The 422,711-nt window shown below is 46.1% G+C and overlaps 5 protein-coding genes and 2 non-coding genes across 16 annotated transcripts in view; 3 read left to right on the top strand and 4 right to left on the bottom strand.

Moving 5' to 3' along the window:
• Positions 1–40,058: 40,058 nt before the first annotated feature.
• Positions 40,059–40,130, bottom strand: Trnaq-cug (transfer RNA glutamine (anticodon CUG)). Its single transcript has one exon. It is a non-coding gene; the product is annotated as a tRNA-Gln (tRNA).
• A 344-nt stretch (positions 40,131–40,474) lies between these two features.
• Rab11a (RAB11A, member RAS oncogene family) lies at positions 40,475–64,344 on the top strand. Its single transcript, XM_090358160.1, has 5 exons — positions 40,475–40,630; positions 50,312–50,507; positions 51,139–51,332; positions 52,742–52,822; positions 63,959–64,344. Exons 1-5 carry the CDS (start codon positions 40,591–40,593, stop codon positions 64,096–64,098), a joined length of 651 nt encoding a protein of 216 aa, XP_090214286.1. The 5' UTR covers positions 40,475–40,590; the 3' UTR covers positions 64,099–64,344.
• A 5,971-nt stretch (positions 64,345–70,315) lies between these two features.
• Positions 70,316–309,538, bottom strand: Megf11 (multiple EGF like domains 11). 7 transcript variants are annotated; one of them, XM_090358153.1, is made up of 26 exons: positions 309,445–309,538; positions 232,818–232,921; positions 226,909–227,010; positions 222,473–222,573; positions 200,638–200,730; positions 131,869–132,115; positions 130,221–130,341; positions 125,030–125,166; positions 121,608–121,820; positions 115,420–115,594; positions 103,272–103,392; positions 102,702–102,865; positions 101,082–101,184; positions 98,257–98,403; positions 96,616–96,750; positions 92,856–92,984; positions 91,709–91,837; positions 91,276–91,404; positions 90,531–90,659; positions 89,177–89,413; positions 88,209–88,327; positions 85,985–86,051; positions 85,340–85,441; positions 82,452–82,508; positions 74,044–74,250; positions 70,316–73,427 (listed from the first exon to the last, which is right to left on the bottom strand). In XM_090358153.1, the coding sequence occupies exons 2-26, from the start codon at positions 232,913–232,915 to the stop codon at positions 73,267–73,269; spliced, it is 3,423 nt and encodes a 1,140-aa protein (XP_090214279.1). In that variant the 5' UTR covers positions 232,916–232,921; positions 309,445–309,538; the 3' UTR covers positions 70,316–73,266. The 7 variants fall into 7 exon arrangements, with proteins under 7 accessions (XP_090214279.1, XP_090214280.1, XP_090214282.1 ...); XM_090358154.1 differs by lacking the exon at positions 92,856–92,984; XM_090358155.1 differs by lacking the exons at positions 85,340–85,441; positions 85,985–86,051; positions 88,209–88,327 and having other exon boundaries at positions 70,317–73,427.
• A 38,513-nt stretch (positions 309,539–348,051) lies between these two features.
• Positions 348,052–378,957, top strand: Dis3l (DIS3 like exosome 3'-5' exoribonuclease). Of its 4 annotated transcripts, none has more exons than XM_090358149.1 (17): positions 348,058–348,311; positions 349,518–349,671; positions 356,945–357,073; positions 357,251–357,386; positions 359,804–359,980; positions 360,722–360,800; positions 361,180–361,359; positions 362,651–362,820; positions 364,574–364,735; positions 368,073–368,320; positions 369,079–369,171; positions 372,314–372,847; positions 374,092–374,246; positions 374,342–374,520; positions 376,992–377,137; positions 378,359–378,533; positions 378,633–378,957. In XM_090358149.1, exons 1-17 carry the CDS (start codon positions 348,173–348,175, stop codon positions 378,921–378,923), a joined length of 3,147 nt encoding a protein of 1,048 aa, XP_090214275.1. In that variant the 5' UTR covers positions 348,058–348,172; the 3' UTR covers positions 378,924–378,957. The 4 variants fall into 4 exon arrangements, with proteins under 4 accessions (XP_090214278.1, XP_090214275.1, XP_090214274.1 ...); XM_090358148.1 differs by having other exon boundaries at positions 348,061–348,311; positions 378,615–378,957; XM_090358150.1 differs by lacking the exon at positions 348,058–348,311 and adding an exon at positions 349,248–349,419 and having other exon boundaries at positions 378,615–378,957.
• Positions 378,958–381,139: 2,182 nt separating this feature from the next.
• Tipin (TIMELESS interacting protein) lies at positions 381,140–394,577 on the bottom strand. Its single transcript, XM_090357735.1, has 7 exons — positions 394,444–394,577; positions 393,433–393,505; positions 392,183–392,258; positions 388,417–388,539; positions 387,903–387,966; positions 384,336–384,542; positions 381,140–381,672 (listed from the first exon to the last, which is right to left on the bottom strand). The coding sequence occupies exons 1-7, from the start codon at positions 394,571–394,573 to the stop codon at positions 381,488–381,490; spliced, it is 858 nt and encodes a 285-aa protein (XP_090213861.1). The 5' UTR covers positions 394,574–394,577; the 3' UTR covers positions 381,140–381,487.
• LOC150046329 (small Cajal body-specific RNA 14) lies at positions 386,667–386,798 on the bottom strand. The gene has a single exon (XR_016532660.1).
• Positions 394,578–404,383: 9,806 nt separating the features above from the next.
• Map2k1 (mitogen-activated protein kinase kinase 1) overlaps positions 404,384–422,711 on the top strand; it is a 60,700-nt gene continuing 42,372 nt past the window's right edge. Inside the window, exon 1 of the mRNA XM_090358147.1 lies at positions 404,384–404,886. Coding sequence (XP_090214273.1) covers positions 404,807–404,886 — 80 coding nt within the window. The 5' untranslated portion in view covers positions 404,384–404,806. The remainder of the gene's footprint in view (positions 404,887–422,711) is intronic.

The following is a 422,711-nucleotide window of genomic DNA, read 5'->3' as shown; positions in this document are numbered from 1 at the left end:
TTTGGCCTAGGGGTTGAGGGCTTGTCTAGCATGCACGAAGACCTGGGTTCGATTCCTCGGTACCACATACATAGAAAAAGAACCAGAAGTGGTGTTGTGAAGGCTCAAGTGGTAGAGCTCTAGCTTTGAGAAAGTCCAAGGACAGTGCTCAGGCCCTGAGCTCAAGCCCAGGACTGGCAAAAAAAAAAACCAAAGTGGTACAGTGGGTCAAGTGGCAGAGCACAAAGAAGCTCAGGGACAGTGCTCAGGCCCTGAGTCCAAGCTCCAGAACTGACCCCACCCCACCAAAAAATATCCGATGCAGAAGTTTTTTTTTCTTTTATTAATACTAAAACTGATGCTCTATTTTAAAGAAAAAACAGAACTTCAGAATACTAAGTCCTTGATATAAAAACAACCAACATAAAACAAATCATACCTAGAGAACACAGTGACCCTATTTATAGGAACTACACTAATGCAAAATAGACATAAACTGATAATATGCAAGAGTTTCCATAGCAACAGGGAAGTTGAAGTAGGTTATTCCATTAGTATTAAAGATGAAACTTGAACTGGTGACTCCCATATAATTTTAGCTACTCAGGAGGCTGAGGTCTGAGGATCACAGTTCAAAGCCAGCCCAGGCAAATAATTTCTCCCAGACTCGTATTTCCAATTAACCATGAAAATGCTAGAAGTGGAACTATGGCTCAAGTGGTAGAACCAACCTTAAATGAAAAAGCTAAGGAGGAGCTTGACACTGGGTTCAAGCCCTAGTTTTTTCTCTCCCTCTCCCTCTCCCTCCTCTCCCTCTCTTCCTCTCTCTCTCTCCTGCATCTCTCTCTCCTGCTCTCCCTCTTACTCTCTCTCCCAGAAACACAGAGATGAATATTTGGGGAAGAATTGACAATGTCCATTTCAGAACCAAGAAATTAAAGTTTTAGTTTTGGTTTTGTGTATGTATGTATGTGTGTGCTGGTACATGAACTCAGGGTCTGAGTGCTATTCCTTAGCTATTATGTTCAAAGCTGGTGCCTGCCACTTGAGCCATACCTGTCTTCCTGGCTTTTTGCTGGTTAACTGGAGATAAGAATCTTACAGACTTTCTTGCTCAGGATAGCTTTGAATTGAGATCCTCAGATCTTAGCCTTTGAGTAATTAGGATTACAGGGGTGTGGCAAAATTAAAGAATTTGAATAAATGACTAGAAGCTGATTTGAGCAAATGAGGGTTTTTAGGGCATGTGGATAGATGGATTCTACTGTCTGGATGGGTCAGAGATCTCTTTAGAAGGCTTTGCTTCTTCTCTGCTCCCACTTGCAATGGCAGAGAACAAGATGTAGGGTTCAAGTGAGTGCCTAGAATACACAGCATGGCTTTGTTCCAGATGCAAAGCAGCTGCAGAGAAAGTTCTATCTCTCCCTGAAACTGGAGCAAGAAAGACAGTGATGTATGTGTTATTTGTGAAGAGATAGTGTTTTGGACATGATTAGTAGCTTGTAGTGCCAGGAAAACTTTTCTATGAGGCCTTTAAAAAAAATAACATAAATAAATAAATAAAAACCACTGCAATGCTGGTAGCTCATGCTATAATCCTAGCTACTCAGGAGGCTGAGATCTGAGAATCTCCATTTGAAGCCAGCCCAGGCAGGAAAGTCCACGGGACTTTAATCTCCAATTAACCACCGCAAAATCGGAAGTAGTGCTGTGGCTCAAAGTGGCAGGATGCCAGCTTTGAACAAAGAGCTCAGGGGCAGTTCCTGGACACTGCCCCTGAGCTCTAGCCCCATAACACACAGACACACACACACACACACACACACACACACACACACAAAACACCTTGATATTTTTATATTGGGCCTACATATACTCTTGGAAATAAGAAGTTAACATTCCATTTTTTTTTCTAAGAAATTTTTTGTAGGGTTTTTATTTATTTGTTTATTTTTGTGCCAATCCTGGGGTTCAAACTCAGGGCCTGGGCACTATCTCTGAGCTTTGGTGCTCAAAGTTAGTATTTACCACTTGAGCCACAGCTCTACTTCTGGCTTTTTTGTTAGTTTATTGGAAAGAAGAATATCATAGAATTTCCTGCCTTGGCTAGCTTTAAACCACAATCCTTAGATCTCAATCTTCTGAATAGCTAGGATTACAAAGATGAGCCACTGGCACTGACTTTTGTTTATAAAACTAGGAAAGAAAAGGAAATATATATACATACAAACATATGTATGTATACATACCCGCGAGGCCCTTATATATATGGAGAAGGAACAGGAAAGGGCTTCCCCCTTTTATTTATTTATTTATTTATTTATTTACTTCTTTATTTTTGTTATTCTTATTATTACCAATCCTGGGGCTTGAATTCAGGGCCTGGGCACTGTCCTTGAGCTTTTTCAAAGCTAACACTTTACCACTTGAGCCACAGTACCACTTCCAGCCTTTTCTGTGTAAGTGGTACTGAGGAATAGGACCCAGGGCTTCATGCATACTAGGCAAGCACTGTACCCACTAGGCCATACTCCTTGCCCTGGCTGAGGATTTGATTAGGAGACCTGGCCATGAGGACTGGGTTTTGTTTGTTTTGCTTTGCCTTCTGTTGATCACAATTGAGATACTATTAAGATGGTAACAACATCTATCTCTTTCTGGGATGTTGGATAGAGGAGGAGGAAACCTGACCTTTTATTTTCCATTAACTAGGTCTCTTCTGCTTCAAACCCAACTTCAAGTACATCTTAGCCATCTTCCCCTCTTGAGTATTTTATAATCAAGACTATAATTGTTTGAAAGACTTCACTGATATCTCATTACATGACCCATAATTCATTTTGTGAATAGTTGTCCCAGTTCTTAATTACACAGCTTCTAGCAACCTATGGATTGGGGTAGAATTGCTGTTAATTATCATTATCAGAAGCATTCAGGTATCTATATATATCCATGCAAGTGAATACTTACAAAGGAAATTACACACACACATTCCCTTTCCTCAATCAGCTACTAATAACCTTGACAAAAGACAGTTCCCTTCTAGAACAGATTTCCTGCTTCCTTTTTTATTTTTTATATTTTGGCTAGTCCAGGGGCTTGAACTAAGGGACTAGGCACTGTCCCTGAGCTTCTTTGTATTCAAGCCTAGTACCCTATCACTTGAGCCACAGCACCACTCCCAGTTTTTTTCTGAGTAATTATTGGAGGTAAAAGTCTCATGGCTTTTCCTGCTGGGGTTGACTTTGAACCCTGGTCCTCAGATCTCAGCCTTTGAATAGATAGGATTCTAGGCATGAGCCACTGGTACCCAGCTCCTCCCATTTTTTTATTTAATCCTTCATGTCCATTTCAAACCTTGGAACCCAAAAAGAAATGACATAAAAATACATACCTTATTTATATCCCAGAAATGATGGTCAACCATTGCTATTTCATTAGCCTTCATAATTCCCAGATTGTCAAGATAAAAATCATTCGTTTAGATATCACTTCTCCTTTTTCCAGTTTTGTCTAAAATTTTCAAGTGTCAGAAATGCAGTTGTGGCTCAACTTATAGAATGCCAGCCATGGGAAAAAAAAGGCTAAAGGACAGCATCTAGACCCTGAGTTCAAGCTACAGAACCAATGCAAAAAACCAAAACTTTCGAGTCTTTGCAAAGAATCACCTTAATGCTTGGTTAAAATAAAACAAAAAAATTGTTTATGTATATGATCAGAAGACTTACAATATTTTGCTTTAAAAATCTGGTTACCTACTGAAAAATCTTTATAGGAAAGTTACATAGTATACTCTTTAATCTCTTTGGCTCTCTTTCTTTTTTTCTTCCTTTTTTTTCCAGTCCTGGGCCTTAAACTCAAAGCCTGAGTGCTGTCCTTGGGCTTTCTCAAGGCCAGAGCTCTACCACTTGAGCTTCAGCACCATTTCCAGCTTTTTGTTCTATGTTTATAGTACCGAGGAATCAAACCCAGGTCTTTGTGTATGCTAGGCAATCACTCTACCACAAGGCCAAACTCCCAGTCTTTCTTTCTTTCTTTCCTTCTTTTTCCTCTCTGAGTTACAACAGACAAGGCTAAGTTACAACCACACAGCAAGATTTTGCAACACAGTGACCTTGAAATAGAATAATACTGCCTAGTTAAAAAATGTAGGCAGTCAAATGGAATAAATGAAACCATGACTGCTAGACTCTTGTGTTTCATCCCACTAAGAAAGCTATGCTATTTCAGAAGAATGCTTTCTACATCATGGAGACTCACTTGCCATAACATTATCAGAGCTGGGCAATTAAGCCAGCATCCAAGCAACATCTGGGCATCAGCTGAGATCCGAGGATCACAGTTCAAAGCACCAACCCCAGGCAGGAAAGTCTGTGCTACTCTTATCTCCAGTTAAGCACCAAAAATGTATAGAAGTAGAGCTGAAATAATATAGCACTAGCCCTGAGCACAAAACTCAAGGATTCAGAGCGAAGGTTCTGAGTTCACCTCCCAAAAATCAACAATGACAACAACAACAACAAACAAACAAAAAAACCAGGAGGGGAGAATGCTGGAAGAGGTGGTTCTGATCAAGATGAATTGGACAAAAAGTGAGGGGAGGGGTGGGTGAGAGGCACTGTATTCATAAATTGCTCTGATGAATGACAACTCTTTTATACAACTACTTAAAAAATAAGAATATATTTTGGGGGGCTAAGAATGTGACTTAGTGGTACAGTGCTTGTCTAGTATGTATGAAGCCCTGTGTTGGATTCCTCAGTACCACATAAACAGAAAAAGCCAGAAGTGGCGCTGTGGCTCAAGTTGGTAAATCTACCACTTGAGCAAAAGCAGCTCAGGGACAGTGCCCAGGCCCTGAGTTCTGTCCTTAGGTTTTCTCAAGGCTAGAGCTCTACCACTTGAGCCATAACACCACTTTCGGCTTTTTCTGTGTATGTGGTACCAAGGACTCAAACCCAGAGCTTCATACTTGCTAGGTAAGCACTCTACCATTAGGCCATGCTCCTGGCCCCAAAATATTGTTTTTAAAGATGAACTGGACATATAAATGGACATGTTAAACTGTTACCTCCATTGAATAACCACTCTAATATTTGAATAAAAATAGGGGGGAAAAGATAAAATTGTTGAGGGCACATCAGCTCCTAAAAATATACTGTAAATATCTACATTCTTGAATTACATGAACAAAGGAATTAAATAGCTACAATAGTGTTCTAAAACCAAAACCAAAGCTTGCTTCTCTAAATTATTTTAATTACTGGTTGTTGTTGGGGTTTTTTTAGGGGGGAGGCCTTATTTTTTTTTTCAGGCCACAGATGACTCATTGAGTTTCCAAAAAAAATTTTTTTTTTCTGTTTTGATTCTGACATGAAATGCTAAATAGCAACATGTGGGTCACACAGATACTCTGAAATTTCTCCTGAGACTGCACGTGGTTGGTGATAAGTCAGGAACCCGTGTCCTCAGGCCTACTTATCTGCCCATCTCAAAACATTTGTAAACACTTCAGAGCCACTCAAGGTTACTCTGTTGTACTTTCCTCCATTCCTACACACAAGTGGAAACTTGAGGAAGGATCTTTTCTTTAAAAAAAAAAAAAAAGTTTTTTTTGCAGTACTTGTGGGAAAATTGCAGTGGTTCTTGTAAATGTCACAAGCTAGCGACTAACGGTTCAATAATGTGGTTTTCCTGACCACATAGAAGTATGTTCAGCCACTCGCTCGCTCATCTTTTGATCTATTAAGCAAGTACCTGACAGGGACACTATTTTAAGACAATCAGACAAAACCGAACCCTCAAAATAAGCATGATTCTAGAGCTATAGAAGGTACTGATTTTCTTTAATATTTTGTGTGTATGTATGTACGTGCGTGTGTGGTGTGTGTACATGTGCGTATGCATGTGCGTGTGTGTGTGTGTGTGTGTGCTCGCCAGTCTTGGGGCTTGAACTCAGGGCCTAGGTACGGTCCCTAAGTTTCCTTGCTCAAAGATAGCCACAGCTCTGCTTCCAACTCTCTTGGTAGTTAATTGGAGATAAGAATTTCATGGACAAGCCAGGCCCTGGTGGTTCACACCTGTAATGATATCTACTCAGGAGGCTGAGATCTGAGGATCACAGTTCAAAGCCAGCTCAGGCTGGAAAGTCTATGAGGTTCTTATTTCTAACCACCAGAAAACTAGAAGTGGCACTGTGGCTCAAAAGTGGTAGAATGCTAACCTTGAGCAAAATAGCTCAGGGACAGCTCCCAGATCCTGAGTTCAAGCCCCATGACCTACAGCAACAAAAAGAATCTCATGGGCTTTCCTAACCAGGCTAGCTTTGAACCATGATCCTTAGACCTTCTGAGTAGGTAGGATTACAGTTGTGAACCACCTATAGATGCCTGGCTTTTCTTTAATCTTTAAAACAAGAAAGAAAAAAGTCCTCTGTATCACTGGACACCAGAGGCTCATGCTTGTAATCTTAGGTACTCAGGAGGCTGAGATCTGAGGATTGTAGTTTCAAACCAACCCAGGCAAGAAAGTCTGTGAGACTCTTCTCCAATTAACCACCAAAGTGCTGGAAGTGGAGTTGTGCCTTCAGTGACAGACCATCAGCCTAAGAGCAAACTGAAGTCTCTTTTGAGATCTCCTACCTGAGTCTCCTAAAGAGTAGGATGGTAGAGGTCAACCACCACACTGGGCTTCTTGGATTCTTGACTGGTTGACATGATCTACTTTTAGGTGACTCTGGTACACTCTTATATCTTTCCTAGGTTGTACTTGAAGCTGAAGAGTTCCATAAAATCATCTTCGCATCCTATTTTGTTCACATAAATTTCATGCAAAAAATAGTTATATAGGATCAAAGGATGGATGCTGTAAATTTTGACTTTGAAAATGAAAAATTACAGCTAGGAATGTGGCTTAGTGATAGAGTGCTTGCCTAGCAGCCCTGCGTTCAGTTCCTCAGTACCACATACACAGAAAATGCCAGAAGTGGTGCTGTGGCTCAAGTGGTAGAGTGCTAGCCTTGAGCATCAAAAGCTTAGAACGGTGCATAGGGCCTAAATTCAAAGCCCCAGGACTGGCAAAAAAAAAAAAAAAGAAGAAGAAGAGGGAAGGGAGCAAGAGAGAAGAAAATGAAAAATTGCTGAGCACCAGTGATTCACACCTGCAGTCCTAGCTATTTAGGAGGCTGAGATCTGAGGACCACTGTTCACAGTCAGCCCTAAGAGACAAATCTGGGAGATTCTTTTCTTTTCTTTCTTTCTTTCTTTCTTTCTTTTTAGTTCTGGGGATTAAACCTAAGACATTTTCCACTGACCTACATCAAAGCCCATCAAATCTGTGAGATTTTAATCTTTAGCTAACCAGCAAAAAGCTAGAAGTGGAAGAATGGCTCAAGTGGTAGAGTACTAGCCTTGAGCTGGCAAGAGTGTAAGCTCTGGAGTCGGAAATGTGGTTTAGTGGTTGAGTACTTGCCTAGCATACATGAAGCCCTGGGTTCAATTCCCCAGTACCACATAAACAGAAATGGTCAGGTGTGGTGCTGTGTCTCAAGTAGGGGAGTGCTAGCCTTGAGCACAGAGACTCAGGGACAGTACCCAGGCCCTGAGTTCAAGCCCTAAGACCAGCAAAAAAAAAAAAAAAAGACATGTAATCATAGTTCAAGCCCTACTAAACACACACACACACACAGAAATATTGTTTGCAACTGTGGCAATGTCTGTATAGGCAAAGAAAAGTGGAGGTTTTGTGTTCTCAGTTCCAGTTGTTTTGAGAAATGAGAAAAAACAGTCTTTGTGGTGTGAATTATTTGGTTTAGGCTAGATTCTTTGGATTTGACGCCTTACATTCTTTTAATGCCATTACCAGAGGAAAAAATGTGGCAAGGATTTCCATCTGTAAAAGAAGGTGAGAGACAGAGAGAGAGAGAGACAGAGAGAGAGAGAGACAGAGAGAGAGAGAGAGAGAGAGAGAGAGAGAGAGAGAGAGAGAGAGAGAGAGAGAGAGAGAGAGAGAGAGAGAGAGAGAAAGGAGAGGAGGGGGGAGAGCATCTGCTGCAGGCTCCAGCCAGTGTAGACAAGTGAGCATGTTCCTCTGATTCATTCTAAAACAGCAGATGTGGCCATTCAGTGTCCAGGAGAGGAAACCCATTACAATCTGGACTTCTTGACTTCTTGTTCTGTTTCACACAGAGGAAGGAAAGTTTTGTGGTTTTTTTTTTTGTTTTTCTGTTTTTTTTGCCGGTTGTGGGGCTTGAACTCTGGGCCTGGAGAGGCTGTCCCTGAGCTCTTCAGCTCAAGGCTAGCACTCTATTCCTTGAGCCCCATTACCACTTCTGGTTTTCTGGTGCTTAAATGGAGATAAGAGTCTCAAGGACTTCAGTGCCCAGGCTGGCTTTGAACCGCGATCCTCAGATCTCAGCCTCCTGAGTAGCTAGGATTACAGGTGTGAGCCACCATACCCAGCTTGTGAGGAAACATTTGATTTGGAAAATTGTCTTCCTTTAAATGTCTGTTAGTAAGAAGGAGCTGGAAGTCAGCTTTTGCTGAAACGGTGAGCCTGCCTGTAATCCCAGCACTGGGAAAGGCTGAGGCAGGAGGATCTTGAGTTCCAGGCCATAATATAGTCAGATTCTATCTAAAAAAAATAAAAATAAAAATAAGGCCTAGTCCTGGTGGCTCATACCTGTAATTGTAGCTACTCAGGAGGCTGAAATCTGAGGATCATAGGCAGACAAATCATCAAGATTCTTCCCTATAATTAACTACCAAAAACAAAAGTAGAGCTATAGATCCAAGTGACAGAGTTCTAGCCTTGAACAAAGAAAGCTCAGGGCCAGCACCTTGCCCCTGAATCGAAGTCCCAACCAGCAGCACATACACACATATGCACACACACACACACACACACACACACACACACACACACACACACACACACACAAAACCAAAAAACATAGTGATCTCTTTAGTCTTTTTTTTTATTTTCTAATTTTATTTTTTTATTGTAATTAGTAAAAGGGTTACATGATATTTGCCAGCTAGAAGGTGCATTACTTCACATACATTGATACCCTTTGGTACCCATTTCCCTCCCCCCCCACACCCCCCGATCTCTTTAGTCTTAACGTTTATTTTATTTTGTATCTGGAGCCTTTCCTTAATTATTTACTTCTTTCTTTCTTTTTATTGTCAGGATAATGTATAGAGGGGTTACTGTTCCAGTCATCAGGTAGTAGGTGCATTACTTATCACACATTGATACTGTTTCTCATGTTTTTGTCCCCATTTCCCTCCCTCCCTTCACCCCCTCCCAATCATCTACTTCTTTTTTTTTTTTTTTGCCAGTCCTGGGCTTGAGCTCAGGGCCTGAGCACTGTCCTTGGACTTTCTCAAGGTTAGAGCTCTACAACTTGAGCCTCAGCACCACTTCCGGCTTTTTTCTATGTATGTGGTACCGAGGAATCGAACCCGGGTCTTCATGCATGCTAGGCAAGCACTTTAACCATTAGGCCAAACTCCCGGCCCTCATCTACTTCTTTATGTATTTTTGTGTCCAGTACAGAACCTTGAACTCAAGGCTTCATATTCATGCATCTGTCATGATTCAAGGCTTTTTGGCCTCTTTCCAGGCAACAAAAGCACCTTAGATGCTTGAATTCCATTCACTCTCTTCTAAACTTTCCTATCATCGCTATGCATTTTAATACTTAAACAATTCTGTAATACTTTATTTTTATTATATATGGACATAATTGATAAAGCCTTACCTATATTAATCCTTATCATTGTCTTTACTCTAACTTCTCATATTTTCTTTTTTCTCTCCTTTTCTTCCTCCTTCATTCCACTTTTCCCTCCTTTCTTTCTTCTAAATGAGGGATTGCTTATTACCCAGAGTGGTCTTGAACTCATGATCTCTCTTATTAGAATTCAATGAATATCTTACATGTGTGTCTTCTCCCCCTCCCCATCCAATTTTTTTCATTCAATTTATTTTATTCTTTTTATCAAGATAATGTATAGAGGGGTTACAGTTACATTCACCAGATAGTAAGTGCATTACTTCTCACACATTGATACCCCTTCTTATGTCATTCAATTTTTTTTAAGGTCCAGTCCTGGGCCTTGAACTCAGGGCTTAGATACCAGCCCTGCTCAAGGTTAGTGCTCTACCACTTTAGCCATAGCTCCAGTTCCAGTTAATTGGAGATAAGAGTCTCATGGACTTTCCCCCTTGAGCTGGTTTTGAACCGTGATCTTCAGGTCTCAGCCTCCTGAGTAGCTGGGATTACTAGCTTGAGCCAATGGTGCCCAGATGTTCATTCAGTCTGCCTGTTCACACATCTTAGGAGTTGAAATCATAGACATTTACTATCACGTCTAACCTGTTTTGTAAAATGGACTCTTGCTAAGTTTTTGCGTGCATTGGCCTCAAAATATGATTCTTCTGACCTCCTTCTCCAAAGTAGCTGTGTTTACAGATATGAGCTACTATATCCAATAATTCTCCTTCCTTCCTTCCTTCCTTCCTTCCTTCCTTCCTTCCTTCCTTCCTTCCTTTCTTTCTTTCTTTTCTCTGTTTCTTTCTTTTTTTCCTGGTCCTGGAGTTTGTACTCAGGGCCTGGATGCTGTCCCTGGACATTTTTTCTCAAGGCTAGCTAAAAATTGCAGATAAGTGTTTCACAGACTTTTCTGGCTGGCTTTGAACTTTGAACTGTGATGCTTAGACCTCAGCCTCCTGAATAGCTAAGATTATAGGCATTAGCCACCTGCACTTGGCCTTACTTTACCTTATTTTTGTTCTCTTGATTTTTTTTCCCTGAGAAAACTGCTAAATTTAATTCTAGTCAGACTCTAAGCAGACTATGTCTCTATTTCTTTGTCTCTCTGTCTCTGTCTGTCTCTCTCTCTCTCTCTTTCTCTGCTGCTGCTGCTGCTGTTGACAGTCTACTACTGAGATTGTCTCTTTGGTATTTTGTATTTATTTAAGTGCAATGTCCAAACTTTATTGTGAGAAGTGTCTCCTTTATCATTCTCTGAGCCCTGAGCTTCTATTCTGTCCCAGGCTTCTCCTTTCCATGGAGCCAAAGCTGAAATTCCCAGGGGAATGGATACACTAGGGTAAAGTGACCTCAGGCCTCTCAGGTGTCACAACTCCAGGCATTCATGTCAGGTAACAGAATGTAATTGGCATCATCTGGCTTTATACATGTGTATGCTACTGTTTTGTGACCTATCTAGTACTGCCTAGACTTCTCTGATCTGGTGACTCAATTTCTCTCTTTTTCACCCTCCCACCCCCTTTCTCTTTCCCCTCCTTGGCTTCCTCTTCTCCCCTCCCTTTTCCTTCCTCTTCCTTTCTTCCCTTCTTCCTTCTTCTCTTCCTCTCCTCTCCCTCATTTCCTTCCTTCCTCTCCCCACCCCCCTAGCGATAATGCCTCTAAGAGATTAAGACATTTGTGTATGTTTGAACTTGGGGAGCTGGCTCTGGTTCTTTTAGCTTTCTCACAGGGCCTCCTGCTTGCTCTGCTTTCTTTGTTGCTGGTGCCCTACCACTTGAGCCATGCCTCCAGTCTGGCTAATTAGAGATAGAACCTCCCAGACTTATCTGCCCTGGCTGACTTCAAAATAAGATCGTTCATATATGTCTGCCTCCTGAGTAGCTAGGGGACTTCTCAACTACCTCCAGTGACAAGTACTGCCTGGATTCCTAGCCTGCCTATCTATCTGGAAGCAAAACTCTTAAAACCCAACTTGATATACTTTTCAATTTATAAAAATAGCTGATATTTCCAGGTGTAGGTAGCTCACACCTGTAATCCTAGCTACCCAGGAGCTGAGATCTTAGGCTCTCAGTCCAAAGCCAGTTCAGGCAGGGAAGTTTGTGAGACTCTTGTGCCTAATTAACTACCAAAAAGCAGGAAGTGGTGCTATGGCTCAAGTGGTAAACTACTGTCTTGGAATTCAAAAGCTTAAAGACAGTGTTCAGACCCTGAGTTTAAGCCTCAGGATCAACACATAAAAAAGTAAAAAGTAGGCCACGAGCATGGCCTAGTGGTAGAGTATTTGCTTAGCATGCATGAAGCACTGGGTTCAATTCCTTGGTACTATCTCCACAGGAAAAATCTTGGAGTGGTGCTGTGGCTCTAGCCTTGAGGGAAAAAAAGCCCAAGGAATAGTGTTCAGACCCTGAGTTCAAGCCGCATGACTGGCAAAAAAAAAAAAGTAAAAACTAAAAACTGATATACTAATTTATTCAAATAATAATCACTTTTCCCCCTCGCATCCAAGTTTTAAATAATAGCGAGTTTATGAAATTGGAGAAAAACTTCTACCCCTAGTTATGCATAGGCCATATTTACATTGAAATTCCCAAGTAGCTCAAAGATGGATGCTGATCCTCATTTGAAGACTTTTTCTCAGAAAATGACTCCATGAAACAAGAATCGTGTGTGTCAGTTTTATAGAAAGGGCTGGATCTCCATAGCTACCCACAAACATAATAAACACAAAGGGGAAACGTCCTTTGGTGGTTGATAAGCTAAAAGGAAGTGAGTCTTGTACCACAATACCAGGAATGTTTTTAAACTTCAACTGGAGGGTGGAAGATTTCAGATCCTCCCAGCACCCTCAAGCAGAGGTAAAGTAGCAGACAGGGAAGCCCCATGAGGACTTGCTAAGACGATGTAACTATGTCATGCAGAAAAACATCTTTCGGTGGTTTGATTTTCTGCTATTTATAGTGTTTGCTCTGAGGTAAAACAATGACAGTCTAACAGTTAAAGGGACAGAAAATTTCTTCTAACCCAATATTGTACCAACTCAATCCCTACTTCAAAAGCAAAAACAGCTGAGTGCTGGTGGAACATGCCTATAATTATCACTACTTAGGAGTCTTAGATCTGAGGATCCTGGTTCGAAGCCATTGATAGCAGAAAAGTTCATGAGATTCTTATCTCCAAGTAACCTGCTTTTGCTGGAAGAGGAGGTGTGGCTTTAACTGCTAAAACACCATCCTCCAGCAAAAAGAAAAAATGAGAGAGTGCAAAGCCTTTGAGTTCCAACTCACATACTATCTCCAGGAAAACAGAAGAAAGCTTAGTTGTGGCTAAAATATTGATATGCTTGTATTATTAGCCGGTTGCAGACAGGTACCAGTGGTTCATACCTGTTATCCTAGCTACTCAGGAAGCTGAGATCTGAGGACCACAGTTCAGAGACAGCCTGGGCACAAAAGCCCATGAGACTTATCTCCAGTTAACCAACAGAAAACTGGAAGTGGTGCTGTGGCTCAAAGTGGTAGAGCTCAGGCCTTGAGCTGAAGAGCTCAGGGACAGCACCCAGGCCCAGAGTTCAAGCCCCATGACAACCACCCCCTCCCCCCGGTTCCATTTTCACACTTTCAGCTTTTTGGTGGTTAATTGGAGGTAAGAGTCAAACGGATTTCCTGCTTGGGCTGTTTCATTTACTTTTTTTTTTTTTCTGGATCTTTTTTTTTTTTTTTGGCCAGTCCTGGGGCTTGAACTCAGGGACGGGGCACTGTCCTTGGGTTTTTTTCCTGGGCTAGTGCTCTACCACTTGAGCCACAGCACCACTTCCAGCTTTTTCTGGGTAGGTGGTACCAAGGAATTGAACCCAGAGTTTTATGCATGTTAGGCAAGCACTCTACCACTAGGCCACTCTCCCAGCTCCTGGTCTGGCTTTGAACTATGATCCTCAGATCTCAGCCTCCTGCATAGCTAGTATTACAGGTGTGAACTACCAGTGCCCAGCCCAGATAGAATTATTTTTTATAATCTTCTCCCTTACCCAGCATGCTCAACACTGCCCTGGCCAGAACTCAGGGTATCATTCGGTACTTTCTCACTTATAAAACCATCTTTTTACGTAGCTATCCACATTGCATTGCCTATCTGCTAGACTGGAAGTTGGTGACAGTGGAGCCCACGCATGCTTGTGTTATTTTTGTAGCCCTCTGCACTGCCAAGCACAATACATGAAAGATTATTTGTGCTCAGTAAATATCGGCTGTATCTGAAAATAGAGCAGAAGGATACTTCTCTTGCTGATGAGAGAAGGCTTCTCAGATGATAGCCTGAAGCCATTTCCAGCTTTTAGACCATTAATGACAGGGGACTGATGGGGAATAGTGAGTATACATAAGCAAGAAAAATTACACGAGCTATTTATCCATTAACAGGAGCAGAAATTAAGGCTTGGGTGGATCAGGGCCATTTACAAGCAGAGAGAAACTAATGGTTCGAGATAGAATGGGACAAGAGCAGGATAGGTCATTCAAGTTCAGTCATTTAAAAACATTCTTGGGGCCAGGAGTTTGGCCTAGTGGAAGAGTGCTTACCTAGCATGCATGAAGCCCTGAGTTCGATGCCTCAGTACCACATACACAGAAAAAGCCAGAAGTGGTGCTGTGGTAGAGCACTAGCCTTGAGAAAGTTCAAGGACAGAGCCCAGGCCCTGAGTTCAAGCCCCAGGAATGGCAAAAAAAAAAAATTCTTGGCAAATGTCAGTGGCTTGTGCCTGTAATCCTAGCTACCCAGAAGGCTGAGAGCTAAAGATTGAAGATCAAAGCCATCTCAGGCAAGAAAGTCTGGGAGACACTTAACTGTACCAATAAAACACTGAAAGAGGAGGTGTTGCTCAAGGAGTAGTGCTAGCCTTCAGTGAAAAAGCTAAGCAAGTACACAAGGTCCTGAGTTCAAGCCCTAGTATTAGCACCAAAAAGAAAGGAAGAAGGGAGGAAACTAACAAATGTCATTTCCCCATTACTGAATGCTATTGATGAGCAGGTAGAAAAGAGATGAAAGTTAGACAGTGTATTTCCTGTAAAAATAAAGCACTCTTTCAAATTCCAGAATTCTCTCTGGGAACCTGTGACCAACCAGATGGCGCTCATAAATAATGCATCAAAATATGGTTAGGACTAGAAGAATTCATGATGTGTGATAAAAAGAAAACAAGCAATGATCACATCGTTTACTCATTTGGACTTTTATTGCTATTTTTAGAAGAGCCGGGATCACCCATAAATGATCCCATTGGAAGATGGGAATAAGGCTCTCAGGTCTTCTGGACCCTGGATGCTTTCTCTGTTACATGGGAAAATAAATTAACTGGTTAAAGATATAGGCAGTGGGGCTGGGAGTTTGGCCTAGAGGCAGAGTGCTTGCCTAGTATACATGAAGACCCGGGTTCAATTCCTCAGTACCACATACATAGAAAAAGCCGGAAATGGTTCTGTGGCTCAAGTGCTAGAGCTCTAGCCTTAAAACCTAAGGACAGTGCTCAGGACCTGAATTCAAGCCCTAGGACTGACAAAAATAAAAATAAATGATAAAGGCAGGATTAAGAAACCTAAAACCCCTTCCAGCACTTACAAGTTTTGGCATCTGGAAACTGGAACTCTAAAGACCAAATGTCAACTGGGAGTCAGTGGCTCACACTTGTCAGGTTAGCGACTCAGGAGGTTAAAATCTGGAGGATCACAGTTTGAAGCCAGCATAGGCAGAAAAGTCTGTGAGACTCTTGTCTCCTATGAACGAACCACTGAAAAGCTGGAAATGGAACTGTGGTTCAAATGGTAGAGTACTAGACTTGAGCAAAAAAAATCTCAGGGACAGTGCCCAGGCCCTGAATTCAAGCCCCAGGAGTGACACACACACACACACACACACACACACACACACACACACACACACAAAGCTGGACTGAAGGTATGGCTCAAATCTCAAATGGAATCTCAAATACCGGTAAGAATGCTAAGGGAGTGTGAGGCCTTGAATTCAAGCCCCCAAATGGTAGTGCTAGCTAGAAAGGAGAAAGGGAGGGATGGAGGGAGGGAGAGAGAAAGGAAGAAAGGAAAGGAAGAAGAAAAAGAAAAGAAAGAAAAGAGAGAGAGAAAAAGTGTACTGTGAGGCTCATTATTTTCATTTCCTTCATGTGGCATATGAAATGTTTCCTGGCTGGGTGCTTGTGGCTCATATCTGTAATCCTAGCCACTCAGGAGGCTGAGTTCTGAGGTCTAAGGTTCAAAGCCAACTGGGGCATGAAAGTCCATGAGACTCTGATCTCTAGTTAACCTCCAGAAAACCAGAAGTGGCACTGTGGCTCAAGTATTAGAGTGCTAGCCTTGAGCTAAAGAGCTCAGGGGCAGTACCCAGGTCCAGAGTTCAAGCCTTACAACCAACAAAAAAGAAGGAAAGGAAGGAAAGAAAGAAGGAAGGAAGGCAGAAAGAAAATGTTACCTGCTATTTTTCCAATTCTCCCTAGTTTTGGTGTTTGTATGTACAGTACTGGGGCTTGAACCCAGGTCCTGGGTGCTGCTTTTAGCTCTTTTCCTTTTTAGTGGTTAATTGGAAATAAGACTCTTTGGCTTTACTGCCCAGGTTGGATTTGAACCCCTAGTCTCAGATCTCAATCTCTTGAATAGCTAGGATTACACGCATGAGCCAGCAAAGCCTGGCTACTGTCCTATTTATTTTTTATTTGCATGTTTTCAATTATAAGTGAAGCCTGGCAGCTTTTCATCTCTTTAATGGAAATAGAAATTGCTAACGCTTCCTGGAAGGCTTCTGGGCAGTATCAAATAAAGATGAAAGTGAGAGCACATTCCTTTAAAACCAGAAATTCCATTTTCCATTGCTCCCTTTAGAGAATTAATGCTCACCTATCTATGCACATAAAGGTAGGGCAAAGTTTTTCACCATGGCATTGTCTGAAATAGCAGATAACTTAAAAAAAAAAAAACTTAACTAACCATCAACATGCTGGGCCCTGATAGTTCAAGTCTGTAATCCTAGCTACTCAGGAGGCTGATATCTGAGGATCAATAGTTCGATGCCAGCCCAGGCAGGAAACTTCGTTTGCCTTTTTTTTATTAAAAGATTTTATTAACACTGATTTTTTTTACATCACATTTCTGTAAGGCTCTTATCTCTAATAAACTACCAAAAAGCCAGAAATGGAGCTGTGGCTCAACTAGTAGAGTGCCATGCCTCGAGCGCTAGATACTGCTCAGGCCCTGAGTTCAAATCTCTGTACCACACCCCCCAAAAAAAGAAATGAAAAGGAAAAAAAAAAAGACTTTGTCTAATTCTCAAATTAGAAGTACTTCCTGACATTTTATACATAATTGGTGCTAGAGTGAGCTGAGTTTTTAGGCCTGTTGTGTTTATAGTAGATAGCCACTGACACCCTAAGTGCAAACTTGTGTGTTTTGGTACTTTCTAAGAAATAGGAAAAAAAAAAATAGTGAGACACCTAGTGAGCACAATATGAAAATGTCTTTCTAGGTGGTGGTTAAGTTCCTTCAATATCCAGGCAAATGGTACTCAGTAATTGCCTTAATGATAAAGTATACAGAAACAGTTTTACTAGTGAAATACCAGCAAGGAATTGGATCAATCATTGGTTTATGCTGGAAAACTAAGATATATTATTATATATTTTATAGCCCTCAATAGTTTTCAAAGTCTTTTCAATATGAAGTGTCTTTCTGTCAAATCAGTACAATAGGCTTGCACCAGGCTGTGGCTTCCTTGGCGGGGAGGGAGGGAGGGAGAAACACTCTTGTTTCCTCCTGGAACAGGTTTTGTTCCCTACAGGAAAAGGAGCAGTTCGGTGCCTGTGGCTCATGCCTGTAATCCTAGCTACTCAGGAAACTGAGATCTAAGGATTGAGGTTCAAAGCCGGCCTGGGCACACTAATTTGCTAGACTTATTTTTAATTGGCCAGCTAAAAGCTGGGCCTCTAGGTAAGCTTGAAACCGAGTTCAAGCATTAGTACGTACGTACACACACACACACACACACACACACACAGAGGCACGCACACACAAAACTGGATGAATTGACCTGATCTGAGCAACTATCCATGGAGGTGGGATAGTTTCTGATTCCTTCTTAAATGAGGAATCAAAAGATCAAGGAAAAGGGGCTAGGAGTTTGGCCTAGTGGTTAAAGTGCTTGCCTAGCATGCACAAAGACCCAGGTTCGATTCCTTGGTACCACATACATACAAAAAAAAAAAAAAACCAGAAGTGGTGCTGAGGCTCAAGTGGTGGAGCTCTAACCTTGAGAAAGTCCAAGGACAGTGCTCAGGCCCTGAGCTCAAGCCCAGGACTGGCACAAAAAAAAAAAAAAAAAAAAAAAGATCAAGAAAGAGACTTCCAGGTAAATAAGAACCAATCAAATCTACCTCTGTATGCCCAAACAGACCATGTGGGAAAACCCTCTTGCTCACATAAATGCCCACTGGCATCCTCTGCCTTGAGTTGCCCAGCCCATTCTCCACGATCTTCTAATAACAGGCTTATGTATTTCTGTCCTTAGAGATCACATGCCTAATTAAGACCCCAGAGCGGAGGTGGGATAATATGCTTATGTTACTGAAGTTTAGCCAAGGGAATCATAAATTCCAAGTTGTCTTTGGACAAGTTTTGTCTTGGAAAGCACCTGATGAAGTGTTCTCATCTCATCGTGCAGTATGATTATCTGGACCAGTGTTTCTCTAACGAGTGTACTGGCTTCACTGATGTATTCTTGGCCCTACAAGTAGCCAGTGGAGGTGGTTCTCACCTGTAATCCTAGCTACTCAGAAGGCTGAGATCCAGAGGATCTAGATATGAGATCAGCCCAGATAGAAAAGAAAATAAAAAAATCACCCACCAAAAGCAGGGCTGAAGGTGTGGTCCAAGTGGTAGAATGCCAACTATGAGTAAGCAAGCCAACTAAGCTTACAGGCCCTAAGTTCATCCATCACTACAGCTTAAGAGAAAAGAAAGGAAGCACATCTTTCTTGTACCCAGAAATGATTTAAAAAAGAAACAAAAAAGCACATCTTTCTCATCTCCAGAAATCATCAAAAATACTATCATGTAATTTTTTCCCACTTAGATATAATTCCCATGCTATAAATTTATTAATGACTTTTAGTGTAGTGGTAAAGTTATACAACCATCACCACTATGCAAATTCAGAGTATTTTCATCCTTTCTTCAAATCTCCATAAACATTGATGACCATTGGCCCCTTTCCTCTCCTCTTCACTAGTAATCTACTTTCTGTCCCTTTTTTGGGGGGGGTCAGTTATGGGGCTTGAACTCTGGGCCTGGGCACTGTCCCTGAGCTCTTCAGCTCAAGACTAGTGCCCTACTACTTGAGCCACAGGGTCACTTCTGGTTTTCTGTTGGTTGATTGGATATAAGAGCCTCATTGACTTTCATGCCCGGGCTGGCTTTGAATCATGATCCTCAGATCTCAGCCTTCTGAGTAGCTAGGATTACAGATATGAGCCAGTGGCACCCGGCCTTTCTGTCTTTTTAAAATTCGATTGTGGACATTTAATATAGATGGAATCTCATGATGGGTTTAATGTCTGGCTTCCTTTATTTACTGTGTTTTCAAGATTCATCCATGCCAAAACATTATCAGTTATCAGTATTTTACAGCCTGTCTGTCTGCCTGCCTCTCTCTCTCTCTCTCTCTCTCTCTCTCTCTCTCTCTCTCTCTCTCTCTCTCTCTCTCTCTCTCTCTCTCTCTCTCTCTCTCTCCCCTACTCTCTCTCTTTCTAGTACCAGGCTTTGAACTCAGGGCTGGCACTCTACAACTTAAGTCACACTAACCTGGCTTTCTGCTTATTTTGGACATGGAGTCTCACAGACCTTTCATCCTTGGCTGGCTTTGAAGCTCCTTCCTCTGTATCTCAGCATCTCAGCCTCCTGAAGAGTGAGGATGGCAGGCAGGAGCCATCATTGACAAGGCTTCAGTCTGATTTGTGGACATTTATGTTTCCATTGTAGGCTACTGCTAATTCATTCTGCAATGGATAGCTATTTAATTTGTTTCTATGTTCTGCCATAACACTGGCACACAAAGCTTTCAATTCTAAGCTTAAAGGGCTGTGATCTCCAAGTTTTGAGGCAGGTTCTTTCGGTCTGTCACTTCTCAAATTTCAGAAATACTGAGCCAGTCTGGCTCTACCAATACAGATCACTTAGAGAGTTTATGGAAGCTTCTGTGACAAGATTTCTGGTTGAGGCTTACTCTCCTGTGTGTGTGTGTGTGTGTGTGTGTGTGTGTGTGTGTGTGTGTGTGTGTGTGTATTTGAACTCAGGGCCTTGCATTCTTGCTTGACTTTTGTGCTCAAGGGTGGCACTCTACCACTTGAGCTATTCTCGCTTCTGATTATTTGGAAATAAGAGTGTCACTGGCCAGGACACTGTTGAATGTTGATGCTCTGATATCAGCCTCCTGAGTTGCCAGGATTACAGTCATGAGCCACCAGCACATTATTATTATTATTATTAAATTGTATTATTTAGTTTTTGCAGTGGATCAGATCAAGGATTTTGTGTATGCTCCACAAGTGCTATGGCACTGGGCTCTACCATCCGCCCAGCTTGCTCATTTCCTTATATGTAAGGAGTAGGACATGTTGGTGTAGATCCTTCCCAAGTCACGTGTTCACGAGCCATCATTAGCAGCATAGTTACCGCCTAACTAAAATCACTGTGGTGGATTGATTTTAGCCAGATGCTAGACAGTTTTTAATTCTCTCAACTTCTGGTTCCAATCTTGGTCATATTTCCTCAGGCTCAAAGCCAGTAAAAAGAATCACCTGGCCAAACATCCCCAGGCAGCCTGCTTTCCTGACCTTGGCCTCCCAGAGGAGCAAGATGGACAAACAAACCATTGGCCTACTTCCACAGCTTGGAAAACTCATCCTGTGACTCACTGCAGCAACAATAAAGTGCCAGTCCGGGGAAGAGAAAGGCTAAGCACAGGTTTTCAGCATCCTTTCTGTCCCCGCCCCCATAGGGCGTGGCTAAGAGTCTCAGGGCAGCCAGCCAATTATCACCACCTAGCAGTTCTTTCAAGTGGCTTTCCAGGTTCTGGGTTCTGGTGACCATTCTTGTTTTCCTCTCAGAGGGTTGTGCACAAAGCCGTCTAGAGTGACAGCTTAGATGGGAAAGCAAAACAAGCCTGGGTACTAGAGGAAGAAGCTATAAAGCCTTGGAATTAAGGCCTCAGGCTCTTCTTGGGAATGTGCAGACATAGCTACAAAAGATTTCAAACTGCAGGCCAGTCATCTAGTGACAATTGTGTGAGAGTGTTTGTGTGTGCGTGTGTGTTTCTTGCTGGTCCTAAGGCTTGAACTCATGGCCTATGCCTCTTTGTGCTTAGGGACACAGTGCCACTTCTGGCTTTTTCAGTGATTAATTGGAGGTAAGAGTCTCACAGATTTTCCTGTCCAGGCTTTAAGCCACAGTGATCCACAGATCTCAGCCTCCTGAGTAGCTAGGATTACAGGTATGAGCCACTGGCCCCCAGCAGCAATTTATGTTTTGTTTTGTTTTTTAAATATGGTTTTATTTTTGAACAAGCAATTTTTTATTAAAGAATTTATTAACGTTGATTTTTACATCGTATTTTAAATGACATGTTTAACAAACAAGTGTTCAAGAAGGGAATCTCTATTTACAATCACTGGGACTTAGTATTTAGAACTTAATCAAAATTAGGCTAAGGGTTTGTATGTCATAGAAACATTAATTTATGAAATAAAACATTATGTCTATAAGTCATAGGTTTTTATGACTATATAGTTATGTTTATAATTCCATTACCATGTCCATAGCATTGAACAAGCAATTTTTAAAAATAATTTTATTGTTATTATTAAGGTGTTGTGCAAAGTCAGGTAGTGAGTATGTTTCTTTGAAAAACAATTTTTAAAATTATGTTTAAGGCTGGGGTCATGGCCTAGTGGTAGAGTGCTTGCCTAGCATGCACGAAGCTCTGGGTTCGATTCCTCGGTACCACATACACAGAAAAAGCCAGAATTGGTGCTGTGGCTCAAGTGGTAGAGCACTAGCCTTGAGAAAGCCCAAGGACAGTGCCCAGGCCCCAGTTCTGGCAAAAAAAAATTATATTTAAGTAGCTGTACAAGGGGGCTACCATTTAACCCTTGTTTTGTAAGTACACTTCATCTTGAAGTGCCATAGTGCTGCCCCTGAGCTGTTTGTTTATTTGTTTGTTCCTCAAAGCTGGCATTCTACCCCAGAATCATAGCTCCACTTCTGGCTTTTTGTTAGTTTATTGGAGATAAGAGTCTCACAGACTTTGCCTGGGCTAGCTTCAAACTGCAATCCTCAGATCTCAGCCTTCTTTCTTTCTTTGTTTATTTGCCAGTTCTGGAGCTTGAACGCAGGGCTTAGGCATTGTCTCAGAGCTTCTTTTGCTCAAGGCTAGCACTGTACCACTTGAGCCACAATGCCACTTGCAGCTTTTTCTGTGTATGTGGTACTGAGGAATTCAACCCAGGACACCTCATACATGCTCGGCGAGCACTCTACATTCCCAGCCCACTTCTACTTCTGACAGTTCTGGCAAGTGAACAGCCACTTTGCAGACGGAAGGCATTCACTTCCGGCCCTGCTGCTGCCACAGCAAATTGCTTTATTGCTGACTGTCTCCTGGGCTCAGGCACAGTGCCAGCCTCAGTCCTTGTCATTGAAATCCTGGATGCCCTGTGGGGCCAGCGGGCCAACCTTGCACATGTGCTTAGGAAAATGACAAAAGGAATTAGGGAACATTTTCAAAATGAGACCACATATTGAGTACCAGTGGCTCTGCCTGTAATCCTAGCTACTCAGTAGGCTGAGATCTGAGAAATACAGTTCAAAGCCAGCCTGGACAGGAAAAGTCCATGAGACTCTTATTTTTGTTCGGGGGTGGGGGCAAAGGGGCAGTCCTAGAGCTTGAACTCAGGGTCTGAGCACTGTCCTTGGGCTTTCTCAAGGGTAGTGTTCTACCACTTGAGCCACAGAACCACATCTGGCTTTTTCTGTGTATATGGTACCAAGGAATCGAACTTAAGGCTCCAAGCATGCTAGGCAAACACTCTACCACTAGGCCACACTCCCAGCTCTTCATGAGACTTTTATATCCAATTGACTAGCAAAAAAATGGAAGTGGAACTGTGGTTCAAGTGGTAGGGCACCAACTTTGAGTGAAAACCCTAAGTGGCAGAGTGTGGCCCTCAGTTCAAGCCCTAATACTTGCAGTCAATCAATCAGTAAATGTCACGTAGTCAGTGATGTTTGTGAAGACAGAAGAGAATCATCGGTGCACAAGTCTTGTACTAGAATTCTGGGATCATATTCCAATTCTTCTGTCTTACATGCTTATGACATGAGAGGACATTTTATCTCTTTGGACCTTTTGTTTTCTTTTGCCAGTAGGAGATTTGAACTCATGGTCTCAGGCTCACTTAGCTTGCTTGTTTGTTTGCTTGTTTGTGGTTGGTGTTCTACCACTTGAGCCATACCTGTAGTCCTGCTGTGTGCTGATTAATTAAAAATAGAGTCCGACAAATGCTGGTGGGGTTGTAGAGAAAGAGGAACCCTACTGCACTGCTGATGGGAATGTAAACTAGTTCAGCCACTCTGGAAGGCAGTTTGGAAGTTTTTCAAAAAACTAAAAATAGAACTTTCCTACAATCCAGCCATACCACTCCTGGGCATCTGCCCTGAGCATCATAACCCAGGATGGGATAAGGACACCTGCACAGCCATTTTCATCGCTCTACTACTCACAATAGCCAAGCAATGGAAACAACTCAGATGCCCTACTGCAGATGAATGGATACAAAAAGTGTGGTACATATATACAATGGAATTCTACATGACCACCAGACAAGATACAATAATGAAATTCGCTGGGAAGTGGATGAAACTAGAGCAAATCATATTGAGTGAAATAAGTCAAGTCCAAAGGAACAAAAGGCTCATAGTATTCTTAATATCTGGATATTAGATCCAAACAGTACAAGAGTGATATAAATTTAAGTACATAGACATAAAAATCTATGATGGGATATATACTCTACAGACATAATATTACATAGATAGATATATATTTATGACATACAAAGTCTCGGATTAATTTTAATTGTGTTCTAAAATTTATGTGCTAATGATTGTGTATAGAGATTCCCTTCTTGAATACCTGTTTGTTAAACATGGCACTTGAGATATGTTGTAAAAAAAATCAGTGTTAAAATCTTTTAATTAAAAAATAGAGTCCTCGAGACTTTTCTGGATGGCTTTGAACCAGGATCCTCTGGATCTTAGCCTCCTGGAATGGCTAGGATTGCATCTGTAAGTAGCCAGCATCTGGCTTTTCTACTTCTTTTCTGTACAGTTGTAAGACAGACTGGTAATATCTACTTGGATGACAAATGTCACTTGTCAATGGACTCAATTACTCAAACCTTACCCAGGGGTAAAGAGTGGGGCAGAGGCCCAGGGAATGTGGGCCTCTAGACAGGAAGCCCTGGGTGGATTGCCTGCAGGGTAGAATAGCTGAATATGCAGTTATGATCTCACATCCACAGCAACCTTTGCTTTCCCCATGTTTTCATTGGAATCTTGCATTTTCTTTCTGAGAATCAGGCAGGGCTGACTTATGGATTTGATTTTATAAATGAGAAAACAGAGACCCAGAGAAAAGAAAACAAGTGTCCAAACATTCACTGAAGAGGAAACAGTTGAGACAGTTCCCTCCCCCAGTACATGAGGGCCAACTCTTACTCCGTCCCTGGCTCCAGGAATGGATTCATGGCTGCATGTATTACAATACAGCCCTCCAAAGGCCTGTTCCTTCCATCTATCCTTGTATCCACTGGGTCACAAAAACCAGTAAAAGAGCTGGGTGCTGGTGGCAAAACCTTGAGTTCAAGCCCCACTACTGGCAGAATCTCAACTGCCCCCCCCACCTGCCACCCCTGCCTCTGTCTCTGTCAGCTTTGTACTCTTTCCAGCCAAAGCTCAGCCTTACTGTGGCTGATGCTGTTAAGTGCCTTCTGCTTAGCACTCCTCTAACCCTTTGCACATCCATTTGCTTCTGATTTCATGATTATGATTATCTCATTGCCTTCTTTTAATGCCTATAAACAAGCTCTGCCATCTGAGGACTGAACCCTCATAGAGTTAACATTCAAAATATTCACTTCCCCACTTTGTGGTGCACAACAGCTCCCCCTTTTGACCAAGGCATATTCATTTAAAACCATCAAAACCAACCCAACAAAAACTCCACCACCGAAACACAGTTGTTTGTGTTCCTGCTGGTACTGAGGTTTGAACTCAGGATCCCTTGCTCTCAGTGAAAGTCAACACTCTACCCCTTGAGCCATACCTCCAGGTCTGAATCTTGGCTCATCATTCGGAGTTAAGAATCTCATGAATTTGTCTACTGGGCTGGCTCTGAATTAGGTTTCTCATATCTCAGCCTCCTGAGTAGCTAGGATTATAGGCACAAGCCATCAGCAATGGGGTCTCCAACACTTTTGTTGTGTGGTATGACCAATGTGGAATTTGAATCACACTGTTTGAGTATACAGTGTGATCATTTGTGATTGCTGTTGTGGTTGCCAGTATGACTTGAACTCCAGGCTTCCTGATCATTTGGGCATGCCTATTCATTAAGCTGGTATTCTACCACTTACAACTGGGAGCTGGTGGGTCAAGAGGATTGTGAGGGGCTGGGAGCATGACCTAGTGGTAGAGTGCCTGCTTAGCATGTACGAAGCCTCAGTAGCACATACATAGAAAAGGCTGGAAGTGGTGCTGTGACTCAAATGATAGGAGTGCTAGCCTTGGGGAAGCTCAAGTGTCCAGGCTCTGAGTTCAAGCTCCAGGACTGGCTTTAAAAAAAAAAAAAAGAGGATTGTGAGTTTGGTAGCCACCTTGCCTACATAATGATACTGTCTCCGCCATTAGTCCCCTCCCCCCAAAAAGCTGGACAGGCTAGTAGCTCACCTCTGTAATCTTAGCTACTCAGGAGCTTGAGATCTGATGATCACAGTTCAAAGCCAGCCCAGGCAGAAAAAATTGCAAGGCTCTTATATCCAATTATCTCCAGGAAGTAAAGGTGTGGCTCAAGTGGTAGTGCCATGCTTGAACAAAACCAGGAGTACAAGACCTAGAGTTCATACTATAGGCCCCACGACTAGCCCATACACACATTTAAAAAAAATACTTAAATGTGTCTAGCTGAAGCTGTGTTATTATTTTTTCCTGCTTGGGTATGTAGGCCTTTTCAATATGAAATCTCAAATCTCAAATTTCACCCATAATTTCTCCAAATTGCTTAGGGATGTCCCAGTGTTCTAGAAATGTTTGCTGATAAGACTGTCTCACTTCCCCTTTCCTTTTCTCTTCTCACTGTAACTTGGCTTGTTTTATTGAGATTGTGGCTTGTTAGTTTTTTTTTTTTAAATCCAGATTGGCCTCAGGCTATCATCTCCCCATTTGCTGCCTCCCATGTAGCTGAGACTATAAGCTCAGAGAGACACCGTGCCCAGCCCCAGGGCTCTGATTTTTTTGCTTATTCATTTTAGTGATGGCATCTCACTATATTTCCCAGGCTAGTCTGGAACTTCTAGACTTAAGCAATCCTTTTGCCTCAGCTACCCAACTATCAGGGCTTCAGATGACTTCCACCTAGTTTGCCTCTGTGTGTGTGTGTGTGTGTGTGTGTGTGTGTGTGAGTGTGACTCCAGTCCTGGGGTTTGAACCCAGGGCCTGGACACTATCTCTAAGCTTCTTTTTGGTTAAGGCTAGCACTTTATCATTTGAACCACATTTCCACTAATTGCCACTAATTTCCACTAATTGCCACTTTATATATATATATATATATATATATATATATATATATATATATATATATATATATTGAGTATAAGAGTCTCACAGACTTTCTTGGCTTGGCTGGCTTCAAACTGTGACCCTATTATCTCAGCCTCTTGAGTAGCTAGGATAACAAGAGTGAGCCACTGGCATCTGGCTTTCGGATTTTTAAAAACTTTTTTTTCCATTATGTTACATTTAGATGGTTTCTTTATATCCAACATTTAATTCATTAATTCCACTTTAGCTATTAATGTACAGTATAAAATTATACTGAACTGTTCAGTATTTTTCACAGTGCTTATAAGTTTATTACTAACGTTTCTAATTTGACTGTTTTCTTTTTTTTTTTGCCAGTCCTGGGCCTGAGCACTGTCCTTGGGCTTTTTCTTCAAAGCTAGCACTCTGCCACTTGAGCTACAGCACCATTTCTGGTTTTTTCTATGATGTGGTACCGAGGAATTGAACCTGAGTCTTCCTGCATGCTAGGCAACCACTCTACCACTAGGCCAAACTCCTGGCCCCTAATTTGACGGTTTTCTAACACTACCTCTGTGTGTGTGTGTGTGTGTGTGTGTGTGTGTGTCCGTGTGTCTGTGTATGTCTGTGTATGTGTCAGCTGGTGCTCTGTCACTTGAATAATACCTCCAGAATGGATTTTTTTTTGCTGGTTAAATAGAGATAAGGGTTTCCTGGATTTTTCTGTCCAGACTGGCTGTGAACCAGTCTTCAGATCTCAGCCTCCTTAGTAGCTGGGATTATCAATATAAGCCACTAACATTAAGCCATATTGATACTTATAATATCTTATTTTGCCTCAAGGTATCACCTGAACAGTTTTTGTTCTAGTACCTAGTTTAAACTCAAGGCATTGCATTCGCTCAGTTTTCTTGCTCCATGGTTGGTGCTTAACCACTTGAGCCATGCCTCCAGCCCTGCTTTTTGCTGTTAATTGGAGATAAAGTCCAAGGACTTCAAACCATGATTCTATGGGTCTCAGCTTCCTGAGTAAGATTATTGGTCAGAGTCACTTGTACTTGGCTTGGCTTCCCTAAACATTTTTTAAAAATGTATTTTAACATATTTTTTGCCAGTCCAGGACTTGAACTCAGGGTCTAGATACTTCCCTTGAGCTTTCTCAAGACCAGGGCTCTACCACTTAGCCACAGCACCACTTCCAGATTTTTCTGTGTGTGTGGTACCAAGGATCAAACTGAGGGTTTCATGCATGCTAGGCAAGAACTCTTAACCACTAGTCCGCAATCCCAGCCCTTAACATGCTTTTAAAAGGCTGATGAGGCAGTGGCACTGTGGCTCAAGTGGTAGAGCGCTAGCATTTGAGCTGAAGAGCTCAAGAACAGTGCCCAGGCCCAGAGTTCAAGTCCCACCACCGACAAAAACAAAAGGCTGATGAGAGCCTTTTAAAGTGATATAGCACTTGCCAATCACGCAGAAAATTCTGGGTGTAATCTCTAGCACTTTATGGAAAGAATACAACCAACACAAAAATTTCCTCAGACTGTTCTTCATTTTTACACTTTGTCGATACATGTTTTTCTTATTCAGCCTTTTCTTATAATCTCTCTCAGTGGGTTTTTCCCCATTCTGTGATTTGAGATGTTTTTTAATTCTAGTTTATCTACAGCAGGGTTGTTTCCCATGGAGCTCTGTGTACTGTGAAATTTAAAAGTACTCCAATTGGACAACTTCACAAGTTGCCAAGGCTCTGTAACTTCCACTAATTATGGAGGCAGTTCTTTTGTTTATTTATTTTATTTTATTTTACTAGTCTTGGGGCTTGGACTCTGGGACTGGGCATTGTCTCTGAACTTTTATGCTCCACCACTTGAGACACAACTCTACTTCCAACTTTTTGTGTAAATAAGAATCTCATGGACTTTTGTGCCTGGGCTGGCTTTGAATCTCAGTCCTCACCTCTCAGCATCCTGAGTAGCTATAGTTACAGACATGAGAAACTGGCAGCCAACTATGAAGGTATTTTATTTTATCATAGATGTGATATGCAGAGGGGTTACAGTTTCATAAGTAGGTAAAGACTACATTTCTTATTGGATAATATCACCCTTCCCCTCATTCTCCCAGTTTTTCCCTCCAATCCCCACCCACAGGTTGTAAAGTTCAACATAGTATCTAGTGAGTACCACTGCTACATTTGTTTAATCCTTTGTTCCTCCATTTCTGGGCCTCTCCTTAGACTCCCAAAGACAGATAAAGGAACAAACAGGGCAAAACTAAAAGATAACAAAAAAGAAAAAGAAAACCTACTTGTTTCTGTTTCCTGGAGTTCATTTTTGATAAATATTACTGGGTATGATCAGATGCACATAGACATTGTGCTTTTGCATTTCTTTCCCACCAGGATACTTATGAAGTATTTTTATGTTGCATGTTTAGTTCAGGATTCAGCATGAGAGCTGGGCACCTGTGGCTCATATCTGTAACCTTTGCTACTCAGGAGGCTGTGGTTTTAGGGTGGAGGTTTGAAGTTAGCCCAGTCATACAAGTCTGTTGGGGCTTGAACTTGGGACCTGTGTGCTATTCCTTAGCCTTTGCTCAAGACTGGTGCTTCTACCACTTGAACCACAGCTCCACTTCTGGGATTTTGCTAATTAATTGGAGATCCAAGTTTCACAAGTTTACTCGCTGGGTCTGTCTTTAAACCACGATCCTCGAGGGGCTGGGAGTTTGGCCTAGTGGTAGAGTGCTTGCCTAGCATGCACAAAGACCCAGGTTCGGTTCCTTGGTACCACATACATAGAAAAAAAGCTGAAAGTGGTGCTGTGGCTCAAGTGGTAGAACTCTATCCTTGAGAGAAGTCCAAGGACAGTGCTCAGGCCCTGAGTTCAAGCCCCATGACTGGTAGAAAAAGAACAAACAAACAAACAAAAAGACTCCATGATCTTCAGATCTTGGTCTTTGTGTGTGTATGTGTGCATCTGTCCTGAGGATTGAACTCAGGTCTAGACACTGACCCTGAGCTTAAGTGCCCAAGGCTAGCACTCTACCACTTGAGCCCAGCAAGTGGAGCCCAGCTCCACTTGCAGCTTTTGTGTGTGTGTGTGGGGGGGGAAATAAGGGTAGTTTTATTGGAGAAAAGACTCTCACAGACTTTACTTATCCAGGCTGGCTTCAACAACAATTCTTAGATCTCAGCCTTCTGAGTAGCTAGGATTACCAGCGTGAGCCACTGGCATCCATCTCCAGAGATTTTATCCTGAAGCCAGCCCAGGAAGAAAAGTCCATGAGACCCTATTTCAAATTAACTAATAAGAAAATCCAGTCTGTGTGTGGGGGTGGGGTGGGGGAGGCATATCTCTCTGACAAGCATGAGCCCTTGAGTTCAAATCCCCATGACAACACCACCAAAAAGAAAAAAATAAAAAGAATTCCCTTAAGGAGGGAGGATTACATACAAAACTTTACAAAATTGTTGGCATTGGAGATAAGATATATTGGTAACTTGAATGATCCCTTACAGGGGCCAGAAGTTTGGCCTAGTGGTAGAACACTTGCCTAGCATGCAAAAAGCCCTGGGTTTAATTACTCACTACCACATACACAGAAAATCTGGAAATGGCACAGTGGCTCCAGTGGTAAAGTGCTTGCGTTGGGAAAGCTCAAGGACAGTGCCCAGGCCCTGAATTTATGCCCCAAGACTGGCAAAGAAAAAGAAAAAGAAAAAGATCCCTAACTAACTATTCAAGAGACTGAGAGCTGAAGAAAGCGATTCTAAGCCAGCCCAGAAAGGAAAGTCTGTGAGACTCTTATCATTAAAAAATAAAACAGCTGGAAGTGAAATTGTGGCTCAAGTGGTAGAGCACTTACCTTGAGCAAAAAAGCTGAAGGACAGCAATCAGACCCTGAGTTCAAGTTCTAAGACCCTCTTCCTCTCCCTCTCTCTTTCCATGCCCTGCCTGGGCAGGAAAGTTTGTGAAACTCTTATGGCCAATGAACTACCTCCCTAAAAAGCCAGAAGTGGATCTGTGGCTCAAATGGTAGAGCACAAGAATTGAGCAAAAGAAATTCAGAGGGGCTGTGAGTTTGGCCTAGTGGTAGAGTGCTTGCCTGGGTTTGAGTCCTCGGTACTACAGACATAGAAATAGCTGGAAGTGGTGCTGTGGCTCATGTGGTAGAGCGCTAACCTTGAGCAAAGCCCAAGGACAGTGCATTCAAACCCCATGACTGGCAAAAAGAAACAAAGAAAAAGAAAAGAAAAAGAAACTTGGGGACAGTGCCCAGATACTGAGTTCAAAACCCAGGCCAAGAGCAAAAAAACAAAAAAAGGAAAGAAATGAAAAAGTTTTCCAGATGTAATTGTCCTCCTTACATACTCCTTCCTTCCCCCAAATCAACCTTCTCTGTCAAGATCAGAATACTTAAAACTATTCAGTTGAATTATTTATGTCTTTGTCTTCTTTAGACTACATGGGGAAAAAGCTGAATGAAAAATTTAATGGCTACTACTGAAATATTTACAGTTGGAAGAGTATGCTATCTGGGATTTGTTTCAAAAATGAGGTGGGGCAAGTAGCTAGTGAACAAAGATTTAACAGGATCAATGGAGTGGACAGTAATATCTGGGGTTCATTTGTTGACTATTTGTATAAATTGAAGATATGTTTGCCGTGCCGGGTGTGGTGGCTCACTCCTGTACTACCAGCTACTCAGGAGGCTGAGATCTGAGGATTGAGGTTCAAAGCCAGGACACTCAATGAGATTCTTATCTAAAATAGCAATGAGCCATCCGGAAACCAGAAGTGCCACTGTGGTTCAAAGTCGCAGAGCTTCACCACTGAGCAATAAATATCAGGAGCAGTGCCTAGACCCCGAGTTCAAGCCCCATTAATAAATGAATTGATAAATGAATAATTGATAATTGATGAATGCATAAAATTAAAAATTCAACCACAAGGAACGTAATTGGTGGCAGTTTATAACTGTTAATGCTTTTTGTTTTCTTTTTGTCAGTCATGGAGCTTGAATTCAGGGGTCCTGAGTGTTAGTGTGCTTTTGATATACCTCAGGCTCCTAAAGACACCAAGTTGTACACTTTAGAGGAAGAAAAACATTATGTGAATTATATCTCAGTTACAGATATATACACATATCTGTGTGTATGTGTGTGTGTGTGTGTGTGTATGTGGGTGTGTATATGTATATTTGTGTGAGTGTCAGTACTGGGGCTTGAACTCAGGTCTTTATGCTCTGGTTTAGCTCTTCCACTTGAGGCTAATAATCCATGTAAGCCCTTGAACCGCACCTCTATTTCCACCTTTTTTGCTGGTTAATTGGAGATAAGAGTATCTCAGGGGCTGAGAATGTGGCTTAGTGGTAGTGTGTTTGCCTAGCGTTCATGGGTTCGATTCCTCATTATCACATAAACAGAAAAAGTTGGAAATGGCACTGTGGCTCAAAGTGGTAGAGCACTAGCCTTGAGCAAAAGAAGCTCAGGGACAGAGCCCAGGCCCTGAATTTAAGCTCCAGAACTGGCAAAAAAAAAAGTTTCAGATGTGTCTTCCCAGGCTGGCTTTGAACGGCAATCACATCTCATCCTCTTAACTAGCTGGGATTGTAGGCATGAGCCACTGATGCCCAGCTTTTATTTCTTTACAAAAAAGAAAAGCCCTAAGGCGGGCTCCACCTGGTGGTGAGAGAATGTAGGTACACTTGGACTGCAGCTGTAACTAACAGTGGGCTTCCAGTGGCTTCTTCCCCACAGCAGGCCTAGCACCATCAGTTGAATGGAAGTATGGCCAGAATAGTCATGCATACTATTTAATAAGGCATCCTCAGAGCTTCTTTAAATATCTGGGGAGAAATAATGTATGGGATAAGGTATGGGACATTGTATATAACATTACAGGATTACAGTTTTTTTTATATCTCCTGTACAAGTTTTAATATGCACTGTCAATTTTTAAAAAATCTATCTATAATTTAGACTAACTCCAATTTACGTCAATAGGAACTATTGGTGTGGCTTTATGTGTGCATGTGTGTGTGTGTGTGTGTGTGTGTGTGTGTGTACGTGCACATGCATATGCTTGTGTATATCAGTACAGGGACTTGAACTCTGGAGTCTCATGCGCTTGCTTGGCTTTTTTTGTTGTTGTTGTTTGTATGTTTTTTGTTCATCCTGTGGCTTCAGCAGGACTGGGGCCACTGTCCCATAACTTTTTCACTCAAGGCTAGTATTCTGCCACAGTAGAATGACAGTTCTACTTCCTGATATCTGGTGGTTAATTAAGGTTAAATGTCTCACAGACTTCCCTGTGATCCTTAGATCTCAACCTCCTGAGTAGCTAGGATTATAGGTGTGAACTACCAACATCCCACAATGTGATTTTAGTATAAATGGAATTTCTAGATCTGAGTCTAATGGATGAATTGAAAGGAAATAATCATTTATTACCTCTCGAAGATGGCCAAGCTGGATGCTGATGGCTCACCCCTGTAATCCTAGCTACTCAGGAGGCAGAAATCTGACGACTGAGTTTCAGAGCCAGCCCTGACAAGAAAGTCCTTGAGACAATGATCTCCAATTAACCCCAGAAAACCGGAAGTGGTGCGATGGCTAGCCTTGAGTGATAAAGCTTGGGGACAGTTCCCAGTCCTCAAGTTCAAGCCCTATGACTGACAGAAAAAAAAAAAAAAAGAGTCAAGAGTGTGCTCACTATTTCATCAGACTCTGTCTTCAACCATAAATTGAAGTGAAACATCATTTGTGTTGTTAGTCATTAATTCAGCCTTGCAGATTTCACACTACGTAATGTGATTCGCGCTGCATATTTTAACATCCTTGCTCCATCAATGACATCTCAGCTGCTATGAAGCTCACCACTGCATATTAGTTTACAGTGGGAACTGCTGTATTCATTTATCGTGATATTCTTCTTAGTAGTTCCCAGCTGGTCTCTCTGCTCCTTCCTGAACTCCTCTCTACTTACAGGTTAGCCAGTCTTTCCTTCTGAAATTTGGGTCAGCTCACCTGAACACTGGTGGCTCATGCCTATAATTCTAGTTACTCAAGGAGGCCAAGATCATGTTTGAAGCCAGCCTGGACAGGAAACACCATGAAACTCTTGTCTCCATGCGACCAAAAAAAAAAAAAAAAAAAAGCTGGAAGTGGAGGTGCGGCTGAAGTAGTAGAGCACTGACTTTGAATGCAAACACCAAGTAAAAGTGCAAGATCCTAAGTTGAATCTAGGTTCTGGCCATTTTATGTATTTAACAGCCAAAGCAGGATATATGACACCGTGTACTACCCACAGACTTATGTGCATGTGCACATACAAATACATATTATACAGAAAAATACTAAAATAAATATTAGTAACTCACTTCTAAAATTTTCCTCCTCCTCCCTTCCTCCTCCCCCACTTCTGCTTACTCCTCCTCCCCCTCCTCCTCCTTCTCCTCCTCTTCTTCCTCCTCCTTCTCTTCTTCCTCCTCCTTCTTCTTGTAAGTACTCCCTCAGCTTTTGTGCTCAAAGCTAGCATTTTACCACTTGAGCTACAGCTATATTTCCAGTATTTTGAGGGGTCTTTTTTGGTGGTTAGTTGGAGATAAGAATCTCACAGTCCTTCCTGCTGGGATTGGCTTTGTTATTTTATATTTTTACCAGTCCTGGGCTTGAGCTCAGGGCCCAAGCACTGTCCTTGGGCTTTTTCCTTCAAGGCTAGAACTGTACCACTTGAGCCACAGCAACGCTTCTGGCTTTTTCTGTGTGTATATGGTACCAAGGAATCGAACCCAGGGCTTCATGCATGGAAGGCAAGCACTCTACTACTAGGCCATACTCCCAGCCCTCTTGCTTAATTTTCAAACCACAAAGTACACCTGCTTAAAGAGTGAAATTTATAACTAGGCACCAGTGCCTTATACCTGTAATCCTAGCTACTCAGGAGGCTGACATCTGAGGATCCACTGTTCAAAGCCAGCCAAGACAGGAAAGAAAGTGAGACTGTTTTCTCCATTCAACTACCAAGAAGCCAGAAGTGAAGCTCTGGTTCAAGTGCTAAAGGACAAAAGTTCAGGAACAGTACCTAGGCTCTTGAATTCAAACCCCAGGACCAGCACTGGAAAAAAACAGTTAAAACTTCAAGTGAATGGCTGTACTAACCTTTAAAACTACAACTACCATTCAACAGCCATGTAACTTTAACTTTGCCTCTAAGAGATAGAGCATGAGACCTGTTTAAGATCTTGCTTCTCCCTCTTATGTGAAGGTTAGGGCATTTCTAAATCTCCATTTCTAGACTTCAGGGGGATATTTCCTTTGATTTTCCTATTGACTTTAACTTCAACATAGCTAAAACGAAAGTCGGCATTTTTGTTCCTTCAGCATTTTTTAAAATCTTTTTCTGTTTTATTTTTATCCTCACTTCCCCTTTTCTATTGATCATTCTCCCAAATAGAGATTAAACCTCAGAATGCTCTTTCTGTGGTGACATCTCCATAGGTACAATGTCATATTAGTTTTTATACATTGGATCCAATTATCTGCATTTCTTTTTTAAAAGAAAATATATTTAGTGATTAATAGTGAAACTCTACCCCAAGTTCCAGCTTGAATCTTTATGGGTCTTAAGAAGCTTAGTCTATGCCGAGCTTTGGTGGCTCAGTCTGTGGTTCATTTGAAAGAGAAAGTCTTTAAATAATCCAAGTTTAAGCCGCGCACTGGTGGCTCATGCCGCTAATCTTAGCTACTCAGGAGGCTAAGATCTGAGGATCACAGTTCAAAGCCAGCCCAAGCTCGGAAATCTGTGAGACTCTTATCTTCAATAAACTACTCAGAAAAAGCCAGAAAGTAGTGCTGTAGCTTTAAGTGCTAGAGCACTAGCCTTGAACACAAAGAGGCTCAGGGACAGGGCCCCAACCCTGGAACTGAAAATAAGTAAATAAAGAAAATAACCCACCACTCAGGGTAGCGCTAGTCTAATACTAACTGCTTGATCTGTGTCCAGGGACAACCCCCAGAGGGCGTGGTGGCTTCAGTGTGAATCATAGAGGTTGAATCACAGGCTGCCGCACCTCTCACATCTGGCTCTCTCTGGAAGAGTCATCTGAACAGTGCTTTTTGGAATGCTAACAGAGGAAAGGTAGAAAGATTCAAAAACATTCTCACATGTCTGAATTCACCAATAATAAATTAGATCTTTCAAATCAGTACGGCCAAAGGGACTATTCAGAAGAAAAAAACACATTGAAATAATTAGCTATCCATTGAGAAAGAATCCATTTCTATCCCTATCTCATACAATACCCATTATAAGTAAAAATCCAGATGGAAAAAAGTGATTAAAATATTTGAGGAAAAAAAACATCAAAACTTTGAAGTCAGCTTGATACAGATTTCTGTCAAACACAACATCCTGGAACTGCCAAAGAAATGGCTGAGGAAGATTTGGTGAAATAAAAACTTAAAATTTACCTGGGCCCCAGTGGCTCATACATCTCATCTTAGGCGGCTGAGATCAGAGGATCATGGTTTGAAACAAGCCCAGACAGGGAAGTCTGAGCAATTTGTATCTCCAATTAATTAGCAATAAACAAAACAAAACAAACAAAAACCCTGGAAGTAAGGCTGTGGCTGAATTGGTAGAGTAGTAGTCTTGGGCAAAACAGTTCAGGGATAGTGTTCAGGCTCTGAGTTCAAGCCCCAGGACTGGTACACACACAAAAATAAGCTGATAAATTAATATATATGTATATACATATATACATATGTGTGTATATATACATACACACATATGTATATATATATGAGAAAATGCTTATATTCAATAGTTATTCCAGAAGTGACAGATCATTCGATGGGCACTAATTACAAATACTGCTAGCATCCAGTGTGAGTCACTGGTTAAGTGGCTATTGGCATTGGTTAATCGCTTAACCATGGCAATTATTTTAGACTGTTCCACATGGAGGTAGGGCGCTGTCACAGCTGTAGAGACCACATCCTGTTTACAGATGGGGAAAAAAAGAGAAACTAAGGGGAAGCCCCTCTCATCTCTCTGACTAAAGAAATGCTCTTCTAGATTCCATAGACTCAGGCTAGTCTGTTATTGGGCCTCATGCATTCACTTAGCTTTTCTACTCTGTCACATCTCCACTTCCAGCTTTGTGCTGACTAGCTAGAGAAATGTCTCTTGTATCTGTGTGCTTGGACTGGCTTTGAACTTCAGTCCTCAAATCTCAAACTCCTGAATAGTTAAGGTCTGAGCCACCCATACCTAGCTACACATATAATTCATTCAGTTATAAAGAACAAATTAAGTTGTTTGAAAAAAAAAAAACTAAGTGAATGAAACTGTAGATCATCCTGTTCTTTGAAAAAAAGTTATACTCAGATCAGTATCACTATTTCTCTTATATATGGAATTGAGAGGCAAAGACAGGGAGTTAGAAGGGGAGCTCTTAGAAATATAGAAGAGAAAAACAGAGAGTGGAAAAGGGGAATGAGAAAGAGGAAAAGAAGAAATGAAGCCAGGCACTGGATGGCTCATGCCAGTAATCCTAGCTACTCAAGAGGCTGAGATTTGAGGACTGGGGTTCAAAGCCAGCCTGGGCAGGAAAGTTTGTTAAGACTTTTATCTCCAATCAACTACCAAAAAGCCAGAAGCAGAACTATTGCTCAAATGCTAGAGCACTAGCCTTGAGCAAATAAGCTCAAGGAGAGCCCGTAAACCCTGAGTTCAAGTCCCAATACCTAGCAGCAAACAACAACAAAAAATGCGGATCCATATGATTAAAAGTGCCGTTGATACATGTATTCCAACATCATAATGAAACAGGAGTATCTATGGACTTTAAAATGCCAATGTCCTAAAGTGGGAACCTCTTAGAGAGAGGAAACAGTGGGCAGGCTTTCTCTCCCAACTTATTTTCCATTCAGCCCTTCTTCTGAGGAACTCTATTGTCCTACTGAGAACACACATTGAGAAATAAGTGAAGGGAAAGACGAATTCTCCAGCCATCAATGGCCTTGCTCAACATTCTCTTACACTCTGAATTTCTCCCACTTCCTAAAATGAGTTTCCTTCCTTGCTTCTTCCATCAGGAGTCAGCATTAATTCCTCTTCCTAATTATTGCAGAATTCCTTAGCACGGCCCTTAAACCAGAACTCTACTTAGTTACTCCTGAACGGTCTAGTTATTGAATCTCTGTTTTGTAGACCCACTAAGACTCTGTAGCCTAAGGAGTTCTGGGATTGTCTGATTGGCTGTTGACACCCATAGGAGTTCCCAAAACACGTGACTGCTTCAGCGACATTGCACATTTTTCTCAATTTGAATGCTTAATACCAGTATACAGGATCTTAGATGAGCCTTTCATCAGTATATACAGGCAGAAAAAGCACTCTATATTAGTTTCCTATGACTGCCATAGCAAAAGGTCATAAAGTTGGTGATTAAAATGAACACAAGCCAGGTGCTGGTGGCTCGCGCCTGTAATCCTAGCTATTCAGGAGGTTGAGATTCTTAGATCATAGTTCAAAGCCAGCCCAGGCAGAAAAGGTGGTGATGCTCTTATCTCCAATTAACCACCATAATACTGGAAATGGCACTGATTATTTATTTTCTTAGTTTTATTTTTGCTTTGAATAAAAAAGCTCCAGGGATAGGAGCTAGGCTCTGAGTTCAAGCCTCCTATTTTAAGTGTAAGAAATCAGAATACTTAATTTCTTTTAATTTTTTTGCTAGTCCTGGGGCTTGAATTATGGGCCTGGGTACTGTCCCTGAACTTTTATGCTCACGGCTAGTGCTCTACCATTTGAGCTTCAGCTTTTTGTGATTAATTGGAATCAAGAGTCTCATAAATTTTCCTTCCCAGTCTGGCTTTGAACTGTGATCCTCAGATCTCAGCCTCCTGAGTAGCTAGGATCACACATGTGGCAAATGTATTATTTATACTTTTATAGGTTAAAAAATGGATATGGGTTTCTCTGTGCTAAAATCAGGAAGAGCTGTGTTCTACTGGAAATGTCTTGCAGAAGACCATACTATTGATAGGGAGCCAAATAAGCAAGTGCCCTTGAGTGAGCATCCTGCCCAGCTTTTATCCCTAACTCATGATTGCCCCTTGTTCAAATAAGTTCACAAATTGGCTAGTTTGAAAAAGGTTTTAAAAGTTTATCTGAACAATCAACCAAAACCAAGATTCCTGGCCAAAGCAGGAACTTGTTTTGGGTAAAGGGATATGTCCTAACTAAAATAGCTCCTTGTAAGACGCCAGCTATCCTGAAAATGGCAATCAACCACCTTGACAAAGTTCCTACCAAGGGTAGGAATAATCCATTTGGGTACCTGTTTCAGCTTCTAGAAGCTTCTGGATACCTAGACTCCTGCCCTCTTTGTTTATCTGCAGAGGCTGTAATGGCTGGGTCAAGTTTTTCTCCCATGTCATCCCACTGACCCTTTCTGACCCACATAGAGGGGGTTTGAACTGAGGGGTTCACTGCTTGAGATGTACCTCCAGCACTCCTCCTATTTTAAGGACCCTTAGAGGGAATACTGGGCTCTCTCTTGTAATAACATAATGTCTCCATTTAAAGTCAGATGACTAGCAATCTTAATTTCATGTGGAAGCTTAATTTCCCTTTTCCAGGGAATCTAATATTGGTTTTCCAGGAAGTGGAAAGTGGACATTTGTGGTGATGGTGGTGGTGGTAGCAGCATGATGGGGCCTTAATTTTGCCTGCTCCAGGCAGTCTTGTCCAAATGTCTAAATTGAGTTGGTATATCGTTAGCATATGATATTAAGTAGGGGAATAGCTTTAGGGGATAAGAAAATTCCTTCAATTACAAGGATGCTCTAGGTACAGAATGATCTTTAGCAAATCCTTTGAATGATTAACTCAAATCAGTAAAAAAAAAAAAATCAAGTGTTAGTGTCAGTTCTGAAAATTGCCATCATTTGTATGTTAAATAATTATGCAAACAGCTCAGTTTAGAGGCTAACAAATAGGACTCGAGAGGTTCTTGAATCTTGATGAGAAGGGTGGGCGAAGTTCTGTGATGACATCTGGAGATAGTTTGGGAGATTTCCAGGGTAGTCTGTGAAGAAGCCCCTGACTGAAGCAAAAAAAAAAAAAAAGCAAGAAATGCGTTGAAGCTTCTGCTTAAACTTTAAAGAAAAAAAAAGTGTGTGTGTGTGTGTGGTGTAATAACTAGATGCCCAAGTGGAAGACGGTACTGGAATTGAAACACAGTATTCTTGTGGGGGAAATCCGGTGAGTCTTCATAGGCAATGATTGTATTTACGCAAAGCCAGAAATCACCGCCGTTTCTTAGTAAATATGATGTTTATATTAAAACTTGGCAGAGAAAAGAAGAGAAAAAGGTATAGGTTCCACCGAGATTTGAACTCGGATCGCTGGATTCAGAGTCCAGAGTGCTAACCATTACACCATGGAACCCCAACGTGAGAGAGGGCCGCCTTCCACGCTCTAATCCTTAAAGAGCCCGCCCCTGCGCTCCACAAACCCCGCCACGAAGAAGCTAGGGAATCTTTCAGGGCTCTGTGTCCGGGCAAGGCCGTGCAGGGCAAAGACAGGATCCCTAACAACCGAGACCAACTGCCAATCTAAAACACAGCTTCCCCCGCATGAGGAAAGAGTGACCCTCGGCGCCCCCGGCGCGCGCACCCCTTTCAGGCTCCCGGCGGGGAGGGGGGGGGGGTGAGGGGGCGGAGCATCGCTTCCCGGAAGTACTTTCCCTGCGGGGCTGGGGCTTTCCGGAAGTGACGCCGCGGCAGGGCGGGGCTCTCCTCAGGGTCCGGCAGCTGAAGCTCTAGGCTCTCTGGTTCTCCCTGCAGCGACGCCCCCTGGTCCCCCCTGTCCCGCCGCTGCTCCCGCCCCTCCGTTCCTCGGCCGCGCCATGGGCACCCGCGACGACGAGTACGACTACCTCTTCAAAGGTGAGGCCGTGGGCTCGCGTACGCTCCGCGGAACCCCCATTCTTCGGGGGCGGAGGGGGGCGGCCCGGGACTCAGCCGGCGGGACCCGAGTGCCGGCCACCGCGGCGCCGAGGCGGACCTGCCTCAGCCTCTCCCTGCGGGGACGTCCCCCGTCCCGGAGCGCGTCCCCGCCCTGCGTGTGTGTGTGTGTGTGTGGTGTGAGGGGGGGGTCCCACCTCACGTCTGGCCTTGTAGCCGCACCCCACTCCCCTCAAGGCCTTTTGTGGCCCCGGCGCCCCTGGCCGCGGGTCGAGCTCTCGGCGGACTCGATCCCCCGGGGGAGGCGGGGGTGTCCTCTCCTGCCCCTCCCCGCCGCCGACGTCCCGGGGCTCAGCGCCGCTCCCCTGCTCACATCCGCTCCGTGGACCCTTCCCGGGCGGCGGGGGGGGTGTCAGGGGGGCCCCCAGTCGGCCTTCACTCGCGTCCCGGGCAGGTGGACGCCCCCTCCCTCCTCTCCTCCCCGGGTCACACTCACCAGTCCCCGGGGGCCGCGACTCCACCCCCCCACCCCCGCAGCTCTCGAGGTCATTGACCTCTCACTGCCCCTCCCTCCTCCCCCTCCTTCCCCCCCCCCCCCCGCGATTGGCAACTCTTGGTTGATCCTTTTTATTTTTTTCCTCTCCTCAAATTGTGTGCGGAGCTCCCGTGTCACCCAAGGCTTGGTGGGAGGGAAGGGAAGGAGGAGCGGGTGTGTGAGTGTCTCTGTGTGTGTGGGGGGGGGTGTCCATCACCCACGCGCGCGCCACTTGTCGCAGTGACCCGGCAGGCGGATGACTTCCCACCTGGCCTCTTCCCCCCCCCCCCCCAGTCGTCTCTACAACCCGGGATAACTCTTTTTTTTTTTTATTTTTAAATTCGGCTTGGAGAGAAGGGGTTGCGGATGGGTGGTGGCTGTTATCCTTGCCAGACCTGAAGGCCCAGTTCCTGAGCAGGAAAGGTTGTGCGCTGCACACACACACACACACACACGAGCTGGCTTATCACTATGGACTGGTTGCTTCCTGCTGCAACGCTGGGAGGATCCAACAGGAAGGGAAGAGCTCTGGTTGGCCACCAACCTTTTCCCAAACGGAGGAAGGGGGGGGGGGCGTGTGCACTTGGGGTCAAATTAAACATTTACTATAAGGTAGGGAAACGTAGTGTCCTTGAACAAAACAGACTGGAGGATGGGGAGTGGATAGATAGAATTGCTTACTGACTGAATTTGGAAGGATCCAAGTTTCCCCCCCCCTTCCCCCTTTCTTTTTTAATCAACAAAGAGACAGGATACAGCTTTCAGTAAGAAAAGAGTACAGTGAAGGCTTTTCTTTTGGTTGGGTGACTGCTGTCTTTTTCTCTGCTGCTGAATGAGAAGGGCAGCCATCAGTAGTATGTCTGAACAAAGATCATTACCAGGGAGGAAGAAGCCATTGCGATTAAAGCTCGACTGTAGAGGGTGGAGTTTAAAGACTTGGGGGATGTTTCAGACTGCCATTGGGTGATTCATTAAGCCAGGCAGGAAACATTACTTTCCTTGACCAAGAATTCGAAAGTGTTGCTATACTAACTGGTGGATATACTCCACTGATATTTATCCCTCTGAATACTTAAGGGTATTTTCAGTGTCTAACCCCAACTCCATATTAGAAAGTGATTCACAGCTAAGAAAGTACCTAACTTTACAAATACAAAAAGGAGATCTGGTTATTTTCATACTGTTTAATAACATAATGTAAAATTATTCTTGGCAAACTTTGGAGTTTAGTTATTAAATAACGATTTTTTTTTCTTTAAATGGACAGCCTCCTTTGAGATTGGTCTACCTACCTACCTACCTACCTACCTACCTACCTACCTACCTTACCTCTACCTAACACAGTGCCTTTGCATGCTGGTCAAGTGCCCTACTTCTGAGCAGCACTCCCTACTCTTGTTTTTTTGTACACAGGGTCTAGCTATGTCGGCAGTACTGGCCATGTGATCCTCTGGCCTCTGCCTTGCAAAGTGCTAAATACGGGATATGCTCCGCCATGGCAGGCGTTTGAACAAAATTGTCTGTTAGGTTGCCTTAATGAATTTAATTTAATTTCAGGGTTTAGACCATCCTAACAATAGGAACACAGCTTTGGAATTACATAGACCTGGGTTCAAGTCCTGACTGAGGGGTTAACTATTTGATTTTGAGTTTGAGATAATTTTTTTTTTTCTTTTTGAGTCTGAATTCCTTCAGACAAGGAAGTCCTGTGATAGCTGCTTCCTGGGACTGTTGGCAGGAGTGAGATGACTCAATATATGGTAACAGTGTAAAAGAAGTTCCAGTAGTTCTTACTAGGCATTTTTAACCTTAAATCTAAGGCCAAAGAGCAGTTTAGTAGTAGTAAAGCAACTTAAAACTATGGGACTTCTAAAGTCATTTCATAGAGTATGGTTTTATTTTGTTACACATTTTGCCATTTAAAATGTGGTCTTTAAGAAATTATGCTGAGAAGAATTTCCACATTTTTTTTTTTTTTGGACAGGATGTGAGTCACTTTATTTTATTATTTTTTTATTTTTGTGACAGCCCTGGGGCTTGAACTCAGAGCCTGCACACTGTCCATTAGCTTTTCTGTTCAAGGTTAATGTTCTGCTACTTTGAGCTACAGCTCCATTTCCAGCTTTTTGGTAGTTAAGTGGAGTTAGTAAGAGTCTTGCCTACCTGGGCTGGCTTTGCAGCCCAAGATTACAGGTATGAGCCACCTGTACCCAGCCAAGTCACTTTATTTTTAAACTTCAATGCTGGTTACATACTCAATTCCTAATTTATATATTTTAAATTTTATTCAAGTTTTTAGAAAATGAAGCAACAAAATTTTAATTTTAAAATCTTTTTCTAGGGCCAGAAGTTTGGCCTAGTGGTAGAGTTCCTGCCTAGCATGCACGAAGATCCTGGTTCAATTCCTCAGTACCACATACATAGAAAAAGCCGGAAGTGGTGTGGTGGCTCAGGGTAAAACACTAGCCTTGAGGACAGCCCAAGGACAGTGCTTAGGCTTTGAGCTCAAACCCAGGACTGCCCCCCCCCCCAAAAAAATCTTATTCTATAGATATGCTCACATGAAAGTTTTTTTTTAATTATTAGTATGAGATAGGGTGGTATAAGTTGGGTAAATTTGGGAGAGCAAGACTATTCTAAATTATGTAATGTGTTCTTGAATAAATTATGTGTGTATGTGTGTGGGGGTGCGCGTGTGTGCACATGTGTGCGAGTCCTTGGGCTTGAACTCAAGGTTAGGCTCTGTGCTTCAACTTTTTTGCCATCTACCACTTGAGTCACAGCTCCATTTCTGGCTTTTTTGGTGATTTCTTGGAGATAAGGGTCTCTCAGAGTTTCCTACCAGGGCTGGCTTTGAACCATGACCCTCCAGTCTCAGTCCCCTAAGTAGTTAGGATTACAGGCGTGAGCCACTGGTGTCTAGTGAGCAAATCCTTTTTAGTTATGTGTGTGAGTGTGTGTGTTTTGAGACAGGGTCTCATAGCCTATCAGGATTCTCCTGCTTCAGCCTCCCCTGGTTTCTAGGCATGCATCACCATACCAGGTTGAACATTTAATCTTTAATTTCTGGTGGGTTATGCAGGCTTATTTCATTTTGAAATACATGACAAATTTTAGCTTTGTAAGTATTCGTGCACATTGTGGCTGGCTAAAGCTGTGTGTGTGGAGCACAGGAGAAGTAGGCAATTACGGTAGCCCTTGCTGTGGTGGATACCAGTCTGGTCTGAGTCCTGTTTTGTGAGTGTCTAGATGCATTGTCCTTTGCTTAGGGCATTTTCTTTTGAGTTGCATGAAAGGGCAGTAGTAATTAACCATCAGCTGATTGTCAGAAACATCCTTATCTTGAATCTTGGCAGTTTTTCTTTTACAACTTAGGGTTGAGCAACTCGGATTTTGCTGAGTCGGAAAAACTTGTGTAAACTTTAGCCTTATTGAATGCATTTTGTTTTAAAGACTTGGAGAGGCTAGATTGTGATACAGACAATAGGAATACCTTCAAGCTTTTGAAAACCAATATGAAAATAATCAGTTATTCTTTTAGTTAATAACTGGTAGAGCTGATGTCCTGTGTAGTTTTCCAGAGAAAAAAATAAAGTTAAATAATAGTATGCATATTCTGCTTTTATAGTATTTAAAAATCTGACATTTGATACAGAGGCACATTTAGTACTAGATATTAGGGATGTTAAAGTTAAGGTTCAATTAAGCAAGAGATAATATTTTCAGATTTTTTTTTGCCAGTCCTGGGGCTTGAAATCAGGGCCTGAGCACTGTTCCTGGGCTTTCCTCAAGGCTAGAGCTCTACCACTTGAGCCACAGCACTACTTTTGGCTTTTTACTATGTATGTGGTACCAAGGAATCGAACCCAGGTCTTCATGCATGCTAAGCAAGCACTCTATCACTAGACCAAACTCCCAGCCCCCAGATTTTTTTTTCATATATTTTTATTGTAATTAATAGGAGGGTTATATTATATTCACCAGATAGAAGGTGCATTACTTCACATACATTGATACCCTTTTTCATGTCTTGGTCCCCATTTCCCCTCCACCCCCACCCCAGATTTTTTTAAATGATTCTAATAATCAACGTATATATACTGTTACTTAGTTATATGTTATTTAGTATATTTAATAGTATATTTTAAACAGATGGTGATAATAGTAAAAATTCTTAAATGGAAATACTTTTAATGAGATCCTAAAATGCATATCATAGAAATGGATAATATAGATAAGTTACTTCACAGTCTACTCACACTACTTCAGTGTCAGGGGTATTCCTTTCTCCCTTTCTATTTCTTTCTCCTTTGCCTTATTTTATTAAACCTTCGCTGATCTTCAGATGAAAGTAAAGGGAGGGCTAGGAATATGGCTTAGTGGTAGAGTGTTTGCCTAGCATGCACAAAGCCCTTGGGTTGGATTATGCAGTACCACACACACAGAAAAAGCCGAAGTGGCACTGTGGCTCAAGTGGTAGAGTTCTATCCTTCTGCAAAAGAAGTTCGGGGACAATGCCTAGGTCTTGAATTTTAAGTCCCAGGACTGGCAAAAAGGAAAGTAAAGGGAAAGAAAAGTTCCTGCAGATTCCTTTCTTGAATTTTAAGATATGATCATACAAGTCTCACATTTCAAAAAAGCCATTAAGTGAATGGAGGTGCAGCTCAGTGATAATGTGTAGGCTTAGTGCAGGCAGAGTCCTGGGTCAGAGTTCAGAGCTCCACACCACCACAAAGGAAAGAAAAACAGTAACTAGATATTTGTCACCTTAGTGAGATCAACTCTTGATTTGAGGCCTTGAAGAAAGGTCTATGATATTTAGTTTTTCTTTAAGAAAAAAAATCATAGCTGAGTGAATTATTTTATGTTGCTTAGGCAACAGAAAATACTTTCATTCCATCTGTTCATATAGCCAACCTACCTGTTCTGGTCTCTCATTTGTTAGATGGATAGAAGTAGCTTTCCTTATTGTGTCACTTCTCAGCATGTTTGGGCACTCACTACTCTTATTTTCTTTTATGTTTACTTGTGTGTGTGTGTGTGTGTGTGGTGATGGGGGATTGTACTCAAGGCCTCATGTTTGCTAGGCAGGTGCACTACCACTTCTAGCTCTATGAGTAGTATTCTTACCAGGGTCTTATCCTTTAACTGGTTGGTTCTGGTGATCTGGTCTATGTCTTATTGAGATAACTCATAAATTCTTTTCTTTTTGTTTTCTTCTGCTTGAACTCAGGTCCTTGGCATTGTCTGTGAGCTTTCTCAAGGCTAGTGTTCTACCACTTGAGCCACAGCACTACAACTGGCCTTTTCTATATATGTGGTACCAAGGAATTGAACCCAGGGCTTTGTACATGCTAAGCAAGCACTCTACCACTAGGCTCTGATGAGTGTTTTTTTGTTTCTGCCAGACCCGGAGTTTGAACTCAGGGCCTGGGCACTATCCTTGGCCTTTCTCAAGACTAATGCTCTGCCACTTGAGCCACAGCACCACTTCCGGCTTTTTCTGTGTATATGGTACCAAGGAATTGAACCCGGGTCTAAGTGCATGCTAGGCAAGCATTCTACCACTAGGCCACATTCAGCCCCTGATTAATATTTTTGTTATGGCATAAAGATGAAGTTGGTTAGATAAAAAACTTAATCATTAAGAGTGGAAGTTAAGGGGAGATGGGGGCCCAGAGGGGAAAAAGTGGGAAAAAATGAGGGAGAGGGTAATACTGTTCAGAAAGAAATGTACTCATTACCTGACATATATCCGTAACCCTCTTAGTACATCACCTTTACAATAAAATTTAAATAAAAAAATAGTAGAGGTCAAAAGGGAGAAATCATAACATCAAAGTGCTGGAAATTTTGTGTTCTGGGAGAGTAGTTTTTTTTGTTTTTCAGTATTCCAAAGGATTCTTTGGACATTCTGGATGTCTTGCTTACCTGTGCTCTTTGTCTCTGCCCTGTATGACTGGCTCCTGAATTACTGATTGATGTGGGAGTGCCTATGAAGTAACTATGATCTAATCCTTAGGGTTTTCTTCACACCTCTAGTGAGTATTTTATATTCAGTGCTTGGGTGGAGCCAGAAGTCATTAAAAACAAATCATCTGACCTCTTGTACTAAGGAACAGCAATAAATATAACCTGTTGATAAGTGGACTGTGTTATTGTGGTGGTGATGATTTTTTTGGTAGCTGAGGTGTGAACTCGGCTTTGCACTTGCTAAGCAGGACCCTTGAGCTAATTAATTGTGCTGATTCTGGGGCTTGAACTCAGGGACTAGGCTCTGTCCTTGGAGCTTTTCTATTCAAGGCTACTGCTCTATCATTAGAACCACAGCTCCACTTCTGCCTTTTTTAGTGGGCAATTGGAAGTAAATGCCTTACTGACATTTCCTTCTCAAGCCGGCTTCAAACCAGAATCCTCAGATCTCAGTCACCCGAGTAGCAAGAATTATAGCCATGAGTCACTGGCACTTGCACCCCTTTTATTGTTGTTGTTTGCCTGGGCCTGCCTGAACTTTGATCCTCTTCCACTGTAGTGGAAATGACCATTTTGCCTACCTTTTTCTGTTGAGACAGAGATGTAGCCTCGAGATCCCAGTCTTCTGAGTAGTGGGGATTACAGGTGTGAGACACTGGTGCCTAAATAGACAGAATGATTGTAATTAGGGTTTAACCTTACACTAGAGGAAACTGGAAACCTTTTAGTTAACTATCCTATAAGATTCAAGTGTTTTGTTTTTGTACATTGCTTTCATGACCTTTACATTATATTCCCTGATTTTAAAATGAATGTGTTCGATATGTCTGTATGGGTCACCACACCCTTGGTAGCTTCTAATTGAATATATAGTTAGAAATAACTATTCTTTGCTGCATGGAGTCATTGCTGCCTGGATGATTTTTTTTTTGGCTGAATCAGCTGATGGAGGAAGCCAGAAATGATATGTATTTGATGATGTATTTTCCCTTCCAGAAGCCAGCTTGTAGCCCTTCCTGTGACAAGGAATGCATAATAGACTTGCTTTTTCCTCTGGTCAGAGTTGCAGGGAACTCTCCTAGTTTTTAACCTCCCAGTTTGCTGAGTAAGACATAGTCTTACACTTCAGCATGTTTGATTTTCCGGTCCTGGTGTCTAAGTGAAGCTAGTTTAGATAAGTAAGAAGCACTAATTGTTAGCAGAAAGTAGTAGATATTTCCTGAAATGCTAATAAAAATGGAAAAAAATTGTCTAGCTCAGATTCTATAAATCTGTGAACTCCCACTTTGATCTTTCAACTCACATAGTAAATGCTTTAAAACAACTTTCATGTCTGGTTTCCCTCTGTTTTTGAAATCTTTATTTTGTTATTTATTATATATAAAATATGTAGGTATATTCTTATATATTTTTATTAAATGTTATATTTTAATCAGCCCAATCTCTTCTGTTTGAAATTCTTAAGGGTAATTTCAGCCTGGTGCCAGAGGCTCATGGCTGTAATCTTAGCCAATCAGGAGACTGATTACAGCCAAAGCCAGTGCATCCTGGGCAGCCAAATCTAAGATACTCTTTATTTCCAATTAACTATCCCCAAAAATCCCAAAGTATAACTGTGGCTCAAGTTGAGTAAAAAAGCTCAGGAAAGCTCAGGGACAGTGCCCAGGCCCTGAGTTCAAGCCACAAGAATTGCAACCTCCCCCCCCCCCAAAAAAAAAAAATGTTACATCTCTTGAAGAAAAAGTTTACAGTAAACTGCCTCATATAGAAATCACAGGGTTTAAATTTTCGACTCAAACCCTATTCTTTAAAATTCATGGACTGGGAGTGTTGCCTAATGATAGAGTGCCTGCCTATTATGCACAAAGCCCTGGTTCAATTCCTTGGTACCACATACATAGAAAAAGTGTATGGAAGTGGTGCTGTGGCTCAAGTGGTAGAGCTCTAGCCTTGAGAAAGTCCAAGGATCATGCCCAGGCTCTGAGTTCAAGCCCTAGGTAGAACTGGCAAAATAAATAAATAAGTAAATAAATTTCATGATCATAAATGAAAGCATAAGCCCTTCTTGCATTGACTTTGACTAACAATCTGTACAATTAATAACTTCTTAGTGCTTCTATTCAGTGAGGTGGACCTGATTTGGGGGGCATGGGGTATATAATACCAGTGTGAGAGGTACAGCTGTTAAAGGTCATTGTAAATTTCTGTATCCCAGCCAGACAGTTGATAGGCCAGTTACTTCATATTTTAAATCAATTTCTTCTTGTTGTATCAGCCCTCACATCACACTTAGTCTTTTATGAAACTAATTAGAACATTTATTCTCACCCAACCCACTAACATCCTTTATTTTCATGGATACATTTTAATATCACAAAATTATTCATCTAGTTTTAAGATTTATCTTTCAGGCTATTATTCGGGTCATAAGGTTAGTGTTGAGGTAATTAATGTCTGTTAATCAAGTTTCCTAGTATACCTCTGATTAAACTTGTGGGGTTTTTGTTGTTGTTTTTGTTTTTATTTTTGTGGGTCATGGAGCTTGAACTCAGCTTGGGCAGTATCCCTGAGCTCTTCAGCTCAAGGCTACCACCCTACCCTTGAGCCTAGCCCCCCTTCTCATTTTCTAGAGGTTAATTGGAGATAAGAGTCTCAGATCCAAGTCCCACTTCCTGTTTTCTAGAGGTTATTGAAGATAAGGGTTCTTTTGTGCTGGGGCTGGCTTTGAACCTTGATCCTCAGATCTCAGCCTCCTGAGCCCGGCATGAGCCACCACCGTGCCTGACTGAAACTTTTGTTTTTAAGGGCTGGGATGCAGCTTCAGTAATAGAGCACTTCCTTGCATGTGCATGGCCCCAGGTTTGATCCTAGCACTGCAAAATAGGGGTTAAGACAGGATGAATACTCTTTCTGTGCTAAGCAGATGACATGTGGCAGTCATTATATAATCATTATATAGATTAAAGAATAAATTGGTTTTATAATTGAGTACCAGGTCAAGAACATGGACTGTTCAACATTCTGCCCTCATCTCTGTAAAAAAAAAAAAAATCAGGTGGCTTATCTTTTTGTATTCTGAAGCCAAACTACCATTCCAATGGTATTCCAGATGTGTTCCCCTCATTCATTGGACTTTCATTTCTTTGTCTTTTCAGTTGTTCTTATTGGAGATTCTGGTGTTGGAAAGAGTAACCTCTTATCTCGATTTACTCGAAATGAGTTTAATCTGGAAAGCAAGAGCACCATTGGAGTCGAGTTTGCAACAAGAAGCATCCAAGTTGATGGGAAAACAATAAAGGCACAGATATGGGACACGGCAGGGCAAGAGCGATATCGAGCTATAACATCAGCGTAAGTCTTGGTCTCGTGTTTTTCTTTTTTAAACGTTTTGTTTGTTTGCTTGTTTATCCTGAGTCTTGCTATGTCAGTGCAAGCTGGCTTCAAACTCCCTACATAGCCCATGCTAGCCCCACTTGTGATCTTACTGGCTTAGCCTTCCAAGTGCTGGGTTTTAGGTGTGTAAGTTGTGCCCACCTTAATCTGCAAGTTTTGTGAAACAAAATACCATCAGAACCTACTGTATCATTAAAGTATTTTTTCTTTTGAGGAATTCTAGTATTAGGATTTATTTATTTTTTTGTCAGTTGGGGGGCTTGAACTCTGGTCCTGGGTACTGTCCTTGAGCTCTTTTGCTCCAAGCTAGTTTGCTCTACCACTTTGAACCACAGCTTCACTTTTGGCCTTTTAGTGGTTCATATGGATCTCGTGGACTTTCCTTCCCTGGCTGGCTTTGAACTGTAATACTCAGATTTCAGCCTCCTGACTAGCTAGGATTACAAAGTGTGAGCCACTAGTGCCAAGCTAGGAATTTGTTAAAAGCCCGCTTTAAAAAAAAATACAAGATCCATGTCTTGAGTTCTTCCTGGTGTTCTCTTCCATCTCATGCTCATTTTCTGATAGCTACCCATGTGTTTGTTTTCAGATACTATCGTGGAGCTGTCGGTGCCTTACTGGTCTATGACATTGCTAAGCATCTCACATATGAAAATGTGGAGCGATGGCTGAAAGAACTGAGAGATCACGCTGATAGTAACATTGTCATCATGCTTGTGGGCAATAAGAGTGATCTGCGTCATCTCAGGGCAGTTCCAACAGATGAAGCAAGAGCTTTTGCCGGTCAGTAACAGGAGTTCCCTAACAGTACAGTGTTTCTATGTTTCTTACTGAGCCTTTCAGTTTTGATACACCAGTGAGTTTCCAAAAGCAAAGCGTGATTACTAGGCAAGAAGTGTTCTGTGGTTATGATGGCTCTATAGCTCTTTTGCTTTAAGTTGGAGTTAATAAAACACTAGTTTAATTTTTCTAATAAGCATGAACGGGGTAAAATCTGTCAGAACTTTTTGTCTCTCTTTCCTTTATGTCTCTTTGCCCTCTGAGTCTGAAAATTAGTATGCCAGCGAGTGTCAAAGACTTTAGGAAACCAGCTTCTTAGGAGCTGGAAGATTTTGATTTTATAGAGGATCTACCCTTCTCTTGTCCACCTGGTAGGGACACACTGGTTGGACAACTACCAGGAAGCAATATTGTGCGTTCTTCACTAGTAAGTTGTGTTCTTGTGCTAGTGATTACATTGTGTACTTTTCTAGAACCTTTTTTAGTCCCAGGCAAGATATAACATTCTCTGTGCTAGAGAGGAGAATAAAAGATGGAAACAGGGAGGTATATGATAAATTTACTACATTTGCCCATTACTAGATATATCTAGATGCAAACATTTTTTTTAAATTTTTAATTATGACAATGAAAAATTCTCAACGCTTTTCTTAATATGTTCAAGTATAGGTAGAATAGTGTCTTTACTATTCTAGAAGTTGAGAACATCTTAGGTTAACTCCTTTTGGGGGGTAGGGGGAAGAGAAGGAATGGACTTATTCTTCACTGCATAATTTCGGCTTACTTGGATTAGCTGTGTAGCCCAGACTTGCTTCCAGGGTATGATCCTCTTCTCTCGGCCTCCCATGTGCTGGGATTACAAGTGTGTACCACCATGACCAACAATTTTATTTCCCTCATGTGGTTTTGAGTGTATCATATGCCCTGCTTTAAAACTTGGCAAGAAGCTGGGCGCCAGGGGCTCACACCTGTAATCCTAGCTACTCAGGCTGGGATCTGAGAATCATGGTTTAGAACTAGCCTGGTCAGGAAAGTCTGTGAGATTCTGGTCTCCACTTTGCTACCAAAAAGCCAGAAATGCAGCTGTAGCTAAAGTGGTAGAGCACTAGCCTTAAGCACAAAAGCTCAGAGACAGCACCCAGGCCCTGAATTCAAACTCCAGGATTGGCACAAAAACAAAACCAACCAAACAAAAAGACACTTGGAAAGAGATGGGAAGATGAGGAAGTAGCTCAGTGAGAGGAGTTACCTGCTTTGTGTTGGGTAAATTGATGACTTCCTGCTGAGTACAGATCTTGAGCTCAGTGATAGAGTGCTTGCCTAGCATGTGCAAGGCGCTGGGTTCCCGCTCCAGCACCACACACACAGAAAAACCACATCTTGAAGACTAAAATGTTTGTGTCTCCCCACAGAAAAGAACGGTTTATCATTCATTGAGACATCTGCTCTAGACTCTACAAATGTAGAAGCTGCTTTTCAGACGATTCTAACAGGTAAGACTTAGAGGTTTAGGTTATAACAGTGGACATCAGAGGGAGCTGGAAGTTTTAGGAAATACATTTAATTAGGAGTGTTGGGAATGTGGCTTAAGTGTTAGAGTGCTTGTCTGGCATTCATGAAGCTGGAAATGGTTCTGTGGCTCAAATGGTAGAGTGCTAGCCTTGAGCAAAAGAAGCAGGGACAGTGCCTGGGCCTTGAATTCAAGCCCCAGGACTGGCAAATAGTCATAATAACAATAAATTAGACTTATGCCCTCTAAGAAGGACTTAAGGGCTACAATAATCAGTAGAGTGCAAAATTAGTTACAACCTTTGTGTTTAAGTCATTGTAATTCACCTGGTGTATAGTGGGCAAGATTCTTTGAAAGTAGTTTGCTTGCTTGCATTTATTACCACATGCATCCTGTACTTCATTGTCAGAGAAATAAGTTACATTTTAATTAATTAATTAATTAATTTTGCCAGTGCTGGGCTTGAGCTCAAGGCCTGAGCACTGTCCTTGGACTTCCTCAAGGCCAGAGCTCTACGGCTTGAGTCTCAGCACCACTTCTGGCTTTTTTCTATGTATGTGGTACCAAAGAATCGAACCTGGGTCTTCATGCATGCTAGGCAAGCACTCTACCACTAGGCCAAACTCCCTGCCCTACTTCTTAGTTTTTTAATTTGCTTTTGAGATCACAGCTATGAAAAGATTTAAATGTCCTCCTGAAGTAAATATAGTGAATATATATTTTAAAAGATTTAAGTGAAAGTAAACAAATTCTCCTGTGGTATATTATAGAAGAACAAAATGTCCCATGTACATAGAATCACCTTGTGATCGCATATCAAAAGGTTCTCATCATTAATGGAAAGGAGTCAAAGTTCATGCTGTTGTAGAATGTGTGTAACTAAGTTCTGGATGAGAGCACACTTTCTTTGTGCTGACCCATATTTACCATGACTTTTTTGGAATGACCAACTTATCAATAAATTTAGCCTTTTTATTTTTTTTGTGGTATTGGGGATTATATTCCCAACCTTGGGCTTGCAAGGCATGTATGCTATCATTGAACCATAATTCCAGTCCCCAAAAGTACTTCGATACATTGTTTCTACATATGTCTAAATGTATACATTACTTTTAAGAATTTACCAATTAAAATATAGTCAACATATAGGTGATTTATGTGCATTCTGAAATTTTTTTTTATTTATTTATTTTTTTATTTTTTATTGTAATTAGTAAAAGGGTTACATGATATTTGCCAGATAGAAGGTGCGTTAATTCACATACATTGATACCCTTTCACATGTCTTGGTACCCATTTCCCTCCCCATTCTGAAATTTTTGTATGAGTTTTAATTTAGTTTTTGTATGTAGCACTAGTGAACAGATTTAAAAAAAATTTTTTTTGAAAAGCAACTTATTTTACTGTAAAAACATTGGCAGGCACTGTTGTAATCCTAGTTTCTCAGGAGGCTAAGACTTGGAGGATTAGGGTTTGAAATCAGCTCAGGCAGAAAAGTCTGTGAGTTTCCCATCACCAACAAACCAGCAAAATGCTGGATTGGAGGTATGACTCAAGTAGTAGAACACCAAGCAAGCAAGCCAAGTGAGCAAGTTAGGCCCTGAATTTAAATTAGCTCCTGAGGCTGTGAGTGTGGCCTACTGGTAGAGTACTTGCCTAGCATACATATTCCTTAAGCAAAAGAAGCTCAGGGACAGTACCCAGGCCCTGAGTTCAAGCCCCAGGACTGGCAAAAAAAAAAAAAGGCCCTGATATGAGGCAAGGGAATAAGGAATAAGTAAAGCCCAGAAATTAAGCATGGCTTGGGTTCTAGTCCTCTTACTTCTGCACATTACTTACTCCTTTGAGGTCTTAATTTCCTTATAAGATTCAAATATACGGGGCTGGGAGTTTGGCCTAGTGGTAGAGTGCCTGCCTAGTATGCATGAAGACCCGGGTTCGATTCCTCGGCACCACATACATAGAAAAAAGCTGGAAGTGGTGCTGAGGCTCAAGTGGTAGAGCTCTAGCCTTGAGAAAGTCCAAGGACAGTGCTCAGGCCCTGAGCTCAAGCCGAGGACTGGCAAAAAAGAAAAAAAAAGGTTCAAATATATTTTGGGGAGTTGTTATTTCTACTTTGGGAGAGGGCTTGTGTTTTGATATATGATGTGATATGATGAACATATTATGTTCCTACTTGGAGAGTTTTTTTTTTTTTTTCTTGTCTCAAATCCACTGAAAAGAGTGTTACTGACACTCATTTGTCACTGACACTTCCCCAAACTCCAAAAATAATTATGAGTTAGTGTCTATAAAGTCCTTACATACAAGTTTGGATATTAGTGGTTAAATTATAATTAAAGCATGAACAAAGCCTTGTTAGAATTACAACCTTCCTGTTTTATTTGGTAGACTGATGCTCTACAAATTGAGCCATAGCTCCACTTTTGGCTTTTTCATGGTTAGTTGAAGGTAAGAGTCTCCCGGACTCTGCTGGGGCTGGGCTGACTTCAAATCCCAATCCTTAAATCTCAGCCACTGAGTGGTTATTGTTACAGGCTCAAGCCAATAGCAGCCAGCTAAAATTGTTTTCTGTTATCCGAACAGTAACTAAAAGAACTGGAGCTTCTCAAATGAATAGTTTTTGGAACACAATAGCTTTTCTTTAGAATCTTTTCTCTACAGAGTTCCATTGTGCATTGTTTCAAGCAAGGCAGATTTGATAAACTATGCAGTGTTTCTGCAAGTCCTACTGGTTTTTTTTGGTTACCTTTTATGTGGATTTGATTGAGTCAATATGTGGAATAGTAGGTTAAGATCTAGCAATCTCCGGGGTTTGCTTTCTTTAAAAAAAATGGGCGGGGGGGCCGAGAGCATGGCCTAGTGGTAGAGTGCTTGCTTAGCATGCACAAAGCCCTGGATTTGATTCTCAGGTATCACATACACAGAAAAAGCTGGAAGTGGCGCTGTGGCTTACATGGCAGAGCACTAGCCTTGAGCAAAAAGCATCCAAGGACAGTGCCCAGGTTGAGTTCAAGCCCCAGAACTGGCAGTTTAAGGGGTTACTGTTTCATACATCAGGTAGTGAGGGCATTTCTTTTGGGACATTGTCATCCCTTCCTTCACTCTCTCCCCGTTTTTCCCTCTTATCCTTGCCTACAAGTGGTATAATTTCTAGAGTTTTACTTTTTATTTTAGCCTGGGTCTTGAACTATAGGCCTGTACACTATCCCTGAACTTCTTTTGCTCTAGGCTAGCCCTCTACTACTTGAGCCACAGTGCGACTTCCAATTTTTTTTCTGAATAGTTTATTGGAGATAAAGAGTCTCATGGACTTCCCTTCCTGGGCTGGCTTCAAACTTCCATCCTCAGATCTTGGCCTCGTTGAATGTCTAGAATTACAGGAATTGCCACCAGCACCTACTTGGGTATGTTTTATTTTGCCCCAATTCTCCGTGTAACTAAACTCACTGAACTCCCCAAATTCTTGGATTCATAGTGTTGTTAAACAGTTAAATTACATTAAAGTCTGAGTGTTAGAAGGCTTCTGAAAGCTGCTTTGAGGAAAAACAAAAAACCCTTTGAGAGTTATGGGGCTTGAACTCAGGGCCTGGGTACTGATGTCCCTAAGCTCTTTTGCTGAAGGCTAGCACTCTACCACTTTAAGCTCCTCAACTATTTTATTGGAGATAAAAAAGTGTCACAGGGGCTTTTCTGCCTAGACTGGCTTTGAACCTTGATCTTCAGATCTCAGCTTCCTGACTTGCTAGGATTATAGGTGTGAGCCACTGGGCCCAGCTTGAAAAAAAAAATTGAGGAAAGCATTCTTGATGCTGCCTGGGAGGCAGAGGAAGGACGGAGAGCTTTATGCTATCTTGCGCAGAGATTATAAGACTTGTTTCATAAACAAAAGCACTGGACAAAGGCTGGAAAAAGAGAGCTTTTTGGCATGTATGATCACCAGCACTGTAAAACTAAAAAAATAGATATATGGATGGATGGATGGATGGATGTGGAACAGAAAAAGGGAAGGAAGAATGGAGGAAAAAAAAAAACTGGAATGGTGGCTCACATCTATAATTCTTGGACTAAGGAGGCAAAAAGGAGGACAGCAGGTTCAAGACCAGCCCAGGCTATGTAGCAAGAGCCTATCTCAAGGAAAAACAAAACAAAACGGGGGGGGGGGGGGGGGGGAGGAAAGGGAAACATTTTAGGAAGTCCTTAGTGTTGGATTCTTTTTTCTTTCTTTTTTTAATGTTGGTACTCACTATGGGTTTGAACTTAGAGCTTGACGCTTGCTAGGCTACCACAATACTTCTGAACCATGCCTGAGCTGCAGTCTGCCATTTTACAGTCTTACAGTCTTGCTGGGGTCACGGGCATGTGCTGTCATGATTAGCCTCCTTTCTGTCCAGACAGTCTTGAAGGCATTTCTGCTTGGGCTGGCCTCAAACCACAGTCCTCCCAGGGTCAGCTTCCCAAATCACTGATGTGCCACTGTTCCCAGTTACGGGTTGAGAAAGAGTTGTATGAACTTTTCTGTCCAGGTTGTCATCAAACTGTGATCTTCTGTTCTCAGCCTCCAAATAACTAAGACGATAGATGTGAGCCACTAGCACCCAGCCATTGTTGGGATTGTTTTTAATGTTCTACCAAATCTTCTCACTATTTATTTTGATTAAATTTCTAACCCACTTCTTGTGATACTAAGATAAGGCCAAGTCTGTAGTTAAGTATGGTATGTATCATTTTAACAACAAGCTTTTGTTCGCTCAAACACAACCACTAACCAGCAATGATAGTTGTTAAAGTTTGAGCTTTTCTGTCCTTGAAGATTAGATTTTTGTTTCTGCTTACCGTTGATTGAAAGCAAAGGCTTTAGTGTCACTTCGAGCTCTGTTGTTTATTGTATTCACTGTCAATTCTGCTTTCTCCATAAATTCCTATGTGTGGCAGCACACTTTTATGTTGTTTCGCAGATGGTAGGATGCTTGCTCTAAACTTTTCCTCTAAAATGCCAGAGTGTGAGTACTAATGCATAGACCAGATAGGAAAGTTTACCTTAAACATAACAGTATTAGGGGAGCACTTACATCAGGTTTTGATGTTGCTAGAAGAAAACATAGACATTTAATTTTAAAAAAATTGTTTTTATTGCCTGTCCTGGAGATTGGAACTCTGAGCCTGGGCATTGTTGCTTGCACTTTTTTTTTTTTTTGCTCAACGTTAGTGCTCTGCCATTTGAGCCATAGCTCCATTTCTGCCCTTTTCAGGTGGTTAATTGGAGATATTCACAAGTTTTCTGCCGAAGCTAGCTCCTCAGACCTCAGTTTCCTGAGTAGATAGGATAATGGGTGTGAGCCACAGGTACCCATCTAGTGAGTCTTTTAATTAGGGATAGTAATTGCTTTATTCTTGGCTAGCAAGTATACTTCAAATACATTGTATCAAATTGGAATATATGTTGATCTTCAGGTGAACAGTGTGTTTGGAGAATCTAACAAATTAAGAGCTTATACCTAGGCAGTAATAAAATAATTAAAGCTCATGGTATTTTCTCATTTTTAGAGGAACTAACAAATTTCAACTTTTCTTGTTTGTAAAGAAAACTTTCCTAATTTGTAAAAAAAAAAAAAATCCTAATTTGAAACAGTTGCATTTTACCTCCTTTGAATTTCTCTGCTCCTTTATCTACATTGGTACCATTAGAGGACAAATGGGCATATGTCCTTTTTCTTTAGCTTTAGTTGTATTCAAAGCTATCTTACATAAATGTTTTACTTTATAGTTAAATCTCTTACAAGAGATCCTGATAAAGAGATCTTTTTAAAGAGGATGATAAAGCAGGATCCTTTTCTTTCTGACCGTATCTCACCTTTGGACATCCGGAGAAAAGTACAGCATAGGAGTCATTACATTAACTTGGTCCTGGAGAACATGTTTTGAAAGAAGGAAATACTGTACTTGCTTCTGATTTAGCAAGTTGTAAAATAATCTTCTGTAATCAGATAGCAACTTGAAGGTATTTATCTTTTTTTTTTTTGGACACACTTTGCCAGGAGACTTAATTATGGAATCTCTTAGAGCTATTTAAACCCAGAAAAAAAAATTGTTCTTTATTTTCTGACCAACATTTTCCTCTTATTGCCCTGCTCCTGTTTTTCTTTTTTTAAATGAACAGTCATCCGTTTGGCAACTAAAGTAAATGCAGCAGTAATCTATTTCTAAAAGTATGTAGTACTTGCAGAGTTACACAACACTGCTCAAATGTCTTGCTTTGTAATGAGATCCTTTTAATTATTTACTTCTACATTTTCTGCTGTCTGACTTTGCCTCTCTTATATATATTTGCTTTTTCTGTTAGTAATTACTTTGTTCTTCCAGCTTATTCTCAAACCAACTTCTAAAGTAGTTAAAACTTGTAGTAGTCACATATTTAATCAATTACCCTTGAAATGATCTGTTTGATATTAGAAAACAATGAGTGTTTAAATACTAGTGCCTCAAGACAATAACAAAAGAGCTGGGGAAGGGGTGTGTCTAATTCAGAAGAGGAGTATGTGCAAGGTCCTTGGTTCCATCCCCAGCACCACAGAAGGGGTGTGGGGAGAGAAAAAGAATGGTATAGTTTTAACTGCCCACTTTGACCATTATCTGTGTTCCTTAGCCACTGGCCTGATAGACTGAAGGGTAAATCCTTTCCTTTGCCCTTGACACACTCCCATCCAAATTAATTAATTAATTAATTAAATTTATTTGATGATCCTATATAGAGCTTGAACTTTTGGCTTGGGCTCTGTCCCTGAGTTTCTTTTCTCAAGGCTAGTACTCTACCACTTAAGCCACAGAGCCACATCCAGCCTTTTCAGGTTTACTGGAGATAAGATTCTCATGGACTTTCCAGACTGGCTTTAAACTGATCCTCAGATCTCAGCTTCCTGATTAGCTAGGATTACAGGTGAGAGCCACTGGCGCCAGTCTCCATTCAGCTTTTTTAAAGTAAAGGATCTGTAGAGGCCCTATCCTTTGAGTGTGTTTTCTTATTGGACTTTCATCAGTAGCTTGTTTTTTGTTTGTTTGGTTTTGGTTTTTGTGTTTTTTTGTTTGTTTTTGCCAGTCCTAGGCTTGAGCTCAGGGCCTGAGCACTGTCCTTGGACTTTCTCAAGGCCAGAGCTCTACCACTTGAGCCTCAGCACCACTTCCGGCCTTTTTTCTATGTTTGTGGTAGCAAGGAATCGAACCTGGGTCTTTGGGCATGCTAGGCAAACACTCTACCACTAGGCCAAACTCCCAGCCCTGCTTGTTTTGATTATAGTCTAGTGTTTCCACCAATGCTTCCTGATACTTGAACCATCCTCAGCCATCATAGACATGAAGTTTAGTTTATCTGTCTTTGGGAGGGTAATAGAAAAAGAAGGATACTCATTGGACTCTTTGTTAAACAATGAACTATACAACTTTGGGACTTGAGTGAAAAACTGGGAAAGAGCAAGGGCAGGGGTGACATTATCCAAGAAGAAACTTACTCATTACATAACTGCCACTATAACCCCTCTGTACATCACCTTTATAGTAATAACAAACAGTAAAATGAAAGTTCTGAAGTTCACTCTTCCCTCCCTCCAAATAAGCATAGGAATAGGTGCATTCCTGTGTTTTTGTTCATTTACATATTGATTTCACTAGTGCTTGCTTTAGAGAAAATGTAATTCAGTCAGTATGTATTTCCTTTTTAGTTTTTGTCAGGTAAGGTTTCCAACATACCCAAAGTAGAATGGTTTGAACTCTCATGTAGCTGTCAACAATTACTAGATCCTGACAGCCTCACTTACCTACTTACTCCCTCATAGTGAAATAAATTCCAGATAGCTATTTCAATTATATGCATTTCAGGATGTATATCTAAAAGATTAAGACTTAAACTTTTAACACCATTAAAAAATTGGCAGTAAAATTCTTTTTGTTATATTACCCATGCAGTATTTAAATTTCCTGACTCAAATTTTTCTTAAAATGTGGTTAATTCAAATATTCATATATTACATTTGGTTGGTATGTTACTGGAGCATTTGAAAACCATTTCTATTTTCTGTTCCTTCCCTAAAACTTTATAGACAGTATTACATATAATATAGTGAACAGGTATTCTTTTTTTTTTAAGAGTTTTTATTTATTTATTTATTTATTATTTATTTATTTATTGCCAGTCCTGGGCTTGAGCTCAGGGCCTGAGCACTGTCCTTGGACTTTCTCAAGGCTAGAGCTCTACCACTCGAGCCTCAGCACCACTTCCGGCTTTTTGCTATGTATGTGGTACCGAGGAATCGAACCCGGGTCTTCATGCATGCTAGGCAAACACTTTAACCACTAGGCCAAACTCCCGGCCCCTGAACCAGGTATTCTTTACCCAGAATCATTTTCACTTTTTACCCTATTTATTTTTCTGTGTACACACACATACACACACACCCCCTTTCAGTTTTGGAAAGTTATAGACTTTGTAACTAAGTATTTAGGCACTGAATATTAGGTTACTAAATATTTGTTTGTTCTTATAAAAACCAGACATCCTTCTACTTAAGCAATTTTTTTGTTGTTTGTTTTTGTGGATCATGGGACTTGAACTCTGGGCTAGGGCGTTGTCCCTGAGCTCTTCAGCTCAATGCTATTGCCCTAGCCTTACACCTGAGTCACAGCCCCACTTCTCGTTTTCTAGTAATTAATTGGAGATGAAAGTCTCACGGACTTTAGTGCTGGGGCTGAGATCTGATCCTCAGATCTCAGCCTCCTGAGTAGGTAGGATTATATGCATGAGCCACTGTGCCTGGCTTTAAGCAAATGTTATAGCCAAGAAATTTGACATTTATCCAGCATTTTGTAATATGTAGTCCATTCAGATTTCTCCAAGTATATAGATTTATGCCCTTCTTAAATTTATTCCTTAATTTTAAATCCAAGGCTAAGCCAAGGACCACAGATTGTATTAATGGAATGTTTTATATCTGGGGTATCACAGATTGTATAATGGAATGTTTTATATCTGGGTATCAATAGAGTTGCCACGAGCCATAGGTTGCTGTTTAGCATTTGCCATGACCCATGGTTGAATAATTAGATTGTAAATGTTATTTATTTACAATCGGTGGTTGGCTCATTCCTAGCTAATTTAGAGACTGAGTTAGGGAAGATCATGATTCCAGGACAGCCCTGTGCAGAACAGGTCGGGAGACTGTCTCAACACAAGAAACCAGCCCCCTGTGTCAAAAAGCCTAAAATAGTGGATTGTGGTCCAGACTTGGGCAGAAGCAAAAATAACCAGAGGAAAGAGAAAGGTCTAAAGGTATGTTTCAGCTTTAGGTAAAAAACCTGCTGAGCAAGCACAAGGCTCTTCAAACCCCAGGTTTTTTTTTTTTTTTTTTTTGTTTTTTTTATGCTATTTTATTTAAATAGGTGACACGCAGATTTAGAACATTTATCCTAACTTCAATCTGGATTTACTTGTATCCTCATAATTAAATTTTCTTTAATTGGCAGGAATACACGGTGTTGTGAATAGGAATGTATTAATGTAGTCATTGTAGGAGACATATATTAAATTTGTCCCATTTGAATCCATACACCTTTGAAGGAGTTTTAGTTGCTTTTTTTATTATTAGTTTAGAAAAATACTGGGAGCACAAACAGATAATACTTTCTCTGTTCTTAAGGAGTTTATACGACTGGAGGTATGGCTGAAGTCATAGAATGCCTGCCTAGCAAGGACAACAAACATAATCTATTTTTAGGCAGTGTAAAATTAAGATCAAATAAAGATGTGTTGCTGGACGCTGTGGCTCATGCCTATAATCCTGGCTACTCAGGAGATTGAGATCTGAAGACAGAAGTTCAAAGCCAGCTCTGGCACTAAAGTCCATGAGACTTGTATCTCTAATTAATCACCAGAAAACTGGATGTGGTGCTGTGGCTCAAGGGGTAGAGCGGTAGCCTTGAACTGAAGAGCTCAGGGACAGCGCCCAGGCCCAGAGTGCAAGTCCAACGATGCGGGGGTGGGGGGGTATGTTTATATACATACACAGTAGGAAACTTTAATGACATTCATGCAATTAACTTCAAACATATTATCTGTACCGGAGATAGAGTGAATAAGACAAGACAAGACACAGTTTTAGTCTTAAAGCTTAATGATGAATGGAAGGACGCAGAAACTGAAAAAGTGCCATGAAAATAAAACAGAGTAGGCGTATAAAATGTTAAGTTGCTATAGCTCGAGTTTCAGTCCACTGGTCCACATGTCACGTCTGGCCATTTGACCCAAAACCCAATTAGAGGTGAGTAGTGGTGGAGGGAAGGGAAGCGGGGTTTATTTACAGCTGGGCAACTGTGGGGAGAGACGAAGCAAGTATTTCAACCCTTTCCTGTGCAGACATGTGGCTTCGGTCTGAGTGAGGAGGAGTGGAGGGAAGAGAGTTATGTGTAATTATTAAGCAGTCGAGTCACAGGTCTGGTCTGGTCAGAAGTGGTCTGATTGCTCATTATGTCACGATTGGTCTGGCTGAGCCTTTTCCTTGAAGAAAGCCTTCGTTGGGGGTGGGGGTGGGAGTGGGGGTGGTGGCAGGGGGCTTCTAGTCCTGTCACCAGTGTAAGGTGGCTGCCGAGAGACACAGGTACAAAAAGAAGGCCAGGGTGCCAAGCTTTATCTTTCTTGTAGTTATCCTTCAGACCTTTGCAGGCCTAACTGAGGAGTCAGTATTTTTTTCACTTCTAAGTACCTGTTACATTACTTACACTGAGTAACTTATTTATCTGAAGTGTAGATTTATTTATTTTCCACAGTGTCAGTGTATATGATCCTTTTTATGTGTCGGTAGCTACTTTTATAATTTAATTCAGATTGATAAGCTATAACGCTCTTTAAACCCAGATTTGTTTAATGGAGTGGTGAACCTTTCCCTTTGAAACTGTAAAACCCTTATTCTCTTAATGGGAAAAGTGTCCAGTCATGGGCTGATTCTAAGTAGTGAATTTGAAAGTAGAATGTATACATCCTATATTGTATGTAGTGTCTATTGTATATAGTGTGTCTTCTCTCTTTTATTCACACTCTTCATGCTAATAAGTATTCCTCTCTCTTCTCATTCAGAGATATACCGCATTGTTTCTCAGAAGCAAATGTCAGACAGACGTGAAAATGACATGTCTCCAAGCAACAACGTGGTTCCTATTCATGTCCCACCAACCACTGAAAACAAGCCAAAGGTGCAGTGCTGTCAGAACATCTAAGGCGTTCCTCTGCTCCCCTAGAAGGCTGTGTATAGTCCATTTCCCAGGTCTGAGATTTAAATATATTTGTAATTCTTGTGTGGTCACTTTTGTGTTCTTCCTCATACTTACAAATTTCTCCATGTCTTAAGTCTCTTGATTTTAGCTTTATAAAATCATCCACTTTGTCCCAAATGACTGCAGCTGTTTTTGATGCTATGGCTTCAGTAGCCTTAGTTTAATAAACTGAATGTTTGAATTCCTCAATTATTGTTTACTTTTCATCATGGAAGCCTGTCACTGTAGGATATAATAGAACTTGATCACTTGAAACTTAGACCCATTGGTCTTGATCAAATCAAAGAAGATCTTAGAAACACGTTGTTATTTTGCCACAAAGCAGCTTAATAAGTAATATACTTTTCTCAGTGCAATGTATATTTTGACAAATACAAGAATTGCCCGATGAACATAGCAGGATTTTGAAAACTTGAAAATTTTCCATTAGGTGGGAAGTCACTTTCTAAAATGCCTTAATAAGTTTATGTAATAAATTTTGGTTTCTAATTTTTTTTTTTGCCAGTCCTGGGCTTGAGCTCAGGGCCTGAGCACTGTCCTTGGACTTTCTCAAGGTTAGAGCTCTACCATTTGAGCCTCAGCACCACTTCTGGCTTTTTTCTATGTATGTGGTACCGAGGAATCGAACCCGGGTCTTTGTGCATGCTAGGCAAGCACTCTACCACTAGGCCAAACTCCTGGCCTGGTTTCTAATTTTTGTAAACATCAAAGCTAATTAAAGCGTTGGCTTTTTTTTTTTCCTGGCTAAGAATTACCTTAACAAACACAAAGTCTGTTGTGGTTATGATAGGGGTATGGTTATGGGGCCCGAAGTCAGACAGTGCTGCCTAGCCAGCTGGGAACTGGCGAAACTGGTGGAGTTCTGCCTGAGGTATCTGCTGCAGCAGCCCGAGTAATTTAACTGATCTCACTTCCCAGCAGCAGATGATGTGGCATTTTATTGCTCATACCATAACTGGCTTAATGCCAGTAATCTCAAATTTTGAGGTGTTCCTTTTCTTTTACAACCTTTCCAGTATGTGAAATGCAACCTACATTTATCACTATATCTACCAGCAAGCATGGATAGTTATTTTAATAATGCTAATATTTGAGTTTTGCAGTGTACTGTGGGATATAGTCCAGTTAGATCTTTGGTTTTAGTATGTCTAAAGAATCTAGTGAGAGGTTAACTTATGCTTAAGTGGTACCACTTAAAGGCATGTGTTCTTTTAGTACGTAAAATGAAATAGTACTTTGCGTTTAAATAGAATGCACCTTAGGCACTGTAGAGGCCTGAAATAATTTTTTTCCACTACATAATTGCAATCAATGGAGTATCTAGTTTCTCATTCAGAAATGTGCACACTAACATTTAGTTTTACTTCCTTATGGATAACATAAAAGCACTTAATCTGCAGTTTTCTATAAATTGTCACCTGTAGGGATACTATTCAGGATAATGGGATATCCAAGGGAAAAAATATATACGTGTAGGCTTGCGTAGATTGCTGCATTGGCTAATTAATCTCCCATCTTTTGCGGTGCTCATGACGTGTGGGGCACACGGAAGGCATTGCTGTAGTCAGTCATTCCAGTTTTCTTTTGTAGCCCTTTTATTATTTTAGTGTATTGGTTATAAAGATACTATTGTCTGTTTGTAAATTGCCACTTTGTATTTTATGCATGCTCTGTAACAACTTTTTTTAGTTATTAATTTGGAATATATTCTCATCTAATAAACAGTTATAGGGGGACTATTGCTTATGTTGTCAGATTACATTTTTCCTAGCACATGGGGTATAGCTATGGAATACTTGGTTCTGATGAGTATGAATGTAGGTCATTGTATTGTGGAGTAAACATTGAGTTGGGGGCATCAGCATAAATTCAAGTTTGATTTTAGACGTGTAGTTCAAGTATGCTTTTCTTGGGCAAGGTATGACTAGAAACATGAATGAAGAAGTTGTGTATGTCTAATGGTGTAGTACCAGACCCAGGGTAAAGCTCCATCAGTTTTATTCCAAATTAGTAGTATTTTTTTTCCCACAAAATGACTTTTAAAAGAAAAAGTAAGTGATGGAACACAGATGAACAAAGTAACTTTGCATTTTGGCCAGGGATAGATTTACACATTGCTTAAGCATTGTTGGATTCTAGAATTACAAGGAACATTAGGTATAGAAAATGACTGATTGCATTTCAACAAGTCTTTGAGTCTGTCAGAAGACAAATTGTCTCTAGAAACAGTTTTAAAATTCTATGTATCTGTCTGTCTGTCTATCTAACTATATCTATCTAGTGCTGGTCCTTGGGCTTGAACTGAGGACCTGGACACTCCTTGAGCTTTGGTGCTCAAGGCTAGTGTTCTACCCTTTGAGCCACATCTTCTCTTCCAGCTTTTTGGTGGTTAATTGGAGAATAAAGTCTCAGGGATTTCGCTGCCCAGGTTGTCGTAAACTATGATCCTCATATCTCAGCCTCTTCAGTGGCTAAGATTACAGGCATAAGCCACCAGCTTTTCAGTTCTTCTAGCCTGTTGACTTCTCCTTAAAAGTCAGTTAGCCATTACAGTTTGACTTAAATTTCTGTCGTTGTCCTCTGAGTGTGTTCTGTGCTGTTCCTTTAATAGTGGTTGCCACTATGTAAAGGAAATTGTATTGAGTAGGATAGCTCAAAATTTTATAGAGGGTTACCAGCTGGTGACTTTTGCCTTAGGTATTGTAAGTTATGAAGTGTTCTGCTCTCTCTGTATAAAAGTTACACTTCTCAAAGAGTTTGGATAGCATCAGAGCTAGTTGTATTTTCTTTCACCACCGGGAAATAGAACATTTAGTTTTTGTTTTTGCTGACATATTTAGATTGTTAGGTTTTTGATTTACAGAGTTTTAAATGTTTTTATTTTAACATGGGAGAAAATGAAACGTGATTTTATGTTATACATGAAGAAGTTGAAAGAATTCAAAACAAATGTAAACTTTGTTTAGAAATGCATAAGGTCTCCTCCATTTGCCGTGTGAAAGGAACAGAAGAAAGACTGAAAGGCCCTGTTTCTAACACATGATGATTAATGAGTTAACAGAGCATCTTCAGCTGCTCTGACCCTGGTGCTCTAAGGCGGAGAACTCATTTTCCTCCTGGTTGGGGCCCTTTTGGTGCCATGCCCTGTTTTAAAATGGGCAGGTTCCACCTTTCCTACTTGCCTGTACAGTATGCCAGATAAACCTGGGTTGTCATACTGGTCGTGTACTCCCAAACTGTGGACTGCCATCTCTGAGCTCATAGTCTTCCAACTAGTGCAAAGACAGGGTTAGATCATGGCTGGGGTCCATCCCAACTCAAATTCTGGGGTTCTCTCAATGAGCCCTCTTCAGATGTTGAAGGCCAAATTGTGATTTCTAACTCAGTTTTCAAATTTAGTATATAAGTATGCACTATGCAAAATACATTTGATTTTGTTACAATAACTAGATTAAAATGTTCTACACTTCCATGATGGTTCCGTTAAATCTGACAATTGTCAGAGCATTTGCAAGATGTCCATTTTTAACAATATTTATCCCAAGTATGATACGTGCTAGAAGAGCACTGGACCAGGACGAGCACTGTCAACAGCAGATTGAGAGCTACATGTTTTCTGTTTCCTGTTGTTCAAACTCTTCTGGCTTTAATGAGTACTTTGAAATATATTTATATTGGGACAGAACTTTTAAAATGTTATATTTAATTTTTAAAAATGATCTTTTTACTAGAAATCTACAAGAAGGTAGATCAGTACACAGAACCAACTATCCAACATAAATAAACCCAAATGCATAAGTTTATGTGTGCTCACATATGCTAGAAAGTGCAGTTTGAGAGTGTTCGTGTAATCTAATTATTAATTGTGTAAGCAGTATTTCAATTGTTTATACTGCAGGCTTGATAATTCTTGACACAGATGTGAATATAAAATGTTACATGGGTTGGGAGTTTGGCCTAGTAATAGAGTGCTTGCCTAGCATGCACAAAGACCCGGGTTTGAGTCCTCTGTACCACATACATAGAAAAAGCCAGAAGTGGTGCTGTGGCTCAAGTAGGAGAGCTCTAGCCTTGAGGAAAGCCCAAGGACAGTGCTCAGGCCGAGTTTAGTCCCCAGGACTGGCAAACAAACAAACAAACAAACAAACGTAATGTACTCCTTTACCCTACTATGGTAGTGAAAATTAGTAGTCAGTAGGATTCCTTTTCTAGTCACTGGAACTTTAGCCTTTTTTCAAACCACAGTCTCAAATCCTGTTGCCTTCCCCTTCCCACCAGGTAAGAATACTGTGTGCAGCTCCACCCCCTTATTAAGAGCCTCTGGTCTCTCGGCATTTCTGTCGGATGTATGTAGGGAAGGTCCCTCGGCATATCTTTGAGAGGCTATTAGTCCTTATGCTGGCCTCTCGGCCAAAGCCTTTGTCACATGGGTCCAAGGATATTATAGAAGGAGGCTGAACGTCTGAAATAAAGCAATCCTGTTTCTGTGGGCTTCGATGTGAAGCCAACTCTGGGGGAGAGTTAGGGTTTCAGGTAACTACTTTTTGTTTACACTGCAAATGATACCTAAAATAATTGTGCTTTGTAAGATCCTGGGTCCTCTTACTGGCTCTGAGCCAAAACTCGGGCTAGACAGTTTTTGCTACGTAAACAGTGGCTTGAAAGTCTAAAGATAAAATGTGAAGCTGAAGACTCAAGTTTTTGCCTTCTGTGGATTTGCCTTGAACCACTACTTTATAGATCTGCAAATCGAGGAAGAAAATAGTACCCCCAAAATTACCAGGGCCCCCCAATGTAATATCCACAAGGATAGGAAATCTGCTTTGCTCACATTTACGTTACTAATTCCCCCACAATTCTGTCTGAACAGTTGCTCAGAGGAAAGTATGAGTGACAGTATAACGGGGCCCACATATCCATCAGTCCATCCCAGCTCCTGTTGAGACAGTGGTCATCCATCCATCCTCTCAGTGTCTTATTCTTGGATCTGTGGTGTGTGTGCACCAGTCCTGGAGCGTGAATCCAAAGACTGGATGCCATACCTCCTGAGCTTTTGTGCTCAAGGCTAGTGCTCTACTATTTAAGCCACTGCTTCATTTCTGGTTTTTTTTTTTTTTTTCTTTTGTTGTTGTTGTTGTTTTGTTGGTTTTGTTTTGCCTTTCTTTTTTTTTTGACTTTCCTACCCAGACTGGCTTTAAACATCAATCTCAGCCTCCTGAGTAGCAGAGATTATTGCCATAAGGCACCAGTGCCCAGTGCATTCTTGAATTTCTTTGAGTGCAGAAACTGCAGGAATGGCCTTTGGTTTGGGTTATCATTTGTGCTATTTTGTAATACTCTGAGACTCGTGGAGCACAGTCTTACATTATGCTCAGCAAATGCTTTCTCTTTTCATCTTATAACTTGATTATGTTATACCTCTTCACTAGAGTGAGTTTTGTTAGTCCTTTCTGAATGACTCTTATCTAGCAAGAATATATTCTTGGCTAAACATTGTACTGAATTGGAATAAGTGTGTATGCATGTGTGTGTATGTGTGTTATGTTACTGGGGATTGAATCCAACACTCAAAGATAGAGGCAAACCTTCCACCAGTGAGCTACAACCTCAGCCCTTTTTCATTTTGAGGTAAGTTCTTCCAAGTCTACAGGCTGGCCTTCAACAACTTGATATCCACCATTTGCTGATTTGCTGAGATTATACGTGTGTGCCACCATATCCAGTCTAAAACATATCCCATAAGCATTATGAACTGACAGGAAGGTCTGGATTTTATTTAAATAAGAGGATTTTATACATATTGTTGGAAAAAATGGAGAAATGTAAATTGTGTCCATTCAGTAAGCTCTTCAGTATGTGTGTTTTATTATTAAATCTTTTTGCTGATAAAAAAATTTAAATAACATAATCCCTTCTGACCAGTTGGGCAAGAAGAGATTTTGTTTTAAAAGTTCCTAAAACAAATGCACCCAGTTGCTGTCCTTTTATTAGTGGAAGATTATCTAGTGAATTTATAGAAATCAAATAGTCCTTATATCTACCCATATTCCATTTTGTAGCCGTGCCTTCCTAGAAAGCTTCACATAGCTGTAATGGCTGAGTGCAGATACATACATAGGAAAACAGAGACCTCTTCACACTGATGTGTGTGAGATTTAAAAATACTTCTTAACATGAGTAAGAACATGTGGCTCCCGTTCATTCTTTTTAAAGGTACAGACTTCCTTTCACTTTATTTTCAAACCTCTATTGGGATAATTTTCACTTATTGCACAAAAATACAGGTTAAACCTGAAGTGTAGATTATAGGCACCTTTTTTAGTTCTCAGCACAACAGTAGGCATTCTCTTTAAATTTGAGAAATTCATTTTATTTTTGTACAGGTCATCCCTCTGCAAGTGAACAAATATATTACAAATCTGTGGTTTAAAAAAAGTATTGCCATTTCATAAGTCCTCTTACGCTACTGTACAATCATTGCGTTTTCCTTATTCATTTGTTTTGTATGCATATTGATTGACTTAGTTGAAATTTTAGTTTCTGAAAAATAATTGAATAAATCTTTCCAAATCACCAGTATTAAAAGCACAGTGCACAAATTTAGGCTGGCCACCACTCTCTTTGTGACTGCTAAAGTTTCCAATAGTTGTTCCGTAAAGTAGAAATGTCTATTACCACTAATTCTTAGCCATCGATGAACCACGTCTTCTGCCTTTCCCTTCCCCTGTTGCCTAATTGAATTGTATTACATGACTTTGAAACTCTTGGAACCCTAGAGCTGAGGGGATGTTAAAGCTCCCTTATCATTGTTTCTCCCCTTTTTCATGCAGGGGGGGATAAAGAGCTGGGAAATCTAAGACACATAGTAGTCTAGCTGTTCTACCTCTTACTTCTGGATAACTTCTGCTTGAAGGTAGTTGCCAAAAGAGAGGTGAAACTTGAGTGATGCTGAGTGTTTATAGTTTGCCAAGTAGCAGTAAGGGAAGAAGATAAGACCTGGGATTGGAGATGGCCTTTCTCCTTTCTGATCCGTTTTACTGCAACCCTGAAATACCGAGGTAAGTCTCTTATCTAGATTCTTTCCACCTATGTATGAGACATATTTACTTGGGTCTATAAAGTAATTTTCTAGTATTTATAATGTTTTTTTTTTTTTTTGGAAAGTTTACTACTGCTGATTAGTCGCTTTCATGCACACATGCAGCATTCATGTAAGCATTGTATAGTTTTCTCTAAAGCTAACATTGCCATATGCCTTGAGTGAAGTGTGGGGGTAGGGTGAGGATTTGCTCATTTATATTCTTGCTTTTGCTGATTATTACCCAAACTAATGGAGTTCCATGGTGGACCCAATTTGTATCAAGGGTTGTAGAACTCGCCACTGTAACAGTATTCTAGCTTTGCAGACACTTAGCTCATCTTCTACATACATGTTGGGGCCTGGACGGGACACATACAGACTTAAAAAGTGTTTTTTGTTTGTTTTTCCTGCCTGGATTTTTAATGAGAGGAAGGAATGGATCGCAGTGACCCTTAGCTTCTCTGGTTTGCCCTTTATTTTTGTTGGTTGTAGGGCTTGAACTCAGGGCATGAGCGCTGTCTCTGAGCTTTTTTTGCTCCTGGCTAACACTCTACCACATTGAGGCACACCACAGCTTCTGGTTTTCTGGTGGTAAATTGGAAATAAGATTCTCACAGACTTTTCTGCCCGCGCTGTCTTTGAACTGTGATTCTCAGATCTCAGCTTCCTAAGTAGTTAGGATATTAGGCATGAGCCACCTGTGCCCAGCTGTCCTTTATTTATTTTTAATTCCTGCAGAGTGGTCTTCTGTCAGGCTCAGGAGTTGGCTCTGTTTGGACTCATCCAGGCCTCGGTTTGCATGATGGGGAGGCACAGAGGTATCTGCACACTGGGGTCTGGCGCATGAGCACCATGGGGGATGTGGCTAGCTCACAAGGTGGTTTTAATACTTTCATGTGTTGTTTACTATAAAGTTTTTTTGTGTCCCAGCAACTGGTTATAAGGCATTCTTTAATCATTCATTTCTATCAAAAAGCATAACATACATGAAGCCACATAAACTTGCTTGCGGTATCTATACTTGTCAAATTGAGGTTGCCATACTACATCAAGCACAAGACTGGTGAAGAATTGCCTGCAAACAAGTGCTTTTCTGAGTCAAGGAAACCTATTAAACTGGGGAGTCCCAGTCTCTTGTTCCTAGAGCCAGGTAATTCTGATCACGCATGACCGCCTTCCATCTCAGGGCTCTTATTTTCACATGGAACAACGTAGGTGTTAGATGAACATGTGACGAGGTCAGGATAGACTTGCAATATTCTGGAACTGTAAATGCATAATTGGTCATGCTGGCCTAGAAATTACTGTGGCCTGGAGGAAACTGGTGCATTTGTAATTCCTACTCTTCCTCCTCTGGCCTTTCATTTTTCTTACTGTCACTGATGGGGCAGAAGAAAATACGAAGTTATTAAAATCCTGCTTTTAAAACAAAAAATAACCACATTACACTATACCTTCGATTCTGATTTTGGCCATTGTAATTTGATGTACAGGTAGTTTAGGATCCATCAGTACTAGAACAGTTTGTAGCTATGTATTCAGTGGCTTTAGCCAACTGCAGTGAAACAGGTGTTAATGGACACAAACCAAAAGCACATACACAGTTCAGGTGCTTTTTAAATGATCCTGTCTCCTCTCCCATACCTTTTTTCTTTTAAAAAGGTTTCCAAAACTTTAATACATGCTTTATAAGATCATGTTTCCAAATATTAAATATATATATGTATGTATTAGCTGTATTTAGCTGTTGATAAGCAGCAATATCTTATATGCTTTTTAAAAGTCATACAATCCAAGGCATTTGGGGCCGCGGCAGGGGGGATGGATGAGAGGATTTGCCCTTGTGAATGTATGTCCTTGAGCCATCACCCAGTCCCATTTGGAAGCTCGTCTCTTGTTCCAGGTGCATATACTAACGTGCAGCTGGAGTCAATCTGCATCATTATTTCAAGTCAAGGGATTGTCTTCTTTCGTGAGTCAGAGAAAGTTCAGCAGAGCGAGCACACCGCAAAGGGAGAAGCTCGTCCCTCTTACAACTGCGTGTCTCGGGAGGGCCCATTGGCAGGGCTCTGTCTTACTGGGAGGAGGTCATAATGACCAGGAATATTGCTGTTCTTAGGTAGGTCGTACGGATTCTGGACATAGCTGGAGTTATGATCGAGGCCTTCTTGGACCACACTGATTGTGGGCTCTAAGGAATATAGTGAAAAATGAGTTCAGAGAACAGATTAGCTTTGGTTGCCCTGTTGGGAAGGAAGAAAGTTCTGTTTCACTTGGTGGGGAGAAGAGCTAAGGGTTTCTAGAATCTATGGCAAACAGGGGGGTTGGGACTGAGGCTTGCTCAAGAGCTAAAGAACAAAGGGACTGTGCTGTCAGAATCCCAGCCTCAGGTCAACACCAAGAGAACTAGGATGCCTTAGAGGCAGGCTCTTCTCAATGTGCCCAGAAACCTAGTTTAAACAGGGAAAAAGTAGAAAAGGGTGATGGAGAAGCTTGCAAATACCAGTTTTGATTGTTTTCTTTCTCAAACTGGAATTTCTGTCAATAGAAGTGTACATACCCATTTCCCACACCAACTATTTCTGCTTCAGATAAGTTGCGGTAGTTTTTACCAGCAGTTAGCACACGAGTTTATCCTGTGTTGGGGGAAGACAGTGCTGGACGAGACAGGTTTCACCTGGGGGATCCTTAGGAGAGCGGCCAAGGAAGGGTGGTGACGTCAAGGCAGGGCGAGAGGAAAGGGCTGGTTTGCACTTGATGCTGCACTATCGTCCTGATTTGCACTGTTACTTATTCGAGACACCTACCAACTTCATATATATTTTTATTAGATGTCGACAAGGATGACCCATCTGTGTATGGAGACCCCCTGTGCACAGGCGACTTCATTTCTACATAGCTGCTTTCCGGAAGCTTGCAGGTGAGGACGGGCGGGTCCTTAATTGTGGCGTAAGGGTTTTCACTGCTATTCAAGGAGCAAGTACTAGAACTGCACACAGAGTCCTTCATGTAATCTGTAAGGCAAGAGAGATTTCTTAGGCCAAACCAGGACAAAAGTCTTCACTTAAATGCCAGTGACTGAAAAGAAAAGTGGTGCTGTGGCTCAAGTGGTAGAGCACTAGCCTTGAACTGAAGAGCTCAGGGACAGTGCCAAGACCCATGACTGACAAAAAAACACAAAACCAGAGACATTTGTGTTTACAAATTTTTAAGTTCCTCAAGTCTAGTAATGGAGGATTTATAGACTGCTTAGGTTTTTATTTTTTACAATTGATAATTTGTATTTTATCGGATCAAGACCCAGAGAGATAAAGTGGAATGGTTAAAGGCACACAAGTAGTAAACAGCAGTGCCAAGACTTGAACATTGTGACTGCTTGGCCTGCGGTTTCTGTGCCATTCTCGTGAGTTTTCTGATGACTAGGAAGGAAACTTTGGTTCACAGGAAGCCAGCAGATGTGTTTTAGTGCAGAGGTCCGGAATTTAGCAAACTTTAGGTGGCAAAATGCTATCCCTGCCTGCTAACTGGAGCATGGTAAAGAGCCTCAGTCTCAGGTTAGCTTTGGGGGGGTTCCTGCTTCCTAGGTGAGGCTTAGGTGCACACCGCTCCCCGTTTCTCATTGCTGAAACCTTTCAGCTGTGTCCTGGGGTTGGGGAACTTCCCCTTTCTCTCCTGTCCCATTTCTGAGCATCAAATCCAATGCTTCCGGGGACAAAAGGATGCAAACTGGTCTCCAAATATGAGATAAAGGTTCCTTAGAGCCACTGGGGAAATGGGACTTCTCTTTGAACCACTACACCCTTCCTCTTTAGGTAAGGTTGGTGCCTCCTACACACAACCCTAGGCGAAGCAGTGCCCGCCTGGAAAAGGCAATAGATTTGCCTGACAGCTCCGACAAGGCTCTTGGCAGACAGTGCCTAAAACAGACACTGAATTACCAGGGCTTGCCAGTTGAGAGTGATGTGAGAGGCTTCCCATCGCTTAAGTGTGTGAAGATGTGTTAATGGATGGTGAACTTTGGGATGATCTTTTACTACACCTAGCATCAGTGAACATTTTGGGTGGGTAATTTATCTGTAGTTTTTACTCCCAGCATGGGAGGCTAATGAAAATGTTTAACTTGGGAGGACCTAGAGATGTCTGGGAGCTGTGGGAGTGGCCCCCACGAGAGCTGAGGGACTGAGATGTGTGCCAAGAGTCTGAGTTTCTGTCATGACGGGTTGGGAGGGACTTCGTTTCTGTGAATGTACACATCTGTTGGGTTATTGTTTATTTTAGCAAGCAGCATTTCCTCAACCTTACACAAAACCCTTTCCCCTGCGTGTCTGCAGGCGTTCAGTGCCCTGTACTGCAGCAGAACCATCATTTCCCCCTTCCTTGTTGCTTATGGGTGGAGAATTGACTTGGCTCAGATCACAGCATTTTGTAGAACAGGCTCCTGTCGTCCCACAAGTACAAGTGATGTTGGCTTGGCTCTAGTCTTCAAGTGGGACTTGAGTAGTGTATGCTGGAGAGGAGGAGAAAGCATCGTGGGACAGACAAGGACTGGAGGAAGCTAAGGATGCCAGCTGCTGGTGAAGGGTCAAGTGGGTCCCAAGTCACTTGCCTGCCCCAAGCCAGGTCACGTGGCTTCTCAGTAGGTAATTCGTTTTTTGGTGGCAGAAAGTGGTGTAATTCTAGATCTAGAACGCTCACAGATCCCGATCTGGATTCTCTGCACTCATCAGCCAAGAAGTAAGGGAAAGCTTTGTTACTTTAAAAGCTTTTTTTAAGTGTGAATAGTGGTAGCTTACTTGTGTATTTGCTTTTCCTTCTAAGGAGTCACCTGCACCTTGTATCTGTGAACTGGGTAGGGCAGGAAGGAATGTTGATGATACTAAAAGTTAGGAGTGGTGTTAGACTTTGCTGCAGTCTCCTCTGTCTGGTAAACAAGGTGGATGTTTTTCCAAACTCTGTGGATCGTGTTACCCAGAGCTCAGCTCCTTATCACCGAATGGGTCACCTGCAGCAGGAGGGCCCTTAGTTACACCTTGTGGGGGATCCTGGGATTAAGCCAAGGCCTTGGGGGCTCCTTACAGCCCTAGATCAAAGTCTTAAAAGAGCCTCAGTCAGCTGATGGTGCCTTCTCATTCACCAGGGCTGCTTTCAAGATTTGAAACAATTGTGTGCTCTAGAGGAGGAGGCACACCCGAATGATAAAGAGCTGGGGGGGTGGAGGTAGGGAGGGGCCTGGCTTGTGGGAAGGCTCTGGAAGCCACTCTCCTCCAGCTGAGTCAGCCACCTGCCAGCCTGCGGGGAGGGCAGGGTGAGGGAGGAATAACCAGCTGGCTTAGAGACTTCCTCATCCCTTTACAGCCCACACCCACCTGGGTCTCTGCCTGTCTGGGCCTTTTTCAAAGAAAGGGGAAGCCACCACTCTAGCTACCCTAGAGGGAGACTCTTCTTGCTGGCCTGTAATTAGCATGAGATCTGAAAGTTTAGTCGCATGTAGGCCCTGGTATTTGCTCTCATTAATTCTTACTTCCCATTCAAACACCTGTAGTTCTATGCTATCTAAGACCCAAGAGGCTCCTAAAATGAACTAAACATATTTTGTAAAGAGCACAAATCCAGAGAGGAAATGACTTCCCCAAGCCACTTTGTGAGTGGGGAATCTAGAATTATAATACTGATATCCAGCTAAAAGTCCCACTTACTGTCCGGGAGGTTTGGCCTAGTGGTAGAGTGCTTGCCTGGCATGCATGAAAACACAGGTTCCAGTCCTCCGTACCACATACACATAGAAAAAGCCGGAAATGGTGCTGTGGCTCAAGTGGTAGAGCTCTAGCCTTGAGAAAGCCCAAGGACGGCGCTCAGGCCCTGAGCTCAAGCCCCAGGACTGGCAAAAAAAAAAAAAATCCCACTTAAATATAGAGGGAGGAAACCAAATCTTTCCCTATAGTCCACATTGCCTTTTCCCTTCCAGAGCCAACAATTGGCATCTTCTAGTCTGGGGTCAGGAGGAGAATCCTGTCTGCAAAAGAGTTCTGGGCTTCTAACTTAGAACCCAAGGTTACTTCAAGGAGAGACATAGGAGGAGGAAAGCGGCAGGCCCCTACGACAGTGCTCTGGAAGAAACCCTGCGTGGCTCCCGAGCACTTAGAAATGCCTGCCAGACAGCTAACATGAGGGGTTCACTGTGCTCAGTGCAGCATGGGAGACAGAAGGGCGTTCAGTCGGGACAACCAGTAGCCTCACTCAGCCTTCACAGGCAGCGAGTTCCCAGGCAGTAACAGGAAAGAGCGGACACTGACTACCAATTACATTGTCAGAGCTGAAAAGGCCTTGGACAGGATGTTAGTGTGCCTTCCTTTATGGGGGAGGGGGAGGTTGTCAGGGTCCTTCGTCCCCAGTCCCTCTTGAGGAAGGATGGGAAAAACAGACCCCAACCAGTCCAAGCCGCGAGAGGAGAGGACCCACTGTCCTCCCGCACTGAGCCTTGCTTCTCCGGAGCACGAGCAGAAACGCCACGCAGCTTCCTCAAGGCAGGAATCTCTAAAACTCTCCTTATATTGGGTGCGGGAGCCTATCAGCACAACAGGCGGGCAGGATAAAGATCCACTAGTTTACCCCTACTACAGGTCTCAGCAGAAAGTTATTAAACATGGCGTTACTCGGCCCCCAACATCTCCCCCGTTTTTATCTTAAAGACAAAACTTTGGTTATGTGGGCTACCACCACATTAGATCGGCTGTGCCTGTCTTAGGTGTCTCCAGACACCTGCCCGTCTCTGACTACCAGCCGTCCATTTAAGCAAATCAGACCTGAGGGGATGCACCTATTTCCATGGGAGCAGATGCCCGTCTCATTAGCACTTTCTGTGTTGACTTTGTAGGCAGGCAATAGACATATTACAATTATAGTGCATAAAAACAAATCCAAACTGTTCAATCCCAAAATAGTGTAAAGATAACAATCACCTAAAGTTAACATTTGTGCACATAACAATTCTAGTCCTCACATTCAAAGCATTCTCTATAGGAACCACAGTGGCGAGGACAATACCCACAGCAGTAAGGGCAGGAAAGCACCAAAGTCTCTTTCACTGATGAGCGGGAAAGCATTCTCTACCTGTATAGGCACTAGTATACTGAGTGGCTCTGACTACAACAGGGAAAATAGGGAAACATTCACACAAGCCATAGGGAATAGCAGGGCATGGAAGAATTAGAGGAGTCTTCCAGCCCCCCCCCCCCCACACCTTTTGTTTTAAACTACTGTCCAAAAATGACTCTGGTCCCTTCATTTTAAGGGGGTTATGGGCGAAGATCCATTTTCTGTAACTTCTTCAAGCTGACTCAGGGGCATCATCTCTATATTTTGTCAGGGACTTTAAAAAGCATTAGCAACTATTCTGAAACCGAGCACAGGCTTTCTAAATCACTACCACTTAATTCTTAAGTCTGCGCTTTTCACCTGTTCTTAAACTGTTTACTCCTGTATAGATTGATTTATACCTGTTCTTAAACTGTTTACTCCTGTATAGAGTTAGATTAGATTTACACCTGTTCTTAAACTGTTTACTCCCGTATAGACTTAGATTTACCTTTCACACACACATTCGCGGTCATTCCAGTCTGAACCCACTTGGTTCTATTCTAAAATCTCTTGAAAAATAGAAAATAGGCCTCTCCCTACTGCTCTGGCCAGAGACTCCCGCGAGGTTCCTCCCTACGTGACCCGCGCTTGGGAGGTGGTCTGGGAATGATTAAAATCTTTCACACACACATTCACTGGTTTTTCAGTCTTTGAGGGGTTTTTCTCTTTCTCCCTGTGTGTCTTTTTTCTCTTTCCCTGTGAGCAATTTCAGCCTGCATTTTCCCTTCAGGTTTCCCTGGTTGTTCAGTTTTTTGCCTTTCAGGTTTTCTCTGGTTTTTCAGTCTTTCCTTCATGTATCTCTTACTTGGCTCAACTCACAGCCGTGCCCCTTTCGTGCCCCACATTGGGCGCCAATATGTCAGGGTCCTTCGTCCCCAGTCCCTCTTGAGGAGGGATGGGAAAAACAGACCCCAACCAGTCCAAGCCGCGAGAGGAGAGGGCCCGCTGTCCTCCCGCACTCAGCCTTGCTTCTCCGGAGCACGAGCAGAAACGCCACGCAGCTTCCTCAAGGCAGGAATCTCTCTCTCTAAAACTCCCCTCCTTATATTGGGTGCGGGAGCCTATCAGCACAACAGGTGGGCAGGATAAAGAGGGCCACTTGTTTACCCCTACTGCAGGTCTCAGCAGAAAGTTATTAAACCTGGCGTTACTCGGCCCCCAACAGAGGTCATGGGGTATGAACTTCATAGGCAGAGATTCTACTGCGGATCATACCTCCAGGCCTTCTCCCACTGGTTGTCTTTGAGATGAGAAGGGATGGTGCTCTCATTTCTGAGCGCGTGCCTGAACCTCGATGTGCTCAACTTCTTTTTGTTGAAATGATTGTCTGGCCTAGAACTACTCCATCCTCCATGACCCCCCCCCCCCCCCCCGTATTAGCTAGGATATCAAGTACGTGTCACCATGCCCACCTATTGGTTGAGAGGGGATAGGCCCCTCCCCTCGCTGGCCTTCAAGCCTGAGCTATCAAGTAACAAATTACAGGTATGCATCCTCCACCACCTTTTTTTTTTTCTTCTGTGTTTTGCCACTCCTGGGGCTTGAACACAGAGCCTGGGCACTGTCCCCGGGCTTTGTCAAGGCTAGCACTCTTACCTCTTGAGCTACAGCACCCCCTTTTTTTGTGTATGTGGTACTGAGGAACATAGGGCTTCATGCATGTTAGGCAAGCATTCTACCCCTAGGCCATAACTGGTCAACATTCTCTGTAAAGAGAAAGAACCCTAGTGAACATCATGAAGCAGAACGGAAGCCCAGGTCTCTCTCATTCCCAGGCAAGGTCTTTCACCTGTGGACTCTGAACTCTTAGCAGGTCTCAGTTGATTTGCCTTTGAAACTTGAGGAAATAGTTTCATGTGTTGTGAAGCAGTTGGGCAACAGCGTCGGCACTGTATCTTTTAAGTACTTCTGGAAGGCCATTTCTAATTCTCTGGTGATGTGTTGGCTCCTACTACTTGCTGGTGTAATTTCTCTTTTCTCATTTAAGGGATGATTATAACCAGAGTGGCAGAACACAATGTGGCTGCCTTACCTATACACAGATACTCAGACTTCCAATCCTTTAAACAGGAGTGAGGGGGCACTAGGGCAGGGGCACTTCTTCCCTGAGCTTGGTTTTACATTCACGTTGCCAGTTGAAAAGCAGCCATCCTAATCACAGGATGACGATGTACGTGGGAAAGTCTGGTGCTCCTTTATTAGGTGGCTGGGCCAGTCTGAGCTTATTCCATGTCTGAGTCATGCGCATTCTCAGAGCGGGGAAGGCCTTCGGAGATCTTTCTAGCAAATCCCCACTTCTTGGTTTTGTGTTTTGAAGAATCGTTTTGATATGTAGCCTAGGGCTGGTCTTGTAGTGTAGATGGGCTTCAAACTCAGTCCTCCTGCCTCCACCTCCTAAGTGACTGGGCTCCTAGGCAGGTGTCATCATGCCTGGCTTCATTTTTGGAGAAAGAAACTGAGGTCTCAGGTGATAATGATGAGATGGTACATGAGATGGTTGTACCTTTCTGGGTCACCTCACGTGCAGGAGGGGGGCTTGCTGCCTCCATCTGGATGGTTGAAGTAAAAACTCAGAAATGTACCAAGGGAATAACTTTCTAGAGGCTGCAGCATGTGTGACTGCCTGTCCTCAAACAGTTCTCCTGGGCTTGAATATCCTACCAGATGCTGAGAACACATTACTGCCATAGCGTCCCACTTTGTGTGTTTGTCCAAGGATTTGAACTCAAGGCCTGGGTGCTGACCTTGAGCTTTTTTTTTTTTTTTCTCAAGGCTAGCCTCTACCGCTTAAGCCACAGCTCTACTCCTGGTTTTTGGTGGTTCATTGGAGATAAGAGTTTCCTGGACTTTCCTGGCTGGCTTTGAACCACCATCCTCAGATCTTGGCTTCCTGAGTAGCCAGCATTACAGGCATGAGCCACCAGCACTCAGCTTCACCCTACTTCTAAAAACTGTCTTCCCAAGGGTTATAGCCAACTAGCTCTCCTTGGTTGGGAGGTGGTTAAGCCTTGGACTAAGGTTAGGCTAAGAGATCAGAACAGTAACCTGGGAAATCTGGGTCAGTGTAGACTAGTACTTGCTACATAAGGGTACCCTGAGGGAGCCATCCCAGGTGTGTAGCGTCCAGAGCCCTCGCTATACTTCCTCAGATCCAAGCCACCTGTACCTGGTTTGAGACTTAAAGAGAATTAGGACAGCCCCATAACACTAGTTTTACTTTAATAATATGCAGAAAAGCCTCTGTATCTGTGACTTTACTGGACACTTGGTTAGATAATAAGATGGGCATTAGAGTAATACTGGCAAAATTATCCCAACCTTGTCTGTGAGAAGACTGCCCTGGGCTTGACGGTCCTTCTTTTAATAGAATTGTACCATTTCATGGAGCTGACGGTTTTAAATCACTGTCAACAAGTGATAGAATCCCGAAGCCCTTGCTCGTTTCTTTCCTAGCATTTAAACCTAGGATCCAAACTGGGGAAGAACTTGATGTTTCACTTTGGCTTCATCAGTAGACTTTCTAGAAGGATGATCCATCCAACTGGAAGTTACTCTATGTTACGGATCTGCCATGGGTCCTGTGCTCTTGGGGGCAGCTGTCCCTCAGGGGTGAGCACCACACATTATTAACAGTGGGTGTCATTTTCATTCCTTGTACCCCAGAAGGCAGCAGGTACAGCACAATGACAGGAAGCCTGGGGGAAGGGGGGGCAAGTAGACTGACTTTATTTCAGATTTTATAATCAATTTAACTCATACTAATTGGTTGGATAATGGCACTCTACATTTCCATAGACATTTAGGTTGGCATCTATAAAAGAAACCCCACAAGCATTTGCCAAGCAAGTGCGATTGAGATCAAAAGATGAGTTCATTAATATTATGATTATTCCTCATGGGCAGAGCTACTCAGCGGCACCAGGTCCTGTGGTCTTTGAGCTTTTGGTTTGGTTTTTGTTTTTAAGAAAGGAACTGGGATGCGCGGTTTCTCTCAGGTAGAATTTCTGGCCATTTTCAGATTTGTGCTCTTTGTCTTGCTAAGCCCTTTGTAATAGGACGTCAGGATTGGATACTGTACCTTTGAAACCTTTGTCCATAATGTATGTGTTCTGACGTCTGTCCATTCCACAAGCACCTGCATACAAATCATACAGGGAAAGAAAATAGGGCAGTGAAATGGGAGATTGGCTATGGGTCTCCCCTGTCCAGACAGTAGCTTACTGCTAGAAAATTTGGTTTTGAGCAGACAGGACTTAACATGAGCTACAGCGCCCCCTAGCTCACACAGCCCTCCTTTTAGGGGAGTAGACATTTGGATGCTACTTACAATTACCAAAGATAAAGCTCCAGGCTCTACCTACAGAGTATGGATGCAGCTGGACTAGTTATTTCTTAACATTAGGGGAGGATATGAAGTTCCTAATCCTGGCCTGTTGGGTTAAGGAATAGAACTAAGGACAGCATCTCAGTTCTAGTCTTCCTGTCTGACTCAAAAGAGAGGCAGATATGTCAATTAGTCATCTTTATAGGATGTACATTCATTCTTATCCACAGCCCATTTAGGGGGAAGGGAACAGACCGTTTACATATAGTTGAGGCTCTTCTTTTGTGTGGGGGGCTTAAACTCTGGGCCTAAGTGCTATCCCTTCGCTTTTTCACTCAAGGCTAGCACTCCACTGCTTTGAGCAACAGCTCTATCAACTTCTGGCTTTTTGGTGGTTTTAACTGGAGATGAGAGTCTCATGGACTTGCCTGCCCAGGCTAGCTCTGAACCCTCAGATCTCAAGTCTCCTGAGTAGCTGGGATCATAGGCGTGAGCCACCAGCACCGGGAAAGACTTGTTTTGAAAGAGATTACATCTTGCCAATGATTTTCAGCTCCAAGAATTCATTTCGACCAGCTGTGCTGTGTTGTTCTTTCCCAGGCTCCCACAATGCATGGTCCCGAGCTCCAGCCAGAAGTAGAGCATTGACACGTCGGGAGCCAAGCTAGTATTCTCTGCTACTGGCGATCCCAGAAAAACAAAACAGCGTGCCATTCCTAGGTTGGGACATTATTGGCTAGCTCAGTCACTTCCCTCCTTTATTTCCCCAGTTTTGAACTTGAGGACAGGATACCAATAAGGCATAGAGCAAGTGCTTACTAAAGTATAGTTTGGCTGCCCTTTCCCAGGTTTTTGACACTGAAGACCAACCACTGCTGTCTGATACCTCATCCATGCAGAGCCTGAGGCACCTATCTTACACAACATGTGACATACACAGCAGAACAAGGCCCAGGTTTTTCTAGAAGGCCTCCAGGCTACCTGCACCCTTTGGAAATACGACTGTAAGACTTTGTAATGCTTTCGGCACTTGATTGCGGGCCAGGGCTTCCTTGGCGCTCCCTGAAGGAGGATAGCAGGCTATTAATTTGTATGTGTATGTGTGTACACGTGCTGGTCCAGGAGCTTGGACTCAGTGCCTGGGCACTGTCCTGTCTGAGATGGTGGTGGTTGTTATTGGTAGTGGTCATGGGGCTTGATCTCTGGGCACCATCCCTGAGCTCTTCAGCTCAAGGCTAGCACTCTACTGCTTCAAGCTATGGTGCTACTTTGGTTTTCAGGTGGCTAACTGGAGGTAAGAAGTCTTAGGAACTTTCATGCCCAGACTGGCTTTGAACCACAATTCTCAGATCTCAGCCTCCTGAGTGGCGAGAATTACAGGTATGAGCCACCAGTGCCAAGCTATTTTTTTTTACCTTTTTACAAAACAAGTGTTAGAAACCTGTTCAAGTCCATATCAGCAAATATGAAGTTGACTTGCAGTGAGAGCCCAGATCTCCCCCAAGTATGCTGTCCTATTGGCCGGTACTCGGGCAGTTGCAGGCCGAGAGAAATCTGGCCCAAAGGATGTTTCCATTCTGACCAAAGATACCCATATAGTGTTGAGAGGTGGCCTCATCGAGTTCCCCACCACTGTCCAAGAGACCCACAACAAATAACATAGCCTGCTTGGCCTGGGCGCAAATTCCTTGTTTCCCATGCCTGCCCAAAAGTAAGTAATTCAGACCCTTGATTCCTAGTGCTACAGCCCCAGGGACCTGCAGGGGTTAGCAGAGGTGCTCACTTTCTCGTGTGCTCTACAGCCAGCTGGAGGCTCAGGCCAGTGACCCAGGAAAACCAAGTTCTTCATTCATTCATGGCATTTTGGGTGTTTTTTTTGTTTTTTGGTCACAGGGCTTGAACTCAAGGTCTAGGCACTGTCCCTGAAAGCTCTTGGCTCAAGGCTAGCCCTCTACCACTTTGAGCCACAGCACCACTTGTAGTTTTCTGGTGGTTAACCGGAGATAAGTCTCATGGACTTTGCTGACCAGGCTGTCTCTGAACCAGGATCCTCAGATCGCGGCCTCCTGGGTAGCTAGGATGACGGGCGTGAGCCACTGGTGCCTGCTTGGCATTCATTGCTTTGACAGCTGCTACTGTAACTCATACCCCTTGCCCTCATTTCAAGACTGACTTGCTGAGTTCCCTCTGCATCTCCAGCTACCAGGTTGACGCTCAGGGCAGTATTATTAATAGATCCTAACCCAGGTTTGCCAGGTCTTTGCCCAACCACCCAATCCAATGTTTGAGGTAGAGCTCAGCTTAGACTACTGGTGAGTCTAGGCATCTCTGGGGCATATTAGGCTTTGGGACAAGAGAACCCGAGAAATCCCAAAGGTGTTGCCATCCCTGTCATTTCTCAGTGGTTTTAGGTCCCAATCTGAGAGCTGTAGTGAGTGCACGTGTGTCTTGTGCCCTCCACCAAAAGTAGCTCAGTTCATGCACACCCACCTGCAGGGTGAGAGTGGGGACGATGGGGGAGTTTTCATACAGGCTGCCTTCTTTGGATGGGGCATTGGTGGGTGACTAAATCACGTTAGGAAGAAGGATTCAAGAGTTTGGGGGTACTGGGGGTGGTCAAAAGGGCAGGAATGGGGTCTGACCTGGTGAGTGTGGCTCAGCGGGGCGGCTGAGGTGTCTAAGTTCAATGTAGAAGTCCTCGGGCGGGTACCTGGCCTCCAGGGCACTGATCTGGAAATGGGAGTCTAGTGAGAGGAATGACAGGGGAGGAGCCATTATTCCTGGGGCCTGGTATGGCTGAAGAGGGGTGGGAAGGACTCAGGGTCAGGGGAGAGGCAGCCTGCAAAGAACCAAGGCCCTGGCCAAGCACCCAAAGGAGTCTGGGCTGGGGGAGACTCACAGCTGAGACCCTCTACCTCATTTCCCACCCATTCCACTAGAACAGGTGCCCACCAGGGCAAGAAGCCCCTTGAAACAAGTCCCTTGGAAAAGCCGGGGCTGGAGTTCCTTCTCCATCTGGAGTACTCAACCCGCCCTAGCCGTCACCCCTGTAATTCCCAGGTCATAGCTACCCATTCCCTGTATTCTTACAGAAATGGAGGTGGCCCTGGGCTTCAGTCAGTCAAACCAGGGGCTTGGGAGTTTGTTTTCCCTGCATCCCTACTCCCTGGGGGAAACACATGCTTAGAACCTGTCACCCTCTCCCGTTGAGCTGGAACAGCGCCTCCCAATAGAGAAGACCAGGAGAGGGCATGGGGGAGGAGGGCCACACGGAAGCCACTACTGACCTAACACGTTCACATAGCTGTAGGGGGTCCAGCCTGCCGTGTCTCTGTCAAGGGACTTGTTACTCAGCTGTTTGGAGAGTAGGAGAGCCATTAGTCACCTAGTGGCCCAAACGCCCCTCCCCAGCGGCCACTTGGTCCAGCCCCAGCTCACCAGCCCCTGTGATCCTGTCCCTGGGCCCTGGAGGGAAGAGGAGCAGATGTTGCACGACCAGCCACTGTGGGCTGGCTAAGGCTAGTGACATCAGAGCCAGGCTGCAGGGCCTTCCCAGGCCTCTTGGTGTGTGAGTGTGAGTGCCAGTCTTGGGGCTTGAACTCAGGGCCCGGGTGTTGTCCCCAGGCTGCTTTTGCTCTAGGCTAGCAGCCTTATCACTTGAGCCACAGCTCTGCTTCTTTGTGTGTGTGTGTGATTAATTAGAAATAAGACTCTTGGATGGTTCTGCACTGGCTGGCTGGTTTTTCTGATCCTCGGATCTCAGCCTCCTGAGTAGCTAGGATTAAAACGTGAGCCTCTGTTGCCTAGAAGCAGTGCCGGAATGCCTGAACCAAAGTGGTGCTGAGCCCAGATTCAGGACAAGGGGCACCCTCTGTTCCCCAGCTATCACGAGGCGGCCTGCAAGGCTGTCTCCTGACTCGGGGAATAAGAATCTCCGTTCCATGGCAGAGGGAAAGCCCCAGAGCAGGGGTGTCTGAAGGCTTGCAGTTCAATTCTTGCATTCTCATAGCCGCTCTTCATATAAGGCCCAATGCCATCATTTCTCGCGTGGGGACTTGAGTCCTGGTTTGTGGGCCTTGGAGTGAGTGACCTGTGTGTGAGTCTGGTGCACACACACTTTACTTGAGGGGTTCCAGGCACCCAGCACTCCTGTTTCCGTGGGGAATCAGGCTGACAGAGGCCACAGAGTGTTGACGTTGACTGTAGTTGTCCTTGAGTCCGTGTTACTGTTGCTGTGGGGTTCGGGGCAAGAATTGTAATGTTTTCATTCTCCAGAGGGTACACAGGAGCTGCAGGGCCATCTGGGTTATGCACGCTATGCTCCTGGCCCAGGAGAGATGCTACAGAAAGCCAGAGAGCCTAGCCTGCCCACCCATGGCCGTGCTGTGCACGGGTAGCGCCAAGAGTGCAGCAGGCAGCGGGGAGCGTGGCCTCGTGGTAGAGTGCTTGCCTAGCGTGCACCAAGCCCGGGTTTCACTCCTTGCTGTCACTTACACAGAAAAAGCCAGAAGTGGTGCCGTGGCTCAAGTATAGAGTGCTAGCCTTGAGAAAGCTCGAGAGTGGCCTGAGTTCAAGCCCCAGGAATGCCCCCACCCCCCCAAAAAAAATGCAGCATGAACCCATTATACCTTATGGGACTGTTTTGTTTGGGTTGGGGGGGGCAGTACTGTGCTGGGATTTCAGTTCTGGGCCTTTTGCTTGCTAGGCAGGCACACTGAACCATGCCTCCAGCCTTTATATTTTGCTGGTTGGTCCTGGGGCTTAAACTCAGGGCCTGGTCACTGTCCCTGAGCTTTGTGCTCAAAGCCTTGAGCCAGCCACTTGAGCCAGCTCTACTTCCTTCCAGCTTTTGGTGTTATGAGTTTCACAGACATTTCTGCCTGAGCTAACTTGGAACTGCATCCTTAGATCTCAGCCTCCTGCGGCTTACAGGTGGGAATCACCAGCACTCGACTCCAGCCTTCCCCTCCCCCGACTTGTTTTTGAGATCTCTTCTCCTCTCTGGCCATGTGCCCGGAGGGCAGGCTTCCTGTTATAGTTAGGATGGTAGGCCTGTACCACCATGCCCAGCTTCTTTCTTTCCATTGAGATGTAATCTCAAGAACTTTCTTGTCTGGGCTGGCTTGGAACTCTGATCCCACTAATCTCAGCCTCCCATGTAGCTAGGATGATAGGTATTTGCCACGACAGCCAGTTGCTCGTTGAGGAGGAGGATGTCGTGAGTAACTTGACTCGCCTGGCCTCTGAACCTTGATCCTCCCACCGAGTAGCTAGGATTACAAAAGTAATTTCCCAGCCTCTCAATCATCTTGAAGCTGATTCTGGCACAGTGTACTACGTTATCTTCACATACAGGCCAAGACCACCGAGCCAAGGACATCTAGCTATGTTATCAGCTGGAAGGGGAGGCCCTGTCCAGGAGACTGTATACTTGACTGACTCCCTGTTTCTAAGTGGGCAAAGGGAAGGGCTCAAAGAATGGTGGAAGCTGGGGAATCAGGGACCCGGTACCTTGGTGGGGCTGTTCCTGTCCAGAGTGCTGGCCTGGCTGGTGGCAGGGCCCCCGCACGCCAGTGAGTGGTAGCTGGCATTGGAAAAGCACTGGGCATGGCTGCTACTTTGAGACAAATCTAGGAAGAGAACAAGGTGCCATATTCCATCATACACCTGCCCTGGCATAAGACTGCCCCCTGCAAAAAAAAGTGTGGGCTGGGCTGTTTGTGACAGTGCCCCGCAAAGTGACAGCTGAGCCCCCAGGCTTCCTGGAGGTCACTGCTCTCCAGTCTAGAGAGCCTGGGGTGCTTCCACCCTGTGGAGAAATGTGGGCTCCATGTCCCTGGGCTTCCATTTAGGTCTGGGTTAACTCTTGCCCTTGCTTCCTCCTAGGGTCAGAACCCTATGCGTCTGTTCCTCAGGAGTCCAGGAAAACCTCCACAGGCCTCGGGGAGGGCCCAAGGAATGCGCGAGAAAACCCATCCTGGGGCCGTTACAGTCACAGAACACTCCAACACACACTCACACACACACACACCAGCAGGTGTTGGCTTTGGCTGATTCCCAAAGGACCAGGAAGGCAAGGCCTGCACATGGGTCACTTCCGCCCTGCTGCCACTGCTTCATGGTATTCAGCTTTTGACACTTAGTAGGACTGGTGCTGGAGCCAGCCCGCTTGAGAGCCAACGTCCTGTACTCACCCAGGCCTGATGCCTACGACCAAAACTACAGGGTTCCGAGCGTTAGCCCTCTGTACAGCACCAGCCCAGCAGCTGGTCCCTGACTGACGCCCTCCAGCTTCCCTCCCACGATGTGTCCTCGTGCCGGTCACACTTGGACACTTCTTTGTCAGTTGCCAGCTTGATTCTGCTGCCAGGGCCTTCTATGTCAGCTGCGGCACACACCCTGTCCCCTGCCTCCAACACCAGGCAGCCCTTCCGCATTACGAGTGTGGACGGGGTCTGGGGAGTGCCAGGCCGGCTTACCTGACAGCGAGTAGTCAGTGCTGGTGATCCTCATGGCAGGGGTATAGGAGACACGGGGAGCCAGGTCCCGGCCCTTTTCTTTCTGTCGCCTCCGGCGCCAGGCGAACAGGCCCAGGAGCGTCACGATGAGGAACAGGAGCAGCGCGATGCCCGTGACCGCGCCTACCGAGTGCCGCTCGGTGCCCAGAGCCGGGCTGATCTTGGTGTAGGGATTCAGCTCCTCCATGATGAGAGCAGCTGTGGGGAGAGGGAGGCTGTGAGCCTGGGCCAAGCATGCTGTCCCCTCTCCTGGGTGTGGGGACAGAAGATGTGCCTTCTCTAATCCTCCCAGGTGTCCCCAACCCTCAACTGTGCCTCAGTTTCTCCTAAAGGGAGGAAGTTGTATGTGAAACAAAATGTCTACTGAGTGTTTTTAGTGTTCTGAAAAGTTATTTACTCCTATGGCATCACTGTGCCAGTGGCTCACTCCTATAATTGTACTGAGGAGGCTGGGGTCTGAAGGTTACAGTTCAAAGCCAGCCCAGTTGCTAAATCCATGAGACAAGAGACTTATCTCCAAGAGACTGTGAAAAAGCAGGAAGGGGAGCTGTGGAGTGGCAGAAGACCAGCTTTGAGCAGAAGCAGTTCAGGGACAGTGTCCAGGCCCTGAGATGAAGTCCCAGGATCGGTGCCCATGCACACCCAAAGGCCTTACTGATTTCTTTTTCCATTGATTTAAAAAAATGGGTTAAGTAACCCTTCCACGACCATACAAATACTGGCAGTCAGGAAAATCCCTGCCTATCTCCCTGCTTACCATCTGTGGGACGGCCCACAGTTTGGTAAAATGGAAGATAGAGACCATAATAGGTGAGATCCAAAAAGAAATATACTCCTCACCTGATTTATGAACCCCACTGTACATCACCTTTACAATCCATTAGGGAACCAGCTTGCAAGCTGCCTACGTCTATACTGATAGGGCTAGATCCTCTGCTGCTGCTTTGTCCCATGTGGGGGGTCACCTGCCGGACCCCTCCTATCAACAGCTGGCTGAGCCGGGCTTCCCAGCACCATTCTCAGTGATCAGATCCACAGGCTGCATGGGAGTGACTAAATCTTCAGGGAAAGGACGTGGCCAAGAGAACCCCAGCAGCTAGTCTGTCCTGAGCCCTGGCTTGTCTTAGCGGAGCTTGCCAGCGATGAGCAGCGGGGAGCCATGGCACTAGACTGCCTGCGATTGCCCACACCCCCTTGAGTGTAAATTACAGGGAGGAGTCCTGAGAAACCCACTCATGATGGGAGCTTAGGGAGTCCCCCCCCCACGGGATCCTTTTCTCAGCTCCTGCCCCGTGTTCTGCCACTTGTGCATTACCTTGGTCACACCTGATTCCCTTGAATCCAGGGCTGCAGTAACAAGTGCCGGTCACGTGGTCACAGGTGGCATTGTTCATGCACTCACACAGCTGCTGACACCCGTAGCCAAAGGTTCCTGGGGGGCATCCTGTGTTGAAGGCAGGCAGGTGGCCATAGGCATATCGTGAGTCAGAGTGAAGCCTGTTTACCTACAGCCCAAAGGTGCTCAAGCATGGAGGGGGGGGGGTGGACGGAGTCTATGGCCCTGGAGGATGGGATGCAACAGGAAGGGGCAGAACTTCCGCTCCCCTACTTCTTCCTCCAACACCTTTAATCGGCACCTGCCCTGGACTGGACGCCACAAGGGCTTCAAAGAAGACAAAGAGCCAGGTATGTGGCTCATACCTGTCATCCCAGCTACTCAGGGGACTGAGATCAAAGCCAGTCCAGACAAGTAAGTCCATGAGACTTACCTCCAATTAGCCACCAGAAGGGGAGCTGTGGCCCAGGCCCTGAGTTGAAGCCCTCGAAAGGAAACCAATAAAAAAGGATGCCCACGGCGACCCTGCCTTCCTCCTCTTCCCCTTTGCTCTGGCCTCAAGTAAAGGAAGCAGTTCTTCAGGGATGACCTGGCAGGCTTTTTCCTTAGCAGCAGTCACAGAAATCAAGGCTAAGGGGACAACTGTTGAAAGCGGGTGGAGGAGCAGCTTTCCCAAGAGCCACAGACTTGGCTCCAGTTCCAGGACTGGGTTGGGTCGACTTACTCTGTTCACAATGGCGCCCAGTGAAGCCTGTTCTGCAGGTGCACTTGCCACTGATGTGGTCACAGCTGGCGCCATTCTGACACTGACACACACGTCCACAATCCTTCCCAAAAAACGCTGCTGGACAACCTGGAGAAACAAGACCTCGGGTCACAGTGGCGGCAGGGAGGATGGGACAAGTTCTGGAGGGGAGCGTGAAGGGGACAGTGAGGACGTGCACACCATGCCGGTGGGGCCAGGCCCCATCTTCTTGCTGTACATGCAAAGTCTGGTCTGCCTGACTGTTGGGGTAAAACAGCCCTGTCCCTGCCTTTCTCCACCCAACTCCCAGTGGCTTCTTTCAGGACAGACCACAGGCAAAGGCGCTGCCCAAGATGGCCAGTAGGTGGCAGCCCAGGATTGGGAGTTACTGGGGCCAGGAGGTGAGGCTTACGCTGGGTGCAAAAGAGTCCCATCCAGCCGGGGGTGCAGTGGCAGGTCCCGTCCTCTGCACTGCAGGTGGCTCCGTTGTGACAGCTGCACGTGTGGAAACAGGCAGAGCCCCAGAACCCGGGTGGGCATGCTGCAGAGGGGCGGGGGTGGTGGTGGGGAGGCAGATGGAGGCCAGATGGAGAGAGGAAGGGAAGGAATGGAACGTCAGATCCAGGACCCCAAGATGACCTGATGACCTTTCCTGGCTGACCAGAGCTTGTGGCTCCCTTCCCAGATAGTCTTCCACTCGCCTTTGGTGGTGGGGAGTCCTCTCTGGCTGGCTTGAAGTATGTGGGTAAACAATGGCTTAGTGTCTATACTGTGTATGCCAATTTCCACACAGGCCCATCCATCTAACTAGGCTGATGGGATTTCACCATCAGATAAGTTTTTCCACAGGGCAGAGACTAGGTCCCACCATTCTCTTAGACTGGGATTTCCCTAAGAGGGGCTGTTATCTGTGTATCACCATCTCACCTGAACAACATTACCCAGGCCTGGAATGCCCAGGACATCATTAATACAGATAATCTTTCATTTTAAAAAAAATCCAGCATGGCTGGATGCTGGTGGCTCAGGGCTACAGTCTTAGCTACTCAAGAGGTAGAGATCTGAGGATCTCTGTTCAAAGCCAGCCTGGGCAGGAAAATCCATGACATTCTTAGCTCCAACCACTAAAAAGCCGGAACTGGAGCTGTGGCTCAAGTGGTAGTGTTAACCTTGAGCAAAAGAGCTCAGGGACAATGCCTGGGCTCTGAGTTCAAAGCCCTTGGATCAGCATGCACGCACACGCACACGCACACACACACACACACTCCAGCATGCCAGACGTTGATCTTTTTTCTGCCCCAGTACAAACTAACTCAGGCTGCTCCTTGCACAGATACAAATGGAGTATTAATTCTTGGGATGAATAGCGTTAATGGGACGGCACCAGCAGTTAACCCCATGCATGGTCAGTCTTAGTAATCCATCGTGCTAGAGAGCAAAATGGGAATCGGATGGCATGGCTATGTGCAGAAGGAGATTTCAACCCTCAAGCGAGAGGTGCCAGGACAGAGAGGTTCTGACTGGAGCATTCACAGGGTGGCATCCTGGGGGGGGCTTACCCTGTGAGCAGTCCTTGCCAATCCATCCAGGGAAGCACTGGCAGGAGCCATCGGTGGGGCTGCAGGTCCCGTTGTTCGCACAGGAACAGAGCTGGGCACAGTCTTGCCCAAAGTGCCCTCCGGCACACACTGTGGGCACAGGGCATGCTGGCACTTCCCCTCCCCTCCATGCCAACACCCACAACTATGCTCAGAGATTTCTGGGCCACGGCTATGATTATCCTTCTGCACCCAAGCTCTCATGCCCCACATAACCATCGCTGCAGCCTGCAGGAAGCTATTAGAAACTCCGGCAGAGGAAGGGGCTGGACCTGCGGGTGGGATCACTTGACAGGCCGGAAGTGGGAGGGCTGGGCGTGGGCTCTGTCCGGTGCCTTTGCTTTCCACTGCACTGGCTGTACCCCTTCCCCCAAATCCATGATGGAGAGAAGTGCTTCATATACGCTGGGGGTGGTGTAGCTCAGTGACAGGAGTACCTTACGACTCTGGTGAAGCTCTGGGCTTCACCCCAGTACTGTGCGAATGCTTCCCAAATATTAGTTCACTTAACCTTGTAATGCTGTCATTAGTGTATATATTCATACTCTGTGGCTACTGCCACTTTACACATGGGGAAATTGAGGAGCTAGAAATGTTTAACGATGTACTACATCAGTACTGTGTGTGTGTGTGTGTGTGTGAGTTGAACTCGAGTCCTGGGTGTTGTCCCTTAGCTTTTTCACTCCAGGTTGACACTTTACTACTTGAGCCACAGCTCTACCTCTGGCTTTTGGGGTGGTTAATGGGAGATTAGAATCTCAAGGATTTTTCCTGCCCAAGCTGGCTTTTTGAACCTTGATCGTCAGATCTCAGCTTCCTGAGTAGCTAGGATTACGTGAGCCACCAGTGCCTCCGAGGCTCAGTACCTCTGAGCAAATGACATTGATATCAGCCTGTCTGTTCCTCACCTTTAAGACAGAGAGGAACCATCTTCCACCGCCTCTATCTTGGTTAAGGGGTCCTCTGATTTCCAGGCAGCCTCGCACTGGCAGATGACCACGCCATCCTTGTTTACAGCTCAGACTCACCTTCAAAAGTCACCTATCCTCCTTTTCCTTGTCTCTGGGAAATGATTTAGATGCATATAGCAAACTCTAGACATTGCCATGGGGAACAGGTTTTTGGAGGTGCCCTTACCCCCATACCTCTAAATCTCCATCCCCAAAACACTCTTGAAATTATCGAGACAGTCTTTTCTTTGAAGTCTGTCTCACATACAGAAGGCTGACAAACTCACCCACAGAGCTGCTAATATGATAAGTCTAATACATTAATTGGTGGACTTGTCCATGGAATCAAGAGCAAGGCAGGGGCGAGTAGGCAGGGTGGCTGAGGATAGAGAGCTCGTGCAAAGAAAACATCTGGTTATAGATTTAATCTATGCTTAATGATTCTGCACAAGAAGTGTCTAACACCGTGGAAGGCCAGTCATTAGAAAAGTGTCAGTTCAATGTTTTATAAGGTTTGAGACTTAACCAGGGCGGTTGCCATTAATAGCAAACTCTATTCGATCTATATGTGGAAAATACTCATTAGGCCTGTGGGCAATAAATCAGACAACGAGGATGCGAGCGAGACTCCTCGGGCTGCCTGGGCTCTAATTTAGACCAGGCCTAGCCGTATTGACGGGCTGAGTCTCTGATGTTTAATAGGTAAACCTCAGCCTGTCGGGTGATGATTAAACTCTCCTAGGAGGGTTTCAAGCAAATGAAACTGTCACATCTGTTTCCCTGGGGTCCAAACTTCTCATGACCTCAATGCATCTTGGAATCAACTTTCTACTCATACATATTAACAGGCCTCCCCGACTTAAATAGCCAAGCTCAGCAGAGATAATTCATCAAAAGAATGGGTCTCCCTTGAGAGAGGTAGTGAGCTCTCCATCAAGAGAAGTAGTTCAGCAGAGGCCAGATGTGACCCTTGCTGAGGTGACCTTGCTGAGGTGCCTTGAGTTCTGTCTGCATTTACCTCCAATCTCTTGAATTCTTCCAGCTGGTATGCAAGGTTGTACCCAAGCATGTTCTCAAGGCCCCAGCCTACTTTTGTCAGCCACCTTTCCCTTCCATCTCCAGCCATTTGTGCCTGGGGCTGGTCCAGTCTCTGTGCTTCTCCCGGGCTGTTCCTTTTACCCATAAAGCCTAGAGTCCAGCTGGGATCCTGCACAGCCCTCCCCAGACCATCCACAAGGCTTGATGCTAAGTCGCCACATGTGAGCAATGAGTGGTGTGTGTTAGGCCAGCTCTTGCCTTCCCACTTCTTGCTAATGGTGAGGGCACAGCAGCGAGCTGGTGCCTCAATGCCTGTAATCCAAGATACTCAGGAGGCTGAGATCTGAGGATTAGTTTAAAGCCAGCCTGGGAAGGAAAGTTTGTGAGATGCTAATCTTCAATTAGCCACTCAAGACCACAGATGTGGTACTGTGGCTCAAGTGGTAGAGTGCCAGCATTGAGTACAAAAGCTCAGGGACAGTGTCCAAGCCCTGACTTCAAGCCCAGGACCAGCACACGTGCACACATACACAAATCCACTAGTACAGCCAAGTGCCACACTCCCACCTGTAATTCTAACTATTCAGGAAGCTGAGATCTAATCCAGCTGAGATTTCTTGAGCCACAGCACCACTTCTATATATGTGGAACCGAGGAATTGAACCCAGGTCTTTGTGCATGCTAGGCAAGCACTAGGCCAAACTCAGGGCCACGAGACTCTATCTCCAGTAGAACACCAGCCTCGAGTAAAAAGCCCCAGTACCAGCACAAAATAAATAAACAAGTAAATAAATAAATAATAACCACTGGCACTTTGAAGCCATGGTGGGAATATTTATCTTGCAGAAATCTGCAAGCATTACAAAGCCTGGTATTTCCCGGGTACCAGTGATCAAGCTGCACTCTCCTCATAAACTGACGTGCTGGATTGAAACCCTTTGTGTTTTTGTACAACTACTTTATCCATACCCCCCTCTCCCTCCCCCCCCGAAAAAAAATCAGAAAACAAAGCATGGTGTTTCTCTAGACATGCTGGTGTGATGACACACCAGTACTGGTGAGCTTTACCTCCCTGGCCAACTCTTGCGGAGGGTGGAGACAGCCTGGAGTTGATGGTATGGATTCTATGGGAAGGGTGGAGAGCATCCTGAGCTCCAGGGAATGCTGGGAAATCTGGCTGCAGCCAGTGCTGGAGCTGCCCCTGTGTTCCTACGCCTTCTCTTGCCTCTCTTTGGGCCTGACACTCGGCAAAGACCCCTGAGCATCTCTTGTGCTGGGATCCTGTTCATGTCCTTTTCCCTGACTTTTGTTTTTTTGGGGGTACGTTGTGGGGCTTGGACGTGGAGCCTGGGTGATGTCCCTGAGTTCTTTGACTCAAGCCTAGCACTCTGCCACTGGAGCCCCAGCACCACTTCCACTTTTCTGGTGATTAACTGGAGATAGGAGTCTCGCAGGCTTTTCCTGCTCTGGCTAGCTTTGAACCTTAATCCTCACATCTCAAGCTCCGGAGTAGTTAGGATCACACCCCTGAGTCACCACTTTTTAGCTTCATTTCCTTGCTTTTAGCAAAGGATGCTGGAGTCCCAATTCATGTCTGCTACCTGCTAGCCTTGAGATCACAGGTGTCATTTCCCCTCCCTGCGCCTGTCCCTTTCACGACATAATGGCATTGTCTCTTGTTCAATCACCTTCCCCCCATGCCTGCCCCGTGCTTCCCTGGCTAGAGACAGTACCTTGATTGCAGAGGGCTCCGGAGAAGCCCGGGAGGCACTCGCAGACGCCGCTGATGTGGTGGCAAGGCCCGCTGCTGTGCACGCAGAGAGGGCAAGGCTGGGCGCAGCCGTGGCCATAGAATCCAGGGGAGCAGACTGAAGGTGCAAGGGAGAGGGTGATGTAACCCAGAGGGAGCCCCAGCCAGTCTGGCCACCCGTCCTGTTCCACATCGCAACAAAGGGAGGTCCTCAAACACGTAGGAAGGAGAACCCCGAAGTGTAGCCTAGTGGTAGAGTGCTTGCCCGGGATTCAACAAGCCCCGGGTTTGATTCCTCCATACCACATATATAGAAAAAGTCAGAAGTGGTGCGACGGCTCAACTGGTAGAGCACTAGCCTTGAGAAAGGTCAAGACCAGTGCCCCCAAGTTCAAGCCCCAGAACTGGCAAACAAAATGTGGGAAGCAGCGTGGCACTGGTGGGCTCACACCAAAAATGCTAGCTGCTCACACTGGAAACCTGATGATTCCAGGTTTGACGCCAGCCCCGGCAAGAAAAGTCCATGAGACTCTTACCTCCAGTTAATCACCAAACAGAGCTGGAAGTGGCGCTGTGGCTCTTAGGAACCTTCAGCAAAAAGAACACTTGAGCAAGAGTACAAGGCCCTCAGTATTGGTGTACGTACGCACGCACGCACGCGCGCACACACACACACACACACACACACACACACACACACACACACACGGTGTCAAGAGTTGTATCTTCTATTTGGAGGGCCCAATTCATTCATTATTACTATTATTATTTTGTGGTAGTGTTGGGGTTTGGATTAAAGATATCAAGTTTTCTTTTTTTAAGAAGTTTGTATTTACTTCTTTTTTGCCAATCCTAGGGCTTGAACTCAGGGCCTGGGCCCTGCTGTTGAGCTCTCTCAAGGCTAGTGCTCTACCACTTTAGCCACAGAACCACTTCTGGCTTTTTCTGTATATGAGCTACCCAGGAATCAAACCCAGGGCTTCATGCATGCTAGGCAGGCACTCTACCACTAGGCCAGGCTCCCGGCCCCGGGGCTCAAGTTTTCTAGGCAGGTGTTCCACCATTTGAGTTACATTCCTAGCCCCTTTTTTTGTTTTGTTTTGTTTTCATTTCTTTTTCAGAGAAGGTCTTACAATTTAGTCCTTGGCTACCTCAGGCCATGATCCCCCTCCCTCTGGGGGTCCCCAAGTCATTACGATTGCCAGGCACTGGTGGCTCACCCCTGTAATCTTAATTACTCAGGAAGCTGAGTTCTGAGGATCCCTGTTCAATACCAGCCTGGAAAGATAAATCCAGAGGATGCTGCTCTCCAGTTAATGAGCAAAAAAAACAAAAATAGAGGCTGATTTTCCTTAGGGAAAAAGCTAAGGGAGAGCAAATTCAAGCCCCATTATCAGCACACACACAAACACCCCAGAAGAAGAAAAAAGCTAGGGTTACAGGTATGTACCACTGGGCCTGGTAATCCAGACAGGGCCCGCAGTCTAGTCCTGTTTCTACCAAGGAGCCATGAACGTGGGGGCACAGCAGCCAGTGCTGGGAGAGCACTAGCTCCTGCCGGGAAGGGCGGGGAATGAGGCGCTGTTGAGGTCTTGAGGTCCTTTGATGGGGGGCTCAGACTTACTTCTCTGACATAAGGGTCCTCGGAAGCCGGGGGCACACTCACAGCTCCCGTCCTCTGGAGAGCAAGAGCCTCCGTTCTCACAGCTGCAGGAGATGGAGCAGTTGGGGCCCCAGCGACCCGGGGGACACGTGCTGTCACAGCGGACGCCTGTGGGCCAGAGGCAGACATGGGGGAGTGGTAAGCGTTGTAGAGCAGGGAGATGGACTATGGTGGCTCTTGCCTTTTCCGCCTTACCCAACCCAGGCTGGGAGAAGCAGACATGCGCAGTGAGTGCCCTTATGGAGAGACTCCGTGCTAGCCTGAGGGCTGTTGGGCTCCATCACACACACCTGGGCAGGTGTTAGGAGAGCGGGTGGGCGCTTTCCGATTCTTTTACACCACACAGTCCTCAATGTAGTGCATATATTTTGCACCATGTTTACACTTACATAGAGCAGAAATCCACTTTTTCTTTTTTTTCCCCCAGTCCTGGGCTTGAGCTCAGGGCCTGAGCACTGTCCTTGGACTTTCTCAAGGCTAGAGCTCTACCACTTGAGCCTCAGTACCACTTCCAGCTTTTTTTATGTATGTGGTACTGAGGAATCGAACCTGGGTCTTCGTGCATGCTAGGCAAGCACTCTACCACTAGGCCAAACTCCCAGCCCCAGAAATCCACTTTTTTTTTTTTTTAAATAACCCAACAAATTGAACAAAGGCACCTCAGTTTGACAATTAGTAGCTTATATGGGCCTGGATGGACTATCTCAGTAAGGAGGAAAAACAAGTCAGATGCCATGGCTCACACCTGTTCATTCTAGCCACTTGGGAAGCAGAAGTCTGAGGGACAGATTGTGAGCTAGCTGGGGCAGACAAAACCTGCAGACTGCTCACCAGAGAGGCAGCAAAAAGCCAGAAGTAGAGCTCCAGCTGCAAACAACAAAAGCCAAGCAAAAGTATAGAGCCCTGAATTCAAACCCCAGTACTTGGTCAGGGAGGGAGTAGAAAAGGGGGGAGGGAAGGAAGGAGAGGAAAGAGGGAGGGAGGAAAGGAGGGAGAGGGGGAGGAAGAAAAAGAGAGGGAGGGAGAGAAGGAGAGAGGGAGAGGGAGAGGAGGAAAGACAGAGAGAGAGAGAGGGGGGGGGGGAGGGAGGGGAGGGGGGGATAAGATCTATGGTCCTGAGTTTAAGTAGAGGAAATCTCAGCCTGAAAGCTAAGGAAGAATTTTTAAAGGCCCTAGGCTGGCTGACCAACCCTGAGAGACAGGCTTTCCTTCCAGGCAGAAAGGTTCCTAGCCTGCTTGGCATTAGATGAACAGCGCAGAGACCCCAGAGACTGGCAGAGGCTTTGGAAGATGGTATCTGAGGCTCTAAGAAGAGCAGAATTAGTTGAAAAACCATGTCTGCCTTCTTATAAGGACAGAGGCCCCAAGAAAGAAAGAGGGAGAATGCTTTAGACCCTAGCAAACAGGCAACTGTAGCAAGAAGAATAGCAAAGGGACCAATCTGGAGCCCCACGCACAAGCCCACCCTGTCAGAGGGAGAAGGGGAGGAAGAAGTGGGGTGGCAGTGGGGTGGCAGTGGGTCTTCTCACCCTCCCTGCTTCCCTCCTTCCCTGGAATGGCTGTTTCACTGAGACATGCTGCCACTGTCTGGGAAACAGGGTGGGGGCTGTGGGATGAGGGTGAGGGACGTGGTGGGGGCGGCTCTTTTCCCAGTGAGAATCATCTGCCATGTTTTGCCTAGTGATGGAGCTTTTTGTGTCTATGTGAGGTTTGAGGTAGCTGAGATGAGCATCAGGGATTGCCTTACATCTAGTACTTGAAATTGTGTTTAATTTAGTCAGGGGCGGGGAGTTTGGCCTAGTTGTAAAGTGCTTGCCTAGCATGCACGAAGACCTGGGTTTGACTCCTAAGTACCAAATACATAGAAAAGCCAGAAGTGGTGCTGTGACTCAAGTGTTAGAGCTCTAGCCTTGAGAGAAAGCCCAAGGGCAGTGCCTAGGCCCTGAGTTCAAGTCCCAGGACTGCCAAAAAAAAAAGGGGGGGAAGGGGACAAATGAAAATAAAAAAGGCTGAGTGCCAGTGGAGCTACTCAGGTGCTCAGCTCCACTTTAATTTTCTTAATTTTGAGGGAGCTGATCAGATTTTAATGACATTAAACACAATTTTTTTTTTTACCAGTCCCAGGGCTTGAACTCAGGGCCTGGGCGCTATCCTTAGGCTTTTCCTCAAGGCTAGAGCTCTACCACTTGAGCCACAGCATCACTTCTGGCTTTTTCTATGTATGAGGTACCAAGGAATTGAATGCAGGTCTTTGTGTATGCTAGACAAGCACTCTACCACTAGGCCACACTCCTGGCCTTTATTATATTTTTTTCTTATTTTTAATGTTGGCTTGAACTCGGGGCTTCACACTCTTTATTTACTTTGTTTTTCCTCAAGTGGTAGAGACCACTTCAAGGCACATCACTTCCGGTGTTGTGCTAGTTAATTGGAGATAACAGTCTCATAGCCCCAGCTGGCTTTAAACCATTATCCTTATATTTCAGTCTCTTAAGTAGCCAAAATTATAGGCATGAGAGTCTAATGCCTCTCCATTTTCTTTATGAGAAAACCAAGGCACAGAGGAGGAAGTAGAGTTGTGGCTGTAAGAGGTAGAGTGCTAGCTAGCCTTGAGCACAAAAGCCCAGGCCGTGAGTTCAAGCCCCATGATCCTCAAATTAAAAAAAAAAAAAAAAAGCTATCAAAGGAGAAATAGGTCAAGGTCAAGGACAGCCAGGAGATGTAGGAGAAGAGCAAAGGCCTAGTTCCACAGGACACCCAGGCCTTGCATTAGGCAGAGGTTATACCTGTCCATCCTGCCAGGCAGCAGCAGTGGCCCGTGATGGGGTCGCAGCCATCAGCATGGCTGCAGTCACAGCGTTCAGTGCAGTTCAGCCCAAATGTGCCATCCTGCGGAGCAGAGGGGAAAGAAATGACCAGAGAGTTCCAGGCTGCTATTGGGACGACAAAATGGATCCACAACCCCCCCCCCCCACAAAACAATAGGGACACAGCAGGGAAGGCCTTTGATAGCTGGGCGTTTAAAGAGACAGAACTCCAGTACTGGTGGTCGCTCCTGGAATCCTAGCTATTCAGGAGGCTGAGATAGGAAAATCATGGTTTCAAGCCAGTCGGTATAGACAAATCTGAGAAGACTTATTTCCAACAAACTAGCAAAAAGCTGAATGTGGAGGCATGGCTCAAGTGGTAGGGTGCCAGCCTTGAGTGTAAAAAAGAGAGGGGAGAGTGTGAGGGTCTGAGTTCAAAAAGTGGAATAAGCCAGGTGCTGGTAGCTCACACCTATAATCCGAGCTACTCAGGAGGCTGAGATCGGAGGACCATGGTTCAAAGCCAGCCCAGGCACGAAAGTCCCTGAGACTCTTAACTCCAATTAACCACCAGAAAACCAGAAGTAGTGCTGGGGCTCAAGGAGTAGAGCGATAGTCGAAGTGCTCAGTGATAGCACCAAGGCCCGGAGTTCAAGCCCCACAACTGACAAAAATAAAATGGTCATAAAGTCACTCCAAAATGACTATTTAGCCATATTAACAAGAGAATGGAATTTGGAGGGAAAATAGGATAATCTTGTCCCGCTTTTCAGTGCTAGGCTCAGAGGGCTATAATGATCATTATACACGTAACGATGACAATTTAGTTAATATTAAACTGTCACCTCGCTACTTAGGAGACTGAGATCTGAGGACCACAGTTCAAAGCCATGTTAAGTCAATGAGACATTTATCTTTAATCACCAAAGTGCCAAAAATGTAGGCATGGTTCAAGTGGTAGAAAGCCAGCCTGGAGTAACAAAACTAAGGGACAGTACCCAATCCCTGAGTTCAGGCCCTAGTACCAGCATAATAAAGTTAATGAAAACAGACATGGCTGGTTATGACACATGTCCCCTGTGGGGCCGTGACTTATTCTTTGCTCCCAGGAGAGAAAACGGTAACCATAATTAGTCATCTGCTCATAAAGTAACAGGATGTGCAAAGTCAGGATTTGAACCCAGGACACAGAAGCCCATCCGCACTCCATTTCGGGGCATCTAATCTAATAGGGAGAGACCCCAGTGAGCCAGTCAGGGTGGATTTTGCTGGATGGTGTTCCCCAAACCAGATAGGGCAAGTATGGACTTTTGAAACAGACATTGCCTGGACATGGCTTGGACATTTGCCTGTCAAGGCATGTCCTCTCTGCTGGCTTGGTGACTGTCCCGTGCCTTTCTGAGAATGATCCGGGGCTGCATCTGAGCAGCAGGGAGAGCCAGTGCGTGGTTGCCATGTGTGCCCAAGGCTTGCCATTTTACAGATGGGAAGGTTGAGGAAAACAAAAACCCACACAGAGGTGAGGAGTCGCTGTGACCCGAAGCAAACTGCAGAAATTTCCAGAAATCACCCCAGGGGGGAAGGGGTGAGGGAACTCACGGGGCAGGGCAGTTCGCAGGTATCCCCCAGCCAGCCTGCAGTGCAGGCACAGGAACCATCGGTGGGGCTACACGATGCCCCATGGGCACAGGAACACGTCTCGTTGCAGTTTATGCCCCATGTTCCACTGGGACATGGCAGGGAACAATCCAGGCCTTGCCACCCTGGAGGGACAGAAAGGGGACATTGTCACCTCCCCAGGGCTCCCTGTGAGGACTCTGTTCAGCTGCAGGCACCTGGGGTACAGGAACGAGGTGAGTCGTCCTCTCCCTGGGGCTCAGCTGGCTGGTGACCCGGCTGCTTCCCCTTCTCTGAGGGGGCCACTCGCCCCCAGGTACTTCCCGCCCCTCCCCTTCTGTCACACCGGGGCTGACCCTGCAGACTACTTGGCTCCCGGCGACAGGCCGACTTACCCAAGTGGACCTGGCCCAAGCACCAGGGACAGGACAGAAGCGAGGCAGCAGGCCTTCCTGCTCTTTGTCTGGGATCACGCCTATTTTTACCTTGCTTGAGATCTGCAGTGGACCAATCACTTGGGCCTGGGGGCGGAGCCTGGACCCGGCACTTTACCTTCCTTGCAAGTGCAGGAGCCATCAACCGGGGAGCAGATGCCACCGTTGTTACAGCTGCAGACGGATGAGCAGTTGGGGCCGTAGGTTCCGGCTGCACAGGGCACCGCACATACCTCTCCCTAGGAAGAGAAAGCATGGATTTGGGGATCAGGGGTGGCCCCTTCTGGGTGCTACAGCAAGCAGAAAGGATGCCCTCATGTCTTCTTCCCAGACCTGTCATGATGTTCCCTTACACGGCACAAGGGACTCATAAATGTGAGGACGTGTTGGAGAGTAACTGGGATGTATTTCCCAGGTGGGCTCAAGGCAATCACAAGAGTTCTGAAAAGTAGACCGCCAGCCAGGTGCAGGTGTCTCACACCTGTAATCCTAGCTACTTGGGATGCTGAGATCTGGGGATTCTGGTTCAAAACCAGCCAGGGCAGAAAAAGTCTGGGAGACATTTATCGCCAATAAACTACTCAGAAAAGGCTGCAAGTGGCCCTGTGACCAAGTGGTAGAGCGCTAGCCTTGAACATGAATCTCAGGAACAGCTTCTAGGCTGTGAGTTCAAGTCCCAGGACTAAGCGGGGGGTGGGGGAACGGGGGGGGGGGAGAATAAACAATCTAAGTTAGGTACCAGTGGTTCACACCTATAATCCTTAGCTGTTCAGGAGGCTGAGATCTAAGGATCACAGTTCCATGCCAGCCCGGCACTAAAGTCCGTGAGACGTGAGACTCCTCCTTATCTCCAATTTATCAAAAAAAAAAAAACAAAACTAGAAGTGGAGGTGTGGCTCAAGAGCCAGCCTTACATTAAAAAAAAAAAAAGCTCAGGGATGATGCCCAAGCCCTGAGTTCAGGTCCAACATATACTGGCTTAAACCATTAAATCTTTGGTAATTTGTCACAGCAGCAGTGGAAAGCTAACACAGTATCCTTTCCCAAAAGTACTCAGGGGCCAAGTGCGGTGGCTCACGCCTATAATCCTAGCTCCTCAGGAGGCTGAGATCTGAGGATGGCCATACAAAGCCAGCCCGGGCACGAAAGTCCATGAGACTCATCTCCAATTAAGCACTAGAAAAGGGGCAGTGGGGCTGTGGCTCAAGGGGTTGGGCAGTAGCTTTGAGCTGAAGAGCTCAGGGACAAGGCCCAGGTCCCGAGTTCAAGTCCCAGGACTGACCCCCCCCCTTGCAAAAAAAAAAAAAGTACTCAGGGAACTGACCCCAGGAATCTGTATTAGGTCAGAGCAACATAGAATTTAACTCTTTGCCTCCTAATCTTTCCATTTTCTTTTTCTTTTTTCCCAGTCCCGAGGCTTGAACTCAAGGCCACAGCACTGTCCTTGGACTTTCTCAAGGCCAGAGCTCTACCACTTGAACCACAGCACCACTTTTGGCTTTTTCTATGTACGCAGTACTTAGAAATGGAACCCAGTTCTTCATGCACGCTAGGCAAGCACTCTACCAGGAGGCCAAACTCCCGACCCTCCTAATCTTATTTAATTCTTACCAACAACTCCATGACACACACACTAAATTGCTCCTGTGTGCCTGGACCACAGACAGGCAGGACCAGGAGGACAGGCTATAAGCACACAGGCTTTCCCTATTTCCCCATTTCCTTCCCCGGCCAGCCCTGTCTGTAGTTTGTCAGCTCCTCTGCTGCCCAGAGGACTCTCATTTCTCAAGGATTGTAGTCATGAGACTATGTTCCTGCTCAGACGGTCTCAGCCCGGGCATGAAGTAGGCACAATTCATTCCTCTTGGGTTTGCTGAAGACAGAAGGAATTTATTTCCTCACCCCTGATGTCTCATGGGCCCAGCCATGGGTCTGCCAACTGGGCTCTGAGAGAATTCCCAGTCCTGCCAGCCCTGCCAGGGGACCTGTGCTGCTGCCTCCATGCTGCATCTACTGGAGAGACCATCAAACTAAAACTACATGCTGCTTACAGAGGAGAAAGGGGACATTCAAGCCAGGCACCAGCCACTCACACCTGTAATCCTAGCTACTCGGGAGACTGAGATCTGAGGATCATGGTTCAAAACCAGCCCAGTCTGTAAGATTCTTTTTTTTTTTTTTTTGCCAGTCCTGGGCTTGAGCTCAGGGCCTGAGCACTGTCCTTGGACTTTCTCAAGGCTAGAGCTCTACCACTTGAGCCTCAGCACCACTTATGGCTTTTTTCTATGTATGTGGTACCGAGGAATCGAACCTGAGTCTTCATGCATGCTAGGCAAGCACTTTAACCACTAGGCCAAACTCCCGGCCTAGTCTGTAAGATTCTTATCTCCAATTAATCACCAGAAAAAAAGGAAGTGGCGCTGTGGCACCAAGTGGCAGAGTGCTAGCTTTGAGTGGAAAAAAATCAGGGACAGCACCCAGGCACCACGTTCAAGGCTCCCCCTGCCCAACAACAACAGAAGTCTCATGGACTCTCCTGCCTAGGCTGGCTTTGATCCTCCGATCTCAGCCCCTTAAGAATCTAGGGGGTCACCAGAACCCAGCTGGTCTGAATGTTTCTACATCCACCCCATCTCATCTCCCCAGCTCAACACCACAAATCCCAGGAGTGGAGGCCTGCTGGGAAGTGGGGGAAGGGTTTGCACCTACCAGTCTTGTTCTGTGTCTTCATTCTGTGAATAAGAGACGGCTGTGAACTCTTCCTCCCTTTCAAAGGCCTGTTAATTATAGATGCAGCATTGGCTATTAACACCCTGAACTTGATTTGAAGGAGCTACTGGCAGAAAGGAACCCTTGGAGCTAGTCTTTGTAAAGAGATGCAAATCTCTCCTCAGTCTTCCACCTTCCTCCCTCCTTGCACAGTGAGGCAGTGCCCGGTGGGTAATGAGTTATATGTTCTATTAAATTTGTTTCAAATGTTGTTTATTGAATTTTCTCCTCTGCAATATGCTGCTTTGTAGTTTGCTCCTGTTTGCGAAAATTAATCAACAGCTGGGCTTCTGTTGATCACTGGGCCCCTTACATTGGGCAAGAGGTTAATGACAGATTTTTTTGAGTGGGAGGAGGAAGAGGAAGGAGAGGAAGGGGAGGAATGGGAGGAAGGGGAAGAGGGAGAGGAGGAAGAGAAACATTTGACCCTTCTTCACACGAAAGTAAGCTATTTTGGAAATTTACTTTTTGTGTGTGTGCTAGTCCGGGGGCTTGAACTCAGAGCCTGGGCACTGTCCCTGAGCTTCTTTAGCTCAAGGCTAGCACTGTACCATGTAAGCCAGTGCCACTTCCTGCTTTTTTTTTTATGTATGTGGTACTACGGAATCAAACCCAGGGCTTTGTGCATGCTAGACTGGCACTCTACCACTAAGCCACATTCCCAGCCCCTGGAAGTTTTTTGGGTTATTTTTTGGTTGGTCATAGGACTTAAACTCTGGGCCTGGGTGTTGTCCCTGAGCTCTTCAGCTCAAGGCTACTGCCCTATCCCTTGAACCACAGCAACACTTCTGGTTTTCTAGTGGTTAATCGGAGATAAGAGTCTCACAGTCTTTAGTGCCCAGGCTGGGTTTGAACTGGGGTCCTCAGATCTCAGCTTCCAGAGTAGCTAGGATTTACAGGCGTCAGCCACCACGCCCCACTGGAAGTTGGGCTCCCTTAAGTCTGCTGTGCTTTGCTCTGCCAGTAGGAGGCAGTATGAATAGATTTGATCTGGTTCTCTAGGTCCCAGCTAAGGCAGCAACCTGTCAGCTCAGCAGAGATCAGCAGCAAGGATGTGAGGATCCACAAGCAGCAAGGAGGAGGCAGGATAGGTCAGAAAAGGAAGCTGTCCTGAGCCTGGGTACATGCTTCACTCACCCATCCATCCATCAACCCACTCATATATCCATCCACCCACCCATCTATCTGTCTACCCATCTATCCATCCACATCTATCCACCCACCCTCCATCTATATCTATCAACCCATCCATCTGTGTTCCTACCCATCTATCCATCCACAGCTATCCACCCACCCTATCCACCCACCCACCCATCTATCCATCCATCTATCATCTGTCCACTGGCCCACACATCCATCCATCTATTGTGTACTCATCCACCATCCATCCATCCATCCATCCAGTTATCTATCTATCCATCCATCCATCCATCCATCCACATATCCATCCATCCATCCTTTCTAAAGCCTCAACCTCCCTCCCTCTCTCAATCCACTCGTCTACACAACTATCCATCCACATTTATCCATCCATTCATCCATCCACCAATCCTTCCCTCCCTCCATCCTCACATCTACCCATCTATCCATCTCTATCCACCTACCCACCCATCATCCATCCATTCATCTGGTCATTCTTCCATCCCACAAGCCTGTGCTGAGTATGGACAACAGGCCAAGCACTGCCAGAACCCTGGGACTTGCTGACCATCAGGACAGACCAAGGCCTCTTTAGTGCCCGTGTTCATCAATTCCCCCTGGCTTCCCATGCCCCTGTGTGGCACTTTCAACTCTTGGAAAAGAATTACTTTGAAAGCACAGCACTCTTGCTAGCTCTGGGTTCTATGAGGTTGATCCTAGAATGAGTGGATTTAACCCCCAGTGCAGTGCCTTGCCTGGACCCTATGCTCCGTCTACACATATTGGATGAATTCAGACATCAGGGAACTCGGTGCACTAGTATGGCTCGGACACTGTGCTGGTTCAGAAGATACCAGCTGAGAACAGAGCTCAGATTTACTAATAGCCAGCTGGGTGAAGGTACTTCCTTACTTAGAAATGGTCTAGGGACAGCTTTGTCTGGTGGCTTCCATCATCTCTCTTCCTTGTGACGCCTGGAATGTTGTGGCCACCAGAGGGCGCCACATTTGGGGTCCAGTGTCACTTTAGTGCTAGAAGCACACGTGTGTGGTGAGCTTCCCCCGTGTTCCCTTCTCTGCCACTCTAGACTCTGAGGGCCAGACTGCAGGACTGCGGGTATGGAGCCTTGCTGATGGATTCTTTCCTGAGAAAGAAATGAGCAACCTAAACAGCAAAGGAAAAACAAGCGTGGCCCACCAGCAGCCATGGGGGCCTCGCCAGTGCTCACCAAGCCTCGCTGGACCTCATTAGTGTGGCAGCTGTGGATGGCAATTGTGAGGCTGGGGAAAGGGAAGTCTAAATGAGGCATGAGGAGCAAAGAACCAGGGGGATGAGAGAGAGGGAAATATGGAGACCATTGTCACATTGATCCCCCATCCTGTCTCCTGTGGGGCTCAGGCCTTGCACCTGGAACCCATATGAGAGAAAGAGGGAAATGGGCTGGGAATGTAGCTTAGTGGTAGAGTGCTTGCTTAGCATGCATGAAGCCCTGGGTTCAATTCCTCAGTACCACATACACATGCAACTGGTAGAATGCTAGCCTTGAGCAGAAGAAGCTGATGGACAGTACCTAGGCCCTGAGTTCAAACCCCAGGAATGGAGAGAGAGACAGATGATGAGAGAGAGAGAGAGAGAGAGAGAGAGAGAGAGAGAGAGAGAGAGAGAGAGAGGTGTTAAAACTGAAAATATCTGTAACACACTCTCATAATCTGTCCAAAAGTGATCTGAAAATCAGATGACTGTATATTCCACAGGGTGGGTACTATACAACTCTAGAGCTGTCACTCATTGTAGATTTGTTTACAGCATCCGTTTTCTGATAAACACAGTAGAATATCTGGTGGTCTTGATCTTTTTGTTTTTTAGTGTCAGAACTAGTACTTGAACTCAGGACCTGGATTCTGGTACCTTAGCTTTATACTCAAGGCTGATGCTCTACCACTTGAGTCACAGTTCCAACCCATTAAGGATTAATGATGGGAAGAAAAGTCTGGGATAAAATTTCATCCCAGCCTAGGGTTAACTAAGATTAAGCCTAAGGTTAATAGTTAACTAATACTTCCTGGAATGACAGATTTTTACATTTTTATTTTTATTTTATTTCACCTTTTTGTTGGTCCTGGGGCTTCAAGTCAGAGCCTGGGCCTGGGATTTTTCTGCTCAGGCCTAGAGCTCTACCACTTTGAACCACAGATCAAAGTGATTAGAGATAAGAGTCTCTCAAACTGTCCTGCTCAGGCTGGCTTTGAACATGATCCTCAGATCTCAGCCTCCTGAGTAGCTAGGATTACAGATGTGAGCCACCAGTACCTAGCAGAATGACAGACCTTTAATCTACCTACCCAGACCAGACGCTATGCCCTAGAAATCAGATGGCATTTACTGAATCTCTCTTAGCTTTGGGGTACAAACAGGCTGGCATACTGGGCTGTTCCTGGGAGGGCCTGTGGCTCCTAGCTACGCAGGAAGCTGAGATCTGAGGATCCTAGTTCAAAGCCAGCCCAGGCAGGAAAGATCCATGAGACTCTAATCTACAATCAACTAACAGAAAATGAGAAGTGTCACTGGGATCAGGTAATAGAGCACTAGTCTTGAGCAAAGTAGTTTAGGGACACTGTCCAGGCCCTGAATTCAAGCCCCATGACTGACAAAAAAAGAAAAGAAAAAAGTAAAACAGATGAGAAAAAAAAAAAAAAAGGCAAATGGGGCTGGGAGCGTAGCTTAGTGGTAGAGTACTCGCCTACAATGCATGAAGTCCTGGGTTCTATTCCTCAGTTCCACATACACAGAAAAGCCGAAAGTAGTGCTGTGGCTCAAGTGGTAGAGTGCTAGCCTTGAGAAAGCCCAAGGACAGTGTCCAGGCCCTGAGTTCAAGCCCCAGGACCTGAGGAAGCAAAGAAAAAAAATTCTTGAGATTTGAGACCCCTAAGTATTAGGTGTAACTGGAGAAAATGACCTCTTCTCTTTGCTTTCCCTCTGTGCCCATAGCTCTCCATAGAAGTCCCTGCCTGGCATCTGTAACCCAGGTAACTGGCACACCTGGTGGTTCCCCCTAGGCTCGGAGGTCACAGCCACATCCACTGTGACCATATCTCCTCCCCACCCTCTGCAAAACTAGCTTCTTCCTCTACACGCCTCCCTGCTGTGGGGGCTGGTAGGGAGAGAAAAATTGGGAGAGAGCGAGGGACAGGATAACACTGTCCAAAAAGAAATTCACTCTTTACCTGACTTACATAACTGTATCCTCTTTGTACATGACCTTTATAATCACTAAAACAACAATAACGGCACCAACAAAAACCCAGTGTGTGTGTGCGTGTGTGTGTCTGTGTACACATGTGGCTATGCGGATGCGCGTGTATATTTTGCTCTGTTTTCTGCTCACAGGACATGGCAGCCAGAGCGTTACTTCCTCACCTAGGAACCCTTTTTCTAATCATAATTAGGAAATTAGCATGTGGTGATGGGCTAGGGGCAGGAGATGAGAAACTGGTTGTCTGCTCTTTGGGCTAATAGTGTCAAGACCTCAGTTTGATGAAGACACGAAATGATGAGAACGGGAAGTGCCCACATATTTCATCCCATCACCGGCCTCTCATTTCCTGTCTGCCTCCTCTCCTGGCTGGGCCTAGCTTTCTCTCTGTGATTCCAGTTCAAAAGCCACCCGAGAAGCAGACACACACACTGCCCACCACGGCAGGCTGGCAGGAGGGGAAATGTTAAAGGACACTGGAAATTCAATTACTGCGCCACAGATCCTCCTTTTCCTACCCCACCCCCCCTAGCTCAGGTTTGGGTTGCACACGACCCATGGACAGACAGGAGCTGTGAAAGGACAGAGAGAGAAAAAAATGCGGAAAGGAGTTCATTCATTTGGGTGATGGAATGCTTACTCCCCCCCCTCACCAGCAAGCAGGGTTCAATAATGGCAGACAGGCCTTCAAAAAAAATGGCCGCATAAATAGATGAGCCCTTTAAGGTAATAGAAATGCTGTCATTCGGAGGAGAAATATGACCTCTGTAACTCCCCCAGGAGAGGACACTGGGCCCTCCCCCCACCTCCTGAACTCCTGTTCCCATTACAGCCGGAGCTGGAAGGGAACATCTGCATTGAAGAATGGCCCGGGCCCCTGTATCTCCCAGCCGCCGGGCTCCATGCTCGGAGGAGGCTGAGAAGGCCATGAACTATCTCGGCAGACAGATACCACAAGGGCAGCAATTAGTCCCGGAGCAGTTCAAGAGGCTCCCAGCAGGCTAGCATCCAGGTGAGGCCTTAATTAAGATGGGGAACACTGGTCAGCAGAGGATTATGGGGCATTGAGAAATTAAGACTTCCGCCCCTGCCCCTCTTGCAAGGCAATCCAGAAGCCCCAGTAACCTTGCAGTTCCCACCTCAGAGGAAGCTACTGCTCCCTGCGCTTCCTGCTCTCACCCCGCTTCTACTTGGGACCTCAATAAGACCAGGCCCCCTCTCCCCAGCCTCTTCAAGCAGGACACCCCAGAGGGCAAGTAACAAGAGCAGCGGCACCCATAGTTAAAGATGAGTACAACAGGGGCTGGGAATGTGGCTTAGTGGTAGAGGGCTTGCTAGCATGCATGAAGCCCTGGGTTCGATTCCTCAGTACCACGTAAACGGAAAATGCTCAAGTGATAGAGTGTTAGCTCAGGGGTAGTGTCCAGGCCATGAGTTCAAGTCTCAGGACTGGCAAACAAAAACACACACACAAAAGATGGTTGCAATACAATAGCTAGCACTTACTGGAAGATTACTAACATACAAGGCATTCTTGTGCTTTGCAGGTACTAATGAATTTAATTGGCCAATGTTTTTATAGATTTAATTAATTTTGTGCTTGGGGCTTGAATTCAGAACCTAGAACTTTCAGTTGGCTTTTTTTCAACTCAAAGCTAGTGCTCTACCACTGGAATCACAAACTCTAGTTCTGGGCCTGGGCACCGTCCCTGAGGTTTTTTTTTTTTTTTTGCCAGTCCTGGGCTTGAGCTCAGGGCCTGAGCACTGTCCTTGGATTTTTCTCAAGGCTAGAGCTCTACCACTTCAGCCTCAGCACCACTTCCGGCTTTTTCTGAGTATGTGGTACCAAGGAATCGAACCCGGGTCTTCGTGCATGCTAGGCAAGCACTCTACCACTAGGCCAAACTCCCGGCCCTGTCTCTGAGTTCTTTTACTAAAGGTTAGCACTCTACCACTTGACCCTCAGTGCCACGCAGGCTTTCTGGTGGTTAATCTGAGGTAAGGAGTCTCAAAACAGACTTTCCTGCCCAGGTTGACTTTGAATCACAATTCGCATATCTCAGGCTCCTGAGTAGCTAGGATTACAGCTGTGAGCTACACTGCCTGTCCAGAGCCTGCTTTTTTATAAAGCTTCCTCAACATGCTCCCTCAACAGCCCTTGATGGGGAGGGAAAGCACGTGAGGGGGACAAGAAGACAGGTGAGGACGCAGCTTCCCATCCTACCACACTGGCTACTCACATTCATCAGCACGTAAGACTAATAGACCACCTATCTCACTGATGAGGACCGTGAAACCCAGCTTGGTGAGGCATCAGGTTCAAGGTGACAAAGCCGAGGATGAAGTCTCCAAAACTGCTCAGAAAGCAGTTCTTTTAATTAGCCCTTCACTAATTCCCTATCGTAAAACCTTTCAGTAAATGAGCAAAGAGATCAATTTACAAACCATCTAACAGACAAGGCATTGCTAATTATTTCTGACTGGGGGTGACGGGTGGGGGACTCTGTGGGGAGCCTCTGATTGGTTGCCTAGCTTGTGTCTCAGAGCTGGCTAATCGCAGGAAGTCTCTGTCATTCAGAAGCGGTGGGGGAGGGGAGGGGCCAGGAGGGCAGGAGCCACGGCTTGATTGAGAGGTTCATTGTCCATTCTGTAATCACCTCCAGCAGCTTCCTGCCCATGGCTCAGGAAAATCCTTTCCAGATAAACTGAGGCTCTGAGTGAGTGAAAATGAATGGGAACTGGGGTCTCAACGGGGCAGTGTGCCTTACAGTCTATCTTAGTCCTGAACCCCAGGGAAGGCTCCACCACCCCTGCCTCCAAAGTTCAAGGACAGGAAGTTATTTACATGGCAGATGGGAGGCTGGGGTCAGGCCTCCAGACTAGAAAACAATCAGCTGTAGCTGCAAGATTCCCTAAGCTGTCCTTCCCAAACACCCCCACCACAAAGGAGTGGTGCTTGAGCAGGCAAGTAAGTTAGGGCTCTCAGCTATATGGCTCGGCAGAGCCTTGTCCATGGTGCTGAAACAATGTCTCCTAGTTACAAGCTTCTGCTCATTTCTCCCAGCTCATTTTTTTTCGGGGGGGGGGGGGGGGGGCGGGGGTGGCATCCGTTGGGAAGCTTGATCTCAGAGCCTGGGCACTGTCCCTGAGCTCTTATTGCTCAAGGATAGCACTCTGCCACTTTGACTCACAGCTCCACTTTCAGTTTTCTGGTGGTTCACTAGAGGTAAAGAGTCTCACAGACTTTCCTGTCCTGGCTGGCTTTGAACTGTGATCCTTAGATTTCAGCCTCCTGAAATCTGAAATTACAGGTGTGAGCCACCAGCTTGCTCAATTTTTTAAATACTTAAAAAAAAATTCTGCCACAGTACTGGAGCTTGAATTTGGAACTTTGCACTATTTTTTTTTTCCCCAGTCCTGGGGCTTGAGCTTAGGGCCTGGGCACTGTCTCACTGTCTCTGAGCTTCTTTGGCTCAAGGTTAGCTTCATGCATGCTAGGCAAGCACTCTACCACTAAGCCACATTCCCAGCCTGGCTTTGCACTTTTGCTTGGCTTTTTTTTCCCCCCTCAAGGATAGTACTCTATCACTGGAACCACAACTCCACTTCTAGCTATTTAGTGGTCAACTGGAGTGAGGAATTTCATGGAGTTTCCCACCCAGGCTGACTTTGAACTTTGATCCTTAAATCTCAGCCTACTGAGTAGCTAGGACGACAGGCCTGAGCCACCAGTGCCCAGCCTGGAAAAGTTCCATTTCACAGAAGCTCAAATACACGGGACCCTCGGTGAGGTTTTCCCACTGGTCTCGGGCCACACGGGGTGAGCAAGTCAGCCAGGATGGATCTTAGATCTAGCTCCAGACACGACCTACTTTCAACCACACAAACCACTTCCCACAGCACAGCAAAGAGCAAACAGAGTCCTGGAGAAGGAGGAGGAGAATCCTGACTGTAGAGGTGCTTGGAGTCCCAGTGAGAACCCCATTTCTCAACAGGATTTACCCTCCCAGGGTCAAGTTCCTCAGAATCACACCTCACGAAAACTAGCATAATTTACGAGGAAATCATAACAAGTAGTAAACAAACAGGTGGCGGGGGGAGGGAATGTAGTAATCAGAGAAAAGCAAATTAGAGCAACCTCCAGGAGCCATTTTCTATCTAGGTCATTAGCAAAAATTTTAAAAAACAAAGTAAGCAAAATGGTTGTGACATCCATCAGATGTGACTGTGTTGTGCCCATTGACCTGTGAATCACCCCAAGGAAACAATTCAGCAGTGAGGAGGGTGGGGTGGTACCTGCACACAGATACTCCATTGTAGCACTGAGTGGACACACAGAAACAACACTCTACCTAGCAATGAGGGAATGGCTGAGTAAACTGCAGATTCATCAGCTCCTTTTGTGTTACAAAGCCTTTTAAGTTGGGTGGATGTGTGTGCCAATACTGGGATTTGAACTCAGGGCCTGGGCATTAGCCCTGAGCTTATTTGCTCAGGGCTAGCATTCTACCACTTGAACCACAGCACCACTTTTGGCTTTTCCTGTTTATGTGGTACTGAGGAATCAAATCCAGGGCTTCATGCATGCTAAGCAAGCACTCTACCACTAAGCCATATTCCCAGCCAGGTCTTGGCTTTTTTACTCCAGGCTAGCGCTCTACCACTTGAGCCACATCTCTACTTCTGGATTTTTGGGGGGTTCACTGGAGATAAGAGTCCCGCAGGCATTCCAGCCTGGGTGGCTTTAAACCGTAATCCTCACATCTCAGCCTCCCGGGTATCTAGAATGACAGGCGTCACCCACCCACCAGTGCCCAGTACACAACCATTACACATGAGAAGCTCCAGAGGCTTAAAATTTGCATTCTGCTTTCTTCTATCCCCCCAAGAAATATGTGCAGAAGAAAGCGGACCTCAAAAGTGCCGCGTGCACCGTGGTTATTATGAGGTCAACTCGTTCTGTATATCAGGATTTGGGCAGGGCAGAGCAGGGCACAAGAAGACAGCCAGTGTTTCAGTATAGGGGCACAATGGGGAGACCCCCCCCCTCCTCTAGTTACCATCACAGTGCTCAGAGCACGTAGGAAGCCGCTGCCCACCTTACCATGAAGCCGGGGGCACAAGAGCAGCTTCCAGTGATGCTGTGGCAGCTGGCGCCATTCTGACAGATGCAAGGCAGCTGGCAGCCATCTCCGAAGGTGCCAGCAGGGCAGGATTCATTGCAGTGGTGGCCAGACCAGCCTGGCTGGCAGGTACAGGCTCCGGTTACCGGGTGGCAGCTGAGCAGGGGAGAGAAGGATAGGAGGAGGGGATCGTTATGGATACAACCATGTTCCTCCCCTCTACCCACCCCAACTCTGGTCTGAGCAGGCAGTAGGATCACAGGATGTCTGAGGTTAAATGGCCTTGTTTATAATCAGAACACGCTGCGCCCCATGTGATCTTATTAGTCCTCTGCAACAGAGCATCAGACGGGTTAAAAAAAATCACACAGTAAGATCGGGATTAGAACCCGGGGCTTCTCATTCCCAAACACTTTTTTTTTTTTTTTTGGTACCAGTACTGGGGCTTGATTTCAGGGCATCCAGCTCTCACTTGGCTTTCCTCCCCCCCCCCCCCAAGGCTGGAGCTCTACCACTTGGGCCACACTCCTCTTCCCAGTTTTTTGCTATCTAATTGGAGATTAAAAACTTCTAAGCCAGGGGCTGGGAGTTTGACCTAGTGTTAGAGTGCTTGCCTAGCATACACAAAGCCCTGGGTTCAATTCCTTGGTACCACAAACACAGAAAAAGCCCGCAGTGGTGCTGTGGTTCAAGTAGTAGAGCACTAGTCTTGAGAAAGTTCAAGAACAGTGCCCAGGCCCTGAGTTAACCCCTCCAAACTCTCCCTTTCCACAATAAATAAATAAATAAAACAATAAATAAATAAATAAATAAATAAATAAATAAATCTTCTAAGATTTGTGTGCCTGAGCTGGCTTCAAGCTGTGATCTTCACATCTCAGCCTGAGTAGACAAGATTACAGAACTGAGCCACTGGAGCTCAGCCAAAACCTGTTGTGCTCTTTATAAATAGTCTAGAGACCAAAGCAGGAGTGGTCTATTTAGTTCTGGGGCTGGGCGTTTAGCGCTTTTCTCATACCTTCCTCAAGACAGATAATTACTGGGGGGGACAGGCAGGGGAAGAACAGTGATACCCCAGGTCTGCAGTTGGGAGGTACTCATTGAGTGGCTGAGTCACTGCCTGCCCAGTAAGTGAACTCTTCTCTATCCCTGTCTGTTTACATCACAGAGCAGGCCATTCTGCTGGAGGCAGTGACCTCTTTGGAAGCGCATGCCACTTTCATTGTGTCTGTGGACTTGTGTTTGTCCTGTCTGCCCTGCTGGCTCGAGGTGCTTTTCTGTAGTCTCTGTAAGAGCCTAGCAGACCTGCTGGGCCCTGGAAGATCTGAGTGAACACTTGGTAGATGAATTAATGGACACTAATTGTGCACAGGCCAAACAACTTCTCTTTGGGGGTTCTCTCAGAGTAAATGAGAGGGTGGACAGAAATAGATAATTCTTGAGTAAGGAGCTGGCAGTTTGGAAAATGCTTAGTCTCGTGAATCATGTCTAAACAAGAGCGTAGCTCCTCGGGAGGCTGAGATCAAAGTCAACCTAGGCAGGAAAGTCCAAGAGACTCTTATCTCCAATGAACTATCAAAAAGCTGAAAGTAGAGCTGAGACTCAAAGAGGCAGAGCACTGGCTTTCAACAACAAAAAAAGTTAAGGGACCAAGCCCGGGCCCTCAGGAGTTTGGCCAAGTGGCAGAGTGCTTGCCTAGCGTGCACAAAGTCCCGGGTTTGATTCCTCAGTACCACATACATTGGGGGGAAAAAAAGCCAGAAGTGGTGCTGAGGCTCAAATGATAGAGCTCTAGTGTTGAGAAAGTCCAAGGACTTTCTGAGCTCAAGCCCAGGACAGGCAAAAAAAAAAAAAAGCCCAGGCCCTGCACACGCAAGTGTGCATGCGCGCACACGCGCACACACACACACACAGATACACAGAGCCTAAACAACAATTGGAAAACACTTGATCAAAACAGTGATGATTTAAAAAACTGCCGGCCAAGGTTTTGGAAACAGCTTGAGGTTATGTATTAAGAGGGCCTAACAATATTCTGATTCCTTTGTCTTGTAATTCCATTTCTAAGAATCTCTCCTAAGGAAATAATCATGGTTGTAGAGAAAGATTTATGCACAGAGATGTTGCCTGAAGCATTATTTATAACAGTGGAAAATGGAAGCAATTTGAATAATAATAAATAATATGTGAGCAGGCTATTAAAGCACCAGGTACCTTACACACATATTTCTAATCTTCAGTAAGCTGATTAATTAGTAATTTAAGCCTCTGTGTCACAGACAACATTTGGAGGTTATGTGATTAACCCAGTGTCACACAGACAGGTCACACATAGGTTTGTCTGTTCACATTCACTTCCTTGCCATAGGCGTTACTTCTCACAATACACTGCTTGTTACATGAAATATGAATAAATGGAAGAAAGATATTAGCCAGGTGTTGGAGGTTCAAGCCTGTAATTCAAACTACCCAGGAGGCTAAGGTCTGTGGATCATACTTTGAAGCTAGCCAAAGCAGGAAAGTCCATGAGACTTGCTGTTTTTTTTGGTCGGTGGTGGGGCCTGCAGTCTGGGCCTGGGTGCTGTCCCTGAGCTCTTCAGAGCCAAGCACCACTTCCAGTTTTCTAGTGGTTAATTGGAGATAAGAGTCTTGCAGTCTTTAGTGCAAGTCTTTAGTGACTCTTATCTCTCCAATTAACCACCAAAAAGCCAGAAGTGGAGCCATGACTCAAGTGGGAGAGAACTAGTCTTGAGTAAAACAGCACAGGGACATTGCCTAGACCCTAAGTTCAAGCCCCAGGACAGCACAAGAAAGAAGGAAAAAAAAAAAAAAAAGGAAAGAACAGAAAGAAGGAAATAGAGGGAATAAAGAAAAGGAAAAAAAGGGAGGAAATAAGGGAAGGGAAGGAAAGGAAAGGGAAGAAAAAAAAGACTTTGTTTTCCAGAATATCTAGTGATATCATGTGAAATAAAATAAGCAAACTGCATACAACCATGATCCACAACCTGAAAAACAGATGACACTGATGAAGAATGGACAAATTCCAAGAGAATGCCTGTTTTGTTGGAAATTATGGGTGACTGAGTTGCTTCTTTAAATATCTATATAGAGCCAGAGACCAGTGGCTCATGCCTGTAATCCTAGCTACTCAGGAGGCTGAGATCTGAGTACTGAGGTTTGAAACCAGCCCAAGCAGAAAAATCTTGGAGACTGTTTATAATTAACTATCCCCCCCCCAAAAAAAAACAAGCTACTACAAATGGAGCTTTGGCTCAAGTTGTAGAATGCCAGCCCTGAGCAATAAAGCTCAGGGACAGTGCTTAAGCTCTGAGTTCAAGCCCCAGTACTAGTACAAACACAACAAACAAACAAATATGTGTCATGTTATACCCAGGCATTGATGGTTTATGCCTATAATCCTTGCGACTGAGGATGAAATCTGAAGATCATGATTCAAGGCCAACAAAAGAAAAGTCTACAAGACTCTATTTCCAGTTAAACAGAAAAAAAAAGAAGAAGAAGAAAAAAAAAAGAAGGTGTGGCTGAAGTGGATACAGCACTAGCTGTGAGCAAGAAACCAGACAAGGAGCATGAGGTAAGCCCTGGTTTAAGCCCTACTACTGCCAGAAGAGAAAATTAAAAAAATATATATGTTCTCTCTAACCATCCCCCACAAAGTATCTACCAAATTTATAAACAGATATAAAGCAAAACAATTATAGGTACATAGCAAAGAAACATGGGTATAAGCTTTGGATGTAAGCTTGGCAGTAAAGGAAATGTCTTCCTGAGCCCTGAGCCCCAAGCTCCATGAGGCTGGGGTGGACAGTCTCCCTCCCCTTTGACATCTACACACAGACCCCCCCCCCCTGCCCCTCCCGCCCAGGCATTGTTTGCTTCCTACCAGGCTCCCAATTTCCTTGGGTCCTTGCTGGGCTGGCTCGGGCCAGAGTGTCAATGGCAGGTGTGGAGGCTGGTTCATTAGTCTCAGCCTTGCCCACACACAGATTCATCACAAGCAGACAGGAGCTGAGGCTGCACAATGTGAGAAATCTTTTTTTCTTTCTGGCCTTTTCTGTGGGCAGCTTGGCGATTTCTATCCCTGCTGCATCTGGGGGTGGGGGGGGGCGGGGAGCTGCATCAAGTCTTTCAAAGAGAATCCATACTGGCCGTGGATGGGACTCATCTCTGACAATGTCATTGTGAAAGGGAAATTGAAGCGGTCTGATACCCCCACACCCCCTGTCCCCCAAGATTACGCTTTTGTGAAGGCAGATGGCTTCTTTGTGTGTATCCCACACCGACCTGATAAATGTCTTCCTTCAATCACTTCAATCTCCATGGAGCAGAGCAGAGGGAGGGGCAAGCCAGCAGGGAGAAGGTCTCCAGAGACTTACCAGGCCAGTTAGGTGGCTCCCACCTGTTCTCCTAGCTACTCAGGAGGCTGAAGTCTGAGGCTTGTGCTGGCAAGTCAGCCTGGGCAGGAAAGTCTGTGAGACTCTTATCTCCCATGAATGAGCAAAATTAGCTGGAAGCGAAGCTTTGGCCCAAGTGGTAGAGCTCCAGCCTTGAGCTAAAGAGCCGATTGAGAGCTGGAGGCTCTGAGTTCAAGCCCAGATACTGCACGCACACACACACACACACACAGGAATGCCTTTTCCTGAAGGCTGGATGAGAGAACAGTAACAGAGATGAACACACCACACTCCATACTCTCAGGGCCCAGCCTCTTTGGAGAGAGGCTCAGGGTGCAGATTCTAAGCAGCACCCCACCCCCAGGCTGGGGCTGGCAGGCACTCTCGGAACCCCCACTCTTAAGAACCTCTAAGGTTTTCAGCCCCTGAAACATGACAGGCGTTAAAGATAGTAAAGCAAATAACCATTAATATTGGATGGGCTGAGATTAGCGACGGAGAGGAGGGAGTCCGTCCAGATTAATAATGCATCAAGGGTTCCTTCCAAGGAAGATAAATTATGCAGGGCACGCTGGCTCAGGCACAGAGGAAAACAATAGCTCTTTAATTTGGGGCTTGGTTGGCTCTCTGTGGTGGAGATTCTCCCTGCACTGGGCCCCAGCAGTAGCTGGAGTCCCTGTCCCTCTGAAGGGCTTTCCTCAGTTTCCCCGCAGGAATGGGCTATTCCAGTGTTAGCCTTCACCCCTACAGTGTGAGGTAGCTGTCAATTTACCAAGCAGCCTATTGGGACCCCATATGTCTATAGCCCTGGGGCTCTTCCCTTGCCCTCCACCCATCCCAGAGGCCACCTCCTCCAGGCAGCATTCCTCAACCAGTCTTGCAGTCTCTCACATTTGTGAGAGACATTGGGTATCATACAGTTACTAGCATGCTATGGCTTAGCTGATAGAATTTCCCTGGTGATAGTGATGATGATGATGATGATAATGATGGATAAATTGATTGAATGATTATGTGTATATATGTATGTGTGTGTGTGTGTGTGTGTGAGAGAGAGAGCGAGAGAGAGAGAGAGAGAGAGAGAGAGAGCGAGAGAGAGAGAGAGAGAGAGAGAGAGAGGCAGAGACAGAGAGAGAGACAGAGACAGAGAGAATGCATTGAGACTTAAACACGGGGCCTTGCATTTCTTACTTGGCTTTTCTCCTCAATGCTCTCAGTGCTCTATTCTTTTCTACTTTTTTCTCCTCAGTGCTCTATCACTTGAGCCACACCTCGACATGCAGCGTTTTGCTGGGTAACTGGAGATATTTCCTCCCCAGGCTGGCTTCAAACTTTGATCCTCACATCTTAGCCTCCTAAGTAGCTAGAATGACAGGCATGAGACACCAGTGCCTGGCTTCATTTCCCTTGTTTCATAGTACAGAAAGCAGAACTATGCCTCAGTGTGTGGGGGGGTATGGGCACTCGATGTTTGTTGAGTGACTAACCACGCGAGTGAATGCTCCGATCACATCCACAGCAGATTCTTGGCTGCAGGATCTCTTTGCAGTCTCTCTTCCAGCTGCTGTCCTGGCTTGGCACCATGCCTCCACCCTTATGGCTCTGGGGTCTGGGGACCATCTCTGCCTAAGTTCCAACTCAGGCTGAGCTGTCCCTGCCAGCAGAGCTCCGACTCTCCAGGATGACACACGAGAAATCAAAGGGTGCACATGATGAGGACATCTTGTCTACCAAGGCCCGCTCTGTCCCCTTACCTGATGGTGTTGTCCAGATGGCAGGGGCAAGGCAAGGCGCACCCTGGGCCATGCAGGCCCTCCGGACACAGCCGTTCCTGGCAGCTGGGACCCTTGTAGCCCAGCTCACACTCGCAGGCACCCGTGGTGGGTGAACAGTGGCCTCCATTGCGGCAATCACAGCTCTGTGAACACTGGAAGCCGAAGGTACCAAGGGGACATTCTTCCTGACACCTGTGGGACAGCAGAGCAGGGGTGAGGCTGGGCTCTCACACTGCCCACCTCCCTCTGCCCAGCGTGAAGCCTTCCAGGCCTCCAGGCCTTGCCTGGTGTGTTCCACTCATTGGCAGCCTCCCTTCCCCCCTTCCTCCAGGACGCTCACCCCAGCCAACTCTCCTTCCTGTCAGGTCTCCTGGTATGGGGTGGGAGTGGGGGGTCCCCCAGGAATGAGTTTGTAAGATTCAATTTCAGTGATGCTAAGCCTTATCTGTTCTTTTCATTTTGGGGAAAAAAAATGTGCTATGGTTCTGGGCACCAGCAGCTCACACCTCTGTCATCCTAGCTACTCAGGAGAGTGAGATAGGAAGATACTGGTTCAAAGCCAACCTGGGCAGACACTCTGTGGTTCTTGTCTTTAATCAATTCAAATGCTGGTGGAGAGGTTGAGCAGAAAAAAAAGGGAATGAAGTGCTAAGTTCAAATCCCAGGACCAGCACATTCAACAAAACAAAACAAAACAAAACAAAAAACCCCCAAATGTGCTATGGCTTAAGTATTTAGGGCTCCACTAAAATTCACTATAAACCTTAACCACAATGTAACAGTAGTAAGAGGCAATCACGTCACAAAGGTCATGGGTTATGAGCTGGAAGGAATTAGATAGGCCTTTTCTTTGTCCTTCCATCTCTTCCCCCATATGAGGACCCAGAGGTCATGGCACCATCTTGGAGACAGAGACCAGGCCTACACCAGTCACCAAAACCTCCCAGCACCTTGACCTTGAATCCAAAGTCCCAGGCTTCAGAGCTGTGAGAATTGGTGAACTGTGTTTATAAATTATCCAGCCTCAGGTCTTCTGTCATAGCACAGACAAGACTAAGACAATACACAATAGAACATTTATCATTGTGAAGCCATGAAGTGTCGTTGAGTAGCAGTAAATATATTCATACGGTCGAGCAACGACTGCCACCATCCATCTCCAGAACCTTCTCATTGTCAAAAATGCAATCTCCCCACCCATTAACGATAAACCATGTATTTAAAAATACATTTGAACTGCTCTGTAATCAGATAGGTCTTAGAATGGATGGCAGGACATGGTTTAATTATTGGTATGTTTTTCCTTTTTAGCCGTATCTAAAGTAACAAGGCATCTTATCATTGGTGCATCTTAGGCTTTGATAAAATGTATGTGGGGGTGTGATTTTACTTTGACATACTGTTTTGGGGGAACTTTTTTCCTACTTGGTGATATGTCTGTCCCCCAGGATAGGGAGAGGTTCACCCACCACACATTTCCTCTTCTTTCCTGGGAGCAGGGAGCCCCTCGACACAGGGCTGGTTTCACCCTCTAGTCTGTGAACTCCCTTTATGTATCCTGCATGGAATCTGGTGGCCTTAAACGCCAGCCCTGTCCTTAGCCTTGGAAAAGGTAGATAGTTCTCTTTGCCTCCACTGTGAAATTGAAGAGACAGAAGTAAAGGCGAGGCTGCTTCCCTAAGCTTCTGACAAGCGGCTAAGAAGACATCGTCCTGCCAGTTTTGTTGTGTGTGAACTCATCAGAAGCCTCATGAAGAGAAACAGACAGAAAAGACGGGAGAGGGGAAGATGAGATGGAAAGCAGGAAGGAGAAAGGCAGGAGGGAAACTGAGGCAGAAGGGAAGGCTCAAGAGCAGTTAAGAGCCTACATAGAAACCAGGCACCCACAATTTACGACTGTCATCCTAGCTACTCGGGAGGCTGAAATCTGAAGATTTCCATTCTGAAGTCAGTTCAAGCAGGAAAATCCAAGAGACTCTTACCTCCAATGAATCACCCAAAACAAAAACAAACAAACAACCCGGAAGTGAAAGTGTGCCTTGAAGTGGTAAGAGCAAAAAGATCTCAGGGACTGTGGCCCGGCCCTATGTTCAAGCCTCAGACTAGCACAATAAAACGCAACCAAACAAGAATCCCTGCCTACTCACTGTCTGATCTTTCTACAAGTGTCTTCAACGTCAGGGCAGGGAGTCACTAACCTCTCACTAAGACATTCCGCCCCACAGTACATTCTACCTGGCCAGGTTTGGGATATGAATGCACAGAAAAATCATCTAGAAATGAAATATCGACAATCTCATCCATTTACATAATCAGCCTCTTTTTATTTTTTCTCTCCCTGACTCACAATTTAAACAACTTATTTATTTAGAGATCAAGCAAGGACTGCTAATGAATTTTACACAAAGCACTCTAATCACAAGACCCGTGGAACAGAAGGATAATCACAGCAGGAATTAGGTTCTCACTTAAACATCTTTCCTTTGCAACATATCAGTCTAATGCGTCCGATATTGTCATTAACAACCAGATACATTGCTCAATTAAATTACAAAATGAGCTGCAAAAACCCTCTTTACATTTTGTGTTTAATTTGCACTGGATTCTGCCTATCCGGAGAGGCCTGTGTTATTACACCCGCTCAACTGTAATATGCTCGTGATCATTTGGGGGTGGGCTAATACAGTTGTCACCCACAAAATGAATGGAGGCAATTTTACAAAATATTAAACACCAGGCAGCCTGTTGCGAATAGGAAACCCACATGGTACCTGGCCCTTGAAATGAACTCTACAGTGGTTGCTTGGCAGAGCTTTCTACAGAGTTCTTTGGGGTTTTTTTGGGGGGGAGTGCGGGGGGGCTTTTCTGTTCCATGATCACCTGCCAGATTCTAAGAAGAGAAGTTGAGCTGGGCAGCAGTGACTCGTCCATTTTTTTTTTTTTTGCTTTAGTTATTTTTAAAAATAGGGTCTCACAGCTATGTCCAGGCTGGCCTGGCTCTTGAGCCTCTTAATTATGTTTTCCATGTAGCTGGGATGGCAGGTATACATTCTCATACCCAGCTATGGCTTGAGATGGGTAATTTGTGAACTTATTTATTTTTGCCTGAGCTGGCCTGGAACTAACATCTTCCTGTCTCACCTACCTAAGTAGCAGAGATTGCAGGCAGGAACTACAGTGCTCTGCACTCTTGGCTTCTAGTTACTTCTGTTAGCACAGAGCCGTGGCAAGTGTTCAGTTTCTTCCCGAGTAAGCCACTGCAAATCCTGGAATTGTGTGCATAGGGTGAGGAAAGGTGAAGGTGAGTTGACTTTCCTGGTAGGCAGGAGGCCTCAGAACTCTTTCTAATGACAAACTTCTGCCTTTACAAACAGCCAGGGGGCCAGCTGGCCTCAACTTACCTCTCTCCCATGTACCCGGCTGTGCAGTGGCACTGTCCCGTCACATGGTCACACTGCCCGCCATGGTGGCAAGGACAGTCCTGGCTGCAGTTCTGGCCAAAGGTGCCTGGTGGGCAGGGCTGCGCGCACACTGCTCCCTGAAACAGAGACACAAGGGAGATGCCGTGGGGAGGCCACGCCCATTGAGCACGCCCCCAGAGACCACGCCCCTTGGAACACAAACATAGGCCAGGCCCTTAGACACCCCCCCCCGGACCACACCCAGTTAGGACACGCCCCTTCAGCCTGCCAGGGGCTTCAACCCCACACACACACTGCCTCCCCACCCCCACTTCCACATGGGAAGCTCAAGGCCAGTTTTCTCATCAGTTATTCATACATTTAGCGAGTGCCTGCTGTATACCAAATACTCATTTTTTTTCTAAGACCTGTGATCACCAACACAGTAAGACTTCCAGTGTATGGGAAGAACCTCTGGTTGACCACGCTGGTGTAGAAACAAATGCTCATTTCCATCCCCAGACCCCACTCCTGGACGAGTAAAGGGGCCCAAAAGGTACAGGTATCCAAGGAAACAGGAAAAGAAGGTGAGGAATACTCTACCCCTACCAACAAATAGGAAAGATAATGGAGGCTTCAGTACAAGGGCTCCAGCTCAGGGTCTCTTGCTCTTACTTGGCTTTGTTGCTCAAGATTTCTGTCTTTTTGCAAGTTAATCATCGATAAGAGGTCTCATGGATTTTCCTGTTCAGGCGGGGTTGGAACTGTGATCCTCAGATCTCAGCCTCTTGAGTAGCTAGGACTGCAGGCATAAGCCGCCAGGCTTAAGTGAGACAGTTAATTAAGGTTATATTTAGATTTGGACAATTTCCAAAAAACTAACATCTGTGAACTATTTCCCCCCACAGCAAAAAGAATTATGGTGGCTGGGTGCTGGTGCCTTGTGCCTGTAATCCTAGCTACTTAGGAGGCTGAGTTCTGAGGATTGCAGTTTGAAGCCAGCCCAGGCAAGAAAATCCATGAGACTCTTATCTCCAACGAACACCAGAAAACTGGAAATGGTACTGTGGTGCTCAAGGACAGCACTCAGGCTGTGAGTTCAAGCCCCATGACAGGAAAGAAGGAAGGAAGGAAGGAAGGAAGGAAGGAAGGAGGGAGGGAGGGAGGGAGGGAGGGAGGGAGGGAGGGAGGGAAAAAGAAAGGAAGGAAGAAAGGAAAGAAGGGAAAGAAAAAAAGAGAATTATCCAAGGAAAAGAAAGCCAAAGATCCCAGGAACTAGAAAGCCCAGCAGAAGAAGAGAGATGACAGGACATTGGAAACAGAAGATTGCCAGCCTTAACTCCAAATCCAAAATTGAAAACCTAGTAGAAAGATGACTGATGTGTTTGCTGTGAGTTTCTGAACTTCAGTTCAAGAGTTGTAGCGATAAACACAAAACATGTAGGGCCTATTAATATAAATATTGAAAATTGTTTAACTTAAACTTAGAATTATATTTCCATTGGGGCAGGAGAAGGGTTGCTTGTGTGTTCACGTGGCACTAAATCTTACTCTATGGCAAGAAGTCAATAGACTCTACAAATGTCTAAAACAAAAATGTCAAGAAAATGGAAAAGGCCCACACACTGGTAGGTGGCTCACGTCTAAGGATCACAATCTGAAACCAGCCTGGGCAGAAATGTCTGTTAAAGGCCTGGGAATGTGGCTTAGTGGTAGAGTGCTTGTTTAGCATGCAGGAAGTCCTGGGTTCGATTCCCCAGTACTACAGACACAGAAAAGGCTGGAAGTGGTGCTGTGGCTCAAGTGGTAGAGTACTAGCCATGAGCAAAAGAAACTCAGGGACAGTGACCAGGCCCTGAGTTCAAGCCCCAGGACTGGTGAAAAAGAAAAAGAAAAAAAAATGTAAAAAGTGGAAGGTCTGTCATGTAGAAAAATGGAGGCAGGTGCCAGAGGAAAAACATCTAGTAGGTTTGCAAGTGGCTGTGGAGGAGGAATGGCTGTTGGGAGGAGTGTGCGAGGGCAGGGTTGTTTTCCTCTTGCCCTCCCCCCGCCCCCGGGCTTTATGTCACTTACACTGTTCGTAGGAGTGTTAGATCTTCATCAGATACCAGGTCTACTCTGGTCTGCCACCCTCTCTACCTCCCTCACCAGTAATGATTATTTCTCTTATGGAGATCAAGGACCATCCTCTGATGAATTCATCAATCAGTTCCACACACGATTATTAAGCACCAATAAACTGCCAACCCTGGAGAAGAGAGCCTGCCAGGCCAGTCATCTTTCACCATCAGGCAATTGAATTGGAAGGGATGAACGGGAGGTTTTTAGCACAACTACACAGACCAGACAGTGAGGCCGAGGCCAGGAGCTGGGGGTGGGGCTGGGGAGAGAAGACAGCTAGATGAGGGTCTGTATCCCAGTGCCTGCTGGAGGGGGTGATGGGTACTGGGGACAGGTCTTTCTGAGCCCCACAAGCCACAGGGGATGTGTGAGGGATGAGTCTTTCTCCAACTACTGTTCAAGTCTGTTGAATCTGCTTGGAGATTCTAATGTTAAAAACGTTTAAAGGTAACTAACTGGAGTGGGTTATATTTATGCCTCCACCTCTTCCTCCTCTTTGTCACCCATCCTGACTGGCTGGAAGGCTGCAGATTCTTGGCCTAGCCAGAACCTCTGCATGCTAATAGGAAAGCATATTCAGTATTCCCAAGAAATCACAAACCCTGAGACTGTGTGTGTGTGTGTGGGGGGGGAGCATGTGTGTACTGGAGTTTGAATTCAGGGCCTAAGCACAGTTCCTTAGCCTTTTCTGCTAAGCCGGACAGACACTCAACCACTTGAACCACAATTGAACTTCCATCCCTTTTCTGTGCAAACTGGCTTCAAACTGTGATCCTCAGGTCTCAGCCTCCTGAGTCGCAGGGATTACAGGCATGCTCAACTAGTACCTGACTCAGGCTCTAGATAGAGGCCCTCCTGCCAAGGACTCATGATGTAGGCAAGCAGGCCCGGTCTGAGGCCTCCTGTGTCACTGGGGACACTAGAGGACCAGAGTTCCTGACAACTCCTTTCCAGTCCTCAGGAGGCAGCATGGTGGGAGGAAGCAACTCTAGTCCCCCACGCTTCTGAGTGGAGTTGAAGTTCCAGGAGACCAAGAAGTAAATTGAGAACATGGGAGATGACAGAAGCTCCGGGCCCTGCCCCTCTGTGGCCATCTCCCTGGCCCCAGTCCTCCCTAGAAAGTACCTCATGTCCAATCTGTAGCTTCATTATACCATGACTCTGCATGCACCAGGAGTATTAATAATTCATGCAAATTTGCAAGTTAAATGCTATGTCAGAAATAGAAATGCAATTGTCTACAATAACATTAAAAACAGAAAGTCCTCAAATCCAAAGGTTTCTACTGACAGACTTTCTCGTCATCTGGAAGAACAAATCTCTTGCTGTGTCGGGCTAGGGGGTGACAAGTGCCTCTGTGTCCTGATCTCTTCCCACTTCCCTCCGTGACCATCACCTGCCCACAGCATTCTCTCCAGAGATGCCTTTCCAGGTTCACTGGCATCTGCTGCTGCTCCCTATCACCTTCCCATCTCACCTCACTGCCTACCTCCAAGGACCCAGCCCGCATAACTGTGGATCACTGGAACCTGGCTAGAGATGCCTGGGTCTTTCCAGAAAGCTCTTCAGTATGGGGAGGAAATGACATCAGCCCCTCTGTTCTCTGGAGCCATGTATCAGTGGCTCACACCTGTCATCCTAGCTACACAGGAGGCTGAGATCTGGGGAATCACAGTTCAAAGCAAACCTGGGTAGAAAAATCTGTAAGACTCTTCTCTTCAATTAACCAGTGAAAAGCCAGAAGTGAACCAGAGATGGTGGCTCACGCCTGGAATTCTAGCTACTCAGGAGGCTGAGAGCCGAGGATCACAGTTCATAGCCAGCTAGGCATGAAAATCTATGAGGTTCTTATCTCTAATTAACTACCAGAAAATGTAAGTGGCACTGTGGCTCAACGTGGTAGAGTGCTAGCCTTGAGCTCAAAGAGGCTCTGGAGAGGGAAGGAGGGAGAGAAGGGGGGAGGGAGAGAAAAAGAGAGAGAGAGAGAGAGAGAGAGAGAGAGAGAGAGAGAGAGAGAGAGAGAGAGAGAGAGAGAGAGATATTAAGCTCCATTGCATTCCCAACTGGCAGAGTGGCCTGGCCTAAATCACTAGTCCCTGCTGGCCTCCAATTCCTCCTCTGAGAAACATCATGGCTGTCCAAACTTCTTTGGGGGTGGGGGTGGGGCAGAAGATCTCACTTTTAGAAGAATTGTTACCTAAAATCTCCATACAGAAAATTGATTAAAATGGAGCTATGGGGGTGGGATGAGAGCCAGAGTGCTAATTATTACTCTCCATACCTCCAGCCTTACCCCCAAGGAGCCATAGGCTTCCATGGGGAACACAGAAATCCTTTGGTCTAGATCAATTACTTCCGATGTAGCCACTTAAGCCTTCCTCACAGACATCTGGGGAGCTTATTACATTGAGATCCAGAGGGGCTCAGGAGAGCCGCTCCACCTCCTCTGGATTCATGTTTGGAAATGCTGGATCAGATCGTCTCCAATGTCATTTCTTGCCAGGGTTGAGCTTGCTTCCATGAGCCTGTAAGCGTCTCTCCTGGCTGCCCTGAGACTCTGATGTCTACAGCCTCCAGAAATGCCTTCTCTGCTTGGGAGGCCTGTCCTCATCCTGGAGGAAGTAGGTGGCTGTATCCCAGAGCCTCCCCAGAGTCCCAGATCCATCGTGGGAGACAGAGATAGAGACATAGCCTAGAAGGCAGCCTTAGTGGCTGCACAGCTCTGACAGTCTTGGGTCTGCAGGAGAGGCACACACAGTACTGGGGTGCCTAAACAGGGCCTGGGAAGGGGGATGGGGTCTCTATGGGTAGTGGGTGGTATCCAGAGATACAGAATGGTTGTGCCAGGCACTGGTGACTCATGCCTGTAATCCTAGCTACTCAGGAAGTTGAAATCAGAGGATCACCATTCAAAGTCTGTGAGACTCTTATCTCTAATCAATGAATCACCAGAAAACCACAAGTGGAGCTGTAGTCAAGTGGTAGAACACTAGCCTTGAGCAAAAAAAAAAAAGTGAAAGTACAACAGCCAGGCCCTGAGTACCCACCCAGATCCTGAAGGTGCACTTACCATCCAGCCTGGAGGGCAGGCACACTCGCCAGTGATGTGGTGACAGGTGCCCCCATTCTGGCAGGGGCAGCGCAGCTCACAGTGAGCTCCGTGGCTTCCAGGGGGACACAGCTCCTCACAGCTACATGGAGAAGCAAGGTGTCAAACAGCTGCATTACCATCACAGCCCAGTGATGCCATTTCTGATGCTCAGAGCCAAGAACTGCTGCACCTACAGGCAAGAACCCTATCAGGGTCAATAAAGATGCAGTACTGCTCTTGGCCAGCAGGGGAGTGTAAGAATTAATACATTGAAGCAGAGTGTGTTTGAGGCAATACAGATGGGCTGACTACAGGTTCTTGATATAAAAGTCTTTGGTGAGGAAGCTGAGGAATTCTTCTCCGAGAGGAAGATAATTTACTTGGGCCTTGAAAGCAAAGTTAATTTCACCAAGAGCAAAGCACATGTCTAGCAGAAGGAATAGCAAGAGTCAAGGCACTGGGTCTTACCTTTAAGAATTTTCCTATGGCATTTCCTAACTCAGATATTGTACATATCCCCAGGACCAGGGCTGCCACTTTGGTTCTCTCTGCTCCTTTCTTCTGTGTGTGAATGTGTTTCTCTATTCCTTTTTTTTTTTTTTAAATTTCCCCCTACATTACCGGATAAATCCTTGTTAAATTAAAAAAAAAAACTTTTTTTTCCCTATGGGGACAATTTAAGTGATGTCCCCTTCAGGCTCTGGAAGGTTCCTAGCTAGCTGCTATGGGTGAGCTTTGGGCACTATTGAGGAGTGAGGCAGAATCTGCCTGGGTCTTGGTCTTAGAACTCAAAGTTGTCCAGGGAGCTCACCAGATATTGAAGGCCAAACCAGACCTAGTAGAACCTCAGCCAGGGTTCAACTAAAGTGCTTTCGGAGGTTCCCAGACAATGAGGATTCTGCAAGGCACTGGGGTAAAGGGCTGCTTGGGGTCTGACCAGAAAAAGTGTGTGGGGGGGGGGGGGAGGAGAGGGAACAGACACAGTAACCATGCCAGGGCCCTTGATCCCTTCCTTTCTAGGCCTGGAAAGGTCAACCAGGCCCATCTGAGCAGTGGTTCAGGGGTTACAGTCTAGAATCTCAAGCTGAAGTCTAGGCAGTTTGCCAGGAAGGGGCTTTGGGAGTTGCTCCATGAGCTCCTCTGGGCTTGAATTGCCACCCATACAACCCCTGGAGGACCAGCAATGACCCCTGGAGGCGCAGATCTGAGACTAAGTGTGGGCCAGGCCTGGGCATGTCAGACTGCTAGAGGCATGGGGTCCGAATGCAGCTGTGACAGTCGGGACAATTGACACCTTCCTCCTGCTTCCACCACCCTGAGCTAAGGCCCTAGGAACTCAGAAGGTGCCAACACAACTGCGATGGCAGGCAACCAGACCAGCCCAGACCCCAAGTCCGTTCAGACCCCGCCCCAGCACACAGCCCCGCCCCTCACAAGGCCCCGGTGCTCCATTCACAAGACTCCACCCAGATCCCTCCCCTCGCAGGGCCCCGCCCCCGCCACACAAGCCCCACCCCTTCTCAGACTCCACCCGACACGCCAAGCTCCGCCCCCTTCACGTACTCCACCAATCCGCACCCCTTCACACAAGCCCCGCCCCTGAAGGCCCCGCCCCCGCGCTACTCACTAGACGCCCGTGTAACCCGGGGCGCAGAGGCACTCGCCGGTGCGCGGGTCGCAGCTGGCGCCGTGGCGGCACTGGCATGGCAGCTGGCAGCCCTTGCCGTGGGTGCCCGGCGCGCACAGCTCCTCGCAGCGCCACCCTCGGAAGCCGGCGGCGCACACGCAGGCGCCGGTGATGGGGTTGCACAGGGCTCCGTTCTGACACTGGCACCGGTTGCTGCAGTGGGGACCCCAGTGGTCGCTGTCACAGCCTGCAAGAGATGGCACAGTCAGGGCCTGGTCCTGAAGCTGGGGGGGGGGCGGGGAGGGAGAATCCGGATCTGATGTCCACGCGGCAGCGTTGGCCTGGCATCTCCCAGCTCCACCATTCCCTTCCAACACCCCCTCTGCAGGCTTATTTCTTTTCCTTTTTTTTTTTTTTGGTCCGTCAGACTGGAACCCCATATCTGATGCTTTCTCTCACTGGCTGGCTCTCTACCACTTGAACCATGCCTCCAACCCCTCCTTTGCACATGCTGGAGTCCCAAGGTCTGCCTCTCAACCAGCCTTTTCATGTTTTGTTCCCTCTGTTCTCCTCAGCCAGACCCCTTCTGCCACCCCTCCTTTTCTGTGACCCTACTGCTCAACCCATCCCAGCCCCTCCTCTTGTCGCCCCCCCCCATGTCTCCCTTTCATTGGTGCCCAGGGCTCTGAGCTGTCTGCTCTTCATGTTAATTGCATTACTGTGTAAGCAACCAGTATCCCAAGCTGCAGGAGAAAGAAATGTTTCCCTGGAGTTAACAGACCGCCTTTGAGATCTTTGCCTGTAATTAAATGTTTCCAAGAGTGATAGCAGAGCTGGCCTGCAGGAACTTCATCTGCAGCTGTAGAGAGGGATGGCATGACAATGCCATGGAAGGTCTGCCCAGCCGCCTTCCCCCTCTCTCTCTGCTCCCACCTCCTGGTGCATATAGGTTAGAGAAGGCAGGGTCATGGGCTTTAAAGATTGGCTTACTTTGCTTGGGAGTGTGGCACAGTGGTAGAGTACTTGCCTAGCATGCACAATGCTCTGGCTTCGATTCCTTGGTGTCGTATATACAGAAAAAGCCAGAAGTGGTGCTGTGGCTCAAGAGGCAGAGCCCTAGCTCTGAGCAAAAAAATGTCCAAGGATAGTGCCAAGAAAGAAAGACAGAAAGAGAGAGAGAAAGAAAGATTGGCCTACTTCAAAGTTGGATAGTGCTGTGCGTGTGCGTGTGTGTGTATATATGTGCTTGAATTCAGGGCTTGGGTAGTGGCCCTTATTTTTTTGGCTCAAGATTGGTGTTCTACCACTTGAGCCACTTCTGGTTTCCTGGTGTTTAATCAGAGATAAGAGTCTCATGGACTTCCCTGCCTGGGCTGGCTTTGAAATGTGATCCTCAGATCTCAGCCTCCTGAGCAGCTAGGATGACAGGTGTGAGCCAGGGGTACCTGGCTTTCAGCGCAGAACATCCTACATTCCCTGAAGCCCAGGGAGGGGTATCACTGGTGACTCCTTTAGCTGTAGATTGGAGGTGATGATTGGGGAACCCTATGCTACAGGCTTCTAAGGTTTAGGCACTCAGAAAAGAGATGCTAGGCAGGGGTGAGGGGAGCTAGAAGGTGCCATCGGGGTAAGTAGGCTCCCTAAGCCAGTCTATCCTCTGTACAGCCCAGGGAATACTACTATGCTTGACTTGCCAAGGGCCTGGCCAGACCCAATAGGAAACAACAATGCCTCCTAAGCTCTGAAACTTCCACTACTCTACTTGTCCCCTCACCCTTCCCAAGCACATCCCAGTGCTGAAAGGTGACTTCTCTCTTGGGGTGAACAGTCCAGGGTGAAAGTGCTGGAAGGGCGGGGGTGGCTACAGACCCTGGAGCACATGTACGCTACTTCTATGAAGTCTGACACTAATGGCTTCTCACGTCTTACGCCATGTGGTGTGCATGGGCCCATTTGTTCAGTGCTATCTACAATTTTTATTTGTTTCTTTTCCTGCAGGCTATGGGGCTTGAACTCAAGGCCTTACACTCTTGCTTGTTCTTTTTGCTCAAGGGTAGGGCTCTATCACTTGGATCATACTTCCACTTGTATTGTTGTTTATTTGTGCTAGTTATTTGGAGATAAGAATCTCAGGGGGCCAGGAGTTTGGCCTAGTGGTAGAATGCTTGCCTAGCATGCACAAAGACTGGGGTTCCATTTCTCAGTGCCACATACAAATGCCAGAAGTGGTAGAGCTCTAGCCTTGAGAAAGCCCAAGGACAGCACTCAGGCCCTGAGTTCAAGCCCCAGGACTAGGAAAAAAAAACAAGAACAAAAAAAACCTCTGACTTTTCTGCCCGAGCTGGCTTCAAACCATGATCCTCACTCAGATCTCAGCCTCCTGAGTAGCTAAGATTACAGGCCTGACACACCAAACTCCTGCTTCATGATGTATCTTTCCACAAAATGGGATAGATCAATAACTAAATTATCTTAACTAAAGTGGATAAAGTTGTGGGAAATACAATCAACTCTGTGTAACCTGGGACTACACTTCACACATAAATGGAGAATATACTATTTCATCATGGAATAGTAAAGATGGTTGTTGAAGCCCAGGCTGGCTGCCAGTGTCCTCTGCCCTCTCCCAGTAACAAAATGCCGCCACTGGCAAGACAGCAGGCTTGGACGCCAGCCACTTCTTCACTGTGGGACAGGGGTAAGTTTTAGAATGCTGTGCTTCTGTTCTTCATAGAAACAACAGCCACTCTAATAAATGAGGAACTCCACTTTATCCCATGGCCTGGCATGTACTAATTTCCCAGTCAACCCTAGCTACAAATCAAAATGCCTGTCCATGGGGGGTCAGAGGTGAGGAGAATGGTCTGTCTTTCTTCTTCATAAGGATCATGGTGTACACAAGACCAAGACCCCAAAGAGTGGAGGGGTCAGGGAGGAAGTGGTGAGTTGCTAGACTTCCCCTCTAGGTGCCCCGAACCGCTCAGCCATTGCCCAGAGCAGACATAGGTACCTGGAGGTCAGCCAGAGGTAAGTATAATTGTGAAAAGGGGTGACAGAAAGACAAAGCTGTGTGGAAGGTGACAGTCTGAGGCTAAACTGGCCAGGGTGTGTGACTATATATGTGGGAGAAGATCAAGACCTGTTCTAATTATGGCCACAACCCTTTCAGTTACCTTGAGGACACTGGATAAGTGATTCACTGCAGGTCGGTCTTATTTTCTTGTCATTGTGGAGGAATGGGATTTTTTTTAAAAAATAACGATTTATTAATTTACTTTTTTATTTTGTGGTCAGTCATGGGATTTGAACTCAGGCTAGGCATTATCCCTTAGCTCTTTTTGCTCAAGGCAAGTGTTCTACCACTTTGAGCTACAGTGCCACTTCTGGTCTCCTGGTCGTTAACTGGAGATAAGAGTCTCATAGACTTTCCTGCCTGGCTTTGTATCCTCAGATTCAAAGTAGCTCCTAAGTAGCTAGGATTACAGGTGTGAGCCACCAGTGCCAAACTTTTTTTGTTGTTGTTTAGGTACTGGGGGCTTGCCTTATATTCTTGCTTATCCTTTTTTTTAACCTCTATTCTTCTACTTGAGCCATATCTCCTCCACTTCTGGCTTGTTACTGGTTAACTGAAGATGAAGTTTCATATATTTTTCTGTCTTTGACTGCTTCAAATCATGATCCTCAGATCTCAGCCTCCTGAGTAGTTAGGATCACAGCCAGAGCCTCCCTTGGTACCTAACATGTTTTAAATACATTTTCTACATAATTGAAGTTTATCCTCATGAACCCTAACGGTTTCCCCATTTAATCACTCTAGGGAGAAATTTCTCTGAATTGCACTACACACTTCCCTGCTTCCCTAATCAGAATATTTTTTTTAAATCAGAATATTTTAAACGGAGTGTGACCTTTTCCGGGTATAAACTCCAAGTAGCTTTGCCTTTTCAATCTACAAATGTTTTCTGTTTATTTGCATGGCTTCCCGCTGTGTCAGAGCTGCTTGTTACATGTTTTTAAGGACCCAGTAGGACTGTGGACATGGCGAGAGAGGTAACCCTCTTGCCTAGCATGCTTATGGCCTTGGGTTCAACTCCTAGCACCACAAGTCTTTCTTGTTGCATACCTGATACTTTAATGGGATATCAAGAGGTAGCCCTTGTAATCCCAGCATTTAGGATGCAAGTCAGTCCAGGGTACACTGCAAGACCTCTGCTTCCAACAAACAGGTGCCAGTGGCTTATGCCTGTAATCCCAAATTCCTAAGGGGCTGAGATCTGAGGATTAAAGTTCAAAGCCTGGACAGGAAAGTTCATAGAGTTGTGGCTTAAGTGCTAGAGTGCTAGCCTTGATCATGAAGGTGTATGGGACAGTGCCCAGACCTTGAGTTCAAGCGCCAAGTCTGGCACAAGAAAGAAAACTCAGGCTTTACCATTGCAATTTAAACTAAATGACCAGAGGTAGTGGGAAAGGAACAGAACATCTTTGAAAAGCTCTAGGCCAGCCAGGCTACAGTGGCTCAACGCCTGTAATTCTAGCTACTCAGGAGGTTGAGTCTGAGGATCATGGTTCAAAGTCAGCCTTGGCAGGCAAGTCTGTGAGACCATTATTTCCCATTAATTACTAGAAAATCATTAAATGAAGTTGTGGCTCAAAGTGGTAGAGTGCTAGCCTTGAGCAAAAAAGATCCAGAATAGCTCCCAGACCCTAAGCTCAACATTCCACATCCAACCAAAACAACAACAACAACAACAAAACTCTAGGCCAGAACTGCCTTCCCACCCCCAACCTCAGCTCTCATTGGTCCTCATGGGGAAATGGGTGGGAGGATATGGGGCCAATAAGGAGTGGGAGAGAAGGATGGTCCTTCCTGTTACACAGATGGGAGAGGCTGAATGGAAACCAGTCCCCCTGGGTCACTGTGGTGGGGCCACAGCTCCTGTCCAAACTTGGATTGGCGGTTCTTGCCTGGAGGAGGGGATGCTTCTCAAGAGGGCGCCTGGAAATGGAGGCAGAGTCAGGTCATCACAAAGAGGGCAAGACAGTACCCACTGAATGTTAGTGGGGTCCCTGTGAAGAAACACCAGAAGGCAAATGTTGGAGTGTCTTTTAGCCTTAATACTGGGAGACCCTGCTCTGTCTCCACTTGAGAAATGGACCCGAGGATCAGAGGTGAGAGGCAAATGTTTCGTCTGTGAGGAAAAGATGAATGCCAGGCAGTCATCCCGGCTCCGAATGAAGCCATTGCTCACTTCCCTATCTCTTCCCCATTCCCACGGTCAGAATTAAATATTCATAGACCAAGGTGCTGTAGATTAAACCCCAAATCTCCTGACACCATCCCTAAGTCTGCAAGATGCTGACGACTCAGAATTACAGCGATGCATCATTAGCTCTTAGTGATCTATTTATTACACCCCTTCCCTCCGCTGCGGTACTGAAGTAGCAACCATAGCTTCTTGAACACCCAAGTGGGCGGCTGTGCATCCACTTCCCTCCATCCTCTAGGGCCAAGGGGGAACTAATTCAGGCGCCAAGTGCCTGTTTTGGGGTTAATACACAACACATTCCATACCTGCTCCTCTTATAGTCTCCCAAACTATCAACTCCTGTTTGTTCCTCCAAGGACCAAGTAAGTTTAGCTCTCATTTCCCATTAAATAGCAAAACAAGGCTTCTCAACCTTGGCTCCCATCACATAAGGAATCACAACATTTGGTGGTGGTGTTGTGAGGCTGATCTGTGTACGGTAGGTCCATACCACCACCACTACATGCCTGTAACTCTCCCCACCTCCTCCTAGATCACTGCGACATCCAGAGATGACCAGAGAGTGATACATACCCCTTGGGACAGAATCACCTCTACGTGCAAAAGCAGAGTGGAGGGTCAGATGTATCTCTTGCTTAGCAATGTGCTCACAGCTGGCGTGCCACCACTTGAGTCACATCTGCGACGTCTGGCTTTTTGCTGGTTAACTGGCAGCAAGAAACTTTCAAGATATGTCTGCCTGAATTGGCTTTGATCCTTGATTCTCAGATCACTGCCTCCTGGGTAGCTAGGATTACAGATGTAAGCCGCTGATACCTGGCTCAGTTCATTTGGTTTTATTTTATTTATCAATTGAGTTTTCTTTTTGGTGGTACTGGAGTTTGAACTCGGGACATTATCCTTATGACTTGAACCACACCACCAACCCTTTTAGAACCACAGGAAACTTGCTATGTGGAACACACTTTAGTATCAATTGTGTGTGTGCGTGTGTGTGTGTGTGTGTGTGTGTGTGTGCACATACACATGCCAGTCCTAGGGTTAGAACTCAGAGTTTGGTCAGTGTCCTGAGCTTTTGTACTCAATACTTGTATCACAGCTCCACTTCCGGCTTTTTGTAGTTAACTGAAGATAAGAGTCTTAGGGGACTTTCCTGCCTGAATTAGCTTTCAACCATGATCCTCAGATCTCAGCCTCCTGAGTAGCTAAAATTGCAGGTGTGAGCCATCAGTGCCTCCCATCCCTTCCTCCTCCAATCATGATAGAGCTCATCAAGACAAAAGCCTGATGTTCCAATTGCTCTCACTGACAAAGGGAAAACCAGGGAATCCAAGCAGAGATTCCTGGCTTAGTTGGCAAAAAGTGGAGATTCCTGGCTTCAGCCCATCCACGACTTCTGCAGGGAGGACACAGCACAGGGCTCAGCAGGAAGCCAGGTCTCTGTCCTAATGCAACTTCCTGATCATGTCTGTCTTATTATTTGATGTCATTTGTGCTATGCTTCATTTGTCCCTGAGTGGAACAGGGACTTGGCCTGCCAATCAGAGGACGTCCCATCCATCACTGATGGTGGTGACCTCTGGAGCTAGAGAAAAGGCTCGAGGGTAAGTGACAGATGACCATCTGTCTCCTAAGAGTTATTATCCAAGGATGGGATCTGGCTGCTCCTGAGAGCTATGGCAGCCAAGGAAATCCGGTTAACTCATCATTTATTTGTTCATTCAGTTCACAAAACATTATCAAGGCCAGGTGGCAGTGGCTCACGCTTATAATTCTAGCTACTCAGGAGGCTGAGAGCTGAGGATCATGGTTCAAAGCCAGCCCAGGCAGGAAAGTCCATGAGATTCTTATCTCCAATGAACCATCAGAAAACCGGAAGTGGGGTTGTGGCGCTAAGTGGTTAGAGGGCTAGCCTTGAGCAGAAAAGCTCAGGAATGGAAAACAATCCCTAGTCCTTCTGGCCTTCTGTATCTCAGGTTTGCTCCCAGCATGCCCAGATCTGATGAACCACCTTGTTGGGTGGACCAGCATGGAGAGTGGACTGTGGGAGGGAAGTAGCCCTACAGCGCAGGCTTCTTGCAGTCTCCTTAGCATCCAAAACTATGCTGATGCTTGTACACAAACTGGGACCTCATATACCACACAGCTCCTTATCAGGAGAGGCGGGGCCCCTGCTAAATATAGCTCCCTTCCTTATTATTTAGGTCTCCTCGTCAAGTAAGGACTCTCGGATTCTGTGTAGACCATCACTAAAGGTTGGGGGGGTGGCAGGGATGGACGGAGTGAGGAGGTGGTGTGGGGGGAGGGGCCCACTGTACCACTCAGTCAGGAACAGGACAGCACAGAGCAGGGCATGGGAAAAATGACAGCCCAGGCATGGGCTCCTGCTGCGAGCAGGTTCATTAAACAGAATAACCACACTGAATGCTTCTGGAATCTCCTCTGAGCTCTTAGCGGTTTGGGCTGCCAGAGGGGATTCTAATGAGCCTCACTTAGAAGTGGCTCATGGCTGGACACTGATGGCTCATGCCTGTAATATTAGCTTCTTAGGAGGCTGAGATCTGAGGATCCCAGTTCCAAGCCAGCTTAGGCAGGAAAGTCTGCGAGACTCTTATTGTCAATAGACATCAACAAGCTGCAAGCGGATCCATGGCTCCAGTGGTAGAGTGGTGGCCTTAAGCAACAAAGCTCAATGACGGCATTCAGTTCAAGAGCCAGGACTGGCAACACACACACACACACACACACACACACACACACACACACACACACACACACACACTCCCTCAATACAAACCAGGAGCTGGTGGCTCATGCCTGTAATCCTGCAAGCCTTGACATCTTCATCTCCCTTATGCCTTATAGGGCTGCCTGCAAAAGCTTCGAAGTTCCCATTCCTGGCTGTAGAGGCCCTTTGCGGGGTGGGGGGGGTGGGGGGGAGGGTGGTGGTGGTGGTGTCTGGTTTAGACATCTCTAGAAACAGCCCCTGAAGTGGTCCCAGGAACAAGGGAAGGGGAAAGACAGGAGGGAAGGGGAAATGGAAGGAAAGGGAAGGGGAAAGAAAAGGAAAGGGATGGAAAGTAGGAGGGAGAGAAGAGGGGAGGGGAAAGAAAGGGGAAAAACAGGTAACAAAACCCCAAACCAGGATGAAGACAAAGCAAAATACTGCCTCAGAGCCAACTGAGGGGGACAAAGGAGCCAACTTTTCTCCTTCAGCCTGTAGTTCCTGCCTGTGACTGGCACAGCCAGGATGCTTTCACTTCTGGTGCCCTGATGGATCTTTGCATTGTGCCCGTGGGGGCTGCAGGTTAGTTACCCACAGCCTGGCACATGTAGAGGTTCAGGGGAGTCTAGATCCTCTTCCTGGGGTATGGGGTCTGCTCTGCTCTCCCTGTGCATATGATGGTTCCTTACCTGGCTCAATGGTTCAAACTCACACATGATAAAACCCAGTGCCAGTGGTTCACTTCTAGAATCCTAGCTGGGATCTGAGGATCACAGTTTGAAGCTAGTCCATGCAGGTAAGTTCCCTGAGACTCTCATCTACAATTAACCCCCCAGAACTGAAAGTGTGTGTGGCTCAAGTAGTAGAGAGCAAAACAAAGTCAAGCAAACATGCAAGGACTTGAGTTCAAGCTCTGATACTGACCTGTGTGTGTGTGTGTGTGTGCGTGCATATGTGTGTGAATGTGCATACACACACACAAAGAGAAATGATTAGAGTAACTAGGGTAAGATTGATAATAATTGTGCTGTTCCCACCTTCAGGTCCTCAGACAGGGGAATTGTGAGAAGTGGTGGACATAATACATGACAAATAACACGTGCCCCATTATGGTGCTTCTTCTTCCCATAATGCCCCAGGTGCCTGCTCAACCAATGAAAAAAGCCACCAAGCAATCAGCACAAAGTCCCCCTGCCCTCCACTGTAAAAACCCAGCTCTAGGAAGAAGCCGTTGGATTCCCCAGATCTGAGGGATCCCTTCTCTAGGGGGAGTCTAAACTTTTGCTTTCAAATAAAGTTTCTCTATCTGCTTTAAACACTTTCCTGCCTTTTCTTCTTTAACAGGTGAAGAAACAAACCCATTCCCCTATATAGTATTAGACCCATGACAAAAGATCAAGGATAAATCACACTAGAAGGCAAAGAGTGCCAGGTGTTGGTCACTGTAATCCTAACTACCCTGGAGGCTGAGTTCTAAAGATACAGGTTCAAAGTCAGCTTGGGTAGGAAATTGCCAGAAATGGAGCTGTGGCTCAAGTGGTAGAGCAATAGCTTTGAACACAAAAGCTCAAGGACAGTACCCAGGCTGTGAGTTCAAGCCCTAGGACCACATACACACCAAACTAGTGCTAGTGAATAAAAGAGAGAATATGGGTAAGTAGGCTTGGAGTCCCCACACCCACTCATGTGCCTCCATAAAAGTTTCTCTACCTGGACAACCTGAGATATGCATGGACTAATGCCCACCCTGAGCTGGTATAATGGAAATGGGTACTTAGAAACTCAACAGTGTTCCCAGGAGGCTAACACACTACCAAGGTGATTGTCATTCTGAAGCTCAGTCACATAGAGGGAAGCTGCTAGAGTCCCTCCCTCTTCCTCCCAGCCTCCATCTCCATTACCAGCACTGCTTGCTGTCTTCCTTCTTTCACCTTTCTCCTCAGGCCCACCCAGCTCTTTCTTCTCCCTCCCTCAGCAGCTCAGTGTGGGGGGGGGGGAAGGTTGGGTGGAAGAGCTGGGTAAGAGTTTCCTAGACTGGCTCTCTGAACTGGGTGTCTGAATTAAATGGGTCCCAGGGGGGGCCTCCCCCAATGTATGAGGTTTTCTTTTCTTTTTCTTTTTTCTCTTTAAATATTTCACTTTCAAAGGAATCCATGTCTCTGAGAAAGGAGCCAGGCACACAGTCAAAATGCCTTTGAACCCGGGGTCCTCTCTCTTGTCCTCAGTCAGGAGACTGGCAGGAGATGGGGGGTAAGGGGGAATGCCTGGATACCTAATTGGCAGCTAATTGGATGCCAGAAAAGAGTGAGGGTGGAATGGGAGCTTGCCATCCAGTTGTTGGAGATGTAAAAGCAACCGACTGGATTTTCTGGTGTGCATCTGGGTGGCAGGAAGACCAGCTCTGGGTACTTAATGAGCTCCTGACTCACGCTGTATCTAACTAGGGAGTTTGGGAGGATTTCAAGAAGAAAAGTTAACACTGTCATTAGTTCTAGCTGGCTACCTGGCATCACTCAGGCTCAGGAGAGAGGAGGCAGACTTCTCTGGACTTTCCAGGGTGGCTCTGGTCACCCACAAAGCTCAAGGGGAGTCCCAGATACATTTTTCTCCACATGTGGAAGGTGCTGCCATGGGACAAGGCCCAAACTGAACTTGAACTAGTGTGTAGAAATGCAGACTAAGGGCTAGAAAGACCCATAGACTGAGTTCTAAGACCTGATTCTGCAGAGTGACCTTGCCTGAGTTATTACAACTTTCTGTGTCTCAGTTCCCCCCACCTGTAAAAATAAAAGCAACAGCCCTTTCCAGGTGGCTCACACCTGTAACCCTAGCTACTCAGGAGGCTGAGAACTGAGGATCGTGGTTCAAACCTGTGAGACTCTTATCTCCAATTAACCACCAAAAAGTTGGAAGTGGAGCTCTGTCTCAAGTGGTAAAGTACCAGCCTTGAATCAAAAAGCTATGTGACACGTGCCCAAGCCCTGAGTCCAGTCCCCTGGATGGACGAACACACACACACACACACACACACACACACACACACACACACACACACACACGTCCGGTTGGGCAGTTGTAGTAAGGAAATAAAATCACATTAACACTAGTTCAAAGCCAAATACACAAAAGAGACATAATTAATTGCAGCAATTCTGAACAGAGCAGACAATCTGTAGGCCTGAGAATTAAAAAGAGTCCCAAAGATAGCAGAATGCTGATGGCTCACATTTGTAATCCTTACTTCCCAGGAGACTAAGACCCGAGGATCATGCTTCAAAAACACTTGGGCAGGAAAGCCCACAAGATTCTTATCCACAATGAATCACCAAAATGCCAGAATTGAAGCTGTGGCTCAACTAGTAGAGCACCACCAGCCTTGAGTGAAAAAGCTAAGGGACAGCATCCAGGCCCCAGGAATGGCACGCATGCGTATACCCACACACCCATACCCACAGCCCACACAAGAGTCTCAGGGGAGGACTTAAGTATAAAGCATTAGAACCACAGGTCCCTCTGCTAATGCATATCCCATTTTCCCTTTGAAAGTGAAGCAAAGACTTAAAAAGGGAAAGCGATTATTTCTGGCAGGCCACAGAGAGCAGAGAGCTCCCTCTGATCTGCTCTAGACTCACCCAAACAGATGTCCCTCTCCCCCTGAGAGCCACAGATATGGGGTGAGGGGTGGACCTGGCCCAGGAGAAGCTACAGAGGCCTGGGAGTTGCTGCAACCTGTCCCCCGAGAAGCACTGAGAGAAACCATGAGAAGTTGCAGATGGTTCTAATGGACTTCCAAGCATTCTAGCCTGCCCCCATTCCTCCTTCACCTAATTTCAGAGTGACTTTTCTCAGTGACCAAACCTCATAGCTGTGGTCCCTACTTGACTATCACCCTGTCTTTATCTCTGTCCCTGCCTCTCTGTGTGTGCCAGTCTTGGGGCTTCCTCTCTGGCTGGCCTAGGATTGTGGTCCTTTTACCTGTATCTCTCGTAGAGCTGGGACTCTAGGCATATATCAGGAACCTCAACCAGTTCTGGGCTTTTAAATGCCAGGGCTGCCTCTTCAGGGCGAGGCTGTGGTGCTGAAGCCAACACCAATAAGATGGGTTTTTTGTTTGTTTGCCAGTCCTGGACTTGAACTCAGGGCTGAGCACTGTTCGTGAGCTTTTGCTCAACCCCTTGAGGTTGTTGGGATACACAGAAGAATCGAACCCAGGGCTTCATGTATGCTAAGCAAGCACTCCATCACTAAGCTACATTCCCAGCCCACCAATGAGATTTTTAACTCACCATGGAAGGCAGAGTAATAGCCCCTTTCCTTTTTTTTTATTTCTTTCTGTTTAGAGGGCTTGACTCAGGGCCTGGGAGCTGTCCCTGAGCTGTTTTTGCCCAGGCTAGTGCTCTATCACTTTGAGCCACAATGCCACCTTTGGTTTTTGAATGGTTAATTAGAGACAAGAATCTCAGGGTAACTTTTTTTGCCTGGGTTGGCTTTGAACCACAATCCTCAGATCTCAACCTCCTGAGTAGTTAGGATTACAGGCATGAGCCACCAGTGCTCAGCTTCTTTCTCTTCTTGTATAAGATACAAATGAGGGGCCGGGAGTTTGGCCTAGTGGTTAAAGTGCTTGCCTAGCATGCACAAAGACCTGGGTTCAATTCCTCGGTACCACATACATAGCAAAAAGCAAGGAGTGGTACTGAGGCTCAAGTGGTAGAGCTCTAGCCTTGAGAAAGTCCAAGGACAGTGCTCAGGCCCTGAGCCCAAGCCTCACAACTGGCAAAAAAAAAAAAAAAAAAAAAAAAAAAAGATACAAATGAATGCTTATTTCCTGGAGCATTTTAGTGATCAAAATGACAGTTAAGAGACCTTCATATAAGGAACCTGGCATTTGCCTGACACCTCCATCCCCACCTCTGTCTCCTGTTAGTCTCCCTTCCCCCACCACACACACACACACACACACACACACACACACACACACGCACACACGCACACACACACGCGCGCACACCCCCTGTCTGTAATTCTACCTACTCAGGAGGCTGAAATTTGAGGATTAAGATTTGAACCAAGCTTTGACATGGAAGTCCATGAGAGTTATCTCCAATGAGCCATCAAAAGGCCAGAAGTGGAGCTTTAGCTTAAAGTGTCAGAGTGTTAGCCTTGAGCAGAACAGCCTAGAAACACATCCAAGGCCCCAAGAACCAATACATACATACACATACATACACACACACACACACACACACTCCTTAGGTACTATATCATTACTGGGAAATACTAGCATGGCTGAGTAGAGTGGTAGAGTACTTGCCTAGCATGAAAGAAACCCTGGGTTCGAGTCCTCAGTAGCACATAACCAGAAAAAGCCAGAAGTGGTGCTGTGGCTCAAGTGGTAGAGTGCTAGCCTGGAGCAAAAGAAGCTTGGGGATAGTACCCAGGCTTTGAGTTCAAGTCCCAGGACTGGCAAAAAAATTAAAAATAAAACCTGCCTATGAAGATGGAGTCCAACACAAACAGATGACAAGGTGAACTTCCTTGTGGGGGACTTTTCTGCCTAGGGTGGTTTTGAACCATGATCCTCACAGATTTCAGCCTCCTGAGTAGCTAGGGTGAACGGCATGAGTCACCTGGCATTCTGTAGCCTTTCTGCACCTTGGCATTTACAGAATAGAGACTGTCAGGCCAGGCGCATAGCCTAGTGGTAACGTGCTCACCCAGCATGCCTGAAGCCTTGGGTTCTATTCCTTGGTACCATAAACACAGGCCCCGAGGCTTGAACTCTGCACCTGGGCTGCTGTCCCTGAGCTCTTCAGCTCAAGTCTAGCACTCTACCATAGCACCATTTCAGGTTTTCTGGTGGTGCATTGGAGGCAAGAGTCTCATAGACTTTTGTGCCCAGGCTGGCTTTGAATCTCAAATCTCAGCCTCCTGAGTAGCTAGGATCACAGGCATGAGCCACCAGCGCCTGGCTTCTCCATTTCTAAAATAATGGGACTTGCTCACCTCCAGCTCTGGGTCCAGACCTTTCCTGGGTGAGTGCTTTGGGCCCCCACAGTTAAAGCAGTGTTGGTCTGGAGTTCTAGGAGAGGAGAGGTCACACAAACACTATGTTTTCTCCATTTCATCTCTGATTGGAAAGGCTAACCATCCAGAGAAAGAGGACCCCCCCCCCCACATGTGTGGCAGAGCGCAGTGTAGGCCAGCTGCACGTTTCCAAGTCTTGGCGCTCCGTTGAGCAACTTGGTTCTTGTCTGGCTTTGTCTGTGGCTGGCATCATGGACAGGAAAATGAATGGCCGTTGTCATTCTGCCTTTTGTTCCAGTCTATATCCCAGGAATAAGATATGTGAGTGACATTAAATGACCTGTATATAAAAGCTCTTTGTAAAAAAAAAAAAAAAGACCTGAGTAGCGAGCGCACTGGAACTAGCAGCAAGCTTCCTGCCTGGTCTCCAGGAAACAGGACTCAGTGAGAGATGGGGGATATTTCCTGCTTTCTGGGGGAGGAAGGGGAGACCTGGCTGCAGGTCCAGCCTTGCAAACAATAAAGCCCCCCCTTTTCATATAGGGTGCACTTCAACACATGCATTGTACCAGCCTGCTTTGAAGTTTTCCTCTCTGCTCATTTTTCCTTCCCCTCCCTCCCTCCCTCCCTCCTTCCTTCCTTCCCTCCCTCTTGCCAGTCCTGGAGTTTGAACTCAGGGTCTAGGCACTGTCCCTGAGATTCTTTTGCTCAGGGCTAGTGTTCTACCACTTGAGCCACAGCACCACTTCTGGCTTTTTCAGTGTATGTGGTACTGAGGATTGAACCCAGGGCTTGGTACTTACCAAGCATGCTAGGGGAGCACTCTACCACTAATCCACCTTCCCAGCTTGTCCCTTAAGCTTCTTCTCTCAGGGATAGCACTTCACCACCTGAGCCACACCAATTCTGGCTTTTTGCTGGTTAACTGGAGATAAGGGTCTTTCCTGCCTGGGCTGGCTTTGATCCTTGATCCTCAGCTCCCGGCCTCTCAAGTAGCTAGGATTAGGTATGAACACAGGCACCCAGCTAGTTTCTATCTATCTGTCTGTCTGTCTGTCTGTCTGTCTGTCTGTCTTTCTTTCTTTCTTTCTTTCTTTCTTTCTTTCTTTCTTTCTTTCTACCTACCTACCTACCTACCTACCTTCCTACCTACCTACCTACCTACCTGCCTACCCATTTACCCATCCATCCATCCATCCCTCCATCTAATCTATCTATTTTTGCCAGTTCTGGGGCTTGAACTCAGGGTCTGTCCTTGGGCTTTCTCAAGGCTAGAACTCTACCACTTGAGCCACAGCACCACTTTTCTCTGTAAGTGATACTGAGGAATTGAACCCAGGTCTTTGTGTATGCTAGGTAAATACTCTACCACTAGGCCAAAGTCCCACCTGTATTTTAAAAAATTTTTAAAAAAAAATATAGACAAGGGAAAGGGTATCAATGTATGTGAAGTAATGCACCTCTATCTGGTGAATATAATGTAACCCTTCTATTAATTACAATAAAAATATATGAAAAAATACTCAATTTCAAAAAAATATATAGACAAGGATGCTTTTGAATGTGAAGGGGTGGATGTGCACAAGTCAGATACTGGGTCTATAAACCTGGACTCTCAGATCGGTGCTCTCCTACTGTCACCCTGACCCCATAAAACATCAGAATCTGAATTTCCAGCCCAGCCCAGCCCAGCATGCTTGGAGAGCTGGGAGGCTGGCCCTTAACCTGAAGCTCCTCAGTGTTTTTCGATCCTGGGTTCTTACAGGAAACTCCTGGCTCTTTGGAGTCTGTCTGCTCGTGGTCTTAATTATTTGCATGTACGTGATCTTGCAATCTGCGCCTGGGGACTCTTTGAATTACAGATTAATATTCAACTAGCTGGAACGATCTTTCGGAAAGAGCCTTGTAGTAATTAAGTTGGTTAAAGAACACTTCAAACCAACTTTTCTTTGTTATTTTCTTTTTCAATAGCACACAAGTACTTTAAATTACCAGTGGATGAAAGACCAATTCTGCTGGGTGCCGGAGGCTTCTGCCTGTGATCCTAGCTACTCATGAGGCTGAGATCTGAGGATCGTGGTTTCAAGCCAGCTCAGGCTGGCAAGTAAACACACACACACACACACACACACACACACACACACACACACACACACACACCCTCAATCCTTTAACAATACTTCCTCATGGTCATTCTGCAAAGATAAAGTACATTGGGAACCCCAGGGGCTAGATGCAGAGTGCAAGATGGGAAGAAAGAAAGAAGGGAATGAGTACTTTGTAGGGTGGGCGGCTTGTTGGACTGGCTCACATCTAAGGGTGGAGACCATGTCCCCCAGATTCTGCCCCCTGGTGGAGGTGGGTGGTCCCAGAGCAGAGGCAATACTGCTTGGCCAGATCCACTAAACAAGAATGCTGGTCATGTTTGATTTTCTAAACAATGAGGGAAGGAGGAAGGAGGGCTTGAAAAGACTTTGCACACATCTCTAGTTATTTTAGAAAAATAATTTGGGGTGCCAGTGTGGAACAATCTATATTTTAGCCTAAGTGCTCTTGGCTGCGGCTGTGTATAATTTAGTTATTATTATTATTATCATTATCAACCCAACACAATAGACTGTAAAGTTTGTCACAAGTGATTTGCTATTAACGTAGTACCATGCTGGTGAATAATTTATTTTCCAGCTAAATAGCAGAAAGTGTTGTAAGAGTGTAAATTCTCTCTGTCACTTGCCTGCCTAGATGTTTTCCTAAACAGAGGAGAAAGAGTTAGACTCCAAGCCCAGTGTCCGTGACTCACACCTGTAATCCTAGCTACTCAGGAGGCTGAGATCTGAGGATTGTGGTTCAAAACCAGCCTGGGCACAAAAGTCTGTGAGACTTTTACCTCCAATAAACCACCAGAAAACCGGAAGTGGCATTGTGGCTCAAAATGGTAGAGCACTATACTTTAGGTGAAGAGCTCAGGGACAGTGCCCAGGCCCAGAGTTCACCCCTCACAACTGACTAACAACAAACAACAACAGAAGAGGGGCATTCCAGGACCATGGACTGCTGTCCATGGAAAGGGGGCGTAGTCTGTAGGGCTGACATGTGTGTGTGTGTGTGACAGACAGAGACAGAGAGAGACAGAGAGACAGAAAGTACACTGGGACTTGAACTTAGGGCCTGATGCTCTTGCTTACCTTTATTTTTTTCACTCATGCCTGGTGTTCTACTGCTTGAATCACAGCTCCATTTCTAGCTTTTTGCTGGTTAATTGGAGATAAGTGTCTCTTGGCTTTTCTGAAGGATCTGGCTAAATCAGGACCCTCAGATCTCAGCCTCCTCTGTAGCCAGGATGACAGGTGTGTGTCTCTAGCACCTAGATCGGGACAGGTGTGGCAGGGGGAGGGTGGCATGGTTCTCCGGGTGCACTCGGGCTCACTGGTATGACATGGAGGTGCAGCACACGGAAACGGGGTGCTGGCAGGAATGGTATAGGCACGCCAGGCAGGGCACGGTGACTCATGGTTTCAACCACTGTAACCAGATGTCCTTAGGGATTGTTGTGCAGAGAAAGGTGATCTCTAAGGACAGGTGAGGAGGGAGGGGACTAAGGAGGAAGCTGGTAGGTGGGTCACTTCCCAGCTGGGGGACTTGGTCCCAATTTCTTCATCCCAGAAGTCCCCATTTCCTCATGTGTGAAAATGGCATTTGGAAAAGAGAAACCCAGCATGCAAAGACCATGGAGGTGGGGTACAGTCGCTTGCATTCGCATGCACACTTGAGGTCCCACACAGCCCACCCCTGAACCTGAGCATCCGATAGGACACGCCTCCAACAGGCCTCATGACTCTGCACACATCACCCCTTCTGAGTTTCCCCATCTAGAGGGGACAAGGAGAGCGCCCCATCACAGGAAACTATGGAAGTGAACCCCACCGTGCAAGCAGGGAGGGGAGAGGTCTAGTGAATGCAAGCAGTAATTATCATCCTTATCATTTTCAATCATCCTAAATGGCCAACAGCAGGAAACTGCCTCGGCAGATTATGACATATCCACAGAATATTATGCAGCCATTAAAAATGTAATTAGGTGGCAAATGAAATAATGATTATGTCCCTGCTGTTAAGGGGGTGAGGGGGAGACATGCTGTCACATACCTAGGCAGACATTATGAGAATAAAGTAAGGTTGGCTTGTGAAGACAGAAGGCAAAATGATGAGAAGAAATAAATGTTTGTTTTTTAAACTCTTTTTTTTTTTCAGTTAAAAAATAAAGGTGAATAGGGTCGGGAATTTGGCCTAGTGGTAGAGTGCTTGCCTAGCATGCACAAAGACCCGGGTTCGATTCCTCAGTACCCCACATACATAGCAAAAAGCCAGAAGTGGTGCTGAGGCTCAAGTGGTAGAGCTCTAGCCCTGAGAAAGCCCAAGGACAGTGCTCAGGCCCTGAGATCAAGCCCAGGACTGGCAATAAATAAATAAAGAAAGAAAGAAAGAAAGAAAGAAACAAAGGTGAAGTCAGAGAATCAAAGAGGGTCTTTCCTATGATCCTAGCTACTCAGAAGTCTGGGTAAGGAAGTTTGTCAGTCTTAACCAGCAAAAAGCTGGAAATAGAGCTGTGGCTCAAGTGGTAGAACACCAGGCTTGCATAGAAAAGCAAAGGGATAGTATGTACATACGTACATATGTACATACACACATACACACACACACGTTAGTGGCTTAAGGTTCCTAGGAACTTCCAACTTTTACATCTGGAAGACCAGAAGCTCTTTCTTCTTGCTCTCTGAGGGCTAGCTCTCAGTGTGGGCCTGCCCTGAGTTTTCAGGGGGACATCTGACCTCCCACCAAGCTAAGGCCTTAGCATAAACGTCCTCACATTCTGCCCCAGCAATGTCAAAGTAGTCCAGCTGACTCCTCTTTTTGCTTAATTTGTGCCCATCGATTTCCTATTTTTAATTAATAATTCTAATTATGATGCAGCAAATTTACCCAACGGCCATGCCTGAATTAATCAGGGCCTATTGATTGGGGCTGCAGAGTTATCCCACAGTTTCTGACACCATCGATTTCCTGCTGGGAACAAATAAGGAAACACATGGAGGGCAGATGCAGCTGTCATCTCCCCGGTGCTAAGAGCCCTAAACTGGGCCCTGACCCACGCTGCCACCCTCTGCACCCACTGGGCAGCCATCACCACCATGGCCACTAGGTGGCAGTGTTGCCCCTGGGGAGCTTTGGAATTGGCAGGCAGTCCTGGTGGCAAAGACGGGCCAGCAGGGCCTGTACCCGAGCAGGGTCTGTACCAGTCAGCAGGACTGGGTTTTGTTCTGCGTGGGTTTAAGAATCTGCTGTTGTATAACCATAGGGGTTGGGGGGGGTCAGTTTTGGTTCAGGGCCATTTTGGGGCCCAAATAGGTAGGATTACAGGCACCTAGCATTTTTCTTTTCTTTTGCCAGTCCTAGGGCACTGTTCTTGAGCTTTCTCAAGGAGAGTGCTCTACCACTTGAGCCATAGCACTACTTCTGACTTTTTCTGTGAACATGGTACCAAGGAATCGAACTCAGGGCTTTGTGCAAGCACTCTACTTCTAAACCCTTGTCACCCCGGCCAGCAGCACCCTACTGGATTGATCCGATAGCTTGTAGAAACTTAGAAATTGCAAGCTTGCATGTGTGCGCATATGCATGTACACATCAGACCTGGGATTTGAACTCAGGGACTGGTTGCTTGTCCCTGAACTTCTTCTCATACTTTTGCTCTACTGTTCTACTACTTAAGCCACAGCTCCACTTTCAACATTTTTGGTAGTTTATTGGAGATGAGTCTCACAGGATCTCCTGCCTGGGCTCACTTTTGCACTGTGATTTTCAAATCTCAGCCTCCTGAGTAGCTAGGATGGCAGGTGTGAGCCACTGGGGCCCAGCTGTTATAACTCTTCATTGAGGAAGGTGAGGGTCACGTGGGTAGATTGGATGCGTCAAAGGGACTGCACTTGGATTTAGATCAGCCTGGCGCTAGATGTAAGCCGGGTAACCCCTTGCTGGATAATTGATCACTCTTACAATCAGTCATTTCACGCTTACTGAACATTCGCTGTGGTCTAGCATAGAGAAATGAACAGGACAAAAAGAAACATAGTCCCTAGGACAAGAAAATCACTTTCAATGGACAAGGGAGTCATAAAAAGAATAGTATTCTGACCAGATGCTGGTGGCTCACGCCTGTCACCCAAGCTACTCAGGAAGCTGAGATCTGAGGATTGAAGTTCAAAGCCAGACCAGTCAGGAAAATGTGAGACTCTTATCTCCAATGAACCACCAAGAAGCCAGAAGTGGAGCTATGGCTCAAGTGCTAGTCTTACACAAAGAAGCTCAGGGACAGTGCCCAGGCCCTGAGTTCGCGTGCGCGCGCACGCGCGCGCGCGCGCACACACACACACACACACACACACACACACACACACACACACACACACACACACACAGAGTAATATCAGTAATTTCCTCATCTAAATAGAGAGAGCAAGGGATTGACCCCCAGAAAATCTGAAGAAAATACATGAAAACCATTTAGTCCAGTGTCTACAACACACGGCAGCCCAGCAACTATGCAGTCCCCCGATGGAGGAAGCAGGATTGTGGCAGACTAACGGGTGAGCTGCTTCCCTGTACCCGTGGATACACGCCTGCTGTGGGCAGGAGCTAAGCTAGGCTACCTGGGAGCTGCAACACAGCCCTGAGTTGCAGCCTGAGAGTTTGTCAGGAAGAGCCCCCACTTTTCCCTGCCCCAAACCCTGTTATCCTCACAACATTTACTTTCCCAGGGAAGTTGGGGATAGGGGGCATTCTAGAAGATTCCTCTGAGACTGCACTTTTGGGGTGTCTAGGCAAGAGAAGGTCCGTGTGTTACAACAGAGAGGCAGCAGCAGCAGTGGTCTTCACTGGACACTAAGAGTGGCCTAGTGGTAGAGTGTTCACCTAGCATGCAGGAAGCTCTGGGTTCAATTCCTTGCACATACTCAGAAAAAGCCACAGTGGTGCTGTGGCTCAAGTGGCAGAGCACTACCCTTGAGCAAAACGTGTCCAAGGACAGTGCCCAGGCCCTGAGTTCAAGCCCCAGGCCTGGTAAAACAAATAAACTTGTGAGTGGGGATAGGAAGGAAAAAGTGGGAGAGAGGAAGGGAAGGGGTAACACTTTCTACAAAGAAATGTACTCTAGGGCTGGGGTGTAGCTCCATGGCAAAGTACTTGCCTAGCAGATGCAATGCTCTTGGTTCGATAACCAGTATCAAGAAAAGAAATTTAAAACCCCCCAAATATCCTCTTTACCTGACTTATTTAATTATAGTCCCTGTGTATGTCATCTTTATAATAAAATAAAAAAATATTTTCAAAAGGGAGCCACTGGCTCTTCTACATTTCCAGTCATTAAATCACAGAATGAAACAGGGCAAAGAATTTGGGGCTTATTGATACAATGTTTTAGTCTAGTTAGCTCTGTGTGTGTGTGTGTGTGTGTACTGGGGCTGAAGTGTGTGTGTGTGTGTGTGTGTGTGTGTGTGTGTGTGTGTGTGTGTGTGTGTGTGTGTACTGGGGCTGAAACTCAGGGACTGGACCTTTATAGCTAAATGCTAGTGGATCACAGCTCCACTTCTGGCTTTTCATTGGGTTAATTGGAGATTAAGAGTCTCATGAACTTTTCTGCCCAGGCTGGCTTCAAACCATGATCCTCAGATCTCAGCCTCCTGAGTAGCTAGGATTATGGGGTGAGCCACCAACAACAGTCAGAGCAGCGGGCTCATCCTTGTAGGTAGAACCAACCATTTCTTTCCTATCTATACAAGTCTCTTCTCCTGGAAGCAAGGAGTTAAACAACATTTAAACACAGCCACTGGCTTAGCAACGCCCTTGACAACCTGCAACATTGACACATTGTATCTGCCTTCTTTTACAAAGCTTCCAGCTACAAATCCAAGCTGACAGCAGAGTTTCACCTTCAAAACCACAAGTTTAAATGAATTATGTGTAAAAGGGCTCAAAAGAATGTCTAGTACACAGAAAGTCCTAGCCAAGTATTTAAGGCTTTACTTACCCTCCCCCCATATTTTTTCATTCTTTCCCTTCCTTTTTTGCGCAGAAATATAAATTCATTCCCACAGTGCAGGCATGAGAAATGACGGAATCTTCATTACTCTGGTTTAATTACCTATTCCCTGTGTATAAGAAAGGGGAAGCCTGGAGAGACCGGAAGTCCTTCCAAAGGGATCTGGAGTCGGGCAAGGGGGTAGGGTCTCTCCTTCCTGACACCTGGACAAGAGGAGCTCCCTCACAGAGCTCTCTGGTTTAGGGTAGTCACCTGTCTCAGGGAAAAGCCAAGCTTCTTAATTCTAGGGAGACCCATCAGGGGTTCATTCTTTCTTTTCCTTTCCTTCCTGAGTTAAGCCAAGAACTGAAGCACAGCCCTGGGTGTTGGATCAATTCAATTATCATAAACAGCAGCGACGGAAGGAGCACTAACAGCCAGGCTGGGAGCACTACAATGGAGCTGTCTCCAGAAGACAGACGGCAGCGGGCGGGCGGCGTGTGGGGCCTGCTAGATAGACAAGGACTGGCCGGTGGGATCTGCTGGTACCCAAAGATGTTAGGGATGCTCAGAGTGATGGTAACTATAGCAACCGCTACTCACTGTGCTCTTGGGTGGGCTGAGCCCATTTCTTCCTTTAGTATCTACACAGCCTGAAATGGAGTCGTGATGGGGCGGGGTGGAGGAGGGGCGCTCAGGGTTAGCACTCAGGCCCCAGACTGGAGAGAGGAAAGCTTCCCAGACAGACACTGGGCAGTCACAGCCCAGAAGTTTCTGAGGCCAACGAGAGGCTGAGAACCCTACTCTATACAATACGGAGAAATGGAAGTCCGTGGAAATGGAAAGAAAAAAAGACACAGAGAGCTGAATGGAGGAAGAAGACTGTGAGAATGGGACTGGGGCTTGAACTCGGGACCTGGGTGTTGTCCTTTAGCTTTTTCAACTCAAAGCTGGCACTCTACCACTTAAAAGCCACATCTCCACTTACAGCTTACTATTATTAATTGGAAAAGAGGCATCTCACAGACTTTCCTGCCCAGGCTGGCTTTGAACTCTGTTTCTCAGATGTTAGCCTCCTGAGTAGCTGGGATTACAAGCATAAGCCAGTAGCACCTGGCTAAAATCATCCGTATCTCCCCTGGATTAGGACCCTGTATTACTGGAGGGTTACCCTGGGCCTGCAGCTAGGGGAAAATGCACACAATGTGGGGACCCAGAGCCTCCTTGCCTCCTGGTCCCTGGGGGCCATTTACAACCCCAGAGGGCTTCTTTCTTGTCTCACTTCTTTTGCTGACCTAAGTACAATTTACTCGTGAAGGAGTGGGGGGGGGGATAACTTTCCCTGGTCCCCAAATCAAATCACTCCAGGAAGGAAGAGAGTTGAAAGGAACCAGGGGAAATAAATGTATTCAGCAAGTGTATTTTTATTCCAATAAAACTTGATTCAATAACCATCATGAATATTTCATTGGCAAGACATGGCCGGGCTGTATTGCTGGGCTTAGGCCAATTCTGCCCTCTCTCCCCTCGCTCGGCGCAAGGGCAGGGGCCCCGCTGCAGCCACCTGAGCAGCTTGGAGAGCAGAAAGAACATGGCAGGCCCTACAAATCTCCCAGCTGTCATTAGCCAGCTCCTGGCACTGCTTTGAGCATGAATGCTGAGGACAGAGACGTGGGTGTGCTATTCCTTTAGTTTTATGCCAGTCCTGGGGCTTGAACTCGGAGCCTGAATGCTGTCCCTTAGCTTTTTTGTTGTTGTTAAAGTTGGCACTTTAATACTTAAGCCACACGGCTTCGCTTCCCGTCCTTAGGTGGTCCATGGGAGATCTGAGTCCTGTAGACTTCCCTGCCTGGGCTGGCTTCAAACTGTGATTCCCAGATCTCAGCCTCCTGAGTAGCTGGGATTACTGGTGTGAGCTATGGTTCTCAGTGGAAAATACAGACAGTTGGGTAGGAGTTTCTCTACACTTGGCCAAGGAGGGCACAGCAGTCAGGGGCATGTGCAGTTCGATCCCAAGCAGCCAGATATGGAGGATGAAGCCAACACAAAGCAAGCCTGAACCACAGGCCCCTGATATAGCCGTGCCTGAAGCTGTACAGTAACAAAGAATCATTCTACTTTTGGCCTAATCCTCAGGCTAGGTTTCTGTCATTTGAGAAAAAAAAAAAAAGTTCTGTTTAATGGCTGAGATTAGAAACATGGCTTTTAAATTAGGGTCTTAGTCCTCCCCAGAGAAAGAGGGGTACCAGGGTGGAAGAAATGCTGGAACTTTCTGCTGACATGTCCCAGTCTACTCTGATCCAGAGGCAGGAGTAAGAAGTCAAAAGCAGCCAGGCACCTGGAAGCATCCCTGTAATCCCAGTTATTCAGGAGGCTGAGATCTGACAATCAGGGTTCAAAGCCAGCCCAAGCAGGAAAATCCATGAGATTCTGATGTCTTATTTACTACCTAAAAGTCAGTAGTGGAGATGTGGCTCAAGTAGTAGAGTGCCAGCTGTGAGCAAAAGAGGCTCAGTGAAGCTGGGCGCCAGAGGCTCACACCTGTAATCCTAGGTATTCAGAAGGCTGAGATGTGAGGATCAAAGTTCAAAGCCATCCTGGGCAAGAAAGTCTGTGAGCATCTTACCTCCAATTAATTACCAAAAAAGCTGGAAGCATAGCTCTGGTAGAGCACTAGCCTTGAGCCCAAAAGCTCAGGGACAGCACTCAGAACCTGAGTTCAAGTCCCAGGACTGGGTATTTGAATGAAGTGGTAGAGTACTTGCCCTAAACAAGAAAGGGGACTCTGAGTTCAACCCCCACTTCAAAACCCAACAAGGCTTTTTGTTTGATCCTTTTTATCTAGAGCCTCTGGGCTAAAAGCAAAACCAAGACAGAGATCCTGTCTTTTTCTCCAGCTTCTGGCTAGCCACCAGCAGTACTTGCTTTGTTCTCAATCTCAGGTTGCATCGAAAACAGCTTTGACAGGTCAGGAGCCTAGGGGTTAGAGCCAGGCTGGAGAAAGCTGGACTCTTAGCCCCTCACTACGAACGCTGGCCCTGCAGGGTGACCCAGTTCATAGGAAGCCCAGCTGGGCCTGGAGGAACCTTGTGCCTCAGCCACAACCAGACCCAGTTAACAAGCAGATTAATGGGTGGTCAGGTGTGAGGAAGCCAGCCAGAACCCCACACTGGGGGAAACACAAGGCATTTGTTTGGGTTTCTGAGGCACTTTATGAATCCCTTCTCTCTGGCCTTTCCGAAGGGACAAGTCTCTGAAACACTCGCAGACCGCTTGTGAAAAGGTCCCTCTGTCTTTGCTGGCTATGGGCAAATGTGCGTGGGGCCAGCATACCCAGGAGAGTGGGCAGAGGAAGAAAAGTGGCACAATCAATGGGCTGGATTACAGACCCCCACACCCCCGGGCAGATAATAACATGCATGGGCTGGTGGCTCACACCGAATTTCCTTCCCCAGGGAGGGCAGAGAGCAGGTGCCAATCACAGGGGATTAAAACCAGCTGGGGGTGAGGCCTATAGAGAAAGAAAGCGTCCCCCCCCCCCATACACCAAGGCTGGGCTGGCAGCCAAGAATGGAGCTGGGATGCAGGGATGAGGGATAGAGTCCAATCTGGAAGTCTTGCCTGCCGAAATAGCACTGCCCCTCTCTGGCTCCAAGAGGCAAAAGAAAAAAAAAAAAAGCTAAGTGACAGTGTGCGGGCCCTGAGTTCAAGCCCCAGTACTAGCTGAGGAGAGGAGGGGATGGGAGGAGGAGAGAGGAAGGGAGGATGGAGGCGTTAAGAGGAGAAAAGGGAGGCAGAGAGAAGGAAGGAGAGGCTAGAGGAGCTCCAGAAATCTGGGCGTACAGTCAGCCCAGCACCACCTGATCCCGAGATAGCCTAGTCCACTTGTTGCTATAGTAACCTCAGATGCTATCACTGAGCCTCACAAGGAAGGACTCTGGAAAGCTAAGTCATTTTCTCAAAGCCACAGGTGCCCTGCTCACCAAACCCCTGTGCAATGTCTGCCTGGAGGAGGTGTTATAATGCCAGCTGCTGCCCAGGAGTAATGGACCCTGTGAGGCCCTGGCATCTCTCATGCCATGGGGACTTCTTTGAAGAAGAGCCAAAGCTGGTGGTACCAGTCTCCTTTTGCAGAGATGGAATAAAGGGTGAAGCCTCTGGCCTGCGGTCACGGCGTAAAGTAGCAAGCTGTGATTCGAACCCTGTGACTCTGGCTTAGCCGTGGTACAAAATCAAATGTGAAGAAGGGATTTAGATCAAGTGCTTAGCTGGTGGCTACCAAACAAAGGCCAGAGAGGAGTTGGGGGCCTGTTGGAGGTGGAGGGGCACTGAGCTGAGCGGAGCAGGGGCCGGGGCCTAGTCACTCCCTGATACTCTCCCCTGCTAATCACCTTCAGGGAAAATTATCTACCAGAGGTGATTCTGCTGCTTTGGTATCAAAGCCTGGCCTGGAGTGAGCCTCAAGCCCCATCGTAGGAGAATGAGAGTGACTCTCAGCCAGGTCTACCCGGAAAAAAACGTTAACTAAATAAAGATGGCAGTTTGGTGACTTGGAGTTTGTATTGGGGCCAAATGGAACTCTCTCTTCCAAGCCAAGGAGATGCAAAACCCTGGGCCGGTGGCCAAGAAAGGGGGCACATACGCCATGTGCATGCTTGTGCACTCTCCTCCTTCTCCTCACCCTCCCTCTCCTCCTCCTTTCCCAGCCACTGGGTGTGGGGGGGCAGGGGAGAGGCGGGTTGCCAGCAGCATCTTGGGCCAGAGTCTGGTCTCCATAGTGAAGCTTGGCATACTGACACTCAGGTGGGGTTTGGATCTTGGCCAGACTTGGGCTGGAAGGGGACAGGAGGCCTGGGATGGGGGAAGGTTGGCCCAGTAGGTTCCATTAGGTGTCTCTCCCCTCTCCCCCATTTTGATTTGCTCTGTGTTAGTCTTGGGGCTTGAACTCAGGGCCAGGGCATTATCTATGAGCTTCTTTGCCTAAGGCTAGCATGCTACCACTTGAGCTCCACTTTCAACTTTTTTTGGTAGTTTATTGAAGATGTGTTTTGGCTTTTAGCTGTGATCCTCAGATCTCAGCCTTCCGAGTAATGTGGAGTTCCCATTTTATGCCCGCCTTCTACATTAGCAATTGAGTGGGGGGGAAATGATATGAAGTATAGTATCACTGACAATGTTACAATGAAACCAGAACACACATTACTGATAATGTTGAAAATTGCACTGATTATTGGAAAGCAACATAGCAAGCACATAGCCAGGGTTATAGTCAGCTCATTTACAGTGACCCAGTAAATCGCTCTGGTGACCCTGAATCCCAAGACTTCATTCACAAGGCCGACATGTGTCTACTGCATCACTGCCTGTAATAGCCCCACATGGAACACAAGCTAAGTGTTCAACAACAGGGGAATTGAGGGGTAGCTACTGCATGTAAACTCCACAGACTATTTTGTGGCCATCTGAAATACTGACCAATGCTGTGTTACCAGAGAAGATGCTTCAGATGAAAAAGTGAAATTAAAAGACTCAGAATGGCCACGGGCTGGTGGCTCATGCCTGTAATCCCAGCAAAGTCAGGGGGTGAGATCTGAAGATCAGGGTTTGAAGCCAGCTCAGGCAGGAATGCTCATGAGATTCTTCTCCAATTAAGCGTGTGCATGCACGCACGCACGCACACACACACACACGCTCGCACGTGCGTGCGTGCAGAATGGTTTCAGTGGGTTCTAAGCCACCTGTCCCCACTTTCTAGTTTCCATGAGGACACTGTGTTCCTTTCTCCTTCCTCAGGTTTGATTCTTCCTTAATCTTCCCACCAACATGAGTGACCCTTAATGGGTTTCCTGTAGCTGGGCCCCCCGGCCCCCGCCAGCCTCTTGATGGCTTTGACTCAGGACCTAGGCACTGTCCCTAAGCTTCTTTTTGCTCAGGACTAGATCTCTACCACTTCAGTCACAGCTTTTTTCTGGGTCATTTATTAAAGGTAAGTATCTCAGGGACTTTCCTGCATAGGCTGGCTTCGAGCTGCCATCCTCAGATTTCAGCCTCCTGAGTAGATAGGATGTCAGGCACGAGCTACCGGCACCCAGCTGAGATTTTAATCAGTCTGCCCCAGCTTCAGCTCCATGCTCTACAGAGTCCGTAGAATTCCTCTCTCTGTTCTTGAGAACATTTGTCACCTGTCCGCTCTTCTAACCAATGTTATCTTAGTGCTAAGCGGGATCATAATTCTGCCTGGTGCCATGGGGATTCTCCAGAATCTATTACTCTGACAGTGACAAAAGCCCTTCAGGCTGGGATACCCCAACCCACACTCATAGGTGGATTCAGTCACTATCTCCCTACATGCACATGGCATCCCTGCCAGCCACATGCAGATTCCAGGCCCTTCCCTTCCATGTCCAGCCCAGGTCATCCTTCAGATGGAGGAAACCACACATTACTTCATCCTCTCGTGCTCTGCAAGCCATGCATGTCCTGTACTATACAAGTGTGTAACATATCTCAGACCATGTATCTATCCATCCATCACCCCCCCAACACATAACACCCCTATATCTGACAAGCTACACACCTTGGGGCTCCAGCCAGCTATGTCCACATTCCTCTCAGGGAAAAATGCCTGATTCTCACACCCGACATCCTGTCCCTCCCCAAGCTATGCTGTGCTGCACAAGCACTTCCGGGAGGAACATTCATTATTGCTAATGAGTATTACATGCCTAATTAATTCTCACGTTCAGCCTGAGGACCTGACCCAGGGCCTGATTTCCACTTGGGGAAAATAAAACACAAAGCTAATAGGTCTTATGTGCTGGCTGGTAGAATTTAGGGCCCACATGGACCAGTCTGCCTGGTCCCTAGATTCAAAGCAGTTGCATGAGAAGGTTCAAAGCCAACCCGGGGCAGGTTGTGAGACTCTTAACTCCAATTAACCACTACCACCACCAACAAAAACCAGAAATGGTGTGGTAGCTCAAGTGATAGAGAACTAATCTTGAGTAACAAAGCTCAGGGACAGTGTCCAGGCCCTGAGTTCAAGACCAGAAACTGCATACCTACACACATACCCCTCCCCCCCCAAGTAAACAAAAAAAAAAAACAGATCCAGGGAAGGAATACCCTACCAGACACCCCTACCAGTTCTATAGAGCCTCTGCTTTCTCTTGCCCTAGGAAGCCAGCAAGGGGTGGGGAAGGATAGCTTTCTTGGGGACAATCCTAACCCAGCAGAGGACAAGAGCTAAGAACAATCAGGCATCCCCCCATTCTTCCTCATTTTTTTTTTTTTGCCAGTCTTGGTGCTTGAACTCAGGGCCTGAGCACTGCTTTTGACCTTTTCTCAAGGCTAGCACTTTACCACTTGAGCCACAGCACCACTTTCAGCTTTTTCTGTATATCTGGTACTGAGGAACTGAACCCAGGGTTCATGCATGCTAGGCAAGCACTCTATCACTAGGCCATGATCCTGGTCCTCCATCCTCTTTTTTTTTTTTGTTTTTTATCTAATGGGAGTCCAGAGACTTGAACTCGGGGCCTGGGTACTATCCTAGAGCTTGAACTTAGGGCCCTACCACTCTCCCCTCAGCTTTTTCAATCAAGGCTGGTGTTCTACCACCTGATTCACAGCTCCACGTCCAGCTTTTTGTTGGTGGTGGTGTTGGTGAATTGGAGGTAAGAGTTTCACAGACTTTCCTATCCAGGCTAGCTTTGAGCTGTCCCCTTCAGATCTCAGCCTCCTGAGAGGCTAGATTGCAGGTGTGTCTGATCAGCAGCAGGCTTTACCCCCCCCACTCCCCACCCTTTTATGGCCACCTCTCATGTGCATGGTACATGGTTTCTCACAGGACACCTAGCTCAGAAAACTCAATCATTCCAGCTTTCTTCAGTCCCTATGTCTCTCTTTACCCCTTTCTGGTTGGCTCCCTAAGAAACTGGACCCACAGGCAGCCTTTAGGAAACATACCCTAATACAGTACTGATTCTCTCTCCCTTATGTTTTTTTTAAGCGGTATCCATATTGTTCCACACAGCCAGACTACAGCTCTTTATAGAACAAATGAACTGGCTAGAATATGTGGCTAACACCCACAGTGCCACCATCCTTTCCACCTCCGCCCTTGCAGTGCTGAGTCTTCCTTCCACGATTCCCAGTACTTTATGATTGCCAGGCCCTGACACCAAACCACAGCCGCCTTGCACTACATTAAGGTATCAGTGTCACCGGGCCCTGGTTGCTCACAACTGGAATCCTAACTACTCAGGATGCTGAGATCTGAGGACCATGGTTCAAAGCCAACCTAGGACACTAAAGATCATGAAATTCTTATCTCCAATAAATCACTAGAAAAACAGAAATGGAGCTGTGGCTCAAGGGATAGGGCGGTAGCCTTGTACTGAAGAGCTCAAGGACAGTGGCCAGGCGCAGAGTTCAAGCCCCAGGATCAACAAAACAAAAAGCTAAGAAGAAAAAGCTAAGAATGGCAGCATCTTGAGTACAAGCTCCGTACCAGCACAAACAAAAACAAATCCTTGCTCCTGGGCAGGCCTGGGGTTTACCAGAAGAGTTTAGGGAGTCAGTTCTAGCAACATCTAGCCCTCCAATCCTGTCCTACCTGCCTGGGAAGTTTCCTTGCCTTCTCCAGGAACCAAAACTTAATAGCATTTAGTATTTGTGTCATCTTTGTTTGAGATGCACATCAATAACTTCCAATATTCTTGGTCTCTGTTTCTTTTAATATCATGTATCTGTCAGTCCATCTACCCATTTATCCATCTGTCTCTGTCTATCCATTCATCTATCTGTCCTATCTATCTATCTATCTATCTGTCTATCTATCTATCTATCTATCTATCCATCTGACTATCCATTTATCTATCTTTTCTATCATCTAGCTATCTACATATCTATCTGTCTGTCTATCTCTGTCTATCTGTCCATTCATCTATTCTCTGTGTATCCACTCATCTATTCTTTCTATCTATCTATCTATCTATCTATCTATCTATCTATCTATCTATCATCTATCTAACTGAATACTGTTATGGTCAAAAAGAAACAAATTAACCCACCATCAACCAAAACAAGCCTGCTGGTTTTCATATCTGAGCTCTGCTGCTTTGTGTGTGTGTGTGTGTGAATGGTTCCAGGTACATGAGGCAGGCTCTGCAGGCCTCAGTTTCCTCAGCTTCAGAACAGGGATGAAACTGCTCAATACCTTCCAGGGTACTGGGAGGTAGAGGGAGTCATCTCATTCCAGCCCTGAGATCAGCTCTGGCGGGAAGTGAGGACTTCCTGAGGACTAGCCCTGACAGCCAGGAAATCCTGCCCCCTTCCCAGTGTTTCCAGTCACCCTGAATGTGTGTGTGTGGGGGGCCTTCAAAAGCAGACCTGTGGGGAAGAGGCAAAACCATTTTCTTATCAGAGTCTAGGACCAGGAGTACTGTCTGGCTGTAGCCCCAGGGACAGCTATGGGGACAAGGACAGAGGTTCTTCAACCACAGATCTGGATACCTGACTAGCAGGAAATATAAAAGCAACCTGTTGCACCCTCCTCCCCTCCAGAAAGCCTGTTTTATCATCAGCTAATGGTAGTACTTACTAAGGCAGTTTTAGATGTAATAAAACTTTTTTATTGTTTCAGTTTTGGCTTGGAGAAGCAGAAAAGGAGACAAGCCCAGAACAAAAGGGAGGAAAGAGACTCATAATTAACATGATTAATAACGGAAACTTCCAAGCTGGGCACTGGTGGCTTACACCTGTAATCCTGTTGCTCAAAAGGAAGATGGCTGAGAATCAGGGGTTCAAAGCTAGCCTGGATACAAAAGTCCATGAGAGTCTCATCTTCAATGAACTGCCAAAGCAAAAAAACTGGAAGTAGAGTTTGAGTGGTAGAGCTCCAGTTGTGAGTGAGAAAGCAAAAGGTTATAGAGCCTAGGCCCTGAGTTCAAGTCCCAGTACCCAACAGATGTGAATGTGTGCCAGAATGCACACATACACACACACACAAACCTCCCATAAACACATAAGAAGTGAGCCTAAAAAATGGCATTATATCTCTTTAACAGAGGAGAAACTGAGGCCTAGCTTGAGCAAGGCCAGTTGCCTCAAGTGTCAGCTCGGAGTAGCCCAAGGTCACTTGTGCTGTGGGGAAGATGCCAGGCTGCCTTGATTCTGCTTCTGATGCCCAAGTTCCTTGCACCAGCTGCCATTTGTGGGAGCAGATGATAGATGGCTGAGCCAAGATCGCTAATCCAATCACCTGGTCTCCCTGGCACCTGTGCCAAGTGGCACCTGGATGCCACACAGGAGAGAGGAACAGCAGGAACAAGGGAAGGCATTAACCCCCCTGTACCCATGGGACATGGCAGTATTGCCCATAGCACACATTCCTGCTGGCATGGCCTAGGCTGGGCGTCTTGAGTGGGACACAGGCCAGGAGCGTGGGCCAGAATGACTAGCTCCCGTGTGCTTTCTGGAAAGGCAAACTCGGAGGCTGCGTGCCCAGTAGCAAACAGCAAAAAAAACACTTCAAGATAATGGGTGGTTGGCTACCTTGGATGTGATTTTAGGGATGCAAAAACTCACTCCACTGAAGAGCAGGTCCTTAAGCAGGCAAGGCCATCTAAGGAAACATAATCTCAGTGATGGTGTGTAGGGGAACGGGGGGGGGGGGGGGGAGGGAAGGGAAGGGAGGTCCTGGGGCTTCAACTTGGGGCCTGGTTGCTGTCCCTGAGTTTTTGTTGCTCAAGACTAGCACTCTACCACTTTTTGGTGCCTTCTTGGAGATAAGAATCTTAGGGGCTTTCCTACCCTGACTAATTTGGAACCATGATCCTCCAGTCTCAGCCTCCTAACTAGCTGGGGTTACAGGCGTAAGCCACTGGCACCCAAAGGCCCCAACCCTTTTGGACTGCAGCAGTGAAGAAGCCAGTCCTTCCTGAAAGCCTGCTGCCTCCAGAGAGGGTACAGCTGAGCCACCTGTTGCTGAGGGTTGGGGTAGAGGGGTGGGGAGGGCAGGTAATTGGCAACGAGAGTCCTCTCCAGCGGCCTCGAGGTGGCAGGACAGGTGATAAGAGTTGCTGGCCTGTAAGGCCTGCTGAAGTTTTTATTGGCTGACATTGTTCAATGTGGAGTCAGGGGGCTTAGAGCCAACTCAGGAGGCAGCTGAAAACCAATGAGAAGTGTGGCTGGAGCAACTGGGGGGCGGGGAAGACAGGCTTCCAGGTGAGCTGGCAAGTTGGGGGGAGGTAGCAGGGTATATCTTTGGGGGTTCCGATCCAGTGCCAGGGCCAGCAGTGGCTGCAGAAAACAAGACACTTCAGACAGACTATTCTCATTAGGACTCTCAAACCATTCCAGATGTTTCTCAACACCTCCCAGCCCCTTCCCATTCTATAATTACCTTTTAATCACACACATTAATGCAAATGTGGTACCCTGGGACTGGGTGTGCACTTCCTGCAGAAAAAGGAAGCCAGCCCGGGCAGAAGATTCTTACCTCCAATTAATTACTTCAAAACCCAGGAATGGGGGATGTGGCTCAAATGGTAGCACTCCAGCCTTGAGAGAAAATTCTAAAAGATAGCATCAGCTCCCCCAACGTCCTCCCCTACACCAAAAACAAAACCAAAAAACCAGAGTAGACATTTGCTGTTTCAGGATGAACTGTGCCTCCTCAAAAAAGATGCATTATCCCTAACCCCTCCTTGGTAAATAAGATCATTGCAGACATAATTAAATTAAAATGGAACAGAGTAGGTAGAACAATTAGCTCAAAGTGACTGATGTGGGCCATGCCTATAATCCTAGCTACTCTGGAGGCTGAGATCTGAGGATCGAGGTTAACTGGAGAGTCTCACAGGTTTTTCTGCCTGGGCTGGTTTGGAACCATAATCCTCAAATCTCAGCCTCCTGAGTAGCTAGGATTTACAGGTGTGAGCCACTGGGCTTGTCTCACCACCATTGATAATTCTCTGCATCCAGGAGCCAGCCAAAGGTAGAGGGAGAAGAAAAAGTCAACCTAGGTGGGCAACGCTTAGGACGGTTCTCACTGAAGACATCCTGTTCTAGAACTTTCCTGGAGAGTTCTTTGGGGCTGAGTCCTCTTCCCTCTGATCTGGGACAGTACACAGTAGATGCTTAATAGTGGTCAAGAATATAGTTTGATCCAATCTGCTCCTCCATGCCTCTGTTGGAAAAACATACAGGCTCCAGGGCCAACGAGCCCCCAGGACACAAGGATGCTATAGCTTTTTGGGATGCAGGGAAGGAGAGGGGTGCTGAAGTCACACGCAAATGAGCTGGGCTGCTAGGCAGCTGGGCTGCTGGGGGGCATCCTGCAGGAGGAGGGCCCTAAACCCAGTGCCATCTGCCACCCTGGCATGGTTTCTGAGGGACGCCTGGGCTGAGGCCACACTGATGCCAGCTTCTCAGCCCAGTGGCCTTCACTGTGTGTCTGCACAGCTAATGTAATTATGCCCGCGGGATGTTGACACGAAAGAACGCATATTTGAGAAAGTCTTGGGAGCTACCTGGAGAGTCCCCAATGGCTATGACAAAGAGGTTCTCCCAACAGGCGCACTCTAGGCGGGTACTGACACCACCGAGGAGGCAGATGCTTCAAGAGCTGTTTTGGGGGACAGACACAGGTACCAGGGACCTACTCATGGTCCCAGAAGGTTTAGTAATAATTTGTTCAGTCAGCAAACAACCAGAGCAGCTTCTCATCAGTTGGGTACTGGGAATTTCCTCAGAAGAGGAAAGACCACAGAAATAAGTAAGCACTCATCAAGAGAGTTAGAGAGGAGTAATGAGGATGGGAGGAGACAAGAGAGGAGGATCACGGTTCAAAGTAAATCTGAGCAGAAAATCTATAAGACTCTATCTTCAATTAACCAATGAAAAGCCAAAAGTGAGCCAGAGCTGGTGGCCCACGCCTGTAATCCTAGCTACTGAGGAGGCTGAGATCTGAGGATTGCAGTTCAAAAGCCTGCCAGGGTATGAACGTCTATGAAACTCTTATTTCCAATTAGCCACCAGAAAAATGGGGAGTGGCGCAGTGGCTCAAAGTGGTAGAGCCTTGAGCTGAAGAGCACCCAGGCCCAGAGCTCAATTCCTGTGACTGACAAAAATAAATAAATACAGTGGAGGACACAGGTTAAGGCTTGTGGAAGCTATGGGTGACGTCCTGAAATTTAATCATGTGACTCCTGTAGGAACCATCGGTCCGTCTCTCCCTCCCCCCCACCTGCCAAATGCAGATTAAATCAATGGCAGAGGGCACACCCCATCTCCTAGTGACATCACAGCTGGCCTACGATGTGTGACATTTATCTTGTGACATTTCTCAGTATCCATCCCTGTCATCAGGTGATGTGTGACTATATTTGAAATCCACTACAGTCAGATGCGTTTTATGATTTTTTGGGGAATTGAACTCAGATTCTTGAGCTTGCTAGGCAAACTTTATTTCCTCTCAAGCCACACCTTCTACCCTGTTTTGCTCTATTTAATTTGTTTATTTAATCAGTCCTGGGGCTTAAGCCTGGTGAGGATGAAATCTCTGAGCTTTTCTGCTCAAGGCTGGGGTTAGACCACTTAAGCCACAGTTCCACTTCTGATCCTTAGATCTCAGCCTCCTGAGTAGCTAGAATTACAGGTGTGAACTACTGCCCCCAGTTCAGTGAGAGCTTTAAGAAAGAAAACTCTCACAAGAGGGTCAAGTGTAATGGAGAGTAGGATGAAGACAAGTTTGCAGTGTGCTTCCCAGAGGAGATTTTGATGTGGGGGCTCACCTGACATCACATGAGATGGGAGGAAGATGGCTTCCATCTTCTGGCACCTCTCAGACCTGAGTTCAAGTCCCACCCCAGAACTTCAGAGAATGATCCATGCCTTATAGAATAATGGTGGGTATTAAGAAAGATAAGGGACAAAAAGGAGGCATAAAGTAGGTCCTGAATCAATGACAATCCCATTCCCACAACTATACATAATGCAGTGGATCCATCTGGCGTGGCAGGTCCCGCCATCTCTCAGCCATCCAGCCACCCCCACGCTTCCTCTTCTCAAGGGGAAGTGTCAGCTGAGTGAAAATGGCTCGTGCCTAGAATCCAGGAAGCTGAGATCTGAGGATCATGGTTGGAAACCAGCCAGGACAGGAAAGTCTGTGAGACTGTTATTTCTGATTAACCAGCAAAAAGCTGGAAGTAGAACTGTGGCTTAAGTAGTAGAGTGCTAGCCTTTGGTAGCAAAAGCCAAGGAAGATCATGAAGTCCTGAGTTCAAGGCCCAGTACTGGAGGAAGAAGGCAAAGGAAGGGAAGGGAAGGGAAGGAAGAAGAGGGGAGGAAAGAATGCATGAGTGTGAGAGCACACGCATGTGTGTGAAAAAGACAGAGAAAGCAAAAGATGGGATGGACTTTACTCCCTTCACAGGCTTATTAGAAGCATGAACTCACATAGCACTTGCCAGAATAAACTCTGGCTCTCTTCTCTGTGACTCTATATGATCCTGAATGGCATTCCACAAAGTGCAATACGTTGTACCCAAGCTAGACACCTCGCTCAGCTCCTGCCTGTCCTCTCCAATTCCCTGCCTTCTCCCCCCACCACACCCCCGACCACAACCTGTCTGGAAAGCTGACAATAAACGCCATGACAGCGAGTGGAGAGCTTGACAGGGCTGGGCATGGCATCAGCCGCTCCTGATGCCAGTTGGATTGATCGAGGCAGGTAAGGGGCATCCTTACCTCTCATCTAGGCTAAGACCTGGCTCTTGGCTCCTCCAGCCAGTGGGACCTGAGCAGAGGGTGCCATGTTGGTTCTCAGGCCAGAGCTGCCTGAGAAGAATCTAAGTCATGAAGTCATGTCTATGGAAAGTATGCTTGCTCTTCCATCCCGCCGCCCCCCTCCCCCGCCCCCCTGGCCACTCTGTCCTCTCACGCAGCGCCTCCTATTGGTGGAGGACAGAGGCAGAGGCATGGCATAGCTCCCCACATACAGTCACCAATGACCAGGACTGGAGAGTTCCCTGATCTGAGAGGTGAAAAGGCAGAGAACCAGAGAGAGGAGAGGCCTGCCAGCCCCATGACTATGGATGCCTGTTTCTGAACCTGAGCTGCCTGCCTGTGAACCCCTCAAACACGTGCATCAGTTCACAACCATGATCCATGCAATAGCGCAGCAGAGGCCCTTGATGGGCTTGTCTACTGATGCCCAGTGTCTGGCCTGGGGAAAGAATGGCAGATTGGGAGGGGACAGTCCCCTTCTGAGCGTCCCAGAGAGGCAAGGAAGGCCACTGAATGCTAATGGACATTGTCATCAGCTGGACAAGCAGAGGTCAAATAAATCTGTGATCTTTGTTCTGTCATCTGTTCATCCATGCATCTTTATCCATTCATCCTTTCCTTTCTTTTCCTTCCTTCCTTCCTCCCTCCCCTCCCTTCGTACCACCCATCATCCATCTATCATCCATCCATCCACCATCCATTTGTCCATCCACCCTTCCATTCAAGCAGCTTGTATGTCTCAAGAGCCAACTACTCTCAGAAGAGGGATGAAAGGGAGGGCAAAGTAGCTGTCTTTGGGGGGACACAGTCACAGCACCCAAACAGCTTCCCTCACCCTCCAAAAAGCCTCTGCCTCCACTCATCAGAACACATGCCAGCAAAACCTACCCTTACAATGGGTAAGTGGTGATTTCCAGATTGGCCTTTTTTTTTTCCTGGACAGGCTGCAAACGACACCAGGATCCACTTCTTCCAAAGAGAGTGGAAATTTATTCTCCATTATTTCCTCATTACAGAAAAGACTTTATATAGGCTTCAGCTCTGGGGTTTAAATTGTGTTGTTTCTGGAGCCCCTGGGTCAGACACAGGGCTGGGGTTGGGGGAGAGGTGATGGAAGAGAAGGGCTGGTGTGTTCATAGTTCTGATTTACTGGTGGCAATTAGCAGCTTAAAAGGGATAACCTTTCAACCTTCTACCTGCCCCACTGGGGGAACCACTGACATTTAGAACCTGCAAGCCAAGTGCCACAGTTAAGGGAGGCCATGTTTTTTTAATGGGGACCAGCTCTGCTCCTCGGCCCCCTCAATGCTATTTGCATACTTTGCCAAGTGTAGGTTGGCTGCATTTTAACAGTTCTGTTGGCTTTCTGGGAATATGAGTGTTAGTGACTGTGAATTAGTGTACATATTCTTTCTAGCTTCAGAACCCTCTGCTGCAGAGGAGGCACAAAGAGAGACCCAGGCATGGATTAAGCCCGGTGTTTCTCTCCCTTAGGATCTAAGGGATAGGAGAGAAAGTTCCTTTATCCTGTCAGCCTCATAGCCAGACATCCACTCTCCTCCTAGACAGGCCGAGCCATCCAGTGGCTACTATGTCCAGCATGCTTGGTGCGTCTCAGACTGTTCCATCATGTGTTCAATAACTGATCATCAACCAGGCGCCGATAGCTCATATCTGTAATCCTAGCTACTCAGGAAGAGGAGATTTGAGAGTCATGGTTTGAAGCTAACCCAAGTAGGAAAGTCTGTGAGACTCTTGTCTCCAATAAACAGAAAAAGCTGGAAGTGGCACTGCGGCTCAAATGGTAGATGCTAACCTTGGGCAAATGGAGTTCAGAGACAGTATCTAGACCTAAAGTTCAAGCCCCCAAACCAATAGTAGTAGTAGTAACAATGATGATGAATCATCCAGCTAGCCATCCACGCATCTACCTATCCACTTATTCATCATCTTTCATTCATTCACCCATTTATTCATTTATCCATCAATCCATCCATCCACTTATCCATCTGTGCATCCATCCACTCATCTACTGACACATTTATCCATCATCCAACCATTTATTTACTCATCTAATTATCTATCCATCTGCCCCTCTGCCCACCCATCCATCCACTTATCTACCCATCTACTTATCCATTTACCCATTTATTTCTCCACTCACTTACTCATTTACTCATCTATGCATCCATCCATTCATCATAAACGAACACTTCTCAGGACTGACTATGAACTGGGCACTGTTCTAGGTACCATGGATTCAGCAGAGAATACGACAGATCCTATCTCAGCCTGCACAGAGTGTCCCCCTTTTAGTGGAGAAGACAGAGAATAAACAGAATCACTTAGTATAGAGCATGGAGTATGGATTATACAATGTGCTTAGGAGCGTGACACAGCAGGCTAGGGTGAATGCTGGCGGGGGGTGGGAAGGAAGGACCTGTACCTCTGATATAGTCACAGGACAAGCTTTAGCAAGAGACACACTTGAGCTGAGACTTGAAGTGAAAAGTAGTGAGCCACAGAGAAGCTAGAAGAAACAGCCAGGGTGAGTTTCTCAAGAGAACCTGCCATGTGCAGGGACAGGAAGGAAGACTCTGCCGCTGGACTTTTAGTTGCTTCTATCCAGTCTTTGATGCTTGCTCTTAGCCCTACAGGGAGCCAAGGCTTGGTACCATCTGCCAGTGCTTTGAGAGGCCCATTCTGGTAGCTGGGGAGAAAGATTTAGGGATTTGCAAAGAAAGGATGGGGAGCAGTGAGGAGCCTGAGGTGGGATGCAGGTGAACAGGCATTTCAGTGCCCTGGAAAAGCTGAGTCTATGTCCTCATCAGAGTCTAGTCTGACCATCAGAAAGAAGCCAGTATGCCCACAGCTGATGCTCGGACTCTTGGACCAATCTTGAGGCTGACACTGCTCTGGGGCTAGAAGATACCTGAATAGAGCCAAGTGCTAGTGGCTCATGCCTATCATCCTAGCTGCTCAGGGGAAAGAATTTGGTTCCAAGAATCGCAGCTCAGAGCCATCAGGGCAGGAAAGTTCTTGAGACTCTTGTCTCATAGTTATCAGCAAAAGAAGGCAGCCGTGGAACTTTGTGGCTCAACTGATACAGCACTAGCCTTGAGTATAAAAGCTGAGGGGAAAGCACCCAGACCCCGAGTTTAAGCCCCAGGACAAGTAAAAGAAGACACATAAGCCAAAAGCCTTGCCTTTTCTAGCCACACTTGATGGGGGTCCCCTAGTAGAACCCCTATGGCTTCAGGTCCTGAGAAGCTGGGCTCAGGCTGTCTCTCTGCCATCATATAAGCCACAAAGGACAGTGATTACAACATAATGACTTGGTATTGGCCCCTGTCTTTACTCAGGGGTGTCTCAGAACTACCCAGCGGCTTAGATCTCAGTATTGTTTCTCTCTACCCATTTTACAGGCAAAGAAACTGAGGCCTCAGATGTCAGCCAGAGAGAGAAGACAGGGAATAACAGCAGGGAGATGAACATTGCAGGGAGAGGATCCAGGACTCGGGAGAACCTGTGTCTCGCTGCCCTCCACATTAAAGATCCTTTTCCCCCTTTAAGTGAGACAGGAAGCAAGGAAATGGGTCCCGAACCTCTAGACGTTCAGGACATGACCCAAGTCTAAGCCATCCCAGAAGCAACAGTTTCTCCACTGTCCACAGAGTACTCCACTCCCCTGAGGAGGTGAGAAGCGTAGAGGGAAGATGAGAGCTGGGTTCCCTCATTGGCTATCGCTGATACGCTTCCTGGCACCGCGCCGCCAACAGGCAAACAAAATGGCTGCTCTCTGCTATGCCTGGTCTGGAGCTAGATCACACAGCCAACCACTAAGGGAGAGCCTCAGGCTTGCAGGGTTGGAGCTCTGGGGCTATGGCTCCTTGGTTCAGGACTCAGGGAAAGGAGGAAGCAAGGAAGGGTTCACGGATTGTTTTAGTCCATGCGTGACCCCTGCCACTCGAGTCACTCACTTGGGCTCCAGGGAGGTCAAATTGAACAATCTACTGGAACGTCCTCGGAAAACTCCAGCCCACATTTCTAATAGATTTATAAGAACCATGTGGACATGTTTGCTTCTTTTTTATTTTTTTCCCCCCTGCTTCTCCTAAGTGATACCATTATGGTACCTATAACTCTTATTTACGCCATCAGCAGGCTGCTGGCAGCAGCACAGAAATAGATTGGGAGAATTTATCTCATACGTGCATCTTGAGAAGGAGGCAACAGGGGTGCACAGGCAGATTTATGTGAGTGGAGAACTGGCATTTCTCATCCCCCATTTTCCCATGAACACCCCTTTTTGAGGAGAGGCATTCCCTTCTGAATCTGAGCAAAGTGGTAGTCTAGAACCCAACCCCTCCTTCTGCCCTTCCAAGCTCCAGGTGCCCACATCTGTAATCCAAGCTGCTCAGGAGACTGAGATCTGAGGATCATGATTTGAAGCCAGCAAGAACGTGGGTGAAATTCCAATGAACCAGAAAAACATTGGAAGCAGAGTTGTAGCTCCAGTGGTAGAGTGTTAGCCTTGAGTGAAAAGGCTAAGATATAGGGCCCAGGCCCTGAGTTCAAACCCCAGGACCAGGAGGTAGATGATTAGCCTGTTGAGAGTCTCAATCTAGAGAGGCATTCTAGAGTTGAAACTCTGGAACCAAGACGTATGTATGTACACACACACACACACACACACACACACACACACACACACACACACACGCCCGCACACACGCTCATGCACGTGAAAACAAATATTCTCAAAAAGAACAAAGGAGAAGAAAAAAGAAAAGACAATACTGTCTAGAAGCAGACAATGAAAGAAAAGCAAGAGGTATTTTTGGCACAGCCCCAGAAACTGGAAATATGTCAAGTGTAAACACAGATAGTTGGGCAGGCACCCTTCTGGATTGAGCTACACAAGAAAGTAAATTTTACTCAGTCTTCATAAAACACACTCAAAATTCCAACAGGACTTACTCATTGCCCTTTGACAAAGCTTATGCTCAGATCACACCAATTTCCGCTGATAAGCCTGCAAACTAATGACCCTTTAGAGGGTTGTATGCAATGTGATGAATACATACCATGGGCCATTGGCACTAAAGATTCAATAAAACCATTGAAATTCACGGGCCCTGGGATAAAGCTCATAGAAAGTTCATAGTCTTGAGCTAATGCAGCTTTCAATTATGCTCACCCACTTTAAACTGCACGAGATGTAATGTTAATCAAACATTTAATTTGCAAGTGTTTTTCTTCGTAAATGTCATGTACTAGGAAATATTCAGACGTGAGCTACAACCATAATGACATGAGGTGCCTAATTTGAAAGCATGGACTAAACTGAAGTGTGTGTGTGTGTGTGTGTGTTTGTGGTGTCGTTACTGGAGTTTGAACTCAGGGCTCATGATGTCACTTGGCTTTTTTGCTCACAGACAGCACTCTCCCACTTGAGTCATACTTCTTTCTACTTCTTACTTTTTTGATGGTTAATTGAAGAGAAGAGTTTCATGAACTTTTCTGCCTAGATTGGCTTTGAACTGAGATCTTCAGATCTCAGCCTCTTGAGCAGCCAGGATGACAGCGTAGCCCTGAGGCATGTTCTGAAGTTCTGGGAGGGAGGAAATGTGAGGGACTGACGGGTTGTTCAATTCCTAGCTATTAAATTCCAGTGGGGAGACAGACTAGCTTCAACACAGTTTGGGAGGCTTTGGGGAAGGATTTACCTCTCCCCTAGACACAACTCACAAGCTCTAAGCCTCAGAGTTGAAGAATGGCAATCTAGTGGCTAGGAGACATCGTGGGCAGTGGGGCTTGTGACAGCAGAACCTGGAGGGAGAGAGGCCTCAGGGAGGCTGCTGGGGGTGGGAGGGGGCAGGCAGCTCTTAAGGAGATCCACAGTGGAGTCAGTATCATAAAGGAGCTTAGCAAAAATACAGAATTCAGGCTGGGAGTTTGGCCTAGTTAGTAGAGTGCTTGCCTAGCATGCACGAAGACCTGGGTTCAATTCCTTGGTACCACATACACAGAAAAAGCTGGAAGTAGTATGGTGGCTTAAGTGGTAAAGCTCTAGCCTTGAGAAAGCCCAAGGCCAGGGCTCAGGCCCTGAGTTCATGCCCGAGGACTGGCAAAAAAGAAAAAAAAATACAGAATTCAACTCCATCCCAAAATACGCCCTTTCCCCAGCTAGTGAATAGAATTTTGTATTCTAGCAAGATCCCTAGATAATTCATAGGCAGAATAGACTGTCAGAAGTACCAGTCCAGTCAGCCACCCAATCCCCAAGTCAGTGTTCTCCTCATGAGAAACCTCTCACTCAGTTCTCTTGTATGTACAAATGTGCATGCGTGTGCTGGTTCTGGGACTTGAACGCAGGGCCTTGCAATCTTGCTTGCTCAAGACTGGCACTCTGCCACTTAAGCCACACCTCTACGTGCAGCTTTTTATTAGTTAACGGGAGGTAAGAGACTTGCAGATCTTTCTGACTGGGCTGGCTCTGAACCTTAGATCTCAGCCTCCTGAGTAGCTAGGATAACAGGCATGAGCCACCAGGGCCTGGCTCATTCCATTTCATGTCTCTCTAGGCTGAGGAGGTAAAGGAAGGCTGCAGAAGGGAAGAGGAGACAAATAGCACTCAACACTGGAGCCTTATTTTCCAATACATGTCCCACACAGAACTATTTTCAGGATTATGAATAAAGGAGTGTAAATACAGAGCTTGGCCCTGTGCCTGGCACACCCGTTGATGCATTCTAAGCCCACACGCCCTTAACACACCTATACAGACAGCCACGTGAGCAAGAATCGGGTGGCTGCTTTCTTGGGCATGCTTCAGGCAAAGGGAATCTCCATCCCCTAAGGAAAAAGGAGGAGAATACATGTGTAAGATTGGGGTACTCAACTGGCTTCTGCCAGGAGCTGACTGTGTGACTGACAGCTTCATTTACCCCATTTGTGACACAGGACAGGGGAAGCTCTATCTCCGGTTCCATCCCTTCTGGTTCTGCTCTGAGATACTAGAAGCACTTTCTTATCCCAAACCTACACCAGATTCTGCTCACTGAAAAATTATTTCAGCCCTCATTCTTGTAGTCTATAAATTACTGGCCAATCTGTTTCAAAAATAAGAAGGGGCCATTTATAAATGGTCCATTCCATTCAATGCTGCAAAAATCCAAGTTTGGGGGGTGGGGGGACTTTCAATTTATCTTACTTAAAGCCACAGCAGGAATCAATCTCCTCCCTACCCCCTTTCATGGGAGAGTGGCACAAGAAGGGGCAGGGTTTAGTCTGACTCCACTCCTTGTTCACTTTCTCCCATATCAAATCAGCAAGGCTAGAAGACATAGAAGCCTAGGGGACTGGATGAAAGGTATCTGGGCACACAGATCACCTCAGTATGCTCTTCCAGGGCACAGGGCAGCCAGACTGGTTCAAGGGGCCCTGAAAAGAACCAAGAAAGTTAAGTGATTTTTGACAGCATAACAAGTTTATTCATCACTGTTTTTCCACATCTTTGAGAATTCATTGGTAAGCAGGGTCTCACAGGACTTGCTAGTAATCATGTGTAAATTCAAATTAGGTCTCTCAGTCAAACAGGTAGAACTGGACTCCTACCAGTGATTACAAATGTATTTTTTTTCACCTTGAAGGACCCGCTCTGGCTTCCTGGGAGGGAGTTCAAGGTCAAGTTCTTGTGCCAACTGCAGCTTCCTTGGTGGGGGAAAAAAAAGCAAACAGGAAGGTGGAAAAGTCCCCTGACCCCTTAAATACATACACCTTGGCATGCCTGTGACATGTCATCAAGAAATATGTCATAATAGTAATAGTATAAAAAAGACTCATTGAGCTGAGTGCCAGTGGCTCACGCCTGTCATCCTCGCTACTCAGGAGGCTGAGATCTGAGGATCGCAGTTCAAAGTCAGTTTGGGCAGGACAATGTTTGAGACTCTTATCTCCAATGAACCACCACAAAGCCAGAAGTAGAGCTGTGACTCAACTAGTAGAGTGCTAGCCCTAAGGAAAAAAGCTCAGAAAGAATGCCCAGGCCCTGAGTTCAAGCCCCACTATGGGAAGAACAACAAAAAAAGACCCATTGTGAACCTAGCTCATTGAATAGAATTAGTACCTGCATAAAACCCCACTTCCAACAGGATCTCCCCAAGACTTTATTACAGTAGTTTATCAGGAACAGTTGTTTTAATACAGAACCATAAAAATGGTATCAGGTGGCAGCTTTATTTCCCAGGAGTTTAAATATTAATTGTTCCATGAAAGGAATATAAAAAAAAAAGACATGGGAAACACATAACCTGCCTTTCCACAAAGTGGGAAGAAACTTTTAATACCAGCATCTTCACAATGGTGTGTGCAGAGACTTAATTAAAATGCACACATAGGCGGGGCACTGGTGGCTCACACGCCGGCCACTCCAGCTGCTCAAGAGGCTGAGATCTGAGGACTGTGGTTCAAAACCAGCCTGGGCAGATACATCTGAGAGACTCTTATCTCCAATTAGCCAGACAAAAAGAAAAGAAAAGCCAGAAGTAAAGGTGTTGACCAAGTGACAGCACATCAGCCTTGAGCAAATAAGAACAGCCAGGCCCTGAGTTCAAGCCCCAGTACTGGCACAATAATAAAACAGAGAGAGAGAGAGAAAGAGAGAGGAGGGGGCATGGGAAAGCATAGTTTTTGATGTAATAGGTTCCCTGATAGGCCCCCATACCTGCAAATCTCAAATAAAGCACTACTTCAAGCAATCTTTTCAGGACCAATGCAATAAAGGGAGACTATTGGAGGGAATCTAGTCTGTACTGAAGGTAAATGCAACTTTCCCTAAGAGCCTTGAAATGTTTTAACTACCATTTCAATCAAGCCTGCAAGCCTGAAATGTAGCATTAAACCTACGTCTGCGAGAAGCTGTTTTCTTTCCACCCGTCTCCCCACCAGAACTAATAAATCCGCAGGCCCACTTAGGTGAAGACAAGCTAGGCGCTGACAAGGCAGGTTTCAGAAGCCAATGGAAACAATCCTCTGCTGGCGTGAGGGACAGCTTTAGGCTGGGCACCCAGAGTTCCCCAGGGCAGCTTGGTGGCGGCAGATTTGGGGTATAGATGACGGGATTGGCATGCATAGCTTGTCCACATGCCCTGCATCTTTTCTGCAGTTACAGAGGCCCTGGAAAAGGGAAGGAAGTGCCTCTGGGTGTCTAGTCACCACTCCACCTCTACCAAGATCACTCTATCTAGTCCTCCTGCCCTTTGGCCAGCCCTCGTTCTGTGTCACCCCCAGCCAAAAAGGAAGGGACAGTGGCCACTTCTGATATTCGGCGGTGCTTTTAGTAGTGACTCACCCTGGCCCAGGGTACAACCAACATGCCTTCCATCTTGGCTGTAGAGAACCATTGCTCAGAGTCCTCCAGTGCCCTCACCCCATGGCAGGGCCAGCCACCACTTTCCTAGAATGTCCCCTCTCCAGAACTCCAATCCTTCAACTAAGGTGGGTCAGAATCCCTCCTCTCATCCGCAGTGATTATACCACACCCATCACCTTGAATGACCTTGGAGAAGCCAGATCTAGGACTAGACTCCACCTTCCATCTGGAGAGTGTGGCCAGGGGACCCAGCCAGAACTGTTCCCTTTCTCTGCTACCATGTTTACCTCAAGGAAGCCCTTCACAACTCTCACCCAAATCTTTGCTGTTTCTGGGCTCCTCTTTCTAGTAGGTTCCATCTTGCCAGTCTCATTAGAGAGCCCCACCACCCCTTCTGCAAGCTACACTCCCCCTTACCCCCCTCCACTTTCCTACAGACCTAAGGCAAAGCTCTGCCTGGCAGTCCTCATTCTGAATAATTGGGTTTTAATGGCTCTGGGCAGGAGAGACAGGACACCATGTGTGCCCCCCACTCTAGGTAGGGACTCCCACTCTAGGTAGGGACAGCAGGAGAGAGAAGCTTAATGAAAAACACCTGCCCTCATTACCGGCTCATCTTGCTCAGTTCCAGAGCAATCCAGGAAGAGCAGAACCCCAGGCCCTTGGAAGATTGCGCAGGCTCAGAGTGATGGAGGAAGCTATCCATCAGGCCTGGGAGAGAACCAGGAGTCCCAGACCTCCAGGGACTGCCCCCTTCCTCTTCCCCCCAATTGTGTGTGTGTGTGTGTGTGTGTGTGTGTGTGTGTGTGTGTGTGTGTGTGTGTGTCATTCCTTCTAGAAGATACCAGGTTCCCAAGCAGGGGAACTAAAGGGTTGATTTATTTACCTAATTATAGCAAAACAAACAGGCTACAAACAGGCAGATCTGTTCTCTTGTTCAAAAATGGAGCCAGGCCACCCTGTCACTGGGTACAGGGGAAGTCGGGCTTGGGGAGACGGGTGTGTAGGGGGTGGAGGTCGGAGGGTTGTGGTTTGGGACTGTGGTATCAAAAGAATGGAGAGAGATGGAGCAGAGGGGCAAAGAACAGGCATAGACAGAAATGAGAGAAGGGTCACAAGATGGCATTAGAGAGAAGAGGGATGGGACAGGGACAAAGAGATGGGACAAGGACAGATAGTGGGTACAGGGCATGGAGGTTGGGGTCAGGGTTGCAGGTCTGTGCCCTAGTTTGTCCTCTATCAGCAGCACTGGAGTTAGGGGCTGGAGAACCCTGTTCCAAGTACTGTCTCCCCATGGAGACCCTGGCTGGCTCTCCAGGGAGGCCCTGTCCTCACGAGGGAAACTCTTAGGGGTTCTAAGCACCTTGGGGTACTGGTTCCTGGGTACATTCGTCCTGTCCTGGGTCCTCCCCTTTCCCTCCAGGATGCTTTAATGGCCTCTCGCTTCTCTTTGCATTATTGATTGCAATCCCTGCTTAGAAGCCTGAAAATGAGATTGCCCCCCACATACTATATTGATTTTCCCGTCTTTTCCACAAGGCAAACACAATGCTCTCCCTTCCCCTCATAGTTCACTAATGAAGGGATTGGAGGGGGTCCAGGTGAGGTAGGGGAGTGGGTGAGAGTCCCCTCCTCCCCTTCCTTGTGCCAGAGTTGGTTAGATCCTGGCCTTGGGTGTTTTTTGGGGGGCGGGGGAGTAGAGGCTTCTGTTTTACAGATACCCCAAGGGCACAAGATGAAGGCTACAGAAGCCATTTCATCCAATGCTCATTCCAGAAGGTTCTGAGCAGAATTCGAATGGACAGTAGACTTGAAGGGAAAGCCTTGGCCTAAGAATTTTCTGAATGCTAGAAGAAAAGTCAGAAGTGTAACATTTGGGGGGACAGGGACAAGAGAGGAGGCCCTGCCAGAGCCTTGAGGCATTGAGAAGGGGTACACCTAAGGCCCCCTAGGATTCTACAACTTGAGGCACAGCTCCACCTCTAGCCTTTTTGGTGCTTAATTGGAGATAGAGTCTCAGGACTTTCCTCCTCGGCCTGGCTTCAAACCAAGATCCTCAGATCTCAGCCTCCTGAGAAGCTAGGATTACAGACGTGAGCCACCGCACCCACCTTACAAAGATCATCTTAAACATAACAAGTCTTTAAAACATGACATGTATGGACACTCAGTGTGGAAGGCCACGGGAAAGCCACGCAGGTGTCCTCTCAGGCATCCAATCTGCGCAGGAGTGGAGCTGGGGCACCTGCCAGCCACACCGCAACCCACTCTAGTTCCCACTGATGCGAGAGGGCAGAACGCACACGGGACCACCCTGACAGCAGTGGGTTTCAGTTTCTCCATAAAACAGATAACAATTCATTCTCAATTTGTAGGTCTGAAGTATGGCTCAAGGGGTCGAGTGCCAGCCTTCAGAGAAAAGAGAAAGAGAGAACAAGAGAGGGATTAATGTGAGGACTAAAAGACTGAAGACAAGCCAGGTGCTTGTAGCTCATACCTATGATCTCATTACTCAGAGGGCTGAGAACTGAAGATCAAGGTTTGAAAGCCCAAGCAGAAAAATCCACAAGACTCTTATCTCCAACCACCAGAAAAGCTGGACATGGAGCTGTGGCTAAAGTGGTACAGCAGCAGGGTTAAATGAAAAAAAACTAAAGGAGAGCATGAGATTGTGTTCAAGCCCCAGCATGGGGCTTGAACACACACACACACACACACACACACACACACACACACACACACACACACAAATACACTCCAACATTAAATAATGAGCCCCTCTCCCTCTCTTGATGGCCACAAACTATAATAATGCTGAACAGCTCCGCAGAGGACAGAGCCTAAAAACAGCCCTAGGAAATACACATCAACAGCTCCATTTTACAGTCGAATAAACTGAGGCCCAGAGTAATCATAGGGCTTGTGGGAGACCTTGGGGCTATTTTAGAGACGGGGGAGCAGAATCCAGCCCTTCTGCTGCAGCCCCACTTTCATCCTCCCAGGGAAGTTTTTATGTCTGGTCAGTAGAACTCCCAACCCCTGAGCCACAGAGCCCCCAGGCCCTTCCTCCTGAGCAGGTGCTGTGGTGGGAGAAACTATGGTCAAATAGCCTTTTATGGCTCCCAGAATCGCACTAACAAATGTCTGTTAGCAGCAGCAAGTTAGAAGCAGATTAATGTTTCCATAGCCCTAACACTTCTTCAGCCAACCTCTGCTTGTCAGGTCATTACCAGCTGGTTTATAGTCATGAGGCCCTTTCCAGTTCACTAAACGGTTCCAATGATGAAAAGTCCACAGGGCCCAAGCCATCCATGCTGCCTGGCCTATCTTCTCATGTTGCAGCAGGGAGGGTGAGGTTCTGGCAAAAAATTAAAATAAATAAATAAACAAATAAACCCCCACCACCCATCATCCTAGTTACTCAGGAGGCTGACATCTAAGGATCCTGGTGCAAAGCCAGTCTGAGCAGGAAAGTCTGTGAGATTCTAATTTCCAATTAACCATTAAAAAGCCAGAAGTGGAGCTGTGGCTCAAGTGGCAGAGCACCAGCCTAACAAAACTCAGGGGACAGCGCTCAGGTCCTGAGTTCAAGTCCTGGGACCTGCACAATAAAATAAAACAACAACAACAACAACAACAAAGAAAACATGCTACTATGTATTAACTACTTTCTCATACTGAGAGACAGAGACACACAGACAGACAGACAGACAAACAATGGGGCTTGAACTCAGGCCCTTTCTTGGCTTTGCGCCACATTTCAACATTTGGCCTTTTTTTTTTTTTTGGCTGGTTATTAATTAAAGAGTCTCACAGACTCTGTCTTTGGACTAGGCTGGCTTTGAACTGACTTCCTCAGATCTCAGACTCCTGAGTAGCTAGGATGACAGGTGTGAGCCACTGGCACCCAGCTGATTGTCATCTTAATTTTCTCATTAATTTTCTCATTATCAAATGCTCCCTGGAGGGCACCTTTCCTAGCCACTGAAATCTAATATCCCCATTGGAAACAGGAGCAAGCTGAGGCTCAGAGAAGCTGGAGAGGGGCTTACCTGAAGTCCCACAGTTTAAGACAATGCTAGATTCAAACCCTCATGGCCTGACTCCTTCCTTATCATTAGTGGCTCCTTGTCAGAGCCCCTCCCCTCAGGCTGTGGCCTCTTCAAGGAAGTGCCCAGTTCCTGTCCTGTTCCTCTGTGCATTCATTCAGGGGGAGCAATCCTGAAATGGGAGGTTGGCCAGGAGGGAGGCTGGGGAGCCAGCTGTGTGAAGTTGCTACCCAGTAGACAAAGCCATGCCATTCCTGCCCCAGACTGGGTGAAAAGCAGCACTGGCCAGCTCCAAAGGCTTAGCTCCCTCATGACTTCTCTTCAGCATGGGCATCTACTGGGAGCCAGGAATTCAGCCAGAAAGAGGATTCAGTGACTGGCAGAGTATTCTATTACTGGATGCTCAAGGGTCAGACAGTCTGGATCCAAGTCCTTCTCACCATGCTTGGAAACCATTTCTCAACCTCAGCTTCTCTATCCATAACATGGGAATGAAAATGGCAGCTATTTCAAGATCCCAAGTTCAAGCAAGACATGGTAGTGCACACCTATAATCCACATATTTGAGAGGCTGAGGGGAGTTCAAGACCAGTCTGAGCTATGCAGGGAAATGTTGCTTTAAACAAGAAAAAGAACAACAAAATATAACAAGTGGAAGTGTGGCCTAGTGGTACAGTGCTTGCCTAGCATACATAAAGACCAGGGTTTGATTCTTTGGTACCACATACATAGAAAAAAGCTAGAAGTGGTGCTGTGGCTCAAGTGGTAGAGTTCTAGCCTTGAGAAAGCCCAAGGACAGTGCTCAGGCCCTGGGTTCAAGCCTCAAACCTGGTGGAAAAAAAAAAAAAGGTAACAAGTACTGCTTGGCACTAGTGTAATCTCACTCAGCAGGCTGAGATCTTAGGATAGGGGTTCAAAACCAGCTCACACCTTCCTTCCTTGTGGGCAGGGACTGTCCTTCCCTCCCCAGTACCAGCTGTCCCCTCAGCCCAAGGCCTGGGAACACAAGAGCCACACAGCTCCCAAAGCACACGAAGTTACCACATTGCTTCAGCATCCTAGGCTAGCTTGTGACAGGCATCTGGAGAGGTTTAGAGCTGAGGGCAAACCCAGAGAAGTCAACCCTGTTAATCTTTATTTGCTAAGCAAATTGTATTGACTCATGGAGGAGGCTTGCTCTTTTCAGCAGCAGGTCTCCCGCTGGCATGTTTCCTTCCCATCCAGGTCTGTCACTCCTCTCACCTGTGCACCCAGGCCCCTTCTTCCCATGCAGAGAGACATGTAATTCAGAACATAGGGAAAGCCAATGTGCATGCATGGGCCTTTGTACGTGTACGTACACACACACACACACACACACACACACGTGTATGAACTCAGGACTGGTACCCTACTGCTTGAGTCAGAGCTCCCCTTCTGGGTTTTTGCTTGTTAATGGGATAGCAGAGTCTCAAATGTATCTGCCTGAGAGCTGGCTTTGAAATCATGATCCTCACGCCTCAGCCTCTCAAATAGCTAGAATTACAATCAGGATTTACCACCCCAATGTGGCTTAAATTATTAAACCGTTTTCTGCTCCCTATCCCTCCCCACTCTGTACTTCTGATGAAGTAACACTCCTCATCTTCACTTTCACCCCAAGAAACAGCCCAGCTTTGGTAATGGGCACTCCACACACCCTTCCAGGACTAGCATCTGCCCAAATAAATGGGGGTACAGTGTGGATCTTTCCAGACGCTCTGCGCTCTGCCCTTCCTGATCTGTGTCTTCCCTGAACTTCCAGAACAATCCTGGGCCGAGCCGCGCAGCCTCTCCTTGCTCCATGTGAAATCACCTCTACCCTATGAACATATGTTTCCAGCAGGAACTTCAACTTGGGTGACTCATTTCTAAATCCTCAGAGCCTGGCTTAACACCACCCACCCCTCACACCGCACAAACCAAATTTGATTCTGCAAGATTAAAAAAACAAAAAAAAACCACAGGGAAAATGAATGTTGGCTACACACAATACACTCCCTGGATTTTTCCCAGCTGTCTCCTCTCCACACAGGTCTGGATTCAAATGAGAGGAGTGGAAAGGAGCAGAGAGGAGTGGAAGGGAGGGAAGGTGAGGTAGAGGGGGAGGGGGAGGGTCATGTCACTAACACTGCCACTGCCTGTCTTGTCTTTCTTCTAGCCACTTACATCACTGACAGGATGGTGTTTCTTTACATGCTTGAAAATGGCCTGCTTTTCCCACCAATCAGGAGCCCTGTTTAAGCACTACCTTCTCTCTCCTATCTCACACCTCTCTGTAATCCTTGCTATACAGGAGTCTGAGATCTGAAGATCCTGGTTCAAAAAAAAACAAACAAAATAAAACTCCAGGAGCCGGGCGCAGTTGGCTCATAGCTGTAATCCTAGCTACCATGGAGGCTGAGAGCTGAGGGTCAAGGTTTGAAGCCAGCCTAGAGCAGGGAAGACCATGAGACTCTTCTTCCAATGAACAACCAAGAGAACCAGAAGTAGAGCTGTGGTTCAAGTGATAGTACAGCACTAGCCTTGAGCACAAAAGCTCAGGGACAGGGCCCAGGCCCTGAGTTCAAGCTACTGAATTGGCGGAAGGGAGGAAGGAAGGAAGGAAGGAAGGAAGGAAGGAAGGAAGGAAGGAAGGAAGGAAGGAAGGAAGGAAAGGAGGGAGGGAGGGAGGGAGGGAGGGAGGGAGGGAGGGGAGGGAGGGAGGGAGGGATGTAGGAGGGAGTAAGGGGGGGCAGGCACAGGACCCAAACTTAAAATCAGTAAGCCTGGGCTGGGAATTTGGCCTAGTGGTGCAGTGCTTGCCTAGCATGCACGAAGACCCGGGCTCGATTCCTCAGTTCCACATACATAGAAAAATGCTGAAAGTGGTGCTAAAGCTCAAGTGGTAGAGCTCTAGCCTTGAGAAAGTCCAAGGACAGTGCTCAGGCCCTGAGCTCAAGCCCAGGACTGGCAAAAAAAAAAAAATCAATAAGCCTACAATCTCAAGTGGAAGAATAACGGAGTGAGTAACTGAGGGAATGAATGATGCTGTGAATACTGAATCCAATCCACCTTACCTGAACCCTCTTCCCTGATGACAGAAAGACCTGGGGTGGCAGGGGGTGGGGGATAACTCATCTAAGAGAGCCTTTCTCCTGAGCATGCAGTCTCTGAGCTTTGCAGCTTGCCCGTCACCCCTGGGGCCTGCTCTGCCCATCTGGAGTCCCCAGAGGTCACTGGGCTCACCTCAGCAGCATGCTGGGACTTCATCTTCCTGACTTGCTGTCGCCCCACTGTCTCCAGGTCCTCTGTCTCTCCTTTGCCCTCTCAGCCCCTTGATTTAAGGTGGCGACTTTTTCCAAGGCAACGGCAAAACTTTAATAAGAAACGGGTCATGGCTGATGGATGGCAGAAAATTGGCACCAGCCTCAAGGTCAGAGGAGTTATTTTAAACTATTCAGATTTACTAGGAGGGGAGCGAGTCAGAGGAGGATTTAGGGGCTTGCCTCCCAGCAAGACATGTGGCCATGTCCCCAAGCAACCCAAGACAGACAGCTCCTCTGCTCTCTACCCCACCGCTGCCTCCGCCCTGCACCACAAGATGGATGGCAAAGCCACTGGCATGAGGAATTTATTGGGAGCCAGTGAAATAAATTTGCAGTCTGGTGTTTGAGTGAGCCTTGGTCACCTCTTCTCTCTGTGGGGCGAGGAGGGGTGGGGGAAGATGCTACTGAGGAGACAGTCCCTGCTCTTCCTGGGCAGACAGGTTATCGCTAGTCTCCTGCACCTTCTGGGAACGCAATTCCTCTTGAATGTCCGTGATTAATTAAGCTCATCTGTGTTAGACCCACTCTGCTCTAAGAGCTCTTCCTGTGGTCACTGCCATCCATGTGTCTGACTCAGCTGCAATGCTTCTGTTTGGAGACTTGGTCCTTTTCTCTTAACATACCGAGGAGCTCCAGGTTCTAATTCACCCAGTGTCTCTATCATATCAATCTCTATCCATCTGCCAAAGGGGCACACCCTCCTCCCTGGAGAGACAGAAATCTTCCAGCTTCTCCTTATAACAAGGCTGTCCGTGTCTCTCTGTCTCTCTGCCAGTACTGGAACATGAACTCAGTACTTCACACTTCTGCTTGGCTTTTTTTTTTTTTTTTTTCTCAAAGCCAGAGCCACAGCTCCACTTGTGACAGTTTCTTTTTTGGGGGAGGGAGTGGCTAGTTCTGGGGCTTGAGCTCTGTCCTTGGGCTTTCTCAAGACTAGAGCTCTATCACATGAGCTACAGCACCACTTCGGGCTTTTTCTGTGTATGTGGTACCAAGGAATCAAACCCGGGTCTTTGTGCAAGCTAGGCAAGTACTCTGCCACTAAGCCAAACTTCTGCCTCCCCCCACATTTGTGACTTTTTGGTTGCTATTGTTATTATTATTGCCAGTCCTCAAGTCTGAAACTCAGGGCTTGTATACCGACTATCCCTAAGTTTCCTTTGCTCAAGGCTAGCGCTCTACCACTTGAGCCACAGCACCACTCCTAGCTTTTTCTGTGTATGTGGAACTGAGAAAACAAACCCAGGGCTTCGTGCACGCTAGGCACACACTCTATCACTAGGCCACACTACCAGCCCTTTGATGATTAACTGAAGAGTCTCATGACTTTCCCAAGCTGGCTTGGAAACCTTGATCCTCCAACCTCAGCCTCCTGAATAGCCTGGCATTATAGACATGAGCTACCCGACTTACAATCTCTATAGTTGCAAGCACATGGTTGCTTCAGATGTAAAACATCACACAGTGAATACTGCTCTCATAATCCTCCTCAGTCAGGGCTCCCCACCTCTAAATCTGACTTGGGTGTCTTGTTTTGTGTACGACATAAGGATTTGCCTATAAACAACATGCTTCTTATTTTGCATGCTTATAAACGTCCAGGGACAGAACTGTATGAAATGATGACAGCCCTCTGCTTTTTCCCACCCACTGTGATGTAGTTGAGATTCAGCCTGCAAGACAGGTGCAGCACTTCTTCATTTATGTAACTGCTCTAGAGACACCATCATGGGAATATATTACAACTTACCCATTTCCTTCTGAAGGGACTGCGATATTACCACAGATTCCTGACACCCCCCTCCCACTCCCAATATGAATAGTGATTCAGGACTGCATGTGTCGGAGAGGGAGAGAGGGTCTCTGAACAAATTCCAGGTTCTAACCCAGAGGAAAGTCATTAAAAAAATATATCATAGGTAAAAACCACCATTTGAAAATAGAGATTTGTATGTGTGTGCTGGGACATACCACAGAAGATGTGTATTCATCTAGTATGGCGTTATGGGCTGGTAATTTTTTAGGGGGGGCTGGTAATTTTTACATGTATTATTTCAGATAACCAAACTGTACCCTAAAATTCCATTGCCAACTCACACCCTTGCCAGTATTGTGAGATTGTCCATTAACTGTATCTTTACTGGCATGTTGGCATGACTGGAAAACAATTTTCCCCAATCTGTTGTGTATGGTCTGTCAGTTTTAATTTGGAAATCCTTGATTATGAGAGAGGGGAACATATCAACTTATTTCTTACCAAAATATTCTTTTCTTGGGAGTCGTATGTTAATATTCTTCTTTTGTGTGTATGTGTACTACCAGGACTTGAACTCAGGGCCTCACATTCTCACTTGGCTTTTTCACTGAAGGCTGATGTTCTACCACTTGAGCCACATTTTCACTTCTGGCATTTTGCTAGTTAAGAGGTTAAGAGTCTCCTGGACTTCCTTGCGCAGGCTAATTTCAAATTGGGATCCTCAAATCCCAGTCTCATGAGTAGCTAGGATTGTAGGTGTGACTCACCAGTATCCCAGTTATATGTCAATATTTTTAAACCAGTATTTTGATTGGATTGATTGTATTAATTTACAGGAATTAAATATATATGTATTCTGAATATTAACCCTTAAATAGTATACTTATTGCAAATATCCTCTCCCAATCTGTGATGTCTTGTTTCATTCTGCATAGTCAAAGGATCTTGGCCAACCTCTGATCTCCTGACAATCATGAGGCAAAGGGATCCATGTCAGAGAGAGACCTCTGGAGCAAAATAAAGGCCTTAATCTTCTCTTGATAAATATTGGGTAGCCAGAAAATAGCTCACTAAAAAAAATTCTGTCAGATCAGGCCAGCACAGATGAAGGTTTCATGCAGGATGCCTACTTATGTCAGAATTTGACTTCTATCCAACGTTCTAGAAGCAATGACAAGTCTCCACAAGTAGCCCAAAGCCTCTTTCTTTCCATTGTCCCTGGAAGCAGTGATTATTTATATTTTATAGATGGACCAAGACAAAGGAAATGGCTTTTCCCTGATCACAATGAAAGCAAGACCAGGGGGGAGCCAGGTCCCATATCCCCTGACCACCACCTGACAAAAAGTTCAAATCCAGAACAGTGGGAGTTTTTGTTTTGTCAGTTGTGAGGCTTGGCTGTGCAGCTTAAACAGGACCTGGCCACTGTTCCTGAGCTATTTTGTTCTACCACTTTGAGCCATAGCTTCACATCTGGTGTTCTTATAGTCAACTGAAGAGTCTCATCCTCTTTCCTGCCTGGGCTGGTTTTGAACCACGATTCTCAGATCACAGCCTCCTGAATAGCTTGGATTACAGGCATGAGCCATCAGCACCCAACCACAGTGGGTGTTTTGAAGCCAGAAGATCCACAGGTCTTAGAGACCTCAGGAAGAGGTGGCTCATTCCTTAAGGGCAGTTTTATCTTGAACTTTTAGCTACGTATTTGTGGAATGAAAAGGAATAGATGAAGGGCAAAAAAAGTCACCTTCAGCTGGACCTGTCAAGAGGAACCAGAAACAAGCTCACCAGGGCCGGAGTCTCCTTGGGAGAGGGAAGAGATAGGTTTCATTTATCTCTTTATGTCCAGAACCTAGCATAATTCTTCAGAGAGTCAAGAAATATCTAGATGGATGGATAGATGGATGGGTGAATGGATGAGGGTGTGGGTGGATGGATGGGTGGGTGGGTAGATGGATGGATGGATGAGTGGATAGATGAATGGATAAATAGATGGATGGATACATGAGTAAGTAATAGCTAGATTAGTGAGAAGATGGATGGATGAGTAGAAGGATGATAGATAAAGAGATGGTCAGACAGAATGATGGACAGGTGGGTAGATAAAATGACACACGATTAGCTAGGCAGGTAGTTGGCTAAACTGACATTTGGGATAATGGTTGGATGGGTGGGTGGCTGCTTCCCTATCCTTTAGGGCAGGGTTGCTTTCAGTTTAACTTCGCAAGCAGGCAGCCAAACCTGGCAATCTTATCTTGGGTTCTAGAATTATTCACCCCCCCCCAAAAGAATCTAAGTGGCATAAGTATAAGAAATAATTGTTTCTAATTGGACTAAATTAGTCTGGCCATATCATAGATGTATTTTTATATAACTTTATTATTCCATTTGAGGCTTATTACCCAGAATGGGCATCCCTCACTAGAGGATGAATCTCCAGTTCTGTGGCTCCATCCATTGCTGTAGCACTCATGGCCAGAAGCTGTGAGGCTTTGAGGTAAAGGACAGGGTTGATTCCTAGAGGTGGGCTGAAAATACAAGGGTTGCTCTAAGCACTCCCCTAGCTAACTCACTGCCAGTCAGGTGAACCTACCTAGGTCCAGCGAGGGAGGGAAAAGGTGTCAGGACAAGATAGGCCCACTTGGCTTCTGGCCACAGAGGCTTCTGGCCCCTGTCTAGATCCATTCACCAACTCTTAATCGCAGCAGGCTCCCCCTCATCCAATCTGCTACCTGACAAACGCCAAGGGAGTCTGCCATATGTCCTTCAGTCACCTCCAATCAGGAACCGGAGGAAGGTGATACAGTCCAGCTGGCCCCAAAGGACAGGCCAGAGCTGCAGGTGGCGGGGTGGGAGTGGGGTAAATCAGAGCCTTTGGCAGTCTCCTTTGCCCATACCTGGATCAAGATCTGATCACAGGTTACTTGGGAGAAAAAAGAGGAGTTTGACTCAATCAGGAAACAAGGAAACCTTGGTTCCTGAAAAAAAAAAAAATGCATCTACCAGGGCTACCTGGTGACCCATGGAGTCATGTCCAAGTTCCCAGTTTAAGAGAGCCATACCATATGGTCCAGCATGGCCTGCCCTCTCCAACTTGGCTCCCAGGCCTCTGGCACCTCCTGTTCCATCCATACTGATGTGCAGGTGATGCAGCACCTTTGTCTCTGTGTTCTACCTGCAAGGACAGCCCTCTTTCTCCTTCCAATCTCTGACTACTGCAACCTCAAATTGTATCTTTCCTGACACAGGGCTGCCCTACCTTCCTGGCACCTTTCCCAACATCCAGATGATTATGATCTCTGCTTCTTCTGAAAGATCAATTTGACTATAGTTCACATTACAACCTTGGGGCATCTGACTGCAAAGCTCTGGAAGATCAAGCGCCCTGGCTCTGAGTCGAGTCCAATACAGACCCAGCCTCTGCTCTAGGACCTGCCTACCATTAGACTATCATTGAAGAAGAACAAAAGGTGTGACTGGACAAGACAGCCAAATTGCCTGATCCCGAATCACTCTGAGCTTGTCAGAGATGAAAAAATGCTTTTTTTTTTTCCCCTAGGTCCTGTGAATTAACTAAAAGGCCCCTAACTTTAATCTGTGCCTCTGTGTGTGTGTGTGCGTGTGTGTGTGTGTGTGTGTGTTGATCCTAGGGCTTGAATTCAGGGCCTGGGCACTGTCCCTGCGCTTTATCTGTGCCTCTTTATTTGGGCTACTCTCTGATACAGTCAACTTTGTAATCACCAAGGAAGACCACAGATTCAGTGAGAACCATCTTGTGTGGCAAGCAAACTGCCCCTCACACCAACAATGCCTTCTTATCATCCTAAAGCAAATCGCCAAAAGCTTGAGAGATCACCTCGTTCTTGGCCTGTCCCGATGACAAAGTAATCAGTTCTCTGGAATTCCTTCAGGAACGAAGACTGAGCTAATGGTCCACCAGGCCATGCAATCGATCTCTGTTCTCTGCCCTGCACCCTGTCTGTTCCTTTGGTATATGGGAGTGAATAGTCACTTAAGACTCCTACACTTTAGTCCTGGGGGTCTAAAAAACCTGGTTTCACACCGAGTGCCATCCTGTGCCGGACACATGAGGAAGTTCAAGGTCATAGAGCCAAAGTCAGATCCGGGCCTGCCATGGAGAAAGTCTCAGTGGGTGAGGATGCAAGAGAGCACTTGTGACCAAATAATTGTCTTCTGGGGTGGAGGAGGCCAAAAGGGCTGTGTGCACTGTGAAGGTCTGTGGGAGTCAGAAGAGCTTTTCCCAGCAGCAATGGCTAATAAGAATAAAGGAGCAATGAGTCCACGGATAAAGTGGGGGTAAGGGCTGAGGAAGGACTTCCAGAATGTGCTACAAGCACGCAAGCGTTGACATGAGGGTTCTCTGTATGAGACAGCAGATCCCTGGTTCAAATCTTTGTTCCACTACTTATGAGCTACAATGGCCTTGGATCTTGTCCCTTGTCTGAAAGATGGAAGTGTCAGGGATACGTTACCCTGACACTGTGGGGAGCCAGAAAAGGAAGCTGGAGCAGGGGTAGAGCCCAACCCGTCAACCTTTCTCCTTCCAACTCTGCATTCTGGCCAAAATATACCCAAAGAACTCAGGAACCAGGTGCAGGTGGCTCATACCTATAATCCTACTCAGGAGGCTAAGATCTGAGGATCATAGCTCAAAGCCAGCCCAGGCAGGAAAGCCTATGGGACTACTCCAAAAAAAGCTGAAAGTGGCACTGTGGTTCAAGTAGTACAGGGCTAGCTCCTTTTGTTCAGGGACAGTGTCCAGGCCCCAAGTTCAAGCCTCAGGTCCAGGAAAAAAAAAAAGGAATTCCAAGTTTCCACTCTTGGCGGGTATAGTAGGGTTTTCCCCATGCATCTGCATACTATTCTTGGGGCAGTGCCATCCTCAAGCCCAGTTCCTCTTGGAGGAGAAAGCTCACCCGCCTCTCCCTTCCCTGGCAATGCCAGGCTGCAGGCACAAATACAGGCTCGTGACTCTCTCCCTGGAGGAGTAAAGTTTCCTGCAGAGCCCTGCCTACGCTGCCGCTGGGCACACAGCATGTTGGGAGTGTCGTGTCCTTTCGCTGCCCACCTAGTGCCAGGAGGGACGATGCTGTCACGGCTGCCAGCTCTACCTGACGATGCCAGCCCAGCTCCTGCCGGTCTGCTTCTGCCACATTCTAGGCAGGTGTCCCCACCCCCTCGCCAGTTCTTGAGCCTCTCTGTGTGTCATTTATTTTGAGTTCCACTCTTAGGGAGCAGATGGCTAACACTGAGCTGGACAGAATGTGTCACCTCCTCTATTAATAACACCTCCCGTGTGTGTGTGTGTGCGTGTGTGTGCGTGTGCGCACGCTGCTCCTGGGACTTGAACTCAGGGCCTGAGGCACTACTTAGTACTCTTAACATTTGCGCCATAGCTCTACTTGCCGCTTTTTCTTTGTGGTTAATAGGAGATAGGAGTCTCACAGATTTTCTGGCCCTGGCTGTCTTCCAATCAGGATCCTCAGATCTCAGTCTCCTGAGCCTCCTCATCCCTTCCAGTCCCCAAACTCATCCTCACCTTGGCAGAGAACTGCCCCTGAGGGTAGGGCATGTTTCACCCAAACCTGGTCATTTCTGGTTTTCCCTAGGAGCCATCTATGAAAGAAAACAATCCAAGAGACCTCCTAGAGGCTTGCAGGAGGTGACAGCCAAGAGCTGAAAGATGGACAGAGAGGCTGGTTGGACTGACCTTCCACTGTCCTGTCATCCCAGCCATCCAGGACTCAGGACAAGGCTGGGCTGCCTTAACCCTCTTCAAAGTATCTCCTGGCCTCGGTGACATGCTCTTCTTCTCATTAAATTCTTTCTCATTTTCTCACCTACAGCCTAGGGAGAAGACAGAAGACACAGCCCAGACACACTACAACTCTGGGGATCCCAGGTCACCCCTACCTTCTCTGTGCTTCCATTCCTATGCCTCACATGTGTAATCTTTGCTTTTCAAGACGCTAAGATCGAAGGCTCTTGAGTCAAGCCAGCTTAAGAAAGAAAGCCCATGCGAGGGCTGGGAGTTTGGGCCTAGTGGTAGAGTGCTTGCCTAGCATGCACAAAGACCAGGGTTCGATTCTTTGGTACCACATAGAGAGAAAAAAAACCAGAAGTGGAGCTGTGGCTTACATAGGAGAATTCTGACCTTGAGTGGAAAAAAAACACCAAAAACCTAAGGGAAGGCCCTACGTTCAAGCCCCAGTACCAGCACAAAATAAATAAACAATAAAATGGAGACTCTAGCATGTGCCTCGATCCTTCAATCTTCTATTTCCTTCAGCTTCCCGTGATTTTTTAAAAATTTATTTATTGTTTATATGGCACCAAGGAATCGAACCCTGGGTCTCATGCATGCTAGGCAATCACTCTACCACTCAGCCATATTCCCAGCTTCCCATGATAGTTCAAGTCAGAGACTCTGGTCTGTTCTCTGTGGAATGGGCTCTGCTTCAGCTCCAGCCCCCTCTCCACTGATGATGATGATGATGGCTACCTCTTCCTCATACCAAGCCCCCAGCCCTGCTGGCCTGTGCAGAGCAGCTGCGCATTAGATGGAACTATAGGGCGGAACATACCCTGCTGTCAGGACCTGATCTTTTTCAGTTCCACACTGGGACTGGGGGGGGGGGTGCTCTTGCTCACAGACCTTGAAAAAGCATTTACCAGGCGTCCGCAGCTCCCTTCTGTCCTCGTTACAGTGGCTGCGCCTTAGTGTGTGTGTGAATATGTGGGGTCACCGTGGAGTCCACCATCCTGGGAAGGCCCCCAGGCTCACCAGATGCCAGCAGAAGGCTGTCCTGGCGGGTGTGCAAGGGGCTGTGGGCTGGGCAGATCGGTGTGAGCAACAGCAAGCGTAATTGCTTTGCAGTGATTTATCTGAAGTTGCTTTAACCTTGACAGCAGCTCGGTGAGATGAGAAACACAACCCAGGAGAGCGCTGTGGCCTTCTAGCCACACAGGGTCCTGTGCATCCCTCTCCAGCCAGCAACCACACTAGGAATAGGCTAGCAGGGGGCCCCTGTTAGCCCCTACCTTGGGGAGATAAGAATGTGTCACTATTGTTCCACAAGAGCCCACCCACCCGCTTCCTGACTGAGGATTAAAGAGAGAACCACAGGAAGGGCCACACAACGAAGCCACAGCTTCCATGTCTGGCTTTTTGCTGGTTAATTGTAAAATCGTCTCATGGATTCACTTTCCCAGGCTGGCTTCAAACTGTAATCCTCAGATCTCAGCCTCCTGAGTAGCTAGAATGAACAGGCGTGAATTACCAGTGTCTGGGAGCCACCAAGGAATTTTATGAAGTTGGAATATCCAGTGTTTTTTTTTTTTTTTTTTGCCAGTCCTGGGCTTGAGCTCAGGGCCTGAGCACTGTCCTTGGACTTTCTCAAGGCTAGAGCTCTACCACTTGAGCCTCAGCACCACTTCCGGCTTTTTTCTATGTATGTGGTACCGAGGAATCGAGCCCGGGTCTTCGTGCATGCTAGGCAAGCACTCTACCACTAGGCCAAACTCCCGGCCCCAAGAATATCCAGTTTTAACCTTCCTGTTTCACAAGAGAGACACAGCCCAGCTGCTGAGATCTTGGTGACTAGAATCCATATCATGCTTTCCAGCATTCCAAAGTAGACTGTATAGCGAATGGACTGGCAGTCGGTGCTGGGGCTCATGCCTGTAATTCTAGCTGGGGAAGGAGAGATCTGAAGACTAAGGTTTGAAGTACACAAATCTGAGAGATGGATTTGTTGTTGTTGTTTCCATGAGACCAAGATTTTGAACTCTTGATCTGAGATTTTTGCTCATTGGCTGAGGCTCTCCAACTACACCACACCTCCAATCCCTGACACACACATTTTTCTCCCCCAATTACCCAGCAAAAAGTTAGAAGTGGAGCATGGCTCAAGTCTTGTATAAAAGAAATTGTCCAAAAAGCAATGCCAACTCTAGATAACTATTTTTTTAATGTATTGCCAGTCTTGGGGCTTGAACTCAGGACCTGGGCACTATCTCTGAGCTTCTTTTGTTCAAGGCTAGTACTCTACTACTGGAGCCACAGCGCCACTTCCAGCTTTTATATTTATGTGGTACTGAGGAATTGAATGCAGGGCTTCAGGCATGCTAGGCAAGCACTCTACTACTAAGCTCATTCCCAGTCCATGATAATTTTTAAGAAAGTAAGAGTGTGAGGCTCTCAGTTCAAGCCCTAGTACTAACTCATGGGTGTGCACGTGTGCACGAGTGCGCGCACCCACATACACATACACACAAATTAGCACAAAAACAGCAAGTGTTAGAGATGATATGGAGAAATCTGAATCCTCATGCATTGTGGGTAAGAATGTAAAATGGATACATGTCCTAATAATGAAATATTGAATTATCTTATATCCAGCAGAGAAATGAAAGCATTTATACACCTATGTTCATAGCAGCATTATTCATCATAGCCCAAAGGAAAAACAGTTCAAGCATCCATTGCCAGATAAATTATACAGAGTATTACACAGCCTATAAAAGGAAGGAACTTCTGACCCAGGCCAGCACATGGATGAACCTAGAATAGCTCATGCAAGTGAAATATGCCAGTCACAGAAAGATAAATGACTCAATTTCTGTGAAAACAATAGTCAAATTCATAAAGACAATGCAGAAAATTAATTGTTGAGGCTTGGGGCTAGAAAGGTAAGGGGTTAATGTTTAAGAAATTCAGAGTTTTGGCTGGGGAAGAATGAAATGTTGTGGGTGGTGAGTGGCCACACAACACAAAGATACCAATGTCCCAGATATACACATGTAACAATGGCTAAGAAAGACAGTTCATGCTAAGCTTCACAAGGTTAAAAAGACATCTCTAACAGGCACGGTGGCTCATACCTGTAATCTTAACTACTCAGGAGGCTGAGATCTGAGGATCAAGGTTCAAAGCCAGCCCAGGCACAAAAGGACCTGAGACTCTTATCTCCATTTGACCTCTAGAAAACTGGGAAGTGGGGCTTGGCTCAAGGGTAGGGCGGTAGCCTTGAACTGAAGAGCTCAGGGACAACACCCAGGCTGAGTTCAAGCCCCATGACCCCCCCCCCCCAAAAAAAAGAAATCTCTAAGCCCAACATCAGAGGTTCATGCCTGCAATCCTAGCTACTTAGGAGGCTGAGGTCAGAGGATAACCATTTGAGGCCAGCCTGGGCAAAAGAGTCCCTGAGACTTTTATCTCCAATGAACCAGCCCCGTCTCCCCCTGAAAAATCCTAAGTGGAGCTGTGGGGCAAGTGTCAGAGTGGCAGCCTTGAGTTCAAAAGTTCAGGGACAGTACCCAGGCCCTAAGTTCAAGCCCTAGTACTGATATTAGAGAGAAGGGGGCAGACTTGGCAATTGGAGTTGGCAGAGGCAGCTGTTGGTAGTGGCTCAGCTTGGCCCTTGGCTCCTGGGAGTGGAGAAGGGGGTTGGCAGACAGTGGGGTACTATGTGCTGAGCAGGGGTCCCATTCCCTACTTCCTTCTGTGTATGTGAACTGACAGATTTAGGGGTCAACTTTACTCTTTCTGGGGTGTCCTGAAACCAAACCCAAAATCCTATCCGGTCAAGGCCCACAAAGGCAGAGAGGCAGAACCAGGAAACACACTAATTAAATAATACAATGAAAGCTTAAATTTTCCAAGCTAATTCTTGGGTATCATTTATAAAAGTTAACAGGGCATATTTAATTTAGGAATTGGCTCCCATCCTTCTCCTTACAGCTCAAACCTCATAAATGAAATATACTGGATCGTTGCCCAGGACGGAAATAAAAGTTATGAATAATGTTTCTATCTCAATCATTGTCAGCGTTTTAATATCCCTAATTACTTTAAAAAGCTAAATATTCAATATACAAAACTTTTTTTGCCTTTTTATCTCCACTTGTGAGATTAGAACAATTTAATAAGAGTCACTCTCGTCTTTATTCAGAAGAAACTGACATTTCATCCTTTTTATTCTTTATTATTCTATGGGATGGAGGAACATTTACAACCAAACATATAACTATTCCATTTTCCCTTATTACTGAGGGAAAAAGCTCAGTACTACCCACAGAGCCAGTATATGTGTCTTCTGCCTTTATTGAACAGAAAGAAATCAGTTAGAACCCTAAAGAAATCAGGCTATAGGATTTAAGGGTGCTTTTTTTTTGTCAGTGATGAATCTTGAACTCAGGGTCTGTGCACTATCCCTGACCTTTTTCACTCAAGACTAGCACTCTACCACTTTGAGCCACAGCACCACTTCCAGTTTTCTGTGGTTCACTGGAGATAAGAATCTCACAGACTTTCATGCACAGGCTGGTTTCAAAACCAAGAATCCTCAGATTTCAGCTTCCTAAGTAGCTAGAATTACAGGGGTGAGCCACTGGCACCTGGCTTGGGATATAAGTCTTTAAAAGACCAGAAAGGCCCCTCTCTTTTCCCTCATAGTCATTTTTCCCCTTTTTGCTTGACTGTCAAAATTATAAATCTCTCGGCAGCTCCAAAGGGGCAGGGCAGACAGGTAACAGGGTGATAAATCCTTCCACTTCCAGGAATTTATCCTCAGGAGAATCTGGGGCAAGCCAGGAAAGATATATGCACATGAACAAGGACCGCATTTCTACTCAGGGTCACAGGTCCCATTCTTACATCCATAACCCAGAAGTTGTCGGGGGGATAAAGTCCACAAATAAGTCTGTGCAGGTAAGGGCCACGATTTCCATGTAGGTAAAAATGCAAGGAACAGCTGTGGGGCTCTGCCTTGTCAATCATCTTGTCACTAGATGTCATCCCGTGCTACTTGAGAACATTACTGCTTTACCCCTGGGGCTGCACAGATCTTTGTTGCTGGGACACATTCCAAATTCCAAAAGCAACAGGCCCCAGAGTTGTAGATAAAGGGTGATATGGGCTCAAAAGAGGGAAGGCTTGGGCCAGGAATGTGGGCTAGTAGTAGAGTGCTTGCCTAGTATGCATGAAGCCCTGGGTTCGATTCCTTGGTTTTCACATACCCAGAATAAGATGGAAATGGTGTTGTGGCTCAAGTGGTAGAGTACTAACCTTGAGAAAGCCCAAGGACAGTGGCTAAGCCCTGAGTTCAAGCTCCAGGACTGGCCAAAAAATTTTTTACAAGGGAGAAGGCTCAGTCAGATGCCTGTAATCCAGCTAATTTAGGAGTTTGAGATCTGAGGATTTGTAGTTCAGCTGAAACAGGGAAGTCTGTGAAATGCTTATTTCCAACTAACTACCAGAAAGCCAGAAATGGAGCTATAGGTCCAGCAATAGAGTACCAGCCTTCAGTGATAAAGCTAAGAGACAGGGCCAAGGCCCTGAGTTCAAACCCCAGTACTGGCAATAATAACAATAATAATAACAACAACAGCAGAGGGATGACTCAGAAACAACCTAAATGCTCATCCACCAAGGACTAGTAAAATGCATTTGGTAATCTACAAAATGAAATTCTACAGGCATTAAACATTTAAAGGAGATTAAAGTATATTGGCGAGAAAATGGAGAAAGTAGTTATAGCCAGTGTGTTTAGTCCAAAGCCAGAGAAATGACAGAAGAACAAAGGCCCAATGTCACAGGGACAATCTGCAGGAGAGGCGGGGGGGGGGGGTGGGGAGGACCCACAGGTGAGGGGGCAGGAGGATACCCAACTTTTTGTTTATACTCTTGGTATACTTTATTTATTTGCCAGTCCTGAAGCTAGAACTCAGGGCCTGGGCACTGTCCTTGAGGTTTGTCAAGGCTAGCACTCTACCACTTAAGCCACAGCACCACTTCCAGCTTTTTCTGTGTATGTGGTACCGAGGAATCAAACCCAGGGCTTCATGCATGCTAGGCAAGCACTCTACCACTAGGCTACGCACCCAACCCTCTTGGTATACTTTAACTTCTTTTTAACATGAACAGGTCTAAGAATCAGAGAAAAAAAAAAAAAAACTAGTTATGGTAACATAGCCTGTAGTCCTTACTACTTGGGAGGTAGAGACTGGGGGAATCAAAATTTGAGGCCAAACAGGTCAAAAAGAAGTATGCAAGATCCCAACTCAATCAACACTGGGTGCACTGGTACATGCCTGCAATCCCAGAAACAAAAAAAGCACAACGGCTAAGCACAGGGAAGCACAGGTGGGTAGCTCACAGTCCAGACCAGCCTGAACATAAAGTGAGACCCTGCCTTCAAAAGAACCAATGCAAAGCTGGGCACTGGTGGCTCACATCTGTAATCCTAGCTGTTCAGGAGGCTGACATCTGAGGATCAGAATTCAAAGCCAGCCCAGGCAGGAAAGTCTGTAAGACTTTTATCTCCAATTAAGCACCAGAAAACTGGAAGTGAAGCTATGGCTCAAAGTGGTCAAGTGCTAGCCTTGAGTGTAAAAGCTCAGTGATGGCACATAGGCCCTGAGTTCAAGTCCCATGACTGACAAAAAAGAAAAGACAAAAGAACTCAGAAGAGAAGACTTAGAAGAGACGTACTGGCGCTCCTTTTCTTTTGCTTTGCTTTGGTTTTTAGTGATACTGGGGACTGAACTCATCACCTTGTTTGCTAGGTGAACATGGTTCCATTTACGCCACAAGTTCAAACCCCAGGACTGGCATCCCGCTCTTACCCCCCAAAATGCCACTCTACATCTCTGAAACAGGTCAGAACTCACCTGTGCAATGGGATCACCTGAGATTATTTGGAAAAAATAAGCTAGGAAAAAAAAAAGGATTTGGCAAAGCTACCAGATACACCTCAATAGTCCCACAGTAAAGATGACACCCCATGATCAGTTCAGAGTATGTGTCACCTCCCCACACACACCAAGGAGACTTCTCCGGAAAATATGAGCCATCCATGCCCAGAGAGATGTAGGGACACTGTACTCTGTCCCCAGGAGAGTCTCACTCCCTTGATTTGGGGTGGGGGGGCAGCAGACCCTTGTGCCCCATGGGCCTGTGTGGAACTGAGCAAAGATCAAGGTCTACCCACAATAACTTTCAGATCCAAGCCCACGGATGATATCTCAAGTTTACGGTCAACTCACAAAGACTTGATCGACACAGCTGCCAGTGGAAATCCCACAATTCCCATGCACACATGCATACAGGCAAGCTCACACACACAATACACACACACACACACAATACACACACACACACACACACACACACACACACACACGAACCATTCGCCTACATCCATCTCCACTCATGTAACCCCCCAAACCACTGCATGGTCCTGGAGATGCACACAGTGAGTCAAAATATATATATATCACAGTCCCTGTTAATTCAGAGCCAGTGGAACAGAACCCCACTCTACACCCCAAAGAGTCCAGTCCCCAAGACTCACCACTGGAGCAGTCAGGGCCTCCCCAGCCTGGTTCACAGTGGCAGGTATCTGGCGAAACACAGCGGCCATGCATGCACTCTTCTGTGCACAGGGCTAAGGAGGCAGGGAGGGCGGGAGGAAGAGACAGAGCAAACAGTGAGAATAAATCATCTGAACATTAAGGGGAGCCCCCCCCTTTCCCAGTCTTCCCCTCCATCCCCAGCTGCTGAGGCTGCTCAGGACATAAAGTCTGCATGGCAGGGAGAGTGGAACTATCTCTCAGTGAAACTTTATTCACTCTCATAAGAATGTATTATGGGCTGGGAGTAGCTTAATGCTAGAGTGTTTGCCCAGCATGCACTGGGTTCAATTCCTTGGTACCACATATACAGAAAACACTGGAAGTGGTGCTGTGGCTCAAGTAGTAGAATGCTAGCTTTGAGAAAGCCCAAGGACAGTGCCCAGGCCTTGAGTTCAAGCCCTAGAACTGGCAAGAGGAGGAGGAGGAGGAGAAGGAGGAGGAGGAGGAGGAGGAGGAGGAGGAGGAGGAGGAGGAGGAGGAGGAGGAGGAGGAGAAAGAGGAGGAGGAGGAGGAGGAGGAGGAGGAGGAGGAGGAGGAGGAGGAGGAGGAGGAGGTGGTGGTGGTATTCAGTTTCATATCCTGAAAACAAAACCCAACCTGGAGAAAAGACCACTTTGGTGGCTTTTCAAGAATATTGCCATCTATTGTGTACCAGTGGCTCTCAAGCCTGTAATCTTAGCTACTCAGGAGACTGAGAGCTGAGGATCACAGTTCAAAGCTAACCCAGGCAGACAAATTCAAAAGATTCTTATCTCCAAGGAACCAGCAAAAAACAAAAGCAAAAACAAAAACACAGACCTATGGTTCAAGTGGCAAAGCATCAGCTCTGAGTAGAAAAAGTTAAGGAATAGCACCCAGGCTCTAAGTTCAAGTCCCAGTATCAGCATTAAAAAAAAAAGAAACTGTCACCAATGTTTAAACCTGTGTCCCCCGCCCCATTAAGCCATAGCCTCCCCCACAATCTGCCCATTAATCCCATCTTGTACTTGCCCTAATTTCCTTCTGTGAAGTCCCCTCTTGCTCCCCCCAGGGGCAAAATGTACCAACCTCCCTCAAGAGAACAAGCACCTTGCCCCCCTCCCTTCCCCCCTCCCCAAATGTCCCTATTTTGGGGCTTGTAAATGTCAGCAAGCCTGAAAAGTATACAAATGCTGAGGGGAAAAAGGCACAGCTAATTATAAGAAAGTAATTAAGAGAGACATCCACGATGATGATAATTGTAATTAGAAAGCGCCTGGCAATTTCTTATCATGCAGTCAAATGCTATAGCCTCCCAAGCCAGGAGGCTAAGTAATGAGCAAAACTCCCATCTACCCCGCACCTCACTTGCTGCTTACTTGCTTGCTTTCGCTTGCTCCTAGAGAAGGCATTATTGACAGCAGGGTGAGGAAGGGAGATTATTTTTCTCTTCTTTTGACAGAATCCACATTTTCTCAAGGTCATCCTTGCTCCTGAGAGATCTTTCTCCACCATCTAATCCATCAGCAAAGGATTACTACCTCCTCCCCCATCCCTCCCCCTGTCAATTACTTTGGCATCTCCCATTAACCCTGTCAAGATTTGAGATTTTTTTGGCCAGTACTGGGGCTTGAACTTGGGTCCTAGGCACTGTCCCTGAGCTTTTGTGTTCAAGGCTAGCCCTCTACCACTCAAGGCACAGTTCCACTTGTGGCATTCTGGTGGGTCACGAGAGCTAAGAGGCTTATGGACTTTCTTCCCTATGGCTGCCTTTGAGCTTGATCCTCAGATCTCAGCCTCCTGACCAGCCTGGATGACAGGTGTGAGACACCTGTCTATGCCTCAGGTGGGATCTCCAACAAGCTTTTTTGTTCATGAAGCATCTAGAGACCTTTTCTCTGCCCATCCTGGCCTGGGCTAGGGAACAGGTGACCCCCTCGGATGAATCTGGAGGGGCTGCCTCAGTGTCAAAGTGCACCTGCCAGGCTTAACCATCCACTGTTACACCAGTGTTGAATGAGACCCCAGCCCTGTGTATGGGTGGTGTGGAGTCCTCCAGGTGCTCTCCACATTGCAGCAATCCCTGCAGCTGCTGCCTGAGCCTTCTACAGGTTCCCAGGTGAGCAGACACCCTCACCCCAAGCCACTTCAGACACACCACTCAGGGGTCTGAAGTCAGACTGTCTAACAGGGCATGACGCTGAATAGCTAAAGTCCCCAGTGGCTCATGATTATAATCCCAGCTAGTCAGGAGGCTGAGATGGGAGGATTGTGGTTCAAAGCCAGTCTGGACAGACAAATCTATGAGAGGCCTCTTATCTCCAATGAACCAACCAAAACTCAGAAGTATAGCTATGCAAGCAAGAGCAAGAAGTCATGAGTTCAAGGCCCAGTTGAGACACACACACACACACACACACACACACACACACACACACACACACACACAAAGAGATATGCCAAGGGTACAAGTGCTTTGGGGTGGGAGTGGGGGGCTTTGTCAGACCACTGGGACCAGAGGTGTGGTTCAATTGGTAGAGCACTCATCAGTCAATGAAAGGGGCAGACACTGGTTCGAGTCCCAGACTTGAACCTAGGGCTACAATAAAACAGTGCTAGCAAGACCCAAGCCAGACACTCTTGGCTTACTCTTCCACTGGACTTTCCAAACAAGTTCAAATGGGCCAGTGTGCCCCCCGGATGCAATGCAATGGACACCAGATGTCCACCTTCTCTATCCCACCAGATGCCAGCGTCTTGACCCACCAGCAACAGCACAGGCCTGCAGTGCTCCCTTCTGTCTTGCGAGCTCCTAGCTGGGTCTATGTGCATTACATATTGTTAGATTAAGCAGTGTGTGTGTGTGTGTGTGTGTGTGTGTGTGTGTGTGTGTGTGTGTGTGTGTGTGTGTATGCGCACACACGTGACAAATCCAGTCCCTTTACTTTATGCACAGAGAAACTGAGGCCAGAAACCTGATGAGCGACGTGGAGCCCATCATCATAGTAGGGAGTTGGATGAAGCTTTAGGAGACAGAAGTTGCTGAAGGTGGGAACTAGGTGAGAGCCCAGACTGTGGGTTCTTGGTGTGTCTGAAGTGGATGACTTTAGATGACAAATGACACCTGGTTCAGGTGACACAGGGTGAGAGAAGGCTTGTGAGCCCAGAGAGACAGACTAAAGAAGCAATTTAAGACATAAAGGAGTGTCTAGCAAGATGGGGTCAGGTAGTCAGAGAGAGGAGGAAGAGCTCACATCCATCATCCTAGACACTCAGGAGGTTGAGAAATAAGGATCAGGGTTCAAAGCCAGTCTGGGAAGGAAAGTATGGTCAAACAAAACCAGCAAAAAGCTGGAAGTGGACTTGTAGTCAAGTGGTAGAACCTCAGCCTTGAAAGGAAAAAGTTGAGGAGATAGCATCCAGGCCCTGAGATCAAGCCTTGCTATTGGGAGGGAGGAGGAAGGAAATGATATAGACAGAAATGGAGAAAAACAGGAGAGAGGAGAGAGAGAAGAGAGAGAGAGAGAGAGAGAGAGAAGAGAGATGAGAGAGAGAGAGAGAGAGAGAGAGAGAGACAGAGAGAGAGAGAGAGAGAGAGACAGAGAGAGAGAGAGACAGAGAGAGAGAGAGAGACAGAGACAGAGAGACAGAGAGAGAGAGACAGAGAGAGAGACAGAGGAGGGAGAAAGAGAAAGAAAAAAAGGAAAGAAAGAAAGAAAGAAAGAAAGAAAGAAAGAAAGAAAGAAAGAACTTTCCTTTTGACCTCTCAGAGACCTATTTTCTTCCTTCTGTTTCTCTGAACACAGCACTGGACTCAAGAGTCTGGAAGCCACCAGCAGGCACTATTTCCACAGGTGAAAAGCAACTGGCCACTGACACACAAGAGGACCTACCTACAAAGTCTACAGGACAGGGGTCTGCAAACTATGACTCTCACAGCAAAGTCAGCTGGCTGCTTCTTTCTTTATAAATATAGCTTTACTGGCACACAGCCGTTCTCTTTCATTGCTACATCACCCAAGGCAGCCTTTGCAGAGAACCCAGGAATTGAGGACCAACAAAGCCTAAAACACTTCCCACCAGGCTTTGGGGGACACATGGCCCCAGCTACCGATTGTTCTTGACCTGGAGAAGAGTAGACAAAGGTCATTCAAAGCCTCTTTCTCCCTGTCTCTTTTTCCCTATCATCTACTCATTCTTCAGTAAGACCAGGTCCCAAATGTGCCAGTCCTACTTTCTAAAGTGGGGCTTCCAGTCCGCCTGGGGTCCAGCTGGGTTTAGAACCTTGCAGCAGCCACAATGACGACTCAGCACTTTGTTTTAGCCACAATTCCCCCCTTGGGAACAGGGACAAGGACCAGGAGGAAGGATTCAGAGCACTGCATGCTGCAATCAATGAGTTGCTCAGGTGACACTAAGAACAATGAGGACTAAAAAAGGAAAGGAGGCCATGTGAAAAGTCCTTCCTCTTCCTCGGACACTGAAGAACATTCTAGAGATTAGTTCGCTGGCAGTTCCTGTATTGGAGGGAATGGGCCTTACTCAGCAAGGTCTAGGCAATGAGTGCAAATCTACCACTTAAAGGAGGCTGTGCTGTTCCTTTTTACCTCTCATCCCTGGAAGCCTTTTGAATGTCTTTTTGAGATGATAGATAATTGCTAGTCCTGGGGCTTGAACTCAGGGCCTGGGGACTATCCTTGGACTTTCTCAAGGTTAGTCCTCTACCATCTGAGCTGCAACACCACTTACGGCTTTTTCTGTGTTATGTGGTACTAAGGTATCGAACCCAAGGCTTCGTGCATGCTAGGCAAGCACTCTACCACTAGGCCACATCCCTAGCCCTGTCTTTGCCTTTATAAATGAGCATTCTTATTATTAAACTCTCAAACCTCTCTGATCGTGTCATATATTTCTTGTTGGAAGTCTAATTGACCAGGAGCTTTGAACCCATGAGTGCTTGATGCAGAATGATCTGCCTTGCCACCTAAATCACAATGCCAGGGTTGCCAATGAATTGTCCCTTCCACCTCTGAGCCTGGTTCTCCTTCTGGAAGAAAAAGGGGAGGGAGAGGTTCCAGGTGACACAAAGAAAATGCTCCCAACTGTTTTGGGCAAACAGATGACTTTCTGGCTCAGTTAAGCCATGTTTGAGATAATGGGGTTCACATGACAGAGCCACAGGAAGTGGAGGGGAGGCAGGGGAGATACAGGGAAGCTCCACCCCCTTCAGATCCCAACCCATCTTAAATTCTTCCTTTTGACCAGGGAGCACGCATGGTCATTGTATTTATCCTGACCTTTTCATGTGAGTAATTTTTATAGTTCTATTAACTAGTGAGACCATTTACAAGCCACTAAGCAAAATATATTACCCTGAAACCCTCAGGGACTTTGAGGGTCATCTTGTGTAGAATGCTAATAGAAGGAAGGAGTGGGGCCAGGAGGGTGGCCTAGTAGTAGAGGGCTTGCCTAGCATGCATGAAACCCTGGGTTCGATTCCTTGGTACCACACACACAGAAAAAGCCAGACATGGTGCTGTGGCTCAAGTGGCAGAGTGCTAGCCTTTAGAAAAGCCCAAGAACAGTGCCCAGGGCCTGAGTTCAAGACCTAGGACTGGCAAAAGGAAAAAGGAAGGAAGGTAGGAGTGATTCAAGGGCGCCCCACAAAGGGGGGCCTGCCCGAAAGCCTTGGGTTGAGTCTCGCTTAGGGCCCTGCCAAAGGGCCAACTATCGATGAGACATGTGAATCTCAAAGGGCATTTGTCCCTATGCCGAGGCTGGTTTTAAATTGAAGTCCTCTAGATCTCAGCCTCTTGAGACAGATGGCACCCCACTTGGAACTGACTTTTTTTGTGGTGATGGTGGTGATGAACATGGGGCCTGAACACTGTCTCTGAGCCTCTCCTCTGTAAATAAGCCAATCCATGGCCTCCCCACTCTGGGCCTCCCCACTGCCTGAACCTCCCATCACAAGCCAGTTACTTGAGTACCACTAGAATACCACTTCCTCCAGGAAGCATACCCTGACTACACAAGCCCTTTCCCCACCAAGGTGGACCCAGATTCTTTCCTACTTCCACAACATCAGGTCACAGCCAATCTCTCTTACACTCCACCAAGGACTGTATTTTCATATATATGTGTGTGTGTGTGTGTGTGTGTGTGTGTGTGTGTGTGTGTGTGTGTGTGTGTGTGTGTACGTGCTTGCCAGTCCTGTGCTTGAGCTCAGTACTGTCTTTGGACTTTCTCAAGGCTAGAGCTCTACCACTTGAGACTCAGCACCACTTCCAGCTTTTTTCTATGTATGTGGTACTGAGCAATCGAACCAGGGTCTTCATGCATGCTAGGCGAGCACTCTACCACTAGGCCAAACTCCCGGCCCCTGTATTCGTGTGTTTTGAATGGGTAAAGGCTCTCTACCTCTCCCTCACCCCATCCAGAGCTATACAACCCCCTCCCCCCCCGCCACCCCACTCCATGATGGGAGGGAAATTCTCTTTAGAAAGATACCAGTATTTCCCCAAACTGACAGAGTACAACAGGAAGCCTTCCCCCACCCCACAACTGAGGTTTGTTGTGTCTTTTCACACCACCACCACCCCCCCCCACCAAAAAAAAAAAATCATAGCCCTGGAGATCATCTGTCATCTTATACCAGTGACAGATGACAGCTCTCCCTGGGGAAATGTCCCTGTGTATTCCTATCTGCCTGACTTGCCACAGCACAGCATAACTGGTAATCATTGTTTACCAATTAAAAGTGCCAACGCATCAGAACCTTCATATCAGGCTCCCCCATAAAGCAATCATTCGGACCACAGGACCTGATAAAAGTCCCCAAGTTGCAGTCAATGCCTTGAATCAATGCACGCAGGCCCCAGCTCTGTTACTCGTACCCCAGCTGAGCTATTCAAACCAAACCAGCGATCCCATGTTCCTGCAAGAAACAACAGCTTTTCAACTTGTTAATGATGCTGGAACATACGGCCTGAGTCAGCAGCCTGCAACACACGACCCAAAAAAATCTCTTTCTAGGGCTTTTTTTCCCTCCTTCCATTTGACAGATGCCAGACTTTTTCCAGAAAGACACATTCCAACTGATGGATTGTTCCTGCTCACCGCCCCCCACCCGTTGTAAAATTGATCCTTATAACCTACAAGGAAAGCAAAGCATGACGCCTGTCAAGTTCTCCTGTAATACTTCGATTGAAAAACTCATGCCCAAGCCAGACGCTGGCGGGCTCATACCTGTTTGAAATCCTAGCTACTCAGGAGGTTGAGATCTGAGGATCAGGGTTCAAAACCAGCCAGGCAAGAAAGGCTGTGAGATTCTTATCTCCAATAAACTACCAGAAAAGGGAAGTGAAGCTGTGGCTTAAAGTGTTAGGAGTGCTAGCCTTGAGCAAAAACAAAAGAAGATAAGGATAGCACCCAGGCCCAGAGTTTAAGTCCCAGAATTGTCACTCATGCATGCATCCCTCCCTCTCTCTCCCCCTCCCCCCCCCCACAAATCAGGCTGGTAGACTAACTCAAGTAGCAAAGTACCCACTTAGCAAGCACAAGGCCCTCAGTCCAAGTCCAGTACCACCATGGAAGAAAGGCACTAGCTTTGAACCTTGATTCTCAGCCTCTTGTGTAGCTAGGATTACAGGCATGAGCCATGGCCGCTGCCTTTGATTTCTCATGAGCCTCCAGGAGACTTAGCTCTGTTGGGATGTGGAATGCTCATTTCTCATTTCACCTACTGTCCCGGGTGAGACAAGGTTGCTATGATCCCCATTTACAGACAGGGTCATTGATGCACATGTCCCCACTCCTCCACCAACATCCTCATCATTACATGTCCCTGCAGCCTGCTAGTTGCTAAGTGCTGGGCTGAGGGCGCCAGCCTAGCCCCCCCTTCTTGTGGAGGGGGGTACCCCAATGGGTACCCATGGCCCCAGGAACCAGAAAGTCTAGAAAGAACCTTTTTATTTTTCTCTGGGAGGACAAAACAGTCAAGATGACAAGTAAATGAACCCCTTACATATAAATACTATTGCTTCTTCCCCCGCTACCCCCAGAGAGCATGCGTGGTAGGCTGAGAACAAAATCTTTCACAAAAAGCAACAATCAGACCCCAGAATGATGCCATGGATTGCTATGGAGTTTCTGGAAGAGTCCTAGAAACCAGTCACCCACTGTAGGCTAGAGTTTCTGCGGGCTCTCCATTCTCCTGTATAACTACTGCATTCAGAACCCCACTCAGCCTCGTCCAGGATCAGAACTAAGGCAAGAAAGATCACAGGCATGAAGGAGAGAACTGGCTAGGCAGCCTAGGAGGGAGAGTGGGGCAGGGGGCTTGCCTTGTGTGGGACCGTGCCACTGGCTGCTATAGGCACACAGCTAGCCTCACATGTCAGCCAGCGAGGGCTCCTCAGAAACAGTAAATAAGGAGACAGAATAAAGTGGTTTGATTAGGAGTTGAGGAGCTGGGAGTCCAGGGTTCAAATTGTGTGTGTGTGTGTGCGCGCACACACACACACACACGCGCACACATGCCAGTACTGAGACTTGAACTCAGAGCCTTCAAATTTTTTTTTTTGTCAGCCCTGAGGCCTGGGCACTGTCCTTGGACACTTTTTCTTTTTTTGCTCAAGGCTAGCTATCTGATACCTGAGCCACAGTACCACTTCCAGCTTTTTCTGTGTATGTGGTACCCAGGAGTCAAATCCAGGGCTTCATGCATGGTAGGCGAGCACTCTGCCACTAGGCTACTCTCCTGGCCTAACCTTCAGCTCTTGATTGGCTTTGTCACTCAAGGCTAGTGCTCTACTGTTCAAGCCACATCCCTACTTGCTGCTCAATTGGAGATAAGGATCTCATGTAGAGGGGTGAGAGCTTGGCCTAGTGGTAGAGTGCTTGCCTAGCATGCATAAAGCCCTGGGTTTGATTCCTCAGTATCCCATATACAGAAAAAGCCACAAGTGGCACTGTGGTTCAAGTGGTAGAGCACAAGGACAATGCCCAGGCGTTGAGTTCAAGCCCCAGGACTGGCAAAATAAGCGAGGAAATGGGGTCTCTCTACTCTTAGCTCCTAGTACCCTGTGTTCTTATCTCTGATGGCATCTATCAAAAATGTCATTCCTTAGCCAGGTGCCAGTGATTCATGCTACAATCCTAGCTTCTCAAGGAGGCTGAGATCTGAGAATCAAAGTTCAAAGCCAGCCTGGAAGGACAAGTCTGAGATTCTTATTGCCAACTGACCAGCAAAAAGCTAAAAGGAGAAGTGTGGCTTAAGTGGTAGAACACTAGCCTCTGGGCAAAAAAACCAAGGGAGGATGAATGTAAGACCCTAATTTCAAGCAGCAGAACTAAGAAACACATAACCGAGTTCACTTTTTTTATTTATATGGGAAGAATGATTGAAAGACTGAGTCTCAATGGGGGAAAATACCTGTTTTGTTGGTCCCATCCAATCCCAGCACTGAGCCAGAGACAGCAATCATGCAGTTATGTTCCCCAAACAAAAAAAGTAAATGAACCTGTTGTTTAGCTTCCTGAGTGTATTTGCTGAATGGATAGAAAGGGGCAGTAATTACTGTCGTATGAACACCACCAAAATAAGCACTTTTTTTTCCCTGTGCTCAGCTCCCGTGGGATGGCCTGAGGTATGACACAGGGAGAATTCAGGCCGTGTAGGCTATCACAATATCCCACGAGAATATGAGGGAAAAAAAGTTAGCCTCAGGGGTCCCCAGCAGGATAAGGATGTGTCCAGCTTCACAAGACAGTCATCAACGCACAAAAATCAAAGCAGGGTTGTTGTTAGCTGACTGGATCAGTGAATTCTTCCTGTATTGAGGAGGAGGGGGAAGAAGAAGAAGAAGAAGAAGAAGAAGAAGAAGAAGAAGAAGAAGAAGAAGAAGAAGAAGAAGAGAGGAGGAGGAGGAGGAGGAGGAGGAGGAGGAGGAGGAGGAGGAGGAGGAGGAGGAGGAGGAGGAGGAGGAAGAGGAGGAAGAGAGAAGAAGAGGAAGAGGAAGAGGAAGAGGAAGAGGGAAGAAGAAGAAGAAGAAGAAGAAGAAGAAGAAGAAGAAGAGGAGGAGGAGGAGGAGGAAGAAGAAAGGGAAGGAGAAGGAGGAGGAGGAGGAGGAGGAGGAGGAGGAGGAGGAGGAGGAGGAGGAGAAGCGACAACAACTGCATCTTACCTGTTTTTCTTTTCCTTAAGTAGTTTATTGGCAATGAGCAATGAGAATCTCAAAGACTTTTTTTTTTTTGGCCCCAGGTGTCTTTGAATTGCAATCCTTCAGCTCAGCCTCCTGAGTCACTAGGCTCACAGGTGTGAGCCACCAGCACCCAGTTTCTTCATCTCTCTCTGTGCTTTGTTTTCTTACCTGAGAACTAAGACTCGTGCAGCCCACCAGAAAGCATGAATATATTAGGAAACGAAACAAAACAGTGACACCCCCCCACCACCACCATAGGAGCCTGGCGCTTCACAGTTCAACCACATGGCACTCGTTCTCGCTTTCCTCAGTATTCAGAAACCTCATCACCTTTAATTCTTTTTTGCCAGTCTTTGAACTTGAACTTAGGGAGTGAGCACTGTCCTCGGGCTTTCTCAAGGCTAGCACTCTACCACGTGAGCCACAGCATCACTTCCGGCTTTTTCTGTGTATGTGATACTGAGGAATGGAAACCAGGGCGTTATGCATGTTAGGCAAGCACTCTACCACTAGGCCACATTCCCAGCCCCTCACCTTTAATTTTACCACAGGGTGCCTGTCTAGCTTGAGTAATCTTCCATGAGGAAGCAATGCTCCTCCAGCCCTTTGAAGCCCGCATGGATCATAGAGCAGAGAAAATATAACAGCCTCCAAACCACCAAAGCCCTCTTCAACTCCATTTCTCCCAGGCCCTGCCAAAGAGGGCTGCAGTTCATAGAATAACAAGTCTATTTTCTGGAGGAAGAGGAAGTCCTTCCTCTCCCTTCCCCCCTCCCCCCCCCCAATTCCTGGCTTGGCAGAGGCTGCTGGAGTCCCACAGGGAGCTAGCCAGGGTACTGAACACAGACAAGCGATGATGGGGCAAACAGGCTCAAGAGGCTGATGATATGGAGGCAGGGATGGCCATGCGGGGGGGGGGGGGGGGGATAATTGGGGTACCAGGCACAGGGATGGGGGAGAGACAGAGGACCTTCCATCTCTGTCCATCTCAGACTTACTTGACTGCTGGACTGTTCACTTGCTGTCACATGTGCATGAAAACTACAAGCCTTATAATTCACAGATGGTAGGAATCTCCCTGGTCGTCCCTCCCCCCTCCCAAACCATTCCTCCTCCACAGACAGCTGTTCCACCACTGGGCCATATGGTTTCCCTTGCTCTGTACCCCCACCCTGGGAAATAAAACCACTTCCCACAAAGCAATGTGGCCGCAGAATCCAACTCCATGTTCTGAGCAGGTAATTGAGACCTCCAGCTGTGACATGGCTTGTTCTGGGTTTTGGTCACACATTCGAAGCCCACTTTTAAAGCTCCATTTAGACCCAGGCAGGGCGCCCAGGCTGGCTGGCTCTGCCTGCTGCCATTACAGAGCCTAATGAGCTAGCCAGACATCAGCTTTCTGCCCAGACACACAACCAAATTCCTCGCTTCCCAGGAATTGTGTCTTCCCAGACAGATGGAAATGAACAAAGCCTTTTTTTTGTTTGTTTTCTTTAGGTTCAAGACCAGGACTTGAACTCAGTGCCTGATGCTTTTGCTCACTGGCTGTGATCCATCAAATGAGCCACACCTCCAACCTGCGGTGGATAAATCTTATATACACCTCTTCACTGAAGGCATCACTATGAAGAAAAGCTCTCAGAACACAGACTCACGATGGAAAATCAAGGGCAGAGCCTGCTCCCTGCTTACAAGCCACATCTTATTTATTTGCTTCATACTGAGCATTTATTTAGGCAGGCAGAGAGGAGCACATGGGAGCTTTCCAACTTTCTGCTTGATTAGGGACCCTTCCCACAACGGCTTCCTTCCCAGCAGTGACACATCTATATAATCCTGTCCTACTGGCTTATAAGAATGTGTCTCAGCCAGATGTTGATGGCTCACACCTGTAATCCTAGCTACTCAGGAGGCTGAGATCTGAAAGATTGTCATTTGAAGCTAGCCCAGACAGGAAAGTTTGTGAGACTCTATCTACAACTAACCAGCAAAAAGCCAAAGTGGAGGTGTGGCTCATATGATAGCACACCAGCCTTGAGTAAAAAAGCCAAGTAAGAGTGAGAGGCCTCCAGTATCAGCATACATGCACACAGGCAAACATGTATATGTACACACACACACACACACACACACACACACACACACACACACACACACACAGTGCCACCACTTCCAATCTGAGAGCTTTTCTTGGACCATTCTTTTGCTGTTTCTGACTTGTCCCCATTTTACAGCATGATCATATTAAGGATAAAAGGATGAGCCAGGCCCTGGTGGCTTGTGCCTATAATAATACTAGCTACTCAAGAGGCTGAGATTGAGGATTGTGGTTCAAAGCCAGTCTGGGTAGGAAAAGTCTTTGAAACTGTTCTCTCCAATGAGCATCAAAAAGTCAGAAGTGTCCAGGTGGCTCATGCCTATAATCCTAGCTACTGAAGAGACTGAGATCTGATGACTGAGGTTCAAAGTCAGCCTGGGCACTCAAGTCCGAGAGACTCTTACCTCCAATTAACCACCAGAAAACCGGAAGTGGTGATGTGGCTCAAGGAATAGGGCAGTAGCCTTGAGCTGAAGAGCTCAGGGACAATGCCTAGGCCCAGAGTTCAAATCCCACGATCAACCTAAAAAGAAGTCAGAAGTAGATCTGTGGCTAAGGGGTAGAGCAGTAGCCTTGAGCATAAAAACTCAGGGATAGTGGCCCAGGCCCTGAGTTCAAGCCCATGGACAGGCACAAAAAACAAAAACAATAACGAAACCCACCAGTCCATGAGGTTCTGACACAAAGTCTCTTCCACTCCCTCCTGGCAAGTGGACATTTGGATCTGTTCCAGATATGCCAACCTGTGTACCATAGAAGCTTCCCAGCCAAGGGTTGGCTAGGATTCCATTCAGAAATTTGGGCTTGGAAGCTGTCCCCTTAGCCTGAGCAGCTCAGGACACTTAATGAAGAGAACACTACAGAACTGCACAGCGCCATCTAGAGGAAACCTAAAGAAGCACTTCACATGTGCACATGCCTCTGGATTCCACTTCTCTACCTCTGGATTCCTTTCTCTCCCTTTGCATCTCTGGACTCCTCTAGTTCACTCCCCAGGATCCACAAGGCAGCTTTCCACTGAACCATTCCACTCATCTTGGGTTCCTGTGCACCTTTTCCACAATCACCATAGTTTGAAAGCACTCCCCAGAACGTTTCTTTTATGTACATGTGCCAGGGCTGGGGGCTTGAACTCAGGGCCTGCTGTCCTTTAGCTTTTTTTGGTTGGTCATGGGACTTGAACTCTGGGCCTGGGCATTGTCCATGAGCTCTTCAGCTCAAGGCTACTGCCCTATCCCTTGAGCTCTAGTGCCACTTCCAGTTTTCTGGTGGTTAATTGGAGATAAGAGTCTCTCGGACTTTAGTGCCCAGACTGGCTTTGAACCTCAATCCTCAGATCTCAGGCTCCTGACTAACTAGGATTACAGGCATGAGCCACTGCAGCTGGCTTGTCCCTTAGTTTTTTAGCTCAAGGAAACTGCCCTACCACTTGAGTTACAACCTCCACTTCTGGTTTTTTTTTGTTGTTGTTTTCTGCTTCACTGGGGATAGGAGGCTCATGGACTTTCCTGCCCAGGCTGGCATTGAACCATGGTCCTCAGATCTCAGCCTCTTAATTAGTTCAGCTTGTTTCCCAGAACTTCTAAACCCAAAGCTTCTTCCCCTGATAGATGAGAGACAGAGGCCCAGAGAGCAGGGAACCTGCATCAGTTCAGGAGACCACAGCTAGCCACAGGAATGCTCAACAATCTTTCCCTCAGCCAGCCCAGGACTCACAGCTGACAGAACCACCATGGCCTCATGCCCAAAGAGGTGGCTCTCTGCCAGAGGCAAAAGCCAAGTCCCTTCAATAAGGGGGGCAGGGGTCGGGCCCTCCTAACCCCTCAAAAGCCAAAGTCTGCACTGTCAGACCCACAAAGCCCAGGCCTGGCCCAGGACTGAAGCAGGATGCATTAGAGGAAAGGAGGCAGAACAGATTAGGTAAAATAAGGCCTGGTAAACCACAGCCAGGAACTTAGAGCGTATTTAGAAACATAGGCACACTACTGTCATTACAATCCTTGCACTCTTTCATAGACTGCAGTATTAGCACCAAAAAACAAACAAAACACAAGAGCAGCTTTCTCCATCTGAAGTTGCCTGCTGGCCCCAAACAACTAATATGCTCTGAGAACTAAGAAATAATGATAATAATAATGAGAGATACATCAGCTGGGTGGTGGTGGCTCATACCTGTAATCCTAGCTACTCAGGAGGCTGAGATCTGAGGACTGTGGTTCAAAGCCAGCCCAGGAAAGAAAGTCCTCAAGAGTTTTATCTCCAATTAACCACCAGAACATCAGAAGGGGAGCCATGGCTCATAAGTGACAGCATGCTCTAGCCTTGAGCAAAAGAGCTCAGAACAGCGCCCAGACCCTGAGTTCAAGCCCCATGACCACCACCAACAACAACAAAAAGATACATATCTTAGAGAAGCAAATATTTGGAACTTGGAAAATTGGCTCCTCCTGGCACAAAACGCTTATCTCAAAGAAGAAACATTCGTGAAACTTCACCAACCCTCACCTAGATCCCGTGACAGGACCGGTGAAGCTCCTTCCCCACCCACCCCCAAACTGTCCTGCCAGGCATGTAACTTTTTGGGAGGGGGAGGGAGTGAGGGCTGAAGACTTTAGCTAGATCCAAACCTGGCCACTGGCCGAGAATGTAGCCCCAAACCTAAACCCAGCCTCCAGGGCTTTCAGACACAAAAACAAGGAAGAGGGGGGACCATTTGTACCAAGCTGCATGGTTTGTTCTAGGGCTTGAACCTGACCTGTAGTTCTAGAACCCAGTGAGAGAAGGAAACCCTGACAGAAAAGGGAAAACAGGAGAAGAAGGAGGCGGCAGATGGAAGAGAAGTGGAGACCAATTTTGAGACTTCTCTACTGGGGAGGGGGTGGGAGGGAGGATAGAGGGGGGCGAGGGAGGAAGGAGGGAGGAGGGAGGAAGGAGGAGGGAGAAGGATGGAGGGCCTCTTGTTTCCTCCCCAGTATCCATCCACTGATAGTGCTTTCTGCTAGTCCATTGTGCAGAAACAAGATTAAAAGGGATGGGAAGGACAAAGCATCCATCTCCCTAACAAAGGCCTTTCCACTTAGTAAATTAGGAAGGTCTTTCCACCTGACACACTTTTAAAGGGAAATCTTCCATTACCATGTACAGACAAGACTACCCAAACAAAAGAGCCATCCCCAGTGACTATTCTCGAAGCCCCCAAGCAGGCATCAGAATGGTTTTATGGACTAGAGATACTAATCTAGTCCATATAAATTTTTGAGGACCCTTTATAGAGGACTGAAGGGCATTTGAACTTCTAAGGCTGTTTCAAAGAGATTTCTGCAGCTTCTGCATTTACCTTGCCAAAGGCTTAGCTGAACAAACAAACAGAGAGCTCTAAATCAGGCTGATTTACTATCGGGTTTCCACAGTTTGTTTGGCAGATGGAATCTTGTGAATAAACAGAGGCCAAAGCCGGGGTCCTCTCCACCTGGCTACACCAAAGAGAAGGAAGGCTGGGAATCCTGCTTTGGGAATTTTCCTGTCTTTTCTGTTCAGAGCAGGGCAAAGGTGAGGAGCAGGGCAGTTCCCCTGTGTCTGGCTTTTGCTCAGGCTGGTTTCATCCTGGGGAAGATGGGTCAGTGCTCTTTGCTGTTTCTCCCCCAGAAACAAAGGAATTAACTTGGTTCCCTTGGTGATAATTCAGTGAATTCAGTGAACTGGAGGAGACTCCCTGAATATGCCAGCCTGCTTATGTGCATCTAACCTGTGGCTTTCACAGAAGGGATAGCAATACGCATACAAGGCAAGCAACATAGAAAGCATGGGGGAGGGACTGAGTGCTGGTGGCTCACACCTGTAATCTTAGCTACTCAGGAGGCTGAGATCTGATGATCACGGTTCAAAACCAGCCTGGGCATGAAGTCCATGAGACTCATCTCCAGTGACCACCAGGAAACTGGAAGTGGCACTGCAACTCAAGTAGAGAGCCAGCCTTGAGCTGAAGAGCTCAGGGGCAGCACTCAGGCCCAGAGTTTAAGTCCCATGAGCTACCAAAAACAAAAAAGGGGGGTGGGGAGGAAGGAAGCAAGCAAGCAAGCATGGCCAAGGGCTCCTTATACAATGCCAACATCAGTACCCACAAATACATGTGTGTGATTCTGAATGCCCACCCTGGTGCACATACCTGGCCCTGAGCTCTTTGCCCACATTCCCTCATTTACTCCTCACACATCGCCAATGCTAGGGAGGTTCTTCTGCTACCCCATTTTTCAGTTGAGTACACTGAGGCACAGAGAGGCTTTGTGATTTTCCAGAAGTCACTCAGACAGTGGGCAGCTTCGCTACTTGCCTTTACATCATCTGACATGCCCTGTACACATGGATACACTCCATCCCATGTCCACACAGCCAGACCTGGCACAGAACTGCCCTTCCTCCAAGGATCAGTGAGACCCAGGGATTCTAGTTCATGAAGGTTTATTTTTTGAGGGTGCGCGTACTGGAGTTTGAATTTGAGGCCTGGTGTTGTCCCTTAGCTTTACCACTCAAGACTGGTACTCTACCACTTGAGGCACACCTCCACTTTCAGTTTTTGGTGGTGACCTGAAGATAGTGTCTCACAGACTTTCCTACTGAGATTGGCTTTGAACTACTATCCTCAGATGCCAGCCTTCTGAGTGGCTAGGATTACAGGCACAAGGCACTTGGCAGTACCTGGCTCAGCTAAGGTTTAGACTGGGTAGAAGAATGCTATCTCCTGAGTTCAAGTATGAAAATTCTCCAGGCTGAGAGACTGACACCCTGCACCTGCCCACCCTTCCCCATAAGCCCAAAATCCCAGGGAACTTCCAGCCCCCAGTTCCCCGCTAACTTCCTGGGCAAACCGGAAGTTAGACATTTCTCTCCTTACCCACAGGTAAAGACAAAATGGAGACAATGGGATGTGTACTTTTACCAGGCAACCTGGTTCTCAGGCTCTTTGTGAGCCTTGGCAATACCTGGTCCACAGGGCATGAGAGCATCCGCTCTCCCAACTAAGCCTCATCCCCACATGTGGAGAAGGAGGGCAGCTGATCAAGGCCTTTCACAGATGGCTCTTCAAAGACATTGAAAGGGCCAGCAGGAGGCAGAGGGAGGCTCATAACTGTCATTGTCTCCCTTTTGGAGCCACTCAGCAGCCCTTAATCAAAGAGCAAGCATTAGTGGTGATTTAGGGTCTGATGTGTCCATCTACCATGCAGTCCTGCTAATGGTGGCTCTTCAGAATCATCTCTGCTACAAAGGCTAGAGCCAAGGAATCCTCTTTCCATCCACTTTGCTCACTCCACAACCCAAAGCTCAGTACTATCCCAGAGAAACAGCCTCAGGGTTTCAGTGACCCAGTCCCACAGAGGGCCCCACAACAAGGTCCCCTAACCTCTGTACCTCTGTGTGTGTGTGTGTGACCAATATTTGGGGCCTGAACTTCTATAGGGTCACAGCTGGTACCTCTATTCCTAAACCAGGGCTTCACACAGATATGCAATAAATGTGAATAAGTGAATAAATGAACTGTAAGTTCTATGGCAGGAGCATCATTAAAAATCTATTAATGTAAGCTGGGTGCTGGTGGTTCATGCCTGTAATCCTTGCAACTCAAGAGGCTGAGATCTGAGGATCAAAACCAACCATGGCAGACAAATCTAAGAGACTCTTAGCTATAATTAACCACCAAAAAGCTGGAGGTGGAGCTATAACCCAAGTGGTAGAGCACTAGCCTTGAGTAAAAATAAATAAAAGTAAAGCTCAGGGACAGCACCTAGACATTTAGTCTAAGCCCCAATTCCAACACACAAAAAGAAGAAGAGGAACTTTAGAGCTGGGGTATAGCTTAAGTGATAGAGTACCTGCATAGCAAGCTTAAGGCTACGAGTTCAACCCCAGTACCACTAAAAATCTCCATTTTAAAGTTGAAATGTGGATACAGACATACACGTGCAGAGATGCAGAGAGACAGAGAGAGAGACAGACAGAGAGACTCTTTGATTCAAAGACTGAGCCCTACCTCACAGCCCTCATAAGGAACAAGTCCCCCAATTTCTTGCTCTTAGATTTCTAACTTCCAGTTTACTGAGAGAGAATAAACTTGTTTAAGCCCCCAGCTTCCCTGAGAAGTGAGCAAACCCATGTTAATTTGGCTGCCTCCATCCCCTTCCAGCTCACCATGCTGCGGTCTGGTTGAATTAGGTCAGGTCCAGTCTGGTTCAGTAGGGTCAACAGCCTCCTCAGGCCCCACCACACATCTGCCCATCTCCACAGCTGTGTGGGGAAGGATTCTCCTCCCACCCCCAAGATGTCTCTGTATAGCCCTGCCACGAGTGACACAACACCTTCAGAGTTAGCACGGGTGACAGTTCTTACCTGCCTGTCTTATCTTTCTCTGGTCATCATTGGGCTCCTGGGGGATGATTTTCTAGAAGGTTAGTCTTCCTTTCCCAACAAAGACGTGGATGCCACAGAAGTAGCCATTATTCTACAGTAAGCCAGGGTTTTTTCAAACACTGGTTTAAAACAGTCTACTGAGCCCACCAGCGCCAGGGTCTCACATCTATAATCACTGCTACTAAGAAAGTGGAGATCTAAGGATCGTGGTTCAATGCCAGCCCAGAAAAGAAAGTCCATGAGACTCTTTTTTTTTTTTTTTGCCAGTCCTGGGCTTGGGCTCAGGGCCTGAGCACTGTCCTTGGACTTTGTCAAGGCTAGAGCTCTACCACTTGAGCCTCAGCACCACTTCCGGCTTTTTTTTCTATGTATGTGGTACCGAGGAATCGAACCCGGGTCTTCATGCATGCTAGGCAAGCACTTTAACCACTAGGCCAAACTCCCGGCCCCTCCATGAGACTCTTAGCACCAGCAAAAAACTGAAAGTTGAGGTGTGGCTCAAGTGGTAGAGTGTGAGGCTTGCATAAAAAGCAAAGGGGAGCCAGAAGCAGATCACTACAGTTCAAGTGGTAGGGCATTAACCTTGAGCAAAAAAGCTCAGAGATAGCACCTAGACCTTGAGTTCAAGCACCAAGATTGGTTATGCATGTGAATGCATACACATGTACACGTACACGTATACACACATACACACACACACACATCTGTTTCTGGTTTAAGCATGCCTTATACAAGAAAGCTCTTCCCTCACTAATCTACAGGCTCCCCGAGGGCCGCTACTATCTATCACCTGTGTGCCTGTCTCCTACATCTTGTGCAGAGGGAGCAGTAAATATATGCTGAGTTGGCAGCACCACCATAAGGCACAAATTACTCACCAGGGCCCAAGGACCTCGTAAGGGTTTCAAGAGATCCATGGGCTCACTGAAAACAAATCACGCAAGTGCATGTAGATGCCTGTGTGTAGATTCGTACACAGTGTGTGTATTTTCCCAGGGAAAGCATTCATGGACATCTCTGAGGAATTACCATGACTGAGAGCCAGGAACCAGTGGATGCCTGTAAATCCTATTGACTCAGGAGGCTGAGATCTGGAGATCTCAGTTCAAAGCCAGCCTGGGTAAGAAAGTTTGTGAGACTTTTAGTCTCCAATAAACTACCAAAAAAAAAAAAAGCCAAATGTGTAATGGTGGCTCAAGGGGTAGTATGCTATCCTTAAGCAAAAAAAAAAAAAAAAGCCATCAAGAAGGTAACTTCATTTGGTGTGTACTCCTACAAGGGCTTAAACCCAAGGCCTAGGTATTATCCCTTAGCTTCTACACACCCAAGGCTAGCACTTTACCATGTGAGCCACACCTGCACTTCTGGCTTTTTGGCCCTGGCCTGTGGCCACCCAATTGGCAGGCAGTGCCTGACCATCCCATAAGAAGGTGGTCTGTGCAATCAGGACACTTGGCACTGCTCTTTGCAGTGGTTGAACTACAGGGAAAGCTCAGGCCCGAGTTCATATCCCCACTGCTCTGTCATTTCCTGCATTGGTCATTGAGGCTCAGACACCACACCCTGCCCTGTGCAAGTGCTAGGACCCCAGGGTCACCTGACTCCCTCAGCTTGTGTACACAGAGCCACAAAAGGCTCAGGGCTTGCCAGGCACTGGTGGCTCACACCTGTCATCCTAGCTACTCTGGAAGCTGAGATCTGAGGATCACAGTTTAAAGCCACCACAGGCAGGAGACTCTGTGGGACTCGGATCTTTAATTAACCATCAGAAACCAGAAAGTGCAGTCTAGCTCAAAGTACTAATGAGCTAGCCTTGAGCATAAAGAGCTCAAGGAGAGCACCTAGGCCCTGTGTTCAAGCCCCACAACTGACAGGAAGGAAGGAAGGAAGGAAGGAAGGAAGGAAGGAAGGAAGGAAGGAAGGAAGGAAGGAAAGGAACGTAGGTAGGTGCTGGAGTTGTTTGCATCCCAGATACCCAGAGTCTACTTATATCTTATAATCCTAGCTACTCAGTAACCAAGACCTTACCTTGCCCAACGCCACTCTGCCTTTATATGTTTCTTTCTCTTTTTCCTATAAGCCATTGCTATAAACCAGGCATTGGTAGATCACACTTGTATCCTAGCTACCGGGGAGGCTAAAATCTGAGGATCCCAGTTCAAAGCCATGCCAGAAGGGAAGTCCATGAGACCCGAGATTCTTATCGCCAATAAACCAACAAAAAGCCAAAAGTAGAGCTGTGGCTCAAGTGACAGAGATAGCATAAGCAAAAGAACTCACAGTGTGTAGGTCCTGAGTGACAGCCCAGTGCTGGCATGCATGCATGCACACACAACCTCCCCAAAATATAACAACAAACAACATCCACAGCAAAGTCTCCATGGGCCTAATTCCATCCATCTGGTGCAATTAGTCCGTGGGCCTTGGACTCCATCAGGCCCCTTTCAGGCAACCGCCACAGGAGGCAAAGTGAAGTGCCCAAAGCAAGCGAGAGCAAGAGGCCCTGAGTGCCTCCTGCCATGCCACACTGCTCCCCTTCCTCTGCCCCTGGCCACCTCTACCCCTGCCTACAGGGCCTTCAGCCATCAGCAACTCAGCTCCACCAACTTCACACAACTATTTGTCATGGCTTCCCCTACAAATATTCCCTTCACAAGGAGCGTGGTTTGTTTCTTCCTCCAGCCTCTCTTCCTTCCGTCTCCATCCAACTCATCTCACACCTCCATCCAGCTAAGCCTGCCACAGCACCCCATCAAGGGGTGAGCCCCGATCCAGGCACAGGGTGCAGCCTCATCTTGGCTCCTCAGTCTCCTCTCCAGAAACACCCAGTCTCCCCCCAACCCTGTGCCCAAATCAGGCCATGAAGTGTAGCTTCTAATCTGATGCTTTCACTCACTGGCTGGCACTCTACCACCTGAGCCACGCCTCCAACCCCCAAACCCATGATTGTATCTGAGCACAGGAAGAGCTGAGACATCTAGGGTGAGCAGCTGAGGCCCGCTGGACAGTGGGACATTTGTTACTTGTGCCCTATTCAACCCCTCCTCATGTTCCCCCTAAGCCTCCATCCCCACCCTCACCCCCAAAAAGGCTGGGACAGCCCCTACATACGAATGCAGAAGTCTCCATTCTCGTAGTAGCCAGGGCAGCACTGAGACCGCCGCCGGTACATGGTCCGAAGTCCACGCCGATACGCTGTCTTATAGCTGATCCTACAGACACAAGGGAGAAAGGCACTTGAAAATATTGAAAAATCAATCCGTCCCATTTAGAATGATATTTGTGTTAAGCTCGATCGAGGATGCCATTCAATAATTACTTGAAAATGCATGGCGCCTTTGAAGTTGGAGAAGCGCAATAAAGAAAAATCGATGTGAGCTGCGGTGACACAGAATGTATTACCCGATGTGGGGTTTGAGAAATCTGCTGACTTCCTGTCTCCTCCAGATAGAAGGATGCAGGGAGATGCCAGCTGGGGTAACATAGTGGGGTGACTGCTTCAGCCTGGGTTCTTAGAATGACCAAATTTGGGGGTAGAGCACTCTGTGTTCATTCCAACTGTTTGCCACCAAGCTAGCACTTCTAGTCTTGGGGTGCTGGCTGCCCACTTGAAGACTGGGTGCAGAGGCAGGAAAAGAACCTCTGAATCATTCTGATCCTACATTAATCTTCCACCACTGAAAATAATGGCTTCCTGCTGGGCACTGGTATCTCACTCCTATAATCCCATTTACTCAGGAGGCTGAGAGCTGAGGATCCTGGTTTGAAGCTAGCCTGGGCAGGAAAATTTGTGAGACTTGTAAACCATCACGAAACCAGAAGTGGTACTGTGGCCCGAAGTGGTAGACTGATAGCAAGCCTTGAACGAAAGAGCTCAGAGACAGCACCCAGGCCTCAAGTTCAAACCTCTACAATTGACAAAAAAAAAAAAAAACATTCTCCCAGAAATCTCCACTGTTATGCTCTGTGGATTACAATTTTTTATTGCATTTTGAATGTTTTGTTCTTATTTTATTCTTATTTCTCCACATCCCTGCCTCACTCTCATTATGTCTTTTCTGTTTCTTTTTTGTTGTTGTTGTTGTTGATAGTGTTGCTTTTGTATTGTATTGCTTTGTTTTATATTAGTGCTGTACCTGGAGCTTAAACTCAGCACCTGAGCTCTGTCTCAAGTTTTCTAGTCAAGGCTAGTTCTTTCTTCCAGTTGATCTACACCTCTACTTCTGACTTTCTGCTGGCTAATGGGAAATTAAAGTCTCACAGACTTTACCTACCCAGGCTAATTTGAATCATGATCCTCAGATCTCAGTCTCCTGAGAAGCTAAGATTGCAGGCATGAGCCAGCAGGCTCAGCAAATCATTGCCTTGAAGGCAAACCTCTTTCTTCCCACTCACCCAGCATACCTGCTCTGTGCCCTCCCCCACCTCCCAGAGGAACACAGCTTGGGCCCCTGAGGGTCCTGTATCTGCCTTTCAGAAAAGACTGGGCCAGGTGGAAGAAGCAGGTCCCTCCCCTGGGGCTGGAGCCACCCTCCCCATCCTTCACACCCTCATGAAAAATGACAGCACAGGGCCCCTGGGGAAATCAGTGCTATGTGTGATGTTGTCAAGTGAGCTAAGGTCATTCTACTTTATCAAAAGCCCTGAAATGGGTGGTAAGCTGGCCTGGTGCAGACTCTACTTCCTGTGCACCCGAAGGCAGCTTGGAGTAATCTAGGGGAGTCTTGTCAGCCTCTCAGGTGAAGAATGACTCTGACATAAGAGGTCATCAGTCCATTCTCTGCTCCACACAGGATGACCCCCAATTGTTTCAGCAGAGGAGCTGGGCTTGGCATGCCAAGCATCTTTTAGGAGATGGTACCCCACTGCTTTGGCTCCCCAGACTTGTTCCCTGCCCCCAGTGGAGGAGGCAGGGCGGGGCCAGGCCTACTCTAGGGAGAAAAAATGCTAGCGAGTCCACCACCACTGACGGATGGTGTTGCTGTCAGCAGTGCTCTCCCTGGGTCATCAGGAAAGCAGCACAGACTCAATAATCGAGTCAAATAAGTCATGTTCCAGGAATACAGGATATTTTAATAAGCAGCTGAGTATTCTCCTGGTTCAGGGATGATGGACGGCAGCTGGCATCTCCAAAAAACAATGGAGTTATACTTCAGAACCAGCTCTACTTGGCAGAATGGAGATGCCAGGATTCAGTGGAGAAGCAGCATTCCCACTTTTCTCTCTCTCTCTCTCTCTCTCTCTCTCTCTCTCTCTCTGTCTTTTGTTTGTGCCAGTACTAGGGTTTGAACCCAGGACCTGGAAACTGTCCCTTAGCTTTTTTTGCTTAAGGCTTGCGCACTACCATTTGAGCTATAGCTCTACTGCTGGCTTTTTGGTAGTTAGCTGGAGATAAGAGTCTCACAAGACTTTCCTTCCCAGGCTGGCTTTGAACTGTGATCCTCAGATCTCAGCCTCCTGAGTAGCTAGGATTACAGGTGTGAGACACCCATGCCTGGTAGCATTCCTACTTCTTTCAGCTGTCACTAGCTAGGGACACAAACAAGTAGTGTTGGCAAATTTGGAGGAAGGGAGAAAGGAACATCTGGTCTACCTCATACTCTTCACCATGGGAAGAGGAGGAAGATGAAATGACAGCTGAATAGCAATTCCAACAATAATGATGAAAACTTGGAGCAAAGTCCAAACAATAATTCCCTGTAGGCAGTAGAGAAGGAATTAACATGGACAGGTAGTAGGGAGAAATAAATATTTGAAAGAAGGGATTGGTCCTGGCAATGCATGGGTGGATGAAATTCAGAGAAAACACAAGCAAGCTGTGTGTTGGTAACTCATACCTTTAATCTTAGCTATTATGGAGGCTTAGATCTAAGGATCACAGTTCAAAGCTATCCCAGACAGAAAAGTCTCTGAGATTCTTTTTTTTTTTTTTTTGGTGCATCATGGGACTTGAACTCTGGGCCTGGGCACTGTACCTGAGCTCTTCGGCTCAAGGCTATGGCCCTACTCTTTGAGCCACAGCCCCACTTCTCATTTTCTAGTGGTTAATTGGAGATAAAGAGTCTCACGTTCTTTACAAACCAGGCTGGTTTTGAACTGTGATCCCCAGATCTCAGCCTCCTGAGTAGCTAGGATTACAGGTGTGAGCCACTGCACCGATGAGATTCTTATATTTAATTAACAAGCAAAAAGCCAGAAATGGAGCTATGGTTCAGCCTTGAGCGAAAAGGCCAGGTGAGAGCACAAGGTCTTGAATTCAAGTCCCAGTAGTGGCAGAAACAGACAAAACACACACAACAAAATTTAAAAAACAAAAAACAAAAATAAGCCAGGTGCCAGTGGCTCACGCCTGTAATCCTAGCTACTCAGGAGGTTAAGATCTGAGGATCACATTTTGACCTGTGTATAAAAGTCTGTGAGACTTATCTCCAATTAACCACCAAAAAACAGGAAATGGTGCTGTGGCTCAAAGTGATAGAGCACTAGCTTTGAGCTGAAGAGCTCAGGGACAGTGACCAGGCCAAGTTCAAGTCCCATGAATGACTTAAAAAAAATCCTGGTTTGAAGAACCAAGAGAAAAGTCCAAGCTGGACCCCGTTATTGTCAAGCAGAAAGGGGAATCTAAAACAAAGCAGAGAGCCACGAAGAGAAAGCCCAAAATTCTTTTTAAAAAATCTGGCAAAACTCCAAGGCCCCAAATTACATGCTTGAAGGGGGCAGATCCGAAGACACCAGGTTCAGCTGAAAAAAAAAAACAGTTTCTGAATCCTCAGCTTCAAGTTTGAGTTTAGCCAACTTAACTAACCCCTAAGACAACATTTTCTTTTTAAAGGCACAACTTTCTGGAGGAACATGACAGTATCCCATAGCTCCTCTGTATTTCATATTACAACATCTACAATACAATCCAAAATTATAAGAGGAAAAGGAAGACCCAGCGTGAGATGACCCACATGCTGGAATGAATAGACAAAAATTTTCAAGTAGAATATTATAGCCATGATGATGTCTCACAGCTAGCTTGTCAAAAATACCAAAGAAAACCAGGGTTTTGGCTTCTCGATGCAGAGATAATTTCCTTGCCCACCATGAAGGCTACCTAAGCCGAGCTGACAATAAGAAAGCCAATGAGAAATCTGGCCCAGAGCTGGTGGCTCACACCTGTAATCCTAGCTACTCAGGAGGCCGAGATGTCAGGATCACAGTTCGAAACCAGCCTGGACAGGAAAGTCCAAGACACTCTTATCTCCAATGAACCATCAGAAGAAAAGCTGGATGTGGAAGCTGCGGTTGAAGTGGCAGAGCACCAGCCTTGAGTGCAAGAGCTCTGAGACAGCATCTTGAACCTGAGTTCAAGTCCCAGGACTGACACCAAAGCCAAAAATGTCTCACCTTGGGGATGAGACCAACTCCCCACCTCCCACCAGTTGAGGATATCCCAAGGATATTAACTCCAGGCCTGTGCCACAGGAGCTTTGTAGTGACCCATACCAAGGCCCGCCCCAGAGCCAGCACCCTCCACCCCATCTCAAGACACGGGTACTGACCGGTGCCGCGTGCACTTGAACCAATTGAGGATATCTGTGCATCTTGTATAGTAGATCTGGTCGAAGGGGTGTGCATAGGATTCCTGGACTGTCACGGCGTAGCTGAGGACCAGAGAGGAGATGGAAATGACCGTCAGCATTGGACAGGACAAGCTGCTCAGCGAGACATACCTCCCTCCTCACGTTGGCCCAGTACACAGCCCTGCGACCAGGCTCTGCCCTCTTCCACAGTGCCCACCTTCTGCCCCAGATTCCCAAGCACAAAGATCTCCCTGACCCCAGGCTGGACCTAGGACACCATCTTGCTGATTTCCTGAAATTCTAGTTCAATTATCAGAGAGGAAGTAAAGGAGGATTTCTGTTTCTGCTGTGTAGTTCTGAAGGTACAGCAGCAAGATTAAAAATGTTTCATGTCAGTCTAGCACAGCAGTACAAGCCTATAGTCCTTGATACTCAGAGACAGAGGCAGGAAAATTTTTTTTGCCAGTCATGGGGCTTGGACTCAGGGCCTAAGCACTGTCCTTGGGCTTTCTCAAAGGTAGAGCTCTACCACTTGAGCCACAGCACCACTTCCAGCTTTTTTCTATGTATGTGGTACTGAGGAATTGAATCCAGGTCTTCATGCATGCTAGGCAAGCACTTTACCACTAGGCCAAACTCCCGGAACAGGAAAATTTCTTGAACTCAGTAGTCAGGGTTAATCTGGGAAACCTAGGCAGGCATTCTACCACTAAGCCATGCCTCTAGCCCAGTTTTTTCCTACTTATTTCTGGATAGGGTCTGACTTTCTGCCTAGGAGTATACATTCTTTTTTTTTTTTTTTTTTTTTTTTTTTTTTTTTTTTTGCCAGTTCTAGGGCTGGATGGAACTCAGAGCCCAGGCACTGTCCTTGAGCTTTTTTGCTCAAGGCTAGCACTCTACCACTTGAGTCACATCACCACTTCTGGCATTTTCTGTTTCTGTGCTACTGAGGAATTGAAGGGCTTCATGCATGCTAGGCAAGCACTCTACCTCTAGGCCACATTTCCAGCCCAAAGTACATCAATTTCAAGCTTTTCCTAATTGCTCAGATAACAGATACGTGTCACTATATCCAGCTTCCCTCCATTGAGATGACATCTTGAAGGCTCTTTTGCCCAGGCTGTCTTAGAACCATGAATCTCCCAGTATCAGCTACTAAATGTGCTACTGCGCTCAAGATATAGATTCAGGAGGGTGTCTTGTAGATTTTTCTGCCTGTCCTGGCCTCTAACTGAAATCCTCCTGTTCTCAGTCTCCAAAATAAGCTGAGATTACAGGTATGAGCCGCCAGCACCCAGCTTTGTTTAGGGCTTAATGGTGTTCAAATGAAATTAAGCAGTCCCATTTTACAGACAAAGAACAAGAACCTGAGGTTGAGAGAGGCAGCTTTCTGGGATCACACAGCTGGTATCTAAAACTGTTCATATTTATTCAGTGTCCTATTGAATTCCTTTTAATGTGCAGCTCAACTCATAAAGTCATGGGATATGGGGCTGGGAGTGAGGCCTAGTGGTAGAGTGCTTGACTAGCATGCACGAAAACTAGGGTTCAATTCCTCGGTACCACATACACAGAAAAAGCCAGAAGCAACACTGTGGCTCAAGTGGCAGAATACTCGCCTTGAGTAAAAAATATCTAAGGATAGTGCCCAGGCCTTGAATCCAAGTCCCATGACTGGGGGTGGGGGAGGAAGAAGGGGAGAGAGAGTGTCATGGCATTGTTATTTTCACTTTATACATGAGGAAATGGAGAATCAGATAGAATCAATGACTTCTCTAAGCTGACTCTATCCAGAACCTTCTGATCTGTTCTGCTTCTGAGTATAGTTGGGATACATGGAGGATATTCCCCCATCTCCCAGTAGAAAGAGTAACTATTTTAAAAATCAAACAAAACTAAACAACAACAACAACAAAAAAGGCTGGGTGCCAGTGGCTCACAATCCTAGCTACTCAGAAGAGGCTGAGATCTGAGGATCAAGGTTCAAAGCCAGCCTTATCTCTGAGACTCTTATCTCTGATAAACTACTCAGAAAAAGCCAAAGTGATGCTGTGGTACAAGTAGTAGAACACTACTAGCCTTAACAACAAAGAGCCTCAGAGATAGTATCTAAACCCTAACTTCAAGCCTCAGGATCAGTCAAAAATAAACAACCATAATAAAATAATAACCTTTTAGGGGGTTGGAGGCGTGGCTCAGGTGGTAGAGTGCCAGCCAATGAACCAAAAACATCAGTTACTAAATTTGCGTCCAAGTTCCAAAAAAAATTAAAAAAAAAATATATATATAAAATAAAAACCAGAAAGGATAATTATTATCCTGCCTATTGGCTGGAAACCTGAAGCAGCAGGAAGCAGCCTTGGGAAAGCAGAGCTCAGCTGTGGCAGCATAAGTATCCCCCTGTGTCCTGGCAGGGTAGACAATGGCAGAGGACTGGGCAAGCGGAAGCATGGAGGACAGTCCCACTGCCGCCCTCATCCCCCATACACACTCCACAGCACCTCAGCTGCGGTCTCAGGAATTAATTTTCTTACTGGCTCTGTTTCCCCCAGAAGGCTGTCTGGTTGACCTGGGCCAGATGGCCTGGCCAAGCCATAAAAGCCCATCTGCTTTGCCTGGAAAAATGGTTGGTCCAATGGCAAGCCAGCTGCGCATGCGTGGGGGCCAACACAGGTTCTCTGAAGTCTAGACGTTCAAAGGACCTTAATCCAGTAGGAGGTCAGGCACCATCAGTGGTGCTCAGGGACCCAGGTCTTAGAGAATCCTGTGTGAGATGGATGGAGGGCTCTGGGGGAACCCCCATTAATAAACACACCGGAGATGAACCCCAGAGGCACAGATAGGACCTCCAAACCTATTCATCAGAGTGCCTGGGCCCCAGAATACAAAAGCACAGGCCAACTTTGAAACCTCTCAACTTACTAACATAACTTATGATGTGTCCCCTCCCCCCCTCTCTTTCTCTTCTCTGTGTCAATATTGGGGTTGGCCTGGGCACTGTCCCTTAACTTTTGTGCTTAAGGCTACCATTTCAGCCACAGCTCCATTTCCACCTTTTTGCTTTTTTGGAGATAAAAAGAGTCTCGAGGACTTCCCTGCCTTGGCTGGCTTTGAACAGCAATCCTCAGATCTCATTCTCCTGAATAGTCAGGATTACAGGTGTGAGCCACTGGCATCTGGCTTAAAATATGTATTTAACTCCCAGAAGCCTCCATGTCCCCACATGCAGATCTATGATAAATACTAGTGACTCATATGGCTATCACAAGGATTAGAACACCTCTCCAAGTGGTGGGAAGACCAAAAATGCCCATCAAGTGCTTACCCAGCATACAGTAGGTATCTGATAGATGCTTGCCATTGTGACTCCATGTAAGGAAGGAAGGAAAGAGGGGGGGAAAGGAAGGAGGGAGGGAAGAGCAAGCAAGATCAGTGTGCAGAATGGACTCCACATCTTAGCTAAGCATTGTGGGGTAGCAATCTCCATTTCTGGTAAGGGCAATGGGTACCTAGAAAAAGCAGCAGCCCATCAACAGGGTATGGCGGGGTTCTAAGGGTGGATGGCCCTATTTCCACAGGGTTTCCTGGGTTGAGTGAGTCTGCCAACAAGACATTGTAGCAACTCCAAGTCTATGACCTGGAGCCTGTGCCCCGATTTCATTCATGGCTGGCTGGGTTAACACTGCTCCATTTGCTAACGTGCTAACAAGGGGCCAATGAACCTTGTAGAGCCAGGTTTTACCACCCGGGGAAGGGTGCTGTGCTGGGTTTTATGGTGTCAAGGAATAATTAACAAAGAGCCCACCACAGTGGTGCCAGTCCAGCTGGGAAATCTGCCCTACGGGGTCTCTGAAACTGGGAGTGAATGGCAAAAGCTAGATCCCTCCATGCATAGAGGAATTCCTTTAGAAGAGCCAAGCAGGGCCAAGAGTGTGCCTTAGTGGTAATGCTTAAATTAGCATGCACAAAGTCCTGGGTTCGATTCCTTGGTACCACATACCCAGAAAAAAGCTGGTAAGTGGTGCTGTGGCTTAAGTGGTAACGCACTAGCCTTTGAAAACTCAAGATCAGTGCCCAGGCCCTGAGTTCAAGTCCCAGGAGCCTGAGGACCCCAAATCTTAGTTTTATCTCTTTATTCTTGGTCTTCTAGCTAAACTACAACCACTGCTGAGGGTCCCAGCCCCCAGAATGATTTTGATAGCCCTCAATATTTTATATTCTATAGTTAGTCAGGTTGGACAAATTTGGATTTGAAGTTGGGTTAAATTGGAAGCCAGTGGTTCATGCCTTTAATCCTAGCTACTCAGGAGGCTGAGATCTGGGCATCAAGGTTAAGGATCAAAATTGAAAGCCAGCCAGGAAAGCAAAGAGTCCATGAAACTCTTATCTCCAATTAACCAAAAAGCCAGAATAGAGCTGGGAGTCAAGTGGTAGAGTTACTAGCCTAAAATACAAAACCTCAGGGACAGCACTGAAGCCCTGAGTGTAAGCCCAGAGTCCAGCATCAAAAAACTGAATTAAGCCTGGTGAGGTGGCTCACAAATGTAATCCTAGCTACTCAGGAGGCTGAGATCTGAGGATCAAGATTCAAAGCCAGCCAGGGCAAAAAAGGACCTGAGACTCTTATCTCCAATTAATTTCTAGAAAATAGGAAGTAGGGTTTGGCTCAAGGGTAGGGTGGAAGTCTTGAGCTGAAGAGCTCAGGGACAGTGCCCAGGCCCCACTAAAAAAAAAAAATTAAAGTCACTAGAGACCACAGCAGTACAGGAGTCCAGGCCACCTCCCCCAGAGCCAGTCCTGACTGCCTGAGGTATTTTCTCTGCCACAGGGTCGGCCACTCACCCTCTTGGGTGTGATATATGACTACAGGGCTGTTTCATTCTCCTCCCTCCTCTCTTATCCCTCTTACCCTCCCCCCCATCACGGCTTCCCTTAATTTTATTCATTTGATTTATTAGCATCTAAGTAGCAGAGTCGTCTTGACCATCATGGCCAATCAATTCCAGGGTTTGACGGGGTTTTTTTCCCTGTTTTATTCTGATTGGGTCTCTGGTCACTGTCTTTCTGCGCACCAAAAAAATCAATACTTTCACCTTGTGCTTCAAAGTCAGACCAGCCGCAAGGACCCAGCCATTCTTCCTCCCATCGGACATAGTGCCACAGCTAGAATGCAGGAAATTTTCTGCTCCTGTGGCCTCAACTACCCCTTCCTCAGTCACTGCCCAGTCCTTAAGCAGAGCAGAAGCCACAGGACTTTTCCTTGCATCAGGCCTCAGCCTAGCCGCCGGCCATGTTAATGTTAATCCAAGAAGTGAGAGACAGGCGTCCCAGCCTCAGAGAGCATCGCTGGGACCCAAGTCCTCAGCCTCTACCCTCCGCTCCTCCTTTGACTAAGAGCAAGGATGAAGCTTCTCTGAGCCTCTACTTCTTTATCTGTAAAATGGGCAGGAAGCAGCCAGGCATCGGTGGCTCATATCTGTAATCTTAGTTCCTTAGGAAGCTGAGATCTGAGAATCATGGTTGGACTCCAAGCAGAAGAAAGTCTGTGCTACCCTTACCTCCAATTAACCAACAAAAAGGTAGAAACAACTGTGGCTCCAGTGGTAGAACACCAGCCTTGAGTGAAAATGCTAAGGGGGCAGCTCAGGCCCTTAGTTACCAGCACAATCACAGGCACAGGCAAAGACAGCACAGTGTCAAGGTCAAGTTCAGTGAGTAAGTACCATGCTAGATCACAGCCGAACGCTCTCAGCCTGGCCCTGTCCTTTAGCATCTGAGCTGTCCCCCAGCCAGACTACAGGCTGTCTATCCACACTCTGCTTCTGTCCCCAAAGTGCCAAACCCCAACAAGCTCCCTAGGGATTCTTAGCTTGAGCCCCACAGCTTACCTCTCCCAGTGGCTGCACACATTGGGGTCCTCTGGGTTCAGGGTTAGGACGGCTTGGAGGAAAGAGACGACCAGCAGGCTGGCTAAAGGGTGCGCCATCAGGGCCTGTAAGGAAGGAGAAAGAATGCAGTGTGTTACTCAGACCCACACTGGTGTCCAGCAGCTATGGAGTGCTAAGGCCAGTCCCGAGGTAAGTTGAGGCAGGCTCACTAAGCACATAAAGTTTCCCCATCCCTGAGGTGTAATACACATTTGGGCTTTTACATCTTCTGGCTTACCAGTCTAACTGCTCAGGAGAAAGCTTGGGTAGAGGGCTGGGAATGTGGCTTAGTGGTAGAGTGCTTGCCTAACATGCATGAAGCCCTGGGTTCAATTCCTCAGTATCACATACACGGATAAAGCTGAAAATAGCACTGTGGCTCAAGTGGTAGAATGCTAGCCTTAAGCAAAAGAAACTCAAGGACAGTGCCCAGTCTCTGAGTTCAAGCCCCAGGACTGGCAAATAAAAAAATAAAATTAAAAAAATAAAAAAGGATTCCAGGCCAGGAGTTTCCAAGACATTTTGACTTTGAAATCTACCATAAATTATTCAGCTTCTCCCTACAAAAAAAAAAAATGTCCACATGCACAAATCTGGCTGTAGTTTCAAATAGCCTGAGCCTATTTTTCTTTTTCTTTTCCTTCCTTCCTTTCTTTTCTTTCTTTTTTTTTTTTTTTTGTGAGCCTTTGGGCCCAAAAGTTTAGCACTCTACCATTTGAGCCACAGCTCACCTTCTAGATTTTTGCTAACTGGAAATCAGAGTCTCTGAGACTTTCCTGTCTAGGCTGGCTCTAATCTTGATCTTCAGATCCTTCTGAGTGGCAAGGATTACAGGCGAGAGCCACCAGCACCAGCTCTGAGCTTACCCTTGATCCAGAAACCCTGTGTTTGGCTATCTAACACGCAGAACCCTCCCCTGTTCAGCTTTGACAAGCCTGACCATCTACTTCCTCTCCTGCTCCCTCTTGCCACAGAGGAGTAGAAGGAATGTGGGTGGCTTCCAGGCAGCGCTGGTAGACTGGCCCCTGCCTCTGCTGCCTCCTGTGAGATATTAACCACCTACACTCCGAATGAGGAGACCATGTACCATCCCCACAATGGCATGAGAGGTTGAGACAGGCTGGAAGGGGCTCCTCCTCCGGACTGGTGCAATGCCTTGAATGCTGGCACGTGGCAGAAGTTCAGCGTGCACATACTCATGTCAACCCTATTCCCTAAATGGGGGGTCGCTGACATAGCTCTCCTTGGAGAAGACAGAGGCTCATTCTGGTGGCACTAACTAAGGGCTCTAGGATTCTGTGGCCCCAGCTCAGATAACAAATTCTAAGCTAGGAGCCAGTTGCTCACACCTGTCATCCTAGCTACTCAGGAGGTGGAGATCTGAGGATCACAGTTCAAAGCCAGCCTGAGTACAAAAAGTCTGTGAGACTCTTAGCTCCAATTAACCACTAGAAAACCAGAAATGACACTGTAGCTCAAAGTGTTAGAGGTCCAGCCTTGAGGAAAAGAGCTCAAGGGCAGGAGAGAGAGAGAGAGAGAGAGGGAGGGAGGGAGGGAGAGAGAGAGAGAGAGAGAGAGAGAGAGAGAGAGACAGACAGACAGACAGACAGACAGACAGACAGACACAGAGACAGACAGAGAGAGACAGAGAGACAGAGACAGACAGACACAGAGAGAGACAGAGACAGAGACAGAGAGAGACAGAGACAGAGAGAGACAGAGACAGAGACAGAGAGAGGGATTTGAAAAAGAAAGTATGGGCTCATCTCCTGTAATTCTAGTTACTCAGAAGACTGAGACCTGGCCAGAAAAAAAGCAGAAAGACTCCCTTTCAAATAACCAACCAAATGCTGAAATGGAGACATGGTTCAAATGGCAGAGCAACATCACCTGTGAGTAAGAAGTCCTGTGAGGGGCCGGGAGTTTGGCCTAGTGGAAGAGTGCTTGCCTAGCATGCACGAAGACCTGGGTTCAATTCCTCAGTACCACATACATAGAAAAAAGCCAGAAGTGATGCTGAGGCTCACGTGGTAGAGCTCTAGGCTTGAGAAAAATCCAAGGACAGTGCTCAGGCCCTGAGCTTAAGCCCAGGATTGGCAAAAAAAAAAAGTCCTGTGAGAAGCCAGGGAATGGTAGTTCATGCCTGTAATTCTAGCTATTCAGGAGGCTGAGATCTAAGGTTCATAGTTTGAAGCCATCTCAGGTAGGAAAGTCAGTGACACACTTATCTGCAATTACCCACCAAAAAGCCAGAAGTAGAGCTGTGACTCAAGTGGTAGAGTGCCAGCTTTGAGTGAAAAGGCTAAGGGACAGCACCTAGATCCTGAGTTCAAACCCCAGTAGTAGTAGTTTGCACACATGCGCGCGCACACACACACACAAATCCAAGCATCCCCTTCTGCTAGGCTGCTGACCTTAGGTATGGGAGATGGACAAGGGAACCAAGATCCCTAAGCCATTTACAGAATGAATGAATGCACAGCATAACTTGCCTCAATAGCACTGATTTTCCCTATGTACCTAGATACTATTATGATTTATTTAAAAGCTATACAAAAGTCAGAATGGCTTTTCCCCTTAGCAATGAACTAAACAGCACAATTTCTCTAAGGAAGGGGCAGGGAGAATGTGGTTCAGGGATGTTATAGATAATATTCAGACATGGGAAAGAAATCCCATATACAAGCACGGATACACACATGCACATACACACATGCCTAGAGCCTAGCTACGTGGCACCAGTTTAATGGAAAGGTTAAATTGCTCTCCTCCCCACCCCAGTAATTTCCTTGTTAAACTCTTTCTTAAGCTTTTCTGAGACAAATTGTCCCAAATTTTGTAATAACCATAGGGGGCCAAACTAATGATTAATGAGGTTTTACTTGCTATTAGAGATCTGGAAATTAGCTAGCTAAAATGCAGACTTTGCCCTATTTCAAATGCATTCTACAGTCCATGGAGAAAGAAGATTTGACAGGCTGGTGGCTCACATCTCTAAGCCTGGCTACTCAGGAGGCTGAGACCTGAGGATCAAGGTTCAAAGCCAACCCTGGCAAGAAAGTCTATGAGACTTCTTTTTCCAATGAAGTACCCCCAAATCTAAAAGTGTGGCTGTGGCTCAAGTGGTAGAATGCTAATTTTAGGGAGGAAAAAAAGCTCAAGGACAAACACCAGGCCCTGAGTTCAAGCCCCAGGCATATCCAACATACATAGCCCAGGAAGAATAGGTCACTCTTGGAATCCCAGCCCTGCCTGGATCTACTCCGCCTCAGACCTCAGTTACCCTTTACCACTCAAGTCCCTAGAGCAATCACGCTGCTCCATTCTTCTCTGGGAGAATCCACAAAATTAGAAGGAGCATGCCCACTACAGGGCATGGAGTTTAGGGAGAGTCAGCAAGGTACCCACATTTCCAAGGAGAGGTTCAAGTTCAGGTTGCTCAAGCATCATACATACAACAAGCCACAGGGCACAGCACCGGGGTTCACACCTATAATCCAGGCGATTCATGATCTGAGATCATGATTCCAAGCCAGACCAGTTAGCAAAGTCCATGAGTCTCTGATCTCCAATTAACCACCCAAAAAGTCGGTACTGGGGTTTGAACTCAGGTTCTGGGAGGCTCTCCCTTAATTTGTTTTTTTTTTTTTTTTCTCTCAAGGCTGATACTCTCTCACTTAAACCATACCTCCACCTCCAGCTTTTCTGTCCAAATTGGCTTTGAACCTCAAACCTCAGTTTTCAGACCTCTAAATTGCTAGGATTCACAGGCATGTACCCAGAAACCCCACTTTTGTACCAACCAAGCTGGGCTCCATTCCTGCACCATTCCCTGCCCATTTGTCCTAAGGTCTGAGCATCCAAATATCTACTTTATCTTTCTGAAATGTCGACCCCAAGGTGGGGGTTGAGTCCCAGACTGCCCTTTCAGAAACTGATCTTGGAAAAGGTAGAAAAAAAAATGATTTCAGCTTGTCTGAGATACTTCACTGGGGAAGACAGAAGAGCCATCAGAAAGGAGGTGTCAACCACCTTAGGATGACAATGGCTCTCTACCCCCATTCACTTCAATGGGACTTCCCAGATGGATTCCAAAGATGGATTCCAAAGACATAGGCTTATGAGATGATAGAGGAAAAAAAATCAATCCTGCCACATGATTATTAGGCTGACTTTATCTGGACTGACAGAGGTTAACATCTCAGGTGCCCTCTGATTCAGAGCATTAATAATGAATGGAGGCTGGTGGCTCATGCCTATGATCCTGACATGATCTGAGGACTACAGTTTGAAGCTAGCCCAGACAGGAAAGACTGTGAGACTCTGATCTCCCAATGAACTATAAAAATAGTGAGGGCAGAACTCTGACTCAAGAGGTAGAGCACTAGCCTTGAGCACAAAAAGCTCAGGGATAGGGCCTGGGACAGGCCCAAAAAAATAACAATTCACTGAGAACATGCCCTCAAATCATTTGATAGGAAGAGAATATATAAATAAGCCCATTATTTCTTCTTTCTCTTGTCCCTGCATATTAAGGAACGGAAAAAGGAAGCAGAGAGTAATTGGAGGCAGGGTTGAATGGGAGAGGAGGAGGCCAGACACACACAAACACACACACACACACACACACACACACACACACACACACCACCCCCCCCCCCCCATGCCTGGCCTCAGGGCATAGTCCAAACACATGCTGTGGTCTGAACTAATCAGAGGCACACTCCTGAGGCACCTCTTGTAGGCCTTGCCATGCTGTGAGGATGCAGAAAAATACCACACTTTGGCTGTCATCCAGACAGGAAACTAAAAATAGCCAGTAGAGCTGAGTGCAGTAATGAAAGCTGTAATCCTAGGTACTTTGGAGGCAGTGATTGGAGGAATCATAGTTCAAGGCTAGCATGGGAATAAAAGTTCCATAAGAGGGGCCAGAGGGGCCAGGAGTTTGGCCTAGTGGTTAATGTGCTTGCCTAGCATGCATGAAGACCCGGGTTCGATTCCTTGGTACCACATACATAGAAAAAAGTCAGAAATGGTGCTGAGGCTCAAGTGGTAGAGCTCTAACCTTGAGAAAGTCCAAGGACAGTGCTCAGGCCCTGAGCTCAAGCCCATGACTGGCAAAAAAAAAAAAGTTCATAAGAGCAGGGCACCAGTACCTCATGCCTGTAATCCTAGCTACTTTCAAGACTAAGATCTGAAGATTGTAATTCAAAGCCAACCCGGACAGGAAAGTCTATGAGATACATATCTCCAATTAACCACCAAGAAATGGAAAAAGGAAAGAAAGAAATGGATTTGTAGTTCAAGTAGTAGAGCATTAGCCTGAAGAGAAAAAAAAAAAAAGGACCAAGCTCAAGCTCCAACACCATCAGCATCCCTTCCCTCTCCTCCCTCAAAAAACAAGATTCCTCTTCCTAGCCTGGAGCTACTACACTGGCTGGGGTTCATCCTGCAGCTAAGCAGACTGTGAAAAGAGTGGCATCTTTAAGAGACCCCTCCTGCCCTGCCTTCTACCTAGGGCTCCAGCAGCAAGCTGTCCCCCTGGGAGAAGCACCTGTGACCAGCCACCAGCTGCTCACCTTAGCCAATAGGCATAAGGTACTAAGGCAGAGGGCAGACTGACAAATAGATGGTCTCTGCCTGGGACCTGTCATGTCTTCCAGATGATGCTGGCACCTTGGAGTCTACAGCCTCATTTGTGTCCAGCACTGGCTCTCTGTGAACCCTTTCTCCACACACTTGCTCTGGTGACAGGTGTGGTGGTAGTGGTGGTGGTGGTGAGAAGTTCCTGTCCTACAAGAATGGGGACCTTCTTGTAGTGGTCACTCACAATGCATGCTGGGAAAGAGGCTGAGTGGAAAGCATGCTATGGGCGATTGGTGATGCCTGTCACAGCTCTGGGTCAGAGAAGGCTGCACAGGTCTGTATACATGTGGTCCCTAGTGACGTCATTATTCTGGAAATTGTTTTGGTAGAATTAACACCTGATGTAGCCTGACTTCCCTCTGATATTGAGACCTGTAAGTCATTTTGGTCTCCAGGCCTCAAGGACAGACACACTATCTCTGCATTCATGATAGTATGGCTTATTCTCTGACTATGTATTTGTCAATTAGTTGTCATCTCTTTTTTGCTCAAGGCTAGCACTCTACCACTTGCACCACATTTCCACTTCTGGCTTTTTTTGCTGGTTCACTGAAGATAAGTCTCTCAGATTGGAGATGGGAACTTGGCCTAGTGGTAGAGTGCTTGCCTAGCATGCACAAAGACCTAGGTTCGATTCCTCAGTACCACATACATAGAAAAAAGCCAGAAGTGATGCTGAGGCCCAAATGGTAGAGCTATAGCCTTGAGAAAGCCCAAGGACAGTGCTCAGGCCCTGAGTTCAAAGCCTAGGACTGGCAAAAAAAAAAGTCTCCCAGATTTTCTTGCCCCGAGCTGGTTTGCAATGTGATCCTCAGATCTCAGCCTCCTGAATAGGATTACAGGCATGAACCCCAGCACCTGGCTCTCCAGTGGAACTCTAATCTCCAATTAAACATCAATAAAGCTTGAAGTACAGCTCAAGTGGTACAGCATTAGTCTTAAGCAAAACTAGTAAACTTCAGTGACAGTGCCCAGGCACTGAGTTCAAGCTCTAGGATGGATGGACGGTCTCCCCTCTCTCTCCCCCCCCCCCTCACTCTCTCTCTCCCTCTCTCCCTCTCTCTCAGGTAGTAGCAGAACCAAACCCCAAACCCAGGCTGACCATGAAATACCTCATCCCTCCCAGCATGTAGATGGAGATATATTTAGAGAGAATGAGCGAGCAAGAGGAGTGTGTGTGTGTGTGTATGTGTGTGTGTGTGTGTGTGTGTGAAAGAGAGAGAGAGAGAGAGAGAGAGAGAGAGAGAGAGAGAAAGATTTCTATCTTCTATTTATAGAGCACATACACACATTAATTTTTTTCTGAATAAAACTGAAAAGCCAAGTTTCCACACCATGTGGTGAATGCCAAGGTTATCATTCACTCTAGCCGGCTTGTGCTCAGCTGGCCCCACCCCTGTCGGTTCTCTGCCAGAATCTGGTTAATACAAGATGAGAAGAGGAGCTGGGATGGCCCCATAATGATGAAACGCATCCATGAAGCCCCTGCCCTCCGGCAGGCCCATAGAAACTGGGTTTATGTCCAATGCTTTTGAATCTCCCTCTACTTAAAGGGAGAAAAAAATGTTAAAAGATAAATCCACAGCCAGGCGCCAGTGGCTCACTCCTGGAATTTGATCTACTCAGGAGACTGAGATCTGAGGATCACAGTTCCAAGTTAACCAGGGTAGGAAAGTCTCAGAGATTATTGCTAATTAACTACCAAAAAGCTGGAAAGGGAGGCATGGCTCAAATGGCAGAGTTCCCAGCCTTGAACAAAAAAGCTAAAGTTGGGGAGGGAAGTAGGGAGGAATAAAAGGGAGAAAACAAGAGAGGGGGTAACAGTGTTAAAGAAATGTAGGAGCTGGGAGTGTGGTTTAGTGGTAAAGTGCTTGCTTGGCATGCATAAAGCTCTGGGTTCAATTCCTCAGTACCACATAAACAGAAAGGGCTGGAAGTGGCACTATGGCTCAAGTGGTAGGGTGCTAGCCTTGAGCAAAAGCTGCCCAGGGACAGTGCCCAGGCCCTGAGTTAAGCTCCAGGACTGACAAGTAATAATAATAATAATAATAATAATATTTACCTGACTTATGTAACTGTAACCCCTCTTTACACCATCTTTATAATAATAATACAAATATTTCACTTAAAAAATTCTTTGTTATAGTGTTTAAATGTGGTAAAAGGATAATACTGTCTTCGTGTGTGACTTATTTTGTGATTTAAAAAATGGAAATCATTTTTCCTTCAGAAGAAAACAACATAAAATTTACATGTATTTCATAAAAAAAGAGAAAAAAAGCTAAAGGACATCACCCAGGGTCCTGCATTTAGGTCCTAGTACCAAGACTAAATAAATATTCAAATAAATAATAAATCAGTGGCTTTAAATCTACCTTCAGGAGTGAGGCAAAGTCCAAGTACCTGGCCCCATGAACTAAACTGAGAGGATCACAGAATGAGCTAAATAAATGTGTTCCTCTGAAGCCAGCCTCTTCCACCCTGATTCTGGCTACAAATCTTGAGACCAGCACCTATGGAGTTCTGCAAGTGACATTAATCAGGAATCCACAGGCTACCTGTCCCCTTCACCTCACTGAAGACAAGTGGCCCTGACATCCGCCAGGCTACTGAGGACTGACAGCCCCCTGGGGTCCGGAGAAGTCACCAAATAAAGTGGTTTTGTGCAGCCAGGCACACAGCATGAGCCGCTCAGCCTCCAGCTCTACAGAAGATGGAGGCCAAAAGTTATCAGTGTTGTTAGGCCATTCCATTTCCCACACAGCAATTATCTTCATCTTTCTATTTCTTTGCAAATCAGGAGCAAGCTGAAGCCTGGCCAAACCCGCAGGCCTGTCTGGGTCCATCCAGTGCCCCCACCCACTGTGCCATAGCAACCAGCTCCCCTCCGTCCACCACCACCCAGGCCCTCACTTCACAGCATTAATCCTGGTTCCATTCACAAACTCCCAATAACTGCTCTGTACCCTCAGGACTCCACAGCTCATGAGAATTGCCCTCAATCCTGCCTGTCCAAAAAGAAATGTACTCTTTACCTGACTTATGAAACTGTAACCTCTCTGGACATCACTTTAAAATAAAAAAAATTTTAAGGGCCAGGAGTATGGGCTGGTAGTAGAGTACTTGCTTAGCATTAAGTCCTAGGTTCGATTCCTCAGTACTGAATACACAGAAAAACCCCGAAGTGGAGCCATGGCTCAAGTGGCAGAGGGCTAGCCTTGAGCAAAAGAAGCTCAGAGAGAGTGCCCAGGCCCTGAGTTCAAGCCCCAGGCCGACAAAAGACAAGAACATTAAATACTAATATAAAAAAGAGAAAGAGAGGGGAGGGGCAAGAAAAAGAATGGGGTGGGGAGGGGAACAAATAAAACTATTGATCTGTCTAAGCCATCTATGGAGGCTGTGAGCTTGTAAATGAGAGTGGATAAGGCCCCTCACCCAGGCTGGGGTACATGGAAGGTAGTCAAAGAAACACTCATTCCCAGGGCTGCGAGTTTGGCCTAGTGGTAGAGTGCTTGCTTAGCAGGCACAAAGACCCGGGTTCAATTCCACGGTACCACATAGCTAGAAAAAGCCAGAAGTGGTGCTGTGTCTCAAGTGGTAGAGCCATACCCTTGAGAAAGCCCAAGGACAGTGCTCAGACCCTGAGTTCAAGTCCTAGGACTAGCAAAAAAAAAAAAATACTCATTCCCGGCTGATCCATATCTCCCACCTCTGCCACCCTTCCAACTCTGCTAGCCTGATTGTAGAATTGCTAAGGAGCCAGGGGTTAGAAAGCTGGCCCTGCTGGACAGTCCAGACTGAGTAGTGCCCACATGGTACAAGGTGGGTCTCAGCTTCCTTCTACCCACTGTGCTACCCCACCACCGTGGGTGTGTGGAGCCGGGTGAGGCTGATTCAAAACGCTAATCTCCCCCACCCCATCACCACCACTCTAAGCCTCACATGGAATGGGAAATCTGAGGCCTTTTTCAGGGATCCATGCTGAACAAACCACATGCCCCATCTCCATTCTACTGCCTCTGAATTTGCTCCAGACCAGGGCTGCATGGACTACAGAGGAGTGCTACAACACCAGCTATAAGCTTTCAGCTACATGCTGTCAAGGCTCAAACTTATTTCCTCATCCCTCTGGGATTCTGGCTCAGTCTCCCCCCCCCCCCCGCCTTATTTCCCCCCCTTTTCCCCCTAAGTCACTATCTTTGCTGTGTGAGCCAGGAAAGGTGGCTTGCCCTCTCTGAACTTCATTTTGCTAGTGCCTGGGACTAGAGTCAGACCATTTCGTCTCTCTTGGACATTGTGGGTTCTACAATTTCACCTATTGTGTGTCTTCTGGTCCTGTCCTGTCCTTCCCATTCTTGTACTCTTCAGCTTGTGCATTTCTCTGAGTGTCGTGGCTCATGCCTGTAATTCTAGCTACTCAGGAGGCTGAGACCTGAGGACTGCAGCTCAACACCAGCCCAGCAGGAAGGTCTGTGCCCCTCTGATCTCCAATGAACCACCAAAAAAAGTCAAAGTGCTAGAGCACCAGCCTTGGGCAAAAGCAGCTCAGGCAGGAACACCCAGGCCCTGAGGTTGGATTTTCATTGTGGTCTGGGGAAATTCAGTTCTTGCTCTGAGCTTCCTTTTCATCTTTTAGGAAATGGGGTGGGGGGAAAAAAAGCTTTATACAGGGACTAATCACCACCCCTCCACCTCTTGTCAGTGGAGATCCAAGCTACAGAAGTGAAAACAACAGGAAAGCCAGGAAAGGCTCAGCTTGGCCCACCTCTCTGCCCATCGCTCAGCAGCCCAGAGGCCCCTGACTCTTGTGGGGTGCTCCTCCACAGCTCTGGGTACACAGGACACCCTGCCTGCCCACAATACTACCTCCTCTCCAGTTAGGACTTTAAGAGCCACAAACAATCCCAGCAAATCTAAGGCTTCCCTTAGGAAGCTTCCAGACCCAGGCTGGGTCCTCTGAAGCCACACACCAACTGTCTCAGAGCTCAAGGGGTCCCAGTCTTGTGTAGAGGGGGTGGGGATGTAGACTGGGGACCCCAGAGAGGTAGGGCTGGGGAGACCATGCAACAGAACATAGTTTAGCCAGCAACCCACCAGTGCCTGGGGCTGGGAATGGGCTACAGAAGGCAACCTCACCTCCGAGCAAAGAGATTCTGCCCTAAAGCAGCCAAAATGCCTACCTGCTGATGGTCTTGCTAAAGGAATTGCAGCCTGTCTACATGATAGATTGTTATGACATGAGCTAAGCATGACAGTGCATGGCCAGTGCTCGGGATGCAGAGACAGACTGCTTGAACCCAGGAGTTCAAGACCAACCTGGATAATATATTTTTGAGACCCTCCTTCACCTCCCTCTCCTCTCTTCTTTCTTTTTTCCACTCTTCCAGATAGACTGACGATAGATTAGCTACATACATACATGATAGTCACACAAATAAGTGATACACACAGATTGATATATACATACATAAATATGTACATGATAGATACCCAGAAATAAAAATGTATATACACAAATAGTTTATAGAAAAATGTGGAATCTCAGTTGCAAGAATATGAAGTGTTCGTCTCCTTATAGGAGGAAACTATAACAGAAGGCTTTCTAGGGGGAAAAAAGTTACATTAGATTTCTTACAATCAATGTTTATCAGCATTTCAGTCAGCAATGAGACATACAAAATGATATCCATATACACTAAGTGCCAACAGGCACCGGCGGCTCATGCTTGCAACCCTAGCTACTCAGGAAGCTGAGATCTAAAGATCACAGTTCAAAGCTAAGCCAGGCACAAAAGTCTGTGAGACTCTCTTACCTCCAATAAACTACTTAGAAATGCCGGAAGTAGTGCTGTGGCTCAAGTTGGTAGCATGCTAGCCTTGAGCACAAAGAGACTCAGGGATAACACCTAGGCCCTGAATTCAAGCCCCAGAACTGACAAAAAAAAATAATAAAGCTAAGTGCCAATGTCTTATGACTATAATCCTTTCTACTCAGGAGGCTGAGGTCTGAGAATTAAAGTTTGAGGCCTGGCTGGACAAACAAGTCCACTAGACTCCATTTCCAAAGCAACCAGCAAAAAAAAGTCAGATGGGAGGTGTGATTCAAGTGGTAAGAGTACTCAAGCAACATAAGCAGTGAGAAGCTAGACAGGAGATGAGGCTCAGGTGGTAAAGTGCTAGAGGAAGCAAGAAGATAAGGAAGAACACACCCTAGAGTTTAAACCCAATACTAGAAGAAAAAAAAAAACGGCAAAACAACAACAAACTACCTATATACATGTATGTTCTCTGGCATAGAAAGATGGCTCTGATGTCAACATCAGAGCCACAGGTCTCAAAACAGCAAGAAAATGATCACATATATATATATATATATATATATATATATATATATATATATATATATATATATATCAAGTGTTGGCTACAGGTGTGAGCTCACGGAGAATGGATGACAGTGGACTACCTTTCCCCTGAAGGATAGAGGTTTAGATAGGACCCTAGCCCTGAACCTGCCACTCCTCAGGGCACAGGTCATGCTGGAACCTGGCAGGCAGTCTTATCGCCCCAGCTGGGGGCACTTGGCCCTGAAATTAGACAGCATATGTCCATGCTGTGAGGCTCTCTGCCCCGTGATGAACAATACTGTCATTTCCAAAAGCTCAGAATAATCTTCCCACACAGAAAAACGAGCGGCTAACACTGGATGCTGTCAGCTCTGTTCCCTCTAATAAATGAATCAGGTGTTCAGGTTTTAAAAACCATTGCTTATGATCGTGTGTGTGTGTGTGTGTGTGTGTGTGTGTGACATTGATGAATTCTGGAGCCTGGCCAGACTGGTGCCGCTGGTCACTTTACCTCTCTCCAGCCTCACTCTGGGCCCCCCTGTTAGGGAGCCAGGCCAACGTTACACTCAACCAGCTCTGTGTCTTAACCAACTGTGACCTTAAGCAGGTGGCTCACAGGATCACAAGCAGCTAAAGAAATAAGGCTGTGAGTTGGGCACAGCAGCACGTGTCTATAATCCTAGTCACACCAAAGAAGATAAGCAGGAGGATCAAGGTTCAAGGGCAGTCTCCATAGAAAGTTAGTAAGACCCTACCTACATAAAACAAGTCAAGCATGGTGCTTCATGCCTGCAAAATTCCAGCTAAGGAGGTTCAAAGGATCATATCCCAAGCCCAGGCCTACGGAAAAAAAAAATAGAGAAAATCAATGAAAAGTAAAGCAAAAAAGAAGTTGGGATGTGGCTCAAATGATGAGTGCCTGTAAGTGCAAGGCCCTGAGTTCAAACTCTAGTATGATCAAAAAGGGAAGGAGGAAAATAAGGAAAAAGCGGGGGGAAGAATTCAGGAACAACACCCAGGCCCAGGGGTAGGGTGGTAGCCTTGAGCTGAAGAGCTCAGGGATAGCGCTCAGGCCGAGTTCAAGCCCCATGACATGCGCGCCCCCCCCCCCCACCGCAACAACAACAACAAAAAAATCCAGAGGATGAAGGTCCAGGGCCTGAGAAGCTAACATTACAGGGTGTGAGCCACCTTGCCCGGCTCCCTCTCACAGGTAGATGCTGATGCTCAAACCTTGAGTCTCCAAGCCACCTGTGACAGGAAAGTCCATGAGAATCTCATCTCCAATTAACCACAAAAATACATTAGAAGTGGAGCTGTGGCTCAAGTAGTTGAGTGCCAGGATTGAGTGGAAAAAAAAACTACACAGGGGGCTGAGATCTGAGGATCAAGGTTCAAAATCAGCCCAAGCACAAAAGGACTCATCTCCAATTAACCTCTAGAAAGTGGGGCTTGGCTCAAGGGTAGGGTGGTGGCCTTGAGCTGAAGAGCTCAGGGACAGAGCCCAGGCCTAGTTCAAGCTCCATGACCCACAAAAATGAAAGAAAGAAAGAAAGAAAGAAAGAAAGAAAGAAAGAAAGAAAGAAAGAAAGAAAGAAAGAAAAGAAAAAAGAAAATCCAGAGGATACACAGTGGGTGAGAGCCACTAGTGAGTCCAGGGCCTGAGCAAGGCTGCCAGCGGGAGAGAAAGGGACTGCACATGGATTTCAATAAGATCGCTGTTTGCCCGGGCCAGGCCCTGCTGACACACTGTGAAAGCTAGTGATGATGCTGAGTCTGGATCCCAGGCCAATTTGGCCAAGTGTCTGTTCTAGGCTATGTCTGCAGCTTGCTCTCCAGCTGCAAGCATTTGTGATCAAACAATTGCATTGAACCTGGGTTTCCAGGAGGAACAAAGCAGCTGGCTGACCTTCCAGAACTTACTGCCTTACATTTAGAGGGACTCCCCTGCCCCAAAACAGTGCCATGGAACCATTCAATCTCGTCCCTTGGGTTTAATTCACATGATAACACACAAGGCCCAGAGTCATTGTGTTTCCTGGCCAGATTATTTGTTGTTTATTTCAGTATTTTCCAGGAAATTGTTCATTAAGGATAAAAGCACCTGCTTACAGTAAAAGAGCATTACACAAAGCCCCTGTCATGGGGCCCAGGGAGAACATTAATTAATGAAGAGAAACCGAACAAACACGCTATAAATTAAATGTCTAAAAAGAAATGTTTGGCATTTAGTGGGTTATGAGAAAAGCCTGAAATGACACATCATGTATATACACATATATGTATATAGAGAATATACTATGTATAATATATATTAGTCTACAGTGAGGTTGAGAGAGAAAGAGGGAGAGAGAGAATGTCCAAAAGGTAGCAGAGGTAACAATCTATTTCTGAAGCAACGAAAGCTTGTGCTTCCATTAGGAGAATTATAAATCAATTCTGTTTTGTCTGGGGGCATTATACATACGGTGTGCTAAATTAAAAAGCAAAATGTATTGGGAGAGTTCCTTTTGACTGTTGTATGGCACTGAGCCGATGGAGATATTTCAGCCAACAGGAGGCAGGACCTGTCAGGGAGGCAGTGCCATCTTCCTACATTGGCCCCAGCAAGGCACCTGCCATTCTGAGAGCCTGGCATTCAGAGAACATGGCAATTCCCACGCCCAGTTAACCACAACGTTCAATTAACCAAAAGGCAGTCAGAGTGGCTGGTCACGCCAACAAGGACCAACCAAGTCTTAACCCAGTGCATCTGCACTCCAAGTCAGTAAGCCATTCTTTCCTTCCTCAAGGCTGGATTTCTATGCTCATCATTCATTCAGCTTCTTTTCCCCTCAAACCCACTCTTGGGGCCTCTAGGCACAATGATTCTAGAATCCTAATGAATCCAAAGGGATTTGATCTCATGGAAAGACCCCTTAAGTGTAACTTCCAACCCCACAGGAAATTCAGAGATATGAATCACCCTTTCCTCAACAGCTTCTAGTTTCTTGTCAGTTACTTCTTCTTCGTCATCTTGTTTAGATCTGAGACTGCAACTTAAACTCAGAACCTGACATTTTCATTCACTGGCTGGTGCTCTACCCACTAAGCCATGCCTCTAACTCCTCTTGCCAGTTTCTTGCCAGACTCCAGCTTCTCCCCAAGCAGGCCTGGCCCAGGAGACACTCACCTTATAACACTGCATCACCAGTAGATAGAAAATGGGAACTAAAAGGACCCAAATAAAACCTCAAGACTTCCTACTTGCTTGTTCATTACTGTGCTCCCAGCTGGGTCTCTGCCCTTGGGGACTCAGAGGTCCCTGCATACGCGCGTGTGTACGCGCATGCGCAGGTATGTGCACTGGGATAGCTGTGCAATCTATTCTGTGCTTCACCCCAAACTTCGTCAAGTTCACAAGATCTGAGCAGCAGAAGAAAGGCACAGTGCAGCCATGGGGGGGGGGGGCGGGGAGCAAGATCCCTCCTAGCCCATCTTAACCTTCAACTCAGCTCACAGAGGTCCCAGGCCTGCTTGCACCAGGTCCACAGGCAAGTGACAGAATCCCTAGGCCACTTCTACCTGGCTCTCAAGAAGCTTCGGCTCAGCAGTGGCTGTGAAAACATCTCTGCATCAAATAGGACAGAGCTAGGTAGTTCGGATGCCTGCCAGCCTCTGGATCATTCCACAAAGTGCAGATGAGGATAAAATCGCCCAAGGGAAGGCAAAGGAGACATTTATTTCAAGCCAATTTCACCCACCACGGAGCAATCACTAAAGCCAAATGGTAGAGCTGCGTGCGTATGTGGCATAGTGTGTAAATGCGGGAAAAGGAGTGAGAGGCTGTGGCTGCTGGCAGGACACAGCCATGTAGAGAAGCCCCTCAAGAGGACAGTGTGTGCTCAGGAGGCTTTTTATGGCCTCCAAAGATGGCCTGAGCTGACTACCCAGGCCAGCGCTGAGAGAAGCAGTTCAGAGCCAGAGACACCAAGAGCCGAGTGCAGTAGCTCATGTCTGTAATCCCAGCTACTCAGAAGGCTGAGATCTGAGAATCACAGTTCAAAGCCAGCCTGGACAGAAAAATCTACAAAACTCCATCTCCAATGAACTAGCCAAAAAAAAGAGCACAAGTAGAGCTGTGGCTCAAAGTAGTAGAGCACAAGAATGGAGTATACAATCTAAGAGACAATACCCCAAGCTCTGAGTTTAAGGCCCAGTTTCTCCCTGTTCTCCCCCTAAAAAAGCACACAAAGTAGATGCCTCCCTTCTCCACTGAGTTTGCCACTCCATGTGTCTTTTAGCTCTCCCTTATAGGGGATTGGGGCTTCTTGGCATGGACCTGTCTTTAGGGCTGCTAAGCACTTGGGATAAAAGCCTGCGTTCCCCTGAATTGGCCCCATGGCAGAAAGCAACACTGGAAGGAGTTACAACCCACTAAGCAGAGGACAGAGGTGAGAGCGGAGGACAGAGTAGGCTTCAGAATGCCCAGGTGCCCACATAAGCCCCTCTGTTCTACTTGTTGTGTGTGTGTGCATGCGTGCCAGTACTAGGGCTTGAACTCAGGACCTGGCCACTGTCCATGAGCTTTTGTGCTCAAGGCTACCACTCTACCACTAGAGCCACAGCTCCACTTTCTAGCATGCTGCTGGCTCATTAAGAGATGAGTCTCATGGGCTGGCTTCAAAGCACCATCTCAGCCTGCTGAGTGGCTAGGATTATAGGAACAAGCCACCAGCACCCCAGCCACTTCTAATGAAAACTGAACTTTACTTCATTGTAACATTCACCCTACCAAGTACTCATTAAAAATATGCCAATGGAGTGGGGAGGTGGGGGGGGGGAGAGAACTAATCTCATAGGCCTTAAAATCCCAAAGGAAGAAGAAGAAGGAGGAGGAGGAGGAGGAGGAGGAGGAGGAGGAGGAGGAGGAGGAGGAGGAGGAGGAGAAAGAGGAGAAGGAGGAGAAGGAGGAGAAGGAGGAGAAGGAGGAGAAGGAGGAGAAGCAGCAGCAGCAACAGAAGCAGAAAAAGCAATATTGAGTTCTGTATCAATTCAAAGCCACTTGCAAAGCGGCCATAAATCTTCCCCGTGACATGACACAATGAGGAGGTGGCATGTGGTGGATATTGATAATTAGCTACTGCCAGGTATCCAACTGGAGACGCTGTCTACACAGTCTGTGTGTGGGTGGGTGGGCCAACACAGATACAAACTAGGCCTGGGGGTGCCTGTCACAGAATTTGTGGCTGTGGAGAGGGGACAGTAAAGCTCCATTTGATCATTCCGTCTGAACAATTCCCCTGCAGAGGAAGCTGCGGTTCTGATGGTTGCAAAGATGCTTTCTGTAGTCCCGGATGGTCTGAATGGGAAGCCAGCTCTGCTAATGACTAGCTAAATGACTTAGCACGCACATTGGCATCTCCCAAAGGCTCTGTTTCCTCACCTGAGCGTGGAAATGACAATTATATCTGTGATAGAAATTGGAGGAGACAATTATACACTGTAACTGATCTTCCAGGAACTCACTGAATGGAGCTGGCTATTCATTTAATGTATGTATGTATTTATATATTTATTTTTGTCAGTCCTAGGGCTTGAACTCAAGGCCCAGCCCTGTCCCTGAGCTTCTTTTGTTCAAGGCTAGCACTTTACCATGTGAGCCACAGTGGTACTTCCAGCTTTTTCTGTGTATGTGGTACTGAGGATTGAACCCAGGGCTTCATGAATGCTAGGCAAGCACTCTACCACTAAGCCACATTCCCAGGCCAAGTTAGAACTTTTGATTCAAGTCTTCCTACTCCTGGTATAAACTACAACAGATTGTCCTTCTTCTCCAGTAAGAGCTGGCCTGCTATTCAGTCTAATTTCCCAGGCTCTGTCACATGGTCCTCAGGGCTCAGCTACTGCACTGTCCCACAGCGACCACCCTGCCAATTCCAGGCTGGGATGTAGGATCAGTGCTGAGCCTCCTTCTCCATTTCTGTGTAGACCCAGAATCTGCCACTGGGGGGCGCATTCTGGGTAGCTGGGCAAGCTGGATCCTCAGGCCCATGTCTTGGTCCCGTGTTATTCCACAGTTGGGCATCTTTCCATGGAGTGACCTATCCTCCTAAACACTCACCCATTTCTTTCCGAAGCAGGTATTACATGGGCACCCTTCCTGGTTGGGGCTGGTTAGTAGCTCTCATGTCCTCTCCAACCCCAACTCTCTTCTGCTGTCATTGAGACTCAACCCTCAGATATTTCCTATGATCTCAGTCAAACTTGAACACCCCCAGTCCACATCCACCTGGCTTCTTCCACTTGACCATGATCTGAAATTCTGACATAGTCTCCTCTCCAACTAGCCCCTTCCCTGCAGCTCAGCCCAAGGTCTTCAGCAGGCTCCTTCCAGAAACAAATGCTTTCCCATTCCCCTGATTATTCTGCTGATTAGCTGGAGATACGAGTCTTAAAGACAATTCCTACTGAGGCTGGCTTTGAACTGTGATCCTCAGATCGCAGCCTCCTGAGTAGCTGGGATTGCAAGTATTAGTCACCAGTTCCAGATGCACCATCCTATTCCCTTGCCCCCCCCCACCCTATCCCACCACCCAGTTGTGGGGCTTGAACTCTGGGCATGGGTGCTGTCCCTGAGCTCTTCAGCTCAAGGATTACCACCCTACCACTGGAGCCCCAGTGCCACTTCTGGTTTTCTAGTGGTTAGTTGGAGATAAGAGTCTCACATTCTTTAGTGCCCAGGCAGACTTTGAAGAGCAATCCTCAGATCTTAGCCTCCTGAGTAGCTAGGATTACAGGTGTGAATCACTGTGCCCAGCTTCGTTATCCTATGCCTGTGTGTGTGTGTGTGTGTGTGTGTGTGTGTGTGTGTGTGTGTGTGTGTGTGTGTGTGTGTGTGTGTGTGTGTGTCTGCAGCTACATGTTATACAAAGATGCTGGCAGGAAGTCCCTAAGTAGATGGGCACAATGGAGAGGAAAGAAATGAGGACATGAGTGAAGAAAAAAATCTTCAACAAAATTAACTAAAAATCAAATCATTTATAAACTATCATCATTCATGTGGAAATCACCGGGTCTCAGTTTACCTATACTATCTTCTGGACAGTACCACTTCCCAGGTTCCTTGGCAGTGGCCCCAGAATGTCCATAATTTCCAACTCAGGAGGGTCTGCCTCAAAGTGCCTGGGGCATCATGTTGCTCTGGGCTCAAATTCCCAACATCAGCCAACCCCATACCCACTCCAGGGACTGAGCAGCACCAGGAATATCTCTAGTCACTGTATCCGGCTCCTTCTTTTCTCTCCCCACAACCACCATCCAGCAGCCTGGATGGTCTCTCTCCACAAGTGGCCCATCTGGTTGGAGGGATGGGATTGAGGGAGCCATCCCTGATCCGAATAAAGGCTGCTCAAGATGGGAACTACCTGCTCCACCTCTTCCCTCCTCCAAGACACAGAATCATGATTGGTTACTGAACCAGGGAGTGGGAGGACCTTAGGCTCCTCCCCCTTCAGGGCCTCAGGGTATAGTGCTGTGTGAGATGCTAAAGGGAAAAGGGAGTGGAGAAGGAAAGAGCACAGCCAGGCACAGTGGCTCATGCCTGTAATCCTAACTACTCAAGAGATCTGAGTTTCAAAGTCAACCAGGGCAGGAAAGTCTGTGAGATTCTTTACTCCAATTAACCACCAAAAAGTTGGACACAGAACTGTTTGTAGCTCAAGTGATAGTTTACTAATACTGAGCATTAAAAAAAAAAAAATCAAAGATAGGGCTGGGATCCAGTTCAGTGGCAAAGTGCTTGCCTCGCAAGTGCAACATCCTGGGTTCGATCCCCAGTACCAAAAAAGAAAAGACAAAAAAAATATACAATTTAAAAAAAAAAACTCAAAGATAGTGCCCAGGCCTTGAGTTCAAGCCCGGGGATCAAAAAGAAAGAAAAGATAAGTGCACCAAAGCAAGAATGCCACGACAGGACAGGACATAACAGGAGCTCCCCTCTCTATCTCTCCTCTCCCTCTCCTTCCCCTTCCCCTCCCCCTCCCTGGTCCTTTCAATCTTGGTTTTCCAATCACAGCTGGAATTTCAGTAACATCATTAACTAGCAGTGAAATGTCGGCAGGAGGTCACTGAGAAAGGCCCTCTGAGTCCCAGCAGCCCCTAAACACAGGCCCATTTAGCTAGACTTGTTTTTTGATTCTATCTTACCATTCAACCTTGACAATCCCTTGCCTTCTCAATCCTCAGTTTCCCATCTGCAAAGTGGGAGGGAAACACCTAATAGCACCTACTTTCAAGGGGTCGTCGTGAGGGCAGAATGAGTTGGTGTAACTCAACTCAACCCAGCTCAGGGCAAGGATGGCTTGACCGCCACACGGTGGCTGTCATCCACATCACCAGACCAAGTTTATCTCCCCATGTCTCCAGCACTCCTTGCTGCCAGCAACCCCTCCAGGCTCCTCCCTGAGAGCAACCCACCAAGGTTCAGAGACTTGCCGAGTGGGAAACGGGCTGTCACACAATTACGAAAGGTTAATTAGGAGGTTCAACAAGAAAGTAGAAGCCCACTCACTGAGCCCATGAAGACACGGCACTGGTTTGTTATTTTATTCTGCCATGATGCCACCAACCCACACTGTAGCCTAGAGCCCATGGGGGAGGTCACCCAAACACACGATGGCCTCCCCCAGCCCTGCACTTTAGAAGGAAATGCCTGCTGTGCACCCCCCCACCACCACCAATTAACACCATCCAGCTAATTAAAGCACCCCATTACACTTACTCCTTGACTCACGGGAGCTAGAGGAAAGCCCAAGATCCCAGTGGCTCTACTTTCATGTGGCTCAGGGGAGACACAGCCTGCCCACCCACATTCCTTCACCAGCTACAGTGGAACTGATAGAGCTGGGGGCCAGGCCACCCCCCCCCTCCCCGGGAGAGAGCAGTGGTTCAAAGCTAGCCTGGCAGGCATAGTGGTGATCCACATAGGATTGGGGAATAATTAGGGCAATCTAAACCCATAAGAATCAATAACATAATTAACAAATATGACGCTGTTCCTCTGACTCTTGCTATGAGTTATACTGCCTTTGATCAGACCATGTTCCCTGACTGTTAATGACATGTAACGTTAATTACCAGAGAAAGCAAATTCCTTGGAAGGAAGACTTCCTTGGAGAATAATTAATAACTCTTTGAGGAAACACAGAGCTGGGACAGGGTCCCTCCAACTGTGGTAATATCTAGGGGACCCGGAAAAGATGGTGGCAGAGCACAGGTGCTACAGGTGATGGTCAGGGCACTGGGGCCCAATCCTGGCCTTCTATCAAGCAAGACAGTTCACTTCCAATGTCTAAGGGCCATCTGTCTGTCTGTCCATCTGTCCTTCCTTCTTCCCTCACTCCATTCCTTCCTTATTCCTTTTTTCTTCTTCCCTTTCATCCTTCTTTCCTTTCTTTCCCCCCATCCCTCCCTCTTTGCCTTCCTCCCTCCTTCCCTTCCTCCTTTCCTTCCTTCCTTAAAATACTGGGAATTGAACCCATGGCCTCATGCCACTGGTTTGAAATTCATTTTTTGGTCTTGTTTTTGTCTTTTGCCCATCCTGGGGCTTGAACTTAGGGACTGAGTACCGTCCTTGAACTTTCTCAAGGCTAGTGCTCTACCATTTGAGCCACAGCACCACGTCAGCTTTTTCTGTGTATGTGGTACCAAAAAAAATCAAACCCAGGGCTTCGTGCACTCTAGGCAAGCACTCTACCACTAGGTCATATTCTTGGTCCTTTAAGTTCATGTTTCAGATAAGGTCTCAAGTTAACTTTAACTGGAGTAGGCCTCCAACCTTGATCCTCCCCTGTCTCTACTAGCTAAGATGACAGTTGCACAACCATTAGGGGTCCTTGTTTTATAGCATGTGAAGATAGCTAGCTCGGCCTAGTAGAATCCCCCACCTCATCCATCTGTATCCTGACAATCCCTGAATTCTGACATCATGAGAGAAATCCCAGGCCCCTCGTTTTTTTGAGGTGGTCCTCAGTTTCCATTCTTGCTTCCTCAGTTCCCTACATCCTGTAGCAAAGGCCAGGCCCCTGGAGAATAGGTCATTTTCTCCATCTCCATCACTGGGGGGCAGGGGAGATCAACCCTTTCTCAAGGAACCCCACTTACTCTTCTCCTGGGAAGCAAGGGAGCTCCCTGGCCACCTCCCCTCTCCCTGCTGCCTGAGTGCTCATCAATGCTGGGCTGGCAGGGGAAGGCAATCACAGACATTGAATGGCACAGTGGCTGCCCGGGAGCAGGCGGGGAGGGTGCCAGGTTCCTTACAGCCCTCCTTCTCCCACCCTCCCCAGGCATGGCGGCCCCCCTGCTGCTTCCTGGATTGGTATCCCAGGAGTGCCAGCTCAGCAGCAGCATCTTATCACCTGATCCAGTCCAGACTGGGCAGGACTGAATCCCAGGACCCAGTGGGCCTGTCACAGGGGTGGGGATGCAAGTCTGAAAGAATGAAAAAAAAAAAAAAAAAAAAGAGCAGAGCTTTCTATCCTGCAGCCTGGAGCCTCAGAACCCTGGTTTATAGAGGGAGGGGTCCTGCCTGGAGTTCCCCCCTCACTCCATTTGCAAAGCAGGGCTTACCCTTTCCAAAGCCCCCTCCTCAGTCCAAAGGACTGAGTAACAGATCCCTGTTTCTCTCTGGACCTTTCCTATGCAGGTGGGGAGGTTCATTTCCATTATTGGGGTACCTTGTGGATGCAGGGAGCACTATAAGCAGCAAGGGTCACCAGAGGGAAGCAGCAATGAGTGATGTATTTCTGGGTTCTCTCTCTGCTGCACCCGGCTCTGCTTGCACATCCGCCTTCCTGGGTCTATGTCCACTGCTCTGCCCAGCATTCTGTCACTTGGTCCTCCCAGGACCCTCCTCTTGTATCCAGCCCTCCCACACACACACCAGTCCTCTAGTGGGTGCTGGATCACACCACACTGTCCTTTCCTGCTCCCTCTTGGTTCCCACTCAGGCTCTAAACCCTCCATGAAGGGCCCAGGCTCACAGGTTCATTGGGACTTGAACTCAGGGCCTTGCTTCCTTGACTTTTTCACTCAAGGCTGGTGTTCCACCACTTGACCACAGCTCCACTTCCAGATTTTTGCTGATTAATACAGGTAGACGTCTTATGGATGTCACTGACTGGGCAGACTTCAAACCACAATCCTCAGAGAGCTAGGACTGCAGGTGTAAGCCACCTGGTTCCTGGCTTTGATAAACACTGTGCCCAGGCAGATGTATAAGACAGAGGTATGCCCCCCAAAACAAGTGATAGAAAGTTATCAGCGAAAGTCACATACATTTGGGGTGACAAATTCTGTGTGTGTGTGTGTGTGTGTGTGTGTTTGTGTGTGTGTACTCAGGGCCTGCAAACTGTCCCTTAGCTTTTTTTTGCTCAAGGCTGGCACTCTACCACTGGAGCCACACCCCCTACTTTGGCTTTTGGTAATTCATTGGAGATAAAGAGTCTCACAGACTTTCTTGCTGAGGCTGGCTTTGAACTGCCAGCCTCAGATCTCACCTCCTGAGTAGTTAGAATTACAGGCGTGAGCCACCAGCACCCCATCTCCACCCGTAATCTTTGTGTCAGCCTCCTATACTGTCAAAGGGGCAGAAGTAAGACCTCAGTCCCTCTACCTCCCCAGGCACCTGTCTTACCAGATGCCTGACAGAGGAAGATAAGTATATTTAGAGTATACAGCAAAGAGCATAACAAAAGAGTTTATAGAACTGTCCAGGACAAAGCTGACAAGGCAGGGCCAGGCTGTGTTTTTCAGCTGCAGCCAAGCCCAGGAAATGGACAGGCCAGCAAGCCCTTGACCCTTTTGGGGCCCATTTCTAAAGCCAAGGTGAAATGATTTCTGCCAAGTATGGAAGTTTATTTTTTAATTTAAAAGAAAAGAAAGATTATGAGGTTATACAGAGATACCAACCTTTAAGGTAGTTAGCAATCAGAATGTGGGAAAAGGATTTGATTGTAAATTAATCTACGGATGTACCTTCCATGGCGTACCTCTCAAACGTTCAGTTCTATTCTAGAGGAAAGCAGCATGTCCACTGGGCCAAAATACTGCCGGCTGGTGCAACAGACTTACAAATGGTCGGAAGACGTGCGTAGCGCAAATCCCAAAGATACCTTGTCATTACATAAGAAGGTCACTTCGATTTCAAATGTCTCTTTCAGCCAGGCACCAGTGGCTCATACCTGTCATTCTAGCTAAACGGGAGGCTGAGATCTGAGGATAGCAGTTCAAAGCCTGCCCAGGCAGGAAAGTCCACGAGACTCTGAGCTCCATTTCACCACCAGAAAACTGGAAGTGGCACTATGGCTCAAAGTAGTAGAGCATTAGCCTTGAGCAAAAAAGCTAAGGGTTATTAGCTAGAACCCAAGTTCAAGGGCTGCCACTGACAAACACACACACACACACACACACACACACACACGAAGAGCAAAGAGTGAGGGGACCCAGGCTCAGGTTCTAGCTTCTACCTCTATCCCGGCATGGTCCCTGCCAACTGTCACATTTCTCTAAGCCTTTGTTGTGCAAACAAATGGGTTCACCATGTCTTCTTAGGACCTTGTTGGGTTTTAGACAGAGAATAATCTCTACAGATGATTCTTCTTCCAGGGTTCGCTCAGACTCCAACCTCATTTTTTTCACCAGTCCTTTAGAAAAATGGCTACCCCTTCTTTTGGGGGACCCACTTATAGCTTTGGAGACTGACAGAATTTGAGTGGCTCCCAGCAAGCATTGTATATGGAACACTTGAAACTAGAGCTGCTCTTGAAGCAAAAGGCTATTTGCTCATGGCAGAAAGAAGACATGGAGCCCCCAACAGTGCCCACTGGGGAGGGCAGGAAATGCAGAGAGTGGACTTTCCTGGCAGGCTGGGTGCCTCAGCTAAGCGTCCTCTCTGAGATGCCAGGTTCAGCCTTGCAAACCAGGACCCCTTCATTGTAGAAACAATGTTGGTTGTTTTTCTTTTTTGTGTTGCAACTAGGCCTGCCTCAAAAAGGAACATCTGGCCCAGGACAGAGTTCTACACAGTACAAGAATGGAATCTCAGGATGATGCCCCCAACACAACTGTGCCAGAGGTGAGGCACCCTACCAGATGAGTTCTGGAGGGGGTCCCCCCCAGGAAGATATTCATCTGCAGCTGGACCACAAGGCCTGTGGATCATACCATCCTGGGGGTTAGAACTCTTAGGGTAGCTGGGATAGTTTAGCATATGCCTGTAATCCTAGCCACTCAGGAGCCTTTCCCACATGCTTTGTCTCCAGGTCCACCAATGCCTGGCCCCTTATCATTCAAGTTGTTTCTCCAAGGTACTGTTCCAGACCCTGTCTGCACTTCACACCAGAATCTCACTGCCTGGCATGCCATTCTAAGAGGGCCAGCCAGGATAAATGTGTAGCTGAAGGAGGTGTGATCTCACCCTTCTTAAGGCCACCTGGAACTCGACACAGCCCGAAGCAACCACAGTCAAGACTCTGGACCTTTCTCAGCCATGAGGCTCCAGTGGGCAGAGCAACAGAGGAGTAGGGCATTCTAAAGGGGCACACAGTTTCATGACTCCTACTCTGGACCTACTCCAGCCAAGACAAAGAAGATCAGACCCTAAGACATAGCAGCAAAAGGAAACGCAGCCTATTGTCATAATGTTCCAGAGGGCCTCCTCTATCCCTTTATTTTTGATATCCTGAGCAAAGTAAAATATAATATTAATAATGAAAGTTTCTTGCAGACTTTTAACATTTGTGGGACAAAGAGAGCAGTACTAGAGTTTGAACTCAGCACCCTGGGCTTAGGCAGGGGTTCAACCACTTACACCATACCTTCAGACATGTGTTGGCATCTGTTATTCTGGGGATGGGATTTTTGTCCACAGCTGGCCTAGAGTACTTTTGGCAAGAACCACTGAACACAAACCCAGCTTCTTTAATGCTTATTTATTCAATTTAGTGCCAGTACTGGGACTTGAACTCAGGGCCTGGGAACTGCCTCTTCAGTTTTTGTTGTTGTGGTGATTTGCTCAAGATTGGTACTATACCACTTGAGCCATTTTGGCTTTTTTTTGGGGGGGGGTTGCCTTCTTTTTACTAGTGGAATTAGAGATAGGAGTCTCACCAACTTTTCTGCCCAGGCTGGCTTCAAACCACAATCCTCAGATCTCAGCCTCTAGAACAACAAGGATTACAGGCACGAGCCACCAGCACCCACTGTGCTCCTTCCCTCCTTCCTTCCTTCCTTCTAATGTATCTACTAGAAAATGTAAAATGACATGTGACTTGCATTTGTGGTGGGTATTGAGTCTTCAGAACTATACCAATGGGGCTGTTTCTGTCCTAGTTCAGCCCACATGCCTCAGAGATGATCTAGGAATACTCCTCCCCCTTCCCTCACCCCCTCTCTCCAGCCCATCAAACCTTACCCAATGAATGTTTCCTGAAGAACCACAGGCCAGGATACCCAGCCTGGCTTCAGAGAGGGCCAGTGGCATAAAGAAGCCATCTGATTGCCCTGCCCCCTGCCTAACAAACATCCAATCCCTATGTGTGGCCTAGGTCAGCCAGGGCCCAGCATACCACAAGGAAGACCCGCCAGGGTGCTCAGGCAGGACAGCAGACTCAGTCTCTCTTGTTCTGTGAAATATCATTTTTCACAGTTGGAAAGGAAACCCATTATTCCCAATTAACCTGCCATGAACCCACCGTTCTACTGCCTTGCCTGTAATTATTCACCCATAGTAATAGCTAAAGTAAATCTTGGTGGCCTCAGCCAGCACCGACAGCTCCTTTGGGAAAACTTTCAAAGATGCCTCGTCCTTGCTTCCCTTATCTGAAGCTTCCTGGCCCGTTCAATGTCCTTTTATTTTGAGATTCACATTAAAACAGCATTTTCGCAAGCCAGCACAGTTAAATCCAGACACCAAACAGATTCATGGGCTCTGTAGGTGCCTCTTGGTGTCTTCCTAGCCACAGGCCACCAGGATCTGACAGATGGCAAACCCCCCTGGACCCGTGCATGAGCCACACACTGCCAGTTTCCATAATTAGCCTGTCCTCTGCCAAGCTCTCTGTGCTCCACTGTCCAGGGGCTGACCTCGGAGGCCCACCCATCCAGTACATCTTAGGTACAATTTATTTTGAGTTGTCAGATGGAAATTTGCTACTAGATCGTCTGCCCCCCAATAAATCCAGAAAGAAGTTGTCATTTTAAATGACACGTGGCTCCTTTAACTGTCTAAGGAAAAAGAAAGCTTCATGAAGACACAGCAGCAAGTTAAGCACCATCAAGGGAATAACACAAGCAGAGAAGAGGGAGGAAAAGGGAGTCCAGAAATACAAAGGGAGCCAGGCACTAATGGCTCACACCTGTAAATCCTAGTGGCTCAGGAGGCTGAGATCTGTGGACTGTAGTTCGAAGCCAGCCCAGGTAGGAAAGGCCATCAGACTCTATCTCCAATTAACCATCAGAAAATCAGAAGTGGTGCTGTGGCTCAAGTGGTAGAGCTCTCGCCTTGAGAAAGCCCAGGGACACTGCTCAGGCCCTGAGTTCAAAGCCCCAGGACTGGCAAAAAAAAAAAAAAAAAGGACAGGAAGCCCTGATTTCCAAACCCCAATATCAGCACAAAGAGAAAAGGGGGGAGAGGGAAGGAAGGAGGGGGAAGGGGAAGGAAAAGGAGAGAAGGAAAAAGGGAGAGGGAGAGGAAGAGGAAGAGGAAAAGGAAGGAGGAAGGGAGGGAGGGAGAGAGAGGGAGAGAGAGGGGGAGAGAGGGACAGAGGGGGAGAGAGGGGGAGAGAGAGGTAGAGAGAGGGAGAAAGGGAGAAAGGGAGGGAGGCAGGGAGGCAGGGAAGGAGGGAAGGAGGGAGGGAGGGAGGGAGGGAGGGAGGAAGGAAGGAAGGAAGGGAAAGGAGCCAGTGGTTAACGTCTATAATTTCAACTCAGGAGGTTGAAATCTGAGGACTCTCCAGTTTGCAGACAGCCCAGGCAGACCAAATTGAGAGACTCTTGGCTCCAGTGAACCAGCAAAAGACTGGAAGTGGAGCTAGGCCAAGCCGGGTGAGGTGGCTCATGCCTGTAATCCTACTCAGGAGGCTGAGATCTGAGATTAAGGTTCAAAGCCAGCCTGGGCACAAAAGGACCTGAGACTCTTATTCCCAATTAACTTCTAGACAACAGGAAGTGGGGCTTGGCTCAAGGGTAGGGCAGTAGCCTTGGGCTGGAGTTCAGGGACAGTGCCCAGGCCCAGAGTTCAAGCCCCATGACCCACAAAAAAAAAAAAAATCAAAACCAAAAACATAAAATAAGGGAAGGAAGAAGAGAGGAGAAGGAGGAGAGGAAGGAAGGAACCAGGACAGGTGACACAGAAGGAGTAAGAAGGAGAAGCTCTTGAGGACACGGAAGTGCTGGGTGGGGGCTGGTGGGGAAGCCAGGGCACTGGGCCCACCTGATGTTTTTATGGAGGACCATAACACAGTCTGGAGAAAGCATGGGCCGAAACGAGCTCCCTGACTGTTTAGGGATCATGAGAGAGCAAGGACCACCTGGGAAAGACTAAAAGGGAGGGACCAACTTGGACTTGGCAGAGGCTGTTGAGGGCACAGCCGCTGCCTACTGCGGCCACAGGCACGGTACCCTCGATAGCTGTAGCTGTAGCTCTGGCTACAGCTTCCGGTCTGCCAAACAGATCAAGGGGGTCACATTTTAAGGATAAAAGGTGAATTTTGGGGGGATAGAGGAGTACTGGTACTAGAATCTGAACTCAGGGCTCTTGCTTAGCTTTTTCACTCAAGACCAGCTCTTTACCACTTGAGCCATAGCTTCACTTTTAGCCTTTTGCCAGTTCACTGGAGATTAAGAGTGGCACAGGCTCCCCTGCCCAGGCTGACTTTGAGCCATAACCCTCAGAGCTCAGCCTCCTGAGCAGCTTTCACTGGTGAAACCACCAAAGAGCAGAAAAGTAGAGTTGTGGCTCAAATGGTAGGGTCCTAAGACCTGAGGGGGAAAAAAAGGTGGGGCTCAGAGACAGCACACTGGCTCCTGAGTTCAGGCCCCAGGAATGGCGGGCGCACACACACAGACATACACACACACTCTCTCTCTCTCTCCTGCCTTTCCCACACTCCACACTCCCCAAACCCAATCTGTGGGCCCTTTCAGCAGCCATTTGAGTTCTTTTCAATTCTCCCACAGGCTCGTAGCCCTCTCCCCATCCCCCTCTGTCAATAGCTCTACTCACAAGGTCATCATTACCCACTAATTGTCCAAAATTTCATTCCCTCATCCTTCTTGGTTAAGGATTGATTTAAGGAATGAGTTCAATATCCCGGCCGTCTTCAAGTGCTTATTAATTCCCTGGCGTCTCCAGCTCCCCCGCAGAACCCTGCTCCCCTCACCCCTGCCAGGCCCCACACTGATTGGTTAAGGCCCTGGCTTTTAGGCCTGCAGGATGGGAGACCTAATGCACACTAATCTATCATTACTTCATGTGGCTGGCAGAGTGACGGATGGCAGCAGTGGACGGCATGGTGAAGGAGGCCGGCGCTGGAGTCACAAGTTGGCTATGAGGGAGAATGACCGCTACCTCTAATCAGAGACACCTAGGAAATCAACACATGCCTGCTTGTCCCTGTCTCTATGTCACCCTGGCACTGCACAGCCACCTGGTCCACTGCTTTTGAGGCTCCATGTTGCCACCCTCTTCCCCCATTTTACCACCTGGGAGATAGATCAGTGTGGATAACAGAAGGGGTAATGTGATGCTAGCTGTATTTGGTCAGAGGGGAGCCCCCATAACAAATGGGGGAAACAATGAGGCTGAGTGCACTAGCCTTGCCTGCCAGGAGCCACTCTGGGCTTCCAGTGCCCTTTTCTATGTGTGCTAGTCCTGGGGCTGGAGCTCAGGGCTTGAACACTGTCGATGAGCTCCTTTTGCTCAAGGTTAGCACTCTACTAGCTGAACCACAGCCCCACTTGTGGATTTTTTTTTATAGTTAATTGGAGATGACAGTCTCACAGATTTTCCTACCTGGGGTTGGCTTTGAACTGTGATCCTTAGATCTCAGCCTCCTGAGTAGCTGGGATGACAGATGTAAGGCACCAGTGCCTGGCTTGTCCTTTTCTAATGCTCCTTCTTCTACACTTTCAGTCCAGGACTGAAAAAGCAACCCCCTATGTACTTGGCTTTTTTTTTTCTCCTGTCCTGGGGCTTGAACTCAGGGCCTGGGCACTGTCCTTGAGCTTTCTCAAAGCTAACACTCTATCACTTGAGCCACAGCACCACTTCCAGCTTTTTCTGTGTATGTGGTATTAAGGAATCAAACCCAGGGCTTCATGTATGCTAGGCACTAAGCCACATTCCCAGCCCTGGCCCTTTTTTTTGGTTTGTTTTCCTACAGCCATCATATGGGTCCTATCTATTAAACAGTCCACACCTTAGGCCATAAGCAAACCCCAACTGAATCAGTGCCTTTGGCGGGTCTAAATTCTCTACCCAAAGGGTTTTTGTTTGGGTTTTTTAAACGATTTTTTTTTTTTGTCTTTTCATTTTTGGTACTGGGGATCGAACCCAGGATGTTGCACTTACTAGGCAAGCACTTTACCACTGAGCTACATCCCAGCCCTACCCAAAGGGTTTTGTGACAAAAAAAAAAATCCTGCACAAGGAAAGAGACCCGTAGGGATAAGGACAACTCAAGACCTGTCAAGACCCAAGCCACCAGACTCTTGAGAGCTATCACTCAGCAGAAGAAGACCCTCCCCGGACAGTTCTGCAGACATCTAGCTAGAGCAGTTTCTCACAAACCAACCACCCAGCCCATAGTCCTGTATCAGCTAGAGGCTTCTGAGTCGCTGGCTCTCACAAGTTAGAAAGATTGGGAGCCCATGAAAAACCCAAATGGAAGCTGGGCCCTGGTGGCTCACACCTGTAATTCTGGCTACTGAGGAGGCTGAGATCTGAGAATAGAGGTTCAAAGTCAAGACAGCTCAGGCAGGAAAGTCTGTGAGAATCTTATCTCGAATGAACCAGCAAAAAGCCTTGAGTGAAAGGGCTAAGGGACAGCATCTCGATCCTGGGGCTTGACTGACACAAAAGAAGGAAGAGGAAAAGGAAAGAGGGAGGGTGGAAAGGGGGAAAGGGTTTAACCTGGTAAACTGAGGCCTTATACATGGGAACCTCTGGCCTGGGGATTGGGAGATATGGTTCCAGAGCCTCCCCCCCACACACACTCCTCACCCTCCAACCCGGGTCTGTGCTGTACAGGGAGGGGCTCACTCAGGGAGCACAGTGTCTGCTTTATCAGGTATGAAGGCAAACCTAGTCTTATGCCCAGGCCCTGCACTCTGGTAGCACAAAGCCCCACAAAGCTTATCCACCCACCCAGGACTAGAACCTTGCCCCTGTCTTTTGGGCCCTACAGCTGTTGGAAGGAGCTGCTCAAAGGGAGGCAAAGGCCCCTAATGTCTTCAAACACCTCCTTTCCTCCAGCCTCCCTCCCCTTTCCAGGTTATCTTCAGTGATGGCTCTTTGAAGTGATCAGAGGCAATAAAATTTAAATCTTAGATCCTCAGTCAACACCAGATCTGGTATGTGGTGGTGGCACAAGATGGAGACCCACAGACCACAACAGGGCTGGTACAGCCACAGCAGAAAGCTCTTTACTGCAGAAAACTTGGCATAGAAGCCAGGCACAGGGTGGCTCATAGCTGTAATTCAACTGCTCTGGAGGCTGAGATCTGAGGATCATGGTTCAAAGCCTAGGGCAGAAAAGAGTTCTTGAGAGTCTAATCTCCAATAAACTACTCAGAAAAAGTCAAGAGTGGTGCTGTGACTCTAGTGGTAGAGTACTAGCCTTGAGAAGCTCAATGACAGAATCCAGGTCCTCAGTTTTAGCCCCAGGACCAGCAGAAAGAAAAGCTTAGAAAAGAGCTGTCTGGAAGCTAAGTTTCTATCCTCTGTACCCTGTCTTTGTCCCTTCATGGTGAAAGCCCAGTTTCTCCATCCCACTATTCTGGGAAGACCCCAAGGGGTTATAAAAGGAGCCTAGCCCCAAGTGAGGCAGCATGGCTCGTCTGCTTTGGTGTCACCCAGAGCCTGGAAAGGTCACAATGGTGCCAGAGGAAGAGGCTGTCCTGGACAATGAGAAAAGTCACCCCCTCACCTGCCCCATTCCCCCCACACATTTGATTTGCCCCTGGCCATGTGACAAGAGAGAAGAGAAAAACACAGAGAACATTCTGGATCTGGGAAGACCTCTGCTAGCACAATCAAAGAAACTCAGAATACCCAAGAGATCACTTTAGAATCCTCATCTTCACGGAGATCATTCTGTCCCTCAAATGGTTGGGGAAAGTCTACAAGGCATGGAAAACTAAGAAAATCTCTTCCTTGGGGCCGAGAGTTGGGCCTAGTGGTTGAGTGCTTGCCTAGCATGCACGAAGACCCGGGTTCGATTCCTTGGTACCACATACATAGAAAAAAGCCAGAAGTGGTGCTGAGGCTCAAGTTATAGAGCTCTATCCTTGAAAAAGTCCAAAGACAGTGCTCAGGCCCAGGACTGGCAAAAAAAAAAATCTCTTTCTAGCTGGGCACAGTGGCTCACGCCTGTAATCCTAGTTACTCAGGAGGCTGAGATCTCAGGATCACTGTTCAAAGCCAGTCCAGACACTAAACAACATTAGACTCTTATCTCCAATTAACCACTAGAAAACTGGAAGTGGTGCTATGGCTCAAGGGGTAGGGCATTTGCCTAGAACTCAGGGACAGTGCCCAGGCCCAGAGTTCAAAGTCCAACAACAACAACAAAAAAGAAAATGTCTTCTTATCCACCTAACCAGATAACTAAATGGGTTGTCCAGAACATTCTAGGAAGGGGGGTGTGTGTGCGCGTGCACGCACACTGGACCTGAGGCCTGAACTCAGGGTCTGGATGCTGTCCCTTAGCCTTCTCCTCTCAAGTCTAGCCCTCTACCACTTGAGCCATGACTCCACTTCCAGCTTTTTACTGATTAATTGGAGATAAGACTCTCACATAATCACCTCTCAGGGATGGCTTTGATCCACCATTCTCTGATCTCAGCCTCCTGAGTAGCTAGGATGACAGGGGTGAGCCAGGCACCAGGCAACCAGGAATCTTTTAAAGTAGTAAACATCACGTGTTATGCCTGTAAAGTATAGACAATAATTACTTTCCGCCACATTTTTCTGTATCTAATTCTGTGGTGACAGACTCCTTTTACGTCATATATTTCGTAATCGCTCTTGTCTTCGCTAAATATGCACTGTAATCTTTCTCTGCCCTGTATCACATATTCAGTGAGCCCCTTCATCTATTTCCAAGGGCTAGGATGAAGGAATGCTAGGGCACATTTTAAATTAGCAACAGCTGTGTTTTAATTTTTCTAATTTCACCTCCACTGACGTCCTGTAAATATCGTCAGCTCAAAAAAAAAAGAAAATCAATGCAGGCAGCCCTGTCTGTCCTGGTCCCCAATTTAGCTTCTGTTTTAAAGACATTTCCCCTGAAGATAGAATCTACCTCTAGGACCAAAGAAGTCAGATTAAGTGGCTACCACTGCCCAGTCTGCACAGCACAAAGTGCAGGGTGGGGTCTGTTCACACTCTTTGCCCACTCACCAAGCATGGGATTCATTCAGTGTGAGTGTGTGTGTGTGTGCACATATGTGCTAGTACTGAGGCTTGAACTCAAGGCCTGGGCACTGTGACATAGCTCTTTCACTCAAGATTGGTGCTTTACCACTTGATCCATAGCACCACTTATAGCTCTTTTTTTTATTTCCTGGCTTAGGGATGATAATCTTATGGACTTTCCCTGCCTGGGCTGGTTTCAAACTTGCAGCCTAGATCTCAGCCTCCTGAGTAGCTAAGATTACAGGTGTATGCCAGAGGTAGAATTCTGATTTATGTATCAGAAGCTCCTCCTGCTGCCTTGGTCTCAGTCAGAAAAGCAAGATCAAGAAGACCTTGACAAACTAGTCTTGTCAGGACCATCAGAATTTAAGGATTCCTTTTATATCACTGGTGAGCACTCTGTACATGCAGCCTGGAAAAGTCTCACCTTAAAATTCCCAGTCCTCTTATTGGTCTGGAAGTCAATCAGAAGCAGAGGAGAGAGACTGGGTGGACATTCAGACACTGGGTGGACATCTTGCAGGACATTGAGAGTAGAGGAGGGGGAGGGAGTACATTGGAATGCTTCAGGGGGCTCTCAACTCGGAGAGCTGGGTTCTTTTTGTTTCAGATCGAGGAGAATTTAGCAGGAAATCAATCAGCACACATGCTGATAACTTATTTCATGACAAAAAAGGAAACAAAACTCTCATAAATTCCCACAGCCTCTGGGTAGTCAATGTCTACTGCCACTAATTAATTTTCCAGAACTTTCACTCTTGGGATATGTCAAACTAGGGTCAATCTGTCAGTCCCATGAAGGAAGCATCAAGGCCCCAGATGTAGGGGGTGGGGGTAGTATTGGTGACTGAAGCCTCTTCTACAAGAGGAAAGAGACAGCAGAGCAAGCAGATTAGATTGTAAGCTTCCCTTCACCTCAGCTCACCACACACACACATACACACACACTCTCCATTCCCAGCCTCTGGTCACCCTGCTCTTCTGCCATATCCCTAGACCAGCCTAGGCCAGAAGAAAAACATGGGAAAATATAAAACAAGGTGAAAGAAAATGTCCTCCCTGCTTAATTGTAGAAGTGTTGAGGGCTCCTGTATCAAAGGTATGCCAGTCAGTCGATGGGCCAGTGACTTCCTCAACAGACAAATCCATCCAGGAATGCAGACATCACTTGATGGGGTGTTTTTGGTACCAGTACTGGGTGCTTGAACTCAGGTCCTGGGTGCTGTACCTGAGGTCTAAAGCTTTGAGCTACAGCTCAAAGTTTGTTGTTGTTGTTGTTTATGGTTAATTGGAGATAAGCATCTTACAGACTTTCTGCCCTGGCTGGCTTTGAACTGTGATCTTCAGATCCCAGCTTGCTGACTAGTTATAATTATAGGCTGGAGCCACAGTACCTGATGGCTTCACTTGAGGATTTATTGACACAAACTAGGGACCATTCCTCTACTTTGTTGCTATCTAACTGCAACCTTGAATTGAACAGCCCTCCTCCATACCCTTCTGTCATGATACTCTGCCTAGCCACAGGCCTGATAGCCATAGAGCCAGTCTACTATGGACTAAAATCTCTGAAACCACAAGTCCAAAGAAACTCTTCTTCCTTCAAGGTATTTTTTTCTCAGGTATTTATCTCAACACGACACTGATCAACATAAGATTCAGGAGCCTAGTTCAGCCACTCTGGAAAGCAGTGTGGGGGTTTCTTAAAGAACTGAAAACTGACCTTCCCTATGATCCTGCCATACCACTTCTGGGCATCTATCCTGAACACCATAACCCAAGATATGATAAGGACACCTGCTCAGCTGTGTTTATCTCTGCTCTATTCACAATAGCCACTCGATGGAAACAATCCAGATGCCCTAGTACAGATGAATGGATACAGAAAATGTGATATATATATATATATATATATATATATATACATACACACATACACACACACACACACACACACACACACACACACAATGGAATTCTACATAGCCAACAGACAAGATAAAATAATGGCATTTGCAGAGAAATGGATGAATCTAGAGCGAATCATGTTGAGTGAGACAAGTCAAGACCAAAGGAACAAAAGGCACATGGAATCCTTAATATGAGGCTATTAAATCCAAAGAGTACAAGAGCGAGGACTCAATATTTGCATACCCAATGCTATGAACATGGTACGGGAAATATAAACACAACTACATAGGCATAAAAACTTATGACTCGGGCCGGGAGTTTGGCCTAGTGGTAGAGTGCTTGCCTAGCATGCACGAAGACCTGGGTTCGATTCCTCAGTACCACATACATAGCAAAAAGCTAGACGTGGTGCTGAGGCTCAAGTGGTAGAGTGCTAGCCTTGAGAAAGTCCAAGGACAGTGCTCAGGCCTTGAGCCCAAACCCAGGACTGGCAAAAAAACAAACAAACAAACAAACAAAAAACTTATGACTCTATAGACATAATGTTTTATTACATAGATTAATATGTATCTATGATATAAAAACCCTTAGCCTAATTTTGATTATGTTCTAAAATCTAAGTGCCAGTGATTATATATCGAGATTCCCTTCTTGAATACTTGTTTGTTAAACACGTCATTTGAAATATGATATAAAAATCAATGTTAATAAATTCTTTAATTAAAAAAAATATTCAGGAGCCTATGTACTCTGTAGGGCTTAAAAGTAATGTGTGTACATATTAGATTGACATAGTACTTTTTGTGTGTACCAGTACTGGGGTTTGAACTCAGGGGCCTGGGCACTGTCCCTGAGCTTTTGGACTCAAAGTTTGCACTCTACTATTTGAGCAGCTTCTGACTTTTTTTGGAGATCAGAGCCTGTCTTTTCTGCCTGAGTTGGTTTCAAACCACAAGCCTTAGATCTCAGCCTTCTTAAGAGCTAGGATTATCCTGGCTACTCAGAAGGCTCAGCTCTGAGGGTCTCGGTTCAAAGCCAGCCCAGGCATGAAAGTCCATGAGATGCTTATCTCCAAAGAACCACCAGAAAATGGAAGTGACACTGTGGCTCAATGTGGTACAACACTAGCTTTGAGCCGAAGAGCTCAGGGACAGCACCCAGGCCCAGAATGTAAGCCCCATGACAGACCAAAAAAAAAAAAAAAAAAGGCACTAGGATTGTATGTGTGAGCCACTGGCACCCAACCTTGAGCTACACAGTCCTTGAGAATGAAGACTGAGTCTAATTCATGTCATGTCTGTGCCCTATCTGCACTCTTTCTCACTCATGAACTGCCTTATGGAAGAATGTGCTCCCAGTCCGACCTTCATCCTTACATCAGGCAAGGTTCCCAAGATGCTCTGGGAGGGGGGTGGAAGGGAGATTTGAACAGTTATCAGGAAATTCCTCCCAAGATTCCCTTCTTCCCCATCTAAATGAGCTCCTTGTTGTCTCCCCTAAAGAACAGACATGTGCTCTGACCATTCAAAATCGGTATCACAGGGGAAAAAATTCACACTGAAACTCAGCTGTTGAGTTTTAGTTCTCTTCTGTGCTCTGAGCCCCCAAAGAATCAGCAAGCCAGTGTTAGCAAGCTTTCCTATCCTGATCCTACTAGTCTGAGAGACTATGAAGGAGCTAGAATATTCCCCAGGAGTCCAGAGATGATCAGGAGGTGACAGCTTCCCAAGGGACCTGATGAGATCTACTTTGGGAACGTGGTCTAGTGAGAAAGAATATCCTCTAGCTGGGCTGCCAGGGGCTCAGGCCTGTCCTACCCACTCAGGAGGCTGAGATCTGAGGATGCAACTTGGGATGCCAAGGAAAGTATATGAGACTCTTTATCTCTAATTAGCCATCAAAAAGCTGCTAGTGAGTAGAATGCTAATCTTGAGTGCAAAAGCTCAGAGATGGCAGCCAGGCCCTGAGTTCAAATCCTAGGACTGCCCCCCTAAAAGAAAATAACAAGGCAGCCACATCTCCAAGCGGCTCCCTGAGGCTCTGAGAATGGAATGGGTTGTCTCCTATTCTAAAGGGGTCCAACAGCCCATTTTACAGTAGGACATAGTCTCATCCCCTCCTGAGTAACTTATACTTGGTTTTTTAGTTGTTTATTTTTTTTTCAATTGTCTTATTTTTCTGTGTTTCCTCCAACAGTATGTGCCTGGAATGAATACAAGGCTCTCTCTGGCAGGAAAAAAAAAAAAAAAAGAGGGGGGTGAGGAGGAGGAAAGTGGAAAGCAGCCATTCACCGGAACACTTTAGGAGAAACTGCAAGCAATTTCCATTCTATTGATCCCTCCCTGAGCATCAAAGCCACACTGAGTTTATTTGGAAAATTAAATTCTGCAGCGTGGAGCATGAGGGGCCTCTAGTTAAGTTGTCTAGCTCTACAGCCTCAATTTAATTACGTCCTTCCTCTGAACTTAAATACTATAGGCAAACCTGGCCTGGAAGTTTCCCAGACCCTAACCCCTGTGGCTTTGTCATTTGACCCAAAATCTTTAGCAAACTCTTCTCCTCCGTGGACGCATTTACATGTTAACTTAAGCAAAGAAAAAAAAAGTTGTGGGGGTTTTTTTCCTTTTTCAGAGTCTCTTCAAGATGTAAATGTTGCTCAAGTAACCTGATTTGTGGAGTTCACTCCTTTTCTAAAAGGATAGGATTTTTATCTGAACAAACTCATGATTAGAAACAAAGTAATGTATTACTTAGCAACAAATTGGATACAATGTGCTTAGCAATTCATCCCTGAGGACCAAAGCTAAGAGTTCCATTGTTATATATCCAGACTTGCAAAATGGTTTTCGGGTCCACATTGCAGACAAGTAAATACTTCAAAATACACTTTAGCCAAGCACAGAGTGGCCAGATCTGGAATCAGAAGCTGAGACCTGAAGATCACAGTTCAATTCTAGCCTGGGCAGGCAAGTCCAGGAGGCTCTTATCTCCACTTGATCACCAAAAAACAAAGCTAGAAGTGGGTCTGTGGCTCAAATGATAGAACACCAGCCTTGAGTGGGGGAAAAAAACAAAACCTAATGGACAGAGTCCAGGCACTCAATTCAAAACCCAAGGCCCAGTACTGTACACAGGTACACATATGCACAGATACATACTCTCTCGCTCTCTCTTTCTTTCTCATACACATACACACACACACACACACACACACACACACACACACACACACACACACACACTCATTGGTTATTGTGTTAGTTCCATGAAACACCATGCTACTCTTTGTCGCCCTAATCTCACCAATGGAAACCTGGCCACAGTACATGAAGCACTCTTGGGAGCCATAAGCATAAACCCATTTTTCTTAATTAAAATTTGATTTACAGCAAACGCTGGGGAAAGAGCCTGGCTCTGTTTAACGGTCCCAGCTCAGGAAACTAGGAGCAGAGCCCAGTTCACAAAGACTCAGGGACTATCCCACCTTCCATCCTTTGGCTTACCTCTAGTAAGGAACATTTCCAACAGAGAAAGATCTAAAAATGTTATCTCTGGCAACCAATCAGACCCCTGTATGACCCTGAGCCCCTCCAAACTAGCACAGTCATGTACAGTCTTATGGTACAGTCTCATTGGTAGCTGCTGGGTTTCACAGGAAAGCCACTGGGTGAGCCTCCCCATTTTGTCAAGTGTTTCTCTTGCAAGGAAGTTCCCTCTAAGGACAGCTAGCGCATGCAGCCAGGGGGCCAGTAGAGGGGAGGTATTTATTTGTTTGGTGCCACTACAGGGACTTGAATACATGGTCTGGGCACTATTCCTTCACTTTTCTGCTCAAGGCTCTACTAATTGAGCCACAGCTCCAGCTCCAGTTTTGGGTGGTTAATCGGGGCTCCCCGACCTTATTGCCTTCTGACTACGATTCTCAGATCGTAGGAGCCACCAACACCTAGCAGCAATACTGGTTGGTGACTTCAGAACCAAAGGCAAATAGAATCTGCCATTCCTTATGTCCCTTGTGTCACTAGGCTTAAGGATTCCTTTGAAGGTAGCGACTTTTCCCATCAGTTGGAGGTGCTGGGGTGAGAAAGGGGAAGCAGATTAAAAAAAAAAAAATCAAGGCACTTGATCCTCAATGCATGCCAGACGAATGGTCAGCAATATTGTGCAAGTTGACTGGCTCTCTCGAGAACAGAACTGTCCCTAAGCCAGCAGGGAAATCATTACCTGATCTATAAATGATGACACTGGAGTGGGAACTGTCACTCTATCTGAGGTCTTTGCAGACTGCAGCTTTTAAATAGGTCTGCAGACAGGAGGAGGCCTGGTCTCCCTGGAGCAGCTGGTATCTAATTCACAAGGCTCAAACTTTCAGAAGCGTAGGCATCTCATGAGCCCACAAGGGAAAAGGAAGAGCTCAGGGATTCTGACAATCAAAGGCTTTCAGACCATCCGGTGTCAGCCAAAAACTTCATTCAAAGCAAAACATAACTATTCAGATCAGCTGCCTGCCAGCGTGGGGCTCTCTAATTCTCCACGGCCTTTTTACTCCCTAAAAGACATGAGGCAACCTGGGTCTTGGAGGCTCAGGTTTAGTCTTCCGAGAGGATGGGCCTAAAGCCACCTGCTGCGGTATCTCCTGGTCCCTTAAGCAGAGGTATGCACTGAGCATGACAGCATGGCATCTGGGCAGTGTGCTGAGCACCAGTGGCTCAGGCCTGTAATCCCAGCTGCTCAGGAGGCTCAGATGTGAGGATCATGGTTCAAAGCCAGCTCAGGTAGGTAAGTCCTACAGACTCTAATCTCCAATGTCCTTTGACCATCTCTATGGACACGGGTTCCTAAGATCTGCGGGCACACGATCATTTTCCTACTCTCTCACTTGATCCTGCACCTCCCTCACCCAGAAACCCCCTAATCATGAAGTTCTGTCACCATGCTTAATTTTCCTTCCAAAGCACACCTTGAATGAAGCAAACAGTGCATTGGCCTTGGATCGCTTCTTTCTTTCCATAATGTCAACACTTCTGTATTTGGCCTGTAATCCTTTCCTTTCTGGGCTTGAGTCCCAAACTCCAGCAGGGCACCACAGAGTGGGGAGACAGGTGTGAGAAAACAAGGGTGGGACTGGAGTACAGAAATCTACACTGGGGAATGGGGAAGGCCCACAGAATCTGCTCTCCAGTCTCATCACCTCAAAGCAGAATGGCAGCTGGATACTGTTGGCTCATGCCTGTAATTCTAGCTACTCACAAGATTAAGAGGATCATGGTTCAAAGCCATCCAGGGCAGAAAAGTCTGTGAGACTTTTCTCCTAAGAACCAGGAAAACAGAAGTGGAGCTGTGGCTCTAAACAGCAGAGCACTAGCTTTGCACAAAAAAAGCTCAGGGACAAGCCAGGCACCGTAGCTCACACCTGTAATCCTAGCTACTCAGGAGGCTGGGATCTGAGGATCTCAGTTCAAAGCCAGCCCAGGCACTAAAGACTGTGAGATTCTTATCTCCAGTTAATCAGTAGGAGTGGGCTGTGGCTCAAGGGGTAGGGCAGTATCCTTGAGCTGAAGAGCTCAGGAACCATGCCCAGGCCCAGAGTTCAAGTCCCATGACCCACAAAAAAAAAAAAAAGCCCATGGACAGTACCAAGGCCCAGGGGGGAGGTGGAGAGAGAGGGAGGCAGAAGAGAGAGAGAGAGAGAGAGAGAGAGAGAGAGAGAGAGAGAGAGAGAGAGAGAGAGAGAGAGAGAAACAGAAAGAAAGAGAGAGGGGAGAGGAGGAGGGAGGGAGGGAGAGGGAGAGGAGAAGGATTACCCAAAACAGGCCAAAGCTGAGGGGCTCCCTGGCAACCCGTCCTAGCACCTCAATGCCACATCTCATTGGAGGTTGGGCCCAGAAGCCCACTATTGGAAGGCTAGTGGAGTTGTAGATGTCTCTCCCTGACTCTGCTGAAGGAGCTGCCACCATTCTATAAAGGCTTCTAGGTCAACAGAAGGCTGGGGACAGGCTAACTAGGCCTAGGGATGGCATCCAGGGAGAACACCCCCAAGCCAGGGCACTGGACCCCTTAATGTACCTAGTGATAGTTTTGCGCTCTCTAGCACCGGGGCCACCTGTCCCTGGGGTGCCTACCAGGTAACTGGCCAGGCCAGTTACCCTACTGAGCTAATGATGTTGCTAAGTGACACTTTCTAAGATGTGATTATCATTGTTTTGCAAAAATGGAAATTGGGACACAAAGAGGTTAAGGAGTTTGCCCAGGTCGTAGAGCTAGTGATGACTAATCCAGAACTTACTTAATTCAGAGGCAGCACTTGCTCTGAAGAAAATCTTATCCACCTCTTTTGTTTTGTTTTATATCAGCACTGCAGTTTGAACTCAAGACCTCTCTCCCCTGACTCCTCTTTCCTATCTCCTCCCTCTCTCGCTTCTCTCTCTCTCTCCCTCACTCTCACTCTCTCCCTCTCACCCCCTCTCTCCTTTTTCCTCCCTCTCTCGGCTACCACTTGAGCCATGGCTCTACTACCAGCTTTTTGAGGGTACACTGAAGGTAAAAAGTCTCACAGACTTTCCTGCCTGGCTTTGAACCATTATCCGCAGATCTCAGCCTCCTTAGCCATGAGCTACCAGCACCTAGCCTTCATCTATGTTTTAATCCTCCATCTGTCACCTCCCAGCTAGGAGAGTTGAGCTGAGTTGTATAACCTCTCTGAGCCTGTTTTCTCTCCTCACAAATCCTGCCATTGCCCTCTGTTTCCCAGAGTTCAAGGGAAAATGGAATGCCATGAAGACCCCAGAAAGCAAAGGATAAACATTTATGTCCTTCCTTCTCAATCCAAATCCTAAAATATTTCATGTTTGGAGACCATTCTTAAATGAAGGTTACTCAGGAATTTCTGGAGAAAAGAATGTATTTCTCAGCCGGGCACTAGTGGCTCACATCTGTAATCCTAACTACTCAGGAGGCAGAGATATGAGGATCATAGTTCAAAGCCAGCCTGGGGAAAGAAAGTCCATGACATTCTTATCTCCAATTAACCACCAGAAAACCAGAAGTGGAGCTGTGGCTCAAGATGGTAGAATATTAGACTTGAGTTGAAGAGCTCAGGGCCAGTTCCTGAGTTCAAGACCCCCCCCCAAAAAAGGGGGGTGGGGACATAACATTGTTTGAGGTCATGAGGCTCCATCTAGCAGATAGAGCCCAGAACCCAAGTGCCATCCACTGCCATGTCAATTCTTGCCCTGAACTCTGAGTATATTGACATTTGGGTAGCAGAAGGCCAAGTTGGACTATTCGTCACTAATTCCAATGCTTTATCTCCTAGCCCACTTTAGACTCTAGCAGAGATTGCTAAATTGGGAGAGAGGGGTGGTAGGAAATCGTGGTTTCTTGTGGAAACATCACTGCGTGGAGCTGGAAAAGGTGATAAAAGAGATATAAGGCCAGGTATTGTGGCTTATGTCTGTAATCGTAGCTACTCGGGAGGCTGAGATCTGAGGATCCAGTTCAAAGTTAGCCTGGGCAGACACATCCAAGAGCCTCTTATCTCCGATTAAACTAGCAAACCACTGAAGTGGAGCTGTGGCTCAAGTGGCACAGCACCAGATGTGAACAAGAAAGGCCCTGAGTTCACAGCCCAGTCTGCCCATGTTCACAAAAAGAAAAAGGAGTTCTTCATATTGTATTAGTAACTTCTCTAAGTCTTCATTGATTACTATGATGTGTGTGTGTGTGTGTGTGTGTGTGTGTGTGTGTGTGTGCGCGTGTGTGAATTTGGAGGCAATATGAAATGACAAGAAGATAAAATGGGATTGGTCCCTAAGTTCTCTTGCCCGTGGCCCCATACCCTATGTGCACAGATCAGGGTGGGGGGGAGGGGCCCATGCTAAGCCCATATGTATAACCCCAGAAACTGCCCAGCAGTCAGTCACTAAGCTTCCACTGGGCTGGAGGTGGAAGCTGAGAGCCCCAAGTCCACTGGGTCCCCAACTCCAAGCCCATAACACAGCTGCCATCCACCACAGGCAGATCCTTCACCATTTTTCCCACTGGAGACTGCAGTCCCCGGCAGAGCTGCCTTGCAGAGTCTCTTGGCAGCGTGAGTGCCTCTCTCCCTCCGCCTCACACTCTGCAATTTTTCCTGGTAAGAGCTGGCAGGCAGCCAATCAGAGCAAATAGGTTATCCAGGAAAGAAAACAATATACAACTTTCAAATAAATAAACAAAATAAACCAAAGGAGGCGGGGAAGGGGGGCGGCGGAGATGAGCAGGAAAGAGAGGAGTCATCAATGGCACAAATGCAAATTCAAATTATTTACAAATTAAAAGTTACTTTTAAATTATTTAACCTAATTACTGCCTGGCTCTGCTGAGAGAGACAGTCAACTTGTTCTCTGAGGCACAGAGATTTAATGGAGGCCTCTAGCACTACAGAGGGACAGAAGCCAAGAGTCTCCATGCTCCAAACCCCATTGGGGTGGGAGCTGGGAGAGGTGGAGAGAGGCACCAGTGGAAGCCGAAAGTGGATATCCAAGGAAACAATATGGGCATCATACTTCATGAGCAAAGCACAAGGGCAGGCTTGGGAAGGTCTAGGTTCAAGGTCGCAATGCCAATAAACAGTAAACCCAGACCCTAGGAGCTTGTGCCTAGAATCCAAGTTACTTAGGAAGATGAGATTTATCTGGGTTTGGAACCTGCCCAGGGAAGCGAAGTTCGTCAGATTCTCTTTTTGTTTCCTGGTTTTTTTGTTTCTTTTTTTTTTTTGCCAGTCCTGGGGCTTGACCTCAAGGCTTGTGCACTGTCTCTGAGATTCTTTTGCTCAAGGCTAACACTCTACCACTTGAGACACTGCACCACTTCCAGCTTTTTCTGCTTATGTGGTACTGAGGAATCAAACTCCAGGTTTCATGCATGCTAGTCAAGTACTCTACACATTCCCAGCCCTCCATCAGATTCTTACCTCCAATTAACTATCAAAAAATAAAAAAGACAGAGCTGGGGCATGGTGGCTCATACCTGTAATCCTAGCTACTCAGGAAGCTGAGATCTGAGGATCATGGTTCAAAGCCAGCCCAGGCACTTATCTCCAATTAACCACCAGAAAACCAGAAGTGTCACGGTGGCTCAAGGGGTAGGGTGGTAGCCTTGAGTTGAAGGGCTCAGGGACAATGCCCAGGCCCAGAATTCAATTCCCAGTAGAGCTGTGGGTGAAATGATACAGTGCTAGCCTTGAGCACAAAAGCTCAAGGACAGCATCCAGACCCTGAGTTCAAGCCCCAAGACTAATAATAGTAATAATAATAATAATAATAAATAACAAAAACCCAGGCCTGTAGCTCTTTCCCCAAGTACTTTCTAATTCTGCTAGAAAGATACCAGAAGGAAGGAGTACCAGAGTCAGACAGACCTGGGTTCTAGTCCTGCCTCTGCCGAATGACCATGAAGAAGGAATCTCATCCATCTGAGCTCTAGGCTTCCTTGTCGAAGAGACAGTGTTGGCTCCTTCCTGCAGGACTGCCGACAGGGGGCAGTGCTGTGGACTGACAATGGACAGATGGCTTTGAAGGGGCATCCAAGCTCTGGCTGAAAATCATCATGCAAACCCAGTGGCCTGTTCGTTCAGGAGTTGTCCCTGGTCATACACAGACTATATGCTGCCCTGGTCAGGAAGCTGTCAAAAATTCCTTGGCTCCTTGCCAAGCACTAGAGGCTCACACCTGTCAAGGCTGAGATATGAAGATCATGGTTCAAAGCCAGCCTAGGCAGGCAGTGAAATCCCTAAGGCTCTTATCTCCAGTGAACCAGAAGAAAGCCAAAGTAGAGCTGTGGCTCGTGTTAAAACATCAGTCTTGAGTGGAAAAAGCTAAGGAACAATGCTTTGGCCCGAGTTCAAGTCCTACTACGATCACCCAAAAACCCCCGAAACAGCTGTAAACACTGTGCTCGCCCCCCCCCGAAGACTCCAGAGTCCCCCGTAACTGATTTCTGAATTGGGGGAGACTCCCCACCCAGAGTTCCCCATTTCCCCAGAGCTCATGGGTGCTTCCAGATTCCTTGTATCCTGGAAATTATTACAAAATCCACACTGGTAAAATCTCTGATTCATGTGATCTGACAATCCAACACTTTATGACAGCTCAGTGGATGATTCATGAAAGGTAAATTTTTTTTCCTTTCCTTTTGGGCCATAGACTCTCAGAGCTATTTCTAAGATTCCAGCCACATCTGTAAAGTCTCCACATTCTTTTGTGCCTGGCTGCGTCCTGGTGGGGTGCTCAGAGTCTCACATCCTAGCAGGACATCAACATTTCCTCTAATCAGAGCCCCTTTAATTAATTCTCCCCTGAAACCCCCACCTCAGCCCAGCCTCCAGGCTGCCCAAAGAATCCACGACATCGATCAAAACATAATGGAAATACCTTTTCCTACTTCAAACTCATCAAAACTTCTGAGGAGCATGAAAACTACCCACGCTTTTTTTTTTTTTTTGGTCTCTTAACATAGATGTTCAAGGATGGGAGTGCAGGCTTCTCTTTGAAATGTCATCTGCATTTGCTAAAGGGAGCTGAAAAAAAAGGGGGGGGATAGCGCCAGGCCCTGAGTTCAGGGCCTTGTTATCCACGGTCCCTCCTACTCACTCCCTTTCTTCCTGAGCTCATTATTTCTGTCTACACAGCCACTCCTTACAGTTTTGTGTTCCCATTTTTTTTTTTTGCCAGTCCTGGGGCTTGAACTCAGGCTCTGAGCACTGTCCTTGGGCGTTCTCAAGGCCAGTGTTCTACCACTTGAGCCACAACATCATTTCCTGCTTTTTCTGAGTACTCAGTACTGAGGAATCGAATCCAGGACTTCATGCTAGGCAAGCACTCTTACCACTAGGCCATGCTCCCAGCCCCTGTGTTCCCATTTATCACACATACATACACACACACACACACACACACACACACACACACTCACACTGCTACCCAAACCCTAGGCTTCATTCATTGAACTCACTGATGACAGACTTTTAAATCACATGCAAGATGGCCAGTCATCCCTCACTTATGGCCAATCCATCAGTGTGGTACACTCTACGAACGAATCCACTGATAGGTGACACTGAACCCACCCTGTTCTCTAATGGGATCCAACAGCCCTGCAAGAAACTGAACTCAACCCCTCCCACTACATCAGACTTTCTCCAAAGGAGATCTAAGACATGGCAAAGGGAGGATTAAACTTGTGACATAAGCCGTGGGCCAGTGCCAGTGGCTCGTGCCTGTAATCCTAGCTATAAGAGGCTGAGATCTGAAGATCCCAATGGAAAGCCAGCCTGGGCAGAAAAGTCCATGAGATTCTATTTCCAATTAGCCAGAAAAAGCTGCAAATAGAACTGTGAACCTCAAGGCAGAGTGCCAGCCTGACCTGAGTTCAAATCCTAATATGGGCACACATATATACACACATACATACACACACACAGACTTAGTAGATGATTCTATGCAATAAGAGCATAGTGACTATTAAATACTTAGCGTGTATTGGCAAGCAACACATATATATATGTATATTCTTTTTATGGCATAACATTGTATGTGTCATTATCCCTCAACTGTGTGATTCTTTGTTTTTTTTCATATATTTTTATTGTAATTAATAGAAGGGTTACATGATATTTGCCAGATAGATGGTGCATTAATTCCCATACATTGATACCCTTTTGTGTAATTCTTTACTAATAAATTTACATATGTAGGACAGGAGCATGGCCTAGTGGTAGAGTGCTTGCCTAGCATGCATGAAGCCCTGGGTTTGATTCCTCAGTACATCACATACACAGAAAAAGCCAGAAGTGGTCCTGTGGCTCAAATGGTAGAGTGTTAGCCTTGAGAAAGCCCAAGGACAGTTCACAGGCTCTGAGTTCAAGCTCCAGGACAGGAAAAAAAAATGTACATATGTAGAGTGAAACTCAAGTGATTGAAAGGATGGTAGATTGCCAGCCAAAGAGGAAAATTGTCAGACACTGACCAAATGGAAAATACACACACACATACACACACACACACACACACACACACACACACACACACACACACACACACACACACACAACCTTTTTCCATGAGGAACAATGAAGAATCAAAAAATACATGGAGATAGCCAACCACTGGTGGCTCATTCCTGTCATCCTAGCTACTCAGATGGAGGTTGTAAGTCAGGTAACACAAAAAAAAGTCAATGAGATTACCATCTCTAATTAACCAGCAAAAAGCCAGAGAAGTAGAGTTGTAGTTCAAGTAGTAGAGCACCAACCTTGAGTGGAAAGAATCAGCAAGGGCACAAAGTCCAGAGTTCAAGCCCCAGTTCTAGCACGCACGCACACGCACGCGCACACACACACACACACACACACACTATCACTTTTTTTCCAGTTATGGCAAATGTTATTACTGAAAATAATCTCCCCTCACGCTAGCTTCCCTGACCTGGGGTTTTGCTCATCTCTACCTCCCTCAAGTCTACATTCTGCTGGGTCTGGCTTTAGACCTGTTGTGGCCTCTCTTCTCAGATTCCTGGGTTTCACATCTCTCACACTCACGTACAGGAGTATGCCACACACTGGGCTGAGACTCAGCTTCCAGATCTCCCACCCGACCCAGGCCCTACTTGGGGAAACTTGTACTCAAGACAGGCCAATAGTATCAAGAATACTACTCTGTGATACAGTGCAGATAGGAACAATCTCAGAATATACCAGGAGGGATCTGAACAAAAGGATATAGAGATAGATACAAGGGAGAAGGGGGAGGGAGTTACCGTATTTACAATATGGTCTTTTATATAGCCATTAAAAGTTCTATTCTCCAGCCAGGCACTGATGGCTCATGCTTGTAATTTACTTAGGAGGCTGAGATCTGAGAGTTACAGTTCAAAGACAGCCCAGGCAAGAAAGTCCACAAGACTCTTATTCGCAGTTAACCACCAAAAATCTGTGAGAAGAGCTGTGGCTCAAGTGGTAGAGTGACAGCCTTGAGCAGGAAAACTCAGAGACAGCACCCAAGCCCTAACTTCAAGTCTCAGGACCAGTACATGTATACACATGTACATGTACACACACACACACACACACACATTATATTTTCTAGAAACTTCTAAAAACACAAAGCAGTTCTCAAGCCCGGACATCAAATATAAATATTCTGAAAACCCTGTATGTAATAGAATTATGGTTATGAATATGCAAATATTCACAAAGAAAGAGCCCAGAAGGAAATTCTCAATGGTCCAAGAGGTCTCTCTGCCTGGTTCACCACTATAAATCCAGCCAGAGTTCAGGGGACCCCTCAGCAGAACCCTGAGTTAAAAGACTCAGTGGCTGACTCTACCTTCTGTTTCCATTTTCTACAAAGAGCAAGTTGTACTTTTACATTTACAAAGAAGAAATGGAACCAAACAGATCTCTTTTTTTTTCTCTCATGTACAGCTTGTTCTGAGATGTGAGCAGATTTATCGATCCTACTTGCTTACATTGTTTTCCTCCCACAGATTTCTCAAGGGGGTTATCAGGGACTCTTGGTCCTGGGGGAATGAGGTGCTTGGGGATGGGGTGGGGAATATATTCTGTAGGACTCCAGGATCTTACTCCCTCACCACACTTGGTCCAGCGGACCCCTGGGCATGAGTGGCCAACCCATCTATGCTGGAATTCAGACATAAAAAAGAGTTTGTAGCCAGTTACCAGTGGCTCATGCCTGTAATCCTAGCTACAGACACAGTTCAAAGCCACCCTGGACAGGAAAGTCCATGAGACATTTATCTCCAATTAACTACCAAAAAAGCCAGAGTGGAGTTTGTGGCTTAAGTGGTAAAGCATCAGCCATGATCAAAAAAAAAAAAAAAGCTTAGAGACTGTACCTGGGCCTTGAGTTCAAACCCCAGAATGGGCACCATCAAATAAAATAAAAATACTGCAAATAAATAAACACAGAATTAAAAAATGTCTAATCCCAAAAACACCGGAAGAAGTTAACAGAAAAGAACAGGAGAGGAAAGAAAATAATGGCAGGCTTAAGGTAGGTCAATAATTGTATTAAATGTAAATTAGCTAAATTATGGGGGGGCAGGGAGAAAGTTTAAAGATTGACCAGATGCTGGTGGCTCAGGCCTATAAGCCTACAATCCTAGCTACTCTGGAGGCTGAGGTTTGAGGATTGTGGTTTGAATCTCAACCTGTGCAGGAAAGTCTATGAGAACCTTGTCTCTAACAGGCAGAAAGCCAGAAACAGAGGTGTGGCTCAAATGGTAGAGCACCAGCCTTAAATTAAAAAAAAAAGCCAAGGGCTGGGAGTTTGGCCTAGTGGTAGAGTGCTTGCCTAGCATGCACGAAGACCCGGGTTCAATTCCTCAGTATCACATACATAGAAAAAAGCCACAAATGGTACTGTAGCTCAAGTGGTAGAGCTCTAGTCTTGAGAAAGCCCAAGGACAGGGCCCAGGCCATGAGTTCAAGGCCCAGAAATGGCAAAAAAAAAAAAAATTTAAGCCAATCAACAGTACATGAAGCCCTGAGTCCAAACCCTAATATCAGCACAAAAAATTGGGGGGAAAGGGAGAGAGAAGGAGACAAGCAGGAGATACAGCAGTGTGCTCTCCTAAGCATGGCACTCAAGAGTGTCTGTCTTAAAAAAAAAAAAAAAATCCGAGCTTCACAGGTAGGAAAATTACAACAACATAGACAATAGTCAATGCTAGCATAGATATGGAGAAACTGAACCACTCGTACATTGCTGATGGGAATAGCAAGGACACAGGTACTCCAGAAAAGATTTCGGCAGAAAGTTAAGTACCCCATGCCAGCACTAGGGCACTTGAGCATTTACACCCCTCCATAAAAAGGATGCCCTGGGGCTGGACATCCTTGATGTAAGAGCCCACAGCCCCAGACAACACAGGAATGCACTTCCTCCCAATCCCCCTGGCAGCACTGGACTCCCGCCTCACTCTCCCCTTCCCCCCAGCCTAGCTAGCCATCTCCATGGCAGGCCTGTCTTTGGAGACACCAGCACAGTCCCAGAGGCCACTGCTTCCCTCCAGTTTGCCTGAGAGGGCAGACCACAGAAAAAAGAAACATAAAGAAGAAAAACTCACACAGCTCTGGGAATAAGGTCAGCCTTCCCCTCCCTCACTGGCTTTCTGCTCTTGTAGATTCAATAGCAGTGTTGGTAAGATGGAGAAATCACAGTCAAAGGAGGGAATGCAGAGGCTGGGCACCATGGTTCGTGGCTGTTAAGCCATACAGAAGTCAAAATCCAGAGGATTTCAGCTCAAAGCCGACCTGAGCACAAAGTTAGTAAGACCTCATCTCAGCAAAGAAGCTAGGCATTGTGTCTCAAACCTCTAATCCCAGTGACATAAAAGGTACGGTAGCAGTTGTACAATCCCAGGACAGCTCCAGGCTAAAAGCACAGATCTCATCTGAAAAATAATGAAAATAAAAAAGTCTGGGAGCATGTGGCAGTGGTTCAGGGGTGCAATCCCAGCTACTCAGGAGGCTGAGATCTGACGATCACAGTTCAAAGCCAGCCGCCGGTCCAGGCATAAAAGTCCACTATACTCTTGTCTCCAATTAACCACGAGAAAACTGGAAGTGATACTGTGGCTCAAAGTGGTAGAGTACCAGCCTTGAGCTGAAGAGCTCAGGGAAAGTGCCCAAGCCCAGAGTTCATGCCCTATGACTAACTCTACCCCCCCCCCAAAAAAAAGGTCTGGGAGAGTGGCCCATGGTTCTAGAACACCTGTGTAGCAAGCACAAAGTCCAGAGTTCAAACTCCACTACAACAAAAACAAAAAGAAAAAAAAAAGTCATTAAATGTCATTGCATCTCATTGACTGCCGTTTCTTGACATTTATTTCTATATTCTGGCTTTGTTAACAGAATAAGTGACGTTTATTATATGGGTATTATGTTACTTAATGATATATCTAGGTTTAAAGTGTTCCAAATCTTAACCAAGTTTTCTGTGCATTTCCTTTAGCAGTCTTAACCATTTTCCAACAAGTTTGTGAATTTAAAAAACGTTAACTTTTTCACTTACTCCAAAAGACTTATGCAAATGTCCCTTGGCAATCCTAGATTAGATCTAATTAATGTTTTGCTAGGTTTTTCTAACAACAGCCACAATTATATGTACCTAAATAAAAGTGGATTAAAAAATTAAAACCACTGGGTACCAGTGGTACCTAGCTACTCAGGAGGCTGAGACTGAGGACCATAGTTCAAAGCTGGCCCAGGTACACAAATCCAAGAGACTCTAATTAAGAGTCCTAATTAGAAATCTAATTAAGAAATCCAAGCAATAACTAATTAACCACAAAAAAAAAATTCTACAAGTGGGGGTATGTGTGGCTCCAGTGGTAAAGCTCCAGCCTTAAGTGAAAAAGTCAAGTGAGAGCATGAGTTCCCAAGTTCAAGCCCTAGTACCAGCACTAGGAAAAAAAACAAAAAGGAGAATCAAGGGGCCAGGAGTGTGGCCTAGTGGTAGAGTGCTTGTATAGTATGCATGAAGCCCTAGGTTCCATTCCTTGGCCACATACTCAGAAAAAGCCAGAAGTGGTGCTGTGGCTCAAGTGGTAGAGCACTAGCCTTGAGAAAGCTTAAGGACAGTGCTCAGGCCATGAGTTCAAGGCCCAGAACTGGCAAAAAAAAAAAAAAAAAAGGAGAATCAAGTGTGCCCCTTCATTGTAGCCAGCTCTCTCTGGCCCCTCATCAGTAAAAGACATAAAATTAGCCAACCAGATGCTTAGGACCACAGTTCATTAAAGCTGAAAGCAATCCTGAGAACACGCCAAGCCTACGTTTACAGATGAAGAGACAAATGAAAAGGGAAACAACCCATCCAAGGTCATACAGAAAGACAGCCCATCCCCACTTCAAACACTAACCATCTTCTATGCGCCTCAGGACTCTTACAGATAATGAGACACTGCAGTGAACAAAATGATCATGTCTCTGCCCATGAACTTGACCCCTGGAAGGTCAAGTGGTCAAGTTCACTCTCAGGTCAAGTTCACTCTCCCTTAAGACTGTCTGAGGTGCTGCTGCCCATGGGCCTACACAGGGCCTTGAAGCACTGGCTAGTGTAACCAAGTGATGGGCTTTCTCTTTAAGCACTTGTAGGTCTGCTGTTTATTGCACAGCTATTTAGAACAGTGTGTTTTCCTGGGGGAAGACTGATCCTGTGACCACAAAATTCATGAAGCCACACCTGCTTTCTGCTAACATCTGCATGTCATATCTGTTTACTACCCATATAATGTTGGACAGTGCCACATGGAGGAAATCTAGTTTAGCTCTGTCTTCTCTCTGCTAAGAGTCAAGGAGACAGCATTTCCAACCCATAGAGGCACTGTCAGCGTTAGCCAGTTTCCCAGAACTGCAGAGAAACACTGTAGGCAGCTAACTTATAAAGTGAATCGGTTAAGTTAGCCGCTGGCTCTGGAGTTCTTCTCATAATGCAACAACACTGTGTGAGCCTTTTTCTTACCAGATAAACTGTCACAATACAGGAGCTGATCCCATACAGGCAAAGGTGCAAAAATCACATCAGAAGATGACTGGTACTCTTGGTGCGGAAATTACATTCTTTCAGCTGGAAGCTGGTGGCTCATACCTCTAATCCTAGCTACTGAGGAGGCTCAGATCCAAAGATCAAGATTCAAAGTCAGCCCCCAGCAAGAAAGGCCAGGAGACTCTTATCTCCAATTAATCACCAGAAAAATGGAAGTGAATCTGTGGCTCAAAGTAGTAGAGGGCTAACCTTGAGCACAAAAGCTCAGGGACAGTGCCCAGGCCCTGAGTTCAAGCCCCAGTAATGGCACAAAGGAAATAAAAGAAAACCCAAGAGCTTCACCTATATTCCAATCCTCTGCATTTTGACTTTATCTGCTTGCAGTCTTCCCTCCATTCCCTGGAGCTTGGTAAGGAGAGCAGTGGGGAGCCCAGGTGAGGCTCTTGGGGGAGGGGGAGGAATGAGGATACCCCAGAAGGGGCACTTGAGTTCTTTGAACCTCTATGTTACACTTTAATTTACACTTTCTTTTTGTAGCAGTCCTGGGGTTTGAACCCAATGATGTTCCTGAGCATCTGTACTCCAGGCTACCGCTCTAACACCTTGAGCAACAGCTCTACTTCCGGCTTTTGGGCAGTTAACTGAAGATAAGCAGTTCATGGACTTTCCTACCTAGCTAGCTTCCAACTATGATCCTCAAATCTCAGCCTTCTGAGTAGATAACAATGACAGGTGTGAACCACCAATGCCCGGCTTAATGTACACATCCTTCCATTTTCTTATAGATAAACAGTCACAAGAATTCAGGTGCCAATTCAATTCAGGCAGAGCTGTTCAGATCACATCCAGAAGTGAGCAATAGGCAAATGAGGTGTGAATCCACACCCAGCACTCAAGGTTTCACCAGCCTCGTCTACAGCATTAACCCAAGCCCGCCATTACTGAGACATCAGCCCAAGTTCAAGGTGAGATTCATGAAGGCATCACAAGTGACAGCTGTGGACAGATCTGGCCTGGCCAGCAGTGTGGGAAGAGCAATTTTACACCAGATCCAGTGCTCAGCCACACGGCCTGGTGCCTTCCTTCCCCTGGAAGGCACTTGACAAGAACCTGGGAATGGCTTCGATTGGAAATTTCCAGCAAATAGCTCCTGTTATTTACTGGTCTGGCTACAGAGACACATCTTGGAATTGCAGAGACAGTCTTCAAAAAGCAGCCTTAGCTCTGCCCCCAGATGAATGAAAGGGAATTATACACATATCACCACCCCAGACCAAGAGGGTCTGCTTGACTCTGTTGACACAGGTGAGTTCACAGCCAAACAAGAGTTCGGGCTGAAAAATAAAATAAATTTGACAATGTCTCAAGATTCATGGACTCAGTCACAAAAAAAAAATCTCTCCAAAGCCACAGGATGAAATTCCTATGAGTGCCAAGTTGAAGGTGGTGGATGCTGGGCAGGAGGGGCCTTTGAAGGAGAAGATTCCAGATCTTCTCAGGATTGTGATTTGGTGGGGAGGAGGGGAAGGAGGTGGCTGGGACACCCCCACAGGATGGCTTTGGTGCTTAAGGACGTGCACCTGTCCCCCCACCCCGAAGGGGGCCAAGAAGCCAGGAGCAGGTGAGTCACCCCTCTAATCCTAGCCACCATCATTCTCACTTGACTTGTCACAGCTGATCATCACTCATCTACATGTCCCCAAAACTCTACCACTGGGGAGGACATGGGGATTACCCAGCATTCATAGTGAGTTGGTTAATCCTTGGAGGGAAATACATTAAAAGTGAGGAACACAACGCTGACTGATGAGTTGCCATTTTAAGATGCTCAGCTCAATTAAGCTAAAAGCCTGCTGCTTTCCGAGGGCCCCAGCAATGAGGGAGCACACTCATCTAGCAAGGCAGAACCCCAGGCTGCAGCACTGCTCCATGGGGAGGTGGTGCTCTGAAAGCCAGGAAAGAGGGGTCCCTGCAGTCTATGCCTGAACCTGCTTCCCATGTCGGACCAGCTCCCTGTCCTGCCTCAAGGAGACTCAGCAGGGCAGGAAGTGTGAAGGGGTTCAGGGTTCTACCACCAAAATGTGGGCTTTGAAGCCAGGTAGTAGTGGCTAATCCTAGCTATTCAGGAGGCTGAAATCTGAAGATCATGGTTTGAAGCCAGCCTAGGCAGGAAATTCTTCAAGACTCTTATCTCCAACGAACCACCAGAAAAACAAGTGGTGCTATGGCTCAAGTGGTAGAATGCTAGCTAGCCTTGAGCTGAAGAACTCAGGGACATCGCCCAGGCCCAGAGTTCAAGCACCACAACCAAACCAAAAAAAAAAAAAAACGTCTGGGAAGACAAAAGAGAAAACTTTCCCAATGAATAAAATTCCACAGAGACAGAAGACAGAGATGCATAGGAAGACAAGATAAAGATAGAGACAGCTGGATGTATTTAAAATTCTAAGTGGATACATTTAAATCTAAAACCAAAAAACCTTTTAAAAAGAAAACTTAGGAGGTCTCCCAGGGCAAAGATTTCTCAGACGTGACACCAAGTTCACAATTCATAAAAAAAAAATTGATACTTTAGGCCTCGTGAAAATTAAGAGCTGTGCAAAAGACATTGTGAAGAAAAAGAAGAGTGGAAAAACAGATATACTACGGAATAAGAGAAAATACTTTGCAAATCCCACAATCAACAGAGAGCTCGTATTCAGATCATAGCAAGAGCGCCTGCACTCAACAACTCAATTAAAACATGGAGGAAACACTTGAACTGACACTTCACTGAAGAGTAGGTGCAGATGGCAGGAAAGCATGGGAAAACACATTTAATCTCGTGAGCCACAAGGGAAATGCCAATTAAAACCTCCATGAAAGCCCGATAGACTGGTGGTTCTCGCTTTTAATCCTAGCCACTGGGGAGCCTGAGATCTGAGGATCACAGTTCAAAGCCAGCGTAGGCAGGAATAGTTGTAAGACTCTTATCTCCAATGAAGCAACAGAAAAGCTGGGAGTGGAGGTGTGGCTCAAGTGGTAGATCACTATCCCAGCTCAGCTCTGGCTGCAATACATCTTGGGGAAGGGTTCTTGGTGAGGGTTGCAGGCAGTCCCCCACTCTCTGCTTTCCTCTACACCCTTAATCCTGCCCATCCCCCACCCCCACAACAAACTGGGCCTGCCTCACCTCTGCAAGTTTTCTAGATTGTTCTAGCCACAAAGCCTCCCCTTCCCTCAACAGCTGCTCACACTCTTACTACCCCGATGCCCCACATTTGACTGGGTGCCCAGCCAACAGGGGAGCTGGGTACCTGCAAGAACTAAGTGGGGGAGGGGGAGCTAGAATCTTCCTGCTTTGGCATCCATCCCAAATTGTCTCATCTGTGGGGATCTCTCTCCTCACATTTATTAGCTTTGCCATCTCTCCCCACTCCCCCCAACCAAAAAAAAAAAAAAAAAAAAGAGCCATCTAGAAATGCACCCTGTCCACAAGCGACTTCCCCAAAAAAAGAAACTTTAGGGGTAAGATGCTACTTTCTTTTAAGTTGAGCCTCACTCTCCCTCTTGACTAATTGAGAAGCTGGGATCAAACCACGACTTCAACGTCATTAACTAAAGCCACATAAAAGCTGCCTGCTTCCCCGTGCTCTCCTGATTTCCTCAAGCTGGCCTGCAGTAAGTATTCCTAATTGTGCTTGTTAAAAAGTGGATTTATGGATCCCAATTAGACTGCTTGGGCTCGCACGGCAGCCGTTTCCAACACCACCGAAACCCTTTCCTTCTGGCTGAGATGAAATCATTTTTTGGTAGGTGACAGGGTAATTACTAAAACATAAAAAGGACCTGCCGGCACCACTAAGCAGCTTCAGCAACTCTGTTAGAAGCCCTGGAGGACAGGCAGCCATTCGGATGGCAAATTTAAAGCTGCCATGAGCTTTCCCCATCTGCAGCCCAAAGCCCCATGGCGCCTCTCCCAAGGCCAAGGGCCAGCCTCCAGATGTCTGGCTCCAGCCCCATCCTGCCCACCTGCTTCCTTTCCCCCCCCCCAATATTTCACACCACTTTCTACCCCCACTTTGCCCCACCTCCCTTAACACCCAACTCGAATGTCTCCAACTCCAGGAAACCTTCCTTCCTTCACACCAGTCAAACGCAGTCCCTCACCCTTGGCCAACCAATCATAATCTCTCACCAACCCTCTGCTAGCAGCTTACCTTAGCTATACCCATCTCTTATCCTGAGCTATGTGTGAGCTCTTGGGGGCAAGGACTAAGTCTCATTACCACTGGCAGTTTTGCTGCTTCATTACTTGGTATAGACTATCTCACTCATTCATTTGCTTATTCACTCATTAAATGTCTTGAAATCTTGTGTGTGTATGTGTGGTATGCCAGTTCTGAGACTTTGACTCAGGGCCTGGATGCTTTTCCTGAGCTTGTATGCTCAAGGGCAAATGGCTCTATCACATGAGCCATAGCTCCAACTCCCAGTTTCATGGTGGTTCACTGGAGGTAAGAGTTTCACAGACTTTCCTGCCAAGGCTGGCTTCAAATTGAGATCCTCAAATCTCAGCTTCCCAGGTAAATAGGATTACAGGCATGAGCCACTGGCACCTAGCTAAACCCATTTTTATTAATGGGCAAAAGGAGCTAGACACTGGTGGCCCAGTTCGAAGCCAACCCTAAAAGGAAAATCTATGAGACTCTTATCTCCAGGGAACCACCAAAAAGTTGGAAGTGGAGCTGTGGCTCAAATTGTAGAGCATCAGCTTTGAGCCCAAAGCTCAGGGATGTAGTACTCAAGCTCTCAGTTCAAGGCCAGGACCAGCATGGAAGAAGAAAAATGTTCCTGGCCAAATAATGACAAGAAAAGCATGAGGTCCAGATAAATAACCAAGTGAAGCAAAATGACCATGGGGTGTCGTGGCACTGTAGCTTACAGCACAGCTGAGCTCAGAATGCAAGGGCCACAGAGCAGATGTCCCCCAGGTCAGAGATAGCCAAGGACCCAAGACATTCAGTGGGCCACATAAACCCTGGACATGCCAGAAGCCAGCTGAATGAGATCACACATCGTGCCCCCACCCCCAGCTACCACCAAGCCAGAATGTGCAGGTCTAGAGTTGTAGACCTTTGAGTCACTCAAAGATCACTGAAACTGGATGCCAGTGACTCACACCTGTCATCCTAGCTACTCAGGAGACTGAGCTCTGAAGATCACGCTTTGAAACCAACCCTGGGCAGAAAAGTCTATGAGATTCTTCTCTTCCATTAACCACCAGAAAACCAGAAGTGGTGCTGTGGCTTAAAGTGGTAGAGGGCTAGCCTTGTACAAAAAAAAGCTTAGGGACAGCACCCAGGTTCCCAAGTTCAAGCCCCACGACCAATAAAAGAAATTTAACACTGGAAATACACACTTATTATGTGAAAACTCCTGCGAGGTGATGTGTTTTAGTCACAAGCTGAGACTGAAATTCCATCTCCTGCTAAGACTACTGAGAATGTGGCAGCTTTGGTTCCTACCAAGGCCATGGCACCAAATCACCAAGTCTCTGCCCTGGAGAAGGCTGAGGGACAGCCAGGACTGTACAGAGAAGGCCTAGTGAGGGATGGAGACACAGGCAGCTCACAATACCAGTGTGGTAACCCAGGCCAAAATAGAACTCACTGGAGGGAATTAAGTCAGAGTGCCTGTAAATCTAAGCTACTCGGGAGGCTGACATCCGATAATACCAGTTCAAAGCCAGCCTGGGAAGAGAAGTCCATGAGATTTATCTCCAATGAACCACCAGAAAACCAGAAATAGAGGTGAGGAATAGAACCCAGTGCCGGCACAAATGTGTATACACACATCCACATAAAAGTTTTGGGGTTGGAGGCATGATTCAAGTGGTAGAGTGTCAGGGTTTTTAGTCCTCGGTCCCTCCCGACCTGCAGGAGGGATAGGGAGAACTATGCCCCAACCAGGATGAGCCAAGAAAGGAGAGGACCAACTGACCGCCCACACCCAGCCCTCCCTCGAGGGAGGACAATCAGATGCATCAGAGAGACCCATCAAGGCAGGAACTCTATTGAGGAAGTACATTCAGCTAATATAGGATGCAGGAGCCTATCAGCACAAAGGTGGGCAGGGCGGGGGAGGTCCACGTGTTTACTCTCACTATAGGTCTCGGCAGAGAGTGGTAAAGCAGTAACACATTCGTACCCAATGGTAATCAAGTCTCAGCAGAAAGTGATTCACAATACCAAAGATATAGCTCAAAGTAAGGCATGGCGTTCACACATGACAGCTCATTTCTTTGTGTGGTTATCTTACTCAGTGATGCAGATTCATGGGCCAGCCTGACCCTACACTTGGCTCCCAACAGTAGAGTGTCAGCTGCGAAGTGACAGTACAAGACCCGAAGCAAAAAGTTTTTTTGTTTTTTTTTAAGTTTAAGCTTCAGTCTCTGTGGCTCTAAACTCAAAATGAGTTCATTTAATCCAAACCCCCTGAGTTTGTACCTTTCCTCTACCCTGAAGAGTATTAATCTAGACAGACCTTGGCCTGCCCACCTGAGGGGGCACTGGGCTAGGCCTGGTGCTACCCCATCTCTGAGTCCCTGACCCCCCCAACTCCAGGATGAGGAGGTTGGCAGAATCCCCCACTGACACCTCACCTGGAGGGAAGGTCCTGTAGCCAACCTCTGCAACCAAGTCTCTTTTGGAGCTCCATTTTCAGTGTCTTGCTCTGCCACAGCCCCATAAATCTCCAGTTTATTAATCCTGTACATGAAGCAGTCGGTGTAGAATCCTGATTTACTCCCTGTTCATAAAACGCCAAGAAATTAAAGATGGAAATTATGCAGAAGGACGCTGTGCTCCCAGTGGGGAGCCCCAGAGATTGCTCTTGGCCCTGAACCAGGTCCTCTCTGCCCTTCCTACCTCCCCAGTGCAGGAGTGTCGTCATCTCACCTTGTCCTTTCTCAAGCACACCCCTCCATCTCTAGCTCCCCTGAGGCACCACACAGTTTCCCCTCAGACTCACTTTAAAAGATTCCCTTTGGGCTGGGGCAAGGGTGCCAGCAGGGAAGAGGGGGGGGGGGACTTGGGGACACAAACTAGGCAGCTATTGAAACTATCCAACTGTCAAAACTCAAGGGCTGAGCCGGCACAGTGGCTCACGCCTGTAATCCTAGCTGCTCAGGAAGCTGAGCTCTGAGGATCAAGGTTCAAAACCAGCCCAGGCACAAAAGGACCTGAGACTCTTATCTCCAATTAACCTCTGGAAAATGGGAAGTGGGGCTATGGCTCAAGGGTAGGGCAGTAGCCTTGAACTGAAGAGCTCAGGGACAGCGCCCAGGCCAAGTTCAAATCCCATGACACACTGACACACACACAACACAAGGGTGGACACAGTGGCTCACACCTATAATGTCGGCTACTCACAAAGTAGAGATTTGGGAGTCTAGCAGTTCTGAGGCCAGTCTAAACAAATAAACAAACCAACAGTAGGGCTGGGAATGTGGCTTAGTGGTAGAGTGCTTACCTAGCATGCATGAAGCCCTAGATTCCATTCTTTAGTATCACATACACCAAAAAAAGCCAGAAGTGGTGCTGTGGCTCATGTGGTAGAGTGCTAGTCTTTAGCAAAAGCTCAGGGACAGTGCGCAGGCCCTGAGTTCAAGCCCCAAGACTGGCATTAAAAAAAAAAAAATAGGACTATCTCATCTCAACAAACAAGGTGAGTGTGGAATTGGAACCTATAATCCTAGCTATGGAGGGAATCATGCTGTCTGAGGCTGGCCCCTGGGCAAATTAAAAGAGAGACACTGCCTAAAAAAAAAAAAAACACCATCAGACTGGAAAAGTGGTTCAAGTGGTTCTACGGAACAGAGGAAAGGGCCGAGGAAGAGGAGGGAGGAAGACAGAAAGGGACAGGAAAAGGAAGAAGAAGAGGATGAGTAGGGAAGGAGCCCTAGGCTCTGAGCAGCCACGTCTCTCCTGTTCCCGTCAGCCAAGGACAGCCACAGGCAGGATCTGAACTACTCCAGTCCAGTGTGACATCTGCAGTGGGGCCCAGGAAGGTGAGGGTGGACATGAGTCCCTGCCTCCCTCAAGTTTTGAAGTTCTAAGCCTTCAGATCAGGACAGAAAGTGGCTGGGTGGACACCTGTCCCTGATACCTGTAATCTCAGCTGCTCAGGAGGCTGAGATCTGTGGTTGGAATCCGGCCCTGACAGTAAAAGTCCTGAGACTCCAATGAACCACCGAAAGAAAAAGCCTGACGTGGAGGTGGGGCTCAAGTGCTAGCCTTGAGTGAATAAGCCATCTAAGAGTATAAGGTTTGGAGCTCAAGGCCCCATACGAGCGCACATGCGCACACATACACAGAGGAGTCACTTATCTCAGGGGAAGCATTACCCAGAGCAAGAAAGGCTGGAAGGACATGGCCAAGGCACAGAGGTGGCAGCGCACTGTGCATTGGTGACTGGGGCCTCAGCAGGCTGAAGTTGCCAAAGCCAAAGAGGAAGGTGGATTCTGGGGAGTGGCAACTGTACTGATGACTATCAAAGCCCACAAAGGAACTAAAGGCTTTCAGATAGGGCTAGGATACAGTCTGGTTTGCACTTGGACAAATCCTTCTGAGGGCAGAGCACTGTGGCTCAAGTCTATAATCCTAGCTACTTGAGAGCCAGAGATTGAGGGATCACCATTCAACATCAGCCGGCACACATATTCTGGAGACTCCATCTCAACTCATAGATGGCTATAGTGGCACATGCCTGTCATCTCAAACAACACAGCAGAGCACAGGGAATAAGGCTCAAAGCTGTAGGCCACCTCAGGCATTGAAGAAAAAAAAAAACCAACACTTGGCCTGGCTCCAGTGGTTCAAGCCTATAATCCTAGCTACTCAGGAGGCTGAGATCTGAGGATCGAAGTTCGAAGCCAGCCTGGGCAGAAAAGTCCTCTTATCGCCAATGAAAAAACTGAAAATGGCGGGGCCGGGAGTTTGGCCTAGTGGTAGAGTGCTTGCCTAGCATGCACGAAGACCCAGGTTCAATTCCTCGGTACCACATACATAGAAAACGCCGGAAGTGGTGCTGAGCCTCAAGTGGTAGCGCTCTAGCCTTGAGAAAGTCCAAGGACAGTGCTCAGGCCCTGAGCTCAAGTCCCAGGGCTGGCAAGGAAAAAAAAATTAGTAAGAAATATACTCTCTAACCAATTTATATAACTAACCCCTCTAATACATCACTTTTATAACAACAATTTTAAAAACTTAAAGCAACATTCTACCTCAATAATACTCTGCTGCCCCCCCTCAAAAAAGGGACTAGATGTATGACCCAAGTGGCAGAGCACCTATCTAGCAAGTATAAGCCCCTGAGTTTAATCCCTAGTACTGCCAAGTCAAAAAGAAAAAGAAAAAGAAAAAAAAACAGCTGGGCATAAATGGCTTACACCTTTAATCCTAGCTACTCAGGAGGTTGAGTTCTGGGTCTCTCAGTTCCAGGCCAGCCTAGGCAGGTAAGTCCATGAGACTCTTGTCTCCAATTAACCACCAAAAAAGCTGGAAGTACAGCTGTGGCTCAAGTGATAAGAGTACCAGCTTTGAATGAAAAAGCACAGGGACAGCGCTCAGGACCTGAATTCAAGCCTTGGAACAGGCATACACACATTTAAATGTTTCCCTTTGGAGCTGGGTGCTGGTAGCTCGCACCTGTAATCCTAGCTATTCAGGAGGCTGTGATCTGAGGATCCTGGTTGGAAGCCAACCCAAGCAGGAAAGCCTCTTCGGCTTTTAGCTCTAGTTAACCATCAAAAGAAAGGGAAGTGGAGATGCAGCTCAAGTACCACTTGACTACAAAGGCTAGGAGAGAAATCCCAATAGTGACACCAAAAATAAATAAAGACCTCTTTGTAAGTAGTCAAGAGGCATCCCACCCACAACCACTGTCCTGTCCAGTCCAGCACAGAGCAAGGCTACCTGCCCAGTGCTTCTTCCTCCCTAGTCTGAGCTCAGTCTTCACTCCTGAATGACAAGGGACCCGCAACCCAGTCTCCAGATGGGCATAAATCACAGCAGGAAGCTTGGCTGGGTTGGTGTCTTCTTTGGCATTCGAAGTGTCATTAATTATGTATTAAGTGTTTGAAAGGAAAAGACATCAGTAGCCTATAGGATGTATTTGCATAGTAATAGAGGATTGATTAGATGCAATATCTATATGGAGGGCTACTGGGATTCGGGGCCCAGGGCTTTGCCGCAGTGGTAAATTACAGCCACACACATATACACACACACACACACACACACACACACACACACACACACACACACACACACGCACAATCTCTGGTGAAAGATAGTAAATAATCACGTCCCAGTAGTTGAAGGGAGTCTCAGGGACTGCTGATGAGAAGTCACAGTCCTCTGCCTGGAGGGGAAAAGTACAGGAACTCACCACTACTGCTCAGTATTCTGGGTGGGCCAGGCCCCCCTCTTCCTCCTACCTCCTCCCACCTCCCCAGCGGAGCCCTGAGCTGGGCCCACAGCACGTGCCCAGCCATCTGCAGAAGCTCCAGGAAAAAGCCCAGCAGCCACTTCCCAGCCTGGGATTCTGCTCAGGACTCTGCTCCCGGCTCTTCTGTGGTTTCCTCTGGGAGACAGACCCAAGGCTCCTACAGAAGGGACATTCGACAAGTAGGCTGTGTGTCTCTTAATGAGGAGCTGAGGGTTGGAGGAAAGCCACCCCCACTCCTGGGGGAGAAAGCATCTAACTCCACCCCAGGCAACAGCACAGCACCTGAGCCGTGGTGATGGGAATACACCCATGACATGGCTTAAACTCAACCCTCACTGCCAACACCCCCCCCCCCAGGTGTGGAAACTGAGGCATGGAACTACGTTCCCTGGACAGCAGCATTCCTCTCCTCCAGGTGGTGAGTTACAGATCCCCTTTGTATACAGATCCTCCCTAACCTCTCATTAACCATGCATCCTAGTGGAGCTGAAATGATGCCTGTAATCCCAGCTACTTAGGTGGCTGAGATCTGAGGACAGAGGCTCAAAGCCAGCCCAGGCAGATAAGTCTATGGGACTTTTGTCTCACAGTAAAAGGGCAGAAGTGGAGGTGTGGCTCAAGTGGTAGATTGCTAGACTTGAGTTCAAGCTCCAAGGAAGGAAGGGAGGGAGGGAGGGAGGGAGGAAAGAAGAAGGGAAGGAAGGGAGGGAGGAAAGAAGAAGGGAAGGAAGGGAGGGAGGAAGGAAGGAGGGAGGGAAGGAGGGAGGGAGGGAGGGAGGGATGGAGGGAGGGAGGGAGGGAGGAAGGGAAGATTAACCCTGTGCTAGTAGAAGGTCCCCTTTGATTCTGGTGCCTCACCAGCAGCAGGGACAACTAGCAGGCTGAGACTTTCCCTGGGCCCTTCCTTTTCCCCCTACAGACCTAAGTCAAGGAGTTGGAGATACAGGCATCAGAGCTGGACTAATTGTTGCTTAACCCTGGAAGATCCTCGTAGAATGAAAGTAGAACACCTATCCCAGGATGAGACAATCTCCTGACCCTGTTATTTTTGGTTGTTGTTATTTTTTTGGGGGGGGAGGGTCCCGGCTGGGTTCTCAGGGATACTCTGTCCAGAGCCAGACCTTCTTCTCTGCAAATGGGAAGCATTAAGGGGAGGGGAAAAAAGCAAGGATTTCCCAGCCTGCTAAGTCTGGGAGGAAGGTCTGAACCACAATGAATAAAGAAATAAGGAAAAGAAAAAAAAACAACAACCTTACTATAATGACCTTCATGAAGAGCAACCACATTTTACCTTGAAAAACTGCAGAACAGAAAGCAGAATCTGTATAAGACAATGCAAATGAGATGCAAACACAAATGCAAATGGACTAGGGCTGGCCACAGAAGCTTTCCCACGCTGGCTGGCCCAGTGTGCTCCAGAGAGAAGGAGAGGGAAGCAGTCAGAGGGCAATTAGGGACTGAAGAAGGCCTGAGCAGGCAGGAGAGAAGGATGGGGTGCTGAGACACATTAGGGGGAAACCCAGGCCTAGGGAAATTTCCCCATTCTGATCATACTGGGTTTGTGATGGATGCACATATATACAACAAATCCATACACCACAGATCCCTATAGACAAAACCCCAGTATCCAATTCCAGTATACAAACACAAATGGCTAGCAACTTAGGAGACTGAAAATAGGAAGATCAAGGTTCATCCAGGCTGACCCAAGGCAGAGAAGTCCAAGAGATTCAGTCTCAATGGGAGAAGCTGGGTATGGGAATGTACACCTGTCATCCTAGCAACATGGCAGGCCGAGATCTGAAATATCAAGGTCCAAAGGCCAGCCCAGGCAAAGTTTGTGTCTCCTTAACTTCTTTGCTCACGGCTGGCACTATACCTAACACTGGATCCACAGCTTCACTTCCGGCTTTTTGGTGCTTAACTGGAGATAACAGTCTCATAGACTTTCCTGCCCAGGATAGCTTCGAACCACATTCCTCAGCTCTCAAGTCTCTTGAGTAGCTGGGATTACAGTTGTGAGCTACAGGCACTAGGCTTCTTAAGCTTATTTTCCAGGTACAGTCTCATGTTTTTCCCCAGCTGGTCTCAAAATGAGATCCTCCTCACTCTAGCTCCACCTCCCAGGAAGCTGGGATAGCAGGCAGGTACTACCTCCCCTAACCTGAGGCTTCACCTTTGAGGGTCCCATGATGCTGTGGGCATTCTCCTCTGTCCCCTCTCCCCAAGGAGCCTCCCCACTGCCAAGTCCACTTTCCACCTGGTGACCTCTGCAGTCAGACCTTCTACCCAGGGGCTGCCCTGCCACCACTGTGGGCCAGGGCACTCGGTAACACAGTGACTCTGGCCCATGATCGAATCTGGAAATCTGGGGGAGGAAGGCAACCATTTCTCTCCACTCCAATGGGACATACAAGGCAGGATTTTCAGCAGCCACCTGTCTCTGGGCAAATGTTCCTAACAGGAAAAACGGGACTCTTTCTCCCAAAGTCACACTGCAAATGTTACCCTGCCCACCCCACTCCTACACATACACATACATACACACACACAGAGAGAGAGAGAGAGAGAGAGAGAGAGAGAGAGAGAGAGAGAGAGAGAGAGAGAGAGAGAGAAATGTGCCTTTCAGAGCAAAGAATGAATAAGCTTTCTCATGTTCTGCTGTCAACTCACAGTGTCACTTGAGGCAACTCAGCCACAGCTCCGAATTTCCCTTTTCTCAAGTATATGACACATGTCTATCTAGCTAGTTCCCAAGGCCACTCTGCTCCACCATTTTTTTTTAATCTTTTGCCCATGCAGGGGCTTGAACTCAGAGCCTGGGCACTGTTCCTTAGTTTTTTTTTCACTCAAGGCTAGTGTTCTATACTTGAGCTCTATTTCTTCTTTCCAGGCAGTAAATTAGAAACAAGGCTCACAGACTTAGCTGGGAGCTGGTGGCTTGTGTCTATAATCTGAGGACGGAGGATTCAAAGCCAGCCCAGGCAGGAAAAAGGCCATGAAACTCTTATCTCCAATTAACCACCAGAAAACTGGTGCTATGTCTCCAAGTGGTACAAGGCTAGCCTTGAACAAAAAGAGCTCAGGGACAGAACCCAGGCCCTGAGTTCAAAGCCCTATAACCACGAGGCCGGGAGTTTGGCCTAGTGGTAGAGTGCTTTGCCTAGCATGCTCGAAGACCGGGGTTCGATTCCTCGGTACCACATACATAGAAAGAAAGGCGGAAATGGTGCTGAGGCTCAAGTGGTAGAGCTCTAGCCTTGAGAAAGTCCAAGGACAGTGCTCAGGCCCTGAGCTCAAGCCCAGGACTGGCAAAAAAAAAAAAAAACCCTATAACCAACAACAAAAGTCTCACATACTTTCCTTCAAATCACAATCCTCAGATGTCAGCCTTCTCCGTAGCCAGGATAACAGACTTGAGGTATCAGTGTACCCAGCAATCTGTCCAACATTGCAGATGACTCCCCCAGAACTACCCCTTCTAGGGATTCACTGCCATTCCTACGGCCTAGGAGAAGCTAAGGCCTGAGCCTCAGGCAGGAAAACAAGACAAGGTCAGAGAGAGAGGCCCAGGGTGAGATTTACCCTTTACCCCTGAGTATCTGTAACAGTGCCCACCTGGTACCTGCAGCCAGGAGCTACCTCACAACACAGGCCTTGATTATCATCGTACATCCAAGGAACTGTGAAATGCCAGATTACTAGTTCTCAGTGTTGTTAGAGGCCTCAGACTCCCTTTCCAAATTAATATTCATGGAGACCAGCATGCCATTTATTTGCATATGTAGATTATTGCTCATCCTCTGCAGGATTAAAAAAAAAGTTTGGGGCATGTTTTTATGTATTGTATTTATTTTAAGCTTGGATGATAAAATAGGCAGATCAGGCAAGGGAAGGGCAGGTTCAAGGGCAAAGAAAAAAATAAATAAAAGGTTTAAGGTAGTAATTGCAATAAAGAAAGTTGATCTTGGACACACAAGTCTAGTCCTTTTTACCCAAAGGGCTAATTTCAAAAAACTCCCTAGCCAGAAGCCTCTGGAATGCTATCCTGGAAGACATGGCACCAGTTACTTGGACTCTCTAAGAGGCTGTTTTTTTAAAACAATAAGTCACTTTAAAAGTGGTTGTAAATGGGCTAGGAGTTTGGCCTAGTGGTAGAGTGCTTGCCTGGCATGCATGAAGACCTCGGTTCCATTCCTTGGTCCCATATACATAGAAAAAAAAGCCAGAAGTGGTGCTGAGGCTCAAGTGCTAGAGCATTAGCCTTGAGAAAGTCCAAGGACTGCTCAGGTCCTGAGCTCAAGCCCAGGACTGGCAAAAAAAAAAAAAAAAAGTTGTTGTAGCAAGCTGGGTACTGGCTACATAATCCTAGCTACTTAGGAGGCTAAGATAAAAGGATCACAGTTCAAAGTCAGCCCAAGCAGGGAAGTCCATGAGACTTTTTTTTCATATATTTTCATTGTAATTAATAAAAGGGTTACATGATATTTGCCAGATAGAAGGTGCATTAATTCACATACATTGATACCCTTTCACATGTCTTGGTCCCCATTTCCCTCCCCCCAGTCCATGAGACTTTTATCTCCAATTAACTACAAAAAAAAAAAAAAAAACCCAGAAGTGGAGGTATGGCTCAAGTGGCAGAGCACCAGCCTTGAGCAAAGAAGCCAAGTTGGAACTTAGGGCCCTGATCTCAATCCTCAGTAACAGCAGAAAAAAAAAAAAAGAAAGAAAGAAAGAGGCAGGGCACCAATCACACATGACTATAATCCTAGCTGCTTGGGAGCCTGAGATCTGAGGAGCACAATTCAAAGCCAGCCTAGGCAGAAAAGCTCATGAGACTTATTCCTGGCAAACTACTCAAAAGAAGCCAGATGTACAGCTGTGGCTCAAGTGGCAGAGTGCTAGCTTTGAGCAAAGAAACTCAAGGATGATGCCTGAGGACAACACAAAAGAAAAAAAGGGGGGGGGAGGAAGGGAAAACTCGCTACTGTGATCATCTAAAGGCTCCCAGATGATTTCAAAGTCCTGGCTCCATAGCTTGGGACGAGGTAGCACACTACCAAGAGAGACTAGCAGAGACTGGACCTGGCACTAGCACCCCCTGCTGGCTGAGTGAGCATGACATGCCACCTGTCCTTGCTCATCTGTGTAACAAGATTTCCAACCTCACTGGTTTGTAAACAGGGCTATCAAGACATCCCTATTAAAAAAAAAAAAAAGCATCTGAATAAATGTTCCATATAGCAGGGTACTTTTATCTACTCAGGAGGCTGAGATCTGAGGACAAATCCATGAGACCCTTACCTTCAGTCAAGCAGGAAAAAGCCAGAAGGAAGTAGAGATGTGGCTCACATAGTAAAGCACCAACCTTGAGCACAAAAGCTCAGGAACTGAGCTGAGCACTGGTGGCTCATGCCTGTAATCCAAGCTTCTTCGGAGGTTGAGATCTGAAGATCATGTGTTTAAGCCAGCATAAGTAGGAAGGTAAGAGACCTTCTCTCCAATTAACCACCAGAAAATCAGAAGTGGAGCCATGGCTCAAAATGGTAGAGTGCTAGCCTTGAGCAGAAAAGCTCAGAGACAGCACTCAGGCTCTGAGTTCAAGCCCCAAGGCCCTTCCCCACCCACCACCACAAAAAAACACCTTAGGAACATTATCCAGGCTCTGAGTTTAAGATCCAGTATCAGCACAAGACAAAAACAAAATAAAGTTCCATATAGAGGAGGCATTTGTTAAATACAGTCCATTTCAGCTGTGGCGCCTAAGACAAAGAATGATTCCGCAGGTAATAATCTATCCCTGTGATTTATCAATGCAATAAATATTCATTGAATTGCCAAGAAGTGCATAAGCTCCAAGAATTTGATCCCTAGCACTGAAAAAAAAAAAAAACATTGCTATTCACTGAGGGGTGCTTTCTGGTCCCACCTCACTTTGGGTCTCAGTGATCTTGTATGTAACTAGAACGGGAAAAGCCACCCCAACAAAACACAAACAATGGCACTGGCCGTGCACGATTAAGCATGGGATTTGTGGTGAGGACAGTAATTGGTACAGAAGTTCAGGGAAGGTCCGATCGATGCTTTGAGCACACCGTGGGCGCCACTGCTAGGAAAGCTCTAATGAGGACTCTGCTCTGAAGACAGCTTTGCAGGAAAGGGGACTTCAGGTTAAACAGAGAGAAGGACAGGTAACAATGAAGAGGCATGGTTGGATCATGGCTATCTACTTGGGGAGTCTGAACTTCAGTCAGGGAGTATTGTGGGGGAGCCATCTTTGACTTTCCTGCCCTGGCTGGCTTCAAGCCTCAATCTCAGCCTCTTGAATAGCTGGGATTACAGGCATGAGCCACCAGCACCTGGCAACGTGATAGATTTGTAACTGTAGGTTGAGGACTTATCACCAGCCTCAGAAGGTAGAGGCTGGAGGATCTTAAGTTCAAAGCCAGCTGAGGCTACACAGTGAGATCCTAATCTCAAAAGACCAAAAGGAAGGTAATAATATCCAGTGATAAGAATCCTGGTCTGAAGGTGGAGTTAGACCATGAAAGCTACTGTAATTGCAAAAGTGAGATCTTATTTTGGCCTAACAGTTCCACTTTACTACTAGGAGAAAAGAAAAAGAGTAAATCAGGCAGAAGAACTATTCATATGAATTATCCATATGCTAGAGTCCCAGTATATATCACGAACCTCTTTCTCTTCCAGGAAGTTCTCCATGACTATCCCTGGCTGTCACCAATGTTATATTCTTCCTACTGTGGCAGACGACTACAGATGACTACAAGTCATAATTATTTACTCCCGGTCCTGCTCTCTGGATTTGACAGTTTCAATGATCAAAACCCTTGTCTCCTGCACTAGGTTTTTAATTCTTGATGTCTGAAGTCAAACCTTCAAATAGTTTCCTACCAATCAAATGTAATTATTGTGCTAATTCAGATTTATCTTCTCAATAAATTCTATTACACAGATGAATAAATGGTGGAATATTTGGCTCAGGGTCATTAGATTTAAAAGGAATAGAGGGAGAATTCAAACCTAGGTCTTGTACTCCGTAGCCACCTGGCCAGCACTGGGGCCGATGGAAAATGATGTTCCTCAAGGAAGCCCAGCTGGTGATCCTCTCTTTCCCTTGCCTGTGGTTAGTTTAGGCATGTGATTCCCAATACCAGCCAAGAAAGCAACTTTGCTCAGGGATTTCTGAGGATGGCTCCTCTCCTGACTTTTCTGCCTCTTCAAAAGACTGCTGAGGTGAAACATCTGGAGCTGCTGCAGGAGAACAGGAAAAGCTGAAAAGCATCTGTATCTCTGATCATTTTACTGAACCACTGGAAGAAACAACCTTGGAGCAGAAATAGCCCAGACCTTTTATCAGAGATCCCATGTTCCTTCCTATTTTTCCAGTGAGCGGAGTTATATGCCTGACACCCACTGCAGTCAAGAATCCTTATCAGCTTCCATGGAGGATTTAAAAAAAAAAAAAAAAAAAGGAAATGTCCCATTCCCTGTCCACACTGCACCTGAGCCAAGACTGAGCATTTAAGGGTTCAATCCATATTGGCTTCATGGATCTGCCTCTTCTTCCTTTTCCTTGCCAGTTACCAGGGATCGAATCCCCACCTATCCCATCTTCCCAAGACTCTCTGATCATGTCCACTTTCACCCTGATATTCTGGGACTGAGATATTTCCCAGTCAAATATTCTCGATATTTCCAGTCAAATCCTCCACCTCTAAGGGTGGAACAAAACACAGAGACACCAGCCGCACAATCCCACATCCCTAAATATTTGTTCTTTGAAATGTCTCTCTCAATTAGATCTTGCCCAAATGTTGGCGAGTCGGGCCCCGTTCCAGCTTCCTACTCTAGCACAGACATGTTGAGCCTGCGGAATAGCCGCAGCCAGCTTTATTTGCTATAAAAACATGGATTATTATTTTTTTTTGCTCCTTCTCGACTGTAAAATAATCGATACATAGAATCCAGATGAAAAATGCCAGCATTTAAGAGAACAAATCTTTTATGATTCTTTGCTTTCTTTATACGGTGTTCTAATGAACACAGGATGAGGTGGGCTTTTTTAGATTTTAACCCCCTTTAGCTCAGATGAAGTACGCAGTGTCCTCCTGGGTAAGCGACAGTTTCATACCAGAATTGCAAGCTGAGACAGTTTGGAAATATTGCAGATTGTTCCATACATACGTAGGCAATGCAGCAGATTTCCCTCTGATTACACAGGCTCCCTTTTTTTTTTTCCTACCTGTCCCCTAAGAAAATCCTGCATGATAAAAATTACACAGCTAGTCCCATTAGCAAGAAAAGCAATCTCCCTGATGTGTGTACACGTGTGTGTGTGTGTGTGTGTGTGTGTGTGTGTTGGTCCTGGGGCTTGAACTCAGGTCCTGGGCACTGTTCCTTTATTTTGTTTTATCAAGGCTGGCACTCTACCATTTGAACCAGAGCTCCACTTCCAGCTTTCTTTGGGGGTTCATTAGAGATCAGAATTTCATGGCCTTTCCTGCCTCGGCTAGCTTTTGAACTGTTGATCCTCAGATCTCAGCCTCCTGAGTAGGTAGAATTATAGGCATGAGCCACTTGTGCCCAGCTTGATTTTCTTTTATACAAAGGGAAAAAAATGCCTTTTTTCTTTTGTACAATGACCACCCAAGCCATGCAAGTTTCATGAGAGACTCTGCTAGCACACGACACCTTTTCAATTATAACAGTCCTTTAATAAACCCCTACGGAGCCAGGGGGCTCAGCCATACCTCTGAGACACCTGTTTATTTCCTAATTATATGGCAATATATTCTTTCTCTGAATGTGCAGATGAAGATAAAATATTCTTTTAATTCCATGGCCACCTGGGGTGAAGGGGAAGGGGACTACTGTACCCAGGCCACAGGACTTCCAATTGCTAAATCACAGCCTTTGTTCCAGGTCCTCTTCTGCCCCCTGACCCCCCTACATGGGTCTTTCGAGTGCAACTCCCTTTCCCCTGGTCTGGCACACTGGTTCTCAAAGTATGTTCACCACAGCCAACGCACAGGTTCCACCTGGGACCTGATGTGAGAAACGCCAATAACCTGGCCCACTCCAACTCCAGCCGAGTCAGAAACTCCAAAGTGGGGCTCAAGAACTTGGGTTTTCATGAGCCCTCCAGGTTGAAGTCTAACAACCACTAGATTACAAAACAGAAGAGCAGTGTGCGTGTGCGTGTGTGTGTGTGTGTGTGTGTGTGTGTGTGTGTGTGTGTGTGTGTGCGCGCGCGCGCATGCGCGTGCATCCCAGGTGGGTGTGTCCCTTTACCTTTTTCACTCAAGGTTGGCTCTCTACCACTTGAGCCCCACCTCCACTTCTGACTTCTTACAGTGATTCATTGAAAATAAGAGTCTGACAGACTTTCCTGCTTGGGCTGGCTTCGAACCTTGATCCGCAGATCTCAAATAGCTAGGATTTCAGGCATGAGCTACCATGGGTGCCTGGAAGAAGAGCATCTTTCTAACTTGAATCAGACATGAAGGGCTCTTTATGAGGGCTGAGCCTCAATTTAGACTCAGGGATCCATTTACCCATCTGTACAATGGGGTTCCAGGACTCACTGGGCAGCTGTGACTGCCGGAGTTAGGAAGCTTCTTCCACGTATGGTTACCTGGCACCGGTCTCTATGGAAACCAGCAAGATCACTGTTGCCAACACTTGCCAGCTTCCTTCTGCCAGTTACTTTGACTGGCAGAAGCGCTGCAGAGCACTTTGTCCAATGTCAAATCCAAGGTCATCCATGCTGTTCCGCTGGGTCATCCCCAGGTGAGGAGCTGAGGGTGTGGAAGCCTCGTATCCCTAGAGGGGGGGCTACCAAACATCTCTTCTGTTGTCTCACTCTATCCCTAGAGACAGCCTGCCTGTACCAACAGCCAGGCTAAAGGCCCGGAAGACAGGATCTGTCCACATCTCCAGATCTGGCTGTGTTTCCAGGACTCCACATTGCTCCAGGAATAAGAGGAGGAAATGGTTGATTCACTAAGTGTTCCATGGACAAGAAACGCCTGGTGTCTAGTGAATTCAGATACTCAGGTCATCTAGATTCAGTTACTTATGGGAAAAAGGCAACACATTATGATTGAAATCTTGGGAGACAAGAACAAGGAAAAGAAGCAAAAGCCAGAACGTGGCAGGAATGGTGCCATAGTCCTTGGGTGACAGTGCTGAGTTAATTCTGACTGCTTGCTCTCCATGAAGAAGTGGCAGTCCTGGGCTGGGAATGGGACTTAGTAGTAGAGTGCTTGGTTTGATTCCTCAGTACCATAGACAAAGAAAAAGCCAGAAGGGCACTGTGGTTCAAGTGATAAGATTGTTAGCCTTGAGTAAAAGAAGCTCAGAGACAGCACCCAGACCCTAAGTTAAAGCCCCAGGGCTGGCAGAAAGAAAAAAGAAAGAAAGGAAGGAAAGAAAGAAAGGGATGAAGAAATAAAAAGGGAAAGGGAGGGTAAGAAAGGAAAGGAGAAAAGGAATGAAAGGAGGGAAGGAAGAAGAAAGAAGGAAAGAATGGAAGCCCTCTAGCCAGGTGCTCAGTTCTCATTGGCCCTGACTCTGCAAATTTTAAATTTTATTGTGCCAATACTAGGATTTGAGCTCAATGCCTGTCATTTAAGGGTTTTTTTTGTTGTTGTTTTTTGTTTTGGGAGGGTTGTTTTGGGGTTTTTTTGGTGGTGGTTCAATGGATATCAGAACCTCACAGACTTCACTCTCCAGAGCTGGCCTCAAACCCCAATCCTCAGCCTCCTAAGTAGCTAGGATTTACAGGCGTGAGCCTCCAGCACGGGCCCTGCAGTCCTTGATCAGCCATGTAGGATCTCTTCCCGAACCAGCCAGCAACCTTGCTACTAAAAACCTGATCCAAAGCTCTCGGCACTGTCCTAGAAATCTACACCAGCCTTCCATGCAGATTCACTTTCTCCCAGGCAAGCCAAGCTCTGCCCTGAGGAAGTGATTTCACCTGGAGAGCAGGTGCCCAGGCATTAGCCAGGGCTCACTGTGCCTGCCAGGTGAACCCAATCTGCGGGCTGCAATCGACCCCAAGGCAGACACAGACCCAGGCCAGGTACGAATCAACACCACCATCACCTCCCCGAGGACACCCCACTGGAGACCAGGGTTTAGACCTGCCTTAAAGCTCAAGCTGTCCACTCATCCTCTGGCTGTCCCCGGGGCCCCTGGCCCCTGGTAGCAGTCTGCAGGCGCAGCCTCGAGATTCCTGGAGCTCCGCACACAAATCTGTGAGCGCAGACAAGAGCCTGCACCTGGCTTCTGTCCACCACTGGCCATGTGCTTGGGGCGCAGGGGCTGCAGAAGCTCCGGGAGGAAGAGCCAACGTCCTGGGGCTCCTGCCAACTAAGCCTTGTAGAAAAGGTGGGGGACCCTCCCTACAAAGTCCACCGCCCCGGGCGCTAGACTCTCTCAGAAGACTCTCCAGGGCTGCACCCCCAAACCCGAGGGCTGAGGCGGGGGAGTCTCTGTAAGAAGCCGCTCGAGGTTGGCGATTACAGGCTAGGTGGCTCGCAGCGTCCCCGGCTGCCACCTCGCGCCGCCGCGTCGCCTACCCGGCCGGGATGTTCACTTGGAAGCGCGAAGAGGGGGTGCCGTTCTAGAGGGAACCCCGAGAGGCAGCCGGTCGCACACCCCGGAGATAGGGGGTCGGGGCGTCCCGAGCGGAGCTGCGTGGACATTTCCCGGAGGATGCGGGCAGGGCGCACGGGCGGATCGGGCCGCGGGATGGAGCCTGGAGTCGGGATGCAGGAGGCGCGGCGCCTTCGCCCGGCGCCCCAGCGCGCGACCACGGAAACCATGTCGCCTGTTGTATATTTGTGTGTGTGTGTGTGTGTGTGTGTGTGTGTGTGTGTGTGTGTGTGTGTGTGTGTGTGTGTGTGTGTGTGTGTGTGTGTGTGTGTGTGTGTGTGTGTGTGTGTGTGTGTGTGTGTGTGTGTGTGTGTGTGTGTGTGTGTGTGTGTGTGTGTGTGTGTGTGTGTGTGTGTGTGTGTGTCGGTCCTGGGGTGTAAACTCAGGACCTGGGCGCTGTCCCTGAGCTCTATTTTATTTGGCACTCCACGACTTGAGCCACAGCTCCACTTCCAGCTTTCTGTTGGTTAACTGGAGATGGATCTCTTGGATTTTTCGTGTCCGGGATGGCTTTGAACCTCGATCCTCCAAATCCCCGTTTCCCGTGGAGCTGGGATTTCGGAGCATGAAGCACCAGCGCCGGGTTTAAATCGTTAATAATATTTTAAAACAAAGTATGGAAATACACCAGGTCCTAGAGGAAGGCGGAGGGCGTCGGTCGGCTTCCGGGGTTGCCCACGAGCACCCCACTCCCCGCCTCCAACGCTACCACCGGGAAGCGGAGGGAAAAGTTGGGGATTCGGGCTGCGCGGGAAGGAAGCCCCCCTCGGCTTCTCCTAACTTTGGGAGCGGGAGATCCCCACAGCGCAGCCAGGGTCCCCGATTCCCCCAGCGAGAGTCGGGGGGCGACAGGGTGGGAAATCCGGTGTTGCGCGTCCCGCTCGGCGCCTCCCGGGGCAGAAGCACGCGTGGCGCGGGCCCCGCGGACGCTGCGGCCGGACCCCGCGGCGAGCGCGTGCGAGCGCCCCGCGAGGCTCGGGGACCGGAGTCGCCTCGCCCCCGCCCTCAGCCGGCAGACGCAGCGCCGCGGCCCCCCGGGTCTCCACAGCGTGTGGAGACGCCGCGTCCCTCCCGGACCGCCCGGCGTTCCGACCACGCCGGGCATCCGCTCGCCTCCTCCTCGGCGCCAAACTCAGCTTCCCCAGCCCGGACCGGACACCTGCGGGTCCGCGGCGCTGCTGCAAAGTTAGCACGGAGCCGCTGCTAAAAACATACAAATATAAACCGACAAGCACCTCCCCGGCACGCGAGCCCACGGCCCCCGCGGCGCGCCGGGGCTCCCCGCCACCTACCAGCTTCCGCAGCCCGCCGGGGCTCGCTCGCGCAGCCCTGCAGTCCTGTCCGCCGAGCCGCGAGCCGGAGCCGGAGCCCGGACCTGGACCCGGAGCCGGGCGGGAACCGGAAGCCGGAGCCGCGCGGAGCCGAACACCGGCTCGGCGCGCCAGTGAGCTGCGGAGCGGGCGGCGCGCGGTGCGGCCCGGGAGGCCCCGCCCCCGGCCTCGGCCACGCCCCCTTGTCCCGCCCCTCTGCCCTGGCCTCGGCCACGCCCCCCTTCCCGGCCACGCCACGCCTCTGCCACGCCCCCTCCATTTCCCCCTCCACACCCTCTCTCCTTGCTCCTCTCTTTTTTTTATATATTTTTTATTGTAATTAGTAAAAGGGTTACATGATATTTGCCAGATAGAAGGTGCATTAATTCACATACATCGATACCCTTTCACATGTCTTGGTCCCCATTACCCTCCCCCCCACCCCCCACCCACCTCCCGTCTTGGTTTTCCCCCCTTCCCTATCAAATTTCAAATAACCAAATACAAATAAATTCAATCAGTGAGATACTGTAACAATATGAGATACCCAAGGGACAGCAAAGGAGATGAGAGATAACATAGTACATTAAGGACAACAATCATTCGTTATATGGCTTTTGTTTCAATATCCTGGAGGTCCTTTCAATTAGCTTCATACTATATGGCCTTATGTATCAAGATTTTGCTCTATTGCAGATCTCTGCTAGTAGAGCCCAAGGTTTCTACTGATTATGACGAATGAGGGAAACCATTGAGCCTAAGTTCCTTTGAGTCTGGCTTACTTCACTTAATAGGATTTTTCTAAGTCTTTCCATTTCCTAACAAATGCGTCGATGTCATTTTTTCTGACAGCAGCCTAGAATTCCATTGTGTACAAATACCACAACTTGTTGATCCACTCATCAACTGAGGAACATCTAGGTTGGTTCCACATCTTTGCTATGGTGAATAATGCTGCAATGAACATTGTTGTGCTAGTGGATTTAGTATGCCCTAGATTCTGGATGGTTGGGTAAATGCCAAGTAGTGGAATTGCTGGGTCATAGAGGAGCTCTATGTGTAGCCTTTTGAGTCACTGCCACACTGCTTTCCATAGTGGTTGAATGAGTTTGCACTCCCACCAACAGTGTAGTAGTGATCCCTCCTGGCCACATCCCCTCCAGCATCTGTTATTATTCGTTTTCCTGATCCTGGCCATTCTAACTGGAGTGAGGTGGAATCTTAGAGTTGTTTTGATTTGCATTTCTTTTATGACCAGAGATGTTGAGCATTTCTTCATGTGTCTATAGGCCATTTTTGTTTCTTCTTCAGAGAAGACACTCTTTAAGTCTTTGGCCCATTTTTTAATGGGATGGTTGTTACTTTGGAGATTAGTTTTGGAGTGATTCAATTTTTTGAGTTGTTGATATATTTTAGATATGAGGCCTTTGTCCGTTGTTTGGTTGGTGAAGATCTTCTCCCACTCTGTAGGCTTCCTAATTAAGTTACTGGCTATGTCCTTTGCCATACAAAAGCTCTGCAGTTTAATGCAGTCCCACTTATCCAGCCTTTCTCTGATTTGTTGTGATTCTTGGTCCTTATTAAGAAAGTTTCGACCTGTGCCAAGGAGGCCTAGTGTATCTCCTATTCCTTCTTGTAAAGTTTTGGCCCTTTTAAACCCGCCACCCTCGCGCTCACTCGCTCTTCTCGCTCTCTCAGATTCCTCTTTCTCTGATTCATCCTCTCTGTCTCTCCTTACCTCCCTCCCCCTCGTTCCTTCCCCGCTGTCTTCCTTTTCTCCAGCTTCTCTCTCTCTCTCTTCACCCCTCGTCTCTGTCTCTCTGTTCCCACCCCCATCGCAGTGGCAGGTGAGCCACCTCCTCCAGGAAGCCCCCAGAAGGGAAGGGATTTACCACGGGGTTGGAAAAGGAGCAGAGACACATATCACATAACACACACACACACACACACACACACACACACACACACACACACGGATTGACAGCCAGAACTGACCACTGGGGCAGGAGCCAGGGCCAGGGGCTCTCCTGCCTGGACTGGTGGGGAGGCAGTGGAGACTCAGGGTATCAGCCTGGCTGAGGCCACAGTACCAGGAATGGGCCTTCGTGGGGGTCTTCAAAGGACCACCCCACTCTGGGCGCTATCCAGGAACTATTTTGCTCAAGGCTAATGCTCTCCCACTTGAGCCACGCCTCCACTTGTGGCTTTTTGGTGTTTCGTTGGAGATAAAAAGTCTCATGGACATCCTCAGAGCTCAGCCTCCTAAGTAGCTGGGATGACAGGGCGGGAGCCATCAGTCCAGCTGTGCGGGAGGAATTAGGAGTAAAACAGCCTAAACGCTGAGCCATGGAGAACACATTTCTCCCCTGTCGAAGTTTCCAGCCCCTTAAGCCCTCCCAGGTGGAAATCAGCTGCCATTTGGGGGAAGACTACCCTCAGAGCTGTCTCCAACTTCCCCCCCCATTTCTGTCCAGTGAAGATCAGAAGAGAGAGAAATCAGATGACGTCTCCTTTCCCAGAAACTCCTCTCTAGATGCCCTGCCTGATGAAGACAGGATGAAGATTCTCCTTGCTTCCCTCTTACCTGCCAGCTCAGTTTGTTCTGTGGAAAGAAGTGGGAGCAGAGTTTCCATGCAGCCTGTAGGGAGAGAAATCTACCCTGGGCTCTGGTTACTCTGTACAACTCACAGGCCCCACCATCAGTCCCAGGGTTTGGGGGGGCAAATTAAAATGTCTGGGCCACTTATTTATGCCAGCTTCAGGCCAAGGCCTTGACTAGAGCTAAAGCAGGTAAAGCATCTGGGCCTATTTAAGGACAGGCCTACTTTCAGGATTAATACAAGAGCAAGGAAGGCCCCAGGACTTAGGGCTTTCTTAACCAGCTGTCCTCACCTGACAAAGAGAGCAAAGAAGGGGCTACTTAAGATTTTCCCTCCCCTTCCCTCCCCCCCCCCCCGGTTGGGGTTTAGCCTAGTGGTAGAGTGCTTGTCTTGCAGGCAGGAAGACTTGAGTTCGATTCCTCCCTACCACATATATAGAAAAAGCCTGAAATAGTGCTATGGCTCAAGTGATAGAGCTCTAGCCTTCAAGAAAGCCCAAGGCCACAGCTCAGGCACTGAGTTCAAACCCCAGGCAAAAATAAATGAATAAGAGTTTTTCCTGGTGTCTGCAGTTGGCAAGTGCTATCCTAGGTGCTGAACTGGAAAGCAGGCATCTCTCCGGCCTCAATTTCCCTCTCTGTAAAATGGGGATGATTACAGTACTATATAGATTAGGCTGAATAATACAGGGAAGCCCAGTTCTTAGCACAGTATTAACCTTTTTTTCTTTTGCCAGTGTGGGACTTGTATTCAGGGCCCGGGTTCAGTTCCTGAGGTTTCTTTCTTCTTCTTTTTTTTTTTTTCTCAAAGCTAGCTCTCTACCACTTTCAATCACAGCTCCATTTCCTGTTTTTTTGGTACTTAATTGCAGAAAAGAGTCTCTCTGTGTGGTATCTTATTTTTGTGCTGATACTGGAGCTTGAACTCAGGGCCTCCCTCTCTCCCTTAGCTTTGTCACTTAAGGCTAGAGCCCTACCCACTTGAGCCACCACTTCTATTTCCAGCTTTTTTTTTCTGGTTAGAGATACGAGTCTCGTTGTGCCCAAGTCTGGCTTACAACCTTGATCCTCAGGTCTCCTGAGTCGCTAGGGTTACAGATGTAAGCCACTGGCTATGGTCATCTATGTATAATCACCATACTTCACCTCCAGTAGCTGTGGGAAGTTGAACAGGATTCCCTAGACGTCATTCTATCCTTAGGCAGCTTAGAAATCCGCCCCCCTCCAGCTCCTAGGCTGGAACTGAGTGTCTGAGGATTGCCCAGGGCTGCCTGGTTTGCTGCCATACTCTAAAAAGCCACATGGATCTATAAAACTGCACCTTCCCCATCCACATGGCAGATCTCCAAGAACACATGTCCCAACAGAGCCAGAAACACTTTTAGCAAACGGCTCAGCTCCAGGACACGTTGGGACCCAGGGCCCATCAGTCATTTGCCAGTCACTGAGTGCCGGCTTCCAGAAGGCTGTACTTTGCTCATTCCTCTGCTGAATCCAAGCTCAGCTCAGCTGCGACCAGCTTAAGACCATGACACTTACCTGAGGATAGAACTAGAAACCCTTCGGTCAAAAGATCATGCCAGTCAGTGTGGTGGTTTACATCCTAGCACTCTGGAGGCTGAGACAGGAGGATATGAGTTCAAGGCCAGCCTGAAACACATTGCAAGACACTGTTTTGAGAAAGTGAGAGCCAGGCACTGATGGCTCTTGCTGTTGTAATCCTGGCTGCTTAGAAGTCTGAGGTCTGAGGATTGCTGAAGCCAGACTAGGTACACAAATCAGGAAGACTTTTTTTTTTTTTGGTTGTAGGGTTTGAAGTCAGAGCCCTACATTGGGTGCTAATGCTCTACCACCTGGAGCCACAGCTCCACTTCCTGTTTTGGGGTAGTTAATTGGAGATATGAGTCTCACAGACGTTCCTGCCCAGGCTGGCTTTAAACCACGATCCTCAGATCTCAGTCTCGTGAGTAGCTAGGATTACAAGTATGAGCCACCAGTGCTCCCCTTCAGTGAAACACCAAAAAACCAGAAGTGGAGGTGTGGTTCAAGTGGTAGAGTGCCAGCTTTCAGCCGAAAGAGCATAATGAAAATGTGAAGCCCCATGATCAGCATACACAAGAGAATGAGGGAATGAGGGAAGGAAGGAAGGAAGGAAGGAAGGAAGGAAGGAAGGAAGGAAGGAAGGAAGGAAGGAAGGAAGGGAAGGAGGAAGGCAGGGAGAGAGGGAAGGAAACAATCTTAGTTAAAGGAGACCATGGGATCCTTGTGATCCTAACCATTGAAAAGATTCAAAAAAGAAGCCGTCAACACAATGGAGTCTGAAATTACTCACCAGTGTGGCCTAGTGGTAAACTGTTTGCCTAGCATGCATGAAGCCCTGGGTTAGATTCCTAGGTCCAACATACACAGAAAAAGCTGGAAGTGGTGCTGTGGCTCAAGTGGCAGAGCATTAGCCTTGAGCAAAATGTGTCCAAGGACAGATCCCAGGACCTGAGTTCAAGCCCCAGGACTGGCCAAAAAAAAAAAAAAAAGAAAGGAAGGAAAGAAGAAAGAAAAGTAAGCATCAGTGTTACATAAACTGTCAAATACACACTGACACACGTACCCTGGACATATACACATACACACATAACCACACATGACAATCTTTCCCAGTGCACAAGTTATAGAGATCTCAACCCAACACAGCTACATACACACCATCACTACCCAAAACAACATGCACATATCACACGGTTTCTTCTCTTACTAGAAGAGAGCAAAGAAAATGAGGTATGGAGACCAACTGTGGTGCAAATGTCTGTAATTCTGGCACACACAGACTGAGGAAGAAGGAATGTGGGTTTGAGGCTGGCCTCAGCTATGTAAGTAAGACTCCACTTCAAAACAACTCGGCAAGAGAGAGGAGGAGGAGAAAAGTCTCAAAGGAGTGACTGTTGGCCGGGAGTTTGGCCTAGTGGTTAAAGTGCTTGCCTAGCATGCATGAAGACCCGGGTTCGATTCCTCGGTACCCCACATACATAGAAAAAAGCCAGAAGTGGTGCTGAAGCTCAAGTGGTAGAGCTCTAGCCTTGAGAAAGTCCAAGGACAGTGCTCAGGCCCTGAGCTCAAGCCCAGGACTGGCAAAAAAAAAAAAAAAAAAAAAAAGGAGTGACTGTTTTTCCAAGCTTTCTATGAACCCATAACTGCCAAATGAAGGCTTGATTAACTTGGTTGTATTTATTAAATCATATTCAATATTTAATAACTTTGAATATGGATTGAATATTTGATGAGATTGGTGGAGATGAGTTTTGCATGGTCAAAAGTGCCAATTGCTAGGAATTGTGAATTAAATTGGTCAGGCATTCTCAGAAACTAATGTTGGAGCGGCCACATTTTCCTGAATTGCTTTAAATTACAGATTATTATCATGACATTATTACATGCTATTTATTATAAAGCTTCACTATTCTGGCACAGATAATTAGGCAGTCCCAAAATATGTAACAATGAGATGACGAATTTCCTTAGACCTTGGAAAATTTGGGTTGAATGTCCTCAGTGTATGCCAAGGAAAGGGTACATAAATGATACCATCTTAGGTCCTCAGTCTACCCACAGGCAAAGGTGACACAGAAGCAATTCACATGTCATAATTTGTCTAAAAGAAAGAACTCTGCTTTATGGAGACCAGTAATATAACTGTCTGGATCAATTTTTCCAAAATAAGAATAAAATAAATAAAGTGCAGGACTGGGAGTGTGGCCTAGTGGTAGAGTGCTTGCCTAGCATACAGGAACCCTGGGTTTGATTCTTCAGTACTACATACACAGAAAAGGCTGGAAGTGGTGCTGTGGCTCAAGTAGTAGAGTGATAGCTTTGAGAAAGCTCAAAGATAGTGCCCAGGCACTGAATTCAAGCCCCAGGACTGGCAAAAAAAAAAAAAAAATCAGATTCAGTCATATGCTAGTGGCTCATTCAGTTTGAAGTCAGCCTAGGCAGAAAAGACTGTGAGACTCCAATTAACCACCAAAAAGTTACAAGTACATAGTAGGTGCCAGAGGCTTACAGCTGTAATCCTAGCTCCTCAGGAGGCTGAGAGCTAAGGATCACACTTCAGAGTCAGCATGGACAGAAAAGTCTTAGCCCTGATCAATTACCAAAAATTCAGAAATGGAGCTGTGATTCAAACACTGGCCTTGACAGAGTCCAGCACCCAGACCCTGAGTTCAAGCCCCAGGACTAGCCTGTACACAGGTATAACATGCACATATACACACACAAGTGAAACGCCCTAAGACGATAGATAGATAGATAGATAGATAGATAGATAGATAGATAGATAGATAATAAAATGCAAAGCACAGATTTCAGGGGATTCAGGAAAGGTCTTCGCAGATTGAGGTTCTGGAAATCAATGAATGACTTTAGCAAATCCATATGTGTGGGTTTAATCAAGTTACCGTTGTGTATTAATGATGCTCTTTGGCTAATAAGTAATTATACAGCATGGTTTGTTAGAGGCAAAGTTAAATCACTGGTAATAGGCCTTCTGCCACAGCAGGCTGCAGCCCTGCAGGGATAAACTGCTTACTCACAACACAGCAGATGTGCTGTACTCCCTCCAATCACTCTTCTCCCTCACAAGTCTTTGTCACATTTGGATTTGCTGTGATTTGGGATCCAGAGCAAATATAAATAAATGTCATCAAAAGAATAGTACTACAGGGCCGGGAGTTTGGCCTAGTGGTAGAGTGCTTGCCTAGCATGCATGAAGACCCGGGTTCGATTCCTCGGTACCCCACATACATAGCAAAAAGCCAGAAGTGGTGCTGAGGCTCAAGTGGTAGAGCTCTAGCCTTGAGAAAGTCCAAGGACAGTGCTCAGGCCCTGAGCTCAAGCCCAGGACTGGCAAAAAAAAAAAAAAATAGTACTACAACCAAGTACTGGTGGCTCAGGCATGTGTAATTCAAGCTACTCAAAGGGCTGAGATCTAAGCACTGCAGTTCATAGTTAGCCTGGAGAGACAAATCTGAGAGACTCTTATCTCCGATTAACCACTAAAAAGCCAGAAGTAGAAGTGTGGCTCAAGTGGTAGAGTGCCAGCCTGAAGCAAAGGAGCTAAACAAGAATGTGACGCCCTGACTTCAAGACCTAATACTGGCACAGGTGTACACATACCACACACACACACACACACACACACACACACACACACACACACACACACACCTACGTGGTAATCATGCTAAATTCAGAAAGTGGCCAGCAGCTCTATGACTGAAGTTTTTTCACAGTCAGATTCCTACATACTGCTTTCATTTTATTTATAACAGAGAATTGGGAAAAAAATGATTCCTCTGAACACACATTCCCATCCACAGTCTCTGGTAACAGACTATCTCCAGGTCAACCTATGTTCCCCATCTTCAAGAATCTGCCAGCCACTGCTTTCGTTCTTTCCTGATAGATTCCAAGTGGTTGGCCTGCCCAAATCCTGAGTCCCCATAGTATTTTAAGGCTGGTCTCAGCAGCACAGGCTTTTCTCATTGTCTTTCAAGCTTGGTAAAATCTAATCTCATCCTCTAATCCTGTTCATCAGTGAGTTTTCCTTGGCACTTTATCTCACCTGTTTACTTACTTCAATTAGAAATAATCACCATAGATGATCTGTATATAGGTCCTTCTGAACTTCCCCTCCCCAATTCAATGGTGAAGATTATAGTTATTTCAATAGTTTGTTTCTAGCACAAGGCCACTCTAATAATGGGTGGATTAATAGACCCATAGATGGATGGGTGACAGATGGCTGGTTAGGTAATAAATAGGTAGATGGATGGATGGATAGATGGATGGATGGACTGATTTGCAAAAAATGGCACCATGGGATTTTGTTTGTTTGTTTGGTTGGTTGATCATGGGCCTTGAACTCTGGGCCTGGGTGCTGTCCCTGAGCTCTTCAGCTCAAGGCTAGTGCTCTACCATTTGAGCCACAATGCCATGTTTCATTTTCTGGCAGTTAATTAAACATAAGAATCTCAATGACTTTCCTGCCAGGGCTGGCTTTGAACCCAGATCCTCAGATCTCAGCCTCCTGAGTAGCTAGGATGACAGGCTTTAGCCTCCAGCTAGTTAGTGGATCTTCTTGTTCTTTTTTTTTGCCAGTCCGGGGGCTTGAACTCAGGGCCTGGGCACTGTCCTTGAGCTTTCTCAAGGCTAGCACTCTACCACTTGAGCCACAGCACCACTTCCAGCCTTTTCTGTGTACTCCGTACTGAGGAATCAAACCCAGGGCTTCATGCAGGTGAGGCAAGCACTCTACCACTAGGCCACACTCCCGGCTCTTCTTAGTCATTCTTTAGCCTTAAGTCAAATTCCAGTACAATTAGCTACTCCTTTGTTTTATAGATAAAGCCTGCACGCCCTTGATTACCAATAACACATGTTCCTCCTGTGTTCCAGGCCCTGCTCACTGCCTTCAATCACAACCCCCATCATTGAGTCAAGGCAGGGAGGGGGGGTCTCAAGAAGCAATCTTTGCTCCAGTGGGTGACCAGTTTCCCAGCAGCCACCAGGAGACAATGGAGAAATCAAATAACAGCCCCCTACCCTTGCAAGGTGCCCAAAAGTCAGCCCAGTGGCAGCTGGACTTGGTAAATCTGAGGCTTTCGTTAAGGGACTCAAATCCTTTATGTAAGTGGGTGGACTACTGGCTGAATTCTCACACATAAAACAACCTTCCTTCTCTATCTGATGCCCAGTGACTCATACCTGTAATCCTAACTACTCAGGAGGCTGAGACCTAAGGACAGAGGTTCAAAGCCAGCCCAGGTAGGAAAATCTGTGAGGGTGCTTTATCTCCAGTTAACCATCAAAAAAAAGCTGCAAGTGGAGCTGTGGCTTGTGTAATAGAGCACTGGATGTGAAAAGTTCAGGGACAGCATTTAGGCCCTGAGTTCAAGTCCCAGACCCAGCACAGAAGGAAGAAGAGGAGAAGGAGGAGGAGGAGGAAACGGAGGAGGAGGAGGAAAAGGAGGAGGAGGAGGAGGAGAAGGAGGAGGAGAAAGACCGCCATGATGTCATCCTCCTGGATTGGAAGCATGGCTTAAGTGGCAGAGTGCTAGCCAATGAGCAAAAATAAGCATCCAATATTGAATTTGGGTCCTGATCTTGGACAGGGAAAGAAGAGAAGGAGAGAGGGAGAGAGGGAGAAAAAGGACGGAAGGAAGGAAGGGAGGGAGTGAAGAAGGGAGGGAGGGAAGGAGGGAGGGAAAAGGGAGAGGAGGGGAGGGAAGGGAAAGGAAGGGAGCAAGCACACACCCTCCTGATCTTCCACTCAGTGGTCTTTCCCTCCTCAGCCTCTTTCCCTCTTCTTCAGTCAGGGTTCCAGTGATGCTGACAGGCTGAGAGGCTTCCCAGGGCCTTGGCTTTGCTTGCCTTCATCTACACACCCAGCACTTGCAGCCCTGCTAGACCCCAACCAAGGGGGGGCGGCATTGTGATGATGTAATGATCTCTATTCTGCTTAACTCACCCTTCCAACCTCTTCAGGCTAGGTCTCACACTCATCTATAGAGCAGGCTAAATGCTCTGCTAGAAGTCTTCCTTTAAAGCCTCTTGGCTGGGACCAAGCACACTCTCTGCCCTTCCTGCCACATCACTGACCACCCAGTCATGGAGTACTGTGTTCTGCCTGTTGCATAACTTCTCCTGCCCTGGGCATCATGCTTCAGGAACAAGTACCACGCCACATTCATCTTCATAGTCCAGCTCCTTGGCATCGTATCAGGAATACAGAAGTCACTCTGTGAAGACCTGTCAAGTTGAAACGAAAACAACCCAAGTAGATGCAGACGGTTTTGGACCCCTTGTGAATGCTGATTACACAGCTATCCCCAGATGGTGAATGAGAACTAGCAAAAATGCCAAGCTCTGTCCAAGGTGCTGAAAATTCCAGCACTAGGCCACAACAGGCCATAATGATGATTAAGTGAGCGCTTGTCCATTAGGGACAACCCACATCTTTCACAAGGGTAGGTAAGAAGTGTAGAGAGCTGGGTTCAAGTCGCTTACTCCTGTAATCCTAGCCACTCAGGAGGCTGAGATCTGAGGACTGCAGTTCAAGGACAGTCAGGGCAGAAAAATCTGTGAGACTCCTATTTTCAATTAGCCACTAGAAAACCAGAAGTGGAGCTGTGGCTCAAAGTGATACAGCACTAGCCTTGAGCAGAAAAGATCAGGGATAGCACCCAGGCCCTGAATTCAAGCCCCATGACAGAAAAAGGAGGAGGAGGAAGAGGAGGAAGAGGAGGAGGAGGAATAGAAGAAAGAAGGAGGAGAGGAGGAAGTATAAAGAACCATTATGAAATTATTCTCACCTCAGCTTTAACTATAATATTATTTAAGTGTAGGGAATAAATTTGAAAATCTCAATAACTCAATGGTTTGTCTTAGTATCTATGTTCCTTATAAACCATAGAAAGTTCTCATGATATATGTCAGAATATGTTCAGGATCCTCTGAAATGCCTTCTACATTATTTTTGTGCTAATACTGGAGTTTGAACTCAGGATCTCCTGTTGTTGCTTGACTTCTTTGTGGGGGGGTCAGTTGTAGGGCTTGAACTCTGAGCCTGGGCGTTGCCCCTGAGTTCTTCAGCTCAAGGCTAGTGCTCTACCACTTGAGCCACAATGCCATTTCTGGCAGTTAATTAAAGATAAGAATCTCAATGACTTTCCTGCCAGGGCTGGCTTTGAACCTAGATCCTCAGATCTCAGCCTCCTGAGGTTTCAGGCATGAGCCATCAGCACCTAGCTGACTTTTTCATTGCTCAAGGCTGACATCCTACCACTTGAGCCTCATCTCTACTCCTGGTTTTTTGGTAACTTTTGGAGATAAGAGTCTCATGGACTTAACTTCCTTGTTTGCTTTTTTCAAATTGTGATCCTCAAATCTGTATTCAGTGAAGCTAGGATTACAAATGTGAGCTGCTTATTCCTGGCTCCTTGTAGAATTTTTTTAATAGTGGTCATAGAGATTGAACTCAGAGCCTGGAGACTGTCCCTGAACTCTTTTTTTTTTTTTTTTTTTGCCAGTCCTGGGCTTGAGCTCAGGGCCTGAGCACTGTCCTTGGACTTTCTCAAGACTAGAGCTCTACCACTTGAGCCTCAGCACCACTTCCAGCTTTTTTTCTTTGTATGTGGTACCGAGGAATTGAACCTGGGTCTTCATGCATGCTAGGCAAGCACTTTAACCACTAGGCCAGACTCCTGGCCCCCCCTGAACTCCTTTTGCTCAAGTCTAGCACTCTACCTCGTTGAGCCACAGCACCACTTCCAATTCCCTGGTGATTAATTGGAGATAAGAATCTCATAGGACTTTACTACCTAGTCTGGCTTTGAATTGCAATCCTCAGATCTCAGCTTCCTGAGTAGTTAGGATTACAGGCACGAGCCACCAGCACCCAGATTCCTTGTAGATTTTTTAAATCTCAGCAGTTTGCTTAGAGGGCCAGAGGTTTGACCGCGTGGTAGAGTGCTTGCCGAACATGCACAAAGGCCTGGGTTTGATTCCTTGGTACCACATACATAGAAAAAAAAAGCCAGAAATGGTGCTGTGGCTCAAGTGGTAGAGCTCTAGCCTTGAGAAAGCCCAAGGACAGTATTCAGGCCCTGAACTCAAGCCCAGGACTAGCAAAAAATAATAATAATAATAATTTGCTTAGAAATGTTCTCCAAACATTATTTCAAAACTTAGAAAACACAATACAATTGCATAAAATGCATTTGCATTTAAGATCCCATGATACATTTTTAAAATCTTGAAGTCCAATAAACTTTCAATGCAGCTGAAATGCAATTGAGCTTAAATTAAATACCATGTATTGGATTTCTGTGATTATATTCATATTACACTGGACAAACTTGTGGAGTCTTTCTGTTGTGCCCTATCTGTGTTAGGTGCTGAAGGAAAATCAGATTAATAAGATAAGATCTTGCCAGTGGAGTTGGAGCAGTGGCTCAAGTGGTAGAGTACTTAAATAGTAAATACAAGACCCTGGGTTCAGTAGTGTGTCCTAGTGGTAGAGTGCTTGCCTACCATGCACAAAGCCCTGGGTTTCATTCCTTGGTACCACATATACAGAAAAAGCTGGAAGTAGTGCTGTGGCTCAAGTGGTAGAATGCTAGCCTTGAGAAAGATCAAAGAGAGGAACCCAGGCTCTGAATTCAAACCCTAGGATTGGAGAGAAAGAGAGAGAAAGAGTATCTATTAGACTTATCTCCAATGAACCAGCAAAACAAATGGAAGTGGAGCTGTGGCTCAAGTGGTAAAGTACCAGCCTTGAGTGAAAAAACTCAAGGATAGAGCTGGGAGTGTGACCTAGTGGTAGAATGCTTGCCTAACATGCACAAAGCCCCAAGTTCAATTTCTGGGCACCACATACACAGAAAAAGCCAGAAGTAGCACTATGACTCAAGTGGCAGAGGGCTAGCCTTGAGCAAAAAGTGTCCAAGGACAGTGCCCAGGCCTTGAGTTCAAGCCCCACGACTGGTAAAAAAAAACTGAAGGCTAGTGCCCAGACTCTGGGTTCAACCTCTAGTACTAAATACTCCTCCTCCTCCTCCTCCTCCTCTTCCTCCTCCTCCTCCTTCTCCTCCTTCTCTTTCTACTACTTCCACTACTAATCGGATCCATATCTAAGTAGTCAGAACAGAATCTAATGCCTAAGAAACAGATAGGGAAGGGTGGAAGGGTGAGCTGAGCTCTGACAGTGAAGGATATTGAATGATAACAAGGCAAGATATTATTCTGGAGATAATGGACAACGTTATTAAAGCTTAAGGTTTTAAAATTTATGGTGCCTTTATGTATATATTATACATAAGGACATACATTATAATGCTCTGTCACAAAAAATTGGACCAGGGCCAATATTACCTGCCTTTTATGGAAGATATATTCTGGGAGTCCAGCATTCTGCTGGACATCTGATGGGCAGGGTTGCATTTTATCTTTACAAGCCTGTGGGTTTCATGGAGCCCATTTTGTAGATGAAGCCACGGGGCTTAGAATGGTTAAGTCTCCCCATCAGTCTGAAGCAGACCTAAAACTTGAGTGCAGATGGGTTTGACTTCAAAGCCCATAATGTTAAGCTCTGGGCTGTGGCTACCCATATTGTGATTTAGGAGTCTATGCACCTTTTTCTTTTAGCTCAAAACCTTGTGATTGCTTGGACAGGTGCACTACCTTGTGAGCCACACCTCCAGCCTTCTTTTTTTTTTTGCCAGTTCTGGGGCTTGAACTCAGGGCCTGGGCATTATCCTTGAGCTTTCTCAAGGCTAGGGCTAGAGCACTACCACTTGAGCCATAGCACCACTTCTGATTTTTTCTGCATATATGGTACTGAGGAATCCAACCCAGGGATTTATGCATGCTAGGCAAGCACTCTACCACTAGGCCAAACTTCTGGTCCTTCATGAGACTTTTTTCCCCCCATTCCTGGGGCTTGAACTCATGGCGTAGGCACTGTCTCTGAAATTCTTTTTTTTTTTTTTTTGGTCAGTCATGGTGCTTGGAACCCGGGCCTGGGTGCTGTCTCTAAGCTCTTTAGCTCAAGGCTAGCGCCCTACCCCTGGAGCCACAGTGCCAGTTCTGGTTTTCTAGTAGTTAATTGGAGTGCGCAGGCTGGCTTTGAACTGAGATCCTCAGATCTCAGTCTTCTGAGTAGCTAGGATTACAGACAACCACGACTGACCCTGAGATTCTTTTGTTCAAGGTTAGCACTCTACCATGTGACACCACAGTGCCACTTAAGCTTTTTCTGTTTATGTGGTCCTGCGGGATCATTCCCAGTGCTAGGCACGTGCTCTACCACTAAGCCTCATTCCCAGCCCCCTCCATGAGACTTTTATCTCCAAAAGCCAGAAGTGGAGCAAAACCAGCTCAGGAACAGTGCCTAGGCCCTGAGTTCAAACTCCAATACTGGCACAAAAATAAATAAATAAATATATAAAATGTATGTTGCTATATTTTCATAAATTAACATATTTGGTAAGTATTATGTTTTCTTTTTTAGCTAGTCACTGTTAATTCTTTAAGGGAGGAAAGAGAGAAAGGAAAAACAAAAACAAAAACACCAGGATATAGTAGCATGTGGTTGCTTATAATCCCAGTACTTTGGAGACTGAGAAAGGAGGATTGAGATTTTGAGACCAGTTTAGGCTTCAGAGAAATTGTGCCAATAAAAAAATAAAATATAGGGCCAGGAGTTTGGCCTAGCGGTATAGTGTTTGCCTAGCATGCACGAAGGCCCGGGTTCGATTCCTCGGTACCACATACTTAGAAAAAAGCCAGGAATGGTGCTGAGGCTCAAGTGATAGAGCTCTAGCCTTGATAAAGTCCAAGGACAGTTCTCAGGCCCTGACCTCAAGCCCAGGACTGGCATATATATATATATGAATATAATTATAATAATAAATATAATAGCCAAGCACCAGTGGCTCAAGCACATAATGCTCATCAGGAGGCTGAGATTATAGTTCAGAGCCAGCCCAGGCAGAAAAGTCTATGAGGCTCTCGTCTCCAATTAACTACACAAAAGCCAAAAGTAGAGCTGGGGTTCAGGTGCTATCTTTGAGCAAAAAGCACTTAGCAACAGCACCCAGATCACAAGTTCAGGCTCCAAGATCAGCACAAAATTAAATTAAAAGTAAAGATGGAAAAGAATGAAGAAAGGCAGGCAGGCAGGTAGGCAGGTAGGAAGGTAGGAAGGAGAAAGGGGGAGGGAGAAAGTAAGGAATGAAAAAAGGAAAGGAAAGAAGGATCTAGAACTTTGAGGTCTAGCCTAGGAAATAGGATGACTGGTTAAGTACTAAAACTTAGTATAAGATTACTGGACTCTCTCAAAAGAATTAGAGTTAAATCGAATAACCCAATTCAGAATAATTTAAAGCTCTTTTTAAGGGAGGTTTTTGGACTCAATTGGGCTCATTATGCATGGATTTAATGTGTGACAATTTGCTCTTGAAAGCTAACATTATTGTCGGCAATAAGGATGCGAAGTGAAACGTCTCCAATTTGGAAAGCAGATATATTTCTCGTTTCGTATGAACTTGTTCCGTGTCTCTGCGCATGAATCACAGTGTACTCGCCACTACAGGACGCTGTCCACGAAGCTGGTTATGATAAATGGCCTGTAATTGTGAATCTGATATTGGTTTTCAATATTGAATTTATCATTCTGTCCTCTTAACAGATATTACTTTCAAGAATTTTATCCATTTGCCTGATCCATCTGTGATTCTTTTCCATATGTAAAATTTATTCGTTTCCTAGGGTAGTTTTCTTTTTTCTTTTTTAAGATTTTTTTTTTAAATGGCCGACAACATCATTAATAATTCTGAGTAATGGAGTTGACCTCTTTTTAAAACCTCGTTCCTTTCTACTAATCCAGAACATTCAAATCAAATCAAATTTATTCAATTTAAGCCTCCCTTCCACCCACCCCCCAAAAAAACAAAGGACTGTAGTCCAGTGACAGCAGGGTTGTCATTGGCTGGTGACACTTTGTCATCTCCTTACCTGCAGCCCCTGGCCAAGAGAGCCAGGCACCTCTTCTCTTCCACCTATTCCCATTGGCTGAGTCAGCCTGACCATCTCTTTCCTCAGTTTCTTCACATTTGGATGATAGATGATCATAATCATGCTGATAGGCCTGCCTCCCTTAGGAAGAATCTGATGAACAAATGAAGGTTTGGCAGGCTGCATGCTCAGCTGCGCCCCCTGCAGGACAGTGGTATTGCCCTGGAATTCCCAACAAGCTTAGTGGGGATAGACTCCTAGTGCCTTGGCTACAAAACCACAAAGAAATCATGTGGGAAGAGAAACAAGGCTGTGTGGAACAATACTGCAAGGCAGGGCTAAACCTGATCACATGGATTACAGACCAGCAAGTAGTCAGTTAAGGATTCAGATCTGAGACAGGGCCTTTGCTGGGTTATTGTTTGAGTTGGGGTGTGTGTGTGTACTGGGGCTTGAATTCAGAGGTTCAAACTCTTGCTTAACTTGTTCACCCAAGGCTAGTGTTTTCCACTTCCAGGTTTTTTTGTTTGTTTTTTCCAGTCCTGGGCTTGTGCTCAGGACCTGAGCACTGTCCTTAGACTTTCTCAAGGCCAGCTAGCTCTACCACTTGAGCCACAGTACCACTTCTGGTTTCTTTTCTAAGTATGTGATACCAAGGAATTGAATTCCAGTCTTCGTGCATGCTAGGCAAGAACTCTACCACTAGGCCAAACTCCTGGCCCCACTTCCAGATTTTTGGTGGTTAATTGTAGAAAAGAGTCTTATGGATGTTCCTGCCTGTACTGGCTCCGATCTGTGACCCTCAGCTCTCCGCCTCCTGACTAATTAGGATTACAGAGGTGAGCCATGAGCACCTGTCTGGGCATTTGTTTGGGTTTCAGCCCAATACACAGAGATATATCTCCTGGTCCCTGAAGTATGTGCTGAGTTGGTTAGCTCTTTTATAGTTCTGATATTGGGGGACATGTCAACAAGACATTGGGTGTCGGGGGCTCCCTCAGCTCAGGGCCTTGGAAATGGATGAAGCCTGAGCTATGAAAACTGGAGACAAAGCCTCATGCCAGATCAGGGGAGTAGACAGAAAGATCCCAGGGGATCCCTCTATAGTTTATGTCCTGCCTAAGATAGGCAGGTGCACTTCCTCTGAGCAGCCCCCCCTGCTGCCTCCAGCTTGGGGATAATTGAAAATTAACCCACCTTTCTCTCTCCTGAGACCTAGTTTCATATTCCTGCAATAACCTGATTGGTTTCCAGTCCAATGAAAATCAGCTTCCTTGAACGTTTTGTCAATTATTTAAGGACTATGAAACAGGATCGAACCTACCAGAAACCAGGAGCTGTCAACAGGTTCACTGGGAGGTGACACATTTCCAGAGGGCTCCCAGATCAAGAAAGAAGGAGGCTCTGTGTATGTGTGTGTGTGTGTGTGTGTGTGTGTGTGTGTGTGTGTGTGTTACAAACATTTACTCACATACTACATCCTTCAAATGATTCATATTTTATTCTATAAAAGCAAGGCATCAGCTAGATGCTGCTGTCTTTAATAATCTCAGCTCCATGAGATGTTCAGATTTGGAGGATCAGGGTTTGAGGCTAGACCAGGAAAGAAAAGATCTTGAAATTCCTAATCAACCTAAAGCTGGGATCAGTGGTACACACTGGCGATACCAGCTAAAATAACCCCCAAATAGGCAAATCACAGCCCAGGTGCACAGCTAGGCAGAAAGAAAGACCTTATCTCAAAAATTACCAGCAGATAAAGAGCTGGTATTGTAGTTCAGTGAGCGAGTACCTGCCTAAATGGAGACTGAGTTCTAACCCCAGTATAAGGGGGGAGTGCTGGTTCCACTGGTTGACACCTGTCATCCTAGCTGCTCAGAAGGGTGAGATCTGGAGAATCACAGTTCAAAGCCAGCCTACGTTAAAAAAAAAAAGTGGGGCAGGGAGTTTGACCTAGTGATAGAGTGCTTGCCTAGCATACACGAAGACCTGGGTTTGATTCCTTGGTACCACATACATAGAAAAGGCTGGAAGTGGAGCTGAGGTTCAAGTGGTAGAGTTCTAGCGTTGAGAAAAATCCAAGGACAGTGCTCAGGCCTTGAGCTTAAGCCCAGGACTGGCAAAAAGAAAAAGTCTGTGACACTCCTCTTCAGTGAACCCGGGGGTCACTGGGAGGAATGCAGGGTTGGAGAAGTAGCTCAAATGCCAGCTGAGCTAGAAAGCCAGACATAGATAGCTCAAGGCCCTGAGATCAAATCTAGATACCAGCAAAAAAGGAAGGGAGCAGAGAGATAGAGGGGAGGTATCAGACATGAATGGTGCTTCAGTAACGGCATCCTTCACACCAAGAGGCTTTGTGTACTCCCTACTCATGCTTCTGACTAGTTCATCCCTTTGCCAAGCAGACATCACGATCCCCTTCTGTGGAAGAGGACCCAGAGCTCTGCCCAAGACTGTACCTCCAGAACTGGGAATGTGACCTAGTGGTGAAGGGTTTGCCTAACATGCATGAAGCCCTAGGTTCGATTCCTCAGTACCACATACACAGAAAAGGCCAGAAGTGGTGCTGTGGCACAAGTGGTAGAGCTCTAGCCTTGAGAAAGCCCAAGGACAGTGCTCAGGCCCTGAGTTTGGGTCCCAGGGCTCGTTGAGATCCAAACCTAAACCTTAGACCCTAATGCTCCTATTCTTCTGCCATGAAGCCACATAGACCCAAGAAAGCAGAAAGACACCCAAGGCACTGGCAGACTGGAGCCTAGAAAGGAAAGGAAGAAAAGGAGTAGGACATGGCAGAGTGGCTTCCCTTCTACACATCCCCAGACCAGATGTTATGGCACACTGATGTTACCCCACTCAGAGTCCTTGAAGTCCCTGTGGGCATATTGCTTGTGGCTTGGGACAACTAAACACTGTTGGGCACCTCTATCCTTCATCCAGGGCAAGACAAGCTTAGGTGAGCGGAGCTCACCCAAGATCTCATGGGCATGTTCTTTCAGAGTGCAGATAGGAAAAGCCCTCACTCTCCCCTGCACTTAAAAAGGTTCTGTTACAAAAACCATGCAATTAAAATTACAAGAAAATAGGACCAAAAGGTTCCCCGTGCTGTCGTTAATTATGGGCAAGATAAGAAGAAACTCCGTCACTTTGGTCGAAGGCACAATCCTGAAGTGGAAAGAAAGCCAGAGAGAGACAGAGAGAGGGAAGGGAGAAAAAGGAGAAAAGGAAGAAAGGGAGAAAGGAAAGAAGAGAGGGAGGGGTAAGACAGAAGGAGAGAAGGAAGGAAGAGGAGGGAGGGAGGGAGGAAGGGAAAGAGAAGTGTAGGAGGGAAGGAAGAAGGAAGGTGCCATTTTTTCTTTAGAGTCTTGTTGGACAAAGGAGTCTCATTAGCAGCCAAGCATTTGCTAGTGGAAAGTGCTTGCTCATCCTGAGTGATGTCTCTAAAGATGAACACAAAGGGAACCCCAGTCTGGGTCCCCTTACTTGTGTCCCCACAGACTTTCCAAGCAGATGAAAGAACATGGGAATATGCCAACAGTCCAGCTGCACCCCCTGGTACATTAACACCAGTCACAAAATGTCATTGGATCTCCTGGTACAGGGGAGGTGAGGCTGTCACGTGATTTTGTCATTGCATTATAGCTGCTGTCATTAACATTTATCCAACATCAGCACTGTACTTTGCACAGCACAAAGCCGAAAGGACAATTTATAAAATCTGCTTTGAAAATGAGTGTCCAGGCTCTCTTATCTGACTGTGTCCTGGCAGGTGGCCCCAGCCTTTAGCCTCACAAGGCCCTCTGAAGCCTCACCTTCCCCCATCCCCTACTTATTTTTCTTCCTTCGCTTTGACAACGTCAGATCTTCTCTACTTTTTGTTCCAATCTGAATCTCTTGGCCCTCCACCGGCCTCCTTGGCCAAAATCAGGGCTCAAAGAACAGGGCTGGGATGTGGCTTAACGGTCAAATGTGTGCCAGGCATGCATAAAGTCTTGGGTTCGATTCCTCAATACCACAGAAACAGAAAAAAGCCAGAAGTAGTGCTGTGGCTCCAGTGGTTGAGCACTAGCCTTGAGCACAGAGAGGCTCAGGGATAGTACCTAGGCCCTGAGTTCAAGCCCCAGGATTGACCAAAAAAAAATTAAATTAAAGAAAGAAAAAAGATGGGCCCGGGAGTTTGGCCTAGCGGTTAAAGTGCTTGCCTAGCATGCACAAGGACCCAGGTTCGATTCCTCGGTAACCCACATACACAACCAAGCCGGAAGTGGCAGAGACGAGACACAACCAAGCCGGAAGTGACAGAGAGGAGACTGCAACAAGCGACAGAGAGTGGAAGGCGAGCAAGCGGAGCCCAACCGAGTGGAGGCCGGAGCGAGCGGGGCCGAGCGAGCAGGGCCGGAGCGTGCGGGAGCGAGCCGAGCCAGAGCCAGCGAGGCCGGAGCGAGCGGGGCCAGAGCGAGAGAGGGGGCCGGAGCGAGCGGGGCCGGAGCGAGCGGGACCGGAGCGAGCGGGGCCGGAGCGAGCGGGGCCGGAGCGAGCGGGACCGGAGCGAGCGGGGCCGGAGCGAGCGGGGCCGGAGCGAGCGGGACCGGAGCGAGCGGGGCCGGAGCGAGCGGGGCCGGAGCGAGCGGGGCCGGAGCGAGCGGGGCCAGGAGCGTGAGGGACCGAGCCTGACCGGAGCGAGCGGGGCCGGAGCGAGCGGGGCCGGAGCGAGCAGGGCCGGAGCGAGCGGGGTCGGAGCGAGCGGGGCCGGAGCGAGCGGGGCCGGAGCGAGCGGGGTCGGAGCGAGCGGGGCCAGAGCGAGCGGGGCCAGAAAGAGAGAGAGAAGGGGGCCAAAAAAAAAAAAAAAAAAAAAAAAAAAAAGAAAGAAAAAAGAAAAAGACTAGAGTGTGATTACCTTCCTGTTTAGGCTAGCTTTGAATGTGCGACATCCTCAGATCTCAGCCTCCTGTGTAGCTAAGATGACAGGTATAAGCCAGGCCCTTTGTTTCATCATGATATTTTGGTATTTTTGCTACTTGTAAATCCTCCTCGACACTGTAAAAACCAAAAAACCAAGAACCACATCACAGTAAATTTTTATCCATGCAGGACTTTGGAACACATAAACCTTAACAAAGGTCCACGGCTACCTAAGAAATTTACAAATATTATATATACACATCAGTTCCTCAAGCAGAAAAAAAAAATCCTACCTCCCACTGCCAAATCTTTTACAGCCTCTTGGAGAGATGTGCTGAAGCAGTGTTTCATTAGAGGAGGCCACTTTTTCTGGGAGGAGCCCCTCTCCTCCCAACAGTTTTTAATTGTTTTTTAACCAATAGGATTTCAGGATGCAAATGAATGCTTCACCTGTGTGATGATTGGCTACTAGCCTTTCATAGTCACCCCGACCACAAAGCAGGCTGGGTGCTAGGAGGGTGTGACTTGCAAGTCAGGTGTCCAGAGGAAGATAAAAAAGACTGACTTTGCTGGGAGTGAATAATGAGATTTGTCTTTATCAGTGAAAATAAGGTCAAGACTAAGCTCAGCTCTCTGTGACTTCCATCTCCTTCTCCCTATAATGTGATCCCTGTCCTAGCAGGCAAGCTGTAAGTGGCCAAATGTATAAATTAGCCCTTAAAAAAGAAGTAAACAACAACAACAAAAAGTGCATTAACAGGGAACTCAAGGTTTGTAACCCTAGCTACTCAGGAGGCTGAGATCTAAGGATCACAGTTCAAAGCCAGCTCAGGGAGGAAAGTCCATTGAGCTCGAATTAACTTCCAATTAACCACTAAAATGCCAGATGTGGAGCTGTGGCTCAAGTAGTAGAGTGTTAGCCTTGAACACAAAAGCTTAGGGACAGAACTGAGTTCAAACCCTGAGTTCAAGCTCCAGACCTGCATGTACACACACACACACACACACACACACACACACACACACACACACTTACATTAAGTCTTTTTTTTGTGTGCCAATCCTGAGCTTCAGCTCAGGGCATGAGCACTGTCATTGGGCTTTCTCAAGGCCAGATACTCTACCACTTGAGCCACAGCACCACTTCTGGCTTTTCTTTACGTATGTGGGACTGGGGAATCGAACCTGGGTCTTCGTGCATGCTAGGCAAGCACTTTACCACTAGGCCAAACTCCCAGCCCCACATTAAGTCTTTTTAAGGCCACCAGGGATACCTTTTAGCATATACATGGCACTCTTCAATAAAGACTCGTTTTCTTTATAACTGACCTGAATTTCCATGCCAAGCTGATGGAAAAGTATCTGGAAAATATTCTTCCAAAGTATAACTGAAAAACTAGAGGGAAAAAAAAAACCCGTTATGCTGAATCATAGCTTTGCAACTAGACAGCTAATCAACCTGAGACGCATTTCTCCTGTGAACTATGAGTAACATCATAAAGTAATTCACTCTGCAAGGGATGGGACAGCCAACGCCGTGACTCCTCCCCAGGTTTACAGAAACAGGTGCCTTCTTATCCTGGACATGTTCTAGAACCTCACCAAGCTGATGCCAGAGCTTCACAAAAATGAGGCTCTTGATGAGCAAAATCAAAAAGATAAAAATGAAGCCAGGTGCGGGTGGCTCATGCTTTCTAGTGACCTAGGAAGCTGAGATCTGAGGACTGTGATTAATAGCCAGTGGAAGCAATAAAGCCATTTCATGAGCCTCTTATCTCCAAAGAGCCAGAAGTGGAATTGTGGCTCAAGTGGTAGAGCTAATAGAGCTCCAGCCTTGAGCAAAAAAAGCCAAGCAGGAGTTCAAACCCTAGTAAACTGGCACTAAAACAAAAGGGAGAGGAAGTCAAGCACGATTCTGAATGTTTTGGCTAAGGCCCTTGAATAAGTAGCAGCAAAGTTCTGCCAAGAACAGCAGTGTCAATTCTTTTCTTTCTTTTCTTTTCTTTTTCTGTTTTTGTTGTTGATACTGGGGTTTGAACTCAGGGCCTGGCCTTTGTCCCTTAGCTTGTTCACTCAAGGCTAGTGCTCTACCACTTGAGCCTCAGCATTACTTCTGGCTTTTGATTGGTTAATTGAAGGTAAGTATTTCATGGAATTTTCTTCCTGGACTCATTTGGAACTATGATTCTAGATTTCAGCTTCCTGAGTAGCTAGGGTTAAAGGCAGGATCCATGGTGCCAAATAACTTAAAAAAAATCTGATGTTACTTTTAGCACTTCTGTCTGGGCTGAGCTGTCATGAGAGCACAGAGTCTACTCTGAAAGCACTTGGGCTGGTCACTCAGCCTCACATGGCCTGTTTCTTTGTATAGGAATCAGGCAGGCCCTAAGAAGTGTGTTGCCTGTGCCAAGTCCATTTGATGAAAATCAATCACAAGATGGAAAGCATTTTTTAAAAGGCATAAAAGAACCAATGGAAGGCATTATTATTATTATTGCATCAGTAATTACAGATCCAATATCTAGACTTGAGTGGGGGAGGGGGCACATAACAAGATGAACTGTAAACAAAGAAAGAGAAAGAGAGAGAGAGAGAGAGAGAGAGAGAGAGAGAGAGAGAGAGAGAGAGAGAGAGAGAGAGAATCCTCGGTGTCAGGAATCAGCTTGACTTAAGGAACAAGCAAGGGGAAATCACAGAGCAATAGTATCTGGCAACTGCTCATTGCAGGTCACTTGCACACAAGGTGTTAAGAGTCGGGGAGTTACTCATAATCATAAAGCTACATGACAAGCTTGTATATCTAGCAGTTTTAAGCCAGGGAAACTAGTTGCTTGGATTTTAAAAAGAAAGAAAAAAAAAGAAAAAGTCTTGCAAAGCTAAGGGGTAAAAGAAGCAAGTTATATCCTGAAGGCAAAACAGAAAACAAAACACCAGCAGGCACCCAGGGACAAAAGCCCATGACAAACAGCTCCCTTCAAATCTAAAGGCCGAATGTAGGATCATGCCAGGCTCCGGAAGCCAGGACAAGATCTTCATCTAGGCCCCAGTGGCTATGAACAGCTACTCATTTTGGTTTGGGTGCCAGTACTAGGACTTGAACTCAGGATCTTACATTTTCATGTGGCTCTTTTGCTCAAGGCTGGAACTTTGCCACTTGAAGAATCACTTCACTTCCAGCTTTTTACTGCTTCATTGAAGATAAGAGTCTTTTGGATTTGTCTGCCCAGGAAGGATTTGAACTATGATCCTCAGATCTCAGCCACTTGAGAAGCTGGGATTATAGGCAAGAGCAACTGATTAAAAAAATAGTTGTTTTATTGTTATTTTTTTATTATTGCAAGTTCTGGAGCTTGAACTCAGGGCCTTGGCACTGTCCCTGAGCTTCTTTGTGCTCAAGGCTAGCATTCTACCACCTGAGCCACAGCACCACTTCCAGCTTTTTCTGTGTGTATAGTACTGAGGAAGCAAATCCAGGGCTTTGTTCATGCCAGGCCAGCACTCTACCACTAAGTCACATTCCCAGCCCAATGGTTGGATTTTTAGGGTCTTATTTGAAAAACATCCACATCCTAAATAGCGTAGTATTTAGTTTATTCTCTGTAGACTCATCAAAGACTGAGTAGATCCTGGGTTCTAAGGCAGTAGAGAGAGGCTGGTATTTAAATACTCCACCAGCCCCTTCAGGCAAGGAAGCACCTACACGTAGTGCACAGGCAGGCAGCCACTGCCTTTTAAAAAGAATGATTCTGTTTCCATTATCCTTTAATGCTGTAGTCAATGTTGAACGATAATAAGAAACTGGTGGGGGAGGTGCAGCCAAATCACGGGCACACACAATCAAAATGCTATTATAAACTTTTGTGAATAGAAATGGATTCTTCAAATGAAGATGCTAAGGTTGGCATCTTAGAGGCCACCTGAAGAAAAATAAATAAGAGTCAGATTTATCTCTTCCCGCAGCTGAACTAGTCACCGAGTTGAGCTGGCTACCACCATAGGAGCTGGCTAATCCTCTGGGAATGAGTATGCAGTCTCGTTGTGGAGCAAAGAGGGGGCTTGAACTCACAAGGTGGTGAAGTGGAGGCTAAGGGGACTTCATGTTTGACAGGGGAAAATTGAAGAGGACAAAGGAGTAAGAATACTGAAAAGGCCAGGCCCTGGTGGCTCCTGGCTGTCATCCAAGCTACTCAGGAGGCTGAGATCTGAGGATCAAGTTTCAAAACCAGCCCGGGCAGAAAATTCCCTGAGACTTTTTATCTCCAAACTAAGTACCAAAAAGTCAAAAGTGGAGCGGTGGGCTCAAAGGGTGGAGTGCTAGCCTTGAGCAGAAAAGCTCAGGGACAGTGCCTAAGCGCTTAGTTGAAGCTCTAGGACTAACTTTAGCTAAAGCCACCTAGGTTTTTGTTGTTTTTGCCAGTCCTGGGGCTTGAATTCAGGGCATGGTCACTGTCCTTGAGCTCTCTTAAGGCTCTACCACTTGAGCCACCACTTCTGGCTTTGTCTGTGTATGTGGTACCAAGGAATCAAACCCAGGGCTTTGTGCATGCTAGATAAGCTCTCTATTGCTAGGCCACACTCCTGGCCCTCTGCTGGGGTTTTATCTTTCCTTTGCTTTCCTTTCTTTTATCTTTCCTCAGTCACAACCTCCTGCATGGCTACTCCCTACCTAACATGCCATTTCTCCTCCCTGACAGCAATGACAGCATGCTTAGAGTCTCTGTTGTCTGCTTGGCAATTGCTTCTCCCACCTGTAGGGCCACATCTACTTTCCTGTGCTACTACTTAGCATATGGCCTTTCTGATTATTCAAAATTTCCATCATGCTGAGAGTCCCCTTCTAGTCTGCCACCCATCTCATCTTAAGTTTCTGTATGCTTCTTTAGACCCTGGAACACAATAGCTGCTCATTAAATAGTAGTTCAAGTGGGAAGGGCAAGACAAGGACATTTGTCACAGATTTCCAAAGAGTCCAGCCTGCACTGAGGCCACACTTCTTAAACTGACAGGTATTCATCCTACTGTGACTTCAACTCAACTACTACATCAAGAATTCAAGAGCCATGGGGCCAGGAGTTTGGCCTAGTGGTAGAGTGCTTGCCTAGCATGCACAAAGACCCGGGTTTGATTCCTCGGTACCACATACATAGAAAAAAGCTGGAAGTGGTGCTGAGGCTCAAGTGGTAGAGCTCTACCCTTGAGAAAGTCCAAGGACAGTGCTCAGGCCCTGAGCCCAAGCCCAAGACTGGCAAAAAAAAAAAAAAAAAAAAAATTCAAGAGCCTTACTGGAATTCCCACCTGAAGTTGACGCAGAAACTTTCAGCAAGATGCCCACTTCTGACTCCGTTAGGTCCAGGGTGATAATAGTTTCATGATTCTGGGGCTGGGAGTTTGGCCTAGTGGTAACATGCTTGCCTAGCATGCACGAAGACCTGGGTTCGATTCCTCAATACCACATACATAGAAAAAAAGCCAAAAATGGTGCTGAGGCTCAAGGGTGGAGCTCTAGCCTTGAGAAAGTCCAAGGACAGTGCTCAGGCCCTGAGCTCAAGCCCAGGACTGGCAAAAAAAAAATAGTTTCATGATTCTGAGTCTCAAATCACTAAAGTGAGGAGGACAGGCTCTGGTCATAGCAAAGCGAAAGAACATCAATGAACTCCTGCCCTGCCCCACCTTGCAGGCAGACACACAGAACCCACATGATAAACTCCAGGGGAATTTGTATGTGTGTGCACCAATACTGGGGCTTGAACTCAGGGCCTGGGCACTGTCCCGAAGCTTTTCTGCTCAAGAACAGCACTCTATCACTTGAGCCTCTGCTTCAGTCCTGGCTTTTCTGGTGGTTAGTCGGAGATAAAGTATCTTATGGGCTTTCCTCCCAGGCTGGCTTTGAAACAGGATCCTTGGATCTTTGCCCACTGTGTCACTAGGATTACAGACGTGAGCCACTGACACTTGCCTCCCAGGTCAGTTTTGAACCAATGTGCCCTAATAACTGATGGAATTGGGTGTCTGCTTTCAGGCTGTGTGTGCATACCAATTTTTGTGTTGCTTGTTTAGGCAGATCATGAAGCATTATTGTCGGGGAGGAGCTGGTTGTGAGTGCCAAATTCCTATTAGCCATTTGGAACAGGAAAAGTATCTAGGGCACCTCTCCTGTGGCTTTGAACTCAGGGCCTGGGCACTCTACCACTTGAGCCATAGCTCGACTTCTGCCTTTTTTTGGTGATTAATTGAGAAACAGGAGTCTCATGGTCTTTTCTGTCCAGGCTGGCTTTGATCTATGATCCTCAGATCCCAGCCTTCTGAGTGGCTAGGATCACAGATGTGAGCCACTGACACCAGGCAGCCGTGGACAGTCCACTGCATTATATTCTAGGAGCTGGCCACCTCTGCCTTGAACTGGGCCTTGGTGGTGAGGGCCTTGCACGTAAGCCTGCCTCTTCCTCAGGAGAAATCCTGGGACAATCATGGAAATTGTCCTGGATCCTTCCAGCCATGGTTTGTCTCTCTTTCTTTTCTTTCTTCCTTCCCTCCTTCCTTCCTTTTTCTTCCAGTCTTGGGGCTTGAACTCAGGGTTTAGGTTTTGTCCCTGCACTTTTGCTCAAGGCTAGCACTCTACTACTTGAACCATGACACCACTTCCAGCTTTTTCTGTTCGTGTGGTACTGAGGGATTGAACCCAGGGCTTCAGGCATGCGAGGCAAGCACTCTACGACTGAGCCACATTCCCAGCATTAATTCTTGTTTCCTTGCCATGTTTGAGCTCAGTCTAAATAAACTTTGCACAGCAGCTGGCTGGACAAGTTTAGTGCTTGGGTTTTCCTGTGTGGTCCTACTGTACTGTTAATACCTTGTTCTTCAGAATGGGGGAAAGGCTGGGTTAGACCCTTAGACATGTGTGGAAGTCTGTGGGCATTCAGTGGCTCACACCTGTCGTCCCAGCTACTCAGGAGGCTAACATCTAGAGGATCGTGGTTTGAGGCTAGCTCAAACAGAAAAAACAAGTCCAAGAGACTCTGTCTCCAAAAATAGCAAGAAAGTGGTAGGGTGCTGGAATTATGGGTCAGATAGTACAGCCAGCCATAAACAAGCAAGCAAACAAGCACACAAGGCCCTGAGTTCAAATCCTAGCACTGGCAAAAATAAGATCTGCCTATCACCCTTAGCAACTATAGCATAGTCTGTAAACATAGTTTTGTCTTTCTTTTCTCTGGTTCTGAACTTAAAAGAACAAGAGAAAGGGTGGCTCACACCTCTAATCCTAGCCCAGGGAGGGTGAGAGTTGAGGATCATATTTCAAAACTAGCCCGGAGAATAAAAAATTTCATGACACTCTCATTTCCAGCAGCTTAAAAAAGCCAGAAGCGGAGCTGTGGCTCAAGTGGTAGAGCAATAACCTTGAGCAGAAAAGCTAAAGGACAGATCCCAGATCCTAAGTTCAAGCCCCAGGACCAGCAACAACAAAAGATGACTTGAGAGGCTGGGAGTGTGGCCTAGTGGTAGAGTGCTTGTCTAGCATGCCCAAAACCCTGGGTTCAATTCTTCATTACCAAATACACTGGGGGAAAAAATGGAAATGTTGCTGTGGCTCAAGTGGTAGAGCACTAGCCTTGAGAAAGCTCAAAGTCAGTATCCAGGCCCTGAGTTCAAGCCCCAATACTGGAAAAAAGATCAATGATCCACTTCATACTTCTTCTGCCAAGAGAGGGCAAGCCTGACAAGGCGGGGGAGAAGGGAAAGCAGTTGCATGATGTGAGCATGGACTAAATTGTCGCTCGATTTGCAGCATAGTTTATGCCAATCATGATGAGTTACAAAACATGTGGCATATTTTAGATATATTAATTAAACTTTTATCCTTTAATTTTTATTTTGTGTTGATACTGGGGCTTGAACTCAAGGCCTTGTGCACTTTCCCTTGGTTTTATCACTCAAGGCTGGTGCTCCACCACTTGAGCCACAGCTTCACTTCCACCCTTTTGGTGGTTAATTGGAGATAAAGAGTCTGGCAGACTTTTCTGCCCAGGCTGGCTTTGAACCTTGTTTCTCAGATCTCAGCCTCCTGAGTAGCTGGGATTATATACATGAACCATTGGCACCAGCCTCCATCCTTCGGTAATGGGGGAAGTTACATTTTGCCACAGCAATTCTACTCCAAGCTAGAGCTCCAATAGAAAAATATATATATATCCAGACAAAAATAGTTTATACCAGTATTATGTATAAGCGCTAAAATGTGGAAAAAATCCAAATGTCTTCATCTGAGGAATGAATGGGCAAACAATACATGATTTATCGATAAGATGGAATGTTATTCAGCCATTTTAAAAAATGAAGTTCTGACATGTGAAAGGGTATCAATGTAGGTGAATTAATGCACCTTCTATCTGGCAAATATCATGTAACCTTTTATTAATTACAATAAAAAATATTTTAAAAAAATGAAGTTCTGCTACCTAACAAGATTTGGATAAACTTTGAAAGCATTATATTCAAGACTGGGGAAGGAACAGTTCGAAAGAGCTTGCCTAGCAGGAACTAGGCTCTCAGTTCAACCCTTAGCCCTAAATAAAAGCAACAAAGTATAAACTGAACTCTTAAAGGAGAAACTTTTTAAAAAGGAAGGAAAGAGAGAAAAGAGGAAGGAGGGAAAGAAGAGGGGGGGAGGGCTGGGAGTTTGGCCTAGTGGTAGAGTACTTGCCTAGCATACACAAAGATCCAGGTTTGATTCCTTGGTACCACATACATAGAAAAAGCCAGAAGTGGTGCTGTAGCTCAAGTGATAGAGCTGTACCTTTTTGTGTGTGGGGGTGGGGGGAGGCTACAGGCAATGCTCAGGCCCTGAGTTCAAACCCCAGGACTGGCAAAAAAAAAAAAAAAAAGGTATGTAGAGTGTAGAGGGGGAGAAAAACAGAGGGCTGGGTGCCCTTGGCTCATGCCTATAATCCTAGCTACTCAGGAGGCTGAGATCTGAGGACTGCAGTTAGAAGCCAGCCTGAGCAGCAAAGTCTGTGAGACTCTAATCTACAATTAATCACCAAAAAAGCCGGAAGTGATGCTGTAGCTCAAGTGGTAGAGCACTAGTCGAGCAAAAAGGAGCTTAGGGACAGCACCAAGTACAGAGTTCAAGTCCCAGGACCTGAAAAAAAAAAAAAGAGCTAGAAACCAAGACATGAGAAAGGGTATCAATGTACGTGAATTAATGTACCTTCTATCTGGCAAATACAATGTAACCCTTCTATTAATTACAATAAAAATATATGAAAAAAAGCTAGAAATTGGTGGTTCACACCTGTAATCCTAGCTATTCAGGAGGCTGAAACTGAGGATTGAGGTTCAAAGCCAGGCCTGGACCAAAAAGTCCATAAGATTCAAATATCCAATAAACTACTCAGAAAAATCCAGAAGTGACGCTGTGGCTCAAGTGCTAGATCACTAGCCTTGAGAACAAAGTGGCTCAGAGACAGCACCCAGTCCCTGAGTTCAAACCCCAGGCAAAAAATTTTTAAAAAGATCCAGTTACTGGGGCCGGGAGTTTGGCCTAGTGGTTAAAGTGCTTGCCTAGCATGCATGAAGACCCGGGTTCAATTCCTTGGTACCACATACATAGAAAAAAGCCGGAAGTGGTGCTGAGGCTCAAGTGGTAGAGCTCTAGCCTTGAGAAAGTCCAAGGACAGTGCTCAGGCCCTGAGCTCAAGCCCAGGACTGGCAAAAACAAACAAACAAAAAGATCCACACACACACATACACACACACACAGTAAAATAACCTAACTCAAGATATGAAGGAATATGTAGGCTTGCAGTGTTTCTCTTACTTGTGGTAAAAATCACTACACACCTACTAATGAGAAGATAGTTTTCAAGTGATTTTCTTTCTTTTTGACCAGTACTAGGGCTTGAAATCAGAGCCTGAAATCAGAGCCTGGGTATTGTCCCTGAACTTCTTCACTCAAGGCTGGCTCTCTACAGTATGAACCACAGTGTCACTTCCACCTTTTGCTAACTAACAGACTTTTCTGCCCAGTGTGGCTTTGGACAGAGATCCTTAGATTTCAACCTCCTGAGTAGGTAGGATTACAGTGTGTGCCAGAGGAGCTCAGGAGCCCAGACTCCACACACACACACACACACACACACACACACACACACACACGTATACATATGTGTCATAGAATATATGTGTGTGTGTATATGCATATATACATACAGACATATAGAGAGAGATATATAGATATATCGAGAGAGAGAACACTCGGGTTATTTCAGATAGTTGAAATAACAGGGTCGTGAAGGTTCCAGCCCCATCCCTCCCTCTCCTGGGTGGGGGAGGGCAGAGGCTGTAAGCTTGAGGAGGAAACATCACTGTTCTATCAGGCTAATTAGAAACATCATTTATAGAACTGGAAGGGAATCAAAATGCCTCCCATGTCCCAGGCAGGGCAGATAAACCTCCAAGACTAAAATGGTAACCATGACAAAAGCTTTCTGCTCTCACTGAGAGCTATCTAAGATCCAAGCCTGTTCTCTCCTGGGCAGAACAATATATTTTTTAATGATCTCTCTTATACAATGTCCGATTTAATAAGGAAAAAAAAGAGAAAGAAAAGCCCTCAGCTCCACACCTAACTCAAAACAAATACTCAAGAGCCCAACACAGCTTGCAGTTCCTCGGGAGGTGAGCAGGTCCCTGAAGCCCCACAGGTGGTGAAAAAAGGCTTTTAGGACAGAGATTGCTTCCTGTAACTTTTTCCTTCGGTCGGTTGTGGGGCTTGAACTGAGGACCTAGGTGCTGTCTCTAAGCTTCAATGATCAAGACTAGTACCCTACCACTTGGGCCATGGCTCCACTTCTGGCTTTCTGGTGGTTCAATGAAGATAAGAATGTCATGGACTTTCCTGCTCCACTGGGCTTCCAACCTTGATGGTTGATCTCTACCTCCTGCATAGCTAGGATTACAGGCATGAGCCACTGATGGCTGACTCAAGCCATGTGCCTTTTATTTTATCAAGTCGCAAAAATTAAATGGAAAGTTCTAGTGCCTTGTTTATACTTTCTTTACCATTTCTCCATAAGCTTTCTATTGTAGTTATACGGTTTTAGAATTCAATCTATTGAAACAGACATAAATGAGATTCATTTTCCTAAACTCAAATACATACAGTAACAAAAATAGCAAAATAAACAGGAGAATTCTATGTAATAACTTCACCTAATAAGATAATGATAATGATTCTACAAGATGGATGGAGGTGTACTTTCATTAAATAACATCAAGACAAAACAATTTTTTAACCTTAACTGTAAGGATTTTACTTTCAAAGTAAAATGGGTATCCCTTTAGACACCGATGGCACGTATCTATAATTCCAGCTACTCAGGATGCTGGGATTTGAGAACCACATTTCAAAACCCAGCCCAGATAGAAAAGACCATGAGACTTTCACCTCCAATTAACCACTAAAAAGCTTGAAATAGAAATGTGGCTCAAGTGGTAAAATGTGAGCCTTGAGGGAAAAAAGCTCAAGGACTGTGTCGAGGGCCTAAGTTCAATATAGCAAAAGAAGAAGACGATGAAGAAGAAAAAGATGAAGATGAAGAGGAGGTGGAGGAGGAGGAGGAGGAAGGGGAGGAGGAGGAGGAAAAGGAGGAGGAGGAGGAGGAGGAGGAGGAGGAGGAGGAGGAGGAGGAGGAGAAGTAAGAAAGAAAAGGCCATCCTCTAACTGTTCAAGACACGATTTCTTTATCTGGTTTAGTTTCTAATAAACATTGACGTGTCAGGAACTTGGAGCTCCTTGAATAAAAGTCTTGTTAAACATGGGGGTTCTTGTTTGTCTAAAGTAATTGGATGCTTTTTCACGAGTGTTTGTGAAACGCCACATGTTCACTATCAGACAGCCACACAGGAACTGAAGCTGAGATGGGGGGGAAAAATCAACAAAACAGTGCCACTTAGTGGCAGGATGATCAAATTGTCCATAGGTTGACAGTTTTTTTGTTTTGTTTTGTTTTTAATGCAGAACAAAATAATTTTTTCTTTAAAAATTAAGATGAGTTAAGGAGATTTTAGAGGGCTTAGGAAATGTGGCTTAAGTGGTAGAGTGCTTCCCTAGCATGCTTAAAGTTCTGGGTTCAATTCTCAGCACCAGATAAACAGAAGAAGCCAGAAGTGGCGTGATGGTTCAAGTGGTAGAGCACCGGCCTTGAACATAAAGAAGCTCAGGGACAGTGCCCAGACCCTAAGTTCAAAACCCAGGACTGGCAAAAAATTTAGAGGAATCATGGAAATGTATTGTAATGATTTAGGTATGTACAATGAGGAAATTAACCCATCATACCCTGGAAAAGCCAAACAAAGGACTAGTAAGCTTTAACATAGAAGAAATTAAATTATCCCCAAATATTAACAGCAGCAATTTGTCCCTCGCCAACATGTGAAGCAAAGGAAAGCAGTGTAGTCTTTGGCTAATGGGACAAGTTTAGATGAAAATTCATCAGTATCAGTACTTAGCAATTTCTGTGCTGGTAGACATATTTTTCAGGAAAAAAATCAACCATGGCTCTGGAAGGTTAGAATTATGATAGGGTCAATACTTGTATGTCATTGTTTCAAGTTTTTTCACTCTGTATCTAATTCATCAACTGTTTTCCATTACAGAACAATCTCCATCTCTAGACAAACTCTGTTGTTTAATAATATTTGAAAGGTGATACCATGAAGGTAGATGCCTATATCTCCTGTCTATATTCTTAGCTACTCAGAAGACAGAGCTGGAGAATCATGATTCAAAGTCAGCCTAGGCAGAAAAGTCTGACTCTTTCTACAATTAACTAGCAAAAAGTTAGGCCAGTGGCATGGTTCAAGTGGTAGAGCACCAACTCTGAGCAGAATAAACAGAGACCCTGAGTTTAAGGTCTAGTATTCATACACACACACACACACACACACACACACACACACACACACACTAGCACAAATCTCTTTTACATGAACACTGGCCAAACCACAAAGGTTCGGAGTCTTTGTCATAGAGTACTTATAGTCATGGAACAATCACTTTGACTCTTCTCTTTTAATTTCCTTGTTTGTAAAATATACTTGCTAGCCCAGTACTAGAGGCTCACATTTATTATCCTGGCTAGGTAGGAGATTGAGTCCTGGAGGACTGTTATTCAAAGCCATGCCGAAAAGTCTCCAAAACAGCAAAAGGCAGGGCTAGATGCATGGCTCAAATTGTTCAGCATCAGCCAAGCACAAACCCCTGAGTTCAAATCTGAATATTGGGGGGGGGGGGGACATACATGCTAACTATCAAAGCAGTGAGTAAAGGTTTAAATGTGAAAATACAGAAGGTTAAGGCAGGCTTGGAGTTTGGCCTAATGGTAGAGTGCTTGCCTAGCATGCACGAAGACCCGGGGTTGATTCCTTGGTACCACATACATTTAAAAAAAACAAAAACAAAAAACGCCAGAAGTGGTTCTGAGGCTCAAGTGGCAGAGCTCTAGCATTGAGAAAGTCCAAGGACAGTGCTCAGGCCCTGAGCTCAAGCCCAGGACTGGAAAAAAAAAAAGAAGGAGGAGGAGGAGGAGGAGGGAGAGGAGGAGGTGGTGAAGACAGCATGGTAATAATACAGGACTAGAAGCTGAGGCAGAAGAATCAAGAATTCAAGGTCAGCCTGAGAAACACAGAACCTATCTAAAAAACAGCTGACTGCTGGTGGCTCACACCTGTAATTCTACTCAGGTGGCTGAGATCTGAAGCCAGTTTGAAGCCAACCTGGAACCACAGAAAGCCAAAAATGGAGCTGTGGCTCAAGTGGTAGAGTACTAGACCTGAACAAAAAAAGCTCATGGATAGATAGGGCCCAGGCCCAGCATGTAAGCCCTACAATATTAATAACTACACACACACACACACACTCACTGCTAAGAGCAGTACCATGGCCCCAGTACGCATGTAGAAATCAACGGCTGTAATTAGCTGGTTGAGCATAGATTGCCAAGCTCTTCAAAGAGTTATAAACTTCAGGTTATTTTTAATGCATGGGAGGATGTAGACACACCATCAAAAGAAGAAATTACCTGATCATAGTAGAACTTCCATGTTTTCACTTGGCATCTTATGTTGTTTGAATACGTGGGAAAAGTACAATGTTGATTGCAATTTTAAATCAATAGAGAAGGACTATTTCAAAGCTTGCTTTTAGAATCTACTCTAGAGCCTGGAGCTCACCTAATTGTGTGTGTGTGTGTGTGTGTGTGTGTGTGTGTGTGTGTGTGTGTCTGTCTGTCTGTCTGTCTGTCTTTGCTGATCTTAGGACTTGAACTCAGAGCCTGGACCCTGCCTCTGAAATTTTGTACTCAAGACTAGCACTCTACCACTTGAGTCACAGCTCCACTTCTGGATCTTATGGTGTTTAAATGAAAATAAGAATCTCACACGCTTTCCTGCCCAGGCTGGCTTTGAACCTCAATCCTCAGATATCAGCCTCCTGAGTAGCAGCTTAGATCACAGGCATGAGCCATGGGGTTAGTCAACGTTTTGATGACCTTTGATTACGAGTCCCATGGATGCTGAGATCTGCATTGCCACACCACATCTTGCAGAAGGCAGTCAGTGCTACAGGCTCCCTGCAGTGTATGCACATTCAGCCTGGAGATTGAAATCCTGAAGTCTCCAGCCAGGGAACGCCAGCCTCTGCCAGAGATTTCCATCCGAAGCAGGACACTAAAAGCTGTCACGGCATTCTGCTATCTGGGCAATGGGCTGTCCATCTGCTCTGGGACTGACAAGAAAAAAAAAAAGCAAGTAAAGAGAAAAGCAAGCCACTAGGCATCCTGCCCAGTGTGGCTCAGCTGCCCTCAGCTAGGTAGGACGGGGCATGGTGGACCACTGCCCCTCTCTAGATGATGTGGGAGAGGGGGCTGGGAATGTGGCTTAGTGGTAGAATGCTTGCCTAGCATGCATGAAGCCATGGGTTCGATTCCTCACTTTCACATACACAGAAAAAGGCAGAAGTGGTGCTGTGGCTCAAGTGGTAAAGCTCTTCTGAGCAAAAGAAGGTCAGGGACAATGCCCAGGCCCTGAGTACAAGTCCTCATAACAAAACAAATGAAATGCTTACACCACAATACTGCGAGGAGAATGAGAGATTACTGGTATATGAGTTCAAGTCCCACAACCTACCAAAAAAAACCCCAAAACATGCTGAGAAGTTGATGGCCACTCTGGACTTGTCCCCAGCCTCAGGCAGATGACAGAACTAAGGGTTTTGGTAAAAGTGCTCATAGAAGGAGAAAGCACTTCCTCTCCAGCCCCCCAGCTGAGTGAGTGATCATGTGATTAGTTCTGGCCAGAGACAGAAGAGATTAAATTTACTTGGGGAGTTTCCCTCCCTGCTTTGCCACTCACCAGCAATGATCTAGAGAAAAAACACACACACACACACACACACACACACACACACACACACACACAAAACCCAAAAACAAAACCCACAAAAACTATAGCAGAGTTGTAAGACCCTGAACTGTGCAAGTGTGTGTGTGTGTGTGTGTGTGTGTGTGTGTCCTAATCTTGAACTCAGAGCCTGAGCACTATTCATGAGCTTTTGTATTCAAGGCTACCACTTTTTTTTTTGCCAGTCCTGGGGCATGAACTTAGGGCCTAACCGCTATCCCTGGGTTTTCTCAAGGCTAGAGCCCTAACACTTGATCCACAGCACCATTTCTGGCTTTTTCTATGTATGTGGTACGAAGGAATTGAACCTGGGTCTTCCAGCATGCCAGGCAAGCACTCTACCTCTAGGCTAGCACCTAGCCCCCTCTCTACCACTTTGAGCCACAACTGTACATTATTATTATTATTATTATTATTATTATTATTATTACTGTTTGAAGAGTCTCATAGGCTCTCCTGCCCAGGCTGGCTTCGAACCATTAACCTTAGATCTCAGCTTCCTGAATAGCACCGAGCAATGCGCAGGGAATTTTATGTGTTTCCTTAAAGGGAAGGAAGTGAGATGCCACTGGACTGAGATGCCCAACCAGGGCTGGCAAGTGGTCTATAAATTTCTCAGATGCATAATCTATGTTGCATGCATCCGGAGTAGCCTGGTAATGACTTCAGAAGCTGCTGAGCCCAGCCAGATTCTTGCTTGAAAGCTGGTTCTGCCACTTAACATAAAAGCTGTGGCCTCAAATAGCCTTCCTCCTAATCCATCCTCACAATGTGTAAAATGGGGTACAAACACTTCACTCCTTTGAGGGCTGTAAATATATTGCAAGAGAAGATACTACACTGAGTTGTTTTGCCAGTCCTCAGGACCTGGGCACTGTCCCTGAGCCTCTTTTGCTCAAGGCTAGCATTCTTCCACCTGAGCCACAGTGCCACTTTCAGCTTTTTCTGTTCATGGGGTACTGAGGAATAGAATCCAGGGCTTCAGGCATGCTAGGTAAGCATTCTACCACTAAGTCACATTCCCAGCTCTAATTTTTGTTTCCCTGCCATGTTGAACTCAGTCTTTGCTGATTCTTTTCTTCTTTCTTCTCTCCTGGGCTCTAAGGGATCCTGCACTTTTTTTTTTCTTCCAATCTTGGAGCTTGAACTCAGGGCCTGAGCACTTTCCTTGGGCTTCCCCGCCCCCCCCCCCAAAGCTAGAGCTCTGCCACTTGCGCCACAGCTCTATTCCCAGCTCTGTGGGGTGTGTGTGTGTGTGTGTCTGTCTGTCTGTCTGGTAAGAATCTCAGACTTTCCTGCCCTGGCTGGCTTGGGCCACCTGAGTGGCTAGGATGACAGGTGTGAGCCACCGCGCCCGGCCCTGAGCGCTTTTTTTGCTCAAGGTTAACACTACCACAGGGCCACTTTTGGTGATTAATCCTAAATAAAAACCTCACAGACTTTCCTGCCCAGGCTGGTTTCGAACCTCCGTCCTCAGATCTTAGCCTCCCTTCCCCAACCTCCGAGGTCCAGGGCGGCGGGATCAGGGTGGGGAGGGAGGGTCAGGACGGGGGGGGGGGGGGTATCAGGGTGGGGAGGGTCGGGGTGGCAGGATCAGGGTGGGGAGGGAGGTCAGGGCAGGGGGATCAGGGTGGGGAGGGTCGGGGTGGCGGGGTCAGGGTGGGGAGGGAGGGTCGGGGTGGGGGGATCAGGGTGGGGAGGGAGGTCAGGGCGTGGGGATCAGGGTGGGGAGGGTGGGGCGGCGGGGTCAGGGTGGGGAGGGAGGTCCGGGGCGGGGGGGATCAGGGTGGGGAGTGAGGGTTGGGGCGGCAGGGTCAGGGTGGGGAGGGAGGGTCGGGGCGGGGGGATCAGGGTGGGGAGGGAGGGTCGGGGGGATCAGGGTAGGGGGGAGGTCGGGCGGCAGGGTCAGGGTGGGGAGGGAGGATCGGGGCGGGGGGGGGGATCAGGGTGGGGAGGGTCGGGGCGGCGGGGTCAGGGTGGGGAGGGAGGTCAGGGCGGCAGGTCAGGGTCAGGGTGGGGAGGGAGGGTCGGGGCGGCAGGGTCAGGGCTCGGGCGCAGCCGTTAAGGCGGCGGCGGTTCCGGAGGCCCGGGCCGAGGGGCGGATCCCACGCCTCCGCCCCGGTCTCGCTTTCGCTCGCCCCACGCGGTCCCGGGACTCCCGGGGGCCGGCGGGGCCCAGCGCCGGCCGCCATGCTGCAGAAGCGGGAGAAGGTGCTGCTGCTGAGGACTTTCCAGGGCCGGACGCTGCGGATCGTGCGCGAGCATTACCTGCGGCCTCTCGTGCCGTGCCACAGCCCGCTCTGCCCGCAGCCCTCCGCCTGCCGCAACGGTCAGGGCCGGGCCGGGGCCTGCGGGGGTGAGGGCTGGGGAAGGCCGGGGCCCGGCGGGGCCGTGCGGAGGCGCTCGAGGCCTGGCCCGACGCGCGGAGCCGCGGCCTGGCGTAGCGCGGGAGGCCGGAGCCCGGCGGGGCGGGGGGGGGGCAGCCGGAGCCCGCGGCCTAGCGCGGCGCGTGAAGCCGCGGCCTAGCGCAGCGGGGGCGGCCGAGGTCGCGCGTCTGCAGCTCCGGGCCGCCGCGCCCGCCTCAGGCTCTGCCGCGGCTCGGGAGCCCGCGCGCTTCCGGGCCCGCAGCTTCCGGTTTTCCCGCCCGCCGCCGCCTCTCCGCTCGCCCCGCCCTGCAGCCGAGCGGCCTGGGGACGCCCGGCGCCCCTGGTTGGGGTTGTCAGGGGGTTTGGGGGTTGTGGAGGGGGGGCGCCTCCCGCCGCTCGTGGGGAAATGGGGAACTCCGAGCTCGCTTCCCACAGATTTGCACCCCTGCCGGGGCTCCAGCAGCTTCTCCGGGATCTGGGCGGGATCTGGGCCCTCCCTGTGCAGACCTTCTGGGGAACTTGGAAAGGGGGGCTCCTTTGGAAAGGGGAACCCCTTTGTAGCCTCTGTGTATGTTCAGAAGCTTCGAAGCCCAGGGAAGGCAGGCCTGGTGAACATACATGGGATTGCACCGCTCTGTTTGAGTCAATACACAAGAAATACTCAAGTTACGCTGAGAATGGACCTGTCTGGGTTTTGGTTTTGTTTTTTTTTTTTTTTAAATATCAGTCATATTCTGCTGCACCACTGGCAACACCATGAGCCATATTGAATTTGTATTCATCGCAGCTGCATAAAGAAGAAGACTGAAATCCGAGGACTGCAGGTTGAAGCCAGCCCAGTATAAATAAATAAATAAGAAAGTCTCTGAGACGCTTGATCTCCAATGAACCACTGGAAATGGAACTGTGGCTCAGGTGGTAGAGTGCCATCCTTAAGTGAAAAGGCCAAGCAAAAACATGAGAACCTGAATTCAAGCCCCAGTATCAGCACATAAATAGAAGATAAGAAGTTGAATTTTCCTCAGTGTTGCCCCTTGACCAAAGTCTGCCTTGCCTTTCTAAAGTTTCAAGGTGGAGTAAAGCTTGGGTACCAGGCTGCCTTAACACTGAAGTGGAAACTTGGCTTTGATCTTGTTACCTAATCTGTATCATTTTGAATGGTGTTTCAGATGGGAAGCTGTTGTGTAGTGATGTGACTCATTATGTGATCCCAGACTGGAAAGTTGTTCAAGATTACCTTGAGATCCTGGAGTTTCTAGAGTTGAAGGGAATTATCTTCATGCAAACGGCTTGTCAAGCTGTGCAACATCAAAGGGGCCGGAGGTATGTCTTCTTCCCTTCCCTTTCCCCTCCCTCCCTCCCTCCCTTCTTTCCTTCCTTCCTTGCTGTTGGTTGTGGAACTTAAACTCAGGACCTCAATGCTGTCCTTGAGCTTCTTGTACTCAAGGTCAGTGCTCTACCACTTGAGTCACAGCGCCACTTCTAATTTTTGAGTGATTAATTGGAGGTAAGAGTCTCACTGGGACTTTTCAGCCCTGGCTGGCTTCCAATCACGATCCTCAGATCTCCCTCTTGAGTAGCTAGGATTACAGGCCTGAACCACCAGCACCTTAGCTGCATTATTAATTTATAGTACAGACACCCCCCCACCCCCACCCCTGCATTTAGAGAAAGTCCCTTGTTGGGAAGGGAGGAGGCATTCGTTTTTTCCTAAAGAATTTTAGAAAATAATTTGGTATTCTCTTTGCAAGTGAGGAATGTACTAATATTTTTTATACTTCTGCTTCAACATCTGGCCAACAGAACTGACTGTAGATCGATAGGCTGCATTGTTTCCCATGTGTAGATATTTGGACACTAGTATGAATTGGCTTTTGATTTGCATTTTTATAGGAGGAGCGTTATTGCTTTCAGTTTTGTTTTTTGGTCTTGCTGATAATGTGTATTATTTAATCTTCTTAGTTGTAGATAGGGTGTTTCAGAATATACATTCTTTTCTTGAGGGAAAGAAAAATACTTTCAAATCTTAGGTTCCTCTACTGTGAATGCATATTGTATGTCTGAAGATTGATTTGATGAAATTGGAAATAACTTACTTTTTTTTTTAGATGACTAGTAGAATTACCATTCATAGTTCAACATTTCTAATCGAGCCAGTTGAAAATACTTACCTTGTACTTAAATGAAGGTCGTCACACTTTTATATGAATACCCTAAAGTACAGTTTTGCTTCACTTAATATTAGCAAATGTTTTATGATTTCACACTTAAGACTGTTTAGAAATAGCATATTAGAATTATATATTTCATCTCATCACATCGCAGGTTATTTAACTAGCAGGAACTATGTATTTATTTGTTTTAAGTGTTATTATTTCCTCAAGACCTTGGTAACAACAGACAAAGTGTTTTTTATTTATATATGAAAATGACAGACTGTACTTATGATACGCTTAGTTCAAAGAAATGTACATTAACTGGATTGCCTATAGCCTTTTTTCAGATAGAAGATTTTTAAATGAGCTTGGGGCTGATTTTTCTCAGACACAATTTGTTCTCATATTTTGGATTGCTCACACACCAGTACCCTTTCCAACTTCTGTTTTCTAAAATATTTTTAATGCAAAGGATTGTTTTTAAAACATGCACACACACACACACACACACACAATTCCTGATGCAATTGAAAGGCAAAGAATTGGAATTTCAGTGTCTTTGAGCATTTCTAAAGTAGTTAACCTGAAAAGCTGTCTGTGGATATACTAGATTAGAAAAGAAAACGATATAAGCCCCAGCCAATGCTATGAGTTCCATTTAATGAACCCTTTTTTGAGCTCCTAGTTCTAGGCCATGGCAAACATAGAAGGAAGCCTTCTGTGCCGTAAGCCTGTTTTCTGGTTGGGATTAAATGCCAGAGACAAGAAGACACTGAGGAAGCCCCAGTAGCCTTATGAAGTAAATTAAATGTAAACTGGCCATGCCCTGGTGGCTCATGCCTGTAATCCTAGCTAGTGTAGGAGGCTGAAATCTGAGGAAAGTCCCTGAGATTTTTTTTTTTTGCCAGTCCTGGGCCTTGAACTCAGGGCCTAAGCACTGTCCTTGGGCTTTTTCAAGGCTAGCGCTCTACCACTGGAGCCACAGCACCATTTCCAGCTTTTTTCTATATATGTGGTACCGAGGAATCGAACCTCGGTCTTTGTGCAAGCACTCTTACCACTAGGCCAAACTCATGGCCCCCTGAGACTTTTTTTTTTTTTGTGGGTCATGGGACTTGAACTCAGCATGGGTACTGTCCCTGAGCTCTTCAGCTCAAGGCTACCACTCTACTCTTGAACCAAGCCCTACTTCTCATTTCCTAGAGGTTAATTAAAGATAAGAGTCTCAGGTCCTTTTGTGCCCAGGCTGGCTTTGAACCTTGACCCTCAGATCTCAGCCTCCTGAGTAGCAAGGATACAGGTATGAGCCACCACGCTGGCCCTGAGACTCTTATCTTCAACTATCCAGCAAAAAGCTAGAAGTAGAGGTGTAGCTTGAGTAATAGAGTGCCAGCTTTGAGTGAGAAAAGCTAAGATAAGGCTAGAGGCCCTAAATTGAAGGCCTAGTATTGGCGCAAAACAACAAAAATACATTTCTGGATGGGCATTGGTGGCTTGCAATCCTAGCTACTCAGGAAACTGAAATCTGAAGATTGAGGTTTGAGCTAGCATGGGCAGAAAAGTCCATGAGAATTTTATCTCCAATTAACCTCCCCTAAACCAGAAGTGGGGTTATGATTCAAAGTGGTAGAGCACTAGCCTTTGCACAAAAGTGCATTTTTAGAGCCCAATCCCCTGAGTGAGTTCAAGACCCATGACCAAAAAAAAAAAGTCTCTGGATAACGTAAAAGGCCCACTGCACTGGTAGACTTACACCTGTAACCCTAGTTACTCAAGAGGCTGAGATTTAAAGATTATGGTTTGAAGCCAGCCCAGGCAGGAAAGTCCTTGAGACTTGTTTGTTTTGCCAGTCCCAGGGCTTGAACTCTGGACCTGAGCACTGTCCTTGGGCTTTCTCAAGGCTAGAACTCTACTGCTTGAGCCACAGCACCACTTCCTGGCTTTTTTCTATGTATGTGGTACCAAGGAATCAAATCCAGGTCTTAGTGCATGCTAGGCAAGCACTCTACCACTAGACCAAACTCCCGGTGCAAGATTCTTATCTACAGTTAACCACCAGAAAACCAGCAGTGGGATTGTGGCTCAAAGTGGTAGAGTGCTAGCCTTGAATAAAAGACCTCAGGGACACTGTGTAGGCTCTGAGATCAAGTCCCAGAACCAACAAAAATAAAATAAAAAGCCCCAATGCAATGTAAATGCCACTGCAACCGTTATTCTGTATTGTCAAGAAATTAGCATGAGAAAATATCTGTGCATTTCAGTTGCTGTTGAAGTTATTTTCCCACATATATTCCATGGCTGAGCAAATGTCTTGCAGATGTGGAGAATGAGGAGGCAGAAGGCTGCTGTAATCTCAAATGACACACTGGCACCCTGCTAAGAAAAGAGAGTACTTTTTTTTTTTTAAGATTTTATTAAAGTTGATTTTTACATCATATTTCAAATGTCATGGTTAACAAACAAGTATTCAAGAAGGGAATCTCTGTATACAATCAGTGGCACATAGATTTTAGAACATAATTAAAATTAAGCTGAGGGTTTGTGTATCATAGATACATATTAATATATGTAATAAAACATTATGTCTATAGAGCATATAGCCCATCATAGATTTGTATGTCTATGTTATATCTCCATATATGTCAAGGTTATATGTCCATAACCTTGAGTCATCACCCTTTTACTGTTTGGATCTAATATCCACATATTAAGGATACCATGCACCTTTTGTTCCTTTGGTCTTGACTTATCTCGCTCAATATGAGTTGCTCTAGTTTCATCTACTTCTCAGCGAATGCCATTATTTTATTTTCTGTTGGCTATGTAGAATTCCATTGTACATACCAAATTTTTTTTTAATCCATTCATTTGTAGTGGGGCATCTGGGTTGTTTCCATCGCTTGACTATTGTGAATAGTGCAGAGATGAACTTGGCTGTGCAGGTGTCCTTATCATATCCTGGGTTATGATGCTCAAGGTAGATGCCCAGGATTGGTATGGCTTGGGTCATAGGGAAAGTCTATTTTCAGTTTTTTAAGAAACCTCCAAACTGCCTTCCAGGGTGGCTGAACTAGTTTACATTTCCACCAGCAGTGCAGTAGGGTTCCTTTTTCTCCACAACCCCACCAGCATTTGTCATTGTCTGAGTTCAGAATATTGGCCATTCTTATTGGGGTAACGTGGTATCTTAGAGTTGTTCTTATTTGCATTTCCTTTATGACCATGGATGATGAGCATTTTCTCACATGTTTTTCTGCCACTTTAACTTCTTCTTTTGATAAGTCTCTCTTTAGTTCCCTTGCCCATCTAGTGATTGGTTTGTTGGGTTTGGGGGGGATTAGTTTCTTGAGTTCCCTGTAGATACTGGATATTAAACATTTATCTGGCGTATTATTGGTAAATATCTTTTCCCCGTTGGTAGGCTGTCTTTCTGCTTTAGTAGCTATGTTTTTATCTGTGCAGAAACCTTTTATTTTTAGGTAGTCCCATTTGTCAAGTCTGAAAAGAGAGTTCTTTTAACTCATGGTTCAGGCGTCTCAAGTTTACATCTTCTGGTTGACTGAGACTCAAGCCACACGGCAAGAGCAAGATCACATATGTGTATTTCTGTATCCTCTGGCCTCTGTCTTATTAAGTGGCCAATAATACAAAAGAAAGTCAACCATGTCTAATACTAACCATCTTCCAAAGACTCTACTTCGGTATTCTCTCTCTCCCTTTTCCTCTCTCCCTCTCTCCTTTCATTTCTCCCTTCTTTCCTTCCTTTCAGGTGTGCTGGATCTAAGACCCTCATGCTCTCACTTTATTTATTTATTTATTTATTTTTGCTGAAGATTGGTCTTCTACCATTGAACCACCTCTCCACTTACAGCATTTCGCTGGGGATGTGAAGATAAGTCTCACTGATTGTCTACCTCGGCTGACTTCAAACCATGATCTCAGCTGTCAGCCTCATGAGTAGTTAGAAGAAGACCACATTTCTTTTCTTTTCTTTCCTTTTTTTTTTTTTTTGTCAATCCTGAGGCTTGAACTCAGGACCTGAGCACTGTCCTTGGGCTTTCTCAAGACTAGAGCTCTACCAATTGAGTTACAGTACCACTTCCAGCTTTTTCTGTATATGTGGTTCTGAGGAGTTGAATCTGGGTGTTCATGCACGCTAGGCAAGTACTCTACCATTAGGCCAAACTCACAGCCCCAAGACCACATTTTTGAATGAATCAATAGGTTAGATTATTCTTGTCACCCTCTCTATCTCACAATGGACAATGGGAAATATTTTTTTGTGTGTGGGTTTTAGGGCTTGGACTCAGCCAGGGCTCTATCCCTGAGCTCCTTAGCTCAAGGATACCCTTGAGCCAAGCCCTATTTCCTGTTTTCTAGAGGTTAATTGGAGATAAGAGTCTCAAGTCTTTTTGTGCCCGGGCTGGCTTTGAGCCTTGAACCTCAGATCTCAGCCTCCTGAGTAGCTAGGCTTACAGGTATGAGCCACCACACTCCACGCCCGGCTTGGGGAATACATTTTAACAACTCATCCTCGGAGACACTGAAACCATAGCAGATGGAGAGACAGGAGGATAGCAAGCCTGAGACCAGGCCAAGCCACATAATGAAATCCCAAAAATATAAAACCAATCCAAAGAAGTAAATGGAATGGAGTTCCATTGGCTCTCACCTGAAACTACTAATTCCTTGCCATCCTAATTAATGAGGATCAGGGTTCCAAGTCAGCTCATGCCAGAAAGTCTGTGAAACTCATATCACTAATTAAACACCAAAAAGCAGGAAGTGGAGATGTTGCTCAAGTGGTAGAGCACTGCCTGCCCTTGAACAAATGAAACTCAGGGACAGTGCTCAGTCACTTGAGTTCATGTCCTAAGGACAGAAACCTAAGACCAAACCCAAAAAAAGTAGAAGTAAGTTTAGCTGTCTCCAAGAAATGGAAATATTTAGAAGTCTGCAAAACATCTAAGAGCCTGTCTAAGTACAACTGGGATATTTAAAACTTCTGATATTTTTTTTTATTGCACTTGACTCTGTAAACTATTGCTCCCCATCATTCCTGCCAGATTTGTTCAAGGCTCCGAGATGCACAGCTGTCTAATTCTGTCATAAGTCCCTAAGACTGACTAGCAGAAAATACAGCTCTATTGTATTGTTCAGTATTAAATTATAACCGCAATCACACACGTCTGCAAGCAAACCCGACTGTTTTGCTCAGAGTGATCGCTGAGTTCTGCTTTGCCAATCAGTATGCTCTGGCCATTTGTTCATTTGTTTCATCTACTGATAGTGGCTGACAAATGGAAGCATCCATTGAAAAGAATAGATAGGAGTAAAGCCTAATAAATTTACAAAATTCTTTTTGGTTGCTCTGGTTTGTTAACTTACATTTTTGGAAGGTTTCTTTTTCCTCTGGTTTGGTGGGGTTTCTTGTTTTGGTTTGCCTGTCCTGGGGCTTGAACTCTAGTCCTGGGCCATATTTCTGAGCTCTTTTTGCACAAGGCTTTTGGCATTTTTTTTTTTTTTTTTTTTTTTTTTTTTTTGCCAGTTGAGGCTTGGACTCAGGGCCTGAGCATTCTCCTTGGGCTTTCTCAAGGCTAGAGCTCTACCACTTGAGCCTCAGCACCACTTCTGGGTTTTTTTTCTATGTATGAGGTACCGAGGAATTAAACCTGGGTCTTTGTGCATGCTAGGCAAGCACTCTACCACTAGGCCAAACTCCCGGCCCCCTGCACAAGGCCTTTGAACCACAGCTCTACTTCTGGCTTTTCTGTGATTGATTGGAGGTTAAGAATCTCACAGACTTTTCTTGCATGGGCTGGCTTTGAACTGCAGTCTTCAGGTCTCAGCCTCCTGAGTATCTAGGATTACAGGTGTGAGCCATCAGTGCCTGGCTCCAGTTTTTTCATTTTGTGGTTCATCTTAATCTGAGGAAGAAAAATAGATGTGAGAATCTCTGGGTCTAAGGTGAAGGTGAGATCCTATCACCAGAGTTTGTTCAGAGACTTGTTTTTTGTTTGTTGGTTGGTGCTGATACTAGGGCTTGAAGTCAGATCCTTATGATCTCATTTGGCTTTTTCCCCCCTCAAAGCTGGCACTCTACCACTTGAACCACAGCTCCACTACAAGCTTTTTTTTTTCTGCTGGTTCACTGGCAATAAGAGTCTCATGGACTTTCTTGCCCAGGCTGTCTTTGAACTGTGATCCTCAGATGTCATCTTCCTTGATGAAAAGTCTGAGCCACTGGCACCTGGCTGGCCTGGAACTCTTGATCCTCTTTCCTCAGCTTCTTAGTGCTGGGACATTCCCCAGGTTTTAAACAGTCCATCTTGCACTCTAAAATATCTCATCTTTGTATTTATTTATTTATTTTTTGATTCTTAGGATAAAGTGGCAGATCAGTCCCTGCGTTAGATTTATTCTTCCCTTCTGTGTTGCAGACAGTATAACAAATTACGAAACCTTCTGAAGGATGCACGTCGTGATTGCATTTTGTTCGCTAATGAATTCCAGCAGCACTGCTATCTTCCTCGCGAAAGAGGGGAGCCCATGGAAAAGTGGCAGACCAGGTGGGGCCTGGGGGATCCTTCTAGAGTTCCTTCTCATTGGCTGTATACCAGTTGACCCAGATTATTCTAGAAATATGGTTAATACTAGATTGTGTGTGTGTGTGTGAACGTGTGTATGTGTGCGTACTTGGGCCGGTGCGAGATTCAATGGGAGTCTCACCACACTTTGTTTCTCAGGAGCATATACAATGCGGCCGTCTGGTATTATCATCACTGCCAGGATAGGATGCCTGTTGTTATGGTGACGGAAGACGAAGAGGCCATTCGACAGTACGGAAGTGAGACAGAAGGAGTGTTCGTGATTTCTTTCAAGGTATTTCTATTAGTTGTGGTTATGAGTGTGTGTGTGTGTGTGTGTGTGTGTGTGTGTGTGTGTGTAGAAGTGCAAGCACTGGCTCATTCATTTTGTGTTGGTTTTTGTTTTTGTTTTGTACTTGAACTCAGGGCCTTTGCACTTTCCTAAGCCTCTCTGTGCTCCAGGCTAGCACTCTACCACTTGAGCCACAACCCCATTTTGGGCTTTTTAGTGGTTAGTTAGAGATAAAAGTCTCATATAGTTTTTGTCCCTGGGCTGTCTTCAAACCTTAATCCTCAGATCTCAACCTCCTGAATAGTTGGCAATGGAGGCATGAGTGAGTCATTGATGCCTAGTATTTTTGTTTTGTGCCAGAACTGGGGGCTTGAATTCAAGGCCTGGTTGCTGCCCTGAGCTCTTTCTCTTTTTGCCTTAGGCTAGGGCTCTACCACTTTGAACCACAGTGCCACTTGCTGTTTTCTTTTTCTTTCTTTTCTTTCCTTTTTTTTTTTTTTTTGTAGGTCATGGGTCTTGAACTCAGCCTGGGCGCTGCCCCTGAGCTCTTTAGCTCAAGACCACTGCCCTACCCCTTGAGCCTCAATTCCACTTTTGGTTTCCTAGAGGTTAATTGGATATACAAGTCTCAGGTCCTATTGCCCCATTTGTAAGGAAATGAAAAGACTTGGAAAAAATCATATTAAGTGAAGTAAGCCAGACTAAAAGGAACATAGGCTCAATGATTTCCCTCATTTGTAATAATTAGTACAAATCTTGGAGTCTCCTAGCAGAGGATTACAATAGTTCAAAACCTAGATAGAAAGGCCATATAGGATGAGGCTAAATGGAAGGACCTCCAGGGTATGGAAACACATTATATAATGTGTGATTGTTGTTCTTCATGTACCATGGCATTTTTCATCTCTTTTGTTGTCCCTTCTCATATTGTTACAATCTTACCTTGTTATCTGGTATATTGTATATATGTTTATTTGTTTATTTGAGATAGGATAGGGAAGGGGACAAAACAAGATGAGGGGAGGAGGAGGGGGAAGGGAAACGGGAACAAAAACATGAGAAGGGGTATCAATGTTTGTGAAGTAATGCACCTTCTATCTGGAGAATATACCTGTAACCCTTCTATTAATTACAAGGGGAAAAAAAAGAGTCTCAGGTCCTTTTGTGCCCAGGCTGGCTTTGAACCTTGATCCTCAGATCTCAGCCTCCTGAGTAGCTAGGATTACAGGCATGAGCCACCAGGGCCTGGCTGTCCCTGAGCTTTTATTTTCTCCAGGCTAGCCCTCTACTGCTTGAGCCAGAGCTTCATTTTGGCTTTCTTGGTGATTCATTGGAGAGAAGAGTCTCATGAACTTTCCTGCTCAGGCTGGCTTCAAATTGTGATCCTCAGATTTCAGCCACCTGAGTAGCTAGGATTATAGGCATGAGTTACCAGCACCTGGCTGTAGTGCCAGATTCTTCAGGCTGTTATAAAGACCTGAATCTGCTGTCCAAATGTCTTTGAGAGGACAGATGACTGTGAAGCTGTCAGTAGTTATTTGGTCTCAAGTGGTCTGTCTGTCTGGTCAATCACATTCTACTGTTTGATTTCATTTTCTGATGTAGAAACCAGGGTGAGACTCTCTATGGCTCCTGTCACTTTCAGAAAATCTTGTTGGATTTTGAATTGTAGATTCCCTAAGGACTCTCCTGTGCATGTGTTGCTAAAGATCTGCCAATAGAATTTTCTTGGCTCTGCTCTTTAAAAAAAAAAAAAAGTGTTCTGGCATGCCACAGAATTCCAGAGGCGCTAGAAATTAATGGCAGTGTCACTAGGTTTTTCTGTTGCAATACATCATGTCTTGTTCCTGCAGAGGACAGTTGACTAAAATTACATTTTTCTACTTTGGGTGAAAATGACTTTTCTTGGTAATCCAGTATTGTAGGAAGTTTTTATTTTGGATAATGTTTCTTTAACAAACGGTATGACCAAGGGCCCCATTGAGATGGATGAATGACAGCAAGGAAAAAAAAAATGTAAAATTCAGATGAGGAGTTGTAAAGTTAGTTGGAGGAAAGAAATAAACATTGTTCCAATTAACCACCAGAAAACTTGAAGTAGAGACATGACTGAAAGTGGTAGAGTGCTCTCCTTGAGCAGAAAGAGCTCAGGGACAGTTCCAGACTCTGAGATCAAACTCCATGATGGACGCGCGTGCACACACGTGCGCACACACACACACACACACACACACAGTGCTGAGAACCTGGAAGTGGATCATGAGCTTGCTCCCAGACTGTTGAACTCCCACACTTGGTTGAAAGGAGACTCAGGGATGCAGAGCTGAGGTGGCACTCACTTGACAAGAGTTCTGTGGTTGTGCTACAGTGGAGAATGTCTGACTTCCATCTGTGTCTCTCTGTTCCTTTATGAAATGCAGAATTACCTCGATGATTTTTGGCCTGATTTAAAAGCTGCCCATGAGCTCTGTGACTCCATCCTTCAATCTCGTCGGGAGAAAGAGAGTGAGAATCAGGAGAGCCATGGAAAGGAGTACCCCGAACATCTGCCCCCTGAGGTCCTGGAAGCAGGAGTCAAATCTGGATGCTATGTCCAGGTAAGGGTGACTTGAGCCGTTCAGAACCAGGCAGTGTTCGTCCTCTCCCTTCCCTCCTTTCCCTCTCCCTCTTGCCTCTTCTCCCCTCTTCTACCTCCCTCCCCTCCCTTTCCCTGTCCTCCCTTCCTTTCCCCATTGGCCCACGAGTTAATACCAGAAGGCAATGCACAAGGTGAATGAACCTGTCCAGGCTTTTAAGGTGACCTGGTAGCCTCCTTCTACAGCTCTTAGCTGTGGGTTTGAAGATGCCACACTGAAGTCCTTTCTAAAAGTGTATTTTATTTTTGTTACCTTTCTTTATATGTGTGCGCATGCTTGGGTGCGTGCATGAATGCCAGATCTTTTGGCTTGAACTCAAGTATTGGGTTCTGTCCCTGAGCTTTTTTACTTAAGGCTAGTGCGCCACCACTTGAGCTGCAGCTCTACTGTGGGGTTTTTTTTTTTGGGGGGGGGGGTGGTGGCGTGGCGCTTAATTGTAGATAAGAGTCTCATAGAGTTCCCTGCCCAGGCTGGCTTCAAACCACTAAAGATCCTGAGACTCTTTCTCTCCAATTACCCACTAGAAAACTGGAAGTGGAGCTGAGGAGTAGGGTGGTAGCTTGAGCTGAAGAGCTCAGGGACAGTGCCCAGCCCACAGTTCAAGTCCCATGACCAACATAAGTTGTTACCCTCTGTTTTTCCATTCCTACCTCCCTGGTTACCCCACCAAAAACACTGATTTTTTTTAAATTATAATTTTAGGGAACTCTGAACGTCAATAAACATAGAGCACAAATAGAAGCTTTTGTTCGACTTCAAGGAGCCAGCTGTAAAGATTCAGGTTCAGTATAACCACATTGGGAATTTCCACACCACTTATCTGTTCTGCTCTTACACAATGAAAAGATGAAAGGTCATGTCACCTTGCCACCTGTGCCATGCATGTGTTCACACGGACATTGCATTTGTGGGGCGCGGGGTACTTCCCCTAGGTTTGAATCTATAATTTGTGATTTCATTTTACTTTTTTTGGTCAGTCATAGGGCTTGTTGTGAAGGGTGTATGGCATGGCGGAACTGTTTTTTCACCTAACCTAGCAGAACACCACCAGTTCAATCTCCCCCTTGAGAGGAGAGGCTTGGCCGCAGGAGTGAGTGCCACTTGGACTTCCCATGCCCCCTCCTGGCTTCATGAGCCTCTCTGTGCTGTCCGTACCCCAGGTTTAGCCAGCGACATCCTCGTGCATGGCCTCAAGGCTCGGAACCGCGCCATCCATGGCGACTTGGTGGCCGTGGAACTGCTCCCCACACGGGAATGGAAAGGCAGGACTGCCGCGCTGTGTGAGAACGACAGTGAGGACAAGGCCTCGGGAGAGTCCCCCAGTGAGCCCATGCCCACAGGTGAGCCCCGGGGACAGCGTGCCAGCCTTCATTTCCAGCTACTCTCTCCCGCCCAGCCAGCCAGAAGTGCCATGCTGGCCTTTTTTTTTTCCCCTTTATTTGTATTGGTGTCAGGGCTTGAACTCAGGACCCGGATGCTATCCTTGAGGCTTTCCACTCAAGCTTAGCACCTACCACTGGAGCCACAGCTCTACTTGTGGTGTTTAGTTGGAGAGCAGAGTCACAGAAACGTTTACCTGGGTTGGCTTCAGACCTCACTGCTCAGATCTCAGTCTTCTGAGCAGCTAGGATTATAAACATACACATCCGGCACTCAGTTCTGCCTTTTCTTTATGTCCTCAAAAATAGAAAAATGTATGTAGATTGTGGACTGGTTAAATGAAGCACATTTACATATGTATTACTTGTCTGTTCTTCTATCTGCTCGTCTCTACTCATATCTACTCTTCTTGGGTCTGGTGGTACGCATCTGTAGTTCCAGCATACAGGAGGACAAGGCAGGAGAATGAAAATTCCAGGGCAGCCTAGCCCTGAAACACAGTCTTAAAAAATACGTATTAAACAAGCACTGAAGGCTGATGCCTGTAATCCTAGCTACTCAGGCTCCTGAGATCTGGCTTTACCCAAAGCAAGCCTGGGTAAACAAGTCCTAGAGACTCTTACCTTCGTCAATACCCCTGTAAAAAGTTGGAAATAAAGGTGTGGTTCAAGTGGTAGAGCACCAGCCTTGAGCAGAAAAGCTAAGCAAGCTTGGTGCCCCATGGATTATGCTGGCAGTCCTAGCTACTCAGGAAGCTGAGATCTGAGGATCAGATTCAAGAAGATCTAGACCAGGCAGGAAAGTTCCTGAGACTCTAATCTCCAATTAACCACTCAAAAACTGAAAGTAGAACTGTGGCTTCAAGTGGTAGAGCAGTGAGTTTTGAGGAAACAAAGCTCAGAGTCAATGCCCAGACCCTGAGTTCAAGTCCCAGGACCAACAACAACAAAAACTAAGCAATAATGTGAGGCTGAAAGTTAAGCCCCAATACTATCCCTGCTCCCCCAAAAGAAAGTAAAAAGAAAGAAAATTAGACATCTTCCAAATAATAAGAAGGAGAATATTTAACACCTTTTAACTTGTGTGGACATGCTTAAAAATAATGGGAGTCGGTAGGTGTGTGTGTGTGTGTGTGTGTGTGTGTGTGCGTGCGTGTGTGTGCGCGCGCGTGCGTGTGTACTCCCGCTTCTTGCTGAGTCTGTTTTAAATAGTTGGTAGCATCATGTTTTCCTCTGTTTTGTCTTCTCAAAGGCCGAGTGGTGGGCATTCTTCAGAAGAACTGGCGGGATTATGTGGTGACATTTCCATCCAAAGAAGAAATTCAATCTCAGGGCAAAAATGCTCAGAAGGTTTTAGTTACACCCTGGGATTACAGAATTCCCAAAATCCGGATTAGTACTCAACAAGCAGGAGCCCTGCAGGTAACTGGTGTTGCAGCCCTACTATTCTAGGTCTGCCTCTACCTCCACATTTTTGCTTTTTTCCTTTTTTTTGTCAGTCCTGGGGCTTGAACTCTGGGCCTGAGCACTATCCCTGAGCTCTTTAGCTCAGAGCCATCGATCTACTACTTGAGCCACAGAGCCACTTCCAGTTTTCTGGTGGTTAATTGGAGATAAGAATCTCATAGACTTTCCTTCCCCGGGCTGGCTTTGAACCTCGGTCTTCAGATCTCAGCCTCCTGAGTAGCTAGGATTACAAGCATGAGCCACCAGCACCCAGCTATACCCACTCCTGAACAGAACCAGGAAGCACCATTTACTCTTTTGCATAAGAAGAAATAAATTACTGATAGCATCTGGCAGTCGGAGATACTGCTTTTTAAAAATTCTAAATATGTTCGAACTATCTATTAAGTAGTCCATTGTTAATAAATGAAGGCCAGAGAGAACTTGTCCTAGAAAGAGCTTTGTAGGACAGACTGAGTAGCCATATATTAAGCAGCTGTCCAATCTAGAAACTTTCAGTAGATACCCTTTGCCAGCACTAGCAAGCTTTCTTCAGCAAGTGATAGAGAAATCCCATCGCTCTGCTTACAGGGATGATGGAGTGCTACTGCACCAAATCGATTATCCATAAAGGAATATAGCACTGGAGGGCTGGGAGTGTGGCCTAGTGGTGGAGTGCTTGCCTAGCATGCACAGAGCCCTGGGTTCGATTCCTTAGTGCCCCATACTCAGAAAAAGCCGAAAGTGGCACTGTGGCTGACGTAGTAGAGTGCTAGCCTTGAGCACCCAGTGCCCAGGCCCTGAGTTCAAGCCCCAGGAATGGCAAAAAAAAAAAAAAAAAAAAAAAAAAAGAATATAAGACTGGAAAGAAGACAGAAACAAGGAACTTAGAAATTAACCTTTACTTGACCCAGGCACTGGTGACTCATGCCTGTAGTTCTGTCTATTCAGGAGGCTAAGACCTGAGAATCCAAGGTGGAAGCCAGACTAGGCAGACAAGTTCAAGAGATTCTTAACTCCAATTAAACCTGCAAACAAACAGAAGTGGAGGTGTGAATCTAGTGGTAGAGTGCCATTGTTGAGTGAAGAAAGCTAAGGGACAGTGCTTAGACTTGCAGTACAAGCAGTAGTACTAGAACAAAAAAGATATCAGAAAGTAACTCCTGTATACTAAAAATTGAGCCTATTGTTTTAAAAGTTAATTTGGGTCATGTGTAATTGTGTTTTTTTCTGGTATGGCAAGTGTTAAATGTTTCACAGTTGGCTTTAACAAACAAAAATTTCCAGCCCACTTCAGTGATTGCCTCTTTTCAAAGCATTGGATACCATCTGGCAGTTGAGTACAACAGGAAGGCAAAAGCCAAAGAGTAAAATAAAGCACCCATCTGGGTGCCTGTGGCTCATGCCTGTAAGCCTAGGGTCTCTGGAGGCTGAGATCTGAGGATTGAGATTCAAAGCAGCTCAAGTATGAAGTCCATGAGACTCTTTTCTCCAGTTAACCACCAGAAAACCACAAGTGGCACTGAAGCTCAGAGTGGTAGAATGCTAGCCTGGAGCTGAAGAGCTCAGGAACAGTACCCAGGCCCAGAATTGAAGCTCCACAACCCACAGTCAATCATCAATAAAGCACCCATGCCACTCGCTGGGTTAAAGGACCCCTTTCTTTGGAACCCAGAGCTGTTTTTCCCGCTTCCTTACTGGCTTTGGTATGTCTTTTCTTTCTCTGCAGGACTTCAGGGTGGTTGTTCGCATTGATTCCTGGGAATCAACCTCCGTGTATCCAAATGGACATTTTGTGCGTGTTTTAGGAAGGATTGGCGATCTGGAAGGGGAGATTGCAACCATCTTGGTGGAAAACAACATTTCCGTTGTTCCCTTTTCCGAGGCTCAGGTCAGATTGTAAGAGGCTTTGGTCTAGGGACAGACATTTGTAAATACTATATGCCAATCAATATGTACTATCTAAAGCCAGAGAAAAATGAAAGATCTCTTTTTCCCAATGTAAAATATTTTAATGAGTTGTCAGTTAAATGTCACTTATAAAAATTGGTATATCACATTAGATGATGCTTGTAAATTTAAAATACAAATCACAGATTGACAGTAACCTTTATAGTTCAATAATAGTCCCCATCCATAGTATAAATTACAAACACAAGCCAGGCCCTAGTTGCGCATGCCTGTAATCCTAGCTATTCAGGAGGCTGCAATCTGAGGATTGTGGTTCAAAGCTAGCTGGGGCAGAACAGTCCATGAGACGTTTTTATTTTATTTTTGGCCAGTCCCGGGGCTTGAACTCAGGGCCTGAGCATCATCCTTGGGCTTACTAAGGTTAGCGCTCTACCACTTGAGCCACACTACCACTTCTGGCTTTTTCTATGTATGTGGTACCAAGGAATCAAACCCGCGTCTTCGTGCATGTTAGGCAAGCACTCTACCACTAGGCCAACTCCCAGCACTCAATGAGACTTTTTTTCATATAATTTTTATTATAATTAATAGAAGGGTTACATTATATTAACCAGATAGAAGGTTCATTACTTCACAAACATTGATACCCTTTTTCATGTCTTGGTCCCCATTTCCCTCCTTTTTTTTTTAATCTCCAATTAACCACCAGAGAATCGAAAGTGGCACTGTGGCACAAAGGAGTAGAGTGCCAGCCTGAGCAAAAGAGCTCAAGGACAGCATTCAGGCCCAAGTTGAAGCCCCACAACTGATCCAAAAAAATCACAAATACAGTAAAAAGAAATATAGAGACATTAGACATTTAATTTTTTTTTCTTTTGTGAGAGTTAATGTCAGAGCCTCAGACTCTTGCTTAGTGTATTCTGCTCAAGGCTGGCACTCTACCCTTTGAACTACACCTCCACTTCCAGGCTTTTGGTGGTTAATTAGACGTAAGAATCTCATCTGATTATCCTGCTCAGGCTGACTTCAAACCATGATCCTCAGATCTGTCCCGAGTAGCTAGGATTTCAGGGACAAGTCACCAGCCCTTGCTCATCTTCTCTTTCTTTTGAATTCAGATCAGGCTGAAGTCAACTTCAAGTATAAAATTAGTCTGGTAAAATCTCCACAGCTTTCAAATTGTGATATTTTCCAACTGTGCTTAAAAATAATGTGTTACTATCTAGCCATGGAGGGCACTTAGGTTGAGGCTCAACTGAGCTCTGTTCCTTAACCAGAATAGCTCAAAAGGCTGCAGAAAGATGAGGGGAGGTGCCAGGAATGTGGACTAGTAGTGGAGTGCTTGCCTACCATGCGCAAAGCCCCGGGTTTGATTCCTTGGTACCACATACATAGAAAAAGCCGGAAGAAGTGCTTTGGCTCAAGTGGTAGAACACTATCCTTGAGAAAGCTCAAGGACAGTGCCGAGACCCTGAGTTCAAGCTCCAGGACTGTCAAAGAAGAGGTGAACAGATTCTTGAATCTGTACATCACTCACCCATGGATAAGAAACTCATGTTCATTATCAAACTAGTTTAGTAACCTTTACAGAAAGCAAAAATCCAATGAACATAAAACACAAGTTATTTCCACCATTTTCTGATCTTTTCAGATCTTCATAAATCTTGTTTTATTATTTTCACATGGCTGCATTTATCATACGTGCTTGTTTTCTGCCTCTTTGGTTTAAAATTATTCCTGTGTATTGGCATAGCCTTCTTATTTTTAGTAGTTATAATGAATGGCAGAAATTAGCATACCCCACTTTGCCTAAACATTTCTCAGTTGTTGGACATTTGGGTTGTTTAATTTTTCAGTATTATTTTTTTAAATGCTGTATTGCTCTTTTTTTTTGTCCTTTTTGATCTTTCCCTTGGAATGTAAGATTTAAAGTGATATTAGCAAGTCAAAAGCTATATATATATATATATATATATATATATATATATATATATATATATATATATATAGCTTTCTAGGGGCAGTGGTGGGTGTTAGGACTTGAACTCATGGCCTTGAGCACTTACTTGGCTATTTCTGCTCAAGGCTGGCACTCTATCACTTAAGCCACACCTTCACTTTCCACTATTTGCTGGTTAATTGGAGATAAGAGCCTCTCAAATTTGTCAGTTTAGGCTGACTTTGAACTGCGATCTTCAGATCTCAGCCTCCTGAGTAGCTAAGATTACAGGCCTATAAAGTAGTTTTTGTTATAGACAGATGGGTCTCCAGAAGGCAGTGCACCAATCTATATTACCATCAGTAGTGTGTACATGTATGTTGTTATTTTCATGATAACTTTGGGTAAAACAGGCACTGTAGTAGGGAAATGTTTTAGAATATTTTATACTATTAAATTTTGATGTTTAACCTTAGTCTCCAGAAATTATTTGTTGATTTGTTTGGCAGCTCTTAGTGAAAATGTTAAAATAAAGTAGGAACTATCCTTCACAGGACTAGAATTTTCCCTTCCCTTTAGGCCTATTGAATTATAAATGGATGATTTAAATAGAAGCTAATGGAGAGCTATGCCCTGGACTCTCCTGGGTAAATTATCTTTAATGAATAAGCTTTTATTATTTGGGACATGTTGACTTTTTCAGGACTTGACTTGAATGATGAGCTCCACTGCATTTAAGTAGCTAGATCTTTGAAAACAGGGTACACTTTGTACTCCCACAAGCCCCCCATCATTCTTCCTGTGACCCCCACAACCCAGGGGACTGGTGGAAGTCATAGCACACTTCCATTATACAATAGAGACCTTCAAGCGTGTCTTTCCTGAGTTGGATGCTGGCAGTTCCTGCCTGTAATCGTAGCTACTCAGGAGATAGAGCTAAGGATCACAGTTTGAAGCCAAAGTTTGAAGTAGCTTGAACACAAAGATGCTCCCAAGCTCTGAGTTCAAACCCAAGGACTGGCACCAAAAAAAAAAAGTGTCTTTTATGTTTTTTTTTTTTTTTCAGCTAAAATCCCAGCTACTCAGGAGGAGGGATTGGGGTTACAGGATAGCCCAAACAAAACGTTAGCAAGACCCCTTCTCATAAATAGAGACATGACTCAATTAGTTGAGTAGCTATGTTTCTAGTTGGCCCTGAGTTCAAACCCCATTGCCACAAAAGAAATGTGTCTCTTTTATTGACTCCTGACTTTCCAGAGCCTAGCTCAGTGCCTGAAACCCTTAGTAAATCATGATTGATCTGAAGATAACCAAAATAAGTGCACGCAGGAAGTTCTTGGGGATGAGTGATCATGGCTGACTGCTTGGCTCTACGCAGATGTGTGAGATGCCAGTGAACTCTCCAGAAAATCCCTGGAAGGTGAGTCCTGAAGAAGAAAAAAGACGGAAGGACTTGAGGACAACGCACCTCGTGTTCAGCATTGACCCCAAAGGCTGTGAGGACGTGGATGATGCCCTGTCCGTGAGAACATTACGTAATGGCAACCTGCAGCTGGGGGTCCACATTGCAGATGTGACCCATTTTGTGGCAGCCAATTCTTACACAGACGTGGAAGCCAGGACAAGGTACCGCTGACAGGAATCAGTCCTGGGGCCAAATGTGACTGAGTTTATATCTCTGTTCAAAGATTCCTGTTTATGCTATCCAGAAAGCCACATCCTGGACTGGGAATGTGACCTAGTGGTAGAGTGCTTGCCTAGCATGCACGAAGCCCTGGGTTTGATTCCTCGTTATCGCATATACAGAAAAATCCGAAAGTGGTGCTATGGCTCAAGTGGTAGAACACTAGCCTTGAGAAAGCTCAAGGACAGAGCCCAGGCCCTGAGTTCAAGCCCCAGGATTAGCCAGAGAGGAGAGGGGGAGGGAAGGAGAGAGTCTCATGGATTTTTCTGTTGGGGTTGGCTTTGAACAGAGATCCTCAGATCTCAGCCTCCTGAGTAGCTAGGGTGACAGGTACGAGACTCTGGCACCCAGCTTTGATATACTGTTTTATTTGTTTTGGTTTTTTAATAACAAAATTGAAATAGGTTGGAGTATTCTGCTTTTATATAAATACTGCATCATGATGCTCCAGTTTTGCAAGCTTCGTGTCCCTTGTCCTTTCCTCTCTCCCATCAGTGGAAGAGTACTGAGCCCAAAGCAGTCTCACTCAGAAAGTGGGCCCAGGGGAAGGTTTTATGAGGCAGTCTGCTGTGGTTTATGAAGAGCCTGCGCCTTGGGGACCCACACTGGGGTCTAGGCCATTTACCTCCTCCAGCACCACAGTCAGCAGCTTCTGCTGCAGTCTGCCCGAGGTCAGTCACCAACCCCGTCTCATTCACAGGGCCACCACCTACTACCTAGCAGATCGGCGCTATGACATGCTACCCCCGGTCCTTAGCTCGGACTTGTGCTCCCTCCTGGGAGGCGTGGATAGGTGAGTTGAGTCTTTTCCTTTATCTTCACTTGGCCCTTCTGAAGGCTTCCTGTTTGTCTCTCATTTTCCCTAAACTCTAGCCAGTGCCTCTCACTGCGACTCTTCTAGCTTCTCCATTCCTCCCTCGCCTTGCTTATTTTTAGGCAACCTGATTTCTCTCCCTCCCTCCCCCTCTCCACCTTCCTTTCTTTCCTTCCTTTTCTTTCTTTCTCTTTATCATCCCAGTACTAGAGCTTGAGCTTATGTCCTTCTGCCCTTCTGCTCTCACTTGACTTTCTTGTTCAAAGCTAGCACTCTACCACTTTTGCCACAGTGCCACTTCTGGCTTTCTGCTGGTTAATTGCACATAAGAGTCTCACAGGGTTGGGAATGTGGCTTAGTGGTAGAGTGCTTGCCTAGCATGCATGAAGTTCTGGGTTCTATTCCTCAGTCCCATATAAAATAGAAAAGGCCAGAAGTGGCACTGTGGCTCAAGTGGTAGAGTGCTAGCCTTGAGCAAAAGAAGCTCAGGGACAGTGTCCAGGACCTGGGTTCAAGCCCCAGGGAGTAGAAGGGAGAAAAAGGTGTCTCACAGACATTTTGGCTTGGGCCAGCTTCGAACTTTAATCCTCAAATCTCAGCCTCCTGAGTAGTTAGGATTACAGATATATGAGCCATCGGTTCCTGCCCTGCTTTGCTTGCTTGCCTACTTATTTATTTGCTTATTCTTATTGTATAATTACTAACTGTTCTACTACTTGAGCCCAGTTCCACTTCTAGAATTCTGTTGGGTACTTGATGGTTAATCCAAGACAAGAGTCTGACACACTTTTCTTTCTGGGTTGGTTTTGAACCACAGTTCTCGGATCTCAGCCTCCTGACCAGCTAAGATGTCAGGCAGGAGCCCTGGTTGTTATCTTACCTTCCCCTTTTTTAAAGTAACAATGTAGCCACAAGATCATTCTACTTTAGTAACAGTAGTTTGTTTTTGGAAATTTGGATAGCTTCCAGTCTTTTACCATTAGGAACAAAGCTGTGCCACCTTACTTTGAACCTAACTCACATTTTAAAACATCTGAAGGAGAACTAGGAGTGGAATTGGTGTGCAGGACTCTTGCGTTTGTGTTCGGATGGCTAGAATTAAGCTGCCCTCCACAGAGGTCACACTCATTATATTTCCTCAGAACGCTGGCTTCCCCCAGGCCTTGCCAACAAGACGGATGACAAGTGGCAGCTTGCTTATCATTTGCATTTTTCCTACTATAGGAGGAGTACAACGTTTTTGTTTCCATGAACTACTTCATATCCCTTGCCCACTTGTCATTTGGGCTTCTGATCAATTACTCATTTAACGCAAGGGCTTTTTACATACTGGAAAATTAGGGTTTGAGAACATGAGTTGTGTTGTGTGTGTGTGTGCATGTGCATGCGTATGTGCATGTACGAGCGTGTGCGCACACCTCCCTCCACTGGGGATTGAACTCAGGGCCTGGGCACTGCCCCTTAGCTATTTCACTCAAGGCTAGCACTCTACCATCTAAGCTACCCTTCCACCTCTGAGTTGGTGTTTAACTGGAGATAAGAGTCTCACTGATCTTCTTGCCCTGACTCACAACTGCAACCTTCAGATCTCTGCATTCAGAGTAGTTGAGATTATAGGCTTGAGTCACCAGTGCCTAGCTTATAAGTAGGTTTTGGTAGCAGAATGGGTCTTTGCTAAATGAACTTTTGCTCTTGTCATCAAGACTCTTGTAGCTTACTGTCATCCTGTAGGATTTTAAAGGCTCAACTTTTTTTTTTTTTTTGCCTGTCCTGGGCTTGAGCTCAGGGCTGGAGCACTGTCCTTGAGCTTTCTCAAGGCTAGCGCTCTACCACTTGAGCCACAGCACCACTTCCAGGTTTTCTATGTATGTGGTACTGAGGAATTGAACCTGGGTCTTCATGCATGCTAGGTAAGCACTCTACCACTAGGCCAAACTCCCGGCCCTTAAAGCCTAGACTTGACTATCAGAACAGAGAACTGGCCGAATGCTGGTGGCTCACACCTGTAATCCTAGCTACTTAGGAGACCGAGATGTGAGAATCATGGTTCAAAGCCAGCCCTGGGCAGGAAAGTGTATGAGACTATTGCCTTCAGTTAACCACCAGAAAACCAGAAGTGGAGCTGTGGCTCAAGGGGTAGAGTGCTAGCCTTGAGCACAAAAGCTCAGGGACAGCACCCAGGCCCAGAGTTCAAGTCCCACAACCAAGTGGGAGAAAGAAAAAAAGAACTGTAAGGCAGTAATCAATATAAACTGACTTCAGATTTGTGCAGAGCTAATCAGACCCTAGTCTACCTTTGTTAATTTTTGTTGTTGTTATTATAAAAAGTGATGTATAAGGGGTTGTAGTTTTGTAAGTCAGGTGAAGAGTACTTTTTTTTGGGGGGGAGGACAGTGTCATCCCTTCCCTCCCTCTCTCCTAGTTGTCCCCCCCCCAAAAAAATAGTATGTTCAGGAGTCTGAGATCCGAGAATTAGGGTTCAAAGCCAGCCTGGGCACGAAAGTCTGTGAGACTCTAATCTCCAATTAACCACCAGAATTTTGGAAGTATCGCTGTGGCTCAACAGTGGTGAGCGCTGGCCTTAAGCTGAAGAACTCATGGACAATGCCCAGGCCCAGAGTTCAAGCTCCACATCTGGGGAGGGAAAAGAAAGAAAGAAAGAAAAAAAAAGAAAAAAGAATCTCATGGAGCCAGGCCCAAATGGCTCACGCCTGTGATCCTAGCTACGCAGGCTGCTGAGGTCTGACATTCACGTTTTGAAGCTGTCCTAGGCAGAAAACTCTGTGAGAATCTGATCTCTAATTAACCATCAAAAAGCCAGAAGTAAAGCTACGGCTCAAGTGATTGAGTACTAGTCATGAGCCTCAAAGCTCAGGGACAAGGCTCAGGCTCTGAGTTTAAGCCTGGGGACCAGCAAAAAATAAATAAATAAATAAATAAATAATAAAAGTCTCATGAACTTTTCTGCCCAGTCTGCCTTCAAACTGGATCTCGGGCTTCTTAGTATCTAGGATTACAGACACGAGCCGCAGGTACCTGGTTTCACATTACTTTCATTATTAAGCTCCATTTATTTGAAAAGTAGAACTAAACAGTGAGGCCAATGTTCCTGATTTTGCAGGTATGCAGTAAGTGTCCTGTGGGAACTGGATAAAACCTCCTACGAGATCAAGAAAGTATGGTATGGCCGTACCATTATCCGATCCGCTTACAAACTGTTCTATGAAGCGGCCCAGGAACTCCTGGATGGAAATTTCAACAACATCAATGAGATTCCAGAATTCAAAGACTTGGATGAGAAGAGCAGACAAACCCGACTGCAGGAGTTAGTGTGGGCCATCGGCAAACTGACCGACATAGCTCGCCACATCCGAGCCAAGCGAGATGGCTGTGGCGCCTTGGAACTGGAAGGGGTAGAAGTTCGAGTACAGCTGGATGAAAGAAAGAACATTCATGACCTCATTCCCAGGCAGCCTCTGGAGGTCCACGAGACGGTGGCCGAATGCATGATCCTTGCCAACCACTGGGTGGCCAAGAAGATCTGGGAGAGTTTTCCTCAGCAGGCCCTGCTGCGCCAGCACCCGCCTCCCCGCCAGGAGTTCTTCACCGAGCTCCGGGATTGTGCTCAGGCAAAAGGCTTCCTCATAGACACTAGGTAGTTCTCCATACTGGGCTGGGTGCTGTCCCTGAGCTTTTAGGGTCAAGGCTGGGATTCGACCACTTGAGCCACAGCTGCACTTCGGGTGATTTTCATACCGTATTAGATATGAATCTCACACTCTTTCCTACCCAGGCTGGCTTCAAACCATGATCCTAACATTTCAGCCTCCTGACTAGCTAGGATTACAGGAAGGAGCTACCAGTCTCTGACCTTTATGGTTATTTTTGTTTTGTGCTCGAGCTTGGCTTATTTACTCAGAGCTGACACTCTACTACTTGAGTCATGCCTCTAGTTCAGCATTTTTGCTAATTAATTGGAGATATTTGAGACGTTTTTGCTTGGGCTGATTTGAACCTCTGTCTTCAGCTTTCTCCTGGGAGTGAGCCACTGACATACGGTAATAACTCTTGATATTAAAAAAGAAGAGCCAGGCCAGGAGCGTAGCCTAGTGGTAAAGTGCTTATCTACAGTGCACGAAGCCTTGGATTCAATTCCTCGGTACCACATACACAGAGAAAGCCGGAAGTGGTGCTGTGGCTCAAGTGGTAGAACTCTAGCCGTGAGAAAATTCAAGGACAGTGCTCAGGCCCTGAATTCAAGCCCTAGGACTGGGGGAAAACAAAAAAAACGGCATGAGCCAGTGGCTCATGCCTGTAATTCTGGCTATTCAGGTAGGAAAGTTCATGAGAGTCTTTGTTTTTTGCAAGTCCTGGGGCTTGAACTCAGGGCCTGGGCACTGTCCCTGAGTCCATGAGCTTCTTTTGTGCAAAGCTAGCACTCTACCACTTGAGCCACAGCGTCATTTCTAGCTTTTTCTGTTTATATGGTATGGAAAGATAAAACCCAGGGCTTCATGCATGCTAGGCAAGCACTCCACCACTCAGCCATATTCCCAGATCCCCATGAGACTCTGTGGCTGAAAGTGGTAGAGCACTGGTCTTGATCAAAAGAGCTTAGGGACAGCACCCAAGGTCCTGAGTTCAAGCCCTACCACCAACAGAAACAAAAACAAATTCAGAGTAGCAAGCACTTTTAACTTAGTATTAATCAGCACGTTGCTCAAGAGATTTAAATTCTCACCCTTTGTTTAAACCTTAACATTTCCACAGTAGGAAAGCATTGCTTCCTAAATGTATCCAAAACAAATCTCACCAGAGAGAGATGTACGTAGTCAAAGCAGTGAGTGAAGAATCCATGGGAACTGGAGCCTACAGAAGGGTTTTTGTGTTCTTGATCAGGTCCAATAAAACACTGGCTGACTCTCTGGATAAGGCAGATGACCCCAATGACCCAATCGTGAACAAGCTACTGCGTTCTATGGCTACCCAGGCTATGTCCAACGCTCTGTACTTCTCCACTGGCTCCTGCGCTGAAGAAGACTTCCACCATTACGGTGACTGAGGCACTTCCTCTGTGTCCCTGAGTCTGAGCAGGAAGATTCAGAAGTATTTTATGTTTTAATTCCCATGGTTTGTTTTCTTTTTAAAGGTCTTGCCTTAGATAAATACACCCATTTTACTTCTCCCATAAGAAGATATTCCGATATGATTGTACACCGGCTACTGATGGCAGCCATTTCTAAAGACAAGAAAGAAGAAATTAAAGAAAAGTTGTTCAGCAACAAAGATCTGGAGGAATTGTGCAGACATATCAACAACAGAAACCGAGTAAGAAGGAATGTTATGTTTTTCAGATCTACTAACTCTGTGACTTTTTTTTGTGTGTGTGTGCCAGTACCAGAGCTTGAACTCGGGGCCTTGTGCTCACATCTGGCATTTTCCACTCACCAGTGGCAACCTACCATTTGAGCTCTGTCTCTATTTCTAGCTTCTTTGCTAATGAATTGGAGATCAGAGGCCTTTGAACCTTGGTCCTCAGGTCTCAGCCTCTGGATAGCTAGAGACCCCCTGGTTCACTACAGAGTTCTGTTGAGTGTACACATTTTTACTCACGTTTCATATTAGGGCCTGAATTCCTGAGTCTTGTGTGCACAGACAGAATTCTGAGATCAATGACCCTGTTTGTCCTTGGTCACAAATATTCATCCATTTCCTCTCCCAAGATTTTGATGCAACAAGCTTGAAAAGTGGGACAAGTGTGATGCTTTGTTTGCACATCAAGTGACCATATCCCAAGTTTTTGGCCTCTAGAAAGTTTAATCGTGTAAAGAATGAATTTTCTGCTTGGGAGGCTGAGAGCCAGGGATTGAGTTTAAGAGTCTCCATCTCACAGTGCAGCACAAATAGAACAGTAGCCCAGGCCAATCTTGGCATACAGTGAGACCCTCAAAAATAACTAATCCTAGCCAAGTACCAGTGGCTCATTCCTTCATTCCTGGCTACTCAGGAGGCTGAGATCTGAGGATCGTGGTTTGAAGCCAGTCTAGGCAGGAAAGTCTGTGAGAATCTTATTTCTAGTTAACCACCAAAAAAAGCCAAAGTGAAGCTGTAACTCAAGTGGTAGAGCACTTAGTCTTAAGCATAAAAACTCAGATAGGGCCAGGAACTTGGCCTAGTGGTTAAAGTGCTTGCCTAGCAAGTACGAAGACCCGGGTTCGATTCCTTGGTACCACATATATAGAAAAAGCTGGAATTGGTGCTGAGGCTCAAGTGGTAGAGTTCTAGCCTTGAGAAAGTCCAAGGACAGTGCTCAGGCCAGGACTGGCCAAAAAAAAAAAAAAAAAAAAAAAAACTCAGATACAAGCCACACGCGGGGCACAGTGGCTCACGCCTGTAATTCTACTTACTTGGGAGGCTGAGATCTGAGGATCGAGGTTCAAAGCCAGCCCAGGCACTAGAAAACAGGAAATGAGACTGTGGCTCGTGGGTAGGACAGTAGCCTTGAGCTGAAGAGCTTGGGGACAGCACCCAGGTCCAGAGTTCAAGCCCCATGAACCACCAAAACAAAACAAAAACTCAGATTCGGTGCCTAGTCCATGACTTCAAGCCCCAGAACAGAAATACAGGTGTGCATGCACACATACACACACACACACACACACACACACACACACACCCCATAAAATCCAGAACCTTGAGGGATGGGTGGAATGGCTCAAGAGGTAGAGCACCTGCGTAGGAAGCATGAAGACTTGAGGTCAAATCCTAGTACCAATACCTCAAAAAAATGTATATATTTCATTTTCTAAGACTTTGATGTGTGTGCCAGTCCTTGAGCTTGAACTAGGTCCCTGAGGTTCTTTTGCTCAAGGCTAGTGCTCTACCACTTGAGCCACAGCTCCACTTCTGGCTTTGGCTGGCTATAAGACTTTTTTTTTCCCCTGGGGCTTGAACTGTGTGCCTGGGTGTTGTCCCTGAGCTCTTCAGTTCAAGGTTACTGCCCTACCTCTGGGCCTGGGCACCGTCCCTGAGCTCTACAGCTCAAGGCTACCACCCTACCCTTGAGCCAAGCCCCACTTCCCACTTTCTAGAGGTTCATTGTAGATAAGAGTCTCAGGTCCTTTTGTGCCAGGGCTGGCTTTGAACCTTGATTCTCAGATCTCAACCTCCTGAGTAGCTAGAATTACAGGCGTGAGCCACTGGCTTTCTAAGACATTTTTGAAGAGATAATACTGGATGATTAGGTTCCCACAAAAGTTGATTTAATCCTATTTCACTGTAGACTTGGCATGTTTTTGTTTTTGCTAGTCCTGGGGCTTGAACTCAGGACCTGTGCATGGTCCTTTAGCTTTCTTAAGGCAAGTGCTCTAACACTTGAGCCACAGCACCAGTTTCGATTTTTTCTGTGTATGTGGTACCAAGGAATTGAACCCAGGGCTTCGTGCATGCTAGGCACTCTACCACTAGGCCAAACTCATGGCCCTCCATGTGTATTTTTTGTGCCAGTACTAGGGGCTTGAAGTCAGGGCCTTACACTTTCACTTGGCTGTTTTTTTTTTTTGCTCAGAGCAAGCTTTCCAATCACTTGAGCCACGGCTGCACTTCTGTCATTTTTGGTAATTAACTGGTAGCCTGCCTGGGCTGGCTTCAAACAATGATCCTCTCAGATCTCAGTCTGAGTAGCTAGGATGACAGGAGAGTGCCACTGGTGCCCAACTGGGTCGCTGATTCCAAAGTCACTGCTTCAGCTTCCTCCCAGGTCAGAAAGACTGAGCGTGCAGGGCTGTGCTTCTTTTCAGGCAGCCCAGCACTCTCAGAAGCAGTCCACTGAGCTCTTCCAGTGCATGTACTTCAAAGACAAAGACCCTGACACAGAGGAGCGCTGCATAGCCGACGGGGTTATTTACTCCATTCGAACAAATGGCGTGCTTGTGTTTATTCCAAGGTATGTTACAGTGAACGCAGCAGTTACCTAGGAAGAAAAGTGCAACGTAATACATTTGGTATCATTAAGATATTTCTTGGCTGGGCGTAGCTTGGTGGTAGAATGCATGCTTAGCATTCATGAAGTCCTGGGTTTGATTCTTCAGTACCACACAAACAGAAAAAACTGCAAGTGGTGCTGGGGCTCAAGTGGTAGAGTGCTAGCCTTGAGCACAGACAGGCTCAGGTCCTGAGTTCAAGACCCAAGTCTACCCCCGCCCCCCAAAAATGCTATTTCTTTAGGTCTGACAGTGTTGCTCAGTAGTTGAGCACTTATCTGTTTAACTAAGATTCTTTGAGTGGATCCCAGCATAAAGTAAGAATTAGATGTATATGTAATATAAACAATTGCAAACTTACTGTATGTATACAATGTAATATATGGTTGAATGCACAATTATGAAATGAAGGAAGCAACTGAACTCTAAATATATATTGTATAGCTGTTGGTCAATATACGTCATGCCAATAATCCTAGCTACTCAGGAGGCTGAGAGATGATCCTGGTTAAAAGCCAGCATGGACAGGAAAATCCATGAGACTTTCTATAAACACAAATGCGCATGCGCGTACGTACACACACACACACACACACACACACACACACACACACACACACACACACACACGCACACGCACACGCACACGCACACACACCTGGAAGTGGATGGAGCTATGGCTCAAAATAGTAGAGCACTAGCCTTGAGCAAAAAAAACTCAGAGACAGTGCCCAGGTTCTGAGTTCAAGTCCTAGGACTGGCACAAATAAACATGTAAATTGTACAATGTGTTACGATTAAGTCGATTTTTGTAGGAACTTACCTATCCGATATTGTCTGCTCCAAAATGTCTTAGAAAATGAAATATGTGCTGATGGCTCATACCTGTAATCCTAGCTACGCAAAAGATTGTGATCTATGGATTGCATTTCAAAGCCAGCTCGGGCACAAAAGCCCATGAGAGTCTTATTTCCAACTAACCACCCCAAAACCGGAAGTGGTTCTGTGGCTCAAAGTGGTAGAGCACTAGCCTGAGCTGCAGAGGTCAGGGACAGTGCCCAGGACCAGAGTTCAAGCCCCAAAGAGCCCCCCACCCCTGCCAAAAAGAAAAAATTAGCAGGCTTAGCATACAAGGTGTACACATGCAGCATTCTTAACTCTGGACTTCTATTCTGATGATTCAGATTTGGGATTAAAGGTGCAGCTTATCTGAAAAATAAAGATGGTTTAGTGATCTCCTGTGGGCTAGACAGTCGTGCCGAATGGAAACCAGGATCCCTTCAACGTTGTCAAAACAAAATCACCTCTACCCCAACAGAAGGAGACTTGGTTACCTTCCATTTATTTGACCATGTAACAGTAAGTCTGTATCTCAGTGAAGCACGGTTTTCAATATGAAGGACAAAGAGTATGATTCAGTAACACATTTTTCTCTGATAGGTACGAATCTCTGTACAGGCCCTGCGCTGCCATTCAGATACCATCAGGCTTGAAATAATCAGCAACAAGCCATATAAGATGTCGAGCGCAGAACTTTGCCGCCAGAGTTCTCTCTTGCTGAAGAGTGAGCTAGTAAAAGAGGTGACGAGATCGGTGGAAGAAGCTCAGCTTGCCCAAGAGGTCAAAGGCAAAGTAATTGAGGAAGAGAATCAGGAATATTGCCAAAGCAAGGGGGGCAGTCTCTACACACTCCTGGAAGAGATAAGGGACCTTGCACTCCTGGATGTTTCAAACAATTATGGGATCTGAAATGCTTCAACTTCATTAAAAGAGCTTGGTCTGACTTTGTGTCACTTTGTGTCCCCTGGTGCTGTGGCTGGTCAGAGTTGGGAGGCTATTTCATACACGTGTCGTATCCCCTCACACTACACTTGAGGTTGCCAGAAAAACCAACGCCTCGGGTCACTGACTTCAGCAATGAAGAATGAAGAGGTGATTGGCACAGGCAGGTTTGGTAGCTTCATTAATACACACCATCTTTTTCTTGTTGTCGGTCATGGGGTTTAAGCCCAGGGCCTGCGACCCTGAGCTCTTTCACTCAAGGCTAGTGCTCTACCACTTTTGAGTGCCACTTCCAGTTTTCTAGTGGTTCACTGGAGACAAGAGTCTCACAGACTTTCCTGTTCAGGCTGGCATTGAACTGTAATCCTCAGATCTCATCCTTCTGAATAACTAGGATTACAGGCGTATACCACCTGTGCCTGATTTATATGTTATTGTTTACAACTAAAAAATTGAGCATCAACTGGGTGCCAGTGACCTACACCTGTAATCCTAGCTACCAAGGATCTAAGTTCAAAGGTAGTTCCAACAGAAAAGTCTATGAGACCCTTAACTCCAATTAACCACCAGAAAACTGGAAGTGAAACTGTAACTTAAAGTGGTATTGCGTTAGCCTTGAGTGCAAAAGCTCAGGGATAGCACTCAGGCCCTGAGTTCAAGTCCCATGACCACATTCCAAAAACGAAAAAAATAAAAATAAATTGGGGATCATCATTCCAGTTTAGACCCCTGTACTGTCTTTCAGATGACTACTGCCCACTTCAAAACTCATGTTTCCTATTTGACCTAAGCTCACAGGTCAGATCTTGTGTTAACTACCCATCACAGAGGATAAAGTACATTGGCCAAACCTGTGTTGGAATTTTTCTTTTTGCCAACGAACCCAGCAGTGGGAAAAAAAACTCCTCTTCCAGTCCTCTAGTCTAGCTCATGAACTATGCAGCTAGGGACGTGAACAGGCCAGGCCCTCCTGAGAATCGGTTGCTCTAGGTATTCGTGGCATCTAGAGTGTGAACTCTACCTTCTAGCTGATAGCTGGCTGGCAACAAGAAGCCACATCTTGTGGACACAACCTCCTCCCCACCCCCACCCCCACCCCCACCCTGGCACAATCTCCATTACAGCTCCCAACAAACCCTCAACCGGTGTGTTCTGCACCCAACTGCTTGGCTTCTTAATCACTCCTACTCAAAGTCAGGAAAGAAAGTGAGCACTAGATTCTGGCCTGTGGCAGCTTTGTGCCTGTACTCCACCCTCATGCTGAGGGAAGAGGCCATGAGCTTTCCTTTGAGTGGGCGTATATTAAGTCTGTCATGAAGATGACTTTCCCGTTTCCTCTGTTAAAAACTAGCTGGGGGGCCGGGAGTTTGGCCTAGTGGTAGAGTGCTTGCTTAGCATGCACAAAGACTCAGGTTCGATTCCTTGGTACCACATACATAGCAAAAAGCCAGAAGTTGTGCTGTGGCTCAAGTGGTAGAGCCCTAGCCTTGAGAAAATCCAGGGACAGTGCTCAGGCCCTGAGCCCAAGCACAGGACTGGCAAAAAAAAAAAAAAAACCCTAGCTGGGAAGCCGTCCCTTGTCTGCCTGGAGCCAACCTTGAAAGCTGTCAACAGGAGGGTTTCTCCTGTGTCCCTGTACCCTTCCTGCAAGCTGAGCAAGCACAAGAACTCTAACTAGCTTTTCTTACCTGGGCCAACTGCCCCCATTCCCAAATCTTCTATATCACCTGGTCCCTTTTCTTCCCAGCCCCTGGGGTCTGTGCCACCTCGGGGAGGTCTTTGTGAGCCTCTCCGGATGCCCCCCTCGGGAAGATGCTGAGGAGCCCTGGGAGTTCCCCTGACCTATGACAGCCAGCAACACCCAACTTTTTTTTTTTTTTTTTTGCCAGTCCTGGGGCTTGAACTCAGGGCCTAAGCACTGTCCTTAGGGTTTCTCAAGGCTAACACTCCACCACTGGAGTCACAGCACCACTTCTGCCTTTTTTTTCCTACGTATGTGGTACCGAGGAATAGAACCCCGGTCTTCATGTGTGCTAGGTAAACACTAGGCCACTCTTGGCCTCAACTTTTAATATGTTAAAGTGGCTTCAAAACACAGACAAAACCCAGAACAGCTTACCAAAAGCGTGACATGTGATGAGACACTTTCATAAAGCCTCTGGAGACAGTTTGTAAAATTAACTTTTTACAAAGATGGTAGTAAATCTACATATTTACATCTAAAAACAGTGCTCAGTGGAGTGAAAACAAGAGACTGAATGCACACTAGAGGAAGCTGCTCATTCGCTATTAACCATTTTATAACCTCACAGCTGTATAAAACATTAAAGGTAATGGACTAAAGTTAATAAGCAGCAGGTATTAAGGACAAATAAATACAAGATTTTAAATAGGAACCTGCAGGTTTCACTGCACAAATTAGAAAAAGAACAGCATCCTTAGACTTACAGGATAGGGACTACATGATTCCCTCCATGGAGGCTTACTGCAGGAGCATTCTGGAGAAGGCATGAAGCTATCTCTTGTCCGTGCTAAGAGTCCTGGTCCCCGTGGATGTTTTCTGCTTTCGGCTGCTCTGCTTCAGGGAAGGTACTGGAGGAAGTGAGACAGGGACTGTGCACAGCATCTTCGTTGGAGTTACTGAGCTCCTCCTCTTGCTCCTCAAGGGGCTCAAGCTCTTCAACCACCTGTGCCCCAGGCAGGTCCATGAATGTGTCTAAAAGAGAAGAATCAACATGGTGACTCATCAGCACTCTCAGAATACCAATCTGGGGTAAAGAAATCAAATCTTCTTGTTCATTATGCTTACTTAATTCTAAATAAACTCCTCTTGATATATGTATAAAGCCCACTTAAAATGCAAAGGATCGTGTGTGGTTCGGTGGTAGAATGTATACTTAGCATGTATGAGGCCCTGGGTTCAAGCCCCACACCAGAAAAAAAAAGGTAAGGAGTCTTACTTGGGGAGAGGGTCCAATACAGAGATTTGAATTCAGGTTCCTAAACTAGCTTAGACATGAAATTACCTCAAATCACGTTAGCCACACTCAACAAACATAGGGCCTTTAACAATACTAAACTCTTCTTTGTTGAATCACAGCCAAATAAATGTAACTTCTCAGTGAAAATCAAAACCACTAGAAAAAAGTTCAAAAATATGCACTTAAGCTGGGCACTGGTGGCTTACACCACCACATTACAGCCAAGTAATGTAATTAGGTCAGGAGTGTGGCCTAGTGGTGGAAAGCTTGCCTTGCAGGTTCAAAGCCTTGGTTTTTGATTCCCCCATTACCACAATAACAGAAAAAACCAGAAGTGGTATTTCAAGTGGTAGAGTATTAGCCTTGAGAATGCTCATGGACTGGCAAAAAAAAAGGAAGCCAAGCAGTATAATGAAGATATTTAAGATTATCAATTTTAGCAAAGATTTATTTATTTTATTATGTCAGAATAAAATAGAAGTGGAGGGATTAGAAGCATGGCTCCATGTCACATGTCAGCGCATGGAAGTGTCAAGATGTCTAGTTCAAGTCCCAGTTTTGGACAAAATAACAATGTACTATGTTATCGCTCATCTCTTTTGCCATCCCTTGGTTATCTCATATTGTTACAATATTTCACCTTGTTATCTGATATATTTTATATGTTATTTGAAATTGGATAGGGAAGGGGGAAATCAAGATAGGCAGGGGTGGGGGGAATGGGACCATGTCATGAGAAAGAGTATCAATGTTTGTGAAGTTATGCACCTTTTATCTGGTGAATATAATGTAACCCTTCTATTAATCACAATAAAAAAAAAAAAGAACTGATGGGGGGAGGAAGGGGGAAGGGGTTATTTCCTCAGAAGAAATGGGAATAAAGGTTCCCAGGTACTTATTTTTATTTGGGCAAATTTCAGGTTATAAATACAAAGTGAGAGGGGGTGGGGGAAGGGAAACAGGGACAAAAACATGAAAAGGGGGCCGGGAGTTTGGACTAGTAGTAGTGTGCTTGCCTAGCATACACAGAGACCTGGGTTCGATTCCTCCGTATCACATCCTCAGAAAAAGCCAGAAGTAGTGCTGTGGCTCAAGTGGCAGAGCCCTAGCCTTGAGCAAAAAGTGTCCAAGGGCAGTGTCCGGGCCCTGAATTCAAGCCCAGGACTAGTTAAAAAAAAAAAGAACATGAAGAGTATCAATGTTTGAAAAGTAATGCACCTACTACCTGACAAATGTAATTATAACCCCTCTATATATTATCCCAACAATTAAAAAATAAATAAAATACAAAGTTAGCATTAAATACCTACTGCCAGATGGCAGAGATGCTGCTGCTAAGATGTATCTCCATGTTATTTTTCACAAGGTACTAATAAGATATACATTTGTAAAGATAAATATTAAATTTATTTTGAACTAGGAATAGGTGGTTAACACACTTATCATCCTAGCTACTCAGGAGGATGAGATGTGAGGATCAAGGCTCAAAGCTAGCCCGGCACAAAAGGACTCTTATCTCCAATTAACCTCTAGAAAACAGGAAGCAGGACTTGGCTAAAGGGTAGGGTGGTAGCCCTGAGCTAAAAAGTTCAAGGACAACACCCAGACCCAGGGGTAGCCTTGAGCTGAAGAATTCAGGGACAGCACCCAAGGCCAAGTTCAAGCCCCATGACCCACCAAAAAATAAAACAAAAAAACATGGTATTTACTTCCCATGATTCTTTTTTTTTGTTCCCATTTCAAAAGAAAAATGTGGATTACAAAGGTCTTTCTTCATTCAAATCAAACTTGCAATTGTTTTCCACCTGATCTTTTAAGGTAGGGTCATACTGCACACAGCCTAACTAAGCCTTAATTAAGCTCTCATTCACCCTAGCCTCACGGCTCATATTCTGGAATTACTAGCATGTGCCACCACAGCAACAGCCAAATTTAAGGCAGTTTTAGAAGTCAGAAGGTACAAATAAGCAAAGGACCACCCAAAGTGCAGCTCACAATAAAAGTGCCACAGTGCAATAAAAAGCATTTTAGTACCTATTTTTGTCACTGCAAATAGCTCCACGCTGACATTATATTTGTGATGGAGGGATCATAACAATAAATTTTCATAATTACAATTCTAAAATTACACCACATGCTCCACAGAGGCAGGAAAGAATGTTTTAGAAAGACTTAGAATCTTAAGAGGTATTCAGTTATCAAAAATAAAACAACAAAAAAATCTTAGACAATACATTCTTTGAGGATTCCAAACAGCACACACAAACTCTTAAACACAAACTTATGATCACATTTGTCTACTTCTAGAGATTTTAACTTGAGAAGAAAAAAGAAGTTAAAATCCCCCACATGCCCTCAAGATATTAACCACAACTCATAAAACCTGCACACAATTTACCATTTTCCAGGGTCTGACTGTTATTTAGCAGCTTCGCCTGTCTCCTTTCCAAGGCCAGCTGTTTATTTCTCTCAATTCTTTGTTGCTGCTCTTCTGTTAGACTTTGACTTGACTGGAAAGCAGACTTCTCACTTTCAGATGAATTTGGCAGAAAGGGATCTGGTTCCTCAACCGGTGCATCAAGATGACTATTTTGCTCTACTTCCTCTGCGGTAGAAAAGAAACAGCACATCTGTATCACTGAGTCACAGAGAGCTTATGCAATTTCCTAAGTAGCAAAAGAATCATACTTGATTCACATAAGTAGAAGTCTTTATCCATCACATTAAAGAGGCATATTTAGGGCCAGGAGTGAGGCCCAGTGGTAGAGTGCTTGCCTAGCATGTATGAAGCCCTGGGTTCTATGCCTCAGTATCACATACAGAAAAAGCTGGAAGTGGTACTGTGGCTCAAGTGATAGAGCACGAGCCTTAAGAAAAACCTAAGAACAGTCCTTAGGCCCTGAATCCAAGCCCCAGGACTGGCAAAATTTTTTAAAAAAAGAGGCATGTTTAGTCAGATGGAAGTATCATTTAAAATGTGCGTGAACTAGGTTGTGCTTGGGCCAGAGGGCAAGATGTAGCTGAGGAGGGCGGAAAGGAAGATGGAAGTAGAGAAGGGATACGGTTGTACAAGCAGACTTCGTAGACAGGGAAGATAATGTAAGGGTCCAGGCTTGTATTTTCAATGAAATAAGGAATGTGATGAGCAGAAGAATAACCGGATTAAATACCTGGTAAAAATATAAAAGTGTATTATCGGATTAACTTGCGTGACAAACAAACAACTGGCTGAGAAGAGACAGATGAAGGCTGGGGGTATCTGATAAAGAGCTTGCCTACAAGCTCAAGCCTGGAGTCCAAACCTTAGTTTCGCCACCCCAGAAACGGCAAAACAGACCAGATGAAATGTGGTTGTGAACTCCACTTGTCTGGCATGCCGGCCCCTAAGTTCAATCCCAGCACCATCAAAGAGAGACAGAGACAGAGAGAAATGAAAACATGAATGGCAAAAATTACTAAGTACGGTTAAGAATGTTTGACTTCCATTTGGATCTGGACTTCTTTGTGGGATAAAATCAAGATATTTAAGGGCCAGGAGTTTGGCCTCGTCGAAGAGTGTTTGCCTAGCATGCACGAAGACCAGGGTTTAATTCCTCAGTACCACATACACAGAAACAGCCAGAAGTGGTACTGTGGCTCCAGTGGTAAAGCACTAGCCTTGGAGAAAGCTCAAGGACAGTGCGCAGGCCCTGAGTTCAAGCCCCAGGATTGGCAAAAAAAAAAAAAAATTGATAGCTCTCTCTTTCTCTCCCTCTCGCCCTCCTCTCCCCCCTTCCCTCTCGCCCTCCTCTCCCCCCTTCCCTCTCTCGCATACACACATATAGCCAGAAGCCAGTGGCTAATGTCTATAATCCTACCTAGACAGAAGGATGAGATCTGAGGATCGTGGTTCAAAGCCAGTGCAGGCATTAAAGTCCATGAGACTCTCATCTCCAATTAACCACCAGAAAACTGGAAGTGGTGCTGTGGCTCAAGTGGTAGAATGTTACCCTTGAACAAAACAAGCTCAGGGACAAGTGCCCAAGTACTGAGTTTAAGCCTGAGGGCTGGAAAAAAGAAAATTATACGAGCAGCATATAGGCATTGAGGCCTCTGTGTTCCTCCACAGACAGGATCTTCCTTTCACCTTACTGGCTTGTGAATGCCTACAGTCTTGTATCTTAAGCATTTTTTCTGCTCAAGGTTTGCACTCTTACCACTTGAGCCACAGCTCTACTGATGTTGGTTGGAGGTAAGTCTCATGGACTTTTGTGCTTGACTGACTTTGATTTTTTTTTTTGCTTTATTTTTTTTTATTGTAATTAGTAAAAGGGTTACATGATATTTGCCAGATAGAAGGTGCATTAATTCACATACATTGATACCCTTTCACATGTCTTGGTACCCGTTTCCCTCCCCCCCTTGAGCTGACTTTGAACCATAGTCCTCGGATTGTGAGTAGCTAAGATTAAGACATGAGCCACCAGTGCCTAGCTTTGATTCATCTTTTGTCCATGAACCTTTAACACACAGTAGGCAGCTCAAAAAGCACTAACTAAACAACTCTAACCAGTGGCCAAGGCAATGGTGTTTGGCACTGTAAATCACTTGCCATCAGCGAATACCAAAAAAATAAAATGCCAGATTATTTAAATCACCCTCCCTCAACTCAGAGACAAGACTTTGAAGGTTTCTACAAGACACCCATATTTCCCCTTGTATCTACTAAAAGTTACGAAAGTAAAATAAAGATGTATGGAGCCATCGCACAGAAGATCTGATAACTATACAGACACTGTCGGCAGGAACCATATTTGATGTATGTGACTGTCTGTAGTTGCATTGAACGACTGACAAATGCAACCAGCATCAGAACAGCCACATAGACCTCACTCTCATTCTGTTTCCAGGTGTTGCACTTGGAGTGAAATGTACATTTTCTTCAGCCAATGACACTGTCACAGAGCCACTGTGTCAGTGGTATATATACATGTGAAAACTGTATCTTCACAGGTATTTTTGTATTTACAGGTCCTATAGAAGATCAGTGGGTCAGCAGTTGTCAAAAGTTCTGAAGTTAAAATATATTTTACAGCCAGGACCCAGTGGTTTAAACCTGTAATCCTGGCTGCCCAGAAGACTAAGATCTGAAGACCAATTTTCCAAGTCAGTCTGAGCAGGAAAGTCTGAGACACCAATTAACCGGTAGGAAGCAGGAAGCAGAGTAGTAGCTCCAAACAAAAATAAGCTAGCTTTGAACAATAAGCTAGAAAACAGTACCCAAGCCCCAGTACTGGTACAAAAATAAATATTTAAAAAGATTATATATAATTATGCCTAATGATATGGAACCCTTATCTTAGAGGTTAAATTTAACAAATTTCAAATATGATGTTCTAGACGTACCAAAGCATTTGTTCCCCTTAACTGTACTTGAATTACATATACAACATAATCTAATAACTCGTTTCCATCGGCCAGGAGCTGGTGCCTCACAACTGTAATCCTAGCTACACAGGAGGCTGAGGAGCGTGGGTTTAAGCCAGCCTGGGCAGGAAAATCTCTGGGCTCTAATCTCCAATTTAACTTCCAGAAAACCAGAAATGGAGCTGTGGCTCAAAATGGTAGAGCACTAGCCTTGAGCATAAAAGCTCAGGGAAATGCCCTCATGCTAAGTTCAACCCTCACGATCAACAACAAAAACCAAACACTCAGTTTCATAATACTACCTACCACAATGAGATTCATTTCTTTTCCCTCCCTTCTTTCCTTTCCTTTTTTTTTTTTTTTTTTTTTTTGCCAGTCCTGGGGACTGAACTGAGGGCCCTGAACACTGTCCTTGGGCTTTCCTCAAGGCTAGGACCAAGAATCAAATCTGGGTTTTCATGCATGCTTGGCAAGTACTCTACGATTAGGCCAAATCCCTGGCCCATTGAGATTCATTTCTAAAAGCCAAGTTGTCGTAAAGGTAAACTTACATACTTACCATTATTGCTAACAAAATCATCATGTAAAATAGGGAGATCAAGTCGAATTCGTTTTAAACAGGTCTGAAAAGAAAAGGATATTTCTATATTTTCATTAACAATGTAGGGATAGGAATGATCATTTACTTCTTAGTTTTTAGAGTTGTTCTTCAGTAATTTTTTTTTTTTTTTGCCAGTCCTGGGCTTGAACTCAGGGCCTGAGCACTGTCCTTGGACTTTCTCAAGGCTAGAGCTCTACCACTTGAGCCTCAGCACCATTTTCAGCTTTTTATTTTATGTATGTGGTACCGAGGTATCGAACATGGGTCTTCATACATGCTAGGCAAGCACTCTACCACTAGGCCAAACTCCAGGCCCATCTTCAGTAATTATTAATTTTCCTCTCTGCCAGGGCCTATTTTAAACCAAGACTCCCCCACCCTCCACCCCATAGCAATATAGCCTCAAGTCAATGTACCCTCGTGCTACTTGGCAATATAAATGAATGACATTCTTGATAATCACAGCACTTACCTGAACTTCCTTTTTATTTCCTAGGTATTCCACTCTGTCAATAAAATCCTCAAATTGCAGCTTGGGGAATAGCCGATGTGCCCAGTGCTCCATGTGTCTGATTAGTGTCTTCAAGTCTTCAGCCTGGCACATAAAAATAAAAATGCTAAACAGAGGACTCAACCTCAGAACCGACCCTGTCAGCAGATTTCAGAATTTAAAAACAATGCCAAAGTCACTTGTGTCAAACTTGCAAGGGTAAGAAAGTTTTAGAAGGAAATTTCAAGACAAAAGTATTTACTAACAGTTCTGGGTATTATAGGAAGACACAGATTTTATTTTCTGCCTGTTCTGGAGCTTGATCTCACTCAGGGCCTTACACTCTACCACTTAACCCACACCTCCACTTCAGGATTTTTGTTGATTAACTGGAGATAAAGAGTCTTAGGAGGGGGGCCGGGAGTTTGGCCTAGTGGTTAAAGTGCTTGCCTAGCATGCATGAAGACCCAGGTTCGATTCCTCGGTACCACATACATAGAAATAAAGCCAGAAGTGGTGCTGAGGCTCAAGTGGTAGAACTCTAGCCTTGAGAAAGTCCAAGGACAGTGCTCAGGCCCTGAGCTCAAGCCCAGGACTGGAAAAAAAAAAAAAACCAGTCTTAGGAGGCCAGGCTTGGTAGTTCACACCTATACTAGCAACTCAGGAAGCTGAGATCTGAGGATTGTAGTTGAAAGCGAGCTCAGGCACTAAAGTCAGAGAGACTCCAGTCAACCAAGGAAAACGGGAAGTGGCACTGGCTCCGGGGGGTAGAGCCGTAGCCTTGAGCTAGAGAGCTCAGGGATAGTGCCCAGGCCCAGAGTTCAAGCCCTACAACTGACCCCCCAAAAATAGTCTTAGGAGCCAGGTGCTAGAAGCTCACCCCTGTAATCCTAACTATGTATGATGCTGAGATCTGAGGATCACAGTTCCTGCTCAGGCTGACTTTGAACTGTGATCCTCATATTTCAACCGCCATAGAAGCTAGGACTGAGCTACCTATGCACTTGTGATTCACACCAATAATCCTAGACTCAGGAGGCTGAGATCTTAGGATTGCAGTTCAAAGCCAGGCTGGGCAGAAAAGTTCCCATGAAACTCTTATTCCCAATTAACCACTAACCAGCATGCAATTAACCAGCATGCAGGCCCTGAGTTCAAGCTACACACAGATCAAACAAACAAAAAACTCCTTTACAGTTAAACCACTATGTGTGTGTTGTTACTAGAGCTTGAACTCAGGGTCTCTCACTCATGCTTGGCTTTTCCATTCAAGTCTGGAGCTCTGCCACCTGATCCACATTTTTTTTGGTGGGGGGGTGCGGGGGGGGTGGCAGGGGGAGAGGGCAGTCCTAGGGCTTGAACTTAGGTAGTATCCCTGAATTTCTTTTGTTCAAGGCTAGCACTCTATTACTTGAACCACAGCAACACTTCTCGATTTTTCTGTGTATGTGGTACTGAGGTAAAACCCATGGCTTCATGCTTGCTAGGTAAGCACTCTACCACTAAGCCACATTCCTAGCCCCTCCCAGATTTTTGACTGTAGCAGAAAACCCCCAAATAACCTTTAATAAAATGTCGTTTATCTTTCAGGAATTAACTGTGACAGCTCCTTAAGTCTTATGTAGAAAAGACCACATTTATAATACAGAATTCTATTTAAAACAAAACACAACAGGGCCGGGAGTTTGGCCTAGTGGTAGACTGCTTGCCTAGCATGCACGAAGACCTGGGTTTGATTTCTCAGTACCATAAACATAGAAAAGAGCCAGAAGTGGTGTTGTGGCACAAGTTGTAGAGTTCTAGCTTTGAGAAAGTCCAAGATCAATACCCAGGCCCTGAGTTCAAGGTCCAGGACTGGCAAAAAAAAAAAAAAGAAATAACATGAATCAAGTCTCTAATTCTAGCTACTTGGGGAAGTACATACTGGAAGATAATGGTTGAAAGCCAGACTGGGAATTAAATTTGTTATTCAGGGCCAAGAGCATAGCCTAGTGGTGGAGTGTTTGCCTAGCATGCACAAAGCCCTGGGTTTGATTCTTCAGAACATAAACAAAAAAGGCCAGATATGGTGCTGTGGCTCAAAGGTAGAGTGCTAGCCTTTAGTAAAAAATGTCCAAGGGCCGGGAGTTTGGCCTAGTGGTTAAAGTGCTTGCCTAGCATGCATGAAGACCCGGGTTCGATTCCTCGGTACCACATACATAGAAAAAAGCCAGAAATGGTGCTGAGGCTCAAGTGGTAGAGCTCTAGCCTTGAGAAAGTCCAAGGACAGTGCTCAGGCCCCGAGCTCAAGCCCAGGACTGGCAAAAAAAATAAATAAATAAATAAATAAAATAAAATAAAAAATGTCCAAGGACAGTGCCCAGGCCCTGAGTTCGAGCATCAGGACTGGCAAAAAAAAAAAAGAGCCAGGAGCAGTGGTGGCTCATGCCTGTAATCCCAGATAATCAAGAGGCTAAAATCTGAGGATCTAGATTCAAAACCAGCTTGAGTGCTTAAAAAACATGAGAATGAGACTCTTATCTCCAATTAACCACTATAAAGCAGGAAGTAGAGCTGTGGTCCAGAGGTAGGGTGGTTGCCTAGAGCTGAAGAGATCAGGGACAGTGCCCAGGCCCAGAGTTCAAGCCCAATGATCCAGAAAAAAGAAAAAAAAAAAATTAAATACAGAGAATCTCAAAGTATACATGTAAAGGGGGGGAAAAAAAAGCCCTCTCAAAATTATGAGAGGGCTAGGAATGTGGTGGCTTAGTGGTAAAGTGCTTGCCTAGCATGCATGAGGCCCTGGGTTCGATTCCTCAGTACCAAATAAACAGAAAAAGTCAGTAGTGCTGTGGCTCCAGTGGTAGGAGTCCTAGCCTTGGGCAAAAGAAGCGTAGGGACAATACCCAAACTCTGAGTTCAATACCCAGGCTGGCAAGGAAAAAAAAATTAGAATAGATTATACTCTCAAGAACACACACTGGCCCACTAAAGAAACAGCATGTAAGTTTACTTATTTTAATAATAGCTCATTATGAATATGATCAAAGCTTCACACATTCAAAGTACTACCTAGAAATTTCAACAAGAACAACAAGCCAGGTTTGTTGTGGCTTACACCTGAAATCCTAGGTACATAGGAAGCTGAGATCTGTAGATCATGGTTCAAAGCCAGCCTTGTGAGGAAAGTCCATGAAACTCCTATCTCCAATTAATCATCAGAAAACTGGAAGTGGCATTGTGATTCCAAGTGGTAGAGTGCTAGCCTTGACTAAAAGACTCAGGGATAACATCCAGGCCCTGAGTTCAAGTCCTACAACGACCACCAACAACAAAAAAGAAAGAAAAACGAACTCATGGTTCAAGTGGTAGAGCACCAGCCTTCAGCTGAAGTGCTCAGAGAAAGCGCGTAGGCCCAGATTTCAGGCCCCACAACTGACAAAAAAAAAAAATCCAGTCAGGGCCGGGAGTGTGGCCTAGTGATACAGTGCCTGCCTAGCATGCATGAAGCCCTGGGTTTGATTCCTCAGTACCACATACATAGAAAAAGCTAGAAGTGGTGCTGTGGCTCAAGTGGTCCAAGAAAGCTCAGGGACAATGCCCAACCTCTAAGTTCAAGCCCCAGAACTTGCACACGCACCAAAAAAAAAAAAAAAAAGCAAAGAAAAAAAGTTTTGTGGATAAAGAAAAATGCAGGCTCACATTCTCTTATGTATACATACATCCCTACATGCATAAGTAAATAAAATAAAAACCAGGTATTTCTTACCTCATGACCTTTACCTTTGAATTTTGTTTTATCAAATACATGTCTTAATGCTGGAAGACCTCTCTCTGAAATTAATCTGAAAATAAACATATATTTTGAACTTATAAGCTTTCTAGTCATGTCAAAACCAAGACCATAAGAAAATAAAACACTGCTGGACACTGTGGCTCAAGCATGTAACCCTAGCTACTCGGGAGGCTGAGATCTGAGAATCGCAATTCAAAGCCAGCCTAGGCACTAAAGTCTATGAGATTCTTATCTCCAATTAACCACTAGAAAACCAGAAGTGGGGCTGTGGCTCAAGGGATAGAGTGGTAGCCTTGAGCCGAAGAGCTCAGGGACAATGCTTAAGCCCAGCTCAGGCATGAAAGTCAGTGAGACTCTTATCTCTAATGAACCACCAGAAAACCAGAAGTGGCGCTGTGGCTCAAATAGTAGAGCTCTAGCCCTGAGATGAAGAGCTCAGGGCAAGTTCAAATCCCATGACCAACTTAAAAACAAAAAAGGAATTAGGAAAGTTAGGGAGTTTGGAAAAAACCCATCTCAACCAATGAGATGTGCATGGTGGTACAGTGATTGTCATCCCAGCTACTCAGGAGACTGAGATCAAAAAGACTGAATTTTGAGGCCAGCCTGAGCCAAAAAAAAAAAAGTGGGCCGGGAGTTTGGCCTAGTGGTTAAAGTGCTTGCCTAGCATGCACGAAGACTCGGGTTCGATTCCTTGGTACCATATACATAGGAAAAAAAAAAGCTGGAAGTGGTGCTGAGGCTCAAGTGGTAGAGCTCTAGCCTTGAGAAAGTCCAAGGACAGTGCTCAGGCCCTGAGCTCAAGCCCAGGACTGGCAAAAAAAAAAAAAAAAAAAAAATGCACCAGAAACCATCTCAACACCTAAAGTTGGGCATAGTAATACATGCCTGTCATCTCTCCTAAGAAGGAAAGTATAAATGGAAAGATCCTTACCCAGGCTAACACACACACACACACACACACACACACACACACACACACACACACACACACATTATTATATTTCAAAAAGAACCACAACAAAAAGGGCTAGAAATATGGGTCAAGTGCTAGAATGCCTGCTCAACAAGTACAAAGCTCTGAAGCTCTCAGTTGAAACTCATACTGCTAAAAAAAATTAAACAGATCCCCAAGTCATCGGAATCCAAGGCTTCTAACATTAAAAGAAAGCAATGATGGAAAGAAAAAGTATAAATGTTGAAGAAGCAGCACATGTACATACCTCTGAGCATCCAACTTGGGTAGGTTTCTTTTAACTGTTCTCTTTGGGGGAACAGGTACTCTTCTCCCTGACTCTAGTGAAACAGACCAATAGTTACTATTAAATAATTTAAGCCTTACTTACAACATGTATTGTTTTTTTTTTTTTTTTTTTTTTTTTTGCCTGTCCTGGGCTTAGCTCAGGGCCTGAGCACTGCCCTTGGACTTTCTCGAGGTTAGAGCTCTACCACTTGAGCCTCAGCACTACTTCTGGCTTTTTTCTATATATGTGGTACCGAGGAGTTGAACCAGGGTCTTTGTGCATGCTAGGCAAGCACTCTACCACTAGGCCAAACTCCAGGCCCCAACATGTATTGTTTCTAAGCTGACAGATAACTAAATCTGGTACCTATCTATAATCCCAGCACTCAGGAGGATGAGGCAGGAGAGTCCTAGATATAGTCAGCCCGGGCTGCATTGCAAAATTACCTCAAAATAATAAACAAATAATAAATACTCCATGGGACTGGTGCTGGTGGCTTACATCTATAATCTTATCCACTCAGGAATCTGAGATCTGAGAATTGCAGTTCAAAGATGGCCTGGGTAGGAAAGTCTCAGATGTTTTTTTTTTTTTTTTTTTTTTTTTTTTTGCCAGTCCTGGGCTTGAGCTCAGGGCCTGAGCACTGTCCTTGGACTTTCTCAAGGCTAGAGCTCTACCACTTGAGCCTCAGCACCACTTCCGGCTTTTTTCTATGTATGTGGTACCGAGGAATCGAACCCGGGTCTTCATGCATGCTAGGCAAGCACTTTAACCACTAGGCCAAACTCCCGGCCCCTCAGATGTTTTTTTTTTTAATCTCCAATTAACCACCAGAAAACCAGAAGCAGTGCTATGACTCAAAGTGGTAGAGCATTAGCCTTGAGCTGAAGAGCTCAGGGACAATGCCCAGGCCCTGAGTTCAAACCCCAGGACCAACACACATATACATCCGGAACCATGGGACATGTCTGTGAAACTCTCAATGCCAACCTTCATCAGGCTCAGCTTCTACACCATCTCTCTCTGGAGAGGCTGGAGGTGGGAAAGGAGCAAAAGTTTCATCTTCTACACGCTCATAGTCTGGAAGATCCACAAAGTCAATTTCTTGTGGTTCTAGCATCTTTTCCTCTAGAGAGAATTAAAAAAAGTACAATTATATTTATTGATGCAAAATAGCCCTCCTATTACAGTCATGTTCCATCTGCAACAAAAATTCATGTTTCAATCACATAAAACACAGATCATAAAAAGTAGAGAAGAGTAATTATAGATGAAAGGGACTAGGCTGAAAGTCAAATTTAATTGTAATGTGGACCTGGCCATTAAACAACGTGATTTTGAACAAATCATTTTACATCAATTACTGAGTGTCCCCCCATCATAAAAGGATTCATTTGATTTTTATGATCTTCCCAAATTCTGCCTCCTGAATAACTGGGATTACACGCACAAGCCACTAGAGATAAATTAATTTTTTTTATTATTTTTGGCTGGGCCTGGGGCTTGAATTCTGGGCTTAGGTGCTGTCTCTGAGCTCCTTTTGCTCAAGGTTAGCAGTTTACTACTTGAGCCACAGTACTACTTCCAGCTTTTTCTGTAATTAATTGGAGATAAGAATCTTCTTGGACTTTCCTGCCTGGACTGACTTCAAGCCACAATCCTCAGATCTCAGCCCCAAGTAACTACCATTACAGGTGAGGGCACCTGGCTACTTAACTAATTTTTAACTTCACCCCAACAGAGCTCTATATTTCTACTGCACATTTTCTAGTTCTCCAATGGCTCAGACACTCATTAATAACGTACCAAACTCACCTTCTGTAAAGAACATCTAGCTATGCAGGTCAAAAAAAAGTCACTTTAGGGTCGGGAGTTTGGCCTAGTGGTTAAAGTGCTTGCCTAGCATGCATGAAGACCCGGGTTTGATTCCTTGGTACCACATACATAGAAAAAAGCCAGAAGTGGTGCTGAGGCTCAAGTGGTAGAGCTCTAGCCTTGAGAAAGTCCAAGGACAGTGCTCAGGCCCTGAGCTCAAGCCCAGGACTGGCAAAAAAAAAAAAAAAAAAAAAAAAAAAAAAAAAAAAGGTCACTTTAATATTTCCTTTTCTCTCACTCCATATATCCTGTCCATTTCAATTTCTTATTTGAACCTTCTTTTCCCTATTGTAATAATTTCATAAAACATTATTTTGGGGGCTGGGAGTTGTGCCTAGTGGTAGAGTGCTTGCCAAGCATGCACAGAGACCCGGGTTTGATTCCTCGGTACCACTCACATAGAAAAAGCCGGAAGTGGTGCTGAGGCTCAAGTGGTAGAGCTCTAGCCTTGAGAAAGTCCAAGGACAGTGCGCAGGCCCTGAGCTCAAGCCTATGACTGGCAAAAACAAACAAACAAAAAAACCACAAAAAAAACCTGGGTTGGATTCCTTGGTACCACACACACAGAAAAAGCCAGTAGTGGTGCTGTGGCTCTAGTGGCAGAGCACTAGCCTTGACCTTTCTCAAGGAATAATGGTGGCATGCTGCCTATAGTTCTAGTACTCAGGAGGCTGAGACAAAAAAAAAAATCCCTTGTGCTGAAGAATTTGAAGTCAGCCAGGACAACAGAGACCTTGTATCTAACAAAATAAGCAACTCATCAATCCAAATCTAAAACTATTGGAACCAGTTAAATCTCTAAAATTCCTATGATTGACTATACAAATAAAGCTTCAATCCTGATGATGACCCACTGGCCCCTTTTTTTTTTCTGCCAGTCCTGGGCTTAAGCTCAGGGCCTGAGCACTGTTCTTGAGCCTCAGCAATACTTCCAGCTTTTTCCTATGTATGTGGTACCAAGGAATGGAACCGGGTCTTCATGCATGCTAGGCAAGCACTCTACCACTAGGCCAAACTCCCGGCCCCTGGCCCCCCCTTTTTTTTTCTTGTGTGTATGCCAGTCGTGGGGCTTTAAATTCAGGACCTAGGAACTGTCTCTTAGCTTCTCACTTAAAACTGATACTCTGCCACTTGAGCCACACCTCCATTCCAGCTTCTTTGTGTGTGTGTGTGTGTGTGTGTGTGTGTGTGTGTGTGTGTGTGTGTGTGTGCCAAACTTGGGGCTTGAACTCAGCATCTGGCTGCTGTCCCTGAGCTTCCATTTCCATGCTAGGCTAGTGCTCTAGCATTTGAGTCACAGCTTCAGTTCCATTTTAGTTGTTAAAGTTTATTTATATATTTATTGATTGACTGCCAATTCTTGGGCTTGAACTCAGGACCTGTCACTGTCCTTGAGGACCAAAGAATTGAACCAAGGGCCTAGAATTTGGCCTAATGGTAAGAGTGCTTGCCTAACATGCACAAAGTAGTAGTGCGCTAGCCTTGAGAAAGCCCAAGGACAGTGCTCAGGACAGTACTGACTGGCAAAAAATAAAAAAGAATGGAACAAGGGCTTTGTGCATGCTGGGCAAGCACTCTACTACTAGGTCACACTTGCAGCCCCTTAAGTTTACTGAAGAGTCTCATGGCTAGTCACTGGTGGCTCATACCAGTAATCCTAGCTATTCAGGAGACTGAGATCTGAAGATCACAGTTCAAAGTCAGCCCAGACAGCAAAAGTTGTGAGACTCTTATCTCCAATCAATCACCAGAAAACTAGAAGTTGCTCTATGGCTCAAAGTGGTAGAGCGCTAGCCTAGAATAAGAGTTCAGAGACAGCACCCAGTTCCACAGTTCAACCTCATTACTGACAACCACAAAAAGTCTCATGGTCTTTCCTGCCAGGACTGATTTTGAACCATGATCATCAAATTCTAGCCTTATGAGAACTAGGATTACAGGCATGAGCCACTAGCACTCAGCTCACTTCCAGCTTTTTGAAGGTTAACTAAGAAATGTATCTCACATACTTTCATGCCCAGTCTGGTTTCAAGCTGTGATACTCATAGCTCAGCCTCATGAATAGCTTGGATTACAGGTGTGAGCAACTGGCAGATGTACAGGATATTTGTAAGAACTACAGATTTTCAAAACTGGGAAGCAATATCATATAATCTAAATAACTTCAAGCACTGGGGCTCAGAATATGGCTTAGTGGTAGAGTGCTTGCCTAGCATTCACAAAGCCCTCAGTTGGATTCCTCAGTACCATATAAAAAGGCCAGAAGTGGTGCTGTGGCTCAAGTGGAAGAGTGCCAGCCCTGAGCAGAAGCAGCTGAGAGACAGTGTCCAAATGCTGAGTTCAAGCCCCAGGACTGACAAGCCGGGGGGAGCGGGAAGGAAGAGGTAGAGAGAGCATTTGCCTAGCATGCACCAGGTACTGGGTTTAGTTTCCAGCAATACCAGCAAAACAAAACAAACAAGGAGTATCTTTAATCTTGTTCTAATTACATGGTACTAAATTAGGATTTGATTTACATTGAAATTTCCCCTGGTGGAATCAGACAATTTTGAGGCTGACAGTCTCACGCACAGAACACAACCTATATGTAATGTAGCAAGGAGCCTGGTACCAATGGTTCACATCTGTAACCCTAGCTGCTTAAAAGACTGAGATCTGGGGCTCGAGCTTCAAAGCCAGCCAAGGAAAGGAAGTTCTTGAGACGCTTATTTCCAATTAACTACCTAAAAAAAAGTTCAAGCCCAGGACTGGCAACAAAAAAAAAGAGACACTGGTGAAACTGACTTCATTTCCTCCTGAGCTCTAAACTGGCAGCGCAAGTAAAGGCAGTCAGTCATCCTTTTCCAATGCTCAACTTTCCCTAAGCGTTGCCAGAACAGAAGCCCCTCGTCCCAACAGACCGCCTGCACCACTCGTGGGGGGGCTTCCCACCCCTGTTCCCCCACTTGCTCTGTCTCACAGCAGCCACCACACTCATTTCACGACCTCAAGCCGCCTAGGTTTAGCAACCACAGGGGACCGCATGCTCCTTCCAGTTAAAGGCTCGGGGAGCGACACCCGGCCGGAACCTTGAACACCGGAGGCGAAGGTGCCCGCCGGACCCGCAACCCCATAGGCGCACGGGCCCAGGCCGCCTGGGCCGCCTCTCCGGAGCATCACCAGGCTCAAGCCCGATGACCGCCGGAGCCCCGTCACAGCTTCTCCATCCCCTTCCTGGAACACCCGAGCTCCCTGCATGTCGGGTCGCGGTCAGGAACAGCTCCATTCCCACACTCACCTCTAAGGAACCTCAGCGCCTCAGCCTGGGACGGAGCGTGGAGAGCGCGGACGGGAAATCTCGCGAGATTCAAACTCCAATCGTTGAAAGCATGTTTGGCGCCAAATCTCGGGGCTGTGGTGGGCGTGGTTTGGTGGGGACACGCCCATCCGTGAGGACACGCCCATCCGCGTCGGGCCCCGCCCTCCCCAAGCCTGGATCTGTGTGTCGAGTCCTCATTCTTGTAAAGTTCAGGTTGCGGCTCTACCAACATAAACAAAACATAAATAAGAAAACTACGGTTTCTAACTTAATAGCAGAAAGCCTTGGTGAATTTTATTATTTTATTTAAAAAAAAAAAAACAAACAGAAACGACATACAAAAAAAGAGAGAGAGAGAGAACTGTACACACAAGCCAGGCATCCACGGCTCATGCCTGTAACCTGTCTATTCTGGACGTTGAGACTGAGGATCTCACTTTGGAAGCCAGCCTGGGCAAGATGCTTAACTCCAATTAAAAAATGGAAATGGATGAGGCCAGGAGTAAGACCTAGTAGAATGCCTGTCTAACATACACAAAGACCGTGGTTCGAGTCCTTGGTATCACATATACAGAAATGCCAGAAGTGGCAATGTGTGGCTCAAGTGGTAGAGCTCTAGCCTTGAGAAAGACCAAGAACAGTGCTCAGGTTCTGACTTTAAGCCCCAGGATTGCCAAAAAAAAAAAACAGGAAAAAGAAAGTGGAAGTGTAGTACAAGTGGTAGAATGAGCAAAAAAAAAAAAACCCTCAGGGCCAGTACCTAGGGCATGAGTTCAAGCCTCAAGACCAGCAATAGACAAAAACAACCACACACACACACACACACACACACACACACACACACACACGACGAATGTGAGAACAATCCTCTCACAATAATGCATATAAACCTGGGTGCCAGTGGCTTACATCTGTAACCCTAGGTAGACTACTCAGGATGCTGAGATCTGAGAATCAAGTTTGAAGCCATCCTGGGCAGAAAAAATCCTTTAAGACTCTTTACCTCCACTTATACCAAAAAAAAAAACCAAAAATGCCACAAGTCTAGCTCTGAGTCAAGTGATGGAGTGCTAGCCTTGAACACAAAAGCTCAGGGGCAATACCCAGGGTCTGAGTTCAAGCCCCACAACTGGCATGTGCACATACACACACACTGCATACAAGCAATTTGAAGCACAAGACTATTTTATCACCATGGATTAATTTATCCCTTGAAAATATTTCCTACAACTCCTCAAACTACAGTGTCACCTTGTATTATTCAGTCTTTTCATTATAACAACAACAACTACAATACAACAATGTATGTTACTGGGCTGTACAGTTAGAGTAATCTGAGGCATTGTAGAGAAGAGATTTAAAACTACAAAATAATGCTGGGGTGCCAGTGGCTCACTCCTGTAATCCTAGCTATTCAGGAGGCTGCCATCTGGGGACCCCAATTTGAGGGCAGCTTGGGCAGGAAAATCTGTGAGATTCATCTTCAAATAACAAGAAGCCAGGAGTGGAACTGTGGCTCGTGTGGTAGAGGACTAGCTCTGAGCAAAAAAAAAATGTTTAGAGACAGTGGCCAGGCCCTAAATTCAGGCCACAGTACCAGCACAAAATAAATAAGAAACAGATAAAACTACAGATCAGGGCTGGAGGTATGGCTGAAGTGGTAGAGAACTTTACTAACAATAGTAAAGGTCTTGGGCTGGGATCATGGCTTAGTGGTAGACTGCTTGCCTAGCCTACATGAAGCTCTGGGTTGGATTCCTCATTACTGCAGAAAAAGCCAGAATTGGTGCTGTGTCTCAATTGAAAGAGTGTTAGCCTTGAGCAGAAGCAGCAGAGGGACAGTTCCCAGGCCTTGAGTTCAAGCCCCAGGACTGGGGGAGGAAAAAAAAAAGTAAAGGCTTTGTACTTGAGACAAAAAAAAAGTAGATCAATAATCAGAGTTTATAGTATAATAGCTTACAATCCAGCACTATGTGTATGCATAGTATATTATCAGAAATGAAACTTCAGGCAAATTCTTAGCTTCCTATTTGGTGACCTGCCTTTGAAGAAGAGTAAACTATAAAAATAGATTGATAGTCACACTTTCTGATGCCTACATGTGTAGGTCACATGTGCTTTTATCAAGGTTCCCAGATCACAGCTGCTTACATGGTTGATTATTGACAGCTTCCTGTCTATAGTCTTGCGAAACACTTAAGCAAGAAAAGGATGATTCCAAGAGGAGGAGGAGGAGGAGGAAAAGAAAAAAAGAAAAAGAGGAGGAGAAGGAAGAGAGAGAGAGAGAGAGAGAGAGAGAGAGAGAGAGAGAGAGAGAGAGAGAGAGAGAGAGAGAGGAGGAGAAAAAGAAAAGAAATTCCATGGTGACAAGCATTTGAATGAGAGATTGGAGATTTGATTCATCTCACATCAGGCGATCTGGGGTACTGGATTGTGATACCAAAGGAAGTCAAGACTTCCTCTTTTCATAGATGCCCTTTAGGAAGCAGGTATCTTCTTTTGTTGTGCCACCCAAGGGTAAAAAGAACCAGGGTAAAGTTTCCCAACTCCTCTGAGCGAGAGAGAGAGAGAGAGAGAGAGAGAGAGAGAGAGAGAGAGAGAGAGAGAGAGAGAGAGAGAGAGAGAGAGAGAGAGAGAGAGAGCGCACGAGCAAGCCCAACTTGATATTCTGTCTGGTTTAAGCCACATCCTTAACCACTGACTGAAATCACATCACACTCCATCGGGCTGAGGCATCTTTTCCTTTTTTTTTTTTTTTGGTCAGTTGTGGGGTTTGAACTTAGAGCCTAGGCACTGTCCCCGTGATCTTCAGCTAAAGGCTCGTGCTCTACCCCTTGAGCCACAGCCCCACTTCAGGTTTTCTGGTGGTTCACTGGAGATGAGTCTCTCAGATTTCTGTGCCTGAGCTGGCACAGAGATCCTCAGATCTCATCCTCCTGAGTAGGTAGGATTACAGGAGCCCCTGCATCTTTTCCTTTAAATAAAAGGCAAATGGCCATTCAAAATGGCTCTCAGGCTGGGAATTTGACCTAGTGGTAGAGTGCTTGCCTAGCATGCACAAAGACATTTCCTCAGAATCGAAAAAGTAGTGTTCTAGCCTTGAGAAGAAAACCCAAGGACAGTGCTCAGGCCCTGAGCTCAAGCCTAAGACTAGCAAAAATAAATAAATAAATAAATAAAGTGACTCCCAAAATAACCTAGTGGTTTCATTGCAATCTGAATGTCTGACATCAAGAACTAGGAAGTGGGTACAGCTCCTCTCCAGGAGGGACGTGGTTTTACCCTTCAACATTTGACTCCACTCAGATCAAAGAAGAGCTCGTGTCTAGACGATGGATTAACTTCAGTTATATATGTTAAAAAATTTTTTTTAACTAGCTTTACCTGAACAGAATCAATTATAGACAAAAAGAAGTTACTGATTGTAAAAGTAATTGATAAACAACCACAGTTTTCAGCTGGGTGCCAGTGGCTCATGCCTGTAATCCTAGCTACTCAGGGGGCTGAGATCTGAGGATTATGGTTCAAAGTCAACCCAGGTAGGAAAGCCCATGAGACACTCCAATTAACTAGCAAAAAAAAGCTGGAAATGGAGTAGTGGCTCTAGTGGTAGAACACTAACCTTGAGCAAAAGAATCTCAGAGACAGTTCTTAGGCCTAGAGTTTGAGTCCCTGGACCCACCAAAATTAAGAAGGAAAGAAAAGAAAAAGCAAGACAACAACCTATCATGAACACAAAGTTCATTTTCATTTTTTTTTTCTGGGCCCATTCTGGGGCTTCAACTCAGGGCTTGGGCACTAAGCTTTTGTGCTCAAAGATGGGACTTGAACTCAAGGGCTAGGCATTATCCCCCAGTTCCTTTTACTCAAAACTAGCATCCTCCCCTTTCAGTTATAGTGCCACTGCAGGCTTTTTCTGAGTAGTTTATTGGAGATAAGAGTCTCATGATCTTTCCTACCTGGCTGTCTTCGAACTTGTCATCTTCAGATCTTAGCCTTCTGAATAGCTAAGATTATAGACACAAGCCACTAGCACCCAGCTCCTGTTTTAGTATAAAAAGTAAAACCAGGGACCAGGAATGTAGCCTAGCGGTAGAGTGCTCACCTAGCATGCAGGAAACCCTGGGTTTGATTCCTTGATACTACATATTCAGAAAAAGTTGGAAGTGGTGCTGTGACTCAAAGGTAGAGTGCTAGCCTTGAAAAAGCTCAAGGACAGTGTCCAGGCCTTGAGTTTAAGTCCCAGGACTGCCCCCCCCAAAAAAGTAAAACCAAACATATTAAATCATATCTGTATCAACCTGTCTAATTTTCTGGAGGGAAAAGTTTTCTAATTCAATCTTAAACCTCACAAGAAGAAAAAGTGTTCCAAATGATTTGTTTCTTCTTCTCTAGCAATTAATAGAAAGGTAATATAGAAAAGCACACAAGTTGCAAAGGGAACACTGTGTAATCAGTACCCAAATTAAGAAAACAAATAGCCGAGTCCTAGTGGCTCATGCCACATACACTTAATTGGAGATAAGTCTCATAGATTTTCTTGTCTCATCTGGGTTTTCCTGGAGATCCTCAGATTTCTGCCTCTTGAGTATTTACGTTTATAGACCTGGGCCACTAACACCTGGCTCATTTTGAGCCATTCGTTTTGAGTCTTGCAAAAAGAAAAAAGTAGTACTATTTTGTTTATCTTCTACTTCATTGGGGGTGGTGAGATTACTTCCTATTGTTGCAAGATGTTGCAGTCTATTTATACATTGCTAAAGAGTTTTTATTGGAGGAATGTACAACAATTTATCCACTTATTGCCAATTGACATTTGAATTGTTTCCACAGTAACGGTTAAATAGTGTTGCTATGACTGTGCTTGCATGTATTGATTTCTGTGGATATATGCCTAGGAGTAGAATAGCTGGGTCACAATGTAACTTTGCAGATGCTATCAGGTTTCCCAACTAGTCACACAGACTTATTCTTTCACCCTTAGTGGAAAGAAATTCTAGTTGGTCTAGATGGTTTCACGCATCTCATGCATGCCAGGCAAGCATTCCACCACTGAGCCACATCCCCAGTTATTAACTCCTTTCTTCAGTCCCACCCTCTGGTCCTCAGGCTTGAACTAGGCCAACAACTCCGGGCCAGTTTCTTCTGCTCAAGACTAGCGTTCTACCACTTCTGACCTTTTGGTGGTTAATTTCAGAAAAGAGACTCATAGACTTTCCTTCCCAGGGCTGTCATTGAACCTTGATCCAGCGCTCTGAAGCCTCCCCAGGAGCTAGGATTACAGGTGTCAACCATCAGCACCTAGATTTCCTTTTCTAGTCCTCTTTGCCTGCTCTCTTCTAGATCCGAGACTTTTCCTTTCCTTACTTTGTATTTTTATAATTGTACATTTCTGCCAACAGGCCTTAAGCTGAGGCAGCAGCGCGCGCACCACCTGGTAAACTGAGTCCCAGGGCAGGAACCCGGCAGGACGCAGCACTACCGCTCCCAGTTCGTCTGCTAAGAGTGTCTCGGGACAGCAGGGGGCGCCGCTGAGCCCACGCGGGGCCCCGCCCCCAGGCCGCCACGCCACGCCCCCATGACGTATTTCCGCGTCATCTGCCGCTGAGCTTTTCTCTTATTGGCTGTTGGCCGGCCGTGGGGGCGGATCCGGAGTAGGTGTGAGTGGAGCTCGGCGGCCCGGCGGGGGCGAGGCTTCTCGTTTCCCCGCCCCTCCCTTGCCCTCCGGCCCCTCCCCCGGGCGGCTGCGCGCAGCGAGAGGTTGGGAAGCTCGGCGGCCGCGGTGCCTGCTGCACTTTTCTCCCCGGGCTGAGACTGGAGTCCGGAGTGTGTGTGTGTGTGGGGGTGTCCCGTGCTTGCGCGTGGCGGCCGGGGTGGTAGCTGCTGCTAGCCCCGCGGAGTGAAAGCGGGCATCCCGGGCCGCCGAGCGCGCGCGCCGCCCGCCGCGCCGAGTCCCGGGGCGAGTCGGGGTCTCCCGACACCGCCGCTCACCCGTGGGTGCTGAGGGCTCTCCCGGAGCGCGCGCCCCCCCGAAGGCCGCCCGGGGCCTCACTACCCCGGCTGAGTCCCGCGCGGCCGCCGCGCCGAGGAGGGAGGAAGCGAGAGGGGGCCGCCTTCCCCTCAGAGTTTGGTTTTGTTTTGTTTTTTTTTTCCCTTTTGCTCCTTCCCTGGGTTGCAAAAATGCCCAAAAAGAAGCCGACGCCCATCCAGCTGAACCCGGCCCCCGACGGCTCGGCGGTTAACGGGACCAGCTCGGCGGAGTAAGTCTGGGAGGACGGCGTGCGCGGGCGCCGGGGCTTGGGGAGGCCCCGTTCGATCGGTCACGTACGGTCGGGTGCCGACGGGGTAGGCGGAGGTGTGTGTGTGTGGGGAGGGGGGGGCGCGAGGAACTCCCGGCCGAGATGCCGGTGACTAAGCACTGATTGTGCTCCTGACTCAACGTGAACCCCGGCGAGTTTCGGGGGGGGGGTCCCCTACCCCACCCACCTTTTCTCCACCCCTGACCATTGGGGCCAGATTTCTTCCCAAGAAATTAAACTCTTCTTCCGCTCCCCGCCTCCCCCCACCCCCCAAGCTGATTCTAGATTCGATCTCTAGGATTCTGGCCTGGGCATGAACAAGAGTTGGAATTCAGATCTAGGGCTCAGTGTCAGGAGGGACCAGCGATCTCCATCCTTACCTTCACGCCTGACACCTGTGGGGCCTGGCGGCCGCCTGGCCAGCGGGGGCGCATGCACATAAGACTTTCTACTGGCTTCTTCCACCCCCCCCCTCCCTTACTGGCTTTGGGGACTCCCTGCCCTTGGCCTTCTTCCTGGAAACTGTCTTAACTGTGAAGAAGCAGCTCTCCTCAGCTTTTCATCCACTCATTCATTCAACAAATTGTCCCCCTCCTCAGTATCTGCTCTGGCTTTCCTTATTTGGAGCTGCCCCAGCGGCTCTCTTCGTCCTAAAGGGACAGGGGGAGGGGGAGGAGCAGGGAAGAAAGAGGTAGGGACCCCCTCAAGCTGGAGTGACAACCTTTACCTGTGCAAGGGACTTTAGAATGTTGGTTGACAAAAGGAATAAGGTAGGTTTGAAACCCCTGCCCTTTGGTGATTTCTCTTCCCTAGATTCTAATGACACAGGGCCTCTTGGCTTGATAACTCTCTACATCCATGTAATGATTCTAAGGCTGGTGGGAGACTTGCTTGTGCACATCCAGGTTCCTCCAAACAGGCCTCTTTTTTAAGTCCCCTCAATACTATGGTGGCTGTTTTGTGTGAAACTGACTCATATAGTCCATGGGTGGCATTTTGTAAACATTTGTTCAGTTTCAGTGCACAATATTTTACCTACTTAAACCAGATAGCCCCTCCCCAGGACAAGGATTCTTATGTAACCCTTTTTGCAAGACAAGTTATGATCTCAGTACATTCTGGCTGAAGGTTGAGGCCTTAAAAGTTGGTGGATACCTGTTGTCATTCTGTAGTAGCACCTATAGCTTTGATCTTGCACGGGGGAGGAAAAGAAAGCAGTAAAAGGAGAAAAGGAGAATTATAGGAAACTAACTACCTCCAAGTTGATGATAGGAAATTGGGGTAAGCTGGGTGCCAGTGGTTACGCCTGTAATCCTAGTTATTCAGAAGGCTGAGATCTGAGGATCAAAACTACCTGGGAGGCAAGTCTTTTGGGGGACGCGGGGAAGGGGGGGGCCAGGGGACAGGCCTGGGGCTTGAACTTAGGGCCTGGGTTCTGTCCCTGAACTGTTTTTACTCAAGGCTAGCACTCTGCCACATGAATCACAGCAGCATTTCTGTTTTTTTGTTTGTTTGTTTGTTTATGTGGTACTGAGGATTTGAACCAAGGGCTTCTTCATGCATGCTAGGCAAGTACTCTAACCACTAAGCCTAAGCCACACATTTTCAGCCTCAGGGAAGGTCTCTTTTTTTTTTTTTTTTTTTTTTTTTAAAGCTAGTCCTGTGGCTTGAACTCAGGGCCTGGGCACTGTTCTTAGGCACTTTTGCTCAAGGCTAGCTCTCTTTCACTTGGGCTACAGCATATCACTTCTGGCTTTTTCTGAGTATGTGCTACTGGGGATTTGAACCAAGGGCTTCGTGCATGCTAGGCGAGCACTCTACCACTAGGCTATGCTCCTGGCCTCAAGGGAAAGCCTCTGATCTCCATTTAACCACCAACCAGAAAATGGAACAGTGGCTTAATGAGTGGCCGAGTGCCAGCCTTGTAAGTGACAATACCCAGACCTTGAGTTCAAGCCCCAGGACTGGCACAAAAACAAAAAACAGAAAGATTGGGACAGATAACAATGAATATGTGGTTGGCACTGGAATGAGTCTGGATTTGAAGCCTGGCTTTGTGATTTGGAACGAATCTCTTAGAGTCTCAGGTTTACTTATTTTTTTTTCATTTGCAAAAAATAAGGCTGGTAATTGAACTTAGCACAGCTGTAATGATTAACTACTTGATGGTACCATGAACTGCTGCTGGTGCCTTCATTACTGAGCAAGTGTTGAGGAGGCTTCAGGAAACTGGAAGGTGATTTTCGTTGGTGTCAGTCGATGTGTGTTAAGATACTGTGACAAACAACCCTCCTCGCTTAGTTTTCTGTGCCATCTGCATCTACTTTCATGACTCATTGCTGTGTTACAATAGGAGGCGTCTCTGTGTGGGCTGCCCCAAGACAAGCAGGGACTGTTCCCCCACATTTCCTAGCACTGATTAGGGGGAATGCTGACCCATCCTCACTATTCACTTACTATTCACTTTTTTTCTCCAAGCAACACTGCCCCTATCTTGGGCTGCCAGAAGAAAGAACTCTTTAGTGCTTATGACTTATTTTTTTTTTTTTTTTTTTTTTTGCCAGTCCTGGGCTTGAGCTCAGGGACTGAGCACTGTCCTTGGACTTTCTCACGACTAGAGCTCTACCACTTGAGCCTCAGCACCACTTCTGGCTTTTTTCTATGTATGTGGTAGCAAGTATTTGAACCTGGGTCTTCGTGAATGCTAGGCAAGCACTCTACCACTAGGCCAAACTCCCAGCCCTCCTGCTCTTTTTTGTTCTCCCTCCCCTTAGGATTTCTGTGAGTATGAGTAGCCCATGCAACATTTTTTTTTTTTTTTTTTTTTTGGTTGGTTGTTGGGCTTGAACTCTGGGCCTGGGTGCTGTCCCTGAGCTCATCATCCCAAGGCTAATGCTCTACCACTTGAGCCACAGCCCCACTTCTGGTTTTCTAATGGTTAATTGGAGATGAGTCCCCTGGATGTTAGTGCCCTGGCTGGCTTTAAACCTGAAATCTGGGCCTCCTGAGTAGCTACGATTAGAGGCATGAGGTGCAGTTTTAAATGTCAGACAACCTGAACTAAAGACAAGAAAAAGCCACTGATAGGGAAGAACTCTTGGTACTGAATTTTTTCTTTTTTCTGGCCAGTCCTGGGGCTTGAACTCAGGGCCTAAGCACTATCCATGGGCTTTTTCAAGGCTAGAGCTCTGCCATGTGAGCCACAGCACCATTTCCAGCTTTTTTTCTATGTATGTGGTACTGAGGAATCGACCTGCTTGGCAAACACTCTACCACTAGGCCAAACTCCCGGTCTCTTGGTACTGAATTTTCAAAGTTGCCCTTGGCATCTTGAATTTGCCATAAACAAAGCATTTCCCCCATTCAAAGATGAAGTTCTGTAATTTGGGATGGGACCTGAAGTTTATGCAAGTTTTGAGGCCTTTAAAAAGAATGCAAAAGATCCCTTTCTTTTGCAAGGTTTCTAAAGGGAATCCTAAGTGCTGGGATTCTAAGTGTTATTATCATAAAACAAATTAGAAATAAGGTTGTAAGATTGTTCTTTTTTTTTTTTTGCCAGTCCTAAGGCTCAAACTCAGGGCCTGAACACTGTCCTTGGGTTTTCCTCAAGGCTAGAGATCTGCCCCCGGAGCCACAGCACCACTTCTGGCTTTTTTTTTTTTTCCTTCTCTCTATTTGTGGTACCAAGGAATTGAACCCAGGTCGTCATCCCCTAGGCCAGACTCCCAGCCCAATATTATTCTATTTTAAATGTTCCATTGCAGGTAGAATAAAATCCGAACTCCTTATGTTCATCTATGAAACTCTGAATAAACTGCCTGCCTGTGTCTCCTTCCCCCACTTGAAGGCTCTGACCACATTTCCTGCTGCTCCTTTCCACATTGACCCTCTTTCACTTCCTTCATGAGATAGTCTGTACTCCTCCTGGCCTTTGCACATGCCTCTCTCTTTGCAACCCCTCCCTCCTTCCTAGCCAAGGAGTAAGCACTGAACACTTCATGTTTACTGTCTTTTCCTTAGAGAGGCTCACAGACCACCTGGTCTAATGTAGACTCTTCTTTCTCCTTTCTTCCTTCTTTTCTTCCTATTTTTATTTTTGATTGTAGTGCTTGAACTCAGGGCCTGGGTGCTGTTCCTGAGCTCTTTTGCTCAAGGCTAGTGCTCTACCAGTTTGAGCCATAATGCCACTCTGTTTTGAGTGGTTAATTGGAAATGAGTCTTTTGGAGACTTTTCTGCCCCCCCCCCCTTTTTTTTGGCCAGTCCTGAGGCTTGAACTCAGGGCCTGCGCACTGTCCTTGGGCTTTCTCAAGGCTAGGGTTCTACCACTTAAGTCACAGCACCACTTCTAGCTTTTTCTGTGTATGTGGTACTGAGAAATTGAACTCGGGTCTTTCTACATGCTAGATGAGCACTATGTCAAACTCCTGCCCCCGCTTTTCTGCCTTTTGAAGCTCTATCCTCAGATCTCAGCTGCCTGAGTAGCTAGAATTACAGGTCGGAGCTACTGGCGCCTGGCACCCAGCTGATCATTTCCTGGTTGAGGTGATTCACCAGACTGTTCAGTAACTATATGCTCAACCAGCTGGAAAGATCCTTTATCTCTTCTGTTTGTAGACTTAGGTATTGATCTCATTTGCTCCTATTTCACATGGCAGAATTTTAATCAAAGAGAAAGTATGAAAGTGGCAAAAGGAATGCCACAGCCCATAGCACAGTAGCAGCATGCAGCATGTAATTTTTTTTTTTTTTGCCAATCTTGGGACTTGAACTCAGAGCCTAAGCACTGTCCCTGAACTTCTTTTATTTTATTACCAGTCCTGGGCTTTGAGCCTCAGGGCCTGAACACTGTCCTTGGACACTTTTGCTGAAGGCTAGTGCTCTGCCACTTGAGCCACATTGCCACTTCCAGCTTTTTCTGTGTATATGGTACCAAGTAATCGAACCCAGGGCTTTGTGTATGCTAGTTGAGCACTCTACCACTAAGCCATACTCCCAGCCCCTCTGTTGTCTTTTCTTCATATTCATATAGTATCATTTTCATTGCTTCCACTCAGATTGTGGATCAAGCATTGGTTCAGATTTTGAGACAAGGAATAAAGAAAACAGACTGGGAAGACACTGCCAATTTTTTTATTAAAGAATTTATCATTTTTTATTAAAGAATTTATGATTTTTACATCATATTTCAAATGACGTATTTAACAAACAAGTATTCAAGAAGGGAATTTCTATATATAATCACTGGCACTTAGATTTTAGAACATAATCAAAATTAGGCTGAGGGTTTATATGTCATAGATATATATTAATCTGTGTAATAAAACATGTCTATAGAGTTATAAGTTTTTATATCTATATAGTTGTGTTACTATTTCCAGTACCATGTCCATAGCATTGGGTATGCAACTGTTGAGTCCTTGCTCTTGTACTGTTTGGATCTAATAGCCTCATATTAAGGATACCATGCGCCTTTTGTTCCTTTGGTCTTGACTTGTCTCACTCAACATGATTCACTCTAGATTCATCCACTTCCCCACAAATGCCATTATTTTATCTTGTCTGTTGGCTGTGTAGAATTCTATTGTATATATATATATATATACCACATTTTCTGTATCCATTCATCTGCAGTAGGGCATCTGGATTGAGAAACTGTCAATTTTAAAACACAATTCTCACTTTCACTTAATACCATTTGATTCGTGTTTTTACCTTATGTCCATTGTCCTGGTTTTGTTACCACAAGTCCCAGGAGAGCTGTTTGGAGGCTCACATACCTGTTTGCTATCATAGCTGCTCCCACGATGAATGGCATTTTGTTTTAAAAGAAGCAGGTAGTGTCTGACTCTTGTGAAGAACCAGGGCCCAAATGCTGATGTTGCCCTAGATTTCTTAGGGGCATCCTGGTTTTTTTTTTTTGTTTTTTTTTTTTGTCCTGGGTCTTGAACTCAGGGCCAGGGCACTGTCCTTGGACTCGTTTTGCTCAAGGCCAGTGCTTTCCACCTGAGCCACTTCCAGCTTTTCTTGTGAATGTGGTATAGAGGAATCGAACCCAAAGCTTTGTGCAATGCTAGGTGAACACTACCACAAAGCTATGTTTCTGGCCTGGGGAATGGTGCTTTGATGTCAGAAAGGGAGGTAGGGTTTGAAGAGGCTACAGAAGGCCAAAGAACACAGGGCCTTGGTACTGTCCCTGAGGTTTTTGCAGAAGGCTAGCATTCTACCACAGCTCAGTGTTCTGCTTTTGGGTGATGATCTCAAACTTTCCTGCCTAGGCTAGCTTTGAACCCTGATCCTAAGTTCTCAGCCTCTTGAGTAGCTAGAATTACTGGTGTGAACTACCAGTGCTTGGCTATAGACACATTTTTAAAAGAAAGAACTTACAGACATTAAGTACAGACTGTGAGACTCTCATATCCAATGAACTAGCAAAAAAGCCTGAATTGGAACTATGGCTCAAGTGGTAGAGTGCTAGCCTGAGCAAAAGAATTTTACAGTTGACACCTAGGTCCTGCGTTCAAACTCGGGACTGGCATACATATAGCAAAATAGAAGCCAAAACATGTGTTTTGTAGCTAGTTGACTTTAGTGGATGACCTGCTCTCCTTCCTCCCCTTCCTATTTTGTTAATGAGTATAATCCTCATGTGTCACTTGACAGCTGGAGAATGGAATATGATGAAGTTTGGCCATACAGCATCACTTAGTTGGTTATTTAGGTAATTTCCAGGATTTTGGTTATTATCATTTTACCAGTCCTGGGCTTGAATTCAGGACCTGGACACAGTTCGTGGGCCATTTTGTGCTCAAGACTAGGGCTCTACCACTTGACCTATTTCTGCCTTTTTCTGCTTATGTGGTACTGAGGATTCGAACTCAGAGCTTCACGTATGCTAGGCAAGCATTCTACCACTAGGCCATACTTCCAGCCCTCCAGGTTTTTATTATTTAAGGGTACTCTTGTCAGTGTTTTTGAACCAATTTGTTTTATTTTTGCTTTTAGATGAATTCACTCAACAAAGCAAAGGCAATGTCCCAGGCTGCCATTGTTACATATTAACAGAATACCCTCCCCCAAAGAAGTCTTGATTTATAATGTAAATTTTACCTGGTGCCTCTAGCCTCACACTTTTTAAAGTTTAGTGTGTGTGTGTGTGTGTGAGAGAGAGAGAGAGAGAGAGAGAGAGAGAGAGAGAGAGAGAGAGAGAGAGAGAGAGAGAGAGAGAGAGTTTAATAAACACAGACTCCTTTAGTTTGGTGCTGGTGGCTCATGACGATAATCCTAGCTACTCCAGTGATTGAAGCGTGAGGATAGTGGCTCAAAGCTAGCCCTGGCAGAAAAGTCTGTGCCACTCTTATCTCTAACCACCAAAAAGCTGAGAGTGGAGCTGTAGCTCAAGTAGTGCAGTGCCATATTTGATTGGGAAAAGCTGAGGAATAGCACTGAGTTCAAGTCCTAGGACACAGTTCCTTTAAGGCCCATTTGATTTCCTTTAATCGTCAAGCCGTATTACTAGAATGAGATTATTTTCTGGTTTTCTTAAGGTTTACTGGATGCTTACTGAATGCAAGTCTCCATGCTGGGCTGCAGTAGATGAGTGGGACACAAGGGTCTATGGGAGGAGAAGAGGGGATGGCAGAGGTACCAGTGGCATGAACATGGCTGCTGGGTAGGGAGGGAGGTTCACGCCCTCAGAAGGGGAAGGAGAAAGGGAGCACTGTGAGAACTCCTTCAGAAGAGGGGTTCACATCCCACAGACTCCTGCTTGCCATTGGGAAGACAAGGAGAATAGTAAGCCCTCACAGAGATGATGACATTTGAACTGGATCTGGAGCATGGCTAGGATTTCCATGGGAAGGGGAGGGGGGCGTGGCAGGAAGAGTGATGGGTGAGCCCTCACTCTAGGGGGAAGCTGGGAATGGGAGCCAGCAAGTAGCACAGTGCTGGTGGCAGGCGATGAAGCTGGAGAGGTAGGTGTGGCACCAGGCTGAACAGCTGGTAAAGGCACATGCAGACTTTTCTTCCCTCTGATGAGTCTTTAATGTGCTTTAGATTTTAAAGTTTTGTAGATTATATAGTCCCTGCATTGTTCCACTATGTTAATTGTTGTACTTAAGAAAAGATAACTTTAAAAAAAGTCTTCCAAAGCATGACTTTTATAAAGGACAGTATACTTTTAGTATTTGGATATCTTGTTACTTCTTCACAACTAGATGGAGTGTGGCTTCCTTTTAGTCTTTTTTTCTTTCTTTGGTGGTTAATTCCTTGTTCCATGTCAAATTAATGTGTTAGGTGTAGTGTGTAGATCTAGTATGATTTTTCTTTACAATGAGTTCTGATATCTTATTGGACTTTATTACACATATTTGTATTTTCAGGTTTACTTTTGTTTAGTAATTATGGTAGCTCAACTAATTTTAAAGTTTCTTTTTAATCCATTAAGTAGTTTGGAGAGTTGTATTTTTTTTATTATGATAGGGCTAAAGAAAACTTTTTCCATGGAGTGTCTTTGCATTTATTTTTGTTTTTCTCACTTTCTTCTGGTGTGAATTGTTTCCAACAAATAATACTCTTGTAGTCTGAACTAATATTTCACATTTTCAACACTTTGATGCAATTGTAATTAAACGTTGCTTAATTTTGTACTTTTCACCTTCATGGTTCACATGAATTGTTCAGATCACATACTGTAACTTTATATCTAGTATTTTTTTTTTTTTTTGGCCATTCCTGGGGCTTGAGCTTGGAGCCTGGGCATTGTCCTTGAGCTTTCTCAAGGCTAGCACTCTACCACTTAAGCCATGGTACAACTTCCACCTTTTTCTGTGTATGTGGTACTAAGGAATGGAACCCAGGGCTTCGTGCATGCTAGGCAAGCACTCTGCCGCCAGCCCCATATCTAGGCGTGTGTGCATATATGTGTGTGCAAGCCAGTGCTGAGGCTTGAACTCAGGGTCTGAACACTGTCTCCGAGTCTCTCTGTGCTCAAGGCTAGTGCTCTGCCACAGCACCACTTCTGGCTTTTTCTTAGTAGTTTATTGCGATAAGACTCTCACAGACTTTCCTGCCTGGGCTGGCTTTGAACTGCTATCTTCAGATCTCAGTCTCCTGAGTAGCTAGGATTATAGGGGTGAGCCCGGATGTCTAGTAATGTTTTGATTGAAGATGTATGCATTTGTAGATCACAGGAATGTTATTTGTACAAAGTAGCTTCTTCCTTGGAACATTATTGCCCTTAAGACAATTCTTATGTCTCAGCAAACAGGTGTGACAAGGCTTCTGAAGAGCCTTCTGGGCCACGGACTTTTCTTTTTATGGAAAAAAGAAACATGCCTTGTTTTATAGACACAAAGCCTATGAAGGTTGATGGGATTACAGACCCTCTAGCCTCATGGGTGCCTTCCTTGAGAGAAGATAACTGCAACTTGGAGAGGAAGGAACTTACCGTCAACTCATTGCCTTGTGTATATTTACATGTTTTCATTTATAATACCTAGTAGTTTAAACCTTTTCCAGATTCTCCCGGTACTAACTTTATCCAAAATTTAAAAAACAAAACAAAACACAATGGATAATGCTTTGAATGTTTTGGAAAAATAGCCCCCTTATTCCTACTTTCTTAGATGGCTGAGGGGGAAAACAAATAGAGGGCCAGGTGCGGTGGCTCACACCTGTAATCCTAGATACTTGGGAGGCTGAGATCTGAGGATTGCGGCTCAAAGCCAGCCCGGCACTAAAGAACATGAATCTCCAATTCATCACTAGAAAAGGGGAAGTGGGGCTGTGGCTCAAGGGGTAGGGCTGTAGCTTTGAGTTAAAGAGCCCAGGGACTGGGCTGGGAGTTTGGCCTAGTGGTTAAAGTGCTTGGCTAGCATGCATGAAGACCCGGGTTCGATTCCTTGGTACTACATACATAGAAAGAAGCTGGAAGTGGTGCTGAGGCTCAAGTGGTAGAGCTCTAGCCTTGAGAAAGTCCAAGGACAGTGCTCAAGCCCAGGACTGGCAAAAAAAAAAAAAAAAAAAAAGAGCCCAGGGACAATACCCAGGCCCAGGGTTCAAGCCCTACTACCAGCCAAAAAAACCCAAAAAACAAAAAGAAAAGAAATAGAGGGAAGAAAATTTCTTGTAGTAGAAGTTTGTGTTTGTGTGTGTGTGATGAGTGTGCATGCATGTGTATGCACACACATGCTTGTGTGCTGGTCCAGGAGCTTGAACTCAGGGCATGGATGCTGAGTTTTTGTGTGCCAGGCTGGCACTCTACCACTTAAGCTATATCTCCACTTCAGCTTTCTTGGCATTTAATTGGAGATAAGACTCTCACAGACTTTTCTGTCTGGGGTGACTTTGAACTGTGTGATCCTCAGATCTCAGCCTCGTGAGTAGCTAGGATTGTAGATGTGAGTGACTGGTGCCCAGTCGGCCTGTTTCTGGCTTCGTACTGTCAGTTTTAAAGAAGTGGTTTTCAGAGTGACCATAGTTGAAAGTCCCCTCAACGTGAATGCTTTTCTGGAATTAACCTATTTTGAGTTTAACTAAGCTAAAAGGGTTCCAGATCTTAAATGCTTTTAAGTGAGTTTGCTTTGCAGCTAGAGGGAAACAACTAAGTGGTAAGTTCATTGAATTGTATGCTCTGTAGGGCTCTGTAAGAAGACATGGTTAATTAGCTGATCATTACTGTATACAGGTTTGTTTGTTTTTTTAATTACATCATGTGAGATGTGGGTTTGATCCCTGGCACCACAAAAACAAGCAGTCAGCTGAATCAGAATGTCACCACATTTGAGTCCAGAGTCAAAATCAGTTGCCCTCTTCACTTTTGTATGACTCTTTGATAAGGTGTCCTTCCACTGTCAGGTGATAGCTCAGGTTGGAGCTGTCAGCTTTTTGTGTTGACAAATTTGTACCAAAATGCTACCAAAATGGTAGTGTCTTATAGCTCATATCTACTTCTTGGGGGTTGTGGAATGATGGGGAGACAAGAAGAGAGCAATTTAATATTGAATACTGAGTACTGAGGAAAATGCATCTGCTTACTTACATAATCATTTATGTCCACTGATAAAACTTGATTGGTCATGGGTCCCCTTCACCAGAGGAAAGACAAATGGAGCACTTGGGCCAAGCATTTAACACATACTAATTTAGATAAGAGTTTGCAACACTTTTATTATTTTACTGGAACATTCCTTGTGAAACACCAGTCTCCTTTGCCTTTGTTTTATTTTGGTAACTAAATTACTGCTGGGTTAGTCCTAAATGTAGCTTGCTGTATTTTCTATTTCTGAATGTTCTAAATCACTGAAGAGTGAAAGAAAGAAAAAAAAAAAGATAGCCTTACCATCTTTCTTAAGGGTCAGTCAAGGGGAAAATACCAGAAACTGCCAACAGGTGTTTTGGTTGCCCTGAATCAGGTTTTAGCTTGTGGTGCCATCTCAGGGAAGAGTTTGTAAATCCTTGCGTGAGGATGTGTGGTGGGGGATTTGCAGGGGGAGAGGAAGTCAGAGGTTCCGGAGACACAGAGGATTTGGATTACTGGAGGCTTGCCCACAGCTGAGGATCTGGAATAATTCCTGAGTGAGGAGCTTACTTGATAGACAGGGCTACATGTGTAGGACCAAAAGCTTTTTATAATGTGACTTAATAAAAATGAATTCTAGTGCAGGGAGACACATACTTGTATTCCTTTTTATTATTATTTTTCCCCCAGGGCATACTTGGAAAATTGGCTATTATTCCTGAAGGCCTCTTGTTTCTTTACAGCTGTGATCTCAAGAGAGATAATAGTATTCTATTGTACAAATAAGGGGAAGGAAATTCGGGGAAGTTAAGCAGTTTCACAGGATTGCACAAGTGGTAAGAGGTGGAGCTAAGTTCACATCCCAGATTTGTCCTGTTCTAGTATGAAACCCCCACCTCCTGCCTCTCTCTGAGGAAAATGATGCAGGGTTTTTTTTTAGGTTTGGTTGGTTTTTTTGGTGGAGCCATACTTTCACCCATATATGGTTATTTTTGTTTATATGAATAAAATTAGTCCGGAAATTAGTTTCTGGGTGGGTTCCAGTGGCTCATGTCTAGCTGAAATCTGAGGATTATAGTTCAAAGCCAGTCGGGGCAAAAAAAAAAGTCTCTGAGATCCTTCAATTAGCTCCAAGTGGTAGAACTCTAGCTTTTTGCAAAAAAGCTCAGAGACAGTGCGCAGGACCTTGAGTTCAAGCCCCAGGATTGACATGTGTGTACATACACACACAAAAATCAGTTTCTGGGTTGTACTGGCCACATTTTAAGGGCTTAGTGGCCACATGTGGCTACTGTATTGAAAAGCACAGACTAATCTTTCATCATTGCAGCAGGTTCTGTGAGTGCTGGCGTGGAGGTCAGCCTTAACCTTTATTTTAATTATTATTATTTTTTTGCCCCTTCTTTTTGGTTAACATGAAGGACATTTGGCTGAACAAAACGTAACTTGTTCAGCATCCTACATCTCACTACTCTAGGCCTTTACACTGGTTACCTAGTAGGTTTTCCCATGCCCATCATTGTCCTTGAAAACCAGAAATAACAGAATGGAGATGTTTAAAAGGATAACTTCCTTGCTGTCCCAGTTTTGTCCAGCTTTTAGACTAGATTCTTTCTCCTAAAGCACAGTCCTGTGTTCTCCAAAGTTCAAAGGGCATGTCCGGATTAGCTTCCTCTGAGGAAATGAAGGATGTTTGTTGGAAAGGAATTCTGTGCTTAATGTATGAAGTAGTTCTTGGATTCCATCTCATTCCTTTTCTTGCATTCCTATGACAAGCTTTGTAATTGAACTTGCAGCTGCTAACCATTTGTCTTCCAAACAAGATCAACTTCAGAACTGTTCAGATGACAGAAGTATGTATACTTTGAATGTGAGCAGCTGCCTGTCATTTGCTGTTGATTCAAATGGTATTTGTGTTAGGGTGAACTAGATTTATTTTGTGACCAAAATTACAATGGATTTCTAATTTGTGTAAAGATGTGATAGCATTTGTGGAAACTGGTGTTCAGTACATGCCTAATACACACCAGGTGCCCCCTACACTGATATTTGTGGAAAACTGGTCAAGGTGCAGATATTACAGACAAGTTGAATGCAGTTAAAATTCTTGTTTGAATGGTATTTTCAATCCATGTAGCCTTTGCATTTGGTGAAAGCTTCATTTAGATCATAGCTCTGAGTAAACTGAAGAATTCTATACAAGTGTCCTTGGTAGATGCTATTGAACATTAAAATTACACCCTCCATTGTCTAAATGACATTCTAAAGTGTAAGTGAGCATGTTTGGGGGATGGATCCAGAAAAGCAAAAAGGAGGCTTTGTACTGTGCAGGGTGATATTTTTAGTAAGCCAGTGTAACTAATAGACTTTGGGTTTAGAAAGTTTTTTTTTTTTAATACACTGAGACATTTAAATTTCAGGTTTCTTAAAGAAATGTTAAAATCCTGTCCATGAATATACTTAGAGATTTTAAATGGAGAAGAGCTGTTTCTTTTTTTTTTTTTTTGCCAGTCCTGGGCTTGAGCTCAGGGCCTGAGCACTGTCCTTGGACTTTCTCAAGACTAGAGGTCTACCACCTGAGCCTCAGCACCACTTCTGGCTTTTTTCTATGTATGTGGTACCGAGGAATCGAACCCAGGTCTTCATGCATGCTAGGCAAGCACTTTAACCACTAGGCCAAACTCCCGGCCTGAAGAGCTGTTTCTTAAAGTGTGAGGACAGAAACCGAAAGGACTTACAGATGGTAGGAATAGCTGGAAGGGATCTGAAATCACTAATAATTTGTGTGTGTGTGTGTGCGCGCGTGTGCATGTGCTGGTACTGTGGCTTGAACTCAGGGTTTGGGCACTGTCTTTTCACTTTTTCCTGAAGGCTAGTGCTCTACCACTGAGCCCCAGCTCCACTTCTGGCTATTTCTGATTAGTTTATTAGAAATTAGTCTCATGGACTTTCCTGCCTAGGCTGGCTTTGAGTAGAAATTCAGATATCAGCCTCCTGAGTAGCTAGGATTACAGGCATTAGCTGTTAGGACCAGTTTTGTTCTCTTTCCTTCCTTTTTTTCCTTGCCTCCCTCCCTCCCTTCTTCCCTCCCTGCCCCCCTTTCTTCCTTCCTTCCTTCCTTCCTTCCTTCCTTCCTTCCTTCCTTCCTTCCTTTCTCTCTCTCTCTCTCTCCCTCCCTCCCTCCCTCCCTCCCTCCCTCTCCCTCTCCCTCTCCCCCTCTCCCTCTCCCCCTCTCCCTCTCTCCCTCTCTCCCCCTCTCCTCTCTCCTCCCCCTTCCCTCCTCCCTCCCCCTCTCCCCTCTCTCTTCCTCTCTCTCTCCTCCTCTCTCTTTCCTCTTTCTCTCCTCCTCTCTCTCTCCTTTCTTTCTCTCTGTTAGTCCTGGGGCTGAACTCAAGGCCAGGGACCTGTCCCTAAATTTTTCAGCTCAAGTCTAGAGCTATGGAACTTGAGCCACAGCTCTACTTCCAACTTGTTGGTGGCTAATTGTAGTTAAGAGTCTTACAGGCATTGTTGCCCATATTGGCTTTGAACCTCAATTCTCAGATCCCAGCATCCTGAATAGCTAGATTACAGGTGTGAGCCACCAGCACCCAGCTTTTTTTTTTTTAAACTTCCAATTTACCTGCTCTGGGAGCAGCATGTCCACAGGCCCTCTTCGTTGTTGCACAAAGTTGGGCCTAGAAAGTTGGAATGAGCTCTGAGCTTTGTAGTTAGCAGGCCCAGCTGTGGGATGGTGTGAGTGGCAGGTGGCCCAGTGGCATTTGTTGTGAGTACATTCTTGTAGCGCAAAGCCCAGCTTCCCAATGGGATTCGGAGTGTCCCTCCTCCCCAGACGGTTCACTTCACTCCAGAGATGAGCACTTTGCAGTGGGGTCTGAGGGTCACAGGGTTTGGAATGACTGTTTAGGCAGAGAAAAGTTCATGTCCTGATGCAAAGCTCTTAACTCAGCATCTGCTCATTCTGTACCCTAGTGTCTGTCCTCTCTGCCAAGGTGAGGGGCTAATGATAGTTTCCTGTCTCCCAGGGATGTTATTTTTTACTTTTTTGCCAGTCCTCAGTGCTCAACCCCTGAGCACTACCCTTGGGCTTTTTCCTCAAAGCTAGCGTTCTGCCACTTGAGCCACAGCACCACTTCTGGTTTTTTAATGTATGTGGTACTGAGGAATCGAACCCAGGTCTTTGTGCATGCTAGGCAAGCACTCTACCACTAAGCCAGGGATTTTATGAGGCAGTACTCACCTTCAGGCTTGATTTACATAGTAACTACATTGAATCTTGCTCATTTTTGTGCCTGTTAAGTGGTTTTAACTCAAGGCCTGGCACCATCCTTTAGCTTTTTCTGCTGCTTGAGCCACAGTTGCTCCATTTCTGGCTCTTTGGTTGTTAATTGTCATGGGCTGTAATCCCAGCTGCTCAGGAGACTGAAATCTGAGGGTTGCGGTTTGAAGTCATCCTAGCCAGGGAAGTCTGTGAGACTTATTTCTCATTAAGCACCAAAAAGGCCGAGAGTGGAGCTGTGGCTCAAGTGGTAAAGTACTAACCTTAGGCCAAAAAAAAAAAAAAAAAAAAAAAGGTTTAGAGACAGTGCCTAATCCCTGAGATCAAATCCTAGGACCAGTAAGAGAGGGGAAAAAAAGCCCACAACAGAGGCTGGGAGTTTGGCCTAATGGTAGAGTGCTTGCCTAGCACGAAGACCCAGGTTCGATTCCTCAGTACCACATACATAGAAAAAAGCCGGAAATGGTGCTAAGGCTCAAGTGGTCAAGCTCTAGCCTTGAGAAAGCCCAAGGACAGTGGTCAGGCCCTGAGCTCAAGCCCAGGACTGGCCACCCCCCCCCCCAAAAAAAAAGCCCACACCAAAATAAAATAAATGTATCACGGGCTTTTATACTTGGCCTGGCTTTGAACCTCTATCCTTCAGACGTCAGCCTGCTGAGTTAGGATTACAGACATGATCCACTAGTGCTAGCTAAATTTTATTCTTGGAAGGAAACAAATGTGCTGTTGCAATCCTGTCTTTTGGTAGAGAAAGAAATCTGGACTACAAAAAAATGGTTAAGAGAAAAGTTGGCATTGTCACACAGCAGTTCTGTTTTGAATTTGTAAATGTGAGTGACTCCAGCTGACTTGAGTTTGAATGGTACAGTGTCTTATTATCTTTGTGGCCTTGTGTAAGTTCTTCCAATTCACGTCCTTGAATCTGTTTTCTATCTGTAAAATGGGTGTAATATTTTCCGGTAGAAAGGATCCATCGATGCTGTACATGGGCACAATACATTTTGTGATGAACAGAATGGCCGCATTAGATTCGCCAGCCTGGGGTGCCTGCTCTCTATAGGTGAGAACTTCCAGTGCTGGGGCTCTTCAGCTGTTCTTTACCACACAGACTTAGCTTAGAGACAACACCGGGAATACTTGGAATTTTTCAGGATATTCAGGAAGCAAAAGAATTATTTTCAGTGAAACTGGAGTCTGCAAAAGGTGCAGGAAACAACTGCTGTCCAGTACATCCCAATATAGACTCCTCCAGCTTCTCCCGGGCCATCTGCCCTACTAGCGCCACCCAGGAAGCTTGGCTTTCCTTTCCGACAGTTTAGGATTTCCTAGGCTTTGCATGTGTGCACACGCCCGGGTGGGGGGAGGGCACATGGGGAAATGATAGTCACTGGCCTTTGGTGACACACAAAACTGGAAGGAAACACTCCCTTCCTGTGACTGAAGCCAGATGTTGGACATGAGCTCACAGATCATCTAGACCTTTTTCCCCAAAGGGTTTTAGCCTCTGCTTATACAGTGTCTTCTATGACAAATATAGATAATAAAAACTTTTTTTTATTTTAAGTAGTTATACAAAGGAGTTGTCATTTAACAAAGCAGTTTCTGAATACAGTGCATCTTGATCATTGTCATCCTTTTTAGCAGTCTCACTCATTCCTCCCAACCCTCTCCTTCCTAAACTTATTACTTTTTTTTTTTTTTCCCCAGTCCTGGGCTTGAGCTCAGGGCCTGAGCCCTGTCCTTGGACTTTCTCAAGGCTAGAGCTCTACCACTTGAGCATCAGAACCATTTCTGGCTTTTTTTTTCCCTCTACATATGTGGTACTGAGGAATCGAACCTGGATCTTTGTGCATGCTAGGCTAGCACTCTGCCATCAGGCTAAACTCCAGCCCCTCCCTGCGCTTTTTTTAAAGCTCATGGCTAGCATTCTACCACTGTTGTAACACAGTGCCACTCCTGGTTTTCTGATGATTAATTGGAGGTAAGTGTCTCAGAGACTTTACTGCCCCAGCTGGCTTTGAACCGCAATCCTTAGATGTCAGCCTCTTGAATAGCTAGGGTTGTAGGTATGAACCACCAGTGTCCGACTTTGACATTTTTAATTGTTATAATAAAGGTGATGTACAAAGCTGTTTGAGTTATGTAAGTCAAGTGGAGAGTGTATTTCTTTTTGGACAGTGTCACCCCTTTCCTCATTCTTTCCCAGTTTTTCCCTTCTATCTCCCCACATGGATAGTTTATTTCCTTCCTTCCTTCCTTCCTTCCTTCCTTCCTTCCTTCCTTCCTTCGTTCCCTCCTTCCCTCCCCCTCCCCCTCCCTCTCCCTTCTCCCATCCCCTCCCTTTCCCCACCCCATTCTTTCTCTCTTGTCAGTCTTGGGACTTGAACTCTGGGCCTAGGCACTGTCCCTGAGCTCTTCAGCTCAAGGCTAGCGCTGTACTACTTTGAGCCACAGTGCCACTTCCAGTTTTCTAGTGGTTAATTGGAGGT

Source organism: Megascapheus bottae, chromosome 25, assembly GCF_031878675.1.
Source record: "Megascapheus bottae isolate mThoBot1 chromosome 25, mThoBot2.hap1, whole genome shotgun sequence".
Classification (NCBI taxonomy): domain Eukaryota; kingdom Metazoa; phylum Chordata; class Mammalia; order Rodentia; family Geomyidae; genus Megascapheus; species Megascapheus bottae.
Note: the sequence above shows the minus strand (reverse complement) of the source record. Positions and strands in the feature narration are given on the sequence as shown.

Bases quoted from the DNA above. Each gene is read 5' to 3' on its own strand.
- Dis3l (XM_090358148.1), top strand. From the start codon at position 348,173: ATGCTGCAGAAGCGGGAGAAGGTGCTGCTGCTGAGGACTTTCCAGGGC. The intron at 357,074-357,250 runs GTGGGGCCTGGG...TTTGTTTCTCAG, and splicing joins ATGGAAAAGTGGCAGACCAG to GAGCATATACAATGCGGCCG. The intron at 362,821-364,573 runs GTAACTGGTGTT...CTTTCTCTGCAG, and splicing joins AACAAGCAGGAGCCCTGCAG to GACTTCAGGGTGGTTGTTCG.
- Rab11a (XM_090358160.1), top strand. From the start codon at position 40,591: ATGGGCACCCGCGACGACGAGTACGACTACCTCTTCAAAG. The intron at 40,631-50,311 runs GTGAGGCCGTGG...TTGTCTTTTCAG, and splicing joins GTACGACTACCTCTTCAAAG to TTGTTCTTATTGGAGATTCT. The intron at 50,508-51,138 runs GTAAGTCTTGGT...GTTTGTTTTCAG, and splicing joins TATCGAGCTATAACATCAGC to ATACTATCGTGGAGCTGTCG.
- Tipin (XM_090357735.1), bottom strand. From the start codon at position 394,573: ATGCTAGAACCACAAGAAATTGACTTTGTGGATCTTCCAGACTATGAG. The intron at 392,259-393,432 runs GTATGTACATGT...GTTTATTTTCAG, and splicing joins CCCAAGTTGGATGCTCAGAG to ATTAATTTCAGAGAGAGGTC. The intron at 387,967-388,416 runs GTAAGTGCTGTG...TTTTCTTTTCAG, and splicing joins GAAATAAAAAGGAAGTTCAG to ACCTGTTTAAAACGAATTCG.
- Megf11 (XM_090358153.1), bottom strand. From the start codon at position 232,915: ATGGCGCACCCTTTAGCCAGCCTGCTGGTCGTCTCTTTCCTCCAAGCC. The intron at 90,660-91,275 runs GTAAGTCGACCC...CCTTCAACACAG, and splicing joins TGGGCGCCATTGTGAACAGA to GATGCCCCCCAGGAACCTTT. The intron at 82,509-85,339 runs GTCAGACCCCAT...ATTTGTATGCAG, and splicing joins CGCTGAGCCACACTCACCAG to GTGCTTGTGGAATGGACAGA.